The sequence below is a fragment of the Homo sapiens genome, chromosome 10, assembly GCF_000001405.40.
Source record: "Homo sapiens chromosome 10, GRCh38.p14 Primary Assembly".
Taxonomy (NCBI): Eukaryota; Metazoa; Chordata; class Mammalia; order Primates; family Hominidae; genus Homo; species Homo sapiens.
Genome location: NC_000010.11, coordinates 116,056,512 through 116,531,585, shown reverse-complemented (window position 1 = coordinate 116,531,585; position 475,074 = coordinate 116,056,512). Strand labels below are relative to the sequence as shown.

The 475,074-nt window shown below is 40.9% G+C and overlaps 3 protein-coding genes, 1 long non-coding RNA gene, 1 other non-coding gene and 2 pseudogenes across 24 annotated transcripts, besides 6 other annotated features; 3 read left to right on the top strand and 4 right to left on the bottom strand.

Moving 5' to 3' along the window:
• Window positions 50,299-51,010: an enhancer, noted in NCBI's record as "OCT4-NANOG hESC enhancer chr10:118240088-118240799 (GRCh37/hg19 assembly coordinates)". NCBI's record gives its function as "activates a minimal SCP1, AML or CMV promoter by ChIP-STARR-seq in primed H9 embryonic stem cells {active_cell/tissue: H9 hESC(primed)}" and the evidence as "EXISTENCE:reporter gene assay evidence [ECO:0000049][PMID:30033119]".
• PNLIPRP3 (pancreatic lipase related protein 3) lies at window positions 53,629-103,739 on the bottom strand. Of its 5 annotated transcripts, none has more exons than NM_001011709.3 (12): window positions 103,525-103,739; window positions 94,721-94,875; window positions 88,412-88,531; window positions 87,073-87,204; window positions 75,756-75,864; window positions 70,501-70,620; window positions 70,296-70,418; window positions 65,418-65,536; window positions 62,269-62,401; window positions 59,707-59,818; window positions 54,767-54,934; window positions 53,629-54,496 (listed from the first exon to the last, which is right to left on the bottom strand). In NM_001011709.3, exons 1-12 carry the CDS (start codon window positions 103,571-103,573, stop codon window positions 54,433-54,435), a joined length of 1,404 nt encoding a protein of 467 aa, NP_001011709.2. In that variant the 5' UTR covers window positions 103,574-103,739; the 3' UTR covers window positions 53,629-54,432. The 5 variants fall into 5 exon arrangements, with proteins under 5 accessions (NP_001011709.2, XP_011537580.1, XP_011537581.1 ...); XM_011539278.1 differs by lacking the exon at window positions 103,525-103,739 and adding an exon at window positions 94,235-94,365 and having other exon boundaries at window positions 94,721-94,798; XM_011539279.2 differs by lacking the exon at window positions 94,721-94,875.
• Window positions 78,682-79,213: an enhancer, noted in NCBI's record as "OCT4-NANOG-H3K27ac hESC enhancer chr10:118211885-118212416 (GRCh37/hg19 assembly coordinates)". NCBI's record gives its function as "activates a minimal SCP1, AML or CMV promoter by ChIP-STARR-seq in primed H9 embryonic stem cells {active_cell/tissue: H9 hESC(primed)}" and the evidence as "EXISTENCE:reporter gene assay evidence [ECO:0000049][PMID:30033119]".
• HMGB3P8 (high mobility group box 3 pseudogene 8) lies at window positions 91,519-92,381 on the top strand (annotated as a pseudogene).
• SNRPGP6 (small nuclear ribonucleoprotein polypeptide G pseudogene 6) lies at window positions 121,940-122,326 on the bottom strand (annotated as a pseudogene).
• Window positions 122,582-122,661: a silencer, noted in NCBI's record as "silent region_2854". NCBI's record gives its function as "represses an Ori minimal core promoter by ATAC-STARR-seq in GM12878 lymphoblastoid cells {active_cell/tissue: GM12878}" and the evidence as "EXISTENCE:reporter gene assay evidence [ECO:0000049][PMID:35858748]".
• On the bottom strand, window positions 151,557-207,138 carry CCDC172 (coiled-coil domain containing 172). 5 transcript variants are annotated; one of them, NM_198515.3, is made up of 9 exons: window positions 206,973-207,138; window positions 206,496-206,639; window positions 206,198-206,283; window positions 190,736-190,852; window positions 189,385-189,550; window positions 174,105-174,206; window positions 173,648-173,750; window positions 153,076-153,163; window positions 151,557-152,263 (listed from the first exon to the last, which is right to left on the bottom strand). In NM_198515.3, the coding sequence occupies exons 2-9, from the start codon at window positions 206,572-206,574 to the stop codon at window positions 152,228-152,230; spliced, it is 777 nt and encodes a 258-aa protein (NP_940917.1). In that variant the 5' UTR covers window positions 206,575-206,639; window positions 206,973-207,138; the 3' UTR covers window positions 151,557-152,227. The 5 variants fall into 5 exon arrangements, with proteins under 5 accessions (NP_940917.1, XP_006717883.1, XP_016871695.1 ...); XM_006717820.5 differs by having other exon boundaries at window positions 190,736-190,816; XM_017016206.1 differs by lacking the exon at window positions 206,973-207,138 and adding an exon at window positions 206,837-206,940.
• Window positions 207,139-250,514: 43,376 nt separating this feature from the next.
• On the bottom strand, window positions 250,515-257,577 carry LOC107984273 (uncharacterized). The gene is made up of 2 exons (XR_001747598.2): window positions 254,754-257,577; window positions 250,515-250,799 (listed from the first exon to the last, which is right to left on the bottom strand). It is a non-coding gene; the product is annotated as an uncharacterized LOC107984273 (long non-coding RNA).
• On the top strand, window positions 256,881-474,661 carry GFRA1 (GDNF family receptor alpha 1). Of its 12 annotated transcripts, none has more exons than NM_001382556.2 (11): window positions 256,881-256,919; window positions 258,302-258,423; window positions 259,311-259,596; window positions 260,471-260,764; window positions 262,000-262,083; window positions 406,029-406,365; window positions 434,822-434,931; window positions 437,750-437,884; window positions 441,664-441,845; window positions 465,960-466,013; window positions 467,042-474,661. In NM_001382556.2, the coding sequence occupies exons 3-11, from the start codon at window positions 259,557-259,559 to the stop codon at window positions 467,186-467,188; spliced, it is 1,383 nt and encodes a 460-aa protein (NP_001369485.1). In that variant the 5' UTR covers window positions 256,881-256,919; window positions 258,302-258,423; window positions 259,311-259,556; the 3' UTR covers window positions 467,189-474,661. The 12 variants fall into 12 exon arrangements, with proteins under 12 accessions (NP_001369485.1, NP_001369486.1, NP_001138925.1 ...); NM_005264.8 differs by lacking the exon at window positions 256,881-256,919 and adding an exon at window positions 319,941-319,955 and having other exon boundaries at window positions 258,380-258,423; NM_001382560.2 differs by lacking the exons at window positions 256,881-256,919; window positions 258,302-258,423 and adding an exon at window positions 258,932-259,025 and having other exon boundaries at window positions 467,042-467,143; window positions 471,687-474,661.
• Window positions 257,378-258,215: an enhancer, noted in NCBI's record as "H3K4me1 hESC enhancer chr10:118032883-118033720 (GRCh37/hg19 assembly coordinates)". NCBI's record gives its function as "activates a minimal SCP1, AML or CMV promoter by ChIP-STARR-seq in primed H9 embryonic stem cells {active_cell/tissue: H9 hESC(primed)}" and the evidence as "EXISTENCE:reporter gene assay evidence [ECO:0000049][PMID:30033119]".
• Window positions 257,875-258,169: a silencer, noted in NCBI's record as "tiled region #3813; HepG2 Repressive DNase matched - State 20:ReprD". NCBI's record gives its function as "represses a minimal TATA promoter and a strong SV40 promoter by Sharpr-MPRA in HepG2 cells {active_cell/tissue: HepG2}" and the evidence as "EXISTENCE:reporter gene assay evidence [ECO:0000049][PMID:27701403]".
• SNORD158 (small nucleolar RNA, C/D box 158) lies at window positions 336,797-336,854 on the top strand. The gene has a single exon (NR_145811.1). It is a non-coding gene; the product is annotated as a small nucleolar RNA, C/D box 158 (small nucleolar RNA).
• Window positions 398,554-398,848: a silencer, noted in NCBI's record as "tiled region #9774; K562 Repressive non-DNase unmatched - State 24:Quies". NCBI's record gives its function as "represses a minimal TATA promoter and a strong SV40 promoter by Sharpr-MPRA in K562 cells {active_cell/tissue: K562}" and the evidence as "EXISTENCE:reporter gene assay evidence [ECO:0000049][PMID:27701403]".

Here is a 475,074-nt window from a genome sequence, read left to right as displayed (position 1 = left end):
TACAGGCGTGAGCCACTGCACCCAGCCTATCCTTTTTTTAAATACCCCAAAATGAGAATCTAACTCAGAATAGGTATAATATAAAATAGAAATTTGACAAATGATAATGAGCCAGTACACAAGGGTTGTGAAAATACATTGGCCCATGAGAACTCTTCTCAGGTGAGGAAATGGTGCTGAGGCAAACTGTCAAAGGCCTCTGCACCATGGATGGCCACAATTATTAAGAAGTGAAAAGGATTTCTGTGAAAAGCATAAGAATTTTCACAACTCAGATCTGTCAAACGTAGGTCAACAAAATGGTTTCATCACATTCTCTACTAAAACTAACAAGCCACCTAGATTGATTCCAAAAATGCTCTAACTGCCTACCTCTCTCTGTATCCATGTCTTTTGCAATATGGCTTTTTAGCTACCTTCATCAATAAGTAGAATTTATCCTTGAATTTGAATTTGCCAGGTGACCTCCTTCTCCAGTAGAATGTCGTGAAAATGACACTTTGCTTCTGAGCCTGGGCCTCAAGAGGTCATTCTTACTTATATTCATTTTCTTGGACCCCTGGGAGTCCAGGTTCAAAAGCACAGGCTAGCATGCTGAAGCATGAGAGATCATGTGGAGGAAAGCTGATGCACACAAGGCTGCCCTAAACCATTCAGGCCTCTGCCAACCAGCCACAAACATACGAGTGAGACCGAGCAAGATCAGCCAACCCTGGCCCAGATCAGCCAAACAGTCTAGTTGACTCATAGAACAATAATAAATGATTATTTTTCAAGTCACTGAGTTTTTGGGGTGGCTTGTTATGCAGTGCTAGCCAACTGATTCATCATCTGTCTTCTGTTTGATTGACCACACTTTAAGAAACATCAAAGAATCAGAAAACTTCATGAGTGTAGGGATCATGTCTGTATTTTCAACTTCTAGCTCTCCAATATCTAAATTAGGGTTTGGCACATTGTCAACACTCTCTAAGCACTTACTGAATTAATGAATCTATCAACTCCTTACCATCATCTCTACCACCATTTTACATCATGTATTCTAACATTATCAGCATCCTTTCAAACTGACATAAAGCTCATCTCTTAAGGGAGGAAAAAAATTTGAGTTAGGACTCTAAAAGCAGTATTTTCAAAAAAAGTACCAAGTTCAGAAATACTTAAATTATTTGAGTAAACCATTCATTTGAAACAATTAAACCAATTTGTAAATGACTTCATTATGATAAAAGTGGATATCTTTCTTAACAAAAGGATTTTTAACTGATATATAAAAAAATTTACACTCCTTTGTCTTCTTATTAAATGAGAAAATTTGCACATAACCCTATTTCTTCATTGTTTTTTATTATTCATTTTTCATCATTATCATGAATGTTTAGAAAATTTCATGAAGTCCTCATAGTAATTATAATTGTAAACATTTACTAAGCATTCACATGTGGTATTGTGCTATTCTCTGCAGAGAAATGCAGTGCTTTAAAAAAAAGCCACCTGCAATCTTGATTCCCTTTTTCCATGTAGCATGACATATTCACAGATTCTTCAGATTAGGATGCAGACATCTGGGCAGAGGGGACTGTTATTCTGCTGATCACAGCCTTTAAGTACTGAAGGGGGAATCAGGCCTCTCTGAGTAGGTGTTGGGAAGTTTCTTTTTGAGACTATTAGGATTTTATTAGCTATGATGACTTTTTGAGTCCATTATGACTGATTTCTCTGAAAAGGTAGGGTTTGTCTTGCTCACACATAGCTTTACATAGAGTATCCAATAAGGCATTTGCAAAAACAAGAGGCACATCAATCAATAGCTCCAAATCCGGGGAACTTCTGTAAAGTTTGGATTCCTGGGATGCACTCTTATCTACTAAATCAGACTCTTCGGGGGTGGTACTGAGGAATTGTATTTTTCAGAACCTCCCCTGGTGACTCACGGCACACACGCTTGGGGGGAACACTGATACAACGTATTGGGTTTGGGGTGTTGACTGAAATGTTATTTCCCCGGGGCAGGCTGCCCATGGAGCTGCAGAGTTGCTGCCCAGGGATTCCACAGAGCAATGCTGCACTGCATTTTCTCCAGCGGACACTTCACCTTGCCCACACAGACATCTCAATGTGTTCAGTGAAACTGCTGTGTATTTCAAAATCTGTTCCAAAAAGAAAAGCCTAGAACCTCACCAAACCAAACTTGAATATAAAGACGTTCATTTTTGTATCATCTAGTGTTGTGGTCTTTCTGCTTCTTAGCTCAGCTAGGTCCAAGTTTTTGTCTTGCAGCCAGGAGGAATTAGGCATGCAGACACCAGAGAGTGAGTGGAATAGAATTTATTAAGCAAAAGGAAAGCTCCTAGCCAAGAAGGGACGCAGGTTGAGGGGTTGCCCTACCCAACGGCAGGAAAGTCCCCGGTGTGACTGGGTCTGGGGCCTTTTATGGACTCAGAATTGGGAGTGAATGCTGGTAGGTTTGTGAGTATGCAAAAAAGGTTAAGGTGAAGACACCCTCAAAGGTTGGCATGACAGTGTAGAAAACCAATTAGGAAAAGGTAGGTATATGTAAAATAGATGAAGGGTGGGGACCAATCAGAGGAGAACGCACCAAACAGGAAGACAAGTTCTCAATCCAGTCCGAGGATTTAGTTTGTATCTTGGCTTTCAGGCTTTAAACTGTGTTCAGCTTGGAGGTGGGATTTCACCGGGGACCCGCCCCTATCTGCCTAGGCATTTGGCTGCCTCCTGCCATTCTCACTAGTAGTTTAAGAACCCAAATCCCGGCCGGGCGTGGTGGCTCAAGCCTGTAATCCCAGCACTTTGGGAGGCCGAGGCGGGCGTATCACAAGGTCAGCACATCGAGACCATCCTGGCTAACACGGTGAAACCCCATCTCTACTAAAAATGCAAAAAGTTAGCCGGGCGTAGTGGCGGGCACCTATAGTCCCAGCTACTTGAGAGGCTGAGGCAGGTGAATGGCGTGAACCCGGGAGGCGGAGCTTGCAGGGAGCCGAGATGGCACCACTGCACTCCAGCCTGGGTGACAGAGCGAGACTCCATCTCAAAAAAAAAAAAAAAAAAAAAATCCTGCTGTGCTATCCAAGCCAATGATACCAACAGACGTATTTTTATCCATAAACATGATACTACAGAGGACATCTTTCATCATAGCACAGAACTTAATCATTTGAGAAAGTATACAGGAACTTAGGAAGAAAATGACAGGTATCTCCAGCGTTTGATAGCTGACCTGACTCACTTCACAGGCCTCAGCCACAGGCCCATCTGGGCAACCATGCCTGGTGTGGGAAGTTCTTGTTCTAATGAAAATAAATAAATCTTGGGGTCTTACCTTTTCAGGAATTGGAATGGTCTCAAGTCATCACTATTTGGGAGGTAAAAAGTGATCTTAATAACGTTTTAAAAACATCATCTCCTGAAAGACCATTTTCTTGGCAAAACACATATAGAATGAATAGCTTTCCAGCAAATATTGCCCTTTATAACAGGGGCACATGAGTTTAGTGCCTAATTAGAGACACAGGAATGTTCCCTGCCTTCCTTCCCCCATGACCAGGTAGTCTGCACCCAAGCCCATGTACACCCCATCCCACCCCTAACCCAGCCCTAACCTGGAAATACTCTGCAGGTCTCCAGTCCAAAATCCCTTCGGGCAGTGATGACAACAGGTAGAAAAAATTAGACTTTGTCTTTCCTTGATTTACTGTCTCTGATTTTTACCAAGTCAATATAGGAAATGGCAGGTGTGTTCTGTATCCAAAAGCTTGGGACATAATTCTGCCCCTCTTGATCTTATCATTTTGCCCAGACGCCTCCCAAATTCCTTCCTACACCTATGCCCCAGTAAAAAGCAGGCTAGACAGCCACTTTTTCTGCCTCTAATTGCTACTTACTCGATTGTATGTAGTTTTTCTCATTACACTATCATTTTCATAACATGAGGTCCCATGGCCAGGTAACCTTGCACGACACAGAGGCCATTTTGGATGGACCCTCTGTTGCATTTGCTCAAATTCCAACTATGTTCTTAGTTCCCTTCACCCCTGTGGTCTATGGCAGAGATTGGTAAATTTTTTTCTCTAATGGGCCAGAGAGTCTCTGTAGCTACTACCCTCCCTGGCTGCTGTGACATGAAAATAGCCATGGACAATATATAAACAAAAAAATGTACTGTGTTTCAATAAAACTTATTTATGGGCACTGGAGTTCTAATTTCAGATAATTTTCATATTTCACAAAGATATTTTTTCAATGTTTGAAAAATGTAAAAACCATTCTTAGCTTGCAGGCTTAAGGTGGCAGGCTTAAGGTGCAGACCCCTGGCCTAAGGAATGCAAAACCTTCTACAGTTTTGTGGTGATGTATGTGGGATTAGAAATCAGATTTCCTTGGTGTGAATCCCAGCTCCACTACATGCTAATGTGTTCTTAAACTTGTTGCTTAAGCTCCTTGTATCTTAGTTTCTCCATCTATAAAAGACGAATGTTATAGAAGCTACCTCACTGGGTTCCCGTAAAGAATAAATGAGACAGGAAAAGCATACAGAATAAGGCATGGCACATTGCAGGTAAATAATAAATATTATCATTATTGTTATCATGATTAATTTTTCCTGTTTTGTATTCCTATAAGGTCTTGCAGAATTTACTAACTTAATCTATTTTATTTCTTTGAGTCAATCTCAATACTCCCCTCTTCTAAGTGAATAGAGCTCACCTCTGATTAATACCACACACTTAACGTATAACTTGATATTTTCATTGTGAAATGATGTATATCACCAAGTCTGAGTTTAATAAATATATATTTTAAAAATATGATTATAAGAAATAACTGATAATTAACATTGCATAATGAAAATTACAACACGTGAAAATGAAACCAGTTACATTTTTTTGTTCATTTGGTGACTATAACTTTGTCTAGAGTATCAAACATGTAGATGAAAAGTAAATATTTCAGATGAGTCAGTAACTTGAATAACTGAGGTTAAATTAAATTTAAAGTTAAATTAAATTTTCTCTAAAATATCCTTTCCTGGATAAGCAGTATGTAAAATAGTTCTTACATGCATAACGTGCAGAAAATTGTATGAGTCATAAAAATTACTGAAAATAATATCCTGTTTCTTTATGGGTGATACTATTCCCTAGTCACTGCCATGTCAAGACACTTTCCCTTATGAAACTTTACAGGAAGGGCAAGGATATCCTGCAAAGATATCTGTGTTGAGAATATTACTGGAAAAATCATTTAGCTGTTGACACACTATAAATTCTCTTATAAAATCGGACTTGATTACACATTAATGACCTTTTTTTTTCTAGTTAGTATCCTGTTCAGGATATAACGAGATAGGCATTATTGCAACTGGATCAGAATCACACTGTGACATTACAGCCTTAGGACTCATTTTGTAGTTCCCAAGAGCTGTTTCAAATAGGTCATAGATAAAAGTGTGAAACAAACTTAGAGAAAAAGATTGATTCATTTAGATGAGTCTTACTCATTAATGGATAGTCTAGATTAGCTCAATGAAATGTTTATAATAAACATTCTTTCTCCAACAGTTTTCTTCATTCACCCTGGCAGAATACTCACAGAACACTGGCAGTCTTTGGAACAATGTTTGAAGTCCTTATACATTAAATAAAATAAGAACTAGATAATATTTAGCAAGTTTGGCAAAACAATATTTTCCTGGAAAAAATCTTTCTACACACAAAATGGTTTTATGGTCCCAGACTCATTCTCTATTTACAGAATAGAAGAGAGAATTCTTTTTGCATATGATATTTCTTTTCCTTTACTTGGAAGAAATATAGATTCTTGCTATTCAAAGTGAGGTCTGCAGACCAGCAACCTTGGCAGAACCTGAGAGCTAGCTAGTTACAAATGCAAAAGCTACTTGTTCCTGCTGAATGGGAATCTGTATTTTAACAGGATCTCCATAGGACTTTGTGAGCACATTGAAGTTTGAGAGATGCTGATCTGGATGGCCCCAATTTGACTTATCCCCAAACCTAATATACTTGAAAAGGGGCCGGGCGCAGTGGCTCACGCCTGTAATCCCAGCACTTTGGGAGGCTGAGGCAGGCAGATCACCTGAGGTCAGGAGTTCAACACCAGCGTAGCCAACATGGCGAAACCTCGTCTCTACTGAAAAATACAAAAATTAGCTGGGCGTGGTGGCAGGCTTCTGTAATCCCAGCTACTGAGGAAGCTGAGGAAGGGAGAATTGCTTGGACCTCGGAGGTAGAGGTTGCAGTGAACCAACGCAGTGCCACTGCGATCCAGCCAGCCTGGGCGACAGAGCAAGACTCCATCTCAAAAAAAAAAAAAGAAGGAGAAGGGGAAGTTAATAAAATTGCCATCTGAGCAATAATAGCTGATCATCCTTGGAAACTGGGGTCCAGGAGCTCCTCTATTTGGGGGTTATGGTACCACCCTCTACATAGTTTGCATCTACAGATAGAGCATCAGCGGCATCTTCAGGCTTCTTCAAGCTGGGAAGATCCAATTCTAAAGAAATATTTACACTGCTGGGAAAGCAACCATCATGAGAACTGCCTGCCCCTCTCTGGGATTGCTCCATCAGAGCCCTGGGCGTGGAACATTCCTCTATATGGAAGCTAAGTGCTGAGCTGTTGCTTGTTCTCTGATGCTTTTTCCTAATTAGGAGAAAACTCGCCCCTGTTCTGGGTACAGAGTGAGCTTCCTTGTATTGCTCAAGTGTGTGCTACATGGCCAGCCTCACCAGTATATCTTCTACCACCACACCACCCAAGGGAATGTGGGTGTTCTCCAGCAGCCCAAGAGATCTGTGTTCAGCCCTTCACCCTGCGTTGGCTATTGGGAAGGACTTCTGGCCATGGGAGGTGGGTGCACACCACAGGGTACCCTTGATGCTGGTCTCTTCTTCCTGTGAGTAAAGCATTGATCCAACCAGTGCCTTGTGTGTTGAGTCCTCCTTGGCCTCTCCAAACCTATAGAAGATGCAGTAGGCTCTGATTTCTGGTGGTTGGCATTGCTATGGTCTTTGGTGTCCTTACTTGGATTGGGTAGCTGGGTCTTCGAGCCAGACACACTCGTCATGTTAATAGCATAGATGTGAATGCCTAGGGGCATTGCCTCTGTGGGCGGGAATGTGCACAAAAATCCAGCTTTATAATTTGGTCTATGTATGGGATGAGACTCCCCTGCCATTTTTGTTGTTGTTGTTGTTGTTGTTGTTGTTGTTGTTGTTGTTGAGACGGAGTCTCGCTCTGTCACCCAGGCTGGAGTGCAGTGGCGCGATCTCGGCTCACTGCAAGCTCCGCCTGCCGGGTTCACGCCATTCTCCTGCCTCAGCCTCCCGAGTAGCTGGGACTACAGGTGCCTGCCACCGCGCTTGGCTAATTTTTTGTATTTTTAGTAGAGACACGGTTTCACCACGGTCTCGATTTCCTGACCTCGAGATCCGCCCGCCTCGGCCTCCCAAAGTGCTGGGATTACAGGCGGGAGCCCCCGCGCCCGGCCCTCCCCTGCCATTTTCTGAAGTGAAATCACCTAGATTGCCATTTACGTTACTGAAGAAATCCACAAAATTATCTCCTATCTCTCTAAACCTCAGTTTTTCTCTGTAGAGTAAGAACAATAATGGTAACTTCATCACGGAGTTATTGTGGGGAATATATAAAATAATGCATGTAAGGGCTTAGCACAGCCCCTGCTAAGTGGCCAAGAAGGGGCAGCTGCTGCAAATATCTAAGGCTGCTTAACTCTGAGGATTATCTCCTCCTTGGGCAATTACTAAGATTCTGCCAAAGGTGGGAGATGCTGGTTCCATAAAAGCAGCTCAGCTGTGATGGAGAACGCCTCTTCAGCTAATAACCTGCTAGAAATTCTAAATATCAAATATCTCTTCTAGGATATGTGAAGACAACCAAATTTCCTGAAGAACTGATGAGTTTTAGGAAAGCCACAGAGAGATAAGAGACTCACATAAGCACAGAGAGGAAGTAACAGGAAGAGGGTTACTGGTTCCCGAAGTGCCCCTCATCCACTGGGGGATTATGGGAGTTGCATCCATGTGATTTGTATCTACGAAGTTGACATTGTTAGCCAGAGTAGCAGATAACAGGTAGCCCTCGGTTGCCTACAGATGGCCCAGGGATTCTGCAGCCCACACCATTTTAATGTCATTATTCAGGGAATAAGAACCAGAAGGGTCTGACCTCCTTTCCTTCCTTCTTGAGTAATTGACACTACCTGGAGTTCAGCTGGTAGCTCTGCATCTATGAGTGATTGCAGTGGAAGCTGGCTGTGAAGAACTATACAATTTCTAGCTCTACAAGTTTAATTCCACTTAAATTACATCATGGAACTGGGACACTGGGAATGGCCAGCTGAGTGGGCGTGGATGCAGATGAGGTCCCCAAATCACTTTTGAGTCTCAGATAGTATTTATGTGTGAAACATGTTCTGCCAACCCCGCTATCGGTATCAATAAAACACAATCATGCTCACTCTCAACCCTTCAAAACTGGATCCTGTGTTCCTGTACTGAAAACACTTGGGAACCACTCTCCCAGGCGAATATGTAACTATTTGAAGTTAAATGTGCTGCCTGTTCTGCCCTGGGCTGCCAGATGAACAGGCTGTGAGTCGCCCGATGGCCTCATCTGCTCTCCTTCCAGCCTCCCCAGGAGAGTGGGAGCCCAGTGGTCTCCAACGATGTGAATCTCAGAAGACCAGTGTCCACTTTTGGAGAGTAAACGGTTTCAGAATGTGCCAGAATGAGCCAGTAATAAAATAGTGTATGTAATGGGAGCCTCTGGCTCCTTGATTTGCCAAGATAACCTGACAATAACATCTACAGAGAAATAATGGGATTTGGGTCCAATTAAGGGAAGATATAAAAGCACTCCAAATATTCATTAGCTATTTTTCTTCATAGTCATATGAGAAAATAACAGTACATCTAACTCTTAAGGTAGTTGTCATGGGTCATTATCTTGTCCCTCTGCTATGAAGAAGGAGTTAATTTAATAAGAATCATTGCAGGAAATTGTTATTAGAAAGAATTTCTTCAAGAAAACAATAATGAGAATAATGACTTAACCCCATGAAATTCAAGCATATCTGTTTCTTATAGGAAGTTTAGCTTTTCATTTACTCCATGAGTTTCCTATAACACAACCTATTTAATATTTTGGATGAATTATACCAATTTATTAGAATTGACACTGATAACACATGAAATTCAGTTTAAAGATGAGATTAATTCCTTAATTAAATTGCCTTAGCTATATTTACAATTCTAAAAACAGAAAAGACTAGTAAATGAGGTCAAATTGGCTTCTGACTGAAGCTAAAAATAGTTGTCATTCACAGTATTTTCCTGTTGAATAATGGGTAAAGCCAGTGCTCCTGGGGGAGTGACTGTGTCATTGATCACACCTAGAGCATTGCTTTAGGAAACACCCCAGAGAGCAGAGCCTGTGGGTTCCCATGTGACTGCGATATAGTTACCTGGCAAACACTCACAAGAAATGCCTCATTGCCTCCCACCACTCTTTGCTCCAGCCCACACACGTGTTCATCTTTTTCACCTGAAAAACGCAGGAACCATCTACAAAACTGGAAAATCATTCAGGACCCAGGTGTTTTCTCCTTTAATACATTTTTGAGGATAAGATAAAATTTCATCGATTTTTTACATTCTTGCCCACAAAGCTAATCTAACAGTAACAACCAATAGTCGGGATAAAAAATTAAATGTCATATTCCTATATATGTAGTCTCTGATACATTTTAATACGGAATCCAAACTAGAAGTTCAACCTGAGTGAAAACTTGAGTATTGAGAATTTTACTGTAATATAGGCACGGGATTTTTTTAAATGAATAAAACGTATCACTGGCTATTAAATGTGTAAGCAGCCACTGTTGTCATGCTATGTCCACCTTCTTCCACTAGAGGGCCCCTCAACTAAATACATTGAAGGGATGTGAAATTTTTTTTAAGATGAAAAGATCAATATTCTCTTTAATCAAAAAGGCTTTTGAATCTATACCATTATGGTACATTGGCGGAAAGTTATTTCACAGAAAAGCATGCAGATATTCGATTAGAGCTTTATAAGGCAGAGAACTATGACTAGAAGACAATGTCAACAAAATAAAAAATAGAAATGTACAGTGTTAATGATGAATGGAAACTTTTAAAAGAATAATAACATAACTTACAAACACTCTTACCTGTTTAAATATTATTATATTTTTAAGGGCAAGAGTCTTGGAAATAATCCTAAACATTCTCAGTTTTATAGATGGAGAAACTGAGGCTCAAGGAGGGGAAATAATTTGCCCGGGACAAGATCACCAGTTACTCTGTGGGGGCAGAGCCAGGTGCCCTAAGCATCCACTATTCTCTAATGTAATAGCATCCTCTATCTCTACCTATCCACCTATCTACCATCTACAATAAATAATTTTACCTCTGATTCTCAAGTCCTAGGAAAAGTCCCATACCACCTGACTTTTGGGTAATACTGCAGGTAGGATGGCCATTTTCTTCACTGTTATGTGGAACTGTGTTCCTACAGCCACACACTTCTGTTCTCCCATGATGTCCCTGGCTTCTCCAAATGTCCATCAACAGGTTAGCAGAAGAACAAATGTGGCATATCCATACAATGGAATAACACTCCACAATATAAAGGCGTGGCCCATTGTGAAATGCAACAACATGGACAAATCTTGAAAGCATGATGCTGGGTGAAAGGAGCCAGACACATAAGAATACACACCGCAATTCGATTTATCTACAATCCTAGACAATGGAAACGAATCTTTTTGCACAAAAAGAAAATTTGTGGTTGCCTGGAACCAGGTGGAGGAAAAAATGGACTGCAAAGGGGCAAGAGGAGACTCCCGGGAGTCTACCTTGATCATGGTAATGGTTTCACGGGCTAACACACTGTGCGAACTCATCAGATTGGCCATTTTAAATGGGTGCCATTTATTTTAAATAAAGTTTATAGCAAAGTTGGTTTTTAAAAATAACCCCATGAGGCAGGTGCTATTTAAATCCCTATTTGATAGAAAAAAAGCAAATAATAATGGGATATATTTATTAAATGGGAGAACAAGAATGATATCAACTTAAAAATAATATCAACATAATAAATCAATTACAATTAAATTATATAACATAAACACTCAAGTTTACTGATTCTAAAGATTTCTAAATATAAAATCTCATTATCTAAAGCCATCTAGATTTTTAAAAAATTAACATATTTTAAAATTAAGGGCTAAGTACAGTAAAGTACCCAAATATTAAATGCATCCTTTGATTAATTTCTATACATGTAAACACCCATGTAACTATCACTCAGATAAAGATATAGAAGATTCTAACAATGAGAAGACTTCCTTAGGACCCCTCCCATTCAGTAACCACTCCCAGGAGTCACTATTCTGACCTACATCACCTTTGACTATTACTTTTATCGTTTTTGAACTTCTTCAGATTGGACACTTTGAATAGGTGCCATTTATTTTAAATAATAAAGTTTATAACAAAGTTGATTTTAAAAAACAACCCAATGAGGCAGGTGCTATTAAAATCCCTATTTCATAGGAAAAAAAGCAACTAATAATGGAATATATTTGTTAAATGGGAGAACAAGAATAATATCAACTAAAAAATAATAATATCAACACAATAAATCAATTAAAATTAAATTATAGAACACAATACTTGAGTTTACTGATTCTAAAGATCATATGATTTGTACTCTTGGGTCTGACAGTTTTCACTCGATATCATGTCTATGAAAATCATTCCTGCTGTTGTGCATATTAATTAGATACTTCTTTTCAATGCTATGTAGTATTTCATTGCATGAATATACCGCAATTTATTTAGCCACCTATTACTAATAGGTATGGGTTGTTTCTGACTTTGGGCTATTAAAATAAAGCCACTATAACATTTTTGAACACATCTTTTGGTGAGAATGGGGCCATAATTTCTGGTGCGCATATATCAAGATAAGATTGCAGTGTCATAAATGTTTTAAAGTTGCATGTTTAGCTTGTTTTGATTAGATACAATATACAGGCATAAAATATAAGACTAATTAGTAGTTTTCCTGGAAAGTTGTTTTTGTTATCATTAGGTAAGCAGGTGTTAATATCTTTCCCACTCGGGGGTCTTTGGAAAACCTCCGAAAATGAATTTCAAGGATAACAGTTTTCTAGAATGTGACTTTGTCAAATGATCCATGATGAGTTAAAATGAAGTTCATAGCAGGTATTTCTTCCCCTCTGGCTTTTCTCCCAGGACCCCACAAACAATCATTCAAACCAGTGCTTCAACAATTTCACTTCTGTATGGGTGGCAGGAATGCTCTTTTCTAAGGAAGTAAGCTGTCTTTTTCCTGCCACTTTTCAGATCAGCCATACTTTCAGACTCATTTTTACCATTCAAGATAGATGGCCATTGCCATTAATTCAGTCAATTCATTAATGGTTTAGGCTTTACCTTGAGCACTTAAGGTTCCCGTCGTGACCAGAAGTTTTTCCTTTTCATGCATGTCTGAGCTTTTCCATCTCTGGCTTGAGTTTGAGGGTCCCCTGGATGCAAGTGCTACTTATGAGCAAAACAATATGAGTTCTTTCGAGTTTCTAAAACTACTCTATGAAAATAGATATCAAAGGAAAATACTCAGTATATTCAGTTTTATCCGTTACATAATTTGAAATCATATTTTCTTGGCACTTTACAAAAGCTTTTAAAAGTTTTTATTTATTTATAATTTTAGAGACAGGGTCTCACTTTGTCACCCAGGCTGGAGTACAGTGGCATGATCATAGCTCACCGCAACCTCAAACTCTTGGGCTCAGGCAGTCCTCCCACCTCAGCCTCCCAAGTAGCAGGCACACACCACCATGCCTGGCTAATAATTTTTTTTTTTTTTTTTTTTTAGAGATAGGGTCTTGCTATGTTGCCCAAGCTGGTCTCAAACTCCTGGCCTCAAACTCCTCCCGCCTCAGTGCTGAGATTACAGGCATGAACCACTTAGTCTGGCCACAAAGATTTTTATATAACATCTCTTTCAACACAGACATAAGTACAGGCATACCTCGGAGACACTGGGACCACAGCAATAAAAGGAGTCCAAAGTATTTTTTTGCCTCCCAGTGTGTATAAAAGTTATGTGTGTGCTACACTGTAAGGGTGCAACAGTATTATGTCTAAAAAACCAATGTGCATACTGTAATTTAAAAATACCTTGTTGCTAAAAAGTGCTAATGATCATCTGAGCCTTCAGTGAGTCATAATCTTTTTGCTGCTGGAGGTCTTGCCCCAGTGTTGGTCGCCAACTGATCAGGGTAGTGGTTGGCAAAGGTGGGAGGCTGTGGCTAATATCTTAAAATAAGACAACAGGGAAGTTTGCTGCATCAATTGACTCTTCCTTTCACAAAGTGTTTCTCTAGAGCATACAATGATGTTTGATAGCATTTTACTCACAGTAGAACTTTTTCCAAATTGTAGCAAGACCTCTCAAACTCTGCTGCTGCATTATCAACTGAGTTTCTGCAATATTCTAAATTCTTTGTTATCATTTCTTTTTTTTTTTTTTTTTTTTTTTTTTTTGAGACGGAGTCTTGCTCTGTCGCCCAGGCTGGAGTGCAGCGGCGCGATCGCAGCTCACTGCAATCTCCGCCGCGCGGGTTCACACCATTCTCCTGCCTCAGCCTCCCGAGTAGCTGGGACTACAGGCACCCGCCATCACGCCCGGCTAATTTTTTGTATATTTAGTAGAGATGGGGTTTCACCGTGTTAGCCAGGAAGGTCTCGATCTCCTGACCTCGTGATCCATCCGCCTCGGCCTCCCAAAGTGTTGGGATTACAGGCATGAGCCACCGCGCCAGGCCTAACGGTGATATTTTTAAGTAGCTTTAACTCAGAAAATTCAGTGCCATGGTAATACAGTCGGCCCTTCATGTTGGTCAGTGCCACATCCGTAGATTCAACCAACTGCAGATCGAAAATATTTGCAGAAAAAAAAAATAAAAGTGACAATACAACAATAAAAATAATATACCTAAAAGCAATAAAACATAGCAACTACTTACATAGCATTGACCTTATGTTAAGTATTTTGAGTAATCTTGAGATGATTTAAAGTATGCTGGAGCATATATGTAGGTTGTATGCAAATACCACAACATTTTATATAAGGGACTTGAGTATCTGAGGATTTTGATATCCTGGGTGGGGGGAGCCTGGAACCAATCCCTGAGGCTATCAAGGGACAACTACAGTTTAATTTGAATATAGATAAATAGATATGAAATAAATTTTATATGTAAAAAACATTTGCCATTACCTAATTAAGTACGGCACATTTTTCACCTCACCAAGTAGCTCCAGGAGGTTTCAGATATCATGCCAGAGTATAAATGCCCTTTTATAGGTAAATGTTTGCTTTTTCCTATAATTCCATAGAAAAAGATCAAGAAAAGAGAGGTTTCCAGGATATATTTCCAATTTAAACCACTGAAAAGCTTACATCAATAACAATTGAGGAAAGGTCATAAATGCACACATAAAATTTATTTTTAAAACTGGGTAATCAGTGCTTAAATGAGTCACTTTTTCAGTGTAGTTGTTTTTTTATTCCACAATTTCCAGCATATACATCCTTGTGGCTGAAAGGGTTTTGTGACCACAAAGCCCATTAGGGTTGCCTGGAAAATAAATATGAAGAAATTACCTGCCCATACTTTTTCTATGAACAGCTTGTCTAACTCATAGCAAGGTCAAAAACAGAAAATTAGCAATAGTTCTTCACTCACTGCTAACCCAGCAAGATCATTCAGTCATTCTAGAAAAACGGGTGTTATTTTAGCTTAGAATAACATATAACCAGCGCATTTACCTCTCAGCACTAATGTAGGGAAAAAAGTGAGCTAACAGAAGGAGCCGTGGTCAAATAATAAAGGAAAAATAAGTTACAGGCTGCCCAATGAAATGATGAGAAGGAAAGTAAACTGAGATTCAACTTGGAAAATTCCATCTAGGAAAAAAGGAGTCAGAAAAGATCTTCTGGAGAAGAGAATTGGAGACTGTGTGTACAGCGTCTGCCTTGTCCATCAGCTCCTAAGTTCTTGAGGCCAGAAGCAGGGCCTTGTGGTATGTTAAGAAGAAATAGTTAGAGCCATTGTGGCTTGCCTGTGTGTCCCTAAAAAGAGATATTCAGTGCCCAAGTAAAATGGCAGGTACAGAAAATAGAAAGCAGGACCAATAAGGAGGCAGAGACCTTTGTGTGTAATGACTGACCAAGAGGCTCGAGTGATGTTCTTGTAATGACACAACACAAAGAAAAGGACCAGTTCTTGTAAAAATTAGATTAGTTATGGATATAGAAGAATACATTATTTTGTCTAGTAGGCCTGGTCACATCAGCTGTTCGTAAAATCTTACACTAGGACTTTAATGAGCTCTCATTATCTCAAAACTGGGCTAAAACATTGGAGAACAGAAACTTCTGAGAACCAGAGTCCTAATTCTTCAAGGCATGTGTTCATACCAGTGTCAAGTTAACCCTATGGTCACAGCCAGAGACTAGATCTGCACAGCAGCTCCTGGCTGCTATTTAGGAAATACAACATTGAATGCCTAATTACTGCAGGCTTAGCTGTTTATACTTGAGTTCTAAGCTTATTTACTAATTGAAACACTTGAATTGTAAGCTCGCCTGCTTCCTCTTCTATTAACCCATGGGAATAAAGTGGGCAGATAGAGGTGGGAGAAAAACCCACTTTTGTCTTTGAATACCTTTATAACAAATTAATATTGAATTTTCAGAAAAGAATACTTAGTCCAATCAGGCTGCTATAACAAAATATCATAAACTGGGTGGATTTCAAACAACAGAAATTGATTTCTCACAGTTCTGGAGGCTGGGAAGTCCAAGATCAAGGTGCCAGCAGATTCCGAGTCTGGTGAGGGCCCCTTTTTTGGTTCATAGATGACGTCTTCTTGCTGCATCCTTAAAGAGCAGAAGAGTGAGGGGTCTCTCCCAGGCCTCATTTATAAGGGCACTAATCCCATTGATGAGGCCTCTGCCCCCATGACCTAATGACCTCCCAAAGGCCTTCAGTCCTAATACCATTGCCTTGGGTGTTAGGATTTTAATATAGGAATTTTGCTGGGACACGAACATTCAGACCATAGGAAATCCTGATAAGATATGTCTAGGGTAGAAAGAATCATGTTGCAGTGGCTGTTGCTCTTTTGCTGAAAACCTCCTTATAGTGTCACATATTCCTTAGAAGAAAAGCCAAAGTCTTCATCATGATCTACTCTCCAACCCACCACCTCAGACCTGGCCTCTCTTTACCCTTCTCCAGCTGGGCTCCAGTCACCTGCCTCCATCCTGTCCTTACAGCAGAGCTGACCGCTGCCCCCTCCCCTGGCCCTCACACTCAAGGCCTTTGCTCTGGCCCTTCCTCAGCCCGCAGCTCTCTTCCCCACACAGCCACAGGGCTGAGCCTCACTTCCTCCAGGGATTCTCCCAAATGCCTGCTACCTCTGCAGTGAGCCCTTCCCCTGCCACCAAATATAAAATTTCAGCACCCATCCCAGCCAATACTTCCTCTCCTTCTTCATTCTTCATTTAAAAAAATCCTTAGCATTTATCACTATAGAATATATATTATTTATTAATCAATTATCTCTCAGCATCAGAAATCAGCTCTGGTGGGCAGAACAGCTGCTCTCTCTCCTGATACAGGGGGGAGGCTCTGAACAAACATTTGTTGAATGCATGTGTGAACAAACACTCACAAATCTACCACCCAGTTGAAGGATCAGGACAAACCTCCTGAGTGACCCTCCTCTATTCTACCCACTTCCCTCCCCCATCACAGGTGGTCACAAATCTAAATACGTTTATCTCTCCCCTGCTGTCTTCATACTTTGTGTGTTTTACAATATGTTTGTATCTCTAAAAACATACTGTTTGGTTTTGCATATTTCTGACTTTCTATAAATGGAGCAAACTACATGCATTCTTCTGTGACTCAGCTTTTTCATTCAACAGTTTCCAAAACTCATCCATGTTGTGTGTAGCTTGGATCCAGTGTTCACCACTGTATAGTATTCTGTTGTATGATTACATCACAATTAATTATCTGGGCATATGTGGACATTTGTAGTGTTCCTAGTTTTGGCACAAAACTCGTTGCTGTGAACATTCTTATACATGACCCTGTGCAATTGTATATGATTTTTTCAGGTTACATATCTAGGAGCGAACTTGATATGTAGGGTCTTCATAGGTTGGCCTTAGTCTTTACTGGATAGTGTCAAATTATTTCCAAAGAGGTTGTTCCAATTTACATTCCCATGAGAGCTGTAAAACTGTTTCAGTTGTTCTACATCCTCACAATAACTTGATATTATCAGGCTTTTAAAAGTTTTGGTAATCTGTTGCCAGTAAAACAGTCTGGTCATTTCAATTAGTTTCCCTGATTGCCAATGAGCTAGAACTTCTTTTTGGGTTATTTGGATTTATTCCTCAATAAAGTGCCTTTTGACTATTTTTTATTGGGTTGGTTTTCTCCTTTTTATTAATTTGTAAGCATCACTTATATATTCTGGATATAAATAATTTTCCAGTTATATGTTTTGAAATATATTCTCCCAGTTAAAGGATTGGATTTTCACTTTCTTTATGTTTTCTTTTCATGAACAGAAGTTCTTAATACTACTGTAATTGAATATATTATGTTTCCCTTTATGGCAGGGGTCCCCAACCCCCAGGGCCACAGATTGGTACTGGTCCATAGTCTGTAAGGAATCAGGCCTCACAGCAGGAGGTGAGTGGTGGGCAAATGGGTGAAGCTTCATCTGTATTTATAGCCATTCCTCATTGCTCACAGTACTGCCTGAGCTCTGCCTCCGTCTGATCAGTGGCAGCATTAATCTCATAGGAGCACAAACCCTACTGTGAACTGTGCATGAGAGGGATCTAGGTTGCATGCTCCTTATGAGAATCTAATGACTGATGATCTGTCTCCCATCATCCCCAGATGGAACCATCTAGTTGTAGGAAAACAAGGTCAGGGCTCCCACTGATTCTACATTATGGTGAGTTGTGTAATTATTTCATCACATATTACAATATAATAATAATAGAAATAAAGTGCACAATAAATGTGCTGCGCTTGTATCATCCAGAAACCATCCTCCCGCCCTGGTCCATGGAAAAATTATCTTCCACAAAACCGGTCCCTGGTGCCAGAAAGGTTGGGGACCACTGCTTTATGGTCTATATTTTTTAATACCTTAAAACAATCCTTCTCAATTCAGAAAACATAAAGATATTTGATACTGTCTTCCAATTGTTTTATAGTTCTTCCTTTTATATTTGAGTCTCGAATCCACCTACAGTTAATTTCTTTAGGTATCGTATGGTGTAAGGGGTCAAACTTCATATGTCTAATCAGCTGTCCATGCACTATTTGTTGAACTGCCCAATCTGTCCCCACTCATCTGCATCTGCCAGTTCAATAATGCATCATTCCTATATTTGTGTGGGTCTGTGTCTATTTTGTTTCATTGGTTTCCTTGTCTATTACTTTTTTTAATTATTGTATTGTGTCAAGAACACTTAACATGAGATCTTCCTCTTCACAGATGTTTAAGTGTGTGATACAGTATCATTATCCACAGGCACGGTGTTGTACAGCAGCTCTCTAGCATTACTCTCTCTTGCGTAACTGAAACTTCATGCCCACTGATGAGCAACTCCACATTTGCCATAGTAGAATGGCAACCACTATTCTACTCTGTCAATATTTATTCTTGATTAAAAAAATGAACGAACAAAAATTTTGAAAGGAAGAATACAAAACTACTTCAACAGAATGATAATACTTCTCAGGAACCAATGTTTAATGATGACAGGCTAGAAGCATTTTCATTTACACCAGATGAAGCAAGGATGCTTGTCATTTATTATAATTTAAATTGTTCTGAAAGTGCTAAATAACGCATCAATTCAATAACAAGCAGTTAAAACCAGGTGGAAAAAAGGAGGCAATATTCCCTTATTTCCAGATGCTATCACTATATTGAAAAAAAAAACCATTGAAAACCATAAGAGAGTTCAGTAAGGTGGTGAGTTGTAAAATTTATATGCAAGAGTCAACAAACTTCATGCTACAGAAACAATTCGCATCATGAAAGAAGAAGTTCTACTCACAAAAACAAGACACAAAATATCTAGGAATCGCAATGGTAGCTAATAACAAGCACCTGTTGAAATGGGGTTTTTTTTTTTTACATTTATCACTTAATCCTTAAAACAAACTATGGGGTTGGCATTAACATTATTACAATCATTTTGTAACTGAGAAAACTGAGCTTCAAAAAGCATCACCAGCTCGCCAAAATCATTTCCAGAACACAAGAGAGTTAGGATTTGCACCAAAGGTTGTGGTCTTAATGGCTACAGACTGCCGCTCTACCTTTACAAAAAAAAAGCCATAGAACTCCACTAAAGTATTATACAAGCACCTGACACAGTGGTGATATGTCTTGAAGAGGATGGCTGCGTATCATAAAAGGTGTCAGTTCCTACCAAATTATATTTGAATTAAATGCAAACTCAATAAAATGTTGACAGGATTTTAAAAATATAACAACCTTATTGATACATAATTTACATCAGGATTTTTTTTCTTAATTCACTGGGTGATTCTAAATTTTGGAATTCTGAATGTGGAAATTCTGATAAAAGGGGGTAACTTGCCCTACCTAATACCAGAGTATGCTGGAAGCCACAGTTATTATTAAAATAATGAGGTAGAGGGATAGACATAGACCAGGGTTCACAACTGCGGACAATTTTGCTCCTCAAAGACGTTTGGCAATGGCTGGAGGTATTTTTTTGTTACAGTTGAGGGATGCTCAGTTGTGTGTTACTGACATCTAGAGGATGGAGGCCAGGGATGCTGCTAAGCATCCTACAATAATGTGCAGGACAGCCGCCCACTCCCACCTGCCAATGAATAACTAGCCCAAAACTGTCAATAGTGCCAAGGCTGAGAAACTAAAATAGACAAATGAACAGCACAAAGTAGTGAATCTAGTATTAGACCTAAGCATCTATAGCAATATAAACTAGTATAAAGATATCATTAAATCAATTAAATGGAAATTGATGGATTTTGGATAATTAGTGAATGGTATTTTTTAAAAATAAAGCTAATCTTAACCTCAGTTGAATGATGAGTGCATAAAAATAAAAAACATCTCCACAAGATAAAAACAAAGACAAAATGCAAACCACAACCTAGGAAAAATATTTGCAATATATATGTCAATCGAAACAATATCCATGATATACAAGGAGTTTTTACAAATCAATCAGGAAAAGACAAACCATCCAGATACAATAAATAAGAAAAGAGATAAAATACACAAACAAGAAATTCAGAACTGAAATATATATACATATGAAAAATTACACATAAAATAGAATTAAATATAGTAATGACAATGCAAATTAAAGTGAGATATGATTTTGGCAAGAGATAAAACTGAAAGTCTGCAATGACTGAAAGCACAGGATTTTCAGTCCAATATCCTAGGAACGAATCTTACAGTGTCCTCTCTCACTAGCAGTCATATCTATTTCCAGCAACGTAAGCCTTCTCTTCTCCAATCTCACGGGAAAGCTACAAAGGGCATCTACCAAAGGTGTGGTTACATAATGAATAGTCTGAATTTATGTTGCCCACATGCTGGATAAACAGCTTTCCTTTCCTAGACTGACCTTGTTTGACTGTATAAATCTGTACAAATTCAATCTTCCTGGTGAAAATTCACTAGAGGCAATATCAGGAAATTTTATTAGCTGTAATGATTTATTTAGGCCTCTAGAGTGCCATTTATTTCCCAGTAGAAAAATAGTTTAGAGTATTTCAGTATTTCATTATTCACTGATTTCCTTCTAAAGTCCATTAAAAGTTTAAGTAAAAAAAAAATCTACTGGGCTGCCAACATCCTTAATGGCTTGGGCAGTATTTATGAATATTTCTGAAGATATAGTATTTGTGCATAGCCATAATATCCTAAAAGAGCTTTTCTATATTAGAAAAAAATCCTTCTCCATTTGCTATCCCTAAATTATCTAAAATTCATGATTTGGTAGGGTACTTGAATATATCCATTGTTAGTTATCATACCTACGGGAATTGTGATTTCTAGGCAGCTTGAGGTCAATTGAAACCCAAAATCTCAGTGCAGATTTACCCAGTGCTCCCTGGGTCCCCAGATATCATTTATATGAGGCCGAAGTTGCCCAAGGGGCTACTACACAGAGGGCACTCACATACCATGGGGAGCTGCTTGAACTTGCCCCCCAAACCTATTCTTCTCCAGTCTCCACAGCACATCACATCTTGAGATAGCTCAACTATGGTCACCCTTGACTTGCTTAGGTCCCCATCAGTCACAGGTGCCCACAGGAAGGAAGGCAGGTCTCCAGGGTCTGTTCTTTCTGACTCCACGGATCTTGTTAATGCCTGTGTGCTGTGTGGAAGCATGACTTAGGAACAAAATCACTTAGGAAAGAAAAGACTCCTTGCAAAGAAGTGTCAAGGAAGTAATTCTTTAGAAAACTGGTCCATTAAGTAAAACACCCAACAGGTATTTATTTATTTATATAAATGTATAGGGTATGAGTGTAATTTTGTCACATGCATAGATTGAACAGTAGTGAAGTCAAGGCTTTTAGAGTATCTATCATCTGAATAACAACCATTGCGAGCATTCAGTCATTTCTCATTGTCCACCTCCTCCTGCTCCCTTGCTCTTTCAAGTTCCCATTTTCTATCATTCCATGCTCTATGTCCATGTGTACACATTATTTAGCTCTCACTTCTAAGTAAATCCGGTATTTGTCTTTCTGTGTCTGACTTGTTTCACTTAAGATAATGGCCTCCAGTTACGTACATGTTGCTGCAAAAGACATAATTTCATTCTTTTTTTTTTTTTTTTTGAGACGGATTCTCGTTGTGTCACCCAGGCTGGAGTGCAGTGGTGGGATCTCCGCTCACTGCAAACTCCACCTCCCGGGTTCACGCCATTCTCCTGTCTCAGCCTCCTGAGTAGTTGGGACTACAGGCACCTGACACCACACCTGGCTAATTGTGTGTGTGTGTGTGTGTGTGTGTGTGTGTGTGTGTGTGTTTAGTAGAGATGGCGTTTCACTGTGTTAGCCAGGATGGTCTCGATCTCCTGACCTCGTGATCCGCCCGCCGCGACTTCCCAAAGTGCTGGGATTATAGGCCTGAGCCACCGCACCCGGCCAATTTCATTCTTTTTAATGGCTGAATAGTATTTCATTGTGTATATACACCATATTTTCTTTATCCAATCATCCCCAACAGATATTTAAACACCAGATTGCCACCAGGTTTACATTAGTCTTTTAACGTCAATCACAGTCACAAAAATGAGGCTATGTCTTTAGTGAAGAGCTCTGCAAAAGTTAAGGGTAAAGGTGTTCCTCTTAGGGAGCTAACTTAGAGGATGTGCTCAAGATCTTCCACGCGTCTCCCAGCTTCCTTGGGACGTGTTCCAAGTTCCTTACCATGGCTTGCAAGGTTGGTTGTTTTGCTCCCTCACGTCGTTTCTTCTCACTTTCTGCCTTGCACTCTGGCTCTGGCCACGCTGCTGTTTTTCAGATAAGCCAAAGAGGCTCCTACCTCAGGCAAACTTTTGCTGAATGGACAAATGAGCATGAGTTTGAAAGCCTCAGAAACAAGGACTTGCAGAGAAACAGTTGTTCCTGTGTCTTCCCATCTGGACCCCAGAGAGGATAACAAAAGAGATTCCAAGAATGATTGGTTAGTGGAAATCCCCAAGGGCCCTGGGGACTCACGGCAGAGTTGCTCAGCTCTCCTCTCACTTTTCTTTTGCTCAGTCAGGAACATTATTTCCTCCCACTACACTCCCTACCCTCATATTCCCCCATCACCCACACACCTGGCAACACTCACCAATGGCCTACCCAGCGACCCTGGTATTCAATCGGTATCTATCTATCTGTATCATAATTCCCTCCTGAGCATGAAATCTTCCCCTTTGGTGCTGTCCTCCAGTCCCACCCTCACTGTGCTAATTTTTTCCCCGACTTTCTTTTTTTTGAAAATAATTTTTTACAGCATGGTCTTGCTATATTGCCTGAGCTGGTCTTGAGCACCTGGGCTCAAGTAATCCTCCGCATCAGCCTCCCGAGCACCTGGAACTACCCTGTGCCTAGCTTCAAGCATCTTTTGAGTAGTCTCTATTTGCTTAGTGAGCTATGAAGATGTCTGAATATGCCCACACATTCAGGACTTCATCAGGATGGGAGGTGCCACAGGGCCTTTTTTTCACAATATCTCAAAAAGAAAAAAATCAGCTGCAGTTATATAAAGGTAGGCTACATCCTAGACCCCTAAAATGGCAACGTCTTCTCAAATGCCACTACTTAGTAAAAGGAGTCAAAAAAGGAAAGAGATAAAATTCCTGAGAATCTATGGAGGTAGCTTGGTCATTGTGAGCTATGCTAAAAAAAGGAAGGAAAAAAGTCTAAACTAATAATTTGTGCCAACTGTTTCTTTTGTTCCATACCTAAGATAGCTGGGTGATCAATCTCTGTTTCTCAGCTTTGGCTGTATATTGGAATGACCTGAAGATCTCTAAAGAAAACACCGATGCCTGGGACCCATTCCCAGGGATGCTGGTGAAATTGGGCTGGAGGATGGGCTGGGATTTTTAAAGCTTCCCAAGAGAGTCTGGTGTATATCTTTATATCATTGGCTGGTGTAATGTTTGATTAAATTATACACCTATGTTAACAGTGTAAGTGGTAAATACGTTTGAGAACACACAGACATACTGAATCACAGTGGAATCACCGTGCTGCAGATACCTGTTGATGTTTTACAAAGAGAGTGACGAATATCTGAGAATCCAGCCATTCTTAACATCCTCAATTGAGGATATTGAGGTTTCTTCTTTATTCTTAAAAATATGCCTATTTGGCAGCAGGGCATAGGGCTGGAGGGGGCAAATGGGGAAAATTATTGAGTAATTAGAAAGAATCCAATCTTGGGCATCAAGCAGTTTCTCACCATATTTTTCTCTTCTTAAAAATTATATTTTTTCCCCTCAGCATTAAAAACTGTGGTATTTTATCCAAGAAGTGAGAGGTTCAGTCTATTCAAGAAAATAAATCTATTGCTAAGATCATTCATTGGAAATAACGGAACAGACATCATCAGGGATATTGAACACACTTTTTTCTTCTTCAACATGAACACACTTCCCTTCAGAACTGGAGTTCTTTTCTTCATACAGCATGCTAAACACATATTCCGTGGCCACAATATTGTCATATCGAAAATTTCACAATCTTTCTCAACACCATTTCAGGATCAGAAGGCATTTTGTAGACCAACTGTTCTTTGCACATTCAGCCATGCATAACTGGCATTCTGGTGCCATATTTTTCAGTTGTGTCCTCCAGCCTCTTTGCTGCAAACACAGCTGGTGTTGTCTGTATTGATCCCAGTATACCTCTTCCAGTTTATCTTATGGCTCACACACCAACCATTGAGCTAGGTGGAAATCTTTGCTCCTTTTGGCATGGGCTTTCCACAATACAGAGGACAAAAGGTCATCACACTTCTCCCTCGTGCTACTTTACGTATCGATGGTTTTGTACAACTGTATAAGCCTGTTGGCATGCACAAGTGATAGTAATTCCACATGGTATACTAGTGATATGATGCAACATCCAACAGCTTCATCTGAAAAGGCATTTAACCGATAGCTTATTCTGTTTTCTCAAAAATATTTGTCACTGACTTTGAGACTGGTTTTACAAGCTCCTCTGCGATACTGCGACTTGCACCTGTTTTTGCCATAAGGGCTGCAACATTGAATGATGCCTGTGTACTCTTGAACTCATATCCTATTTATAAACCTAATTCTGGAAGGTATTGTTTTCTGCTTGTTTAAAAAATAATACACTTAGGCCGGGTGTGGTGGCTCACACCTGTAATCCCAGCACTTTGGGAGGCCGAGGCAGGTGGATCATGAGGTCAGGAGATTGAGACCATCCTGGCTAACATGGTGGAGCCCCGTCTCTACTAAAAACACAAAAATTAGCTCGGTGTGGTAGGGGGCGCCTATAGTCCCAGCTACTCGGGAGGCTAAGGCAGGAGAATGGCGTGAATCTGGGAGGCAGAGCTTGCAGTGAGCCAAGATCGGGCCACTGCACTCCAGCCTGGGCAGCAGAGCAAGACTCTGTCTCAAAAATTAATTAAATAAATAAATAAATACACTTAATCAAGAGGCCACCACATTTTGCTTAAAAATGTCATGAGAGGCCGGGCGCGGTGGCTCACGCCTGTAATCCCAGCACTTTGGGAGGCCGAGGCGGGCGGATCACGAGGTCAAGAGATCGAGACCATCCCGGCTAAAACGGTGAAACCCCGTCTCTACTAAAAATACAAAAAAATTAGCCGGGCGTAGTGGCGGGCGCCTGTAGTCCCAGCTACTTGGGAGGCTGAGGCAGGAGAATGGCGTGAACCCGGGAGGCGGAGCTTGCAGTGAGCCGAGATCCCGCCACTGCACTCCAGCCTGGGCGACAGAGCGAGACTCCGTCTCAAAAAAAAAAAAAAAAAAAAAAAAAAAAAAATGTCATGAGAATGTCAAAAACTTGACGCTACTGCTGGAGAAATGTTTACACACTATAGACCTGAAGGAAGATGGAAAAAGTTTTGCTGTTCAGTTGGCTTCTCTCATGCTTTCAGATTCATTTGAGCCAAGGCTGGGTTTTGGTTTATTACACGCTTCTGTGCCTGGTACTTACGCTGCTATTGTCATCTCTGATTTCCCCTCTCACTGAACAACTTTGGAGCCACTGATTCTTTCTAGTGAATTGGGGATGTAACAAACACAGGAAACAAACACAGGAGTAACAAGAAATTGTGCAAATTAACGAGCTCAATTGAAGAATAAACCCACAAATGGTGCGAGAAGACATCAGCTGAGAAGGCTTGCTACTAAGTAAAATGCTTGCTGAGGCCAAAGGATAGATTCCATCCTCAGAGCACATTGTTAAGAAGGAAGCAGGGGTTCCAAGGAAATGATAGTAAATGTTACATTTCCTATTTGTCAAGTGCTTGCAAACAACATTGTTTCATTCCTTCATTCCTCTGAAACTTCCAAGCTAAATGCTCACCTCTTGATGGAACCCTCTCTGTGAAGTGTGGGACAGTGAACCTCACGAGCTGAGGGCCATGTTTATTTTCTTCTTTTGAACCCTGCTGCCAAACATGGGGCCTGGACAAGAGCAACTCTATAAATACCTGTTGAAGTAATGAACACACGCGCCATTATCAGCCTGAGATACAGGAAGTGTTCGTGATTTCTCACTTTATCATCACTTGCCACTCTCAGGCCCTTAGTGCATGTTAAGGAGATGCAAACAAATCACCTTTTTCCGCCTACTCAAAGTGCACAGGGGATAATAGTAACACCCGAGCGGAGGATGACAAATCATTTTTGTGTGTCAATAATAATTAACTGGTTGTAACTGCCCAGATCATTGGAGTGAGAAGGAATCTGAGGTCACATTTGATTTCAGTGGGAAGAGGACGTTGATCAATTAGTCGCAGGGCCATTGGTTGGGAGTAAAAAATGGTATTACATTGGCTATGCATTTTCCATTCCCGTCTTTAGTGGGTTATTTTGACAGTAAAAAGCTAAACAGTTTAAATGCTGATGGTGGAATTGAAGGTGCCAGCAATAAGGTGGAGGAGTGATTGAAGATACCAGCCTTTTGATGGATTCTCCAAAAATCCCAAGGCTTTACCTGCCTATAGTCTGCTCCATACAGGGTATTAGATGAGGCTTTGGGGACAATAAAAGACAGGCCAATGGTTCTCTTACCTGGATGAACATCAGAAATACCTGTGAAATTTTATAAAATCAATTCCTCAACTGAGATCTATTAGATCACATGATCAGGGGCAGTATTTTGGGTTCATTTTTTTTTTAATTCTTTGATTACTCAGATGCACATACAAATTTGGGAAACAATGATAGACATCTACTGGGGGGAACTGAAATCTGAATCATTCCCAGTAAGATAACTAGGAAGCTGTTTGTCAAAGCTCCTCCTTAGGATTCTATGCAGCAATGGTAGGTAGTGTATTTCACGACTCTGATATCCAGATATCTGGTTGTCTCTCTTTTTGTGATGTTAGTAGCCAATGATAATCATTGCTTAGATACTATAATTCTTTAAGGTTTGAAAATAATGGAATCCTAATTATGTAATTTCTATTTCATGTATTAGCTAGAATATTTCTATAAAGAGGAATTTGCCTCTCTATTTACTATTACTTGCCTCTTTAATAACTAATTACTGTGAGTTACAATTCATATAGGAAAAACAGGATCAATGATTTACCATTTATTTGCCAATTTTCAAAGTAATGAGTTTATCATCCTCCAAAGGTGATGAATAAACTTTTTGTTTTGATTTCTAGTATCGTTTTGAACTTATGAGTAAACAAATTTTTAAATGTTTCCATCTGTGGCCATTGCCATATAACTACTGTTTATTGATGATTTATTGATGCTCATAGCGTCCCATCTGCAATAAGTATGAGCCTCTTTAAGTCAGCTCCTTAGTCTCTTTAACATGACCCTGTAATCCTTGACAGTTTGCTTTCAGGTCAGACAAGATGTGCTGGCCTCATCTTCAATCTGAAGTCAGCCATTTCTCTAAGAAGCTTTGGTTATTTTTATTGGGAAATGGCAAGTGGAGGTCACAATTTGGGTGTTAGGGTGTTCATCAGTACTGGACTGGTTATTGTTTCTAGACTGTACAAAAGCTTTTTATTTTAGAAAAAGAAAAAATGGATTATGAGTTCCCACTGGAATTCCACTTCAGTACTAAAGGATTTTATGTAATCTCATTAACCTTGCATCTGTATATCCCTTTTTTTCCATGCCAGAAGTACTGGTTCTCAATGACATCAACTTAATTTTCATTTGTTTTATCCTACAATCGTCTCAAAATAACAACACAGGCATCAGTCTCAAAATGGCAATATCAACACCAGCAACAACAATATAAATACTGGAAAGAGTTTATGTGGTTTTTCCTCGCAGATCTTTTTATCCTTCAGGTTATCCCACTGGGGATATAAATCAAATGACTGCCATAAAATCACTTGCAGTCGTTTATGTGATTATGCAAATCAGCCAGATACACACTGAAGTTCATTTATTTCATATTGAGTCCAATATTTAGGGATTTTTTTCTATTAGTTTATTTTGTTATATAATCATGTAAAATACCTACATGTTTCCAAAATGAAATCTACAAAACAAAGTAGATTCAGAAAAGTCAGGCTTTCTCTGTCTTTTCCCACCTTATTTCTCTCCATACCATTGGTAATATTTTTTTTTAATTAAAAAATTTTACTTCCATTTTCTAAGTGCAGTTAAACAATTATATATATATATATATTTATTCCATTTTCTTGTTAATATGTTTTGGAAAAATCAAGCCACAAATTGAAAACACAAAAGGCATATTCTTTAGGTAAAATATATAAAAAATTATATATATATATAATATTGAGTTCAATATTTAGTTCAAAAATTATATATATATATAATTTTTTTTGGCCAGGTGTGATGGGCCACGCCTGTAATCCCAGCACTTTAGGAGGCCAAGTCAGGAGGATTTCTTGAGGTCAGGAGTTTGAGACCAACCTGGGCAACTTAGAGAGATCCAGTCTTTACAAAATAGTAAAAAATTAAAAAGTCAGATGCATGGACATGGTGGCATGTTCCAGTAGTCCTAGCTACCTAGGAAGCTGAGATGGGAGGATCATTTGAGCCCAGGTGTTCAAGGTTGCAGTGAGCTATTGAGAGGTGAAGCCAGCTGGGCTTCTGGGTCGGGTGGGGACTTGGAGAACTTTTCTGTCTAGCTAGAAGATTGTAAATGCACCAATCAGCACTCTGTAAAAACACACCAATCAGCACTCTGTGTCTAGCTAAAGGTTTATAAATGCACCAATCAGCACGCTGTAAAGTGGACTAATCAGCGCTCTGTAAAATGGACCAATCAGCAGGATGTGAGCAGGGCCAAATAAGGGAATAAAAGCTGGCCACCTGACCCAGCAGCAGCAATACGCTCGGGTGCTCTTCCACACTGTGGAAGCTTTGTTCTTTCGCTCTTCGCAATGAATCTTGCTGCTGTTCACTCTTTGGGTCCACACTACCTTTATGAGCTGTAACACTCACTGTGAGGGTCTGCGGCTTCATTCCTGAAGTCAGCGAGACCATGAACCAACTGGGAGGAACAAACAACTCTGGACGTGCCACCATTAAGAGCTGTAACACTCACTATGAGGTTCGGCGGCTTCACTCCTGAAGTCAGCGAAACCACGAACCCACCAGAAGGAAGAAACTCCAGACACATCTGAACATCTGAAGGAACAAACTCCGGACACACCATCTTTAACAACTGTAACACTCAGCACGAGCGTCCGTGGCTTCATTCTTGAAGTCAGCGAGACCAAGAACCCATTGGAAGGAACAAATTCCAGACACATTTTGGCGACCCAGATGGGACTATTGCCAAGCAGTGAGCACCACCCCTTTCGCTTGCTATTCTGTCCTATTTTTACTTACAATTCGGGGGCTAAATACCGGGCACCTGTTGGCCAGTTAAAAGTGATTAGCACGGCGGCCGCACTAAAGACAGGTGTCAGACTTTCTGGGAAAGGGCTCTGTAACAACCCCTGACTCTTCGGAGTTGGGAGCGTTGGTTTGCCTGGAACCAGCTTCCGCTTTTCCTGTACTTCTGGGCTGAGCTGAGGGTCGACAGAGAGGAAAGCCATTCAGCTCCGGGGTCCCAACAACAAGTTGGTTGACCCTGCGACCGTAAGCAGAACTCTCAAAGTTACGTTGCCCAAGTGAGACTCGCCCACCTATCTTATCTATCCTGACCCTTGCTTCCTGGGTCCTAATGCCTGTCAGACAAACTTCCTCTCGCCTCTCTTCTCCGCGACAAGTCCCGCTTCCAAAAACCACTCCCTGTCTCTGGTGCTTTTGTAGTTTCTCCTCTAAGTGTGATTTCTAGTATAAACCTCAGGACTCTATTCCCTTCTTTAGGCACTCAGGCTCACCAATCAGAAAGACACAATTTTTGCCCAAAGCCCCATTGGTAGTGGGGATTACTATCTGGAATTTTAGGATCCCTCCTGAGACTAGCAGGCCTAATAAAAGCTATTCCTGAAGCTAGGATATGGGGAGCTTCAGAAATGGTATCTTTCCTATTCATATAAGTGAGGACAAAAGGCATCACTCTTCCAACTCTGGAGATGCCTTCCCTCCCTCAGGGTATGGCCCTCCATTTCATTTTTAGGGCATAACATCTTTATAGGACAGGGGTAATGTCCCAACACTAACAGGAGAATGCTTAGGACTCTAACAGGTTTTCGAGAATGCGGCCATAAGGGCCACTAAATCTGACATTCCTTGGCCCTCCTTGTGGTCTAGGAGGAAAACTAGTGTTTCTGCTGCTGCGTTGGTGAGTGCAACTATTCCAACTAGGGGATTCTCCTTCAATGAAAAGAAAGCTTGGAAATAAACTCCATTTGCCTTCCCTCTTACAGAAAAGGTCAAGCTGCAGGATAGTATTATAATTTATACTTCGCTCAGGTGGCCATTTTTCTCCATCAGAGAGAGAATGTTGGGGCCAAGCCACAGTGCAGAAAAAAATGAGCCACCTCTTTTTCAGGGTGTGCGAGTCAAATTGGTCCTAATGGCTTAGGATGCATTTCAAGGGTAAGCCTGTTGCTGCCTGAGTGTTTCCCATCTAAAAGACAAAACAGCCCACGGTTTTGGTTTGTTTCTCCCCCTGCCCAAGAACCTGCAACAGTCCCTGGATCCTACTGATCGGAATAGTTGCGCTCACTGATGCAGCAGCAGAAACACCTCTTATCCAAGAAGATGCAACGGTCCCTGGACCCTGCTGGTCAGAATAGTTGTGCTTGCAATTTACATCCCACAGGAGGACCTCTCAGCTTACCCCCATAGCTCCCCTTCCTATTAATGATAAGCCTCCTCTAATCTCCCCCTCCCAGAAGGAAACACGCAAAGAAATCTCCAAAGGACCACAAAAATCCCTGGGCTGTCAGTTATGTCCCCTTCAAGCTGTAGGGGAAGGGGAATTTGGCCTAATCTGCATACATGTCCCCTTCTCCCTCTCTGTTTTAAAGCAGATCAAGGTAGATCTGGGGAAGTTTTCAGATGATCCTGATAGGTATATAGTTGTCCTACAGGGTCTAGGGCAAACCTTTGATCTCTCCTGGAGAGATGTCATGCTATTGTTAGATCAAACCCTGGCCTTTAATGAAAAGAATGTGGCTTTAGCTGCAGCCTGAGATTTTGGAGATACCTGGTATCTTAGTCAAGTAAATGATGGAATAACAGCCGAAGAAAGAGACAAATTCCCTACCAGTCAGCAAGCCATCCCCAGTATGGATCCCCACTGGGACCTTGACTCAGATCATGGGGACTGGAGTCGTAAACATCTGTTGACATGTGTTCTAGAAGGACTAAGGAGAATTAGGAAAAAGCTCATGAATTATTCAATGATGTCCGCCATAACTCAGGGAAAGGAAGAAAATCCTTCTGCCTTCCTCAAGTGGCTATAGGAGGCCTTAAGAAAATATACTCCCATCACCTGACTCACTTGAGGGTCAATTGATCCTAAAAGATAAGTTTATTCTGATTGGGTAATCAGCCACAGATATCAGGAGAAAGCTCCAAAAGCGAGCCCTGGGCCCTGAACAAAATCTGGAGGCATTATTAAACCTGGAAACCTCAGTGTTCTATAATAAGGACCAAAAGGAAGAGGCCCAAAAGGAAAAGCGAGATCAGAGAAAGTCCGTAGCCTTAGTCATGGCCCTCAGACAAACAAACAAACCTTGCTGGTTCAGAGAAAATGGAGCAGGCCAATCATGCGGTAGGGCTTGTTACCAGTGTTGTTTGCAAGGACACCTTAAAAAAAGATTGTCCAACAAGAAACAAGCTGTCCCCTTGCCCATGTCCACAATGCTGAGGCAATCACTGGAAGGTGCACTGCCCCAGAGGACAAAGGTTCTCTGGGCCAGAAGCCCCCAACCAGATGATCCAATAACAGGACTGAGGGTGCCCGGGGAAGCACCAGCTCACCTCATCACCCTCACTGAGTGCCAGGTATGTTTAACCACTGAGGGCCAGAAAATTGACTTCCTCCTGGACACTGGTGCGGATTTCTCAGTGTTAAACTCTTGTCCCAGACAGCTGTCCTCAAGGTCCGTTACCATCCGAGGAATCCTGGGACAGCCTGTAACCAGGTATTTCTCCCACCTCCTCAGTTGTAACTGGGAGACTTTCCTACAGATAGTAAGCATGCTTATCTAATCCTACATGCCCATGCTACAATATGGAAAGAAAGGGAGTTCCTAAGCTCTGGGGGAAACTCCATTAAATATCACAAGGCAACCATGGAGTTATTGCACACAGTGCAAAAACCCAAGGACGTGGAAACAGCAGCATAAGCGGCTGGCAGAGACAGAGAGACAGAGACAGAGAGTGAGAAAGAGAGAAAAAGACAGGAAGTCAATGAGAGAAAGAGACAGAGATGAAGAGACAGAGAGACAAAGAGGGAGTCAGAGAGGCAGAAAGAGAAAGACAAAGTCAAAGAAAGAGAAGGAAAGAGAGAGGAAGAGACAGACAAAGAAGGAGTCAGACAGAGAGGAAGAGAGAAAGAGACAGAAAGTCAGAAAGAGAGAGAGAGGAAGAGACAGGGACAAAGAGGGAGTCAGAGAGAGAGAAAGAGAGAGACAGTCAAAGAGAGAGGAAGAGACAGACAAAGAGGGAGTCAGAAAGAGAGAAAGAGACAAAGAAGAAGTCAAAGAGAAAGAAAGAGAGATAGAAGTAGTAAAGAAAAAACAGTGTACCCTATTCCTTTAAAAGCCAGGGTAAATTTAAAACCTATAATTGATAATTGAAGGTCTTCTCCGTGACCGTATTACACTCCAATACCACCTTGTTGTCAGTGTAAATGTAGCCCAAAAGCACTGAGGCCACTGACAACCCGTAACCTTCCTATCAAAAATCCTTAACCCAGCAGGTTTCCTAACAGGGGATCTAAATCTTAATTAATTACCATACAAAGGTCTGACCAGACCTAGGAAGAACTCCCTTCAGGACAGGACAATAGATGGTTCCTCCCAGGTGATTGAGGGAAAAAGACACAATGGGTATTCAGTAAGTGATAAGGAAAATCTTATAGAAGCAGAGTTAGGAAAATTGCCTAATAATTGGTCTGCTCAAATGTGCGAACTGTTTGCACTCAGCCAAACATTAAAGTACTTACAGAATCAGGAAGAAGCCATCTATACCAATTCTAAGTTAATATGGACTGAATGAGGTCTTATTAATAGCAAAGAATAATTGAAATCCCAAGCTTACAAGGTTTTCAACAAAAGTAAAGTTTGCTAACAGTGTAACATGTATTATCCTCCTACCACATGCTCTCAAAGGATTTCTCAGACAGTTTGCAAGAAATAACATAATCTATCCTTACTCTATAATCCCAAATAGACTCTTTGGCAGCAGTGACTCTCCAAAACCGCCGAGGCCTAGACCTCCTCACTGCTGAGAAAGGAGGACTCTGCACCTTCTTAGGGGAAGAGTGTTGTTTTTACACTAACCAGTCAGGGATAGTACAAGACGCTGCCCGGCATTTACAGGAAAAGTCTTCTGAAATCAGACAATGCTCTTCAAACTCTTATACCAACCTCTGAAGTTAGGCAACATGGCTTCTCCCCTTTCTAGGTCCCATGACAGCCATCTTACTATTACTCATCTTCAGGCCCTGTATTTTTAACCTCCTTGTCAAATTTGTTTCCTCTAGGATCAATGCCATCAAGCTACAGATGGTCTTACAAATGGAACCCCAAATGAGCTCAATTAACAACTTCTACCGAGGACCCCTGGACCAACCTGCTGGCCCTTCCACTGGCCTAAAGAGTTCCCCTCTGGAGGACACTACATCTGCAGGGCCCCTTCTTTGCCCCATCCAGCAGGAAGTAGCTAGAGCAGTCACCACCTAATTCCCAACAGCAGTTGGGGTGTCCTGTTTAGAGGGGGGATTGAGAGGTGAAGCCAGCTGGGCTTCTGGGTCGGGTGGGGACTTGGAGAACTTTTCTGTCTAGCTAGAGGATTGTAAATGCACCAATCAGCGCTCAATAAAACACACCAATCAGCACTCTGTAAAAACAGACCAATCAGCACTCTGTAAAATGGACCAATCAGCAGGATGTGGGTGGGGCCAAATAAGGGAATAAAAGCTGGCCACCCAACCCAGCAGCAGCAACACGCTTGGGTCCCCTTCCACGCTGTGGAAGCTTTGTTCTTTTGCTCTTCACAATAAATCTTGCTGCTGCTCACTCTTCAGGTCCACGCTCTCTATGAGCTGTAACACTCACTGCGAGGGTCTGCAGCTTCATTCCTGAAGTCAGCGAGACCACAAACCCACAGGGAGGAACAAACAACTCTGGACGCGCCACCTTTAAGAGCTGTAACATTCACTGCAAAAGTCTGCGGCTTCACTCCTGAAGTCAGCAAGACCATGAACCCACAGGAAGGAAGAAACTCCAGACACATCTGAACATCTGAAGGAACAAACTCTGGACACACCATCTTTAACAACTGTAACACTCACTGCAAGGATCCGTGGCTTCATTCTTGAAGTCAGCGAGACCAAGAACCCACCGGAAGGAACCAATTCTGGACACACTATGATCATGTCACGGCATTCCAGCCTGGGTGACAGAGTGTGGCCCTGTCTCTGAAAAATAAAATTGAAAGCATACATTTTTCTTCAGCAAATATTACCATTTAACCGCACAGGCACCCAGTGCCATGGCAGGGAGAGCCTCCAAAAGCCAGTTTGCATAGGGCACCTGGAGAATGAGTTCTACAGTCATCCTATCAAGATACAAATGATGACAGGTAGAAAAAATCAGACCCTGTGGGTTTTCACTCTTTGATTTATTGACTCTCTGTTGACCAAACCAGTGAGAGAGACAATAGATATACAGATATGTGTTTTGGAGCATCACCATTCATTTAGTTCCATTATTTAGAACGCAAATGCTTCCCTATGATGCTGCTATGACATGTTGGCAGCAGATTCTTTCCCAAATGGATCCACAAACTTCCCCCCAAGTAGAGTTTCACTCCCCTAGTTTCTCTGCCTTACTACTATTACTTCATTTGCACATCATTCCCCCACCCCTCATTTTGCCTGCCTTGTCATTAAAGCGGTTCATTGCCATGGCAACTAGAAATGGTGAACCCTCATTTTAGGTTTAGTAAAACCCTGTGCTCTATTTGGTCAGATTCCAGATTTTTTTTGGTTCTTATCACTCTTGTGGTCCACAATGTGTAAAACATTCACCTTTTTGCAGTACCACTGACACTGGGGCCAGACTGCTTGGGTCTGCCCCCTGTTTCTGCCATTAACCATCTGTCTGATCTTTGGCTAGTTACTTAATCTCTCTGAGTCTCAGGTGCCTCATCTGTATATACCTCATAGGGTTGTCATGAAAACTCAATCAGAAAATGCCCAAAGCTCTTAGAATTGTAGCTGACACGATCCTATATCTAGAAAAGCCCACTGTCTCAGTCCAAAAGCTTCTTAAGCTGATAAGCAACTTCAGCAAAGTCTCAGGATACAAAATCAATGTGCAAAAATCACTAACATGCCTACACAACAACAACAGACAGCAGAGAGCCAAATTCATGAATGAACTTTCATTGACGATTTCAACAAAGAGAATAAAATACCTAGGAATATAGCTAACAAGGGAAGTGAAGACCTCTTCAAGGAGAACTACCAACCACTGCTCAAGGAAATCAGTGAGTGTACAACAAATGGAAAAACATTCCATGCTCATAGATAGGAAGAATCAATATCATGAAAATGGCCATACTGCCCAAAGTAATACATAGATTAAATACTATTCCCATCAAACGACCATTGACATTCTTCACAGAACTAGAAAAAAACTATTTTAAAATTCATATGGGGCTGGGTGTGGTGGCTCACACCTGTAATCCCAGCACTTTGGGAGGCCAAGGTGGGGAGATCAGCTGAGGTCAGGAGTTCAAGACCAGCCTGGCCAACATGGTGAAACACCATCTGTATTAAAAATACAAAAGTTAGCCTGGTATGGTGGTGTGCATCTCTAATCCTAGCTACTTGGGAGGCAGGGTCAGGAGAATCAGTTGAACCTGGGAGGCAGAGGTTGCAGTGAGCCAAGACCGTGCCACTGCACTCCAGCCTGAGTGACAGAGCAAGACTCTGTCTCAAAATAAATAAATAGATAAATAATAAAATAAAACTCACATGAAACCAAAAAAGAGCCTGTATAGCCAAAGCAATTCTAAGCAAAAAGAACAAAGCTGGAGGCATCATGCTACCCAACTTCAAACTATAGTACAGGGTTACAGTAACCAAAACAGCATGGTCATGTTACAAAAACAGACATAGAGACCAATGAAACAGAACAGAGAACTCAGAAATAAGACCACACATCTACAACCACCTGATCTTTGACAAACCTGACACAAACAAGCAATGGGGAAATGATTCTCTATTTTAAAAATGGTGCTGGGAGAAATGGCTAGCCATACACAGAAAATTGAAACTGGATCCCTTCCTTACACCTTATACAAAAATTAACTCAAGATGGATTAAAGACTTAAATGTAAAACCCCAAACTATAAAAACCCTAGAAGAAAATCTAGGCAATACCATTCAGGACAGAGGCAAGGGCAAAGATTTCATGATGAAAATACCAAAAGCAATTGCAACAAAAGCAAAAACTGACAAAGGGGATCGAATTAAACTAAGGAGTTTCTGCACAGCAAAAGAAACTATCATCAGAATGAACAGACAATCTACAAAATAGAAGAAAATTTTTGCAACCTATCCATCTGACAAAGGTCTAACATCCAGAGTCTATAAGGAACTTAAACAAATTTACAAGAAAAAAACACCCCATTAAAAAGTGGGCAAAGGACATGAACACACACTTCTCAAAAGAAGACATTTATGCAGCCAACAAACATTTAAAAAAGCTCAACATCACTGATTATTAGAGAAATGCAAATAAAAACCACACCAGTCAGAATGGCTATTTTTGTTTTATTAAAAGTCAAGAAATACCAGATGCTGGTGAGGCTGCGGGGACACAGGAACAACTTTTACCCTGTTGGTGGAAGTGTAAATTAGCTCAACCATTGTGGAAGACAGTGTGGCAATTCCTCAAAGACCTAGAACCAGAAATACCATTTGACTCAGCAATCCCATTACTGGATATATAACCAAAGGAATATAAATCATTCTATTATAAAGATACATGCACGCAGGGCTGGGCGTAGTGACTCATGCCTGCAATCCCAGCACTTTGGGAGGCCGAGGCAGGCAGATCATGAGGTCAGGAGATGGAGACCATCCTGGCTAACATGGTGAAACCCCGTCTCTACTAAAAATACAAAAAATTAGCCGGGCGTAGTGGCGGGTGCATGCAGCCCCAGCTACCCGGGAGGCTAAGGCAGCAGAATGGCATGAACCCGGGAGGCAGAGCTTGAAGTGAGTTGAGATCGTGCCACTGCACTCCAGCCTGGGGGACAGAGTGAGACTCCATCTCAAAAAACAAACAAAAAAAAGATACATGTATGCTTATGCTCATTACAGCACTATTCACAATAGCAAAGACATGGAATCAACCCAAATGCCCATCAGTGATAGACTGGATAAAGAAAATGTGGTACATATACACCATGGAATACTATGCAGCCATAAAAAGGAATGAGATCATGTCCTTTGCAGGGACACGGGTGGAGATGGAAGCCATTATCCTCAGCGAACTAATGCAGAAGCAGAAAACCAAACACAATATGTTCTCACTCATAAGTGGGAGCTGAACAATGAGAACACATGGCACAGGGAGGGGAAGAACACACACTGGGGCCTGTCGGTGATGCGGGGGCAGTTGGAGGAGAGAGAGCATCAGGAAAAATAGCTAATGCATGCTGGGCTTAATACTTAGGTGATTGGTTGAAAGGTGCACCAAGCCACCATGGCACACGTTTACCTATGTAACAAATCTGCACATCCTACACATGTACCCTGGAACTTAAAATAAAATAAGAAGAATAACTAAATGGAGGGATATATCATGATTATGAATTGAAAGGGTCAATATTGTAAGCATGTTAACTTGTCCCAAACAACGTATTTGGAAATAGGAAAGGGAAAGAATAACAACGACCTTGAAAAAATATTTTAAAGTTGGAAGGACTTGTATTGTCAGATCTAGATATTAATTATAAAGATACAGTAATTAAAACTGTATGGTGTTGGCACAATGGTAGACCAAAAGATCCATGAAATAGAAGAGTCCAGAAGCAGACCCATAAAAATGCAAACCATCTTATTTATGTTAAAGTACCAATGCAATTCAGCGACAGAATAAATGATCTTTTCAAAAAGTGGATCCACTAGATATGCAATTGAAATGGGTCTTCACCCTGCCTCATACCATACACAAACATTAATTGCTTGGTTCTAAAAATAAAACACTGGAGCTTTTATAAGATAACATGGGAAAATATCCGCATGAATTTAATTGGTAAAATTATTTCTTAATCAGAACATAAAACTCTAATCATCAAGGGAAAGTCTGATAAATCAAACTTAAAATGGATTAGAATTAAGAATTTTTATCCATCAAAAGATACTATTAAGAGCATGAAAAGGCAAAAGGCAAGATACAGACAGGGAGAAAATATTTGCAATACATATATCCAACAAAGGAGTCATATTAATAATATATAAAGAATTCCTACCAATCAATAAGAAAAAGATGGAAAAGAGAAACCAATAATGGGCATAAAAGGTTAATAATGACTCTACTACGAAGGACATGTAAATGTCCTATAAAGATATAAAAATATGCTGTAGCTCATTTGTCAAAATATGCTGTAGATCATTTGTCATCAAAGAAACAAATTAAAACCAAAATGAGATATCACTACACACTCACCAGAATGGCTAAAATTAAAAGGATTGTCAATATCAAATGTGGTGAGGATGTGGGACAAAAAGAACCCCTCAGCACTGCTGATGGGAGTTTAAATGACTACACCCACCCAGAGAGCTTCTCGACAGTACCTACTAAAGGGGAATATGTACATGCTTCATAAATCTGCAATTCCATCCCTAGGTTTATATTAAAATTTAATGCAACCGCGCGCGTTTGCATTACAGGCTCATTGCATTGCATTACAGGCTCATCCCTGTAATCCTAGCACTTTGGGAGGCCAAGGTGGATGGATCACGAGGTCAGGAGATCCAGACCATCCTAGCTAACATGGTGAAACCCCGTCTCTACTAAAAATACAAAAACTTAGCGGGGCGTGGTGGAGGAAGACTGTAGTCCCAGCTACTCGGGAGGCTGAGGCAGGAGAATGGCGTGAACCCAGGAGGCGGAGCTTGCAGTGAGTGGAGATCACACCACTGCACTCCAGCCTGGGAGACAGAGCGAAACTCCGTCTCAAAAAAAAAAAAAATTAATTGAGCTGTACACTTATGATTTGTGCACTTTGTTGTATGTATATTACACTTCAATAAAAAGAAGTTTAAATTAAAGTAAACTGTGGCAGCCCCTCTCCTAAGGGGCTTCCTTCCTAGAAATTAGCCTGGACTACACTGAGTATATTAGTGTCATACATTTTCCAGTGCTCACTGTTTTTGCTCACCTGTGATTCACCCATTGTTCTCATTTATCCTCCTATCCTCCTCAGTGGGGTAGGAGCCTATCCTGTTGCCAATGATGTAAATAGGGAAAAAGAATATGAAGTGTTAGAATTAAAGATATAGGGAACCTCTGGAAACGTGATTTACTCAGGTGACAAAAGCTAGAGAGATGGCAGGATTTTGCTCTGTTCAATGCAAGAATTTTCAGCACCCCAAAGATTTATTACTCATGGATTTTTTTCCATAGTTACATTAAAAAATGCAAATATATTTTTTAAGCCAGTTGACATAGAACTTTCTATTATCCTTTTGCTATGAGGAGTGATCTAAATTTAACATGAAGAGTTGTTATAGAAACTAATCACATCAGATGTTGTCCTAGAAGGTACTAATTAAGGTAATTATTCAATCCTATGGAATTCAAGTTATCACATCTCTTTTTAGCTTTTTATTTACTCCATAACACTCTCTGTACATACAAACCAATGTTATATTTTGGTATGTTGGTATCTGGTATGTTGATATATTAAAATTGAAATCAGTAACTGGAGAAATTCTGCTTTAAAACATCATCTTTGTTGCTTGACTAAAATGCCTTTGTCACTTTTTAAAAACAAAACTGACCAGTTAATTGTGTGAAATTGGTTTGTAGGCAGAGCTTAAATATTTCCCTCATATGCTTTCAGTTGCTGGTCAATCAAGAGGAAAGTTCAATTTCTGGGGAGAAATGTCTATTGATTACTACACCAACAGCAATTACATTGAAGCCGAGGCCAGTGAGTAAGATGGTAAGTTCCCATGTAACCTGAGGACAGATAGCTGAAGAACTCCCACAGCACATGCCCCGTGTGCTCTCACAACCTAAACAGTCGGTGAGGCTAGAGTTTCTCCATCCTGGTGCTCCTCTTCTGCGTTCCACGGGTACTGTCCCTGTCCCACCTGAAACATGTGACAGAAACATACATGGTAAACCAGCAAAGAGTTCAGGATATCAGAATCTTCTTTCTTTCCTGGTTGTAATTCATGCATTTGGAGAACGCATTGAGGTTTGTCCTTTATGTTTTATATAGCCCAATGTACACTTACTCCAAGAGCATCAGTCAATAATTAGGAGAGGGTTTTTTTAAAAAATGATATTCTACCTTAATACATGTTGTTGTTGCTAAATTTCAAGATTGGTTATAAACCAGAATTTTAATCCAAGTGAGATCTTGAAAACTGAAAATTTCACTGCAAGAAGCATAGAGGTTTGATTCATTAAAAATGTGTGAAATGTAGAGGTTTGTTGATTACTAAGCAGCGGCAGGATGACACAATATGCTCATTCTTCCACTAGAGGGCACTGTAATAAATCTATTAAAGTCAACTAAGGCTTTCCACAATAAAAAGACAAATCAAACTTTTGGAAAATTAGAATTTATTTGGTGCAATCAGTAAACATCACTAAAACATAAAAATATGTAATTATAGCTGCATATGATTGGGGAGAATTATGACCACACATGAAAATCCAAAGCTTCTTTTGTATTGATTGACTGAGTCATTCATTCATTCATCCATCTATCCAGTCATTCCTGTACACATTCTGTAACCTAATTTTCCTCAAGGATTTCACAATAAGAAAGTAACCCCAGAAATCATGAATGTTATCTTCGTTTTACAGATGGATACACTGAAGATTAAAGGGGAGAATAGATTTGCTCAAGTCCACTTCATTAATTGATGCTGGAATCAGAACTAGATCCCAGATCCTCTTAATTCACCATTCTATGCTCTATTCACTATATTAGATTCTAAGATATTGTGGAAGTTCAAACAGAAATAAACTTCTGTTTCTAAGATTTCAGAAAATGTCATCTGCATTGCTGGTACAAAATATCAACATGTTCCATTTGTCTTCCGGCCAAATGTTCCATTTGTCTTTTGCATTTTTCTTTTTTCAAGTTTTTTGTTTTGGGTGCCTTGGGCCTGTTTCTTTCTCTCTGTGATAACCAATGGAATTACAGTTTTTGGCCTCGAAAATTCATGGGCCTTTGTAAGTGCTGGTGAAAGAAACTTCTGTAAATAAGACAGGAAATGTTGCATATTTCCCCTGCAGCTTCAGAGAAAAAGTAAATGGCATCATGCATAATAAAAATGTTGCTGTAAGTGCTATTTCCAAATGCTAAAAAGACTTTGGTAAAACACCTGGACTTTAGATATTGACGTTATAGTCTATGAATGTAGCCCTCATCTTATGAAAGGTCTAATTCTGATTGGTTGACTTAAAAATGTTTTGCTGTAGAAATAAAATTTAAATTCCTTTCTGCTCTCCAGAAGCTATATATATACGCATATATTTTCATTTTTAAGCCAGATGAGAATCACTCTCTTCCCTTTTCCCACACTTGCAATATAGCGACTTGGATTGAGTTTTTTTGTTTTTTGTTTTTTGTTTTTTTTTTTTGAGACGGAGTCTCGCTTTTTCGCCCAGGCCTGAGTGCAGTGGCGCTATCTTGGCTCACTGCAAGCTCCGCCTCCCGGGTTCACTCCATTCTCCTGCCTCAGCCTCCCGAGTAGCTGGGACTATAGGCGCCTGCCACCGCGCCCGGCTAATTTTTTTGTATTTTTAGTAGAGACGGGGTTTCACCGTGTTAGCCAGGATGGTCTCGATCTCCTGACCTCGTGATCCGCCCTCCTCGGCCTCCCAAAGTGCTGGAATTACAGACGTGAGCCACCGCGCCCGGCTGGACCGAGTTCTTAGTTGAATAAAGAGTGTGAGAGTCTTGTCTGACATAAAGGAACCGTCGGGAAGCATTGCCCGCTGCCAATATGCTCTTTTCTTTATCTTTAAGTGACTTTTTTTTCTTCCTTCACACACTCACGTTTCTAGCCTTAAGTTATTTTAAATGTTAGGTTTGCTGTGATTATTCCTAAATGATGGATTAAAGTTTGGTAATTGCATCTGTCTTCATGCTCAATGGACACTGTTCTGCAATTGACCCAGTTAGGGCCACTGGACTGTGTCCGAGAGGAGCCTGAGGTGAGTGGGTTAGTCATGGTCTGGTTGGATTTGTCCTAAATCTATTGGGCATGGCCTGTGCTCCCTTGGTCTAGCACCCTCAAGGAAATTACTGCTTCTCTGGCTTCAGATGACAGTCAATACATCCTTGATGGGTAGATGTATGTGTGTACGGATGAATGAAATGTCAGTTCTATTCTCCAGGACCATAGCTTCCAGAAAAATAAAGTACTCTGAATTCCAAAGTGAGATTGCTTATGACAACATATGTGTGGTAACCACAGAATTCAGAAAAGAAAACCCACTGTTTTCTCTCTCTGTAGTTATTGTTCCCATAGGAGATCAATGTGTGGAGAGCAAAGGTCTTAAGACTAGCTGAGAAAGCTGGTTCTTTTCTGTGCTTCTCTCACCCCTGTGTCTGCTTCTGTTATAATCCTTGTCATGCAGTATTAAAATCAGTGATCTCCTCTCCTGTGCCCTCTTCAATGCTGTGTGTCCCTTGAGAATAGGGACTATATATCTTTTTATTATATAGCCTCATTATTTAGCACAATGCTTGGCACATAAGGATAACTCAATAAATGTTTGTTAAGTAAATGAATGGGAGAAAAGCCTATAAAAGTAAAGAGAAATATATGAGTATGTGAAGGCTAAATGTTTGCAAAACTCAAACATAGAAAATAGGCTGTATAAGGAAGAAAACATCTGCCAAAAATCTTTGGCCCTGACTATATAGACATTTGGCCTCCCTTATTGGAATAAAATCTGGTAGACTCTACTCTCCTGAGTATAACACTCAAATCCCATAGGGCAGAACTCACAGAAAAGCAAGCATAAAAGAAAGAAGCCCATCTAGTGTTATAAGTATGTATTTTTGGGAAAAAGTATAAAACAACACAACACAAGCTACATCTATCATTTTTATTACACAATCTACAGAAAGTGAAGATTTACAAAATCTTCTTGGCCAGAGGGTCTATGAAAGAAAAGATTGCTTTTACCAAGTGGAGAAGACCCCAGGAGGGACATGAGAATTTTTTGTTTATCTAACATGAGCTTAGGTTTTAAAAGACTGAGAAACAATAACTTGGCATGAATTATTATTCTCCTGTTCCTAAGGCCCCCCTGCTTGTTCTGGAGAGTTCCAGAGTCAACAAAATCTGAAGGCTGTATTGAACAGGAGAATTTCTATTATTCACTCCCATCACTGCCATCAATGATGAGCCTGGGGAAATAAATAGCCATGCAACTCAACCCGGTGTCAGAATCTTCCTTTAGCTTCTGCTTTATTTCCCCTAGCCCTAGGCATAGTACAGAGGTCAGTGCTTCTGACGTAACTGGATCTTTACACAACTCTAATATTTGCCCCTTTCTTTCCTCCAGTCCTGGAGCACAAACCCTTGTAAACATTCTCCCAGGTACCTTTCTCCTCTTAGCCTGCCATTGAGCAACCAGATTCCAAGCCATTCGATACTCTATTTTACCTACAATTTGAATTGGTATAGCCTTTTCAAATGTGTAAAATGCTATTACATACATAGTCCTTTAAGAAAAAAAAAAGGGAGTCTGCAGCTAACTTGAGAGCAGTAAGCAAGGTGTGAAAATTACCAGGGCTGTAGGCTACCAGGCATGCGGCCCGTCCCCAGGGCCTAATGAAGACACACCTGAATCTCACCAAGCCTCTCAAACGAACTACTAGTTACAGTACATATACAAGATAGAGAAATACTTTAAATGATACCAAGGGAATTCCATCAGTTTTATGTGAGCATTTTTATAGGATGATTGACCTGGTTTATTTAATAATTAGTGTGGAAGAAGCGAGAGGGGAAGCTGCTACAGAGGAAGAGATTTAGGAACATGTCAATCAAACACAGTGTGTGGACCTTGCTTGGATCCCAATTTAAACAAATTAACTGCCAAAAGCCATTTTTGAGACAATCTGGGAAATTTCAATACAACTTGAATATAAAATGATATTTTTAAATGACTTAATTTTTCAGTTAATCTCAAATTCACTTAAAAATGATTATTGTTAATTTTTATGAAATTCATTTTGTAGTTAACGGTAATTTCATGCACGTGCGTGTAAAGAGACCATCAAACAGGCTTTGTGTGAGCAATAAAGCTTTTAATCACCTGGGTGCAGGCAGGCTGAGTCCAAAAAGAGAGTCAGCGAAGGGAGATAGGGGTAGGGCTGTTTTACAGGATTTGGGTAGGTAAAGGAAAATTACAGTCAAAGGGTGGTTGTTCTCTGACGGGCAGAGTGGGGGTCACAAGGTGCTCAGTAGGGGAGCTTTTGAGTCAGGATGAGCCAGGAGAAGGAATTTCACAAGACAATATCATCAGTTAAAGCAGGAACAGGCCATTTTCACTTCTTTTGTGGTGGAATGTCATCAGTTAAGGCAGGAACCGGCCATCTGGATGTGTACGTGCAGGTCACAGGGGATATGATGGCTTAGCTTGGGCTCAGAGGCCTGACATTCCTGTCTTCTTATATTAATAAGAAAAATAAAATGAAATAGTGGTAAAGTGTTTGGACAGCGAAAATTTTGGGGGATGGTATGGAGAGATAATGGGCGATGTTTCTCAGGGCTGCTTCGAGCGGGATTAGGGGCAGTGTGAGAACCTAGAGTGGGAGAGATTAAGGTGAAGGAAGATTTTGTGGTAAGGGGTGATATTGTGGGGTTGTTAGAAGAAACATTTGTCATTTAGAATTATTGGTGATGGCCTGGATACAGTTTTGTATGAATTGAAAAACTAAATGGAATAAGAGAAGGAGAAAAACAGGTATAAAAGGTCTAAGAATTGGGATGACTCAGGACATCTGATTAGAGAGTGCCTAAGGAGATTCAGCATAGTCCTGCCAGCAAAGATTATTTATTTACTTCAAGAGTTAAGAGTGGCAGTTTGGGGATAGCACCAGGAGCTATCAGCTGTGATGGCTTGGAGAAACAGTGTAAACCGGCAGTTTAAACAAGAGCAGGGCATGTATGAGTAGTTGAGAATGGTGAATAGGAGTATGACTAGACAGAAGATAGTAGGAATGACAAGTTTTTCTGGGGCACAGTCTAAGTTGGTCTGGTGTCTGGAATGAGACTGGGGCCTAATAAAAAGGAGCATCTATACAGGAGCTCAAATGGGCTGTACCTTGTAACATTGAGGACAGGTCTGACTTCTGAGAAGGGAAAGTGGTAAAAGTATTGTCCAGTCCTTTTTAAGTTGGTGGCTGAGCTTGGTGAGGTGTGTTTTTAAAAGACCTTTAGTCCGTTCTACTTTTCCTGAAGACGGAGGACCGTAAGGGATATAAAGGTTTCACTGAATACTAAGAGCCTGAAAAACTGCTTGGCTGATTTGACTAATAAAGGCTGGTCTGTTATCAGACTGTATAGAGGTGGGAAGGCTAAACTGAGGAATTATGTCTGACAGAAGGGAAGAAATGACTGCGGTGGCCTTCTCAGACCCTATAGGAAAGGCCTCTACCTATCCAGTGAAAGTGTCTACCTAGACTAAGAAGTATTTTAGTTATCTGACTCGGGGCATGTTGAGTAAAGCTAATTTGCCAGTCCTGGGTGGGGGCAAATCCTCGAGCTTGATGTGTAGGGAAGGGAGGGGGCCTGAATAATCCCTGAGGAGTAGTAGAATAGCAGATGGAACACTGAGAAGTTATTTCCTTGAGGATAGATTTCCACGATGGAAAGAAAATGAGAGGTTCTAAGAGGCGAGCTAGTGGCTTGTACTATAGCATCGCTTGCCTTTGCTGGTGTGTGGCGATTAGGCCTGGTGGAACTGCCGTCAATAAATCAAGCGTGATCAGGGTGAGGAACAGGAAAGAAGGAAATATGGGGAAATGGGGTGAATGTCAGGTGGATCAGAGAGATACCGTCATGGGGCTCAGGTGTGGTATCAGGAATAATGTGGGAGGCCAGATTGAAGTCCGGGCCAGGAACAATGGTAATTGTGGGACTTAACAAAGAGTGAGTACAGCTGAAGGAGCCGGGGAGCAGAAAGTATATGCGTCAGGTGTGAGGAAGAAAATAGATTTTGGAAGTTATGAGAAATGTAGAGAGTAAGTTGAGCATAGTTTGTGATTTTGAGGGCCTCTAAAACTATTAGGGTGGCAGCAGCCGCTGCACGGAGACATGATGGCTAGGCTAAAACAGTAAGGTCAAGTTGTTTGGACAGAAAGGCTTCAGGGTGTGGTCCTGGCTCTTGTGTAAGAATTCTGACTGCACTAACCATGCCTAGGAAGGAAAGGAGTTGTTGTTTTGTAAGGGATTCAGGTTTGGGAGATTAATTGGACATGATCAGCAGGGAGAGCACGTGAGTTTTTATGAAGAATTATGCCGAGGTAGGTAACAGATGGAGAAGAAATTTGGGATTTGGAGGGGGATACCTGATATTCTTTGGAGAATAAATGCTGAAAGAGCAGAAGTGTCTTGTTGAGAAGATTCAAAGGAAGGGCTGCAAAGAAGAAGGTCATCAATATATTGAATAAGGTAAGAAGCGGAGGGGTGGAAAGAAAGTAAATCATGAGAAAGAGCTTGGCTGTAGTAATGAGGACTGTCCCTGAAACCTTGCAGTAGCACAGCCCAGGTAAGCTGCTGGGACTGATGGGTGTCAGGGTCAGTCCAGGTGAAAGCAAAGAGAGGCTGGGACGAGGGGTGCAGGGGAATAGTGAAAAAAGCATCTTTAAGATCAAGAATGGAATAGTGAGTTGTGGAGGAAGGTATTGAGGACAAAATAGTGTATGGGTTGGGCACCACAGGGTGGATGGGCAAAACAATTTGGTTGATAAGGCGCAGATCCTGAACTAATCTGTAAGTCTTGTCTGGTTTTAGGACAGGTAAAATGGGGGAATTGTAAGGAGAGTTTATAGGCTTTAAAAGGCCATGCTGTAACAGGTGAGTGATAACAGGCTTTAACCCTTTTAAAGCATGCTGTGGGATGGGATATTGGAGTTGAGCGGGGTAAGGGTGATTAGGTTTTAATGGGATGGTAATGGGTGCATGATCGGTCGCCAAGGAGGGAGTAGAGGTATCTTATACTTGTGGGTTAAGGTAAGGGAATACAAGAGGAGGACGCAAAGGAGGCTTTGGATTGGGAAGAAGGGCAGCAATGAGATGTAGCTGTAATCCAGGAATAGTCAGGGAAGCAGATAATTTAGTTAAAGTGTCTCTGCCTAATAAGGGAACTGGGCAGGTGGGGATAACTAAAAAGCAGTGCTTAAAAGAGTATTGTCTAAGTTGGCACCAGAGTTGGGGAGTTTTAAGAGGTTTAGAAGCCTGGCCGTCAATACCCACAACAGTTATGGAGGCAAGGGAAACAGGCCCTTGAAAATAAGGTAATGTGGAGTAAGTAGCCTCGGTATTGATTAAGAAGGGGACAGACTTACCCTCCACTGTGAGAGTTACCCGAAGCTCGGCGTCCGTGGTCTAGGGGGCTTCCAAGGCGATCGGGCAGCATCGGTCTTCAGCCGCTAAGCCAAGAACATCTGGGAAGGAGTCAGAGAGCCTTGGGCCAGAGTTCCAGGGGCTCTGGGAGTGGCTGCCAGGTGAGTTGGACAGTCCAATCTCCAGTGGGGTCCCGCACAGATGGGATGCGGCTTAGGAGGAATCCTGGGCTGCAGGTACTCCTTGGTCTGGTGACCAGATTTCTGGCACTTGCAGCAAGCTCCTGGGGGAGGAGGTTCTGGAGGAATGCCTGGCCACTGCGGTTCAGGTGTTTGGAAGTTCTTGTGTACTGGAGATGTGGCTGGGGTTTGTCTCACAGTGGAGGCAAGGAATTGCAACTTTTTTCTATTATTGTACACCTTGAAGGCAAGGTTAATTAAATCCTGTTTTGGGGTTTGAGGGCCGGAATTTAATTTTTGGAGTTTTATTTAATGTTGGGAGCAGATTGGGTAATAAAATGTATATTGAGAATAAGACGGCCTTTTGACCTTTTAGGGTCTAGGGCTGTAAAGTGTTTCAGGGTTGCTGCCAAACGAGTCATGAACTGGGCTGGGTTTTTCATATTGGATGAAAGAGCCTAAACGCTCACTGATTTGGGAGAGGTCTGATAAAGAAAAAGGAGCATTAACCTTGACTATGCCTTTAGCTTCAGCCACCTTTTTAAGAGTAAATTGCTGGGCAGGTGGGGGAGGGCTAGTCGCAGAACAAAACTGTAAGCCGGACCCGGTGTGAGGAGGGGAGGTGATAAAGGATTATAGGGTGGAGGAGCGGAGGCTGAAGAAGAATTGGGACCTACCTTGGCCTGGCGAGGAGCAGCCTGGGGAGGAGGGGAGAGGTCAGATGGGTCTGTAGAAAAGGAAGATTAGAAAGACTCAGCGATGCTTGGGGTTGGGACTGAGGGGACAGGTGGGAGGGAAAGAAGGAAGATTTGGGATGAGTTGCATTGGGAACAGAGACTAGAGAGGGACTGATGTGTAAAAGAATGCCTGGACGTCAGGCACCTCAGACCATTTGCCCATTTTATGACAAGAATTATTTAGATCTTGTAGGATGGAAAAATTGAAAGTGCCATATTCTGGCTATTTGGAACTACTGTCGAGTTTGCATTGGGATCAAGTGGCATTGCAGAAGAAAATAAGTTGCTTAGATTTTAGGTCAGGTGAGAGTTGAAGAGGTTTTAAGTTCTTAAGAACACAGGCTAAGGGAGAAGAAGGAGGAATGGAGGGTAGAAGGTGGCCCATAGTGAAGGAAGGAAGCCCAGAGAAAAGAGAGAGTAGAGACATGGAGGGAAGGGGTTCGGGGGTTCTTACCCTCCAGAAAAGCGGGAAAGGGGTCGGGGCATAGAGATACAAGGTTGGGGCACAGAAATAAGGGATCGGGGCACAGAGATATAAGGGGTTGGGGCACGGAAATAAGGGATCAGCATGCAGAGATATAAGGGGTTGGGGTACGTGCCCCTCCCCTAGAAAAGTGGGACTTGCCGCTAAGGGTGAAGGAGAAGGGGTTGGGGGTTTCTTGCCCCCCAGAAAGGCGAAGAAGAGGTAGAGACATGGAGATAAGGGGTTGGGGTACTTGCCCCTTCCCCAGAAAAGCGGGACTTGCCGCTAAGGGTGAAGGACCAAGGCAGGCGTCCCTGCGTGGTCTGACACCTCTGAAACCTGGGTGAATAATCAGAGAGGCGTCCCTGCAATGATTAAACACCAAGGGAAGGCTGCCTTCCCTAGTCTGTGACCGGCGCCGGAGTTTTGGGTCCATGGATAAAACGTGTCTCCTTTGTCTCTACCAGAAAATGAAAGGAATCGAAATTAAGAGAAGGGAGAGATTGAAGTATGGCGCCAAGATTGAAAGGAGAAAGAGGTTGAGGGATAATGAGGGAGGTTGGAGAAGAGAGTAAAAAGAGGCCGCTTACCGGATTTGAAATTGGTGAGATGTTTCTTGGGCTGGTGGGTCTGAGGACCTGAGGTCGTAGGTGGATCTTTCTACGGAGCAAACAGCAGGAGGACAGGGGATTGATCTCCTAAGGGAGGTCCCCCGATCCGAGTCACGGCACCAAATTTCATGCGTGTCCGTGTAAAGAGACCATCAAACAGGCTTTGTGTGAGCAATAAAGCTTTTAATCACCTGGGTGCAGGTGGGCTGAGTCCGAAAAGAGAGTCAGTGAGGGGAGATAGGGGTGGGACCGTTTTATAGGATTTGGGTAGGTGAAAGAAAATTACAGTCAAAGGGGGGTTGTTCTCTAGCGGGTAGAGTGGGGGTCACAGGGTTCTCAGTAGGGGAACTTTTGAGCCAGGATGAGCCAGGAGAAGGAATTTCACAAGACAATGTCATCAGTTAAAGCAGGAACAGGGCATTTTCACTTCTTTTGTGGTGGAATGTCATCAGTTAAGGCAGGAACCAGCCATCTGGATGTGTACGTGCAGGTCACAGGGGATATGATGGCTTAGCTTGGGCTCAGAGGCCTGACAGGTAAGCAAGTTTATCATTTACAGATACATACTAAAGTATAAATGGGAGAAACAGCATTATGTCTAGGATTTGGCTTAAAATACTCCAGCAAAAACAAACAAAACAAAAATAGGGAGAGTGTTTGTGTGCACACTCATAAAATAGGATTGGCAATATATGAAAATTGATAAACTGGTTGACAGGCACCTGGGGGTGCTAGTTTACTGCTTTTTTTGCTGTTGTGAATATTTAAAAGTTTCTACAAATATATATTTTTTTTTTAGATGGAGTCTCGCTGTGTCGCCCAGGCTGGAGTGTGGTGGCAGTGGCGCGATCTTGGCTCACTGCAAACTCCGCCTCCCGGGGTTCACGCCATTCCCCTGCCTCAGCCTCCCGAGTAGCTGGGACTACAGGCACCCGCAACCATGCCTAATTTTTTGTATTTTTAGCACAGACGGGGTTTCACTGTGTTAGCCAGGATGGTCTCGATCTCCTGACCTCATGATCCGCCCGCCTCGGCCTCCCAAAGTGCTGGGATTACAGGTGTGAGCCACCGCGCCTGGCCAAAAATAATTTTTTTTTTTTTAATTTTTAAAAAGAGAGAGAGTGGCAGGGAGTTGACAACAGTGTTGAACTCTGCTATGGGACGGAGCAAATGAGTAGAATTTCCCATTTGACTTTGTGACTGGTGGTCATTGGAAATCTGGGTGAGAGCTGTTCTAAAGTCAGATGGGAGCAGAGAGGAATTTAGGATGGGGAAGGATTTATTTTATTTTATTTTGTAATGGCAGGGACTTCAGATTTTAAAAACCGGATGCAATGATAAGTTGAATATACAAAAGAAAGAAAAAGTAACCCGCAGGGCAGTGTTCCCAAGAAAGCAGGAGAGGGTGGAGGCCACTGCACAGAGGCAGGGATTAGCCTGGGAAAGAAGAGGCAGCTTCCTTATTAGAAAGAAAAAGGATAGAATGGATGCAGATGTAGGTAGTTGATGTGTTTGGATCAAAAAGAGTAGAGATTGCTGGCTGGGAGCGGTGGTTCACGCCTGTAATCCCAGCACTTTGGGAGGCCAAGGCGGGCAGATCACGAGGTCCGGAGATCAAGACCATCCTGGCTAACATGGTGAAACCCTGTCTCTACTAAAAATACAAAAAAATTAGCTGGGCTTGGTGGCGGGCACCTGGGGAGGCTGAGGCAGGAGAATGGCGTGAACCCGGGAGGTGGAGCTTGCAGTGAGCAGAGATCGCGCCACTGCACTCCAGCCTGGGCGACAGAGAAAAAAAAAAAAGAGTAGAGATTGCTATCGGATCATGGCATCTGTTTTCTATATAAAGTAGGAGTAGCAGAAGAGTTTGGGGCAGGAGGTGTCAAAAGAAACGCATTTCAGGACAGTGCTGATCACAATATACATCATATCATATACATTCTAATTACATCCGTCTTCTCTGTGGTACCACTGTCCCAACAGCACTTCAGGTGCTGGCCCAGAGAAAAGAAATCTGAAAGTATTCAAGGTTAAGATTTTGCCTAACAGTTAAAAAAAAAAAAAAGTCAGCAAGCCGGAAGGGGAGGCAACTGTGGTCAAAGAGGACATTCCGCGTGGCGAGTTTGGAGGTGCGCATTTTTGAGTGATATGATGACAAGGCATGAGTGTGGGTCAATAGTCACAGAGAGTGGAGGGAGTAATGGGTAATTGGACTGCATTTTCAGCATTCATCTAGGAAGCAGAACAATTCCCTAACAGTCCTTGCCCAAACAGTAGTAGGCCACAATTGCTTGCTACAATAATGCAGGGCACTCAGAGGGAAAGGGAATCATTTTTTTTGGTGCTTCCTTAGGGAAAAGCACACACAGAAAATAATGGCGTCACCTTGAACTTTTGGAATTCCTTTGCCTAGATAGTTCATGCACTATTATTCATCCTCATACATTCTTATAATGCAAAAAAGGGGACAGATATTAAGAACTATAGGACAGTAAGTCTATACTTTATTAAAATAGGGTTCTCAGAAGTTAATTGACTCCCATTAGTCTTTTCAAACCTTGAAGGAGCCAGCCTAGAGATCTCCTGGGTGAGGAGGCAGCTAGTACTCACGTTGCCTAAGGCCACGGCCGGATGCATAACTCTTCCTCTACCTTGGGACCTGTGCAGGCTCGGGACAGCTGCTCTCAGGAAGACTTCTCTCCCCAGGGTCTGTGCTGACTCCACCACCAGCTTGCTAATGAATGCTGGACTGCGACACAATTACTCAGTATGGCTCAGTCCCTTCTACTGAGCTTACTCATAGCCACTGTGCTCCTAGGTTGGCCTAGGTGTGAATATGTGCAGCCCACCAGTGAGAGCAGTACACACCGCTACATCATGCCAATGTCCCTGAACCTGCTTTCCTCCTTCTCCCCAGCAATCTTCCATCCCTTCCTTGCAAAATGGGAGAGTCATCCCACATGCTTCTCTGCTTTCCACCACAGCACAGATTTATTTATGTACACCCACGGGTCTTTCTGAAGGTTCAGCTGGCAGCGAGGCACCAAGGAGAATCGAGAAACCCTCTGCAGAGTATCTGTCATCATTTCCTTCCAACAATATTTATAGCGCAGACCTATAGGCTAAACACTGAGCCTAGTGATAGAAAACAGAGCAAATGAAAGTATGAAATTTCTCCCTTTCGCTGGCTAAGGACAACCGACTTGGAAGAAATTGAAGCAACATAAAGAAAAAAGAAACACAATGGACACATTTAAATATTATAATATTGTTATTGCAAGAACAAAGGGTTACCCAAGTGCTTTACAAATGAAATGCTGCCTTGAGGCTAAATACAAATTCACCATAGAGCATTCAAGACCCAGGGAGAGGAGTAATTCTCCTGTGGCAGGGACTTTGGAGGAAGGGGGCTATACCCTGGGTTGTTGAACTTCAGGTCCCATTGCTAACTGATGAACACATAACAGATAAGCTCCAAAATCTCTCTTGTGCACACCCTGAACACCAAGGAACACCTTGGAAATACTAGTGCCATCTCATTAGTTTTTATTATTACTAGATAGACACATCAACCCACAAGGTTATAATCTACTATATATCATGCACTATAGTCATAATTTGTCTCAGCAAGATTTAACAACATAACAAATAGTTTTATATAATTTTAGAACAATGATTATTATACCTGAAAATATACTTCAAAAACTCAGCAAGCCAGAGGCTTACTTTTGTCCAGTGAGTTTATACACTCAACATACATTTGCATCACCTCCTCTTATTCAGGAAAATTCCAAAACAGCTCTATTTTGTCAATGATATCCAGATTCCTACAGATCATAGTAATTATCTTTTGTCCCAGGGTTCAGTGTGTTTTTAAGGTGCAGTTAGATGAACATTCTACACAGAAAAAAAGCAAACCCGTACTTGACTCTGAGTAAGACCCTTGTAAATGACTAAGTCATTTACAAGGGTCAAATTTGGTCTGGATGCCAGGTGGAAGGAGACACTTTTCTTCATTGCTCCTACTAAAGAAATCCATCAAGACTGTATCTGAGATTAGCATGGTTTCAGGTTCTGGAGAATATTAGGTCCCATAATGTCTTGGCTACAGAAGGTAGATCTGAAAGTTTTTAAGGAAAAAAAAAAGGAATTTTAACCTGATGCCAGGGAAGAAAAAGACACGGTAGATCCCCCGATTTAATGAGTAATTCTTATTTTCTAACACTTCTGCACATATAGCATTGGTTTCTTAACTTTTCCCTTTCTTTAATTGCAAAATTTCAAAGTCTATAAATTTTTATGCTACTTGCACATTTCAAATTATCTGTGGGTTTAAACACCATTTATAAAATGTAAACTACGAAAATGAAAAGGAAAAAGCAATACTTACTTATATCCATATTTCCCAGATGTATTTATCACCATTTCTGCTCCCAACTTATTCTGAGAATCTTCAAACAAATGTTTTTTCCAGATGAACTGAACACTTGTAATGTTTCCAACGTTAACATCTGCATCGATTAATTTTGTGTAAGTCATGCCTGGCTCAAGTTTTCCACTGTAAACAAAAATAAGACTCGTAAGTTTGCACTGGGTATTCACAGCACTGAATGAAAGAAAACACATCTGTGTATGCACTATGGAAGAGAAACTTGTATTTGCTAGCATTTGCTTGTAGGAGATTTATTCTTTCCATGTGTATTGATCAGCATCTCAGAATAGCATGGTTCTGAAGTTTGAAAGAAGGGTGAAGTAAATGGAAAGCTTGGCTAGGTGATTTTTAGAGAATACCTAGAGAGGCATTATTGTGATTTCTCCATAGTGAAAGATCTGGTCTTGGCTTTGTAGTATCAGAAACCAGATTATACTGACACCAGGAAATCAAGAAACTCTCAATAGTGGACTAAATGTACACAAGACTTATCTACAAACCAGGAGCCTGTTCACCAATTCACAGTGTGGAAATACCTCCCTTCGATTAACCAGAGTGCTCCCGTGCCCTTTTTCTGGTACCTTCTTTAACCACATAAAAGGAATTGGGTAACTAAACTAGTGATCAAAAGACATTTTGTTGATCACGGCAATAGAGCAGAGAGAGGTGCCATATCTCAAGGCATAAGGTATGTTCCATCCAAGGCAAAGTGAAACCAATGACTTGTTTTTTCCCCATCATGCAAAAATTCTCCACTGTGACCCAGATTGGTCGTGGCACCCAAACCAACATCTCTTACCCATAAGAGCTTCCTGACTCCCATTTCCTATGGCTATTGCTAATATTCTCCTTCTGATGAAACAGTCCCTTTTTTTGTTGTGTTGGTAAAATAAATTAAACTATAGTTAGTAAATGATTAAGCTACAATCCAATCTAAATTTGTCCCCATGTTGCTCCATACTGTATCACCTTTCCTTATTTCTTCATAACTTATAACTATTCTTCTGTTAATGTATCATTTGTCTACTCAAACTGCAAATATAAGCTCTGTGAAAGACGGACCTGTGTCTGCATCCCCAGCAATTAGAACAGTTCCTGGTACAGCGTAGGCACCTACATATTTGCTGAATGAATTAACGAATGAATATTGCTATTCCTAGGGTCTGTCTTATTATATTACTAGTAGAATTAATTGATTTAATTACCAGAGGAAACTGTTCTTCCAAGTTCTTAAGGGTAATCTTTCTGTTATTCCAAGAACTATCTTCACTCATTGCCCATACATTGCAGCCCTTTATGTCACTAGAAGCCCAATTAGCTAAGATATAACCTATGGTGAAGCTGGACATTTTTTTTAAACAAGGTCAGGGGTACATGTGCAGGTACATAGGTAAACATGTGTCTGTTGTACAGATTACTTCATCACCCAGACATTAAGCCTAGTACCCATTAGTTATTTTTCCTGATCCTCTCCCTCCTCCCACCCTTCACCCTCTGATAGGTCCTGGTGTGTGTTGTTTCCTTCTGTGTGTCCATGTGTTCTCATCATTTAGCTCCCACTTATAAGTGAGAACATTCAGTATTTGGTTTCCTGTTCCTGCATTAGTTTGCTAAGGATAATGGCCTCCAGCTCCATCCATGTTCCTGCAAAGGACATGATCTCATTCTTTTTTATGGCTGCATAGTATTCCATGGTATATAAGTACCACATTTTCTTTATCCAGTCTGTCATTGATGGGCACATGGGTTGATTCCATGTCTTTGCTGTTGTGAATAGTGCTGCATGAACATATGCATGCATGTGTCTTTACAATAGAACAATTTCTATTCCTTTGGGTATATAATCAGTAATGCGATTGCTGGGTCAAATGATATTTCTGTCTTTAGGTCTTTGAGGCCTTCCACAATGGTTGAACAAATTTACATTCCAACCAGCAGTGTATAGGTGTTCCTTTTTCTCCAAAACCTCACCAGCATGTTATTTTTTGACTTTTAATAATAGCCATTCTGACTGGTGTGAGATGGTATCTTATTGTAGTTTTGATTTGCATTTCTCTAATGATCAGTGATGTTGAGCTTTTTTTCATATGCTTGATGGCCATGCATATGTCTTCTTTTGAAAAGTGTCTGTTGATGTCCTTTGCCCGCTTGGTAATGTAGTTGTTTGTTTTTGCCTTGTAAATTTGTTTAAGTTCCTTACAGATGTGGGATATTAGACGTTTATCAGATGGATAGGTTGCCAAAGTTTTCTCCCATTCTGTAGGTTGTCTGTTCACTCTGTTGATAGTTTGTTTTGCTGTGTCGAAGCTCTTTAGTTTAATTAGATCCCATTTGTTAATTTTTGCTTTCGTTGCAATTGCTTTTGGCATCTTCATCATGAAATCTTTGCCTGTGCCTGTGTCCTGAGTGGTATTACCTAAGTTGTTTTCCAGGGTTTTTATAGTTCTGGGTTTTACATTTAAGTCTTTAATCTATCTTGAGTTAATTCTTGTAATATATGGTGTAAGCAAGAGGTCCAGTTTCAGTCTTTGGCATATGGCTAGCCAGGTATCCCAGCACCATTTATTGAGTAGGGGATTCTTTCCCCATTGCTTGTTTTTGACAGGTTTGTCAGAGATCAGATAGCTATAGGTATGCGGCCTTATTTCTGGATTCTCTATTCTCTATTCCGTTGGGTCTATGTGTCTGTTTTTGTAGCAGTACCATGCTGTTTTGGTTACTGTAGCCCTGTAGTGTAGTTTGAAGTTGGGTAGCATGATGCCTCCAGCTTTGTTCTTTTTGTTTAGGATTGCCTTGGCTATTTGGGATCTTTTTTTTTTTTTTTTTTTTGGTTCCATATGAATTTTAAAATAGTTTCATCTATTTCTGTGAAGAAACTCAATGGTAGTTTAATATAGATAGCATTGAATCTATAAATTGCTTTGGGCGTAGATAGCCTATTAGAAATTTAGCAGTTTGGCCAGGTGCGGTGGCTCAGGCCTATAATACCAGTATTTTGGGAGGCCGAAGTGGGTGGATCACTTGAGGCTAGGAGTTCGAGATCAGCCTGGCAAACATGGTGAACCCCGTCTCTACTAAAAATACAAAAATTAGCCAGGCATGGTGGTGGGCACCTGTAATCTCAGTTACCCAGGAGGCTGAGGCAGGATAATCACTTGAACCCGGGAAGGGGAAGTTGCAGTGAGGTGAGATCATGCCACTACACTCCAGCCTGGGTGACAGAGTGAGACTCCAACTCAAAAAAAAGAAAGAAAGAAAGAAAAAGAAATTTAGCAACTTATATAATGGTCTTATTTATTTGTGAGTTGCACAAGTAAAAATATATGCTTACATTTGTATAGTATTAAATGGATGGGATTAAAAATATACCTTATATACCATCATTTTGTTTCCACTTGCTCAATTATCTAGATCTGTCTTTTCATGTTATTGATATTGCCATTTTAATGATATTGATTCTGCCTATCCATGAGCATGGAGAAGCTGGACTTATAAAACTTGTTTGAAGAATAGAACTAAACCAGCATACAAATTTAGCTAGCTGACTTCATTTCAAGATGACACATCTGCTGTGAACCTTCAATGCTTACTTATTCTTAAAAGAGGATTGGGTAACTATGCAACAGCATTACAAACAGCTTCTTCGGCCGTTATCAAAAGAACAGAGATGTGGAAACGCTCTCACAAATCTTAAAAGAGGCAGAAACTGCATATTCATCACCAGCTGCCCCAGGTTAGATGCCTCTGTGCAGGGCACAAATCACACAGCTTTACCCAGCGTCCTGTGAGCCTCAAAACCACAGGCACATGATTATGCTGAACTGCTCTCAGAGGGAGGCTTGATGGAGCCATGAAGAAGAGGTAGAAACAAAATAGCAGACAGGAAAAAGTATCTGCAGCAAAGAAACAGCATGGGTGAAGTCCTGCAGAAAGGTAAGGGTAGGATCTATTCAGTACTGGGTAGTGCAAACAGTGTAGCCTCGCTGAACTGAAGGTGGAATAAAGTCAAATGGTGGGAGACATGGTTAGGAGAAGGGTGGGCTGGAGCCTGTGCACCAATCAGGATCCAGATCATCATTCACTGAGCTTATATTTACAGGCAGTTGGACCAAGGCAAGATGACCTGCAGAAACTCTGCCAGTGATAAAACGGATGCATCTCTCAACTGACAAAATAACCACAAAATCTCTGCTTTTCGTGCCTGTGCCCAGTGTTTGAGGATGATGGAAATCACAGAGATAAAACACCTAATACATTCATCTGTTTGCAGAAAAGGTTGCATCTAATTAGTAGGTATAATGTTAATTCTGACATAAATTACAGAATAAAATAATGGACATGAACATAATACAAAAATGCTAAGGCTGAACAAATAAAAGATTAAGAAAATTTCAAGATAAAAGGAGGGTTTAGCAAAAGATACAAAATGAACATCTGAACTGGATTATTTTTAACCTCTGACTATTCTAACACATGTCCTGTATCTGTGGGTAATGCTTAGACAGCTTATTAGAAATTTAGCAATTTATATAAATGTCTTATTTGTTACTGACACAAATAAAAATATATGCTTATATTTGTATAATATTAAGTGAATGGGATTAAAAATATATCTTGAATACCGTCAGTTTTTTCCACTTGCTCTATTATCTAGATCTGTATTTTCATGTTATCACTTCCTAACATTTTCTGTTTCTAGTTGGAACTGTAGAGAAAATACATATTATGATTTCTACTTTATATTTGGAAAACATGAAGTAAAAAGAAAAATCAAAGATACCATGGTAGCCTGTGGAATTGTAGGAAAAGAGAAGACTAAACAGCTTACTGAGCCAGTCTCACTTAGTGTTACTGAGCCCCCAGCACTGTGCAAAGCGTCAGTTTCTCACTCTGCCTACCTGACAATGGCAAACTCCCCAGTTTTCCTAACTGCCCCGCCTACACGAAGAAAGACAGTTCCTTGAGTGACTTCGCTTCCACTGAGTTTAACAGACAATTTGTGCCTCCAACCTAGATATAAGGAAACAAGAAGGAAAGGGAGAGAAAGGGTTAAAAACACATGGGAAGTATGACTTCCTGGATCCTTTAATGGAAATAAAATTTTCAGGGTTGTATTTGAACAGTGCTGCACATATTCATGCAAAAATACAACTTTAGTTTCAGTGAATTTGGTGAAAAACTACGTTTAAAAATACACATTATGGGTCACATTTTAATTTTCCAGAATAAATAGTTTAATAATATTTTAAAAGAAAATTATTTATTTTTCCAGGCATTTTTATGACTTTTAAAAATGGAAGTCCTGTGTCTTCTTTTGCCTATTTCCTTTGTATTGTGTGGCATATATATAGTATGTATACTTTCTATAGCCAAGTTTTTATTTGCCATAATGTGACAATTAATCCAGAAAAATCTAGGAAACCAATTGGGCAAGAAGATGTATGCTTTTATAATCATTTAGAGGCAAAGTGAGTCATTCTTCTTCTCCTGCAGGGATATGTGCTAAGAATGCCCAGTACACGTAGATACAGATCAATATAGTATCTGTCAGTAGATCATTCCCTTGCAAATGGCCAAATGTGACTTTTTACATCTAGAGCTAAACAGATCTTTTATTCTGAATTCTGAAATTACTGTACGCTTAATAACAAACTGAAAAAATGCAATTCTTCATATGATTATTTGAAAATAATTGAAAGGGGAAAGAAACCTACCAGAGAGGAATTTTAATTCATGAGTTAATCATTGCCAAAGAATTTTCTTTCTCTTCTCCGCCCATTCTACTGGAACCTGGCTCCCCCTGCTGTCTCTCCACTGAAACCACCCCAGCCAAGCTCACTAAGGGTTGAACTGTTTCTTCATCCAATGAGCCTCTATGGGGCCCTGTCTCATTTGACCACAATACAAAGGAAATAGACAAAAGAAGACACAGGACTTCCATTTTTAGAAGTCATAAAAATATTTGGTGTGGGCCGGGCTCGGGGCCTCACGCCTGTAATCCCAGCACTTTGGGAGTCCGAGGCGGTCAGATCACGAGGTCAGGAGATGGAGACCATCCTGGCTAACACGGTGAAACCCCGTCTCTACTAAAAATACAAAAAACTAGCCTAGCGTGGTGGCGGCGCCTGTAATCCCAGCTACTTGGGAGGCTGAGGCAGGAGAATGGCATGAACCTGGGAGGTGGAGCTTGCAGTGAGCCGAGATCGCACCACTGCACTCCAGCCTGGGCGACAGAGCAAGACTCCATCTCAAAAAAAAAAAAATTATATATATATATATATTTGCTGTGGTGTATGTCTCCTCTCTTCCTGCTCAACTTTCTTTCCTTGGCTCTTTTAACGATAAGCTTTGCTGGTCTTCCTTCTCTCTGCCCATTCTTCAGTCTCCTTTGCAGGGGCCTCTTTCTCTGCTATCTTTACTTCTTATCTGGCACATTCTTCTTGGGTAGTGATGTCATCCACTTTCACCACACTGACTACAGTCTGAGTGACTCCCAACTCTCTATCTGTAGAACACATCCATTTCCAGAGGCTGAGATCCGTATCTCTACCTGCCTCATGGTGCACACACACTCTCAAACCCTAAAGGCAGCTCCAACGTAACATGGAGAAACTAGCCTATCATCTTGCTCCAAACTAGCCTTTCTTCCTGTGTCGTCAAGCTCAGAGAATGACAGCTCATCCACAGCCAGAATTGTCCTTGACTCCTTGCTTTTCTGCATTTTTAAATCCATTCACCTAGGTCCATTTTGCTTCCACCTTCTAACTATCTTTGCAACCTCTCTACTTCTATTTTTTTTTTTTTTTTGCCTGAATTGTGGCAATAATTGTGTAACAGGCACCCTGCTTCCATCTTGTGGCCTTCTAATCCATGCAGAAACTAAAGTGATTTTTCTAAAAATAAAAATAATCTGGTAATTCTTAATACCCTTCAATGGCTTTCCATTCACCCACAGACAAAGCCCAACCTCTCCACTTGGGACACAAGGCCCTTGCCTCATGATCTGACCTGATTTGTCTCTCCCACTTCATCTGCTATCACTGTCCTCCCAGTCTCTACAATCCTGGCAGGGCCTTCTTTCAGTTTCTGCTCTCTCTTACTTCCAGGCATTTACAGACGTGGTCACTTCTGCCTGGAATACTTCCCTTCTCCCTCTTACTCATCCTTCAGGAGTCAGCTTAGAAATCTCTTTTCCTCGAAAGGCTCTCTGACCTTTATGCTCTGCACATATCTTGAATGTTTCCTAAGAGAAAGTTTATTACGCAGGATTGGAACTGAGATTTTACTTGCTGTCTTTCCCACTAGCCTAAACTCAATTAAAGACCTCACTGTGTTGTTCTTCACTGAAATCCCAGTCTGGCCTAATGCCCAGTTATTTAGTAGACACTCAATAAAAACTGTTGAATTTTTAAAGATAAGTACCTTAAAGCATTACAATTAAACTTAGCTATGATACTTACGGGCAAATGGGGAAAGGGACCCTGTGTTTAAAAAATAATGTGATCCATTAGTCTTCATATTTTTGAAGTGAAATCTATCAGCAAAATGACCCATTGTTGGGCAACCTTCTTTGGAACAAAAGAAGCAATTTCCCTGATGACAGAAAATGAAAGGTGATTACTTATGTAATTAGAAATGTTGTCCTTCAATAAACTCGCTATATATTATTAAATAATAATAAATCTCCAGGATCTAAATAAAGGATATGCATTTTAAAAGTGCCTAACAGGCCACCATGTCTGTTTTCAAAAATAAAACAAAACCAACTGAGGGAAAAAGAGAAACTCCCTATTAGAAAAATGGGTAGATGATATGAATAGACAATCCACGGAAGAGGAAACTCAAATAGTCAATAACTATGCAAGATGTTCAGTCTTACTAGTTGTCAAGCATATGTTAATTAAAACAAGGTAAAATTTCATATTCAGCAGATTTGCAAACATTAAAGCAATTGGCAACACTGAATACGTGTAATAGGGGAATTCTCATTTGCTTCTGATGGAAAGTTGTATTGTTCTTCACTGCATTCCCAGCCTGGAATATAATTTTTAAAATGTCAAAAATATAATCAGATCAAATTTTTTAATTTTTAAAAATTTGCTCTGCACACAAAAGAACAGTCCTTGAGCTGGGAGACTTCAAACTGAAAATGGTAAGAAGCCCCCGCTTACAGCAGTCACAAGACAGTTTATAAAGGCGGAAGTATTTTGACCTTTTTTGGTGATTGGCTATTATGCATTAACATTCTTCTCTAGGGCAAGTAGAGATATTTATGTTGATTTGTCTACAGCTGATTGGTTTCATTTCCCTGAATCACGCGGACAAGGAGGTAAAGCTTATGTTTTTGTGTTTCATTTATGATTAGAGCTAGTGTTTCTGGAAAATCAGGATGACTTGGTTTTGGCTATGTGGTCATGGGTGGCCTTGGGTTATATCTAAATTGTGGCCTTCATTTTTATTTTTCTTTAGCAATCGATAGACATTTTAAACAGTGATTTGGTAATGTCTAATAAAGAAGGAAATGCATGTATGCTTTGATAATTTCACTTCTGTTGTATGCCATGAAGGAATTCCACTCAAGTACATAAAGAGACATACAAAGATGGCAGAGTTGGTAGACGTTGCTTTTTTTTTTTTTTTTTTTTTTTTTTGCGAGACAGAGTCTGGCTCTGTTGCCCAGGCTGGAGTGCAGTGGCCCGATCTTGGCTCACTGCAAGCTCCGCCTCCCGGGTTGATGCCATTCTCCTGCCTCAGCCTCCCGAGTAGCTAGGACTACAGGCACCCGCCACCACGCCCGGCTAATTTTTTGTATTTTTAGTAGAGACAGGGTTTCACCATGTTAACCAGGATGGTCTCGATCTCCTGACCTAGTGATCCGCCTTCCTCGGCCTCCCAAAGTGCTGGGATTACAAGCGTGAGCCACCGCGCCCGGCCGACATTACTTTTAATAACAAAAACTGGAAACAATAAAAACTCACATTAGTAGGAGAACTAATCAATAAATTATGCCTGATTCCTATAAAATAAATACATTAGATCTATCTACATCAATGTAAATTTCAAATTTTATATTTATAATATTTAATGAAAACAGCAAATCCAGAAACATAATATGAAAGCATTTATTTGATACATATCAAATTCAACTCTGCCTTAGGGGAAGGATTGAAGGGAATATAAGGTCGTTTGCTTCTTTAATTTTATTTGTATGTTTTAAAAATCTAAAGGAAAAGGAATGAAATGTGAACATTTTAAAAACATGGGTAGCAGTGCTTGAGTATTTGCTATTTTAGGCTTTGAACTTTTAATTTAATAAACCATAGACATTTAGGCTAGGGCTACTGTAACATCCTATTTATTTATTTATTTATTTTTTGAGATGGAGTCTCAATTTGTCACCCAGTCTGGAATGCAGTTGTTATTCAGAGGCATGATCATAGCACACTGTAGCCTCAAATTTCTGGGCTTAAGAGATCTCCTGCATCAACCTCCCAAGTAGCTGGGACTACAGGTGCATGCCACAGCTGGCTCTGACACACTTTGATTGTATGACTATTAGGGTACAGTACAATAAAGTACGTCAAGGAAATTGATTCATTCTAATAGTTTGTAACCACAAGTAGCATCCATGTGGCATGAGCTAGCTTCTAAGGGTACTCCAATTTGGCAGATTAACTCTTATCTCCAAATATACAAAGACTCCAAGGGCCTGCTTCTCCTAGAAGTAAATGCCAGGATCCCGTGGGTGCTCAGAGTAGCAGCCGAGGCAGGAAGAAGAGAGAGGTCGGGGACAAGGAGGATATGTGGAAAATGCTACTGTTTGGCTGTCAAGCTTTCCAAGAATGGCAGGAAACTGACAGGATGGCCTAAACCCGTCCATCTGCCAAGCTCTGTAGCAAAAGGGACATGCTTCTTCATGTCACAACACAGCACTTATTCACGAAGTACTATTACTTACCATAAACTTCAGCTGAACAGCCCACATTTTCTACCGTGATAAAACAGGGGATTAGGTCTCTAAAGCACAAGAATGAAGATCTTTTCCACTTCCCACTACAAAATAGATTTTCTTTCTTTTACTCAAGTAAAATCAGATTTGGTAGTTTGTCACATATTGATCTGTGTAGAGCTCCTGTGAGCTATCTATGCTTTAGTTCTGCTCTGTATAAATAATTAAATTTTAATAAAATAATTTTCATGTTCCAAGTAAATAGTAATATGTTTGGTTGTAGCTATTGATTGGTTCAGCCTTCTTAGGGCATCTTTGAAGATGACATTTAAAATATATATGCAGAAATATTTTTGCCCTAGACTTATGCCTGTTACACAGTAACATCTAATTACTGCATAACAAATGGCCAAAAAAGCAAAATTGTATATAATTTTCAAAGGAGCTGAAACAACCAGAATACAAATAGTTGGTTGAGTTATTTCAACCCTCCAGCAATCCCAGCTACTGTTCAGTACTCAGCACAGAAACAATCCATTATTTCCCAAAATGGCAGGTGCATTTTTTTTGCTACCTACACAAAGCCCTAATGTTTAGCTGGATGATTGTGTTTCAAAAAATTACTTTATAATTAAATTCCAAGTAAGATGATTTACTTACTGCTTTAAAAGATGTGTAGGATCTACAAGGATAAGCAATAAATGCATCAGGATTAAGAATGCTTTCAGCATAAAATTGATAACTTCGGGCATGGTTACAGTCAAAGAAGGAAGCCATTTCTGTGAAAACAATTCCCAATTAACTGATAGCAATTAACTGATAACTGGTAGCATAAACCATATCTTAGAAACAGTAACTGTAAGTGGCAGTCTTCTTGAGTTGGGAGGGCCAGACCTTTTGTCTAGGCTTGGATATTGTACATTTATCAAAGTTACATATAATTTTATTTGTACCAAAGAATTATGTGACTCAAAAGGGACATTCAAGAAGTGGAAATAAGCAAAAGCAAATGTGAATGACTTTGTGCTTTGACACAAATATACTGAGTCACTTCCTAGTGACAGTGGCAGGAGGCAGACAATTTCCTAGGCAGATAGGGGTGTGTCCTCAGTGAAACCCAACCTTTAAGCCAAAAACAGTGTGAAGCCTGAAAACGAAGCTGCCAGTTCCAGGTAAAGTCCCTGACCAGAGTGAGAACTTCGATTCCTGTTTGCCTGGTCTTTCCTGAACAACGTTTTTGGTTCTTTCTGAACAAGGTTTTTTGTTTGTTTGTTTGTTTGTTTTGTTTTTTTTTTAGATGGAGTCTGGCTCTGTCACCCAGGCTGGAGTGCAGTGGTGCAATCTCGGCTCACTGCAAGCTCCACCTCCGGGGTTCACGCCATTCTCCTGCCTCAGCCTCCCGAGTAGCTGGGACTACAGGCGCCCACCACCACGCCGGCTAATTTTTTGTGTTTTTAGTAGAGACGGGGTTTCACCATGTTAGCCAGGATGGTCTTGATCTGACCTCGTGATCCACCCACCTAGGCCTCCCAAAGTGCTGGGATTGCAGGTGTGAGCCACCGCACCCAGCCTGAACAAGGTTTTTTAACCAATCTAATGTTGCTTTTTCCAAGGCTACCTACAGCCAACACCTCCCTCATTCTGAGCCTATAAAAAGCCCAGACTAAGCCACACTCTGGGGACTACCTGCCTTTGGGTGGGAACTACCTGCCTTCAGATAGGGGCTACCCACTTTGGGTTCCCCTCTCATCCAAGAGCTGTTTGGTCACTCGATAAAACTCTTCTCCACCATGCTCACTCTTCAGTTGTCTGTGTAACCTCTTTCTTCCTGGACGTGGGACAAGAACCTGAGACCCACCAAACAGCAGGTGCCAAAGGAGCTGCTGAAACACTGTAGCCATCCCACCCCACGCATCAGGAAGCTGCAGTGGGGCTGGGACAGCCCAAGAGCTGTGGTCTGGAGTACAGCAATGGGATCAAACAATGTGAGACACACCCCTATTCGCTGAACTGTGCAGAGGGTGGGAACAAATGAGCTGTAACACAAACAAGCCGTAATGTTTCCTGGGGGCTTAGACCTCAAGGCTCCCTAAGCCACAGCTGTAACATGCTGTATGTAACACCCCCTTTGGGGCTGCGTGGTTCCTGCCATCTCCAAGTTTTTTTGGCACCACCACATTTCCCTCGTTCAGAAGCTGGTGCCCAAGGTGGAAGCTGCTTGCAGTATGCCTGGTCCAGCCACAGCCTCGTGTGGAACCAGTGCCTGTACTGGCCTGAAGCCACCTGCCCTACCACAGCAGTGGGCATGCCTGGCTCACCCTTGGCAGGTGTGAGATCCAGGTCAGCAGAGTGAGCTGAGCACAGGCTGCCAGGCCAAGTGGGTGAGATAAGTCCAGTGGTGAGCCCAGCAGGTGCAAGTGAAACTCAAGCAGAGGCACTGCAGGCTGTGGAGGTCTCTGGCTGGTGAAGCAGCATGGAAAAAAATCCTGTATCACTAGGACCTCTGACACAATATCCCTGTGCATATAGTATCTCCATTGTAGACCAGTTAAGACTCTGCCTCTCTGTTTCTGCAAGAATAACTGAACTCCCTCCTATTCAATCACAAAACAGTCAGCATTGTGAACCAGTGCTGGGTTAAAGGTGTAACAAGTGGGGGGTTTTATAAAGAATGCTAAAGATGAATTAGTTTTGTCATTATCAAGCATGACATTATTGCCATCAATAGTTAGGATTATTGGAATAATAATAAGATCTAAATACATCTGCACATTCCAAAATTTTCATAACATTCTAGTCATTTATTCTTTCTTTTCTTTCTTCTTCTTCTTCTTCTTTTTTTATTTTAGAGATGAGGCCTCACTATCTTGTTGTGCCCAGGCTGGTCTTGAACTCCTGGCCTCAAGTCTCAAGTGATCCTCCTGCCTCAGCCTCTCAAAGTGCTGGGATTACAGGTGTGAGCCACTGTGCCCAGCCATTTATGCTTTCTTTTATTTTACATAACAATATTTTTACTGAATGGCGTGGACTATTCTTTGAATGACCTACACAGCTTAGCCAATCTTTGAGAAACTAGATTTTGGTTTTAGCATATGCAGTATAATTATTATGTAATAATTGCTTCCAACAAATGACTCCTTCCTGGGTCCTCACCCATTTGCAGTATTATGTAACCATTCCTTCTCTCAACATGGAGGCCATGTTAAAAATACCCCTGCCCCATTACAGGCTGATCTTGTAACTTGCTTTGCCCAGTAGCAAAGAACCAAGATCAGTTCTGTGGAGAAACTGACATTGGTTAAGTTCTAAGGCCTTAAAAGACCTTCCAGCATCCACTCTTACTGTCCTGAAACCCAGTTGCAATATTATGAAATCCAGGCTACCTGTCTGGGGAGAGAGGTCCTGAAGGATGACAGACCACCTGACAGAGGAGAACAAGTCCCAGGGTTCCTGACACGGAGGGTCATCTCAGACCTCCTCATCCAGCTTAGCCCAGCTCAGCCCCCAACTGGATGCAGTCACCTGAGTTGCTCCAGCCAACACCACACGAAGCAGAATCTCAGGAGAACTCTGCCTGAATTCTGACCCTCAGAACGCTGGGCAATAACAATTTTTCTTGTAATTGTTCACTGTGGTTTGTTACACAATAGAGAACTGAGACAGAATAGTTTCAGAAATAATGTAATATCGTCAGCACAGATTAATAATTGGCATCATCCATTTTTATTAAACAAAGACTTCTCTTACATTAGGTCTCTGTATATCTATAGATTTATATTCACAATTAATTGTGATTTAGACAAGACGGTTCATTAGAATATAGCAAACTATTAATTTTAAAAGTAATGGTTTGTTAGTAATAAATTTAAGTAAAATAGAACATCTTGAAGTCTTAAAACTCATCCAAAGGTTTAACATGAATGATAAATGTTCTTTTAATCCAATAAAGTTATAGGAAATCTTAAAATGTCTCAAAATGATAGCTTATGATAAATGTATATTTTAGTTGAATTAATCTTTCATAAAATTTCATATGATCTGTGTATAACAATTAATTATGTAATGAAGTCTTCTGAGCTATATTTTGTCCTAATAGAAAGGATTCATAGTCGTAATATAGAAAATAATGGGGAAAATCAATTTTATAATATGCCTCTTTTGTATGAATTTTGCTTATCTGAACTAGGTGAAATTGGCCTTAATTCTTATTTGTTGCACCTGTAGATTAGACAGTTGTGTGGGTTTTTAAAATATAGTCATTACAAATATATACTTCTGATCACATTTTCTCTTTCAGAGCAAATATTAAACCTTTGTAATTTATTTCTAGTGAAGTAGATACCTGAGTTACACTCAATACTATGATCTCTGTATCTTTCCTCTACAACAGCCAAATGAAAGAGCAAGTAATTTCAACTCCTTGATATCTTGACTACAGGGGATTGGGCTATGAGATATTCAGAATCATCCAGGTATCCATTATCATATCATCATATATATATATATTATTATTATTATATATTATGGGTAATGTATTTCATTAATTATATGATGAAATGTAGAGATAGGGAAGAACAAATTTCCCAAATAATAACCTTTCGGTGCCTTTTAACTTGATGCCATATAGATATTGTAACTATTATTATTGGAAACTACTATAAAAAGTTAAATACTACTTGTTTAATTTGTAATTACAGCATCCAGAGTGATTCTTGTTACAAGTAACTCAAACCACGTCTCTTCTCTGCTCAAAATCCACTCATGGCTCCTATCTCATTTGAGTGAAAGCTTAAGTCTTTTCTACCATCCACAAAGTCCTGTGTTATTGCCCTCTGCCTGGTTCCCTCTCCAACCTTATGCCCTACTTCTTTCCTTTTACCTAGTTTCAGCCACAACAGGCTCCTCACTGTCGTGAACCTGCCAGGCTGACTCCTGTTTTCAGCCCTTACACTTGCTTCCCCCTGTTGGCCTGGAATGCCTCTCCCCTTGGTGTCTATAAGGCTAACTCCTTTAGGTCATCTTTTCAGTAAGGACTCCCTTACCATCCTGTCAACAATTTTCTTCTTCTACTTTACCTTCACTGTCACCAACACATCATATTCCCCTTCAATGCTTTATTTTGTCCCCTTAGCTCTTACACTATTTATTGGTTTCCTAACAAGTTAGAAAATGAACTCCATCAGGGAGGCACCTTTGTCTTTTGTATTCATTTCCATATTTGCTGTTCCTAGAATAATGCCTAGCACATAGTAAACACTCAATACATATTTGCTGAGTGAATAACACACCTTCCTTGTTTATATTGAGTGACTGCAATATGCTAGAGATTGATAAGGCACCAGGGATACAAAGTTAATGAAGACACGGTACCCGATCTTGTGGATCTGAGAACAGGTGGGAGAGCTTCTTATATGCAACTGTGTTTTGAGAGAAAATACATTTTATATGTATATTATACACAAAAGTAGGTGGATCCCATCTAAGGAGAGAGCTAAGTGAATATGCATCAGTAGCATTCATAGTTTAGAAAGTATTTACCTTTTTTGTAAGCATTGAAGTTAAATTTCAGTAAAGGTGTAATTAAGTCTTCACATCCTGGCATGTGCTTCCCTCCATTTGGGTAAAAGTCAAGATGACCACAAGCATCAATGGTTCCAACACCTGAAATAAATAAAAACAGGGTAAATGCCTCTAAAAATCTCCTCTATGCTTCAATGAAGTTTCTGATTCTGTTAAAACTTACCAAGCTCAAAGAGGATGCGAGCTGCATTTGTATGAATAACGTCAACAAAGTTGGCATCCGAGGGGTCTAGCCTGACTTCCTTTGGAGTGTTGTGGAAAAATGGCCCAGCTGGGTCCAACCCTAGAGAAAGCACAACCAAGACATGTTCTATGGAAGTGCACATTAATATTGTTGTTACTTTGGAAGCATGTGTCCTTTCCTACATTATTTCTATCAATCAAAGATCACTCAGGAAAAAGTACAGATACATAACCTAAATCTATAAATGTAGGGTCTCTATATATTGCAATGTCAAGTATCTACAGATAAGTAATGCTATGTTGAGACAATGCCAAAACAGCTAACAAATTAAAAAAATCACAGTGGCTATTCTAGGGTCTGTATATGGAATACCATATATACAATAAGGTTATGAATTACAAAGGTTCTTGAAAAGCAACATTTGTAGGCAAAAAATTAAATTAAATTAAAAACACAACCACTCTTTGATGTGTAAAGATGAATCTACAAAGCAACACAATTAAAATAACAGAATCCTTGTCCTGAGCTATGGCTCACTTAGTTCTACTTTCATTAATAGTAATACAAATGAAAAGCCCGAAGCCCAGGGAAGTGAAGTGACTGGACAAGGTTATCATGTGTTAGAGGCAAACTGGACTAAGAGGCCAGGTGTCCAGACTCTCATCCCATTGCGTCATGTTCAAATGTTTCGTAAAATAAGGGCAAGATAGCTGGAATTCTTTAAAATGTTATGATCTTTCACATATTCAATCATTTCTGTATTTGACAATTATTTGTCAAGCACCTAGTATGTGCCAGGAACTAGGTTTAGCATTCAGATATGAGGAATAAGACCTTGCTTTGTCTTCAAGGGATTTTCCATTTGATGGGAAAGGCACCCCAGTCAGTGTCCTCCGTGCAGAGGCAGTGGTGATCATAAGTGTTATCCAAGCACAGAGAAGCCACATATAACCCAGTCTTGCGGAACTAGGACATGCTTCTGCAAGAGATAAGAAACATGGCTGGGCGCGGTGGCTCACACCTGTAATCCCAGCACCCTCGGAGGCCGAGGCGGGTGGATCACGAGGTCAGGAGTTCGACACCAGCCAGGCCAAGATGGTGAAACCCCGTCTCTACTAAAAGTACAAAATTTAGCCAGGCATGGTAGTGGGCACGTGTAACGCCAGCTACTTGGGAGGCTGAGGCAGGAGAATCACTTGAATCAAGGAGGTGGAGGTTGCAGTGAGCCAAGATTGTGCGACTGCACTCTAGCCTGGGTGACAGAGCAAGACTCCATCTCAAAAAAAGAAAAAGAAAAGAAACACTAGTAGAGATCTGAAGGGCCAGAAGAATTGGCCAGGGCAAAGGTAAGGTGGCCAGCAACCCAGGGGAGGACAGAGAAGTACACGGCCTCCAGATGAAAGCATCGTGTTTGGGAAACTGTAACTAGTTTGCTAAGGCTGGTGTGTAGAGTTCTAGGATTCGGTGGAAGATGAAGGTAGTATTGCTAGCAGGAGCCAGATGTCAGCTGAGCCATGTCAAGGAGTTTGGACATGATGTGGTCATCAATGGGAAGCTGTTGTAAGCTTGCAAGCAGGGGAGATTTATGATCAGATTTATATTTTAGCAAAATCCCTTTGCTGTGATATAGAGGCTGGATCCCGGAGTGGGAAGGATGCAGAGTAGCATTGCCGTTGACACCTCTGGGAATGTGGCATCAGCAAGGAAGGAATGTCTGTGTCACAGTCTGGGGTGTGTGCTCAGCACACTTAGCTTGTCATAGGATGTGTTTTTTTTTTTTTTTATTTTTCTGACTAATATAATCACTAAAAGAGTGATTATAGAAAAGCAACAGGAGAGAAGAGTGGGCCTAGAATGGAAACTTGAAGAATATGAACAGATAGGCAAAGGCAAAAGAAAAGAAATTCATGAAGTAGCCTGGAGAGAGGGAGTCAAAAAAACAAAGACAACCAAGAAGATGCGGAATCATAGAAGCTAAGAGAAGGGAGCACTTCAGCAAGGCGGGAGGGGTCCACTGGGACAAATTCTGCAGAGGGGTCAAGTAAAACACAGAGTCAAAATGTCTGATAGAGTTCCACAAAAAGCCACTAGTGATCTGGCAATAGTGGTTTTGGGGAAAGAAGCTAGGTAGCAGTGGGTCAAGGAGAGAATGAACCCTAAGGAAATGCAATCACTCCACTTTCAACTTTGTGGAGCTTGGATCTAGAGGAATGCAATAGGCTAGGGCATCATTTAGAAGGAAATGAGAGGCCAGGAGGGAAGGGGTTCGTTTCAGCACAGCGCTTCTATTGACAAGACCTGAAAAAAAGTGAACAAATGACTTAAGTCCACAAAGCGGGGGAACTCAGAGCACAGATGGAAAGACACTTAGACAAAGAGATCAATGAAGTAATGCAACATGCATATGAATGAACCATTCGCGCTTAACAAAGAGGAAAAAGTATTTATCTCACAATTAATCTTCAACTCTTGGAAGAATTTTTATTTTACTAGTGTGATTACACACAACTTTCTAATAAAGTCAGGATTCCTGGAGAGAAACATCCCAAGATAGGTATACCTCAGATCTTATTGATTGGAGGACAAGGCAATCAGATTAAAAAAAAAAAAAAAAGACAGTCTTTCCAAGACGTAAGGAAGAGGGAACATTGAATTTGTTGTTCTAGGATATCTCAGGAGAAAAGTCTACAGAAGGGAAGAGAATTATTAGGTTCAACCTATTAATTAACCTTAGGGAGACAGACATGACCTCTTACTACATGAGTGAGAACTAATCGTTTAGGATCTGAGTGTGTAGTATGTATGTGTATTTTGGTACGTGTGTGTCAGCAAAATGAGAGTAATTTTTCCTCAAATAAGAAAAGCGTTGATACTGTTTATAAATAAAAATAAATAAAAGCAGAATCAGCTGAGTAACCCCCTAACTATATTTATTATGACAACTACTTACCACTTATACATAAATACCAAAGACATAAAAACTTATGTATGTCCTTAATATGTTTATCATATTAATTTTGTTTTTAAGTGGTTAATTATACAGCTAAAATCTGTTTGTGAGGTCTCAGTTCTTCTATTACTCAAGGAACATGATTGCCCAAAAACTAATTTCTCAGAGGAATATAGATTAAAACATCCACATAATATTAATTCTTTGGACATTCAGAAAACCTTTAAAAATCTGTTTTCTATTTACCCAGCAGGATAATTCACCTGATGGGAAAAACTAGAGTTAAATAGTATCTGATTTTTGAAAAAACTTAATAAAAACAAAATCTCTTTGAATTGATCATAACCCAGTATGAATTGTAAATGCAGTTATGTGTTCTGCTTCACTCAGCCTGCCTGAGGCTGTGAGGCCCCATGAGGTTCCATCTTCAAAAGAGGAACTCATTCCTTCTTTTTTCTGGGCTTGAAAATTGACCACAAAGGGTCACATAATGACTTCAGTGAAAAAGTTCAGTTTTTATTATTCTAAATAAGAATGGTGGTGGTGGTGGTGGAGGTGAGTGAGGAGGATTTAGGAGCAGAGAGTTAGGAGAAGAGAGATGACTTATAGCAGGAATAAGCCTGTTATATCAACAGATTGCAGAGACAAAATAATCCCAATTTGGACTTCTAGGTATTTTTTTAAAAACTGTGTTCTAAATTGAGATTTGAATTTAAAGTGTGCATGTATGTGTGTGTGTGTGAGAGAGAGAGCGAGCACGTACACACACATGCACACAGAGCACAGCAGTTTAACAAAGAGAAAATACGCTTCTGTGGCCAAGCCTGGAGTCAATGCAGTAAGGAGGCTTTCTGTTAAAAATAACAGGCTCATCCATAATTATAAGACCATGTGATATAATATTTGTGTTTTCAAACACAAAAGAGGCACATGTCAAAGGGTATGAGAAGCACAGAGAATTAATTCCTGCCTGAGGAGGAAACATTTGAGATGAATCTTGACAAATGGACAGTGAATGCTCAGCAAGAGGGACAACAGCACGTGCAAAGGCACAGAGCATGAAAAACTGTGATGAAACATGACAAGTTTACGTGACAAGCTAAGAGGCTTCACACAAGGAGACACCCTGAGAGATTTGGAGCAGTGGAGTGGCATGGCCTGCACCTGGAAAGATAAGCCTGGCAGTATTTGTAGAAGACTAGGCTGGGGCACCAGCGGGGACCAAGGCCAAAATGCAGGCAAGAGATGAGGGACTGAGCCAGGACAATGACCAGAGGATGGACAGGGAAAAGGCAGATGAAGGAGACGTGGGGCTTGCTTACTGGCTGTTGGTGGGGGGATGCAGAGGGAGAGGCCAGCCCCGCCTGTTGGTAAAGGAGCTGTTGCTTTGACCTTCATCCATCTCACACAATTGGTTTGGAAAACAGAATGTGGGGAGGAGACATGATTAATTATTATACCCCCAAACCCAATTCATGCTATATACTTTGCTCCGCAACTTATTTTTAGACTTAACGGTATATCCAGGGATAATATTAAAAATGGTAACAACTGAGTAAGCTGCAGTCCAAGTGTGTCAGGAACGTCCAGGACAATCAGTGGGATTCAAACTCATTCTTTTTAAAAATAACTTTTAAAAATTGATATATAATAGTTGTCCATATTTTGGGGGCACATGTGGTATTTTGAGACATGTATACAATGTGTAATGATCAAATCAGGGTAATTGGGACATCCATCGCCATAATCATTCATCTTTTCTTCGTGTTGGGAACATTACAGTCCTTCTCTTCTAGCTATTTTGAAACATGTAATAAATTATTGTTAACTGTAATTTCTGTATCATGTACTAGAATGTACTCCTTCTAGCTATGGATTTTTGTACCTGTTAACCAACTTCTCTTTAGCCTCCCCTCTCTTCTTCCCTTCCCAGCCTCTCATAACCACCATTCTACTCCTACGTCTAGGTAAACCTCACTCTTTGCATTACTGGTATGAAATCCCAAAGGATGGAATGTGTTATAATTGCTTCAACCATTCAATTGCGGGTGAGGGAACACATAGTTTCTCTTACTTTGTCACCACAGACAACGCTGCAATGAACCCCCTTGAAGCGAATCTGCACATTTCTGCTCTGAAAACACGTTCACGTTTTATTTCATTGGAATCACATTTTGTAGTATCTTATATTTTCTTCTGCAGTATTACTTGGTGTTCAGATACTTGGTAGTGTGTGTAAACAATATTTAAACACACTCAAGGCCCAACTGCAGGGCATGCTTACCAGTTATTCTTCCAAGGCCTGGTATCCTTGACCCAGCTTCCCCAGCCAGGTGTGCTCCCAAGCTGTGGCCAATCAAGTGCACTTTAGAAGGGGAATATTCAAATTTTTTCTGAAAGAATTGTTTAACAGAATAAGTATTTTAAAAACAGCGGTGGAATAGCTTAAATATGCTTTAAAAATAGAAAAAAAAAAGGATCAACATGGTTCTCCCTTTTGCACATAAGACAGGGACTGGTAAAGTCACAAAGTGACACCTCTGCCTACATCCTTATCCAACTGAAGGAGAACAGATGAGCTTGGAAGAATGCCTTCTATAGGAGCTCTCCTCCTTGTGCTAAGGGGCTGGCCTGTGGTCCTTGGAAACAGGAGAACAGCCCTAACAACTATATTCGTGGCTTCTAGCTCCATGCTGATCCTTCCTGAGGCCCAAATCCTTTCAGCATGCTCACAACATGCATCAAAGGCAGCTCATTCCTACAGTTATCCACCTTGCCTGTGTCTGTATCCCAGGTTAAGGCAACACTAGAAAATGTATGGGATAACTTTGGTTTTAAAACAGGAGCTTTTAAGAATATTCACAAACTCAAATAACTCAATATCAAGAAAGCAAATGATCCAATTGAAAATGGGCAAAGGATTTGAATAGTTATCAAAAGAAGACATACAAATGGCCAACAGATTTATGAAAAAATGTTGAACATCCTTAATCATTAGAGAAATGCAAATCAACATCACAATGAGATATCACCTCACATCTGTTAGAATGTCTCTTATAAATTAAACAAGAGCTGTCAAAGATTTGGAGAAAAGGGAAAACTTGAACACTGTGGAGGGAACGTAAATAGGTATAGCCACTATGGAGAATAATATGGAGGTGCCTTGAAAAACTAAAAATAGAATTACTATATGATCTATCAATCTCACTTCTGGGAATATATGCAAAGGTATCAAAATCATTATGCTGAAGAAGAGATATTTGCACTTCCATTTCATTGCAGCATTATTCTCAATAGCCGAAATATGGAATCAACCTGTGTCCATCAATGAATTAATGGATAAAGAAAATGTGTTATACCTGCACAATGAAAAAGGAAATTCTGTCATTTGTGACAACATGGAAGACATGCTAAGTGAAAGAAGCCAGGCATAGAAAGACAAACACTGCATGACCTCACTTAATATGTGGAATTTTAAAAAGTCAAACTACGTAAGTAGAGGATAATAGTAGTTATCAGGGACTGAGATTGGGGTGTGGTGAATAGGGAGATATTGATTAGTGGGTACAAAGCTTCAGTTACACAGGAGGAATAAGTTTCTGAGATTTATTGCTTAGCATTAATAGTAATGCATTGTATATTTCAAAATTGCTAAGAGTAGGTTTAAAACACTCTCATTATTAAAAAATGGTACATCTGCCAGGCGTGGGGGCTCACGCCTGTAATCCCAGCACTTTGGGAGGCTGAGGCGGGCAGATCACGAGGTCAGGAGTTCGAGACCAGCCTGACCAACATAGTGAAACCCATCTCTACTAAAAAAATAGAAAAATTAGCCAGTCGTGGTGGTGTGTGCCTGTAATCCCAGCTACTCAGTAAGCTGAAGCAGGAGAATCACTTGAACCCAGAAGGCAGAGGTTGCAGTGAGCTGAGATCAGGCCACTGCACTCCAGCCTGGGCAACAGAGCGAAACTCCGTCTCAAATCTCAAAAAAAAAAGAATGAGATCATGTCCTTTGCAGGGACACAGATGAAGCTGGAAGCCATCATTCTCAGCAAACTAACACCAGAACAGAAAACCAAACACTGAATGTTCTCACTCGTAAGTGGGAGTTGAACAATGAGAACACATGGACACAGGGAGGGAACAACACATCGTGCGGCCTGTTGGGGGTGGGGGACAAGGGGAGGGAGAGCATTAAGACAAATACCTAATGAATGCAGGGCTTAAAACCTAGATGATGGGTTGATAGGTGCAGCAAACCATCACGGCACGTCTATACCTATGTAAAAAACCTGCACATTCTGCACATGTATCCCAGAACTTAAATAGTGCTGGCATCTGCTTCTGGTGAGGCCTCAGGGAGCTTAGAATCATCGGGGAAGGCAAAGGAGGAGCTGGTGTATCACAGAGTGAGAGCAGGAGTAAAAGGCAAGTGGGGAGGGGCCGTGCTCTTTACAATCAGATCTTGTGTGAACTAACCGAGCAAGTACTCACTCATCACCAAGGGGGTGGCACTAAACCATTCATGAGAGATTCATCCCCATGATCTAATACCTCCCACTAAGCCCCATTTCCAAATTGGGGATGACATTTCAATATGAGATTTGGAGGGGACACACATCCAAACCATATCATTCCACTCCTGGCCCCCCTACACCTCATGTCCGTTTCACATTGCAAAATACAATCATCCCTTCTTACTCTTCCCCCAACATATTAATCATTCTAGCATCAACTCAAAGCTCAAAGTCAAAGTTCTCATCTGAGACTCAAGGCCAAGTTCCTTTTACCTATGAGCCTGTAAAATAAAAAACAAGTTATTTACTTCCAAGACATAAGGGAGGTACAGGAATTGGGTAAACAGTTCAATTCCAAAAAAGAGAAATTGGCCAAAAGAAAGAGGTAATAGGCCCCATGCAAATCTGAAACCCAGCAGGGCAGGCATTAAATCTTAAAGATCCAACATAATCCTTGACTCCATGTTCCATATTCTGGTGTGAGGAGTGGGATCCCAAGGCCTTGGGCAGCCCTGCCCCTGTGGCTTCTCTGGGTGCAACCCACATGCTGCTCTCTGGGGTTGGAGTTGAGTGCCTGCCAGTTTTTATAATCATGGATCTTCCAGTGGATCTAACATTCTGGGATCTGGAGGGCAGGAGCCCCTTCCCACAGATCCACTAGGCAGTTCCCCAGTGGGGACTCTGTGTGGGGGTTCCAACCCCACATTTCTTCTTGGCATTGCCTTAGTAGAGTTTCTCTGTGGGGGCTCTGCCCCTGCAGCAGACTTCTGCCTGGGCACACAGACTTATCTATACATCCTCTGAAATCTAGGTGGAAGCTGCCAAGCTTCCTTCACACTTGCACTCTGAGCATCTGCAGATTTAACACCACTTGAAAACTGCCAAGGCTCATGGCTTGCACCCTCCAGAGCTGTGTTCTAAGCTGTATCTGGGGCCCTAGTTGCTGAGGGTGGAGCCTGAGCAGCTGGGATGCAGGGAGCAGTGTCCTGAAGGCTGAGCAGGGCAGTGGCACCCTAGGCCTGGGTTCTGAAACCATTCTTTCCTTTTAGACATCTGGGCTTGTGATGGGAGGGGCTGCCTCAAAGATCTCTGAAATGCCTTTCAGGCCTTTTCCCCATTGTCTTGGATAGTAGCACCCAGCTCCCTTTTAGTCATGCTAATCTCTCTAGCAAATGGTTGCTCCACAGCCCACTTACATTCTGCTCTTGAAAAAGCTTTTTTTGTCTGCCACATGGCTAGGCTAGGCTGCAAATTTTCCAAACTTCAATGTTTTGCTTCCCTTTGAAATATAAGTTCCAACTTTAAGTCATTTATTTGCTCCCATATCTGATTGTAGATTGTTAGAAGCAGCCAGGTCATATCTTGAATGCTTTGCTGCTTAGAAACTTCTTCTGCTAGATACCTGAAGTCATTACTCTTAAGTTCAACATACCACAGATCCCCAGGGTGTGGACACAATGCAGCTAAGCACTTTGGTAGGGTGTAACATGGGTGACCCTTACTCCAGTTCCCAATAACTTTGTCATTTCTATCTGAGACTTCATCAGCCTGGATTTCACTGTCCATATCTCTATCATCATTTTGGTCACAACCATTTAACAAGTCTCTAAGAAGTTTCAAACTTTCCCTCATCTTCCTGTATTCTTCTGAGCCCCACAACTCTCCCAACATTGCTCATTTCCCAGCTCCAAAATCACTTCCACATTTTGAAGTATCTTTATAGCAATGCCCTGCTCCTTTTTACTAATTTTTTTTGTGTTAGTTCATTCTTGTGTTGCTATGAAGAAATATCTAAGGCTGGGTAATTCATAAAGAAAAGAGGTTTAATTGGCTCATGGTTCTGTAGGCTATACATAAAGCATAGTGCCAGCATCTGCTTATGTCCGGAAGCTTACAATCACGGTGGAAGGCAAAGGTGGGACTGGGGTATCACATGGCAAGAGCAGGAGCAAGAGAGTAAGTGGGGAGGTACCATGCTCTTTTAAACAAACAGATATTGTGTGAACTAACTGAGCAAGAACTCACTCATCATCAAGAGGATGGCACTAAGCCATTCATGGGGGATCCACCCCCATGATTCCAAACCTCCCACTATTCCCACCTCCAAATTGATGACCACATTTCAACATAAGATTTGGAGGGGACACGCATCCAAAGCACATCCTCCTCTTTGTCTATTTTTGCTTTTGCTGCCTGTGATTTTGGTGAAATATCCAGGAAATCATTGTCAAGTCCAATGTCATAAAGCTTTTCTTCTATGTTTTTTTCTAGGAGTTTTATAGTTTTAGGTGTTATGTTTGTCTATAATCTATTTCAAATTGATTTGTGTGTGTGTGTATATAGTGTAAGACAAGGGTCAAATTTAATTCATTTTTATGTGGATATCCAGCTTTCCCAATGCCAGTTGTAGGAAGAGCCTATCCTTTCTTCATTGTGTATTCTTGGCACCCTTGTGGAAGATCAGTTGACCATACATACATGAGTTTCCTTCTGAGATCTCTATTCTGTCTTTATGCCAGTGCCACACTGCTTTAATTGCTGTACTTTCATAATAAATTTTGAAATCAGGAACTGTGATGATTCCAGCTTAGTTCTTCTTTCTCGAGATTGTTTTGGCTATTCAGGGTCCTTTGTGCTTCCATATACATTTCACAATTGTTTTTACTATTTCTGTTAAAAAAAAGGCCACTGGAATTTTGATAGGTATTACGTTGAATCTGTAGATAGCTTTGGGTAGTATGAACATTTTGATAATATTGACTCTTTTGATTCATGAACACAGGATGTTTTTCCATTTATTTGTGTCTTCTTTAATACAGGTCTGTTCAGATTTTCTGTTTCTTCATGATTCAGCTTTGGTATGTTGTATGTTTCTAGGAATTTATCTATTTCTTCTAGGTTATCTTAAATTTTGTTGTGTAATTATTTATACTAGTCTCATGTTCCTTTTATTTCTGTGGTCTCAATTGTCATGTCTCCTTTTTATTTCTTATTTTTTAAATGTTAGTCTTCTCAAGTTTTTTTTAGTCTAGCTAAAGGTTTGTAAATGTTGTTCATCTTTTCAACAAACCAACTTGTAGTTTTGTTCATTTCTTAATATTGTTTTTGTATTCACTATTTTGTTCATTTCTACTGTAATTTTTATTATTTCCCTTCTTCTGCTAACTTTAGAATAAGTTTATTCTCCTTTATCTAGTTCAGGGGTATCCAATTTTTTGGTTTCCCCATGCCACAGTGGAAGAAGAATTGTCTTGGGCCACACATAAAATAAATTAACACTAATGATATCTGATGAGCTTAAAAATAAGGTCCATGCATAAATCTCATAATGTTTTAAGAAAGTTTACAAATTTGTGTGGGGCCACATTCAAAGCTGTTCTGGGCTGTGGGTTGGGCAAGCTTGATCTAGTTCTTTTAGGTATAAAGTTAGGTTGTTGAATGGAGAGCTTTTTTCTTTTTAAATTTAGGTGTTTATCACTATAAACTTCCTTCTTAGTTTGCTTTTGCTGAATCCCATAGGTTTTGGTATGTTGTGTTTTTGTTTTCATTTGTCTAATGGTATTTTATAATTTCTCTTTTGATTTATTCTTTGACCCATTGGTTGTTTAAAAGTTTTCTGTTTAATTTGCACATATTTGTGTATTTTCCAGTTTTCCTTTTGCTATTGATTTCTAGTTTCATTCTACTGTGGTCAAGAAAGATACTTGGTATGATTGCAATCTTCTTGAGTTGGCTAAGATTTTGTTCTGACCTCACTTGTGATCTATCCTGGCGAAGGTTCTGTGTGTACCTGAGACGAAAGTGTATTCTGCTGTTGGGTGAAATATTCTATGCACATGTGTTAGGTCCATTTGGTCTATAGTGTTGCTGAAGTTGTTGTTCAAATAAGTTTTCTTCTTATTTGTTTTCCATCTAGGTGATCTATCCATTATTGAAAATCAGATAATGAAGGCTCCTACTATTATTTCACTGCTGTGTATTTCTCCCTTCCAATCTGTCAATGTTTGCTTTATATATTTAGGTACTCTGGTGTTGGGTGTATATATATTTATAATTATTATATCTTCCTGGTGAATTGATTCTTTTATCATTATATAATGACCTTTGTCACTTGTGATACTTTCTGACGTAAAGTCTATTTTGTCAGATACAAGTACATTCATTTGTTTTCTTATGGTTACCATTTGTGTTGATTATTCTTTTCCATCTCTTCACTTTAAACCTATGTGTGTCTCCAAAATATAAAATGAATCTCTTGTAGACAGCATGTAGTTAAATCTTTTCAAAACTATCTATTCAATCACTCTATATCTTTTGATTAGAGAGTTTAATACATTTACATTTAAAGTATTATTGATGGAGAAGGACTTATTGTTTTTTGTTTGTTTTGTCTCGTTTTGAGACAGGGTCTTGCTCTGCCAGTCAGGCTGGAGTGCAGTGGCAAGATCATTATCACAGCTCAGTGTACCTTCAAACCTTTGGACTCAAAGAATCCTCCTGCCTCAGCCTCCTGAGTATCTAGGACTACGGGTGCATGTTACCACGCCCAGCTAATTAGAAATTTTTTTTTTTTTTTTTTTTTGAGATGGAGTCTTGCTCTATTGCCAAGGCTGGAGTGTAATGGCACTATCTTGGCTCACTGCAACCTCTGCCTCCCAGGTTCAAGCAATTGTCCTGCCTTAGCCTCCTGAGTAGGTGGGATTACAGGCACCCACCAGTATGGCCAGCTAATTTTTGTATTTTTAGTAGATATGGGATTTCACCACGTTGGCCAGGCTGGTCTTGAACTCTTGACCTCAAGTGATCCGCCTGCCTCGGTCTCACAAAGTGCTGGGATTACAGGTGTGGGCCACCGCACCCAGCCCTAAAACAAAACAAAACAAAACAAAACAAAACAAAACAAAACACCTTTTTATAGAGACAGGGTCTCACTATGTTGCCCAGGCTTGTGTTGAACTCCAGGTCTCAAGTGATCCTCCCACGTCAGCTTCCCAAAGTACTGGGATTACAGGCATGAGCCACCACATCGGACCACTATTACCATTTAAAAAAATTGTTTCCTACCTTTCTGTCTTATAGTTCTTTGGTCCTCTTTTCCTCTCTTGTTGTCTTCCTTTGTGTTTTGTTGATTTTTTGTGTTAATATACTTTGATAGCTTTTTTAAATCTTTCGTGTATTTTCTATAGGTACTTTCTTTGTGACTACCATAGGGTTTACATAAAATATCTTATAATAGTATAATAGTGTATTTTAAGGAGATAACAACTTAATTTCAATCATATACGCCAAAGTCAACACTTTTACTTGTTCACATCACATGCTTCATGTTATTGATGTCATAATTACGTCTTTTTTATTGTGTATCCATTAACATATTTTTAGTTATAGTTATTCTTAATACTTTTGTCTTTTAACTTTTATACTAGAATTAAAAGTAATTTACACACACATGTTACAGTATTTTGTATTTGTCTATATGTTTACCTTTACCAGAGAGTTTTATATTTCCACATACTTTCCCTCTTTCTTTCTGTTTCTTTTCTTTCTTTCTTTCTCTTTCTTTCTTTCTTTCCTTCCTTCCTTCCTTTTCTCTCTCTCTCTCTCCTTCCTTCCTTCCTCTTTCATTTTTTTTTTTTTTTGATGGAGTCTCACTCTGCTGCCCAGGCTGGAGTGCAGTCTGTTACCCAGGCTGGAGTGCAGTGGCACCATCTCAGCTCACTGCAACCTCCGCCTCCCAGGTTCAAGTGATTCTTATGCCTTAGCCTCCCATGTAGCTGGGATTACAGGTGCGCGCCACCATGACCAGCTACTTTTTTGTATTTTTAGTAGAGATGGGGTTTCACCATGCTGACCAGGTTGGTCTCGACTTCCTGACATCAAGTGATCTGCCTGTCTTGGCCTCCCAAAATGTTGTGATTGCAGGCATGGGCCACCACGCTCAGCCTTCAATTATTATATTCTTTTGCTCCAAGATTTGTTTGGTACTTTTTATATTTTTTTAATCTTCTTGTTGAAATTGTCACTTTGTTCATGCAATATTCATTCTCCTGACCTCATTTAACATTTTTATGATGGTTAGTTGGAATTCTCTGTCAGTTAAATCATATATCTCTGTTTCATTAGGGTTAGTTTCTGGAGATGAATCTGTTTCTTTGGTATATATTGTTTCTTCATTTTCCTTGACTCTTTATGTTGGTATTTGCACATTAGAAAAAATAGCCACCTCTGCGAGGGTGTTCATGGATTGTTCTTTGTGGGAGAAGACTCTCACCAATCAGCCTAGCCAACAGTTCTGGGCACCTGTCAAAACTTTGTGCTGGTCCAAACTACTATCTTCATTCTTAGCAGCCCTCAAGCATCTAGAATAAGCTGAGTGCCATCAGCACTTCCAAGAGAGTCAAGACAGAAATCAGTCTCTCAGGCAGCCCCTGGAAAAGTTGGAACTTTTGATTTGCAGTTTAACTCTTTTCCTCCCAAGGAGAACATGGGATCTAGGGTATTCTACTCAATCACTTTGTTTGTCTGCACTGAGCTAGGGGAAGGGGCTATAGTGACTGCTTGAATGACATCTTTCTTCCCATCTTTGTTCTCATTGGCCCCTAGATACTAAAATATTCTGGGTTCTATCAGTGCTCCAAGACATGTGAGATTGAAGTGATTACCCTAAGCAGCCCCCAGAAAAGCTGAAACATTGGATATGACGTCCCACTTTTTCTGTCCACAAGGTGAAGCGGGAAGCTAGGAGTTTCCTTCAGATCATATGGTGCTGGGTCAGAGGTAGAAGTTAAGACAAGAAGGTATCTCAAATTTTCCTCTGGCCTTCGTTGTAGCTGGTTTTATATTTACCCAGGATGTAAGAGCCTCTCAACTAGTTTCTTAATTTCTCACAAAGAAAATTTGTCTGTTACTGTTGAATCAGTGTGCTTGTCAGAGAAAGAAGGATCCAGGTCTCCCTATTCCTATTATCTTAATAATGTCACTCCTGAGCAAGCATTTTTAGTTTCACCTAAGTTTCAGGCTCTCATAATTATCATGAAAATCAAGCAATTGATTTATACTTGCATACATTTTTCATTTGATCAAATATTCCATTTTTTTCCACCAGTTATGACAGTTTTATAAGTCACAGAACAAAGAATATTTTCTCTCTCATTTACATATGTGAATAACTGCCAATGAATGCTACATGGTCATTAGAACATCCCTTCCTCTACTGTTGCCACTATTTTTTTTTTTTTTTTTTTTTTTTTTTGAGACGCAGCGTCGCACTCTGGCCCAAGCTGGAGTGCAGCGGCGCCATCTCGGCTTACTGCAAGCTCCGCCTCCCGGGTTCACACCATTCTCCTGCCTCAGCCTCCCGAGTAGCTGGGACTACAGGTGCCCGCCAACACACCCAGCTAATTTTTTGTATTTTTAGTAAAGACGGGGTTTCATTTTGTTCGCCAGGATGGTCTCGATCTCCTGACCTTGTGATCTACCCGCCTTGGCCTCCCAAAGTGCTGGGATTACAGGCATTAGCCACCACTCCCGGCCGACTGTTGCCGCTATTTTAAATGACTATTTTCTTTCCTATCTCCTTATATAGGTTGGTATTTGAGATCACTCTCAGCCCTTATCCCCTTCATTCTTCTCCTTCTTCCCCATCTTCCTACCCCATTCCCAAGCACCTGCTTGCCTCAGTACCAATCCAGGTGGTGAATTGTGGTGGGCTAGTAACTTGTGATGAGATGACAGAAAGAGAGGTGGAGAAGAGACTCAGCTGTTCCTTTAGCTGCTCCTTCTTTAAGCTTGAATCCTGAATTATCCCCAGAGGCCCTGGAGCCCACTCACCCTAAACCCTTTTCCCACTTCAAGGCTGCCTATTCAATTCAATGAACATTTTAATTCAACAAACATTTTTCCCTTCAGTTCTGCAAACATCTCCTGTCAGCTTCCTATGAACCACTATTATTTATTTATTGGACATAGGAAAGCCCACAGCTCAGGCCCTAAGGTCAATAAAGAAACTCACAAAAGCTTACAGCTGGCTTTTTTTTTTTATAAAGAGAAGATGAAGATGAATCTGATTTCATCCTTTCAAAGACTTTCTCTAAAGATCTTGTACCTTAGTCTTCCCTGATAGAGTGGAAAGAGAAGATAGAGAAGTGTCGGGGCATAAATGAGTCTTTGGATCCCTAATTCCTTCTTCAGGATGTTTACTGACAGTGGTCAATGTTCAAATATCACCTAACCTGGTTGCTCATACAATTTGTTTCTGCTTCTGCCATTCTCCATTCTACTGCCTTGCATTTTCTTCACCCAGTACTTGTCACCAACTGACATTTTCTTGTTCATTTGTTTCTGTGTGTGCCTCCATTGCCTACTAGAGTGTACATTTTGTCAGAGCAGAAACACTGTCTTACTTACAAGTCATATCTTCCATGCCTAGCCCACAGTAAGTGCAGAGTGAAATATATATTTGTTGAATGAATGAATGAACCCTCCTTAAAAATCTGAAAGGATTATGCATCTTTAGATTTTACTACACTGCATTTTAGGGTGGGAAATTACTTTTTAGAAAGCATTTGGAGATTCGTGAATGTCGCAGAGTATAGGCCTAATAAATAGCAAGGTCTATTTAATTCCTTTAGAGAATATGTGTGTTAAATAGTTGTGTCTGGACTGGCCTACAGACCTAACTAATTCACAGGCACAGAACCCTGTTTTTGTGTGAAAATACATGTCATATTCTAAACAAATAATATTTGAAGGATGGTAACAATTTATAATTCTAAGGATAGATTTACAATTGATGAAACTGATTGAGGTGGTCTAACATGCTGACCAAGGCAGTGACCTTGCGGGGGCAGTTTTTAGTGATGAGCCTGTGTAGACACACTGCCACCTAGTGGTGCTTCAAATAACCACAGACTCTTTACTGCGAAGAAACTTTTCCTTTTTTGTCTGCCATATACAAATGCTTATTATTTCACATGTTCAGTACCTGTCTAAGCTAATAAAAAAAGACATTAAATTGTCCCAACTTCTGAGTGTTAATATCCAAAACCAATTCAATATAATTAAAAAAAAATCAACTCTTCTTACCATGAGAACATCAATAAAATAAGCCACCTCAGCACCAACAACACGGAGATTGTTTACAGCATGGATGTATTCCCGTGAACCGTTGATCCAATCTAAATTAATGCAATTTATATCTTCCAGCTGTAGCAACACCTGGCACAAAGATTTATATAAATATTAAATAAATAAGTGTTCAAGGAAACCGACGTGTCTCAACACTTGATTCCATAATAAGAAATTATACTAGTAGGTTGATATGGTTAGACTTTGTGTCCCCGACCAAATCTTATCTTGATTTGTAATCCCCATAATCCCCATAATCTGCACGTCTCAAAGGAGAGACCAGGTCGAGGTAATTGATTCATGGGGGTGGTTTCCCCCGTGCCGTTTTCGTGATAGTGAGTTCTTATGAGATCTGATGGTTTTATAAGGGATTCTTCCCCCTTCACTTGGCACTTCTCCTTCCTGCTGCCTAGTGAAGCGGTGCCTTCCGCCGTGATTGTAAGTTTCCTGAGGCCTCCCCAGCTATGCTGAACTGTGAGTCAATTAAACCTCTTTCCTTTATAAATTACCCAGTCTAGGGCAGTTCTTTATAGCAGTATGAAAATGGAGTAATACTTAGGTGTTAATAGAGAACCTACCACAGGCTAAGCTCTGTCCTAACCCATATATATACGTATGTCCTAACCCATATATATATATATATATATATATATATATATATATATATATGCACACACACATACATACACACACACACACACACACATACACACACACACACACACATTAGTAATTAGCACCTATGCATTAGTACCTATCTCACGGAGTGAGAATTAAATTTATATATATGTGTTTATATATATGTGTTATATATATAAACACATATGTGTTATATATATGTGTTATATATATAAAACACATATATATAAATTTAATTCTCACTCCGTGAGATAGGTACTAATGTTATCTTCACTATATGGCCTTATAAATATTTAACTGCTTATGATGTTAGCAGTCTATTAATCTTAAGTATAGGAGAGAAAGATTAATTTCATGGAGTTAACTTGGAAATTGTTTTTCTTAAATTAAATGAGAAATTGATCATACCATTTAATCTCCTGTCAAGAGAAGAATTTATTCAAGAGTGATTATACAAATTTGCTTCCCTTGTAATCTGTGCAATTTATAATAAAAATAAATGGGAAATGGATAACTAATTTGAGGCCCCAGAACACGGATAATTGTGGATAACTGAATGGAAGATTTCCATGAATATACATCAATACCTTGCAAAGTACATTCATGTTAAACATAAAGCTCGCATGCTAGTGTAAAAAGGAGCTTATTCATGTCATACATTGCACATGTCTCTCTGCCATTTGCCATCTGTTTTCCATCCAGCTATGTTGATACGGGTGATCTTGTCTGTTCCAAAATATGAGGCTTGGATAGTTGAAGAATTAACCGCACTGATCTCCTGTTTCAAGCAGAAAGAGATTAAGGAAAAATAATAATTAAAAATTATTTAATAGTTAGTAGACCTATTCTAAAGCTGCTCGAAAGCCTTTCACTAAATTTGATCTTTAGCAACCTTCTTTAATATATTTTTACTAAATAGTTATGGCTACATATTATAAAAGTACCAAAAATTATTATTATTATTATTTAGAGACAGTGTCTCACTGTGTTGCCCAGGCTGAAGTGCAATGACTCCATCATAACGCACTGCAGTTGCAAACTCCTGGGCTCAAGCCATCTGGCCGCCTCAGCCTCCTGAATAGTTGGATTACAGACCCATGACACCACACATGGCTAATTTTAAACAATTTTTTTAGAGACAGGGTCTCACTATGTTGCCTAGGGTGATCTTGAACTCCTGGCCTCAAGTGATCTTCCTACCTCAGCCTCCCAAGTTGCTGGGATTATAGGCACGAGCCACCACATCTAGCTCAAAAAGTTAATGCATTATAAAATGCAGTATACGAATTCAACACGAGGAAAAAATCTTTGATTTTTAAAGTAATGTTTGCAAGACAATGTTGGGAAGTTTAAATCATAGTTTCAGTAAATCTTATTTTTGTATAACATTTCTCAGTGATCAGTGTAATTCATGAGAATTAAAACATGCCTAGAAGCATGCCAAAAACATGGCAAAATGGAGGTTGTCCACCCCACTTTATGAGTAAGGAATTGAGGTTAGAATCTCATCACATGAAATACACCAGCATATTGGAGATAATTTTATATGATTATGTCAAATATTCTTTTGTATTTCTTGTATTTTGTTGGATTGCCTTAATAACAAAACTCTCAAAGACTTTAGGAGACTATAAATTTAAGTGATTTTGTTATTTAAAACAATAAAAGGCACAAGTATAAGCAATTCTATTGGAAAAAATGAATACTTAAATCAGCAAATAGCAAGTCTGACAGTGGTGAATCCTATAACCTGGAAGCAACACATTTAGATATTTATGAAATTCAAACAAAGAGCCTATTTCTGGCTACCTGTGTTTAATAGTAATGCAATTAATCATACAATTTGCTGGCTAGGTAAAGTGTCTCCAAGACTGTAAGCTAATGGTTATGAGAGTCATAAGTTGGCTTGCTCAGTAATTATAATAGCTAACACTCCTATCTGTCTATTTGCCAGGCATTGTTCTAAGCACTTTATAGAGTAGCTCATTTAACTCTCAAAACACTGTGAAGTAGGTACTAATTTTAAAAATTAGAAAAGGGGACTCTGAGGGGCCAAGTAACTTGCCAAAAAGTACTGCAGCTAATGAATCCTGGAGCCAGAGTTCAAATCCACATGGCCTTTGAAGTTAGGTGCTTAACCACTGGGCTCTCAAGCGATGTTCTGATTATAGTGTTCTCTGCTGATAGGGCCCAAACCAGATGTGGGATTTGCTGAAGTGAGCAATAAAATCAATCATCTTCAGGCCTTCTAGGAAGCATTTTTCTGCTAAATAATCCAATCCAAGTACAAAAACATGATTCCATCTATGTCTCTAAGATAATCCAGGTGCTCACTCATTTCAACTCTCTTAGGCCCAGCTGGAGCGCCTCAAACACCTACTATAGTCCCATTTCTACATCTGAAAAACCTTTTGGAGGGAATTTAGTCCGAAAAAAATTGTTTATTCTTTTCTCAACATGAGAATAGCATTCTGACAGGCATTGTGGGGTCTGAGCATCTGTTGTCATGCTAGTGTAAAAAGGAGTTTATTCACATCATACATTGCACATGTCTCCCTGCCATCTGCCATCTGTTTTCCATCCAGGTATGCTGATATGGGTGATCTTGTCTGACATCAATGAGGAGTTTAATCAAGTAGAATAGGTAGAGAAAACACTTTCACATTCACTCTGGCACAACCCTCTAAAGCAGCTTTTCAACATAAATGTGGGAAACTCCATACACCATCATGGGATCAAAAGAAGACAGCTTAGATTCTGCTGCCACAAGGATAGAAACGAGGAAATGATGTCAATATTGTACAGAATAGGTTATCGAGAGGAAGGGTTAATTAAAGTATCAAGGTTTATCTGGGCCTTTTAGCATTCTTTGACTGAGCAGACATGAAGCATAATAGGTACGAGATCAATCCATTCTGATGACTACATTTCCAGTGATATCATCTCTAGCAAGTAAAAAATAGTTACCAGTTAGGTATGTTCTATCCTTGACTAAAGCTGCAGACACAGAAACTACCGGAAGTGTGCAACATGTCCATCACCACCAGTGACTGTATAAGTCACTCTAGGTTAAGGTGTCATGGATTCATGGGGGAAGTCGGTTGGTTTTATTCTTACAGAAAGGTAACTGTAAAGACCTGTGACCTCCAGAAGACCAAGTTTATCGTACCACACCACATTTACCTTTGACAATTCCTCACTTGGAGAAGAGAGTATGTTAACTGTGTAGAGTTAATTTCTGATTTGTTTATAAATGAGTCCAATTCATATAGCATATGAGTCAGGCCTGTGGAAATCCTTATTTTAATTACACACCTTGACTCATCCTATATCACAGTTGTTAGAAAAACACTTTAACAGCAAACAATAGGCTTCCATCCATTACAAAATTCAGATACATATCTGGTTTAATTACACATGATTCTTTCCAAATGGAGGGAAGTGGGGAAGGTGTGAAGAACATTATTTAGGGAAGTACTTAGTTTTCCAATTTTCTCTTCATTGGCAGTAGGACCCAGCTTCACCTAAACACTGTCTTTATCACCTTCTGTTTTACTGACCGTGCTCCACAGAATTCAAGTGCATGGCCACTTATATAAAAGGATAAAAGGATCAATGAGCCTGATGAGTCCTAAGAGTGAAGATCAGGGAATAGAGTTAGTCCTAAGTGGATAAATATGCCCTGAACATCCTAAAAGGCAGAGAAGGTGCCCCCAAATACTTGTATTCTACATAGATTCTCTTCACTTAAAAAAAAGTTGATCTACTAGCGAACAATACAGTCAGGATGGCTAAAGGTGACCCCTAGAAACCAAACGGCAAGATGTCTGCTTATGCCTTCTTCGTGCAGACGTGCAGAGAAGAACATAAGAAGAAAAACCCAGAGGTCCCTGTCAATTTTGCAGAATTTTCCAAGAAGCGCTCTGAGAGGTGGAAGATAATGTCCGGGAAAGAGAAATCTAAATTTGATGAAATGGCAAAGGTGATTAAAGTGCGCTATGATCGGGAAATGAAGGATTATGAACCAGCTAAGGGAGGCAAGAAGAAGGATCCTAATGCCCCTAAAAGGCCACCGTCTGGATTCTTCCTGTTCTGTTCAGAATTCTGCGCCTAGATCAAATCCACAAACCCTGGCTTCTCTATTGGAGACGTGGCAAAAAAGCTGGGTGAGATGTGGAATAACTTAAATGGCAGCGAAAAAGCAGCCTTACATCACTAAGGTGGCAAAGCTGAAAAAGTATGAGAAGGATGTTGCTGACTATAAGTCGAAAGTAAAGTTTGATGGCGCAAAGCGTCCTGCTAAAGTTGCCCGGAAAAAAGTGGAAGAGGAGGATGAAGAAGACGGGGAGGAAGAATAGGAGGAGGAGGAGGAATAAAGAAACTATTTATCTGTCTCCTTGTGAATACTTAGAGTAGGGGAGCTCTGTAATTGACACATTTCTTATCTGAGAAGTGTCTGTTGCCCTCATTAGGTTTAATTACAAAATTTGATCATGATCATATTGTAGTCTCTCAAAGTGCTCTAGAAATAGTCAGTGGTTTACAAGAAGTGGCCACGGGTGTCTGGAGCACCCTGAAACTGTATGAAAGTTGTACGTATTTCCAAACATTTTAAAAATGAAAATGCAAAAGAAGTCAAAATATACATAACATTAAAATCAACATTTTAACCATTTTAAAGTGCAAACTCAGTGGCATTAAGTCATTCACATTGTCATGCAGCTATCACTACCATCTTTCTCCAGAACTGTTTTCACCCCAAACTAAAATTCTGTACCCATTAAACAGGAACTCTCCATTACCTGCTCCAGATATCTCCTATAAATGAAACCATAGATTATTTGTCCTTTTGTGTCTGGCTTATTAGCAAAATGTTTTGAATGGTCATCCATGTTATATTATGTATTGGCATTTCACTTCTTTTTAAAGCTAAGTAATATTCCTCTCTTTACTTCTTGATAATTATAAAACTCAAGCTTTTGAGGAATGTTTCTTTATAAGTGTCTCTATACCCATAGTAAGAACTTTTTTCCTTGTTCTAGAGACAGCCACATCTACAGAATTGGTCAAACTCATATAACATATGGGTCAGGCCTGTGGAAATCCTTGTTTTAAGTACATACCTTGATTTATCCTATATCTTGGTTGTTGAAAAACACTTTAACAGCAAACAATCAGGCTTCTATCCATTACAAAATTCAGGTACAGATCTGGTTTAACTACACATGATTCTTTCCAAATGGAGGGAAGTGGAGAAGGTGTGAAGAACATTATTTAGGGAAATACTCATCTACAGATAGCTGGCAGATTTCAGTAAAGAGTAGTGTGTACATATGTATGTGTGTCTGGTGAGTAGAGAGCTACAAATCAGACCATATTTGTACGGTAGGAGTGCATAGGAGAAGACTGCCCTGGCTGGCAAGGCCCAGCAGTATGTGATGGGCCTGATGGAAAGTAAGCCCTGAGGTTACAGATTCAGGTAAAGACTGGAAATGATCTTCTCTGGCCCCACTTTTTTCCTGCTCCCTAAATATAGATCCTCCAACCACTCCTAGTCCTGCCCTCGTTTCTCTGCTTCTGAGATTTCATGTACTCTTTGGGTTTCAATTTGCAACCCCAGCCAGAAGACTTTTGAATCTTTTTCTCCAGCTCTGGGCTGCCTGCTTCGCTGTTAGACTAACATCTCCAACAGCCTGCTCAAGCCCCACCTATCCAGAATCTAACTCCTTCTCTTTTATCCTCAATTTTTCTGATAAGAGGGTTATCATTTTCCCAATCATTTACGTGTGAAATCTCAGACTAGTTTATGATGTCTATCATGTTGATTTTCTATTATCATAACCACTTTCATTACTGCAGTTCAGGCTGTTTCCCGTGTGTGATCCAAACTGCACTATAGCTTTCTATTTAACATTGTCAAATGGACCTTTCTGTGATGACGGAAATATTCTATATCTGTAATGTCCAGTATGGTAGCCACTAGCCACATGTGGCTATTGAGCACTTGAAATGTGGCTGGTGTGGCTGATGAATTGAGTTTTTAATTTTATTTAATTGTAATTTTAATAGTCACATGTGGCTAGTGGCTACTATGTTGGACAGCACAGTTCTAAATGGCCTCATAGTCACCTCTAGTCTCTTCCAGCTTCAGACAAGAGAGCAACAGCAGCCAGAGTAAATGCCCTAAAGCATCTCTGAAAAGCTCTCAATGGGGCCCCATGGCTTACAGGATGAAGTACAAACTCCACAGGAAGGAACTATACAATTTGTTCCTCAACTACTTTTCTAACTAACCTTACTTTTGAAGACTCCTTCTCTGCCCACAGACTAACCCAACACGTCATTCATCAGACAGGCCTGTGGTTTCTCTCCTTTATGTTCATGCCACTTCCTTTGCCATTACCCTGCTTATCTCTGCTTGTGAGCACTTTGCCCATCCTGCAGGATACACCTCAAATACATGTCCTCCTCAAAATGTTACCTGGTTCCATCCCTGACCTCAAGGTGAGCTCTTCTTCACTTTGTTCCCAGAGTCTTTCAGTTGCATCTTACATCACAGATCATAATTTGTGTTGCAAGAAAGGTATTTGTTTGTACATGTCATTTCTCCCACTGCAATAAAGTCAAGACTGTTCTGTTTATTCAATTCAATAGACAATAGGCATTGTTGCTTATTCAGTCTTACAGATGGAAGGTTCTCAGTTGGTACATTGACTGAACATAATATCAAGTTTACCTGTTATGAAATAACATAAGAGCAATCTTCATATTTAAATCAGATATATCAGAACAGATAATATAGAACAGATAACATAGAAAAAATCTGACTCATAATACTGAAAAGAAATGTTTGCATTTAAGTCAATAGCATATGTCAGAATAGGTTACTGTATCTATGTCTTCTGTATCTATAGGCAAATCTTATATTTTAGAATAATCCATGTGTGAAGGCTGCAAGTTAGCTTACCTGATAGGCATTGGGATTGTGTATAGTGTAGAGCAGGAAACGAGTGTTTATCTTCTCTGGAGACCAGGGTAAACCTACCAACTCTGTTGAGAAAGTCCTGGTCCATGGTAAACCATCTTTGAAACACCCTAACCTTTCATAGCAAACTTCTTTTCCTGCAGCAGAAAGGTGGAGTGTCAGTATAGAGGAACCAGGCTTAGAGAGAGGCTGTGTTTCTCACTATGAGTTAAAGTAGAATTTAATTTTGGAAATTAACCCCTTATTGGATTTATGGCTTGAAAATATTTTCTCCTATTCTATAGGGTTGCCTTTTCATTTTGTTGACTAGTTCCTTTACTGTGCAGAAGCTTTTTTGTTTAATGCAATCCCACTTGTTTATTTATTTTATTTCGTTGCCTGTGCTTTTGTTGTCATATTCCAAAATGATCATTGCTAAAGCCAGCAACAAGGAGATTTTTCGTATGTTTTCTCATAGGAGTTTTATAATTTCAAGTCTTACATTTAAGTCTTTATTCCAAGTTAATTTTGTATATGGCATAAGGTAAGGGTTCAATTTCATTCTTTTGTATGTGGATATCCAATATTCCCAATACCATTTGTTGAACAAACCTATCATTTCCTCATTGTTATATTCTTGGCACCCTTGTCAAAGACTAGCTGACCATATACACACAGGTTTATAATTTTGTATATGGCGTAAGGGTTCAATTTTATTCTTTTGAATGTGGATATCCAATTTTCCCAACACCATTTGGTGAATAAGCCAATCATTTCCTCATTGCATATTCTTGGCACCCTTGTCAAAGACTAGTTGACCATATACACATGGGTGTATTTCTGCACGCTCTACTCTGTTCCATTTGTTTATGTGTCTGTTTTTATGTCAGTATCACACTGTCTTGATTAATATAATTTTGTAGTAAATATAGTTTTGAATCAGGAAGTGTGCTGCTTCCAGCTTTGTTCTTCTTTCTTAAGATTGCTTTGTTATTTGGAGTCTTTTGTGGTTCCACAACAACTTTAGGATTGTTTTCTCTATTTCTGTAAAAAAATTACCTAAGGAACTCACACAACTTAATAGCAAAAAGCAAATAACTAAATTTTAAAATAGGCAAAGACCTGGACAGACATTTTCCTTAAGAAGCATACAAATGGCCAACAGCCATATGAAAAGATGCTCAACATCGTGAATCACTATGGAAATGTAAACCAAAACCTTAATGAGATATCATCCCACACTTGTTAGGATGGTACTGGCCACATTCCAGCCTCAGCAAAGCTCAGCCAGAAGGGCAGGCTTGAAGCCGAGAGATAACAGCTCAATAACCCAGCGCATCCCACTCTTCACTTTGTCTCACCTCTTCCTCCAATGCGGTCAATACACTGTTTTGTTTTTTGTTTGGTTGGTTTTTTTTTTTTTGGCTCATTTATTGGCTTCTATTATAAATTTAAACAGTAACCTTCTATTTTTTGATCCATACAACATATTCATTAGAACCTGACTCCCAGTTTCCTAAGAGGAAGATTTTAGAGGTACTGACTCTCCCTCTCTTCCTCCCTTCCAGCTTCCAAGGTCTGTCAGCTTCATAATGTTGTTTTCATACTATCAAAATTGATAATATTCAGACTTTGCTCTATAAGCAAAATTAATCCTTCTATGTTTTGTCTGCATGCTGACTCCAAAAAGTTGAAAATCAATGAACAGAATTTATATTATTATAACTAGATAAATATTTTTGGCTTCAATCAACTCGCATGCTATAATTACATTTCCTTTACTGCACTTCCATTGTTCAGACACTCATTCTCTTCAAAGGAGATGATTCAAATGAATTGTCTTTCCTAATATTTGAATTACTCAGGATCAGTGTCATCGTAGGTTACTCCATATTTGGATCATGCCTCTCTTGTACTGTTTGTGTTTTCCTATATTCTCTGGTTGCCTTTTTTTCTCTTCCTGGAAGAATGAACATGTGCCTTCTTCAATATATTCCTATTATATTGCAGCTTCTTAATATTTCTCCTGCCTGGAATCCATTCTGATCCTTTTCTAATTTGAACCAGTGACTTCATAGTTGGATCATGGCTTTCTAAAACAGCCTTCTGTTTTCCCTAGAATGCCCAGTTGCCCTTATTTTTTGCATTCTGTTGCTTTTTTCTCCAGGTCCTCAACTACATTATTCAGTCTATGGATTTTAAAATGAAGATTTTTATAACTAGTCCTTATTTTCTATGTTTATCGCTTACCAGGGTTATCTACCACTGTGCTCTTTTTTCCATAAGAAAATGCTCACAGAGAGTGTAAAGTTAAAGGAAAATGGATGTGATAAAGCACAGTGAGCAATATTATAAGGTATTAAAGCCACTTAAGAAAAGATTGAAAGATTAATAGTTCTGTAAAAATAATGTTTGCTATAAAGTTAATACATTGAAATTGGGTCAATAACTTAAGTGGCCAATAATAAAGGATATAGTTTTAAAATTATGGTATTGAGGAATATTATGCAGCCATTAAAAATGTTTATAGAGAATTTGTAATAATATCTGTAATGGAAAAAAGTAAAATTAAAAGAAAGGTACCAAAATATTAATGGTGAATCCCAGTGGTTTTAATTTTCTTATTTATACTTGTCTATGTTATCAAATTTTCAGTAATAAATATGAATTACCTTTATAATAATAAAAAGGTCACAAAAGGAGAGAAAGAGTACTTCTTTACCAAATGATGCCCAGTCTGGTTTTTTCTTTTTGTCTTACTACTGCTAATAAAAAATACCAAAAACAGATTTAGCCTTATGTGTCATACATGTGAAAAAATGAAGACTTAGAAAAAGTGATGATCTAAGAGAAATGTATTGCTATTTGTGGCAGGAAAATAATTGAACCCTTATGCCGGTCACTCTATCACTAAGTGGAATTGGGAGATATAGCCTAGCTTTTGCTAGGTTACTTTATGGTAATAAACAGCCCCTCACATCTCACTGGCTTACAAAAATTAAGGTTTATTTCTTGCTCATGTTATCCTTTGGCTGCAGTGGTTTTAGGTTGGGCCTAGCTCTGATTTACCAGCCTTCTGCATTGCAGGATCCAAGCTAAATGAGTAGGCTCTGTTTTGAGCCTGTGTCTGTTGGGGCAAAGGAAAATGATGCAACTGTGGAACCATGCAAAGGCTCTTAAAGGTGTCTAGACTTAGAATACTCTCTTCCATGTCATGTGGTCAAAGATGAATGTGTATAATGGTCTTAAAGGGATGGAGAGTCAATATGGGGAACAACAATACAATCTACATACTATGGAAGGGTATGTAGATTTCAGTTTCTGTAAGTACCACCAGTATGACAACCTTACATGTCCTACAAGAATGAAAACCCGTTGTTATTTTAATTTGCATTTATTTAATTATCAGAAACTTTGAATATCCTTTTGTGCATTTCTAGCCATTTGTACCTCTTTTGTGGATGAGATCTTTGTGTCCTATGCATATTTTTCTAAAGTTTGTTTTTGCTTATTTATTTGTAAAAACTCTTCAAAGAGTAGAGAAATTTGCTTCCTTTTAGTCAGATATCTGGAAAATATACTCAAATTTGTTGTCTATATTTTTGTTTTACTTTACTTTTGTCATTTAGAAATTTTGCATTTATGCAATCAAAATTATCAGGCTTTTGCTTAGTGGCTTTGGGGTTTTGTTTTGTTTGGAAAAGGCTTCCTCACTCCAAGACTTTTTTTTTTTTTTTTTTTTTTTTTTTTTTTTGAGATGGAGTTTTACTCTTGTTGCTCAAGCTGGAGTGCAATGGCACGATCTCAGCTCACTGCAACCTCCGCTTCCCAGGTTCAAGCGATTCTCCTGCTTCAGCCTCCCGCGTAGCTGGGATTACAGGTGTGCACCTCCACACCTGGCTAATTTTTTGTATTTTTAGTAGAAACAGGGTTTCACCATGTTAGCCAAGCTAGTCTGGATCTCCTGACCTCGTGATCCGCCCGCCTCGACCTCCCAAAGTGCTGGGATTACAGGCATGAGCCACCGTGCCTGGCCACTCCAAGACTATTAACAATTACACACTTTTCTTTCATACTTCTTTCTAATGTTTTATCTTTTACTTTTGAATGTTTACCCACCTGGGATTTATTCTGGTGTAAGTAGTAAGACTTTCATCTAGAATTTCAATTCTTTTACCATAAATTTATGCAAAGTCTAGTCATTTTAACTTCATCCACATCTGAGGTTATTTCACTTTATTTAAATTTGCCATCATGGCATCATTAGTTTTATTAAGCAACTGCCACATAGGTTTATGAATTCTATCTTTCCTGTTTGTATGATTCACTTCTACTTATATTTTTATTTTTATTACTTAAATGCTTTCTTCACCTTTACTTATTTTATTTTCCACTTTCTTCAGTTCTTGAGTCATTGTATTTTAATATATTCTCTAGTTGAAATGCTTTATTTCCCCTTTGGCCTAAGAATTCTTTAAAGAAACATTTGAAAAACAGCACATTACATGAAGCTAGTGTTAATTGGTTAAGAAATCATGTAAATTGGCATATTAGTTCTTATCTTCCTAATTTCCACTCTCTAAAGGAGTCACTTCTCTATCTTACTGTGAGCAGGCTTTTCCAAAGACATAGAAAAGCTGGAAAGTAGGTTCGATAATCTATTCAAGAAATATTTGTTTGTGCCTATTATTTGCCAGATGCTATTAGCACTGGAATTCAGCATTGGAGAAAACAATTCTAGCCCTCATGGAGTATATAATCTAGTTAGGGGATGTAGAGACAGACAATAAATAAGAATACGTTTTTCAAAAATGGCTACATTAAAACAGTGACAGGTGCTAGGAGGAACCTAAAGCAGGGAAGGGATGAGGGTGTTTGTGTGTTTAGGTGAGGAGGGGTTTGCAGTTTAAATAGGGTGTCCAGGGTAGCATTTGCATCAAGACCTGGGGGGGAGAGGAGCAAACCGCATGCAGATGTGTGGGACAGCATTCCAGACAGAGGGAAGGAAAGCACAAGACTCTGCAAGGAAGCAGAGAGCCTACTGTGACTGAGGAATGAGGAGGCACCGGGACTAGGGCCCAGGGAATGGAGACAGGGAGAAGACATAGCTCCACAATGACTTACTCTGCAATTTCAAAATCTAAAAATCTCTGGGGAAAAATAGTTGCTTTTGGGCTTGTTCATTTATTTGTTTTCTAGTTTGCAGTAACTAGTTTGGCAGCAATAACAGACCTAAAGCTGTTTATAGTCTTTATCCCATTTAATATGAGATTAAATTATGTGGGATCGTAGTCATGTATTTTACTACATAAATATGCATGTGATTAAATATGGGGTTCTGTCCTAGATTTTTCTGGAAATTATGTATTATATACAGTATGTTTACCATAGCATGTTTCAAAATAATAAAAAAAACCCTAACATTTGTAATGCATCTGGCCCCCAGGAGTTTGAATAGGGGTAGGTGGATGAGGAGCAGGGGTTAATGCTAGGAGGTAACAGAGGGCTAAAGCATGTAGCATTTGGTAGTTCACTGGCTCTTACTCTGAAGTGAGATGGGAAGCCACTGGAGGGCTCTGAGCAGAAAAGTGACATGGACTGACTTGGGTTAGCTTCTGGGCAAGGTAGAGGAAGAGGCCAGTTAGGAGACTATTATAACAAACTAGATAAAAGTCAGTGGTGGCTAAGACTAGGGTGGTAGCAGTGGTGTGGTTACAAGTGGTCAGGTTCTGCATGGATTTTGAGGGAGGATCCAAAGAGTTGTGCTGACTGATTGGCAGTGAGGTATGACAGAAAGAAAAGTCAAGGATGATGCAAGGTGTTTTGGCCAGAGCATCTGGAAGGCCATTAATTGTGAAAACTTTGAGACGAACAGATTTGGGGGTAGATATTGAGAGTTCAGTTTTGGATATGTAGATTCTATATGAATTAGATACCTAAGTGGAGCTACCTTGCATATACGAGACTGGGATTCCAGGGAGAAGTTCAGCTGGAGAGATTACATTTGGAAGTCATTAGCATAAATGGTAGGTACCAGAAGATTGAAGGCAATGGACTCTGTTACAGATTTAATAGATGAGATATAGGTAATAATACAAATGAATGTAAGCTCAATTGTTAAATTTATGGCAGTTGTGTAATAGATATGTGGTGTGTAGGAGAAATATATGTATTATCTAAATTTTACATAAGTATGTATTTTGTTAAAATAACTTCTTATTAGGCAGACATTTCTCTCCTCAATTCCCTTCTTATCCAGTGTAAATCCTACAGTCAATTAAAACCATACCCCTGTACTCTCCTTGAACTTCTCTCCTGTTCTTGCTTCACTTGGCTTAACCACAACTCTGGTTAAACCCAACACTTCACCTATTTCCTGTCTACACCTGTGCAGCTGAATGTGCCTGGAGGAAATCACATACCGTACTGACTATCTCACTTTTAATTTGTGGTTATGAAATTAAAGCAGATCTTAAAGCTACCCAGCCATCATATCATATTTTCCTAGGCCCTTCATTTTCCCAGACTCCTGGGTTATTTCATTCTTCTTGCCTCTCAAACCTCCAACATCTTCATGCCCACCAAACCTCTTGGCTGATGACCCTGTTTCCTATTTCAATAGGAAACCAGAAACAAAGAGAAGAGACCTTTTACAAGCTCCCAGCGTGTCTATCCAGCTACCTGCAGATATCTGCCCTTCTATTTTGCCTTCACTCTGTTCACAAGAGATGAACTGTCTTTGTTTCTCGCAAAGGCAAACCTTCATCCTATTAAGACTCCATCTTCTCTCACCTACTGAGGGGTAAGGCACAACATTACTCCCTTCTCTTTCTCCTGCTTTACCAACTTTCCTCCTCTCTGCTGGATCATTCCTAGCCTCACACAAACATGCTGTTATTTCTTTCATCTTAAATTGACTTCTAGGATGCTGACTCTCCTAGGTTTCCTACCACTTCACTGAGTACTTCTTGGCAGTCTTGTTTGCTAGTTTGCCTTCATCTTCCTGATTTCTTAATGAGGAAGTGTCCTAGGACTCAGTAGTTCCATCTTCCTTCTCTACCTGCAGTCACTCCCTTGATGATCCTGTCTGTAGTCATGGCTTTAAATATCATCTCAGCAGATCAGGGCAAACTGCCTATTTCTTAATTCTGCCTTCACCAGTCTAACTGCTTTCAGCACTCAATTAGGACTGTCCTGGGGCAGGAGAATCATGCAAAATAGAATATAGTTCTTGAAATATGAAAACTAATGATAGTCCTATCTCCTTCATTTTTTATCCAATAGAGAAGAGCTGGAGGCCAGGGACTGAAAAACACTGAACTGAAAGTCAAGATTGGCCAATTCCACAAGCTAGCGCCAAGATGTTACACAACGAATCTCTCTGTGTTTTGTTTTCTTCATCTGTGTAAATAAGAGCGAACATTTATTGATTGCTCACTACTAATATGTCCCAAATCCCATGCCAAGCATTTTACATGAATTGCAGATTGAGTATCCCTTATCCAAAACGCTTGGGACCAGAAGTGTTTCAGATTTTGTGTTTTGGAATGTTTGCATATACACAATAAGATATCTTGGGGACAGGGTCCAAGTCTTAACACAAAATTCATTTATGTTTCATATATACCTTATACACATAGGCTAAAGGTAATTTTATACAGTATTTTAATAATTTTATGCATGAAACAAAGTTTGTTTTAAGTATTTGTATGTGAAATATTCTGCTTGTGGCATCATGTTAGTGCTTAAAATGTTTCAGATTTTGGAGAAGTTTAGATTTTAGATTTTTGGATTCGAGATGGTCAACTTGCATCTTATTTAATTGGCACAACCCTATAATTTTATTTTGGTTACTGTCCTGTTTCTACAGATCAATCATCTGGGCTTAGAAAGGTTAAGTACTTGTTTAAAGTTAAGCAACTACCAAGCAGCAGAACGAGGACTAAAACCCAAGAAGATTCAGAATTCAAACCGGTGGTTGAACTGAATGTTAGATGTGACGACTGTCTTCTTACCACCATACTATCTCAACCAACTACGTGATACTTTACAACAAAGGGGTTGATCTCTTTCAACATTAAAATTATTTGATTCTAGTTTGGTTAAAATAAATCAACTAATTTTAATGTTTGCTTATAGGCACAATATTAAACATGGATGGTAAAAGTAGCCAAAATCACTAACTCCTTACATTGTAATGTCTAAGGAGTCCATAGTATAAAGAGCAAACATGTCAATGAATACTGAGTTAATGTTTAAGAAATGTCCACAGACTAACAGCCCTCCAGAAAACTGTGACTGAAGTGGAAAAAAAATGGACATTCCAACTGACATTAATAATTAGTTAATTCATTCAATTATTGAGTATCTACTATGAGTCAGCTACAGAATTTGGAAATTTGTATATATTTTCTCATTTATTACTATGTACCCTTCTTAGAAATGAAGAAATTGAGACTTCAATGTCTAAGCCCATAAGACTAGTAAGTGGCAGAGCTAGCAGCCCAACACAAGACTGTCCGGCAACTCTTTTATATTGTTGGAAATAGATGCTTCTTTATGTTCATAAGACTCATTCAGTATTAAGTGATGCATTTTCCATTGATAATTTTATGTTAAGTGAAAAAATAAATAAATACAAAGAAATATAAGCAGCCAATATTTTAAACATATTCATAAAAACAATAAACTACTTAAGAATGAAATTAGCAATAGTAATTTCTAAAGAATAAGTTCATGTCAATTACATTTTAGATGTAAGTATACTCATTATTTTTAAAGAACTTATTATAAATTATGAATCTTACCTCTTGATGTGCCAAAGAACAAGAATGCAACAATCCAAATTCCAAGCATCTAAGCTGATTTTTTAAATCACATAAAAATCTTCTTGAAGATCTTTACTTGTAAAGTCACCTCACTATAAAATACTAAGTGGTTTTCCTCACAATGATGCAACTCAATGTTTAAACTCTACGTTTAAAAGAACATGTTATTCCACCTTATGCTCTGCAAAGTAAATAAAATTATCGGGGTGTGCCTTACATCTTATGATTGGCAATGGAAACTTCCAAGGTTTTGCTGTTTCATTATTAGTAATATTTTGGTTAAGCACAAACTGAGTCACTCTTGAAAGTTACTTTAAGGTTACAAGGTGTTAGATAATAAGCATTTAAAAGGTAATTTTTTTTTTCCAAACCAGGATTAGGCACTTTCAGAATATTTTTCCCTAACTCATTTCTGTGTGTAAGCATCCCAATTAATACAAACAGACCCTGCTATAAGATGTTCCGAGTTCAATAACAAACATAGCTAATCTTTTCCTCTTATCTGTGTGGCAGTATAATATGGGAGTTATCATTATTGTTTTCAGAGCCCGAATGCTGGGTCCAAATTCTGCCTCTGCCACTTATTAGCAGTGTGACCTTGGGCTAGTAAGCCTCACTATTCCTTTCCTTACCTGTAAAATGGGGATGATCGTGGTTCCTAGCTCATATGCTAAATAAGATGATTGAATTATTTATTGTCTGAATAGCACCTGGACATAGTAAGTACTATATTACCTGTTAATTTTTTGGTGCTGTCATTGTTCAACTATGTTAATGGGTGTATGGGCAAATTGATGTTCACATATAGCTAAATATAACCTTACATGATTGTACATAGGCTTCATGATATACTTTAACGTAATAGAAACTTGCCATTTTGGCTACTATGTTAACTTAAAGTGATGAGCAATTCAATCTACAGATATTCTTAGTCAGTTTCTCAATTTTTAAACGCTCATAGAAAATAGCTAACATTATTTCTTAGTTTTTCCTAACTTTTTGTTTCTGACTATTATAATATTAAAATTTCCAACATTTATGAGGCACAGCCTTTTCATAAAAACTTTGTTACATTATGCAAGAATTAGACAAAGAAGAGATTATGAACAAGAGTACTTCCAAGTCCTGGATGTTTTATTTGGTTGAAACCTTTCCTGGTATTCATGGCAGCCAGTCCACACTGGCATGCAGACCTGCAGTAATTAGAGAATTAACTATTCAACAGCACCAAGCAGTGTGCTGGACACGCTGTGAGTGCCCACACTATAGAAAAATCACCCTCTGAAAGCTTCACTAGTTACAACTGGCTGTTTTTTTTTCCAAGCAACACCTCAAGAATCAATGTTTTCAGCCATACCTGTAAGATAAGTATGAATAACATTTAATACATTCATCAGTAGGAGCTCTCAGAAGACTACATGTTATTTATATCTGCATCCCAAGTGACAAGCACAATGTCTGGGACTTAGTAGGTACTTAATAAGCATTTTTAAATTAAAAAGTACAAAGACCTACAATGATAATATAGGATATTTTTAAAAACCACATCCTTTTCTGTGTTTTTACAGCAATTTATAATGACTCTCTTATAACACTTAGGATATTATAGAATTGTTAGGTATTTACATTTTACTCTCCTCCTCCAGATCGAACTATTCTGAGACAAGCTGGGTTTTGTTCATCTCTGGGCCCCCAGCACATAGCAATAGGTCTATCATCACAGGCACTTGGTCAATATTTGTTGAAAGAAAAAGATAGCATTAGATTTCATTGATCTCATAGCATCCAAGGAAATTCTTACCCTAGAGAGATTATCATTCTGAGAGATGAAGACCCATACTTTAACAATTGTATTTAATGAGTGTCAGATACTAGTGAATCCATAAATGCTTGCTGCAATCGTTGTAGTTCTGCCTGAAAAATGTCCCATACAGGAGTTAACAATAGCTTTTAAAAGTTCATCACAAAATCCATTCTCTTTCCAAAACTCCCAGCCCAGCATTGCCAATACATTCTGGGCCTTTCAGATACTTTATCTGAAGCATAAAGTCATCATATCCAAATCTTAAGAAATGCTTTTCTCTCCAAAGAGCTCTTCTTCATGCCTTCCCTGTTCCTGTTATTAGAACTGCTATTATTTGAGTCACAAGCTGGAAACATTCACATCATCTTTGACACCCTTAAAGTCCCTGCCTCCCTCATTCCATGAGTCGAGCCAGGCCCTGTTGATCCTCCTTCAATGGTGTCTCCTTCATTCATTCCCTCCTGTCAGACTCACTGTCAACATCCACACTCAGATCTTCCTCTTATGCCTGAAACATCGTTGCTGGCCCAGGCTTCTCTCTTCTCAATGAGGCATCACAGATATTGTTCCCAGGTAAACCATCTGGAATCACATCTCTGATCACACTCTCCTCGAATGTCCCTATTGAATAAAGCTCAAATTACTTAACTTAGATCAAGGACTTTCTTGTCTTCTCCTTGGTCAACCATCTGAGCTGTAAAGTCCATGCCCTTCACCCATGTTGCTCCTGTCCACCTGCTGAGTGTTGGGCGTGCTGTTTCTTCTACTTTGACGGTCCTTCCTCGCCTTTTTCTATATATATCTACACCCCCGTCATAAATTCAAGCCCCAGTTCAAATGTGAACAATCTCTTTCATAAATATTTTTTCTGATCATCCTCAGTTGGTTAAGATTTCTCTAGTTTCTGAACACTCACTGCATTTTTTTATTTTTAATCTTTTATAACTTAAACATTATATTACTTATTTTTTACCCCCTTTAACTAAATTGTAAGCTTGAAAGCCAAGAGCATACATTTGTATGCTTGTTGGTACAGGTTTTTTCTAGAACACAGATCTGATCATTTTTCTAGGAGATAAAATCTAAACTCCTTAGCATTCCTGCAGGGCCTTTAGCAAACTGCCCCCACGTGCTTCTTTTACCACTTCCCCACTTTAAGCACCCTTCAAGCTGAACCACTTAGAACAGCAGTCCCCAACCATTTTGGCACCAGGGATCAGTTTTATGGAAGACAGTTTTTCCACGGGATGGGGTGGGAGGATGGCTTTGGGATGATTCAAGGACATTACATTTATTGCATACTTTATTTCTATTATTATTACATTGTAATATATAATGAGATAATTCTACAACTCGCATTAATTTAGAATCAGTGGGAGCCCTGAGCTTGTTTTCTTGCAACAAGGGTCCCATGTAGGGGTGATGGGAAACAGTGACAGGTCATCTGGCTTTAGATTCTCCTGGGACACGCAACCTAGATCCCTCACAGGCGCAGTTCACAGTACGGTTTGTGTTCCTATGAGAACCTAATGCGGCCAGTGATCTCAGAGTAGGCGGAGCTTGGGCAGTAATGCAAGCGATGGGGAACGGCTGTAAATACAGATGAAGCTTCGCTCGCACATCTGCTGCCCACCTCCTGCTGTGCAGCCCAGTTCCTAACAGTCTATGGACCAGTTACCTGTCCGTGGCCTGAGGGTTGAGGACCTCTGACTTAGAGCACTGCCAACAAACTAGTTGTGCCTATACCTCCATGCCTTAACTTGTGCTATTTCTGCAACACCTTTCCCTCCCTATTCCCTACCAGGTAAGCTTGCGTTCATTTATTACCTACTCTGTAAAATCATCCTCAACCCCTAAACTGGAAATTATCACTTACTCTTGGCTCACCCACACTTTAGACATATGTCTCACTCTGACGCTATTGCATGATAATTAGTCACATGATGGACTGCTCCAAGGAGGGTTGCCTCCTTGAGATTAAGGAAATCAATGTTTCATAGTCATGTTTATATTACTTAGTACCAGGTAAGGGGCCTGTCACGTGGACATTTTGTACTTTTTGAACAAATACTGTAACAAATAAATGAGTGGGAGAGAGAAAAAGAAAGAAACTTAAATAAATATTAATAAATAAACTAATATTTATTTGGTGAAACATTTCAAAATGTAAAAGTACTTGTCTGTGAGTCCAAATTTGTATAATTACAACCCTCAACGATTCATGGCAAAGGAAGAAGTCATCCTACGAGTTTATTAATTTCATTCTTCATGTTTCTAGTATATCTAGGCACCTTCTAAGAAATGAACTTCAGGCCTATTTCACTTTTTCTGAACTCCAAAGATTATATGTATTGTTCTCTCTGATATATTAAAATATTGACATATAATAAATATATAATAAACATTGCATAATATAAAATATTCAACTATAATATATTAATATTATATATTATAATATTAATTATATATTATGTATTTAGTGTATTATATATATTAAAAGTTATTATATTCCAATATAATAAATAAATATTCCCACAACAAATAATGCCAAGTATTCAATGTTGGAACTGACAAATATTTACCTTTAATCAGGCCAAATACTGGATTATCTCATCACCTAGTTCAATATTATTTACTTATGCTTCTGTCTTTCCAAAATGGCTACTTCAATTTAAAAGAATTTAAATTTTCTGAAGAAAAGAAGATTTGAGGGTATGATATGCTTTAGCTGTGTGTCCCCATTCAAATCTCATGTTAAATTATGATCCTCAGTGTTGGAGGAGGGACCTGGTGGGAGGTGATTGGATCATGGGGACCGATTTCCCCCTGCTCACTCTGATAGTGAGTGAGTGAGTTCTCACAAGATCTAGCTGTCTAAAGTGTGTAGAACTTCCGCCTTTGCTTTCTCTCTCTTGTTGCATGTGAAGATGTATGTGCTTGTTTCCACTTTGTCCTCCTGACATGATTTTAAGTTTCCTGAGGCCTCCCCAGCCATGCTTACAGCCTGTGGAACTGTAAGTCAATAAACCTGGTTTCTTCATTAATTACCCAGTCTCAGGTAGTTCCTTATAGCAGTGTGGGAATGGACTAATACAGGATAATTCGAAGACAACTAGGTTTTCTCTTTTCATGAGAGAGGGCTGAAATAGAATGACATGTTATTTCAGGTTTATTTAACACATATCCTTAAGTTCTTTACGTGATAAATCACAAAATACCTTTAAAAGCACTTATTTCCCTCTGGCAGATTTTAATATTTAAATTTTACATGACAGGACATGACACAGAAAACACAATCCAATTTGACATCTGAGGAGAGTGGCGTGAGAAAAGAGCTCTTTGGAAATAGAGATAAAGAGAAATAAGGGGTCTTGGTCTCCACTTCTGATACTTCCAGTACTCCCATGATCTAGGACAATACACTATTTTTTAAAGTTTATCTTTAACAGACAGAGTCTCACTATGTTGCCCAGTCTGGACCTGAACCCCTGAACTCCAAAGAGCTCTTCTTCATGCCTTCCCTGTTCCTGTTATTAGAACTGCTATTATTTGAGTCATGAGCTGGAAACATTCCCATCATTTTTGATACCCTTAAGGTCCCTGCCACCCTCGTTCTATGAGTGAGCCAGGCCCTGTTGATGCTTCCTCAATGGCGTCTCCCTCATTCATTCCCTCCTGTCAGACTCACTGTCAACGTCCACACTCAGAACTTCCTCTTTTGCCTGAAACATCATTGCTGGCCCAGGCTTCTCTCTTCTCAATGAGGCATCACAGACATTGTTCACAGGTCCTCCCGCCTCAGCCTCCTGAGTAGCTGAGACTACAGGCACATGCCACCATGCCTGGCTTAGGACAAACACTCTGAGTTTTGACTCCCTTGTCTACAAAGTGAGGAAGTCGAAATTGGTGGTATATAGTCTTTTGTGGTTGTAAAACAGTCTATGCTTTAAATTTTAAGGATATCTTTCATAGATATTCGAGTAAACTTTTCTGAGAAAAAGAAATTGGCCATTTTGGCTTCCTACCTCACAATGAGGCTGATGACATAACCACAAAACTACCTGAAAATGGGATTATTTCCTGTGACCTGTGCTGTCTCAGTGTTCATCATAATCAGGTGGCGACTCTTGGAACCACCCAGAAAGAAGCTTCTCTCTTGGAGTAGGATATCCTTAGGCAATTTTAGGAATAGAGACTGACTTGAATTGCAACTAAATTAACTAAAGAATCAGTGTGTCTTGATGAGTAAAGGGATGAGTTTTGTCCAGTAAAATCTGAGACCTTGCTGTGTCATGAATACCAGTTATTTTGAAATGACAGAAACAGATCAGCTCTTTCCCACATTGTGAAAGGGATAATGAAAGCAATAACAAGGAGCCAAAGATTGTAAGCTTCACCTTAAAGGAGGAAGTCCCACCCTTGGGCTGAGAGACTCCTAAGAATGGAATTGGATCAGTTGATAGAAGATAAAGGGCTCAATTTAAAAAGAAATCTTCTAATAGGAAGAATGTTCCCAAACTAGAACTTATTATTTCAGTAATATTATCATAGGGACATCACTGGTTGTAAACAGGGCTTTAGGGATTTAAATATAGATTCCTCCCTCAGGGAGACTACAGTCTAGTAGAAGTTGTATGGCATATATTAGTAAATAAAGAACTCTAAAGCTGGATAGAAGGTAAAATTTATGAACCAAGTAGAAAGGTAATAAATCCAATGTCATAGGCAATGTTCAAGGAGAGGCTATATGACTATTTGGGATGACGTAAGAGAGATTTATTCATCGGGTAGAAAGTTAAACTACATGACCTTCAAGATTCAGTTCTTTCCAACAAATGCTTTGTGGTTTTATTAAGACTATCACTACAGTAAGGATTTTTAAAAAGGACTGTCTGATTTTCTCATTCATTGACATCTCAGTTTAATGTTTGTTTTCTCTTGCAGAAATGTATCTCTATTATATACTATCATTTCCCAACAGTAGTTCTTAGAACAAACACTCTTAATTAATTTGCTTAAAACATGTCTGAGGATTCAATGAGTTAGAAAAAGCCAACAGAGTATATTTAAAATTATTTCTAAAGGGCAGACACAAACTTTTTTCAATATAGTCATGATGGACTTTTTTAAAGGAAATTTTAATTATTGGACTAATATAATAAACTTACATACATCTATAATTTCTATTCACTTTTCATACTATTTTAGCCTTAAGATTAATTGTTCAGAATCTTATTTCGCAGTCACTCAACTTTTATTGACTTCAATATTGACGGAGTTGGTACAAGTTATAAAGCCTTACGTGGCATGATATATAATTAAAATACTTTGTCTCATAACTTACATTAATGGGTGCATGTCAGAGAATGCCTATTCGCCTCTGAGAAGAATGTAAACCCACATTAATTAATTTATTGTGAAAAAGCCTATCGGGGCCATTAACCACCTTGTCTTTGCCTTACCTAGCAAAGCGCTAGCAGCCACAGGCCGAGGTTGAAAGCATGAGCACTCTAGGCTTGGCCTAATCTACTCTCATGTAGACGTCCATTAAATATTCAGCTAGCCTACTGGGTAAATTTTTCAAGATGGAATGCCACTAGATTAGATTAAAATAAATTTAAAAAATGTATCAGTAGAAACTATCTTTTCTTTGAATTACCTACTAGCAACTTTGATGAGCACTTTGAAGAGTCCCAAAATTTCTCCAAATGTATTCACCATTGCTTAAGTTAACTTATTTTATTCACATAAGAAATATTTTCTTTTACTTTCAAAGTAAAAGTAATAGTAATTTTATTTCTAAATTATTGTAGTAAGGGAGCCTCTCACTATTATTCCCAAATACTCATACATCATTTCAGCTGAACAGTAGTGGGTATGGTCTAACTGTTTTTAGAACACTGAGTTATAAATATAAATATAAACAAGTAGCAAGATCTGGTCCATTGTTTAGAGGTCAAGATACTTTGTCAGGATGCCCAAGAGTGATAAGTCTCTAGTGACTTATTTAGTTACCCAAACTGACAAGAAGCTGCTACATAAGGCAGAAAGAAAATGTGACAATGTATAAGGAAAAGATTCACTTCTGAAGAGACAAGATACTCTGGTGCCTGGTAATTACGGTCTCTCCTAAGGCCAGATCAGGAATGTTCCTGTTGCTTGGTGAGTGTCTCATCTGATCAAGGACAGCTAGTTAAATGACATTTATAGTCACTGTTATCAGTCTAGGAAAAGATAATGCATCTCTCTCCACAGTAACAATATCCTTGAGGCCCTTGGTCTGCATACATTTTTCCTCTAGACAGTGCTGGAGACACTCTGACAAATTCTTACTCTTTGGACTCTCTATTTATGAAAATCATATAGATTATTCTGTTTAATATAGTCTTTCATCAAAGGATGACAGAGCACCATATAGAGGCTTAGGTCAAGGCAGAGGTCACTCATTCAAATGCCTACAGAAGCCAGCCAATCACATAAATCAGTGAGGCAGATTAGATGTCAGTTTAGTTAAGTGCCAGAAAACAACCAAAATTACTTTATGATCTGTATGTTCTCATTTATAAGTGGCAGCTAAGCTATGAATATGCAAAGACATACAGAGTGATATAATGGACTTTGGAGACTCAGAAGTGGGAGGGTAGGAAGGGAGTGTGGGATAAAAGTACTATATATTGGGTACAACATACACGACTCAGGTGACAGGTGCACTAAAATCTCAGAATACACCACGATATAATTCATACAACTCATAACCACTTGTACCCCAAAAGCTATTGAAATTTTTAAAAATACTGTATGTTTTTTGAATAATGACAAAAGCATGTAACATAACACAAACATATGACAGAGAGATATTTGACATTTTAAAGTAAAAACAATATTGAAAAAATAGAAGTATTTCATTATTGAAGTTTTCTTTCACAATATGTTACTCCTTGCCATTGTAATCTATCATTAGACATCACTGTCAGGCCATGAAACCTAAACCACAAATTATTCAGCTTGGAACAATAATTTGATTGGCCTAGTTTCATGTGCAAAAACAGAGTAGACTAACATTGATGCTATTTAACATGTATAGGCTCTGTTTGTACAATCATCATTATCTAGAGATATATGTTCAGCTCTGGAATTTCAACAGCAATGTATTTAGTTTTTAGTTATTCATTGCTTTGCATTTAAAAACTTCAATTTGTAGCCCCTTTGTTCATAGTATCAATAATAAACTAGAAAGGTAAACTTAAGCAGTGTTAATGTATTTTCATAAAGCTGGAAGTCAGAGAAACCTTTTGGAATTTTGTTTTAATCTCTACAGTTTTGGTAATGTAGTTCAGGCTATGACTCTCATTTGAGGAAAATGATTGTAGTATAGGCTACTGGGCCAAGTTATTTCTTGCCAAATTAGTTTCTATAAGGTGTATTAGTCTGTTCTCACCCGAGACTAGGTAATTTATAAAGAAAAGAGTTTTAATTGACTCACAGTTCCAAATGGCTGGGGAAGCCTCAGGAAACTTATGATCAGGGTAAAAGGCACCTCTTCACAGGGCAGCAGGAAAGAGAATGAGTGCCAGCAGGGGAAATGCCAGATGCTTGTAAAACCATCAGATCTCCTGAGAACTCAGTCACTATCATGAGACCAGCATGGGGGAAACCACCCTCATGATCCGATTGCCTCACACTGGGTCCCTCCCATGACACATGGGGATTATGGGGCTTAAAATTCAAGATGAGATTTGGATGGGGACACAGCCAAACCATATCAAAAGGCATCATCTGTTTGTGAATGCCTTTGCAGGGAAATATTGAAAGTCTATAGGTTCTAATATCAGCCAAAATAATTAAATACTTTGATTCACTTTTCATTGTCAGGGATTGCTTAGGGATTTTCTCTTGAATGATATAAAAGTGTCCAGAAATATCTCACAGCATTCAGCCACAGAAGTTCATGTACTACCACAGGCAACCATATATGTAATTCATAAAAAGAAGCCCTGGAGTATCTGGATTTCAGCCATGGGATTTTATTCTGTTCACATTGTCAATTACCACACATTCATACTATATTACCTTTTAAATTCTTTGGCACAAGGCACTTCCTGCAAAATGACATAATTAGGAGATCTAAATTCTATGTCTCTTGGATAATGTAGCCTTCTTGAATTTAGGTTTTCACATTAACACTATTCATTGCAGGAGGTGAGTCACAGTGACTGGTTTTGACCAATTGATGATGCATTTTGCAAAACGTTTCTAGCAACAAAGATAAGTCATTTGCTGAGTTCCAGTTAGGGCCTCTCACCTTCTGACACAAAAATTCTGATCAATGTCACCGATTACATATTGCTAACTAGGTGATATTATTTATATATGTGCTTTCATCATCTGCAATAGAAATGCTGCAACCAATTTAATTGTCTTCATATGACTTGTCTGTAAGTATTCAGAAGTAACTTCAATATACTTGTCAACAGTATTTCCAGTAAACTGAAGTTTACAAATGCTTATCTCAGTGAAAGACACACAATTTCTGCTGTATTCTATGATGCTCTTTCATAAACTTGTTATGTGTAAAAGCTTTTGATATCTGGGGATTTTTTTCAGTTAATATAGAACCTAATTTATATTAGCATCAGATATTTCATTCATAGTTAAAAACAATTGCTTGCTGAAATTTCAGTCCTTTTTGCAGTCTAAGTTCTTCATTCCCTCATTTTCTCCATATCCTAGACATATTATTATGATTTAATTCATACTGGCCTCTTAAACTGTGGTTCTTTCAATATAGTCATCTTTTATTTGCATATTACACATGGAGGAATATTCTTTATTTCGTCAAAGAAAGATGCTCTTTTCCACTGTGCCTGAATTAAGCTTCTTTTTTCCGCATCCAGTAGAGATATGAGTATACGGCAGCAATTCTCTATTCTAGGAGAAACAAGTGCAAGGGGCAAGTGAAATCAGCCTCAGCATTAGAGACAATAGGGAGTGACGGTGCTTGTGGCTAACGAGAGAGCAAATGAACCATCGAAGGGAACAGCTGCTGCTGCTCCACATAAAAGAGATGGCTGATAGTTTCCACGCAGGAATGTAGTTTCAGTATTGTCAAGATTGATTTGTTTTTAAAAGAAGCTAAAATATAGTTCAATTAAAAAAAGCAACAGGCCGAGCACAGTGGCCCACACCTGTAATTTCAACACTTTGAAAGGCCAAGGCAGGCAGATCACCTGAGGTCAGAAGTTGGAGACCAACCTGGCCAACATGGTGAAACCCCATCTCTACTAAAAATACAAAATTAGCCAGGCATGGTGGTGCGTGCCTGTAATCCCAGCTGCTTGGGAGGCTGAGGCAGGAGAATCACTTCAACCCGGGAGGCAGAGGTTGCAGTGAGCCAAGATGGCACCATTGCACTCCAGCCTGGAAGTTTTGCTCCAGAAAGAGCAAAACTTCGTCAAAAAACAAAAACAAAAGAAAACAAACAGAAAACACTACAGATCAATAGGACAGATAGAACAGGTCAGCAAGTTAGATTAGCCTTATTAGGCAGGCAGTATGCACTCTCTGTATTAAAATTTTCCATAATTTCATAGAATTTTACTTTTCTAAAATTATGCCAATCACTTTGAATGGAATACTATATATTGTCCAACACTTCAAATATTTGCAAAAATTTTTATAGATGGCATAATATGAATTTCTTATTTTTATTATCCCAACAGGCTCTCCCTACTGGTAGACATGTCGCTGGCATAACCCTGCATCCACTATCATAGAGATGATGTTCTGTGGATGCTGCCTTGCCACAGATGTGGGACTTCTGGATGCGCACATGACCCAGGTCAGGCCAGTCAGAACCTCCTCAGGTTTTTGTTTAAACACTTGAAGGATACTCTCTTCTCTTAAGACTCACTACCTGAAAGTACAATGAAGTCTAGAATTGTTTATAGTCATTTTCGCCGACACACGGAAAAATTTACCTTAAAATGGTGCCAACATGGAGGAAGAGAGCAAAGCCAAAAACCAGAGAAAAAGGTCATAATAACATTCAAACTGCACAATCCAGACATTTCTAAAGCCAGAATTTTCCTTGATCTTCCTCATTACATAAACCAATATATTTTCTTTTTGGCTTAGGCTGCCTGCCCATTAGTCGTGTAATAGCCATCTAGATGATCAGGTCCACTGTCATGGTATTACAGCACTTGTGTTTAAGTAACCTTTAGCGTACTTAATAATGATCCCACATCACAAGAGTACTATTCCTGATTTATGGATTAAACTATCATAGGTGTACTGGTATAGGAAAAATCATAGTATGTATAAAGTTCAGTACTATCCAAGGTTTTGGGCATCCACTGGGGGTCTTAGAATATATCCTTGCAGATAAGGGGGTGGCTACTGTATTCAGAAGCACAGAGGGTTCTACTCTACCGGTTGGGTGACCAACTCTCCCAGTTCTATTATTGACATCCCCAGTGGGTAGTCTCAGGCAACTCGTTGAACTGCTCATTTTTTTTTTCACACATAAAATGGAGAAAATAGTACCTATCAAACCAATTTCACATTTTTTGAAGTATCACATGGAATAGTGAATATGTAGGGTACATAAGCTTTTAAAATTCCTTAACAAATTTAACACATGATTAATAAAGCTTTTAGTAGTTTGTAGAATGATCAATGTGTGGAAGACATTAGTCTACTTAACAAAATAGACCAAATGTGTTTTAGAAGAGTAATCACTGCAATGGAATTTCTCATCTTAAAAATAAACTAGCTTAAAGGATTTCTAGGGAAAAAAAAGCAACTAAAACCAGGATGATGTTTATACTATATATTGTCTTAATTGATAGCCTTATAGTGAACTAATTTTAAACAATTAATGTGTGAAAATGAAAAGTGATGACATCTAAATGTTCATTGTGTAAAGACAAAGGGACTTAGTCAATCTAAGCTAGAAAATATGAAAATTTACACTTTTAGTATGTTCTGCTCTAGAGAAACAGTGGTATTTCTGATTTCTGAACATCTTTTAAAATGATCTTTTATTCTAATAGGATCTTTTCCCCTTTCATTAACTTCGAAGATAAACTTAGACTTTTAGGTAAAATAAGTACCGAATGAATAAAACAGTGATGTATCATCAATATATAACACACTAATCTTAAATAATAGTATTCTAAAATGTTTTAGTCTTTCATACAACAATGAACAGGTCTTTTTTTCTCAAAATCAATGTGCTCTGTAATATGTTGCTTAGCTACTGTTGCCAAGTATTTTTCTGTTTTATTTTTCTTGAAAAGGAATATTGTATCATATAATCTTTGGGCTTCTCTTGCCCTACCTTAACTTCTGTTCTGTCTATACAAATCTAAGAATCTACACATATATGTTTTTATTTTAAAAAAAGAATTATATATGAACGTGGTTAGAATTTAAATTGATTCAAATGTTTACATTATGTTTCAAATCCTCAAAAATGAAAAGTTTGGGTTTATAGCCCATACTATTCAGTTGTTCTCTCCGCTTTTGCATTTATGGCCATTTATAAAATGTATAAATAAAACATGAAATACCAAAGGCTAAGCAAAAGTGATTCCATCATTTAAGAAATACATGATGAAAATATATTCCATTATTTTAAAAATACAGAACTGTAATAACTTTCCCCAATTGTCTTCTTCTGACTCTTCAAAATCAAGTGTGGACCTAAAATGGAACAGTCTTTCCTCAACTCTATTACTGTAAAAGAAAATGATTTTCCTCCACTTATTTAAAAAAATAATAATGTGTTCTGGTCACCTCTCAGTTGTTGGCTCCTAAGTAGTAGAAAACAAGGTTGTGCACAAGGCTAACTCCCCTATTACACTGTGAGTTCTTCAAGGGCAGGGCCTTGTTTTGCTCATCCTGTTACCTCCAGCACCTAGCACAGTGCATGAGAATGAGGAGGCGGAGCTCAGTAAGAGTGTCGAAGGAATTGATGAATGATGAAAGGCCAATGGTTAGGATTCTATTTGTAGAAATGGCCAGAAATACCCTAAGAAGGGAAATAAAGACACCATCTCATCAGCTATGACTGCAGTGTAACCCCTAAGGAAAAAATAAGAGGAAGCATTGTTACTAATTATTTTAAATACATAGTAAAAATCACCCTAAAATTTTCATCCGTCTACTGAGATCTCAAATGTTGGGTATGTATGACTGACTACAGGATAGGATGAAAGAAATACCATGAGATTAGAAACTAAAAAAAATTTTGCATGCCAAGGACCATTTTGATTAATGTTGGGAAATTTTGTTCCTTTTGAATTCCTGTGTTGTATATATGGATATTCAATATTTTGGAACAAGTTAGGGTTAGAATTGTTTTCTCTCCAGTGAAGGGCTACATGGAAGTATAGGCTTATCTTCCATCTGTTTTCCAGAGCCGAGAGTGGGATTGTATTGAGAAGAAAACTGGGCCAGAAAGGGCAGATAAACTCATTTTCAGTACTCCTGACCTTCATCCTGGTACTCACATAGATCCTTTGGTTTAAAATGAGCACTTTGGGACACACTGATGAGTTTGATGTTGATCAGTATATGCCCCAGGATTTCCTTGATGACTTTCCTTTGTGCAAAAGAAATGGTGGTCCCTGAGCAGTTTATGGAACCCACTCATGTATTTTAATAAGTAAGACCTTCCATCATCATTATTTCACTGAGAGTAGCACCACTGATTATCACAGCCATAATATCAGACATTGCTGAGAGCATGTTCCTTCAAAAATGGAACCAAGAGCTGTGTTGCCTATGTTAAAGACCTGTGTATCTCCTTCAGCATTTCATTTTTTTCCATTTCTTAGATGACTCAGGGCAAAGTCTGATATGAAATTACCAATAAAATCTGACTGAACTCATCCCAACTAATATCCCCAGCCAGCGAAACCACACAATAACTAACACATCACAATAACAAAGAGAATTCTCATACTAATTTTGTCCATGTTACACTGGCAGAAAGCTGTTGCCCACAGTCAGCAGAATGCAGAAAATGTATGCATGAGAATACAAGGAGATGAGCCAAATCTGGCTCTGGCTGTGTGGTATCTAAAGTTTTATCTATAAATAAGTGTACAATGTGTACATTTTCTCAGGAACTGCTACTTTAAATGAACCTGCCATTAGGGTGAAGACTCAGCAATATTATAATGTTCCTGACTGGATGTGAATATTCATGTGATCTTGACTATAAAATTATCTTACTCAAGGGGTCTAGACAAAGAATAGCTTCAGGGTAGGAGGACATTGCAGTAGTCCTCAGAAATGGTCATGCCTGAGCTAGGAATACTACGGTTCTTGAGAGTTAGTCAACAGTGAACACTTCCTCACGTGGTCCATTGCAATGATCAACACCATAGCTGATATTGTTAGAAATGCTGTAGAGAACAACAGCAACCTAGGCAGGGGGACAGCTTAGAAAAGTGTCTTGGGAAAGAAGTGACTCATACTATTAAGAATCCGGATCCAATAAACTGGTAATAATGCAAGTTCAATAAACAAGTTGTCAATAAATTTTCTAAAATATAATCTGAGACACTAGGAGTTTATACATAGAAGCCAGTCTAATTTTATCTGGATTCAGACGTTACACAGTTTACTTGAAAGCTAAAAAGTGTATGTCTAATTATAAGGAGAAAAAAACTGAAAACCAACCAAAGTAATAAACAAATGAAGCCTCACACTAGTGGGGCAACCCCAGTGGGCTACACCAACTCCCTTCAAAAAGGTTCCAAACCTAAAACTGCAGGAACATGTTGAGAGGCCACCAGTGACCCATCAAATAAGAACCTAAGCACCCATATTTACTGCTTACAAGCTACTCAGTTTTTACCACATTTTTGTTCAATAAATATGAACTACTGCAGAAGTACTTTATAGCTCACTAGAAAAAATTTGTTCCATGATTTTAAATTCACCATCACAGAGATGCCTTCCAGAATATCAAGCAGGTACTGAGTTCTGAATTCGTGCCAGAACATTAAAAACACAAACCACACTTTCTTCTGCTTTACATTAAGAAATCAGTGCTGAGAAAGCAAACACTTATCCTTAAAGGACAATGTCATCTACAAAAAATGCGACCCCCAAAGGAAGCCCTTGAGTCTGTCTCAGCGTCAAGAAATTGTAGATTTGTGTCTGTAATTATGTCTATATAATTTATATCGATTACAAGCTCCTTTCTGGACTATAAGAGAGATATACATGTTTTGGACTTATGGACAGAGTGAAGCTATGTGAGAGGTTTAGTGTGAATGGTTGAGCCTGGTGGAAGGTAAGAAAAGGGTGACTGGATAGATAGGACTTGATCTTTCTGACAGGAATGGCAAGGAGAACCTCAGCCTTATTCACATGGAATCAGATGCCAGTGCCTTACCGGAGATGAGGGATCCAGAAGAGAACGTCCAAGTTCAGGGATATATCCCTTAGTGGCCTGGATTTCAGGACAGAACCCAGTGTCCTCCCTCCCCTTAACAAGAGAGGAGACAAGGGAGAGGCAAGAGAACCAAACTCTAGAGATTTACGGGGGAAAACATTACAAAACAGCAAACAGAGATACAGCAGTGTAATCCACACCTTCCTACAAGAGTGCAATCCAAAAGTGTGAAAAATAAAATAATTATCTTTGGCTCTGAGCAATCAGCAACAAAATAGATCTTTATGGCACAATCATACTTGCTTGCAATTGACAGATCACTAGATAAAAGAGTTTCTGATGCTGTGTCCTAGTGAAAGAATCAGGTTTTTTCAGTTGATATTCGGCAAGTCAGTGAACTAACGGGTTATCTGAATTGCCCTTGCAATTGCATCCAGTAGATGGTCAAGCTCAAAGGATGATGCAGACAACAAAGATTATCACATGGAAGAAGACTGGCATTGACACCAGCTTTCTCGTCAATCCACGGGCACATGCATTCCACATTAAGCATCACGATCTGTCCAGTAAAGACAAGTGGGATGATGGCTCATTCCTACTTCAGCTCCAAACAAACTTAGAGAATTCACAAGACATTCTGAAGGCTGCTCTCCGCCTGTACCTACCCTTCACTCATTTTTAACAAGTTGGTCTTTGAAAAGAAGCCTGGATTGGGACAGGGCTTGTTTTCTGCAACAAATATTGAGGAATTCCACTCTGAAATACACAATACCATGTGTAGGTGGGCAACAGCTCTGAAAAGGCCAACTCAGAAATGTCTTTCCCAAGGAACTCAATAATACCAGAACCATTAAGAGTATTCCTCAGCTTTAGCTGACTTCTGGAATCACTTGGGGAGCTTCAGTGCTTTGGCAGCAGTTTTTGTTTACTTGTTTGTTTCTTTTTAGCTTTTGTTAAAAATGTACATGAAGATGTTTGAAGATGGAATAAAATATATAAGGATACAGATCATTAGAATGCTAACATTCACCTAACTAGAAATAGACGGGAGCTTCCTCAATTTGGTAAAAGGCATTAAAAAACAAGCCACAGTTAGCATCATACTTAATGGTGAAACAATAAATCCTTTCCCCGGGAACAGGGGAAGGCTGTTTGCTCTCACCGCTTGTGTTCAACAGTGAACTAGAAGTTCTTGCCAGCCCATTTAGGCAAGAAGACGAAACAAATGGCATCTAAATTGGAAAAGAAGTTTCAAATTTGTCACTATTTACAGATGACGTCAGTGAGTATGTAAAAACAAAATCCTATGGAATCTTCATAAAAATCTAGTAGAATTAGATTTCTACTAGAATTTAGCGAGATCACAAGGTACACAAGCAATATTAAAAATTAAATGTATTTGTATACACTGGCAATGAACAATTATAAAATTAAATTTAAAGTGATACTAAGTATAAAGTCACCAAAATCACAAAATATTTTAGAAAATATCTTACAAAAAAGATGTATAAGACTTCTACAATGAAAAGTACAAAATGTTACTAAAATTATAAAACACCTAAATAAATGCAGATACGTATTATGTTCATAGATTGGAATGTCCAGTATTGAATGTTGATTTTTCTCTAGCTTAATCTATATACTCAATGAAACTCCTAGTAAAATACTATCAGGGCTTTTTGTGAGGAAATACACATGCAGATTCTAAAATTTATATGAAAATGCAAAGGATTCAAAATAGCCAAAACGGTTTTGAAAGATAAGCGGAGTTGGTAGCATTGCACTGCCTGATTTCAAGGCTTACTACTTAAAGCTACAGTAATCAAAACACCAAGGTATTGACACAAACACAGACATATAGAGGCCGGGCGCGGTGGCTCAAGCCTGTAATCCCAGCACTTTGGGAGGCCGAGGTGGGCAGATCACCTGAGGTCAGAAGTTTGAGACCAGCCACGACGAAACCCTGTCTCTACTAAAAGTACAAAAATTAGCCGGGAGTGATGGTGGGCGCCTGTAATCCCAGCTGCTCAGGAGGCTGAGGCAGGAGAATTGCTTGAACCCGGGAGACGGAGGTTGCAGTGAGCCAAGATCGTGCCACTGCACTCCAGCCTGGGCGACAAGAGTGAGACTCCGTCTAAAAAAAAAAAAAGACAGACATATAAATCACTGGAACAGAAGAAAGAGGCAGGAAATATATATGACTAATTGATTTGTTTTACTATCATAAAAGTATATTTAACCAAAAGTTTAATATGAAAACATAAATGACCCAATTTTTACATAAAAATAAAACAGGCCCCTTGGAGAGGGGGCATGGATTTCCCTGCTGAACAGCCATTGTTTATACTCGTCACAAGGCTTCTAACATGATGATACTATTTCCATATTACTACCTTTCCAATTTTGTTCTGTTGATCACTAGTTGCCATCTCCACACATTCATCTATCACAAGATTCGTAAAGTGATCAAATCCCTGCAATATCCCTTTGACATGTCTGCCACCATTTAATTTCAATAACTTCTTGTCCATAAGTTGTTTCAACTTGGGAGAGTGAGCTTTGCTGACTGATTTTTGACCAAAGCAATCTAACGGAGAACAGGGAAGTCTTTCTAAAAAAAAAATTGCTCAAAAAAATTGAATATTCACATGAAAAAAATAATAAACCCCTTTCTCACTACATACACAAGAATTAACTTGAGATAGATTATAGACCTTGATATAGTTTGGATGTTCGTCCTTCCAAATCTCGTGTTGAAATGTGATTTCCAATGTTGGAGGTGGGGCCTGGTGGGAGGTGTTGGGGTCACGGAGACAGATCCCTCATGAACGGCTTGGTGCCATCTCCATGGTAATGAGTAAGCTCTCGCTCTGAGTTCACATGAGATCTGTTCATTTAAAGAGCCTGGCACTTCCCCCGTCTCTCTCTCACTTCTTCTTTCACCGTGTGACATACCAGCTCTGCCTTCACTGTCCACTGTGATTGTAAGCTTCCAGTACAGCCTGCAGAAACATGAACCAAAATAAACCACTTCTCTTGATAAATTACCCAGCCTCAGGTATTTCTTTAGAGCAACAAAAAAATGGACTAACTGAGACCTAAATGTAAAGCCCAGAACCCGAAAGCTTTTAGAAAGAAAACATAAGAGAACATCTTAACAATTTTGGAGTAGACAGAGTTTTTGAACAGAGCACAAAAGGTACTAACCATTAAAAAAAATGGATAAAATGGCTTTCATCAAAATTAAACATTTCTATTCATCAAAAGATGTTATTTAGAAACTGAAAAGACAAGCTACAGACTGGGAAAATATTCGTAGCTCCTATAAATGGCATAGGTATATTCAGAGTATAAAAAGAAGTCCTATAAATTTAAAAATAAGTCTGAGTTTTTTAAATGGGCAAAATTCTTAAACAAACCCTTGGTAAAGGAAGTGATATCATTGGCCAGTAAGTACAGGAAAAGGTAGACGAAGCCTCAAGATGACAAAGTCATCAAGAAAATGCAAATCAAAAACACAATAAGATACTATTTCATACTCGATAGAATGGTGGGGAAAAAATTAAAAGATTGACCATGTTGATAAGAATGTGGAGTAACTGGAACTTTCATGCATTATTGGTAGGATTATAAAATAGTACAACTACTTTGGAGAATTATTTGGCACTTTCTTATAAAATAAGCATACACATATCAGCAATAACTCAGCAATTCAATTCCTAGGTATTTACCCAAGGTAAATGAAAACATGGTCACAAAAAGGCTTTTATAAGAATGTTCATAGCAGCCTTATGAATAGTGGCCCCAAACTTGAAACAACACGTGTCTAACCTCAGCAGAATGAATAAATCCATCACAGTATATTCTGTAATAGCTTACCACTCAATAGTAAAAAAGAGTGGTAACATCCATACAACATGGATGAATTTCAAAACTATTACATTTAATGAAAGAAGTCAAACAGTTCATACTTGTATGTATGGTTTCATTCATATGAAGTTCGAGAACAGGAAAATAATCTTTGGTGATAGAAGTCAGAGAGCAATTGTTGAGCAAGGGTAGGGGAGTGAATAATTGACTGGGAAAGAACATGGGGAAGCTTTTTTTTTTTTTTTTTTTTTGAGACGGAGTCTTGCTCCATCTCCCAGGCTGGAGTGCAGTGGCGCGATCTCGGCTCACTGCATCCTCTGCCTCCTGGGTTCAAACAATTCTCCTGTCTCACCCCCCCAAGTAGCTGGGACTACAGGCACCTACCACCACGCCCAACTAATTTTTGAATTTTTAGTAGAGATGGGGTTTCACCTTTTTGGTCAGGCTGCTCTTGAACTCCTGACTTCAGGTGATCCACCTGCCTCAGCCTCCCAAAGTGCCGGGATTACAGATGTGAGCCACCGTGCCCAGCCGGGGAAGCTTTTTGCAGTGATGGAATGCTCTATATTTTGTTTTGGGTGATGGTAGCTTTCACAAATATAGATATTTGCCAAAACTATTGATCACACCCATTAGGATGGCCATTATTTAAAAACAAACAAAAAACCAAAACAAAACAAAACAAAAAAAAACAGAAGATAACAAATGTTGGCAAGGATGTGGAGAAATTGGAACTTTTGTGCATTGTTGGTGGGAATATAAAATGGTATACAGCTGCTTTTGAGGAACTACCATACTGTGGGAAAGAGTATGGTAGTTCCTCAAAAAATTAAACATAGAATTACTATGTGATCCAGTAATTCACTTCTGGGTATATACGCAAAATAATTGGAAGCAGGGAGTCAAACAAATACTGTACACCCCATGTTTAGAGTAGCGTTATTCACAGTAGTGAAAAGGGGGAGGCAACTCAAGTGTCCATTGACAGATGAATGGATTAAAAAATGTGGTATATACATTCCGTGGAATATTATTCAGCCTTAAAAAGAAAGAAAAATCTGACACATGAAACAACATGGATGAACCTTGAGACATTTTGCTAAGTTAAATAAGCCAGACACAAAAGATCAAATATTGTATAATTCCACTTAGATGTACCTAGAATAGTCAAATTTATAGAGACGCAGTAGAATTGTGTCTGATATGGGCTGGCAGTGGAGAATGAGGAGTTACTGTTTAATGGGTATACAGTTTCAGTTTGATAAAATGAAGTTCTGGAGATGTAGTGGTGATGGTTGTACAACAATGTGAAAGTATTTAATGTCACTGAATAATATAGTTAAAATGGTTTAAAATGCTAAATTTCATGTTGTCTACAGTTCATAACAATAATAAATTCATTGAAATGGACACTTAAGATTTGTACATTGTACTGGATGTTATATATACCTCAATTTAAAGTATTTTTTAAAAGAGAAAGAGAAATAATGCTGGAAAACAAAACAAAACAAACAAAAAACAAAAACAAAAACTGCTGCCAAAGCATTGAAGCTCCCCAAGTAATTCCAGTAGAAAGCAAAGGCTGAAAAGTACTCTTAATGGTTCTGGTATTGAGTTCCTTGGGGAGAACATTTTTCAGTTGGCCACAACATTTTTCTGTTGCCCATCTGCACACTGACTGCACTGTGTATTTCAAAGTGGAATTCCTCCATATTTGTGGCAGAAAACAATCCTGGTTCAACTCCAGGGTTCTTTTCAAAGACCAACTTGTTAAAAATGGGTGAAGTGTAGGTACAGGCAGAGCAGCCTTCAGAATTGTCTCGTGAATTCTCTAAGTTTGTTTGGAGAGGTTTTGAGAGGTTTTTAGCGAGATGGAGTATTGAACATTGTCAAGTGATTCTTCTGCATCTAATATGAGTTTTCTGCTTTATTCTACTAAGTGGTGAATTTGGTTTGATTTTAAGTGTTAAATCAACCTTGCATTTGTGGGATAAACCCCACTTTGTCATGATGTATTATCCTTTGTGTATATTGCGGGGTTGTGACAATTTCTGTTACATTTATAAAGGATATTGGTCTATGATCAGCTTTTCTTGTGATATCTTCATTAGGTATCAAGGCTATTCTAGCCTCATAAAATAAGCTGAGCTCTGCTCCCTCCTATTCTATTTTATGAAGGAGTTTGTGTAGCATTGGTTTTATTTCTTCCTTTAATATTTGGTAGAATTCAGTAATGAAGCTATCTGGAACTGTAGTTTGCTTTGTAGGTAAGTTCCTGATTAAAAATTCAATTTCCTTAATAGATATGTGGTTATTTAGATGTTCTATTACTTATTATATCAGTTTTGGTCATTTATGTTCTTCAAGAAATTTGTTCATTTTATGTTGCCAAATTGATGGGCATAAAAATGTTCATAATATTAACTTACTATCCTTTGAATACCTGTAGAATTTATAGCGGTGTCCATTTTTTTCATTCCAGATATTGGTGAATTGTGTTTCCTTTCTCTTTTTAAAATCAAACTTGCTGGGGATGTATCAATGCAGTTAATCTTTTCAAAAATAAACTTTTGATTTTGTTGATTTTTTTCTATTAGTCTATTTTTTATTTCATTGATTTCCACTATTTTTATTATTTCCTTTCTTCTGCTTTTGAGATTAATTTGCTCCTTTCTTGAGCTTCTTAAATTGGTAATTAAAATTGATTTTATTCCTTTCTTCTTTCCTTTTTTTCCAAAACAGGGAAGTTTTCTTTAAATAATAAATATATGTCAAGAACTACATAGGGTGCTTTGCATATATGATCATTTTTATCATATAATTATTTTAATTTTTAAAATTAAAAAACAATTTGTAGGTACATAATAGGTGTACCCTTCTTCTTTCCTAATATAAGCACTTAAAGCTCTAAGTTTTCCTTTAAGCACTGCTCTTACTGAAGCCCACAAATTTTAACATGCTGTGCTTTCATTGCCAGTAAGTTAAAATTATTTTCTAATTTCCCTTGTGATCTCCTCTTTGACCCACGGGTTATTTAAAAGTGTATTGTTTAAGTATTTGGGGGATTCTCTCGATATTTTGTTGTTACTTGATTCTAAGTCAATACCACTGTGGTTAGAGAACACACTCTGTATGATTACAATTCTTTGATACTTATTGCAATTTGCTTTATGTCCCATCAAATGTTCTATACTGGTGAATAATCTCTCTGCGTTTGAAGTTAATGTGTGCTCTGATGTAGTCGGGTGCATAGTTCTACACATTTTTAACCAGATGAATTTAGTTAAAATTGTTGATCAAATAATCTATTTCCTCACTGATTTCTGTCTCCTTGTTCTGTCAATCACTGAGAGAAGATGTTAAAACCTTCAACTATGATTGTAGATTTATCTCTTTCTTTCTTTAGTGTCATAAATCAGAACAGACACATTTGTTTTTAATTCCTCTGATATTATTCTTTGGTGGATATACTGCCACTAAGTGACAAGTTTAATTTACAATATTACATTACATCCATATTGAATAATTATTAATACTTAACACATATATGGTATTTAATTTTTCAAGGTACATTCAAATACAGCCTCTCAGAGGAAATCACTGTTCAATATATATACATCCAGACTTTTTTGGATACTTATACGAATATAGATATGTGCATATGTGCGATAGGAAGAGCAATGCTCTCCCCACCAAAAGGTATCTACATCCTAATCCCCAGAACGAGTCAATATGTTGTTACATGGCCAAGGGGAACTCAGGTTGCAGATGGAATTCAATTTGCTAATCAGTTAATCTTGAGATAACAAGATTATCCTGGGTTTCCATGTAGGCTCAGTGTAATCGCAAGGGTCCTTGAAAATAGAAGAGGGAGGCAAAAGAGGCAGAACCAAAAAGATGGAGCATGAGGACTCAGCCTAACATTGCAGGCTTTGCACATGGAGAAATGGGACACTAGCCAAGACATGCACGCAGCCTCTAGAAGCTGGGAAAGGCCAGGAAATGGATTCTCCCTTGGAGCCTCCAGGAGGAGCACAGACTTGCCGGCACATGGATTTTAAACCAGTGAAGAGTATTTCTTACTTCCGCCTGTAGAACTGTAAGATAATATATGTGTGTTGCTCTAAGCTATTAAGTTTGTGGTAATTTGTTGTAATAGCAATAGAAAACTAATATGATATATCATTATCTGGCCGTCTATATATAATATATATATACACACATATACAGCTTTCAAATTACAGGTTTTTTTTTTTTTTTTTTTTTTTTTTTTGAGAGGGAGTCTCGCTCTGTTGCCCAGGCTAGAGTGCAGTGGCGCGATCTCGGCTCACTGCAAGCTCCGCCTCCCGTATTCACGCCATTCTTCTGCCTCAGCCTCCCAAGCAGCTGGGACTCCAGGCACCCACCACCACGCCATGCTAATTTTCTGTATCAAATTAGAGGTTTTTAAAAATGTTATTTAAAATGTTAATATATTTTCTAAATTGCTTTTTCACATAACAATATATCACAGACATCTCCCAAAATTGGTAATAGATACTTCTCAATGTTTTGTTTTGTTTTTAAGACAGGATCTCACTCTGTCACCCACAATGGAGTGCAGTGGTGTGATCATAGCTCACTGAAGTCTTGAACTCCTGGGCTCAAACAATTCTTCCACTTCAGTCTCTCAAGTAAGTGGGACTATAGGCATGAGCCACTGCGCCCGCCCTTAATTTTTAATAGTTGCATTATATGCTCCTGGTTCCATATTTAGGCCATTTCCAATTTTTAAAAAACTACAAATAATAGTACATTCTTGTTCACAAACATTCATACAACCTATGCTGGCACGTAGTAGTACCTATTAGGTTATAAGTTAAGGATTTAAAATGTTGAAAGAGACTCTCAAAATATTGCAACATAAGAGTGTGCCCTCTTGCCCTAATGTCACCAATGCTGGCATAATCCTTCTGTTTAATTTTTGCCAATTTATAGAAAAGATTTTATCTTGTTTTTATTTGCATTTTTAAATTATAAATGAGTTTGAACATCTCTTCATATGAATATTAGCCTTTTTACCTTTTTCTATTAATTATTGATATCCCTTGTCCATTTTTTTCTATTATTTCCCGTTTTTATTAAGTTTTTAAAGTTCTGTTTATATTATTAGTGTTAACCTTTCATTTATCACTTGTCGCAAGTACATTTTCTCAGTTTTCCTTGTGTGGTGTTGGATGTCTTTTGTTGTATTAGAATTAGATGAATGTTTGTAAAATATCTGACAGTGTACAGCCCCTAGTAGGCATCCAATGCCTTCAGTCATTGTTATTAATCCTGTCCTGTGGATGAAGGAGATGGTTGATACTCTGGGCATGCTCATCTGCCTGTACCTATGAGGTTGTTTAGGGAAAAGAAAAGAAAATGCTTTTTTTTTTTTTTTTTTGAGACAGGGTCTTGTTCCATCACCCAGGCTGGAGTGCAGTGGTGCAATCATGGCTCACTGAATCCTCAACCTCCTAGGTTCAAGCCATCCTCCCACCTCAGTCTCCTCAGTAGCTGGGACTACAGGTGCATGCCACCACACTCAGCTAATTTTTAAATTGCTTTGTACAGATGGGGTTTGCCATATTGCCTAGGCTGGTCTTGAACTCCTGCGCTCAAGCAATCCTCCCACCTTGACATCCCAATGTACTGAGATTACAGGCCTGAGCCATGGTGCCCAACTTCATTTTTTGATAGATTTCTGATTTATATGAGACCCTCACTCCCACTCCCCCTAGTCCTGGAGAGCTATTTCTTTCTTAGTCCTATATTCTGTGAACAAAACAGTTAAATTTAAGCCTTCTAAATGAAGTTGTTTTAATTAAAGTAATTCACAATAAAACATTATACCTTTTTTCATGACAAGCAGCAGAAAACAATATAATGACCCATCCTTGAGAACAAAACCTCCTCAGCCAATGGAACTCAGGTATAACAGGTGCTAGTCAGCCTTGTAGTCATTGTCTCATGCTCCCGGGATGAGAAATAATGTACCGTGGACAAGAAATAAAGATGTTTAATAAGGATTCATTTGACAAATGAATATGTGAATGCAGTCAGGTTCTGTGCTGGGGAGTATGGACATGTGTTAGTCCTCACGTTTCTTGATGGCATTTTAAAGAGTTTGTCCAGTCCTTCCTTCTTAAAAGCTGTATTCCCAGAACTCCTCAGTGTCACGCTCACCTGTATTTTCTTATCTCTCTGGGCAGTCTTCACAGTTCTTTGCTGGCTGTTTCTCCTCTACTTGACCCTTCGTTTTTGGTTGTTCCTCTGGAGCCCATTATAGCCCTTCTTCATTCTCTCCAGACCATTTCATATCCAAGTCTTTAATTAATGTCTACAAGTGGATAAAAAAATCCTTATTTCCAACTCAGGGCTTCCTGTTGAATGACAGATCATATATTCAATTACCTCTAGGTTTCTCCATTTGTCTATCTTGCAGATACCTCATATTCATCATAATGAAATTAGAGCTCATTGCTTCTCCACCCTCACTTTCCTTTGACCTGCCATTGCTTAACAGTACCCAATCTCAAGAAATGGTTCTGCTGTGCAATCCAGTGCTATGCAATCTAGTGTTCAAGCTAGAAATCCAGGAGTCATGTTTTATTCCTCTGTCTCTTTCATTTCTCCCTTCCACTTTCTTCCTTGCAATCCATCATGAATTTCTCTTAATTGTAGGGCTTACATTTTCCCAAATCTGTCTTTTTCTCCCTATCCTCTCCACATAACCTTGGTCCAAGCCACTATCGATTTTCACTTGTTACTACTACAGTATCCTCTGGTGTCCCTGCCTTTAGTCTTGCTCCTCTTCCATTTCCTTCCCATACTGTACCCAGGATAATCCAAATATAAATATGATCATGTTATTCCCTTATTCAAAACCCTTTGTTCATTGTCCTTAAGGTAAAATCCAAACAGCCTACACACTTTATAATGCATTCCAAGGTCTGGCCTATATGTACTGTTTCCGCACTATATAAGATTCAGTTCCTTGAAAACTCTTGGTATCATCTCTTGCCTCAAGGGTTTCACAAAGGCCCTTTGTTCTTCCTGAAGCAGCCACCACCTACCTCCAGTCCTCCTTCATCATGCTAACTCATGATTCCTCAGGTGATTCCTCAGGTGTCAGCTTAAACACCACTCCTTTCAGGAATCATTCCATCACACAGTACCCTTTTAAAACATGTATTATAACATTCAACACACACTTTCTAATTCCTTCTTTATTAATTTATCTTCCCCACTAAAAATAAACCTTGTTAGTACAGGGACAATGTGTATGTATATTGGACTCTACCTTCTTTCTAGCCTTAGCACAATGACTGGTACATAATAAGCACTCAATAAACACAGTCATCCACTACATAAAGACATTTTGGTCAATGATGAACCACATAGACAATGGTGGTCTCATATAATCATAATGGAGCTGAAAAATTTCTATTGCCTAGTGAGGTCCTGGCCATGATAACATTTTGGCGCAAAGCGTTATTCACATGTTTGTGATGATGCTAGTGTAAACAAACCTACTGCTCTGCCAGTCCTAAAAAAGTATAGCACATACAATTAGGTACAGTACATAGTACTTGATACTGATAACAAACATCTCTGTTACTGGTTTATATATTTACTATACTATACTTTTATTTTTATTTTAGAGTATACTCCTTCTACTTATACTTATATGAAAGTTAACTGTAAAACAGCCCCAGCCAGGTCCTTCAGAGGACATTTCAGAAGATGTCATTGTTATCATAGCTGATGACAACTCCGTGAATGTTATTGCCCCTGAAGACCTTACAATGGAACAAGACGTAGAGGTGGAAGTAAGTGATATTGGTGATTCTGACCCTATGTAAGCCTAGTCTAATGTGTGTGTTTGTGTCTTAGTTTTTAACAGAAAAAGTTAAAAAAAATTTAATAGGAAAAAGCTTACAGAATAAGGATATAAAGAAATATTTTTATACAGCTGTACAATGTATTTGTAAGTTAAGCTAAGTGTTATTTAAAAGAGTCAAGAAGTTTTAAAAAATTTAAAAAGTTTATAAAGTAAAAATGTTACAGTATGCTAAGATTAATTTATTATGTGAAGAAAGAAAAATATTTTTAAATGAATTGAGTGTAGTCTAAGTGTACAGTGTTTCTAAAGTCTATAGCAGTGTTCAGTCATATCCTAGGCCTTCACATTCACTCACACTCACTCACCGACTCACCCAGAGCAACTTCCAGTCCTGCAAGCTTCATTCCTGGTAAGTGCCCTATACAGATATACTTTTTAAAATCTTTTCTACCAGGCCAGACGCGGTGGCTCATGCCTGTAATCCCAGCACTTTGGGAGGCTGAGGTGGGTGGATCATGAGATCAGGAGTTCAACATCAGCCTGGCCAAGATGGTGAAACTCCGGCTCTACTAAAAATACAAAAAAATTAGCCCGGCATGGTGGCGAGCGCCTGTAATCCCAGCTACTTGGGAGGCTGGGACAGAGAATTGCTTGAACCCGGGAGGCAGAGGTTGCAGCAAGCTGAGATTGCACCACTGCACTCCAGCCTGGGGGACAGAGCGAGACTCCATCTCAAAAAATATATATATTTTATTCCACACATTATGTACTTTTTCTATGTTTAGACAAATACTTATCATTGTGTTACCGTTGCCTATAGTTTCAGTACAGTAACAAACACATTGCTCCTAGGTTTGTAGCCTAGAAGCAATAGGCTATACCACATAACCTAGGTATGTAGGATGCTATACCATCAAGGTTTGCATAAATACACTCTATAATGTTTGCACAAAAACGAAATTACCTAATGGTGAGTTTCTCAGAATGTATCCCTGTCATTAAGTGAACCAAGACGGTATTTGTTAACTAAATGAATGAATAAATGAATTCAAATGTAAATAAAATACTCTTTGTCCTCAAGGAGCCTGAAGGAAGCAAAAAGGTGAAATACTGATTATAATAAAAGACGAGTGATTTGTTTTAAGATAGATATATGTAAAAGTTAAAACTGAATTAAAAGATTGACTAATGATGTCTATAGTCGAGTAGGACACAAAAAGGCTTTATAGAGAAGATGACCTTTGAACTAAACCTTGAGAGTGCTTGGAATACGGTAAGTACTTTTGCTGGAAATGCCCAACATTCCTTCTTCCTTCTTGTGGTAATAGCACTCCCATTTTCTTTTGGAAAAATATGCCTCCCCTTAGTGCACCAGGTTTGCATTAAGCTGGTCTCATTCCTTGCCCCCTCCCCCTGAGCCTGGCCTGGCCAATCAGAATCCCAGAGATCGTTCAGGCATAGGCACCTAGTCCAAGGCAGGCCAATGAAAGCTAGTTCAGATATTTGCTAGAACTATTGAAGAAAGGTGCTCTCTTTCCCTGGGGGATGGTTAAACTGACACAAGAAAAGCTGCAGCTGCCAGTAGCCATCTTTGCCACTATGTGGGCAGAGTGCGCCTGGAGGTTAAGCCAGAAAAACCAGCCTAGGAGTGGAGAGAGAGACCGGTCTGATGCGTTTGTTTGGATCCAGCTGTGCTTAAGGTCAAGTTACAGGTTAAAGAGTCAAATCATCCTACATTATTCTACAATTCATTCTTCCTGTCACGACAGAGTAATTGGCACTGGACTTCCTCTCACATTGAAAATGACAAGGAAATGGACACGTGTGAGGCAACTGTTTTCAAGCACTGAGGGCAGGAAGTGCAGGACTGTGATCCTTAAGACACAGAAGCCATGTGGGGTGATTCTAGGTCAGTTTTCTTCCCATTGCACAGAGCAGTGAGACCCAGGCTGCCATAGGTGAGACAGGTGTGCTTCCCAAGCAGAGAAGGCAGAAACCCACATTTCAGGCAGCTGAAGCAGCTGGAATTTGTGGGGCAGGGTACAGAAAAGAGTGATAAAGACTCTCTGCTTTGACTAAGACTTTAGTCAGGGTCCTGAGCCCTTTCTGACTAAGCCTATCCTTGGGCTCCCCTCTCTGTCCTTGATGAATCCAGTCTGAGAAAAATGCTGCTAAATTAAATTAGCGAAAATCTCCACTCTTTGACATCTGACCACCCTCAATCTTTGAGCCCCCTGGCCGGTCTTCAGTAATAATCCTATCAAGTCTGTTCAGCCAGAAACCCCTGTCACTGATGGTTCCTTTCAGTAATTTTCCATCGACTGACTCCCCCCGTTCACCACCACCACTCACACACACTCTCCTTCCTCATTATAAATCTCCACCTGTCCTTGTTGGAGTAAAAGTTGATTCTAGTATCTCCCTAAGTACAAGACCTTGTTGCAGTGGTCCCTATACCTATGGCCATGATAGTCCATGAATAAAGTCTGCCTTACCATCTTTAACAAGTATCATTAATTACTATTTCTTTTTTTTCTTTTTGCTTAAAATGTTTTATTATTTAAAAATTTATAGTATCAGCAACTCTTAATTATGTGAGTCAATAAGAAACCGACATCTGTAGTATCCCAGTCATTTTTTGAACAGTTTTATAATCTTCTACAAGTTTATAATGAGTAAGATGACTTACTCATGCCATCATTTGTTTCTTTTTTTTATTATTATACTTTAAGTTCTAGGGTATATGTGCATAATGTGCAGGTTTGTTACATATGTATACATGTGCCACGTTGGTGTGCTGCACCCATTAACTGGTCATTTACATTAGGTATACCTCCTAATGCTATCCCTCCCCCCTCCCCCCACCCCACAACAGGCCTCGGTGTGTGATGTTCCCCTTCATGTGTCCATGTGTTCTCATTGTTCAATTCCCACCTATGAGTGAGAACATGCGGTGTTTGGTTTTTTGTCCTTGCGATAGTTTGCTGAGAATGATGGTTTCCAGCTTCATCCATGTGCCTATAAAGGACACAAACTCTTCATTTTTTATGGCTGCATATTATCCCATGGTGTATATGTGCCACATTTTCTCAATCCAGTCTATCATTGTTGGACATTTGGGTTGGTTCCAAGTCTTTGCTATTGTGAATAGTGCCACAATAAACATACGTGTGCATGTGTCTTTATAGCAGCATGTTTTATAATCCTTTGGGTATATACCCAGTAATGGGATGGCTGGGTCAAATGGTATTTCTAGTTCTAGATCCCTGAGGAATCGCCACACTGACTTCCACAATGGTTGAACTAGTTTACAGTCCCACCAACAGTGTAAAAGTGTTCCTATTTCTCCACATCTTCTCCAGCACCTGTTGTTTCCTGACTTTTTAATGATCACCATTCTAACTGGTGTGAGATGGTATCTCATTGTGGTTTTGATTTGCGTTTCTCTGATGGCCAGTGACGATGAGCATTTTTTCATGTGTCTTTTGGCTGCATGAATGTCTTCTTTTGAGAAGTGTCTGTTCATATCCTTCGCCCACTTTTTGATGGGGTTGTTTTTTCTTGTAAATTTGTTTGAGTTCATTGTAGATTCTGGATATTAGCCCTTTGTCAGATAAGTAGATTGCAAAAATTTTCTCTCATTCTGTAGGTTGCCTGTTCACTCTGATGGTAGTTTCTTTTGCTGTGCAGAAGCTCTTTAGTTTAATTAGATCCCATTTGTCAATTTTGGCTTTTGTTGCCATTGCTTTTGGTGTTTTAGACATGAAGAGCCATGTAGATTACACTTGGCAGAACCCCGACTACCTCACCTTTCCTACCCACTAACCACCTTTCCCAATGCTTTAGACCACTCCTTTATGCCATAAGCCCCCCAAGCCCTATTGTCAGGGAGGCAGATTTGAAATTTGTTCTTCCATCTCCTCACTTGGCAGCCTTGTGATTAAAATCTTCTCTCTTTTGCAAACCTGTCATCACAGTGATTGACTTACTGTGCGTAGGAAGGATGAACCTGGTTTGGTATCAAAAATATTAGCAGCTGAGCCATCCTAATATTAGGATTACTTTTCTTTCCTTGCACAACTTTTTGTTTCCCTGGAGTTGATATTCTTATTGGTTTTTTTTCATTTCCTTAGTTTGCTTTGTACTTATAACAGACTCATACCAAAACACTATCCCAATTGTTTAAAATCCCTCTCGATAGTTCAAACATATCATGTATTCTAGCTATTTTACCTTCTCAAAAACATCTCCCTTGAGGCTGCTCTTGTTTGGACTGGTTGCTCTCTAGGCCTGGTGCCAAGCTATGATCCTGGGACTTATCTGCCCCATATCTAGGAGATACTCATCACCTCCCTTGTGAATTGGTAAACCAATTGTTGGACTGCTCATCCAAGTACTGTTGGTCAGAAGACCAAAGCTATTCTGATTCCTGATCCTTTAGAGGTGACCTACTTTCAGAAGTTTATAGGGTCTTATTGATACAGAGGGAAGTACTGGAAAGGACATGGTCCCTTTAAATGATACGGAAGGGGGAAGGGAAGGGCGTGGTCCCTGGCTACGGCTCTACTTCTGGGCCTGTGCCCAGGGACTTAAGTGAGGACAGGCATTTTTGTTTTTCTGACCAAATGTTGCATTTCCCAAGACCTCCACTGGCCTGCCACGCCCCCATCCTGTGCCTATAAAAGCCCCCGAGACTCTAGCAGGCACACACTCAAGCGGCTGGACATCAAGAGGAACACATCCTCTGAAGAAGACACAAGTGGCTGGACGTGGAGAGGACGTCCAGGGGAGCGCACCAGCGGAAGAGCACACAGACAGACGCCGGCAGGCCACTGACCATCAGAACAATGCAGAGTTTGGCTGGGGCAGTCAGAGAGAGTCCAAACGCTGAGCAGCCCGACTCTAGGGAAAACCATCTTCTTCTGGCTCCCCATCTGCTGAGAGCTACTCCCACTCAATAAAACCTTGCACTCATTCTCCAAGCCCCGGTGTGATCCGATTCTTCCGGTACACCGAGGCAAGAACCCAGGATACAGAAAGTCCTCTGTCCTTGCGGCAAGGTAGAGGGTCTGATTGAGCTAGTTAACACAAGTCACCTACGGACAGTTAAACTAAAAGAGCAACCTGTAACACACGCCCACTGGGGCTTCAGCTGTAAACAATCACCCCTAGACAATGCCATGGGGTCAGAGCCCCACAGCCTGCCCATCTGTATGCTCCCCTAGAGGTCTGAGCAGTGGGGCACTGAAGAAGCGAGTCACATCCCCATCACACGCTGTGCGAGGCGGACAAGGGAACTTTTCCCATTTCATTATCTTCGCATTCTAAAATTGTGTGATGATGTTGTGTCCGGAATTGGTGGGTTCTTGGTCTCACTGACTTCAAGAATGAAGCCGCGGACCCTCGCAGTGAGTGTTACAGTTCTTAAAGGCGGCGTGTCCGGAGTTTGTTCGTTCTGATGTTCAGAGTTTCTTCCTTCTGGTGGGTTCGTGGTCTCTCTGGCTCAGGAGTGAAGCTGCAGACCTTCGCGGTGAGTGTTACAGTTCTTAAAGGCGGCGTGTCCGGAGTTTGTTCGTTCTGATGTTCGGAGTTTCTTCCTTCTGGTGGGTTGGTGGTCTCGCTGGCTCAGGAGTGAAGCTGCAGACCTTCGCCGTGAGTGTTACGGTTCTTAAAGGCCGCGTGTCCGGAGTTTGTTCATTCTGATGTTCGGATGTGTTCGGAGTTTCTTCCTTCTGGTGGCTTCGTGGTCTCGCTGGCTCAGGAGTGAAGCTGCAGACCTCCGCGGTGAGTGTTACAGCTCATAAAGGCAGTGTGGACGCAAAGAGTGAGCAGCAGCAAGATTTAGTACAAAGAGCGAAAGAACAAAGGTCCACAGTGTGGAAGGGGACCCCAGTGGGTTGCCACTGCTGGCTCCCGCAGCCTGCTTTTATTCTCTTATCTGGCCCCACCCACATCCTGCTGATTGGTCCATTTTACAGAGCTCCGGGTGGTCTGTTTTGACAGGGTGCTGATTGGTGCATTTATAATCCCTGAGTTAGACACAAAGGTTCTCCACATCCCCACTAGATTAGCTAGATACAGAGTGTGGACACAAAGGTTCTCCAAGTCCCCACCAGAGTAGCTACATACAGAGTGTCAATTGGTGCATTCACAAACCTTGAGCTACACACAGGGTGCTGATTGGTGTGTTTACAAACCTTGAGCTAGATACAGAGTGCCCATTGGTCCCGCTTAGCTAGACATAAAGGTTCTCCAAGTCCCCACCAGACTCAGGAGGCCAGCTGGCTTCACCCAGTGGATCTTGCACCGGGGCCGCAGGTGGAGCTGCCTGCCAGTCCCGCGCCACGCACCCGCATTCCTCAGCCCTTGGGTGGTCGGTGGGACTGGGGGCAGCGCTCGTCAGGGAGGCTCCGGCCGCACAGGAGCCCACCGTAGGGGGTCGGGGAGGCTCAGGCATGGCGGGCTGCAGGTCCCGAGCCCTGCCCCGCAGGAAGGCAGCTAAGGCCTGGTGAGAAACTGAGCGCAGCAGCTGCTGGCCCAGGTGCTAAGCCCCTCACTGCCCGTGGCGGGTGGGTCGGGGCTGGCTGGCGGCTCTGAGTACGGCCCGCCGAGCCCACGCCCACGCGGAACTCACGCTGGCCCGCAAGCGCCACGCGCAGCCCTGTTTCCCGTGGCGCCTCTCCCTCCACACCTCCCCGCAAGCTGAGGGAGCAGGCTCCAGCCTTGGCCAGCCCAGAAAGGGGCTCCCACAGTGCAGCGGCGGGCTGAAGGGCTCCTCAAGTGCCGCCAAAGTGGGAGCCCAGGCAGAGGAGGCGCCGAGAGCGAGCGAGGGTTGCGAGGACTGCCAGCACGCTGTCACCTCTCAGTGTCACCTGGACAGAGGGCCAATGCATTAGTGCCACTGGGTTCTTAATGGTTTATCTGAATCTAAAAACCTCTGTCCTTTAATTCTTGAAAATGTTCTCTTCTGTGCTTTTTCTGCTATCTCTTTCTAAACTAGTATTAGTCAAACATTGGGCAGAATGAGCTAATTCTTTTATCTTTTTCTCCCATTTTTACTCTTGTCTTTTTGCTCTACATTGTGGGAGATTCCCTCAACTTTCTCTTTTTAAGTCTTTTATGGATTTTTTAAAAAACTTCTACTAACATATTTTAATTTATTAACAGCCTATAATGGCAAGTACCTTCTCTTATCTTTCTGAGGACATCAATGATTTTTTCCTAAAGTTTTAATCTCCCTGCAAAATGTCTTTCTTCTAAGTTGCTTCCCACCTCTGCTGCTTTTTTTTGGATAGATCTTCTTCATGTTAAACGCATGCCTTGTCAATCTTGACTGCATCTATTTAAGAATGAGGCTAAATTAAGTGAAAAGTTCCACATGGATGGTACTTGTCAGTTCTGGGCTTCACTCTGGCTGGACTGTTTCATTGAAAACTCGCTTTTCTGAAGTCTTTTCTTTTGAACTTGTGAGCCTCTTCAGAGACGGGTATGTCCGGAGGGCTTGTTAAAACACAGATTGCTGGGCCCTACCCATAGAGTTTCTGATTCCATCGGTCTTGGGTAAGGCCCTAAAATTTGCATTTCTAACTATTCCTAGATGATATTAATTTGAGATGCCTGGAGGATACAAATTTGATTGCCCAAAATGAGACCTGAGTTGGGATTACAACATTCAGAATATAAATTTTTCTTGTCTATTTTCTTCCCATCCTGAGCAGTACCTGCTGTTCTCTGTCCAGAGAACTTCTGTTTTATATTCTATGGAAGATAAACATAAAATCTTCTGCCAAGGTTAGGAAGAGGCTGTTCCCCAGCTGGAGTGGGGAATAGGGCCTGAGGATCTGAATGTTTCTTTTATTTTTATTTTTGTTTTTTTGAGACAGAGTCTTGCTCTGTCGCCCAGGCTGAAGTGCAGTGGCGCGATCTCGGCTCACTGCAACCTCAGCCCCTCCAGGTTCAAGCAATTCTCTGCCTCAGCCTCTGGAGTAGCTGGGATTACAGGCGCGTGCCACCACGCCCGACTAATTTTTTGTGTATTTAGTAGAGACGGGGTTTCACCATCTTGACCAGGCTGGTCTTGAACTCCTGACCTCATGATCCACCTGCCTTGGCCTCCCAAAGTGCTGGGATTACAGGTGCGAGCCACCGTGCCTGGCCTGAATGTTTCTTACGTGTACAGCCAACCAGTCCCTTGGTCTTCATTCCCATCTTCATCTTTACTTCTAGAGTTTCTAGTACTGCACTTCCTGTGATTTTCAGGGTTCTATAGGGGCAAATCAAAATGTTTTTTTCCTTTTCCCTCTGCCAGTTTGGGATCCACTTTTTCAAGTTTGCTAAGTCTTCGCTACTCATCCCTCTACTACCAGCTTTCAAAATTGTATTGCTATCAACTCCTCTATGTCATTTTCTCTTTGCCCTCTAGGTCTTTAAAATGAAATAATTTTACTATCATAGTAGTGGGCTTTGAGGAAAGGAGTTGAGGTAAAGATTTCTGCCACCTTCAACTAAAATTTAGAAGAGCATCTAGTTTCAAAACAACCATGTTCCCAGATTCTGATTGTATCTCAGAGTATAAAACAAATAGGATTGTCTTGAAAGAAAACTGAACTATTCCCAAAAGTTCCTCTAGGCTGGTCAGTTCAGTTGTTTTATGCTTGGCAAAATATGACAATTATGTTTGCATAGGAAACTCTGTTTCACAGCTGGAGATTGCACCTCCACCACAGCCAAGTATATCATGGGTCTAGGAAATAAGCCACACATATGAAATTCTGGTGATTCAAAGCACGAGATCAAAGTATATGAACTAATAAGTTCATTTTGTATATAAAGAGCAACACTAAAAAACTAATACTATGCTAAGGTACTTTATCTATTCCATACTGTCTTTGCCCAACAATAATTAAAATGATCAGGATTCACTGAGCATGTAGATATCTTCAGAATTATGCTGCAGCTGTTACAGCCCAACAAAATGGGTGTCATTTTATTTATTTTGTTACCAATTAGAAAACTGAAATCCATAAGAGTTAAGTAACCAGCCCAAGGCCACACAGGAAAGGCCGGGCCAGAATAGAACTGTACGTCTGCCTCATTCGAAAGCCACCATATGACCATTTTGAATAAGGTGAAGTAACGGCAAATAGATATGTTAACTTTGAATGCAAAACTCAAGAGGATTTCATAATACAATGTAAGCTTTACACAGATTTGGACAACTTCTTTCCTCCTCCTTTTCTCCTTCCTTCTTCTTCTTCTCCTTCTCCTTCTCCTCCTCCTTCTTTTCTCCTCCTTCTTCTCTCCTCCTTCTTCTTCTCCCCTTCTTCCTTCTTCCTCCTCCTTCTCCTCCACTTCCTCCTCCTCCTCCTTCTCCTCTTCCTCCTTCTTCTTCCTCTTCTTATTTGTGACTCTTACAGCATCTATCAGAAGAAAACTTCAACAAATACTCATTAAACGGAAGACTATTTAATAGTTTGTGAATACTGCATAAGAATAAATTCATTCAAGTTTACTATAGAGAGGTAGGGTAAGTCACTAGATGGATTTCTGCCAAGGGAATCAACACCACAGAAAACCCATCAGAGATACAGAGAAGTAGTATTATTTCACGATATCCTATCTTTTAAAATAAAAACAGATTCTTAACATTTGAACCCACAAGATGATTTTCCCAAATGATACTTTGAGTGTGCATATTCTTGCTTTAGTTTATATAGATCACTCTGAGGTTTTGGGTTCTCTAGGGAGACTTCCGAATAAAGATTTTTAACCAGAAAGGGGATACTCAGCTAGGGAGTAATCATCATGTTTTAACATTTAAAAAGAAGGGAAACACAGCTTTACTTGCCACCCAAGAGTGGAAGAATTCTGTAAAACAGATAAGATGAGTGGAAGTAAAAAATAAGAAAAAATCATAAAAATGTGTTTGGGAGAAGCTCAGAAAGAAAAAGAGAAATTTTAACAATTAGAAGGTGGAGGAGGAGAAGATGGGGGCAGAGAACAACACTAACTTAAAATACCCCATAAAGTGTCTTGTCTTTGTGATAGGTCTGTGTAGTCCCCTTGTCTCCTGGTAATGGAGAAATCACTCAACTACATCATGTTTTAACTTTATTGCAGGCCCGGAGATGGGCCAGAGAATCATAAAAAGTAAAATATCATGAACTACTAATGATTTTTTTCAGTCAATTTAAAAGGACTTGCTAAGAAAACTAACAATATGTACTGCCCAATTTAGGAAGACGGCTTAACCTATTTCGAAGAACACAAATATTTCATTGATGTGGTACGCAAAATAATGCCTCTTCCGGGATGTCTACATCCTAATCTCCAAAACTACGAATATGTTATATTGCATGGCAATGAAATTAAAGTTGCAGGTGGAATTACTCTTGTTCATCAGCTGACCTAGAGATGGAGAGAGTGTCCTGGATTAGCCAGGTGGGCTCCGTAATCACAAGGGTCCTTATAAGTGGAAGAGGGAGGCAGAAGATAAAGAATCAGAAAGATGAAACATGAGCAGACTCAGCTCTGGAAATTCATGAAGGAGCATTAAAGAGTGCTTGTATCCTGCAGAAGCTGGGAAAGGCAAGATACAGATTCTCCCCTAGAGCTTCCAGAAGGAAACCAGCCCTGAGAACACCTTGCTTTTAGCCCAGTGAGATCCACCTCAGACTTCTAGCCTTCAGAAGTGTAAGATAATGTGTGCTGTTTTAAGCCACTAGGTTTGTGATAACTTGTCACAACAGCAATAGGAAACTAATACCCTTACCAAAATGTGTGTATTCATAAATTCATTGTTGGTCTTATCTTACTCTTTAAAGCAAGCTATTCACTTAAGTAAGTGAATAGTTAAGCCTATTCACTTAACTAAGAGTTCTAATTAAATAAAATTATCACACTTTTTTGTTAGAACAAAAACTGATTCAGTTTTCTACTATTTCATATAAGTATAGTCTCATATTGTCAATTGAATCTAATGAGGTTTTAGAAAACAGAAATTAAAACTGAATTAAACAAGGATATAACCCATTTAGCACACATCACCATAGTGTTATTTTAGTCAAGTCTGCTTCTTCCTACACTTGCAGGATGGAGTTAACGAAAGCATCCTTTCCTAAGAAAAACTTTTTCCACTGACCTAAATGTGTGTATTAATTATTTAATTCTGGCTATCTGTCATCAGCTATTCTTTCTAGTCTCTTCTTCCCTTCCTTTTGAAATGTTCTCACACTAGTATTTCCATTTCCCCTCTTAACACTATCCAGATGCTACTGTGAATCTCAAATAGCAAATGGCTGTACTGAGTGCAAATTTGAATTTAAGAAGGGAGTGGAAATCACCAGAACAAGCATTTGAGGAAGAAATAAAGGCAGGCCCTTGGTCTTCAAAAGTTAATGGGAGTTAGGCTATTTAAATCTTAGAATATACCTCCTCTCACCGAGGTTATTGAAAATAATTAGGTTCCAGGCCGGTCTAGAAAACCTATTCAACTCATTAAGTGAACCATATTCATGAAGTCTTCTACATTTATTGGATACCTGCTATGTACAAGGCATTTTGATATAGGTTAGAAAGGCAAAGATAAATGAAAATTCTTGCCCCCTAGAGTTCACAATCCAGAGGAGATTACTAATTGTGCCGCCGCTGGATAATACTATAATGCACATTCCGAAACAGTTCTGTGGGGCACAGAAGCATGATGCATTTGCCTGGTGGTAGCAGGAGACACTTGGCACTCTGTGTGTAAAATAGGAAAGAAATGGATATTCCCATTCCAATTGTTTACACCTTCCTGATAGGAAAGAGTAAGTAGTGGCCTTCACTTGGGAAGAAAGGTGGTTAAACATCCCTGGTACCTAGCAAACTCTTCTTTACACCTGTAAAAGAAACGAACTTTCATTGCATTTCTAAACCCAGAGAAATCAGTCCCTAGGTATTCTGAACTGGGAAATATAGCATATGTTAGAGAGTATTGAGTTCAGACAATCCTAGTTTCAAATCTGCTTGAAACTGACAGTGTATTATCTTGGTAGTTTACTTAGCCTTACAACCTCTGTTTTCTTGGCTATAAAGTAGTCATCAATATTCCCATCTTTTAGGTTAATGATGAACATATGAGATGATTTATATACAGTACCTAGCATGAGAGATCAAGGATGGAATTCTGAATTTGGACTCTCTAGTAACAAACATATATGTACTAATATGTACATAGTGTTCACATGTCAGAAAACACACAGAACTTCTCCAGAATCACTGCCAAGTTTAACTGATGCCCTTTGGAAAAATGAAGCCAAATGCAACAAAACTAATCCCACCTCTGACTTCACTGAAGAATAAATCTAGTACCTGTGTCTGAATTGTTCTGTCATTTTGCAATTCCTTAACAGTCTTCAGGAAGAATAACGGAAAGTTCCATAAGCACAAGAACCATGTCTTAGTCACCTTTGGTTCCATATCACAATTATCATGATATCCTGTTTAGTAGGTGCTCATTTTTCACCTTAAAATGTAGCGAGCCGTAATCAAACAGTGTAAATATAAAAAGATTTTACTGATTTGGACATTATAGAGTTCATAGAAGCACCAAGAGTATGTTCTTACTAATATAGTTGAAAATATTTTATTTGAGAAAGAGTAAAATCACTCAGAGATAATCTATTCATTTAAGAAATGAACTTTTTGAGTACATACTATGTGTGAGGCACTGTTCTAGGCACTAGGGATAAAGCAATGAACAAGATACTAAAATCCCTGCCCTCGTGAAGCTTACATTCTAGTCTGAAAGATAGACAGCAAATATGACAAAACTGATAAATAAAAGTAATAAGTACTAAGAAGAAAATTAAAGCAGAAAAGGAAGACAGGAAGTATCAGAGGGCCTACCCCAGGGTGGTGGTTCATGACATGATGAGAGTAAGTCCCAGATTCTGCACCTATTTTGAAAGTAGAAACAACAGGATTTGCCGATATGTTGAACATATGAAGTACTGTCAATTATTCAACGACTAGGAATTCTTACAGTAAACAGAGAGTCCCAATTTCCCTTCATCAACATAATTGCCCTAGGAAATAATTCAGCCACTTAACTCATGAAACAATATGAATTCCGCAGATGTCAAATGATAAAGAGATGGAAATTTTTAAATACAATTTTAAAGGGAACAAATATCTGGTGATAAAGCTGATTGGCAAGTCACTTATCAAAGATCCTAGGTAGAGTGACTTCACTTCATTTGATGGACCAATAACTTACAAATGAATCTTTGAAAACTGAAGACTAACACTTAAAAACAAACTGAAAGTCTATTACTTATAGTTTTTATTCAAAAATAAAGGAAAGGTATTGATTAAACCAATTAAGCTCCTTTATCAAAAGAGGAAACTCATTTTTGGATCCTTTAGACTATATTTCTCTAGGATGCATGTGATATTAATTTGAAAATTAGCACCAAATACATATTTTAAAATTATATATGTACATAAATTTGAACAATTGAAAACTATATACAAATATTTAAATTTTATATTTACATAAATGAAGGAAGAAAGGGAGGGAGGGAGGAAGGAAGAAGGAAGGGAGGGAAGGAGGGAGAGAGGGAGAAAGGAGGGAAGGAAGGAAGGGTCACATTTTTATAAGGATTTGTCATTCTCTTCAATGTCGTACCAGAGAAATCCAGCAGATGGCACTCATATATTTCTCTAAATATGATGCTGAATTAAAAACAGGATTGCTTACACTTTGTATTTCAGACCAGAAAGACTGAATACATCACAGAAGCAAACACATTTCAAAATTTTCTATTACCATGGAGAGATAATGCTTTTAAGGTACTCTAATGCACATTCATAGCTTGCAAGTAACTTACAATTTTCACTTCCTATTCTAGCAGGTGGTGGAAAGGTAGCATTCATAACCATTATCTGCCAATCAACAGTTTGATAATAGAAAGCTGTAAGGGACCATTGAGAGACCTACAAACTTTTCTGTGATGGGATGTGGGATCATTACTTTCTTCTGGTTTATTTCCATTGTTTTTATTGGTTGTTCAACATAGATAGGCTCTGAAATTAGCAAACATAACTACCATTTTTCAGCTAAGTAAACAGGCTCAGAAAGAGTAAGAAATAAGACAGGGTAATTCACCCAAGAAAGATAAACAACAATAAATGAATCCAGTTTCTTTAACTAGAGAATCAATAATTTATATTTAAATCCTTAAGCAATAAATATAGGTTAAATGAACAAGTTAATTGAAACCATATTTCAACACATATTATTGGACACTTCCTATATACCACACACTGTTCCAGGCTCTAAGGGATAAGCGATGTGCAAGATAAAGAATACTCTGCTTTCATGGAACTTCTGTTTTAGTGGTGATAAGTAGAACAGAAAAACAAGAAAGATGTCACAAATTATAAGAAGTATGAAGAGAATTTATAACTAGGATATGTCATAGTGTGACTGCGTGACTACTTTACATAGATTGTTTAAAGGAAGGCCTCTCTGAGGAGGTGACGTTTCACTTGACATCTGAATGACAGAAGCTGACAGCCATACAGAGATCAGGGGGTGGAGCAACCCAGGCAGAGGGAACATAGCTCATGAAATGATCCTAACACCAGAACAAGTTGGGCCTATTTGGGGGGCAGAAAGATCTGTATGGCTGGAGAGGAGTCTACAAGGAGGAGAGCTGGTATGGCATGAGTTCTGAGAGGTAGGCAAGAGCCAGGATGGATGGAGAGATGGATGAAAGAATGGATAGAAGGAAGAATACAAGGAGAAAGGAAATGAGCAAGAGCGCTAAGTTCAGGTTAATCAGATTCTTTTACATGTTGATCTTTCTGGATGTTTTCTATTAGTCACATTCCTGCCTTAGCAAGTACTGAAGAATGAATATAACCTTTATTATTTGATATTGTAAAAAGGTGCCATTCCTCAGGTTATCACTTTAAATATCAATGACCACAGGGTAGTGCTGGAAAAAAAGAAAAAACACACATCTGTAGAAAGTGTAATAAAGCAGGATGAATAGGTGTTACTTTCAAGAGATAGCCAGAAGGCGAATTTTCAATAACACTTGATTTGAGTCTGTTTTATTCTGATTTGCCCCTTTCTTCTCAAGGAGTGTAGAAAGATATTCTTAGTTAATTAAAGATTCATATTTGCTGATTCTGATTAATCGATGTTTTCTGGTACCAAAGGGTGATTTAAATAATTCTTAAATTTCTCTTATCTTCTAATATTTACCTGTTATGTAAGATTTTATTGTAAGCACGTTTTCAAAAGCAATATATATTTAAGCTGTGTTAGAAATGAAACCCAAGCAATTAAACTGTAAATAAAGAGGGCCTCTGCTCTGTGTGACCTCATGCAAATCAGATCATCAATCAAAACCTCAGTTCCCCCTCTAAAAATGGCATATCTGATTGGTCTACAACTAGAATCTTGATAAAGAGCTTTGATTTTATTGAATAAAAAGGCTACTATAAATATAATCTTGATATTTTACTAACGTTAATTGGCTCCAGATTGTAGAGCTGACATTATGCTGACCCTATGACTACCCTCAGGTCACCCATTCCCAGTCAGGAGCTTCTTTGTCTAAAGTCTACAAAAACTGTTTCAACAACCACATCACTTAATGGTGGCTTAAATTTGTAAATACTTTCAGTAATCACAAAGCCATATCCAGAAATATCATTAGTAATTGTATTTGCATCTATTAAATGTAGATTAAGAGGATTTTATTTTAACAAGGTTTTATTTACCAACTAATTAGAATGACAATTTATTACAAGTGTGAAAATAATTAACTTCGAATTATTCAAGTAGTGTAGTTCTTCTGGTTGTAAGAAAAAAATAAAATCATTTTCTCCCACTCAATCAATGGGCCTTGTTTGGAATAGCTACTTATATCAGACATTGTTATTAATTTCACATATTCACCTATTCTTTATTTTCCCAGACATCTGAATTCTGGTGCTGTTTATTTCATAGAGGCCTTTTAAAGACAAATTCACTCTGTATCAAAAGCTGTTTAAATCAGCATTCAATTCTGACAGCTTTGCTCTTGATACTTTTCATAGCAGCAGCTGGGAGACCACTTTACCATCAGTCATGGCTTTTTTTTCCTCCAGTCAAAGTATATGTTCTACGGTAAGCATTGCCCTGCAAAATTTTTTCCTCATGTTTAATAAATGTGACCTTACGTATAATTAACAACAAACAGATAAAATCCTGTTTCTCCCTTTTAAAGCAGGGGAAAGTTATTACTTGATTTCCCTCGTGTAGTAGTCAATGCTGTCTTGATATTAGTCTTTTGCCAAGTGTCAGTAAAATAACAAATAAAGCTTCTTTACTGCTGTGATGATTTGACCATTAGCAAACCAAGAAAAAACTTACTTAACTTGAAAATATAATGTTTAGAAAGCACAAATGCAACTGATTATACATTCCGACCTCAAATATTTTCAAAAGATAACTTCATCCTTTCCATTCTTACATTTTAAAAAAATCTATTGTCTTAAGATAAAAGAGCCACAAAACCCCAAGATGTAATCCCTGCTTCGGGCTAATGACGAAAAATATTTTTTATTTTTAGTTCACATCCTGAAAAAAATTCCCTTGACAGAAAATGTTCTGAACTAGATTCTGAGAGGCAAACATTTTCTTTACTAAAGTTTTTCTGGATGACAAAAGGAGAGAAGAGGGGTCAAAAAAGAAACATAAAAGTTCACCTAAAATAGATCAGCTTCAAATGTTAAAATACTTTTTAGTACATTAAGCAGCTTTTAAATTTCAAATTTTATACTATAAATACTTGAATCACAGAACACCTTACCCTGATACACCCGGCATTAAGATAGTCTCATATTTATTTCTAATCATGTCACTGAACTGCTACTGTTTCCTAGGCTGCAAATAAATGATTTATTCATTATAGTGTGACACAGTTATGTATGATTGATTGGTATAAAATATAAAGGGACTTTGTCCTCCACAGGAGCTTTGAACAGGGCCTGTCCAGTGCATGCTGTCTGTCCATCTGCAGCTACCCAGCTAAATTACTGCTTGCCCTTCTGGTAATGGACTCAGTGGATTTTTTCACAGCATAATTTCCATCCTACAAAAAATTACTAATCCCAATTGACTCTGTTTTAAGGCATTTCTAGATTCCAATTCATTATAATACAATGACCTCTACCTTACCTTAGCCTTTTCAGAATCTCATCATGGTTTTTCAAGTTCCAAGAAAAAAAAAGCAGGCAGGCAATTTTTTGTTTGTTTCTTTTAAAAAACAAACCACTACTATTGACAAAACAATGATAGAATAGAAATCATTCTGATTGTAGATACCTTAAAGCTTTTCTTTACTTTTCCTCCCATTTCAATAATTAGGCCAGGGAAGGAAGAAAGGAATTTCTAGGCCAGTGGTCATGCTCCACATCCTATGATTTTGTCGCTGTTTTTCCCCCAGTGTAATAGCTCCATTAATCAGCAGAGAATTTCGCAGCAAACTGTCTCTACATTTTAATATTATCCTCAGTGGAGTACTGAGAGTTAGAAAGTTGCTTCTCAAAGAACTTGAGTTACATTAAAGAACTATGGTGGCAAGCCACAAACCTCAGAGCAGTATCAGTGTTACTTTGGGTTAGTTTGCGTTTTGATCATAACTAAGTATACGGAAAATTTAATGAATTTACTTAATGAATGGACATTCGTTTAAAAATTGCCTTTCTGTATAGCCAAAGTCTTACTTCCAGAGTAACTGAATTCAGTCTGAGACATATTTTTACCCAGATAAGTTCAGTTAATTTTCCTACTTATGAGTTTTATGACTTACTAATTCTTAAAAAAAACCCTAAAAACAGACTTAATCTACTCCTAATATTTTATCTTGATGTGCAGTTTAGTTTCACACACTGTGATTTCTATTGATTGCTGTATTTCCTTTGTTTCAGATAACTTGTTCCTTTAATTACATTGATTCTAATCGTTCAGTTATTTTGATTGGTATCACATGGATACCGCTTTCTATTACTCTATCATGCAGTGCTAAAATAATTATTTGATTATATGAAAATGAGTTTAAATCTTAAATTATGCATTTTAAGCATTTTAAAATAATAAAAGTACCGAACCTTCAGTTTTATTCTCAAATTCAATTCATTTGAATACTGATTCTGTTACTGAATATTTAATCTAGATATTCTATATGACACACATGTGAAAGAACGGTTGTATCGGTAGCAGTTTATTCTGCATATATGCCATTGTGTTAGTAATTCAAATAGGTGGCTGATCTCTAGTTCACATTAATATTTTAGCTACAAAACCAATAATGAGCAAAAATTACTGGTAAGTGAAAGAAGCTTTACGTGTAAATTCTGCATACTAAATATATATAGCAAAAGAGATTCACAGGACTCTCCAGGGTAGACAAATAGACTAAAATAAGACAGAACTGAGGTCATGACAAATCCCAATAACCATTTCCCGCTCTGTATTTGCATATAAAATATATTGCAATTCTCTGCCACCATTCATTTTTTTCTTCCTAAGCAAAAATAATTGATTACTAATTTAAATATTTAAAAAATAAAATTAGAAATTACTTTTGAAAATTGCAAATTATTTAAACACATGGCAATTGCTATATATCCTGAAGGAGAGTGTTTCAACTTTGCTAATTTCTGAAAAATAAGGGTGTTAACATATACAAAAAAACTATGTCTAAATAAGACTTGCTCTGAAATAAGACTTGCTTAGGCTCTGCTCTGAGATTTAGATAAACCTAAGTACTCTACCTTAACATTAATAGATAAATGAATTCAACTACAACCACAAAAGAAAGCATGGTTCTAACATTAGCCCTCATTATTTTGAAATATATCCCCAAGTAAGTTTTCTTCCTAACCTGCTCCAATCTAGGGCCTTGTTGAATTGTTGCAATAAACTTTTATTTTTATTTTATTTGTGATTTGTTTTTAATTTCCATAGGTTATTGGGGAACAGGTGGTGTTTGGTTACATGAGTAAGTTCTTTAGTGGTGGTTTGTGAGATTTTGGTGCACTCATCACCTGAGCAGTATACACTGCACCCAATTCGTAGTCTTTTATCCCTCACCCCCTTCCTACCCTTTCCCCCTGAGTCCCCAAAGTCCATTGTGTCACTCTTATGCCTTTGCATCCTCATAGCTTAGCTTCCACTTACGAATGAGAGCATACAATGTTTGGTTTTCCATTCCTGAGTTACTTCACTTAGGATACTATTCTCCAATCTCATCCAGGTCACTGTGAATGGCATTAATTCATTCCTTTTTAGGCTGAGTAGTATTCCATCGTATATATATTTCACAGTTTCTTTATGCACTCGTTGACTGATGGGCATTTGGGCTGGTTCCACATTTTTGCAACTGCGAATTGTGCTGCTATAAACATTCATGTGCAAGTATCTTTTTCATATAATGACTTCAGGAGTAGCTATTCTTATATCAGTCAATACACTTTCAGACAATAGACTTTCTGTCTAGTCAGAAATGGTAACGGCAGAAAGATAAGTGATATTGGAAATTTGGTAGCAATACTAAGTATGATCCGATCCTAACTACACTGTTTTCAGTTGCAGTAGTTCAGGTCACCAGAGAAAATGAATCCTGATGGCTGTTAAGGAGATTATGTACCTCATAATCCACTGGGGATTCATATCCCCGTGGATAATTTGTTTCATTATAACCAACACTGGCATTAACCAGAAAATGGCTTCAGGTGCCCCAGACTTCATGGAAACACAGTGAAAAGTAGGAAAACTTTTACAGATGAAGGTCCTCAGAGGAACTCTGTCAACAGACATTTTATGATTAGAGAATAATTAAAATGAAAGCAAGCACCTTTGTTAGTGGAAGTGGCACCAACAAAACTGGGCCAATAAACTGAATGTTTCTTCCTATGTGTGTTTCATTGGACCCAAGGTAAACTACAACAAAAAATGAAAAGTATAGTGTATCAGTCCATTCTCGCATTGCTATGAAGAAATACATGAGACTGGGTAATTTACAAAGAACACAAGTTTAATTGTCCCACGGTTCTGCAGGCTGTACAGGAAGCATAGTGACTTCTGCTTCTAGGGAGGCCTCAGGAAGTTTCCAATCATGACTGAAGGCAAAGGGGGAGTGAGACATCTCATACGGTGGCAGCAGGAGCAAAGTGGAGAAGTGCTATACACTAGTAAACAACTAGCTCTCAGGAGAACTCAAGGACAGTACCAAGAAGAATGGTGCTAAGCTATTCATGAGAAACCCACCCCCATGACCCAATCACCTCCTATCAGGACCCACCTCCAACAGTGGGGATCACAATTCAACATGAGATTTGGGCATGGACACAGATCCAAACCATATTATATAGATTAGAAAGAATAGGACAGCTTGAGGTTCAGGGGCATATAAGAAGCCTGGGAACACGGTATCTACTTCTTCTCCTTTTCCTTCTTTTAGAAACAAAATCAAACCACAGAAGAACTCTTAAAGTTTGAGTAACAAGACAAAAATTATCTTAAAGGGCTAACACATCATTTCTAGATAATAACAATTTGAATATTTTAAACCCCATATTTCCCACAAGGATCCGTTGTAACGGGTACCATTCATATATCTATCACAAAGATTTGATTCTCAGATATTCTGATCAAATCTCAGATGGCTGATCAATTCTCTGTAAGTTATTTGCTTTCCTGAAGATCTTTCTGTGCCAATGTCTGAAAAGAAAACATAGTAATTACTCATGAGGAAAAGTAAATTCTTAATAAAATAATTACATAAAATGTACCTAAATTTAATGACAATAAATTCTGGGCATTTCTTAATTATATTTTTTATAAAAAAAAATAAATTCAAAGGTAACTTATTGAAACATTTTTTGAACAAGAAAATGTTTACCTAAAATATGTAACAACATGCAATGTATCAAATTAAAACTACATTTTAAGATAGTTTAAAGCTATTCATGTCTTTCACTAAAATGTAGTATGGCAAATACTGTGTTCATTTTATAAACAACCAAAGTAAGAGGTTAAAGCAATTTAAAGTGCTCCTACACAATCTGAAAATACATTTCCAACAATTGAATTCAAGGTTTTTGAGATTATACAAATACGCAATAAGAAAGTTTTAGGATCAAATATAATAAAAGTATAATTTATGCCTATCAAAAACAAAAAGCTTTTAAGGCATTATGATAGTTAAATTTCCTTCAGTGCAGTAATCCTCTAATAACAGTTTCAGTCAAGGAAATGTTATGAGGTCAGATCTAAAGTTGCTTTTTTTTAACTTACTTTGAAATCATACATATTCTCTTTGAATATAATTTGCTTCATGTAGCACCTAACTCTCTAGGAACTCAAAACACTTCATAGATTTACATCCTGATCCTAGTTATCTTCATTATTGCTTTTCTGTTTTTTGCAGAGGGATTAAACACTAGTTCAGTGATTTGTACACCAGTAAAACCGTTCCTTACCAGTAGGTAAAATAATGCTGAACAAAAGTTAAACAATCAATGATAACTTACCAACTCCAAAAATTCTATTTCTGTTTGGAGAGCTTCATAAACACTTTCCATGTCATCTTCCTTATAAAGTTCTAATTCTTTTTTAAGTCTATTTTAAAAGAAAATTTCACCTGTTAGTTTAATAATAAACTGTAATTGTATTACTGCACAGAGAGGGACAAGTTTGTAGCTTCTATAATCAGAATTTCAAGTTAAGACTAAATAATTGGCATATTTTAATTATCTATAATTCCATAAAGACTATATAAAATTTTGCGGTAAAACTTTTCATAAAGAAATTAAGGTAGACTGACTAGTAGACATTTAATATTTTTGTTGTTGTTGTTTTTTGAGATGGAGTCTCGCTCTGTCATCCAGGCTGGAGTACAGTGGTGTGATCTCGGCTCACTGCAACCTCTGCTTCCTGGGTTCAAGCGATTCTCCTGCCTCAGCCTCCCAAGTAGCTGGGATTACAGGCGGCTGCCACCACACTCAGCTAATTTTTGTGTTTTTAGTAGAGATGGGGTTTCGCCATGTTGGCTAGGCTGGTCTTAAACTCCTGACATCAAGTGATTCACCTGCCTGAACCTCCCAAAGTGCTGGGATTACAGGTGTTAGCCACCACGCCCAGCTGACATTTAATAATTTTATCATAACTAAAAGAGCAACATGAGCTGGTGGATAAAAAATATATAGTACTATGTCTTAACATCTCTGTTTTAGTCCTGGCCACCAGCAAACTGAATAAGCTTAGTTAAAACATTTAGCTTCTCTGAACCTCACCTGAAAACTTTTAAGTATAGAAAAAAAAATGACCCTTGAGCTCTCTTCTTGATCTAAAAGTAAACTATAACTTTATAATATACACACATAATTAAAATATATCTTAATTTGGGAGTGAGAAAGCAACATCTTTCTTTTCCCCAATTAAGTTTCTTTTCCCCAATTAAGTCTTTAAGTTTTTGAATATTTTGAATTTTTTAACATGAAAAAGCACATACATTTTATTAACGTGCATTGGGAATCACAAAAAAATAGGTTGGTTAGAACTGAAGCGGTTACATTCAGGTTTATTACCCTCTTAATGAAGGAAAGGGGGTTTGGAGTTGTTAAAGTTTATGAGAGACTGTCATTTGAAATGATCAAACCAAAATAGAGTTTCTGGAGCTAGGTGCCATGTAATCTATCTTGAAAATGGGCCAGTTTCCCAAAAAATAGGAGATTCATAGCAACCAATCAAAGGGGCCTTGAACCAACATAAGGCAGTCTCCTCTGAATTATGACTATAAGAAATTAATTTTGAAATGATTCTAGAAAAATCCAATTAAATGTTTATACTGATTTTTTTATTATACTTTAAGTTTTAGGGTACATGTGCACAACGTGCAGGTTTGTTACATATGTATACATGTGCCATGTTGGTGTGCTGCACCCAATAACTCATCTTTTAACATTAGGTATATCTCCTAATGCTATCCCTCCCCTCTCCCCCTACCCCATACTGAATTTTTTTGTATTTTCGGTTTTTCTTTTTTATGAGACTTTAAGGAACTAGACTATATGGAAGTATATGGGTGTAGTAATGGAAGATAAGGGCTATTTTCATTAAAATCTATTTATGCATACTCATCTTGGTATTGGCTCTGTCTTCAATGATAACAGTACCTCCTCTCTCCCTGGAATTAGTGTGTCACCCTTCTCATGCCTTACTTTTAAGCAGATAAAGCCTAAAAGGGTAGAGAATTCTTCCTGTAACTATTGAGTATCAATTGCCAAGATAATCCTTAAGACAATGTGGTATAATTTCAGGGTGGTATATTCTGGTCCCTTTAAAGCAAGGTCAGATAGGCAATAGAAAGAATAACCTTAAACAAAGAGCCAACAATTGTACTAATATCATACAAGTTTGATGATTATAAATGTGCTCTGGAAATTTATTGCCAAATCAGCACAGACTTTGAGGAATTTTTTAAAAATTATTTTATACCTGTATTTAATGTGGAAAATAGTAAAAGTAAGTTTTCCATTTCTGGCATTATGACTAACATTTTTTTCTGAAAAGAAAAACATAAACAAAAGCTAGGAGCTGTGGCTGAAGAGGTAGAAGGCTAGAGCCTGGAATTGGGCAGCTAGGAGGTTAAAGCTGCCCTGAGGGGAGATATGAGGAACAACATTGCTCTCCCAAACCTAAGCAACTCCTGGGCCAGCAACAAAGTGAGAAGTGTAGATCAATTTGAACTTTTGTTGAGCCCTGACCCTCAAGGGAAGCTGAAGGAGTTGTAAGATCAGTGGCATTTCCTGGATGCCAGCAGATGCAAAAGAAAATCTTCTCTATGGCTGCATAGTATTCCATGGTGTATATGTGCCACATTTTCTTTATCCAAATGCCCATCATTGATGGACACTGTGGATGGTTCCAAGTCTTTGCTATTGTGAACAGTGCTACAATAAACATATGTGTGCATGTGTCTTTAGAGCAGAATGATTTATAATCCTTTGGGTATATACCCAGTAATGGGATTGCTGAGTCAAATGGTATTTCTAGTTCTAGATCTTTAAGGAATCGCCATACTGTCTTCCACAATGGTTGAACTAATTTACACTCCCACTAACAGTGTACAAGTGTTCCTATTTCTCCACATCCTCTCCAGCATCTGTTTCCTGACTTTTTAATGATCACCATTCTAACTGGTGTGAGATGGTATTTCATTGTGGTTTTGATTTGCATTTCTCTAATGACCAGTGATAATGAGCTTTTTTAAATATCTGTTGGCTGCATAAATGTCTTCTTTTGAGAAGTGTCTGTTCATATCCTTGGCCCACTTTTTGATGGGGCTGTTTGTTTTTTTCTTGTAAATTTAAGTTCTTTGTAGATTCTGCATATTAGACCTTTGTCAGATGGGATGAGTTCATGTTCTTTGCAGGGACATGGATGAAGCTGGAAACCATGATTTTCAGCAAACTAATACAAGAACAGAAAACCAAACACCGCATGTTCTCACTCATAAGTGGGAACTGAACAATGAGAACATGTGGACACAGGGAGGGGAACATCACATACTGGGGCCTGTCGGGGGGTGGGGGGCTAGGGGAGGGATAGCATTAGGAGAAATACCTAATGTAGATGATGGGTTGATGGGTGCAGCAAACCACCATGGCATGTGTATACCTATGTAACAAATCTGCATGTTCTGCACATGTACCCCAGAACTTAAAGTATAATAATAATAATAAAAAGAAAATATTCTCTAAAGGAAACCTGAAAAAATTTAGACCCACAGCCCTCTCATAGATTGAGAACAATGAGTTTGCAGCAAAAATTCATGAAGCACCCAACAAGGAAAGCCATTATAAAGTAAAAGCAGAGACAGGAAGCAATAGCTTACACCCAGGCTATTCACAAAACTACAGACTATTCACAAAATAAAATGTCCAATGGCTAATAAAAATAGGAAATGGTATTAAATTTCATTCTGAATCAGGGAAATACAAAGAAAAGCATAAGGAAATACCATTAAACATTCACCAGAATAACTAAAATGAAAGATAGGCAGTACCAGGTGTTGATAAGGATATAAAGAAACTAGAACTTCCAGACCGCTAGTACAGGATATTGCTTTCCATTCTTTTTTTTTTTTTAACGTATCTACATCTTTATATTTAAAGTGAGTTTCTTGTGGAAACCATATATTTGTGTCTTACTCTTTTATCTAATGTAATAATCTGTCTTTTACTTGGCATATTTAGACCATTTTCATTTAATATAGTTATTCATATGGCTGAATTAAAAATATAAGATTTTTCTAATAATTTTCTATTTGTTCTATATGTGCTTTGCCCTTTTCTTTCCCTCTCTTTCTACCTGCTTTTGGACTTTTTAAATAATTACATTTTATCTCCTCTATTGACTTATTACTTATACTTACTATAGTCCCCCTTTATCCATGGGGGCTACATGATCCAATACTCTCAGTGGACAACTGAAACTGCAGACAGTACTGAACTCTCTATATGCTATGATTTTTCCTATATATATATATACCTATGATAAAGTTTAATTTATAAATTAGGCACAGAAAGATATTATCAATAATACCTAATAATAAAATAGAACAATTATGACAATATACTGTACTAAAAGTTATATGAATGTGGTCTCTCTCTCAAGATATCTTATTGCACTGTAGATCTTAGGAACCTCAGCACACAATTTTTTTCCTTTCCTTCTTAAGTCAGAAACTTTCATCTTTTCACTTACGGGAAGCACTTTACACCTTCTTTTTGGCATATATGAATTGCCAGCATCACTACTCATGTGACTTGGGCTCATCATTAAGTGCAATACGGGTTACCACAAAGACTGTGATAGCATAACAGTCGATATGATAACTCAGATGGCTACGAAATGACTAGCAGGCAGGTAGCATATACAGTGCAGGTACACTGGACAAAGGGATGATTTATGTCCAGGGAAGAATGGAGCAGAACTGCCCAGGAGTTTATCATGCTACTCAGAATGGTGTGCAATTTAGAATTGTTTATTTATGAATTTTTTCATTTAATGTTTTGGAATCATGGGTGAATGTGGGTAACTGGAACTGCAGAAAGAAACTGCAAATAAGGGGGACTACTGTATTTTTTTAAAGTTGTAATGCTTGCATATGGGTTAATACATGACTTCAATTTATTACTGTGTACTCTCAAATAATATAACACTGCTTTACTTGGCCAGACCACAGTGGCTCATGCCTGTAATCCCAGCACTTTGGGAAGCCAAGGTGGGCAGATCACTTGAAGCCAGGAGTTCAAGACCGACCTGGCCAACATGGGGAAACCCCGTCTCTAGTAAAAATACAAAAATTAGCCAGGTGTGGTGGCACACGCCTGTAATCCCAGCTACTTGGGTGGCTGAGGCATGAGAACAGCTTGAACCCCAGAGACGGAGGTTACAGTGAGCCAAGATTGTGCCACTGCACTCCAGTCTGGGCAACAAAGAGAGACTGTGTCTCAAAAAAATAAAAATAAAATAACACTTGCTACACTTATAGGATAAGAAACTTAAAACAGTTTATTTCCAATTTCTCCCTCCCATTTTTTGTTCGGTCATCATCATATATTTTTGTTTTTACATATGCTATAAACCTAAAATATATTCCTACTTTTTTGCTTTTGTCACTTATTTGTTACATTAATTAAAAGTGAAAAAGGGGCCTTTATGTTTAACTTCATTTTCATTTCTAATTTTATATTTATCTTCATTATCTTTCATTTATTTATTTATTTTTAATTAGAGATGGGGTCTCTCTATGTTGTCCAGGGTAGTCTCAAACTCCAGGGCTTGAACTCCTAGACTCAAGCTATCTGCCCACTTCAGCCTCTCAAAGTACTGGGATTATAGGTATGAGCCACCATGACTGGCCCATTTGAACCATTTCTGGAGTTTTATTATTTCTTTGCATAGCTCCAAATTTCTATCTGGTATAGTCCTTCTTTCTGAAAAACTTATACAGCCCTTTTCTGTAATGTAGTCCGTTTGCAAGAAATTCAATCAACTTGAGTTTGTCTAAAAATATCTGTATTTGCCTCCATTTGTGAAAGGGATTTTCACTGACAATTCTGAGCTGGCAGCTGTTACTTTCATTCTTTAGGATGTCATTCCCTTGTCTTCTGGTTTGCATGATTTCTGATGAGAAGTCTTCTATAGTTATTATCTTCATTCCTTTGTATATAATGTCTTTGTGTCTTTTCTCTTTCTGCCTTCCTTCCTGAGTTTCTCTTTATCTTTATTTTTCAGAGGTTCAAATATGATGTGTATAGATGTTTGTTTTTCTTTAATGCTGCTTGGGGCTCTCTGAGCTTCTTGTATCTGTGCTCTAAAGTATTTCATTATTTTTGTAGAATTCTCTACCATTATTACTGACAAATGAACAAATATAATCTCAAATGCACTATGGTAAATCTAAAAAGCCAGACCGAAGAGGATACATAGCATATTATTCCATTTGTACGACATATTGGAAAAAGCAAAATTAGGAAAACAGATCAGGGGCTGGGGCTGGAACGCAGGCACTGAGTATAAATAGGCAGGAGGGTACATTCTGGGATCATCAAAGTATTCTATATCTTGATTGCAGTGGTGGTTACATAACTGAATATTTTTGCCAATTCACTGTATACTAAAAGGTAAATTTTCTCTATGTAAGTTTTAAAAAAGGCAATGACAGTAGCCAAAGTTCCTACAAAATAACAATTAAATTTTTTTAATTCAAAATTTTTTAATTAAAAATGTTTAAGTTTCCAAAAGGAAAAATAATGTAAAAAAGACCTCTCAATACGAAAACCAAATAAAACTACCTATAAGTTATGTATACAAGCTAAGAAGGAAACAGAGGATTTTGCAAAACTTGAAATTACATGTAAATAGGGAAATAAACATCTAACTTCAGCTCTGAAGCCCACACCAATGCAGAAAGAGTTAAGTAACCACTCAATGGTAGATAGAAGAAAGGAAAAAGGGTGCCTAAGGGTGATGAAATACAGATTAAATGACCCTCAGAAAGTGAAAGTCTTTCCCCGTGTAGGGAAACACTGAGAGAAGGTCTGAGGCCTCACAGTTGAAAGTAATGGCTTCTGTATGGTGGAAGAAATTTGTTTAAATCAATGGCTCTCTTATCTTTTGGGGAGAGACAGTTGCAGTGTTTTGATTTAATGATGTTCTTTTTGTCTTTCCAGTGCTTTTCATTTCCATTTCTTGATTCCTTCTTGTCTTTAAATGTTATAGTCCCTGCAAATTTGTCTATTTCTCACCCAGTAACCATAGCTGAAATGAAGAAAGTTTTTGTTTTGTTTTGCTGATGAAGTTTTTTAAAAACTGTATTATGAACAAAAAGCAAAAATACTTTGAGACACCAGATAATCCAAAAACTATATAAATTGATCTAAATTATGAAGATATAAGGAAAACAGTGAATTTCTTTTCCTGAAGCAAGCATAACACTGATAGCAGACCTGATCAAGATAGTGAATACATATACACACACATACACATGTCTATGAATACTAATGCAAAAATTATAAATAAAATATTAGTAAAAAGAATCCAATACCACATTAAATAAATAATACACTAAGATCTATTAGGATTTGTTCCCGGAATTAATGTATGGTTAAATATTAGAAATTCATTAATATAATTGACCATATTAATATTTCCAAGGGAAAAATAATATGATTATCTTCAGAGGTGCTGAAAGGGTGTTTAAAATATTAAAACTTATCCCTGATTTTAAAAAAACTTTCAATAAAATCAGAATTAATACATATTATTTTTACCCAATAAAAAAAATACATATGTCAATCCCAAAGTAAGCATATTATTGCTGGGGAAACACTAGAGTCAATCTCCTTAAGGTCAGGAATAAGGATGCCCATTACCTTTATTACTTTTTAATATTAAGTTGGAAGAACTAGCCATTAAAATTAGTCTAGAGAAAATAATTAGAGGCATAATAGTTTGAGAGACAAAATAAAGTTATTTTAATTTTCAGGTAATATGACAATATAACTGAAAACTCAAAAATATCAATGAATAAAAAAATTCAAATAATAAAATAATTTAGTAAGGTGACAAGATATAAAATTAGCATACAAAAATAGCCTTCATTTTCATCAATAATAACATGACTTTTTCTTTCATAGGACATCATAAAAATGTTAATTATTTCTACATTAAATCAGATTGAATATGATCCTGATAAAAATACAAATTTTTTCCTTGATGCTAGGCAAATTGATCCTAAAGTTTATATGGAAAAAAATAAACATTCAAATAAGGCTCTTTAATCTTTTTCTTTTTAGGAAAGCCCTGAGAAAGAAAAAAAAAAAGGAGTGACTAGCCCTACCAACCACTAAATCCTACTATTTATCTTTTATAATTAAAACACTGCAGTACTGGCATATAAATAGAACAGTGGGATACAGTAGAAGACAGACAGAGTAAAGTATAAATGGAAATCTAGTAGATAATAGAGGTGACACCTCAAACCACTGGGAAAAAGAGATAGACTCTTCATTAAATTGTGTTGAGAAAACTGGATAGTCATTTGCAAATGGATATAAATGGATTGCCAAAGCTAAAGTTGGATCTATATTATACAGCATATACAAGAATACCCTCGAAATGGATCAAAGATTTAAATGTAAAAAATGAAACCGTACAAGGTCAAAGTGAAAGCATCAATAAATTATTCGATAAACTGGGTGCAAGTAAAGACTTTTAAACTATTGCTCAAAACACAAATGCAATAAAAGAAAAGAGTATTAAATTCAATTACGTTTAAAAGGTTGTGTAGCAAAAACCACCGTAAGTAAAGTTCAAAGATAAATGACAAACCATAAGAAAATATTTGCCACATATGTCACAGATAAAGGATTAATCTCCATAATATATAAATAAATTTTCTAATCAGGGACAAAAAAGACCAAAAGCCTGATAGAAAAATGGGAAAAAGTCATAGATAGGTAGTTAAAAAAACAATTTACAAATGGTTCTTCAAGGCATAAACACTCAAATTCACTCATAATGAAGAGTTGCAAATATACTACACATGAATATTGTTTCTCATCTATCACACTGGCAAAACTTCAAAAACTTGACAACAAACTCTTTTGGCAAGATTATGGGAAAAAAAAATTGTGCTCAAACATTGCTAGAGGAAATTCAAAATGGTATGACCTCGATGGAGAAGAATGGGGCAAGATCCAACAAAACTACATTTGCATTTTCCCTTTGACACTGCCACTCCATATCCAGTAAGATACTGTATAAATACAAAACAACATATACACAAGATTATTTATTGCAGCATTATTTGTAATCACAAAATACTGGAAACAATTTAAGTGTCTATTCATATGAGACTGGTTGCATAAACTGTAGTACATCTATTACAATGAAGTATTATATAGCTATAAAAATGAAGATAATCTCTTTTAACTATTACAAAATGAATTCCAGGATATATTGTTAAATAAAAAACGGAAAGATACAAAAGACTATATACAGTGTGTTAACATTTGTGAAAGAGAAAGGGATATGAGAATATATAATTAAATGTCTATTTTTGGAAAAAGAAACACAGGAAGGATGAATCAAAAACTAGCAAAAACAGTAACCTACAGCAGTGAGTGAAAATGCAGTAGGATAGAGAATGGAATGAAACACCTCTGGATGTATCTTTTTATATACTTTTACTCTTCAATTACATTGATGTTTTACTTATTTATCAAATAAAATTCCATCAATAAAGCTGAGAAAATGAGCCCTAAAGTTAGACGAAAAGAACACTTGAGTTAAACACAAATGGAAATGAATAAGCCTAACTGCATTTCAAATTTATAATCATAAGAAAAAATAAAAAAGAATTAAAGTGATTTTTGAACACAATAGTCTATTCACCCTCAGTGGGATGTGTAGTAAGGCACTAAGAATTATAGAGGAATCTTATACTTTATTTAGTAGGCTTGTTGTTAGTGGGGGTACATGGCTAGTAATTCTAAAATTATTTTGTGATATTTGTAGGATTTAGGATATTAATAATTACATTGATATAATTGAGAACCAGAGTTTTAACTAGAAAGAAGACATACATACAGAATGGAGGAAGGAGAAGAAAAACCCAGTCATTTTAGATTTGAGTTGGAGGAGATTGTGTAAATTTACCATTTAAAAATGGTAATTTTAGTTGTGTCCACTTAAAGTGCTTAGAAGCAATGACATCCAGTAGCAATGAGCACATCTAGTACTGTGGTCTGAATTTCTAAATACTATTCCCAACTCAAAGATAATAGGGCTTCTTGAAAAAAATAATTGGTTCCAGGATTGAGGGAGGTATGTAAAAGAAGAGCCTGGAACACCTTCTTGCACCAGAAAAAAAGTGGTTTTTAAAAACCCACACAGAAATCAATTTCAGAGGGATTGCCTCTGGCCAAATTTGGGAAAATTGGGGTATCAAAAATAATAATGACGGTAATGGATTATGACCCATGTAACTTTAAAAGGTGCATGAGTACGTAGAGAATTTTTTTTTAAAGGAGAAATAAAAAGGGTGGGGGAAGGAGGGGAAAAGGAAACCTCTTTTTAAAAGAACTTTACCAATTAATAAATACATAAAGAATGCCATGATTAGAAATTACCATTTTGCAGCCACCATTGTAATAACTGATTCAAGGAGGAATCATTAGTGGACAATAAATGGTTGAGAGAAGGGTTATTGGGGAAAGGATATGTACAAGGTATCAAAGGGTCATCCTATATATTACTTAGTACTACCAATGGAAAAATAGTACTTTCTCACCAGAGAAATCTGGCAGATGTAATCTTAACTAAGGGATCAAACTTAACATTACCAAAAATGAAACAAACTGACATTATGAGCCTCCTGATATAATGCTCTGAAAAAGACACACTATCACTTACATAATATTCTTGCCAAAAAAAATTAACTTGCATATAATCTCAAAGGAACAAATAAGTACAAACTGAAGAACATTCTATAAAACAACTAGCCTTGACACCTCAGAAAAAGTGTCAATTTAATGAAAGGAGAGGAATTGTTCTTGAATAAAAGAGCTTAGAAGAAAACATAATTTGTAATCCTCAATTGGTTCCTAGATATAAGAAGGAGAGAGAGAGGAGAAAGGGAAAGAAGACAAGAAAGAGACAGAAAGGAAGTGAAAAAGAAAGAAGAAAAGTAGCTATAATGAACACTATTAAGATAACAGGGGAAATATTAATATAGACTGTTAGATAATAGTACTGTACCAATGATAAATTTCCTGTTTGTTAATTTTCTAATTTTTTTTTTCTTTTTGAGACAGAGTCTCGCTCTGTCACCCAGGCTGCAAGCTCTGCCTCCTGGGTTCACACCATTCTCCTGCCTCAGCCTCCTGAGTAGCTGGGACTACAAACACCCGCCACCACGCCCAGATAAGTTTTTTGTACTTTTAGTAGAGATGGGATTTCACTGTGTTAGCCAGGATGGTCTCGATCCCCTGACCTTGTGATCCGCCCGCGTCAGCCTCCCAAACTGCTGGGATTACAGGCATAAGCCACCGCGCCTGGCCTCTAATTTTGTTAATATGACATAATAGTTGCACATATTTTTGGGATACAGTGTGATGTTTTGATACATGCATACAATGTGCAACAGTCAAATCAGGGTATTTTGTATATCCATCACCTCATACATTTATCATTACTTTATCATGAGAACATTCAAAATCCTCTCTTGTGGCTATTTTGAAATATACAATAGAATATTGTTAACCAAGAAACAAAAATGCTAACTATAAAAAATGATTAAAAATTTCAACCACAGCAAAAGTAGGAACTCTTCAACTAGAACAGCCTAAAGCAAACAACAAAACCCCATAAAATTGGAGAAGATATTTTTAATTCATTAACAGACAAAATTCACAACTACTGAAAGAGCAAAACTTTAAAACTTCTGGAAATTAATAGGAAAAAGACAAATTACTCAAACAATCTAGTAGAAAAATAAGAGTTACTTTACAGAAAAAAATGCATGGATCATAAACAGATGCAAAAGATGCTCAACCATATACGTAGTCAGGACAAGGCCATTAGAGATCATGAAATACCATCTTATGTCCACAAGATTGGCAAAAACTAAAAAGTCTTTAAAAAGCATTGAAGAGGATGGAGATCAACAGGAAATTTCATAATGTGCTAATGAGAATATAAACTGGCTTAATCACACTGGAAAATAGTCTGTCGTCATCTTGTGAAGTTCAACATTCGCATGCCCCACACTCAGCAATTCCAACAGGCATCTATCCTGGAACAACTCTTGCATATGTGCACCAGCAGCACTGCTGGTGATACCAAAATCTTGAAACAAACCAAATGTCCATTAAAAAGAGAAAAAAATATGCTATGGTCATACATCTACACTCACCAACGTGGGTAAATCTTAGAAAAAACATTGAATAAAATACAAATCCCAGATAGTATAATATAATTTTTACAGAACTCAAAAACAAATACAAATAACCAATAGATTGTGCATGTATGTATAGGTTAGATGATAAATGCATGCTGTAAACTAAAGTTAGTTATATAATACTATAAAGAAAATTATATATACACAAGTAAATGAATCACATTGTAGAACGACATGCACAAGAAAATGAAATACAATATAGGACATCAACGATATCTGGGGTAATGAAGGGAGTATGGAATAAAAGAGAAGCCATAGCTAATGCAAGTTATCGGTAATATTCTAGTTTATTTCATGGATGATTATTTTTAGCTCATATTTAGCTCATATTTAGTTCACAGGTGCTCATTATATTAGTATACTTTAGAAATTACATATAGTTTACATATATTATTTTAAGGACCACTAGGGAATAAAAATATAATATTTATAATAAGGGTGGATGGTGAAATACCCTATTCAGTCATACATCGTTTAACAACAGGAAAATATTGTGAGAAATGCATAGTTAGGTGATTTTGTCATTGTATAAATATCATAGAGTGAACTTACACAAACCTAGATTGGATAGCACACCAGACACCTAGGCTATAGGGTATAGCAGATGATCATAGGTTACAAACCTGTACCACATGTTACTGTACTGAATACTGTAGGCAACTGAAACACAATGGTAAGTATGTGTGTATCTAAACATAGAAAAGGTGGAATAAAAAGTGCAGTCTTATAATCTTATGGGACCACTCTTAGATATGTGATATGCTGTTGATTGAAATGTCATTATGCAGCACATATGTATATGGAAGTTCACTGTGTTCTGTCTGAACTTTTAGGAATTTAATAGTAAATGAGAAATCTAAAGGAATGCTTAATAAGGAAAGATAAATTACTAATTTTAAGCATCATATATTTACACATGTATAAAAACCCTTGTAATAAATATTTTTAAAGAGTAAATGGAAAGTTAAGTGGAGAGTTACAATATACTATGGATGCTGCTATTGAAATGTACATAAGCCTTCTTTTTAATAAATTTATTTTTCAAATAAAATGGTAGAGATATTCCCACCATTCCATCAACACGTGCTCATCCATCTCTTCACTTCAAATGGACTACAGGTTCTGTATGACTTCTCATGCCTATCAGAATTAGGTGGTGACCACTCACCCTTTTAGTTACCTAAAAATAAGAATGAGAGACTGCTGAAATTAAGGAGGGCATGCAGAGCAAATTATAGGAAGTACTTCCCTATTTAGCATATAATCAAGCTGTAGAATTTAGATCTGCACTTAAAGAAAAGATTGCTGTTGCTAGCTTCAAAAGAGGCCAGATGATAATGGCATGAATATTAATACATTTGCAGCTAGCCAAAGCAATATAATGGTAAGTAGATCTCATGCTTCAGTGCATAGACTGATTGCCTACAGGAGTCAAGGACTTCCCTCACTCACTGAACTAAGGGCACTTTGCACTGGTTATTGTCACTTTTCTCTGAGTCATCAAATAATGACTATGATAGGCCAACATTGCTAATTAGTTTAGAAAAACTTATGTTCCATGTATTTTTATAATTTCCTGCATCATTACAAATTTTTTTCAGTTACCTCTCAGAGACATAGAAAACCCTTAATTAACAACATACTCATTTTAGCTACAGAATTGTACACACTACTATTTAAAGTAGAAAGGACAGATTTCACCCAAAGTCCTAGTGCTCAAATGCAATGCTGTTAAAATTTATGTATATTTCATTGCAGTCTCTAGTTTTCATATAAGTGATTATACAATTTTGCTTCCTAGTTTTGCTTTTGTGTGTATGTATTTGTGTGTGTGCTCAATGCTATTCTATATATTTCCCCCAGTTAACTATTAATTGCATACCAATTAATACTATTTAAGAGAAATATGTAGTAATTCTAGTGGTTACATCACTAATTAACATAATCATTTCTTATAACAGGGCATTTCAGTTTTTTTTTTACCATAAATAATATTACTATGAACACCTTTGTGAGCATAAAGCTTCTTCTGTACTTAGCATTGTCTTCCTTAGAATACAGCTCATAAATGGAATTATTGGGTCAAATGGCATAAACATTTTAAGATGCTTATAATAATTTGTTTGTCTTAAATTTCATTCCAAATATATCTAAGCATGTATACTGCCACCAGCCATGTATAAGTCATCTCTGCAGCACACACTTGCCAATTTTGATTATGATCATTTGATCTTTCAAAAATTGATAGACTAAATAATATTTAGTGGTTTTAATTTACATTTTATTGATAATCAGTATAGCTCAATTACATTGTCTTACTCATGTTGGTATCCCCAGCAACTAGCCTACTGTACGGTACAAAGTAGGTGTTTAATCCATGTTTGATAAATGCATGGATAAAGAACCACTAATTTAATGTTTTCTAATGGATTTTTATCAGTTGATTTTTTAACAAGCTGTTATCCTTTGTTTATCATAATGACTATAATTTTATTCCAGTTTACCATTTAATCTTGATGACTTTTATTGACACATGAAACTTTAAATCTATTATTATTATTTTTTTTTTTTTTTTTTGAGACCAAGTCTCGCTCCTGTTGCCCAGGCTGAAGTGCAATGATGTGATCTCGGCTCATTGCAACCTCTGCCTCCTGGGTTCAAGAGATTCTCCTGCCTCAGCATCCTGAGTAGCTGGGATTACAGGCATCCACCCCCAGCTAATTTTTGTATTTGTAGTAGAGGCGGGGTTTCACCATGTTGGCCAGGCCAGTCTCGAACTCCTTACCTCAGGTGATCCACCTGCTTTGGCCTCCCAAAGTGTTGGGATTATAGACGTGACTCACTGCGCCCAGCCGAAATTTTAAATCTTGTATGTTAAATTTATTAATCTTGTCCTTTTTGGTTTTCTTAATCACACTAGAGGTTTAATAAGTAGTTCTTCCTACTTTCCACTGGTTTTTCCATGGACTGACTTTTTACATATTCTCTATCTCTATATTAATTCATATAAAATTATTTTAGTGGCATTTAAGCACAAAATTATTCTATTTAAAGTACTATCAGTACTCCAATTTCATATATAATTTATTTCTGAAAGTGGGTATGAAAGTTGAATGTGTGACAGTAGAATTATCAGTTTTCTAATTCTGCTTTCCTTCAGTCCAGGCCAAGAGCAGATAGGTAAGAGCTTTCACAGGTGTGTAAGGCTAGACCAGAGGAATCTGCTGAGAAAGGGCTAGAAGAGGGAGCGGTCCTGCCAGCATCTCCCTTCCTCCAAATCCTGGTTGGTTGGGGTAGGCATCTCCTTTTACCACATATTTTCTGTCATCTTCCCAAACCCACACCAAAAGGGGTTGATTTATAAAGATAAACATAGGAAAATGAAAAAAGAAATCTGTATGACATTAAAGATACCAATGAATTTAGAAAATAATCACTGTAATATTTTGTATGGCTTGTATAATAAAATTATTTCACAATTTAGGGGAAAAGTTACATTTATATCAGAATATAACTTTTAAAATAATCAATGGAGTCTACCGTAAAAATTTCCTCTGTATTTGCTTTGAAGCTTTAATAACTACAGTATGTGCCAAGGATTCACAAAACAGGGGATCTCTATTAGCTTGAAGGCTACATAATCAATGCTGTAGAGACACTTCTGTTAGTGAATAAATGATGAAGTTTTACCAGAAAAGATGCAGAGTCAACAGAAATATTCAGCAAAATATAGAGCTAAAAAACAGTCCTGGAATTAAATGGGGATTCTCATATTTTATAAATGTTAAAAAAGATGGAGACAATATAGGTAAGGTACAGACACACAACTATTTGACTAATATTTTGAGGACACTGTAGAACTGAGATCTTGTTACTCTTGTCTACTTTGAGCTTCTCTGTTGTTGAAAACAAAGAGCAAAGATAATGTAGACTATTTTATAAATGGAACCTGGGTAACAATTCATATTACTCTACGAAATGCTGCTTATTCTAAATAATGTTACAGAAAGACTCTTGCAAGTATTTAAGGATACATTTATAAAAGTGTGTCTAATTATGAATATTTAGAAACTATCTTGTACATCCATTAATGAGAGACTGGTTATATAAATATGGCATCTCCATATAATAGCATGAAAAAGAATGAAGATTAGTACAAACTAAAATGAAAACATCTACATTTTGATAAATAATTAAGCAAACTGCAGACCAGTGTGATTCATAATCCCATTTTTGCTAAACACACACAGACATACCTATGTACATGTGTGTACACACACAAACAGAAATAAATTCTGACAGTATACACATCAAACTTTTAACAGTAGTCACACTTGGGGTGTCAGAGCAAGGGTATGAAAAGCGATCTCGGCTCACTGCAAGCTCTGCCTCTCAGGTTCACACCATTCTCCTGCCTCAGCCTCCCGAGTAGCTGAGGCTACAGGTGCCTGCCACCACGCCCGGCTAGTTTTTTTTGTATTTTTAGTAGAGACGGGGTTTCACCATGTTAGCCAGGATGGTCTCAATCTCCTGACCTCGTGATCTGCCCCCGTTGGCCTCCCAAAGTGTTAGGATTACAGGCATGAGCCACCACACCTGGCCCGCCTGTTCTCATAATAAAAAATATATACATGTGAAAATATACATATTTATTTATGTATCCTTGAAAGAGTTTGAAAACATGTTAATACCATATTGAGTTTATGCCTTCTTACAAGTCTAAGGACCAACAGTGTGACCTCTATGACCAACTTAACTAGATGACTTTTTCACTGAAGAGGTCACAGCACTGCTTTACTACATGACATTAATGCATTTAGAGTCTCTCGTAGCAGGTGTATATTAACTTTTGTGCAGCTTACATTGCAAATATGCTCTTCACAAACCATACTACCTTTTTTTCTTTTCATTTCTTTTTGTTCTTATTGCCCTGTCTTGTGGTGATGAAACAAAGCCACACCATCTTTAAGTGCTCAGAATGAAAATCTCATGCTGTTGCCTATGCAGATTTATTCCTAAAACAATCTTCCTATTGCATTAAACAAGCACAAATATCAGTAATACAAGATGTACAACCATTCTAGAAGGAAGTTTTGTGGTGAAAGAAAATTCCTGAAATGTTTAAAATTGTCTGTTATGTTATAATTTGGAGTAAATAAAAAAAATCATGATCAAGAACTGTGCATTTTGGTAAACCTCGTGTTGGGTAATAACAAAAAATAATAGGTTTGTGCAGTGGCTCACGCCTGTAATCTTAACACTTTGGGAGACTGAGGCAGGTGTATCACTTGGGGTCAGGAGTTCGAGATCAGTCTGGCCAACGTGGTGAAACCGTGTCTCTACTAAAAATACAAAAATTAGTCAGGCGTGGCGGTGCATGCCTGTAATCCCTTGCTCTGGGATACAGAGCAAGACTTTGTCTCAAATAATAATAATAATAATAATAATAATAATAATAATAATAATAATAATAATAGGTTTGGGGGTTTACAGAGGCCCAATATATAATACTCTTCTTTCCTGCCTGAAATCTGCCCAATCAAAAAATAAGAAAGGCAGAAGGCAAGCATAAATGTCACATTTATTACTGATATAGCAGATACTGGAGAATGTGGCTTAAATCTGTAGGCAAGGGTTTGCTAATATCAAACCCCAGTATTAGACTAACTTAACTCACACCATTAAAGGTAGCAGTGGACCCCACAGGCTTTCTCTTGTGGAGTCCAGCAATGATAAAACTTAAGAGATGGAGAAGCAGAGTGGGAAAACACGCTCTCTGAGGCAGGCAATGTTCCAAAGAGACAGGGAAAAGAAAGGGGCTGGGCTCCACATTTCCCAGTTTGCCTTTCCAGATTCACCGATCAGACTGTGTCACTCCTCTCCACATTAGGATAAGGGAATGAGGGACTAAGGGGAGGTCAGCATGATTAAACTTGTAAAGCTTTTTCCACATCGAAGAAAAAGATAGGAATGAAAATAATCCATTCCAAAGTGGCACTTTCCCAGTGGTTAGAATACATAATGTCTTTGCAAATAACACTGAAAATATATGAAGATGAACTTTAATCTTTTCGTAGTGAAAATTCAATTATATGTAGACTCAATTACGGGAACAAATATTTATTGAACACTATGTGCCCTGGACTGTGCAAGATGCAAAGAGTGAAAGAAAGATGAACCATAAGTGGGGGGAGAGCTGGGTTTCAAAAGGGTTTAACCACTATGCTTACTGCCTCTTAAGACTCTGATCTTTATTATTTCTGTTCTCCCTACACTATATGAAAAAACCAGATCAGTCATAATTACATACCTCTTTGGGAGGTTTCTGATAAATTAACCTAACCTATGGTTTAAGTGTAAATCATAGCAATATTCTATAAGTCAGCTGCTTAAATGTGTGTTAGTTACACACTTACTCTTCAAAACAGAATGTTTAAATAAACAAACATCTTGATATTTATAAATAGAGACAGATTATTTAAAGCAGAGACTATTATCATTCTGAATGTGAACCATTAAACCATTGTGAATGCAAACTTTACCTAAAGCAGAGACCACTAAACTGTGAAACACTGGTTCTCTACAGTAATGGATAACATCAAGATAGATTCCAACAAATAACCTGAACATGGCATATTAAGCTTTAAAACATGAACCATAATCGTTATAAAAGAATTTCAATATAGACAAAATAAAGCATGTATTAAAGTTGTCTAATTACTAAAACTAGAAACAGTAAGCTCATAGAAATGAATTAATATTAAAGATTTCCTCTGTAATTGCTTTCTTACTGGTTAAAGTTAATGAATGTAGAAGTCATAATAACCTTAAAATAAAGCTGGTTCTCAACTTGGGGGGACTTTGCAACCCCCTTCCCCAGCGGACATTTTGCAATGTCTGGAGACATTTTTGGTTGCCACAACCGGTGAATGCAGGGTGCTACTGCATCTAGTGGGTAGAGGACAGGGTTACTACTAAACATCTCACAATGCATTGAACAGCCCCCGACAACAAAGAATAATCTGGTCTAAAATGTCAACAAGGCCAAGTTTGAGAAATCCTGCTATAAAAATAACATCTACTCCATTAAGAAGTCAAACCCGACAAATTAAGAGAAATGCAACTATTATGGAATTCCATATACATTTGAACACAGAGATGAAAAAGACTATTCTATCCCAAAATTCAATAACAACATCAACTTAATTTTGGCCTTCATGATGAAGCTGAATCAATGTCTTATTGTTTTTTGACATCATTAGCTTCTTGTTATTGCATTAATTGTAAGACTGATAGTCCTCTTTCCTAAAATCTTTATACTCAGTACTTTGACTTCACTCTTCACACCTGGGAAAACTTATGAAACATGCTAATTGGGAAACTAAGTACACATATCAATGAATGAAAAAGTAGGAATTGATAAATATTGGCATTTAATTTAATAACTGCTAAAATGCAATGAATGGACTAAATATATGCACTGGTATTTCTTTCTATCCAAATTTCCTAAGTCATCATTTGTGAAGGAAAAAGCATTCTCTAACAGACTTTGTGTGTTTAATTTTAACCCAGAGCACATTTTTATGACTGAGTGATAAACCTACAAAACTGGAGTTCAGATTGGAAGCCCTCACACTACTAACTCTAATGACACCAGTGGGCATCACCATTTTTTAAAGTGCAAAAAAAAATGAATGAGCAGATTGTCATTATCAAAACTCATTCTGCATCATACATATCACCCAAGAGATTGATATTTTATGCTTATAAAACTTAACATAAAATTAAATTGCAAATATTGTCTCACAATCTACTAAAATTATTGCCTAAGGTAATACACTGCTAATATGAAGCATTTGTTCAGCTCTAGTGGACATATTTCCTATACGATTTATGTGAAAGAAGGCTTCATTTGCTTCTTCATAGATCCAGTAATGAGGTTTCTTTTCTTATATGAAACCTAGAAAGTGCAGGAACTTCTTTAAAATTAAGCCAGCAAAGGTAACACTAAATTGTTAATCAATGAGAGTCAAATTTTAAAACTTGAGGTCTTTACTCCTTGTGTTTATGACTATGTCACTTCAAATATCATACATTCATTATCCAAATGCATAAAAATCATCTAAATAATCCATACAGAAAATACATTTTCACTTTTTAAGAACAAAACCAGAGTAACAAATGTCAAGTAAAATAGCAGACTGATTTCCTCCCACCGCTGGAATCTAGAAAGATTAAAAGTAATTTCAATCATTTCCCGCCAAAAGTTAGGAATAACAGAAAGGAGAGTTGTCTTATCTCTTGGGATGTGAAAAATACTGAGTCTCAAGAAAAGATATAATTAATTTCACTATTATCAGTCATCAACCCAACGCATCATGAACTTATGTGTAGCACTTTCTAGGCCCTGAAGTGTTTCCTTATTAGCACGTGTCAGAATACACAGAGAAGAAAATAATGTCCTCATCTGGAACTTCAAATTAATAATTGATGCACTTAGCTTTATACTGAAATCTATTTAACTTGAAAAATTACCTGATTTAGGCCAAAATATAACAGGAAACTCTTACCTTAAGCATTCTGTATCATTTTGAGGCTTTTCACTGATTTTTATTTTTTCTGCCTCTAGATATTTGGTAGTACAAATGGATTCATTCTCTTCATCTTCAAAAACTAAACAAATCAAAAAATAGTTGCAATCTTTTGAAAATTAAACATAAAGATTATCTTTATTCACTCATAAGAACAGTACTCTAATTTTTGGTGCTTGCATATAAAATTTATACACTAATGATTTTTATTTTCTACTTTAATATAGCAATTACATGCACAAAAAAGATCTTCAAAAAATTTGTGACATTAAAAATATCAGATCTCACGTTGATTAGTGTTTTATCTATTTCTTTTTTATACCAATAATAGCACTATATCACAACAGGTTAATATATTTTAAAAGAATAATATGCCCTTATCATGCATATATAACTATATTTATCAGCAAAATAAGCTAACTCATGAAGGTAATACCTTTAAGTTTTCTTTGGAGAGTAAATAATTCTTGTATCAATTCACTCTTTTGTTTTTGAAGTTCATTTAACTGGCTACTATCATGTTCCATTGACTTCATTTCTAGAAACAGATACAAAAGCATCAAAAATAAAATACTTAGAAATAAATTTAACCCCGGAAGTAAAAGACCTGTACACTAAAAACTATAAAACACAGATGAAAGAAAGTGAAGACAACACAAATAAGTGAAAAGATATCCATGTCTATGGATTGGAAGAATTAACGTTGTTAAAATATCCATACTATCCAAAGCAATATACAGAGTCAATGCAATCCCCATGAAAATTCCAATGGTATTCTTCACAGAAATAGAAAAAAAATCAATCCTAAAAAATCTAAAAAGAAATAGAAAACTAAACAAATGCAAAAAATCTATTTTAAGCATTTAAGCTTTGCCTTACGTCAGCAATTATTAACGTTTTCTCATGTAGTAAAAATCTAAGCAGCATACGGTTAATTTTAAGCTCCAACTAGCTTCCCCTGGCCAACTAGTAACTCTTTTTAAGAAACTGACCAGAACTTATTAATCACCAGCTGGATACAAAAGGATAAGTTAGTAGATGGTTAGCCTACCAAAAGAGAATTCAAAATATGTAATATCACTTAGTGAAATAAAGTTCCAAATAAGAAAACTATCCTTTATAATTAAAACACATTTAAAATGACATTGCATAGTACTCATAATATGGCTACAAGCTTTCACAATATTGCTAATATTGTTTCTTCTACCTAAAATGCCCTTGCTCCCTTTATTCTCATGACAAATCCCAATTCATCCTTTAAGACTCATCTCCTAAATTTTCAAATATTCTTTCTCTTCTGCCATAATTTCTGGAACTCCACTTACACATTTTATTAGATTCTTTTATGTTGTTCCACATGTCTCTGAGCAGCTTTTTAGCTTTTTGAAGTCTTTTGTTTCCCTCTGTGTTTCCATTTTTTAAGTTATCTCTAAATTCACTGGTCTCTTCTTCTGCGGCCTCTGATCTGCTCTTAATCTCTTCCAGGAAATTTTTCATATCAGGTTTCCTTCCTTCCTTCCTTCCTTCCTCCCTCCCTCCCCTCTTCTTCCTCCTCCCCCCCTTTCTTTCTCTTTCTTTTCTTTTTTTCTGAGTGGAGTCTTGCTCTGTTGCCCAGGTTGGAGTGCAGTGGCGCCATCTCGGCTCACTGCAACTTTTGCCTCCCGGGTTCAAGCGATTCTCCTGCCTCAGCCTCCTAAGCAGCTGCGATTACAGGTGCTCGCCACCATGCCTGGCTAATTTTTGTGTTTTTAATAGAGACGGGTTTCACCATGTTGGTCAGGCTGGTCTCGAACTCCTGACCTCGTGTTCTGCCTGCCTCGGCCTCCCAAAGTGCTGGGATTACAGGTGTGAGCCACTGCACCCGGCCCAGATATTGTATTTCCTAACTTTTAGAGCCCCTTTGGTTCCTTTTACAAACAGTTTTTATTGATACATAATTCACATACCACATAATTCATCCTTTTAAAGTATACAATTCATTGGGCTTTAGTATTTTCACAGATATGTGCATCCAATTACCATTATATAATTTTGGAACATTTCACTCCCCCCACCAAAGAAACTCCATACCTGTTAGCAGTCATTCCCAATTTCCCCTAACTCTGCCAGCCCTAGGCAACCACTGATCTACTTTCTCTATATACAGATTTGCCTATTCTGGATATTTCACAACAATGGAATCATACAATATGTGGTCTTTTGCATCTGGCTTCTATCACTTAGCATAATGATTAAAAGGACTACCCATTTTGTAGCATGTTTCAGTGTTTCATTTATTTGATGCCTGAATATAATTCCACTGTATATATATGCCCATATTTTGTTTTTGGATTCCTCACGTGATTGACATTTGGGTTGTTTCCACTTTTTTGCTACTACGAATAATGCTATGAACATTCATGTACAGCCATGTGTTGTTTGACAACAGGGATATGTTCTGAGAAAAAAGTCCTTATGTGATTATGTTGTTGTGAGAACATCATCAAGTGTACTCACACTCACTAAGATGGGGTAGCCTACTACACACATAGGCTATACTGTATAGCCTATTGCTCATAGGTTACAAACCTATACAGCATGTTACTGTACTGAACACTGTAGGCACACCGTAATAAGCATTTGTGTATCTAAATATATCTAAACCTAGAAAAGGTACAGCAAAAATACAGTATAAAAGATAAAAAATGGTATACCTGTGTAAGATACTTACCATGAATGGAGCTTGTAGTACTGGAAGTTGCTTTGAGTGAGTCAATGAGTGGTGAGTGAATGCATAGGCCCACGACATTACCGTACACTGCTCTAGACATTATCAACACTACGCTTAGGCTACACTACTTTAAAAATATTTTTCTTTCTTTGATAATAAATTAACTTTCACTTTCTTTAACTTTTTAAGTTAACTTTTTAAAAACATTTTGACTTGTAATAACACTTAGCTTAAAACAAATATACAGTACAGTTGTAAAATATATTATGTTTTACTTCTTAAACTTTTTTTGTAAAAAACGAAGACACAAATACACACAATTAGCCTAGGCCTACACAAGGGTGGGATCATCAATACCACTATCTTTGACCTCCATAACATCTTGTCCTGGAAGACAAGCCCCTACTGGAAGGCCCTCAGGGGCAATAACATGGATGGAGCTGTCATCTTCTTTTATTTATTACTATTATTATTTTTTGAGACAGAGTCTCGCTCTGTCACCCAGGCTGGAGTGCAGTGGCATGATCTCAGCTCACTGCAACCTCCGCCTCCGCCTCCTGGGTTAAAGCAATTATACTGCCTCAGCCTCCCAAGTAGCTGGGACTACAGGTGCATGCCACCATGCCCGGCTAATTTTTTGTATTTTAGTAGAGACGGGGTTTCACCATGTTGCCCAGGCTGGTCTCAAACTCCTGAGCTCAGGCAATCTGCCTGCCTCAGCCTCCCAAAGTGCTGGGATTACAGTCGTGAGCCACCATGCCTGGCCTGGAGCTGTCATCTTCTATGATAACAATGCCTTCTAGAATAATTCTTACAGGACCTGCCTGAGGCTGTTTTACAGTTAACTTTTTTTACAGTTAACTTTTTTTAATAAGTAGGAGGAATATACTCTAAATAATAATTATAAAAAGTATAATAATACATAAACCAGTGACATAGTCATTTATTATCTTTAGCAAGTATTATGTACTGTACATAATTTTATGTGCTATACTTTTATATGACTGGCAGCACAATAGGTTTGTTTACACTGCGATCACAAAAACATGTAATATGTTGTGCCACAACGTCACTAGGCAATAGGAATATTTTCAGCTCCATTATAATCTTATTGCACCACTGTCATACATGGTCTTTCATAGACTGAAATGCTGTTATGTGGTGCACGACTGTACAAGGTCTTGTGTGGACATGTTTGTAATTCTCTTAAATACCTGGAAGTGGAATCATTGAATCATATGGTAACTCTAGGTTTAATGCTTTGAGAAACGGCCAAACTGCTTCCAAAGCAGTTGCATCATTTTACATTTCTCCAATTTCTCCATATTCTTGCCAACACTATTGCTGTCCACCTTTATTATAGCCACACTAGTGGTATCTCATTGTGGTCTTGATTTGCCTTTCCCTGATAACTAATAATGTAAGCAACTTTTCATGTTGCTTAAAAAAATACATCGTACATTTGTATAAAAATATTTTTTTTCTTTTTAAACTATTTACACTCAAACACATATAATTAGGCTAGGCCTACACAAGGTCAGGATCATCAATACCACTGTCTTTCTCCTCCACATCTTGTCCTGGAAGACAAGCCCCTACTGGAAGTGGCTTTGTATAGCTTTTTTGGGAAACGTCTATTTAATTCCTTTGTCCATTTTTAAATTGGGTTATCTTTTTATTAAGTTGTAAGAGTTTTTAATATATTCTGAATACAAGTCCCTTATATATGATTTGCAAATATTTTCTCCCATTTTGTGGTCGTCTTTTCACTTCCTTGATAGTATCCTTTGAAACACAAGAGTTTTTAACTTTGATGAAGTCCAATTTATCTATACTTTATTGCTTGTGCATATCTAAAATAAACCATTCCCTAATCCAAGCTCATGAAGAGTTACACCCGTATTTTCTTATAAGAGTTTTTCATTTTTAGCTCTTACATTTAGCTGTCTGATCCATTTTGAGTTAATTTTTGTGTATGGTATGAGGTGGATGTACACATTTATTCTTTTTTTTTTGAGATGGAGTCTCGCTCTGTCGCCCAGGAAGGAGTGCAGTGGCGCGATCTCGGCTCACTGCAAGCTCCACCTCCAGGTTTCATGCCATTCTCCTGCCTCAGACTCCTGAGTAGCTGGGACTACAGGCGCCCACCACCATGCCCGGCTAATTTTTTGTATTTTGAGTAGAGACGGGGTTTCACCATGTTAGCCAGGATGGTCTTGATCTCCTGACCTCGTGATCCACCCGCCTTGGCCTCCCAAAGTACTGGGATTACAGGCATGAGCCACTGTGCCCGGCCTTGTTTATTAGCTCTAATAGTTTTCCTGTAGATTCCTTAGGTTTTCTATATACGAGATCATGTTATCTTTGAATAGAGATAGCTTTACCTCTTCCTTTCCAATATGGATGCTTTTTCTTTTTCTCTTTTTTTTTTTCCTAATTGCTCTGCCTAAAACCCCCACTATAATGTTGATTAGAAGTTGTAAGAGTAAATATCCTTGTCTTGTTCCTGATCTTAGAGGGGAATATTCATTCCATTATCATTAAGAATGACATTAGCTGTGGGTTTTTCTATAGATGCCCTCTATCAGATTGAGGAAAGTCCCTTCTATCCCTAGTTTATTGAGTGGTTTTATCATGAAAGTTGTTGAATTTTGTCAAATATTTCTTCTGTGTCTTTGGTTATTTTTATATCCTCCATTTAGTTCCTCATTATGCTCATGTCCTTGAGTATACTTAGAATATTCTAAAAGCTTTAATTATTTTTCCTTCTAATTGCATCATCTATATCATTTCTAGGTATGTTACTATTGACCAAATTTCCTCCTTGCTCTGAGTTGTAATTTGCTGCTTCTTTACATGTCTAGTAATTTTTGACTGTATACCAAACATTGTGTTTACTATTTTGTTAAATGAGTTTTGCTGTCTTCCCATAAAGGATGTTGATGTTTGTTTTAGTAGGCAGGTAAGCTACTTATGGGTCATGTGCAAATCTTGTTTATAAGAATTTTTTAGGGTAGGTCTAGAAGAATATTTAATTTAATTTAATCCTTCTATTAAGGCAGAACTCTTCTGTTTAATGAAATATTTCTATTGTGACAAGATGGAACATGAATGTCTTCCATTCCCATATGAGCTCTTAGAATTGTCCACCTTATTGCTCCCCAGTAGTTTTTCTTTACTCAGCCCAGTGGGGTTTCCTGTCTGTATACACAGGTTCAAGTACATCCAAAGACTCAAGAGGATCTCCATCCAGATTTCCAGAGCTTTTTCTCTGTGTGGATCTGTCCTCTCAAGTACATTGTCCTGAAAATTCTAGCTAACTTGGCCTCCCTAAATTCCAATCTTTGTTTCCTCAACTCAGACCATTTTGCATTGCTTAAGTTCCTCCTCCCAGTGCTACTATCCAAAAACTATATCCAGTGAGAAGGCTTGGGCAATTAGGGCTTACCTCATTTGTTTCCCTTCTCTCAGGGATCGTGGTCCTGTACTCTCTTGTCCTCAATATCTAAAAGTAGTTTCTCATATAATTTTCTCCAGTCTTTTAGTTGTGATAGAAGGGAAAATTCCATAAAATTATTCCTCATGACGATACGTAAAAGTTCTCCACATAATATTTAAATTATCCTTTTACTTGTCTCTCTTCCACATTAGATCACAAGCTCCTTGAAAACAGGAACTATGCCTCATTCATCTTTAAATCCCAATTTCTGAACAGTGCCTGGTGTAGTATATACAGTAGATGCTCAAGAAAGCATGTTGAACAAAACTAAAATAAATCATATAATTGACTTTAAATATTTTTGATTATTCACAATGTTTCTGTCCACTAGTGTAGGTAACTGAAAGTGGACAATTCAATGAAAAGAAAATACGTTCATGTTTATCCTTCTGCTCCCTTAATAAACAAAAGTTTAAAATATAAATATAACTACATATTAATATTCAATAGAGGGAATCCAGGATACCATAACACAATATTCAACAGATTAAAAAAGATACAATATTTTATTCATTATTAATTGATTTATCAGACATTCTATCACAAGAAAATCTTTGTAAAACTTAGGCAAGAATGATGGAGAAATACTGGATTTAAGTATTTCTGAAATATATCTTTCTTAATCCTGACACTTTAGCCTAAATGAAAAAGGTAAGTCTAAAGATTAATCCTTTAAAGAAAAAAATAAAACAAATATGCCAATTTCTTATCAGGCTTATAGAACAGAAAAAAGTAAACACTGTGTTTGTGGTGATAACTTTTTTTCCTACTTGTTTATTGCCTCACTATTATTTTATTGTTATTTTTATTTACAGCTTTATTTAGGTATAATTGATGTGGCAATCACTTTTTAATTTCTTCCACGGCCTAAAACCCACAATGTTCTAATCAACAGCTAGCTTTTATGGTTATGAATATTAAACCAACTAAGACAATCAAAATTAATTTACATCTTTTAACATGTGAATTGTCTTCCTCATATGTACATTGCCAATCATTAAAGGATATTGCCAAGCAAAGAAAAGTGTCATATATTGCTTATCTCACATCTAAGAAAAATGAATTCAACAACTCGGAGAAATGAGTAAGAGGAACATTTTGAGAAAAACATTATGACAACCATTATTTTGAAGCCAAAAGTGATGAACTGTTTTATCTATGAATTACCAAATGTTTAAAATAAATATTCATTTTACAAACAGATATATTGAATATCAATTATTCCACATTTCTAGTTTCTCAGGCCAAAAACCTTAAAGTCAACCTTAACACTTATTTCTCTCATATTCCACATCAAGTCCATCTTGAAATCCTCCTTGCTACCTTCAAAACATATTTAGAACCTGAATACCACTTACCACTTCTATGCTGCATCCCTGATCCAACTGCTCATCATCTCTCATCTGGATTACAGCCACTGTCTTCTAGGTTTCCGTTTCTGCTTTTACCTCCCTTAACTGTGTTCTCAATAGCAGTCAAAGTAATCCTATTCAAATGTGAGACCCTTCGCTCTTTTGCTTAAGTCCTCCAATGGCTTCTCATCTCACTTCAGTAAAAGTCTTTAGAATGACCCACAAGGTTTTAAATCTGGATTCCTGTCACCTCTCTGATCTCATGACCTCTCCTTTAACTCTAAATGCCTTAGGCTCTGCTCTTTCTCAAAAAATGATTAGGCACAATCTCCCTTCAGGTGATTTGCATCAGCTATTCCTTCTCTGTGAAATGATATTCCCCCAGGTATTCACTTGTTTGATTCCCTTACCTCTTTCAGGTCTTATTCAAAACTCGCCTTATTAATGAGGCTTTCCCTGGACATCTATGTAAAACTGTACCACACACCCCACTGCAACCCCACCCCTTATCTATCTATCCCTCTTCCCTCCCTTATTTTTCTCCACTCCCTCCCTCTCTCATACTGGAATGTAGGCTCCATGGGGGCAGGGATTTTTTTCTTCTTTTCTTGGTCACTACAGTAACACCAGGTCCTATAACAATGCCTGATACACAAAAAGTGCACAAGTATTACTGAATGAGTGAACAAACTAAGCACATTTCAGAAATACATTTGTAAGCAAATGTAGTTCCTCTCTCTGTGAAAATTTATACTTTAGTGGAAGAAACAGACAGGAATCAAATAATCATACAAGTGTGTAATTACAATGCTTTGAAGAAAAAGCACAGAGGGCAATGAGAGAATATAACCAGAAGAGCTGACCTAATATGGAATTGGGAGGGTGGAGTATCACAGAAGGATTTCCTGAAGATGTAACATTTGAGCTGAGATCAGAAGAATGAAAAAGTTAACTAGATCACCAGTCCCCAACCTTTTTTGGCACCAGGGACTGTTTTTGTGGAAGACAATTTTTCCATGGACCACGGGAGGGAGAGGAGTGGCTTCAGGATGGTTCAATTGCATTACATTTATTGTGCACTTTATTTCTATTTTTATTACATTGTTATCTATAATGAAATAATCACACAACTCACCATAATGTAGAATCAGTGGGATCCCTGAGCTTGTTTTCCTGCAACAAGACCGTCCCATCTGGGGGTGACGGGAGACAGTGGCAAATCATCAGCCATTAGATTCTCATAAGGAGCATGCAATCTACATCCCTCACATGCACAGTTCACGAGAGGGTTTATGTTCGAGAATCTAATAACTGCTGCTGATCTGATAGGAGGCAGAGCTCAGGTGGTAATGTGAGTGATGGGGAGTTGCTGTAAATACAGATGAAGCTTTGCTCACTCACCCGCCACTCACCTCCTGCTATGTGGCTTACTTCTTAACAGGCCACGGACCAGTACTGGCCCAGGGGTTGGGGACCCACAAACTAGATAAAGGATTAAAAAAGTATTCCAAATAGAACACAGTCAACGGTCCTGAGGCAGGAGGAAGCAGGGTACAATCTAGGAACACAAAAGAGGGCAGCATGCCTTTAGCACAAAGAAGCTGCTGGGTGAGGCTGGAAGGTGGAGAGGCACTAGATGCTGCAGGGATGGCAAAACAGGTTGGAAAGCTTGGTTTGCCATATTTAAACAGAACATAACCTAAGAGGCTTAATACAATAGTACAGTATTAATAATATCTTTTTTAAAAATGGATGTTCACATTTTGGCAATCTCAAGGAGTAAGAATAGGCTCCAATCCTGTGGTTAAAAAATAATAAATCAAAGATAATATCTGGCAGTGGGAAAAAAACACTGAGTAGCAGAAAATAGTATAAATATAAAAATAGCTATGAAGTTAAAAATGGAGATTATTCAAAACCCAATGAAACTGGCTGACTAATCATAGTTATGGGCTAAAAGCTCAGTGGGCAAGGTCAGAATGAAGGAAGAAAGAGGAGAAAAGTCAAATGCCAGAAAATAACAGATGTGGTGGCACGAATTAGAAGTGGGAATGGAAGAGCAAACACTGACAGGTAAGAAGACAAATGGAAGCTAAACTGCTCTGGGAAGTCAACAGCTCTAATATCTGCTTAAAATTTGAACAACTTCTTTCTCCACCACCACCACCACCAAGAAGAGTTGCCACAAACCGTTTCATAGGTTAATTCTTTTGAACCCTGAAGGAATAGATAATTATAGTACGTACATTTTTCCAAGCAGAGAAAGAAAAAAGCGTCAGTATGCTTTTTGTGAAATCAACATAATACACACACAAAGATGAATCTCACATATACTGATGCAAAAATCTTAAAGAAGATGTTATCAAATAAAATTCAGTAATACATTAGAAGACTAAGAGTGCACAGCTAAGTAAGGTTAGTGATAGGATATATATAAATAAAATTTATTACATCAATAGATTACAGTTGGAAATATGAATGTCTCAAAAAGGAGATGTAGTGGGAGGGAGGGAAGAATGGTGGAGGATGCAACTAAACATAGAAAACCCAGTGAAATCAAGTTGTATCAGCTTCAACTAATGACAATTTTGTCTTTGTTTTCCAATATTTACTGTGTTTCTAATTTTACTGGCTGATACTTTTAGAACACTGTTATATAATAGTGATGATATTGGATACCCTCCCTTATTACTAACTTTTATGGAAATACTTCTAGAGTTTCATTGTTAATCATGATGTCAGAGTGAAGCTCTCCCTCTCCTTCTTCCTCTCCTTTCACCTCTCCTCCACCATTTTTCCCTCCTTCCCTCTACATCGCCTTTTTAAAAACAATCATATGCTTTTCCAACTGTAATCTATTAATGTAATGAATTTTATTAATAGATATCCCATTTCTGCTCTTCCTTCTGCTCAACTCCTTACAATTTGGCTTTTGCCCTGCTTATTACCTCAATCTGCTCCCTTTCCTGAAGGCCACCAATGACCTCTGATTGCTGCTTCTTAGTCCTTATTCTAGTTGACAGCTCAGCAGCAATCAACATGGGTTGATCATGCCTTCAAATACTCTCTCCCTAGGTGATGTCAACTCCACTCAGTAACGTGTTCTGCCCATCTTTCATGAAGCCGTCTTAGACTCTTCACTCAAGTTTTTGAAAATCCTGAGGTTCTGCAGGGTACTGTCCATTTTCTTTCAATACATTCTCTCTAGGTGAGTCCCAAAATTTAATAGCTCTAGCCCAGAACTATCTCTGAGCTCTTGACTTAAATTACAACTATCTAATTGACATCTACACTCAAATCTCTCACTTGGCTAATCAGTATCATTCTTCAGACCTCACTCTGAAGGCAACTTGTTCAGGGAAATCTTCCTTAACTTCCTAGTCCAGTTTAAGTCTACTTATATATGTTCTCATATCATCTTGTGCTTCTCCTTTTGAAGCAGTCATCAATTTATTATTATCTCATTCATACTGTTGGGGCCAGCACATTAATCAAAATAAAGTCCCTGCTATTAAAAAGATTAAAGTTTTATATGAAAATGTTATGAAATACCTAGAAACAGACTTTCTGAAAGAATAAAAAATCAACAATATCAGGTACTCTGAAAACAAATCTTTTAAAATAAATCCATATTTCTAGAAAAAGAGAACTAAACTAGAGGGCTCCAATAGCATCTGTGATATCAGGGACTTTTTTTTTTCTTAATTTTAAAGAGGAATAATTTACATAAAGTATATTCATTTAGAGCATACAATTTCATGACTTTTGACAGTCACTGACACCTATGAAACACCCACAGGCAAGAAACTGTACATTTCTATCAACCCAAAAGATTATTTGTGACCCTTCACAGTTCATTCATTTTGACCCAGGCAACCATTGATCTGCTTGCCATGGCTTTACGTTAGTTTGCATGTGTCTAGCTTCTTTTAATCATCATATTATTTTGAAATAGGTCCATGTAGTGCATCAGTAGAATTAGTCATTTTTATTGCCAAGTATTCCGTTGCATAGATATGTCAATTTTGTTTAACCATTTACTTCCTTTTTTTTTTTTTTTTTTTTGAGACGAAGTCTCACTCTGTCACCCAGGCTGGAGTGCAATGGCGCGATCTTGGCTCACTGCAACCTCCGCCTCCTGGGTTCAAGCCATTCTTCTGCCTCAGCCTCCTGAGTAGCTGGGATTACAGGTGCCCGACACCACGCCCGGCTAATTTTTTGGTTTTAGTAGAGACGGGGTTTCACTATGTTGGCCAGGCTGGTCTTGAACTCCTGACCTTGTGATCCGCCCACCTCGGCCTCCGAAACCATTCACTTCTTAACGGACATTTAAGTTATGTTCAATTTTTGACTACTGTGAATAAAACTGCCAAAACGTTAGGATATAGGTTTCATCTCTCTGGAGTATCTCATTGTGGAGTGGCTGGGCTGTATGGTAAATGTACATTTAGCTTGTTAAGAAACTGCAAAACAATTTTCTAAAGTGATTGTACCATTAATTTTACATTCCCATCACTACCATATGAGTATCAGATGCTCCACATTCTCAGCAACGTTTGGTATGGTCAGTCTTTTTAACTTTAATTAAGTGGATATACAGTGATATATCACTGCCGTTTTAATTTGTATTTTCCAAATGACTAAAGATATTGAGTATCTTTTCACATGTTCATTGGCCATTAGTACTCTATTGTGAAGTTCAACTTTTTTCCCTTTTATAATTGGCTTTTTGCCTTTCTTATTTTTTAAGTTGTTAGAGTTCATTATGTTCTGGATAACAGTACATTGGAAGATATATTTAATGCAAATATTCTCTCCAAGACTGTTGTCTGTCTTCTAATTTTCTTAAGTGTCTTTTCAATTTATTTTAAATCTGTTTTTCTTTTTACGGTTCATGATTCTTGTGTCCCATCTAAGAAATCATTGCCTATTCCAAGATGGAAAAGATTTTCTCCTATGTTTTCTTCTAGGAAATTCATAATTTTAGCTTTTGTGTCTAGGTGTATGCCTATTTTGAGTTAATTTATAATACGGTGTGAAGAGTTAAGGATCATTGTTTTGCAATGGATGTCCAATTCTTCTAGCACCACTTATTGAAAATACTTTCCTTTTCCCACTGAACTGCCTTTCCATCTTTGTTGAAAACCAGTTGACAATATGCATTTCTATTTCTGGACTCTTCTGTTCCAGCTATTTATATGCCTATTTTTAAGGCAGTGACACATTATCTTGATTACTATAGAATTTGAGTAAATTTTGAAATCACAGAATATAAATCCTTAAATTTTATTCTTTTTAAAATTGTTTTGATTTTGTAAGTCATTTGTATTTCCATATACAAAGGCATTGTTCTCATAGAAGATGATAGCTCCATGTCCCTGAAGACCTTCCAGTGGGACAAGATGTAGAGGTGGAAGACAGTGATATTGTGATACTGACTCTGTGTAAGCCTAATGTGCATGTTTGTGTTTTAGGTTTTTTTTTTTTTTTTTAGTTTCAAGTAAAAAAATAATTTCTAAGATAGAAGAAAGTTGTAGAATAAGGATACAAAGAAAAAAATTTTTTGTATATTCATACAACATGTGTTTTAAACTAAGTGTTATTAGAAGAGTCAAAAATAATAAAAGGTTTATAAAGTAAAAAAGTTACAGTAAGCTGAAGTTAATGTTAATTTACTTTGGAAGAAAAATTCTTTTTACAAACTTAGTGTAGCCTAAATACACAGTGTTTATAAAGTTTACAGTAGCATACAGTAATGTTCTAGGCCTCCACATTCACACACCATTCACTCACTGACTCGCCCAGAGCAACTTCCAGCTCTACAAGCTCCATTCATGGTAAATACCCTATAAAGGTGCCCTATAGAGATTTTTAAAATCATTTATACTGTATTTTTGCTGTACCTTTTCTAGATTTATATATGTTTAGGTAGACAAATACTTGCCATTGTGTTCCAACTGCCTACAGTCTTCAGTATAGTAACATTGAGTACAGGCTTACAGCCTAGGAGCAATAGGCTATACCATATAGCCCAGGTGTGTAATAGGTTATCCCATCCAGGTTTGTGTAAGTACAATCTATGATGTTCACACGATGATACTGACTAAGAATGCATTTCTCAGAACATATCCCCATTATTAAAGTGATGCATGATTGCAAATGGATTCAAGTGTATCATTTTATTATTAGTTTTCTGTCTGTTCTGTGTTTTTGTTCCCCTCTTTCCCTTTCCCACTTTCTTTCAGATTAAATGTGTATTTTAATTTCTATATTGTCCTTTTAGCTATTTGTTTTTGGATTATTTCCTTAATGGTTGTTCTGGAATTAAAATAAACAACTTTGGTAGCCTTACTACAAGATGCCCTCCCTGTCTTCATTCTCACCACTAAGAAATGTCTTGAGGGTAAAGAAAAAAATCCAATATTCTTAAGAAATCATAAAGACTAAATCTAGCATGTGAATTAAAAAGCCTTTCCTAAAACCTCAGAAAAATCCAAGGTGATGCCTCAGAGAACCATTCAGTCAAAGTATAGGGCCAAGAAGTTTAAGAATATTGTCTCAGTAGTTTTAGCAAAAGGCCAAAGTATAAAAGGGCTTATCTCAAAGAAATTTGTAGTTGTGGCTTTTCCCTAATGAAGTGAGCCTCAGTAGGATTCACGTGAGACCCACAAAGTTTTTAAGAGCACTGTATTTACATGAACACAGTGAGCTTGGACTGAAATGGACAGAGGCAGTAAAAAAAAGGAATGATACGCAACTTTTACAGAATGGAAGCAGGCACAGGACAATTGCAAATGCAAGCTATCTTTTATATATATTTTTTTAAAAAAAAAAAAAAAAACGAATGATCAGAGAAGGGAAATAGGAGCACAGAGAGTAGTGTCAAGAGTCATGGGGAATCATTCCCAGGAGGGAGGATGACTGAGTCCTAATCAAGGAATGTCCAATACTTGCCTGGCTCAATTTCAGAATTGCTATATAACAATGACTCCAGTTTTTCTGCTTTCTGAACAGAAGTATCACTAGTGATTATCCTATGCCTATCTCACCATAGTATATTGGGAATATGAAGGGCAACTGTTTCTTTGGCTGAGGTCTTCAGATCAAGAGGACATGTACTCAAGGAGTTACATAAGCAACTACATCCAAGGAGCCTCATGTGCAATTGAACCTAGTTTAGATGAGGAAATACTGGACATTAAGCTAATGCTATAATAGAATCTCTGAAGTTTGAAAACTGATTTATCCTTGACTTTCCCTACTTGGCAACTGCTTTAATTCAGGATCTTATCAAAGATTGCAATAACCCACATACTAGTTGTATTAGTCCATTCTTGCACTACTATAAAGAACTACCCGAGACTGGGTAATTTATTAAAAAAGAAGAAGAAGAAGAAGAGAGATTTACTTAGCTCATGGTTCTGGAAGCTATAGAGGGAGCATGGCTGGGGAGGCCTCAGAAAACTTAAAATCGTGGTGGAAGGCAGAGGGGAAGCAGGAACATCTTACATGGCCAGAGCAGGAAGAACAGAGAGAAGCAGGAGGTGCTACATACTTTTAAACAACCAAATCTCATGATAACTCACTCAATGTCATGAGAATAGCACCAAAGGGGAAACCTGCCCCCATGAGCCAATCACCTCCCACCAGGCCCAACCTCCAACATTAAGGATTACAATTTGACACGACATTTGCATGGGGACACAGACCCAAACCTTCACTAGTGTTCCTGAAATAAAACTCTCTCCACTCCACTGTGTAAACTTATTCCTAGCTTCTCCTGGATTGTTAGAGGATTAGGGCACCAATCCTAACCCCTACTGTAGCTTCCATCACAATGTGCTGTAAATGTCTGCTTACATATTTTCTTCCTCCACTTTTTATTGTTATATCTTCAAGACCTAGAACAGTGCCTATCACATAACAGATATTTATTTATTAAATGAATGACCAAATGTTCATGTCACATGTACTTCTAAATCATTTGAAACTGCTCACAATAGAAGATACATCTTCATTAAATCAATAAAAGTAAAAGAATCGCTATGCAATAACCCAATTTGCTCATGAAAAAGTTAAATTTTTGGAAAATTCATTCATTCAAAATAAGTTATTTTCATTAATGCAAGACAAATGAGGTGATATTTATTCATACCACTTTTCAACATGTTTGCTTGGTTTTCTAAGTCAGATATTTCAATCTTGACATTTTCTTTCATCAAAAGCTCTCTTTTCTTTGTTATTTCATAATCATTATTAAAGTCTGTAATTTCCTTAATAAATTTGTCTTCCTCCTCTATCATTTGTTTCTTTATAGCCTCCTGAAAAACATAAATAAAAGATCAAATATAGGTGTTAGTTGCAATAATATTTTTCCTTAATTATTTAAAATATAATAATTTGGAATTATTAACAATGAAAGTATATAGTTACACTTCCTGGTTTTATGGCAAAAATGTTTTTTTCTCATAGTAATATTAATAAAAAACTGAAGCTATTATATAGTAACAACTATCTTCAGATGAAAGATTTAATCTTAAAGTTTTGGGAGAATTATTGAGGTAGATATTCTACCACTCATCATTATATCTGTTTATTTGTGTATTAAAATTCAGAATCATATTACATTTTATAATTATAATATAAAACTGGAGAGTAAAGTAATTAAATGGCCAAACTGAAAAACTAAAATTTACACTTAAAGGGATTACTGCCTTACAGGAAAACAAACAAACAAACAAGGATAGCCAAGAAAACCTTTTAAAATGTGGATGATGAAATCAAAATTATATATTCACTTCAAAATCAGTTTTAAATAATAGTTTACATTTTATGAAGTATCAACATGGCAGAGAAATAAGAATTTCCAAAAACTGTGGACAATGCAAAAACCTAAACTCTTTGACAATGCTAGAATATAAACATTACCATATTTTTCTAAGCTATGTCAATGAATTTTAAGCCTCATTTTCAAACTGGCCACGTCATTTCAAACCACCAAGTGTGTTGGTTCTGACTTCAGATATGTATTTTTAATATCTTTAAATGTATTTTCTTTAAAATGTCAATCACAAGTCATATTTCTAAATTGGCCCTGTCATTCAAAACTATTGCTCAGGCTGTTGGCTCTGAGTTAACAGAAAAAGATTAACAATATCCATCCTTTTAGCCACATCCATAAATATGCCTAAAGTGTGAAACTTTCTGCCTTTCAAAACGATTTTATCCAAGGTCTCAATGCTTGAGCAATTCAAATCAGTTCCACTGTTTCTTTTGTGCTTATTACAACTGAAAATAATTGCTATATTACATCCCTGCCCATATACTTCTTTCAAACTGTATTACTCTACCAATTGGTTTTAAATAGCACTTAATACTTTCCTGTATCTGAGCAGTACTACCTGCTAATATGCACATGGATAATTTTCTAAAAGTATACTTAAGTATATTTGAATACTTTTTTACATATTAGTGAAATAGATTTTTCTAGGTGGCTGGAAACTTACAAAGGTTTGAAGAAGCATATTCCTATGGTTTGTAATTTCACTGTACTGTTTTTCTAAAGCATTTTCATGAGCTTTCAAAAGCTGTAAGAAGAAGGATTTTTCAAAAAACTGTTGAACCTTCAAAGTACAAAAACAGAAATCAGAATAAAACAATTAATTAGACATTTTAGAGTACCTTAGGTAACAGAGAAGATTTGTCTAGTATAAAATATATTCTGTATTAATCTTTAAAATGCAAAATAAAATTAGCATCAAACATCTTATTTTATATACACTATCTTGTATTATTTTTTAAGTACTTTATAGTTACAATTTTATAATCTCTTCCCCTAATAAGACTATAGGCTCCTCAAGGGCAGAGAATGTGCTTTCTTTTTCCTCTCAATACCTAGAAGAATTCTTAGCTAGGTACTAACGCTTTTTGAATACACACATTGAAATCTGCTTTAAGACTGTTTGTTTTTAGATAATAAGTTTCTATTTTCACAGTTTATAAGGAATATATGAATGAATAAATCATGTACATAATATAACTAATAAAATAATAAGATAAAATCTGCAAAGCAGAGGCAAAAACCCAGTCCCATGATTATAGTTATATCAAATAAAAAACGAGTCTGCTAAAGACCTTAAATGGGTTTTGAGAACTCATTTTTTATTTTAATACTTCATTTGGTTCTAAGTAGCAAAAGGTATAATAAACATTAATGTTAGACATGCAACTGTTATTTCATTTGGAACTTAAAAAATAACATCTCCTGAGATGAATATTGAAATGAAGTTAGGAAGCTTTAATATATGAAAGCTAAAAATGATGCTGGACTGGAAATACTGTAATTTTTCTACTATGTTCAGTACTAGCCCTCATAAGAAAGCATCGTTTCCAGTTTGGGGCTGTTCCCATCTCCACAGGGAAAAGAAAAAGGATATAAATTCAACTTAAATTGCAGAAAGCAAGATTTATGGTAGTTATAAGAACTTCCTCAAGGTGAGAGACAGGTTGTGAAATCTCTGTCCCAGACAATATTGAATAGTAAAGAGCTTAGAAATAGTCTAGTCCAGAGGCAAAAGGGTTGGCTTAAGAGACAGTTTGAAATATTATGGCTAAAATGTCCTAGAAATATTGACATTAAAAAAGTTGCTCAAATTTTCAAAACCAGAAAATATGATCTTACATTTATATAAGATCGTAGCCCATCTGCCCATATCTTCAGTACTTGGTACTGTTTTCATCAACCCAATTTTAAGAAAGGCATCAATAGAGAAAGATTAGAGAGGTACAATTCACATAATCAAAGGAACTGAGATAATATTTTAGAGATTGGGGGAAGGAATAATAGGGTGGTTAGTATTTTTCTGTCTCAGAAGACAGAAATTAGAAAACATATGGCCAAATCTATAAAATCATATAGAAATTTATAACAAGGGGAAACTAGGGTATGATCATGAAATCTACCACATTTATTCAGAATAAAAAATATTTTGTGACTATTTAATGCTTATTATGTAAATGATAATAAAATGAGGTCCAGAGAAGTTAAACACCTTAACAAAGGCTATATAACTAATTAGAGGCAAATCCAGGACTAAAATTCAGGTCTTCTGCCTTTCTTTCTTCTAAATCATGATGTGAGCATGGAAATGTCAGAACTATTTCAAAGTAATGAAAAGATAATTCTAGAGCTAAAAAGAGACTTTGAGGTGTGATGGTGAGTTGAAAATATATAAGGTTAATAAACATTTAAGGAAATTACCAAATCCTAGATCCACCAGAGCTTACTGAGAAGGGTGTTTGCAGTATATACCTAACTCTGAGTTACTGCTGTGGACACTGCCCAGGAATGTCCACAAAAAATGCTTTAGAGACCAAATAATGCACTGGATAAATGTGGGTTTAATCTACTAAGGTATTTCAAGTATTATGCCCTTCAGAAACGCAATTCATGAATTCTAAGTCCATGTATACCACTGATCTGTTGTAAAAGATCTATGTCAAACCCAAAACTCAAAAATGAGGAAAATATTACTTATCAAACTAACGGATTTCTAAATGAGACTTAAGCAAATCTATTATTCAAATTCAGGAAAGCCTTATGTTAAGGACTCAGAAATTAAGGTGCTATCTTTCAGCTATCAATGACTAAGAGCTTAAATTACCACTGAGCCCACGTCTTCTTTCTTAAAAGGGAGAATAACCAATATTAAGAAGAGCTAGGTGACATATTGGCACTTAACCAGAATATTTCACCATTACCTAAAAAATGAAATCTATATCCCAAAAACTAAAAAGTAGACAGCTGTTCTAAAGATTTATAAAAAGGGCATATCCATAATTTTCCTCTTCCCTAAAATTTTATGTAAATCATCCATTTTAAGTTCTCTGCTTCTTTGTTTTTATTTTTATTATTAGTTTATCTCCTCTTCATTCCCTTTCTGTCTTACCTTCTGTCTTTATTGTTTACTTCCATATTTGTCTCTTTTAATCCAGATCTAAAGAGTCCCAGAGAGTCAATAACTACAGAAAGATTACGGTACATTAATCTTCAAATTTACATAGGATCTATGGTTAAAAAATGTTAATACAAAAGTCTTGGTAAGTATGAGAAGTAGAATGACGGAGAAAGCGGCAGGAGTTTGGGAAAGTTAAAGTCAGGAAGGACAAGAATAGAGGCCTATAATATACTGCTTCACATTGTTAAGGACATCAACAGATCAAGGTTGCAGAAGCTAGATGAGGCCTATTATTATTAATATATTGCCTTCATATTTTAGTGGAACTAAGGAAACAAAAACTTTTGAATCTGCCCAGTTCCTCGTTGTTAAGTTACTAACTCTTCAGAAATAAAATAGCTTTTCACAGTCTCCTATTCGTAGAATGTTTCAGATGGTTCCTTTTGTTCTTACTGTTGTCCCAACTGATTTCTTAAGTTATTTTTTATGTTCCTGCATTTGACAACTAAATCTACTGATATGTAAAATTTAAGTAAATATTCGAAATATAACCCTGAATGTATTGATAGGATCAAAAGATGAATAAATAATCATCAGAAAATCTTCTCACCTCTTTTTTGTTACAAAGGTGGAGATCAGAGTTGGGAAGATAATACATAAAATGTTAGAGTGTGACATAAAAATATTTCTAAATATATCGGGTCAGGTTTGAACTGAGGCAATATTTTATATCTATGTAGCTTGAACATTTATTTTATAGTAAACAAAAACTTAAAAATCCATTGCTTCTGTGTCCTAAGTTATCCACTAAGATCCCAAAAGAATACAGACAATATGAAGAAAAGGGTGGGAAGTTCCTAATGGCAGTGATAAAATTTTCTCTTTTTCATTTCTATCTGTCCTCCTACTAGAAATGAAAAAATATATTTGCACACAGCCTTAAAGTGATAGGCCAGGCACAGTGGCTCACACCTGTAATCCCAGCACTTTGGGAGGCCGAGACGGGTGGATCACCTGGTCAGGAGTTTGAGACCAGCCTGGCCAACATGGTGAAATCCCCCTCTACTAAAAATACAAGAATCAGCCAGGTGTGGTGGGGGCACCCGTAATCCCAGCTACTCAGGAGGCTAAGGCAGAATAATTTCTTGAATCCGGGAGGCAGAGGTTGCAGTGAGCCAAGATTGTGCCACTGCACTCCAGCCTGGGTGACGAGAGTGAAACTCTTGTTTAAAAAAAAAAAAAAATCTAGAATCACATAGCCAAGCTTTGTCAGAAAATACTGCTGTTTTGGAAAATTCTAATTTATAGTAGTGCCAACTCCCTGGTTAATTCTGCTTCTCTCAGCAATAAAGACTGTTTTTCCTTTCCTTGTTTTATTCCTCTTGGGATATTTGATTTTTTAATGGAGCTTATAGTTTTCCCAGTGAGCTGACTTATCTGGTCAACTAGGTCAGTTTTCAGCAAAGCCATGATTTGTGACTTTTCACTACTCTTGCTGCCTGGGTGCCTTTAGGTATTTTTCTGCCAGAAGAACTTAAAAATTGAAAATGACTGAGGATTTAAAATTAATGTTAGGGTCCAAGCAAGCAAAGTACATAGGTCCTCTTTGTTGTGGTTGCTGTTGTTAAAAATAATCTCGGCCTTGAGGAACTGACATTTTGCTGATTAAATAATCTGCCCCATAGCATAATAGGCAATTTTACATTTAAAAAAAAAACTAAGAGTTACGTAGAAAATTTCACATACCTAAAACCATAACAATTGGGAAAAATATATCATTATTATGACTATATGATAAAAGACATTCTAAATACTAAGGTACATTAATGAATATTGTATTGATAGCAGATATTAAGGTTTTTGTAAAAAAGATCTATCTTTATACTTTTCCAAATCACAGAGGCAATGCTTAAAGAATAACTTACTATGACATAATAATCCTAATATAGTTAGCAAGGAAGGAAATAACCTCCTGACAATGGCTTATAAGGCTTTACATGATTTTCACCCCCACTCCCTCTCCAGCCATCTCTCCTATCAGTCACCTCCTCACTTGCCCCATTCCAGCCACAGTGGCCTTATTATTATTACGTATGTATCATATGTAATATATATAATATATAATATCACATATAATATATACTACATACTATTATATATAATATAAAATATAATACATGTATAATATAATATAATATTTATACATATTAAATATACATTTTTGTTGTTGTTGAAATGGAGTCTTACTCTTGTCGCCCAGGCTGAAGTGCAGTGGCATGATCTTGGCTCACTGCAACCTCCGCCTCGCGGATTCAAGCAATTCTCCTGCCTCAGCCTCCCGGGTAGCTGGGATTACAGGGGCACACCATCATGCCTGGCTAATTTTTGTATTTTTAGTAGAGACAGGGTTTCGCCATGTTGGCCAGGCTGGTCTCAAACTCCTGACCTCAGATGATCCACCCCCCTTGGCCTCTCAAAGTGCTGGGAATACAGATGTGAGCCACCGCACCTGGCCCCATTATTATATATGAATCCAAGAAAATATACAGAGAAACCATCAAGAAATAAAAAAAAGGGTTTAGTAAAGAAGCTAGTAACAAAATAAATACCAAAATCTATTCTAGTTACCAACAAAAACAGAAAAAAGCATGGAAAATATCCCATTCGTGACAGCAAAATCAAGACAAACAAAATACAAATAAGAAATATCTGAGACCTGTATGAAAAACTTCTACTGAGGAACATACAAGAAAATCTGAATAAACAGAAAAAGATGTTATATTCTTAAGTGTGACTCAGAGTTATAAAGACATCAATTCTTCATAAATTACAACATGAAATTAGTGCAATCTTATGAAAACCCCAATGATTTTGGTTCTTTTTTAATTTGACAAAATGATTTTCAAATTTATCTAGAAATATAAACTATGAAAAGAATCAGGAAAATTCTGAAAAAGAAATTACCCTTCCAGAGGGCCAAAGATATTTTAAAGCTAATATATTTAAGCCAATAATATACTGGTGCCAAAACAAATAGATTAATAGTATAGAATATATAAAACAGATACAAGTATAGATATATACACGCACATGCAAAATACTGTATCATAAAGACAGTGTTTCCGATCAATGGGGAACATGTGACATTTACTCAGGTGACAACAGTCATTTTTCTTTAAAATATTTTAAAAAAGAAAACCACTATAAAAGTATTAGAAAAAGATATTGTTTAAAATCTTGGAGTGGGACAGGCTTTCCCAAGCCTAGAATGGATTCGGAAACAAACTAAAACATTAAAAATTCCAGCAACACAAAACTCTAAACTTTTACTAGAAAATCATGTCATAAAAAGCCAAGATACAAATAATAAAGTTTGCAACAAATGATAAAGAAAGAATATCTATAATAAAAAGCTAGATGCCAACCAGAAAAGACTAGGACAGGATAGAAATAGGTAAATATACATATAAATTAAAAATACTAAGTTAAAAAATTCAAATTATAACTAAAAAGATGCCATTTTTATATTTGTAATACATATTAATTTTCAGTGTATGAGTAGTAAAACTGTGAGAATAAAACTGGAACAACTTTTCTGGAGGACAATTTAAAAATAATCAAAGCCTTAAAAATTACAGACCCATTGACACAGCAATTTGATTTATAAGGCTTTACCCTAAAAAGCTAGGATAAGTGCACAAAGATGTATGTATACAGTTATCACTGCAATGATGATAGAAACAGTAATTTATTAATACAATAGTAAATACTTATCAATAAGAAATTAGTTAAATAAAATATAGTATTACATTTAATGGAATACTACGCAGCAATTAAAATTGCTTATTTATATATATATTTACTCAGATGTCTAGGTTACAGTAAATAGAAAAAAGCAAATTATTTAAGAAAAATATAAATCCATTTAAACAATTTTGAAAGAAAACCTATGAAAATGTTAACCGTGTGGTGGAATTATAGGTGATTTTCACTCTGCTTTTTGCCAATTTCTATTTTTGGAATAATTTGCAATAAATAAACACTACTTTTATAAAGAGTTAAAACAATCAAACTATCTTAATTTTGAAAAGTAATCTACTGCATGTTCACCAAATATAATGGTAGAAGGCCTCAGAATTTCCCAGGAATAAAACCCACTTTTCCAGTAGGAACATAAGCGAGAAATCTTAGTAAAGACGGGGAGGAGCGGGAGCTCAGAACGAAAAGAACATTTTAGAGTAATAATCTGATCCATTTGCTCACTGTGGTGGTCCCATCTCTCCCTTTCCTTCCTCTATCTCTCTTGGGAGGAATTTTTAACCAGAAGAAATTAGACTACATTTGAAACTGTGGAACTCATCTGAACAAAGGAAACTGAGGTATACAGCCTTTTAACTTATCTTGAAATATGAATTCAGGCAATAACAATCCATGAGACCATATATGCAACAAAGCCTACACGAGAAATTCTTCCTATCAGCATCAGATCACAGGTACAGCTGTAAGTCGCCAGTTGCCTTTGATCCTTCCCACTCACCTTTTCAGAACTCACCTCCTGTTCCAAAGTCCACAGTCAACTCTTTTCAAAATAACCCCTAAACTGCAAAATTATTCTTCCTCTTTTCCTCAAATAAAACTCCTATTCCTCCAAAGCTGCTCATCTCAGCGAGACAGTAATCTGATTAGGGAAAGACCAGCAAAGCACAAATACTGACCGGTCAAGAACATCTTGTACTGATACGTTTTAATCTGAAAGACTCTTCCTGGGGAGCAACTTTAAAGTAAGATAACTTCTGTGTTATTTGACAACTCAGGTGGCAGTACCTTACCTTACCTATCACCACACATCTTAGGATACAAAACAAAGGGATGCTGAGGTAGTGTTTATTCATGCACTGCTTTTAATGGAAGAACTATAAAATGTCACACATTCTTTAAAACATACATCTTCCTCAACAAATAAGAAAACTTGGCACATGTGCAAGAAATAATCATATCTCAGGCAATAAAGCTACACTACAAGAACACTAGAAATTGGGCTGGGGGTACTCACATCAGCTTGTCAATCAGCTTTAGCTCTAAGAAAGTAGTTGATTCTTCCAGTATTCAAGAAAATGAGAACAGGACAAAAAACAATTTATATATTGTATTTATAGGCAAATTGCAGGTCTGAACAAATCTCACAGAATAACAACATGAACCCTATGAAAAATACTGTTAACAGAAGAGATAAAGAGAATTATCCAAAAGATTACAGTGAAGAGCACAGGATGAAAAAAAAATTGTAATCAATTACTTACTGTTCTTAAAAGGATGCAAACAAAGACATGTCCACTAGAAAACAAGAGCAAGGAAGGACATAGCAGAGAAAGATAAAAACAGAACAAGCTGAAATTTTTAAAAATTAGAGTGTTAAAAAAGAGAAGACAACACATGATTTAAATTTGCAGAGAGCATTAAATAACTAAAACTAATACTGCAAAAAATAGAATTAGGGATGTAAAGGATACAAAGTTTTCCCAGACTTCTGAGGATTCAATTCAGAGAAAAGAGAATAAAGCTCTTCTAAATTATAAGAAATGGGTGTATTGAAAACAAACTCTATGAAATAATAGCTGAGGTTAAAATGGAAGGCTCACCCTTGTTCCAGAAAAAAAAAACCATATCTGTACCAAATTTGGAATTATAGATTGTTTAAAATCATAAAAGCAATCAGGGAAGAAAACAAAACCTAACAGGTTACCTTAAAATAGGATTTTTAAAAACCAGGTTGACTTCAATACTTCTCTTCTGCATTAATAAATTTCAGAATATAATAGTGCTAGATCCACAAAATGTTGTAAAAAAAGGTTTGACTCAATAATTCTGTACAGACAAGTTTCCATGCAAGTGTGAAGATAACAGAAATTTCAGATATTAATAGCTTAGAAGATCTGTCATTCACAACTTCCTCCTACAAAATTACAATTACAGACTCATCAAAAAACAAATAAAAAAATAAGAACTCAAGAATGACAACGTGAGGCATTGAAGAGTTTTATAGTGCAGAATTATGGTTAATATGGCAGTAAAAGCAAAAGTAGAAAGGACTTACTTTCTACTCCAAACAAAGAGAAATGCTAGATAAAATCTAACTACATTTAAAATATTTATCATTTACATAGCTAAGCCAAAAGGAGGAGGGAAATCTTCATGCAAGAAACAAATAGACAGCTCAGTGTAAGGATGGTGATAAAATTCAAGCCCACAGGAGCATCTTTCAGAAAGGATACAGGCATTAGGGATTAGGCTTTAAATGCCCACATAAGAACAAAAATCACAGGCAAAGAGAGCCAGGGTTGGACTCATTGTACTGCCAGGAATTGAGAAATATCTATGCCAGTTACGAAAGATGGATAAAAAACTCCACCTGTTGCCCTAGAGATGCAGTGTATAAGTGAGCTATATCCCATTGAGCCATGAGTGGAAAACGAGTCATATCCTGAGAATTTGAACCCTGAGATTCTCTTATCCATACAGTGCAGAAATCTTGAGCTCAGAATTTAACATAAAAACTGGTCCTTAACAGGGGAAACCTGTGAGGCCCTGGCAGCAGGGGTGAAACTGCTTCTTAGGGACATCTTTTCTATCAAAGGAATATGTCGAACAGCCAGGAGAGATAAGTTCTTCTAAAGATAAGTTCAATAAAATAAAATCAATAATAAATCTTAAAGTTAATAAGAAAATCTACCACCATGTAAGAAAGGCATCAAATCAAACAAGTAGAATTCAAGGCAGAGGAAAATAGAAAACAGGATTCTATGAGAAAAATTTTAACTTATTCACTCACTAAATGTCTGTTTAATACCTACTATTATTCAGGCACTGTTCTAGATGCTGGGAATAACAGCAATGAACAAAATAGATTAATTTCTATCCCTTGTGGAGCTTACATTCCACTGGAGGGAGACAAATAATAAACAGATCAATATAAAATATGCCAAGAGGTGGTACATATCACACAGCATAGAGACAGGGAGAGATGGTAATGCTATTTTATATAGGGAGGTCAGGGAGGGGCCTCTACAGAGAGGGGGCCTCAAATTTTTGGGTCTTTTGACCTCTTCATAGTCTAAAAAATTATTGAGAATTTCTTTTTGTTTGATTGTTTTCATGAATTATATCTAGAAATATTTTCTGTATCAAAATTAAAACTGAAAAATTTTTAAACATTAATTTAATAACAATAATCCTATTGCATTTTAAATACCACATTTGTATTGAAAAATGACTTTCCAAAACAAAAACAAATTAGAAAAAGGAGTTGCATATAGATTTTTTACAAATCTCATTAACATCTGGCTTAATGGAAGACAGCTGAGACCAGGTTTGGTGGTTCACGCCTGTAATTTCAGAACTTTGAGAGACCAAAGTGGGAGGATCACCTGAGGCCAGGAGTTCAAAACTAGCCTGGGCAAAATAGCAAGACCCTGTCTCTAGAAAACAATATATTTTTTAAATTAGCCAGGTAGGGTGGCAGAGGCCTGTAGTCCCAGCTACTCAGGAAGCTGAAGCAGAAGGATCACTTGAGGCCAGGAGTTTGAGGTTGCAGTGAACTGTTGTTGTGCCACTGAGCTCCAATCTGGGTAACAGAGTGAGACTCTGTCTCTTAAAAATAAATAAATAAAAACAAAAAATTAAAAAAGAAGATAGCTGGACTCTCATATCTGCTTCTACTCAATCTTTTGTAATACGTTTTTCAGTTGGAGAATACGGAGTGCACAGATATGTAGTTGGAAATGATTGTGCATATTCTTCTTTGATACTATATCAAAATTCACCATGTGGTAGCTCCTTAAAGGTTAGTTGCAATGTGGAATCTGAAGCCGTTTCAATGAACTTTTCATTCTATGTTATAATAAAATCCATTGGTCTACATTGCACTTTGAGTCTACCTTTTATCTATGCACAGTTTTGTAACTTTATGCATTACTTACTGCTTCCCTGAATTATGCAGATCCTCCAAATGTTGATATATTTCATAATATGCTTTGAAAAGTAACATTCTGAAACATCTTGAAACATACTGCTTCAAAAGTAACATTCATATTCATTAATATCACTAACGAACTCACCAGAAAAATCTTTAAGTACCAGGAAGCTGCCAAGCTGCCAAGATAGATAGGAATCCTCCAAAATTCTAATTTTTGTTTGAAAGCTTGCATATTATCATTGGCAAAATAATAAGAAGAATGTCAGATGTTTGCCTTGACATTTTAGGCTTACTTCATTTATTTTTCAGAAAATTTTGCCAAACACCCAAATCTAAATAACTACAACTTGACTGTCAATTATCTAAGTAAAAATGGCGTTTCAGAAAAAGAATAGCTAGCTCATACTGCATCTCAAACAACTGCACACATGCTCTCTCTTGAGACAATCGTGGCACTTCGGAATATAAAAGTACTTTAGATGTACCACCCATGTGATCGTACACAATATTGAAAATGAATATACTCAATGATCAGTTCCAATAAAATTAATATTTTTGACACTTCAATCAAAACATTAAGTAAAACTAGCGGTTTTTGTTTTCTTACTGAGAGTGCATGGCAGTGAAGAATACGAGATGACTACTAGTACAGTTTGGTGCCACCACCTCGATTTGTGTTAAGGTGCTAAGAGTTTTACTCACTGCTGCTTTTGCACTGTCAATGTGTGCATTAACATAGAGAAGATGGCAAATGGTACCTTTGTATAGTATTATCATAAAAATAGCTTGACCTTACAAACTCCCTGAAAGTGTCTTGGGGACCCCTTTGAACTCAGAGATCACACTTTAAGAATAATGCTCTAAGGTGACAACTGAGCAGAGACTTAGGCTAACCAACCATCAAGATTTGCATGGGGCTGTCCTAGTGTTAGCACTAAAAGTCCCACATGATTCTACTGGGAGAGATCTAAATGAAGTGAGCGTGCATGACAGAATAACAGCTAATGGAATCAGCATTTCAAGCAGAGGAAACAGCAAGTGCAAAGGCCCTGGGGTCAAAGAATGATTGGCATATCCAAGAAAAAACAGCCCATTACAAAGGTTCACACCCCCATAAACCTGACTGTCCTCAGGAAGGTGAGCTACTGGACAATGTCTAATACAATACTCAAAGGACACTCAGTGACCTTTTTTGCCTATTTCCAAGTTTTGGATAATTACTCATGACAAACATGATAAGGCTTTCTTTATAGAATTTCATAGAGAAAATGGAAACAAATTTTTTCTTTAAATGAGAACTTCAAAAATTTTGAGTTTACAGTTAGGTTTATATAGTTGAAATTGCTTGATGTCAATCCTGTAATTCAGGAAGGAAGGTGTTATATAATTTATTTGCCAAGTATTCATAGTGTGATTTAGCAGTTGCTCAATGAATGTTTGTTGAATGAATAATTGCCAACTATAAAATTAAATATTGGTAGGATCTAAATTTTTTTGATTAAGTGTAAAGAAAGAAAAAAGCACTCCAATTACAAAACTCCATTTCAATACTATAAATGATAATAATTTGTGATTTTGTTCTTTCTCCAATTAGGTAATACAGTACTAAAGGATATGACTTTGCCTGCTGTTCTGGAGGTTTCCTAACTTTTACCAATTAAAATAAAAGAACACATACATATTGAGGTAAAGAAGTAAATGGGGCCACCTTAAGTTACTTTTTAATTTCAATACAATTTTCCTTTAAAAATTCATGAAATATTCTTTTATTATTGTTATGGTGTTTACACAAGTTAAAATTGGAAACAGAAAAAATAAACAAAATATTCACAAAATAGCCTCAGATTTTCCTCCATTTACTCCCTCTTAAGGGAATATGGCATTATATTGAGTTTTATGTAATATGTTTATAAAAATTAAATGTCAAAATTTTAATTATATGCCATTTTTAAAAATAGAAGAAGCTCTTTTAGATGTTTAAAAGAAACTACCAATGTTCTGTCAGTCCTTAATTTTGGTTTGCCCTGTCATCAATACTATACAACTTTTCCTTAACTATCAGAAGTTTTGGATGTATTGGTAAGCATGAATGCAAATCCAGGGCATGTTCTCATTTTTCTGTTTTCATATTACCAAACCTAACCAGGCATAGTGTAGCTGTCCAATTCATAAAGTACTCATACTATATAACCTGAGACTTTTGCAACCATATATTTTAAAAGACTCATTGAGCCCTGCAAGGCAAATGCTATCATTCAAGTTCTAATTACATGCTATCCGGGTTTTACATAAAAGAAAAAAAATGAATACTGTACTTCCCAAATACATTTATTGACCAGAAACAACATCCAAAATAAATGCCCCCCAAATTTTCTGAATGTATGACTGTACAATAGCTCAAGCACTGCTCTATTCAAATTATGTTCTATTAATAGTTTCTCCTTGTGCTGCTACTGTTTGATAAATGGGTCAATAAATGCCAAGTCAAATATTCAAGTAAATATATTTTCATTGTTATTGGCAGACATATAATTAACTCAGAATAAAAGAAACAAGAAATCAATTTAGGATTAGTTCTTCAGTTCTTCCCATTAGTCATATGCATTATAATTGTGATTCCACTTTTAAAATCTTTATGCACATATACATACCATCTTGACTATAATACAAATCAAACTATTTCAGTTATAAATTAGTATTGTATGAACTGTGACCCTCATATGTTAATTTTATTAGTAAGATACAAATGTATTATTACCCACATATATGAGCTGGTTAAAAAGCAATGCATGCTTATGAACCTATATTAATTAGTAATTTCAACAAATGTTTCTAAACAATGGTAGGCCTTTTCTGTCTTCTTTCTAGTAAAAACAACTGAATCAACATTTTTTAATGTATGTGTATATATCAACAAATTACATTTCCATTTGCAGACAAAACAAAACTTTGCTAACAAAGAAAATATTACAGAGTAACATTAAAAAATATATTATATCAGGTCAATATCCTCACCAATCCAGGAAAAATGCATTTTGTACAAAAACTTGTATAAGCAACCTTTTAAAAATATTAACCTAAACAAGATACAAAACTTCAGTTATATTATTATACATGAATGTCATGACGAAAAATGTTTAAAGTGAGCTTAAGAAATCTGCTTTAATAAAATATGCTGTTATTACTCAATTGTTACTTTCATTATGGTAGTTTAATTGTTTCTGAATTATATATCGTGGACAAGTCATTTACCTCTCAGTTTCCTCACTCATAAAAAGGGGATAATGATGGGGTCTCATCACAAGATTCCTGTTAGGATTAAAGGAGTTAATACAGGAGAAGCATTTAGAACAGTGCCCCTGCATACAGTAAGTGCTCATATTTTGCCCATTACTTCTATTAGCTTCTAGATATCAATCCTGAAAGTGTCTTAATTCCTTTTCAAGAGAAAGAAAGTTGCATCATAACATTCTTAATGTTTTGCCCATACCACCAGCTTTCAGCATTGCTGGTAGCAGCTAGTTTACCTACTATTCACAGGCAAAACAGGAGGAAGGATCTCACTGAATAACCGTTACAAATTCTATTTTAAAAGACTCTCCCTATTATCTATCAAACTATTAGTACTCAATTCTTTCAACACACTACTGTATACTATATACTGTTAGATAACAGGCAGTGAGAATAAAAGATGGATAAGGAAAAAAATTCCAGATACGCAGCTCACAAAATAGTGGGGGATACAAACACAAATACAAGTATGTATCATTGTTTAATTTTAAAATTTTACCAAGATGTCTTTATTGTATAAATAATAAATATTGTATAAATAAAGAAGGCTTTATTGGTGATGTTTGAGCAACACCTGGAAAGAAAAGCTGAAATTCGCCAGATGGAGAAGTGTTCTCTGATTGTTTCATTCCCAAAGAAAACTGAAAATTCCTCAAAGTGGTAAGTTAAAATAGTTATATTTGAAGCAGACAGACTTCCTCAAACAGACTTCATATTACACAGTGCTTGTTTAGTTCATCACTGGGTACTTAATAAATATTTTTGAATAACTCTCTGTCCCCACCCATAGCGAGGCCTTCATTGTGGCACACTTAAATAATATTCTTAGCTTCCTAATAGTCTATTCCCATCTTCCCAATCAGAGCTCAGAAAGATCCTCCTAAAACTACCTTTTATTTTTAAAGACAGGGTCTCACTATGTTGCCCAGGCTGGCATTAAACTGAACAACTGTCTTCTCACCTTAGCCTCCTGAGTAACTGGAACTACAAGCATGTGCCACCATACTAGGCTACCTAAACCCACTTTTACTGCTCCCTGATCAGGAACTTGCAACGGTTTTCTGCTATTCCCAGATATCAGCCCTTTGCTTTGACTAGATTCCTTTCCCAATATGCACTGCACATATCTGCCTCCTCCTTCTGTCTGGAACGCTTTCCTCCTACTACTTCCTTCTATTTGCCTCTTCAAAATTCTATCCATCCTTCAAGAAGCCATCAGACTCTCTTGCTTCTTTTTAAAATAACAGAACATTACAAACGCTGCAGGAAAGAGAGAAACGCTAATGGAAAAGGTATACTTCGGACGCAAGGCATGTCTAAAATGTGGTAGAGACTTTTAAAACTAAAGGCAGGGGCTTGTTTGAAATTTACATGCAATTGTTATATCAACATAGCACACAAATTATTTATCATTCAAAATGTATATACTGCACCAACTACTTATTAAATAAGTGGAATAATGATTCTTCTAATGACATTGTGCTCTTTTAAAACCTTAACCATCCCACAAAATGGACAATGAATTCTTCATTACCTTAGTTTATTTAGGGCAAATTCGTCTTGGAATTGAAGGTGTCACGGGATTCAGAACTTTAAACATCACCAGGCAACATGGAACTAAAACAGCCAGCACAGAGTAACGTGCTTCCTACTTGAAGGACAACTGGTTAAACACTGAAATATCCCCCAAAAGTCAAGTTAAGGCAGGCTTTTTCAAGTGATAATTAGTATGCTTTACATTTCAATACCTTAGATTCCAGCTTGATTTTCTCTTCATTCAGCTCCTCCGTTGCTTTCTTAATTTTTTCACGACATCTGGTTATTTCCGACCTTACTGTAATAAAAATTAAATCTTTAAACACATCAATCTTTCTAAAGTCCCCATTTTGGTGGCGTTTGATAAGCCACCTTTCAGTTGTCTTTCCCTCAGCATGGCATGCAAGCTCCCCTAACGGCTCTGACCACTGCCTTCGGGATTTCCTTCTGCTCCAAGCACCCAGCATCAGAAGACAAAAGGCCCCATGCAAAGGACAGAAATACCCCGACCTTCTCGCATCAAACGGCGACTCTCCTCCGCCTGATGCTCGGTGAAGATGATGTGCTGAAACAGGGACTCCAAGCTCATCTCAGGGCCTGGCTCCTGCGATCCTTTTCTCGCCCTTAAATATTTTATAACCAACTCTGAGGATCCTGGAAAGCAGAATAAAGAAGATGGATTCTTCTAGAACCATTCCCAGATAGACCTGTCTCCAACCCTCTGTCGCCAGCCCAGCAAGAAGATGGAGCCCGACGCCAGACGGTGTCTGAGGGGTCTGAGGGTCTAGGGACGCTGGCCGCTGCTGCCCCTTCCTGCCCTCAGCCTTTGTTTCCCGTTACAGTTTACAAACCGGGCTTTTCTCCCTCACGCCCTAAGAGGGCAGTTTCAAGGTCTGCCTTTTTCCCTGGCGGAACCCCTGACTCAGGCCTCCGTCCCTCCCTGGGTTTGTTTTTCGCTTTGGTGGCAAATAAAAAGGCTGCCAAGACCTTGGCTTTTGAGGGCGTCTGGGCAGCAGCCATTTCTGTAGTCAGCCTTTCAATCCCAGTCCTCTCTCATTTTAGGGATAACGTCCTCAAGGTGCTCTGTCTTTCAGCAAAATGGTACGTGCCAACAAAACCCACGGCCAAAACCTTCCCTAAGGCTGGAGCCAGTGCTTCAGGTCGGGCCTTGCCTGTGAGAACTTAAACTACGGCGGCTCATTGGGACCATCCTGTGGGGGGCAGGTTTGCCCTGGGCATGTGAACCCCAAAGGTCTTAGGCCCAGTTGGAGTAGGGTTGCCCGGTATCCAAGGCGCAAACACTGAATATTATAAAGTACAAAGTAACTGTGATTCTAAATATAAACTTTTACAAAGTCTTATACTTTGACGATGGCAAAGACTGCTATAAATGTGCAATGTCTGACATTCCGCCTTAATCATTCCTTTGTAATCAGGGCATATCTTTTTTGTCTGCTTTAAAATTAATCATTGCCTTTTGTAATCAAGCTGCAGTAATATTAACACTTCAATATCTGCGCAATATGTGTCAGAGACCAAAGTGGTTGCTAATTAAAGCTTAAACATGAAAGGCACCTTTGGGACTTCTGCGTGGGATTTTTTAAATCAAAAATTAAAATATTTTTAGTTTTAGTAGGTTGAAATATTGACATTATAATAAACATTTGACTTTATTTCTGAATGTAAAATTGGCATTGGTTGAACTTTAAAAAGTAATTTGTTGTTAGAATGTATTTAAAATTAAGTAAAATAAACATTTGACTTTATGAATGTAAAATTGACATTGGTTGAACTTTAAAAAGTAATTTGTCAGAATGTACTTAAAATTAAGTAAAATAAGGTAAATGTTAATTCTGTCACATCACAATAGGCTTAATTAATATTTCATTAATGCTGCAGTCTAATCAGTTATACATTTTAACCTATTCCAAATTTCCGCCTTAATTTCCATCAAGCCATTGATGCATAAAACTTAATTCTTTGAGTTTATTTTAAAAGAATAAATACTGAAAAGTATACAAAGCAGAAAAGAACTGCCCATAATCATGTCATTTAGAAGTACATATTAACATTTTACCAATTCCCTTCAAGGTAACCCTCCTCACTCTTCATTTTTCCTTTATAAATTTGAAATTATTGTGAATCAGTAATAATAATAATTTGTTATTATTTGCCAGGCACTATTTTGAACACCCTATATCCTTTTGAGATAATTTTTGCTATCACCTTCATAGCGTAGTTGAGGAAACTGAGGCACGGAACAATTAAGTATATTGCCATAGTTGCGTACCTCATATAGGGTGGTGAGAACTGAAACCAAGAAATCTGGAATCAGAAGCCATGAATTTAATTTTGGAGTCTACTATTTTATCCTCTTATTACATCCCAGACATTTTACCATTTCATTAAAAACTCTTCATAAATATATATTTATAACTTCATAATCCTCCACCATAAAGAGGCATGTGTAAAATTTAGATATACCAAAATAAGTTTTACTCTTATCTGTTCAAGGGTGAAAACAAAGCTGAAATTGTGGTTTGAACAGTTTTCTTTGAGCACTTGTTTGGAGGCTTATAAACTGTACCACAGCGGCCATCAAAGGAAAGGGCTTCCAGAAGATAAATTACATTACTAATTAATAACACTCCCTTCAGAATTATTTCCCATGGACTTGCACAAGGAACGTCATCACAAGGAGGCTGGTTTTCAAAAACATGCTGCTATTTAACGTTCCAATTTTATTAGTTACACTCAAATTCACATGTATTATTTAACATGCTCTTTCTGTGCTGAAACCTGGCAGAGTAAAATTTGGGCAGTCTTTGGGGAGTGCAGTTGCCTCACTTACACAGGAGTATGGAAGAAAGAGCTGCTGGAAATTCAAGAAAGGGGGTATGGGGAGAAATGGCTTCTTCATCTTCTGCAGTCTTCTTCTTCACATACCAGAATATTTTGGTGCTTTTAAATCCAAAGTTACAATCTTCTAAGAGGTATCATAACTATACACGTTAGCAGGAATTTTAAATTTTATTTTGTTTTTTGAAGCGAATATGATTCATATGAGCTCACAACTCAAAGTTTAAGTGTCCCATAATAATAAAAGTGACATATTAAGATAATTAAAAATACTGCTATTGTATATCTAGGTTTATTTATACATTTTCTGTAGTGTTAAAAGATAGTTTTTCTTATAGATATCCGTGCTCATTACATCTTATAATGTTCAGGGCAAGAGCAGCAGTACTTAAATTTATGCCAAATAAAAATGGTATACAATGTGGTAAAACTTGGGCATACAGTTTTCTGAAAATGTGCCTTATAAGTCTAAAAAAACAGAGATGATTCATTCAACAACTGTTTAATGAGTTTCTGCTATTCATTCAACAGATATTATTGAGCATCTCCTATGTGCCATATTAGAGAAAAAACAACAAGATTTAATAAAGCAGAACTACATAAAAAAGTATTTTTCTTCCCCTGGATATTTCTAACCTCACTGGAGAATTATTATATTTTTTAGCATTTTGGCAGCCGTATAAACAACTGCTTTCAGATGTTTCAACAGATGTTCTTTAGAAGGATGGTCAGTTATTTGCATTGTAATACACAGATATGATTCTCAGATCTAAACCTTCCATCTGTACATGTTCCATTGAGTTGCATACCTATGGAATATAAAAGTTAAGATCACTCATTGTCTCTCAGCCTCAGACTTTTGTTCATAATAACACTAGCACCTGGGTTATTGAGCCATTGATAATTGCTTTGCTAAGAAGGCCTTATATAAGGCTATATTGCTTTTGTGATTTAAAATGTATTTCCTCTCCTTTCCTAGATTGATGACTTCCCTAAGTTCTAAACCAGGCTTGCAAATACCCACTAGCCCAGGGCATATATATTGCAATGGAAATAAGAAAAGTAATTCATTTATTTTATGTTTTGTCTTAGGGCATCTGCCACAAAGAAAAAAAAATATGTGGGTTCAACCAAGTTTAACAACCATTTATTGAGGCTCTACTAAGTGTAAAATTCTCTGCTGGGTACTATAGGGGATACAAAGTTGAAAAGGTACAGACCCTACTCTCCTGGAGGTGATAGTCTACCAAATGGGACATAGTATGCACAAATAACTCCAAGGCATGCTGTGTTTAAGAGCTTCACCCTTGTGCTATGGGAATATAGGAGAGGGAGTGAGAAGAAGTCATACGTGGGTGATCTACGAAGACTATCAGTAGGATATAAAATATGAGCTGGGTTTTAAAGGAGGGTGGTACTTCAACAAATATAAAGTAATGGAGAAAAATAGCAGAATGTTGGATGGGGTCAACAGTTGGATGATGTTTAACATGTTTATATATGTGTTGGAGGACTACATAATGTTTGTGATCGGGTAAGTCATGGGTCAGAGTTGTTTTATGCAGTCTATTCATGGCAGGAAGTTACAAGTAGTAAAAAGAAAGAGACTAATGGGTCAGTGGGTGCAGCAAACCACCATGGCACGTATATACCTATGTAACAAACCTGCACATTCTGCACATGTATCCCAGAACTTAAAGTATAATTTAAAAAATTTAAAAAAGAGAGACTAATATGTAGCATGTGTTGAATAGCTCACTGGCAAAGTCCATTCAGGGTTCTATAACAAAATGCCATAAACTAGCTAGCTTAAAGACAATGGAAATGTATTATTCATAGTTCTGGGGGTCTATGAAGTCCAAGATCAAGGTGCCAGCGAATTCAGTGTCTGGTGAGGGCCCATTTCCTTGTCCATAGAAAGGGTCTTACTGTGTCTTCACATGGTGGGAGGAGCTAGCTAGCATTTTGCTGTCTCTTTTATAAGGACACCAATCCTAATCATGAGGTCCCTGCCCTCACAACCTAATCACCTTCCAAAAGCCTCACCCCCGAATACCATCACCTTAAGAGTTAGGATTTCAGCATATGAATTTGATGTGGGGGTGACACAAACATTCAGGCTATAGCCCTTGCTATGAGACAATAACCATCTGAGACTTTGACATGTATTAATTCTTTTAATTGACCCAACAACCATAAGAGATTAATGCTTTTATTATTTCGGAGACTGAGACACCATAGCCAAGTAACTTGTCTAAGGTCCCATACAGTAGCTAGGAAGCAGCAGAATCAGAACTTGAATCCTGATGGTCTCTTAAGGCAAAGGTCTTAACCACTTCCCTTTACTGCCTCTAAAAACTAGAGGCAGGAGAAAATAAGACTATTTAAGTAGCTGTGTTTTGTTTCAAGGTAGAGACATTTTCAAAAAAATGCTTATTACCAGCAAATTAATATTTTTTCTAAAGAAATTTCAGACTTCTACAATTTGGATTAGTAATGCAGTGTATTTGTAATGAATTAAAATAAGATGTGATTTAAGGAAAAATAATTGAAACTGGGTTATGTCTTGTTATAAATGCTTATTCCACCAACCATATATTTAATACATAAAGCTAAAAATGCAATTTATATGCAAAATATTATATTTGTTTCCTAATATTTATATTTGTTTCCTGAGGCTGCTATAACAAAGTACCACAACTGAGTGTTTTAGAACAGAAATTTATTCTCTCACAGCTCTGGAGAGTGAAAGTCTAAAATCAAGGTGTCAGCTCAGTTTGTTCCCTGTGGGTGCTCTTGAGGAGAATCTATTCCTTGCCTCTCCCCAGCTTCTGGTGCTTACTGGTCAACCCTAGCATTCTTTGGCTTATAGACAGTCACTCCTATCTCAGCGTCTGTTGTCATTTGGAATTCTCCCTGTGTGTCTCTGTCTCTTTCTCTCTTCTCCTCTTTTTTTTTTTTTTTTTTGAGATGGAGTCTTGCTCTATCGCCCAGGTTGGAGTGCAGTGGCATTATCTCAGCTCACTGCAAACTCTGCCTCCTGGGTTCACGCCATTCTCCTGCCTCAGCCTCCTGAGTAGCTGGGACTACAGGCGCCCGCCACCACGCCCTGCTAATTTTTTGCATTTTTAGTAGAGATGGGATTTCACCATGTTAGCCAGGATGGTCTCGATCTCCTGACCTCGTGATCTGCCCGCCTCGGCCTCCCAAAGTGCTGGGATTACAGGCGTGAGCCACCACGCCTGGCCTCTTCTCCGCTCTTTATAAGGACCCCAGTCATATTGGATAAAGGGCCTACACCAATCCAGCATGACCTCATGTTAATTAATTATATCTAAAAATGACCCTATTTCCAAATACGGTCATTTGGGATGTACTGGGACTGTTCAAGTCAGGACTTCAACATTTCTTTTGGGGGGACATAAGTCAATCCATAACCAACCTGAAAAGATAAGTTGCAGGAAATAGCTATGATTTAAAACAAAATTTTAAGCAAGATTGATTTATTTCTGTTATGGTCAAAGCATTTTTAGTGATTTAAGGGACTGTAGAAAACATCTTGCCCAATTCTTTTCTTTTATAGGTGTTAACATAAGGCCAGGGAGGTTGATAAATTTCCCCAGTGTTGTACATGCAGTTTATATCAGAGCTAGGTCTAGAACTGCCACCTAAAATTTTTCTGTTCCAATGAAAGATATTTTTTGTTCACCAGTGGCTTTGAACCACTTCAATTAAAGTAACTCCTCTTTAGTCTGTTTTCTATAGTGAACTTTCTTATAAGAGATTGAAGAAATGGTATAATAACCAGGGTAAAGGGCTGGCCTGGAGCAATTCATCCTCTGCAGGGTCCCTTCCCCATTAAGGAGATTAGAGAGATGATAATATTACTAGACAGACAGATAGATAGAGATATTGAGAAACACACATGCATGCATACACATATACGTATACATACATAGATACATACAAACATGTATGATAAAATGATATATAGAGATATAAATGCTTAAAAGCATCCATTTTATCTTCAGTATTATGCTTCTACGTAAAAATCTTCATTTTTAAATGGTCAATTCTTAATCACTGATTAAGAAATGCAATTTTTTTTTTGGTCATGAAATACATGGCATGAAGAAATGCCATGCACTTTAGGAATCATTAAATATCAAAATATTGGGAAGAAAACTCTGCAGTGTACCTGGTGAACTTGGATTTTTACATTGTCAGAGCTCAGAGCCCAGCACGGGGGCCAGGAAGGCTATCTCAGGTACTGTAGCCAAGAGAGTAGATTGTTAGCCCCAGAAAACAAAAATAAAACAAAACTTGGAAAACAAAATTCTCTACCATGTATAATTCATTTATGTATTCAATAAATATTTATTGGGTCTATACTATATGTACAGCCAGTAAGAATTTGGCATTACAAAGATGAATAAGACAAGGGGCTTAAAATCTAGTTGTTATCAAGTTGTAGTTTACATGACAATGAAGTGGTTTGAGATTATTATATAAGAATAATTAAAAGATAATTTTAAGACAGTTTGTTTTCTTACCGTTACTTATTCTAGTCATTAAATAAGTAATGACACTTAATCATTATTTGTCTACCTAATTAATACATGATTACTTACCCACTAAATTATTGACTCATAGTTGTTGAGTTGGTCTAAACTTAAACCAACTGTTAACATATTCTACTCTGTCTAATCGTGTATCACAATTTCTATGAATGAAGTTTTCTATTAATTTAAGTGAATTAGTCATACCAACTATTTGGAAATTTGGGAAAATTGCAATATTTCTATTACGTTCTATGAATTATTTACCGTGACTGAAAAGTTTGAAAAAAATTTAATGTACATATACACATACGTGCGTAGATAAAGTGAACCATAATTCTGTTTCTTAAAACACTTTGCTAAATTGCTCATTTATCAGGATAAAACTACTTTATGCTGTCAATGTTTGAAATGACTTTAGTGGCCTTAATACAATAGTATTGCGTTATAAAAACCAGACACTGCCATTATTTTCCCGCCAGGATGTCATAGACAGTTCAAAATGTTTTATCATAGTTTACATGGCTCATAAACCTTATCTTTCATTTGACATTGCAGGTGTGCTGTTAATAGAATGTAGAAAACCCCTTAAGAAGCTTAAAGGAAATAATTAATTAGCATTTAGATAAAAGAGTTCACTAAGAAACATTTTAAACAGAAAATAAGCTGATTATTTCATAGGTAATGGTAAGCAGTTCTGGAAAAGAATTAAATGGAATGAATAGAAAGTGGAAGGAATTGAAATTATCTGAAGACATATAAGGAAATATTGCAAAATTCTAGAATTACTGAATAAATGTATATGTCATCATTTGAAATTTGACCGTCTTATAATTTTGTGCTTGTTATGTTTCATTATTTTGCTTACAAAATGTGTACATGCACAGGTTTCTTATACCATTAGACAATCTACCCTTTACCATTTCCTTTTTCAAGATGTTAACACAGAAAAAAAAAAAAAGCAGGAAATGGGCTGAGATCCCACACTGTTTTGTACCATAGCCTTAAGTGAATAAATGCAAAGATTGTGCATGAAGGATCCAAACACTCATAAAAAAGATTCACGGTGTTATTCTTAGAAGAAATTAATAAAACCTAAGAGAACTTGTCAGAAAAAATGTCCTAAAGATGATTTTATTTCAGTAATTGTTGTATTTTAAATGCTTTCATTTTCTTTTGCGATGGCTTTCATCTTACTTACAGTTATTATTACTCATAAAATATGATATTTTGGTCCAGGAGGCTGTAACTGTAAATGAGACATAATATTCTCATCTAGGAGTAGATAAGGGGATTCAAATCTCCTGCTTCACCGTGTAAGCTGATTACCACAGAGGTCAGAAAGCTAGTTTCCACTTCCTTTAAGTGCCAGCTGTGATGTTTAATGTAACCAACCAGACACCCTTTCTTCCTTTTTTTCAGTCTCAGCATCTGATTGGCAGCCTGTCTCAGTGGTTTATAAGATGGATTAGGAATTCCATGCTTTGACAGTTGTGTTAGGGCTTGAGGGTGAGTCTGTGAGGAGTGACCACAAACATCATTTGGTGTTCATTGAAGATGTACTTGTGCCAGCTCCTGTGCCACAACAATGAACAAGATAAATGAGCTCTCAGGACTCAAAGAGCCTGCAGGGGCAACAGGAAACGAGGCTTATTAGTTCATTCTCATGCTGTTAATAAAGACATACCTGAGACTGGGTAATTTATAAAGGAACGAGGTTAAAGTAACTCACAGTTCAGCATGACTAGAAAGGCCTCAGGAAACTTACAATCGTGGTGGAAGGGGAAGCAAACACATCCTTCTTCATATAGTGGCAGGGAGAAGAATGAGTGACCAGCCTAGGGGAAAGCCCCTTGTAAAACCGTCAGATCTGCTGAGAACTCAACTCACTATCACGAGAATAACTTGAGAATAACCGCCCCCATGATTCAATTATCTCTACCTGGTCCCTCCCATGACACATGGGGATTGTGGGAACTATAATTCAAGATGATATTTGGGTGGGGACACAGCCAAACCACATCATTCTGCCCCTGGCACCTCCCAAATCTCATGTCCTCACATTCATTAATTCACACTCATTAATTCAATACAAATGGACTAAGTGTAGGTATGAATATAACAGCATAGAATGGAGACCTGCTGTGAATGATGTTAACAACACACTTACACTTCACAGTCTCTCAGGCTGGAAGAACTTGGCATCTGCAGAGCAGAGAGGAAGCCAGTGGAATTGGGGCACAGATGGGGTCGTCAAAGGGGTCAGATCCAGCAGGGCCTTGAAGGCAAAAGAAGGAGTTTGGATTTTATCCAAATGTAGTGGAGGGCCCTAAAAGGGTTGCTTCTTCTTAAGAATAAGATGAAAACTGTGCACTGCTCCCTTGGTGGAAGAGTGGCTGCACATCACAGTGGACTGGCTGGAGTGTGTCTACCTGGGTCCAGGGCTCATTTGGCTGATAACTAGCTATGTGACCTAGAACAAGTCATTGACTCTCTTTCACCCTTATTTTACTTGTTTTCAAATGGGGATAGGGGAGGTAGAGTAAAAGAAAGGGAGTAAATAGGAGAGAGGAAAGAAAAAAATAAAAACAATACTTACAGATGGAAATTTCAGATAGTAAATTAGAAAAAAAAAACCCAAAACTAAAAATTTAGTAATAAAATCCTTTAAGCAAGGAGTTGTCTCACTTCACTCTCTGGAAAAGTCCCAGACAGGACACATAGAAAAGAATCTAGAAATGTATGAGGATCATTGCCTTCGGTTAAGAATCAATATCAGGGTCTTAGGGAAGAAAAATTCAAGATTTCTGCCAGAATTCTCTCTATATCTTTCAGATTTCATCGTATATAAGTGTGTACACAGTAGAAATTCACTGTACACCCATTCTACCTGTAAATATATTGAAATGCTCCCACACAGATTGGCAAATAATTGCTTCCCAGTCCTCCAAGACCAACCCTTATCACTCTGGCTGTTCTACCTCCACCACCAGGCAGAACTACCCACAGTCTGGCATCTAACTGGCTAATGCCTGGCTTAACCAAAGGCCTCTGCTCAGTGTCAGTTTTGACTGCTCAGTGCCTAGGTCTATAGATGTATTAGCGTCTTATGGCTGCTGTAACAAATCACCAACTTAAAATAATACAAGTGTGTGATCTCACAGTTATGCAGGTCAGAAGTCTGAAATAGGTCTTCGTAAGCTAAAATCAAGCTGCTGCTAGTCTTTCTGGAGGCTCTGAGAGGCAATTCCTTTCCTTACCTTTTCCAGATTGTAAAAGTTGCCCAATCCCTTAGCTCCTGGCCTCTTCATTCTTCTTTAAGTCAGTAATGTAGCATCCTCAAATCTCTCTGCTGCTCTGACACTCCCACTTCCCTCTTAGAAAGACCCTAATGATCCCACTGGGCCCACCCAGATAATCCAGGATAATCTCGCCATCTCAAAATCCTTAACTTAATCACATCTTCAAAGTTCCTCTTGCCAAGTAAGGTGACATATTCACAGGTTCCAGGGATTAAGATGCAGATATCTTTGGGGACCATTATTCTGTCTACCACAGTGGTTACATACTTTAAATATTGTATCTGAGTATATACAATAAACCACATAGAATTCTCATAAAAGTGTGTCACAGTCAAAAGGTGAAATATGAAAGGAAAGAATCTGAGTCATATAGAAAAAACATTAAAAATAGGTCCATGTCTCAAGAACTTTCTGGAACACTATAGACCTTTAATTCCCTCCTCTACTTTAGTAGTTACCAGTACCAAATGGATAAAATAGCTCAAAAGAGAAACGAGTTGGGGCAAGACAGAAAAGAGGAAGAAAATGGAAGTATCACTTGTAAGTCCCAATCTTATGTCAGTACTCCAGAGAAGAGGATAGAGGATATAGATCGTGGCAAGGACAAGAAGAGATTCCAGAATCTATCCAAATGATCCCAGGGAGGACAAGAAAACACTCCAGAAACTGATAGTGAGTTTGTATTAGGTAATCACTAAACCTTCCAGAGTCAATTGTCTCCTAATCTAGAATATTAAAGGAAAAGAATGTGAAAAAAAAAGATCAAAGGAATTAATGACAATTTGAATGTCCTCTGCAATTAAATGCCCATGGGATTGATTTGATGAAGTTTGGAGATAGCTAATCTAACATAGTTTATCAGCTCTTGGAGGGCAGTGAGTTCTCTGCTGAGACTCATATTTGATGGTTCTTTGTATATCAAACAGTGGTGTGTATGTAATGGGAGTAAATATCCTGAAATAAAATCCAGGAGCCACAATCAAATGGTAGCTTCATGAGGCGGTCTTGGGCACACCACTGATTCCCAGCCCCTAGAACAGTATCAGGGAAACAGCAATTTCCCAATGACTTTGTGTCAGATGAATGAATAAAGGAAAATGAATGTATGCAAGGGTTGGCATGAACAATAGTTTTTGGTCTAAACAATGAACATTTAAGTGTTCATTTTAATAACTAGAAAATGCTAGAAACCAATACTGAATTCAGTGTATTGGCATTTTGATATACTGTATCAAATCCTAAGTGATCCAAAGAATTTAAAAGCCTATATTCCTGTCTGTAAATAGGATTTCCAAGATTCAGCAAATAAAAATATATAATTTCCAGTTGAATTTGAACATCAGGTATACAATGAATAATTTTTTAGTGTAAGTTTGTCCCAAATACTACATGGCAACCTATCTATAATGTCATATTGTATTGTATTTTAGATAAATTATAATTTTGTAAAGATACTAGCTTTGTAATGATGGCATTCTTAAGGAAGATAAAAAAGGTGCTTTCACTAGCTTGTGTTCAAGGTCGGGGTATGAGAAGGTGGAGACCTGCTGTGTTGTATTGTGCTGTTTTAAAAGCATGCTTTTCTGTAAGCCAGGGCCCATGGAGTAGAAACTGAAATTTAGCTTCTCATAAATTCTGCAGAGCTACCAGGGAACAGTAATCAGCAAGGATAAAATCTGAAGGGAAGGTCAGTGAGGCAGGTAAGAGCTGCTGCATCCATATTACCTAAAACACACAAAACTCCACGAAACAGGACTGGAAAAGCGAGCAAGGGTGGAAGGCAAGAATCATCCCATGAGAGTAGTGTTAGATTGCCTGTAGGAAAAAAACAAAAAAAAACTTTGTCAGCCCCAACAGCTACTTTAATTGTGTGTGCATGTTGTGCTAGTCCGTAAAATAAGAGTTGAGCACGTTCTATGTACTTTGTGGTCTCTCTTCATAATACCCTGTTGCTGTCAAAGTAATTCACTATTTTTCCTAGAAAAGGCATGGTGTTGCTGTGTTCATTTGTGCCTGATCCAAAGAATCAGTATGGTTGCCTTTTTCTTCTATTAGGCATTTACATGCTACCTGGTTGTTAGGCCTGAAAATACCAGATGGAGCTTGGAAACAGAGCAGACACTGTTGTCATAGAAACGAGATGCTATCCCAACTCTACGCAGCTGCCATCTTTTTTTTTTTTCTTTTTTTCACCATGAGGAGTTCTGATAGGAGCAAATACTGACAAAATATAGAGATTCCCAGCCCCTAAGCCCCCGCCACTCATACATCCCACCCGCCTTGGAATACAGGCACCATTAGTACATCCCTCAGCTTATTGAGAGCCTAAAACTATAGTAAAATGATTTGATTTTCAGGTCTTTTAGTCAGAGTGTAAGGGGCAAACCCATGCTTTGACATCATCTTCTTCCCTTAAACTGCAATGATGTATTTGTCCTGTCCCAAGATGAGACAATATCCTTTGTAACCAGGGAAGCCTCAGCTTTGGCATTGCTGGAAATGCAATCTAAGTGTTTGCAATCACTGTGCAATGTCAGTACTCAGCAGGAGAGAGGGGAATGGCCTCTTCTGATTCTCTGAATTCCCCACAGTGGCTAGCAGAATGCTGATCACACAGGAGGGGTATGATGAATTCTGTGGTTTGATGTTCAAACTTGAGGGATGCAGTTATTGGCCATGGTCCCACACTGCTGCCTTGCCTCTTCAGGTAGCTGTGGCATTCCCAAGGGAGTGTAACACCGGGAGAAGTGCTCAACACAAATGGCAAGAGGGGCAGCAAAATTTCCAGCAGGGAAGGCTGCTTTTGTGTCCCTCCACAGTTGGGAACAGGTTAAATTCTAGGGCCTTAATGTTCTGGCTTGAAGAATTGTGTTTAGCAATAAAGGGATATTAAAATTGACATGGTTTTTGGCAGTGGTTCTTGTCTTAGTTTCCTGTTGTTGCTGTCACAAACTGCTACACACTTAGGGGCTTAAAACAAGACACATGTATTCTCTTACAGTTCTAAAGGGGTCAGAAGTTCAAAATCAGTTTCACTGGGCTGACGTCAAGGTATTAGCAGGGCTGCTTCCTTCTGGAGGCTCTGGAAGAGAATCTTTTTCCTTGCATTTTCACACTTTAAAGTCTACCTGTATCCATTGGCTCATGGGCTCTTCCTCCATCTTCAAAGTCAACTTCATAGCATCCTGCATCTATCATCACTTTGCCTTCTTCTTCCACAGTCAAATCTTTCTCTGCCTCCCTCTTGTATACTTTGATTACATTTAGGGCCCACCCAGATAATCCAGGATAACCCCTCCATCCCAAGATTCTTCGTGTAATCACATCTGCAACCTCCTTTTTGCCATGTAAGGTATTTTGCCATTCACAGGTTCCAGGATTTAGAACACAGGTATCTTTGGAGACCATTGTTCAACCTACAACAGTTCCCAAACTTGGATGATCACCACTTGGAAAGCTTTTCAAAAATAGATTACCCAGCCCCGCACTAGATGCGTCCTATCAGAATTTCTTAGGAGGATGGGGGACCTGGGAATCTCTGTTTAAGACTCTCCCAGGAGATTCTGTTGAAAACCTTTGTTAAGAGCTTTTTCAGGCTCCTTCCCAAACAGGTGCAGTGATGATTTAGTGACACTGTGATTTTGTTCTGTGTATCATGTTCAGGGTCAGTGAATGTGTAGGGGAGGTTTTGAAAAGGCATTTATTTAGAAGCTTGGAAGGTCATACCATCATCCTCTGAGGTTTACAACGCTCCCACAGAATAGCTTTGGCAAATGACTGCGTCACGTGAACTGAGCCTAGCAACCCTTCAATTTAATGGTAAGGATACCAAAATTGTTTGCTAATGCCTCCCTAGACCTTCAACCATATGAAATATGCATCTTGATAGCTGGGATCAGCTGGCATTTCTTTTCCTCATGGAGACTTTTCCATATACTGCCTTGGACCATTCTTCTCCTTCGTAGATGGTTCCCCGTCACTCTCAGAGCCCTTGAAGTTGCCTATTTTGCCTACTTCAAGAAAAATGGCTGTGGCAGAGGAAAAAATCCATACAGTATCTTTAGAAAAACTGTAAATATTTTATCATTTCTTACTAAACATACATTATTTACTCTGTAATGTAAATATTTTATGGCCTGCAACTGGCAATTTTGGAATATTGGTATGTTTGGAGAATTGCGGTTCAGTTAAAAATCCTACACCACACACCCAGCTCATATTTAAATTACACAACTCTTTAAAAAGCATTTAACTCTCAGAAATGGGGGAGTAATAAAATCTTATTTTTCAAAGAAGGCTTAAGGACCTGACTCAGACCTGAGACAGCATGTTTGTGTGAAAAAGAAAGTTGGAGCTGCAGCAGCCTGGGACTTCCATCCTCTGTGGGCTGACAAGATACAGTTACCTATGCCTAAGTGTCTAATTTCATCGAGTGACGAGAAGGGGCAAACATGCCCATAACCAGCTCATTAGAGAAGAGTTTCACCACACACAAAAAGGCAGAAAAGCTTCCCCGGCTTTAGGAAAAGCACGTGGAGTTGTACATAGGACAAGAAAATTCTTTCATTAAATAAAATGGCTACGTATCAGAACATTTAAACCAGGTTTTCAAATATAGACCTCAACTGTTTGGAGAATTTTTTCTGTTTTAATCCCAGTGACTCTCTAATACAGAGGTCATAGAAGCTGCCATCATCCTAAATTACAGCCCATTTTAGAGGTTGGCTGTAATCCAAGAGGTTGCATTATTCCAAACTGCCTGTCAAAAACTGTCAAAACACTGCCATTTTCCAAAAGTAGTCCTTTTAAATAATTTTCTCACTCTTTTCCCTGAAACTTTACTGGCATTGAGCTTTAATATCATAGCTTATAGGCATAGTAAGTGAAAGCCTTTCAAATGAGAAATGGCAAAAAAAAAAAAATACCCATATTCTAGGCATATAACAACATACAAAATTCTAGGTGGAAAATTGAGTCAAATTTGCAGATGCTTTCTGCCCCCAAAGCAATAGCCATTGCTAATCTACATGTGAAATGGTAACCAAAGAATAAAGAAAATATGAGTCCTAGCAGTATTACTGATTTTTCACATTTAGCATGTGGAAAGAATTCTATAGTTCCTAGAGTCCATATTTTTTCTTTTTGTTCTTTCCTTCTATACCAAATTTCTAATGAAAGATGTTTTATCTCACAGTTTACTGATGTCTATTTTCTTCATTTTATAAATGAAGAAATTGACACCTGGACAGCCGCCTGCATGATTTCCCCAAGGCTTCATGGTGAATCTGAACCTAAATCCTTCACTCTTTTTCCCCAGCTTTATTGGCATATATTAGACAAATAAAAATTGTATATATTTAAGGTGAATTATGTTCACATTTGATAATGTGATGTGATTACCACAATCAAGCTTATTGACATATCCATCACTTTCCATAGGCACCTTTTGCATATGTGTGGTCTGAACACTTAAGATCTACCCTCAAAGCAAATATTAAGTATGTAATACAGTGTTATTAACTATAGTCACTATGCTGCACATTAGATCTCCCGAATTTATTCATCCTGCACAACTGAAATTGTGTACCCTTTGACTATCATCTTCCATTTCTGAAATGCCCAGCCAACTGGCAACTACCATTCTATTGTGTTTTTATGATTTTGACTTTTTTAGATTCCATATATAAGTAAGATCATGTGTTATTTGTTTTTCTACCTTTGGCTTATTTCACTTAACATAATGTCCTTCAGATTCGTGCATATTGACACAAATGGTAAGATTTCCTCCTTTTTAAGACTGAATAATATTCCATTTGTGTATATTCTTTACCCATTCATCCGTTGATGGACACTTAGGTTGTTTTCATGTCTTGAATATTGTGAATAATACTGCAAAGAACATATTGTAAATCGGTACAGACATTATGGAAAACAGCATGGATGGATCCTCAAAAAATTAAAAATAGGACTACCATATGATCCAGCAATTCCACTTCTGGGTATATATCCAAAGGAAATGAGATCAGTATCTTCCAGCAATACTTGCACTCCTTGTACTCTTTTTAATATGCATTCCAGCTCTCTTTTTGACTTGGAAATTCATCTCCTTTATCTTATCTTTTTTACATCAGACTTAACTCCAGAATTTTATGCTACCTGGATTAGAAACACCTCCCTCAAAAAGAGAAATTCCTGCCACCTACATTTTCTCAAATATAGACCTTGAATTTAAAACTTCAGTTCTACAAAGAATTTCAGCAACCACTCCACTTAAGACAATTTATCTTCCAAACAGTATAAGATAACAAAATGTTATAAAGAGGCTGCTCTTATTTTGAGGCATTACAATTCAAACAACAAATTAGGAAATCAACAGGATCATTCAGTCCTACAATCACTGTGACAGTTGTATTTGTCAACAACTAGTTTTCAGAAGAAATAGAACTCAAAGAAAATGCATATCTTCCAAATTCCAACAAAGAGATATGTAGAAATACTTTTTAAGACTATCAATAGTTTATTTATAATGAAAAATTAATTCACAGGTGAAGTCTTTTCACAGAAAGACAATGCTTTGAACAAATGTAGCATAAAGATGTTTCAAAATAGAACTGCAGCATCTGAAGATACTAATAATATATGTAATGTTGCTTGATGTCATTAGCAAGCAACTCAAACTCTTCAGCTACCGTAAAATACAAACCACAATCAGCACATTCTCAGGAGCAGTAGATCTGTCTGACCTGACTTCTGCTCTGCAGTTAACAATTTTGTTTTAATTCATAAAAAAGAAATTCTTATCACCTCTAAATTGTGCAACTGGGTTCCCAAAAGATCACACTTAAGTCCAATTTCCACGTTCCATGTTGTTCTATGTCTACATCAATCTCTACGGCTTGGAAAATGTTAAATCACTGACAAGCCATAATTAACTCGTTATCAGTGAAGACAACCCCACGATCTTCCAGTGAAGGATGTAAAATTCTAAGAAATCCCCTTCCCAAAGAGTATTTTATTGAATAACTGTGGTTCTTTACCACCCTGTTATGAAAAATGTGCCAGGCTAAAATATCTGAACTTCAGAAAAATTACATAAAGAAAGATTTTCCTAGATGTGGCTTAAAGAACGCCTAATATTCCTCAAGATTTTCATATTTTCTTTAAAAACAAAAACAGTGATTCCGTGTGAAAACAAGTTGGGAAACTGCATTCTTTAGTCCCCCTGGGGACTCACAAAGCACATTGGTTTATTAAAGGTTCTGAGACATCCTGCAATAAAGAAACCTGATTCATTCCATTTAATACGATCTTCCCAAATTTATTTGGCCACAAAGCCCTTTATTTCATGAAGCATCCTTAACCATGTTTGGATCAATGATGTTCTGCAAAATACGATTTGTTTTTCAAACCCTGGTCTGGATTTCTGTTTAGGCTGCTACTGAGGCCTTGGTCACAGGCCATTTAGCTTCCCTCTGGCCAAAAGTTCCAAAATGTGGGATTCAGGTCTAGGCTAGCATTCTGCTAAACTGTTGGCCATCATAGGGGCAGACCATGAGTGCGTGTCACTATTTTACAAATCAGGAAACTGAAGTTCTAATTTGCTCAAACGCAGAAGTGACAGAACTGGCTCTAGACTCAAAAGCCCCCACTTTATAATGGGCCTTTTCTGAAATGAGAAGCCTAAAAATATATAGCATCTTTGTCCATTTAGAAAAATTCCCTCAATTTCACGATTTTAAGGAAGATGAGAACTCAGTGTAATCATAGCCAAAGACTATTGTAATGTCACATGGAAAATTGACCTAAGAAACCAGTATTTAACTATGAATAGAAATCACGGGTTTTACCCATTGTGCATAGTCATCCTTACTTGATTTTGTAAAATTGAACATATCTTTTATGATTTTCCAGCCAAATATTTTTCCTCAAATTTCATTGTGAATACAAATCATAATGTGACTCATTCTATTATTCCAACTTCATGCTGCTCTTTTTCTAAACTATAACTTCCTTTATGCTTAATGTTCATTTGGAATGATAGATAAATAGAAGGATCCATATTTTGCAACCATTCAGATGTTTCAGTAACTCATAGTCAACACATCCCTTTAGTGTACATATCCAGCAAAGAGTGAATTTAAATGGCAGGTATGTGAACAAAGTCATGGGGAATTCTGCCCACAGTGTATACAGTCCTAAGTGCTTCCTTCCAAGTATTTATTTTAATTTTATATCTCTAATCATGCATACCTTATTCCTTGTACAGTAAATGAGATAAATTATGAATATTTTGGAAGAATTTGCTATAAAAATAAGGTACGAGAACGTTTATTTACTAGGCAGCTTACGGAAAATTGTCATGACTCCTGTTTCTACCTAAATTCATATGTTAGCTCATTTGTAATAAATAAATTCCAAGTCAAAAGCCCAATGGGCAAATATAGTTTAAGGACATGCAACACTGAATTATGTACTTACTTCTTATGTGCAACATAAAGGGAATGTTCATACTTATTTTTGAACTATAGACACCACCACTGTTACCCACACTACAGTTCAGCAGGAAGCTTAGACTTCCTTCTACTTATAAAGAGAATACAAAACTCAAGGCCAATGTCAAACATTAGCTAATTCTCAAACTTAATGCCCATAAGATGATGTGTTATATCTGAGGTATATTTTCAGATACCAGAAGTTTTGCCATGGGGTAGGGAAAAGGTCTGTATCATGGCCTTTTGGACCAAGTGTTAACATCATATTAGGACTCCTTCCTTTTCTCTTAACAATCAAACTCTTGTACTGCCAAATGGCCAAGGTTTTCAGGGAAGGGAGACCAATGCCTCCCCCGCTTTTATTCTCTGTAAATAACAGGAGGGTCAAAAGCACTGGCAGTCATTCCTTGGACCTTGGATGGTATCCAACATGGATCAATGTCATAATAACAGTCTCCAAATCATGTTAATATCAACATTTTGGTGAAGGAACAAAGATGGTGAAGATGGGATCAATGGTATCCGATTACAATCTTGAGATAACGTCTGCTCTGTGGTTAATACCAAAGCTGGAACAATTTTTTGTCAGGCATATGTTGTTGTACTGCACTTCACTTTACTGGGTTTCCCAGATATTGTGCTTTTTACAAAATGAAGGTTTGTGGCAACCCTGCATTAAGCAATTCTACTGGTGTCATTTTTCCAACACCACAGGCTCACTTCATGCCTCTGTGTCATATTTTGGTAATTCTTGCAATATATCAAACTTTCAAATTATTATATCTGTGATGGTGATCTGTGACCAGTAATTTTTGGTGTTATTATTGTAATTGTTTGTGAGCACCATGACTAATTCCTATATAAAACAGTGAACTTAAGCTATCAATATTGTGTATGTTCTGACTGCTCCAACCACCAACTAGTCCCCTGTCTCTCTTTCCCTCCTCAGGCCTCCCTATTGCTTGAGACACAATAATATTAACATTAGGCCAATTAATAACCATACAATGGCTTCTAAGTGTTCAAGTGAAAGGAAGAATCTCACATCTCCCACTTTAAATACAAAGCTAGAAATGATTAAGATTTTTGAGAAAGGCATACCAAAAGTTAAGCCAAAAGCCAGATCTCTTGCACCAAACAGTTAGCTAAGTTGTGAATGCAAAGGAAAAGTTCTTGAAGGAAGTTAAAAATGCTACTCCAGTGAACACTTGAATGATAAGAATGAAGAAAAAAAAACCCAAAAAAGCCTTTTTTGCTGACGTAGAGAAAGCTTTAGTGGTCTGGATAGAAGATCAAACCAGCCACAACATTCTCTTAAGCCAAAGTCTAATCCAGGGCAAGGCCCTAACTCTCTCCAATTCTGTGAAGGCTAAGACAGGTGAGAAAGCTACAGGAGAATAGTTTGAAGCTAGCAGAGTTTGGTTCATGAAGTTTTAGGAAGAAGTCATCTCTGTAAAATAAAAGTGCAAGGTGAAGTGCTGATGGAGAGGCTGCAGCAAGTTATCCAGAAGATCTAGCTAAGATAATTGATGAAAGTGGCAACATTAATCAACTGATTTTCAATGTAGACAAAACAGTCTTATATGGGAAGCAGATGCCATCTAGAACTTACATAGCTATGGAGGAAAAGTCAATACCTGACTTCAAGACTTCAAAGGACAGGCTGATTCTTGTTAATGCAGCTGGCCACTTTAAGTTCAAGCCAATGCTTACTTACATTCCAAAAATTCTTGGCCCCTTAAGAATTATGTTAAAGTTACTCTGCTTGTGCTTTTAAAGTGGAAAAACAAAGCCTAGATGACGGCATATCTGTTTATAATATGGTTTACGGAATATTTTAAGCCCAGTGTTGAAATCTACTCCTCAGAAAAAAAAAAAAATTCTTTTCAAAGTATTACTGCTCATTTTCAATGCACCTTATTACCCAAGAGCCTTGATGGAGATGTACAAGGAGATGAATGTTGTTTTCATGCCTGATAACAAAACATCTATTCTGTAGTCCACAGATCAAGGAGTAATTTTGACTCTCAAGTCTTAACTGCTCGAGAGATACATTTTATAAAGTTATAGCTGCCATAGAGAGTGATTCCTCTGATGGATCTGGGCAAAGCAAATTGAAAACCTTCTGGATTGGTTTCAAGTCTTTGCTATTGTGAATAGTGCCACAATAAACATACATGTGCATGTGTCTTTATAGCAGAATGATTTATAATCCTTTGGGTATATACCCAGTAATGGGATCACTGGGTCAAATGGTATTTCTAGTTCTAGATCCTTGAGGAATCGCCACACTGTCTTCCACAATGGTTGAAGTAGTTTACAGTCCCACCAACAGTGTAAAAGTGTTCCTATTTCTCCACATCCTCTCCAGCACCTGTTGTTTCCTGACTTTTTAATGATCACCATTCTAACTGGTGTGAGATGGTATCTCATTGTGGTTTTGATTTGCATTTCTCTGATGGCCAGTGGTGATGAGCATTTTTTTATGTGTCTGTTGGCTGCATAAATGTCTTCTTTTGAGAAGTGTCTGTTTATATCCTTCGCCCACTTTTTGATGGGGTTGTTTGATTTTTTTTTCTTGTAAATTTGTTTAAGTTCTTTGTAGATTCTGGATATTAGCCCTTTGTCAGATGAGTAGATTGCAAAAATTTTCTCCCATTCTATAGGTTGCCTGTACACTCTGATGGTAGTTTCTTTTGCTGTGCAGAAGCTCTTTAGTTTAATTAGATCCCATTTGTCTATTTTGGCTTTTGTTGCCATTGCTTTTGGCGTCCATGATAGACTGGATTAAGAAAATGTGGCACATATACACCATGGAATACTATGCAGCCTTAAAAAAGGATGAGTTCATGTCCTTTGTAGGGACATGGATGAAGCTGGAAACCATCATTCTGAACAAACTATTGCAAGGACAGAAAACCAAACACCGCATGTTCTCACTCATAGGTGGGAATTGAACAATGAGAACACTTAGACACAGGGCAGGGAACATCACACACCGGGGCCTGTTGTGGGGTTGGGGGAGGGGCAGGGATAGCATTAAGAGAAATACCTAATGTAAATGACGAGTTAATGGGTGCAGCACACCAACATGGCACATGTATACATATGTAACAAACCTGCACATTGTGCACATGTACCCTAGAACTTAAAGTATAATAATGATAATAAAAAAGAAAAAGAAAACCTTCTGGAAAGGATTCACCATTCTAGATGCCACTGAGGACATTTGTGATTCATGGGAGAAGTCAAAATATCAACAGTAACAGGAGTTTAGAAGAAGTTGATTCCAACATTCATGGATGACTTGAAGGGGTTCAAGACTTTAGTGGAGGGAGTTACTATGGATATTGTGGGAAAAGCAAAAGAAGTAGAATTAGAAGTGAAGCCTGAAGATGGGACTGAATTGCTGCAATCTTATGAGAAAACTTGAACGGATGAGGGTTGCTTCGTATGCATGAGTAAAGAAACTGGTTTCTTGAAATGAAGTCTACTCCTGGTAAAAATGCCATGAACATTGTTGAAATGGCAGCAAAAGATGTAGTGGAATATTCCATAAATTTAGTTGATCAAGCAGAGGCAGAGTTTGAGAGGATTGATTCCAATTTTGAAAAAAGTTCTACTGTAGGTAAAATGCTAACAAACAGTACAACACGCTACAGAGAAATCTTTCCTGAAAGGAAGAGTCAATTGATGCAACAAAGTTCATTGCTGTCGTATTTTAAGAAATTGTCACAGCCACCCCAACCTTCAGCAGCTACCACCCTGATCATTCAGCAGCCATCAACGTTAGAGAAAGACCAATCAGGAAAAAGATTTTGACTCACTGAAGGCTCAGATAATTGTTAGCATTTTTTAGCAATAAAGTATTTTTAAATTAAGGTACTTACATGTTTTAGACATAACGCTATTGCACACTTAATAGACTACAGAATGGTATAAACATAACTTTTTTTTTTTTTTTTTGAGACGGAGTCTCACTCTCTCACCCAGGCTGGAGTACAGTGGCGCAATCTCGGCTCACTGCAACCTCCGCCTCCCGGGTTCAAGCTATTCTCCTGCCTCAGTCTCCCAAGTAGCTGGGACTATAGGCAAGCGCCACCATGCCTGGCTAATTTTTGTATTTTTAGTAGAGATGGGGTTTCACCATGTTGGCCAGGCTGGTCTTCAACTCCTGACCTCAGGTGATCCACCCGCTAAACATAACTTTTATATGCATTGTGAAACCAAAAAAACATTAATGTAACTTGCTTTATTGTGGTGGTCTGGAACAGAATCTGCAATATCTCAGATGTATGCGTGCATGCCATTGCTCTGCTGATTTTAAGATAAAATTGTGGGCCGGGAACTGTGTGAATCATTTTTGCATGATTATTCCTTTCAATCCTCAAAACAACCCTATGCTGTAGGCACTGTCATTATCCCCATTTTAAAACGGAGATTTAAAGAGGTGAAGCTACTGTCCAAAGTTAAACAGTTCAGAAATCATAGGGCTGAAACTCAAACTGAGTTCCATTTGGTATCTCTGCATTTGCAATGCATTTTGTGGATTTTAAGCTGGAATTTCTCCCTCCATCATGTTTCTACATGCCTTTCTACCAATGTCTTGTTTCATATAAATTTATAGTCTCTTTCTTGCAAGACAAACATTTAATGTTATTTAATCTTCAAATCTTATTCAAATCTTATTGCATGCTAACAAGCTTCCCAGACATTTGGGGAGATAGGATAATGGAGAAGAGAGTATGGGGAACAATTCCTGGAGTCGCTCTTCATTTTGATTTTGATTTCGATGTGTGTGTGTGTGTGTGTGTGTGTGTACATTTTTTTTTTTTTTTGAGATGGAGCCTCACTTTGTCACCCAGGCTGGAATGCACTGGCGCTGATCTCAGGTCACTGCAACCCCCACCTCCCGTATTCAAGCGATTTGCCTGCCTCAGCCTCCTGAGTAGCTGGGACTACAGGTGCATACCACCACACCTGCCTAATTTTTGTATTTTTAATAGAGATGGGGTTTCACCATGTTTGCCAGGCTGGTCTCGAACTCCTGACATCAGGTGATCCACCTGCCTTGGCCTCCCAAAGTGCTGGGATTACAGGCATGAGCCACCACACCTGGCCCATGCTAGTATATTCTTGAAAAAATATTTGAATAATTACATCATCCTACTACAAGTATTTACTAAGCTTTTGCAAGGCAGAAAATGCATATATACATATGGTTCTTGCTCAATGAACTTGCTATCTCAAGTCAAACTCCCCCCTAACATAAAAAAAAAGGAAAAGGGAAGAATGAATTGAGAGAGAGACAAAGACAGAGAAAGATGAGAAAGCTTTTTGTTTTCCTTTCTCACAAAATCTAGTTTTCCCAGTTGAATTCAGGTGCTGTGGTTTTTCTCCATTCTGTCTAAAAAATAATTTTTCTATCACTTAATATTGTGTGGTCTCTGAAATCAAGACTCTTTCTCTTACAAAAGTGCAGCAGTGGCCAAATTTCCACAGCCAGGAGAAAAGGGAAGATTGAGACAGTTTTCTCAATAATTGCTTCAATCCTCCCCCTGGTCTTGGAAACTTGGCCAGCAACTACTAAAAAGATGTGGAATTGATTTTCACCCCTCCTTGTTGTTACTGTTTCCTCTGCCTGAAATGCTGTTCTCCTGCTTCTAAGTTTTCACACTCCCTCTCATTCTTCAGGTCATATGCCACCTCCTCTGGGAACTTCCACTGGTGCACCGCAATCCCACTGTCCTGATGGTGTTAATTCCCTCCACCCCTGGAAAAATGAATCACTCCTCTCTCTGCTCCTTTAACACTTTGTTAGACCATTCTCATAGCACTAATCACATTGTGTTGTAGTTAGCAATTTGCTTTTCTGTGATCCCCTACATTGGTGAATTTCCTGAAGGCAGGGAATTTTTTTTTTTTTTTTGAGATGGAATCTTGCTCTGTCTCCCAGGCTGGAGTGCAGTGGTATGATCTTGGCTCACTGCAACCTCCACCTCCCAGGTTCAAGCGATTCTCCTGCCTCAGCCTCCCGAGTAGCTGGGATTACAGGCACACACCTCCATGCCCGGCTAATTTTTGTATTTTTAGTAGAGACAGGGTTTCACCATGTTGGCCAGGATTGTCTCGACCTCCTGACCTCGTGATCCACCCACCTCAGCCTCCCAAAGTGTTAGGATTACAGGCGTGAGCCACCGCGCCTGGCCGGGAATTTTTTTTAAAAAATTCATGACTATGTCCCCACATTGCCTGATACATAGAGATGCTCAGTGCATCTTTATTTGACGAGGTTTGTACCAGAATTGCCATATTCACTACCTTAGCCGGATTCCAAGGTAAGAGAATTCTCCCCATGCTGAAGCCTCCTCTCTTGTCCTGCCATAACCACCGGCTTCACTACCCCAAAGCTGGGTTCCCTGTCCACATGTTGAAGCCTAGGTACACATGCAAGTTTGAGCAACATATTACCGGTGAGGTTGGATCTAATGCCACAGCATGAGGAAGAAACAAGCCTTCTTTTCCCTATTTAGCTCCTAGCAAGGGTTTTCAGATTCGACTCATTTCAACTGATTTTATGGCTCTCAGCTAGGCCAGAAATCTAGACTCAGGGAAAATCACATAAAACAGCAAGTCCTGATTCTTCCCAATGGTTTCAGTAGTTGAGGTGGAGTTTGTTTCTTGTTTGTGTAAGGTAGAACACTTCTTTTTGAGCATTGCTCCCCTTACCCTAATTGTGTGTGTAATTGGTGAGGCTGTATCAAAGAAGACTCTACTTCCCATGGAGATCAGCATGTCCTAGGCCTACTAGAATATTCCACCTTGCCAGGCATAGTGATTGGCCAGAGTTAGGGATACCCAATCAGGGTCAGTGGGTATAATGCCTTGAAATTTGATATAAATTGGGAGGGGCATGGGAAAGAGACAGACAGACAGAGACAGAGACAGAGACAGTTGCCTAGTGAAATCATAAGTGCAGGACCATGCAAGCCTATGAGCTAGGCCAAGGAGGGGATGGAGTTGGGAGCATGTGTGTTGGGAGGAAGAAGGGGATAGGAAGATAGTACCTGTTACTGGGAGACAGAGTCCAAAGGAGTGTTCTGGACTCCAGTGTATAGACCAACATAAAGTTAGTTGTAAAGATTGTTTTAAACCAGTTAACCCTTGCTGGAAATGCCTGAAGACAAAACTTTCCTCCAGATCTGCACCAGCTCTCAGCAGCCCTACCTGTTAAGTGTTCTCCATTGGCTACAGCCAGTTTGGGAATGAATCCTTTACAGAGGAAGCACAGCTGAGAGATGGGAAGAAACAGACACATTCCTGAGGACATCATCTGAACCCCTAGATCCAGCCTAATTTGCACTTTCTGATAAGCTGCTACAATAAATTGTCTTTTTGGCCTGAGCTGGTTTGAGTTTGGTTTCTGTCGCTTGCAACTAGAAAAGTTCTGACCAATAGATCTTTTCTAATACACAAATCTGCTTCTTATTTCCTGGTGTTGGAAGGAGCACCTCAAGTGCAATGATGCAGGATTGCTGACTTAATTTTGATGCTGTACTCAACTCTTACTTGTGGGAAGATGTTACCTAAGAACGATTTTGAAGGAGTGGGCAGGTTGAGAGAGCTCAGATTCACACTCTGTTAGAGAACAAGTCTCACCTATACATCAGAAGTTAGTCCCCGAGAAAAATTCTTGCCTGCAGAAATACAGTCTTGGTCTCTCAAGAGTGATTGCTCTGGCCTGCTAGGATTTCCATTAAGGGATGTCATTGACTATTGATTTTGCCCAAATGTGCACTTCTTCTAATGCAAAGTGAGTTTATATTCTGGCTGAACATCTTGGTACTTTTCAAACTACAACAAAGGTGCTTGGTAAAAAAAGGTTTGAAGTTAATGAGATTTCATTTAGTTTGCATTGTATTTTCTATAACCTAAGAAAACCCATCCCCAAACCTTAATAATTTAAAATGACCATTGACCAGTCAAATAGTCCCCATATTTTCAATTTTCCTGTAATAGATCATGTCTCTGTTGAAGCGGACTATTATAGCTGCCTGAAAAAGTATTGTTTGATGTCTGTAAGCACAGTCAGCAATCAATAATTTGAAATTTGTACCATTTGTACCTTTAAGTCCTGGCACATCATTTTTTATTTCATTCAATCTGCTTACTGTTGAAGAAAAAGAATTTTGAACTATTGCCACAAAACACATTTATGTGTGAAACAGAGTTCATTTATATGGCAGGAAGTATGTCATTTTGACGTTTATTTGCAATATTAATTGTATATATTGATTTCATTTTTTCAGAAATTGTAAATTTATTATAAATACTACCACTGATGACCTTATTTTGGTGACACTATTCTTCTGCAGAACTTGAAAAGATTTGGCATCTTCATGGCTTTTTAAATTCAGAAAGACAACATATGCTGTAATATTAAATTAAAATTCTGTAATCGGTTGTTAGTTCAAGGACAAACTTCAGTAGGAAGTGCATCTTTTTTCAATGTTGCCTCTTAGCTGTTAGATGAAGAATGAATGACCTTTCATGATCAGCTCATATTTACTTGTCTCTCTAACTCATTTCTCGTGTTTGATCTTAGCCCAAATATAAATATAGTGTGGAAAGTTATCTTTAGCCATTTCTAAGTATCACCAGTGTTTTCAGTTGGTAATCATAAGAGCAGCCTATGATTACTTTCAAAACCTTTCTCTGCCCTCATCAAATATACCGTCCTCTCCACAAACACACAGGGATAGTATTTTTTTTTAAAAAAAACCTTCTTCCCTACAGGTTTGGGGTTTGAAATAACTGAGTACTCTGAGTAATGAATCCTTACAAAGGACAGCTGAGTTTAGCATGCCCAAGGGAAAAAGAAGGTCAAAGTGTTGCCACCCAAGAATCCTGGGAGCTTCTTCAAAGAAAGGAAGGAAGACCTTAGACTCTTCATGAGGGATGAGATGTTCTCAGGCTTTTCAAGAGGATACAGGATTTAGGCTGGACAGGCCAGCTTGACTGTAATAATTGCTGCCTGAAAGAGAGGAACACCCTTCTAAAAGGATGACTACACTTTGGGAGACAGAAAGGTAGTCTGGAGTCTGTTCTTTCACTGACTCAAAAGTACAGTTCAATTACTTTACTTTGCAGACATCATTTTTAAAAATCACATTGAGCAATTTAGTGTTCACATTTTAATTGAGGACCTAGTGTATGATGGTGTGATAGACATGTGAAAGGGGCATTTGAGTTGGATCTTGAAAGATGGGTAAGACAGATGGAGAAAAGAACGTGAAGCAAAGGGAATAACATAGACAAAAGGTAGAAACATAGATAGATATACAGGAAGCAGTGGAGTGAGTAGTCCAGTACATGTGGCATATCAGATATATGGAGTAGAGAAGTTGAAGTTAGGACTGGAAAAGTTGGAGCCAAACAGAATTTGAACTTTCCTCTACAGACAACCAGAAGCAACTGAATGTTCTCTGGTAGGAGAGCCAGAATCCTAGTTCAAGTCTAGGAAGGTCATCCCCGCAATGAGGGTAGGGGCCAACTGGAAGGAAAAGGCCAGGAGGAAGGGAGTGAGGGCATGATTGGAGTGGGCAGGTGGAACGAAAAGAAGGGGAGCAATAAAGGAGGAGTGGCAGAAGTGAAACTGTCAGGCTCAGCAGCTGCCTGAGTGGGGGATGCAGTAGACACAAGAGGGCTGAGCCTGGGTAATAAGAGGATGGCCGGAGGCAATGAATTCGATTCTGGACATCATGACTTAAAGTTTCTGGTGTGACATTTACAAGAGTCTGGCAGACAGCTGAAAATTTAGACCTGGACCTTGGAAGAGAAGACGGAGAGAAGATAAAGATCTGGGAGTCAAAGACGAGGAGGTGAGAGTTGAAGCCGTCAAAATGGATGAGATCATCAAGGAAAAACCATATGGAGGGAGGACAGAGGTTGAGCACACAGGAAGCTGAACCAGGACGGAAACAAGAAAATAAAAAAGAAGTACTTTGAAAGGCTAGGGAGTGCCAGAGAAATGCTATGTAATGATCAGGACTTGGAGAATAAAACACGAGGAGGTAGAGGGGCCAAGATTTGAGTCCAGGCTCTCTGGCTCCAAAGTCTTTAAACATTACACTATGCCATGTCTCTAAGAAAAAGCTCCATAAACGTCACTGCTATTAATGTTCTTATAAATAATACAGAAAAAGAGGACAGGCCTGGGAAAGGGAGGTGGGAGGACAGGGAATAGCTTTACCTACTTCTCAGTTTGAGCTAAGGGCAGCCCAGAACCCAGCTGTTGGCCAGCTGTAATGTAACCTTTTTTGAGTCTCTGCCTCCTGTCAGATGTAAAGATTGGACCTGTCACTGGCTGGGTGCGGTGGCTCATGCCTGTAACCCCAGCACTTTAGGAGGCCAAGGTGGGCAGATCACCTGAGGTCAGGAGTTTGAGACCAGCATGGCCAATATGGCTAAACCCCGTCTCTACTAAAAATACAAAAATTAGGCCGGGCACAGTGGCTCACGCCTGTGATCCCAGCACTTTGGGAGGCCGAGGCAGGCGGATCACGAGGTCAGGAGATGGAGACCATCCTGGCTAACACGGTGAAACCCCGTCTCTACTAAAAATACAAAAAGTTAGCCAGGCGTGGTGGCGGGCGCCTGTAGTCCCAGCTACTCGGGAGGCTGAGGCAGGAGAATAGCGTGAACCCGGGAGGCACAGCTTGCAGTGAGCCAAGATAGCGCCACTGCACTCCGGCCTGCGCGAAAGAGCAAGACTCCCTCTCAAAATAAATAAATAAATAAAAATACAAAAATTAGCCGGGCATGGTCACGCGCCCCTGTAGTCCCAGCTACTCGGGAGGCTGAGGCAGGAGAATCACTTGAACCCCAGAGGCAGGGGTTGCAGTGAGCCGAGATCACACCACTGCACTCCAGCCCGGGTGACAGAGTGAGAGACTGTCTCAGAAAAAAAAGAATAAATAAATAAATAAACAAAGATTGGACCTGTTGATCACTAAGGTCTCTTTCAGCATAAGTTGAGGGATAATATTAGAACCTACCTCATAAGATTGAATAAAGTAAAGTATATAAACTACTTAGCAAAGTATGTGGACACAGTACACACTCAATAGATAGTGGTAGCTGTTTTTACCATGTAATGATGAATAATTATATAATACCTAAATGGGTAGATAGTTGAACTCTCTGATGTTTTTGGTAGTTAACAGTGTTTGTCCTATACAAATAGCAACCACATAAGGTTCAACTTACAACTAATATGATAATTAGAATATTAGATTGAACCATATGAAACTGCAATTTGGGAGATCAAAAATGGTCAAGTGTTGGCAATTTCATGTGGTTCAAATTAATCAAAACAATATGTTCTTGGCAACATTGAATTAATCCAAAGAGCTGAGTAATTAACACTTGTTATATTGGGTAATCACTTCACATGGGCAATTGCTTGCTTCACAAATTAGAAGGCTCTCCCTAATTATGTGTCATACAATAATCTGCATAATATCATCGCACTCCATTCCACAAACAGTTATGAAGCTTCCCTATTGTGCCAGGTATGGAGAGATGAATAAGAGACCAGATGCCTGCCACAGCATGGACTTGCTTCAGAGCAGAGTGCTCTGGTGACTGACTCCGCACCTCAGGTTGTGTCCTTTTAGAAACAAGAAATCACTGGAAGTAGATTGCTGCACATGATCATTTTCTTATGTTGATAATTCCCAGATTTTTTTAAAAATTCATTTTTTAGCAGTGCCAGTGACATACCAGGAGTGATATATGAGGTAGCATCAGACAGTGGAGGGAAGTTGTTGCATTGCTGGCTTTAGTCCTGGTTCCATAAGACGCAGCCCAGAACAAGCTGAAATGAAGCCTTTGCACTTGATTTTGATTTTCTGACATACACTGTAAACCCATTCTGTCCAGACTTCTCGAGTCAGCCCCATAAAATGACAGGATTTAAAAATTTATATAGTATTATACTCACCAGAAACAATATGGTTTAAGTTACAGTACATCAGCCAAATTTCATTTTTGCATTTGGGGAGAATCACAGGACTTTGCAAACTCCTTTCTCTGTCTTTCCAAGTCTTCTCTCTTGACTTCTTAGCCTCTCCCTTCACTTTGCTATTTCTGCTTCCCCTAGTTTACAAAGAATTTGACTTCAACTGAAGTTTCTCTAAAAGTAAGTGTTCCAATTAAATGTAGGCCAAAAAACTGGGAATCACTGGGCCATTATGTGTCATACAATAATCTGCATAATATCATCGCACTCCCAGGAAGTCAGTTCCCGAGAATCTATAGAAATAAACAGATTCAAAATTTTTCTTGAATTCCTTCCCATGAAAGCCAGCGAAGCAAGTAACTGGGACATGATTTAGCTCTCAGAAATGATAGATGGGAGATAAGCAGGTATATGTGAGCTTCAACATAAACAACTTTGGTTGCAAGAATTTTCTCCCCAAAATGACCAAATATGAAATTATTTTCAAAAAGGTTATTCCAGAAGAAGATGTTTCAAAGTCATTGAAAATAATAGTTTAAGGCTCATCTTTTTTTTACTGACTGCTTTGTTTAAGTCACGCTCTTTCTCTGGAAGAGAAGGGAAAGAAAGAGCCTTTCAAATTTAAGTTAAAACTTCCTCCTTCCTTTTCCTCTGCATCCCTTGTTTTCTACCCTCTTCCTCTCTCCTTACCTACAAGGTAATCAAATCAATACAAGGTAGACTATGATATCAGCTACGTTAAGTGATGTAAATATTCAGAAAAGTGTTCTCCTGAATGCTTTCTTCAAAGCACTCATTAGGTGTCAATCTGAGTCACTGGGCTTGTCAACGCACAAACTACAAAAAATGTCTACTAGTCTTCTTGGATTCCATAGCCCACACTAAGCAGTCTCTTTTTCTCAAGAAGCACAGGGTATTCAACTTCTCTCTGCCTGATATTTAATCTGGTTTGCCCTTCCAGATCGGAGTACTCACACTTCCAAGAAGGGCTTTTTCTGAAGAATGAATGACAAGCTTCTCAAAGATTTTTGAAACTCCTTTCCTTTGAAAATAAAGTAAATGTTTTATTTGCAGTATTTTGTTTTTATATTAAATCATCATTTTGCCACCTACTTGCTCTGACACAGAAGTGTGTTTATTTTAAGCAAATGGTAACTCAAGTTTGCTTCTTTCCAAATTGCTCTTCCATGAATCATGTTCATTTATTTGTCCAATCATTGAATGTTTATTGGGTATCTATTTTACTATGTAGTGTTCAGTACATGATATACTGTGAGTTATTCAATGCTGGAGGTTACTCAGCGCTAATGCTGAGAGGTATTCAAAGATAAAGATTAAGAAATGGTTCCTACCTTCAAGAAACTTGTACTCTGATAAGGTAAAATAATAATTTTAATACAAGGTAGACTATGATATCAGCTACGTTAAGTGATGTAAATATTCAGAAAAGTGTTCTCCTGAATTTCTTTGAGACCTCTGCAGTCTAAACCTTTTATCTTTGAATTGCACTTTAAAATTATGTATCATTAGATGTTCTTTTCATAGTATCAGGCTTTTAAAAAGTAATTTAGTCATAAATGACTTCCTCTATCTTCCCTCTCAAAGAACCACAGCTTTCTATCAATGTGTCAAGATAACTCTTACAGCTTTGATGAACTTTGGTAAATATGCAAGTCATCCTTAAACATGGAAACCCAGAAATCAATGGTAGCAAAAAGATAGGTTAACAGTTGAAATAAAGAATGCCTTAAAAACTCAGCAATGATCACCAGTGGTAAATTCCATCACTTACAGAGGAGGAAAAAGAATTCTCATGCCATCAGTTCAGGAGCCTACAGATAAGTGTGTAAGTATTAATTATTTGATGTTCTTAGGGATCAGCACAGAGAAAAATTATTGACAAGTGATATATGTGGATTTTGTAAAACAATTAACAAAATTATATAGTACAACAATTCCTGTAAGTTTTCAACACCTAGCACATCACCTGGCTCACTGTAAGTAAATGGATAAATGGATACATGATATTTCTTATACCTAACAAGGTGCCTGACATATAGGAGACACTTAGCACATAATTATTAAGAGTAATTGATTAGGGACACTTGTTTTAGTTATTCAACTAAGTTATGACACACATTTGCAAACCTCGGTGCTGATGAATGTTCCTGTGGCAATTCCAATATCTCAGTATTTCAGGCAAAGTTCGAAATCTACATTTTCAGGTTTCCAGGATCCGTGCTGTTACCTCCCCTAAATTGGGCAACTCCTATACATGATTTGAGACTCAGTTTCAAGGTCAACTTCTCAGAGAGACTTTCCCTGACTCTTAGACCATCATTTATCAAAGTCTGGCTCATGACCCACCTGTATAAGATTCACCTGGGTTATTGGTAAAAGTGCAGATTCCTCAGCAAAAGAAACTGACATCAGAGTGAACAGACAACCTACAGAATGGGAGAAAATATTTGCAATGTATCAATCTGACAAAGGTCTGATGGACGGGTGCGGTGGCTCATGCTTGTAATCCCAGCACTTTGGGAGGCCGAGGCAGGTGGATCACAAGGTCAGGAGATTGAGACCATCTTGGCTAACATGGTGAAACCTTGTCTCTCTGAAAATACAAAACGTTAGCTGGGCATGGTGGCAGACGCCGGTAGTCCCAAGTACTCGGGGGGCTGAGGCAGGAGAATGGCGTGAACCCGGGAGGCAGAGTTTGCAGTGAGCCAAGGTCATGCCACTGCACTCCAGCCTGGGTGACAGAGCCAGACTCCATCTCAAAAAAAAGAAAAAGAATAAGTCTGATATCCAGAATTTACAAGGAACTTAAACAAATTTACAAGAAAAAAAACAAACAACCCCATTAAAAAGTGGGGAAAGAACATGAACAGGCACTTCTTGAAAGAAGACATTTATACACCCAACAAACATATGAACAAAAACTCAACATCACTGATCATTAGAGAAATGTAAATCAAAACCACAATGAGATACCATCTCACACCTGTCAGAATGGCAATTATAAAAAGTCAAGAAACAACAGATGCTGGCGAGGCTGTGGAGAAATAGGAACACTTTTACACCGTTGGTGGGAATGTAAATTAGTTCAACCATTGTAGAAGACAGTGTGGTTCATTCCTCAAAGACCTAGAACCAGAAACACCATTTGACCCAGCAATTCCATTACTGGGTATATACCCAAAGGAATATAAATCATCCTACCATAAAGACACATGCATGCATACGTTTATTGCAACACTATTCACAATAGCAAAGACATAGAATGAACCTAAATGCCCATCAATGATAGACTGGATAAAGAAAATGTGGTACATATACACCATGAAATACTATGCGGCCATAAAAAAGAATGAGATCATGCCCTTTACAGGGACATGGATGGAGCTGGAGGCCATTATCCTGCAAATTAACACAGGAACAGAAAACCAAATGCCGCATGTTCTCACTTATAAGTGGGAGCTAAATGATGAGAACATACGGACACAAAGAGGGGAACAACACACAATGGGGCCTGAGGAGCGGGGTTGCGGGGGTAGGGAAAGCATCAGGATAAATAGCTAATGCATAGTAGGCTTAATACCTAAGTGATGGGTTGATAGGTGCCACAAACCACCATGGCACATGTTTATCTATGCAACAAACCTGCACATCCTGCACATGTAACCCAGAACTTAAAATAAAATTAAAGAAATTCCTAAAAAAGAAAAACAAAGTGTAGATTCCTACTTGAACTGGTATTTCTACACCCATGTTCATAGCAACTTTATTCACAGCAGTGCACATCAAGAGATGAATGGATAAAACTTGGCATATACATACAATTGAATATTATCCAGCCTTAAAAAGGGAGGAAATTCTGATACTTGCTACAACCTGGCTGAACCTTGAGACATTATGCTGCTAGCAGGCATGAAAATGGGGAGTTTTATAGTGTTTCAGATTCAGAAGAAATTTCAGAAGATCTAGAAAAAGGTTCTAGAGATGGATGAACATTGAGACATTATGCTGCTGGCAGGCATGGAAATGGGGAGTTTTATGGTGTTTCAGATTCCGAAGAAGTTTCAGAAGATCTAGAAAAAGGTTCCAGAGCTGGATGAAGGTTGAGACATTATGCTGCTGGCAGGCGTGGAAATGGGGAGTTTTATGGTGTTTCAGATTCAGAAGAAGTTTCAGAAGATCTAGAAGAAGGTTCTAGAGATGGTTGGTGCTGATGGCTGCACAACAATGTGAGTGTACTTAATGCTGTTGAATTGCACACTTAAAAATGTCTACAGGGTAAATTTTTTGTTATCTATACTTTACCATAATTTTGAAAAGTACAGATTCCTGGCCACCCAAGCCTAGGTAATCAGAAAACAGAGAGAGAGAGAGAGAGAGAGAGAAAGAGAGAGAAGGAGACAGGGAAGCAGGAAGGGAGAGGGAGAGAGGGCAGAAGGCAGGAGAGAGAAAAGGAAGGGAGGGAGGGAGAGAGAGAGGAAGGGAGAGAGAGTCGGGAGGAGGAAGGGAGAGGGAGACAGAGAAGGAAGGAGGAAGGGAGAGAGAGGGAGAGAGAGAAGGAAGGAGGAAGGCAGAGGGAGAGAGAAGAAAGGAGGAAGAGAGAGAGGGAGACAGAGAAGGAAGGAGGAAGGGAGAGAGAGGGAGAAAAAGAAGGAAGGAGGAAGGGAGAGAGGGACAGAGAGAAGGAAGGAGGAAGGGAGAGAGAGACAGAGAAATGGAACAGGTAGGGATGCAGCTGGAACCTGCAAGCTCTCCGAATGACTCTAATATAAAAATGTGAGGACATTGATACATACCACATTAGATCCCCACTGCTTTATACCTTCACAGCAATCTATACGTTTACTTTGTAACCATGCTTGTAATTCAACTGTAAATTCCATGAGGGCAGGGGCTCTGGCTGCCTTGTCCAGCATTTCATACCCAATGTTTAGTACAATACCTGGGTCAGGGTGGTGCTTTTTTTTTTTTTTTTTTTTTTTTTTTTTTGAGACAGAATCTCGCTCTTTCGCCCAGGCCAGAGTGCAGTGGCGCTATCTCGGCTCACTGCAAGCTCCACCTCCCGGGTTCACGCCATTTTCCTGCCTCAGCCTCCCGAGTAGCTGGGACTAACAGGCGCCCGCCACCGCGCCCGGCTAATTTTTTGTATTTTTTTAGTAGAGACGGGGTTTCACCGTGTTAGCCAGGATGCTCTCGATCTCCTGACCTCGTGAGCCGCCTGCCTCGGCCTCCCAAAGCGCTGGGATTACAGGCGTGAGCCACCGCGCCCGGCCAGGGTGGTGCTTTTTATATATTTTTTGAATTATTTAATTTGAACATAAATCTCATATTTTTGTTTACAAAATAAATAATTGTCTTGAATGCTTGATATGAAGACTTGAGACACTGCACACAAAAGACCTGCCACTGTGCCTGACTCATAGTAAGTGTTTAATCACTAGAAGCTTGACTATTATTAGTAGTAGGAGGAGGAATAAAATTATTTACAGTTTAGACTAGGAGTTACAGACATAGTTGCCTACAGGCTCCAAGCAGGTTATGTAATTGCATTCAGCATGCTGGTTTTATATTATCCAATATGAAGTGGTGGGAACTGTGGTGGACTAAACTTTTATTCATCATATAAAGTAGATCACCACTACTTAGCCTATCAGTACTATATGAGTACTCGGGTCCCGAGTTACCAGATCTTTTGATTTTTCAAGAGAAGCTGGAAATATGAATTTTCATCAAAAAATTTCCAGTGTGTAAATTGCCTTTAAAGAGAACTATGTAAGCTATTTAAAGGTTTTAAAAGCTCTGTGCAAACCAAACAAAACACATTTGTCCATGGGCTGAGAGTTTGTAGCCTCTCATTCATCCCAAGGCTCAGAACTTTCCAGGTTCCTGGGATAGACTCTCCTTCTACCAAAAATGGAATTGAAATGTCTAACTTGATTGAACTCATTGCACTTCTGAGTTTGAGAGACCATCTAGTTCAAACCAATCAGAACAATAGGGTGATAATGGTGTCCTTACAATTGATCTGTCAAGAAGCTCAGGGTGATGGGGGTGGGGGCCCAGGACAGATGTCTGTGGATGCTCACAGCTGCGCTGACATTGCCACCAGCCTGAAAGGTGGGACAGTAGTGGAGGATCATGTTGTATGCTCTTGTTTAATTGTGTTCCACTAGATTTCTTGGTGTGCTACTTACTGCCTTTGCAATTAGGTTATTTATCTATACCTAGGAGGACAGAATTCTTTCCAGCAGCTAGGGGGCTCTAGCAGTCCATCTTTCAGACACAAATTTGCTAGAATTTGCAAGTCTAAATATGAATGACTCTTTTCATAGTTATCTCTAAATATTACTAGATTAACATAATCTAAACATTTTAAAAATTCATATGCAAAATTACTGATATTCTTGGTCAAAAATTATTCTCTTATTTCACCTTTTTTCTCCTTTTCATTAAAAGTTCTTTTCCATATAAAATTAAGCTTCTTGATTTTATGTTCAAAGTGTTCTAAAAATCTAAATTAGAAAGTAAATTTCTACTCATGGGGGAAATTATTGACATGCCTTGTAATCATACTAAGCATTTAGGTTGGTATATATATTCCACCTCCCAGGCTCAAGGGATTCTCCTGCCTCAGCCTCCCGAGTAACTGGGATTAGAGGCACCTGCCACCACAACTGGCCTATTTTTGTATTTTTAGTAGAGACGGGGTTTCACCATGTTAGCCAGGCTGGTCTTGAACTCCTGACCTCAAATGTGCCTTGGCCTCCCAAAGTGCTAGAATTAAAGGCATAAGCCACCACGCCCAGCTAGGTTGATATAGTTTAGCCCAATATTTATCTAGCACATCTAGGGTAAAACTGTTCATTGATACTAATATGATAACTAGCAAAATAAATTCTTGCTCCATAAAAATTATATAATTTGACCACTTAAAAACCAGAACAATGTTTCAGCTTTTTGGGATGCTCAACAGAAGGTTTAAGTGGAGCATCTGAAGTTGTATCTGCTTGCCACGCCTGCTATTTTTTCTGACATTTCCACTGTCAAGACATTTAAAAGTAATAATTTCGCTTTAATTCCCAGTTTCTCTTTCTTGTGCCCTGCATTCTGCTCTAGGATATGTTTTGAAAGCACTTAGAGGAACTTAATGGACAGATTTAGCAAAATCTTCATCCTGTTTTCACAGCTCAGTCGCATACAAAGGACTGAATAAACTCTTTCCTCCTCGCGCCTTCATCTCTTAAAAGTATTGATTGTGGTCAAGGGGAGAGGCAGAGGGAGGGAGATTTCTCTTGTGTCAAAGCTACACCAAAAAAAAAAAAAATTGTGTTGTTGTTGAATTGGTTCTTTTCAGCTGCTAAATGCCCACTTCCGGTTTCTTATCAGCCACTTTGGTGTAGGATTGGAAATAACGTTACTTAAACAAGTACCCGCCCGTATTTTCAGTTTCTTGAATATCTCAAACATCACCATTTCCCAAGTATACTGACTTCAGGAAAATAGAAAAGGGATTTTATTCCAAACCCTTTTTTCCAATTTGCAAACCCAAGAGAGTTCAAGGGAAATGCAATCCACATGTTTCTGACCATTTCTACGCAAATATCTAAAGTTTTTTTTTTTTTAATGAAAGTGATTTGATGTCTACAAAGCTTTTAAAATAAATCTTGGTTATCCCGCCATTTTTCTCTAAGAAAGAAGTTTCTTTGGATAAGATTAAGTTAATATGAATCTCTTAAAATCTGACTTTGTCTTTAAATTAAAAAATCATGGCCGGGCGCAGTGGCTCACGCCTATAATCCCAGCACTTTGGGAGGCCCAGATGGAAGGATCACGAGGTCAAGAGATTGAGATCATCCTAGCCAACATGGTGAAGCCCCACATCTACTAAAACTATAAAAAATTAGCTGGGCTTGGTGGTGCGTGCCTGTAGTCCCAGCTAACTTGGGAGGCTGAGGTAGGAGGATCATTTGAACCTAGGAGGCGGAGGTTGCAGTGAGCCAAGATCGTGCCACTGCACTCCAGCCTGGAGACAGAGAGAGACTCTGTCTCAAAAATAAATAAATAAATACATAAATTAATAAAATTTAAAAAAACTCATTTCAGTAAGGGTGGGTTCTAAACTCACTTCTAAATGTATCATGTTATCTAGCCCCTCATCTATTTTTATCATTTCCTTTATTACATTCTTTCAAGTCCTTTTTATATAGTAAATCATTCATTCATTCAACAGATACAAATGCCTATCTGTCCCAGGCTGTGCTAGGTTCTGGGGATACAACAAGAACATGGTAGACATGCTCCCTGCCTTCATGGCACATTGAGTCCAGCAGAGAAGAAAGAGATTGAACAAGGGTTTGCACATCTGATGAGAGAATGCCAGGATAATAGAGAAGGCTTTCCAAAGGAAGCATCTTGCATGCAGCAATCCTCACCCAAGCAAAACGGGGACCATGTCAAAAGCGAGACCAAGGGAACAGCAGGTGCAAAGCTCTGGGGTGGAACACAAAGAAGGTCTATAGGGCTGGAGCTTAAGAAAGTGAGCACGGAGGGGTGCAGGATGAGGCTGGGGAAGACCATGCAAGACCCTGTTTGCCCATCTGCCTCTTAGAATTCATAGCACACTCAAGGCCACTAACAGGGACAAAACAGGATCTTCCTAGCCTGACACACCTCCAGACTAGCCCTCCGTGAGCATTTCACCCAAACACAGAGTCTGTACTATGTTAATGTACATCCCCAAATCACCAGCAAGGCAAAGCAGTCTCCTCCTCTGAGATTCTTTTAATTATATGGGGATATAGAGATAGATCTTTATTATATATACATATCTATGCATAGATGCATATCTTAGGTTGGTGCAAAAGTAATTAACCTCAGTTAATTGTGCACCAAGCTAAGCTAATATGTGGCTATGAATGTGCGTGCGCATCTTTTGCATTTTCTACCTTTCAGGCTGAGCCCTCCTTCCTCGCCATGGCCATTACTTTGGCTCAGGCTTCCTTTTCTTCCCTCCGCCAGATGTTGAAATGGCCTCTCAGTCTTCCTGCCTCCAGTCTCTCACCTCTCCAATCTCCAAGCTGTGTGCCTCATTTCATAATGCCACTTCCCTCTTAGAAATTCCTGAGAAGTCCTGTGTGAACCTCTGATGAATCTGCTTTGCCCGGAGTACAGAATCTGGAGTAGTTTCTGGCCCAAACCAACCTCAGTGGCCTACCTCCCACCCCTCCTCTCTCCACCTTTCCCCACCTCCCCAACCCTGTACTGCAGCCCCCCCAGCCACATGGACTTTCCTCGCTTCATCTGATGGAGGATGTCTGGTTCTATGCTGTGAAACATTGGTTGCATGAGATATTAATGGTAGTTAGGCCAACCCCCCATAGTCAAATGTGTTGGGAAAATATAATAAAGTTGAATTGTGTCACCCCTAATGTATATGTTGAAATCTTAACCCCCAGTAGCTCAGAATGTGACCTTATTCAGAAATGAGTCTTTACAGAGGTCATCAAGTTAAAATGAGGTAATTAGGGTGGGCCCAGGTCCAATGCCACTGGTGTTCTTATAAAAAGGAAAAGTGGGACACCGACACACACACACACACACACACACACACACACACACACACACACACACAGAAAAGCCCAGGTAAACATGAAGGCACAGATCAGAGCAATCATCTACAAACCAAGAACACCAAAGATTGCCAGCAATCCGCCAGGAGAGAGGCATGGAACAGATTCTCCCTTACAGCCCTCAGGAGAAACCAACCCTGCCAACACTGGCCTCCAGAACTGGAACAGTAAATTTCTGTTGTTTAAACCACCTAGTTTATGGCACTTTGCTATGGCAGCCCTGGGAAACGAATACAAAGTTCAACACCTTATTTCAGTGCAAGACTTTTCAGAGTGTGTACTAAGCTCATGTGCCCTAAATCTCCAAGACGGGACAGAGCATCCCAAGCCTACTTGACAACAACATCCCCTCCCCACTTGCATCTCACAAGGATTATTATTCTAAAGAACAGACTTTGGGAAGTACTGACCCAGGATTCTGAACTCAGCTAAGGGTTAAGGACTAGAATATGCAGGGAGGGAATGAGTAAACAGGTTCACCCTAAGTTGTGAATAAGTGACAGCCATTTAACCTTCCTGGGACATTCTCCTCCACAAAGCGAATCTATAATGGGTAGATTTTAGGCCCTGTGGAAAGGTGAGTGAAGAATTCCCAGCAAAGACAGTGTTAGCATCTGAGGCAGTAAGACGTTCCACTCTTTTATCTCTAAGTATCACCATGACTGGGCATCAGTTTTATAATTTGCAGGACCCAGTGCAAAGTGAAAATGCAGGACCCTTTGTTCATAGCTTATTAAGGATTTCAAAATGGTGACAGCAGGGCATGAAACCAAGCTCAGGGACCTTCTAAGCGTGGGATGCTGTGTGACTGCACAGATCTCACGGGTATAAAGCCAGCTACACCCTGGTCAGTCCAACATAATCCTTTACAATCGTACACCGCTGTCTGTTTATTTTATGAACTATATTAAGAATATTTCTGCATTGTGTGTCCCAAGACCACCCTGAGATTTGATGATTCTCTGGGAGGACTCACAGGAGTTGGTGTATAGTTGTATTGATGGCTATGATTTATTACAGGGAAAGGAGCAAAGCAAGCTCCGCAGAGGAAAGGGCTCATGGAGCAAGGTCCAGGGGAAACCAGGCGCACGCTTCCAAGACGAGTCGCACAGAGCGTGCTTAATTCCCCCAGCAAGGAGTTTTGACAACATGTAAAATGTTATCTACCGAGGACACTCATTAGGGATTCAGTGTCCAGGCTTTCTACTGGTGGCTGGTCACAGAGTCACCCTGTGCCTGGCATGTGCCAAAATTCTAATTGTGCTCCTCAGTGTTTACACTAACAAGAAATAGCCAGTTCAGGCACAAAACAGCTTCTCTGACACTTTCTCCTGCTTAGGCTCAGTGGATGCACTCAATCAATTCAGATTTCTTCTGTTCAACAGTTTAAGGTGATTCTTCTAGAAGGCTTGTAAAAGATGATACACAATGGCATTTCAATTATTTGGCAAAGAAACCTTTCTATCTCTGCTTCTAGAATATACTTTGGCATGAAGTGGAAGTGAGTGTTCAATGTACCTTTATTAGAAGTGCTACTTGAAGCATTCGGGTGCTGTGAGACGTGGCTCTTGCACACCAACCCAAGCCTGACCACCAGTTTCCAGAAATGAGTCTCTTTCAGGGAGCTCAGAGCTCATCCACTCTAGAGCATCATGTATGATGGTGCTGTAGCCCTTTCTCCTTCCAACAAAGAGGCTAGAAGCTCGTTCATGCTAAAGTTCTAATAACCAAAAATGCTTCTGCATTAATCGTCCCAAGGATGATTATGTTTTGGCAGGTGACACTAATTATACCAACGCTTTAAAGATAGACCCTCAGTCTGCAAGGTAGGGAGTCATTTTGGTAGGACAATCATTGGGTCAGCCCCTCAACGGACATTCACTGTGGAACCGGAACCACTCAACAGAAGTCTTAGTTAAGTCCACTGAAAGGCTGTAATTGATTTGACATACTAAATTATGTCTTAGTCTTCACTGTAATTACAGTAAGAATAACTCAGGTTAAGTCAAATATCTACCAATATTTTGGAGAGGCAGGAGGGAAAGGGTCTGTGATAACTCTCTAAATTATCCAGATTTCTATTTATATAGATCATGTTTGGTTTTGATCAAACCATACGTAAAAGGTTCCTACCTTAGACTTTCATGAAGACAGCAATTAAGAGAATTCACCAATAATTTTTCCAAAGATAAATTATTATTTATTTAACATTTATTAATCCAATGTGCTAGCTAGGGGATATGGAATATACAAACTTGGCTTTTGCTTTTCAGGATATTGAGACTCCTGGACATACAGTGTGGTACACAGAAAGGGACCCTGGACTTGGAATTTGGCTCCTTGACTAAGAAGCTGGGTGGCCTTGGGCAAGTAAGTAGACAACTCTGGGCTTCAGTTTCCTCATCTGCTCAATGAAGAAAGTAACCTGTCCTTCATCACAGAGTAGGTATAAAGATCAATAATGTAACTGGATTCATATGAAAGTGGTTGATAAACTATACGTCGTCTGTGTGTGTGTATGGGTGGGTGGGTGGGTGTGGGGGTGTGTGCATGCTTAAAGAATAAGGGAAAACTGCATTTAAGAAAACCAGCACATTTAATAAATGATGGCAATAACCCAGCCCCATTATGGGGAGCAGTTACTGTCATCGTCTGGATCACTGATGGCACAATTAACTTAATTAACACATACCTCTGTGGCAAGTCTGCTGAAATAACACTTTTCCTTTTAACATACCTGAGCCTTGCCAGCAAGGCATCTCCGAGTCATGCATCTTCCAAGGAGGGTGGCCCACGTGTCAAATGGCTTTTAGCTGGTATGCAGAAAACTGAATTCCAGAATATCCACATCATTAGCAGCTCAAATTATTTAGAGAAATATGAGAAGCCTCACCAAAGTCTTGTAGAAAAGGGCAAAGACCAGTGCATCCTCAAGCAGAGGTGTGTCTGGGCAGACGAGTATGACCCCATGAGGAAGCCATTCTCACCAAATCCAGAGTGACTTCCCACAGAGAGAGCATCCTCTTCTGCATAAGATTCTGACGAAGGAGGCTTGGGACTTTGGTCTGTCGTGGTGGTGACAGGGTTTTTGACAAGTGAGCATGAGTCCATGTCTAGGTGAAGAGCACGCCTATAGATTGCAGCTTTGCCATAGCATGGACTCCTGCTGATCACCTCGGTTGAGTACTGTTTAGGGCTGGAAAGGGGAGACCTGGGATAAAGTGATGTACCCCTTCTATTTTGGAGGCCTTCAATTTTGTTTAGCTCTCAGGAATGTTCCTCCTACTCTATTACTCTCTCTTTTCCCCTTCTCTCAATGGCATGACTCCATTTCATTTTCTACCTTTCTTCCTATCTCCTCTGACTGTTATTTTTATTTCCACTCATGTTGACAATTATTCCTACACTTCTTTACAATATGGTTTGATTATTTCAGATATGCAGCTCATCTCCCCAGTGAAATTACACTTTCCTTCAGAGTCAATATTATTCTGTATTTCCCATAGCAGCCTAGCAGAGGGCTGGTCCCTGATAGATATTCAATAAACAATTGTTTTTTGAATTTATTTTCCTTTACTTCTCTTTCATTATAATTTGGGTGCATGAGTTCTACAAAGACTGTTTGCATGTATCGAAGACCCAATATAATACTGGCTTAAATATGACAAGTTTATTTGTCTCTCACATTATAGTATGTGACACAAGGCCCTGAGCAGGCAGACAGCTGTGCTCCAGGCAGTCATCCTGGGACTCAGGCCTCTTCTATCTTGTTGCTCCGCCATCCTTGGTGTGTTGTTCTTGCATGCCTGGTCCGGCGCAGCACAAGGACGCAGGATGGTGGGAACATGTAGAGGGAGGGCACCTGCTCAGAGCTTCTTCGCATCCTTTCTGCCACATCTGATTCATCAGATCTGGCCACATGACCATAACTGGCTGCAGTGGAGGATGGGAAATGTAGCCTTAATATTGAGTGGCAAATGTTTAAATAAAAAATCAGAGTACCATTAAAAAATGCAGTAGCTTTCAAAATTTTAAAACCATGATTCATAATAATAAATATATTTTACCTAATGACTCAATACAGGCACCATGAACACATAGAAAACTTTTATAAAACAATACTTACCACTACTTTGAGTGATGCATTTAATATTTTTATTATTAATTAATTTATTTATTTGAGACAGGGTCTCTCTTTATCGCAGGCTGGAGTGCAGTGGCACCATCTTGGCTCATTGCAACCTCTACTTCCTGGGTTCAAGTGATTCTCGTGCCTCAGCCTTTTGAGTAGCTGGGATTACAGGTGCCTGCCACCATGCCCTGTTAATTTTTGTATTTTTAGTAGAGACGGGGTTTCATCATGTCGGACAGGCTGGTCTCAAACTCCTGGCCTCAAGTGATCTGCCCACCTTGACCTCCCAAAATGCTGGGATTACAGGCATGGGCCATCATGCTTGGCCAACATTTAATATTTTTATAGTTTATAAAATAAATGTTGTTTGTGACCAACAAATGGGGGATGCCTGCAATTTGAAAGGCGCTACTACAGAAGGATGAAAGAAGAAATCGAGAGAGTAACTAGGGGTCTCTACCATGGAGAAGGAAGTACTTGAGCATAGGGAAGATAATTTACCTAAATTCCTTGCAGTGCACATCACAGTATTAGACACTGGACAGATACAAGAAAACAGTCAACCAAAGCAATCAGTCCATAAATCAAACAATCAACGAAATATTACCCAGCAGAGGTGGAGTCTTTACTGATAGTTCAGACCAAAAAAAAAAAAAAAAAAAATGAAGGCCAGAGGGGCCTTTACAAAGAGATCCTCTAGGGATGTGAGCAGAAGAAATTCTCCTTGTCTCTTAATGTGAGTTGTGTGTAGAAAAAATACGCACAAAAACATCCATCCCATTGATCCTTCTGTACTTTAAGCTGAACAGATAATTCAGATCAAAACCAAATTGATCTAATTTTAATTCTTTGTCATGGCCTCAAATTTACGAACTGCGTCAAGCGCAACCTCATGTATGTATTGTGATAGTGTGTCTCCTAGACTTTCCTAATTTGCTTTTGTGCTAGAAAAATCTATAAAACAGATTTGTCATTCCTTCTATAGACTTCAAATTTGAGGAAAATCTCATATGGTGTGATGTTTTTCCTTGACAGTTTCAACTGACTTTTGTCAGATTTTTGACAGCAGAAAATAAAACCAACAACTCTAAGAACATTATACTGCATTTGTTTTCAGAGGAATAGTTTTGGAGTTTGGAGGAGTTTGAAATGACTTCTAAATGATGTCACAATTGATGCTTTAAAACAGGCCCCAATCTTTTGTGCTACAAGCACCACTGGCTTAATTAGTTCTGGCGGGGGCATCGTCATTAACTGCAAGTTAATTGTGTTAGCGGGCTCATACTATAGTGCTTCCAGAGGTTTTGGTTTCGGTAAACAGTGCATTTCCATGGCATTTCTTGAAAGATGCCGGGGTAAGTGGCATGACAAGAACAGTGCTGTGTTACAGAGCCTTCATTGTTGCAGAGGGGCCTAGGGGTCACTTATCCCCACGTCTTTGGTGATCTCTGCTTCTTCTCTTGCTTTATCAGCGGTGGGAGAGGCCCCATCCCACCACTTAGACCAAACGTGCATCAATGGAAATCAGAGGTTGTTGCTGTCTTGGAGGCTGCTAAAAGGCTTCTGAAGAAGTGAGTCAGTGTTTTCAGTCTTGTTTTCATTCCACGTCCCAAAGCTCATCCGGATTGGCATCTGTGTTTGCTGCCTCCAGAGAGAGAGAGGCTAATTACTGGACAAAGCTGGGGATTAAGCTTCCCTCTTGCCCTTATGAAGGAACAATCCCATTGGAACAGGGTTTAGGGCTTATTAGGAGAGTGGTGGAGAGAAAAGATGTTTTCTCCGTGCAGGCGTTCCCCATCCTTCCTGGATGAAGAAGACTGAAATGTACAGGGCTTTTAATCCAACACCTTTGGCAATCACGAGAAAACCCTTGCAAGTCCCCCGAAGATGGGGTATCTTTTGCCATATATTCAGGCAATAAGACATGACAGGCACTTTATTTCATCAGGGCTACACACCTTGAATGCATTTTGTGGCATAAGGCCAAAGTACAAATGACTTCAACTCTCACAAAATGCAATATCCTTCCACAAAGGCAGTAAAATCATTTCACTGGCTTATTAGTATAAGAAATAAAAATTACTTGAAAACTAAGGAGGAAGAAAGATTTCCTAAGATAGGTTCCTGGGGGTCAGGCACCCAGATTGCCAATAAGAATCTTCCATTTGCAAATAATGTTCAAAAGACACTTCTTAATATAGTCAGCCTGGAAAAGGGCTCTGAAATCTGAGAGCAACTGGTTCTTCTTGTATTGCCAAAGGGCAAATGTCAAAGTACAGCATTAGAAGGTGAGATCTGTGTCAGCATATAGACCCTTACACCAACTTTCTGGGTGTAGACGATTCCTATTTTCTCATTTCTCCTAAAAGATTGCAAGAGGACTTGTGTGTTTATAAAAGAATTTTTAACACTTTGGGACCAATTTGCCTTTTAAAAATTTGCCTTTGTGAATGAATGCTCCAGGGTAGTCATAATCTAGCCCTTCTAAATCCCTGCCTCCCAGCCAGAAAGAGGCACATTTCTAGATGATTAGAGAACTTCAGGTGGGAACGTTACTCTGCTTCTGGCTTTATGCCTTAAAATATGACCTAAGGCAAGCTATCATTTCCCAGAAATGAAATATGTCATATGTTACTATTAAAGTGAACCAGAAAAAGAGCACTCTATTACAATAATGGGTTTTGTTTAAAAAAATTCAAATGTCAAATCCCCAAAGGAATAATACATATTTGATACTATTATTAGAACAGCAATACCAGTAATTGTATGAGGTACTTATATTTTGCATTGTTCATCCAGTAAAGGGATTTTATGTAAACCTTTCAGTAAAATTATTGTGTCAGAGGAAAATGAGGAACAGCATCACTCATTATTCATGCAATCAATATACATTTATTGGGGGTGACTGTGTGTTGGTTATCAGTCTAAATGCTGGGGATGAAAAAAAAGACTAGGACAGCTTCCTGCCTTCAAGGAGCACACATTCCAGATGAGGAGACAGATATAGCAACTAACTACAATGCAATGTTACAATAGACATGGCGGAGGCTTCAGTGAGGCCGTGGAGTATACTACAGGGAACTATGAATTCTGACCAAAGAGGTCCATATTATCGTAGTGTCCTGTTTGAGCTGAGCCGAACCTTGAAATATCAGGATGAAGCACGCATTAGGCAGATGGAAATGAATGGGCAAAGGTATAGCAGTCAAAAATGTCATGGCACACTTAGAGACTGGTGAATAGTTTTTTTTTTTTGTAACTACCGCGGTAAATCTGTCAAGCTGTCTGATGTCAAATGTTGAACTTTCATGGACTAGAATGAGTTAAAAAAATCTGAATGCTTTTTAAGCAGTAGAATTTTACAAAATGGAGGGCCAAGGAAGGCAATGAGAGAAACAGACAAAATGCTGCATGGAATAAAACTGTCATTCTCATCCTGACTCATCTGTTAACTTATGAAAATACACTTACATCAAGAAATGCCAGAAAATTGCTCACTTCACGTGCTTATGGGTAGATTGAACCTAATTTTGTGGCATTAAAACCAATTTTCTGCTGAGCAACATGTCACAGAGGATTACATGAACCTTTATAATTATCAATAATATTTGATACTTTGATGTCACCTTTCATCCTGAGATCAGTCCCATACACATAGGAACAGATAAGCTCCAAGGAAACAGAGATGATATTAATACATTAAGTCACAATGCTTTTCTGTCTTCGATATTCCAAGGGCAGTGTGTTTCTCTCACCTTTAGAAGTTAGTGGATGTAGGCCGGGCGTGGTGGTTCACGCCTGTAATCCCAGCACTTTGGGAGGCTGAGGTGGGTGGATCACAAGGTTAGGAGTTTGAGACCAGCCTGGCCAACATACTGAAATCCCATCTCTACTAAAAATACAAAAAAATTAGTTGGTTGTGGTGGTGGGTGCCTGTAATCCCAGCTACTTAGGAGGTTGAGACAGGAGAATTGCTTGAACCCAGGAGGCAGAGGTTGCAGTGAGCTGAGATCATGCCACTGCACTCCAGCCCAGGCGACAGCTCGAGACTCTGTCTCAAAAAAAAGAAGAAAAAAAGAAAAAAAAAAGTTAATGGATGTAGTTGTAAAGCAGTGATTTTTTTAATTATTATTTTTATTAGCTCCTACTACGGGAAGTCTTAGGCTACAGTATGGGCCACATCTTTCTGTTCACAGCTTTCCTTGGAAGATCAGCTTTTGACATATAGATTCTCCTACTCCCTGGCTTCTTTGCCTGCTGATCTCATCCTGACATACCAGAAGTGGGCTGTGTCTTCATCGATTCTTTGACTTCTACAAGAGACTAACAAGGCATCATCATCATCATCATCATCATCATCATCATTATCCTTCCAACTACAACCCCCAGTACTGCTGCTGCTTATGAAGTAAGCACTCTATGCACTATTCTACTATTCTAAAAACTTTATATATGTGTATATACCACATTAACTAATTCCACACCAACATTATAGGGTAGTGCTGTCCAGTAGAGCTTGCTGCAATGATGGAAATGATCTATATCTGTGTTGTCCAATATGGTAGCCACCAGCCACATGTAGCTATTGAGCACTTGAAATATGGTTAATGCTACTGAGGAACTGCATTTTTCTTTTATTTAATTTTAATTAATTTCATTGACATAGCCACATGGCTAGTGACTATTGTATTGGACAACACAGTTACAGCCTCTGGGGGTTTATTGTTACCTTTTTAAAAACAAAGCTCTGTATTCATCAGCAGCACAAACTTAATAAGGACAAGTGTGAGTGAATGGTTCAGAAATACATTATTGAAGCTAAAAATACAGATGATCCTTGACTTCCAATGAGGCTTATGCTCTGATAAACTCATCAAAAGTTGAGAACATCATAGGTTGAAAATGCATTTAATACACTTAAACTACCAAGCATCACAGCCTAGCCTAGCCTACCTTAAACATGCTCAAAACACTTACATTAGCCGGCAGTTGGGGAAAATTATCTAACACAAAGCTATTTTATAGTAAAGTGTTGACTATCTCATGAAACTTATTCAATACTAACCTGACAGTGAAAAATAGAATGATTGTATGGTCCATAGTCAAAATACAGTTTCTACTGAATGTATATGGCTTTTGCACCATGGTAAAGTCTAAAAATATAAGTAGAAGCATCATAAGTTGGAGATCATCTGTATTTTAAAAAGAAGTCCCATATTCTACACTGGGAGAGCTTTTAGTTCACCCTTCCCCCACCCTGTTAAAATTTGATTCAAAAGAATTCCGTGGAATATATAGGGTAACATGAAGTCATTTCTAAACAAAGAACATTTACAAAAGATGTGGATGATGTCTTAAACCTCATTGTAATCCAACTATCCCAAGTAATCAGCACCGGTAAGCACTAGTCCCTCTATTGAAAATTGAAATTCCAATTACTGATTTTCCAAAAGAAGACATTCTCCTCCACTTACGAAATGGAACAATGAAAGAGGATTTTCTGTTTGGGGTGACCGGGGAGAAACGGAGTCTTCACACAAAGTCTTAGTTCATATTCAGCCCTCCTTTCCTTGAAACCACATCCCCAGGATTTATCTGGCTTGTTTGTGAAAATATGGGAAAACATTTTAAGTCGAAGAAACTGATCAGATGACTTAATTACATTTCTGCTTAGTTCAGCCTGTAACTTAGACTGTTAGAGAGAGAGAACTTAAGTAGCCCTTGGTTTGAACCATCTGTCGCGAAAATGTGACATATGTTTGCTTTGTTTACTCAACAACCAAGTGTAAACTGATACACTGAACTAGAGTATCCCTGAATGATGTGGCTATGGGTGTGTGTGTGTTGGAGGAGGGGTGTCTGATGAGGGCGTCCGTCTCCTCATACTTACCCTGGAGGAACACGCGTACAGCACAAGAGAAGTGCGGATCCGTAGGATGTCCCCCGGGTTTGGGGCGCGCCCCGAGGCGCAGACCCTCTTTGGCGACTCCACACAATATGCAGCCCGCCTGCAAGCAGCCGCTGCAGCCGAGGGGCGCGCCTGGCTGATGTGTGGTTGAATGGAGAGCGGCCCAACCCTCCTCCTTCCTCCTCTTCTTCTCCCCGCCCTGACACCCGGGCCTCAAACTTCAACCAAAGCCCGTGCCCTTTTCAATTTACCCCCCTCGATCAAAATGAGCCATTCTTGTCTGTCCTCCGCGGCGGCCCATTGTCTGGCGTGATAGGTTTGCAGATTTGACAGCTGGGCGCACGCAGATTTGATTCAAACTCGGTCTCCCCGAGAGATGAACTTGGACATCAGCAAAGATCCCGAGCACTGCCGGCTGGCTCCTAGACCGGTCTCCCGACCCAGTGTAGACTTCGGTGCCCCGGGCGCCCCCCGGCGTGCGGGAAGGGGAGCGTGTGTCAGGCGTGGGGGGCGGGGGGTGAGCAGCACGACTGGGAACCAGCGGTCCCAGGGGTTGGGGCGAAGGGCTGTGTACATGTTAGGCTTTTTTTGTTGTTGTTAATTTACTCTCGAAACAGCCAAAATGGAGGTCAGCTTATAAATTTTCTAAAGCCAGGTCTGGCCGGGTTTAAATGCAGTGGGCTGGGGGCTCCGCTTTTGTCTCCTTGTCGGAGCTCCAGGAGAGAGGTAGAGACTGCGTGTGCATGTGTGCGTGTGAGTGTGAGTGTGCACGCGCTGGCGTGGACGAACGGATGGGCGCATCCCAGGATCGCCGCTCCAGCGTCCTGGGTCTGAGTGTGTCTTGAAAGCACCAAGTCTTGAATCACAGCCACTAGTGACGTGGGGGAAAACTTTGTGTTCCGAAGAAGGGTCTGGCTCGATTGCCCTAAGAAGAAAGAGCCCTTGTGCCCGTGTATGTGTGTGTGTGTGTCTGTGTGTGTGTGTGAGAGAGAGAGAGAGAGAGAGAGACAGAGAGAGAGAGAGAGAGAGAGAGTGTGTGTGTCTGGCAGCACCCGCGGCCGGCTGCAGAACACTGCGTGTCCTGTGCGCGAGTACGGGTCCGGCCGCGGGTCCCACCGCAAGCGGGCGTGTGCAGCTGCGGCTGCCTGGCGGGCGAGCTTAGGAGGGAGCTGGAGCTGCGGAGCGGCGGGAACAGGAGCAGGCCGAGGGTCCTCTGGCCAGAAGAAATCTGGCCTCGGAACACGCCATTCTCCGCGCCGCTTCCAATAACCACTAACATCCCTAACGAGCATCCGAGCCGAGGGCTCTGCTCGGAAATCGTCCTGGCCCAACTCGGCCCTTCGAGCTCTCGAAGATTACCGCATCTATTTTTTTTTCTTTTTTTTCTTTTCCTAGCGCAGATAAAGTGAGCCCGGAAAGGGAAGGAGGGGGCGGGGACACCATTGCCCTGAAAGAATAAATAAGTAAATAAACAAACTGGCTCCTCGCCGCAGCTGGACGCGGTCGGTTGAGTCCAGGTTGGTGGCATTTGGAGTTTTTTTCGTTCTGTTTGGGAACCCATTGCCGCTTCCCGTCCCTCTTCCCCACTCCTTCTTCCCCCCTCCTCCGGCCACCCCTTTCTTTTTGCTGGCGTCTCCCAACTTTAGGGCCCGGGGGGCGCTCGTGGCGCCGGGCTGCACCTGCCGGGGCACGCCGGGACTGCGGGCCGGCGCGCTCGCCCTGGGCTGGGGTGCGGAAGCGCCCGAGTCCTGGGCACCGGGCGAGAGTGTGAGAGGAGCGGACGCCCAGGAGGGAGCCGAGGACGCGCGGCGGGTAGGGGGTAGGGGCGCAGGAACCGGGTTTCAGCCCCAGTCGGGACATCGGTTCCCCCTGGCTTGGCGGCCTCTGGAGGGAGACGAGTCCCGGGGAGAAGGAGGGCGGCGACTGGGGCTAGGGATTGGCGATCGGAGTGGGGAGGGCCGGCGGCTGAGCGAGCTCGCTGGCTGACGCGAGGAGGGGGAGGCCAACTTCCCGGGAGAAGGGGCTCTTTCGGCGCCAGGGCTGGCTAGGGAGCTGCCGCCGCCGCCACCGAGGGCTCGGACTCCAGGCAGCTGCAGGCTCCGCTCGCGACGCTCGGAAAGTACCGTTTATTTATTTATTTGCTTGCGTTCAGCGTCTCGGGTTGAACCCAACAGACACCCCCTTGGACTTTAGGAACCCTCTTCAGACCTCTCCAGCCCTCACCTCCATCCCCGTGTCAGCGGCCCCTGGAAAACACGCACATGCACCCCGACCTGGGTGGGGGTGGGTCCTCACCCCGGTGTTGGAAATTCCCCAAAGGCGGGAACGGGGGAGGGGAGAGGGTTCTGTGGGGGGAGTCTCCGGCGCTCTCCGCTCTCATCTCAAAGCGCGCCCTCCCTTCCAGGTTGGGTCGGACCTGAACCCCTAAAAGCGGAACCGCCTCCCGCCCTCGCCATCCCGGAGCTGAGTCGCCGGCGGCGGTGGCTGCTGCCAGACCCGGAGTTTCCTCTTTCACTGGATGGAGCTGAACTTTGGGCGGCCAGAGCAGCACAGCTGTCCGGGGATCGCTGCACGCTGAGCTCCCTCGGCAAGACCCAGCGGCGGCTCGGGATTTTTTTGGGGGGGCGGGGACCAGCCCCGCGCCGGCACCATGTTCCTGGCGACCCTGTACTTCGCGCTGCCGCTCTTGGGTAAGTCGAGGCCCGCCGCGGGCTTTCTTACCCTCTGAGTCTTTCCTAGGGTCGCTTGCAGCAGCCCACCCCGCCCTCCGCACCAAAATTGGGGCGCGGGTGTGGTGGATGTGGAAGGAAGAAGTGTCTTTTTGGGGAATGGGATCGCGAATCCCCGGGTTAGGGAGGCGGTGGCGGCGCGGCGCTGCCTGAAGCTTTTCGGGCTTGGTTTTGATTTCCTGTGGTTTTTAATGACCCAACTTGGCGGGGGACTAAGAAGCCCTCCAGCCCAGGGCCCTGCACCCCCAGAGAGTCTCTGGGAGCTCGCGGAGCCGCGGCGGGCAGGTGGAGTTGGGGAGCATTGGGGCCGGGAGAGCAAACTTGGAAGAGAAAAGTTTTTCCCGAGTAGCTTCTGGGCACTCTCCGCCCGGCGGACCGCTGACCATGGCTGGCCTGCCCCGCGCCCAGCGCGCGCCCGGTGCCCAGTCCGCCGCCGCACTTCTCCTCGGAAAGCGCCTGAGTTTCAGCCGGGCGGAGCGGGTGGCTGGAGCCGGGGGTGGCCCGGGAGCCCGGGTCGTTGCTCAGGCCAGGATGCCCCGGGGCGGAGGGCCGACGTGCGCGGTGGGCAGCGCAGGCTCTGGAGCAAACCCTTGAAGCCCGCGGGCTGAGCCTGCGCCACTCTTCCTTGCGGGCCCGGGAGGAGGAGAGAGGAGCTGGAATTCCAGGGGGCGGGAAAATGGACTCCCGGATGGTCGAGAGGTGGACCCGCTCCCAGAGCAGGGCGCCCCCGAAGGCTGGTCAAGCATCCCTGACCCGGGCGCGCGCCCTCGCCCGGAGCAGGGGCGGCCGGGGTCCCCGCCCGCCGCACTCAGGCTCCCTCCCCTCTGCCCCGCAGACTTGCTCCTGTCGGCCGAAGTGAGCGGCGGAGACCGCCTGGATTGCGTGAAAGCCAGTGATCAGTGCCTGAAGGAGCAGAGCTGCAGCACCAAGTACCGCACGCTAAGGCAGTGCGTGGCGGGCAAGGAGACCAACTTCAGCCTGGCATCCGGCCTGGAGGCCAAGGATGAGTGCCGCAGCGCCATGGAGGCCCTGAAGCAGAAGTCGCTCTACAACTGCCGCTGCAAGCGGGGTATGAAGAAGGAGAAGAACTGCCTGCGCATTTACTGGAGCATGTACCAGAGCCTGCAGGGTACGCGTGGAACCTCCCCACCCCACCCCGTGTCCCTCCCCGAAGGCAGGCGGGCCTTTCGTCCCTGGGCCAGCTGATCTCATCCTCCACTCACTTCTCCCCAGCTGCAGAGTGAGGACCTTTCCTTGGCCCCCAGGGACAACGGCAGCTGGTGTTTGCTGGGCTGACCAGCATTGTTGGGCCTGTTGTTGGAAAACCCATGAGGAGGACGGGGGCTGGGGGGAGGGCCACCCCCGGGACCCCGCTGACCTCTCTGAAACCTGGTCGGAGCATGGGAGGAGGATCCCACTAAAGGGCCCCAAGGAACCCACAACTTCTTTCCAAGGAGAGCCAGCCTGGGGCTTTCGCTGGCCTCTCAATAATAATAGGAAGGCTTGCCCTGCATCTGGTCTGGACTCCCCCTGTCTTGTTCCCTTTAACCTGCTCTGATGTAAGATGAAGTATTGTAAAAGGTCCAGGAGAATCCAGTGTATCTTCACCCTCCCCACCTAACGTGATCAAAGGCAGATGTGTGAAAATCCATTTGTCATCTTAGATTAGCTGAGTCTTGAACCAGCTGGTGTGGTTCAACCTTGGTTATCACAGAAGTAGCTCAGGGAGAGAAAGATCCACTGGTCACAACCATCCAGTCCAATGGGAGTGTTTTGGTCCTCATAAGCCAGAGGGGGCTCATGTTTGTAAGCCTAACGCAAACATCTTGTGTGTTCATTCTTGACTGAGACTCACACTGGAGATTTGTATTATACAGATTTGACCTGTCAGCGGTCACTTCCTCCAGAGTCTATTAATGAAAACCTGTTTCAGAGGTGGGCTGTTTAATAGCCATGGTACCTGCTTTCCAACCGTATGCCAGGTTTTGGGAGCAAGCAGAAATAAGGGTCTTTCCTGGGTCACCTTTCTTCCATTGGCTCCTGGAGGCAAGCAGGGCTCGTGACGTCACCGGCTCTTCCCTCTCTGATTTCTATTCCTTTGCAAAGAGTGGGAGAGTTTTCTGGCAAGATAGGGCTGGGTTGTTCTCCAATATTTTCATGGCACTCTGGGGAGAACAAGGACAACAAAGGCGGAGGGAATGAAAAGAAATAACCATAGTGAAAGAGATGCATTTGAAATCTTTCAAAGTTTCAGCGTCTTTTTGTTACACAATCATAACATAATTAGAATTCAGATTCAGCAGCAAAAACCTGCTTGAAATATATGTTTTTCTGATCTGAGCCCAATCTTTCTGTTGTTTTTAGGAAATGATCTGCTGGAGGATTCCCCATATGAACCAGTTAACAGCAGATTGTCAGATATATTCCGGGTGGTCCCATTCATATCAGGTAAGCAGATTTATACTTCCATGCTGATGCCTTTGTGTGCTTGAATTCGTTGGCTTGCATTCTCTTTGGCTCTCAAAGAGCATATAAGTAGATAGTTGAATGGCACAGTGTTTCTGGGAAATTAGAAATAGGATGATGATAATGAAGAGGCATAATGCCTAGAGATGATTGTATGACTTGAAAGTAATTCTAAATGAAGTAATGTGGTGTGGTGGTTTGGAAGAGGTTCGAGGGAGGTGACTTGGTTGAGTATTTTTTTTTTTCCACATTAAAATATGATTGGCCATCTCTTGCAAAGGGAGTGCCACTTCTGTCTGTAGGTGGCAATCGTATTCTCTTCTTGCTGCATACCTTACATAGTGCCTCCCTGGAAATGGGATCTGTTCAGATTATGCCACTTACTTTACAAGACGCCCAAAGATAATCTTAGATTGTTGAAAAATTTGGGATGAATTCACTTGTCTGCCTTTGATTTAAAAGATTAAGCTCTGCCATTTGTTAACAATTCTTTTGCTTCTATTTTTTCCTGAGCAAGTGTGTGCATTTATGAGAGAATGTACTCCTGCCCCAATGGCCCTTTTAAATGTAGTCTCGCTTCCCATGGTTTGTTTTTTCTCTCTTTGCAGTTCTATGTGTGGTTTGGAAATGAACTTAATTTTGGAATTAAGTTTTTTGTAACATCTGCATTCAGACAGCCCATAAATAAGCAAGGCAGTAATTTATCTTTATGACATACAGATTCCAGACTAATGTTGTCTTTATTTATTTACAGTTTAGACATTTTCTCAAGTATATATAGCCACCACAAATTATATGTCTCTCAGTGGTTAAACGTGATGGGTAATGTTGAATTTGATTCTATGAGATTATGGTTTGTAACTGATGAGAGTGTCTTGGTGTTCTAAATGTTTTGTGTTTTTTTGCAGAAAAGCCACAGAATCAAGGGAGTGTATAAATACTGATATTTTATTTGGGTGTGTTATACATGCATTCATCCATTCACCAAACATCCATTGAGCACCTACTGTGTTCTAGCTATTGCGGTTTGGGCAGTGAGCCAGTCATCACCTTGCCTTCATGAATCTTAGAGATAGCCAGGAACTGACATTGATTAAGTCTTATTATTTGCCAAGCAATGTGTTAAAAGTGTTACATCATTAACTTAGGTAATCATCAAGTGCTTCTTAGGTATTATTATTTCCATTTTATAGATGAATAAATTGAGGCATAGTGAAGTTAGGGAAACAGCCCCAAATCACAAAAGTCTTAAATGGTAGAACCAGAACTGAAACTCAAATTTGTTTGATTCTAAGCTTTTGTAACATCTACCCTTTGCTACTCAGAGTGTGGTTCTTATACCGGCATCATTGACATTGCCAGGGAATTCATTAGAAATACAGGATCTCATTTGAACTACTGAATCAGAATACACATTTTAACAAGATCCCTAGGCTGGGTTCTTCATATGTACATGAAGCTTGAGAAGCATTTCTCTACATTATTCTGTCTTTTCCTTCAGAGGAAAAGTGTGTGTGTGTGTGTGTGTGTGTGTGTGTGTGTGTTAGTCTGTCAGTCTGTTTTGGCATAAGATATAAGGATACGAGTTTAGTGTAAGAGGAATTCAAATGTTTCTCTGAGTAATGCCAATAATTTCCACTCCATGTCACTTCTAGTGCTTTCTGTCCCTTTGATCCAGCCAGGACAATGGTTTAAGCAGTGGAGAGGAGAGGTACAGACAAACGTATGTGACCACCTAAGCTCTCCTGGGAGCGGATCTGTAGAAACTGGGATGGGGTGTTGCCAGTGGAGTGCTAGGTGCCAGAGGCAAACCTGACCTTCATCCTGCTTTTGAGGGACAATGCCTGTTACCTACTGTCTGCCCTGTGGACTCCTCCTTTGTACTGATGCCTGGAAGGGTATGAACCTCTCCATGGTCATTGATAGTGAGAAAGCAGGCAAGGAAGAAGGGCCACTGGGTTTTAATTTCAGAATTTCTATGAGCAATGGTTTTTTTTTTTGTTTGTTTGTTTGAGACGAAGTCTTGTTCTGCCACCCAGGGCCCAGGCTGGAGTGCAGTGGCATGATCTCGGCGCAATGCTACCTTTGCCTCCCGTGTTCAAGTGATTCTCCTGCCTCAGCCTCCCGAGTAGCTGGGATTACATGCACCTGCCACCACGCCTGGATAATTTTTGTATGTTTAGTAGAGAAATACATGTCACCATGTTGGCCAGGCTGGTCTTGAACACCTGATCTCAAGAGATCCGCCTGCCTCGGCCTCCCAAACTGCTGGGATTACAGGTGTGAGCCACCGTGCCTGCCCGCAATGGAGTTTTTATTATTTTTTTAAAAACTTTTCTTTTTAGAGACAGGGTCTTGATCTGTCGCCTAGGCTAGAGTGCAGTGGCCTGATCACAGGTCACTGTTGCCCCAAACTCCTGGGCTCAAGCGATCCTCCTATCTTAGTCTCCCGAGTAGCTGGGACTACAGGTGTGCCACTACACCGGCTAGCAATGGAGTTTTTTTACACTCATTTTCCCTCTCAGAGTTGCTCTTTCATTTGTATAATGAGGCAATTGGAGTAAATAATCTCTAATCGTTACAGTCCATGGATCTGAGAAAAGGTTGGGCTCATCTCTAGAATTCTTCCATGGTTCTCTTACATCACCTTCTCTACCCTTGCAATCATTTCAACTGTTAAGGAGGCATGGTCATTCTCAGATACCACTGGTTTGTCTGAATTTATGAGTATTGGACATTCTTCTGCATGGGCCAAGTTTCACTTATGCATTCCTTGGATCCCATTCGCAGGCCAGCTTTCTTTTCACAGCAAGTATGATCTGGAGTTTGTGAGCCCTGTCCTGTCTAGAACCCAGAAATCATAATGAATTAGCCAGAGCCAGAAAGGCCTTGTCTAGAGCCCCATTTTCTATCTCAAGGGCATTGGCTTTAGGTTCCAGCACTAATGTGATTTGACCTCTGACAGTGACTGTGTTCCTTAAGTGGGATAGTAAAGCCAAATGGAGACTTGAGAGGCTTTAAGTCATTGAATAATGCATATTATCCAGTTTGGCCTTTGCAGGATGGAAAAGGATGGAGGAACAGGATGATAAATGTTGCTTTTCATGGTTTGAATCTGAGCTTTCTAGAACATCTCTTCTGTCTTGAAAATTTATCTGAGGAAGCCAGGACAACAGTGTCTCTGCTTTTCACAGATATGGTAGCAATCACTTTCCATGTTTGGATTTCTCTGCCCAACATGAAGAGCATGTTTATCCACATACACTAAGGGTGAGCTGAATCCTCGCAAGGAACAAGACATGTTTGACGTTCTTGTGTTTCCATTTTCCTTGGATTCCTCAAACCCACATTCACTTTAGCCATTGTTTGCTTGCTAACCACATAAAAGGCCTTGCTGAGGTATTATCAGTGGCCCGTTGGGAACAAGAAGGAGAACAAAAATAAGGTGGAATCTAAAAACCGTCCTGTTTTCAAGCTTGAAATGCAGAAGGGAAACCAAGTAGCCAAGTCAGGAGAGAACTGCAGAGGGAGGGTGGAGGGCTGCTTTCCAGAAACCTGAGAGCGGAAGCCTTTGGCCCCTGGGGCACAATTAAGGGCTTGAGGAGGTGTGTTTCCTGTGGGGTGAGGCTAGTGTGGGTTTTAGGGGCCTGGAACATGAAGCGAGCGGGAGGACACACAGGAGAAAGTGCGCCGGTGCAAGAGGATGTCGGAGGAGAGGCAGGAACACAGAAGTGTCCTAGGATCCCAGAGGGCAGAGCTGTGTGGGCGCTCAGAGGCTCAGAGGCAGAAGCCACCGTGCGCAATGCACTGTTTAGCATCTGCATCTCTCCCGGCCGAGATCTCTGCTCTTGCACCTCTATTCTGCCCCTGCTTTTCTTCCTCAGAAAAGTTCGAGACACAGAAGTAAACAGGGATTTGAAAGGATGATGAACCTGTTGGCAATTTTTTTTGGACTCTTGGAGTGGGAGAGCAAAGCAGTGAGAAATTTTGAAAATACAGTGAGTGCTAAGAAAAGCCTGAGGATGGGGAACAGAGGGAGGACAGAAGCACCTCTTTGGCAGCAAGGTTTAAAACTATTGATTGGGAGACTGGATTTTTGTAGAGAAGTCAGGAGATGCCAGGCCTTCCTTAAAATACAATCACAGTTGATGATATTGCATGCAAGAATCAAGTGGATAGATGGTAGGGAAAGAGTAATGTTAGGTTTTGAACATCCTGACTTGCTGGAAGGAAAAGTCCCAGCTTCTGGCGCTCATCATTTTCCTACCAAGTGCTAGGAGTGGCTTTGACCTTTCCGGGAAGCCTTAGGATCTCCAGATTCGTTCCCAAGTAATTGGAAGTGGTTTGCTCCAGGATGAGATGCACCTAAACTCTCTTTTGAGTCTTGCCTCTTTTTTTCTGAGTGATTCTGTGAATAATTAGCCATGTTTAGCATTTCTGTTCAAATGCACCGTCATATTTAAGTCATTATTTTTTAAAAAGTTATCACAAAGTCTACATGTTGGAGAAGAGCCTTGTAACATCACCTGCTTTCTTGTCAGGTCATGACGAGAGAAAGCCTTGTAAATACCAGCTATTAGGGATCGTGGTGGTCCTTTTCTTGCACTCAGCTCTCTAATCCTGGTGTTCCTATATTTGAGAACCCCCATTCGTTTCCTGTTATTTACTCTGGCATATGGTAAACTCCTTAGTGGGCCAGTGAAGGCCCTGCTCTCCATTTTGAAGCCCCACACCCCATCTCCACTCAAGCTCACTGAGCCAAACAATTCCCCAAGTATTTCATGTGCATTCACTTTCCTGTGCCTTTGCACATGGCCTTGCCTTTACTTAGAAATCTTCTATCAGTTCTTTAAGACCAAGATCAAATTTCACCTCTGAAGGCCTTTGCTGGAATCCCCCCAAACAGGCAATTCTACTCAGGGCTCCCTCATGCTCCATCGTGCTCTTGCCTTTATGGTAGCTATTAATCACAGCATATCAAGAGGACTTATTTATGTGTCTGTTTTTCCCACTGGAAAGTCGGAGACTTGCTTGTTATGCCAGGTGTCAACTCAGCACCAAGCATCTTTTCTTGATCCTGAGCCGGCATTCTGTCAATCACGAGTGGTTGAATGTTAGAGAAGAAGGGTCCCTAGAGATCTAGTCCAGTACTCTGTTTTTATAGACTTGAAGCTCAGAGAGGGGAGGGGATTGGACAGAGTCACAGTGCTTGAGGGTAGGCTTGGGGACCTTTGCCAGGTCATGGCACTGGTGTAGGGGGAGCCAGTGTTGGTCCCTTTCTGTCTGCATACTCTCTGGACCAGCCTCATTCATTCTGGAGACCTCAGCCACCACTTACATTGATGACTCAGAGCCTTCCTTCCTACTGCAGCCTCTCTTGAGCGCTAAACCAGCATTTCCAGCTGAGTCCTGGATGACTCCATCTGGCGGTGTCTCAGTTAACTCAAACTTAGCATGTCCAGAATGGATCTCATCATCTCTCCTTTGCTCCTTACCCTCTCTCTTCCTGGATCTCCAGTTTTATTTAATAGCATTATTGTCTTCCTAGTGGTCTGCACTATAAGCTGTGAAGTCATCTCCGTCCCTTCCATTGTCTTCAACCCCTTCAGCCTGACCCATCACCAAGTCCTGCTGAAATTACCTGCTGTCTTTTGAATGCTCCCCTCCTTCCACATCATGGATGTAACTGTCTTATCTCTCACTTGAACTCTGCATGGGCTTTCCAGCTGACTTCCCTAGCTTCTCCCAGTCCAACCTGACCTCCTCATTCCCAGGTCTTGTGCACCTTGGTGACTTTCAGGAACACTCTGGCTTCAGTCTTCCTTCACTCTTTTACTAACTGGCTTTTGATCTCGCCCCAGCCACCATGTATCATAGACAAGACAGGTTGAGCAGCTGCCGTTCTACTAGCACTCTGGGCAGCTTCATCCCTCCGTACCTTTGCACCTGCTGGTGCTAGGAGAAAGAACATATGCTCTGGAGTTCCACCAACCTGGGTGAATGAATCCCAGCTCTGCCATTCACCTTATCTTGAGCTCACTGTGCCTCAGGTTCCATGGGTGTAAAATGGGATGATGATAATGCCTACTGTATAGGTTCTTTTGGATTAAAGATGTTATATGTAAAATATCCAGTATAGTGCCTGAAACATACTTGGTCCTCAATAAATCTCAGTCCTTTTTAAAGCTACACTAAGGCGATGTTGGCTTGCTCCTGACTCAAGACTGGGACTCTTTTCAGCAGACCACATTGCCCCATCAGAGAATGATGATTCTATGTCTTGCAAAGGGTAGCAAACCTGAGCCTTCAGGAAGGCTGCTTATAAACTACCTTGGACAAGCAATGAAAAATCTATCCTCTATCCAAAAGGCCCTAGAGCAAAGTCCTGTCTCTTAATCACCTGGCCTGAGGCTTAGCTACCCTGTGGGGAAGGTCTTCCTTATTCCTGCACTGAGTCTCTCCTTTTCCCTTGGACCCCTGTCCTTATGCTCTGTGGTCGGAAGTGAGTTGGTTGCAGCTGGTGATCACCTGGGGTGGGAGCTTTTCCTGTGCTTAAGGATTCTTGTGATCAGCCTTCCCTTCCAAGCTTGGCTGATTCCTATTCCTCTAACCTCTCCCCATAAATCTTTCCAGTACCCCTCATAGCGGCAAGAATTACTGCTCCCTGAGAAGGGCATGCCTTAAACCTAGGAGATGCTTCCGTCTGCAAAGGCTTTGCTAAGTACACTTACATTTCACTTTCACAGACCACTACTTTTGGTTTTTATTCTCTCCCTGTCCTGCCCCTCAGCAATCCATTTTTGTTGTAGAACAATAGGAAATTGCAAACAGGTAAAAAAGGAAAAGAAATTTCAATCACCCAGCGTCCTACCACCCCAAAATAACTGCTGTAAACATGCTAATAGGAGCCTTTTCCAATTTTTCCTATATATGTAAATATGCATAGATGTGTATGTACATACATGTATACATATATTTTTTTTTACAAAAATGGTGTCATAATCTACATCTACTCTCTGATTACCTGCTTGATGATCTGAAAAACCTATGTCTTTCTGTCTCACTGACCACTTCCTAAAGGCAAGATTTTATTATTTAGATTAAATGTCAACCTCAAGAAGGTCCATGAATACAGGACATGCTAGTATCTGTACACTTGTGGCAAAGACCCAAATGTTCCAGTGAAGGCTGTGAAGGTACAGACAGTTAAATATTTTGCATAGAGTTACTGTAGGTCCTGTTAACAGAAGAAGGGAGATAAAACATCAGTGAGTGACAGGTAATTGTATGAACTGAAGATTGTTACAAGGTGCAAATTATTTATAGCCAATATGTCTGTCCTCATTCCTTCTTCTTAGTCCTCTGAAGTATTTCTTTTTGCCATCTCTTGATTTTTCTGCTGTCGAAGCTTGTTCTTTCCAAGGGATGTCCTTTTTGTTTTTTGTTCTCTGGGACACAGTAGCAAATTCTCAAGAGGAGGTATCAAATTGGGGCTTGTTTGGTAAAAGTGTATGGATCCAGGAGTCAGGAGATCTGTGTTCTGCTTCTAGCATCGTTTACCCGTAACTAGCTGGGTGACCTTGGGCCAGTGTCTGCAGGTCCTGAGAGTCATCTGCTCCTTTTGTAATTTGAGGGCAGTGGCCTAGAGTGATCTTTAACATATTAGGCTGGTGCAAAAGTAATTGCTGTTTTTACCATGACTTTTAATATTTTCCTTCCTTTTTGAAGGGCCCGTATATTGAATCTTACATAGTTATTCAGCAACTATTTTTCTTTCTAGCATTTTATTCATGCCAAGGAAACTTGTGATCTTGGCATATGTCTTTCATGTTCATAACCTTTATAAAGTATGATTTATTCAATGTATACCTTACTTTGAACTAGAATGTATTTAAGGCATCTTATTTGAATACATGGAAGAAGATAAAGTACAAAAGAAAATAAGTAAATGCAGAAGACAGGGGAAAAGAGAAAATGAGAGTAGGAAAGAGAAAATGAAGCTAGGAGTGAGCTCAGTAGACAAATACATGCTACAAGATTATATTTCAATAAATTAAATAATCGGAAGTGCGGCATTTGTTTCACGAAGGGATAAATAAAACCACTGGATTTGTAGATGCAGTAGGATGTTTGGAGGTCGTTCTAGTCCCGTCCCCGTATTTGACTGATAAGAAAGCAGAATTCCATAAATTGATAGGACAATGCAACATAAATTGTCTAGGACAGTGATGACAAGTAAAATTAGGTGTTTGCTTGTAAATGGGTATTTGAAACCCTCCATATCTTGGCATTTCCCCATCTCAGTTCAGTTGTCTTTCACCTGTTCAAATCTGTGCTCCCCCCTTAGGATACTACACTTTATTTTCTTTGTTTCTTTTAGCATGAGAGCCACAGCCATTGACTTTAGTTAAGGAGGTAGTTGTTCATTGTTTTGGAACAAGGGTTAATTAATAGGTCTCTGGCAACAAGAACTAGTGGCTGGAATGTTAATTTTCATATTTCTTGGCACCCTTCAGGGTTGTCTGTAAGGAAAAGTGAGAAATTATTTGTTGCGTTAAGCCCTCAGATTTTTTTTAAAGATAATCTTTCATTCAGAGTTTTTTGTTAAAGGAGCTTACCACTTCCTGTAATTTAGAGACTCAACTAGCTGGGTCAGTGATGAAAATGAATGAGTAATTTGCATAAGAGGCTAATTTATTATGTCTCCTGGGCATTTCTTTCATCTCTCTTTCCATTCTAATTAATGTTCTAAGAGGGTCTATCGCCATATCAGAAATTAGGGGTGAAAGCAGCTATTGTTAACCTTTATTATTATGATTTTTTATCTTCTGTAATCTTTTAACCATTTTCTTTTCATATCCAGGATTTACATAGACAGGGCTGTGGGGTATATGGAGAGATTTTAGAGGTATACTCTTTTACGATCTTTCTTCAAATAGTAGGCTGTTGTAAAAATAAAAATGACTCAGGATAGCTCTCCAGCCACAGGAGGATTTTCAAAACATATAGAACTATGCAGCCATGGTGGCAGAATTGTTTCTAAATACAAGCTCTCAAAAACATCTTTATAAACACGTATACAGACACATAGGCATACATACACTTGTATATCTGCCTGCTCACATGTGCATATTTTTATAGAGTGTGTTAAGTGTGGATATGATAAAATATTTTGCCTCAAAAAGATCTTCCTTGACACGTGTTTCAGTTGGTCCTGGCTGTGACAAAGGCAGCTGTGTGTGCGAGTGTGACACAGCTGAGGAAAGGCAAGAGAACAAGCAATTTCTTCGAAAATCAATTGCAATTTACTCCTACTAAATTAGCCAAGGGTCCGCCCCATCCACGCATTAGCATATGACAGACTTTTAATCATTTGGTCAAGTGACCTATTTTTGGTCAAACTGCAGTTCCCTTTGGAACTCTGCCTATCCCAGAACTGTGTATTCTCCTCATTGAATCCTCAGTCTCTTTAAAGGGGAGGTGAGTGAGCAAAGAGGAGTCCCGCTGGGGAAGCCCCTACCTTGTGTCCCCTTCCCCTGCCGTGTGTCCTGCACTAAGCTGCCTTTTCACAGACTTACGTTCTTCTGGTCCCCCACCATGCTAAAAGGTATGTATTGTGCCCTCTCATTTCTGAGGAGAAAAGCTGGGATCAGAGAGGTTGAGTAACTTTCTTAAGGCCACACAGCTGATACCTGGAAGAGCTTAGATTCACTTCTTGTTCCTGTGACTCCAAAACCTGTGTTCTTTCTACTGTTAGTGATGAAATTTTAAGCACAGACCAGGATCCTTTATTTAGAAGGAGCTATCTACTCCCTTTTCTCCCTCTTTAATTCCCAGCTTTCTCCTTGTTCTTCCACCCTAAAACACTGTTTGACAAAAGGCCTTTAAAGTTGCAATATACACCACTACCTATTATTTTAATATTTGGGCCTGCCGTCTGATGGGTTCTTAATTGACAACCAAAATCCAGAACACGCGTACTATTAAAACCATTCCTGCAGAACTGCAGAAATATTAACCAAAGAAGCAATTTCTGGATTGTATCTTTTTTCATTTCAGTGTGAGATGGAAGGCTTCTAAAGTGGAGCAGAATGCCTAGGGCCATTTTTTGTCATGTTGTCGTATAAATAGCATTACACAATGTTAAAAAAAAAAAAAAAGGAATACATAGTTGAGTCCCACTTTAAGGTGCCCTAATGTGCTATTCATTTGTCTTCCACCATGCTGGTGCCACTTTCCTCTAGGTCCCTGTGAACTGTGTAGGAAGCACCATGCCAACTGTGATTTCTGTTGTCCTTTGCACATGATCGTTTTGTGTACAGTTAATAATGTATGAAAATAAGTATTGATTGCATTCTTTGTAGGAGAAGGCCAGCAGTTTTCTTAAAGCGCATGTTTATGAAATGTTTCATTAATTTCTGTTACTACGCGTTTTGAATAAAACAATTGATGAGGAAGATACCAGGAGATCCCTGAATTCCAGAGAGTTCTCAATGAAACCACTATATATATTCTTCTTAGCTTGGGAATGGCAAGTGGCATTTGAATGGCAAAAGAAGTGATCAGGCTGAACATACTCCCAATTCGAAATGGTTGCATTCCCCATGATACTTAAAGAGAAGTAAAAATAATAATTACAGCAGCTGTGAGTTGCAGCGAGCTAGGTGTTTTATATGTCATAACTTGCTTAAGCCTTGTTCAGTAGAGGTACTCTTAGCCCCATTTGGTTGGTGGATAAGGGAACTGGGGCTCAAGTGAGAAACTTGTCTTGGGGGCACATACTTAATAAGTGGTAGAGCCAGCATTCTCATCCAGGAAGGCTGGCTTCAGAACTCATGCAGTAGCACCCATTTGCATGTATGTAACATGCATGGGAGAAATAGCCCATGAAAATATCCCATGAAAGTGAAGTGCACGAACTGCATAAAGGATTATTAGATATTTTTTACTGAGTGATACATATGTGGATATATGATGCATATAATATATATATTACATTATATATGTTACGTATATATTACATATATACATTATATATTATATATTTTATTAATTTTATATTTATTTTATTAATATAATATATTTTATTTTATTAATTAATATATTAGATATTATTTTATTATTATATATTATATATGTTACATTTATACTTATTTTAGAATGAAGAGAAGAAGAGGTAAGTTTTTAGAGTCTCTATCAGTTTTCAGTTTTTCAGTATGATAGAATTCCATTTCTGCCAAATTCATTCATCAGATATTTATTAAGAACTTACTATGAGCACAGTGGGAGGCCCAGATGATTCAGAGGTAAATAGGAATTGTCCTCTAAGAATTCCCTTTTTTGCTTTAGAGATAGATATAAACAAGATAAATTATGATGAATGAGTAGAACCCATAGAAAGCTCACATACGGCCCTATGGTGGGAATAACGGACTGGATGGTGTTGCCGGTCAGAGAAGGCTTGCAAAAGGGGACTTTTAAGCTGGCTTTTGTGGAATGGATAGGAGTTTGGTGAGTAGAGCTGAATGGGGAGAGCATTCCAGGCAGAGGCAACAGCCTGGGCAAAGGCACAGTGTGTCCAGGGTTTGCCGTGGCTGGAGCAGCAGGTATGAGGAGTGGTGTGAGAAGAACTGAGCAGAGAGGCAGGTTTGTCACACTCAGGGGCTTGACCTTTGTCATCGAAGATGGGAAAGGAAGATGGCTAATTTGTCTCAGCATTGCTGAAATTTTTAGATTGAATCGCATGAAATTGCCATTTTAGTAGGTCAACATGGTAGAATAGCAACAATTTCAGACAGTTCAACTTAATATAGTTTTGTGTCATAAAAGCACACACAGGGGCTCTGGATGCTTCTCGACCAGAGAAGGACATAAGACCTGCTGTGGGTGAGTAACCTCTCATCATAGAAGGCACCTTCTGGGAAAACAAAAAATGAGCCCAGGAGCACTGTGCTATTAGCCTCAGCTCCAGGTGGAAATGGAGCAAGAGCAAGTGTGGGTCAAGTTCAAGCTCCTCCCTTCCAGTTGCACCTTCTTGAGGAGAAAGCATGCACAAGCTCGGAAGGCAAAGGCCAAGTGCACAGAGCCCAGCATTTAGGTGCCGAGGGCAGGGAGGATAGAGGGGCAGGAGTCTCTGTGGCAGGCTGGCTGCATCTCCCTGGGTGGTCCTGGGAAGGTGTGGTGGGGGCGGGGTGGGGGGTACAGGTAAGCAGAAAGACAGCAGAGCAGACAGGGACCAGCAGGAATCAACCCAGGAAGCTGGGTCATCCTGAAGGGCCTCGGCTGCTAGGAGGCATTTTGGCTTGTGGTAGGAGAAAGGTGGTCTCTGACAACGGTTCATTGGGACCCTGTGGATGCTGAGTGGCATGGCTGGTGTTAGGAGGCCTCCCCTGGTGGACAGTGGGGATGTGCACAGCATGGGTCCCTGAGAGGATGGCTCCCATCTGCTTTTCTGCAGGGTCCCAGCCCCAACCCCAGCACTGCCTTTTGTCCTGGGCTCAGGGTGGACTTCTGCTCTCTCGCTTGGGAGCAGTGGCTCAGGTGTGGGTGCCTGGCTCCCTAGGCAGTGTTGTCCTCCTGCCTGGGAGGGATGGTGCTGTCCAGCCTTTCTCAGACCTCTGGAACCGTGCTGGGTAGCACCCATTTGGAGGACTTGAGGTATGGGCTTATTTATTCGTTTATTTTGTATTTACTGTTTTCTTCCTCTGACTCCCCAGTCTTCTGCCTTGCCTAGCTGTTTTCTGTGCCAAATTCTCAACTCGATTCAGAACATTTCGTAAGAGAATGTCTCAATGAAAACTCAAGTGTTCTAAATGAAGGGAGTTGTGTTAATTGAAAGCAGTGCCCACTCACCCCAGGGAGCACCTGCTTGAGGGGAGAGGATGGGGAGGAAGGGAGGGAGGGCTGGGAGTGCCTATGCAGCTCACAGAGCTGGCTCCTAAGAAGCTACTGAGCCCTCTCTGTGTGTCCTACCCTGCACCCATGCTATGTTATGACATTGTTTTTATGACATCAATGGGGCTGGGGTGGGAAGAGGTGGTGCTGCCCTTTTTAGCTGCTGGTGATCCCTGGGAGGAAGGGCAACATGTTCCCAGGGCAGGACCTACCGGGTGGACCCTCTGTATTCATCCCAGAGATAGGGCTGGCAACGGGGAGGGGCAGGGGATGAGGTCATGGTGATCCCAAAAAATATATGTGCTGCAGAGTAGCACGGTGGCAAGGAGCAAAAACCTTGGAGTTGAGCACACTTGGGTTTGAATTCCATGTTCCAGCACTTAGTAGCTGTGAGACCACAGGTAAATAGTTACTTGCAACGTTCTAGGTCCTGTATGTGTAAATGGGGCTAATAATAGTATCCAGTTCATAAGGTTGCTACAAGTAACACTTACGGAATGTTTCATTTGTTTTTCCGCCCTCCTGAGCTGTGCAGGAAACCGGTGGGTAGGTGGATGACTGCCAGCGCCTTCCTTTCCTATGCATTCTCACTCCCTTTCTCCTCCTCCCTCAATATATTAGCATGAAACAGGAATAGTAGATGATTTGAGTGCACGCAGATGTCTTCTGCTCTGAAAAGAAAAACAATAGCCATACCCGAAATTCCAATTACCAGTCAGTCCAAAACACTGATTTTCTACTCTACACTTAAGCAGTAACTCAGGTTTTTTGCGAACTGACTGTGTGCCAGGGAATGTGCTAGCTGCTGGGGAGATGGTGGTGGGCCAGAAAGTGCAGAGTGCAATGCCATGTAAAGAAGGGGAGAAGGAGAGAGGAAGAGAACTAGGATGCAGGAAGGAAAGTTCTGGAAGGGGATGGCAGAGACCGGAATGTGGGGATGTGGGGAGTGGATTCCAGGTGAGCTAACACATCAGTGGAAAAGGAAAGGGCGTGTACCCAGCCAGCAGAGAAAATTAATACTGAATATGCTAGTCCTGTGTTGAGTGGATGTGAACATGGTGGAAACCTAGTGTTTTTTTTTTTGTTTTTTTTTTTCCTGATGATTCTCAAGAATGTTTAAAAAAATGCAATGTTTGCAAACAAAGTAGAAACAGTTGAAGCATTGTTTTCTATTAGCAGTATAAGGTTCACTGGCTATGGGTATTTTTTCCTTCTTGCTTTCCAAATTGTAATTTTAAAAGATGAGGCATTTCATATTCAAGAGTTTCCTTTGTCTGAAATAAATTATTCATTTCTACTCAGTTTCAGAAACAATGAACATATACTTAATGCATCACAATTAAGCGGGTGCAGCTTCACATAAAATTATGTTCCATGCATTTTGGTGGCAAACAGAGCAGCATATCCTATATCTTGTCGACATTTGTTCCTCATAAGCAAAATATAAAGAAGTCGAAGCCCAGAAATGTGTTTTCTTTCCTCTCATGGTGGAGGGGGGTAACTTTAGACCCAGGCAGCCTTGTTTTTGACATTCCACAGCTGTTGGTGGCTTTGTCAGTCTGTAGAGAAAGTGAACTTACTGCAACTGCCTTGTGCGTGGGGTCAGGTGAGGGTCAGAATTCTTGAGCACCACACATTTATCTCAGTCTTCTTTGTCTGGGTTTGAGATCTGTCTAGAATCCTTTTGTGGAAGGGCATTGCCTGGAAACGACTTCCTTTGGGGTTTGGTGGCAGCTGTTTTTTTGAATACTAGCTGGTTGGTCATGTGGCGGTTTTCTGAGGATCTGGCCCTGAGATATTCTTCCTGTGACAAGGTTTCTCTTTAGGAAAATAGGCATTGCCAGCAAGGATCAAGATGTCCGTGGACGTCCACTTTAGTCTTGAAGATTTAGCTATACTGGTTCCCAGGAGCATTTTTTGGGATGCCTCTGACTTAAGTCCCAGCCCTGAGGTCAGAGTGAAAGCTGGCTCTGGTTGCCAAAGGGCAGTTGTCAAAGGACATTAATTGTGAAATGTCTGCTGGCCTCCCATCAGTAGGGCAGGAGATGCTTTCTTTCTTTTTTTCTTCTTCTTTTTTTTTTTAATAGAGTCAGGGTCTCACTCTGCTGCTTAGGATGGTCTCGAACTTCTGTTTCAAGCAATCCTCCTGCCTTGGCCTCTCAAAGTGTTGGGATTATAGGCATAAGCCACCATGTCTAACCAGGAGATGCTTTCATAGGCTATTTCTTTTTTCTTTTCTTTTCTTTCTTTCTTTCTTTTTTTTTTTTTTTTGACAGAGGCTCTCTTTGTTGCTCAGGCTGGAATGCAGTGGCACGATCTTGGCTCACTGCAGCCTCTGCCTCCCAGGTTCACGAAATTATCCTGCCTCAGCCTCCTGAGTAGCTGGGATTACAGGCACCTGCCACCACACCTAGCTAATTTTTTTTATTTTTAGTAGAGACGGGGTTTCACCATTTTGGCCAGGCTGGTCTCAAACTCCTGACCTCAGGTGATCTGCCTGCCTCGGCCTCCCAAAGTACTGGGATTACAGGCATGAGCTATTGCACCCGGTCTCATAGGCTATTTCATTTAATCTTCATAAAAGCCTGAGTGTTAGCCTTGAGTATGCGTGAGGGGCATTATTCACATTTTGCATAAGAGGAAACCAAAACTCATAGAAGTCCAGTGACCTGCCTAAGGCCACATAGCTAGTTGGTGGCAAATCCTGAATTCAAGCCAAGTTTGTCCAGCTGCAAAGGCCTAGCCCTTTGCATGCTACCCCGGCTTATTGCCTTTTTGATTGTCAAGAACAAAAGTAGCTAGATGCAAGATGGATCCTCAGCTACCTCTGGCCTAAGCACCCTTTGTATTTGAACAGAAAAAAAATTACATGCTTTTTATTTTAGAGAGGCTTAGGAAGAAGGCCCTGGACTTGGCCAGAAGTTTTCCTGGATGCCTCCCTGTCCTTGACCCTGGTTTCTTTCTTATTTTTTTTTTCTCTTGTGAGAGAGAGTCTCACTCTCTCACCCAGGCTGCAGTGCAGTGGTGCGATCTTGGCTCACTGCAACCTCAGCCTCCCAGGTTCACACGATTCTCCTGCCTCAGCCTCCCCAGTAGCTGGGACTACAGGCATGCACCCCAACACCTGGCTAATTTTTTTATCTTTAGTAGAGATGGGATTTCACCATGTTGGTCAGGCTGGTTTTGAACTCCTGACTTCAAATGATTCACCCATCTTGGCTTCCTAAAGTGCTGGGTTTACAGGCATGAGCCACCGCAACTGGTCTTGACCCTGGTTTCTGTCCGGTGCCTGCCCTGGCTGACTGGACTCACTGCAGAGCCCTCCAGGTATCCTGGCGCTCTGTGCTTCCACTTAGGTGTCCATGACCTCCAGTTCTGCAGTTTCTGTGGCATCTCTTGCTGTGGTATTTCCTATGTGGCAAAGGCCCCTGGGGAATTGGTGGATGAACTCTGATTTTTGCGAAGCCCTCCTTTAGAATAGGTCCATCCAGCTGCGTGCTGGGTAGTCCCATCTAGATATCCTGGCCATAACTCAAACATAGTCTGTATTGAACTTGCCTTCTCTTTTAATCTTGTGGACTGAGGAAGAGGCACATTAGAACCTTAGGGAGATGTTTTTATATTGGCCGGGGGGTGCAGTGCTATAGCAGAAAGGATGTAGATTTGGAGTCAGACTAAGTTTGCATCCTGACTTCATCCTTTCATAACTTAGGCAGGTTGTTTAATACCTTTAAGCCTCAGTTTCCTGATTTGTCAAATGTAGACAGTATCTGCTGTGCCGTGTCATTGTAAGGACTGGATCTTTGTTATGAGACAGCATGTTGAAGCCTATCCCCCAGTCACAGTGATAGAAGTTCTTAGTTAAAGACGAGAATCTGTTTACTGGCCTCGAGACATTGCACTGCACCTGGGAAGGGCAGGTAGTCCGTGTGCTGGTCCTTCCAGCTTTCCAGGGCGGAAGTGGTGAGGGTGCGCGTTTCTGACTTCGTGGCTGCTCTCTGGAGACTGCTCAGTATCTTTGCACATGCCACCCTGAGATGCATGACCATTGATAGCCTGGTTTGCCTGTAAGACAAAGCAGCCCCACCATGCAGTAGGCGCCAGCTGTATACCTCACTTGGTATCACCTGCAGCCTTGCCAGCTGAGGCAGATGCACCTGAGTGTGAGGGCGGCAATTGACCTGTTCCTCCATGTGCCCTGTTCCTACCACCTGAAGGGTAACTTCATTAAGTTCCTACCTGTTCCTACCACGTGAAGGGTAGCTTCATTAAGAGAAAGTGCAGTCGAGGTAGATAGAAACAGCCTCTCAGAAATGGCTCTCATGCGGATTCGGCTTGCTGCTCGTATTGTGGGCGAGCCTTGGAGACTGAGGGAAGGTGAGTACTTGTGAGTTCCTAGGCAGAGTGAGTACCCTGCGTTGAATGTAGAATTTTCCTATTAAGAGCAGAACAAAACAGGTTTTTAGATTAGCACTCTGACGTGGGCTGGAAATGCCCGGCAAATATTTACCCTAGATGTAAAACACTCACAAAGTCAAATGTTGTTTGGAAAACCCTAAAATAGAAAATTTTTACTCAGGGTTTTATATTTGGTAATTGTAAAAAAAAAAAAAAAAAAAAAAAAAAAGAGGCCTATTGTTGTCTGTGTCCTCTAAGCTGGCTTTTACAACATGGAATGACGACAAAGCCTCTTTTGCCCTCCCTCCTGCCCATTTCTGCTCCTCTGCCCTTACTCAGCCTCATGACTGCATTCCCAGCCCCTTTTCAGACGTGTACCTCCTCCACCCATCCAGGTGACTGTGGCGTGTTTTGCTTGGTAAGCCCTGACTCTGGGCCTGGCACCATTTCACCTGCTTTTCCTCTTGAAACTGAGCCTGGGATGCTGGAATTGACAGATTTGCCTCCCCAGCAGCTCCCAGGAGTAAAGGAACTCTACTGGCTGAAGTGTTTAAACTCCTGGAAGGCTGGCATTGGACTTGAGATATTCTTTGTATGCATCAGACACCTGAGTTAGAGTCTCTGAATGTCCCATTATACGTTTTTTGCTAGACCCTTCTGTTCCTCTCTGGTAAAGCAGAGTGTTTGGACCATACCAGTGGTTCTAACCTGGCAACCTCACACATTTTGTGCATCAGTGTCTCGTGGGGGAGGTGTATGATATTCTGATACATCCACCCCCACTCTTACGCCAGATGTGCTGTCTTGGGTGAAAACTGCTGTGCTATGGTGGATGATCTCCCCAGGAACTTTCTGGCTCTGACCTGCCATGTGCTCTTCGGAGCTTTGTCAAGATTCTTTGGATGACTTCTTCCTTCGGTCCATCAACAAATGTCTACTGAGCCAACTTTCGTGGACTGGACATTGTGCTAGGGTCCTAGGGACATTGGCATGGACAGGATGAACTCACGAAACTTATAGTCTAGTACAGGAGGCATATGAATTAAAATGCACGTGTTTTGATAGCAGTCAGTACTCTGAAGAAGAAAACTGACCAATATGATACAGAAGGGAACAGAGGGGAGAAGGGGACCCTTTTACACGTGGAAATCAGAATGTGCCTCTCTGAGGAGGTGACTTTGAGCTGGGACCTAAATGACAAGGGGGAACTGGCCATTCTGAGCACCTGCTGAAGAGCATTGTGGCAGAACTCCAAGGACCCCAGGCGGGCCAAGCCTGGTGCATTCCCCAGAAACAGTGGAGCTAGTAAGGTGGGAGCCTGGTCCCTTTTTACCAGTGATTATCTCCTTCCGCTGCCCTGTGCAGGGGGCTAGCAATGGGACCAGGCCACCACCAGGGCTCAGGAGGGAGCTATGGCCAGGGGTCCTGAGGACACCAGGAAGCTTCAAATCCATGGCACCTGCTTTTTGGGTGGTGGGACTCATGAACTGTACCCAGAAAAGTATCTGGCTGCGTTTCACTATCCTAGAATTCTGAGACATGAGCAAAACAGCCGTCTGGACCAGAGACTTTGTGCTCGAGTGTGACTTGGAGGGGCCAGCTTTGCCCTGTTGCACTTCAGATGTACGCTTTGAAAATGTAATCCTTAAATGATAGCACTCCTCTAGTGCTAGGCTCATGTTTTGTATTGATTTATCTCATTCTTTTAAAAAAGGAAGATAATTATAGAATCCTGATGTTGAAAGAGTCTTTTGTGATCACCAAGTTCATCATCAAGTCCTTACTTGATGGATGGATAACAGAATTAAAGACCAGAATGGTTGAGGCCTGTGTTAGGAGACAAAATGGGGCTAGAGTGGGGACTTAGCGCCCTGGGTCCTCTCTCCTTAGTTGACATACGTAGTGTCCACGTAGGACAGGCCCAAAGAATGGCGATGCCCCAGGAGATGAAGGTTCAACCCCTGAATACATCTGTACTATTGTCAGAGAAATTCTTAAAGAATCAAGTCCTTGCCCACTTTTCTGGCCTCATCAAGCCCCATTTCCCATGATGGGTCATAGATCTAAAGACACTCTGCCTTTCTCCTCCCTAGCACACACATCTCTCTTGTTCTGCCTCAAAGCCTTTGCCCTTGCCTTCCCCCCGTCATCTGGAATGTCCTCTATGATCTTAACTTAGCTGGCTCCTCTTTGTCATTTTCAACCAGAGGTCTTCCATAAAAAGGAGACCACTTCGCTAAATATCACTCCCTCCTCGTTCATTCTTTATTACATTTCCTGTTTCGTTATCTGCACAGACCCTACCACTATCCTCAGCTATTTTGTAGATTTACTTGTGTTGTGTGTCTGTTTCTGTAATGTTAGGTTGTGTACAAGCAAGGACCCCATCTGGCTTGTTCAATTTTCTGCACTTGGGTAGTTTTCCCAAGAAAACTATGTAGTAGGTGCTGAGTAGATATTTGTTGAATGAATGAATGAGTGAACAAATGCATAGTAAGTGAGAGCTAGGTAGGTAGAAGATGCTTACTAAATAGCTATTTGGTGCCCAGCACTTAGTTGAAGCAGGGCAGAGGTGTACAGGTCATGACATGAGGGAGCCTACGGTCTTGCCAGCGAGGTACATCTGTCAGGAGTCTTTCTTTCATGAAGGACAGAAAACTCATCTCAAGCAGACTTGGATGATAAAGAAAATTTGTCAGCACTTAGGACGTATCAGAAGGCCAGAAGTAGGACAGGATTCTGGCAAATTGCTGTTACCAGGACCATGCCTCCTGGACCTCCAGTTCTTGGATGTGCTCTTTGTGTTGGGGGCGACATCTGCAGTGACAACAGGGTGGGACCTCCCAACAGCGCCACACTCGTCTCTTGTGTTCAGTAATGGACCCAAGCAATTGCAGGCCTCACAGCCTCATGTACACCATCCTGGACTGAGTACTTGGCTGTAGAATGGTGACCAAAGTCAGATTGGCCCCTCCCCCATGGAGCTTATAGTCTAGCAGAGGTCAGAGACACAAATACATAGAAAATCCAAGTGTAAAAAGTGATCCCAAAGAGAAGCAGATGATGCTCTGAGCACCGGTGATGAGGCTTAGGGTGGGAAGAATGTTCCAGCAAAGGAAAGGCCAAGGTTGTGTGGGGCAAAGGGGCGGGCCAGAGTGGTCAGTGTGAGATGAGACCGGACATGTCATCTTTAGCTGGTTAGGAACTGGGGGAAGGAGTGGGGCCATGTGGCAGCCCTGGAGCTGGCCTGCAGACTCAGCCTGGATGCCTAAATCTTGGAATTCACCGTGGCAGGAATTGCAGGGTGTGCATGGTTTTCTCAGCCCACTGTCGTCATTGTCACATTTGAGAAGGACCAGCTACACCCATCTGGGGAAAAGAGGCCCTTGGAGCATTAGTGCTGGTATGCTAGAGATTTAATTCGCTGCTTTTCAAACAGACCCCATGCTCTTAGGCCAGCCCTTTAACCGCCCCCACCAGCCTCAGTTTTCTCAACTGTGAACTGGGGTTATGGACTTGTTGCAGGCCTACAGGAGTTGACACATAACAAAGTGCTTTGCAAACTCCACAGTTCTAAAGCAAGTCACTTTCGGTTGTTTTGATTTTCCTTCAACTGTGGGAAGAGAATGAATTCAAGATAATTAGAAACAATGAGCCCTAGCACTTTGGAACTGGAAGAAGCCTGAGGGACCTTCTAGTGAAAGTGCAGAAGGTGAGTTGTGACTCGTTGTGGGGCCTGTTGGAGATTTGAAGTTGTCTGGAGATCAGCTGCTTCTCCTCCCTGAGCATCCCCTTCATGCCCTGTAAGGCTCCAGAAAAAGGAACAGCGCTCCCTTTCCCGCCTGATTGCATTGAGCCTGGCATGGTGGAGGTGCAGCTCAGGTCTAGTGGGTGCAGGCCTCTATAAGACTTGGCCCAGCCTCATAGCAAGTGGCAGGCAAAGCCCCATGAACCTGTGATCTCCAGCTCTGAGGCTGCTCCCTTGCTCTTACCTTTTGCCCTTGCCACACCCAGGCCACATTCTGCAAGAAGTTCGGGGCCACAGATCTGGTCGGATTCAGCCTGTGGAGCACACAGTCGGCTCCCCAGTTGGCAGGGAATTTTGGTCTCATGTCAAATACCCAGAAAGTCAAGAGGACAGCAAACCCCTGTGTACCCACCACCCAGAATGAACCAATGTAACCATTTGCCTTTTAAAACCATATCATTTTAAAACAGAAACTATTACAGGGAAAGCTGAAGTCTCCTTAAAGTATCATGGCATAAGTGATTCATTCTACAAGTATTTTCAGAGTGCCTTCTGTGGGCTGAGTATATTGGAGATATGATGGGGAACCAGCCATTAAAAGCCTTCACCCTCAAGGAGGCTGCATTCTATCTAGAGGAGGGCAGATGATACATGAATATATAATGAAGGTAAATAGGAGGAGGGTAGGGGGCAGAGAGTGATAGGAGTGGGTACTATTTTAGATAGAGGAAGTCTTCTCTGCTGAGACATTTGACACAGTGAAATGAAGTTCCCAAGCTTGTGAAGTCTCAGAAAGAGGCTTTGAGATGGAGGGACCAGTCAGTGCCCAGCCTCAGAGGTGGGAAGAGGCTGGTGAGTCCAAGGAGCAAGCTGAGCAGTGGAAATGCACCCCAGTAAGTCAGGGCTGGGAGAGCCAGCCAGGGGCCCCAGCACATGGCCACAGGGCCTTAGAGACCACGGGATAAGGACTCTGGGGTTTGTTCCAAAACTAATGAGAAGCTCTTTGAAGGACTGGGGGTTTTGAAGAAGACAATGTCATGATCTCACTTATGTTTTAGAAGAATCTCTTAACTGTAAATAGGCAAGAGGAGAAATAGCAAAAGAAGTTTGTTGTAACATCAGCTCCAGAACTGATAGGGGCTTACACTTGGGTTAGTGATGAGAAGCAGTTAGATTCAAGGGACCCACAGGTCATACTGATGAATTGAGGACATGGAGTGAGAGAAGGAGAGAAACCAGGGATGGCTTCTAGGAATTTTGATGTTGTCATTTACCTGGGTAAATGACAGTGCCATTTTCTGAGATGGGGCAGGGGTCGGGGACAAGAACTATTTTTGCATACAGGGGTGTAGACTTAGAGTTCCATTTTGGACACATTGAAATACTTTTTGTAAATCTGAACATCTTTGCCTCGGCAGAGCTGTTGTTCATGCTATCCTCATTTTATCTTTTACCATGTACACTTCCACGAACAATATTCCACTCTTGATGGGCATTCTTTGTTTTTGAAATTACAAATAATACTGCTGTTTTTATTCTGGTTTCTCTGTGCATATCGAGGAAATTGATAATTAGAAATAGGACTACTGGGTTATGAGGCATGCACATTTTATATTTTTTTGGTAACAGCTTTATTGAGATATAATTCACATACCATATAAGGGGATATGCATTTTCACCTTGTTTTGAAATCCTTCAAAATTCACTTTTGCTATTAAGTAGTCATCCTTTAATTTACTAATTGCTATTTTGCTTTTAATTTACTATTTTAATAACCTGTTTCTTTGCTTATGCCTCCGTGTTGAGTGTCCTTTTTGCTGACGCATATCTTTTAATAGTCCGTTCAGTGTCTAGGGACAGTAATCACTGTCTTTTTTCTTTTCCTTTTCGTTTTTTGCTAATTACTAGCCTATGTTGTATAGAACAGTTTTAAATCAACAGAAAAATTGAGCAGGTAGTACTCAGTGTTCTCATATACTGTCTGACCCAACAGTTTCTCCATTTATTTATTTAGAGACGGAGTCTTGCTCTTGTTGCCCAGGCTGGAGTGCAATGGCGCAACCTCGTCTCACTGCAACCTCTGCCTCCCGGGTTCAAGCGATTCTCCTGCTTCAGTCTCCTGAGTACCTGGGATTACAGGTGCCCACCACCATGCCTGGCTAGTTTTTTGTATTTTTAGTAGAGACAGGATTTCACTGTGTTGGCCAGGCTGGTCTCGAACTCCTGACCTCAGGTGATGGGCCTCCCAAAGTGCTGGGATTACAGGCATGAACCAACATGCCCAGTTCCTCCTATTATTAACATGTCTCTTTAGTGTGGTGCATTTGTTACAATTAATGAGTCATTGATGCATTATCATTAACCAAAGTTCATAGTTTACAGTAGTGTTCCCTCTTTATGTTAAACAGTTCTATGAGTTTTGACAAATGTACAGTGCCATGTATCCACCATTACAGTATCACACAGAAGAGTGTCACTGCCCTAAAACCTCCTGGGCTTCCCCTGTTTATCCCTCCTCTTCTCCTAAGCCTCTGGCAGCCACTGGTCTTTTTACTGTCTTCATAGTTTTCTTTTTCCAGAATGTGATATGGTTGGAATCATAGAACCCTACAGACTGGTTTCTTTCATCTAATAATATGCACTTAAGGTTTCTCTGTCTTTTTGTGGCTTGATAGTTCACTTTTTTCAACTGCTGAATAATTGTGTTCCATTGTATGGATGGACCACACTTTGTTTACCAATTCACTTACTGAAGGATGTCTTCTTTCCAGTTTTGGCTGTTGTCCGTTTTATTATGAATAAAGCTATAAACATTTGTGTTTCGTTTTTTGTGTGGACCTAACTTTTCAACTCAGTTGGGTAAGTACCTAAGAGTGTGATTGCTGGATCATATTTAAAGTCTATGTTTAGGTTTGTAAAAACTGTCCAAACTGTCTTGCAAAGCGGCTGTACCATTTTGCATTCCCACTAGCCTTGAGGGAAAGTCCCTGGTGCTCTGTGCCCTCATCAGCATTTGGTGGTGTCAGGCTTTTGGATTTTAGCCATTCTAATAGGTGTGTAGGGGTATCTCATGGTTGTTTTTATTTTACTTTGTAAGTCCCTCATGGCATATGGTGTGAAACATCTTTTCATATGCTTATTTGCCATCTGTGTATCTTCTTTGGTGAGATGTCTGTTCAGATCTCTTACTCATTTTAAAAATTGAGTCGTTTTCTTAATGTCACATTTTAAGAGTTCTTTGTATATTTTGGATACAAACTCATTTTCAGATATGTATTTCACTGGGTCTTTTCAGTTTGAAAATGTCTCCATTTGGTCTTCATTCTTGAATAATTATTTACTTGGGTGTAATATTCTAGTTTGGCAATTATTTTCTTTTAGCATTTTTACAATATTATTCAACTGCCAGCTGGCATCTGTAGTTGCTGATAGAGTCTAGAATGTCTAACTATTGTTTCTTTAAGCTCTCTTTTTAGCTTTCTTTCTCATACTTTAGGGTTTCCCTGTTGGCTTATGTTTACTGATTTCACTGGTATTTAGGTGTGATTTTTAAAAACATTCCTCAGTTTTGGCATTAGGTATGATTTTATTTTTCCTATGTGAATACGTGTATTTTTGTTTACTTCTGGAAAATTTTGCAATTACCCTCTTCTAATACTTCTCTATTCTTTTACTTCTCTTCCTTTTGAACTTCTATCAGACAAAGCTTCTTCCTCTTTATTCTATTTCCCTCAACTTTGGAATCCTATTTTCAATTTCCTTATTTCTCTGACATACATTTGGGGTCAGGTGTTCAGGTCTGTCCTCCTAGTCACTAATCCTCTCTCCTTCTATGTTTTGTTGAACCCATATATTGAATTTTTAAAATTTTAACGCCTGTATATTTTAGTTTTAGAATTCCTATATATTTTTATAGGAACTTTATATATTTTTATATATAGGATTATATATTAAATTGTTATTAAAATTTATTATATATTAAAATTAAATTAAATTAAATTTTAATTATTAACATTAAATGAAATAAAATTAAATTTTAATTATTAACATTAAATGAAATAAAATTAAATTTTAATTATTAAAGTTAAATGAAATAAAATTAAATTTTAATTATTAAAATTATATATTATATATTATAATTTTTCTTCTTTTTGATGAGATAAGTTTCTATAGTTTCTATTCCTTTATCTCACTGAAAATATTTACTATAAGGCAGTTTTTCAGATTGATCTGTAATAAATCTGTAATAGATCAATAGATCCGTAATAGATCAATCTGAAAGATTCTCCCATATCTTGTTCATGTAGGCTCTTTCATGACTGTTTTTTTCTTGTGTGTTTTATTATTTCAACAATAGGTTCATCTTTAGTAACAGTGATTTTCTCTAGTATTCCTACATAGGGTCTTTAAGGCAACCTTATGCAGTCATCTATATTTTCTTTGCTGGGCCTTTCATGGATGCTGGGCCATTTTTAAGTTAATTCCTCACTCCATGGAGGAATATCTTTGGGACCCCACTCTTACAAGCTTCATGTTTCTTTTTGTTTCTTGTCCCCAGGCCAGTGAGCAGAGATACTCTGAGCCTGTTTTCAAGATATGTGTCTTCTGGGCTGCTGGTTTTATGCAGGGAGCTCTGTGAGAGTTTCCTTGACCAGGGCCTGTGGCCATAGTGGCTACTCTCTCAAGGCCTTGTCACAGTGGTTCTCAGGACAGGCTGTACACTGGAATCAAATGGAAGCTCCAGTGCCCTGATACCTGGACCCCACTCCCAGATATATATTTTTTAAAGCTCCTAGGTGATTTTAAATGTGCAGCCCAGGTTGAAAATTATTGCCTTATAGACACGTGCCCAGTTTCCCTGTGTTTTTTTTTTCTTAAAAAAAAAACCAAACCCTTTTTGTTATATCACATTTACTATTCTCTCTTTTTTCTTTTCTTTTTCTCTTTTTTGGGGGGCAGGGTTGGGGGAAGATTGTCTATATACCTGTATCATTTCCGGTTACCATACTGACCAGAAGAAATGAGAAGTACCAAATTCTAACCAGCATGCTTAGATAAAAGGATTCAAATGGAAGGTTTCTACATGCCTTCTTGGGTTATTGAATACTTCCTGTGATTTTTAATTTCTCTGTAAAAGATAACTCTTTTTTTGGCATCCTCCCTCCCCACTTCATTTCTTTCAGCATGGGTGCTTATCAAATATCTTTAATTAAAATGAATTTATAGTTTGGGGCTGCATTGGAGTTAGTGGCATTCTCTGCTTCTCCTTTGTGATACAAATATTTGAATATATTCTATAGCTGGAGAATATATTCAAAAATAAGTTAAATTTGAGACGCATAAATGTAGTAAGATTTTAAATGCAATATAAGAAATGACGTAAATATTTTCCTTGGTGCGGATAAAGTAGATCATTCAAAAGTGAAGCTGAAAACAAGTGATATTTGGAAGGGAGGTAGTTTTTCTAGCTGATTTGAGAAAACAGATGGATATATTAATTTACTTGACTGTTGTAGGAATTTCACTATGTTTATGCATATCAAAACATCATGTTGTACACCTTAAATATAAAAAAGAAAGAAAACATATTTGATGGAAATGTGGTTTCTGAAGCCAAAAGGGGCCAATTTGGGTAAGGACTCTGTTATTAAAAATTCTGTTTTTGGCCAGGTGCAGTCCTTATGCCTGTAATCCTGGCACTTTGGGAGGCTGAGGCAGGCGGATCACCTGAGGTCAGGAGTTCAAGACCAGCCTGGCCAACATAGTGAAACCCCATCTCTACTAAAAGTACAAAAATTAACTAGGCGTGGAGGCGGGCGCCTGTAGTCTCAGCTACTTGGGAGGCTGAGGCAGAAGAATTGCTTGAACCCGGGAGTCAGAGGTTGCAGTGAGCCAAGACCGCACCACTGCACTCCAGCCTGGGCGACACATCACGATTCTGTCTCAAAAAAAAAAAAAATGTTTTTATGGATACCTTCTCTTCTCAAAATCAAAATAGGAGTTTTAAGGAAATGATTTAGTGTATATTGTTTAGCTTTTTGGGAACAAATTATCGTTACCTGCTTATGTGACTTTTTATAGAATGTTGCGTTTAAAAAGAAGTATCTCTGCTTATGGTCACATTTTCAAAACAGGCTTCCAAAACTTTAAACTTGAAGCCAGTCTCTGCTGAGTTACATCTGCACATAATTGTAACCAGAGACACTTGTCTCCCTAAATATGCGCATCTGCAAATAATTGTGCTTTCAATTGCCAACGCACAGGGTTTCAGACTGTGTCTAAACAAGAATAGAGAGATGAAGCAGTTATCTGAGTAATTCCAGCCGAAAAATAAGAATGCCCCCATATTATATCTTAAATTTTCTGGGTATTTCAGTTGAGGGGATGTTTTGATTAAAATCATCTGGGTAACTGCCTGAGTTTTCTACTTCATTTTGCATGTGTAAACACAGCTGTTTTATGATTGACAACTTTTTTTTTAATAGCTGCCTTTTGGAAATGACCATTTTTTCAAGACCACAACTCTTGCTTAGGGTTTGGCAGCTCACTTTCAGGATCCTTGGCTACTATGTGCTGCCTTCCAGTAAGAATGGCTGGGTAGCAAGTTGATTCTCCTATTCTTAGTGTTGAAACTTCCTTCTGCATTTAGTGATATTTCTAGCTAGCCTGCAGAACAAATACATCAGTAGTCCAGCCATTGCAGCCCAATCCTGTACATAACAACAAAAGCGTCAGTCTCCACCTGTGTCTGAAAATCACAAGTAGCATGGCAAATGCTTCCATGTTTAGAAAAATATCCAATTTGACCATCCTATCAGTTCCAGATGAACCTCTGTTTCCTGCCAAAGTGGAACTTCAGCCAGTGCATTTTATTTCCATTCCCAAACTCATCTGCATCATGTGGCAATATGTATTAATGCTCATCGAGCTACCACTTGGATCAGGTGAGGATGCTCATGTTGGGAAGGAAGACATTGCAGAGACAGTCAGCTCAGAGGCTTCTGAGACCACGCATTTTTATGTCAGGATGAACGAAGCAGCACACGAACTGTGAAGTTGTGTGGTTGAGATTTGTTTTGACAGATTCGGTTCTCCAAAGCCTCTCTGTTTTCTCGGCTTCTTCCAGGAAATTTGAAATGCTTGCAAGATAGTTGGACGAAAGTATGGGGACCATGAACCTCTTGGTGACAGGTTCTTGGACATGTGTGAATTGGTTTTCTCCCCATGTTGTTGGTTTTAAAAGTTCTTTAAGTTCTGGCAAAACACACTATCACTATTACTGGCTTGCAAAAACACACGTTTTAGAAATCTAATGTATTACGAAATTCTAAATTATCCACTATGTGAAAATACATGAATCTTAACTAAGGGCTTGTTTTTGAGGATTGAGATTCATCTATTATGCACTTTAGTACATTGGTTGAGAGCTTAAGGTCTGGAGCAGATGATTTGGTTTCAGATGTCAACTCTGCAAGTCTTAGCTGGGTAACCTCGCAAGCCTCAGTTTCATTCTCTGTAAAATGGGATGATCATAACTACAGCTACCTGTTAGGATTGTTTTGAAGATTAAAATTCTTAGTATCATCCCTCACAAAGAGTGTGCACCCTGTGTGTTAGCTGCTATTCATTCGTTTATTCCTTTCAGTCTGCAGATGTTTGTCGAGACAGCCCACTCTATGCCAAGCACTGTGTGGAATGCCAGGTGGCTAAGATGCGTACGGTTTAGTTTCCCTCCTTCATCAGGCAGTTGAGGGGCGGGTGAATGGGTTAGAGAGTTAACTGTGATGCCATGTTGGAGGGCAGATCATGCCGCAGTTCTTAAGACATAATCCTTTCTAGTCATTTCCCACATATTTAAGGGCCTTCGTTTCACTCCGCCCAAGTAAAAAGTTCAAAATGATTCATTTTCTCTTTAGATGCTTTGTTTTTTGAGAAATGGTAGGACTCACACCCTTCAAAAGAAATCCATCTCTAGAAAATACTTCTTTGCGAATGTGATTTTGTTACAGCTTATGAGAAAGAAACTAGTCAGTGGGTGCCAAGTATTTGGTCTTAATTTTCACTGCATAGGGAGATGGGTGGAGCGCCAGCTGAGCTACAGGAAGGGTGAAGCTAGGATGAAGTTCAGCCATGGAGCACGGCGTTGAGAGGTCTTCTCTTCCAGCAAGAACTCAAGCCGTGGAGTAGTTGGGTCACCATAATGGGAGTAGGAGGCTGGTGCCTTAGGTCAGCCTGTGGAACAACAGTGGGGGCTTTGTCCTGAGGATTTAAGATTATACCAGCTGCTACCTAAAGCTCAACAGTCACTTGAATTTTCTTGGTGGCTTGATGAACCAGATATGAAATTTGAAAATGCAATGATTTCCGTTTTTTTAATAATACATCATAGAGAAATCGACGAACACCTGCTTGTAGATATCCTTTCTCCCTCTGTGAATTGCTGTGATTTCCTGGATCCAGTTAAGTTCTGAGGGACACGTTGTAACCTTTCAGTCTGATGAACCTCCACTGGTGTAACAAGGAGCTATGTTAACAGGGCGCTATTGTGAACATGTTCAAAATTGCTTTGATAGTTTTGCTCAAATTTAACTCTCAAAAATTTTGGTAAATCCTAGGAGACTCAGTTATCAGCTTAAGGTTTTTGTTGTTAAATTTTTTAAAAACCCAAGTATAAATTATCTTTTGATGAAGATCAGCAGCCTCCTTTTGTTGAAGATGATACGTGTCTATCACAAGATAAATAATAATTTTAATTATTACTGTGGCATGGGAAACTACTTTTTAAAAAGAATTCCATTCTAAATGTATGACAGACAAAATTAGTGTTTAGGAAGTACTGAAAGGAATTCATTGTTAAGTTACGTTCTTATCTTCCATTTTATCTGGCTTTCTTTATTTAATTGAATGTTATTATTTTGGACCTCATAATATTTGCTGTGGGTAGAATAACAATAACTCATTAGATTCACTGCCTCTGCGTGAGATCAATAACAAAATTTCCATTATTTATTTTCCCAAAAGACCTTTAGACACTGTACTTCCAGCATGGTATAAAGGAAAGGGATTTTATAATGATTTACTTTAAAAAGATTTTTACTTCTGATATATATCCGGCAAAGCCCCGCTTGAATTTCACTGTGATAATAATAATTATAAAACAAAAATGTCAAGGAATTGTTCCATCATGATCTGTATTTTGACTATATATGAGAAATACAAGTCATGCAATGCCTAACAGTGTTTAGACACCAGCTTTGAACAGAATTTATCAATGTGTTAGGAAGAACCAAAAATATAAACATTTTAAATGAAAACTCACAAATGAAGATGAGATTTTTGTTCGTTAATTGGCTAGCTGATGTCTTTTTCTCTGTCTCTGGTCACCTTGGGAAAAATGCATGTTCCTATTTGCTTCCAATATAGCTGGACATGGCTGATGATACTCTTGCTTTGAGATTCCTATTTCACGTATTTCAGTGTGAACCCAGTCGAGGGAACTGAAAAATAAACATACAAGCTTTAAAATTTTCTCACTTTAGGGAAATTGCAAATGCTATGCTAATCCTATAGCTAATAAGCCAGCTTTCAACGTGGGCAAAAATTACAGATTTTTTTTGGCATTGTAGCATTTAAAAAAAATGACCATTTGTTTTGCATGTCAATAGTTGAAAGTTAAACACGGAAGAAGAGATTTAAATATTCTCTCTTGGAGAAATCTGTAATATCCCATAGATTTTAGATTAAATGGATTAGATTGGAATAATTGCAGAGGACATTATTCCTTCATTGAGCGGATTACAACCAATTAAGTCGTAATTCTGAGGCCTTGTTAAATAAATATTGCTTATTATCCATCAAGACAGCAAAACATCAGAGGAAAGATGGGTGTGCATTTTCCGATCAGTCCCTTGTTCTCTAGAAATTCCATATATATGGAACATTCACAGACAATGTGGACAGGGAATGGTGTATATTGCATGTGTAAATATATGTGACGTGCACATTCTGAGTTGTTTTAAGTCTGGCCCTTCGGAAGGCAGGCCTTCCATGTCTCTTGAGGGTCTTGGAGGCTGAATGCAGATGGTAAAGTTTGCATTGTTCTTCTAACACTTAGAAGTCAGATGAAGTAAAACCTTTCTGATACCTTGCGAGGTCACTGGGAGGTTACCTGGCAGGCGGCGTTCCCCAGGGCCTGCCACATTGAAAGACACGGCTCTCCTGTTGTCAAACGCTGCACCTTCCCGGCAGCTGCGCACAAAAGAGCCTGTGAAGAAATCAGCTGGGTTTGCGTGCACTTAAAGTTGTATATAATTCCGGTGTTAAATTTATTGGAAGACTGAGCGTAATGTAAAACACAGAGTAAAAACGAGGCTCCGTGTGTCAGCTTTACGGCGCATTTGGAAGCAGTTGAGGGTTTTCAGAGTCTGCTTGGTCGAGGAAGAGCTGTGCTGCAAGCCCCCAAGAAAGGAGTGAAAGTTGGCTGTCTAATCAGCGCTGATGCTCAGCTTGGATGTGTCCCTGTGATGCCTGGAGGTGGAAGCACAGGTGTTGTTTGCCCCTAGGAACCCTTTTCCCCACTTCCTTGTGACCTTTTTGTGCAGAGCTTTGGTGCTTTTGGCCAGCAAAGGCAAAGCTTGCATACATTCTAGGATGTCCTTTATCCAGGGCTTAGTTGGGATTAAATAAGTATGGAGAATCAGTAGGACCCAGGTCTTTGCAGGATGACAAATGGCTGAAAACTTTGTTCTACTGCTTTGACAGGCACCATGGGGGGTGGGTGCCTATGGATGTAGCTATCTAGAGAAGAAGAACAGGAAGTATCGAAGAAAGAGAGCAGAGTCGTTCTTCTTGCTTTTTTTTTTTTTTTTTTGCCTTTAGTTTATTGGTTCATTAATCTATTCGAGTATGTACTCAGTGTCTGCTGCATAACAGGCATCATGCCAGGCAGTAAATATAGCAAATTGCTTAAGAGCTTTGGCTGGAATCTAACCCACTTCAGCCTCAATCCTTCCTCTGCCACATAGCAGCTGTGTGACTTTGCACAAGACACTTAACCTCTCTGAGCCTCATTTTTCTCATCTGTAAATTACAGTAACAGAAGAACTCATGTGTTCATCATCAAGAGGTGTGGTTAAATGTTTTATGGTTCAACCAGAGAGCTGAATGCTACACAGCTGTATAAAGGTATGAGATAGCTGTCTATGTAAAGACCTTCAAGATAAGTGAACATTTCAAAGTGCAGAGCAGTTTGTATAGCTTGCTACCTTTTGTAAATAAAAAAGACGCTTATGTATACACAAAGAAACTATGGATGGATTCATAAGACACTAATAATAATAGTAATTGTATGTGAAGGCAGTGTGGGAACCTGGCATATGTATAGTACATATATTACATGTAGTGCATATACATATATTACTTCTTATAAAATAATGATAGCACAGTTTTGCAAGTTTGTTGTGACTATTCAATGAGATAATGCACTTTAAGTTCTTATTTGAAGGCCTGGCTCAAAAATAAGCATGCGGGTTACATTTTTGCTATTATTGTTGTCCTGGTAGTATTGAAACAAAGTTGCATATAAGAAGTAACCTTTTCCTGTTTAGTGGAGAAGACAGATAATCACAGGATCTCACCAAGGCGGTTGCAGAGGAAGAGACAAAATGCTGGGGGAGCCCAGATGAGGTTGTACCCCAGCTTTTGGGGGGAAGACAGGAAATCTTTCTGTGAGGTGGTGAATTTCCATTCTCCTTCTTCAACTCCATTCTTGGTTAGATAAATATGTTCTTTAATCCTAACAGTTACCCCTTCCCTCATATGAGAGACACATGGTATATGTTTAATTTGTATATACATTAGGGGTTTATTCAATATTTTTCATCAGTTGCCTGCTTCTAATCTTTTTCTCTTTTTTCTGGGTCTGTTTTTTCTCAGATCGCCTGCTTCCTGGGAGGCAGGGACCATATTAATTTAGTTCTTATTCACAGTGTTTTGTTCTTTCTGGGTGATTTTTATAAATATAGAACTTTTCTGCTTTTGCATATGAGAAAGTCCTGGTAACCTTTTTGAGCATAGAGGGGAAATTTTCCACCTCAGGCACCTTTCTCTGCTGAAAGGGGGTTGTTGTTTCCAGTTCTGTGGTTCCTGGCAGAGGCAGTGTCTTCAGGGCCTATAGGAAGTGATTTGGGCAGAGCAAAGCTGGCGAGGCATGGAAGGGAGTGCAGGTCCCCCTTGGGCACCATGGGCTGGGGTTGTTATCCTCAGAGGGCACTAGGGGTTGTCCATGTTCAGGGCCAGTTGGTTATGTGCTTGTAGCAATCGCCAAAGCAAGGGTGAATTTTAGTCAGAACAGAGGTGGCACCTTTGTTGTTCTCCTCCTTGAATTCTTCTGTCATTGTGCTGAGGGTAGTGACAAGGCTCACAGAGATAGGCTGTGTCTTAGTCTGTGCAGGCTGCCATAACAAAGTACCATAAACTGGGTGGCTAAAACAATGGAAAATTATTTCTCATAGTTTTGGAGGCTGGAAGTCCAAGATCAGTGTGCCAGCAAGGCGAATTTCATTCTGAGGTCTTTCCTACAAGATGGCGGCCACCATCTTGCTGTGTGCTCACATGACCTCTTCTTCATGTGGACTCAGAAAATGAGAGATAAGTCAAGCTCTCTCTTATCCAATCTTGACGGCCACACCCTTATGACCCCATCTAACTCTAATTACTGCCGAAAGGCTCCACTTCCAAATACCATCACATTGGGGTTAGGGCTTCAACATATGACTTAAAAGGGGGAACACAGACCTCCAGTCTGTGACAGGAGGGATGGGGATTTGTCAGCTTTAGGGAGGGGCATTTGCTGGAGCTGAATTATGGTGGACCACCCCCCACAGTCTCAACCCAATGTGGGGCAGTCACAGGCAGAATCTTCCAGGGGTTGGGGGTGGGTGATGGTGGTGGGTGGTGATGATGGGTGATTTCTTGGTGCTTAGAGGGGCAGCAGTTTTGGTGCAGGACTTTAGCAAGGGATTTGGATATCCAATCAGATATTGTCAATACCGTTTTATTCATTGTTAGGCAAAGAGGGAATAGGCACCTCAAGATTCGTTTCCTGTGAAAGGAAACTCATAGGTCAGAAAACCAAACTTCAACAGCCTAAAAATACTCTAGCTAACCATAAGTTTTGGGCAAGCCACAGTGGCCATTTCAGCCACATGTGTCTTCCCTCTGTCTGGCCTTGGCAAACTAGCTTCAGGGATATCCTTGGGTTTTGTTGCTCGCTGAGAGAGGCACAGATATTCCTGACTCAGTTGATCTGGTGCCACATTAGTCCATTCTCACAGTGCTAATAAAAACATACCTGCGACTGGGTAATTTATAAAGGAAAGATTTAATTGACTCACAGTTCGGCATGGCTGGGGAGGCCTCAGGAAACTTACAATCATGACAGAAGGGGAAGCAAATACGTTCTTCTTCACATGGCAACAGCAAGGACAAGTGCTGAACAAAAGGGGAAAAAGCCTCTTATAAAACCATCAGATCTTATGAGAACTCACTCACTATCATGAGAATAGCATGAGGGAACCCCCCCACCCATGATTAAATTACCTCCCATCGGGTCCCTCCCATGAAATGTGGGGATTATGGGAACTACAATTCAAGATGAGATTTGGGTAGGGACACAGCCAAACCATATCAGGTGCTCACATATTGAGAGTGTCCCAGTTCTACTCCAGATTAGTGGCACAGGTCTATGTTCCACCCCAGAGCTCTGTCCAGTAGCCCTGAGTGGTACATTTTTTGTATATATGTAATGTAATTTACATTATAGAATGTTCGCATATACTAGAGAAACATTAAGAGGCCAAATGTGCTGCCCAAGGCCACGGAGTGATCCACCAGAGGGCCGTGACTAGGTTTACAGTCCCACGTCTGTGATGAGTTGGCTAAATTGGATCCAAATGAATGGACCTTCTTTGAGTGAGGTCTCTTTTGCTGTGTATCCTAAGTTGAAGCTATATTCTATGGATTCAAAAACACCTGTTTCAGGTGAAAAACACTGGCTGCATTTTAGGATTCTAGGCCCTGTTTCCCCTCACCAGTTGGAGCTGGTTTCTTCTTTACACTTGTCCCTTCATTTCACTAGATCCCCAAGATGCTGTCCAGTTAAGAGTAGGTTTGACTCAAGCCAGATGAGAATTGAATAGGTTTCCATATCTAGTTTTTCCAGGGACTTTAAAAGTTTCACTGAAGGGGGAAAAAAGGCAAACTCTTCTAGCTATTTTCCTTAAAAAGGTAACAACAACAACAAAGACAGTTGAGTAGCTGAGCTCTGTTCTGATTTAGCACAAAAAACCTGCATTTATCAGGGTTGTAAACATAAGTACAGTTCAGCCGTCTCCCAAAGAGTAGAGAGAATTTGAAATGCTCATTCAACCCAGGGGCTGAGGAAAGAGAAAAAAGGAACCATATCCAAAAGTGAATTGATTTGCAGCTGCCTGTTCCCGATATCCCTGGCAAGAAGCATCAATTATAGTAAATGACAGAGTCTTTCCCAAAGCCATATTCAGTGGAGTCTGAGGAAAATCATTTGTTTTTTTCCCTTTTATGTAAGATGGGCCTTTAGACATAATTTGTATTGGGGGGAAACATCAAGTGTGTTTGTTAAAAGGAATCAGGCAAAGTATTTACATCGCCCAGTTTGGAAAGAATAAGCCAGTTGAGCAGAACAGATGACCTTGAAAGAGGAAGATCCTGATAGATGGGGAGCACCTGATGAGTCACAGCACTGCGGGGAGCTGGGACAGCTGACTGAGGGAAGTAGGCAGGCTCTGCCTCCAGGGAGCTTCTAGTCTACCAGGCCACAAGGAGAGTGTTGGGGAGGGGGCCATGGGCTGTGGGTGCTCAAAACAAGGGGCCTTGCATCCAGGCTGGACCAGGCCAGGCTGCAATAGTATCTGCCTAGGGTGTCTGTGCAGGAAATCATAAACTTGATTGCTCTGAGATGCTGGGAATTAATCCTGAGAACTCCCTAAGGCAGGGAATCCTTATATTTTAATATGCTTACACATTTCCAAGTGTACTCCGAAAGCTGATTAACTCAATTAAAAAATTTTTTTTTTTTTTGAGATGGAGTCTCACTCTGTCGCCCAGGCTGGTGTGCCATGGTGCAATCTTGGCTCACTGCAACATCTGCCTCCCAGGTTCAAGGGATGCTCCTGCCTCAGCCTCCTGAGTAGCTGGGATTACAGGTGTGCGCCACCATTCCCAGCTAATTTTTTGTATTTTAAGTAGAGACAGGGTTTTGCCATGTTGACCAGGCTGGTCTCGAACTCCTGACCGCAAGTGATCTGCCTGCCTCGGCCTCCTACAGTGCTGGAATTACAGATGTGAGCCACTGCTCCTGGCCCAAACATACCTTTTAAATAACAAGAAAGAAGTAAAGGTGGCTTTTTAGAATCCTGATTTAGGCCTGCACTTAAAATAACTTGTTCTTTGGCCTGAACTAGCAATCTATATTTAATTAAAGGTCAGAGATCTCTGTGCCCCCCATTAAGTGTTCCCAAAGCAGAAAAACACATGAGAAGTGGGCTTCCCTGCAGTTATCTCTGAATGGGCTTATCAAAGACGGGGCCTCAGCCTGGCAACAGTGCTTAGCTGGAGACCCTGGCAAGATCTGAGGTTTTGGAGCCCTGGAATTGGAGGTTATCACATAACAATTCTGATTGCTTTTTAACACCTCTGAGGAGTTTAATGATTAAAATATGTTCTACTTCAGAAAACTTCAGAACAAGCTGTAAAAAGTAATTTGCAATTCTCCTTTTCTCTCTATCTATGCCGAATGTGGTGTTTAATTACTCCATAATAGCTTTTTGTTCTGGTGATTTGTTACAAAATTAGACAAGCCCTTTATCATCATTAAACACCAGGATTAGTATTTTTTTTTTTTTTGTATGAGGAAACATTCAAGTATCTTAAAAGGTTCAAAGAAAAATGGCCGAGAACTTTTTTTAGGTATAAAAATGTAAACACAATGCCTCGATATTTACAATAAATGGATTCATTCAAATGGTGTATATTTAAAGGGAAGTCGAGGCACTAAAATACTCATCTTTTAAGATCACCCAACTGCTATTTCTGAGACAAGATTCTGGAGGGATGCCAGATTACACCCTGTAAGGCATATTCCTTGGGAGGATGAAATCACTGGTGTTTTTGCTCACATTAATTCTGAATAGTATGGAATATGTTTAATTTTTAACATGTTTGTTTTAGTAGGTTGCAGAGTCCAACTATCCAAGTATGGATGGTTTGACATAAAAGGGCGGCACTCTTACCTGAAACTCTCACCAGTCTGAATTATCAGATTTTTTGTTGGAGAGAAGAGAATGTAAGCCATTGAGGAAGAAGAAGATGATCAGTTTGCTTCTCCTTTCTTTCTCTCCTCTTTGCCCTCTCCATACTGCGCTCTTAATTTGATCCCAGGAATAACATCTACTTGTTCAACTCTAGACAGGGCTATATTTTAAGGAGATTCTTCTGCAATAGTCCTACTTGCCGAAGGAAGTGCAGTTGATTCACAACTTGGTTGAATTCGTTTTAAATAAGCTTGTGTGCCCGGGTCGATTTAGGTGTTGTGCAAATGTGAAGTAATGCCTGTCACAGAGCATTAGCTTTTATATTGTAGTTAGAATTTAAATTTATGGTGTATTACAACAGATTATTTTTCTTCACTAAGCAGGTGAATCCGGAAAAGGCTGGCAGCTGTTTTTAGTTAAAACAAAAGACAAAGGTCTAGAATTTGGGAAAAGGAAAAGGAGAATGCTTTTTAAGAATGGAAAGCATTGTTTAATCTAAATCTAATGTAGAATTCAGAAAAAAAGCTTTACCTTGGATTTACCTAACATAGGTACACTTTAAAAAATGCTTTGTATCGATTATATAATTTGAATTCAAAATGAGATTCAAGTAATTTTAGGAATACTTATCCCCATGCCTTATATGAGGTCATTTTTCTGTCTTGTGTATAAATTTATGACTTTTAATTATAACATTTTGGAGGAAGACATGATTTGAGCCACTATTTAGTTTAACCTTATCATGTAAGACATGAAGAAACTGAGGCTCAGGAAATTCATATAACTGAATTCATGACACAGAGCCAGCCTAGAAACCTAGGTCGTCTGTCAGACCTGGCTGACTCCTGGGACAAAGTCATTAGGACAGGTCTTGTGCCTGGTTGGTCGTCTTCTCATGGACCCATCTGCCCCTGCCAATCCCTGCATCTTTTTCAGGCATCGGCTTAAAGTCCAGCTGTGAACATTTCACTTCTCTGCTAAGAAGTGTTCATGACCCCTCATGACACGAATTCAAAAGATGTAGTAATGTTTTTTAAATAGAAAATAAAGTCTCAACTTTCCTTAACATGATATTCAAAGCCCTTTTCCCCATCAGTAAGCTAGCCCTGTCCTACCCACCTTTCCAGATTCCTCCTCATTCTCTTCTCTCCTAAGAACACTGGGATGCTCCACCCATCCAGAGATGTTCTGTCTTTCCACAGCCCCATATTTTCCTTCTGCTTCTACTTTGAGTGTTCCTCCTCTCTGGAACTTATTGAAATAATTGCCATGGTTGCTACTTATTTCCATAACAGTTTACTCACTGATAGCTTTGATAAAGCACTTATTGTTTTTCTTGTGTTAAATTGTCTGTGTGTGTGTGTGTGTGTGTGTGTGTGTCTGTCCACATGTGCCTAGTTTCTTTAATAGAAGGGGGCACTGGCCTGTTTGTACGTATGGCCTCTGTCTAACAGTTGCTCAATAAATACTTTCAGAGTTGAAACCAGTCTTGTTTATATCATTGAGAACTCTTCCCTACACTAGCTGGAAAAGCTAGATTTCTACTGAGAATAGACTTGTAACAGCCTTTATATCTATATATGTGTGTGTCTTCCCTGTAGCACGTTTCCAGGAACTTACGAGGAGCAGATAATTTCCATCTTGGAAAGCCACTCAACATAGTGAGAAGAGCTTGGCCTTTGGCATGAGAGAGACTAATTTGGAATCCAGCTCCTTCATTTGCTATCACTGTGATCTTGAACAAGTTGTCAGCGTCAGTTTCCTCAGCTCTAAAATGAGATAACAGTACTCATCTTTCAGGGATAGCATAAGAATTACATCAGAAAAATGCACGGGAGGTGCTTGGAATAGAGGAGCCACTAAGACCATCACGATGTATCAGGTATCCTTTTGGTTAGGAACCATACTTTGGACAGATTTCCAAGTCCTCAGATACCCTGTTTCCTTTTTGATGATGCCCTTTGGGTTGATGAGATTAAACACTGCTGAGACCTTCAGAAAGTGGTCAAATGGGTGGGTGATTACGCTCTTGGATGGATGCTATGGTAAAATAGAAAAGGGTAACAAGAAGCTCTTTGGGAAGCTTGAATCAAAGACACAGCAGGGATTTGCTCAGGTAACAACCCAGGGAAACCCATGGAGAAGGAAGCTCCCCAAGGGGTGCCTGGTAGGAATACATGACACCGCAGGGCAGTCTCCTTTCCAACACGACTGCCTGTACCAAGTGAGAGCTGGTTAAAATAAACTATTTTCTCATCTGTCAGTAAAAGGAAGGAGAAGGAGGCCCAGCCATCCCTCCCACCACCCAGCCTTCCATCATTGACTGAGTCCCAACAGTGTAACATATTTCCTTAAAATGTCGATGTATTAGGGGAAGGGCAGCCCTACAGCTGACTGTCCACATGGAAGCATCATAGGTCTGTTTTAACCTAGCAGGGGAGCCACCTCCTCACCTTCATGTGCTCCAAATACCTGTTCTTCATAGAACATCATGCAGCTCCTAAGGAGGGGTGGGAAGGGTTGCACTCTTAGGAATAAGATTCTGGGAACATCACCCTTCATTTCCCTTATCTCCTTCCACCTGAGAAGAGTTCTTGCTGATGCTATTGTTGGTATTGGTTGAGCCCCAGATGAAGGAGGACTGAGGATTCTGTAGGGCCTACAAGAACAAACAGAATTTCAGTGGCCCAGTGCTTTGATGCAATTTGTACTTGCAGTCTCATCTTAGACTGGGTCATTCTACAGAAATACTTGAGTTTTCGTTTGGATAAAATTGACTAGTTAGTTAAGCTGGCTGTTTTTCTGTGTAATCGCTTTCCTTGTCACTTGCCCTCATTGCCTCACCACCCCACTGTTTGGTTGTGTATAACCAGTGTATTAATTTCCTACTGCTTCTGCAACAAATTACCCTAAATGTAGTGGCTTAACCAATACAAATTTATTAGTGTATAGTTCTGTAGGCCAGAGGTCCAACATGGGTCTCACTAGACTAAACTCGAGGAGTCGGCAGGACTGTGTTCCTTCTGGAGGCCCTGGTGGAGAATCTGTCTCCTTGCCTTTTCCGTTTTCTAGAGGCCACCTGCCTTTCTTTTTTTTTTTTTTTTTTTTTTTTTTTGAGATGGAGTATTGGTCTGTCATCAAGTCTGGAGTGCAGTGGCGCGATCTTGGCTCACTGCAACCTGCATCTCCCGGGTTCAAGCAATTCTCTGCCTCAGCCTCTTGAGTAGCTGGGATTACAGATGCCCACCACCACTCCTGGCTAATTTTTTGTATTTTTAGTAGAGATGGGGTTTCACCATCTTGGCCAGGCTGGTCTTGAACTCCTGACCTCGTGATCTGCCCGCCTTGGCCTCCCAAAGTGCTAGGATTACAGGCGTGAGCCACCGTGCCCGGCCCCACCTGCCTTTCTTGACTTGTGGCTTCCCTCCCCATCTTCAAAGTCAGCAACACAGCATCTCTCTGACCCTTTTTTCACCATTGTAACTCTCTGGGGGAAGATTATCCAACTTTAGGGATTCATTTGATTAGGCTGGGCCCACCTAAGTAATACAGGAAAACATCCTCATCTCCAGATCCTTAATTTAATCGTATCTGCAAAGTCTCATTTGCCATGTAAAGTAACCTCTTCACAGATTCCAGGGATTAGAACATGGGCATCTTGGGCAGGGGGCATTGGTCTGCCCACCATAGCCAGAAATAGAGAGTGGGTTAGACTTCCTGGCCATCTTTTGGAGCAATCCTGGCTGTCTTCTTAGGCATCTCCAGCTGGAAGATGATGAAGACACCTTTAAACTTCCTTATCAGAAGCCTCCAGACTTTTGGTTTGCAGTGACATTTTCATCATAATTCCCTTAACTTTCCAAATCACACCATGCTGGCATGCAAAGCCAGCCAATTGCTTACTGACTACCAGGCCCGGGAGATAATGGGGTGGTGGGAGGAGAGTGGAAAATGAGGGCTTTGATTACCCAAGCCCTGAACAAGTCCATCTAGAAATAGCCATGTTCCAGCCAGTTCTTTTGAAACGCGAAGTCAGGTACATTTTGTAACAACTGCTATAAGTTGAAGATGCCTCAAGCCACAAACTGGCTCCAGAAATGAGCTTTGTTCTTTACAGCACACTTTGTCCAAAACATAGGCACTTTAAAATAACTTGATAGCCTCTAACTGAGGAACATTCCAGAGGGCAGAGATTGTGGTATATCATCTTTGGATATGCCCAGTACTGAGCAGGTTGCATGGCCCATTCTAAGTGCCACAACAAGCATGATACTTGGTACACTCTCATTTATGAGCATGTGGAGAAAATGGATCTGACATGACAGGAGATGGAATTAAGCTCTGTTTCCCACCTGCACCCACTGTGTGTCCAGAAGAGATTAAGAACTCTTAGATATCTTGTCTGTGTTTCCATAATACACAGAACAGAGATGAGCCAATGACACTGCCTTCTACTTCAGTTTACTGGAGATGCTGAACAAAAGTAGATACAGGAATTTAAGAGTGTCTCATTTGAGAAGGCAGGATGCTAGTTGATATAAATCACTCTAATCTTCTATTCCCACAGCACCCAGCAGGGAATAATGTTTGTAGAAGGAAATAATGACAATATAGCTCTGTGCTTATTAAAGGCATTAGCTTTGGGATCAGGCAAATCCAAGTTTGAATCATGGCTGTGCCACTTGCCAGCACCATGACGCTGGCCACATTACTTCATCTCCACTTCTTTCTTAGCTCCAAAGAATAAGTTTGAAAAAGGCAGTAAACATAGTTCCCTGCGCATTGGCTGGCTACAGAAGCAACCTGACAGTTTGGTAGGGGTTCTTGGCCCAGCTACTTAATGATAACAGTTTGATCCCTAGAGCCTGCCACATCTAAGGTCCATTTCTGTTTCCTCTCTTTGGGTACAGACATACCTGTGGATTCTTTATAAAGTTCCAGCTGGGCCAGAGGTTTAGAGCTTGCTGCTGTCCTATAGGCCCTGTTTGCCTTGCCCTGGACATGTGGCTCAAAGAGTAATTTAGAGCAGGAGTTCCCAACCCTGGACAGTAGGAACTGGGCTGCAGAGCAGGAGGTGAGTAGCAGGCAAGTGAGTGAAGCTTCATCTGTATTTACAGCCGCTCCCCATTGCCCACATTACCGCCTGACCTGCGCCACCTGTCAGATTAGAGGCAGCATTAGATTCTCATAGGAGCGCGAACCCTTTTGTGAACTGCACATGAGAGGGATCTATGTTGCGTGCTCCTTATGAGAATCTAATACCTGATGATCTGTCACTGTCTCCCATCCCTCCCAGGTAGGACCCTCTAGTTGCAGGAAAACAAGGTCAGGGCTGCCACTGGTTCTATAATACATTATGGTGAGTTGTATAATTATTTCATTATATATTACAATGTAGTACTAATAGAAATAAAGTGCACAATAAATGTAATGCACTTTATCACCCAGAACCATCCCCCCACTCACATACACCCCCTGCCTGTGGAAAAATTGTCTTCCATGAAACCAGTCCCTGGTGCCAAAAAGGTTGGGGACTGCTGATCTAGAGAAGCAGAAGCAAAAGCCCCTCTGAACCATACAGAGCTCACAAATGCGGAGCTAAAGGGGGATGCCCTCACGGATGACATGCAAAGCCGCTTGTCGATGAAATCCCTTTTAGCAGAACTTCCCTTTCTGTGAATAGTGGTCTATCATCTCAGCCTCATCTTTCATCATTTTCAAAAGGCAGCCCTTTGATCGTGACTCTTCGAGGGTGCAGTCATCGTTTTCTGAGCCTGGCTTATTTGGGAAACATTTGTGCTTTGTAAGGACTTGGGACATGCCAGTATTTAAAAGGCCATGCCGACCATCTTCTACCCTAGTTCAAGGATCCAGTTGGCAGAGGGCAGCAAACAAGGGACTGTTTGTGCCTCCGTAATCACAGAGCAGAGGGCATTTTATAACTGCTGAGTGGACTTCAAAGTTAATTACCATTGAGAAGTCTGAATAAAGTACCCCTCCAAAACCTTGGGGATCAAGAACATTTCATTTATTTATTTTTAAAGATCAGTACTAGATCTGAAAGTACTTTAAAGATCAGTACTAGACCAGCACTGTCCAATAGAAACATAATATGAGCCACATCTGTAATTGGACATTTTCCAGTACCACGTTCAAAATATAGCAACAGCACAGGTGAAATTAATTTTAATGATAATATTTAATTTCAGTCGGGTACAGTGACTCACGCCTGTAATCCCAGCACTTTGGGAGGCTGAGGCAGGTGGATCACTTGAAGCCAGGAGTTTGAGACCAGGCTGGCCAACATGGTGAAACCCCATATCTACTAAAAATATAAAATTAGCTGGGTGTGGTGGTGGGCGCCTGTAATCCCAGCTCCTTGGGGAGCTGAGGCAGGAGAATTGCTTGAACTTGGGAGGCAGAGGCTGCTATGAGCCGAGATCACACCACTGCATTCCAGCCTGGACAATAGAGCAAGACTCCGTCTCAAAAAAAAAAATTAGTTTCACACAGCTCATTCAAAATATCATTTTAGTTTTTTTTTTTTTTTTTTTTTTTTTTGGAGACAGACTCTTGCTCTGTCGCCAGGCTGGAGTGCAGTGGCATGACCTTGGCTCTCTGCAACCTCACCCTCCCAGGTTCAAGCAGTTCTCCTGCCTCAGCCTCCCGAGTAGCAGGGACTATAAGTGCGTGCCACCACACCCAGCTAATTTTTGTGTTTTTAGTAGAGACAGTGTTTCACCTTGTTGGCCAGGATGGTCTCGATCTGATGACCTCGTGATCCGCCTGCCTTGGCCTCCCAAAGTGCTGGGATTACAGGTGTGAGCCACCACGCCTGGCCCCAAAATATCATTTTAGCATGTAATTTAATATAAAAAATTATGAACAAGCAATTTTACCTTTTTTGGTGACCTAAGTTTTTGTAATCTGGTGTCTGAGTTTTACTTAGATCATATTACAATTCCCACTCACCACTTTTCAAGGGCTGAGTGGGTACATGTGGCTGGGGGCTACTGTATTGAACAGCACAGATGTCCATAGAGGCACCAGGCTGTGACCCCCTGAGGAGAGGAGATGCTGTCTTTCATCTGAGCATAGTTTTCTCTAGCTATAGTGTCTAGCATTTGAGTGTGTTCTTCAGATGTGTTCATAGGATAAACAGCTGGGTGCATTTGTGAGATTGACTTGCCTAGCTGTGGCTCAGAGAGGCAGGGGTTGTCATTCCTAGTCATTTGAAATGTATTCACAACCCAGGACTTCACACACTGTACAATTCACCCATTTAAAGTGTACAGTTAAATGGATTTTAGTATATTCAGAGTTTTCTATTCATCATACAGTCAATTTTGGAGTGTTTTCATTACCTCCTTAAAAATCTGGTACATCCTTAGCTGTCACCCCCTCATCCCCTTCACCTCTAGGCAACCATTACTCTATTTTCTGTCTCTTGATTTACCAATTCTGGATATTTCATATAAATAGAACCACACAATACGTGGTCTTTGTGTCTGGCTTCTTTCACTTAGGATCATGCTTTCAAGGTTCATCCATGTTGTAGCATGTATCAATACTTCATGTCTTCCTATTGCCAAATATTATTTCATTGTGTGGATGTGCTACATTTTATTTATCCATTCGTCAGTTGATGGACATTCGTATTATTTCCACTTTTTGGTTATTATGACTAATGCTTCTATGAACTCTTGTGTACAGATTTTTGCATGGACATGTTTTCATTTCTCTCGGGTATATACCCAGGAGTGGAATTGCTGGATCATATGATAAACTCTATACGTAACTATTTGAGGACCTGCCAGACTGTTTTCCAAAGTGGCTATACCATTTGACAGTCCCATCAGCAGTGTATGTGCTTCCAGTTTCTCTACATAATCACCAGCACTTGTCATTATCTTTTTGAGTATAGCCATCTCTCTTTGTTTGTGCGGCTATAACAAAATACCCAAGGCTGGGTAATTTACAAAGAACAGAGACTTATTTTCTCACAGTTCTGGAGGCTGAGAGGTTCAAGATTGAGGAGCCAGCAGGTTCGATTGCCTAGTGAGCGATGCTCTGTTTCCAAGATGGCACCCTTTATTGCCATATTCTCCTGAGGGAAGGAATGCTGTGTCAACTGTGATGCTTGAAGAAATATATATATATAAAGGACAATTAACATTTTTTAAGCTCTGTAAGATGCTGGAATCCCTTTTTTTCAGGGAACTCCTGGCAAGCCTGCCACCTAAATTCTTCATGAAAATGACATTTATATTTCATGATTGTGTTGAGTCAGTGAATGATATCATACAGATTTAAAAGAATCTTAAACTGCCAGATGAACTTTCCCTTCTATTTTGCAAAGGCACTCAGTGGGGTATGAACTGTGGTAATCACATTTACTGCTTGCTGACTGTTCTTCACAAGGAGGGAAACATTTTTGCTGGTGGTCCTCCCTGTGTACAGCCGCCAAGGTTTTTGCAAGGTGTTCTCAGCTCTCTGGTTACTCTCCATTTCTGAAATGCTTGGCTTCAATGTAGAGGAGCCCAGCCCAGTGTGCGGTCCTGCCATGCACAGCCATGACATGGGACGATGGAGAGAGAGGAGCCACATAGGCTATCTAAGCCTGTAAGTGGGTGACTCTAGAAAATGTACTACCTTCTGGCAGAAAGGCCTGTGCTCTGAAAGACTGATGAAATACCTGTAGTTCACATTTAATTACTTGCTTCCAATTACCTCTGAAAATACTAGCATTTATGTGATATAGAGTGTAGGATAATATGTCTGGTTTTAGTATTTGTTCACATGGTAAACATTGATCCTGCTTCCAGAGAAACAAATATGACTAGGAGAATATGAATGTTCTATTGCTAGAGATGTTCTCTCACATTTTTTTCCTGGATGATGTCATTCCGTGCTGGGGGGCTAGTGGGTAGAGGGAGTGGGCTGTGATATTTTGCTGCACCCTCTGATTTTTTATTTTTGAGTTTTAGAATCCAGGCAAGTATAGTCATTCCTCAGTATCCACGGGCTATTGATTCCAGGACCCCTTATATAAAATGGTGTGGGATTTGCATTTAATTACTTGCTTATGCACATCCTTCTGTATAGAGTTAATTTAAATAATCTATAGGTTACCTATAATACATGATACAGTGTAAATACTATGTAAATGTTGTTATACTTTATTGTTTTTAGTTTGTATTATTTTTATTACAGTATTATTAATTTTACTTTTTATTTTTTCAAATATTTTCAATCCGTGGTTGGTTGAATCTGTGGATGCAAAACTTGTGGATATGGAGGTCTGACTGTATATTTTATTCATCAGGACAAGCACAGTTGCCAGCATGCCAAAGAATTTGGTTGATCTTGATGATATCCTGCAACTTGATTTCTTATAAATCTCTGTCTAATTGCCTGCTTCTGTGAAGTGCCTTCTATGTGTCAGGCGCTGTGTGAAGTCTTTATTAGCTTGATTTCCTGTAATCTTCACAACAGCCCCATATCACTGTTGCCCCACTCAATCAAACGGAGATGTTGAGGCTTAGAGCAGAAAGATTGCTTTCCCAGTGGCAGAGCCAGGATCAAAATGCAATCCATGACTGGGAACGGTGGTTCACGCCTGTAATCCCAGCACTTTGGGAGCCTGAAGGGGGCGGATCACCTGAGGTCAGGAGTTCCTGACCAGCCTGGCCAGCATGGCAAAATCCCCTCTCTACTAAAAATACAAAAATTAGCCAGGTGTGGTGGCGGGCACCTGTAATCTCAGCTACTTTGGAGGCTGAGGCAGGAGAATAGCTTGAACCTAGAAGACGGAGGTTGCAGTGAGCCGAGATCACGCTGCTGCACTCCAGCCTGGGCGACAGGGCAAGACTTTATCTCCAAAATAAATAAATAAATAAATAAAGAAGAAAAGAAAGCCCTCTGGCTGCTGCACCCATATGTGCATTGCCTGCACTGCATTACCTCCCACCTGGCTCTTTCCCCTTCTACCGCCTCTCATACCATCCTTTTCATAAACCCAAGTAGGATGGCCCTGGATCAGGGCAGCTGCATAGATCTTTGCAGCTCAGTCATATTTCCTTGTATTGTATTGTTCTCCCCTTCCTTACTCTCTTCTTGGAATTCTCATTTTTTAATCCAGCAGGACGTCCTTTCCCCATGTCCTTACCTTACCTTAACAATTGCCATAAACCTATTGAAACAGTTGCAATATTTTAGAAAGAGAATTTGTAAAGTTTTAAAAAAGTTAATGTGTATCTAGGCAGTCTCTGCAATTGGACCCAAAATCCACAGATAGAAAAGTTACAGAAAAAAATGTGGCTGGGGATCTAGAAACATGGGGATTATTATATTAAAAGTATTATGAACACAGACCAGGTGCGGTGATTCACGCCTGTAATCCCAGCACTTTGAGAGGCCAGGGTGGGCAGATCACCTGAGGTCAGGAGTTTGAGACCAGCCTGGCCAACACAGTGAAACCACATCTCTGCTAAAATCACAAAAATTAGCTGGCCGTGGTGGCACCTGCCTGTAATGCCAGCTACTTGGGAGGCTGAGACATGAGAATTGCTTGAACCTGGGAGAGAGAGGTTGCAGTGAGCCGAGATCGCACCCCTGCACTCCAGCCTAGGCAACAGAGTGAGACTCTGTCTTTAAAAAAAGGTAGTATGAACGTGAATTCTCTTCTCTCTCTGGGGTGTCTTAGAAGGGACGAGGCATATTTATTTGTTCCTTCTTCCTTCCACACGTCTATCAATGGTGTATTCATTGAGAGACAGTGTAGCAAAGTGGTTAAGAGTTTGGATTCTGAAGCCAGACTGCTTGGGTTGAATTCCAGCTCACTTGCTTCCCTTTGACCTTTGGCAGCTTTAGTTAACCTTTGTGGGCCTGTGTTTCTTTATCTGTAAAATGAAGATAATGAGAATAGCTACCTTTTAGGGTGACTGAGAGGATTCAGGCAGTCTATGTAAAGTATTTAAAATAGTGCCTGATGTACAGAAAACTCTGAAAGCATATTAGTTATTATTAATATTAATAAGTATCTTTTATGCTCTAATATTCTGCCCTGGGCTTTGGGACTACAGTGGACAGAATGTCCCTGACATCATGGTCCTTTCAGCTTAGTTAGAGAGAAAGAGAGAGAAAGAAAATAACAGGTGTATGTTAGGGCACCAAGGAGATGTACAGTTGATTTGGGAGCATATAGCAGGGAGTTCTAATGAAAGGTCCTGGTAGTGTTCATTATAGTTTTAGAACTGGAAAAGATTGCAGCTATTTTCTTGTCAATCGCTCCTTTGAAACCCAAAGTGCTTAAATGATTTGTTTAAGTTCCTTCAGGTGATTTATAGCAGAGCCAGGCCAGAACCTGTACCTCCTAAAACTGAGGTCAAGCTAGAGTGTATTACATCATCAAAGCTCCTCCTAGAAGCCTTGGGCCCATTTCATGATGATCAACAATGCTTGATTTTAGAACAGCTTCTTAGAATTCAAGCTTGAATTGTCTCTGACTCCTGGGAGCTGTCCTGATGGTTATTTGTGGCAAGCATCAAGTAATGATCATTATCATTGTCTTCTGTTTACTTTGAAGTTGTCCATCCTGATAATGATCACCTGGTAAAGAGAGAGATTTATTCTGCTGGACATTTGTAAACATCCAGTTTGAATTTTGGAAACTGGGTAACCAACCTGATTAAAACCTGGATCACACAGAGCTGGCTGAGGAATACATGTGTGATAAAATGTATCATTTGACTTGGAAATGGAGATGAAAAAGCATCTTTCAGGAAGTGTATGTTGGGTGGGTGCGTTGGGGGATTAAAACTTGATTCAAAAAGGTAATAGAAACTTAAAGATTTCAGATGGCTTATAATTTATCTGTAATGGGAAAAATACTTTAAAACTGAGATAATATCTTGGAATAAATTTGAAATCACAGGCTGTATTATGGATGTGTTTGTGGATGTATGTGAATTGCAAAGAATGAAATTTTTTTGTGAATGTAATTTAGCATGCATAAGATTACAAATAAGCTATGTGCAGTAAGAGTCCATTTGATACAATGTGTGTAATTTTAAACTTAAAAACATCGTGCTTTAGAACTGGAAGGGACCTTAGAGATCATCTAGTAGAAATCATTTTGCAAATGGAAGAACGGAATCCCAGGGAAGGTGAATGGCTTTGCCTGCACTGCAAACTAGAATCCAGATGTTTAGACAACTGTGTTTGGAGACTTTTTAAAATGTAAAGCTTGATATCCAGGGGCTCACTTTTAGTATTTTACCAGTAGTAGTGTTACGTCATTGCTAATCACAGCTATAACGTAATTTCTTCTGGAAGATGGACCATCTCTTCAGCCCTTTGCATATATGGATGCTTAATACAAATACTTTTTGTGACTCCTAATTAATACTCCAATTAATATCCAATGATAGAAGTTTAGGAAAATTAAAGCAATGTTACTTGTCAGCTTCTTTTGTTTAGGCTCTTAATGTGGCTTCTTCTGATTTCTCAGCTGATTCAAAAGAATTCCGAGAAGGTCATGTATGCGGCTCTTTTCAAAGGAAAACACTGGTTGCTAGAGGGATCGATTTTAATATAGTTTCATATCATAGAGATTTTAATAATGCAATCTAAAATATTTGTACATGAATTCATTAAGCCCAGATTAGTCTTATTATAATTACTCAAAAAGTAATTCAATTTAAGAGAAAACATTTTAAATGGATATAAAATACACTGTGAGCTGGGAAGCCATACTGTTCTACTTTATCAGCTCTATAAAGTACTAGCAGACTCGGACATAACTTTCATAGTATACAGAATGCAATCATAAAAAGTATTATTCCTAAATCTATTTTTTTATGTTCTTTCAGTAGTTAAGAGCTTTATCCCTCTGTGCTAGGAATGAGATATACTAGGGATAGGATGTCATAAAAATGATAGGGGCTCACCAGCTCATGTCTCTTGCATTGCTTTTCCAAGTCAGCGCAGGCCGATGGGTTATAAGCACACAGCCCAAGATTGATGTTGGTAGCACATTCCCTAGTAAATGTAGCAGGAAGATTCTTTGAGGCTTTTTTTTTTATTTTTTTCTTATCCACAAATAAAAGACATTTAGTGAGCACTGTGTGCCTTCAGAGGTACAACAGTGACAGGCAAAGTATTGGTCTTCATTTCTAATATGATAAAAGGTGAAGGGAGGCCAGCAGCAATGAAAACGAGAGAACTTTCTCCGGCCTACATCCAAACCCAGGTAGAGAAGAAAAGGCAGAGTGAGATAAAAGATCTTGCAGCATTAAAGAGCGGTTGTCATTTTTGGCTTAGAAGGCTGGAGATGCGGAGTGAGGCCTTCCGGTTAGTCCTTAAAGCTATTACCAAGGCTCACCGGGGCTCTGTTCAGTTTGAGCAACCTTATTGTGCCTGGAGGAAGCAGGAGGGTCATGAATATTGGCCGTGTGGCTACACGGTTGCCTGAGCTGTCTGGCTTTGGAGACACAGAAAACTAATCACAGTCCCTATGTGGTGCCACTGAGGCTGAGCGGGGACTCTGGAGGAGCTCTGGACTCTGGCCATGCTCCGGGAGATACAGACCTGCACCTGGGCAGGAAGGGGCTCTGCTTCAGTGGTTTGTTGTGCTCAAACTTTATTTAATAAAGCAATGGAACTCTTTTCTCAGGCAGATTCTCCATAGAACCCCGCTATAGAGAACAGAACAGCTCTCTTTGCAGTGCTGCCAATTCAGCTGTCCCCATACAGTTCCTACCTCTTTTGACCCTTACCTACCAGGGAGTGTGGCTTGAGATGCTGATCAAAGCCCAGGAAAGGGCTAGCTGAGCCCCCTAAATGGTGGTCTTGAGAAACGAAGGCAGGTCCAGAGGAGACGGGCAGTGTTAAAGGAATGAGTGGTACCCGAAACAAAGGTCAGGCCTTGGGTTTCTGGCACCTATGGGTTCTAACCGCAACCTCTTAGATCGCTGGTGTTTGAAGGTAGGATATCATTGGATCACTGATGTCAAGGCTTAAAAATAATCCATTCATAGGTAATATCTGAAAATTGATTTGGGGCTTCTGAATGGCATATAGCTACAGGATGACAAGAAGGAATTAGAAGGATCATTTTATTTTCATGAATTTTCCTCTCATGATTCCTTTACAGTCCTATGCAAGTCGCAGAGGTTTTTCAAATAGTAGACAATCAATAAATGTTTTTTGAATAATAATACTATAATTTATAGAAGACTTTCTGGGTACCAGTTATCGTGTTCTCTTATAGGCAATCTCTCATTCAGTCTTCATAGCAAATTTTGTCTCCGCAAAAATTACCTATTGTTACTGGCATGTTGCTGATGAGAAAATCAAGGCTTGGGGAGATAAAATAACTTGCCCAAGATCACACAGGCAGACATAGGACCAGCTCTGACTTCAGAACCTGAGTTTTTATGACCCTGTTTCTATTGCTTATTATTATACCATTGACTTTCACCTATTGAACATGCAGCATAAACCAGCCACCATGTGCTAAGTGCTTTACATATATGCTTTTGACTGTCCTCCTAGGCATTCTGCAAGATAAATTTTATTATCCTCATTTTACAAGTGAGGAAATGAAGACTCATAGAGTTTAAATAGCTAGTCCAGTATGGCTAGGATGCTGGCCTTTGCCAGGATTGAACAAATATTATTTGACTACAAAGTACTTGTGGCCTGTGCCGATTAAATTATCCCACTTGATCCTCATGATATTCCTATGGTAGGGAAAAAGCTTATCCCTACTGTTGCCATTTTATAGATAGGAATGTAAGCTACAATATGTTGAGTGATTACTCCGGGTGTCCACTTGGTAAGGGGTTGGGACTTGATCCCAGGTCATTGAGATCCGGTGGCCATAATCCTTTGGTGCCACAGCACTGGATCATATAAGGACGCATCCTGTCACCTTTGGAGAGCCCACCTGCAGGTCTGGACCTGGGCTTTGTCAACTGAAAACAGAACTGCCCTGGAGTGCCGTGGGTACTCAACAAGTAGGGAGGCATTGATGGGCCCCACTTTTCAACATAAAAAGAAAAAATTCACTGCATTCACAGAGATTTGCAGAAGAAATGTACCGACTGAATTCTTGTTACTCTTCATGTCTATGTACAGAGCTTGCTGGTTTTTTAACCTTGGTGAGGGGGCAGCTCAGCTGATTGTGAAATTGACTTTGGTTAATGGTGAACTGACTCCATTCAAGAAAACCACATTCATTCCAGCTGTTCCCTTCCTTGTCCCTGGTTAGTTAGGTCCCAGTAAAATTCGCAGTGCTTTACTGTAAAAGCACTTGTACTTGAAAGAGAATTTTCTTTCTGTAGCTCAAACCACAGGAGGACTCGCAAGACAGCTGTCTCCCCAGGTGAGACTTCTTAAATGGGAGTTAAGTGCATGCATTTCAAGAAACTAAACTCCCCTCATATATAATTTAACCTAGAAAAGAAAGCAAAATTGAGAGAGTAGTATGATTACATTGTTTGAGAACTAATAACTTTACCACCCCCAGTTTTATGGAAGTCACGCACAGTTTCACTGTTTGCCATACCTTTAATACTGTGGGGTGTGGGCTAAGTGTGATATTGTAATAATAGTGAGGGTTTCTCTAACCATAGTTATGGACTATGGATTGAAATAGTAAATTATTCCTAGCAGACTGAATGGGCAATAAGACTGCCATCCAGTTCTCCTCATAAAACAAAGCAATAGATAAATAAAGCAGAGCCAACTCACTTAACCTGCGTGGCTCTGTGCACTGCTAATTACTAACCCAGGCGCAAGAGAGGGGTTCACCCAGAGTGTAGTTAAGTCATTTTTAATCGAGGTAAACACTAGTCATGTGGATGAGTAGCACTCAAGAAAGTTTAATCAGCAACATTTAGGAATCACCCAGCCTAATTGCCATAACTTATTAATAATAATAAATAATCGAGTCTTTTTATGGCCCCTGTCTCTGGAGGACTCAGTGCATTAAAGATCTCTAGGGTGTGAATCTCTTAGTAGCTGTGGGGGAAGGGGCAAATATCCTCGATGCTCATTCCTAACTGAAGAAATTGGACAGCAGGGCTAAGAAAGGCAATCTGAGTTCCTTCTTTCTTATTTTCTTCCTCCCACATCTGAATCACCAACTTATACACGCCCTTTCATCTATCTATAGGACCAGAATGGCTCCAGGGGCTGGTGGGGAGAGGGAGCCGGGGGTGGGCAGGAGAACAGGCTTTCCTTTGTCCATGTGAATGATTGGGGTTGGGGTTTTCTCCCTTGGGAAGTGAGTATGAGCAGAGCGTTGTCTGAAGGAGTTCATTTCCTCTTTACAAGTGTCTCTGGTGCCCTTTGGGCTCAACCTGATTGTGGCTAGAGCGGCCACTGGCAATTCCCCACTCCATACTGGCATGATTTCCAATTCCTGCAAGAGCAGAAAAGATGGCCCCGAGTCTTATTCTCAGAGTAATTCCCCACAGCAACCGATGGAATGGGAAAACATTTGTATAAATCATCTAACTTTACCTTCTCAGCCCCGTGACAGGGGTATTAGAATATGCCTGGGTTTTCAACAAGGAAATTCAAGCTCAGCAGGTCTAATAGATTGACTCCTGACTTTGTGGTTGGTTAGATTGAAAGGAGAATATTACACTCAAATTCGAGGCCTTTTGATTTGTGTAAATGACTACTCCCTATAGTTTAGGAGATGGAGGTGGCGGACAGGAACACCAGGGTAGCGAATGGTAGGAATATTTCAATGGCTAATATCCTTTGACATCCACAGTTTGGGAGAGGAAGTTAAAATGTAGCCAACAGAACAGAAACCGCCTTCTTCTCCTTTATTTCCCGTTTGTCTGTCCATGAATCATTTGTGCCTGAGCTATGATCGCTGTTTCATTCTGGAAAAGTGAAATTTTAAAGAAGGTACCCAAACCATTATTACACCAAAAAGATAAATAATAGTAAGAATGGAATGATTTATATACCTCAGACCACAAAAGACATAAACTTTGAGTATTCCAAGATAATTCACGTGCAAAATTGTTGCAATATTTGTACTAGTATTTATTAAAATTTACATTTGAATAAAACGGTGCAAAATGTAAACAAAGCTGAAAAAGAGTTTTTGGAAAAATCTAAAATAGCTACTGTGAGTTTTTGGAATCGAAGATACAAATAGTTACTCCATGTATATTTGTCTGCTAAAGCATGAAATATACAATGGAAGTGGACAGAATAAAGTCACTAAATCCCTGCCCGAATTTCCATCCTCCCTGTCCACTGATACTTTTGAGTGATTCAAATCAGTACTGAATTTTGAAGGAAGTGCTCCTTGTCAAAACCACGCAGAGGAGGTTGAGGATTCTGGACGGATGTCGAGACTGAATCCGTATTTCAAAGACTAATCTTATTTCACTAATGTTTTCAGGGTTGGAAATTTTTGTCTGTATTCATTAGAGGGGAATGATAAATCTCTAATTTGTACTTTGCTAATAATAGTGATGAGCTTTTGTGCTTCATTAAGGTTAAATGAATCTCATGTGGTCCTGGCTCAGCCTTTAACTCCATGTGTGATCTTGAGAAAAATCTCTGAACTGTCTGGGACTCAGTTTCCTCACCTGTAAAATGAGGGGGTTGGATCAGATGAGTGCTAGGACAGACCAGCCCTCTTTCCCTCCCTCGTAGGTAGGAGCTTGCCATGGCCAGGCAGGTAGGACCCACAAAGGTGATTAAGAGACACTGCTCTTGTCCTCAGGAGCTCATGGTCTATATAAATAACTCATTATAATATGAGCTATAATTGCAACACGCACAAATTACTCCAGGAGCACAGAAGTGGAAACAGTGAATTCCCTCTCTGTGGGAATAAACTTCACAGTGGCTGTGACATTTGAAGGCTGAGTAGGAGGGCTCCTCCAGGTGTGCCGGCTGGTCAGAGGGTGGTTGGTGCAGACTATGGGTTCCAGAAGCAAGCGCAGGTGAAAGTGGTATATTTAGGGAGCTGTACACGGTTCTCACAGTCTCTGGGCAGTGGCATCCCATACACTACTGGATCAGAATTTGTACTAATGATGAATTACTGAGGTTAGAGACTACTGTATAGTGTGTATCAATTAGAGCAGAGTCAAGGTTTCCTGTAGTGGGACTGATAGGACCCATTTACATCCCAGTTGGCTTTGCTGAGTGTAAAAGAAATGGTGATGTTTTTGCCAATTCCCTGGGAATTATGAGCCTGCAATCTGTTTTACCTGCACCACAACCACTGGCCTCAGTGTGCCCTTGGGAGTATGAACGACTCCCTGTGGGGTCATGTGTGCCCAAGTGGAGTGAAAACTGCCACCATAGATCTTCTCTTCTTGCAGTCTGTTAACCTATGAGGTGCATGTCTCAGCCACACCACTGATGGACCCTTGGTTCTTTGTGGTTTTGTAGGAGCTGATGTTTCTGGTGATGACAGAGAACAAAATTAGATGTTGATGATATAGTTCCTACTTAGTTTTTAAGATGAAAATAACTTTAGTTTTAAAATTTGGGTTGTAAATGTAAGGCGTGTTCATTGCTAAAAATTAATACAGAAATGCTTGCATAAAATGTAAAAAGGTGACCCTGAATTCCATCTCCTGAAAATAAGCAATATTTCTGTGACCATTGTCACAGTTCTGTCTTCATACAGGGGGCACAGATGGGCTCAGGATTATATGTGCCATTTTGCTATCTGATATTTTCATTCAAAATAATCAAGGTCTTTATATAGCCATTTAAAACAGCTGCACAATAATCCACTGTGTGAGATATATTATATTTGGCTTGATTCCTTATTGCCAAACAATCAGGCAACATCCAGTGTTTTGCCAGTATAAACAATGCTATGATGAACATTCGTGTAGATTTCTTTTATACATTTCATTATTTCATTAGATTAGAGTCCTAGAAGTGGTATTGTTGGGCCAAGGAATGCATATTTAATCTTTTTTTATATACCATCAAACTATCTTCTAGAAGTTTCATTCCTTTTTACAATCCTACCATCAGAGCAGAAACTGGCTCACATCTGAGTGGTACTGTCTGTATCTCTGCTGGTGTTCTTTTGTCTTTAAGTTACTGAGTGAGAAAGCATGAGCAAATGAGCGTACTTTTGGAGTGAGTGGGAGGCGGTATAAGCAGGGTGAACCTGAATCCATGTGGGAGATGTCAAAAAGTACTTGGCATTTGTACATAAGTTTGTGAAGAGATATGTATGAAAATGTTCATCACAATTCCTAATTGCCAAACGTGGAGAACAACCCAATGTCCAGCAACATTCGAGTGGAGAAATAAACTGTAGTATAACCCCACAGTGAAATACTACATGGCAGTGAGAATGAATGAGCTACCGTGTGCTACAGTATGGATGACTCCAAAAGAAGCCAAGAAAAGGATTCATGTTGTATCAGTCCATTTACATAAAATTCAAAACCAGGCCATTGAATTTCTGGTGGGGGTGGTAGTTAGTGACTGCTTGTTTGTTTATTTTTTTAACTAGATGTGTGTGTGTGTGTGTGTGTGTGTGTGTGTGTGTGTGTGTGTTTTGAGACGGAATTTTGCTCTTGTTGCCCAGGCTGGAGTGCAATGGAGCGATCTCGGCTTACTGCAACCTCCTCCTCCTGGGTTCAAGTGATTCTCCTGCCTCAGCCTCCCGAGTAGATGGGATTACAGGCACCCACCACTGCGTCTGGCTAATTTTTGTATTTTTAGTAGAGATGGGGTTTCACCATGTTAGCCAGGCTGGTCTTGAACTCCTGACCTCAGGTGATCCGCCTGCCTCAGCCTCTCAAAGTGCTGGGATTACAGGCATGAGCCACCGTGCCTGGCCCTAGATGTGTGTTTCCTGGTGTCAGTGTAATTGGCATTTAGGGTATTTAGTAGCTTCTCAATATTTGTTGAAAAAAATACATTCATTTTTTTAACCTTTCTAACACACTTTGACCATGCTTGTTCCTCTGTGGCCTTGAATGAGTTATTTAACTTTCTGGAGCCTCAGTTTCCCCATCTATAAAATGAGAACTATAATAAAACTTACTTTATAAGATTGTTGTGAAAGTAGTATTAATATAAATAATAGCTGCTGATTTTTCTATGTTTACTATGTACTGGGCACTGGTCTAAGCTCTTAAAATGTATGACATCATTTGTTTAATTTTTCCCGTACTTAGATCTATTTTGTGGTTTAGGGAACTGTAAGTCACAGAGTTAGTAAGTGTGAGGCCAGGATTGAAATGCAAGCAGCCTCATTCCAGAGCTTGAGCTCTTAAGCACTGCCTCCTGAGTTAAAGGAAATATGCATAGAGTGCTTAGCAAAGTCAGCATATGTCATCATCATACTGTCCTTTTCAACATTATTATTAATATTTTTTCTCCTCTCTTTCTCCCCTCTCCCCTCCCCTACTTTTCTTCTTTCTTGGCAGATGTTTTTCAGCAAGGTAAGTTCACTGTTTCCTGCCTGCTTTTTCACTGGCTGTGCTCTTTGGGGAACATGGGTATGGTCTGTGTACAGAGGGTTATGGGGTTTCCCGTTCTCTATGGACATGTCATTTAGGCCCTCAGGGACACCATGAGGACAGTGGCTTAAAGTGCCATCAGCCTCCCTGGGCCTCTGCTGTCCAACCTCTGCTTCTTCCTCTGAACCATGCTTGGGGGTAGGATGTAGACTGGACAGCTGGGCAGAGACGCTTGGAGAGGGGTCTGTGGCTGGGCCCTGGAAGGAGAGAGGGATCCTGTGGGCCTGGTGAGGACTGATACTCTGGAGGGGAGTCTGGGGGAAGGCCACTGTCCGTTGGGGCTCCTGCATCCGGCTCAGCTGCTGCTCCTTATACCAGTGCCAGTGGAGATTCCTTTGCCAAGCAAACATGCCACTGTTGTAGAGGTGTGGCAAGGCCATGGCTGGCTGGTCACTTCATGCTTTTCAACCTCGCCAGCTGGGTCTGACTGAGATAGTGTCACCCAGGTGAGGGTGTGCAGTGTCATCTGTTTTACCAGGCAAGGTCATGTGCTCTGAGGAGCTGGAGGTGAAATCCTAACCCCACATTGGCCCATGTTTTAGTCCCCACTTAGGATGCAGAGCAATTGTGCTCTGGGGTGCAGCAGGAGACTCATGGATCATGGCCTCCTCGAACCTTCTGGATATACGTCAAGGGGGAATTGGCTTTTTATCACAGCTTGACACTACTGGGTAAAAGTAGCAGGGCATCACTGTTTGTAGTCAAGCTGGGAAATATGTTGGTAGCACACATCTGCTGTGTCTTTCTGGAATCTAAGGCTGGCTTTACAATAAAAGAGACTGGTTTAAAAATACACCCAGGCATTCCATAAATAGCTTCCAAATAATCTTACAGGCTTGGTATTTTCACAACTGTTATTTCACCCCAAACAGGCAGCGTGTGTTATGGAGAATATCTGCCTTCTCTGATAGAAGTGCAGTTGTGGATAACAATGAGGGTACTGTCGTATTGTCTTTTAAGAGTCTGGAGTCATAGACTTACTTTTATAAATAATTTATAAATCCCAACAAGCTATAAGTAATAAGTTCCATTTGGCTAGAGACTAAGAGATGAGCAAAATTGAAAAGGTATCGTGACTGTTCGTGTAATGAAAGTGCTGCTGTCAGGGCCTGTTGCTGCAGTGAGTTTTCTTCCTTCACAAACTGGGGGGTCAGTGGGGCACTCTAGGCAGATCATTTTTTTTTCTGTGAACTAGAATGTAAGCAACCCCACACTGAATTGCATTTTTCCTCTTGAAACACAAAACATTTGAGTTTGGAAAGTCTTTCTGGAACATGTGTGTTGAGGTTACTGGAGAATGGGGAGAGGGGAGGCTGGTGTCAGATCTGGCTTTTCTACACACAATGGTGAGCGTTCATGGTGGTTGTAATTGGCAGAAAAAAATGGCTTACCAGACTGCCTCTGTCAAGTTTGCCTTCTTTTTTAATCAGTCATGCCATTCGATTGATGGGATTTGCCTGTCAGTAACAATGATATGCAGAGCAAAAGTTATAATCATCTACAAATCACTGGCTATCGAGACTTAATAACATCTGCCAGAGATGGAAGCCGCAAGCTACCCGTTGCTCTGTGTGTCAGTGGGCGGCCGCTCCCTTATAAGGTATTACTCGGATTTCAAATGGAAGGAACTGAACTTGCTTTTGTGAATTATTTACATGGCTCTGGCCATATTGGACCATTTCGTATGGAGACACATTCTCTAAAATAATGGCAAAGAACTCGCCCGCTGGTACCCACTCCTTACCTTTGTTTCTGGCCATCCTGCTTATGAAAATATTGCTCCGTAAAATGTTCAACTGGTGACAGTTACATCAGCTCTGTGTCTTACAGACGGAATCTAAAACCGTGATCTCCACAAGGTCTTCTGTGGTTAAAACTCAGGGCCAGAATTGTACCATTTAGTTGAAATATGGGGATGATAAATTGTGCTAGAAATCAACAAGCAGAAAACGACTTAGCTTCAAGTGAACAGACGCCACTGCGTTGTCTGGGGCCCATGCACACAATGGCAACATTGAGTGGCCCTGCCTTCCTGGACACGCCATGGGCATCCAGGCCCTGCTTGCTTTGACTTGGCCAAGAAGTCATGGGCAGTTGGGGGAACACCACTTGATAAATGTGTGCTTCTGTCAGTGAGGGAGGGAGGACTCTGCCCAGTGGAGTCCCTGCCTGTTTGGGCTGCTGTGTGCATTGTGGCAGGCAGAAGAGGGAAGCAGGCTTGCAGTTGACAACATCAGATGTTCTCAGAGGAAACAGAAGTTATTTCCTCTGGATTGCATTATCTTATATTTCATTACAGATCAATCTTGTTATAGCAGGTGACAGCACAGCAGTTATTGCTGGGTTTTTCTCTGCTGTGTCTGTGGCATGTGCACGTGAGAGTGTGCGTCTACCCTGCTCTCATGTCATTTTATAGCTTCTTTCTGTTCTTTCATCTGTAAATGCCACTTGCTGTGATGCTTAGACCACAGAGTCTGAGGACAGTTAAGGACCGGTGGGCTTGCAGCTGGGCCTTTCTACATACGAGTTCCAGGGCCACGGGGCCATGTTTTCAAGGAGCCTTAATTGACCTACATTCCCTGTTGTCCACAGAGACATTGGGTAGCTCTCAGGAATTCCAAAGTGCCATAGAATTGCTCTTCACAATTTCAAATGCAATTGAAAATTCTGTATGTGCATGTGTGTCTAGGGTCATGAGTTTTAGGGTACTTTAATACCAATCATTTACTAATGATGAAGTCAGGACCACACAAACACACATGCACGCCTCATTTGAAGTTACTGAAGCACGTTTTGAATGCTCATCCGTTGCCTCAACCTTGATTCTGAAATCGAACAGAAACTGAGCAAGCCGCTTGGAAATCACAACAATACCACTCAGCAGAGCATTTTAAAGCGTAAGTGGGCGCGGTATAAAGATTTCACCATTTAGTTAATTCTCCCTGCGCTGTCAACTGAAGTCCCTTGAAGACTCTGAGCCCAGAGAGGTATAGCCTTTCCTCCTCCCTTGTTCTTATCTGGAGCCAGGATCTTGTTAATGGAGAGATTTTTCTTCTGGCTCCAGTAATTTGCCATACCCCTCAAACACAGGGCATGACATGTTTATTCTGCAGCCAGTACATGTGCGCAGGGCACTTTCTAGACCTTGAGAATAAGTGAAAAAGACAGCAAAGGGTCCTGTTTTCGTGGAACTTATAGTCTAGCTTGAGGGGCATTCTGTAGTCAAGTTTACAAATAAGGTGAATTCAAACAGGGATGAATGAAGAAAATATCTCAGGGTGATGTGCCAGTGGCTACTAGGACCACTGCAGAAGGAGTGGCCAGAGAATGACAAGTAGGGCCAGTTACTGAAGTATCTGGGGGAGGACAGAAGGATTTACAAGGTAGGAACACCCCGATGTTCCAGGTTCAGAAGAAAGCCTGGGGTGTATCTGGAGCTCGTGAGTGAAGGAGAAAGTTGTGTGAAATGAGCAAGGAGAAAAGGGCATCTAGGGAGCTGAGAGAAAGGGAGTCAGAGGTGAATTTTAAACAGGAGAATGGCGTGGTCTTATTCACATTTAAAAATAACCACTCTGGATGCTGCAAAAACACACAGAACAGTACATGAGAAGTGCAGATCAGGACCAGCGCTGAGGGCTGAGTGGGCGGCTCTAACTGCCGTGCTTCAAGAGTCTCTGCTGTCTCGGGCAGTGAGAACGAGTAGCCCCATTCCTAGCCAGCTCACCTCTGCTGAGTGCTCACTTTCTGCTCGCTTTGCCTGAAGAGGGTCTTGTGCCCATGACTTACATCTGCTGTCCTTAAGGCTGGCAAATTATGCTCATCAAGACATTATTAAAATATTCCTATATGTGTCTTCAGATTTTAAAAAGCCACTTTTCTGCAATACATACGTACATGTGTGTATCATATGTATTACATGCATATGATATATATATATCAATCATATATTTTTAAGCCTCAGCTGAGTACGATGCAGAGGAAAGACACCAAATTCCAAGGTCTCCAGGACCACTGGCAACAAAGAAAGGGGGTTTTTGTAGGACTGTGTCTCCTTCGACACCACATGCCCATTTGCCATGGGTGGCTACTCCCCAGCTCTGCAGAGTGAGGCCAGGCAGGAATTTGGACCCACAATTGCCACATAGCCAGGATTTTCTAGAGAAGCCAGGAATCTGGAATGGTGTGCCAGACCTTACAATGTTAAGCTTTTAGTTAAAGGTTAAACAAACAAACTGAACTCATCTATGGCCAGAATGGCCGCTGATCTCAGATTGGTGACAGGTGATTAGGAAACCTCAGTGTTTCTCCAGCAGGGTTGCGACCTTTGCAGGGGGAGTTTGGCCAGGTGCTTTGGCCTCTGGCCTCAGTTTCCTCATCTGTAAAATGAGAGAATTTTACAGATGAGGAAACTGTTTTACAGTTTTACATTTTACAGATGAGAAAATACCTGACCCTGTTTGTCTTTCTGTAGATGCTCTATCTGGAGAAGTTTTAAGTGGACTTGAGTTAATAAAGTACAGTAATATCCCTTGTGCAGGTTTTGGCTATGCACTAGATAACCTGGGTGAAAGCAGAGGCTTCTCTCATGGTGGTGAATTAAGGTTAAAAGAATGTGGTTTCAGGCCGGGTGCGGTGGCTCACGCCTGTAATCCCAGGACTTTGGGAGGCCGAGGCGGGTGGATCACGAGGTCAGGAGATCGAGACCATTCTGGCTAGCACGGTGAAACCCCGTCTCTACTAAAAATACAAAAAATTAGCCAGGCGTCGTGGCAGGCGCCTGTAGTCCCAGCTACTCGGGAGGCTGAGGAAGGAGAATGGCGTGAACCCGGGAGGCGGAGCTTGCAGTGAGCCGAGATCGCGCGGCTGCACTCCAGCCCAGCCTGGGCGACAGAGTGAGGCTCCGTCTCAAAAAAAAAAAAAAAAAAAAAAAGAGAATGTGGTTTCAGAAGTGTAACCTGTTCACATGGCCATTTTGAAACATCAGCTCTTTCCCATATGGATAAATACTGGAATCCACAATGGATGGCATTGCTTTTATTAATTTGAAGAGAACAATAAATCATAGTTTGGTTTCTGGCAGCCGAGCCAAGCCTGTTAATTGTCGGGGTGGGCTTGTGGTGACGGGCCCACTGCCATTTATCAGGAGCTTGACTTGAGCTCTTTTGCGTATTTCAAACTTATGGGTCAAACTGCTCGGCCTTCGTCTTAGGTTTACTCAGCCACTTCTGAAAACCCATCTATTATAAAGCTGCGACCCCTTAGCCATGAATTATGCTCCCCCTGATAATGTCTTACATTATGAAAGATTGTTTTCTTTATGAGTGTGGGATTTGAGTGAATAAATGAAATCTATTTTTACCACTTCCAGGTAAACATTCCAAGTTGTTATGTGATGGCAAACTAGGAAATGAGAAAAATGCGTGAACACTTTTATGGTGGAAACTGGTTGGCTCCCCAGTCACACTCCTCTGTGCAAATGTTTCAGTAAAATCAGTAAAATATTTGAAGTCATGTAGAAAATGCATCCATCTTTCTGGCACAAACAGAACAACATTACCATTTAATTTTGCATAGATTCACTTTGTGTGTGTGTGTGTGTGTGTGTGTGTGTGTGTGTGTGTGTGTGATATGAGGAAAATGATAACCAGATTTAAATAATCACTTTCTCTGAGATGTTGTATCACATTCTACGGGGGCTGTGCGAGGCTGCCTCTTCCCTGCCAGGTGACCTTGGGGTGGAGCTTTCCTTGTCACAGATTCATTGTGTGCCCACTCCCATCTGAGGGCATGAGTTTGGGGTGAGGTTTTAAAGGGTCTCCCACCGCTAACTTGTCTTTCAAAATTCCTTATCAGGAAAGAAGGAAACTTTTAGATTTTTTTGTTGAAGTCGTGGCTATAAAAGAAGAGCAGTTTGTCCTTTTAAAGAATATATATATATATATATATATATATATATCTTTTTTTTTTCCTTTCTTTTTTGAGATGAAGTCTAGCTCTGTCGCCAGGCTAGAGTGCAGTGGTGCGTTCTCAGCTCACTGCAACCTCTGCCTCCCAGGTTGAAGTGATTCTCCTGCCTCAGCCTCCTGAGTATCTGGGATTACAGGCACGTGCCGCTACGCCCAGCTAATTTTTTTATTTTTACTAGAAATGGGGTTTCACCTTGTTGGCGAGATGGTCTTGATCTCCTGACCTCGTGATCCACCCACCTTGGCCTCCTAAAGTGTTGGGATTACAGGTGTGAGTCACCGTGCCCGGCCCCTTTTAAAATTTTTATTGGGATAATAATAATGCTAGTATTTGTGTGCCCCTGTATTCCAGACATTGAGCTAAGTATTTTGCACACATTTCCTCACTGAATCTGCCCCCAAACTTTATAAGGTACGGTCATGTGCTGCATGACAGTGGTTCAGTCAATGACAGCATTAAATGATGGTGGTCCCATAAGATTATAATATTGGATTTTTAATGCATTTTCTATGTTTATATATACTTAGATTCTTACCATTGTGTCACATCATATCAAGGGCACATTCTATCAATGTGATTTATGACAGCTGATGTTGATCTTGATCATTTGGCTGAAATAGTGTGTGTCAAGTTTCTCCACTGGTGTGGTTACTTTCCTCCTCCTTTCCATACTATACTCTTTGGAAGGAAATCTATGCATAGCCTGCCTTTAAGGAGTGGGGAGTTATGCTCCACCTCATTGAGGGTTGCCTATCTACATAAATTATTCTTCTGCACTGGAGACTTGCCACTTATCCCTCATGTATGTATTTATTCAATAACTTACATCAATATGAACTCATAGGTATTTATGTTATGCTTTGAGTTCTAATCTATTACTATTTTATTTATTTTGTTGCTCAAATTGTTCCCATTTTGGCCACTTGGAGCTCTTTCAGCTGGCTTCTATGCCCCTTTGACATATTCCTTAACAAAAGTAACCTTTTGAGCACTTCTGTAATACTTATGGCACTAGAAGATGCTCCAGGCTCATCATTTATATTTCCCACCGTAATCCCACAATCAATAGGATTGTACAATCACTTCTCCAAGGAGTCCTGGTTCTGATCATTGAAGAATGATACAAGAAACCAAGATCTGGGTGTTAGGTGTGCTTATTGCTACCAGGGTGTCCTTTCTTTTAGGCCCTCCTAGCTGACAGAGCAAATAAGTATATGCATGTACACTGACCTGTGCATATGCACATATCTGTAAATATTTATATATATAACCAGGTGTATAAATATTAAATTAAGCATGAGCTCCTCTTGATGTGTTCGACTCTAACCCATCACCACATGGATCATTCTAGCCTCCTCTCACTGGTTATTTGTAAATTCCCACTCCCATGGTAAGACACCTGGACCAGGATTTTGACTTCAGGTCAGTCTACCTGGGTTCAGTCTGCTTTCTTGACACCTAGAGAAGGGCTTTCATCTACCCACAGTGGGACAGAGTCACAGATCCTTGACACTTTCCAAGGCCAGACATGACTGCTCAGATGTAGAAGTACAAGTTTGTTGCATGCCCTTCTGCTTCTACGCCAGACCCAGGCTTGTTCTCAGGACTTCTCAGCCAGTTCTAGCTTTGCTAGTTTCTCAGTGGGTTTGCCTTATCTAGAGCAGAGGCCAATTGCATAGTGTCTTGTTTCTATGCAAAGGCATTTGTGCTTTTCCCATAGCGTAGGCAAGCCAGCGACAAAACAACAGAACTGTTTACAATACTCCAGCTGTTGAGTGCTTAAACCCTCTGTACCTTCCCTAATTGATTGAATGCTTAAACCCTCTGTACCTTTTTCCCAGTTGAGATTGTTGCTCACTGGGGACCAGGATAGAGCCATCTTTTAAGTCTCTATGAGTTTGTCCTCGGGCTAGATTATGAGGCTTCTGGGAATCTCCTGCTTGGGCAGGAGGGTGGTCGTGTTCATGAATGGTTGAGCATGTTTGTCTGTTTGGGCTGGTGCCCATGTGCCACCTTCCCCCAGCTGCCTCTCTCTGATGTCCCTTCCCAAATGCCTGTGCTGGTGCACAGTCCCCTCCAGCCAGAGCTGTTATTATTTGGAGACCTGCTGTGAAGGCTGCATCTATCAGCCAGCTGATGGGTGCCTGTGGAGATATGTGGAGCCTATTTTCTGATTCTTTCTGCAGCCTCTGATGCACCTGGTTCCCTTCAGCCCAGAAGTCAGAGAGTGGGGGCTGCTTGAACCCCTGATGTCTGAGAGCCCCACTCGCATTGTTTTTGGAGTCTGGCTTGCTGGAAGTCACAGAGAATTACATACGATTGTAGTTGATTCATACAAATTTTTTGTTAGCAGCTGAAGTGATCTTTTGGAATGCAATTTGTGAGTTCATAGAAATGTGTTCTTTACACTTGACAGTAGGTTTGGTAATATGTTCTGCTGATGGCTGGGTGTGGCCACTCATTGACGAGTGGCTTTCTTCTAGGGGATACTGGGCCAGACCTCCTCGAGCCCTGATACCTGCCTTCATTTCTAGCACCCCTCCCCCATCGCACCCCATTCATCTCCATAAGGCTTGGCCAGATTGATCCCTGTTCTTCAAAATGCTCATCCACGGCTGCCCCTATGCCTTTGGATGGATTGATTCCTCTACCTGGAGTTCTTTTACCTCTTTTCAGCACCCCATCCTCAGAAAAGTAGCCAGGGTCTGCCATCAAGGGGGCTAGCCCAGCTGGGGATGTAACATGATTTGGATTTGTGTCCTCCCCTTAATCCCAAATCTCATATCAAATTGGAGGAGGGGCCTGGTGGGAGGTGATTAGATCATGAGGGTGGATTTCCCCATTGCTGTTCTCATGATAGTGAGTAAGTTCTCACGAGATCTAATGGTTTAAAAGAGTGTGGCATGTCCCCCTTAGCTCTCTCTCTCTCCTGCTCCACCATGGTAAGACATGCTTGCTTCCCCTTCCACCATGATTGTAAGTTTCCTAAAGCCTCCCAGCCATGCTTCCTGTTAAGCCTGTGGGTCAGTGAAAGTCTTTTCTTTATGAATTACCCAGTCTCGGTTAGTTCTTTATAGCAGGGTGAGAATGGACCAATACAAGGTGCTTGTCTCTGGTGTGTGTGGGGAGAGGCAGACTCTCATTTCCACACAGTCTTCTACTGTCTTATTATGACCATATTCACAGCCACTGTGACATTTTCCTTTGAAATCTTTGAGAAGGTGCCGCCCAATGCTCCTTATAGATATACTGCTGCTTTTGCTTATTCTTCAAAACTCAGCCCAAATCCTTTCTGCTGGAAGTCAGGTTGCCTCTGACTCACCCCACCCCTCAAGTGGGAGTTCTGCCCACCCTTCTGTTAGCACTTTTCTCCCACTGTCAGAATGATCTGTCTACACATCTGGCTTCCCACACCCGATTGAGCTCCTAGAGAGGATGGAGCTTGTCTTTTATTTTGAATCCCTGGCACCCAGTGCAGTGTTGAGCACATAGTAGGGGCTCAATAGATGTTTGATGAATGAAAGTGGAAAAGAGGACAAAGCTCGGAGGAATCGGTGTTTTGTGTGGGCTGAGTGTATGTACATGCTTCTCGTATGTTCGTATTTGATAGCCTAGGTCCTTTTATGAGGTTGAGGCAGAACTCTGGTAGTGTAATCAATGATCATGTTGACAGTGAATCCAAATGTTACCTTATTCTTGGATCCAAAAATCTTTCTCTGTTTTGTTGCCTCACTACCATTCTTTGGAGTAGGTGGCAGAGGTGAGGGGGGTGGGGACAGTGTTTGGACTTAGAATGAATCAGCAAGTATTTACTTGCCCAGGTTTGTACAAGGCATGGTCAGGGACCCCAGGGGACTTAGCAGATACTGCCTCTGTTTTCTAAGCACCAACGGTTTCACTGGAGACCCAAGCCTGGTTGGTCTGTGGGTGCTGTCCTCTTCCAGTGCAGGAGGAAGCTTTACAGATAGGTGCCCCTGAAGGAGAGGCTACTACAAGAATGGTTTGGGAGGTGGTTTTGAAGGGAACTGAATGTCTAATTGGGCAGGATAAGGGCAACTCCGGGGAGTGAGGGGCGGGAGGAGGACAGTCTGAATGGAGGTGGAGACCAAAACAAGTATAGTGTTGTTTTTATGGGATGTTGAGAGGGCAGCAAACCTGGCAGACTCTGGGTTGAGATTGGATGGAGCCAGTTATGGAGCCTTTGCAATGTGCTTACTGCAAAAAACCCTCTGTTTTCTTCTGCCCCCTAACACTCTCAGTGTGACTGAAGAGATTTTTGTCTACCAAGTGAATAGTATTGGCTATTGAGTTTTCCCATTTATATTACTCATTTTTATTACTCCTTTCATTACTCAAGGACTACTAGTCAGTGACTCAGCACTCCCAATCAGCATGAATATTATACCCCTGAGTGGATGGAATTCCACCTCCTTAAGAAGAAAAAAAATGTTATTTTAGATAGCTTGAACAATGATTTTCTTGGTTATTTAAAAACCTAGGCAGCAGAGTTTAGACTTGTTCTAGAAAGCCCAAGGAAGTCATTGCAGCTCTTTAAGCAGAGAAATAGCATGCACTGTGAGCATACCATAAAACTGTCCATATTGTTTGTGGGGTGGCAGAAGATAATGGTTGTTTCTGCTAACTAACTGACTTACTGTGTGCCAGGCATGTCAATGAGCGTTCCACATACATTAACTCGCTTTCTCCCCAGAATGATCCTGGTATAAACTTAAATGTTTTTGTTTCCCCCAAAGTCATATGTTAAAATCCTAACCCCAATGTGTGCATTAGAAAGTGGGGCCTTTGGGGATAATTAGGTCATAGGGTAGAGCTCTCATGAATGGGATTAGCACCCTTATAAAAAAAGACCAGAGAGCTTCAGCTTTCTGCTCTTTGCCATGTGAGGACACAGGAAGAAAGCCTCCATCTGCAAGCCAGGAAGAGAGTCCTCACCAAGATCCCCACCCCGTTGGCACCAGGATCTTGGACTTCCAATCTCCAGAACTGTGAGAAATAAGTATTTGTCGCTAAATAAATCTTTGTGGTTTCAGATATTTAGCTATAGCAGATCAGGCTGACTAAGAGAAACCCCATAAGAGTTACATACTCACTAATCTCCGTCTCTATCCCCAGGTCTCAGATGCTGAAATAGATTCCCAAAACTTAAGTAGAAGTTAAGAAGTCAAACCTTGCAGAAGGTCTTACAGCTAGTGAAGGACTGAATCTGAGTTCAGACCCAGGAAATTCGTCTGAATTCTTTATGAGTACATTACATAGTCATCTTGAAGGGAACAGTAAACTGAGTGGGGCTTGCCACTGGATCAAGATAGACAGTGCCATAATCGGGCCAGAGATCTCACCCAGGCCCCAGAGAAATGAAAGCATGTGTCTAAGAAGGAGACTTGTACACAAATCTTCATAGCAGCTTTATTCATAATAGCCTCAAACTGGAAATAGTCCAGGTGTCCATCAGTAGGAGAAAGGACAAACTGTGATACTCATCAAATGGAACACTACTCAACTATAAAAAGCAAAAAAGGTTGCACACAACAACATGATGAATTTCAGAAACATTACACTGAGTGAAGGCAGTCCTTCGCAAAAGAGGGCAACATTCTATATGGTTCCATTTATGTGAAATTCTTAAAACTAAAATATGATGGAAAAGAACTCAACATCGTTTCCTTCTGGGGAAATGAAAGTAGCGATTGACTTGAAAGGCAAGAGGGAATCTTCTGGGATGATGGTAGTGTTCTCTATCTTAGTAGGGTTTTGGCTATACAGGTGTATACATTTGTCAAAACTCAGCGAATATACACTTAAGATTTGTGCATTTCACTGTATGTAAATTTCACTCTAAAAGGAAAAAAAATGAAACAAATACCAACCCTGGTCAATGATGTGTTCACTGAAATATTTAGGGACAAGTGTACTGGTATCTGCCATTTATTTTGAAATGCATATGAAATAAAATGTATTTATATTTACTGCTGGATGGATAGAGAGGTGGATAGATGGATACATTTGTGGTAAAGCAAGTATAGATTTGTGGTAAAGCAACATTAGTGGTAGAGTCTGGGGGTAGGAGTATGAGTGTTCATTGTAAAATTCAACTTTGCTACATATTTGAAAACTTTATAATAAAATGTTGAGGAAAAAGAGATCCCACCCAGTTGGAGTCCTTTACATAAAGAGAGCTTATGTGGCCTCCATAGGGATAAATGCAGAGGTCTGTCAGAGGTGGACCACCCCAGAGGAGGAGGCAGGTTTGGGGTCCGGCTGCAGCGCGTCAGGTGAGAAGAAGGCTTAGGGCCAAAATGCCTGAGGGATGGCTGCAGAGTAGGCTCTGGACTTGGATGCTGCAGTTACTTAGGATGCTATAATAAAGGATTACAAACGAGGTGGTGTAAAGCAACAGAAATCTATTCCCTCACTGTCCTGGAGATTGGAAGTCTGAAATCAAGGTGTCAGCAGGCCATGCTCTCTCTGAAGGCTCTAGAAGAGGATCTGTCCCGGCCGCTTCCAGCTACTGGGGATTCTCAGCAGCCCGTAGTATTCCCTGGCCTGTGGCTGCATCACTCCCATCTCTGCCTCCATCATCACATGGTCTTTGTCTCTGTATGTCTCTGGATATCTTCTTTTCTTATGAGGACACCAGTCATTTGGGATTTAGGGCTTACCCTAATCCATCGTGACCGCATTTTAACTTAATTACCTCGGCAAAAACCCTATTTCCAAATAAGGTCACATGCTGAGGTTCGAGGGGAGAAGAATTTTGGGAAAGAATTATTCAACCACTACAGATGGATGACCAGCCAACCTGGGTGGCCCACAATAAAAGAGAAGCATCAAGGGAGGACTGGGGCAAGAAAGAGAGTCCAGGGCTGGTGGACAGGGAGGACACCCTGAGGAAGATAGAAAAGGAAACCAGTTTACATTTGGCAACAGAAGGAAACCAGGGCTTGGGAGAGAGGAAAACACGGCGAGTAGCTTTGCAGGAAAGGGCTGTGTCTCAACCTGGGCCTCTCTATCCATTTATCTCCTGCATATCTTAAAGAATTAAAATGTAAATATCGGAAATTAAATCCATGGGTACAGTGTAAATAGAGGAGGCTTTTACAGAACAGACAAAGCTGTTCTTTTTCCTTATTAAACAGCCGTGGGTGGGAAAGCACGTCTGTATGCACAGGTTTTATTTGAGATGGATTAAGGTTCGTGATGAGTGAATCTCTGAAGGATTGCAGGTGCAGTTCTCATAAGCCCGCAAAAGTTCAGCTCCTTATCTGAGGCTTATCCAAACCTGATGAAACCTTTTAGGCCAGCGTGGAGGTTTGGGACCTCCAGCAGTTGAAAGTTAATATCCTGCATCAGGAAACCACCTGTATCGTGTGGGGGCGTTGGGGAGGGAGGTCTATAAATTAATGCAGACTCCGATCAGAAGCCTGCTGTGGTTTGGGGCTTCCTAGGCTTGGACCACCCACTCTCTTTGGTGGATGGATTACAAGTTCAGCCCTTTTAGCTCTTGCAGAGGAGGAGTTAATGCATCCTAGTTCTTGGGATCTTTTACCACATTTAGTTCTCACATCAGCTTATAGGATCTGGCTCCGTGACCTGCCACTGCTGTCACCACACTGGCCTTCCTGCAGTGTGACTCCCTCACTTGCTCACTCACTTCCACGGGCCTCCATCTGGTCCCTGGGACCTGTTGTCCAAGCCCACGCATGCCTCAGCACTCCGGAATAATCCGCCTGTAGCTGGCCACTCTTCATTAGGCAGTCACATCCTCAGAGATGCTTGCTGTAGCCATCATGGCTAAAGTATAACCTCAACACACTGCCCCGAAACTCTACCCCATGTCCCTGTTTAATTTCTTTGTAGCACTTCTAGTGGGTTTAGTTGTATCCCCCACAAAATTCATGTCCACCTGGAACCTCAGAACGTGACCTCATTTGGAAATAGGGTTAGTCGATGTCTTAGTTCATCTGGAACTGTGTGTGTGTCTGTGTGTGTGCACGTGTATTATATATAAAATACACAGATATACACACATATGCAGATGCACGTGCACACACATGTATAAATGACAGACACATATATATACATAAACAATATACACACATACATTCCAAACTACGATAAAATACCATAAATTGGGTAGCTTATAAACAACTGAGCTTTATTTCTGGCAGTTCTAGAGGCTGGGAGGTCTAAGATCAAGGTGCTGGCAGATTCCGTGTTTGGTAAGGGCTTAATACCTGGTTCAGAGGTGGCACCTTCTAGCTGTGTCCTTATGTGGTGGAAGGAGTAAAGCAGGTCTCTGGTGCCTTTTTGGAGTCCTAAGGGCCCTAATCTCATTCCTGAAGGCTCTGCTTCCATGAATTAATCACCTCCCAAAGCCCCCACCTCCTAATACTGTTGCCTCGGTGATTAGGTTTCAACCTGTGAACTTCAGGGAGACACCAACATTCAGACCCTAGCAATGAAGGATCTTGAGAGGAAATCATCCAGGATTTAGGATAGGCCACAAATCCAAGGACTGGTTGTTCTTCTAAGAGGAGAGGACATGGAGAGAAGGCCACATGAAGACACAGGCAGAGACTAGAGATGTGCTGCCAGCAGAAGCAGGAAGAAGCAAAGAAGAGTGACTTCCTAGAACCTTCAGAGAAACCTTCAGCATGGCCCTCCTGACACCTTAATTTTGATCTTCTGGACTCCAGAACTGTGGGAGGGAAAAAAAATATATATATATATATTTATAAGTATTTTTATATTTATATATTTATATATGTATTATATATTATATTATATACAGTATTATATATATAATATATAATATATATTATATATAGTATTATATATTATATATAGTACTATATATAATATATATTATATATAGTACTATATATTATATATATTATATATAGTACTATATATATATTATATATAGTACTATATATTATATATATTATATATAGTACTATATATATATTATATATAGTACTATATATTATATATATTATATATAGTATATATAAAAATATATATAAATTTATAAATATATAAATTTATAAATATATATTATATATATATATTTTTTGAGACAGAGTCTCGCACCATCACCCTGGCTGGAGTACAGTGGCACAGTCTCATCTCACTGCAACCTCCACCTCTCAGGTTCAAGCGATTCTCCTGCCTCAGCCTCCCTAGTAGCTGGGATTACAGGCACCTGCCACCACGTCCGGCAAATTATTTGTATTTTTAGTAGAGATGAGGTTTCACTATGTTGGCCAGGTTGGTCTCGAGCTCCTGACCTTGTGATCCACTCACCTCAGCCTCCCAAAGTGCTGGGATTGCAGGTGTAAGCCACCATGCCCAGCTGTTTTTTTTTTTTTTAAGACATCAAATTTGTAAATTTGTTGCAATAGTCCTATTAAGCAAATACAGTAGTCAACACTGTCTGAAATTACTTTTCATTTTTTTTTACTTGTTCCTTGCTAGAATACAAGCTACAGAAGTGCAGGGCCCTGGCTGTGATATTCATCCCCACATCCCAGTGTCTAGAACAGGGCCAGGTGTTATTGAATCAGGTGTATTGAACCTTATGAGTGTTCAATAAATATTTGTCAAAATAATTAACCTTGTGAGATAGGATTTGTTGTCTTCATCTCTGGCTGATGAAACATACATTCAGAGAAGTTTAGTAACCCACCCCAAATCAAACGGGGACAGAGTCAAGATTCAAACTCAGATTTTCTGTTCTTAGGTTTCACTGAATAGGGTTTGCAAGTTTGGGCCTGAGCTGAATTGCTGGGAACCAGGCAGGAAAATCTGAGTGCCCAAATGCTGATTTCTCTTACCTTTCCCTGATATAGCAATCAGTTTGTCCTCTACAACAGGAGTTGGAGATCCCTGGGCCATGGACTGGTACTGGTCCATGGCCTGTTAGAAACCAGGCTGCGCAGCAGGAGGTGAGTGACCGGCAAAAGAGCATTACCGCCAGAGCTTCACCTCCTGTCAGATCAGCAGTGGCATTAGATTCATATAAGAGCATGAACCCGATTATGAACTGCACATGTGAGGAATCTAGGTTGCACACTCCTTATGAGAATTGTCTGATTATCTGAGGTGGAATAGTTTCATCCTTAAGCAATACCCCCGCCCCTTGCATGGAAAAGTTGTCTTCCACGAAACCTATCTCTGGTGCCAAAAAGGTTGGTGACCACTGCTCTACAAGAATGTTAAGCAGATATTAAAAGGCTGTGAGTTTGAAGGACACAGAATTAGCAGTCTGGCATGCTGTGTGTCTCAGTCTGGCTGTGAAAGCATAACAAAAAAGATAGTGCTAAGTTAACAGGGCAATTTAAAACAAAGGGAGTTCTTTGTGAAGGTATTAAAGAAAGCTCAATGGGGGAGGTTTTTCTATACTTGGCCATGAAGGAAAAGAAAACATTACTTTAGCACAGGGGTTGGCAAACTATGGCCCAAATGCTGACCACCTATTTTTGTAAATAAAGTTTTACTGAAACACAGCCACACCCATTCATTTACATATTGTTTCTGGCTACTTTTGCACTACTGTGGCAGAGTTGAATGGTTTCCACAAAGACTGTATGGCCTGCACGATAAACGCTGAAAACATTTATTGCCTGGCTCTTTACAGAAAATGCCAGGGAAATGTCTCTTGTTCCTTGTCTGCCTTCTTTCCTGTGTCTTGATAGCAGTTTTTAATCAGAAGTCATAATGAGTGGAAATTTCAGAAATGGTTCTCAGTCTGTGTGGGGAATTAAGATGAAGATATTGATGATGAAATGAGCTGACCAATGGCGCAAAGATGCTCCTAAATGCTGATGTATCTTCTTAATTCAGGCATGTAGCAAACACTTATTGATGTCCTGCTATGTGTGAATCAGTAGGCCAAGGGTTGAATCATCAAAAAAAAAATTAAAGTTGCTCAGTGGGTTTGTTTCTTTTCTAATTATTGAACATTGGTAATCCACAGATGTAGGGTAATTCTGTATCAACCAGAATACTTAATCATTCAGAAACCCAGCTCTCGATCTGGCTAACTATTGTGTACTTAGTTGCATATCGACAAAATCTATACCAGAAATTTTAATTAACCTTTCAAACTCCCTTTCGATTTCTTCAGGATAAATTAGAAAACAGAGTGTCTACTGGGTTCATCTGCAGACAGGGGTAGTTTATAGTTGACCCAGCAAGGTGAGGGTGGGGGTCAGGAATGATTCACTGGAAATGGCTTTGTTTGCTTGCCTATCTGGTGGGGAAGAATTCATGGGTTATTTTTAGATATTGTGTTCTCATTTATCAGTCCACTTTGGCAACATTGATTTACCTAAGAGACTCAATTTGTAAATAGTAAAACAAACTCAGGGGATATTTAGAAACTACTTTCTGCATATTCAGCAGGTCAAGAGACTGCAAAGTATTAGTAACTCACCAGCTATCCTGAGGCTCCTCATTTAAGGTTTTATCATGAGCCACCTTTTTTTTTTTTTTTTAAATTTTATTTATTTATTTTTTTTTATTGAGACGGAGTCTCCCTCTGTGGCCCAGGCTGGAGTACAGTGGTGCGATCTCGGCTCACTGCAAGCTCTGCCTCCCGGGTTCACACCATTCTCTTGCCTCAGTCTCCGGAGTAGCTGGGACTACAGGCACCCTCCACCACGCCCAGCTAATTTCTTTTTGTATTTTTAGAGAGCCAGGATGGTCTCCATCTCCTGACCTCATGATCCACCCGCCTAGGCCTCCCAAAGTGCTGGGATTACAGGCATGAGCCACCGCGCCCGGCCCATGAGCCACCTTTTTATAGAAGGTTAACTCTCCTTGGCTCAGGTCCAGGGCTGGCACAGGTAATCTGGGGAGGCAGGTTGGTCTGGAAGCAGGTCTAAATGCAAGAATACCTCCTTCAAGGTTGGGTTAGAGAGGGTCTGCATCCCTCTCTGTCTCTTCTCAGGTAACAGGACACAGAATTTCCCCAACAAAAGCAGGATTTGTGTCTCTTAGGAGACCGGTTCTTCTCTGCTGGCTACATCAGAAAATACAACACAGATGTGATTGATGGTGAGGGATTAGTGACATTTCCGTGAACTTGGGACTTGATGAAACCCTTTATCTTTTATTCCCAAAGTGTGGTTTTGTTCACCTCATCTCCCCAAAGTGTGTTTGGTTTTATTTCCCTTTGAATGGTAAAGGATATGTTAATAGATTTTTAAGAATCAACTCAAAAAACCCCAAAGTCTTAAAAACGCTTTCTGTTTCTTTTCCCTCCCCAAACTTTAATAGCCCCTGGAGTGGGTGTGGAGGTGGCAGGGGTCCTTTGTATTTTCCAAACCCGCTGTTTGCAGAAATGGCTGTTATGACTGCAGCAACATAATTGCTCTTAAAATGCCTCAATAATAAAAAAAATCTATTTTTATTTTGTAATCTTGAGGCTCCTTGGCTTCCATTTTTCCAGGCCACTTTAGTAACTTCTGAAAATTAGCCTGACAAATACAGTTTCCCAGCTTGACCAAGGAACAGTTGTTTGTTGGAGGGGTTGGCTGTGTGTGTGGAGGGGCCTGGGAGAGATGGAGGGGGTAGGAGTTGTACAAAGCCGGTGGGGATTTGATTCTTAGATGGCAGCTGTTTCTGCCTTCTCTTGACCACTTCAAAGGAAGCATAAAGTATAGAAAATGCACTTTCCAACACTCCCCCGGGACTGCCTCTGTTTCCCCAGCCTTGGCTGAAAATGAAAGGGAATCATCTCTTATTCCTGTTCTGTCCTTGGTGCCCATAACTGCTTACAGGACTGGCCGGGTGGGGTTTCCAGCACTGTGGAGGGTTCAGCCCCGCACTCCCATGGAATTGTCTTTGCTTTTCTGAAACCACACTTTTAAGAGGATGTGCTCAGGGTCACACCAGATGGGCAGGAGCTGGTCAGCTTTGAGATAGGGCGTTGCTACAGGGGCGAAGGTGCACTAGGCAGCCTCTTTCAATTCTCAGAGTCTACAGTTTGACTCTGTGGATTCAGCCTCCAAACAAAGCGAGCTCTGTGTTTGCCTTGGACGATTCATTCACCCTTCACCAGGCCATGAATCGTGTTGATGTGATTTGGAATGACCCCGAAAGTGGGGCCTCTTGGGGAGAACCATTCAGATGGGTTTTCTGGAGCTGGTGGTGATGCTGAGGGCAGGTCTGTGGAATGCCCCTGACACCTGAGGTTCCCCAGCAGCCTATGCTACCCCCTTTCTGCAGGCAAAAGGCCTCATATGCACACCTGTGCACACCCAACGGGCAAACCTAAACTCTTAGTCTTTGGTAGGAATGAAGATTTATTTGTGTGCATTCAGGTAGATACTCCTGGCCCATAGAGACAAGGAATGGGGATGGGGGTGCCCATTCAAAGCTGGGGCATTGATATCAGAGCAGGCAAAAAGCCCCAAACCACTAAGAAATTAAATTACTTCTTAAGTCACAGACAAGGACGAAAGAAATGATTCATTTGGACTATGTAGTGTTAGCCAGGCAACTCCTAACCTTTTTATTTTATTTTATTTTTTAGATGAAGTCTCACTCTTGTCCCCGAGGCTGGAGTGCAATGGCGCGATCTCGGCTCACTGCAACCTCTGCCTCCCGGGTTCAAGCTATTCTCGTGTCTCAGCCTCCATAGTAGCTGGGATTACAGGTGGCTGCCACCACGCCCGGCTAATTTTTGTATTTTTAGTAGAGATGGGGTTTCACCATGTTGGCCAGGCTGATCTCAAACTCCTGACCTCAGGTGATCCGCCTGCCTTGGCCTCCCAAAGTGCTGGGATTACAGGCGTGAGCCACTGCGCCCAGCCACCTAATCTACCTTTAACTGAAAACTAACTCAGACTTGCTTACACTGCCCTGATCCCTGAATAATCAGGTCTTTATTTTTCTTTTACATGCTTTAGCTCGCTTTAAAATGTTTTGAGGATATTTGGAGACTTGAGGAGACAGTCTAGTTAAAAGCTTGTGCTTTTTTTTTCCCCTGGCAATTTGTAAGTTGCCCTTTCTTATAGACAGAAAAGGTAGAGTTACAATTAAGTCAGTCTGTGTGATGCTGTGTAGAGCGTCATTTTTTCACAATGTGCTGAAAAGTTTATTGCCTGGTGACAAAAAAGTCACTCTGATTTCATTTTCAAAAGTTGAATTTAAAACTCAGAATCTAGTTTCTTTATAATTATGCTTCTTATTTGGCAACATATGGTGAAAATGTATACGGCCTATCAATGTGAAAGAACAGAGCCGAGGCTCTAGCCTTTTATGGTGATTACATCTACCTGTATGGGGGCTTTATGTACTTACAATTTGAATCATTTATAGATGCACACTCAACACAGTTCTAGCATAACTAGTACTGTGGGTTTTTTTTGCTGACTAAATGATAGGCAAAGCAATTTTCAACAAATGTCTCCCAGTAGGCTGTCATCATAGAAGGCTTGTAATATTGCTTTTTAACCTTAGCAATGGCAGCTATCCAGAAATTATTGCATTGATACCAAACTGCCTTGCACCAGGCAATTGCCCTTTTCTCCATGGGAACCCGGTGAACTCTCAAGTAGATGCCTGCTCCCCTCCCCTCGGATTCTCTTGTTTTTTATTTCAGGGAGATCTTTTACCTGTTCTTGTTCAGCTGTAGGTAGCCAAGCACATTGAAAGTTTAAAAATACAGCAAAATAATTCTCTGGATTGTGTTATTATGCCTTTAATGCATTCAGTTAACATTTGGAGCTTTGTCACCAGATAAACGGTGCACATTGGTGCACAAAGAGAAAAGGAAGGGCTTTGTTTCCCACCCCTCTTAGACAGAGACAGATCTAGCTTTCGTCTCTCTTTCTCCTTCTCTTCTTTTCCTTTCTTTCACTTTCAGAACCTCTTGAAATGTCTTTGGGGGATTGGTAGATCACGAGTCTGGGGTTTTGGGAAGGATTTGTTGAGGCTTCTGGGAAAGAACTTGAAGGAAGCAAATGTCCTGGGGTTGTCCCAAAGAGGAGATGGAGTGGAGGGTGGGATCCTGGCAGCATTCTTCAGGCTTCTGCAGGACCTTTAGTTTCTGGGCCTGTACCTTTAGGGGAGCTCTGGGGAAGGCCATGTACCCAGGCTCCCTTTCCTTCTCCTGTCTGTAGAGCACTGGCTTGGGATAAAGGCCGACTTCTTGAGAGCACATTGCTCTTTGTGAATTTCAGCAAGTGGAGTGCGTTGATCCACTCTCATGTCCAGGTAGTGAGAGGAGCCATCTGGTGACTACTGACCTCTAGAAGTTGGATTTCAAACACCCTCTAAGTGTTGAGTACACCTGCTCTGTGCCATGTTGAGCACCAAGCACTTGAAAGGTTTGGCTTTATGAGTGCAGGGGAATTGCCAGCAGTTGGCACAGGGCTTATTGAAGAGAAGTACAGTCAATGTGTTGAATGAATGATGGCTTCTCATTCGGTGGGAGAATGCTGTTGTGTCCAGTGCCATGTTGGCTGCAGGCTTGGCTCATGAAGCATTCCCCAGCTGCATCCCAGTTGCTGTGCTTTGGTTTTCTCCTGAGTTCTGGTCCCGCTCTCTGCCTCGCCTGGGGCTCTCATCAGGCCGGAAATACCTCCCTAGGGAGCATTTGTCTTCTCATAGAGAGCTTTGACCATCTTCACCTTCATCAGGAAAAGAGACCTTAAAAAAAAAACCCTGGCCTAATGCATTTGCCTTGACCTTCTATAATGATGAGTGTTATAAATGGAGAAATAGATAACTATTCTATATCGATGGTTCAAAGAAAATTCTGTCTTTGGCTAAGAAAAAAAGCATTTTACTGGATAACACTGGAAATATAAACTGTAATAGAAAATCAAACTCAAAGCATTAAATAAAATAGTGGAAGTCAGTGGTTCTCAACCTCCTCTTATTTCCATTGCTTAAAAGAGATTTCATTCAATAATAATGAATGAATGAATGAATTTCAGAACCTGTTTATGTAATAATTCTGCTATGATGGACACTTAAAGAGAATTAAACTTAAGATAGTTCATTTATCTAGTGACAAATGTAAATGTTGCACGAAAGTGTGAAACGTGTTTGGAGCGTAGCTGGAGTGAAGGTGGCGGGGGAATCAAAAAAAGAGGGAAGAAGGGATGAGTGTCACTTCTCTAAGACATTTGGGAAAAGAAACATACATGAATACACCAAAGAGCATGCTGGGGCTCAGGGGACGTTACTCCTTGGGTAAACAGGACGTGTTGGTCAAGGAATTTCCTTGGAAATAGTGTTTCTGGAGTTATGATTTGGATGAACAAAGGCACTGTGGCATTAGGTGCCACCTGATAAGATCTGCCCCCCAAAACAGTTGCCCTTCGTGGGGGAAGAAGGTGTATCCCACCTTTAAGTCTATGAAGAGGCATAACCATTTTTCTGCTTGCAGGTAATTCATTTTCTGGCCCAGGAAGAATGCTGTGATCACTTGCCTACTTTTTTTTTTTTTTTTTTTTTTAAGAGACAAGGTCTCCCTGTGTTGGCCAGGATGGCCTGGAATTCCTGGCCTCAAGCAATCCTCCTGCCCCAGCCTCCCAAAGTGCTGGGATTAGAGGCATGAGCCACCATGCCTGCCCCCACCCTTATTTTTTTTAAATTGTGATAATAAATACTGTAGATAACATAACATTTACCTTTTTTTTTTTTTTTTAAACAGAGTCTCACTCTGTCACTCAGACTGGAGTGCAGTGGCACTATCTTAGCTCACGGCAACCTCTGCCTCCCAGGTTCAAGTGATTCTCGTGCCTCAGCCTCCATGTAGCTGGGATTACAGGCATGCACCACCACGCCCGGCTAACTTTTTTTGTATTTTTAGCAGGGTTTCACCATGTTGGCCAAGCTGGTCTCAAACTCCTTACCTCAAATGATCTGCCCGCCTCGGCCTCCCAAAGTGTTGGGATTACAGGTGTGAGCCACCGTGCCCGGCCCAACATTGACCATTTTAATACGCTCGTGAGTGGACAATTCAGTGGCATTAAGTATATTCACATTGTTGTGCAGCCATCACCACCATCCATCTCCAGGACTTTTTCATCATCCCAAACTGAAACTCTATACCCATTGAACAGAGAGCCCTCATTCTCCCCTCCACCCAAACGCTGGCAACCACTGTTCTACTTTCTAGCTCCAAGAATTGGACTGTTCTAAATACCTCTTCTAAGTGGAATAATAAACTATTTGTCCTTTTGTGTCCAGCCTGTTCCACTATTGCCCACCTTTTTAAGACAGATTTATCACAGATAAAGAGACTGCATGCCAGAGAGCAGGGACGCAGGTCCTCATTCCTCCGAACCCTCAGATCCCATGGGCACCTCTGCATGGGGTTGACCCCCCATCCCACAGGTCTCAGCTTAAATACTGCTGCTGCAGAGAGGTCCCTCCCCCAACCATTCCACCTGAACAAGTCCGCTTCCCTCTTCTACTGGCCCCTACATCCTGCTTGCTCCCTTTCATTTCCTCTGTCCCAGTATGTATTATATATAGGGTTGTGGTTTCCTCCTGATTGGCTGACTGGGCAACCAGATTATAAGATCTGAGAGGCCTGGGATGTCTACTGTCTAGATTCATATCTGCCAGTTACACTCAGTGCTTACCACCCAGTCAGTGCTCAGTAAGTACTTGCAGGGCGTGGGGAGGGGTGAAGAATGCATCTCTGTCTCCAGCCCTGGCCAGGGCTCTGCTCTGGGGGCCTCAGAGGTCAACGCAAACTTACTGCTGCCTTTTTTACTAGAATCCTCACTGCCTTCATCTAGATTTTCCATGGCCAATGTTGAGATTTCAACAGTTACATTTCAACTGCTGCCCTTTCATAGCCTGACAAGGGTCTGGATGCTTTCTTTGTGCCTTTCTGTGGATGGGTGCTCAGGGAAGATAAATGAATTTTAATATTAACCTAAAGAAAACACAGTTAAAAGCTAAAACTTGCATAGAAAAGTCAACCCTTGCATTCTTGGGCCAGATAAAATGGCTTTTGGGTGAGTTCCTTCATTGGATTATCGGTGCCACTAACTCCTAGATTATTATGTTAATTTGGCTTTATTAATATTAAAAATAAGATAGTTCTCAAGCCTGGAGAATTAGAACGTAACTCCTTGAATAAGGCTGATGTCTTAGACTGTTAGTTTTAGAAGGGATGTCACTGAGCACTTCGTCCAACTTACTGTATGAAGGAGAAAATTGCAGGCAGGTGACATCAGGGGCCACACAGGGTCCTGCAGAGATGCTGGCCGAGCAGACACTGGAGCTTAGGGCTCCAGCCTCATGACCTCAAATGGACATTTTTGAATGAAAAAATAATAGACAAATACGAAGTATTCACAGAATATTTGCATTCAGGAGGAGTTAAGCCTTTTTCTAGACTACTTGGTGCTTTTATTAACTGATGCAAGTATTGCATTCATCATTTTTTTCTACTTTGTTGCCTTTAAAACCCTGTCTTCCATTCAAATGTAATGCTTTGATCATTTAAATAGCACAGTTATCTGAACACAACTGTGAAAAACCTCACGTTATTCCTTCATTGAGTTTTAACATTAAAATTCCCAGGAACATTAGTGGTTCTTGAAAAAGGGACCGAGACGTGACCCTGTGTGAGCAGGTCGCCTTCCAGTTTTCACCATAGCAGCATGGAGGGGCACTAGCTTGAGCTGAGGTGCAAGAAGCACTTGAAGTTTGCTTTCAAGCTCGCAAGGGCCGGGGTATGAATTGCAGTGAAAATTGTTCCATTTCTTTGGGGAGAAAGTCCTAGTCCTTATAAATATGGTATTCTCATTTGTCAAGAGAATCTTATTTCTTTTATGTTATGTTCACCTGAAATACAGTAGGAGTTTGCTTGTGATTAATTAAGCAGATGATAAATGGCACTTAAAATGAACATTCAGCACCTCCCGCCGCCCCCCATGTGTAGACAGAAAACAGAGGTAATTGGATGGGAAACAGTATGGCATTTAAACCTTGCCTTTTTTTTTTTTTTTTTTTTAAGAGCCTTTCCTCTGCCTTATGCAGATAAAGAGAGACCGGCCTTTCAGAATTGTGTAATGTCCCAGACATATGTGGAAACCAATCAGTTGTGCCTGCTCCATGCCCTCATTTTGTAAGTGTGCCTGCTCAATTGACTGTTGGCAAAACTGTGCTCAGTGGCACATCAGTCGTTAGGAGCTGCCACCACCTCTGTGTGAAGTAACGTGGCTTTTCTCTCTTGCCACTTAGTTCCTTGGGGAGGTTGCTTCGGGGAGTTACATTTCACCATTGGTGAAACACAAACCTGTTTGGAAAAGGCAAGGTTGTCTGGGACTGTGTTAACCACATGAACCCTCAGAAGCACCTCTCCTTCCCAAGGACTGTCACTGGTACAGTGAAGCCTGGTGCCATCTCCGGTGAGCGCTGGGGGCTCTCCTCCCTGTGCTGCCACTCTGGGCCCTGCACTAAGGGTCTGGGCAAGCTATAGAATAGCTGCCGCAAGCTGGTCCTGTGTTCCAAAGCTCTGGGAAGAAATTCCCCTTGGTTCTTGCTCTCCCACCTACTACCCCCCTACCTCCCAAAAATAATAAAGTAAAATAAAATTTAAAAGATAAAAAGGGCAGCTTTCCTGGAGGTATACCAGACTCCATGTCTGGATATCCACTTGGGGTGCAGCAGAGTCCATGCCTAGATATCAATCCAGTCCTGTGGGACATTGTGAGCAGCACAATTATAATTAAAACAGCGACAATAATAATGGCACTTAGGCTTTATTGCCCTGCTAGTGTTCCACAGACTCTGAGGTTAGAATTCCCGTGCAAATGATTTATTAAGGAAGTGCTCTCTGAAGAAACTAATAACGGAGTTGGGGTGGGGAGCAGGACAGGGAGGGGGAGAAGCCACGCATGGGAGCAGATTCAAATGAGGCCCTGTCTGATCCCAGGAGGGGCTCCAGAGCATAAATAATCCCTGAGATGTATCCTGCCCAGAGGCAAAGAGCTGGGCTTCTGAATCCAACACTAGTCAGTCATTGATTATGGGGCACCTGGCCTCAGTGGGGAGTGGAGGTGTAAACAGGCTGGGCAGCTTGGTGCCAGGGGTGCTCCTTTGAGGGCCACAGGTGCAGGCTCTGAGCAGCAACACGCATGGAAGCTGGTGAGTGGGTTCAAAGGAGGTGCGCCGGGATGGGGTGCTGTCTTATGTAGCATCACAATTAATGTGGGTGGCACTGTTAATAGCCTGTCTTACAGATCATCAGCTGAGCACCTCTGTGCATCAAATACACAGCTCCTCCAAAGCCTGGAGATTTCATAAAGCAGGTGAGGAAACTGAGGCTATGAGAGGTTAGGTAAGGCATCCAATATCACAAAGTTAGGAAGTAGCAGAGCTGGGATTTAAGCCCAGGTCCTGTCTCCTCTCAGTCTCTCTCTGTCTGCCTCCCTTGCCGACGCATTCTCATACCACCATGCTGTATGTTACATTGCAGTAATTACAGCCCTTCACTAGAACAAGATTCTCTCCTTACATTCAGAACAGCTAAGCTCTGCAGGCTTTAAAAGCCTCAAGGAAAAAAATATATTTTTCGATGGAAAAACACACACAAAAAAGCTTGTATTTTGAGGAACAGAGGTGCTGGATTGATGATGCCACCTCTGGAGCTACATGAGGGCCTAAAAAAGGCCTGTGTCCTGCACTGCCCTACAGATGGACTGTGTCTGTTGGGGACATGTGGGCCCTTGGTGAGAGCTGTCCCACCAGGGAGACTCTACCCAGGGCTCTGGTTAAACAGCCAGGAACACCGGTGACCAATGTGACCTATTTTCCCAGGACCTCCTGCCTTAAGAACTGGAACTAGCCTTATGTCCAGGCAGAGAAATTGCCCTGAGACAGGCCCCAGATCTCTGCTGTGACCCTCTGATGAGACATGTTAAATAGAGCCTGAGCAGCTGGCCGGGAGGCCCACCTGTAGTGCCACCTCCTCTTGAGGTCAGAGCCTGGTGAGCAAAGCAGCTTTTTCTGGTGGCCAGATGTCACCCCTGGCCTGCTGGGAGTTGGTTTGGGGCTGTACCCAGGGCCGCAGGTCCCTGCCAGGCCTCATGAAGGAAGATGTGTTGCTCCACTGGGGAAGCACAGTCATTCGTCATTAGCATGGAGAGTGAGGGAATCTCTGGGAATGGGACACTGATGGATGCTGGCATGTGGGCCCAGGGATAAGGCTGTCACCTGCCCTCCTCCAAGCTGCGTGGACCTCTCCATTGGCAGCTGGCCAGGAGATAACTGGCCTGGGCAGCCCATAACATTTGAGGCCTCCCCTATGCCATCTGGAGGCTTTGGTGGGCAGCTCCTCTGATGCCTGGAGATTTCATAAGCCAGTTGCTAGAGGGTCAGGAAAGCTGCCTGTCTGAGTCAGTCTTTACAGTGTAGGGAGAATCACAGGGTCTGTTACTATGCATTTCATGAACAATTGGGCTGATGCAAAAACAAATGACTTTCTTAGAAGACATCCAGAGGGAGTGGGTACCACATTTTGTGAAAATGTTCCATGCAGCCTCGGGAAGCACTTCCAGCAGCCAGTGCCCTGGAGTGCTCCCAAGCAGTGCTGTGCAGGGTAGCTGGCCGAGTCAGTGACCTTCACCTAGTAAATTCCAAGGCAGGCAGTGGAGTGATTCATCTGGGGAACTGGAGACCTGTCCCAGGTCCTGATAGTGAGACTGAAGCATTTCCCTGGGGATAATGAGAGGGACCAAACACTCTCTCAGCCTTCAGGAGCTTAGACGGAAGTTGGGATCAGTAAGTGGGCAGAGATGCTGTCCTGCCCTGTTACAGAGGAGCCTGGGAGCAAGGTGCTGAGTGTTAAGAGTAGGTGAGTGAGCAAGAGGCAGAGAAGGAGGAGGAAGCAAAAGAAGAGAGAAGACCAAGTGTCCCAACCTGCCAGAGCCCAGGGCCTTTCTGGAGAGGAGAGGGCTGGGGAAAGGGAGAACCAGCAGTGCTGTTCTCTACCCTCCCTGTGCCATGCCTTGGTCTTCATCCATCAGGCTCTGCCCTCTTGGTGCCTAAAACTACTCAGGGGTGGGAGTGGGGCCATGATTTCAGGCCAACCAGGTTTCACATTCACATAACTTGCTCTTGATTTTGAGGAAGTGAACCTCTGTGAGCCTGAGATTCCCCATGGAATGGATATAATAGAGGGAAGCTCATGGGGCTGTGGAGATGATTCCCTGACAAACACATTTAAAGTCTCAGTGAGGATAGGCTGTTAGAATTGGGTTGGACCCATTGCGGTAAGCTCCCTGAATGGGAGTTGATTTCCAGTGTGGGGTACTGTCTTTACTCACCAAGTCTTGTCTGACTGAGGAGAATCAACTTTGAACCCCAGGCCCAGCGGGTAAAACAACTTTCCTCATGCTTCTGGAGTGCACTGAGGAAAGATGAAAGGAAAGGAAATTGATCAACACTTGCTGTACTTGTTCCCTCTGAGGAAAAGAATGCATGTTTCCTTTCAATACTCAAGACTTGGGAAACATCAAGGCGGCAAAGAGAAATGAAGAGGGCAAAATGTGTCTGTCCAGCCAGACATTTGGGAAGGCCCTTGGGTAGCCTTGATTCCAAAAGGTCAGTTACACTGTGCCAGGTCATCACAGACACCTGGACTGCCTTTGGCTGGATGGACGCATGGGGAAACCAGCATCTGGAGATGTCTTCCAGGAGCGCTCAGCTCTGGCTGATACTTGAAGGGGATGTCATTGTTTGATACCTTAGTGACTGTAACTTTCAGACCTGGGCTTTGCTCACTTCCTGCTGCCCATCTAAGAAGGGACCTGGGTATCTCTTGGAACTGGCAAAGAGAGTCAGGTTCATTGCGTTTATCTCCTTTGCTGATATTTGGGAATGGGATGAGCTGGATTTCTAGCGCTTCTAGAAATCTGACATGAAGCAGATGGCAGTTTGTTGACACCTGTGTCACTGAGCTGCTTTTTGGGTCATTTCTGATTTAGAAGATGGGAACAGCTTGATCTGGTTGGAACCAGTCTTAGCATCTAGGGAGTTCCTTAATGTAGTTTGGTGAATGTTACTGGCCACAGTATCAAGGGCTCTCCAGATCTGCTCATTCTGCAACTTTCACAAGTGTTTGTTTAGGCTTTTGACTTCTGGGGGCTGGGGGTATGGAAGAGAGTGATTACAAAAAGAGTAATATTCAGTCCAAGCTCTGCCACTTAAAATATTTGCTCTTAACTAAATATGCAATACATGTTTTCTTTGTATGGTTTCTGGACAAAATATAGTTCCAGCAAGTTAGTTGCTGTATTAATTACTATTATTGTTATCATTAGGTCAGTTAGTCATTCCCCTTGGTTTATGGAACACTATCATCATTGCACTGTACAAGGGACAGTCCTTTTCATTGGTTTATCTGGATTTTTCTCCCTGCACTCCCCATTTCTGCCCTCCCAACCTTTGCCCTCCCCATCTCTGCCCTCCCCACCACCCCCAGCCCCCAGTTACATATGTTAAATCTGTGTTCTTTAACATATATGCATTCTTGAGCAAGATACTCATGTGCCCATCTTTGAAAAAATGCAAATGATATTTCACTACAGAGCTTGCTGAGTTTCTTTCCATTTTTACTCAAAACAAAAAGATCAACTTGGCCAGGTCCAGTGGCTCACGCCTGTAATCCCAGCACTTTGGGAGGCCGAGGCGGGTGGATCACGAGGTCAGGAGATCGAGACCATCCTGGCTAACACAGCGAAACCCTATCTCTACTAAAAATACAAAAAATTAGCCGGGCATAGTAGCGGGCGCGGGCGCCTGTAGTCCCAGCTATTCAGGAGGCAGAGGCAAGAGAATGGTGTGAACCTGGGAGGCGAAGCTTGCAGTGAGCCGAGATCATGCCACCGTACTCCAGCCTGGGTGATACAGTGAGACTCTGTCTCAAAAAAAAACAAAAAAACAACAAAAAAAAACCTCATATTTTTGTGTATATAGCTAGCTCACTGCCTCTGCTTCAGAAGGTTTTTGATAAATTCTTAAAAGAAAAAATGAATAGCTCATCGAGATATTATTGTGGCCATTTTATAGATAACTAAACTAAGAAGCTCAGTCCTCCAGCATGAGGACAGGTGTTGAGATGGATGGCAGAGCTGGGCCTTCCTCCTGACTCCTGGCCCAGGGTCCTTTCCGTTGTGAGGCCAGCAGTGGTGACTTGTGTCTGTAAGAGTCTGGCCTTCGTGGTCCTGTGGGTGCATCTTTTTCAACTTCTTGGGCCAGAGGCTGAGCACCTGGGCCTTTGGCATCTCCTTGCCCCATTCTCTCATTCTGTATAGATGACTGCCTACAAGCATTTCTACCCCCATTTCCTGATGTCTGCTTTTCAACAAGAGATAGCAGTACCTCCCACACACCAGAGCAGAAAGTAATATCACAAGCACCTTATTATACCTATAGGCATAAGAATAATAACATCTTTGTACCTGGGTTCCCAGAAATGGAGTCCAGTAGGCTTATTTAAGCTCATTATTGTCATCCACCTCAAGAGCGTCATCAAAATTGACTCTCTACCAGGAACAACATTGTTTATGGACTGTAACTTCATGGGGTGATTTAGAAGGATGGAGAAGATTGGGCTTCTGAACCCAGTCCCTTTTCTTGCTAAAATTATGGATCCATAAAAGGCTTATGGAAAGTATTCAGAAATAGAACAAAGATCTCAGGAAAAGGTTGCTTTCTAGAAAAAGAGACTGCAGACACAGCTTATAGAAGGGTCTAGAAAGAACGTTATTTGGAGGGGTGGTGGAGGGGTGGTGGAAACCCAGAGGGGATGGAACGTCCAAATGAAATGAAGAGCTCCAACCCCAGATTCAAAACCCAAACAGAGCTCTTAAAAAGAAACCATGAAAGAAAGGGATAGAAGGAACCTAGAAACAGGCAGAGAGGCCAATGATTGGCCGTGGGTGGGTATAGAATCTAGGAAGTGAGGATAGGATAATTAGTTGTAGAGAGAAAAGTTACGAAGTTGCTGACAGAATTGGTAGTGACTGAATATTGAGTGAAGGTTGATACATAACTTTAATCATATCATTCTGTTATTTGTTACTCTGTTACCATCCTTTTTATTTAGTAACTGAATAATGAGCAAGAGAGTTGATATTGATGAAGACCTTCAAGGCACAGTATTTATCATGGGACCCAGCTTTCTTGGAATATGTGTCAGGGAGCATAGATTCACAAAAGAAAATTTTATATTTGTGAGGACAGTATAAGTATTTGGCTTGTATTTATGTCCTCACACGCTACACAAATAGGTTTTCTGTCCAGTGTGCCACAATTTATGCTGCAGAGTCTTATTACAATATTGTAAATTGAGCTATGTATGAATTTTCCTCTGGAAATACCATTATTTTTTCTGAATGTTCACCTCAGCCAGGCACTTTAAAACCTTTGAGTCAAAAAGGTGGTATCTGAATTAATTATATATTTGTTCAGAAAGAAATATTTGCTGACTGGCATGGTTTGGAATAATGATTATTAAGGAATCTAATTCATTTGACAAATTGCGGATTGCCGGAGATACAAAATTCTCAGTGTGGGAAACAAAATATCTCCTTTGCTAGGTCTTGCTTGGTGGGTGACACCAAGCATCCCTGTTTCATTTCCAGAGGATGGTGTGCAGGACCAACCTCTCTGGGCTAATGACCCTGGAAACTCTAGAATTTGCACCTTGTCTTTCTGTAGGCACAAAACGTGCATCTCTGTATACAGCATCTGCTCGCTTCCAAAGCCCTGCTGATTCTTCAGAACCTTCAAGAATGGGACAGTTCACCTCTAGCCACTATTTAGAGGTTTTCCTAGTGCTGTCTTTGTGTGGAGTGTCCTTTCCAAGCCCTCTCTTCCTATCAAAAACTCATTTATCATTCTATGCCCAAAGCAGATCTCTGTGTCCCAAAGCACTCAACCCAAAAGGCCCACCATATCTTCTGTCTCCAGTGTCCAGCTCAGGTGTCTGTGTAAACAAAAGGCAGTATATTGAGACGGTGAAGAGCATGGATTCTGGAACGAGAACACCCAGGTTTAAATCCTGGCACTACCACTTACCAGCTATGAGACCTTGGGCTAGTCACTTCATCTCCATACTTCAGTTTTCTTATTGTAGTAAAACTCTGCAGCATAAATTCTGGCACACTGGTCAGAAAACTTATTTGTGTAGTGGGTGAGGACATAAATAAAAGCCAAATACTTATACTGTCCTCACAAATGTAAAATTTTCTTTTGTGAATATATGCTCCCTGACAATGGTGATGAAAATAGTGATGAAAGTACTTACCTCGTAGGGTTTGTATGAAGACTTAATTAGTTACCATTTTCAAGGTGCTTAGATCAGTGCCTTCCAGACAGCAGGTTTAATGTATGAAATAAAATCCAGAGATGTAGCCATTTGGTGCTGAGGCTGTGATTGGCTGGGTTTTGGGTTGTGTTTGGTCTTCTCGTCTGGACTATACGTTGCTGAGGGGCTGGCCAGCCTCTGCTTCTGCTGTGTAACTTCCTCTGCATGAACATACACCGTGCGCACCAGCAGTCGGTAACCGGGGGAGCAGATGGGATCCAACCAGGTAGCAGGTACCTGGCTTGGGGAGAGCTCCAGGCTCCTGAAGCAGGTGCTCTCCACCACAGGACAGAGTGCTTCGATGCACACCAGACCTTCAGAGGACCGACTGAGATTCTTCTCTTAGTGCCCCAGAGAAGATGATCCCATCAGAGAAGGACCCTAAAGAGAATGAGAGAGAAGGCCCTTGGTCTTTAGAAGAGACCAGATGGTATTGTTCTGTTAGAGTACCACTCTTCCTTCTGGAGTATGTTTCTCCAGCCTCGCTCAGGGCTCCCTTGGTTTGAGTGTATTTGCCGATGCTGGCGAAGACACACACCGTGGGTGACCCCAGTCAGATCAGAGTGGGGATTCATCTCTGCCCTCTTCTGGGCATCCACTGCACGGTATTCACCTCTTCTAGAACTCTTAGTGAAGTTGTTCATTGGATATGAATGTGTTTTCTGCACCCAATTTTGAAAGCATAGATTGCATCCCTAAACTGCTACATTCGATTTTTGAAGTGGTACACTCGCCGAGTACCTACTTTGTAACACACAGAAAAGTGTAACTCAGCCTGTTCTCAACAAGCTTGGCATCTGGCCAAGAGACATTCAAATAACAATAAACTCAAGACGTAGTTAATGAACAGTACAAGACAGTACAGACAGGACGTACTGTAGGAGTTTGAGGGGAGTAAAACGCCCCCCCGGCCCCTTGTGGGCTCACATGCTCCAGGGAAGGGCTCTTGGCACAGCCAGCATCCTTGTGTTTAGGGGATGCAAAACAAATAGTTCCTAATTCAGCTTTATTTGAAAACCTCCCAGTTTCCCAGTTGGGAAAAAGCCAAGCCCAAACAAGATCTGCATGTAGTTCAGCCTTAGGAACACGACAGGCAGAACTGTCCTCTGCTTTTCAAAGTGTGCATTTTATACATCTAATTTTATATGTCAACTGCGCATACTCAGAGAAAGATACCAAAGTCTAGATTTTGAAAATGCAACTGAAGGAGTAACTGTTGGACTCTGCCGTTAGTGGATATGGCAGAATTAGCTCAGGGGCCTGGGGTCTCTAGAGGGTTTGCTTCTGGCTTTGAGTTTGTACCATGGCCCTGGCTCTCTGGTGGACACTTTCATGGCACATTCCCTTTCCAGCTCAGGTGCTGGGACACTTGGCTTTGTCCTCAGTGGGCCAAAGTGTGCAAGTGCATACACTTCTTTGTCAGTAGGGAGAAATAGCAGGGAGTGGGCAAGTTGTTGATTATTAAGTTATAGGGATATTTCTCAGATATTCAGGAAGTATGTTTACGTTTCTTCTGCATGTGTTTCATTTTCCCAGCTAATTGCCATCTCCTCGATGGTACATCCTGCTCCTTTGGAGAATGGGAGTGGAGAATTTGTGCCTCCTTTCCCCATTCTTCATACTCTCATCTGCTCCCAGGGTTTCAGTTACCCACCTGTGTTATGACAACAGCCAACACTAGCCAAGACCCTCCTCCCAAGCTCCAGGTCCTTATTTCTAATGCTTCTCTCTGAGCCTCCCAAGCTCATGAGCACCCCTAACCCCAAGGCCTGCCCTGTTGCTGTGTTTCCTATTGCAGATAGTGATGCCACCTTGGCCTGAGCTTGTCTGCCATTCCTGTGTCTGTTCTCTTAGCCCAGGGCCTCATTATTTTGCCTAGACCATTGCATAAGCCTCCTAATGGGCCATTTTCTCTCTGTCTCCTGCATCCTGTCTTCTACACCGTCACTCAGGTCGCCTTTCTAATTCATAGATGTGCTCCTGTCATTGTCTAGTCAGAAGACCCTGGATGACTCCTCATTGTCTGAGTAGGGAGCCTGCATTTCTTATCAGAGCCTGTGATATTCATCATAGTCAGGCCTCCACCTTTCTTTTCAGCCTCACTTTCTGCCCCATCCTCTGTGTTCTAGACACACTTGACTTTTTACCTGGCCCTAAACAAGCCAGGTAAATTACAGCCTCTCTGTTTTTGTTCCCATTGTCCATTGATCTCTGTCTCCCTTGTTTACCTAATGAAGGCCAGTTCATTCTTCAAGACCAGCTTAAAAGTTCCTTCTCTGCAAAGTCATGTGCCTGGACCACCGCTCCACTGCAGCGTCTGCCACTGCCACACTGCATGGTGATCTCTTGGTTGTCTATTTGTTCCTGGAAGTTAACTTCCTGAGGACTGTCACAGAGTCTTATCTTTTTAACTCCAAAGCCTTGGCCATGGTAGGCCCAACATTGCTGGTTGTGAGGAAGGAAGGAAGGAAGGAAGGAAGGAGGGAGGGAGGGAGGGAGGGAGAAAGGGGTGTGTTAGGCCATTCTTGTGTTGCTATAAAGAAATATGTGAGGCTGGGTAATTTATAAAGAAAAGATATTTACATGGTTCTGGGGGCTGTACAGGAAGCATGGTGCTAGGCATAGGCTCGGCTTCTGTGAGGCCTCAGGAAGCTTTCAATCATGGCAGAAGGTAAAGGGGGAGCAGCATTTGATGTGGCAAGAGATAGAGTGGTGGGGGGAGGTGCCACACACTCTTAAACAACCAGATCTCCCGAGAACACCATTGCAAGGACAGCACCGAGCCATCAGGGATCTGTCCCCTTGACCCAAACACCTCCCACCAGGCTGCACCTCCAGCATGGGGTTTACATCTCAAAATGGGATTTGGAGTGGAGGTCCAAACTATGTCAAGAAGTGAAAGATGGAAGAGAGGAATGAGTGGATGCCTTTGAGAGTCCTTAAGTGTTCATGCAGGCACTTTTGTTCCATCTTCCCAAGGTCTAAACATGTCACATACTTTTTTCAGAGCGCCGACACGTAGTAGGCTCTTAGTAAATATTGGCAGATCGACATTTTTCACAAACATGTGACATTTATAGCTTTAAAATCCTTGGGCTATAAAAGCATAGGTTCATACTCTTTCTGCTGATAAATTAACAATTCTGTTTGTCATCTTTTCCAAATAATACTGCATTTGCTGCATTGTTTGTGGCGGAAACGATCAGCCTGCATCAGACATTAGTAGCCCCTATTTTTTTTTTAATTCACTTAGGAAAAAGCTGAAGACAGATCATTTGGTAACCAGCTGGGAACTCCACCTCACATGTGGGCCTGCTTTTCGACTTCATGCTTAGGTCCTGCAAAGTTGAAATGGGTAGGTCCCTTTGGAAAATAAGGCAATACACATAAAAGGAGAATAACCAAGACTTTCATTTCCTCCTGAATTTGAAAAGCAGTGCTGCTGAATGCTTTGTTTCCTTTTATTACCATATTGACGTTTACGTTTTGTAACTATGGTCATGGAGCAGTCCCTTGGTGAGGGGTGGGAGGTCACCCTTTCCCCATGATAGGACAATGCCAAACAAAGGGACCCTGACGATGGTAGAGGTCTGGGCTGGCTACCTTGCCGATTTTTCTGAAGCTTTGAATGTAGCTTACGAAGCAAAGCTAGCGAGAAAATTCTGGATGGGGTTCCCAGGCGAGGATTGTAACGAGCATAAAATCAACTAACATTAATCTCGCCCTTTAATGATCTATGCATGGTAATCTAACATTGCATTTTTTCCTCCTCCTTCTGTCCTTGGCGGAAGGCAGCCTGCTGAGCTCCTGCTTGCTCAGGCTTCCTGATAAATGTCAAGCCATCTCTTGGAGCTGGGACGTAGTTAGACAGCTAAGAAGTCACATATTTCCTCCAAGTTATCCTCTTTCCCAAGGATATGGCACCATGTTGAGGGTAAAGCATTCCACACTAGGCACAGAACAGACACTATTAACCTGGAGGAAAGCTGACATTTCTGCCGGCTGCCGCAGTGTTGGTATTTTATTTGCTTCCCTTGGGGCCTGACTGCATCCTTCGTCTTCCTGGTGATGTGCCCAGGTGAAGCTTAAATGCCATGTACAGGGTTTCTAACAGGTTGCGGAAGAAAGAAGCCGCAACACACGGGGTATGCCTGAGTGAGATTTCATTTTGAGTCCTACGAAAGAGGGAGCAAGGACTGTGCACCTGCCCCTTTAAACTGATTAGGACAGCGCATTTGCAGGCAGGATCCGTGGTGGGGCCTTTCTCATCAGTTATAAGGAACGGTGGTGCAAATCTTTTGGAAAAAATACAATAAATCCATAGCTCACTCAGAGCCAATTCTATATTATATTTTGCTTTCAACGTTGAGAGAGAAAAATCATGTTTTAAAGCTTATTAAAATGTTACCCATATAGATAGTTTTTAAAGATAATTTATATTAGCACTGGTGCATAACCTTTTAAATTAATAATTCAGAGCTGTGACTAGAGGTTTCAGTAATCTCTAGTAGTATATTATCTGACTGTTCCACTGAGAAATTAGCACTTATGGACTAAGGTATAAAATTGAAAAATCTAACCCATTTGGTAGTCTGTTGTCAGCTATGAGAGCCTTCTTAAATGGAAGCCTATTAGTGTGAGAATTCTGATTTCTAGAATCAAATCTGTTTTAGGTCATTATGGAGTTTTATAAAGAAAGGCCTCTGCTGCCTAACAACACATTGAAGTCTTAAAAGTAGGCAGACTATTGATTTTTAGCAAGAGTTTTACTGCCCCAGACGCTGAAGAATGATTCTCGTGACTAAAATTTATAGGTTATTAAAGAGAAGAATGCAGGGAAAAGACTAGTTGGAAGATTCACAAAATTAGCTCATTTTGTCTGTTAGATTCCACTTAGCACTCTTTTCTGAAATATAGACATATCTGAAGCTGAAAAGTGTTACTTGGTTACATGGCAAATTTATATAGACCAAAAATATACTGGAATCATATTTTAGCTCACAAGGACACAATCACTTTTTGTAGGCTTGCAGAGAAAGGGCAAAGCAATTTTTTTTTTTTTTGAGAAGGCCTAATTTGTTGAAAAGACCAGGGTTGGCAGACCTAGCCACTGACTGACTTTTTTTTTGAAATGGAGTTTCGCTCTTGTTGCCCAGGCTGGAGTGCAATGGTGCGATCTTGGCTCACCACAACCTCTGCCTCCCAGGTTCAAGAGATTCTCCTGCCTCAGCCTCCCAAGTAGCTGGGATTACAGGCATGCACCACCATGCCCGGCTAGTTTTGTATTTTTAGTAGAGACAGGGTTTCTCTATGTTGGTCAGGCTGGTCTCGATCGAACTCCCGACCTTAGGTGATCCGCCCGCCTTGGCCTCTCAAAGTGCTGGGATTACAGGCGTAAGCCACCGCGCCGGGCCAACTGACTTTTTTTAACCGGGGAAAAAAAACCTGTTCGGCCCAACTAAACAGATATATATCAGAAAACTTTCTCCAGTTTGAGTTGGTATTTAAGGCAGCGGTTCTGTTCTGTTTGGTTTTGAATCAGTTTCTAGGCCTCCGTTTAGAATAGAGGAGACTTTCTGAATCCCTTGGGAGTTATAGTCCTATCTTGTGCCCTTAAAAACGATGAATAGTTATTGGAAAGGCATACGGTGAAAGCAATAGGTATACTCTTCATCATATATGGGTTAAAATATAAAGTGTACCATATGCCAGAGGCAATGTTGTGTAGGAGAAATGGCGGAACTAGGAAAATTAGAAGGGGGCATGTTGCCTCAGCCCCCTTGGCAGGTGTGACACTGGACCCTTGGTGCCTCATTGTCTTTATCTGTCAAATGAAAGCCACATCATACCCCCATCAACCCTCCAATCAACACAGCCTTAGGACTGTCATTCAGCCTCTCCCATACTGGGACGGCAGACAGCATGAGCTCAGCCACCAGGAAAAGCAGTGGTCCCACAGCACTGGTCCCCAGGTTCTGAGGTGTGCCCAGTCTCCACGGCTGCTCAGGTGAGGATGAGATGGAATCATCTATGTGGAAGTGCTTTTAAATGTGTATTGATGTAAGAAACTTAACATACAGCAATTTCCAATTTAAAAAAAGAAGTACTTGCTTTCAATACCAGGCACATAGAATATATTCCACAAATGCGTGTGTTATGAGAGGAGAATTTCTGTATCCAGATTACTGTTGTCTCCTTTAAAGCAGACCTCCGCTCGAAGCCCATTCAGGATGATTTCATGTCAGTTTTATATTCTTATACCTCTGGGTGTCTGCAGCAGTCTCGCAAGGGGCTCTTGGCTTCTGACTATGCATTTTCTTAGACCTACCTCCCCATGACTGCCAGAGATGTTCCAAAGTGCAAACTGAGCCAGCGGGTCTGCTCCCACTGTGAGGTGCTGGGGCGTGGGCACCCTCAGGTGGCGACTGCCCCACTCAGTGAGGATAAGGCCCCCACACCTCGGCCTGGACACACAGCCATATATCTGCTGAGTCCTGCTGACCCTCCACTTTCCACTTACACATGCCCGTCCCCCAGCCAGTCGGAGCTACTAGAATTCCCCAGATGTGCCCTGCCTGGCCGCTTCCTGCATTCATCCCGTTCAGCCTAGCCCTCCTTCTCTGAACCCTCTGCCCCCCAACCCATTCTTCCTTCAAGAAGGGACTCAAGTGCCGTTTCCTCTTGGAAGCCTTTGCATCCCCTATTCCCACTGAATCTGGAGTTCCTCCTCATCTCTCATTGACAGCCTTACTATTTGTACAGTAATTTTTAGTCTCTATATCTGCCTTCCTTAATGGACTCTGACCCTATTGAGCGTAGGGTTCCTGGGCCTTCATTGCTCTCCCATACCACTTCAATGGGGAACAGATCATAGGCTCTTGGTAAATATTTCCCGAGTAGGTGGGCAGATGGATGGGTGGGTATACGTCAGCTCCCTTGTCTTACCTCTAATGTCTAGTGTGTCAGTTGTCGTGAGCAAACGGCACAGCAGAGGGATTAGGAATTGTATGTTTTATTAATACTCATAAGTAATCCTGGCTCCTGCTCGTCCTCCAGCAAAACTCCAAAGGCTTTGTAAAGATGATAGAATTGGGAACATTTAACCGGGTCTCATCTTCTGAAGAGTTCTCAGGGCTGAGGGTAAACACCGTGGAAGGACTTGACGTGTATTCTAGGGACAAGGGAAGCATTCAGAATGGAGCTTTGGGGATCTGAGTGATTACAGGACAGGGAAGAAGAAAAACCACCAAGCTGGGCATGCAATGATTGTATCGGGGCTAAACAGAGTTCCTTTGCTGCGCCTCCCTCTGCTGATACCACACTGATACCAGCAGAGTGACCTCTCATGAGGACTCCTCTTTAATTGTGAGCAGGAGTGACTCAGTAGGTAGTAGCCTTCAGAACCTCAGAGACCATGGGAGATGGCAGGTGAAACCGATGACTCCTTGATCTGAGCAGAAGGAAAATTCAAGGAAAGCCGCTGCCAACATGTGCTTCTGTCTCAGCAGCGGCTAACAGTCACCATCATTCCAGCTGTGTATGTGCTGTTTCAGGAAGCCTAATAAATCTGGTGATTTAATTACACGAAATTACTTAATCAGAGAAATTTTATGCTACAAATTATTACTTTAATAAACCAGAGAGAATAAAGAAAAATTTCTTGAATATCTTTGCCAAATCAGTCTAGGCATCCATTTTCAATTTAATAACTAATAGCAGAGGAGATTGAAATAGATGTTATTACAGATTTTTACAAGGCAAAATATATTTAAGCCGGATCAGAAGGTTAATTAAAATTATAGTTGGGTCTTGTCATTACCAAGCTACTCTTTTTCTTTGGTACAGTTGCTCCGAGTTTAGCGTCTGTTTGATAAAAATGCTTAAAATGGAATCCTCATTTAAAAGAGAATTATACTCCGTATTATTTCTGAGCCTGATCTCATGTACCTACGTCGGAAATAAATGCATAATTAACCCTTTTTCATGATAAATTAACATTCATTTTCCTAGGATTAGTCGGAAATAGCATAATCCAGGGCAGGTTTTGCTTTCATTCTAACAGTCCCCTGGGACCTCTAACACTCTTAAAGGATTAGTAAAGCCTGTGATTCATTGTGTGTCTATGTACATGAAAATAGGATGCAGTTCCTGACTGTCAGGGAGAGAGGTTTTCCTAATTGACAGCTTTTATAAGTAAACGTAGAAAGATTAGCCTGCAAATACTGTGAGGGTGACTTTGGAGACCTGGCTGGGATGTGTTAGCAAAAGGATGATGTGTCCTGTGAATATTGAAAATTCCAAATGCATTCTACCAGGATTTTTAGACAGGAGGTTACAGCAGCTGTTGAAGTCAAGGCCCCTGGAGAACAGATAAGCTTTTAGGGGAAGTTCTTTGTCTGGTCTAAACTCTTGGGGTTTTCTTGCTTATCTGAGCCCACTTTTATGAACCAATAGGTTTACATTTACATAAACAGTGTGGGTTATTTTATTTGATTTATTAAGACCGGGTTGAAAAAAGCGGAGGCTTATTGGAGAATTGAATCTGAGCTTCCCTGAGTTTTTAATTCAAAATTCCCAAAGCCTTAATGAATGTGAATAAATTTCCATGAAAAGTCATGGGGTAGGGAGCCTGTATTTTAAATGCTTAGAGGGGAAAATGGAGTCCAAAGAGACTTCTGCTCCATTACTTAGTAACAAATAGGGTACAGGTTTCCTTTGGTTTGGTCCAAAACACAGAAATTTAGAAGAGCAAATTGAAACACCATCTGTTGACTAGGTATGATACCTGGTCATATTACAGGCATTTTACATGAATTATCTCAATAGAGAACTTGAAAGTAAAGAGAAGACATTTGTGAGTAGTGTAACCCAGAGAGAGAATGGAGTTCATTGCCCCACTTCCTTTTCAATGACACACACCTAGTAGATGCTTAAAACATGTTAAGAATTCTCCTTGGATTTGTCCTTTTAGTGGAATTCCTATCAAGACAGGCTCAGCATCACATAGCAGATAACCATGGTGGTGAGTCTCTTCCTGTCCTATACTTCCATGTTGCTCATGGAGGCCTTTGATTAGCAATTGAGACAGGAGAGTTCCCTTTACCCTCTGGTGGGACTTGCAGCAGGGGTGGCTCCTTTGCTCAGCTGCTTCCACGTGCTCAAACCCCTTATGGTGGGTGGTGCATGCATGTGAGTGGGTGCAGGAGCTGGGGCGAGTGCCTTTGGGCACTGGCAGGAACAAACCCCCATACCAGCCCACAGCAATGTCTAGGGGTTGCCAGCAACCTCTGGAGCCCCAGAGGGTGTGTGTTACAATCAGTGCTCTTTTAGTATGTGCTGTCTGTGGATGGCTAAGTGTTACACAGCTCAGTGGAGGGTCACTGTGACAGCTTCTTGCACCCGCACCTGGGTCCTTGTCTAGTGCCCAAGAGGAATGAGGTCACATGGACTTGAAGGATGGTGAATGTGGAGATTTTATTGAGTGGTGGAAGTGGCTTTCAGTGGGATGTGGAGCTGGAAAGGGGATGGAGTGGGAAGATAATCTTCCCTGGAGTTCAGCTGGGGACTGAACTCTTCTCCAACTGACCTTGGCCAAATTCTGTGACCGTAGTCTCTGACATCCAGCTGCCTCTTCTCCTCTTGATGTTTGGACACTTCTTCTCTTCTCTCCTTTTCTGCCACAGCGCTCTGCTCCTCTGCCAGTGGAGCTTTGGATTTTTATGAGCACAGGATATGGGCCATGGTAGGCCAAAAGGCAACATTCGGGCGGGAAAACAGGGATGTGAAGTTTTCGTTTAGGTCCGCAGGTCCAGCTTGAGGGTGGAGCCCTCGCCAGGGACCCCACCATCTTCTACCTAGTATTTCCCTGCCTCCTGTCCATATCAAAATGATTAGGATCAGCTTTTGGGGAAGGTACTTTTTAGTTTATGTTTTAACATTTAAGATCTAGCATAGCCTTTGGAAGGCAAAAAGTGAACTCTAGTCATCAAGTCAGGGGATCTTGATGTTCTCAGGGGCACTGGATGAGTTTGTCAGATTCTTGTCCCATAAAGACAGTGGTCCCTCTTGACAAGTGACCCTGGAGTTAGTCCTGTGTCCTGGAGTTGGAGGCAGCATTCAGGGGTGATGAGGGAAATCAGTGGGAGGTGACAGAGGGGATGGGGCCCAGCCCACTGCCCTTGCTGCAGAGAAACTTCCCAGGGGCAAGGTATACTTAATTAACTGCCCTGTCTGGAACCCATGTCTAAATATCACTAAGGGTTTTGTTTTCAAAGAGAAGCTATTAAAGTTATCTGAAGTACTGAGAAATTGTTTACATAGCAGAGTTCATTGTGGGTTTTATATTTGAAAGAAAATCTGATACGAGTATAATCTGCATGCTGGATGTGGATGGCTTCAAGAAACAGTTGGATCAAATAAAACTAATGATGAATAAAACAACCATAGCAGCAGACAATATATATGAGATATTCAGCAGAGCCCATGGCCTCTGCTGGACAGACGGTGGGAAGGGGAAGCTCTGTGGGGGCCCTAAAAGAATTTCTTGTTAACCCCCCGAGGTTGGCCCTTCCTCTCCACTGGCCATGATCCACCTGAAGGGAACTTGAGCATTTAATTCAACAGACCAGCATGATACTTCCTCCTGTGGCCTGATGAGCAAGTGGAGTGAGCCCAGGCCTGCAGAGTGACACAACAGTAGGTAGACAGTTGCAGAAGGAAATAGCTGACCCAGAAGGACTCTGGGCCAGGGCCACCCAGCATGGGAACTGGTTTACACATGCTATGGAAACTCTGTTTTGATCACATGGGAAACTTCAGGAGCTGATTTTTCCCTGCCTTGCTCAATCCTCTTTTGAACCCTATCTTAATGATAACATGGTAGCGGGAGAGGGCAGCTCTTTCAGAAGGCAAACCCCAGGAAGGCAGACATTTCTGCTTTGTCTGTGTTATTCACTGCCCTATTCCAAGAACCTAGAGCAGTGCCTTGTACTTAGCAGGTCCTCAATAAATGATTGTTGAATGACAATCACACTTGCCTGTCTGACCTAAAAAAAAAAAAAAAAATTCCCTGGTTTTTGAAGGTTTGAACCACTGACTCTTATTTATGTATTATTTATTATTTTAATAGGATACAAGTGGTTTTTGGTTGCATTGATGAATTTTATAGCAGTGAATTCTGAGATTTTAGTGCAGTCATCACGGAAGCAGTGTACACCGTACCCAATATGTTGTCTATATTCCTCACCCTCCCCCCAATCTTCCCCACCAAGTCCCCAAAGTCCATTATATGGACTCTTAACATTTTAAGAATTTCATGAATCAGGACTGGATTTTGCACTTGACATGAAGGCTGACTCTCATGAGTATTTCATAGCAGTGCTTCTTTGAGGATCATGGATGTAAAGCAGCATTCCTCAGGTTGTGTCCTGGTCACTTAGAATGCTTGATTAAAATGCTATCTCCTGGGATCCTCCCTAGACCTGCAACTTGAGAGTATCTAAGGTTGGAGCCCGGGGACCTGTATTTTAAAAGTCAAGCTCTCTGGACTGTTCTGCACGTTAAAACTGAGAGCTTTGGTCTTAGGCTTGTGCCAAATGAGTCTAATGCAGAAACTGGGAAGGAAAAAAAAAAAAGGACTTTGGTTACAATTAATTTTGAAAATGAACTCATTCAGCATTCTGCAGACATTACATGCCAGGCATTGGGCCCAATCCACAGGGATTTTAACAGGATTGAGATAGTCTTCACCCTCCGTAAGCTTAGGATCTGGCCAGAGAGAGATGAAACTAGGGATCGCCATCAAGGAGAAAGTAAGAGGCTTATGCCAGACCACGTGTTAGAGTTGTTCCAAGGAGAAAATACGGAGGGGCAAAGGGAAGGCCTAATGGAGCCCCACCTGCAATGCTGGGTGGGATTTAAATCATTGGCGATGGGAGGATAAGTTTGAATCCTGGGAAGTATTCATTTGGGAAAGACTTTTGGAGCCGTTGGCAAATTAGGAAAACCTTGAAAGTCTGATGTTGGGGAGGAAGTTCTTCTGCTATTTAAAGGTTAAAGAAAATATGGCTTGAGAAGACACAGTTGGATTTGAGATTAAGAAGATTGTGGTGGGCCGGGCACGGTGGCTCACACCTGTAATCCCAGCACTTTGGGAGGCCGAGACGGGCGGATCAGGAGGTCAGGAGATTGAGACCATCCTGGCTAACACGATGAAACCCCATCTCTACTAAAAATACAAAAAATTAGCCGGGTGTGGAGGCGGGCGCCTGTAGTCCCAGCTACTCGGGAGGCTGAGGCAGGAGAATGGCGTGAACCCGGGAGGCGGAGCTTGCAGTGTGCCGAGATCGCACCGCTGCACTCCAGCCTGGGCCACAGAGGGAGACTCCGTCTCAACAAAAAAAAAAAAAAAAAAAAAAAAAAAAAAAAAAGAAGATTGTTGCTATCCTTCAAGGGAGGAAATTCCATGTTTTGGCTGGAATCAGAGTTTAAGGAGTGGGAGGAACTGGCAGGGAAGGAAAGGAGACTGAAGTGCACTGGAGCCTCCTCCCTTCTTGTCTCTAGGGTGTGGTAGAAGACACTTGGCGGTGGGATGGCATTCACAGTAAGACCGAGGGTCAGGGTCACATAGTAGAGGCTGCACGGCCGGGGGAAGGTGTTGTTGGGAAAAGGAGATCCGAATGTGTTTATGCCCAGAAGAAAACTGTGGAGAGAGATGTGTTGAAGATGCAAGAGAGAAGTGAAGTGGTCCCACGGAACGGTTGTAGACCCAGGAGCAGTGGTGTGGTGGATTTAAATAGCCACAAGGTAAATTAGTTCAGCCATTGTGGAAGACAGTGCGGTGACTCCTCAAAGAACTAAAGACAAAAATACCATTTGACTCAACATTCCCACTACTGGGTATGTACCCAAAGGAATATAAATCATTCTCCCATAAAGACACATGCATGTGTATGTTCATTGCAACACTACCCACAATAGCAAAGACATGGGATCAACCCAAATGCCTGTCAAAGATAGACTGGATAAAGAAAATGTTGTACACATATACCATGGAATATTATGCACCCATAAACAAGACTGAGATCATGTCCTTTGAAGGGGCATGGATGGAGCTGGAGGCCATTATCCTTAGCAAACTAATGCAGGAACAGAAAACCAAATACTGCATGTTCTCACTTGTAAGTGGGAGCTAAATGAAAAGAACACATAAACACACAGAGGGGAACAACACACAATGAGACCTTTTAGAGGGTGGAGAGTGAGAAGAGGGAGAAGATCAGAAAAAATAACCAATGGATACTAGGCTTAATACCTGGGTGATGAAATAATCTGTACAGCAAACCCCATGACACAAGTTTATCTGTGTAACAAACATGCACTTGTACCCTTGAACTTAAAAGTAAAAAATAGAATAAAATAAAAATAAATCGCCACAAGGTCCTATTTTCCTCTCCCTTCAAGCCCCTCTCTCTGTCTCTCTCTTTCCCTCATGAGAGAGAATGTGAGTTTCTCTCTTGTGAGTGTGTGTGTGTGTGTGTGTGTGAGAGTGAGAGAAAGAGCACATGAAAGAGAGAGACAGAGACAGAGACACCAAGGCAGAACAACTAGAAACCTCATAAGTACACAGTGAGGGCCAAGGTTTCTTGAGCTTGGAGAGTAACAGCAATTCACCAGGTTGATTCCTGATTGGAAGTGATTTCAGGGACCAAGGAAAATGCTGTTTATGGCCATGATTGGGTAGCTGATCTACATTATCATGTGAGAGAGCAGGAAGTAAGTTTCATGTGAGTTATATCCTGGCCCTGTGCTTGAATAAGGGTTTTTTCCCTTGGGACAGCCTCAGTTTTATAAGGAGAGAAATGGACCCAACATTTCAAACATATGGAAGTGACTTCTTATTATCCACAATAGGGGGAGGATAGTTGAGAGATGGAGACAAAATGTCGCCACACCATCTCCATGTGTCTGCTATTTTGAGCATTCCTGAGCTGTGTTTGGGGACTAGGACGTGTTAAAGGCAGAATGAGACTTAAGATAGAATTGCTGAAGACACTGAGGCTCTGCTTGATTCAAAATTCACCTCAGACTCAGAGATTTCAGGACCCAAAGCTCTTAGGAGCTCCGTGTTTCCAGAGAATACAAAGTCTGAAGAACAATTCTAAAATTCAATAACACGTTATTAAGAACTGTCTGTCCCTTGCAAGGTGGAATGAGAAGGCACAATATTGGAAAGGAGTGCTGGTTACATACTTAAAAAGAACAACAGTTATTATGAAAAACTTGTTTTAAAAATCGTATAAATGGTTTCACAGGTGGAGGACAAAATGCCTGTGATACTTTGCAGTGACCTCCGCAACTGGAAAGAAAATAAGAAAACGAGGGCCGGCTTCAGGGGGATGGCAGGGTCTGGCAGGGCTCAAACTCCGCTAAAGGCAACACTGGATTGCTGCTAAAGTGAAGGAAAGACCTTATTTTTCAAGTGCAAATCATGTGTGACTTTAACAGTAAGAATTCCGTCAAGTAGTCCATAGAATAAATTTGCACACAGTTTAACATAACGCAAGTATATTAAATAGGATCTGGCATTAAAAGACCCAACACTGAATGAGAATCCGAAAATAAATGCCCACGTTCTCTCCAGAAGACCGTTCACCCTGAAGCCTTGGGCATTAATTTAACTGAATGAGGAAGCCACTGGGGCAGCTGCCCGGAGCTTATTTGATTTGTGAATAAACAATGCCTTCATTTCAAATGCTGTTCACTCTTACCCAAACCAAAGCAAGACCAAGAGCACAAAAGAGACTAATTGGTTACATAGTAACTACTGAAAAACAAAACAATATGAGGTTTTTGGGGGTTAGTGTTGGATTGGGTTTTTTTTTTTTTAGGAAAATGCAGAACTTGGCAAGTACTGCTAATTTTTAAGCCCGGTGAATGGTAGGATGCCGCAGGTTATGTCTTGCAGTTAATTCTTACAGAACATTCAAACATCCAGCAATGAGGAGTTCGGGTATGAAGGCCATCCAGTAAAGTCTAGTCTGTGGGCTTGTCAGCTTGAGTTAGCCAGCATTCCATCTGTGGCAAGCAGGGCCTGTGCGACATTGGAGAAGGGCTGAGAAGAGTGGCCGTCCTTTGCTGGTTCCCTTAGGGAGCTCCTGACCTCCTGCTGCCACAGGCCTCTTCGGGAGTGGGAATGGTGTCAGTGCAAAGGAAGCACCAAGGGGTTCGATGGGACCATTTATGAAGCATGTCCAGCAAGGACTTGCTGACATTGCGCAAGATCTGGTGGCATCCCATGTCTAACATCTCCGTGGTGCTGGGACAGACAGATCAAACTCGGGGACACAGACCCTTGGAGGTTCACTCAAGTTAGAACCCCTCAATGAGTGGAGCAATGGGGAGGAAATATGTGGCCAGCACTGGCGGAGAGTGTGACCTTATGGCTCATCCAGATCCCCTGCCTCCGTGGCTCACAAACTTACCGTGTGCATTCCATTCTGAAAAGGGAAGCTGAAGACCAGGCCGTGCGAGAAGGGACTGTGTTCTCTGGGTCTGTGGGCCTGCTGCAGGCCACCCCATGCTGGGGGAGTGACCACAGCACAGCCCGCGGGGATGGTGGCCTTGTGGGAAAGGCGAAGGCATGCTTCCAATGAGCAAATTGTATTTATTCATGAATTTGCATGAATTTCAAGATGCTGCTTGGAGTTTGCACTTAGCAACTGACAGCCCAAGAAGAAATGGGCCTTGAAGGCACCACGGTGATGCTGGAAATCTGAGTCTGTGAATAAATTGTTTCCCAACAACATATTCAATGGGTTGAGAACAAAAAGGCTTGTCTGCAATGTCGAGCTATGCTTTGGCTTCTTGTGTTTCTCGAGTAAGTGCCTGGCATGTGGGCACTTGGTGTGGACAGGAATGAGGAAGAAAATGTTGGCCTGAGCTCCCATGAGTCTTTTTCCTCCCCAAATCATATGTGTTAATGGAGCACGGGGTTATGCCCTACCCATAGATTTTTATGGTATTTTCTTTCCTTAGAGCCAGAGAATAACTAGAGGTGTTTAGTGACCTTCTTTATGAACAGGTTCCTCTTATGGGTCATTACATCGATTTTCCTCATCCAGGCCTGGGGTGATTAAGAGTGAGGCAGGTGGCCTTTCCCACGCTATGGACCAGGGGTTGCCTGCCAGCAGCAGCATGTGACATTAAAATGGTCAGGAGCACATGTGACTGTTACAGAGAATGAGGTGCCATCTTCCCATCCTGTTCTGCATGCAGGTATATGTTCAGACAGGCGACTGGAAGCCCAAATCTGTCCTTGTGACTCAAGTCATATTTCTCATCTGTCAAAGGCAGGCACAACTCTTGCAAGGACTTTGTTCTAAGTCATAGTCCTTTTTTTTTTCTTTCTTTTATACTGAGATATCATCTACATACCATAGAACCCACCCTTTAAAGTGTTTTTTAAGTATATTCATAAGGTTGTGCAACCATCACAACACAAAGTTCTTTGGAACAATGTATAATTGTCTTTTAAAAAGTCTATCCTGTTAGTGGAAAGTTTTCAACACGGATTTTTCGCTGTGAGCTCCTCCATTAAGTACAGTGTCCAAGTGCATGTGTATGTGCACACGCGTCCCTGTGCACTCACATGCTCCAGAGCCTCCGCAGACCAACCTCTTTGGAATGGACTGTGAGGCCTGATCATGGGAGCCTGGCAAGAAGGGACCCCAGAGCCAGTTGAGGGTGGGAAGTCCTGCCAAGGATGCGAGTACCGCTTGGAGAGGTGGTCGGGGAGGCCCCAGTCCTCCAGCCACCCCATGACCACCATTAACATGGCTTTGGCCTGTGGCGAGATACATCCCCTGGACTCTGAGACTAGTTAATGCTCTCGTGGGTCCTTTCGGATCTCTGGTCTCTTTCTCCCTAGACTCTAGTCCCTGACTCTTCTCCAGCTTGACACTGCCTGCTTAGATCCATGATATGGGTCAAATCAGGCCTGGCTCCGCTGCCTCCAGGTCCAACTACTGCTGGTGAACCCAGTCTTGGTGCCGTTTAGATTCTGGGAGAGCTGATGAAACATGATATGGGCTGCATTTGGGAAAATTCCAGCAAACAAAGTCAGGAAAGAGAATGTTGTTCAGAAAGCTTGAGCTTGAATAAGAGCTGGCAAATAGAAAACACTCTGGAAGACTATCCTCTTCTCAGCAAGGGGGTTATTATCTGAGATTGAAGCCTGAAATAATTCTCAATGTTATAAATGGCTGTAAATGGTGCTTCTTGTTTGTACAGGGCCAAGTGGCCCATTTGAACATTGGCCTATAATTTTTTCTTTTGCACAAATGGCAGTAAAATTGTATATAGGTGTATTTGTCTGTTTTCACACGCTAATAAAACATAGCCAAGACTGAGTAATTTATAAAGGAAAGAAGTTTAATGGGCTCACAGTTCCACATGGCTGAGGGAGCCTCACAATCATGGCAGATGAAGGAAGAACAAAGGGACGTCTTCCATGGCGGCAAGCAAGAGAACTTGTGCAGGGGAACTCCCATATATAAAAACCATCATATCTCATGAGACTTACTCACTACCAAGAGAACAGTATGGGGGAAACTGCTCCCATGATTCAATTATCTCCACCTGGCCCCACCCTTGACATTTGGGGGTTATTACAATTCAAGGTGAAATTTGGGTGGGGACACAGACAAACCATATCAATAGGGTATACATTTTCATGCCAAAGTTGGCGTCAACTTCCTTTCTGATGCAAGAAGCTTCCCATGCTCTTTTTATTATGGAAACGCTGCTGCTTCCAAATTGGTTCTTGCAGAACATGGTGGTCCTCATCATAAATGAGAATCTCCATATTTGGGAGTTAGAAACTGAGGATCTTGGAAAAACATAGCACATCAAATACTGTGTGTTGGGGCAGAAGCACTGGGCTGGAGAACTGACCTTCCAGTGACCACACGGAGAAAGTCTAGAGTTTCAGAAAATTGTGGAGCATCTGTTTCCCAGACTGTGCTTCAAGATGCCTGTCCTACCCCTCCTGTCTATCCAGTCACCCTCAAAGATGAAGCCCAGCACCAGGGCTCACCTCTCACCTCCCGGTTGGCATCCCAACTCTGTTTTCTACTCCTGAGTTCTGCCTCCCAGGCTCCTCCTCCAGGTTGAAAGCCATCTGGTCTCTCTGGCTGCAGGAGACCATCTTGCCCAGAATTCTCCTGAGAAAGGAGTATGTCCTGGTTTCTGCTTTTGCATGGATTTCCTTTGAGGAGTTGAGCAGTAAATTAAGATCGTGTAACCCAAGAATTAAGAATTTATTGTTGTTATTGACAGGTGCCCTCCTTTCTAAGTAGTTGAGGAACCCACACTGGCTTGCATAGAATTGGATGTGGCATGTGAGTGGATATTCAGATGTATTCATGGCTGTGTGCCTGGTGGTCCCTGCCACTTGGGGGTTGTCTAAATGCATGATTTGTTAAAGGCAATACATCCTTTTGTGAAACGTATATTGCCCATTAATTGGTCATTGATCTCCAACCCATTTAGGACAGTTATTCTTGCAGATAATTGTATGCCTTTGTCATGTTGTATAACACTGGGTCTTACTTTATTGCTTGTGGATTATGGTTTCATCCCAGGCACTTGAATGATGTCTAATGATTTCTTACTGACATTCATTCAGCAAATATTCCTTGAGCATCTACTGTGAGTGAGATGAAATACCAAGGACGTGAATACACAGAGATGGATAAGTGATGTTTGCTGCCTTCAGGGCATTTTCTGACTGATTGCAGAAACAAGACATATACCGAAATAACTATTATGGGAAAGTGCTAAACACCCTTCTTTTGTCATGTTGGTGGGAATGTAAAATAGTTATAAGAGTTTTGGAGTATAATTTGACAATATCTTTTGAAATTAAAAATATCTTTCCTTTGACTCTGTAGTGCTGTTTCTAGAAATTTAGTGTACAGAAATGTGGCACATAAAGACATAAATTCCAGAATGTTTCCTGCCACATTATTTGTAACAACTAATAATAAAAACCAAAAGACAAAAACCAAAAGGCTTTTATATCCTGCAATAGGAGACTGGGGAATAAATGACAGTTCTCACAATGGATTCGAATGAAGCTGATAGCAGGGATTAGGCAGTTTTATATGTTGGCCAGGAAAAATGTCCCTGATATACTGGTTAGTGAAGAAAAAGTAAATTTCACGTGATTTTGTTTTGGTAAAGAAAAGAACCTCTGTATATTGGAATCCTTATGGTTCAGTTATCAGTGGGAGGTGGGATTAATGACCATTTTATATGATTGATAAGCTGTGGAGTGATAGGTGGTCTTCACGTTTTGTTTTCTGAATTGACCTAAGAGCAGCTCTGGTGGGTGGGAAGACAAGGGAGATGTGCTATCCCTTCAAACCTCTGTGTGTGGTCACCTGTGGCCCACACGCCACAGGGCTTCTGACCTCAGCCTTCCGTGCAGCCGCAGTCTCCCACTTCACTTGTCCATGGTGGGCTGTGAACCTAACAAAAGCAGTGCAGGGTGTAGTGCAAGGTCAGAGTGTTCGTTTCCAGCCAGCCCTCCACATTCACATCCAGACCCAGGGCCCAGGAAACACTGAACCTTACACTTTGAAATGAGGGCCTTGCTGTGGGGACACCCTGACACCAAGCTCTGTGTGTGGCATCAGATCAGTACTTCCCCTGTTCTATGACATGTCCTGTGAAGTAAGAGTGGGGAACACAGCAGACTGCATAGTGTGGCCTGCACGAGGATCCACTACATGGTAGCATATAAAGGCTCTGATAAGTTCTGCAGTGATGAAAAGTGCTCAGCTTTCTTGAAACCAGTATGACCCAGTGACCTCTTTATTCAGATCCAAGGGACACACTTGGGAACTGCTGGGTTAGGGGAGAGATGAGACTAGAACGAGCTGGGCCAGTGTGGGGTCCTGGTGACACTGCCCTCCTCAGAGAGGTAGGGTCAGAAGGTAACTAAAGTGGTCTACTAGGGATCCTGACTTTAGTAACTCTGAAGTCAGGTGAGAAACTGGTTTGTGTTTTGGTCCCTACTCATTGATTTTGGTTCTCAGTTGGATTGTCCATAGTTGAATATAGCCAGGATGCATGTTGGCACTTTTTAAAAAAAATGTGGCTGTATCACGCCTGATGACTTAGAGGATGGTAAAGCACCGTTTCCTTCAAATGCAAAGCGTTTGCTGCGGAGGATGGGATGCCCATGCGTTTGGTGAGAACCAGGGGTCCAGTCTGTGTGCTGTGATTGGGAGGACCATGTGCATGGCTCATAGGGGCTGAGACTGTGTTGAGGCCTCAGCGCTGCTGGCAGAGCTGTCCCTGTGCCCCTGTAAGCTTGCCTTGGCACCCACTGCCTTTGCAGCCAGGATGACCCCCTCTGGTACTGGGCTCCAGCTTTCTGCAGAGCACCTCATTGTTTTGCCCACTGTGAGTACCTCTTGCAGTGGGGAGAATCTCCCGGACTTCCTTGTTTGTGGTGGCCTCCAGCATCCTGCTGAGCAGTGGCTAGACATCACTGTCCCCAGGCTGATCCTGTCCTCCCAGCACTGCTGGCTTTTTCTCTGGAATAATGGTGTCCCTTCCTGTGGTCTGGCCTTACTCCACATTCCACGGCCTTCCCCCTCCTCCTGACCTGCCATGGGAGGCTTGAAGTTTAATTCTAGGTTGCATAGAGCAATCTCTTTGGGCCTGCAGAGTTTTCTCATGAATAAAATGGGGAAGCCACCTTTTCTACCCTTTCCTAAGGTTTTTTCCTGAATCATTCATTCATTCACTCAACAAGTATCTTTTGAGCTAGGCACTATGCCCATCCACAGTGCCAGCCCTCATGGAGTTTACAATCTATTTATAGTTGTATATTTTCTCTGTGTACTTGGTGATCCTGGCAGCAGGGAAACCTTCAATCCTGGGGTGATTCTCTCGCTAAATTGCCTTCTGGGCAGCTTACCAACCAGGAATAATGATTCTGCTTTCCAGCCACATGGCCATTTACTCTTTGCAGAGAACATCTTCCTTTGCTGGTGAGGGGAAGTGATCTGATGGGAGTTCTGCATCAACACAGTTCAGGGACTATTCCTGAGGAAGTAGGAATGACAAGCCGTGTACCACTAGGACTAGATAGTGAGATTAACCCAGAGACCAGGAACCTTCCTTCAAGGAAGGCTTCTGACCCACCAGGCTTAAAGAGTAAGGAATGGAGGACTTTTGTGTGTTCACGTTGCAGTGTTTGTGCAAAGCCAGGGGATCATCAGAGCATCTAAGAGATGCTTCTCTCACCCCATCACCAGCTCTGAGGTTCAGGACAAAAAATTGGACAGTGGCAGTCCATTCGTTCATTCCTTTATTCCTCTGTCAGGCTGTCATTCATTGTATACAGTGCTGGAAATAGGAAGCTTACTAAGGTAGTTCTATAGCAAGGAACTCCCAGTTTCACATTCAATTCATGTGAACAGATACTGTGACAAGTACCACTGACCATGTGATGGTGTTGTGCACAGGAGGAGGGGAGGAGGAGTCTCATGGGAGGAGAGGGTGGATTGGTGAGGATAGGCAGGAGATGCTTCTTTCTTCAAGGATGAATAGGAAATTACTTGGAGATGTTCAAGGCATGGGGACAGCATATGCAGAAACATGAAGGCTTGAATGAACAGAGAGCTCTATCCCTTCTGAGGGGCTGGAAGGCACAGATTCATGGGCATTGTGGTGGGTAGGATGGTGCTTTTAGCTGCCAGTCACCGGACTGCTGGTGTGCTGGGTATGCCCAAGCATTGCCAAGCAGCTGGTTCCACAGGGTGCGATCAGCAGTGTTTCTGCCCCTTCTGGACATCTGATACCCAGATCTAGCAGCTTTTGAGTATTAGGCCCTTAAAAGAAGTCATTAAAATTCTACTTTGGCATAGACATTGAAGACAATTTGATTTCAAGTCAGCCAGCAGCATTTCCTCAATAAATGACTTCCAAATATTCTACTTCCAGACTTCACTGTCCACTCACAAATGGCGCCCAGAGAGCTAATGCCAGAGGAAATGTTTGGATTAACCTTTCCTTTAAATTCTTAATGTTTAAAAGCACCTTTTCACGGAGTTCTTACCTTATTCCTTGTATCTGGGAGAGCAATGCGGGTTGCAGCTGAGTCCATTGTTGTCTGATCATTTGAAGACAGCTCTGTTGCTAGACTCTGCAAAGGAGTTATTTCGGCAGTTGAGAGTAGCTAGTTATAATTAGCTGGCATTGGCAATGTTAAATTTATAAATGAGGGCACCCCCTTGCAATGCGTTGGGGGAGGAGATAATGAAGCCTCCCCCTAGTTTGGAAACACAATGGGTACAGCTAAAATTAAAGAACAAAAGAGAAACAGTGTAAAGCCTGCAATGAAATATCATCTCTAATTGGGTTTTCCTTCCACAATAGCAGAGATTAAATGCAGAGTATCAACTTAACCTTTCCATTTGCTGCTTTTGTCAGCCAAAAACAGATGGTTAACATGATTTATATTTTTGTTCTTATTGTAGATCTTCACCATTTAATTGGAATCAGATTATCAGGCTATTTTGTAAACAACCTGGAATTGAGGTGTTTGTTTTATCACTGAATATGATAAATAAAGAATGAGTGGGGATGGATAACATGTTTGGCTGAACCAGAAACACATTGCATGGGCCATGTTGGGGCAAAACAGATTTTTGAAGCAGTTCTAGTTGTACTCCAGAATTCAGGCCTCCACACTGTTTGGGGTATGTGAAAGGTTTGTAAAAGCATGTAAATATCATTTGTGCCCTGAATGAAACATGCAAAATAAAATTCTGTTTAAATTCTTCACAAAACTGAAGAAAATCGTTTAAACCCATAACTTCGTTTGAAATTCCTCCTAATGACCTGTCATTTCCTCCTTTTGAAATGATCCTATTACATTAATCAGATTGATGTAGTGGTGATAGATTATTCTCATTCAAAGGAATACTCTTGTGTTGTCCTTCCCAATCTACCATCTAGAATCTCTAACCAAGAAGAGTTCAGAAAGTGATGGCTCTGTTCCCTGCCTTTAGGAACACACAGTTTTGCTTGGTTTGATTGGAGCTTTGCGTTGCCTGCTTTCAGTGGCGAAAGAGGCCCATTTGTGAATGGAAATATCGTCTCCTTCAGTACCTGCTCCAAGTAAGACTGATTCACATGGGCCACTCAGGCCTGCACGGGGCTGATCGTGGCCTTCTTTGTTTTCTAGCGTTTGCTTTTGGTGGGTGTGCTGGAGAGCCTGTTCAGGAGAGGGCTTCTCCCTCCCTTACTAGCCAGATTCATAAAGCAGAGTTGGTTTTACAACCATCTATTTTTTACCAAGCCCATAAACATCTATGTCTCTGGCACTGCCTGTGGCTCCGGCGTGTGTCCAGCATGATGATTTGGTGGCACAGAGAGGGGCTGTTTACACCCCAACAGCCAAACCTTCCATTTTTCATGAGGCACTAGGAAAATAATTGTGCTCCTTCCCATTTTCCTCAGCATTGGTTTCCAAGCTTTGCCTTTGTTACCATATTTTGCTGAACCTGACCATGCTTTAAGGATAAAATGTGCTCGGAAAAATTGGTGAATTTTGTGGTGATATGTACAATCATCTTTTATAATTTAAAAAAATTCCATTAATATGTATCTGTTCTGGGTTGTGGGAGACAAGCCTTTGTTTTCCTTGAGGCCTTCTCTAGCTGCTTGCAGGTGACTTGCAGCAAATCATTTTCATCTTGGGACCTTCTGTCAGCACCCCATGAGGAAAAACAGGTGACAGGTGGCATCAGCTGCTTGCTTCTTCCTTCCCTCTGCTAGAGGGGGAAAGATTTAGAAGGAGGGTATGTGGCTGTGTTTGGCATGGCTCTGTTAATTGCTAACAGGTTATGAGAGCCCAAGAGACTGGATGAAGTAATTGTGCTCCGCCAGTCATCAGCTTTGTGACCTTGGCAAGTTATTTTGCCTGTTTTAAATCTATTTCCCTATTTTTAATATGGGAATTATAATACATAACCATAGGATTGTCATGAGTATTAAATGAGATAAAGTTCTTGACACATTAGAGTTCTGGGAAGCTATTCACAGTGTCATTATTTTTAAATGGGACTAAAAATGGCAAGAATTTTTGCTTTACTATTAATATATGTGGCACATAAATATCCTCTTCCAGAAAGTAGGTAAGGTCTCAAGCAGTCAGTTGTATTTTCTGAAGAAGCCCTAGCAGGGTTCCTTTGAGTAGGGGATCCCTGTGCATGGAATCATCTCCACTGATGAGTCAGCAGTGGCCAAGAGCACAGAGGCACAGAGACCTCAAAGCTGGAAGGCTCACTCTGGCCGGGACCTGGTCTAATATACAGGCAGATACCCATTCCTCTCTGTGCCAGCCTAGGACCTGGCATACTGTAGGTGCTCAATAAGGGCTTGTGATGAAGGCATTAGGAGTCACTATTTTTAAAGTTAACTTCAGTTGCCATTCACAGAATAGTGAACAAATCATAACTATACAGCTAGATGCAGTTTTACAAAGTGAACACAGCTGTTGAAGCCCAGCCAATGGAGAAATAAAGCATGACCAGGATCCAGAAGCACCCTCCTAACTCCTTCTAGTCACTTTCCCCACAAAGGTAGCCACCATTCTGCCTTCTGTCAGCATGGATTAAGTTTGCCTGTTTGAACTTTATATAAATGGAATAATAAAATATATACTTTTTGAGACTGGCTTCTTTTGCCCAACATGAGTTCATAGGACTCAGTCATGATGTTGCATATAGCAATAATTTGTTAATTTTAATTGCTGTATGTTTTTCTATCGTATGACTACATTGCAGTTTATCCTTTCTACAGTTGGATATTTGGTCGTATCCAGTTTGGGGCTATAAATCAAGCAGCAATGAAAATTCTCATTTGTGTCTTTTGGTGAACGTATAGACACATTCCTGTTGAGTAAAATTGCCAGGTCGTAAGAGAATGCTTATATTCAGCTTTAGTACTGCCAGACAGTTTAGACTTCCGAAGTGGTCCTACCAATTGGCACTCCCACCAGCAGATTGTAAGAGTGATGGATGGACACACTCATGTTTGTTTTTGTCTCTTCATTTTAGCCATCTTGGTGGGTGTGTAGTGGTATCTCACTATGGTTTTATTTTACATTTCCCTGATGTAATGATGTTAAGCACATTTCTGCATGTTTCTTTGCCCATTTAAATGTTCTCTTTTTGAAATGCATGTTTGAGTGCTTTCCTTATTATTATTTCTTTTTATTGGGTTGCTTGTCTTTTTCTGATTGATTTATAGAGTGCTTATAAAATCTGGATATAAGTCCTTTGTCAGATAAATGTATTAAAAATGTCTCCTCCTATGTGGTAGCTTGCCTTTCACTTTTCAAATGGTATCATTTGATGAACAGAAGTTTACTTAATGCAGTCCAATTTATCAGTTTTCCCTTATGCTAGGCATTCTTTGCATTTTATTGAAGAAATCTTTGCTTACTCCAAGTCATTAATATAGTTTCTCATTTCTTATAGTTTCTCATTTCTTAGAAGCTATATTGTTTATGTCCACACTTGGTCAAGCCACTACTTTTTAAAGGATTCTCAAATAAATGGAAGCTAGCCAAAAAATAATGTTTTAAGGCAGTGGTGGTTTAATTTCTAAACCAGCAGACAGCACTCAACCTGTCAGGAACTCTGGGGTCATTTAAGTGGGATGTAGTTGACAAAGCCTGTTGCTCTGCAAAGGCTTGACCCTGACCAGGTAACCATGGGAGATTGATCACTTTTCACATGTATCCTAGTCCTCACGTGCACAAACCTACTCTTGCTCTAGAAATTCCAGAAAGATGTATAAAGGGAGGAAGGATGGTGAAATGGTAACCCTGGGTGCTCTGGGAAATGCTTCATTCTTTGTTTATCAGTCAGAGTGTAGCTCATTCTGTCTCTGCAACATTTGAGAACCTTCGTGTCCAACCTCTAAACCCAGTCTCCTGGCTCTAGAACTTCATAGATGACTGGCTTTGTAGTGTTAAACAAATCCCTTAACTACCTCAGCCTATTTCTTGATCTGTAAAATTGGGACAATAAGGAGGCCCCCTCGGAGTTTTTATTTGTTGGATGGATGAATGGATGGATGGATAGATGGATGCATGGATGGATGGATGGTTCGTTGCTCTAACCATTAAATAAGATCAGGTTTATAACACACTTAGTCCAGCTCTGACACACAGTTCAGTGCTCAATAAAAGCACTTGTCATCTACTGTCTTCCTAATAAACAGTAATTACTTGCTGAATACTAAAATGTCATCAGCTTAGCAAATCTAATGTAGCAGATACTAAAAGAAACCCAAATTCTTTTAAGAAGTTCACAGCACATCTTTGCCTTGTGATCATGGTCACAAATGTGTGTGAGTTTGAAACATCATCAAAACAAAAGACACTTCCTTGGATATTTAAATCGGAGCATACCCAACTGCTGCTGAGGGCATGTGATATGGTTTGGATGTTTGTTCGTCTGAATCGCATGTTGAAATGTGATTTCCAATATTGGAGGTGGGGCCTGGTGGGAGGTGATTGGGTCAGGCGGGCAGATCCCTCGTGAATGGTTTAACACCATCGCATTGGTGATGAGTGAGTTGTCACTCAGTACACATGAAATCTGGTTGCTTAAGATTCTGGTCCCTGCCCTCTGCTGGGCCTCTTGCCCCTACTCCCACCATGTGACACCACCTGCTCCCCTTTGCCTTCCACCATGACTGTAAGCTTCCTGAGCCCAGCCTCAGGTACTTCTTTATAGCAACACAAGAACAGATGGATACAGTGTGCATGTGCTTTCTGGTGAACGTTTCTAAAAGGTTGTGAAGACGGTGATGTGTGATTCCACAGCGTGGGGTACTGGCTTATTGCAATACCCTCCAAACTGGTGCTCCTGCTTCCTCTCTGGTCCATCTTACATCATCATGCCCATCCATTAAAATTATCTCTTTAAAACATGAATCGAATCGTGATTTCCCATTGCACTTAGAATCATATCCAAACTCCTTTCCACACAGATGAATCAGTGTCTAATCTTGCCCCATCAGCCTTTCCCACCTGGTTTCCTACCACTGTCCACTCACACGCTATGCTCCAGACACAGCAGTCTCCTTAATCATTTCTTCAAATCACCAAGCTTTTCCCTGCCCTAGGGCTTGCCTCAACTCACTCCACCTCTCAAGTCACCTCTCAGGGAGCTCTTCCCTGATTACTCTCCCTAAAGTGGAGTAGAAGAGTCAACTCCTCATTTATCATATTATTTCCTCCATAAAATGAATCTTGTTCATTTATTTGCTTGTTTGCCTGGCTTCTCTCTTCCACTAGTATCTAAACTGTATGCCTTATTTCAGGAACACAGTCGATCCTCAATAAACAAAGAAATGAATGGCCATTGGCTATCCTTAAGGCCAATGGTCTGCCAGGTCTTCACTGTGTGGTGCGTATCCTCCTGCTTCCTCCCCTTGGTAACCATCAGTTCCTGGTGCCCCGTTCTATGTCATTTGCAAATTCCATAGGGGCTCTCCCTCTTCCCTCTATTTTCCCATTGGAGCTTACAGCCCCTCAACTCCCCAGCAGATCTATGTTTTCATTCAAGTCTCTCCTTAAATTCCATTTTATCCAATGACTAAAGTTACTTCTCTAGTCTCTAGTTAATGATCATTGGCTACATCCCCCCAAGAGAAGAGTCAGTGGTGGTGATGTAGTGGGGTGCCCCTTCCCCATTTGGCCTTCTAACAGGTGTGGGGGTTACTGACATCTCTGCCAGGGGTTTCCTCATGTCACCAATTCAGTAACATAAACTGCCAGAGTGTCCCCTTGGAATGTTTCTTAGTCACTGGTTTCTTGATTGTGGCTAACAGAGGCCAACCCAACTTGCTTCATTCACAGAGAGGAGTAAGAACCTAGGCATGTCTCTGGAAACCTAGGAGCAGAAAGCATGCCTGGAGCTTGTACAGATGCTTGCCTTGATATCTGTTCCAACAGTAAGCAGTCCACAGAGAGTAGCAGTACCAGGTTTCTGGGAGAAAAGTATTCCATTGATCCAGGTGGTGAGCCCAGTTTAGTCAGATGTGGCTCATGGGAAGGACTCCCAGGGGATGTTCTTTAACCCTTTTTCCCGTTTAGAAAAAAAAAAAAGTGCAGCTCAATGCCAGTGCTCATTTAATCCTACATAAACATGCTCTTTGAGGCTGAAGCAAATCTGACTGATTTTCGATGCGAAAATAAAATATAAAAACTGTTCCTGGAGTTATTTCTAAACAGAACTAACATCTGAATCATCTGAATCGTCTATTTCAGAAAAAAATCAGATTCATCAAATGAATTTTTGGCCAACAACTGTTCGGGAACAATGTTAACATCACGTGTAGGGATGCTACATTTTCTAGGATTTGGCATTTTTCAGCAATTGAGAATTACTATATTTTGTAAGTGGAAATTCCACTACTAAAAACAGAATGCTATAAATAAAACGATGTTTTGTTTCCAAAGTCAATATACTAGAGTGATGCAAAAATAATAATAAAAGCAAGATATTTCATGGCAAAGTTATCTCAGGGTAAACGCTGCAGCCACAAGTGCCACTGGTGAATATTCTTGGGGCAGACAGGAAAACAGTTACATGGGAAACCGTTCTTAGAAAGGCATGGGCTGTTCAAACACCCAGAGGGGCATGTCCTATGAGACCCCTCAGAAGCATTTCCATGACTCCCACCTAAGAGATCACATATTGACCGGGAACTGCAGCAGGAAAGGCTGACCAGCCTGATCTGGGAATGTTCCTGATGGAAATGAAGTAGGGCCAGAGTTTTTTTTTAAGGAAGAGCAATGTGACAGCAAGGACATTAGTTAGAGGAAGCTCGGTTATCAAAGTGGAAGGAGGAGGCACCATCTGGACTCCAAGGACCACTATTGGGATGGCTTGGAGGGTGGTGGTAGTGGGAGAGGAGGAGTAACTAGGCCTTCAGGAATGCAGCAGACCCAGAGGTTAGTGCTGGTGTTCATCTGCCTGAATTCAAACTGCAGCCCTACCACTTAGCCTTTCTGGGCCTCCACTTCCTTGCTTTGAAAATGGAGGAACAGTGTCGAAAGAAGAATCCATGAAGAGTGGTGAGTTGGTACTATGTTGGACATATAGTAAGCCATCAGCAAATATTAATAATTAAGCTCTAGAAGGATATAACTGCATCTGCCTTCCAGGGATCCTTTGCGGAGTGCTTGGAACATACTAAGAAGGAGCGTTTCTGCATGAGTCTCTCCCATCCCTTGGTACCCTGATTTCAAGCTTTAAAATAATAGTGGTCTTGTTTTTAATCATAATGGTTTGATAATAGGAAGCCACACTCATATCCTACCCAGCCTGAGGAATTAAGGGACTGGTACTTGTTTTTATATAACTAAAATGTACATAGGAGGGAAAGTCCTACATCAATTCCTTCATGGATGTCCTCAATTAAATCATTGGAATCTGTATCATTAAGATAGACTGAGTCCATTAGGTAGACAGGCAGGTGAAATCTACCTGAACTTATTCAAAATGCTTGGAAATTGTTCATCAGTAATGATGTATCAACGAGAGAATACGTTTTATATTTCTAAAATTATAGGTGTCTTCCTACAGGGGGGAATGTATCTTCTTCCTCCAGTGTGTAGTGAGCAGTTTTCGTGAACACAGCTTAACACCCCTTCAGCTATGTGTTCCCTTTGATCCCTAGCTTATTAAAAAATGCAAATCCAAATTGTATCTTATTAATGTGAGCTTTTGTGTTAAAGCTGTGGGGGGCTAAAAATCCCTGTTTCTCTAACATGTTTGGATTTTTAATGTGCAAAGAGCTTGATTTTCTGCAGGCCATATTTTCTAATCAACTGTTATGAAGGATTTTTTATTGTGCTGCTATTTCTTGCTTTCTTGGAATTCAAGGAGATAAAGAGTAATGACTTCATTGTTATACCCTAAGTATTCTCGAGCATGTTGAGATCCTCAATAATTGGCTATAACATCTCCTGTTTTCCAGGAGCATCCTGGAAGCATATTTTAAAGATGTGTCTAATGTTGGAGGTAGTTGATCCAGAGAACTTACTGCTCATTGCCAACAGGCTTGTGGGGCATATGGGAGGTGACAGTGTCCAGCCAGTCCCTTTTCTGAATGTGTACAACAGTCCTTAGACCCAGTGTGCTCTTGTTATTAAAACAATTTCTTTTCTTTAAAAAATAAGGTGCTTGAAATTTAATTTGAATCAAGTTAAAAATTGATCCCATTAGAATACAGCTGCATTTTTCTCACTTGTCCCATTTTTAGTTCAGCCAGCTCTTCATTCTCTCATCCTTCTTCTCTTTTCTTCGTGCCCTGGAATAAGCTTCTTCTTGTATTTAATGATTATTCTTCTTAAGATCAAAGCCAATTACTTCAAAAAAGCCATCACATGGAAATGATCATTTTATATTTATGAGGCTGTCCATATGTACCCCCTAGTAAAGCTCATTCTGGAACAATCTTTTGAGCGTGGGAGTCCTGGCAGGGTGGAAGAAGCAAGTGACTGGTGAATGATAAAACTAACAACAGCCAAGACTATTGGCGTCTGCTATGTGCTAGGCATATATTATCTCATTTAATCATTAAAACAACCCCTGAGGTTTGTACTGTTATTATCATATCCCCACTTCACAGATGAGGAAATGGAGGCACAGAGGTGAATGACTTGCTCACATTTGCATGATCACAGGGGTCAGAAGTGGGGTACAGCCCTGGGAGTCCTGTTGAGAGTCTTCACCCTCAATCACTGCACACCACACATGCTTCCAGCTATGGGAAGAAGTTCTGGGTTCTTCTCCTGACTCTGCTATTAGCTAGCTAACTGCTGTGCCTCACCTTTAAATTAGAATATTGGACTAGATTCTCTCTGAGGTCACATTTGGCCCTGAAGTTTTTAATTCTTAGTAACTATTTTAAAGTGTTGTAAGGTGAAACCGGAAGACAAAAGGCAAAATTCTCAACAGTCCCTACCCCCCACCCCACACACATGCACACACACCCATGCATGCACACACGCATGCACACACACACATGCACACACGCATGCACACATGCATGCACACACGCACATGCACACATGCATGCGCGCACACACGTTCTTTGCCTTCACACTAGATAAAACCACAGTAAAAAGAATCTCAACTATCACATCCTACTGTACTTCATTTTAGGCAGAAAATGTTACAACTTGTATTCCAAAAAAAAGCCACCTGCGGCTTTCTGACACCTCCACTGGGGTCCCCCGGAAGCGGATATCTGGGGGAGGAGCGTGCGTGAGGTTTGAGTGAGAATAGCGGAGGGTCTATTTTTAACCTGAGACCTTTTGCAGAGTCGCTGCCTCTTCTGTTGTCTCCAGTTCTAGGAAAGGAGCTTTCACCTCCGTTCTCATTCAGAGATGGCTCTGTGGTTCATAAAGGAAATTTTCTCTTGGTTGCTGTTGAAGTGTTCTACAAAAAGAAGTTTGATGTGCTCTGTGTGAGGATGGCAGGTGGCAGCTTTCTGTGTCATTCTTTGACATGTGCCAGCTGACGTGAAGTGACTTGTGGTGACAGAGTCACACTAGGCGCTAGCACTTTCTTTTTTCTTGATAAAACAGGTAGCCCTTTCTGTGGGGAGTCAAGAGCTGGGGCATAAGCTAGTGTCTTCCAGGAAAAAAAAAGGACTCATCACCATGCGTGTTTTTAGATGAGATGGTGCAGTGTGAACCACCAGCTCCAACCAATTGTGCAGATGCGCTTGACCTTTGGTGACTGACAGCTGCCACAGGATCTGTCAGGCTGCCCCTCCTACTACTCCCCTCCCCCTAGGGCCAAAGGGCTCTCTCAAAGCTATTTCTGCAGAACTCCCATTAGCTGTTCCCCAGGAGATTTCGGGACACAAGCGCACTCAGCGTGTTCTCTGTTTCTGTCTCTGTTTCTATCTCTTTTTCTATCTCTACCTCTTAATGGAACATTTCAAATATGCAAGCAAATGTAAACAACAATAATAGAAATGTATGTACAAGCCCACCTTTATCAAATTGTTAACATTTTGACATATTTGCATCTGATCTCTCTCTCTCTCTCACACACACACACACACACAAATAAATAAATAAATTCACTACAGATCCTTTTTCATCCCATGATCCCCAGGGGTGTATTTCCTGTGAAGCTAATGAAGTTTAAGATTGTGGCACCTCCCTTCCACAAGCCCTAGGAGAGGCCCTTGTAGTGCATTTACATGAATATATGTTTTTGTAAAAATTTGTAAAATTTGCAAAAGTGAGAGATTTAACTGCAATTGGTGAAGATCACTGTCGCTTTTCACTCTGAGCTTTCTTCCCTCCACGTTCCCTTCTGTCCAGCAGGATTGGACAGGTCTCAGATATGTGAGCATCTGGCTAAGGGGCAGTTGATTTTGGGGATACATTTGGCTTTGGTTTAGCAGGATAGAATTGTAGGGTTCCCAGTTACTTCTGTGTATTGCTAAGTTATTGCTAGATGTCCCTGTGGAGTGGTGGATGGCTTCCAGGAATACTCCCACTGTCTATGGTGCTGACTCACCAGCAACATGACATGGAGGAACAGGATTAGAGGTCATACAGGGATGTGAATGTGTCCTGTGGTGCCCACACTTGATGCTTGAGAAGCAGAGTTTGAAATGTGTAGAGCCATTAGCTTGTCTACGGAAAATAATAAATCAAATCATTAAACATGTCAAATTATAAGCAAATGATTCTAGTCTCATTGACAATTACTCAAACTAATATGGTTCTCCTATCAGGAATGTACTCGATGATGTAGCATATACAATTATAAACACATCATATTTTTTTCTGTTTAAATTTCTCTATTCTTTTTCTTAAAGAGAGTCCCCTAAATTGTAAATGCTTCTATCCCCACAAAACCTGGGATCTGCTCAGATAGTGAATTCTGTTTCTCTCCTGATTTGTTGGTGTTTATCATTCTCTTGCATGTTTTAATACCTTCGTATGTATGAAAAAGATAAAATTATCATATATACTCACATATGTGTATAAATATATAAATATGTGAATATATAAATATATAGTGACTATATATTATTTATACACAAATGTGAGTGGTGTGTGTGTGTGTACACTTTGTTTCTAGGTTTTTATTCTTTATATAAATGTTACCATTCAGTACAAATACTTCTACAACTTGCCTCATTTCCAAACATTGTTTTGAGATTTATCCATCTTGATATACTATAGCTCTTGTTCATTCATTTTCATTGCCATTTGTAGTATTTCATTGTGTGAATATACCATAGTTTATTTATCCTGTCTTCCATCACTGGGCATTTGGGTTATAATAGCGACTAATTTGAAGTAAATAATGTACAATAAAAATCTTGTACATACTAATATGTGTGAGAAGTTCTCTATAGCTGTTGTCTTTAAATTCTTTCGCTCAGGTATTCTGTAAGAGAATTTTGGAAAGCTGCCTCCTTTCATACATTTTTACATTAACTTATAAAATATTTTAACATAAGTTTATGTAGTTGGAAAGGATGTAATTTGCATGATATTGTAATACAGATATTTAAAGATAAAACTAAAGATCACCCTTCTCAATGCAACCAGTGAAAATAGTGTAATGATTCGACTCTCACTAGCATCCATTTAAATAATACACTGCTAAGTTTTTCCTTAATAATTAAGTTCCCTTTGTTCTTTGAAATTGAAATTCTATTCTTTCCTGTCCTCAGAATTTTCTCTTAGTGCAACATATTTTTAAGCTTGACAGTCTTTTTTATTGATTACCTCCTCCTATTTCTCTCCTTCATATTGATTCATAGGAGTTCTATGTGATTTCTGGAAATCATTATTTTGTCACTTTGTGAGTCCATCTATCTTTTCCTAGTCTGTGGCTTATCTTTTTACTTTGTCTTTAGAATTTTTTGTTGTTGTTGTTGTAAGTTTTTAATCTTTTTTTTTTTTTTTTTTTTTTTTGAGACAGAGTCTCGTTCTGTCGCCCAGGCTGGAGTGCAGTGGCATGATCTCAACTCACTGCAACCTCCACCTCCCGGGTTCAAGTGATTCTCCTGTCTCAGCCTCCCAAGTAGCTGGGACTACAGGTGCGCACCACCATGCCTGGCTAATTTTTGTATTTTTAGTAGAGATGGGGTTTTGTCATGTTGACCAGGTTGGTCTCGAACTCCTGACCTCAGATGATCCGCCCTCCTCAGCCTCCCAAAGTGCTGGGATTACAAGTGTGTGCCACCAACCTTGGCCAAAATTTTAACCTTAATGTGATTAATTTATCAGTCTTTTCTTTATGGTGTGGAGGTATTATATGTCTTGTTTAAAAATTGCTTTACTATCTCAAAATCATAATCTCCTATGTTTTCTTCTAAAAGTTTTAACATTTTGTTTTTCACATTTTAATTTGTTAATTTATTTAGAATTTATTTTCATGTACGGATACCTTATGAATCTAATTTTATCTTTTTTCAAGGGAATACTCAGTTGTCACAGGGCTGTTTTTAAGTAGTTCATTCTTTGCCAGCTGATAGTATTTGTCAATTCATACATATAGATTATGAATATTATATTATGATATCTATATCATTCCTTGGGTGTATTTGCTTCTTTAGTTTTAAACAAGAAAGGAGTACGTTTTGCTTAGCTGACATTATCTCGTATTCCTCATAGGTAACTAGCACAGCATTTATATCCCATATCATTTTTTTAGTTAATATTCACTAGCTTGAATTGAATTTGAATGTGTAGTTTGGAATATAGGGTCAAAATTTATATGGCCTGGCATGTTAGTAAACACTATGAATGAATGAATGAGTGAGTTAATGTGATAGAATTATTGAAACATACTTGTTATAACTTAGATTATTATTGTGTTATCCTGTGCTTTTATATACAGAAAATATATCTCTATCTCATTAATGAACTTAGCTTTCTAGAAAGTCATTTTCTTTTAGCAGTACAATATTTCTTAAAACATGGTCTAGCAGAATCACGTGCAAAGTGTGTTAAAATGCAGATTTCAAGGTCTCACCTCAGACCAACTCACTAAATCAGTCTATGTGGGAGTCAGATGCAAGCTCCCCAGGGGACTGTTATGCTCAAAAAAATTTAAGCATCACTAGTTTAATGGGATGTCATTCAGAGCCTCTATTCAGATGTTCTACCAAACCGAGCAGTGACAAAGAACATTTAGGCCAGCACACCTCTTTTAGCAAAGCCGTCAACACTTGCAGGTCATAACACATTAGAGTGGAGAGAACATTGGCCTAGGACCAGGATACTTGAGCCTTATATTACAGCCCCCTTCTAAGGTCACTGATAATTTCATGATGTGACCTCCTGCAAATTTCTTAGTTCTCTGTATGTTAATTTCCCATCTGTGGCTCTTCCAGCTTGTTAGAGAGTTAGAGTTAAATTCGCCATGTTCATTGCATGGGAGAGAGAGAGAGAGAGAGAGAGAATGAATGAAACTAGGACAAGGAACCCTGCCAGCTGGTATCTTTTTCTCTCTCCATAAATCTAAATAACATTCAGGTAGCAGTTGCAACGTATGGATATTTTGTCATCGGCTCAGAGCAAAGTGACCCTTTCAGAAATTTGGCTTGGGCAACTGCCATTGCTGCTGTTTGTAGATTGTCTTGGGCACTCAGACAGTTGTTTACGCAGACTGCCTGGAGGTTAGGGTATCTGTCATCCTATACTAAAGACAACTAAGGAATTTTATTTAAACCAACCACCTCTGTAGTAGAGTCTTCAAGCCTTCTAGGTCCTTTTTTTTTTTTAATTAAAAAAAAATTGAACTGACAGTTCCAGTTTGTTTGAGAAGTGCTCTGCCCAGTATCCTAAAACCCAGCCTCAGGAAATGGTTCATCACAAGTCTCTGAAATACTCCAGCTTTCCCTCTTTGTAGTAATTCAATTTGAATGAATATACACTTGGAGTATATGAACCGTACAACTGGTTTTAAGTAGGGACAAAGCTGGGATCGTCCCCACCTCCATCCTGTATGGCACAATCATTTCTTATTTCATTCTGTTCAGCACTGGCAGCAATTAAAGCTCCCAAAATATGGAGTGTTTTCATCAAGTAAAGCATTAAAAATACTGGCCCGTCAGAGTGGGAAGTGGACCTGTGCTTTACTGCAACTATTCTTCAGCTGCAATAGGGCAGGAAGTCGTGAATAGCATTCATTTCATGCAGTGGAAAAATAAGGCCAATTTCAGCTTTAATCTTTATTATGAGGAGTCTAGTCCCTGTTGGAATGTAATGAGTGGATGCACCTCATTTAGCTTAAAGTAACAGATCTATATAGAGTTGTTAATTTGTAGATAAATATGGGTTTTCTACTGTTGATGTTTCTTGATCCACACAAAGTGGTTATATTAATACTGAAACATTATTAATCAATAGTTTGCTCTTTAAAAATACATCAGTTAGACTACCCAATTACCTTTAAGTATATATCAAAGGGCACAAAGCAATCTGACGTACACGCAAAGTCCATTAGAAGCTACCAGACATATTAATTCAAATTTTTAGTTACAATGAACCTTACAGTGTGGGGACACATTTCTACTTTTGGTAATAAACAATTACTGGCTAACCGAAACGCTGAAATTTGCAAATAACATTTTGGAGCACGGAAAGGTCTTGGGGATTTTTGTGAAAATGAAATCCACAGATGACTTTATTTTACTTGAATCCAACTTATAAAAGGGCTTCAACTCAGGACTGTGAACTGAAAGATGCACAGGGCTTTTCTCCTATTTGTTGAAGGGGAAATGAGAATTCTCATATTTTGGAATTAAACATGACCAGAGTGGAAGTGGCTTTCAAGGACTGCAGGCAAAACCTCCTTTGAGATTAAAACACAACACACCAAAATACCGAGATGTGTATAACAAACACAACCACTTTTCCCTCCTGCTGCATGGCGGGGCATTGTTGATCAATGTACTTGTGACAAATGCCCACAATGAATAATCCTGCACTGCTTGGTCCACGTCCATTCAGCAACCATTCGTACTAATGGAAAGCTCTGAATTTGTGCCAAGAGGTAAGTAATCTTTTGTTTGGTCATCTAGCAACAGCAATAAGCTTTCCTTTCAAACTTCAATTCTCACTGCTAACAGCCCAGCTACACATCTCTTGTCTAAGAAGATCTGCCTAACCAACTTATTTACCAGCCTGGCACCTAGCATTCACAGATGTTCTTAGAGCTTAAAAAAAAAGAGGTCGGGTATGGTGGCTTATGCCTGTAATCCCAGCAATTTGGGAGGCTGAGATGGGTGGATCCCCTGAGGTCAGGAGTTTGAGACCAGCCTGGACAACTTGGCAAAACCCCGTCTGTACTAAAAATACAAAAACTAGCCAGGCATGGTGGCAGGTGCCCGTAATCCCAGCTACTCAGGAGGCTGAGGCAGGAGACTCACTTGAACCCGGGAGGTGGAGGTTGCAGTGAGCCGAGATTGCACCACTGCACTCCAGCCTGGGTGACAGAGCAAGACTCTGCTCCCCGCCCACCACCCCCTCAAAAAAAAGAAGAGGACATAGGTCCAAAATCTGTGAATGCTGTTTCCCCATCTCTCCCCCAACCCCCTCGGTTTCCCTGCCTCTAGTTACTCATTGCCAGGAGGCAGAGCATATACTCTCAAGGTACAGGAATGTGATTAATAGTACTAGGCTCACTAAACAAAGCTCGCAACTAAGACCTGGATGCCCTGAGGAGCTTGCTATAATGGTACTGGACTTTGCAGCCTCTTACATTTCTAATTGAGTTACTTTGTCAGAAAGTGGCAGCCTCATCACATCTAAAGGAGGTGGCCAAGAAGAAACATACCCGAGACCCACATTTAAACATCACGTACCTGCATTGTTCATTTTGGGATATACTCTCCCTCTCCACCTTGGTGTCTGTCCCTGGGCCATTATCCAGCACAAGCCATTTACTGAATCGTGTGAGGTGTAACTGTCATTCAACACAAGTGAAATCTTTACGTGAACATTAGTCACTGTTTTAGACATGTTAGCTTCAAGTGGAAGCAGTCAGTTATAGACTAGAGGTTTTATGGCTACATTATTACCATCATACTATTAGGTTTTCAGCAGTAGCATTCTGTTTGATCGATCTGTGCCAGGACATTGATGCATAGCTTTGTTCTTCAAATGTCAAATATGTGGGACTTCTGAACTTTATGCATTTACTGACACACTAATCTCCTGTAGATATCTTTTCCCCCTCTGCAGTGTTCAGCTTCAGCAGGTGATTGTGATTCCTTTCCTTAGAAGACCATGTAGGGCTTGTAATCACATTTATAATTTCCTTTCTATTCTCTCTCAAATGCGGAAACACTCCTGAGTTATTGACAGTTTAAAGAAGTCTTTAGCACACAAAGAGGACCACTTGCTGGTGTCAAGAAATAGATTTAGACATTTGTTTTTTTTTTCTTTCTGACATGCAGACCTCATACCAGAAATGAATTACCAATTTCAGAGTATATGTTAGATTTCCAGAATTTTGGCTTTCTGTGAAATTATGCTATTTCACCTGTCTTTCCTAATGCCACATTTAATTTTCAATTTTTTTACAAATATATTTCTAAGCCAAATCTTTGAACCGCATACACTTCAACCACTACCATTTCAATCCCCAAACATCACTAAATATGGTCCCACTTATACTATCAAATAGAACTTCTCATGTGCAGTACTTGAAGGCTTGCAGAAGATTCTAAGGGATGGATTTCCTTTCTGTTAAACTAGTAGCTCGTAAATCTGCCACTGGAGATCATCTGTTTCACATAATAGATCAAACAGAAACTCTGAGAAAGCCTTGCCCTCCACCAAAAAGCCACTGGACTTCCATTTTGTTTTTATTCAAGAACTTCCCGGAAGGCTCAGTATAGTCCTTGTAAATGCCGGTTTCCTTCCTGAGTCAAGCCAGTCCCCTCTTCCACCTTCACACTTCTACCTTAGGAACTATTCTACCATATTTCCTACCTTAGGACTCTCTAGGTTCTCTTGGGTCAGTTCATTAGCTAATGCCACGGGAAGAAGATTGCCCAATCTTTCCTGGCACTGGAGGCAGCTCTAGACACACCAGGAGAAATTCTCAGGACCCATTTATCATTCATTTTTTGAAGGCCAAAGGGTAAAAGGCTAATTAGTATCTGTGTTGGCAATATCATGGTGAGAATGCTAAATCACAGAAATCTGGCTTCCTATAAGTCTTTGTGTGTCTTAAAATGGGACCTCCTGCAATAGAGAGCCTCATCCATTTAGTGCAAGGGCAGGGACCCAGGCTGTGCTCCGATGGAGCAGGAATCCACTGCTGCTGTCAGCCCTCTATCGCTTCCCCACTGAAGGGCAGCATGGTTGGCCATTCTGAGGCCAGTAGTCCTCATTCCTCTCATCCCTGAATGCCCTAGCCAAAGGGGCACCCTTGCCCTCTGGCATGTCCCGGGGTGCTGCAGGAAGCATTAGCAGCTGGACTGAGCCCAGGCACTTGTGCTGAATGTGATTCTGATCTCTCCAGGCACAAAGCGGAGGGAATCATCTTGACCCCAACACTCACATTCAGCTTCAGCCTCACACATGCTTAAATGGAACCATTCAAGCAAGCGTTTCTCACAAAAACTAGCTAGTGTACAAGTCCAAATCTCTATTAGAAAAGGCACACTTGAAGCCTGGAGTCCTTGGTAGAATGCATGCATTTTACCTAAACCTACTTTTTATTGAGCAAATAGCTAGGTGGAAATGTCAGTTCTGGATGCTAGGCTTGTTCTCATTTAGCCCTGGGATCTTATTTGATGTAGTGCTCATGTAATCAGGGACACAACAACCCCAAAACCAACATGCTTGTGTGAAAAGCTCAGGAATGCCACGTTCTATTAGGTTGGTGCAAAAGTAATGGCAAAAACCACAAGTACTTTTGCACCATCCTATAGAAGTAACCTGAGAGTGCTGGATTACTCACCTGCTTCTACCTGCCTCAGCAAACTCTCAGCCACAGTCGATGGACAGGAGCCAGGTGGAAGAGCACCTCCTGTGGAGAGGTGGCTTGGTGCCCAACACCACGAGAATACTGCTGAATTTACTCCGCAATTCCTGTGGGAGACAGAGTGGCAGATTAAGCTGCAGAGATGCAATGGAGGTCCTGACTAAGGAATTTTAATGTAAAAATTCTGAGGCTTAAACTTCATTCTTCAGCTAACTGGTGTCGTCCTTCCAATGGGAATCTAACAAGAGTTATACCAGGGCTTGAAGAGCAAGCATGTGAATGTATTGGAACCAATTTAAAGCTCAAAACAAAATGAACAGGAAGACTCACCAACACTCCATTAAAATAAAACATGAAGGCTCACTGAGGCATGCAGCTGAGCCGTCAGTTCTTTTGTTCTTCCTTTGTCTCAAGCTCATGAGAGACCATGGTGGGTTGGTGGGGCAGTTGTGAAGGTGTGTGTTGGGTGGGTCGGGGGGGGGTTCCTACCATCTTGCTTTGTTTTAATCTACCTTGGAAGTATGTGTTCTAGGGCCCCCTGGTAAATCTAGTCTAGCCTTAATTATGAAGTCACACGTGAAACATGGGCAAAGAAAACCTTCCTGTCAACAAGATCTTCATGGAATGAGGACGGAATATACTGTCCACTAGCAGGCAGCTCTTAAGGACCACATTCCTGAAAATCAAATAGAAAGCCAGGATTTAGTAGGAAAATAAGGAAGAGTGCAGGTGGGCATAAAAAAAAGGTTTAACCTACAGAAAGTCAGCGAATTCCAAGTCTGATCATTGGAAGTGCCTGGAAGTTGTGTAAAAATACACATTTTCAGATGGTGGCCAGGCTTGGTCACTGAAGGAACCAAATTTTGGTTTTGGAACACTTAAAACCTGTTTCCATGAACGAGAAATAATGTACTAGTAGGTGACCAAAAAGCCCTTAACCAAGCAAAGTTTTATTAACCCAATGGGACAGGAAGCACCTCCATGAATGAAGCAAAACACCATTAAAAAATACATACAGGCCGGGCGCGGTGACTCAGGCCTGTAATCCCAGCACTTTGGGAGGCTGAGGCGGATAGATCACGAGATCACGAGTTTGAGACCAGCCTGACCAACGTGGAGAAACCCCATCTCTACTAAAAATACAAAAAATTAGCCAGGTGTAGTGTTGGGCATCCGTAATCCCAGCTACTGGGGAGGCTGAGGCAGGAGAATTGCTTGAACCCTGGAAGTGGAGGTTGCAGTGAGCCAAGATCGTACCATTGCACTCTAGCCTGGGCAACAGAGCGAGACTCCATCTCAAAAATAATAATAAATACACAGAGCCCAGAATTCACATATCTGACTATTAAGATGGACATTTCTTCTTCCTTGGTCCTCTTGAGTGCAGCTCCATTTACTGTAGACTTTCTGCCCAGCTCCTGGCTCTCTTCTCACAAACTGGCCAAGCTTTTGGCTACTGTCTTTTAAGAACCCTGTAAATGTGAAGCGCTGCAATTATTATTCATGCAGCTTTTGTTTATCTTTCCAGAAGAAACAATTGAGCTGTAGCAGATGAGTGATGGTTGCAGGGCTGTGGTGACGGTAAAAGCCACTGCAGGTGGAGTGGCTTAATGGGGTATTAATTGGGAAGCAGGTGAAGGCAAATAGGTAGCACAGCAGGTATGTAAATAGGCTCGTGGGAGGAAAGGCATTGAATTTTATGCTCTTTAACTAAAAATAAAGACCTGATATTTAGCTTATCTTTGCTGAAATCCGCACTGTGAGGGCCCTGACAACCGCCGACATCATCAATGATTCATTATTATCTCAGCATCATCTAGGCTACTTAATAGGATCTTCAGCCTCTTCATTTTTCATTGTTTCAGCTGATTCTTTGGCTTTAGAATGTATGCTTTTCCTTCTCTCTATGCATACCGAGGCCAGAACAATGTTTGTAGATTGTGTAGTAGAAGTGACATTCGGACCTGTAGCCTGCCTTCTGGTGGCATCTTTTTGCTCTAGCTGTTGGGAGGAACAGAGCAAATGTACCGTGTGACTATGGATAATGAGCCTACGAAGAACACATACATTCAAATGAATATTCTCCTTCAAAGTAGTCACCTTGAGAAGCGAAACACTTATTCCTGGACCATCTTTGGAGCAATGGCTTTTTGGGAAAGCCAATGATTATTTTCAGAGCTGACGTCTCAGTCACCCACAGGAAAAAATCCTTACATATATTCATTCCTTATTTTCTACTCCTGAGCATTGTCCAACATCATGGCCTCCTTTATTCATCACACTTAGTGCTAAAGGATATTTGGCTTTTAAAGTCCCATCCTCAATGCAGGGGACTGGATGTTGCTCAGGGATTCCAAAGAACACATGCCTCAGGCTTCCAGGAAAGAGTTCCGTGAAATGTCCCAAGCACTGGCAGCCTCTTTGGGACAAGTGTTGACTAGCTACTCAGCACAGCACACACAGAGATAATCTGAAAGCTGGGTATGCTAGTTGACAAGTACATACACATTATTTTAAGGATACCTTTTTATTTAATAGCAACTTAGAAAATTGTTAAAAACAAATCACTCCATATTTCTCTTCCAATTAGTCTTCTCCATGGCAATACACTGGTGCAAAGTGGAGGGGGAAGAGGGGGGTTTTGGATTCTTTGTTACTCGGCTGGCTCACATTTGTTGTTTTCTCTGGGGAGAAGCAGCGTCGGTTTTAAAGACATGTTTAGCCTTTTACTGTTGAAATAGCTAAATATCAGTGGAGCTCGCACAGGCTAAATATTAGTGGAGCTACAGTTTGTACCCCATAAAATGAATTAGGTTTATATTATCATGCAGATCTTTTCCTGTAGTTGAAGTGCTCATTAATTTTACTGCTAATGAGATGTTAGCAATTAAATACCTTTAATTAATGAAAATCAGACAAAAGCAAGGGCTGCTCTCTGTGCCTTCATAAAAACGGGAAATGTTTGTAGATCTCATTGTGAATTTTGTCTGTAGAAGGACCACAAATCTGAGATATTTTTTCTGGTCCAGAGAAAGTCATTAAAAGATTTCACTTTTAGAAAATTAAACAAATAGGCATTTTGGGATGTTATAAAGATTATCTGAGATTGGGGGGAAAAAAAGTATCCATAACTGAGAGCCAGTACTACATGTAATAGCAAATTTCATGGTTGAAGATGCAACAGGATTGAGTACAATTAATAGTTCTGTAGCCGTTGTAGAGTTCTGGGTAGGCCCTGAACACATAATTAGATTATTAAAAATGGCCTGTCTTAGACTGACTATTACTAAATTGAAATCCAATTATGGTTTTATGATTTTGCTGAAAAATATTTAGCTGTTTTGCTTGAGTCCTCCTAGAAGATCATTTCCTCTTTGCATCACCATTTGCACATGTCACAATACATTTTCCAAACAAATCTGACCTCAATTATCTTGGAATCAATCTTACATTAGATAAAATATATTTTAATGAGTGTTTTTATGTCTAATATTATAATTGTGCCTCTCTATACTTGAGGAATTAAAAGATGGCGATAGAAGTCTTTGCAAATATCTTTTTAATGGGAGACATGCATATTTTAGAAATAACTAAATTGTGCCATCTTAATACACAGAAAGGCATTATGCTCAAATATGTGCCTGAGTGTGTGGTAAGACAAACTTGATTCGGTTTTCAGTAATTGGCAATGGAACTGTAATAAAGCAGTTGTTTGCGAAGAGACAGGCTGAGAAATTTCATGCACTCCTGCAGTGTGGATTTAAATGCTAAGTTAAATATTTATGAACCCGAGATTTTTATAGTTGATCATTGTATGATTTATACACCGTAATTATAATTAGGTTGAAAGAGATTTTAAAAAGCCAGTTTCCTGGTAGCCAAGGCCATTAAATAACGCTAAGCTGCCAAAACAAAAATTAGGTGGGAACCCAGCCACCAAGTTCCAAATGCCTGTCCCTCCATCTGATGTACAATGAGGCACTACACCTTACCAGGCGCCTCACCTGAAGCATCAACTCCTGTATCACCTGCAACCATTTTTCATGCCTTTGTTTCAAAGCTAGTTGAACACAAACAAGTAGAAAACTTCAGAGATCCAATGTATAACAAAAGGAAAAGGTGGAGGAGGTTGGAAAGGTTAATTAAAAATGTAATGATCCCATTTTCTGGGACAGCACTATTAATCATTGCGCAGCAGCAAGCATGTGACTTGCACACCACTTACAGGAGATATCCAATTTTTTAAGGTTTGCACAGCAGAGGGTGCAGGCAAGCGACAGAATGTGCGTTAAGGAAATGGAAGCGCTAATGGATAAGGCTAGCCCATGACTTGTGGTTAACAAGGGGAACTGTCTTTACCAGACCAAAGAATTATTTCCAAACTTACAGGTATTCAAAATAATTCAGTCACTGTGAGCCCCAGAGAAAACTTGGGTATGGCTTGCAGCTTAATGTAGTTGTGTAAGGTATGAAAAAACAGAACTAGGAGGAATTTCATCATCATGTAATACAATATGTCTGAAACAGTGTACGAATGACAAAATGGGTTCCAAACAGCCAACATGTGCTTTTTAAATGTAATTTTTAGCACCCTAGCTGGAAAAAGCCAAGCTCTTGAAGGATCAGTTACAAGGGTCACAACCTGTATGATCAAATTTGCCATACGATCCGTGTGGATATCAGAAGCCCAGACTGTCACTGTGAGCTTGCAGAAAAGTTTGCCTACACCTGTGAAGATTTGGCATCTTTTACCCATTTTTTAATTTTCTGGGAAAACACATTAGAGGGAGCCTATTAGAAGAAGAACAGTAGTTATATTAACATAGTAATTAATCAAGTCAGAAAGAAAAAGAGGAAACAAGTTGTGAATTCAATTCTGCAGCCTTAAAAAGAAAGGCAGAAAGATACCCAGAAATTGGCAAGCATGTGCAAACAAACGTTCTTTTATTGTCTTGTGAATTTTTGCTTCGTAAATCATATCTCTTGCAGGCCATGCAGATTTTAATATATTTACTGTTTTATTCTACCTCATAATCCATAGAAATAGATTTCTAGTTGCTTGCATCTGTGTTTCATCCTGAATCGTTTCAACTGGTTAGCTGGCCCTGGTGTTTGCCAATAACGGTGGCATTTTCTAAGTGTAAATAATCAGGGCTGCTGGCCACAGTGATAGCCTCTTACTTGGGACAGTGTGAGGATTGTATTTGAGATAAAGGCAGTTCCTTGCTCCAGAGGAATTTAGAATATGAAAGCTTCTCCCATGACATAATTCATCCCTGACACTTCCACATCTCGCTGTGTTGGAGGGACCTTTTACATTTGCTCTGCCTGCAGGTCAGGGCTGAAATCATTGGTCCATGTACTCCTTTGGAGCCGCAGACCGCGGAGAGGCCAGCGCCTCCAAGTGCATAGACCCTCTGGCTGGGGTTTTACATTCTGTCCCTCATCACCACATTTTATTCTAAATATTTGACGTTATAGTCAGAAAAGGCAGATTACATTAGAACCATCAAATCAAAGAGCCTTAAGGCTTGAAGGGACCTTAGATATATCATCTCACAAATAGGGAAACTGATGCCCATGGGGGGAAAGCTGACTTGTATGAAAACGCTCAGATGATTGGACCACATTTAAAACCCAGATGCTCCTCACTCCTAATCCATGGCTCCTTCAGCAGCACCTGACCCTTTTTGTCCTAGGTTTTGGGATCTCACCCTCGGTTGCCATGAATGTTATACCTCCCATGGCCAAGAAAACAAGAAACAAGTCACCACCAGATGTGATCACAGCCAGAGAGGCTTAGAATGATGGTAAAGAAAGCAATACGTAACCTGCAAAGTGACAACATGGCTGTGTGGAATTTGAAGTGAAAATCTGGTTAAATGGCATTCTCGGTAATACAGAGCCGAGGCTGGAGAGGAGCACATTAGCTGAGCACAACCCACTCGCATATGCACTCCCCCAAGAAAAAAGGATTTCTAGTAAACAGCGTTCATTCTGAGAATACTTCCCATTCAGACAGCGTCCCAGACATTCTACCAAGTTAAAGAATGAATAACAGCAGATGGAGGGAGAGATTAGAGGGGGAGGGGAGGGGGGAAAGCAACATTTTAATGCTGAGCTCTAAAATGAGCTGTGGAGAGGATGGCAGTTAGAGTTATAGTAAAGCTGTTCAGAAGCCTTCCCACGCAGGCGAGAAGGCGCTTGTGCCCAGACCGTAAAACACAGGCGGGCTCCTGATCCTCCGTGCGGTGTGTGAGCTGATGGAGGGCTGGCTTTGACTCCAAGGGTGTAAATTGAATCATTCTCCCCTCTCCTCCCTGTGCCCTCAAGTCATTGAGGTAGTATTTTCGTGCACTGGGGGATCCATTCAATAGATATAGAGGATCAATCTTCTTACCGGGTGAAAACTCAACCCTAATTTATATATCCTGTGATTTCAGCAGTGTTTATTTTTAACTTCATTGCAGTAGGATCCGCAGTATCAGGGCCCCGGAGAGAGCTGGAGGTGGATTTGTGAGGGACTAAGTTAGCGGGCGAAAGGAGGGGAGGGGCCAAGAGTGATTTCCCATGTGCCGTGCGCAATTGCCCATGTGAAACTTTTTGAAAAGAGTAATAATAAGGTAGGCATGAATTTATTTTTTCCAATATTTTATTATGAACATTTTCGAACATACAGAACAGTGGAAAAAAAATATGGTTAATGCATATATACTCAGCACCTGGATTCCATATTCACATCTGAATGTGCTGTATGAGCGCCCATATGTCCATCCTCTAAGTTTTTAAAATTCATTTATGAATATACTGCCCCTAAACGCTTCAGCACACATATGACTAACCAGTGTTCAATATTTGTTTAGGCTATTTCTTTTTGTGTTTTGTTGTTGTTTGTTTGTTTGTTCTTTGAGACACACTTTCGCTCTTGTCACCCAGGCTGGAGTGCAGTGGTGTGGATCATGGCTCACTGCAGCCTTGACCTTCTGGGCTCAAGTAATCCTCCCACCTCAGCCTCCCGAGTAGCTAGGACTACAGGCACATGCCACCATGCCTGGGTGATTTTTAAATATTTTTGTAGCGACAGTGCCTCCTTATATTGCTCAAGCTGGTCTCGATCTTCTGGTCTCAAGCAATCCTCCCACGTCAGCCTCCCAAAGTGCTGGGATTACAAGCATGAGCCACTGTGCCTGGCCTTTTTTTTTTTTTTTTTTTTCCTTTTGAGATAATGTTTACATAGGCACAAACCTTAAGCATACTATCTCTGAGTTTTGGCCCAAACTGTTCAACACAAGCCATTATCAAGGTAGAGAACATTACCATCACCCCCAGAAAGTTATCTCTTATTCCTTCCTAGCCAATCCTCACCCCCATTCCCTGGAAGCAGCCAGTCTTTTAATATTTTAAAAATCATAAATTAGTTTTGCCTATTCCCGAACTATATATATAATCATACTGTGCGTACTTCTGTGTGTAGTCTTTTATTTATTTTTTTGAGATTCATCCATGCTATTTTGTGTATCAACAGTTCATCTCTTCTTATTTCTGAGTAGCAGTCCACGTGGATAACTGTGGATAGATCACAGTTTGTTGAGCCATTTTCCTATTGATGGATACATGGGCTGTCTCCAGTTTTGATTATTATCAATATGCTGGTATAATATTCTTGTTCAAGTCTTTTGTGGACATATGTTCAAGTTCTCTTGGATAAAAACCTAAAAGTAGAATTTCTGGGCCATAGGGTAATTGTATGTTTAGTTTTATAAAAAGCTACCGAATGTTTTTCCACAGTGGTTGAACCATTTTCCATTCCCACCAACAATGTATGAGAATTCTAGGAACATCACATTTTGTTAAATAACATTTGATGTCAAATTTTAACCATTGTGGTGAGTGTAGAGTGTATCTCATTGTGGTTTCATTTTGCATTTCTCTGATAACTAATGATGTTGAACACATTTCAGATGCTACTTGGCCATTCATTTATCTTATTCTGTGAAGTGTCTGTTCAAAGATTTGGCCCATGTTTAATTGGGTTGTTTTCTTATATTGAGATTTGGGCATTTTTAATATATTTTAGATACCAGTCCTTTGTCAGACGTATGTTTTGTGAATATTTTCTCCAGTCTGTGGTTTGTCTATTCATTTTCTTAGCAGTGTCTTTTGTGACCAGAAGTTTTTAATTTTGATGAACTCTACCTTACCAACTTTTTATCTTTTATGGTTATTGCTTTCTGTGGTCTTGTCTCAGAAATATTTGTCTAGCTCCAAGATTATCTTATGTTTCTTCTAAAAGCTTTATGATTTTAGCTTTTATGTTTAAGTCTGTGATCCATATTACATTAGTTTTTGTGTATGGTATGAAGTAGGGATTGAGGTTTTTTGTTTGTTTGTATTTGGGTTTTTCTTTTTTAAAAATTATTATCCAATTATTCTAGTACCATATGTTGAAAAGACTCTCTTCCCCCATTGGATTTCTTCAGTGTTGCTTTCAAAAAAATCAAGTGACTGTAGATGTGTGGGATATTTATGAGTTCTCTCTTCTTTTCCATTGTTCAATTTGTCTATGCCTATACTGTACCACACTATCTTGATAACTTAAGCTTTATAGTAAACCTTGAGAAAGGTTAGTGTGAATCCTTCAACTTTGTTTTCCTTGTTCCAGTTGCTTTAGTTATTCTGTGTCCTTTGCGTTTCCATATAAGCTTTAGAATCTGCTTGACAATTTCAAAACATTTTATGATTTGGAGATAATTGTCTATAAGCTTATATATGAGTTTAAAAAATTGGCCTAGTATATACCTTCTTTGTTGTAATAATATTAGTTGTCTTTTTAAAGTTGTTAAAACTATATAAGCTATTAAGTTTTAATAATATTGAGCCTTAATAATCATAAAGTATTGAGTATTTTGATCCATGAACATGGTATATATTTCCATTTATCAGGTCTTCAATTTTTATTAGCAGTGTTTTTATTTTTCAGTGTAGAGGTCTTGCATGTCTTTTGTTATATTCCTTTTAAGTGCTTTTTTTTTTTATTCATTGATCGTGCTGTAAATAAAATTATTTTTCAAAATTTCATTTTCTAATTTTTTTGCAGCTAACATATGAAAGTGATGGCTATGTTAATTAGCTTGATTTCGTCATTCCATAACATTAAACATATATCAAGGCATCACATTTTACTTCATAATATATATAATTATTATTTGCTAATTACAAATAAAACTCTTAAAAATGAAGCTTGTAGACTCAAAAAAATCCTAAATACTCTGACTTGATCACTACACATTTTATGCATTAATGAAAAATCACATATGCCTTATAAATGTGTACAAACACTATGTATCAATAAAAATAGTATGTATTTTTCAAAGTACAATTACTTTTTGTATATTAACTTTGTACCCTGTGACTTTGCTAAACTCACTTATTATTTCTAGTAGTTGTTTTGTAGATTCTTTAGAGATGTATAGGACATCCAATACAACATTGACTATAAGCAGTAAAAGGGGAATCCTTTGTTCTTGATCTTAGTATTTGACCATGAAATATGACTTTAGTTATAGGTTTTTCATAGCTGCTCTGTATCAGATTGAGGAGATTCTTTTCTATTCTTAATTTGCTGAACTTTTTTCTATCATGGATGAGTATTGAAATTTATTGAATGCTTTTTCTTTATCTAATGAAATATATGGTTTTCCTACTGTATTCTGTTAGTGCAGTGAATTACATATATTTTTAAATATTAAACTAACCTTGCATTCTTGAGATAAACCCAAGTTGGTCACGATGCATTAGCCTTTTAAGATATTGCTAAATACAGTTTACTAAAGTTTGGGGAATATTGTTGCATCTGTATTCGTAAGCAATATCAGTCTATTATTTTCTTCTTTTGTCTTTGTTCAGTTCTGGTATTTGGGTAATGCTGACCTCAAATGTCAAGTTCGGAAAGGTTATAAAAATATTTTGTGTGAATGAGAATCTGAAATAAAAAGGAAGTCAGATGTTCACCTGTGAGCTATGAATTAATAGTTTTTTCCCCTTTGAATATTCCAGGTTGCGGATTCTAGAATTTGTCACAGGCTCTGAAATAATGTAAGGAGATGGTGCTCTGGCAAGAGTTATATATAGATGAAAATAGAATCAGTAGAAAGTGAGGCTAAGTCACACCTACTGCTATATGAAGTAAACTTTGAGCAATTGGTTTAGACATAAAATGATTCACCCTGTTCCAACTTTGTACAAAGCCTTTTTAAAAAAAATATTGCTTTTCTAATAACATTAAGAGGAAAACCTTAACAGCATATGTAGTTTTAACAACTTTAAAAAGGTATTATTATAACAAAGAAGGTATAACCTAGGCCAATTTTTTTTTTTTTTTTTTTTTTTTTTGAGACAGAGTCTCACTCAGTCCCCCAGGCTGGAGTGCAGTGGCGCAGTCTTGGCTCACTGCAAGCTCTGCCTCCCAGGTTCACGCCATTCTCCTGCCTCAGCCTCCCGAGTAGCTGGGACTACAGGCGCCCGCCACCAAGCCTGGCTAATGTTTTTGTATTTTTAGTAGAGACGGGGTTTCACTGTGTTAGTCAGGGTGGTCTCGATCTCCTGACCTTGTGATCGGTCCACCTCGGCCTCTCAGAGTGCTGGGATTACAGGCATGAGCCGCCGCACCTGGCACACTAGGCCAATTTTTTTTTAAGCCTGTGTATAAGCTTGTGGACTCCTTACAGAGAAAAATAAATTTCCTAGATGTTACGTGTTGACTTTCGTTATTTTTATTATGATGTTATTTGAAACTTATAAACATAAAACTGTAAGCTCTTATTCTTGGCTTTTACACAACTATGAAAACAACACACATAAATACAAACAGAACTTTGAAAACAATGAAATGCAGGCTAATAACATTAATTGAGTGTAAGAGATAATATTATTTTGCTGAAACTAAATTGGTGCTTACAGTCTGAATGTAGTGCTCGGCTTCTCCATGGGTCCTTTTGAGTTTGGCAGGCCTGTATTACTGAGTGCCATGTATTGACTCGATTCTTCAGGCATTTTTCTCCATTTGAACTGTTTGTTCTTATCTCACTGACCACTTCCTTGAAGTATTAATCTAGCTCTGTGTCTCTGTTCTTTCCCTTTTAGCCAGAGATTATAAAGTGCCATTCAACATCAATACAAATGTTAAGTGTAGGTAGTGAAATTGTGTACCAGTACCCAGCCTTAAAAGTCTGATCCAGAATATGGTCATATTAATTTGTTTTAGATTATCATCAAAAATGCATAACTTAGAAATCTAGAGAACTGTTGACTTTCAAGAATATAAATCACTGCCCTGGGCTCAATAGCAAAATGTTAGAAGTCTCAAAAGAGGAGAAGGCTAGAAGTGTCACCAAGGCCCAGAGGCCCTGGTGGCCCTTTCAGGGCACATGGCGACTATTTCACTCCTGAGTCCTGAGAAGCCTGAGTGTGGAAATAGAGGAGCTAGAGAGGAGCAGGCATAGAAAGAGCGAGATGGAGAAACAGTACCAGGTGTGCTTGTTAAAGCCGGGATGGATGTGCAGCTGCCAACTTCCTGTACTCCACACCCAAGAAGGGCTCCTGTCTTGCTTATTGCCTTCTACAGCAAATTTCTTGGACTCTGATGTTACAGGAAGACACATGAACCTAGAGCACAATAAAATATGACTCATGGCGCCAGGGAATAATGGTGTGATTTCAGATATTTACATATGGGTTTTCTGAAAGCAAGACGCATCTTCAGTAGAACAGGGAGAATTGTTCTTTTCCTAAAATGTTGGACTTGCTTTGTGTGCCCTTTGTCTATTTATGTACAATATTTTTAATCGTAGCAAGAACATTTTGCATGCAATCTACCCTCTTAACAAAGTTTTAAGTGTACAATAGAATATTGATAACAATCGGCACAGTGTTATAGAGCAGATCTCTAGAACTTATTCATCTTGCATGACTCAAACTTTATTCCCTTTGAAGAGCAACTCCCCATTTTTTTTTTTTTCATTTTCTTCTCCAGCCCCTGGCAACCATCATTCCACTCTCTGCTTCTTTTGAGTTTGACTATTTTAGATTCCTCCTATACGTGGAATCAGGCAGTATTTGTCCTCCTGTGACTGGTTTATTTCACGTAGCATAATGTCCTCGAGGTTTATCCATGTTGTTACGCATTGTAGGATTTCCTTCTTTTTCTAAGGCTGAATAATATACCGTGTGCCCTTTAGACGTGCAGCAAATGCACTGCCCTATCTTTCAGTCCTACCTAACCGAACTGTGCCTTCTCTCTTGTCACTTCTTTAGCCTTTTGTCATTTCCTAAATGCCTTCCTGGTCCCTATCAACTGGGGGCACATAAGCAGAATGAAAGGAGGTCATAGAATCCATGAAGGGGCTAAGGCCTGAGGAGGAACTTGCCGGGGTGTCTCATCCCACAGCTGTGCAGTGCTTGTCCAACACCTCCCTGCCCGCTCCAGAGAATCACTACTACACCTCATCATCACTACTCCATGGACCACCTTATATGTTGTTTCTGGAAGGTTTTTTCCATCACTTCCCTCTCCCTGCAGAAACATTCCTCTATTGGGGACAGGGCTGAATTCCTGTTGTCCATTCATCCTTTAACCTTGCTGTTGGGCTTGGCCTTGGCCTGCCTGCCCAGGCACCGAGTGGGCCCTGCCTCCACCATGCTCTCGCTGCAGACAGCAGAGGGCAGGCGGTGTGGACAGCACAGAGCAGGCAGTGTGGACAGCACTGGCTTCCCTGGTGGTATGAGTGCACAGGGCTTGGGCAGAAGGCAGCATATGCTCTGTGAGCTTCCTGGAGCCCATTGAAATTCTATTCAAAATACAAGCTGAATTTTTCTAATCTAGAACCTCAGTACTCATAGAGCCCACGTGTTGTCTGTGGTGAGTTAAGTGGTAATTGAGAGGTTTGCAGATTTTTATGTGATTTATCCTGGTTTTCTTCCAACGCCCTGCGAGCTAAAATTTAAATACAGCTTCGTTGTGGTGGCTTCTTCCTGTTTAGAGAATCTGGCATAATATTTTGTCTTCTGGGCTCAAATAACCATGTAATTACTGTGTAATCATATAGTAATTAGCATGTACTATATGCATTTATTACATAATTACATTCTTGGAGGATTGTATGGCAATTATACTTGCATTCAGCATATCATGAACAAGTATATAATTTGTTGTTTTTTTCTTTTATCCTAATTTCAGTTTACTAACCAGGGGCTGGAAGCTTATTCTCCTGTTGCCTCATTTGCATGTAGTGGGGCAGGTGCCCGAGTTTTGGCCTCACCTAGCGCCTCCTAATTCTACATCTGTGGGAATATTAGGGGCTTTTGTGCTGCCGTAGACTCCTGGTATTTGTACTCCTAGCACTTTCTCTTGTCATGAAGTCATTAAGTTATTAGCTTCAAAACTCATTAAGTTCTAGAGCCGCTGGCAATGCCAGATAAATGGCAGGATCTCAATTAAAACAGAGTAGGTGAGAACACAGAGCCGAGCACTGTGACCATGCCTGTCTTTCTCTGCATTTGCAGTGGAGCACATTCCCAAAGGGAACAACTGCCTGGATGCAGCGAAGGCCTGCAACCTCGACGACATTTGCAAGAAGTACAGGTCGGCGTACATCACCCCGTGCACCACCAGCGTGTCCAACGATGTCTGCAACCGCCGCAAGTGCCACAAGGCCCTCCGGCAGTTCTTTGACAAGGTCCCGGCCAAGCACAGCTACGGAATGCTCTTCTGCTCCTGCCGGGACATCGCCTGCACAGAGCGGAGGCGACAGACCATCGTGCCTGTGTGCTCCTATGAAGAGAGGGAGAAGCCCAACTGTTTGAATTTGCAGGACTCCTGCAAGACGAATTACATCTGCAGGTAAGTGGGCACTGGCAGCTGGTGATTAATGAGGTGACAGGGAAAGTCTTGGCGGCTGCTTCGGCTGCCAAGCTCCCTTTTCTGTGCTTCTACCAAGGTAGAGGAGGGAGGGGAGCCCAGTCCATTTGAATGGATTGGCAAAAATCTGACCTCTGTGTCTGCCACGGGGTTCTTCAGAAGCTATTCAGGCCTCCCTGCTGGGGAAAGTTCCCATCTTTAACCTGAGAATGCTTTGAGGGATGCTGGAATGAGGTAAAATACCACTGCCTTTCCTGGATACCTCTCAGGTGAGAGGGTCACCTGGGGTGAGGTGACCTTAAGGCACACACCTGCTGCTCAAGTCCTGAGGGCTGCCAGTGATTAAGTCGAGAGGAGCTGGCTGGAGCTTTGGAGGCTTTTGACCTTCAGGGGCAGAAACTTGGAAGAGACCAGTGAGAGGGACTGAGCAGTGTCCAGCCTTGGGGAGAACTTTGAATGCCTGGGTCTGTTCTGGACTGTTCTGTCGCTGTGAAGAGGTCACCTTCCCACTTAGCTCATCTCCCAGATCTCAGCCTCCACCAGAAACCTGCTGAGCCTGGATGATGTTGTTGAAAGCATTCACTTCTTTTTGCTTTTTGGCCATTTCTGAATTTACTTTGATATCTGAAGGAGTCCATGAATACATTTTCTGTGTTTAAAAAAGAAAAAACTGGCCGGGTGTGGTGGCTCACGCCTGAAATCTCAGCATTTTGGGAGGCTGAGGCGGGTGGATCACCTGAGGTCAGGAGTTTGAGACCAGCCTGGCCAACATGGCAAAACCCCATCTCTAGTAAAAATACAAAAAATTAGCCGGGCATGGTGGCAGGCGCCTGTAATCCCAGCTACTTAGGAGGCTGAGACAGGAGAATCGCTTGAACCTGGGAGGTGGAGGTTGCAGTGAGGCGAGATGGCACCACTGCACTCCAGCCTGGGCGACAAGAGTGAAAATCTGTCTTAAAAAAAAAAAGAAGAAGAAGAAGAAGAAAAGAAAAACCACAGGCCTGGCGCGGTGGCTCACACCTGTAATCCCAACGCTTTGGGAGGCTGAGGCAGGCAGATCGCTTGAGGTCGGGAGTTCGAGACCTGCCTGGCCAACATGGTGAAACCCTGCCTCTACTAAAAATACAAACAATAGCCAGGCGTGGTAGTGCATGCCTTTGGTCCCAGCTACTCAGGAGGCTGAGGCAGGAGAATTGCTTGAACCTGGGAAGTGAAGGTTGCAGTGAGCAGAGATCATGCCACTGACCTACAGCCTGGGTGAGTGAGACCCTGTCTCAAAACAAACAAACCAACAAACATAAACCACAAACAGCAATATAGACGTAGGTAGAGTGAAAAGATAAAGTTACCCTTCACTCTGCTCCCATTCACCCCCAAGCTTCAGGCAGTCACTGTTAACCATTTCATGTGTGTCCTTCCCAGAACTTAGTGTTGAATTCAATTGCTGATCGAAGCAGGTAGATTTGGGGTATCATATTGAAAAACAGCTGTACTTTGTCCCCAGGTAGAAGCCCTCAATATATGCTAAGCCAGTGGACAAGCAGATGGGTTTATGACCATGTACTTGTTTCCTATTGGTTCCCCGTTTCTAAAAAGCCAAGAGCAGAAAAAATAATGTCTGTGATGTTGAAGATTCTGAGTTTCTGTTCAACTTAAGTTTTATTCTGGTAGAATGGGAACCCACTCTTTCCTTAAACCAGCTGTAATAATGACCAAAGAAAACTGTAAGTCCTTGTCATCTGTATAACCCTCTCATGCTGAAGACTTTTTGGGAGTAATGTTTCTCCTCCTTTCTAAAAAAAGTTGGAAGCAAGTGACCTGCTGTATGAGGAAGGACTCGGATGACCAAGCGTCTTATGAACTGAGTTTGCATCTTGGGAAGAAACAGGTGTTCCAGCAATGCAATACAAGGACCCTTCCTCACTTCCAAGCCCCTGTTTCATTGAGGCCCTCTTAGCTGTGGGCTAGGAGCAGGGATGGGTGTGCCAGAAGGGTCCTGAGAAAGAGGCAGAGCCTCAGCAAGCCAGGAACCTGGGGAAGCCAATCAATTAGGGTGTCGAAGCACCCTCTGCTGAAGATGAATAAAATGAATGCAGCCAAGAAGCTGTAGGGAGCTTTGCTCGGGGTCCAGCGATGGGATGGAGCAGAGATCCTGAAGATCTCTGGATGTGAAACTCCAATTCCTGGCCCCCTGTAGTCTCTAAGCAGAAGGGATCCCCATTCTGGGAGTAGGACTGGATTTCTAGGGTCTTACTTGGCTTAATGCCAGACAGCTCCTCCCTGTCTCTATAATAAGATGTGATCTTGTCCACTGATGGGTCCAAGCCAGGAGACCTGGGCTTTTGTTCCTGCCTCAAGATGGGAAGCTGTATGGGGTAGAAATGGAGCTGTGGATGAGTCTTCCATCTATTGAACGATGGCTGGGAGGTGGGAGAGGTGGTGGTGATGGAGCCTTTCCTTCCTGTTCTCCCAGGTTTATCTTACACAAGATGGCCAGAGAAGGTCTGAGACCTCCCCCACACATATTGAGAAAGCCCATATTGAGCAGATAATTTGCATTCTCTGGCTTGTTCTTCTAAAAAGAGAGTATCCTTTGAGGGTTGGTGAGAATTCATTAGATCAAATTGCTTTCCTGCTAAGCTGTAGTGAGAATAGCTGGGAGTTGAGAACTTAGAGGGCTCTGGGGGAGGCGATGGGAGGAACCTGCAGATAACAGGATGGTTTAGGTGATGTCTAGGGCCTCAGGCTGAGGAAGGAACAAGTTTCAGGAACTGTTTGTGACATCCCTGATAGCAGGGAGTGGACTCAGCTGACGGCACAGAAATGTACAACAGGAAGCAGACAGCCCTTGTCTATGTATTGACTTTGCCCGATCTTCCTGGAGTGGACAGCAGCCACCATGCAGTGGGGTGAAGGATCCCTGGGCTGGATGGTGGGACTAGTGGCGTGTCTGTGCTGCTGCCACGTTTCTGGCTCTGGGAGAAGCTCAGAGGCTGTTTAGGAATCCAGATCTAGACTGTCCTGGGGCCCTACCCAGTGAAATTTGTCTCAGTGTGATTGATGGGTTTTATACACTGTCTTGAGCCTTTCCTGGGAAGGTGAATCCGTGACTTCCCTGGTGTTACCCATTGTCAAGTGATTTAGCCCATAATTTCTTTCCAGAGCCTGGATTTATTACTCATGATTACCCCCTCCCTCTCAGAGGTGCTAAATATAATTTGAGCTGCTAGGTTGGCTAGCAGTGTTTGCTTCCATCAGATTTTATTACTCTTGTCTTTAATTTTATGCCTTTTATCCCATCCCTTCTCAATCCATCTCTGTGAGGCCGTTGTTGTTCTACCCAGAGTAGCAGCTGGTACTAGCTGGAGCTGGAGGTTCTTTGGGTCTCACATTACAGTTGCTATAACCCTAACCTCACCACTGATGTGATGACTTGAGGTCTCATTTGAATAGCCCCAAAGGGAAGGGATGGCAAGAGGGAAACTTGCTTCCTAAAAACCATATTCTTCGAAAGCTCACACTTTCAAATGCTCCATTTCCATCTTAACATCAGCAACCATCAAAGAGCTGTTCAAGCTCATTAAAAGCTCCCTGAATTTAATATTTTCCAACTCAGGGCCTACAGGTTTCCTTCCCCAGGGTCCGACAGTGCCTCTGCACAGAACCTGTCTCTCTTCCGCCTCATGCCTTCAAACAGATGGGAAGCAACATTAGCTTTTCCGTTTGACTTTGTTTTCCTTTTTCCTTTTCCATTTTAGGGAAGCTGACAGATTCCTTTCCCCTTGAGGTAGTTGGGGAGAGTCAGAGCCTGACTGTTTGGGCCTCCAAGCTTGTCTACAGAAAAGCAAATGCAGAGGTATTATTAGAAGGGTGTGATGGAATTTCAAAGCCTCACAGTCTTCCCCCGAAGCAGTGCCTCCCCTGCCAGGTTTCCTCTGGTTGCTTTTCTTAGTGCCTGGAAGGATGTCAGGACTGGTTTGGGCCGAATGGAAGCATAACCTTTTGTGCCTGATGCAAATCTGTGTAATTTAAACTTATACTTTCCCTCCTGTCTGAGCGCTGGCTCAGGTGCCACAAATATGTTCCTCTCTCTTTACTGTTTTAATTAACAGCTCAGGTACCTCAGCTATTCTTCATTACCAGGCGGTCCAGCACCTTCCCCTTGGGCATGCTCCCTCATGTTTCCATCGAAGAACCACAGAGGTAGACTCCAAAACGCCTTCTGCTTCCAGTGCCAAGCAAAGAGGGACCCCCAAGCCTGCGAAGCCGCCCGCTTGCCGGTAGCTTTAGCTGCTGCCACATGGGGTCGCTGTTGAGAAAAAACTCAGGGTGTGCTTGGTGGTTTAGTGGCCTTGCCCTTCTGGGGCATTCAGCACGTGCAGCAGAGCTGCTGCATCCTTGGGTGGCTGAGTGACAACACCTAGTTTATACTCACCTATGCAGCCATTGTTTCCAAAGCATGACATTTTGCTCTGGGGAGCTACATCCTAAGGGGTTCCAATCAGGGCCAGCCCTCCACCTTGAACACCAGTAGTCCACGCTCTACGTTTTCTGGCAGTATGTTACTAGGTAGAATTGAATGCTTCTCTTTTTTCTTTTATTTAATTATTATTTTTTAGAGACAGAGTCTCATTCTGTTACCTAGGCTGGAGTGCAGTGTTGCAGTTGAGGCTCTCTGTAGCCTCTAACTCCTGGGCTCTAGCGATCCCCTCATCTCAGCCTCCCATGTAGCTGGGACTACAGGTGCATGCTACCATGCCTGGCTAATTTCTTTTAATTAATTAATTAATTATTTTTAGAGACAGGGTCTTGCTATGTTGCCCAGGCCGCTCTTGGGCTCCTGGCCTGGAGTGATCCTCCTGCCTCAGCCTCCCAAGAGTTGGAAATTGAATGTTACATTTGCATTCCTCTTTGCCAACAGTGCTGGGTCAAGGGTATCTCACTCCTTTTAGAAAGATTCTGATAATGCTGAACCTCAAAAGGAAATTGGTCAGCGGCTCTATGTCCTCAGTCCCCAAGGTTCTCTTGACCCTGCTGGAGATATGATACACTTGTTCTTCCTGGTGTCCAACTCTCTGTCCCCGTAGTCTCCAAGAGTGGTGGCTTTGATGAAATCACCATATATGGTTCTACCATTCCCCAGGGATCAAGGACCCTATCATTGTATCTTGGAGGCCTGGGGGATTTTTAGCAGAACCAAGAAGGCCTCCCTTGGCACAGCTCCAGGAGAACAGCACATGCAATTTCCAAAATTCTGCCCTTGTCAGCCCCACATTTGCCACACTGGGGGTGACCCCGTGACACTTAGAGGAAATGTAATGTTGTTAGTTGGTCGATCAGGCAACTGGGGAACGTGTCATAAAACCATGCAGCGAATTTCTGCTCCCATAATTTATTTGGTCTGACAGTGTTAGTGCACCTTTAAAAGGTGAGAAATGTGTTTCGTTTGCCTGGAATGAGACCCCCTTCACACAATAAACTGTGGATCTTAGAGATCAAGGACATCCTCTACTGTTTGGGCTTAAATTCCTGAGTCAAAAACTGGATCCCACATCACTATATCCGGGCTTGCCTTGACATGCAGCAAGCGCAGGAGAAAATGGCTCAGAGGATAATTAATGCCTAAAACTAGATGGGTAGATTAATTTGGCACTTAATTTTATTTTACGCTGATTCATTCACAAATGGAAATCAGCAATTAGACAATGCAAACTTTTGAACCATGGAAAGAAAGTTTCTAGAATATGAGAAAATACAAGTAAAACATTTTCCAGTTCATTTGAGCAGTTTTCATTTCAAATGATTACATGGGTGTCTTTAGCAATGCATTCGGAGTGCTGAATGGCTCGTTTTTAATATGCCCCACCTGCACGAGCTGCCTGCTACCCTGTCTGCTCTGGGGGCCGCTGGACTCCTATGTGCCTACAGCAGATTCATCAAGACCCTGAGAGAAGGGCAAGCAGGTTCTCTGACATCTGCTGCTGCCCACCCTGGTGTTCTTTGACTCCATCCCATGGGGAGGGGCACCTTCCTGCTGGCTCTTCCAGAGTGCCCCTTCTGCCTGCGCCACCTCCTGATGTGCATGTGTGGCCCTTCAGCTCCACTCAGCAGCAGCAGAGCTCTATCAGCTCGGGCTCTCAGAGGTAACCTGAGCCCTGGACCAGGCAGGAGCCAGCTATGACCTGCCCAGCTATGACCTGCCTTCTCTCTCATTCATTATCTCTCTGTTGGCAGAGGTGGGTGTGAAGCCATTTGTCTGCCCCTGCTGGAGCCTGTCCCTGTCTAGTTTTACTCCCTGTTCTCCCTCTCTCCAGCTGGTCCCCTCCCTGCATCTGCCCAAGCTCAGGGTCTCTGCCTCGTTTTCCTCAGCACGTCTTTCTTCACCTGCCCAAGTCCTACCAATCACTTTTTCCACTCTTGGCTCAGAGAGAGAAAAAAGCAGGGACTCCTTGTCTTTGCATTTGCATATTGTGTTGATCATTGTGGACAGATGGACTCATGGCACCAGACCATCTTTTATCGTCTTCGAGTGTGAATGCGGATGGAAAAGGAATGGAATGGAATCCACCTAGGAGGCCCAAACAGAGAGCCTGTATTTCTTTGGGGAAGCAGTGTCACAGCAGAGGGTCTCAGGAGCCATGTTCAGATCAGGCCTTGGTGGACAAGGAGCAGGGAAGTGAAGCAGAAGAAGGGGAGCTTAGTTTGGAGGGGACACAGTGGTTGAGGTGGGAAGAAGGGGCCTTGGGGACTGTCATGGCGTCAGAGGAAGAAAACTCGGTGCCATAGAAAGGCAAGATATTGGGGCCTCCTGTGTCAGAGGGGTGCTGGATTTTATCCATCAAAGGTTTAGGAGAGCATCAGAGAGCTCCCAGGTGGGAGCAACATGGAGGCAGAGTTGGAGTGGTAGAGATAGTGGCTGCGATCAAGTTAGGAAGCTCTTGCAGTTGACCCATGAGAAGCGATGAGCGCAGAGTCCCACAAGAACAGGACAGGAATTTGGGAGACCCACTGGACACCATGGAGGGTACTGACTAAATCTTTACTGAATGAATACATTTAAAACATGACTAAATCTCAGAGAAGGGGCTGGGATATAGGGGTGGGGTTACAATCATTCACATAGAGGTTGTTGTTAAAGATGCTTGGTAAGATTTGTTCCTCTAGAGAAAGTGGGTGAGAAGAGAAATGGACCAAAGGCTGAATCTCGGGAGCACCAGGTGTGTGGTGGAGGTGTCTGAAGAGGACTTAGAAGTTGGAGAGTTGGAGAACCCAGCAAAGGGCCTTGAAAAGCCAAAGGGGAACAGAGTCTTAGGAAGAAAAGGGAGATGGTCATTGGTGTCAATCACTCAGAGAACAGAGGAGAACTCAGAGGGACACAATTTAGTACATAGGAAGTATATCCGTCCATCTGTTTCTCCGCCCATTTCTCTCTCCTTCCATTTATCCATTCAGTTTTCCATTCATCCATCTGTCCATCATCCATCTATTCATACCTTTGTTCCTCTCTCCATCAATCTATCTCTACTTCCATCCCCCATCCCACCATCTATCCATCCATTAATCCATCCACTCATCCATTTATCTATCCATCCACCCATCCACCCATCCATCCATCCATCCATCCATCCATCCATCCATCCATCCACACACCCACCCACCCACCCACCCATCCATCCATCTGGCCTGCACTTACTGTGCCAGGAATAACAACCTGATATTTCACCTACAGTGCAGAGAGGAAGGCAAGCACACACACAGTCATGACAGCATGGTGTGGCAGTCTCTGGCAGGAAGGGACAAAGTGCTATGGGAGGTGAGAACAGCCAGCTTAGAGTGGCTGTTAGCAAGGCTTCCTGGAGAAGCTGCCATCTGAGCTGGACTGGCCAATGACTGGCATGGAAGAGAGTCACAAGACAAAGGCCCAGGACTGTGGGTTTGAGGAAGGCATAGGAAGTAAAAAAAGAAAACAAAACAACAACAACGCATTCACTGGGTGCTGATGATGATCACTGCTGAGGTACACCCACACAAACGTGATCTCTCATCAGACCAGCCACCCTGCAAGGGGATGATCAGTGGAGTGGCCAGCCCAAGGGTCACCCTGCTTCCACACAGAGGACGTAGGAATCAGCTCAGTCTTCCTAACTCTGAAACCTGGTTTCTGTCACTATTTCCAGATGACTGTCTTTCATGATAGGAATACAATGTTCTTACACCGTTCAGCCTTTACTACCTTTAGTTCCAGACAGCCAGAATGATAATTCTGGCCAGCCTCTGAATCCAGACACTCTTTATGGCTCAGCAACTAAGACAGCATCAGTGTTAAAGACAGTTTTTAAAGAGAGGTAGACCATCATGTCCATAAGAGCCTCTTAGCATCGTTTAAAAAATAAAACAAAAGCTACTCAGGTAATACAAGCTCATTAAGTTCTTTATCAAATTTCCTTTTGAACACTCGTTGCTTATAATAGAGTGCTTTCTCTGTGACAGCTTACTGATTTCAAAAGAGTCGTTTCTACAAATAGGAAAAAAATACCCTTCCAGGCCACGCTGGCTTTACTATTAATATTATTAGCTCAATTATTCAGTCCAGGCATATTTATTGGGCACAATCTGCTGGACAGTGAGGGTCCTGCATGTGTGGGTGGTGCACCCCCTCCCAGGCATGCACACTCACCTGATTTGGATTCCTTAACTCCCTGCTGAACCATCACTGGCAGTCAGTGTCCTCAACCCTCACCTACCTGAAGGCAGTGGACATCAGGGATCTGGCTGTGTCTCACAGAGCAGATGAATTCTTTGCTGTCGCAGAGCAACAACCAGCTCTAAATAATCCATGGTGTCACCAGTTTGGGGTCATCCAGGTGTTTCACCTTCCTGCCTTCTCCCTGGCTTGTGGCCATTATGTTAATCATCAGGAAGCCCTCCATTTTGTGGATTGCATCTTGAGAGTACATTGCTGCACCTGTAATCCCAACTACTCCAGAGGCTGAGGTAGGAGAATCGCTTGAACCTGGGAGGTGGAGGCTGCAGTGAGTGGAGATCGCACCATTGCCCTCCAGCCTGGGCAACAAGCGTGAAACTCAATCTCAAAAAAGAAAAAAGAGAGAGAGAGAGTACAGTGCTGGTGAAAGGTGTGATGGAAGCAAGACCTCTGGATCTTTACCAGACGTGAAGAAGAGGAGGTGGGCGGGGGTACTCAAAGGGGGTCTATGGGTCCCTGGACTTCAGACCACCTTGTTCAACTGCAGGTGGCTGAGGGAGACCTCAGCTGATCTCCTCTACTGCTCTGTGCAGCTTGTCTCTCTTCAAAGAGAACCCTTCTGCTCTGTCCACCAGCCACCTCCTGCTAGCACTCGTGAAGTGCACAGGCATACTACACCAGCTGCAAGCCCCTCAAGCCCAGGCCTGAACTAACCCAACTGGATAAATTTCATGATCATTTTTTTTTCTAATTCCCAGGGAAGGGGGTGTTTCCGTTTCCTACAGCTGTTTTCAAAGATGTTTCATCCACGGAGCAACAAATGGGGTGCAAAAGAATGGGGAGAAGGAAGACGTCAATAGCCTGTGACCCAGAGCAGTCTCATCTTCGCGTGGGGAAATCTGTCCCCTTAGTTACAGGCTGGCTGTATTTAAGGAGAGGAGCATGTCCTGTGTTTAATTAGCATTCAGTGACTTAAGGAGGGCTCCCTGGAGGGCAGGGCAGGGCTGGGCTGGGCTGGGAAGGGAAGTGCGACATCAGAGAACCTCCTCCCATGCATGGGCTCATCTCACCCCAGGAACCTGACTCTGGGAACCTGCCAGGACCCTCTTCCATGCTGCCAGGAGGGTCCTCTGGCAGTCACCTCTTCCCTCGGCCTCCCCACCTCCCAGGCCAGTGTGGGCCTGGGTCTCACAGCCAGGCTTAGAGTCCTGCTCCACCCAGGGAGACTCCACACTCCCCCACACCCATCCCAGGCATTACCCCAAGTGAGGATCCTGCAGTCACATTGGCATTTACATTTCTACAGGGCATTTCCAACTCAGTGAATGGGAAATTGCTCGTCATTTCCAAAGGCAATTAATTATGCAGGAAATTTTGCATCCAAGAAAAACAAGAATTTAAAAGAACCATCAATGTGAAAAAGTACCATACCATGCTGGAGTCTTGGGATTGTTTTCCCTTCCCCAGTAGTTGTCAGTGTAAGCGTTTGCGAGTTAGGCAGACCTGGGCTTGCATTATGGTTTTGTTAGTTCTTATGACACCAGCCACTGGAGGCCTCAGTTTCCCATCCATAAATGGAGATAATGACTCCATCTTCACAGGGATGCAGTGAGGACTAAATGAGATATTTTTGTGCAAGTACCTCAGCATGTGCCTGCCATCTAACCCAGAAAATTCTCAATAAATATGTCCTTCTTTCTCTTTCACTTTTCCAACCAGTTTTTATCAGGGAGGACAAAGCTTAAGATTTTAAATGTGATACCCCCCAGAACAGAGAGAGATCTTTGAAGTAGAACTTGTGAGCTGGTGTGGTGGTATGTGCCTGTAGTCTCAGCTGCTCAGGAGGCTGAGAGGTGGGAGGATCACTTGTGTCCAGGAGTTCAAGTCCAGCCTGGACTACACAGCAAGACCCTCTCTCTAAAAAAATTAAAAATAAAAATTAAAGTAGGATTTGTGAGGGGGCAGATTCCCATTACTCTACACTTCTCTGCACCCACAGCACTAAACGTCATGTGGAAATGCCACATGGCTAAGCTTGATAGTCATCCTCTTTCAGCCTTTGTACCATTAGGGAAAACGGAGGGGCGGAGGCGGAGGCAGAGTCTAGAGGTGTTTGGAGCATGTGTCATCTCAAGAACATTTTTGTCAAGAATATACAATTATTGGCACACAGATACACAGTAAGATGTGAGCAGAGCTGGCTCTGAGACTGCTGGGCACAGAGTGGGGAGATTCACTATTGTCTGGACTGAATAGGCAGTGGGAGCCCTCTGGCAGCCTCTTGGCCACGTGCTTCTTCTGTGACCTGGAGTAACTGTGAATAAGGGGCTCTCAGAGGTGCTTATGTCTGAGTCAGTGATGTGAGGGATCCAGCAAAGGGCAGCCACTGACTCAGTGAGACTGAATCCATGGCCCCCTCCCTCTGGATGTTTCCATGTTGTGAATCACCCCATCTTCCCCTTAGGAAGCAAAGCCACACCCGGGGGCAGAGTTGCTCGTCATATAGGACTCAGGGAGCTTAGAATGCACAGAGCCGGGGACATGGTTGTAGGAACGAGTGGATGGCGGTGACGGTGGTGCGGGTGATGATGAGGCGAGCAACACGTACTTGGCATTTACTTTGTGCCAGGCCCTGGGCTGAGCTCTTTGCAGCAACCTTGGAAGTGGGAGCTGTCGTTACCCTCCCTGTCACTGGATGAGGAGGTGAGATCTTGAACAACTTCCACATCACCCAAGTGGTGCCGCTGGAACCAAAGGCAATGAATTATGCAGCAGGTGCAGCCCCTCTCTGCTGTCCCACTCCATAGTCAAGGAACCCAGAGGGTCTGTGGGGCTGCGGAGCTCATGTTGCCGAATGCCGCACTGCCCATTTCTGTACACAATGTGCCTGTCTTGTAAACCACCCACAGAACTTCCAGAGACACCCAGGGAGAGTGGAATTGGATACCGGTGGTGACTTTACTTCTTATTTATGTTAAAACAAAAATTTTAAAGTAAGGGACCTTTGGATCTTGTCAAGATAGGGCTTAAGTGCTCTTTGGCAAACATAGTTCATTTATCATTAAAACCGCGGGTTTCAAACTTTTTGGTTTCTGGACTCCTTTATGCTCTTAGAAAATTACTGAGGATCTCAATGGGCTTTTGTTTATGTGGGCTAAATCTATAGGTACTTACCACACTGGATTGCAGGTGAAAAGAGGTTTACATATTTATTACTTCATTTAAAAATAACATCGAGCAGCTCATTACATGTTACCATAAATAACAGAACATACTTTTATTAACAATCACTATATTTTCCAAAAAAAAAAAAATTAGGGAGAAGTGTGGCATTGTTTTTACATTTTTACAAATTTAGCATCTGGCTGGAAGGTGGCTGGGAGAGAGAGAGAGAAAAGTCATTAAGGTCTTAGTATGACTAAGAAAATAGTTATGGTCTCACTGACCCCCTACGAGGTTCCCTGAGACTGCCAGGATCCCTAGACCTCGCTTTGAGAACTGCTGTGCTAGATGGACCAGAGTAATCTTGGGCTGGAAGACTTGTGTGTGCACCAGCGCTCCTGAGGTCTCGTTGAACCAAGACAGTCTGGGGTGTGCGCCTGCCTTGCGCCCAGCTCGTTTAGCCACAGTGGGTCAGGATGCTGAGGCTGTGGGATGTCTGCCCCAGCCAAGCGCTGGAGCCCCTCCAGGTGGAAATGGGTTGAGTAATTAGAGAACCTTGGAGCATCTACCGTCAGCTGTGCGGTCGCTCCGGGGCTGCTTGGCAGGCTGGAGCACTGAGCCCAGCTTGGTTTCTTGCTCTGAGAGATGCCCTCCTGACAGCTCCTTTGTAGATGGTTCCTCTCTTTTCTAGCATGCCAAAGGATTTCACCATCATATTCAGCTCAGTCAGGCAGAACTCTGGGCTGCTGTGTAAAAACCCTTTGTGTCCAGAAGGGTTCAGTGGAGCTTTTCTCTTACCAAGTAGGGGCTTGGGGAGAGTGCCACAGGGCAACCTCTGGTGCTTAGAATGCTGGCTGGTGCCTTGATGTGGGCCATCTCAGGGGCAGCCCCCCTCTGCTCTTTCTGATATGTAATCATTTGCCACAGGGAGAACTAAATGATGACAATGACAGTGTCCCTGGGCTAACCCTTAGAATCGGAAAAGCCGGCAAGCTGGAAGTTTCAGGTCCCGGGAAGCACCCAGCAGTCGGAATTCCTATTGGAGAGTTAGCTGGCTTCATCTAACAGCTTGGAGAGGGAATGCCACCTCTCCAAGAACGTTCACTCCAGCAAAGGAGCTTGACACTGTCCCAGGAAACCTTTCAGTGGAAATAAGGCAAAATCGAATGGACAAAATCGAATGGAAATAAGACAAAATCTTTCACACTCAAAAATTCAAGCTCAAACATGTTTAGCTACAAATACAGTATTATGGCTTGAGAACATTTGCTTTTTTCCTATTGGACCAGCTGGTGTTTTGTCATTGCTGGAGATTGGTTTGTTCACTGGTTCAGTAGGACCAGACTTCCAGGTGCTCTGTAGGGCCCCGAGGGCCAGAGATGAGGGAGGCGCCTGTGCCCACAGAGCGCACATGCAGGGACAGTCACCGGTGCTGTGCCAGCCCAGCCTCGTGGGGAAGGGTGGGCTCAGGGACTTCTCAGAGGCGCCTTTGCTCTGGGGCCGTGGATCTCCAGCTTTTGCCTGTGTTGGGATTTGTTTTCTATTCATGAGGTCTAGGGTGAGGCCTGAGAATTTGCATTTCTAAAGCATTCCCAGTGCTGCTGCTGCTGGTCTGGGCTTACCATTCCCTGCTGCCTTAGAGAATGTTGGCCAGGTGATCTAGGCTGATGGCTTCACCCTCCTCTCAACTGGGTCTGCAAAGCTGAAAATGAGGAGTAGGCACCAGATGGGAGTAGGCTTAGGGGAGGACACAGGAGAGGGAGCCCCTGCTGTGGCTGGGTGTGGGCTGGCAGCCCAGGTCGGATATGGGGCACAGAGGGCGCATCGCAGCCCAGGAATTCATAGCTGCGGGCAGGGACAACACATGGAAAGCTTCCATGCTGCATTAAGGTTGGGCTTTATTTGGAAGGCTGTGGGGACCACTGGAAGGGCTCTATTGCCTGCTGATAGTTCTTCAGACACAAAGGATACTGAGACAAGCTGATGGTATCTCTAGTCACTGCCTGGGCTGGCCCCACTGCAGTTGGGACCTTGCCCTCACTGCACATGAAGAAGTAGACAGTCTGTTGTCTCTAAGTTGACCTTGGCCTCAGATTGGAATCCGTTTGGCTGGGTTATACCTGAAAATGCAAAGCAAAACACAGGGTTTTAAGGTAATTAAATCTTCTTCCTAAAATGGCCTTTGGAGCAGTCTTTGGCCTGGGCTATTCGAATAAGGAAGCTGCCATGTTTGCTCCACTCTTCTTGTCACTTTTTGCATGTAGAAGCACCCTTGGTTGTCAGGAGGGAACGTGGGATGGACAGGGTCTATCCTCAGTGCCTGCGGTGGAGCTAGGATGCAGATGACTCAAGCAAACACACGTGTGTTCAAGATCCAAAAGTGCTGTGATTCTGTGAACCAAGGTTGCTATGAACCCTTGCCTGTACAAGTACATGGTACATCTCACCCCTCAGTCCACAGATGGGTCATAGGCAAGGGCAGGTGGTAGATGCAGGTGGTAGGAGGTTGGATTCCATATCCTAAAGGGACTGCACCTTCTCCTTCTTTGTTCCTGTCCCACCATGGCCACCACCTTTTACACAGCATCTTACATTGTGGGTGCTTAGTGATCATGGTAATTGAACGGTTTGTTGCCTTTTGAACCCTGGGCCAGGCATGTGCTAGGTGCCAGGCTACAAAGCTGAAGATGAACAGTCTCTGTCCTGGGTTCCTGCATGCTGAGGTATTTTATGAGTCCATCCTGGAAGCCTTGGGCTGAGAACTCTCTCTAGGTGGCTCCCCAGTATTCCTAGGCTTAGAGAAAGCCGGAAGGGGTGTGTTCTGGTGTATAAGAGATGCCACCAAATACTGCCTGTGCATGGGATTTTATTACCAACCCATGAGGGAGAGTGTCCTCTCCTACTGGTGGGCAGGAACCCTGATGTCAGACTAAACCCCAGCTGCCCTGCAGGCGTGTTTCTTCTCTCTGCATCTCAGTCTCCCTGCATGTAAAACACAGACACTACCAGCACCTCCTCCACAGGCAGTGGTGAGGATTAAAGCCCATAGCCCAGTGCCTGGCACAGAGTTTAATGCTCAGTGAAATCCCTTGTCATCATGGGCAGCAGAGGGTACTGACCTCAGATGCATCCAGAACTTAGCTGAAGTCTCATCCCCCTGCCAGGTCAGGTTCCCAGGCTGAGGATTCCAAAGTCTGCCTGATTCCTCTGCACTTGACCCCTCTTGGGAAGGAGGCGACACCTGCTGCATCCCTGCCTCTCAGGGCTGTGGTTGGAGAGAGGCAGCGGGCACAGGGAGCACCTTGAGTGTGGTAACAGCAATATTCACAGCTAGCACTTCACTGAGCACTGAACTCTGTGCCAGACACTGGGATATGGGCTCTAATCCTCACCCCTGCCTGTGGAGGAGATACTGGAAGTGTCTGTGTTTTATACAGGGGGAGACTGAGATGCAGAGAGACCAGACACCCCTGCAGGGCAGTTGGGATTTGGCCTGACATTGGCACTCATGCCCACCAGCTCTGGGAAGGTTCTGCACATATGTCTGCTCTTCCAGGGCAGGTCCCCATGATGGTCGTCCCGGCCAGGCCAGCCCCTACTGGGTCACTCTGTCTCCAGCCTCAGGAGTGGTCCCTGCGGTGAAGGAAGGCTGCTTGGGGATGCGGGTTTCTCCCCGTGGGCCCGGGGAGCCCTACTTCTCAGTGTATGGGGAAGACTTTTGTGTCCTCACTTCTTGACTTCTGGGTGCCCTCTGGGGGAACACAGCCCGGGGAAGGGGTGCCCAGAGAGGCAAGGCCTAGGCCCAGATGATTTCCCCTCCTAGCTGTGTCGCAGGACTGCATTTGAGCCCTACTGAACAGTAACAACAGATATTATTTTTTTTATGTTTTTAAGCTACAAGCGCTATTAACCAAAAAGAATGCCCACTAATTCTGTCATTCTTTTATTGGGCCTAGTAAAGATCACATATCCACCTAAATCAGATTTGGGCTTCTGCAGCACATACTTCACATTAAAATGGCAGCCAAAGTCCAAGAACTAAAATGAAAAGAGGGAACATTAATTCTTTTTCAGTGCTGTGCGGGTGCGTATGAGCTCAAGAAGCTGCGGCTTCTTTCCAAAACCTGGCTCTGACTCTGGCCTGCTCCATGACTTTGGGCTGGTCGTGGACCTCTCTGGGACCTCGTGTCCTCAACTGTAAAATAAGGCAAACCTGGCTAGTACGGTTACTGCTCAAAAATGACACAGGTTTGAAAGCACTGGGCACAGTGACAGGTTCTATGTGAATGTAGTTGGAGCATTTAGAGTTGGGCTGCTGCTGTTTCTCCTCTGCACCTGTTAATGTTGCTGAACCTTCAGCACCAAGTGTCCGTGATGAGTGTTGAGCTGTAGGTGATTGGAGCCTTACTCTATGGCAGTCAGATTCGTTCATTCATTAACTCATTTATTCAACAGTTATTTAAAGAATACCTGCTCTGTGCAAGGCATAATTCTAGGTGCTCTCCTTCTCTGCCTGGTGTAGGCAAGACCATCAGCAACGTGAAGATATAGAATAGAAAGTGACGGAGATGAGGTGTGGGCAGCAAGGCTGAAGCTGGCACCCTGCTCGGGGCGCAGAGCCAGTGAGGGGACTTGGTGGGAGGGCTCTGGGAGAGCTTTGAGATCACCGTGAATGGGTTAAAATAAGCCTTGGGATCACTCGGCTGGGAGGAGATGTGGAGGGGTCAGTTTATTAGAAAATGGCTTATGTGGACCCTGGAAATCAGCTTCTTTGCCCTAAAGAAATAAAAAAAGGAGAAACATTAAATGCAGCACTAAGAGCTTTAGTTAAAATGTAGAAAATGGGGTTGGGGCTGAGGTGCTGTTGACAAGAGGATGCTGAGTGTGAGAATGGGTTGCTAATAGGAGTTACGGAATTTCCCCAAAAGGGGAAATTGCCATCTGGTGACAATGGAGTGATTTATTCATTTGACGTCTAATGCCACAATTCCCTGTCTCCTGAGCAATAGTGATATTCTCAATGCCCTATCTAAGAAGGAAGATATTAGGAACTAGTTGTTTGCTAAGCTCAAAGTCTCTGTTGACCTTACTACAACTTTCCTGAAAGAAAAATGACCTAGTGTATATTTACTATTGAATATAATTTTCCTTAGGAAGTCTGCAAGCCTATTAAAGATTAATAGGGAATCTCATTTTCATGTGTTTCTGTTTAAAGCGAACTTGTGCAAGTGTAGGTTGTTAGCCATTCAGAAATCCATTCACCACCCCCTTTCCCCACCCCCTCCCAGGGCTCTCAGAAACTAGGCTCCTTTAATGAGTGGAAGGTAAATTAATATTCCAAGGCACGGAACTTGGGGCTTATGCACCCAGAGATATTTAGCTCTTGTCGTTTGGGGACTGGAGAAAGTAGGGGGTTTCACAAATTATTAAAGTCAAGAGAACCCATGCCATTTTAATTCTGCATATTCTGGGAACCTCCAAAGAAGCAAAGTTTGACTGAGGAAGACCAGGTAGCATTAGGGATAATTTCTATAATAATTTACCTGTGTTTTTTCCTAAGCTCATTAGAGTTCAGTTCCTCTGACTATAAACATCAAGATGCTGTGATACTTACCTCAACACTTCCTTCTGAGGGTACAGACAGCACCTTCTTAAATGAACACAGGCTTGATGCTTCAATTGCCAGACCAGTAGAGGGTCCACAGGTAGTGGCCTGTAGAATTGCTTAGACCTGTTTAGGGAGTATGATTTCATTGGTCTATAAAAAAAAGGGAGTATGATTTCATTGGCCTATAAAAACTTGAGGATGTTTGAAGACTCACAGGAGTAATTTCTCTTTGGTCTTAATGGTGGGAATAAAGCTGATATTCATCATGACTTTCCTGAACACATGAAGACCTTAAAAAAGGGGATCAATTGTCCTTAGGACAAAGCATTTCATATGCCAAGTTATTTGATGAATTCTAAGGGAATTCATCCAGCATGGTCATCTCTCCCTAGGATTTCATAAGGTCTCAGGGTCAGTGTGGACCCCCTGGGCTGGTCCAGAGAAGAAGAGAAGACACCAGCTGTGATGAGGTACTGTTCCTCTAGGAATCAGGAATAGATGTCAACAGGTGCTAAGGTGCCAGGTATATTTAACCCTACCAGGAACATTTTGAGGGACTTATTATCATTCAGCCTGAGTATATTAGGTGTGTTAGGACATTCTTGCATTGCTATAAAGAGATAACCTGAGGCTGGGTAATTTATAAAGAAAAGGGGTTTAATTGGCTCATGGTTCTACAGGCTGTACAGGAAGCATGGTGCTGGCATTTGCTCAGCTTCTGCAGAGGCCTCAGGAACCTTATAATCATGGCAGTAGGCAAAGCGATTGCCGGTGTCTCACATGGCAAGAGCCAGAGCAAGAGAGAGAGTGGAGGAAGGAAGAGGTGCCACACACTTTTAAATAACTGACCTCCCAAGAACACTATCACAAGGACAGCACCAAGCCATGAGGGATCTGTCCCTGTGTCCCAGACACCTCCCACCAGGCCCCACCTCCAACACTGGGAGTTCCATCTCAACATGAGATTTGGAGGGGATGTCCAAACTATATCAAGTGGTGAAAGATGGAAGACAGGAACGAGATAATTCCTTTGAGAGTCCGAAAGTATTCCTCATGCAGACATGTCACATGATCGGAGCAGAACCAAGAGAAAGTGGAGGGAGGTGCCACACACTTGTAAAAGATCAGATCTCACAAGAACCTACTCGCTACCCAAGAGGGTGGTGCTAAACCATTCATGAGAAGTCTGCCCCCAGGATCCAATCACCTCCCACCAGGCCCCACCTCCAACACTGGGGATCACGTTTCAGCGTGAGATTTGGGTGGGGACACACGTCCGAACTATATCACTAGGCTTCAGAGAAGCTAAGATACTTGCCCAGAATGTCATGGCTAGTAAGCGATTGAGCTGAAATTTAAGTCCTAGTACATGTTCAAGTTCTGTATGAAAACCCCCTACTGTTTACTGCTTTTTAGTAGTCTTTTAGTTTTCTATTGGTGCTGTTAACAAATTACCACAAACTTCAAACAACACACATTTATTCTCTTACTGATCTATAGGGTCAGAAGTCTGACTCGGGTCTCACTGGGCTGAAATCAAGGTGTCAGCAGGGCTGAGTTCTTTCTGGAGGCTGCAGAGGAGAATCCATTTCTTTGCCTTTCCCCACGCAGGCTCATGGCCCCTTCCTCCATTTTCAGAACCAGCAAGGGCCAGGTGGAGTCTCACATGACATCACGATGACACCCTCACTTGCCTCCCTATTCCACTTTTAAAGACTCCTGTGATTCTATTGGTCCTACCGGGAAAATCCGGGATACTCTCCCTACCTCAAGATCCATGACCATAATTATATCTGCAAAGTCCATTTTGCCATGAACTGTAATGGTCTCAGGTTTTAGGAATTCAGGTCCAGATGCCTTTGAGAGCCTACCCAAAGGTAGGCATTCTGCCTGCCGCAAGCAGTTTTTCTTCTGAGCATCTATCTTGTTTTTAATTTGGGGGTATCATGAGCTAGTTGTGGAATTAGTTATGAATATCTTAACCCCCTTCCCAGTGGTTGCTGGAAATCTCTGAACCAAATATGTAGTTTTCATCCAGCCAGGGGCATGTGTACATTTTGTACTAGCTAAACCACTGCCTCTATCTTACCTTTCTGTGGTCCCCAATTCTCTCACTAATTTTTATATTCTGCCACATCACAGCTACATCTGAAGGCACTTCAAAATTCCTTCTGAAGACAGGGTGTGCGTAAATAATTAAATGAAGCCATGGTGGATGACCTTTGCTGCCCAGGATTCCTGAGCAGTTGACATGGAGCCTCTTAGCGTTCCAGAATAAATACCAGGCGACTTCAGGCATTTACTTCCGAAGGTGGAGGTGCTGCTGAATTCTCCATGAAGCAAGCTCACACTGTGTTGGTCTAGAGTTTTAAGGTGTGGTTCTGCTGGTGAAAGATTCATTGAACATCTAGATTTCCATTTTTTCTTGTGGCCAAAAGCCACAAAACTGATTTCTAAAGTTTGCCTGCAGAAATATAAAAGACTTATTGGATAAGGTTTACTCTTAAAGAGTTTTAACATATTTGTCACCTGCAGTTATCCCACTGAATATCTGAGAGCTTTATGATCCTTTCATCATCCACAAAACTTTCCATTTCTTTTCTTCTTCAATTTCTTCCCTTAAAAACAAGTACTACCAAAGCTAAAGCTAGGTTTTCTGTGTGAATGGACATAGCATAGTATGGGTAATATAAAACAATTTTATTTGATTTCGTGATGCAGCACAGGGTTGTTGGAGATCTTTCTGTGCTCCCATTACTACTTAGAGTTTTCTTGTACCATGACCATCAGTTTGCGCATTGGGATAAATAGGTGGAGGGCAGTGGATTCCTGGCAAAAGGGCAGTTCAGGGACATCTGATCTAAGGCTGCTGAAAGCCCCTTGCAAGTTGGAATGGATTTTCTTGCCAACTACCATGACTTGCTTTTCAAATTTGCCAGGTAGAGAGTACCTGTCAAGCCCTGTCAACTGCTCTGTCAATGTTGACTGATGGCTGTCAATGTTCATGCAAGGTGGCTTCGGGAGGGATGCCAAAATTGATCAGATGCCAACCTAGACTTCCCTCGGGGGGCTACTGCAGTTTGATGCAATCAGAAAGGCTAAGGAAGCATCACCTCTGTGCCCTGCAGCCTGCTTTTGCTGAACCCTCAACCTGCAGAGATACCCAAGGCAGGACGCAGGGACTGAAATAATGGGGGATTCCATCTGCATCGCCGGAACTCCATTCTCAGCCCATGAAGCTTTGCCAGAGCCCCTGTGAGTCAGGCTCAGAGTGCAGTGACAGCAGCCTCCATGGCCCATGTGCTGGGCAAACCACAAGGAGAACCCTCGCAGCCAAGAGCTGCCAAGGAGCCAGAGGAGCAACAGTGATCGGGGAAGCCCCATGTATCAGGATGAGGCTGAGCAGGGATTTGAGGGGAGCAGGAAATGATCTGTACTTGGCCACAGGGGCCTTTCTGTCCCAGGAAACAAAGGCATTAGGAAAGGCTTGAAGGCTGCTTAGACCTTATGGTATTGTTTCTCACCAACATGTGGCCGCTGTCTTGCTAAACTGCCATACGCACATCAGTTGGCGAGGCTTTAATAATCCCACTACCAGTGGGAACCTGTGTTAAGGGGCTGATGAATGCAAGATGCACAGAGCTTTGCGCATCTGCACCTGGGGCATGTGGACCTCCCCAGACCCTTTGCGTCTCCACACTCAGTCCTAGGTGGGGAGAGAATCGCAGCTCAGCTCCTCAGCTCCCCAGCTCCGCAGCTCCGTAGCCTACTCCTAGGCAAATACTAGGCCTTTGCTCCAGGAAGCCAGATGCACAGCCCAGACAGCAATAGCAACACAAAATAACACCCCCTGCAAAATGTATTTAATACAGGCCCTGGTTTCCTGAAGGATGCTTTCCAGATGTGTGTTACAGCAGACTGAGGGAGAATAGGGGCTAAGGTAATTTTCTAAAAACAGAAAGAGGAAAAATCTGTTTTGTGTCACTATACCAGACAATTACCTTTCCAGTGTTTTAGCCTTTTCATTCCTGGTCTAATATTAGCAGCATGTTTTTCTAATTGTTTTTATTCTGCAAAAGGTATTAGCAGTTTTAACAAACTTACTGATATTTAGTCCTTTTAAAAATATATCCCTTTGCTCTAAGTCCCTGGGAAAAAGTAGCTTTTCTTAAAGTGCCTTTATTTTATGAGTTCATGTAACAGAGAGGCTTTAAGTAACACCACAGATTCCTCACTTCAGACTTCTCAAATTTGTTTTGGTCAAAGTTGATGCCTTTAGTTACATAGATGTAGCATGTTGAAAGTATGTAATATAAGGGCCACCAAAGATAGACTAAGACACAGTGTATGTTTCTCTTTATTGAGCTTGTTGTGTGTTTTTCCAGCAAAGGCTGAACATTAGAATGAACCAGGAATTGGGGAGAACATATGAAGGGATAGAAGTAAAAATTTTGGGGGCAACTGGTGTATTCTGGGTTCTGGGTGAGGAGCTTTATATAATTGTCATTTAAGTCTCACAGCAGACATTTAAAGTGACTGTACATAGCAACTGGTATGGCACCACAGCACTGGTGCCATTTTCCAGGTAAGGAAACTGAGACTTGGAGAAGTTGAATAATTTGCTAAGATGTGAGAGGCTGCGTGAAAAGTGGAGCTGGGATTAGACACAAGATTGTGTCACTCCCAAGCCTGTGCATCTTCTTATCTACCATACTTTCTTTCCTCTAACTGACCCACTGAGAAAGCTTTCAGAAACTAAATGGTTTGAAGTGAAAGCCAAGACTTTGAATCTCTAATGTCCACGTTGGGTTTAGAGAAACACTCCAGCGACTTATACAAGTAGATTGATAAGGGGATCCTGTCCCAAAGTTCTGGGTTTCTCCTGAGTGGTCGATATGGTCTGGCTGTGTCCCCACCCAAATCTCATCTTGAATTGTAGCTTCCATAATTCCCATGTGTTGTGGGAAGGACCCAGTGGGAGATAATTGAATCATGGGGGCAGTTTCCCCCGTACTCTTCTCATGGTAGTGAATAAGTCTCATGAGATCTGATGGTTTCATAAGGGGAAACCCCTTTTGCTTGGTTCTCATTCTTCTCTTGCCTGCCACCATGTAAGATGTGGCTTTCACCTTCTGCCATGATTGTGAGACCTCCGCACCATGTGGAACTGTGAATGCATTAAACCTCTTTTTCTTTATAGATTATCCAGTCTCAGGTATGTCTTTTTCAGCAGCATAAAAACGGACTAATACAGTGGTCAAGCCCTGCAGTGCTGTGCAGTCCCTGGTGGGGTACAACAGACTCCTTTATAAAGGGGGGCCTAATTCACTGATAGACTCACTACCCTCTTGTCCCATCTGCATCCTCTGGCGCCTGCTGTGCTCTTGCAATACATTCAAAGTACCCGTCATGTCTCTAAGGCCTGTGGAACATTAGGAAGAACAATGTAGTCAATGGTGGCAGGGGAAAGCAGGTATACACTTGATGACTGTAATACAATCCCAGAGAAATTAAAGTCAGCCCCCACACTTCTACCCTTCAGAGCCATTATGGGCGGTTGGCAGTTCCTGTTCCTGTGAATGCCATCTGTGGCCACCTGCCATGTGACTCTGAGCAAGGCTTAATCTCTTTGGCCCTCAGCTGTCTTGTATGTGAGACAAGGGATCCACTAGAAGAATCTTATTCTCAAGACTCGAAGAAAACCAAGTCCCTTGACACTGAAATCATAACAGTAGGATGGAATATGGGTAAGAATAATAATGCTATGAAAACAAGTGGGTTTTCCACCCCTCTACATTGATTGCTTTGAGCATTCCATAGACTGTATTTCTGAGGTGGAAGGGAAAGCTAGGAGCTTAAACATGAAGCAACGCACTCAGGAACTTTGGTTCATGAGTCGGAGCCTGGATCCCATTCAACATCTTACAATTCTCAGTCCAAGGCTCAATTCCACCAACCACGTGTCTTATGTCCAAGTATGGGATTTGTTCTGGAAGAATATTTAAAGGATTATGGTAATCCAGGATGGGTTAAATTGGGCATTACTGGTATGTTTTTACCTGTTTTCCATCACACTACTTTCCTAAAACTGTTGCAGAGAAAGTAGGTAAATAATTTTCTCCCCACTGTCAGAAGACCATCTGCTGTTTGAGACAATTCTCCTAGATATTATTATTATTATAATTTTTCTATTTCCAATTAGCAGCGTACTTCCTTTAATATGATGCTTTCTGCATAAACCATGGTTTCTGCAGATTTCCTAAGGCCATCTTGGTATTTTGTCTGCCTTTTCCTCTTCTTTAAGGGTGGGAGATTTTCTCTTACTGAGAGCGATACATTTCTACATTAGTACCTATTCATTTCCTTTTCATTTTCTCGGAGAAAAACAATCAGAGCTCATCATTGCTGTCGTCATGGAGATTTCATGTCTCCAGAAGAAATCCAGTTGAGGAGTTTCTTTGTTAATCCCATACTGGACATTCAAGCTTTCTTGTTTGTATCCCAGCAGCCCAGGCAGGGAAGCCATTGACATTGATTACAGTGTGATTCATAACCCAGGGTGGGCAGGGGAAAGTGTGTGCAGAAGGAGCTGTCCTGGGGCACTGGAGCTGTGCATACAGTAGGTGCTCAGGCTGCAGTTGGTGACTGGACAGAAGCAGCAGCCAGAGCTCTAACAACATGTCAGCATCTTGGCTGTCCACAGCATCAGGAACTCAACACAGCCACCGCCAGCCTCATTATCTTCCTGGTAAACCTGTCCTCCCCCATCTTTCCCACCAGGGCCCCACTGTCTGCTGAGCTGTCCTCCTCTCGATTCTGTTCTCACCCCTCCAGTCCGAAGTTTTGACTTTCATTCTATTGATATCCACATTTCCGGGCATCCTCCTTTCTTTCTCCTCTTCCGGCCCTCGGTTCTTTGCTCTGGTTCATGGCCACGGTCTCCTAGGGAACCACCCCTTCCCCTCCTGGCAAATTTCTTGCTCTTCCCATTGCTGCTGGAACAGTGAGGGCACACAGTAGGTCTGAAGCATATCTTTGCCGAACAATGGTGAGATCGAAGAGTCTTCCTAATATGCAAATCTGATCATGTTACTTCTCGGGTTTAAAATCCTTCAGTGGCTTCCACTGCTTTTAAGATAAAAACCTAAACCCTTGGATCATTCAAAGGCTTTCAAGACCTCATCAGCATATTTTCCCATCACTACTCATTTGATCTTGTGGCCTGGGCATCCTGAGTGAGTGACCAGTGATGTTCTGGGCGATGCACCTGTTAAGTGCAGCAGTTGAGAATGATCTCCGGCTCTGGCATCAGATTGAATGTGGTCATGTTCTAGCTCCATCACAGAGTTCTGCAACCTAGAAGGAGTTGCTTAAAGGCTCCGTGCCTCGGTTTCCTCATCTGTAAAATGGGCTTGATTGGAAGTATCACCTAATAAGGTTGTTGTGAGAATCCAATGTATGAATACATGTTAAGTCGTTAAATCAGTACCTGGCATGTACAAATACTTCGTAGTTGTTATGCAGGTCTTACTGTGAGTGTGATTACTTTATACTTTGCTGCTTCCTTCTGTCTGGAATACCCTGCTCTACCTGTACCTAACCAATTCTACCCATCCTTTAAGTCTCAGTCCCAATATCACAGCCTCTTGGAAACCAGCTTCTGCAGCTGTGTAATAGTAAAACCTTAAGTGGTAGAGTCAGAATGTATGACTTTAAATCCTCGTTCTGCTACTGACTCTTTTATTCTAGTCTAACCTCACTAAGCCTTGGTTTCCTTGACTACAGAATTAGGATAATAAAATAACAATAACAATTATTTTGCTGTCATACAAAGTAAAAGTTTGTAAAGATATACCTAACATGTACTGAACACTTCATTCATGCTAGGTATTGTTTTAGCGGCCATTCATTCTTACCTTTTATCAAGAACAAATCACTGTATTATAATAATCTTTTTACTTGTTTTTCTTGGCACCTAGATTGTGGGTTATATAAGTTCAAGGACAGGGTCTTTTTCATCATTATATCATGGCACTTGACACATCAGTCAGTGGGATGGACAGGAATCCAGCTGTTGTGTCAATACATGTGACCATTTGCATGCATAATTTAGGAGATGTTAGAGGATTGTGATGGTAGGAGAAGGAGATGTTGGGCAGGAAGGATGTTTTAGTGGGATGGGGGAGTGGAGCTCTTTTCTTTCTTTGGAAAGTACTGAAGACCAGAGGTTAATTGCTATTGCCCCATTTCATTTGGCACAAGGGTGACTGGGGATGGGAGAGGAAGCCTGTCCCAGAAGGGTTGGGACTCAACTGGAGACATGATGCATGCTTTATCAGTGGGATTTACTAACATCATACTGGTTCTTAAATAGAGACGTGCCAGTAAATATTTAACAACCAGTGCTCCAAGAACAACACAAAGCCCTGATTTATAGTGTTTGCTGGTTACCGTGGTGTAAATCCCTCCACCATGGCCACTTTCAAACTACCACTGCAATGTTATTAACCAACCTGCAAAATTCCTGAAATTGTACCAACTCACCAGTGATGAGCTGGCCCCAGCATAGCGCTGTATAAACTTCTTACTTCAGTGTTTCCATCCGTAACATGTGAATCCTATAATGTGAGTATCCTGTCTCCAAGTATAGCTGCCAGGGGGAGGTGGTCAAATGTGATAAAACGTGGAAATGTTAGTGTTTTAACAGTGCCTCATGTGCTCACCCTTACATCAAAACTCTCTTCCCATCCACTGGCTGTGGGTCATAGGGCCAGGATATGTGCCGATGATCTCTCAAAAAGCAGCCTGTCCAGAGTTCTGCTCAGAGCAGTATATTTTGTTTTATCCTCCCAATCGGGGCTATGCTTTCTACAGCAGACTGACTCAATTAGCCTTTCATTCCAGAGTCCAATTGTGAGTCAATTCCGAGGTTGTTAAGCAAAATGAGTCTGGTGGCATTAGTCTCTCGCTGAAGGACAGTAATCCTCATCACAGTGTTGTTCAGTTAATAGTCTGCTGGAGAGACTGTGAGAAACAGGAGATGTGGAGAGGGAGCGACCTTTTGTCTTGTCTCTGGGGGACAGGCCGGGAGCATTGGGCTGCCAGGTCAGAGAGCTGTTCAGCAGCCAGGTTGTGTGCAGAACCGGAGCCCCAGCTGCCTGAACTTGCAGTTGGCCTTTGCAAAGTTAGAAACCCAGTGTCACTAGATCATTAACTTTCATGACCAGGAAAATTCTTTTGAAATTAACACTCAATCCAAGCTGGATGCCATTGGAGCCAGTTGAGTAAGCCCGAGCCATCTTTAGGGATTTCCTCTGAAAAACGAATCCTTTAGCCAGGCTACAGAAAATAGGCAGGTTTTATATCTTTCAGTGTGTTCAATTAAAGTCAGGAAACACCAGCAAGGCACGGACCGTGGTTGCCACTCAGGTGCGTACACACGCGCACACCCCAGCCACATTCGCAGGATTTTGCCAAAGCACTTAGCTTCGGCACATGGCCCTGTCTGGGGAGACTTATACAGGAGCTCTCTGAGGAGTGTCAGGTGCTGTGCAAAGGAAATAAAGCAGATCTCCAGCATCTGCTCCGGGCATTCACTGCAATGGAGTCAGGTCCCCAGAACATAGAGAGCACACAAGATGGGATCAGATAGGGAAGCCTGGGCAAGCCTTGTTTACAAGGGTTCAAGGAGAGAACCCCACACAAACATGCCTTTGCAGCGAACTGCGGTCTTGGATAATTCCATCAGGTCTTTGAATGCCCTTTCTAGTTAAAATTGCAGGAAAGGGATGCATAATGCGCTTCCTTAGAAACCTTTGTGATCCCCACACATCCTATCCGTCTTGGTTCCACCAAACCAAACTCGTTTATATCATAAAGTGTGCCAAGAAAATACAGTCTCTTAGGTGGAAAGAAGTAAAACAGCTCTGGTTATGTCAACAGCCAATTCTGGGGTGAGCTAAAGACAGAAGAGAACTGAGACAGCCTCCCATTGTCTCCCATAATTGCCAGATAATTTAAATTCTTGTGAAGTCCATTGTGTTCTTCCATAGAAACAGAGCAGTTGTCTGCCGAGATGACCTCAGAGGTGGCCCAGCTCTCATTCAGGATTTCTCCAACAGTATCCTCTTCAGATGGAAAAACAGCCAGTTGGCCACAAAGGGCCCTCTTCTCCGCAGACCAGCGTGTCTGCGGCTTCTGTCCCCTTCTGGGCTGCTGCATCTTCACTGCCACCCAGGGCTTCTGGGTGGACTGCACCGGCCCCTGGAGAGATTCCAACCTGCAGGCAGCTGTCTCATCTTGCAGCAGCCTCTCCAGGCACAGCCTTGACCACAGGCCCACCCGCCTAGAGCAAGCCTCTCTGTCCCTCTTGGCTTCCCCTTCTGTTCCCCAAAGGCAGGCTCCTCCCCAGTGCCACTCGGCTGGAATAAATCACTACCCCTGGGCTGGTGGATGAGAGGTGACTTACAAGACAGAAACACACATTCTTAAAGCCAGTAGGAATTACAGGAGCAGATGGGCTGTAGGATCCTATTTTGATGCCAGGGACACGTTTCTGTATAAAGTAAATATTTTCCCAGTGTGGATCTCCGGTGAGTGTGTGGAGAAGCATATTTCCTAAAGATGCAAATAAGTCTAGTCAGAAATAAATATTGAATGGAAACTTCAAAGCCTCTAGATTCCTCCAGTTATAGGCCCTGAAGACTTCTCTCTGAATAAACAGAGACACACAGGTGGGCGAGGGCTGGGGAAAGGGACATGAGGGGGTTGAATGAGAAAGGATGCCAACAGTTTCTTAGCTCACGTTTTCTACGTATTTTGTGTGTATGTGTGTGTGTGTGTGTGTGCGTGTGCGTGTGCAGAAAAAGGCATATCAACAAAGGAATAAAGAAAACATGTCTGTCCGGAGGCTTAGGATGTTTTAAAGCACATTTCCACCCCCCACCCCTTTTTTCCTATTGTAGATCTCGCCTTGCGGATTTTTTTACCAACTGCCAGCCAGAGTCAAGGTCTGTCAGCAGCTGTCTAAAGGAAAACTACGCTGACTGCCTCCTCGCCTACTCGGGGCTTATTGGTAAGATCCGAGAGAAGCAGGATGGGAGAAGAGTGTGGTTTGCATATACCTGCGTTCTTTCCATTGCGCCTTGCTGATGTCTGCAGAAGTGAAAATCTCACAGTAACCTCTGGGCTGGGGTTTGGATGTTAAATCCTTGAGGACATGCCTGTAAAAAAAAAGAAAAAAAAAAGAAGAAAAAAATGGGATAATGGATGCGTGAAAGGCAGAGGCAGGAAGCGGGGATTACTAAGGAGTGGGGAGGCTGCAAGTGCGCAGACGGGTAAGGCGTCTCAGTTGGGAAACTGACCACGCAGAACAAAAGCAGAGAGAAAAAATGTTTGGTTATGGAAGAAGAAAGCGAGTCAAACAAAGTTAATTGAATTAGGGAACTTTGGAGAAAGGGAAGTCATTCAGGCTGGGGAAATCAAAAAGGCTGCTTCCCAGAAATGGCCCTTTGGAAATAAAAACCCTAAATACAGGGGCCCTGCTTGCTGTTAATGTTCTTGGTAATTCAACTCCCAGTGTGCAGTGGGTGATTTAGGCTAAATTTTTTTTCCTGAAAACAGACATAGCAGTAACCGTATTTTCTGTCTTTCAAGACCCAAGGCTTTAGAAGAACCATGTTCTCAGCATTCTGAGCAGTGTGATTACGCATGACTGCCGTGAGAGTCAGAAGGGAAGCAAACTTGGACCCCTGGATACCAGGGGCTGTCAGGGGGAAAGGCAGGTGTCCCAGGTACCAGGGACAGCAGAAGCCTTGGTGGCAGGGCTCATCTCAACTGGCATTTGGGAAGGAATATGCAGTGAAAGCTGTGGAAGGGTGAGGAAAATCACAGTTGTCAGAAGCACGATGGCTCAGCCAGGGTGTGTGTTCCTGCCGGCTGTCTGTGTCAGGGTCACACACGTCACCACTAGGAAGAACCTCTCCCGGAGAATGACAGCACAGACTACATTCTTTGTCACCAGAGCATCTTCAGCAGGCGGCTTTGGGAAAATCAATAATGGTACTTAATGCAGGGATGGACAGGTTCCTGGTACATTCTTTACTCCCAACTTTTTGGAAGGATACCTGCCCTGCTGTGGGTAATAGCTTTCCCCAGATCCCCAAGTATTTTCTATTTTTATTGATTGGGCCAATGAGTGTACCTTCCTTAAGCCAATACTCCAAACTTGCATTCACTCTCTCCTTTTCCCGAGTAAGTTAATCTCTGCTAGGGATGATGTATCAACTATGGAATTGCAGAAATAACAAAAGTAGTCAAGGCATTCTCATTGTAAAAAGTGTTTTAAAAATACAGAGAAGCCCACAGAAGAAAATGTTGAGTATCTCCAACTCAACTCTAGCTGCATCTGCTAACAGTGTCTACATCTTATGGACGTGAGATGTAATAGGTGGTCAGTAATCCACAGCAAGTATTTGGTTCACAAACAGAAAAGCAGTTTTTTTCCAAGCTCCTCTAAGTCAATGGATGTAGTCCCTGTTAACACTTCAGTCAGTGCCCTTCCCAGGTGTACCTGCTCCTTAACCTCTTTATGAGGGGCCAAGGCCAGGTACTGCCAGCATTTCCATGAAGTTTTTCCTAGGCTTGGCAAACCTTAAACCCTTACGCACCTAAGGATGATGAATGGAGGGCCCAATGGCAGAGGCAATGCATTGCAGAGACCAAAATGTCTTTCTCTGTTGGGTCTGGATCTCCTCCCCAACTTCTTTCTGGACAAGGCTTATTCCTACTTCTTCCATGTATGCCAGGGGCCCACCGTGGCACCAGGCATATCCAATGGCCTTAACCTCCTCCCCTAGTGTTCAGGGTGCCTGTTCCTTTCTCAACCAAAGTTAGGAGTTCCCTCTATGCAGTAGGTTAAAATGTTCATCCCAAGGTATAATGCGATGTTATTTAGTTCATGTCAGTAAAGAATATAGGGCAAAGACAGTATGCCCTTGACTCAGAGAAGTTTAGAACAAAATTATTTTTCTGTTTGTGATCCAAATACACCCTGCGGACTACTGACCACCTATTACTTCTTACATCCAGAAAATATATAAAAACAAAAGCCTTCTTGTCATCAGCGGGCATTGCCTGGTGTCGGCCACCCAGGAGAAGACATTTGGTTTGGATTAAGTATAAATAATTTGTGTGTTTGTGCCAGTTTAGAACTCATCAGAAATATCACGACAAGATGTAGGCAGGAAGGACCACCCAGCATTTCTTTGAGCACCATTGAGAGTCCACAGGCAATACTCTAGGAGCCGTTGACTTAGAGAATTTCCACTGTTTGTTTCCAGTTCTTTCACTACGTGGAAGACTTTATTTAGATCAGTTGAGAAGACCCCATATATATGTATATACACTCAGGGTGCAGGCTAACCGCTAGGAAGCTTCTAGCTTCCCTATGTCACTCTAAAGAAACCATTTGCTTCTGGGGGAAGTGGATTCAAAGTCCTAAACAAAATTGTTTAAGATATGTAAACCCGGCTCTATCTATTTATGAAGATTAATGACATTTTCAAGAAAATGCAAGGGATTTGGCAACTCATGCGTTCTCTAAGTTAATTCTTTCCTACTCCACGACATCCATACCATTTGTGCAGGAAGGAATACCCTAAGTGCAGCTCAAGGAGTTCTGTTATAATTTTTAAAGTAAATGTGTAAATTATTTTATGTGCTCAAGATAAATTGCCGAGAAAATGCACTGCTTAACATAATTTCCCACTCAGCAAATACAATGTCTGTAATTATCCACGGTGCATCCGCCGTCAGAGGAATATTGGTTTCTTTTTAGGCCATGGAAAAGTATCATCATACAACAATAAAATGCCTTGTTTTTATTCTTTTAGGCACAGTCATGACCCCCAACTACATAGACTCCAGTAGCCTCAGTGTGGCCCCATGGTGTGACTGCAGCAACAGTGGGAACGACCTAGAAGAGTGCTTGAAATTTTTGAATTTCTTCAAGGACAATACATGTCTTAGTGAGTTTGTAAAAAATAAGAAACAAAGGAGCAAACGCATTTTCTTCTCCGAGCTCCAGCTGTACCTCTTGTACCTTGTGCCTGTACCTCTTGTACCTTGTGCCTGTACCTCTTGTACCTTGTGCCTGCTTCCTCTCTCTGTCTGTCTTTCTCCCTTTCTGCTTAGTCACTGATGGTAAATCCAGCTCCTTTTGTGGGCCACCCCGTGTAATGCAGCAGGGAACCCAGCAAGTGATGAACTGGGTGCTGCTAAGACTGTGAATCCAAAGGCCTGAGAGAGCAAGAGATTCAAATAACTAAGGGTACATTATGTGGGAAAGAACGCTTCTACCCGCAGATCAAATTTTGATCTTGGCAGCCTGCGGAGAGTCTGTTCCAAAGGTTCTTGAAACCTGGGCGGAATATACAATGTGAGAAGCTCAGACAAATTAGATGGGGATAGGCCTCCAAGGACTCTCTGAGAAAAATTAGAATGTTAACATCAATAGCCCCTTGGATGCTCAGGGCTGGCTCAGAGGAGAAGCAACAATTCTTGAGGGGGATAAACTGGCGATGCAGGCAGGAGGCTCGGGATGCCCGTTATCTCTGGAGGCGAGATAAGCACTGGGGAGGAGGGAGGGGGCTCCTGCTTGAAAGCAGAATCCGTTCTTACTGCAGTGTCCTTAAGGCAGTTTGGAAACACGTTTCCCAAAGGGACAGGGATAGAGAGAAATGGACGGATGTGAACAATGGGCATTCATCAGACTCCAAAAGCACGGTGCCAGGACTCACGTATATCCACCCAGATATGCACACCCTAGATGACGATCCAGCTGAGATACTTGAAAATTGCAACCCACTCTGTGGCAGCCGCCATTTATTGGGTATCTTCTGTGTGTTCAAACTCACTCTATAGCGAGTGTAAAATATACATTCTCATTTACTGTAATCTACACAAGAGTCCTCATAGACATAGGTGGTTTTATCCTGCCATACAGCTGAGTAAAGCCTGGTAATTCACATAAGCCTCGCATGCCAGAGTTAGGATCTGAAGTGTGAATCCTTTTGCGGCCCCCTGTGTCCTAAGAGCTTTGTTCACCCCGATGTTGAGGAGCCTGTTGGATGAGAACATAGGCCTGAACTTCAGGAACCATGTCAGTCTGACTTCCTGGTGGGAGGGGTGCACTAAGTTTCTGGGAATCAAGGCTCAGCCACCCACCCCTCTGAGAGCCCTGTCTTCAAGTGCCAATTTCTCCATGATGCTTGGTTGGTAGCTAATAGTTTACTATGCATACACACGCACACACACGCACACACACACAAAAGCTTTTGTGTGTTACTCTAAAACTTCCTCATCATTTACTTTGTTGATAGGAAAAATTGAAGTCATTTGCTTACCAGACACTTCAAATAATGTGGCTGTAGTCAATTGCTTTGGGCCTCTTAAAAATAAAACAAGCTTTTGGATTCTTAAGTGAAATTCACACCCACAAAAGTAGTGTCAAGTAAGGAGACCTTCACTACGACATTGGGGCATACCAAGGAATCACAACTTGGACCTCTTATTTGGTCTCGACTGAAAATGTGTGTGTGTGTGTGTGTGTGTGTGTGTGTGTGTGTGTGTGTACGTATGTATGTATATTTCCTCTTTTTCACATCCATCTGGCAGAATGCAAGTTTTAACGAAGATAAAGCAATGACGATGGAGGTCAGTGCAAGAAAAGATTTTGCTCATGCTGGCTGGAAAACTTCTCCCTCACAGGGAAATTAAAGTTGTTCCTGCTTTATAACCTTTTTGGTGAAGGAGAGAATAGTCTGGTGTCTCATTGTTAATGACTTTTCAATAAAAATAAATGCATTTTGTCTGCATCAGGGGCCAAAGCCAGCCAGAATTTTTCACAGTCATTCCATTTCCACTATGACTAGATGGGGCACAGAGCCCCAAAGACACAGGGCCATCAGTTCAATCTCTTGTAACTAGAAGGAATTGCAATTTGTAGATTCCAGCCCAAATGTAGAAACTTAATTCTGCTCCGTTCAGATTAAGCCAAACCTCTCCCAGATTCTCCTTTCATGAACACAACTCTAGCCAATTGTTTATTTCTAGTTTGGGGGAGGAAACAGTTGTTTTTAAGCCATGTGCATGACAGATGCATGGGGAAGAGACAAATGGGATGGAGGTGAGGTTAGATATCAGTGGCTTTCACTCAGGTCTTTATTCAGATGGCACCTTCACCAGGAGGCCTTCCTGGATCCGTTTATCTAAGTACCAACTCCCTCTCCCCAGTCAATGCCTCTGGCGCTCCCTTGCTTAATTTTCTCCAAGCATTTCTCACTGCCTAGTGTATTATATATTTCACTTATTTGCCTGCAAAACCACAATGTGACCTCCATGAGGGCATGGACTTTTATCTTTTGTTGATGTTGTTGTTCACTACTGTGTGCCCCATGCATAGTTCAGTGCCTGGCACTTAGTAGATATTCTATTAACATTTGAATGAATGAATGAATGAGCAAGTGAACAACTGAACCGCTGATGTGGCAAGGCAAACACACTGGGAAAAGCACAGGTAGTTGCAAGAAACTGTGAGTCTCTTGAATCTACATGTTTTAAGCAAAAGCAAGGGTAGCAGTGGTGGTTCTTCTGGGCATTTAAGGGAACTGGTCCCTGTGTGCCTCTTTCTCTGCCTCACACTCACCAGTTAAGCCATGGAACATAGCTGGGAGCATAAAAAGCATTTATATTAATTTGAAGCTGTTTCTTACAGCCCCCAAAAATGTAAAGGTGCAGAAAACAAGCTTCCAATTTACTGAACTTAAAGGATAACAATTTTAGAACAAAATGTCACTTCTAAGAGGAAGATTAGGCTTAAATTATTCTGTCTTGTATATAGAAAAATGCCAACTAAGAGTCATATATTAACAATTTGCACATTCAGGTCCCAAATGGAGGAGTTTGGTTTTTTATACAATGAATATGAAATAAAAAAAAACCCTAAATCCAGGCCAAATCCCCGAAGACCTGATTAGAAACTGTTTTTTATTCATTTTGGGGAGGGGAACAACACACAACCAATTTAATCTTGCCATAAAAACAATCTAATCCTATGAAATTGTAATAAGCTTTTGAAGTTTTACATTTTAAACTTTTCATTTAAGCAGGGCTGCTCCTACCTAATTATGCAGATTTTGCTTGGAAGACTGGAGCAGAAAGAAAAAAAATAATCTTACTTAAATTTTCACTAGATACTGATGAGATTTGGGGTAGTTTTTTTTTTTTTTTTTTTTTTAAAGAAACTGGTTCCATTTTGCCTGCCATATTAATGTGAATGCCACGGAATTGCCTCAGTCTCATGATTAGGATTTTTTTTAAAAAGCACTAATTAGTTTCCTTTTAATATAGAATATTGACAGAGCACAAGAATTTTCTTGGAAAATGGGACAGTTATGATCCCAAGTAACAGTACTGATGCTGGGTTTCAAAGGGCTTGACTGATGGATATTTTAGGGCAAGGATCTTGCTCAGCACCTGGCACGTAAACAGGAACACAATAAATATTTGTTGCATTCTGAGCATAGCTAAGTGTCCAGCTCAGGGTGTAATGACTGAATTGATTTTTGAGCAACTGACCCCAAAGACTGGCTCTCAGCATGTATAGGGCAAATGGATGGATGCGTTTTGTTCAGAGAAGTCCAATGCTATAATCAGAATTTCTAGTGTGCCTCTCTGGCTGTGTATATCCTGTCTGTTACGTTTGCTGCTTGACTTTGAAATTGGATTTCCTCCTGTTTTACTGCAGAAAATGCAATTCAAGCCTTTGGCAATGGCTCCGATGTGACCGTGTGGCAGCCAGCCTTCCCAGTACAGACCACCACTGCCACTACCACCACTGCCCTCCGGGTTAAGAACAAGCCCCTGGGGCCAGCAGGGTCTGAGAATGAAATTCCCACTCATGTTTTGCCACCGTGTGCAAATTTACAGGTGAGAACTGCGTCCAGATTCCTTGCTGGGGCTCCCTTCCTGGTGGGGGGGTGAAACACGGGCAGACCCATTTTCTGAAATGTATGCAGAGAGAGATGACGAATGCTGCTCGGGTTTGAGTCTCAAAACTGCATTTTAAACACAACCAGTGAAGATTGTGACCTGTCGTATAGTGCAGAGAAAGTCCGACTATGGAACTGACTCTGTCGTTTACTGGGAGTGTGGCTTGTTTCTGGCCCTACTTTCTTTACCTATACAATGAGGGTTCTGGGGAGATGCATCTCTGAAGTTTTCTGTGCGTGGGGTTGTCAAGTTGGCTTGGTTACATATTTATTATGCTGATTCTGTGTTCTCTGCAAAGCAGCAGCATAATGAAAGGAAAGGAGCTCTTGAGTTTGTCATCATCACATGGCATGGAGTATTTAACTGTCTCTAAAGGTAAACCAGAGACAGTGTTGCTGGTTAATTCCCATGCAGACTGCTTGACGGGTTGGTTCTTCAGAAGCAAAAGCAAGTGCTCTTTGGCAGTAGGAGGAGCCGTGAGGAGGCACAAGCTGCCCTGCAAACCCCCGCATGTGGATACAGTCCAGTGAGAACGGTCAAGAACATTCTCTGGGGTTAATCCAGGTCTGCGAGGGCAGAACCACAGCAAGATAGAAGTGGTGATTTCCTGTCTTCAGTCGAAAGCAGAGTCTTTATCCTGCTTTTTTATTGATTTTTCATAGTAATAAGTACTCAGCTATTTGGCAGGACATCTCCTATTTGTATGTTCACAGGGTATGTTCACATTCTTTTTTTTTTTTTTTTTTTTTTTTTTTTTGAGACAGAGTCTCGCTGTGTCACCCAGGCTGGAGTGCAGTGGTGCAATCTCGGCTCACTGCAAGCTCCGCCTCCCGGGTTCACGCCATTCTCCTGCCTTAGCCTCCCGCGTAGCTGGGACTACAGGCGCCCACCACCACGCCTGGCTAATTTTTTGTATTTTTTGGTAGAGACGTGGTTTCACCATGTTAGCCAGGATGGTCTCGATCTCCCGACCTTGTGATCTGCCCGCCTCAGCCTCCCAAAGTGCTGGGATTACAGGCTTGTGCCACCGCGCCCAGTGGTACCCTCACATTCTTTACCCCTTTGGGTGTTATCCTCCTGATGCCTGCAGGAGAGATGCTGTCACTATAGTATCGTAGCTTCTTTCGTTTGAGGACACGGGGGCTCAGAGAAGGATCACTCTTGCTCAAGTCTGCAGAGCTAATGGGTCACAGAGTCAGCACTGGGAACCCAGGAGCCTCGTTCTTTCTGTGATTTTTCCTGTATTTTGAGGGAAATGGTGACCACATGGTAGCTTCTGCCTCCCGCTATGCTGGAGAAGGGGATGTTTGGTGGCCTATGTGCCAAGCACTGTGCTGTCGCCTCATGCTTATCACTGGAGCACATCGAGGCCCCCCAGCCCCCATCAAGGGTCAGCCTCACTAGAATTCTCACAAGATGCCTTCTTTCACCAAATACTAGCTTGACCCACAACCCACTTCATTCCCTAGAAAGTTTCAGAAACTTGTTTTGATTTGCTTGGTATCTCGAGACCCCTCTTCATCTTGGGTGTCCTCCACGCCATTCATCTGAGCTTATGTCTCTGTCCTTTGTCCTTCTGGTTCTCCATCCCAGACACACAGTCTTCAGAGACACTCACACACAGAAAACACTAAGGAGAGGCTGATAACGAAATGGCACAGCCCAAGGTCAAACAGATGTGCTTCATACTTCTAAAGCATTTCCCGGGCATTTACTCTCTCCAAAGCACTGTGCAGAGAAAGCCAGAGCCAGGAGGAGCTCTGGGAAATACTATGGCGTGGAACTGCTCCATCCTGCAGCGAGGCCGAGTTTCAGAGCAGGGAAATGATGTGTTCAGAGTCCTCCAGCGAGTTGAAAGCAGGCCTAGAGCCAGGCAGGGAACAGGGTCTTTTTTCCATCTCCAGCGGGTGCTCTGCACCCTGCTTCCTCCTAGGTCAGCCTTCCAAGCTTCTTGGGCCCATTCAGATTCTGGTGTCGGTAAAGACAAGTGGTCAGGTGAGGGGCAGGATCCTATTATCATAAGGTGATCACGGGAAGCCAGTGGTGGTTTCTGGAAAGAAAAGGCAAGTTCTGGCTACAGCAAAACCAGCTTCTTTTCTGCACGTGTCTCAGTGCACAGAGGGTGACTGCAGAGGCAGCGTTCAGTGTTCAGCCTGTTTATTAAGTCCCTTCTCTGTTTTAGAAACTTTGTGGAGATGGGCATTCAAAAACAAAAGTTGCCTTGTCAGTAAACCTAGAATACTGGGCAAGATGCAACTTGTCAACATTTTTGGAAGTTAATAGGTGACATCTCAGAATAGTCATCATTGGAAACCCCATGAAATTGGAGTTTCCCCCATGAGAGGAGAGGGGTCTGTCAGCCACAGGAGGTGTTCTCTTCCACACCGCCCCCTGTCCCTCCGCCCCCCGCCCAAATCCTGACTTGGGCTCCCCGTGGTACAGTGCAGTATGTGGCTTTGCCCCCAACACAGATCTGTCCAAACACCTTTCCCTGCAAGGAGGATCTGTACTGCCTCAGGGTTGTCCCGGCAACATCAGGGAACACAGGCGCTCTATTCCCCAGAAACCATGTCTTTCCTTTCCTGTTAGTGATAGGAACTCTGCTTCCTAAACAGAAGGACAAAAGTAAAATTAGGAGTTTGTGACCGCCTGGCCAACATGGTAAAATCCTGTCTCTACTAAAAATACAAAAATTAGCTGGGCGTGGTGGTGCACGCCTGTAATCCCAGCTACTTGGGAAGCTGAGGCAAGAGAATCCCTTGAACCCTGGAGGCGGAGGTTGCAGTGAGCCGTGATTGCACCACTGCACTCTGGCCTGGGTGACAGAGCAAGACTCTGTCTCAAAACAAAAACAGAAAACAAAAAGTAAAGCATGACGTTTATCTCTGGGCTGCTGTTTAACTCCTTGGCAGAGGGGGACATGAAGGCGTGGGGCTGTGGAGGAACAAAAAGTGGCTCTAGCCACACCTCTCTTCCCTGTGATATGCACAGTCTCCACATATCCTGGAGCTAAACAGCATTTGACTCCCAGGGAGCCCTTAGGGTTCCATGGAACCTCACTTTGACTCCTAAGATGACGACCTGCATGAGCCCCTTTTTGCACAAATGAGGCAGGGAATAAGGGATAAGGGCAGGGGAGGCAGCCAAGCCCATTTCAGACCCTGCTCTTGTCCTCACCAGTATGGTGGCCTCTGCAAGCATGCTAACTTCTCTAAGCCTCAGCTTCCTCACCTACAAAGCACATATATGGCTTAGCTGCCGGAGTTGAGAGGATTAAATGGAGCAGAGTAAACGTTCCAGAATGGTGCTTTATGAATGTCACATGCAGTTTGGTGTCTGATCCCAAGTCAGTAGCCACTTGGTTCCTTTACAACAGATGGAAGGTGGTGCTATGCTTCCTTGGGGGTGGGGTGTTGGGTGTGTGCTAGGGAACATTGGTGGGAGGTTACACTAACAGGTGTGTAGTTTTATTTTTCAAAACCTTCTGTGTGCTTTGCCCTCTGCACTCCTCACAGCAGCCCCATGACTCAGGTGTGGCAGACATCCTTGCCTTTTACAAATGGAGCAACTGAGCCAGGGAGAGCCTTGTGACATATCCAGAATCACACAGTAATTCTCTAGCAGACTAAGATTTCTAACTTTGAGGCCAAGGCACTTTTGCCTTGTTCCATGACCCTTGGACAGCTGGGATTCTTTCTCTGGATGAAGAATAGACAGTGAGGAAGAAGGAAAGAATAAGAAAGGAGAAGCTGGTTTTGAGAGAGCCGCATGTCTTAGTTCCTCGTGAGGTTCACTGATGCAAATAAGGGGTACAGAGGCAAAGCTCCGACTTCAGACTGGGTTTCTTTCTTCATGCCTCAATTCCAGGAGACAACATAGGGGAAGGACTGACAGTTTGCCAGTAATATTTTTGCAGCTTGCTGATTTTCTAGGGTGACCTCTATGAAGAATGGTTGAAAGGATCATCTGAGGCTAGAGGATGGGGGGGATGAGAGAGTGATGAGTGAAGGGCCTTCATCCCAAGAATGTGGTCCCTCCAGCTGATTTAGGATTCTTGCCTGGGCGGAGGGCTCCCAGGAGACTAATTCTCCCCATCTGACCCTCCTCTGCCTGCATGGCTGTCTCCAGATGAATTATCATTTGCCGGGGAGGAGGATGGGGGTCCTAGAAATATCTTAGAATGGCGTTTGTCCCAGCCACATGTGTCATGACTCAGAATAGAACTGACTTTAACCAGCTTGGGATCCATTGGTAACAGATTCAGAGAAAGTCAACTATCTTTGGCAGCTCTAAAGTTCACTTCCCTTGAGAAGCGCCCTCTTGTAATATTTTAAAATATACAATAATATGAGAAAACTCTTGGGGACTTGAGTTTCAGTCTTAACATTTGAGATAGATTTCCCCCTTGGAAGGGAAGAAACACGAATAAACATTTTCCAAAGTCTGCTCCGAAGTGTAATTATCAACAAACCAAACGCAGTTCTGTTTGGGGAACTAGGTGGCTATGGATATGGTGAATATAGGACGCATCCATGGTTCCTATGAAAGGCTTTGCTTTAAAAAAGGAAAGTTGATTGATTAGTGTAAAATGTTACAGAAATGTCCAAGTGCTAACCCCCTGAGGTGATAAAATACCGGGTTTTGGGTTACCCGCCAAGCTCCCATTTCAGGATTAATTGGCAGTCATATTAGTGACAAGCATGGCACAGGCTGTGCTATTGTTGGCCTATTCCTTCGACTTACTTATATGAAATGGTCATATGGAAAACAAAGAAACATTAATAATCCTATCAATTACTTCATCTTCCGTGCACTGGAGTGGTCTGGTAGCTGGAAAAAGCTCAGGATATTTAAACCAAATGGACTGTGTGTGTGTGTGTGTGTGTGTGTGTGTGTGTGTGTGTGTGTGTGTGTGTTACTTATTTAAAGTAAATATCTTTGGAACGTTAGAAAAATTCTCTATTTTGCATCATTGTACACTGCTTAACTCTGGTGTCTTACAGTGAAGACATCTTAATGTGGTGTTTGTCGACCTCTGATTTCTGTGGTCAAATAGAGTAACAAGGATTGGGAGCTATAGCCTTGGGACTCAGGCCTCCTGAGAAGGTTTCACTGCCTCTGCCTTCCTTCAGCCCCTTGCCCCTGGAAATGCGTGACAGACCGTGGGGCACACGCTCAGCCCCAGGGCGAGCAGGGTAGGTGAGGATAGCTGTGGGCAGTTGGCACAGGCTCCAGTAAACAGCACAAGCCACATTCAAAGTTAGAGATTACTTTTGTGAGTCACATAAAACACATCTGTGGGTGAGACATGGAGGACCAGTGTGACAGATCTCATCCTGGTGGGACTTTTAAAACAGCATTCTAGAAGGAAACCACAAAGCAGCTTGCCTAGTCATGAAAGAGATGAAGGGTCCATGTGGATAATCTTCGAAAGCATGCTTCCTGTTAAAATCAACCATGCAGAGGGCAGCCGTCCTGCCCCCAACCACTCCACCAGTAGCTGCCTGGTCTTCTCTGGCCATCAGACCATGCTAGCCCTAAGGGGTTCACAGTAGAGACACCGTGGGCCCCTCTTTGTGTGGGGTGGGGGCAGAGGCCTTGGGGTGGGCATCTGCCTGGAGCAGAGAACCTGCCACATTCACTGGATTTCAGCCTAGGTTCACACCTTGCCAGCCTCCCAACAAAGCCTCAATACATTTCCTTATCTCCCCAGAGTCGTGTCAAGCTTAGAAAACAGGTACTTGTAGGATGCAGCCTAATGTTTGCAGAGTGGCAGGAGGGATGGAGGGCAGACCTAATCTGTTTAACTCCTACATCTTCTGCATTTGAATATTGAAAATAATCTATATTTAGATGGTCCCTTCCACCCTCTCCCCACGGCCCCAGTATCTCCTCAGATCCAAAGTCCATTTGTTCCAGATGGGGCCAGACCAGACCAGAAATGATTTCAAAACTCTTCTTTGTGGGGGCAAACCCCCAAAGTCTAGATGCGGTGGGAAGGCAATTATCCAAGCCTACCAAATACCCAGGACTCCACTGGCTGTGACCAAGTGAAAATTTTAAGTGTCGAGTTTTAAAAGGAAAGCTGCCAATGGGTGTTCTGTAAATCATTTGTGCCAGCAGACTGACCCCATTATGTCAGCTAATCCTGGAAATACAGGAGGTAAATTTCAATCTTCTAGCACGGAGCACTTAATCAATATTCTAAATGTTTTTCTTGCAATTTATGCTAGCAGAGCAATGGGATGCTTTGGCGGCCCGTTAATCTTCCACCAGAGAAGAGGCGCTTGAGAGCCAGTCCAGGGTGCTGGGATTTTGCACAGGATGATAGACTGGGAGGAGAGGAGGCCTGGGAAGATAGAAGCGAGGAAAGAGAGGTGCTTATTTCCACACCAGACTCCTGGCTCCGGGAAGGGGGTTCACCCCCTGTCCTTACCCCACCCCTCCAAGTAGGGTGAAGTAACCCTGAGAGCAGTTCTTCCGCACTTTCCTTTTCACCCATGGTTAACAGTTTAAGAGTTGGTTTTCCGGGAAAAGCTTGAGCTTTGGAGTTAGTTGGACCTGAGTGAGAATCCTGGCTCGCCTCCTGTGGCTCCATGACTATTGCTTGGTTTTTACCCTGAATCTCTGCTGTAAAACACCACTGAGCTCTTGGTTTTTTGTGAGGGATAAAGAACAGTGCAAGTATGCAAAGAGCCAGGCACAACAACAGGCTGACCCTTGGACTGGGGGAAGTGGCCTCCACTATTGGCATGGTTGGTGAGATGCATTAGAGATTTTGACACAGGAGGCTGGGGCCAGAAAGGAAGAGCTGCTCTCAGGAGCAGGGGGGCCACAGAGGAAGAACGATGGAGCTCTTTAGATTGTATTGTGTCTTCTTAATTAATAAGAAGGGTTTGAGGCTGGGTGTGGTGGCTCACACCTGTAATCCCAGCACTTTGGGAAGCCAAGGCGGCAGATCACCTGAAGTCAGGAGTTTGAGACCTGCCTGACCAACATGGAGAAACCCCATCTCTACTAAAAATACAAAATTAGCCAGCATGGTGGCACATGCCTGTAATCCCAGCTACTCAGGAGGCTGAAGCAGGAGAATCGCTTGAATCCGGGAGGCGGAGGTTGTGGTGAGCCAAGATCGCACCATTACGCTCTTGCACTCTAGCCTGGGCAGCAAGAGCAAAAGTCCGTCTCAAAAAAAAAACAAAAAAAACAAAAGCAAGGGGCGGTTTGAGCTGAATGATATCCTGCCAGTTCTAAGATGTGGTCTTGGTGGAAAGTCCCAGGGAGGAGGGGAAGAGGGAGAATGTTCTTTGGACACCAGGCCAAGAAGGAAGGGAAACCAAAGGCAATAAAAGGACTAGGTCTTCAGGGATTAGAACTGATCCAAATTCCATCTCTCCGCACATCTCCTGGGAGCTTCATCTGACTTACCTGCCTCTTGGAGCTGTGACTTGGAGCTGCCACTCTGGTCAGATCTTGGTCCAGCCTGGTGACCAGAGTGGAACTAGCTGCCACGGTCCCCGCCACATCTCTTTAACCAATGCTGACATTAGGAAGAGGTGATGCAGTTGTTAACATGAAACATTCTTGGTTGCAGAAAAGACGGTATTTGAGAACTAGTCCTGCCTCTTAGCCTCAAATCCCAGGACTTTGCAGTCTTTGCCATATCTGCACTCCACTGATCCTATTATTTGCTTCATCTTTGTCTTTAAATTCAATTATGAGCTATACTTATTTATATGCACACTACTGCCTTTGAGACTCATCTGAAGCTGTTACTAACATATGTGAAAGCATGAGTTCAATGTGCTTTCTCTATATTAAAATCAATATATAAATATTAAAATTAAAACCATAAAAAAGTTTGCGTGCTACCTAAAATGATGTCGTATACCACCAGTAGTCCCCAAGCCCCACTTTGGAAAACATTATAAACCATCTCATTCTATGACAGATCCCAGAACAATTTGCTTTGATAACTTAGGTCACCCTAGCTTTTTATGGCCAGGCATTAATAAAACAAATGCATACGCAGTGCCTCCCCTGAGTAATCCTCACAGTAACCTCAGAAGGTCAGTACTGTTATCATTCCCATTTTTCAGACAAGAGACCCGAGGCACACAGATACTTGATCAGGAGAGGAGCAAGGGCAAAGCAGTGTTCCTCCCTGCCCCCATTATAAATGGCTACACTGTATTACCGAAACCAGAGCACTTTAAACATTGCGTTTCTGGGTAACATTTTTCATCGCTATAGATTAAATCAGTCCCTAAATTCTTGTTGAACATCTGGCAGACTGAAGTGTCAGATTGGTTCATAAATGAGCATAAAGAAAAGTAATGATGCCTATTCTGACACCAACTGGTAGACCGCAGTACAACTCAATTCCGAGCTAACCACTCAGGGTGTCAGACTCCACAGGTTATGGCCGTGGTCCCCAACAAGACGGCCCTTGCTTCAGATGCCAGTCACACTTTGGGGTTCCCAGGCCACCTGCACTTCTGACCAACTAGTTACAAATCCAGGGGTTCCTATGACCCCCTCAAGTTCATTTCACTGGAATGATTCACAGAAATCAGGAAAGTGCTACAAGACCTAAGATTACAACTTTATTATCAGGGTACAGATCAGAACCAGCTAGACAAAGAGATGCCTAGGGCAAGGTCTGGGGGGGTTTCCAATGGAGAGCTTCTCTGCCTTCTCCCCATGGAATTAGGGCATGTCGCCCCCTTGCTGCATTAATGTATTTGCTGCCCAGGAAGCTCCCGGAGCTCAGTCTCCAAAGTTTTGTTAGAGTTTTATTAAGTAGGCACTATTGATTGAATCATTGACCACGTGACTGGCTGTCTTCAGCCCTCCTCCCCACACCATGGGGATCAGGAAGTCAGGCTGACCTACTGTGGCTCAAGTCCCAACCCTGTGACCCATGGTTGGTCTTTGTGGTAACCTGACCTAATCCTGAGTCATCCCATTACTCGGACACTCAGGTGTGATCCAAAGAATTCATGAATAACAGGCACTCAAGAAATTCCAAGGATTTAGAGGTTATCTCTCAGGAACCAAGGACAAAGGCCAGTCAAATTCTTAATTATACAACAACGCCTCATCAGAGTTGGTTGTTTTAAAATATAATTTTAATTCTAGAGATGCACCGTGAAACTTCTTTTATTTTTTAAATGTTTTATTTCCATAGGTTACTGGGGAACAGGTCATATTTGGTTACACAAGTACTTTAATGGTGATTTGTGAGATTTTTGGTGCACCCATCACCCAGGCAGTATACACTGCACCCAATTTGTAGCACTGTGAAACTTCTCATAAGGAAGCCGGAGTTGAAACTGTGCACTCCACCACTTAGTAGCCATTAAACTTTGGGCAAATTACTTATCTTTTCTGCCTCAATTTCCTCATCTTTAACGTGCAGATGACAGTAGAAGAGCTTCCTGGGGTGTTTGCGGATTAAATGTGTTTGTGAGTGTAAAGCATGCTCAGAATGGTGCCCAGCTCAAAAATGGTACTATGTAAGTTTTTATTAGTTGTAAGTTTCAAGGGGCTTTCGGCCCAGCAATTGGATATCACTGTCCCCCTTCGTCCCACCTTCAGTGTCAGAGAAGTGCCCTTAAGGATCAGGCTGGGTTATGGGACTCAGGAGGCATTGCTTTATGGGGCCTTTTTCCCAGCAGGCTTTCTGGTCTTCGTGGCCTGTGGAGCTCCAGTGTGTGGAGTGGAACTTGTTATGGATAAGACAAAGGATGAGGTCTTGTTAGAGTGGGGGTTTTGAAATGGAGTTTGGAGATAGGTGCTTCTTCATGAGAAGTCACTTGCTTCCCCTGGTATTCTCTGCTGAGGGTGGGCTGCACACCCCCCTGTGCCAACCCTGTCGATTTCAGTGAGGATTGTCCAGTAACCTCTTGGCTGTGAGTTGAATGGTTCTTCCAGGCCAGGCTTCCTCGACATTGGCACTATTGACATTTTGGTCTGCAAAATTGTTACGGGGGGCTGTCCTGTGCATTGTAGGGTATTTAGCAGCGTCCCTGGCCTCTACCGTCCGGATACCAGTAGCACCTTTCCTCAACTATGGCAGCCAAAAATGTCCTTTCAGCACTGCCAAATGTCTCCAGGGGGCAGAAGCGCACCTGCTTGACAATCACTGCCCGAAGCGAAGGGTGCCTCAGAGACCCCCCTTTTCCTTTATACTAACAAGGAAAATGGGGGCTTTTGAGAATCCTCGTGTTTCTTCCTCCTTCTGTAGCAAGGAGCATAGGGAGATATAAGTGTAAACTGGTGCACTGGACCAAATCTTTCCTAGGTAGTGCAGGCAGGGACAAGGAAAGGAAGCTGTGGTTACTACTTGTCTTAGTCCATTTGGGCTGTCATAACAAAATACTGTAGACTGGGCGGCTTAAGCAACAGAAATTTATTTCTCATAGCTCTGGAGGCTGGAAAGTTCAAGGTCAAGGTGTGGGCAGATTGGGTTCCCAGTGAGCGCTCTCTTCCAGGTTGCAGATGGCCGCCTTCCTACTGTATCCTCACATGGAGGAGAGAGAGACCTCTGGTGTCTCATCCTCACACCATCACCTTCTGGTGTTTTTACGCATCCAGCGCGCTGGATGATTACCCTGCAGAGAACATCTCAAAGGAGACTTTTGCCCAACGACCATAGTGGATGGAAGTGTTGTGCCAAACCATGGTCAGGCTTCTCACACATGGCTTTGAGGACGGAGGAGCTTTAGGAGGGGTGGGATTGAATGGGATTAGAAAACTAGCACCAGACATGTCAACGCTGAGCCCATAGCACAGGCATAGAATCTAAATGACGGTAGCAACGTGGATACCATTGCCTGGGCCTTTTATCTAAGAGAATGGTCTTGGGGCTGCGTGTTATTTGTGGTGTTTGGTTTATGGTCTTTGTGACGTTTTCATCGTCTCTGTGTGATACAGACTGTTTTCTAGCACCCGCTGTTATTTTTGTCACATAGAAAAAAATCCAAACCTTGGCTATATCTAACCTTGGCTATACCCAGCGTTTTCTCTGCGTAATGGTCTCCTGCTCTGGCTGAGTTTATTTCCCCACTCTAGGAGGAATGAGCTGTTGGAGGGGGATCTTCCCTTAGCAGAAGTGTTAAGCTGCAAGGCCCCTCACCTAGACTACATCCTTCTGGGCCCTCCTGGAAGCTTTATCACAGAGCTCTGGACCAGGCTGCCAAGTGGTTCCAGGCCCTGTGTGGTGAACCTGCTTCTCCCAGCATGGACAGGCTACCAGTGACCTCCTTGGACTTCATCTTCTTGGCTCCAAGTGCCAGCAGAGGAGCTTAGAGGGAAGCTGCATCCCAGAATCCACCCACGTCAGCCTTGGGAGAAAAGAGGCTGTTGTAAAAACACCTTTTATAATAACTGCTTATAGAGCATTTTCAAAGCCCTTCAGCCAAGAAAGTGCTTGAATTCAGAGCTCAAAATTGGGTATTACCCTGTTAAGGCTGCCATACAAGCCAGCATGCTCAACTACATTTTCAATTGTGTATTCAACTCGATTGGAAATGGACACATGCAGGGTATAACTAACTGGTACAAAAAATAGGAATTTAATCTTGGGGGCCAGGCCTTATGATTGATAGGTACATATGTGTGGCACCCTACATCCTAGGTATCATACATGTAAGTGGCAGCTATTCCGTAACTAAGCATTTTGCATTTACAAAATCTCACTCATGGGGAGACGTTAAGGGAAAACAGTGCTGTTCCTGCAAGACTTTTCTTAATCTCCGGGGCCCTACTAAGTGTCGCTTGTGCAGACTTTAACATAGGAAGCTGACTCTTAGTTCTGTGGTTGCAGGAACTTGGCAAAAGGCAGCTGCCATGGAGGACAAGCTGTCCCCCCCAGCCTGCCGACATCAGGTGCTGGGCTGCCTTGCTGAAGCAGCTGTTATCATATTGCCAGCTTCTGCAAACTTAATTCAAAAAATGATTTCTTTGTGATTGGCATGTTTGCATTGTAGCAAACTTTGGTTCAACATATTGTTAGAATACATAATACTGTAATTTAAGATTATTTTATCAGCAGTAAAGGGTTTTATAATTCATTTTAAAAGTTGTAATGGGCTTGAGCATCTTCAGTATAGTTTAATAATACGGCATTTTATAGCTGGCTGTAAAATTTCAGATTACGGTTTTAGCAATTGTGCAATTCTATTTTATAGTTTAATAATTGTTCAAATGAAGGAGAGTGTAAAGTTCCTAAAAACCAATTTAATGACTTAGAAAAATAGCTTTTATCAAAATCTATTGCACACCTTTAATGAACCCAGATGTCACCTTTTCAACAAAGGCAGGTCATGGGATCTATTTTTCTCAGCAACAATGTAGCCAGATGCCCTCTCAATTAAGCACATACAGTGCTGTATCTCTAAATTATAATAATTTTTCTCTTTTTAAAAACTCTTTTATCCCTAATCTCCTATAGCTAGAATAAGCCTATTTTCCAAGCACTAGGTGAACACCAGTGAGGCCAGGAGAACTCCAGCTTAAACAGGCGATAAATTGGTTCTCTCCAGAGAAGATTTTCATTTTACAGATGGCCTCTTGATCACACTGCCTGAACCCCAGCTCCTAACTCTTATAAAGTCTCTTATGAATACCTCCAAATAACTCATAGTTTACTATTCTATAAAGTGAATGGCAGAAAGGGATCCCTACCTGATAATTTAATTATATATTCTCATTACGAGTAATACAAGTGTTATCATATATTATAGCATCTGGGAGAAGGCATGATCTCATTGTCATTGGAATTATGGTTCATGTTATTTATATTTCTGGAATTTGCCATGGGTATGTTTTGAGGCAACAAAAGCCAGTAAAAGCGGTGGCCCAGGGATACAAACACAGTTATCACATAGCTTAGGGAGCACACCATGGGGAATTAGGTCCCAGGACCCTTGAAAACAAGTGTGATTATTGAGCGAACCAGCTCTGGCTCAGAGCCATGTTTCTGCTACACAGAAATGGAAAAGGTCAAAGGAAGTCCCATGTGGCTGGGCTGTTTCCCCTCTGAGGTGCAGTCTGGTGACCTGGGGTTCACGGCCCATTACCACTCTGTGCTATAAGCAGTGTGGTACCTTTATGTGAACAAAGGGCAGGCTGATTTTGAACCCTCCACCCGGTAAATACTTTGGGAAGAGGTCACCTGCAGCGCCTAGAACCCCTTTCTTCTATCACCCTGAAATGACACAGGCTTCCTTTTTTTTTGTTTCTCATTCAGTTCTCTAGTTGTCTGACCCATCTTTGTCAGCTTGGCTCCAGGGTGTTTCTGTGGAAATTTGGTGTTCCTTGGGAACAATGTAAGGCTGTCCGTGCCTGCCATTTGGATATCTTTTGGCAGGTTTCAGTCATCTCAGCAAAGATGCCACAGCTGGAAGACATTCTTGCTGCCTTCAGACAGGCATTAGCTCTGGGCTTCAGCTGTTGTCTCCTCTTATTCCTCATCCCAGAACACCCCAGTACTATGTTATAGTACCCCAGTACTATGTTAGTACTATGTAGTGGACAGCACTTAGTGATTCTGTGGTCCCATGGAGAATGGAGGCAATACCGTCCTTTGTTTTGCTCCAGTCCGACACTCACTTTAAGATAATAGAGCTTGGCCGGGCACGGTGGTCACGCCTGTAATCCCAGCACTTTGGGAGGCCGAGGTGGGTGGATCACGAGTTCAGGAGATCGAGACCATCTTGGCTAACATGGTGAAACCCCGTCTCTACTAAAAATACAAAAAATTAGCCGGGCACAGTGGTGGGCACCTGTAGTCCCAGCTACTTGGGAGGCTGAGGCAGGAGAATGGCGTGAACCCGGGAGGCGGATCTTGCAGTGAGCCGAGATAGCACCACTGCAGTCCAGCCTGGGTGAAAGAGCAAGACTCCGTCTCAAAAAAAAAGATAATAGATCTCAAGCAAAACACAGCATCAATTGTACTGATGCCTGACAAGTGATCATGCAAACAAGTGCAGGGTGGTTAGTTTCCAGTGTTGATTTTTTTTTAAGAAAAGGAGACTATCATACTTAGGAGAAGATGCTGAAGGGCCAGGCCTCTTGATACAATAAAATTCAAACCCTCTGCAGGCTAAGATGGAGAGTAGCTTAATCTCTTTGGTCCTTGGATTTATCATCTAAAATATGAGAATGATAAATGCTACTGCCCAGGAGTGTTATAATTATTAAACAAATTAAATCCTTCATCACAGTAACTCAGCCTCCAGGACAGTAACATTTATACCATTATTTTATTCTCCTGGGTGGTCTTTGCTGATGATGACATAGGAGGAGCCTGTGCCGAGGCGGCATCCGGTGACCTTTACCCCAAAATTCATCTGAGAAGTGAACTTGAGCATCATATAGGTGTGCTACCTTGCAAAAATAGACCAATTGTTTGATCACTCATTTATGATGTCTTCTCCTAAGCACTTTTTTTTTTAAACCACTATTCTCAAAAAATGAGAAAGACTTAGAGAGAGGATGGGAAGATAAGGTCCTCCTCAGTGCATTATGGGAAAAGCCATTAGGCCACCTGCACCTGTGGTCCAGAGGGCAGTAAGGCCAGCCCATCAGAAGGACAGTAATTCAGCCCTTGGACAATTGCTTAACCCAATTGCTGGGTAATAAACATGCTTAATAAAAAGGAATAGGACGTCTGCACCATCTTGGCTATAAATATGCTCTCTTGTTCTGGGTAACCTGTGAGAATACCTCTGAGCACACTTAGATCACATACTATAAATAAATCCAATTTCTTATATCCCCTACTGACCTTTTATCCTTAGGACTTCTAGCCAACCATGTTCCCCTGAATAATAGGTTCTGCATGTTCTTGAACCATGGAACTCCCTTATGTGGAAGCAAACAGCCCTGGTTCTCTTATTGGGTAAAATTCAACCAAGAGCATCCCTCCTCTCTGCCCCTTATATTTCAAACCCAAGAAAATGAGACTCTCTGGAGAGGAAACTCAAGACAGTGGGCACTGAGTCGACATTTTGGGAGTTTTCCCCAGGGTGGCTGTCCCCTGCCTGCCCCTTTGCTGCAGGGACCTCAGAGAGGCACTCACCACTGGCATCTTGGAGGAGCAGAAACCTCCTGGCCTGGCTTGACCTCTGACTTCCTACAGAAGCTGCATTTGCAGAAGTTGCTCCTGGTTTCTGGGGTGAAGCTTGGGAGGACACCCTTGGGCTCTGTATTCCTTTTCAGACTGTTGATTCTGTGCTGCCTGAGCTGTCTCTGTCCATGCTGGCTGTGTGAGCCTGGGCTTATGACTGCACCTCTCAGAACCTTCCTTAGCTGTCACCAGGATAATGAGCTGTTTCTGAGGGTTGATGTAAGATATAGGAGATAATGGACAGCCTGTCTAGCATGGAGTCAATATGCATTGATTTTTAGAGTCAGAGTGACTGGGTTCAAATCTCAGCGCAGCCTCTTCAAGCTGTGGAAACCTGAGCAAGTCATCACCTCTCGGAACCCCTGTTTCTGACCCATACGAAAGGGGAGCACACCCCTCAGAAAGTAGTTTCAGCGATGGGTGTATTTGGTAAAAGGCAGATGGGATCATCATCGGGTGAAGGCTATTTGTGACAGTAATGATCACAGTCATCATCACTATTCATCTACTTGGTTTTCCTATACTTTCTAGAATATTTTTCTCTAAAAGCACGTATTCTAAAAAACTTTTAAAGGTTTTCTGCTTTTACCTTGTTTTTTTGCAACACCAACCATGTTCTGTCTTCTGAACCAGAGGATGAACAAAAGCCCCTGGTCCGTTATGTCTCCAAACCGTGGTGTTTTATATCAAACCTTAGTTACCACCATAAGTCACAGAGCCATTACGGGGCCGCACTCAGCTGCACATAAATGCACAGGAGAATGAGAGGCTTAATAAATATTATCTGATGGTGATGAGGATGCATGTCTGATGAGATAGGCTTCATGCACTTCTCATCAGGGACAACAATGAATCTTTTCTGTTGCTCTTGCACATTTGCATTCCCAACTGCACATTCTGAGAAAACAAATGTTTCATTTTAGGGCCATCCCTCCTAGCTGCCTTTATACCATTAATGCTGAATGTTCGCTATACAAAACAGCCGCCCTCACCCCAAACCAAAACGTCTTCAAAATGTCTTTCACACATTTTTGTCATTATCTTATTGTTAATTGTGCATAATTTTCTAAAATACAGCTCATAATTGCTTCTTGTCTGAATATTTTGCTAATCAAGCAAGTTAACCATGAATGAAAACAAACAGTTCTCTAATATATTTCTGCAACCTGTGTCTGCCTCAGCGTGGGGAAAAGCAAAAAAGATGTAAGGTGATCCTGTGAAGGTATGAAAAGAAGAAGTAAGCCCAGCCAGGGCACCCTGTGAAGCTCTATGCTGTAGACAGAGTCTGCACGCAGCACTCCTTGCCATCTTGCCATTAGTGTTAAATTACAAGTACAAAGCTGCAGGCATCCTTTTATGGTGTGCTGGAGACTGACAGGGAAGCCCGAGGGAATGCTTAGCTAATGGAGGACTGTTGATATATCTTACTGGACTGTGTCTCTTTCATTGCATTCATTTTTGAATCTGAGGAATCACAGATGATCACAAGCCAGTTCTCTTCCATACAAAGTTCGCAGGCCCAATTAGCGTGAGGTTTTGCATTTCCCACTTTTGCCTCGATCAAAGAATGACCATCAACCACAGAGAGGCTAAGAGATTGTCCACAGCAACTTGAATTTTGAAAGGACTTCCATCTAGAGTATCACATTAGATTTTCACAACCCTGTGATTTGGACAGTAGGGCAGGAATGACTGGAATCATGGATGATGGTTGGAAAGCTAGGACTAGGAACCTTGTAACCTGTGCTCTTTTATTTTTTTGTTTTGTTTTGTTTTGTTTTGAGATGGAGTCTATCTCTGTCACCCAGGCTGGAGTGCAGTGGTGTGATCTCAACTCACTGCAACCTCCCCCTCCCGGGTTCAAGCAATTCTCCTGCCTCAGCCTCCTGAGTAGCTGGGATTACAGGTGCGCGCCAACATGCCCGGCTAATTTTTTGTATTTTTAGGAGAGATGGGTTTTCACCATGCTGGCTAGGCTGGTCTCGAACTCCTGACCTCATGATCCACCCACCTTGGCCTTCCAAAGTGCTGGGATTACAGTAGTGAGCCACCGTGCTTGGCCAACCTGTGCTCTTTTTACCGTGGCATATCAGTCAAGCCAGTACCAGGAGCAAGTTCTAAATTGTAGCAGAAGTTCTCTTAACTGACACTCATTTAGCCAGCTCGCCATAGAAGCCAACCTGTCCCTTTCCCTGCAAACATACTGGCTACTGCACAAGACCCACTCCACGGGCCACACTAGTGGACTTCGCTTCTTCTACCCACAAGTGCCCCTCACTCTCTCCAGTTGGGATGCAGGCTTAACAGTCATCAAATATATTTTGTGCTGGTTGTAGTTGGTATTTTTGCTTACATCATTTGCTAAATATTACATAAATCACTGAAATAGGAGCACAAAAAAAGGACAATTGCTTCAATGCAAACTAAGTTGAATATATCTGAAAAGGCAAATTCCTGAAAAAAAAAAAAGCCTTTGGATTAGGTGTGGGTGAGATGACTATAAAGGACCGAGTGCAATTATACAAACACAGGAATATTGTGTACTGAGATTCTTCTGCGGGTGTCAAACGTCACTCCTGTTTTTAGGAAACTGAAACCAGGAACTGTAGACCAGGAATTATAGGCGTGGCTTATGCAAAACATAAGCCAGGGAACTCCAATCAATAGACTCTTTAAAAAAAAAATAGAATAAAGATGGTCCTGGTCACATAATCCAAAAATCAGTAAAGGAGTGATATTTAGTTGGTAAAGTTTCGTATAGACATACCATTTCTAAGTGATTTTGCCCTTTAATTTAATTTCCCAATTGACCACCTATGGGCCCAGTCCCCAGTCAGGTCAAAGAAGAGGGTTTCTGATCTAGGCTTGGCACTAAGCTCAAACTAAATTGCACAGTTCAACTCTGACTGTCCCATTGGTGCCAGGAATCTAAGACCTTCACTGCTGGAGCCTGTCTGTCAGCTTCAAGGCTAGGATCCCCACACTCAAACACAGACATCTGGAATCTGGCTTTATTTCAACTCACTATGCACCCATTATTGGAGGCTTCACCTAAATGTAGCCCAACCTGTCTGAGCTATGCCTCCTCCAAATAAGGAAGTATGACTGCAGGTCCCTCATCCTGTGACTCTACCTGCCCAGACTAATGAAATTTGGCACCCCTGGGCCTTTCTGAAACCTGTGCTGAGTGAAATACCTTTACAAGGCCTTCTAAGAGTTTAATGTAATGAAAGCCTCTGGCTGAGGTTCAGGCAACACAGAGACAAAGCATCTTCAGGGGGAGCAGGTAGAGGAGACCAGACAGTCCCAGGCTCAGTGGTAGAAGAGTCACCCAGGGCTACTCCAGCCCCTTCTCAGAAGCACGCTTGCCCAGCCTCACCCTGGCTGGCCTCACAGCCCCTGGTTTTCTTCCTGGCCTGGGCCAGGGTCCGTGGGGCTTGGCAAAATTAAGCTTGGAGGAAATGGATCCCTTCATTGCTGAGCTCAGGCTCTGGAAGAAAAACACCCCAGCCCACAGGCTCAGAGCAGGTTTTATTTATGTGTCCACTTGTTTTACGCAGCTGACTTTACTGGACATTATTCAGACCAGTGGTTGCAAGTGATTGTTACCAAGTTTGTAGGAAAAGCAAACCTCCAGGAAGGTGAGTTTCAAAATAGAGAGTGGCAGATGTTTTCGAAAGGCTGGCCAACTGCTTGGGACCAGACCAGCGATAAAACTTCTCCCAGCAATCCCAGATGTCAATAGGCAAAATCCAAAGCCAAAAAAAAAAAAAAAAAAAAAAGGCTCCAGACTTCTAGGTGGGCCACCGTTACTTAGCTTGGATTCACTAACAAGGAGCTTCTTTTTTCTGTCTTCTTTTTATATACAGAAATTAATTTGGGCAAATTGGTATCACGTACACAATAGAATTGTTATATAGTATTACCTATTGAAGTCTTTAAGCAGGTGAGTCTATCTATTAAAATACAGTGTGAATGATGCTTACTTGGAAGCAGGTTCCTCTGCTCAGTTAACCTCAATTAGGTACATACTCTTCTTCCCATGGCTTGTCTTACAACGGAACATAAAATATGTAGATTTAAACTGAGAAATGGCTTTGAGTTCTGGACTTCTGCTTCTGGACTGTTTTGGGACGAACTCATACAGTGGTTTTCCCTAGCAAAGGTCCAGTTTGTGCTGCAGAAGAGACTTGTATGCTAATAAACGGGTATTGACAAGTGTGATAGATGCAGCTAGGTACTTAGTGAGTGCTGGAGAGCAAAGTTGATTGCATTTTACAGTCTGTGTATTTCTCTGTTTATTGCTTGTATTCTGTCATTAAGCAAACAGGTTCCTAATATAGCAAATCTCTCTAATCAGTAAAGCAAGGAAGAAAAGAACCAGAGCATCATTAATTATGACTATTTGGCTGCAGACTGGACAGTCTGTTGCTATTGGATTGGGCAACTTCCCCTGGTTTTATTTTCTGGAGGTAGAGCAGAAACTGGCTTTTCTTATGCGTGGAGGAGGAGAGAGAAATGTTCCATCCCTGCTGGCTGACGGCTGCCTAAAATCTGGAGCTTAAATACTGGCTTCTCTACAGAAATGGAGTCCTGGGGCAGCAAGGCCAGGCTCCGGGCGAGTGCACTTTTAAGTCTCCAATTCCATAATCAGAGTGAGCATGCTGCTCGCAAGCCTGACCTGTCCCCAGAGCTTGGGGAGAGCCTGCTGTGGGCAGAACCCACGTAGGGACTGGGCTGAGAGCTATAAATGATGTGTGCATCTCTGCGTTCTGCACAGGAAAGCTGCTGGCACCACGGCAGGCTTTCCAAATGCTAATCACTGGGGTAAAAAGCAGGAGAGGCACTGCTCTGACTCCAGGTAACAGAGGTTAACAGCCTCTAATGCATTTATTAACCCTCTGGTGCCAGGGACTGGCAAGGTCTGTCCCCCCACAATTACAGTGCCCTGAAAATTCATTTATGCGACGTGCCTGGACTTGGGGATTACCACCAGTGACACTTTTATAATATGAGAGCAACAGCTGCTGGAGAGACAAAGCTTTACGTGCCTAAAAAACAGGTTTCCCTGGTTTTCCAGAATGTAGGGAAGGCGTTTGGTTTGGGGACAGGCCTCTCTAGTATAATTTTCATCTTCCCGTTCTCAAGATGAAAACCTCAAGGTACTATATTTCAGTGGTGGTGTTTCCCCCAACTTAGAGTCAGGCAGCTTCCCCTAAACCTTATAGCTATAAATTAGAGTTAAGAAACACCCTTTCTTAAAAAGGATTAAATAATTCATTTTTCAACATACTGTAAGAATAGTTCGAATTGATTTTTCAAAAAATAAAACGCATCTTCTCTTCTTCATCTCTTGTTAAAAGACATATCATGTTAAAACCACAAACTGTAAGGCATGGTGTCTGCATAGGTACCGGCTGGCTGAGCTCTTTTTCGGCTCTCTGCATTTCTCATAATCATCAGGGCTGTGAGGCTCACTGAAGGGCCCCTGAACACTGTGCCAGCCCTTCTATTATTGCACCCTTGGTTTTACCAGTTGGTAACTCAGGAATAAAAGGTGCTTTTCTAGTTTCTAATTTACCTTATACCTTACAAAGTCTCAGGAGTTTGGGGTTTATTTTTTCCTTCTAATTTTCCTGGGACGTCCCAATTTGCAGCAACTGAGACAGCATTTAAAGTGTGTAAGTACTTTTTGTGATAGCTGAAAGCGGGAGACGCCCTGCAATTTTATCTGTTTGCATTTATCATACCTGACTAGCAAGACAGTGATAGCTTGATGATGTTTTCAGAAATGCTTGGGATAAAAGCCTTTAAAATGTGGAAATAACAGGTTTCTCAGGTTCCAAAGTGGGTTTTAAGACGCAGATTTTCTTAAGTAGACTCTGGATCTGCAGAGGTAGATTTCTGACCCTCAGTAGTCACAGGAAGTTCACACTGCCTACAGGACTCATAAGCATGCAACTAGCCAGAAGTTCACAGGTCTACATCCCAGGCTCTGACCCTCTCTCTGCAGCATGCCCACTGTGAGAGGTCCTGGACTCCCAGCCTGATGATGTCTGTTGTTGACCCCATCCAGTCTAGACAGCCGACACACTCTGGCCCTCATCTCATTTGGTGTGAGATTTAAAGAGATCTCAAACCTATATGCAATCCTTTGATTCTGCTAATCAGACTCACAGAGCTGACAGTGGCCCGTGCCAGGTTTAGGTGGAACTCCTCCAGAGCCTCTCTGCTCAACCTCTGCTGCTGTAGGGCTTTCCCGAGCACCCAGACCGCTCTGTAGGAAGCTTGTTAACACACAATGTAAGCAGTGTCTTTAGAGTCCTGTGTGTGGACTGCTAAGCCTCTGGAGTGCTGAGTGCCTCTGTGGGTTGGGAAGATGTTTAACGGGAGAGAAGGCATTTTCTCAGAGCATCCCCTGTAGGGATCTGGCTGCGTATTCTTACTTGGACTCAGCAGTTCTTCCAGTTATGCCAATCGGAGTGGTCCCCCAGGCAAGATGAGCTTGAGAGGTGCTGCTTCCAGCTTTAGCCAATGGGACTACACGGAGACAAGGCCAGAAACTGAGCTTTTCCTTTATACAGAGGCCAATGGGATACCCGCTTTGGGGGAACAAGAACTTGGCGACTGCACAGACTTGGAGCTGATCGAAATGCATTTTCCTGTGAAATTGAAGTTATGCCTGCCATTTCCAGGTAGAAGACAAGATCCTTGGAGTTTACACCTGTGTGTGTCTCCCTGGTTGAAAGCTTATAAATTCTGAATGTAGTGTGAAACCCTCCGTGACTAATGAGGGTCAGAAATCTACCTATGCAGGCCGAGTCCACTTAAGAAAACCTGTTAAGATAGAGGCCTTTTCTAGTCCATTGATGAAAGCTCCTTTCTAATCATTTAATAATGGTAGGATTATACTCCTGCAGTATAGCTAATGAGTGTCACAGATTGAGTATACAATGAATAAAACACTGTCTGCTAGTGCTAATCATACTGAACAAAGTAGAAAGGAGGCCTTCCCAGCCCTTGGAACTCTTAGAAGCTACTGTGGTCTAGGACACTCAGGCGCAACTTGGCTGTGACCACGAGCATAGGAAGAACTTGAGGACATAATGCATCCCAGTCTAGAAACCACGCTGCCTTCCCTGTGCAATTCAGTAAATTTGTTAGTTATGCAAAGGCCCTTAGCAAGGGCTTATGTCTTTTGTAGATTATGGCCTAGAAAAGGCAGAATGTGATGTTTTAGGGCCATTTTGGTATCTGGGCACAATTCCAAACTTGAACAGAAATAAAACATGTAAAGCACTACACATTACTCTCTGTAGGTGACAATGCAGTGGACCAGATTTGCTATTAATATAGATTAAAAGTAGGCTTTTGAATCAGGTTCAATTCCTCTTCCAATTTCCCCTCTGATCTTCTTATACATAACATTTAGTGACCTTTGAACAGCCCAGGGATGCTTCACAGTGTCTTATTCTTGATGCTTGTTTAAAGGTTTCTATTTCATATTCACAGCTGGCATATGCAAATATAGGTAAAGATTATGATGCCTCCCAAGTAGCATTATGGTCAATAAATTACTCCTTGGGTGAACATGCTATCATTTTAGCTTAGCGTGTCTTCCAGGAGTTGCAGAAGTCACAACAGGCAGCCTGCCAGTGCCATCCACACAGAGCTGGGTTGCCCAGGTCCTCCTTGATTCAAGTGTAACGCTTAACCAGGGCTCAGCCCGTTGACAAATAAGCTCTCTGTCTGTCAGTGCCAAACGGCTCCTGTTGCTGGGGATGAGGAAGGAGCATTGTGGGAGTTCTTTGTGTGGATTTTGGGGAGAACCACTGTGATGCAGGAGGTAGCACATTTTCATTTAGGAATTGAAGAGACTGGGTCTGCATCCTGACTCTGTAAGTAAATTGTTGTGTGACCTTGAATTAGTCACTTAACTTCTCTGGGCTCTGTTTTCCTTTGTAAAGTGGGAGGGTTGTACCAGGTCAGTTTTCACACGCATTTTCACTGTAATTATTTGAGCAATGGGACCTTTCCTATAATGAAATTATCAGTAGAAGCCCAGTGGAGGGTTGTTCCAGTTGAGGAGAAACAGGGAGTTCAATGCTTTCACAGCTCAGTCCCCTTGCAACTGCTCGGGAAGCCATTTTCAAATGGCTGGATTGAGTATCTGTACTGCTCTGTGTGATTCTTTGAGGATGCCCATCTGAAAGGGTCCCTGTCCTGTGCCTTAGCCCCGGATTCTATGTGATCCTAAACAGTGACTAGTGAGTGGTTTCCTCACTAGAGAGGAGCCCCAAGAACCCAGGGACCAGGTCCTTTTTTGTTCATCACTATATACCCAGCATTGGTAAACAGTAGGTGCTCAGTAAGGGTTTGTTGACTGAAGCAATGAATGAACAAACAAACAAGCCCAGGAAGGTCTCTGTCTGTATCACTAATAAATGCAGATGTTTATTGCAACGTTTTTACCTAGAAGGAGGTACTTCCCAAAAATTAACTTTAAGAAATGAGGGATTACTTCAAAACGTTTTCTTTAGTAACCTAGTCCTGGGCTGCTCCTTCAGGAGCCACTTGGCTTTGAAATGGGGTAAGTCTGAATTGAGATGTTCCATGCCAAACACACCAGATTTTGAACACTTAGTATGGATAAAAAGAATGTAAAGTATCTTATTAATATTGAGTACGTTTTGAAATGGTAATATATTGGGTTAAATAATATATATTATTAAAATTAACTTCACCTGATATCTCTTTATTACATGGCTACTAGAAAATGTTCAATTATATATGGAGCTCACAGCTGTGTCTCACATATTTATCAGAGAGCATTGCCCTAGACAGCTGACTGATGGATCATCAGTAATTACTCTTCTGTATTATGTTTGAGCATTTTTTTTCTTGTCCCTCTCCAGGCACAGAAGCTGAAATCCAATGTGTCGGGCAATACACACCTCTGTATTTCCAATGTAAGTATGTTTCTTTTGGAGGCTTCGTGCATTTATAGAAACATAGCCTTTGGGCCCCTGGGGGCAGGGTATCATATAAAGCATTCAAAGACAAGAAGGTATCCAGTCCACAAGAAATCTAAGCCACCCTCCATGACCGTCTGCCCTTTGAGCAAGGTGAAGACTTTGAATTCCAGTTCACAAAGTTGGAAGTAAGCATGGGACCTGGAATCTTTGTCCAAGGATTAATACAAGTGTTCCAGGGCCCTGAGCCTCTCTGTGATCACAGTCATGTAAAATCATCCAGCACAGAGACGATACATAGCAAATCTCACTGCTTACCAGATGTTCTCTATCATCTGTGGTGCCTCTGACCTCCACAGGCCCCCATGGGTAGATTAGAGCAGATACATTCCTCTCTCCAGTTTACAGGTGAGGAGACCGAAAATTCTGCTGTGTGTGGGCCCTGGTTTCTTGTGTAGGAGGGTGGCATTATGGGATTAAGCAGGTGCTGGTGACAGGGATGGAGGACTCTATCCTGGGGAAGGACAGCTGTGCTGGCTGGGAATCCAGAAGCCAGAGTTCTGGTTTAGTTCTCCCAGCAACAAGCAGGGCAAGCTCTTGCTCTCTCCAACTCCTCATCTATAAAATCTGGGATTGAACTGGCTCATGCAGGGAGAGGCTGCTCTGCCTGTCTCCAACGCTGTCAGTTACCTGTGCAACGTGGAACCCTGGAGAGAGGGACAAAGAATGACAGGGGTACCTGAACTCAGATATCTTCCCCCAAAATGAATTTAATAATTCCTAATGGAAGAGCAAGCAGTAAGCATTGGCCAGACGCTTTATCAAAAGTATCTGGTTCTAACCCAGGTTCATGGTTTCTTCCCATAAAACTACAAGTCAGTGAATGTAAGTCTCAGTGGTAAAATCTTGGTCAGCTTTGGTGAGTGGGTCAGCCAGTGGGGAGTCGGGGGGAGAGAGAGTGTAAAGTATACTGTGGTAGAATGAAGACATGCAGTGGATGATAATGAAACCATTCTTCCTTACAGGGTAATTATGAAAAAGAAGGTCTCGGTGCTTCCAGCCACATAACCACAAAATCAATGGCTGCTCCTCCAAGCTGTGGTCTGAGCCCACTGCTGGTCCTGGTGGTAACCGCTCTGTCCACCCTATTATCTTTAACAGAAACATCATAGCTGCATTAAAAAAATACAATATGGACATGTAAAAAGACAAAAACCAAGTTATCTGTTTCCTGTTCTCTTGTATAGCTGAAATTCCAGTTTAGGAGCTCAGTTGAGAAACAGTTCCATTCAACTGGAACATTTTTTTTTTTTCCTTTTAAGAAAGCTTCTTGTGATCCTTTGGGGCTTCTGTGAAAAACCTGATGCAGTGCTCCATCCAAACTCAGAAGGCTTTGGGATATGCTGTATTTTAAAGGGACAGTTTGTAACTTGGGCTGTAAAGCAAACTGGGGCTGTGTTTTCGATGATGATGATGATCATGATGATGATCATCATGATCATGATGATGATCATCATGATCATGATGATGATTTTAACAGTTTTACTTCTGGCCTTTCCTAGCTAGAGAAGGAGTTAATATTTCTAAGGTAACTCCCATATCTCCTTTAATGACATTGATTTCTAATGATATAAATTTCAGCCTACATTGATGCCAAGCTTTTTTGCCACAAAGAAGATTCTTACCAAGAGTGGGCTTTGTGGAAACAGCTGGTACTGATGTTCACCTTTATATATGTACTAGCATTTTCCACGCTGATGTTTATGTACTGTAAACAGTTCTGCACTCTTGTACAAAAGAAAAAACACCTGTCACATCCAAATATAGTATCTGTCTTTTCGTCAAAATAGAGAGTGGGGAATGAGTGTGCCGATTCAATACCTCAATCCCTGAACGACACTCTCCTAATCCTAAGCCTTACCTGAGTGAGAAGCCCTTTACCTAACAAAAGTCCAATATAGCTGAAATGTCGCTCTAATACTCTTTACACATATGAGGTTATATGTAGAAAAAAATTTTACTACTAAATGATTTCAACTATTGGCTTTCTATATTTTGAAAGTAATGATATTGTCTCATTTTTTTACTGATGGTTTAATACAAAATACACAGAGCTTCTTTCCCCTCATAAGTAGTGTTCGCTCTGATATGAACTTCACAAATACAGCTCATCAAAAGCAGACTCTGAGAAGCCTCGTGCTGTAGCAGAAAGTTCTGCATCATGTGACTGTGGACAGGCAGGAGGAAACAGAACAGACAAGCATTGTCTTTTGTCATTGCTCGAAGTGCAAGCGTGCATACCTGTGGAGGGAACTGGTGGCTGCTTGTAAATGTTCTGCAGCATCTCTTGACACACTTGTCATGACACAATCCAGTACCTTGGTTTTCAGGTTATCTGACAAAGGCAGCTTTGATTGGGACATGGAGGCATGGGCAGGTTCTCCTTTCTTTGGAAACACATCCATGCTGGGATGCACAGTTCTTTTCCTAAGGATTGTGTTTACTCCTGACTGCAACGTCTTGGCCACTGTTTGGAGCAGTTTGGTCTGAAGGTCATTAAGGATCTGCTTGCATCTTGTTTCATGTCCTCCGTGACAGACTGCAGACCATGTTAGAAGAGAAGGAAGGTTTGTGGATCAAGAGGGTTGACATTAGGTTTGGTGAGATGAGTTGCTTGGCACAGATCAGCAGAACAGGACCCTGGTGATAAGGCATCTGGCTTTGCTAACCACTTATCATCTTCCATTATTCTCTTTCTTAACTAAGTAGACCCGAAAGTGCACTTTTGAAGTCTGGTTTAGATGGCGAGATTCCGAATCTACAATGATCGAGTACTGGTGGCCACTTTTCTCCAACATTAAGTAAAGAGGAGGAGATTCCACCTTCAGAAAGTGCTGGGAAGCATTGGCTTTCTTCCCACATTGGTAGAAGAGATGGAGGAGGAAACCAGGGTGCACATTTCTACAGATCCCCTTTGCCTGCTGGTGTTTGCCTTGTAAGATAAGTCACTGGGGGGAAGGGGAAATCTATGAAATCCAAGATAAAGGCATAGTCTTTCAGCTCTATTGGTGTTAAAAGTATATTTGTGTCCAAATGTTAATCAACACAAATGTACAGTACTCAGTACTGACTTTTTTCACTTCAAAATGTTTTCAAGGGAAATTCAGCAGACACCCAACTGTATTTAATTAGTGAAAAGATCTATAAAGACTCTTACTTTGAATAAACACATTAAGTAAGTGTGTCAAAATATTTGGAATGCCAGTTATCTATGAGCGCATATCTCTTACAGAGTGTATTTTGTTTTCATTAAGGTATCTCTGTGTATCTACACTGGACTAATTTCATAGGGATCTGATTCTATGTGATCCACTGTAGAAAGCTACTGATTACTTCTGCAGTAACAGCAGCTCTAATTAGCATCAGATGACCAAAGCGGAAATGGGAGTTTCAGCGCTAACAAGGGCAGCCTTCATTGAAGAATGCATGGGTAGGCAATATATAAATTACATTTTGAAAAGCCTCATCTGTCACCAACAAATATCTCATTTTTCTTCAGTGATAAAAGCATATTCAAGTTACCAGCTCCTCAATTTGAAAATCAGTTGCTGATTAAATAAATAGGGGGAAGCATCTTGTTCAGGGACAACACGTTAGAGAGATTCTTATCAAAGCAAGCCAAGCAAGGTTTCCGCCATTCAGTGTGATCTTAGTTTGACACGGTGACCCTAAAACACCATCATTTGCCCCAGAACTGGAGCACAATAAGTTAAATCATTTACCTGTCTCACTTCTTCTTGGCGTGCTTAAAAGCAAAAATGATTCGCTACTTCCTGTCCTTCAGTCCGGGCATTTGGGGTGCCACTGAAGACAGGGGTTATCTGCTGAGGTTTGGGTGTCTTGCAGGAAGTATCTCATTGCAGTTGATTTTGATGAAACCAAACAGTAACTAGGGTCCATGCAGACCGTGACTCCCTGATTACATCTAGCCATGCCCTACTTATTTCAGAGAGAAAGAGAGGGGGAATAAAGGCAGTATTGCCACACTGATTAGAAGCACATTCATTCCACTTTGATGTTGAATATTTTTGACCGATACATGCTTGAGTATCTTTTTAATAGAGCACATGAAGGAAGAAGCACACAATATAGAGAAGGAATTGAGAATGCCAATTACATATTTATTTTTCCATACCTGATTTTTTTCAAGTCTGTAATAAAAAAAGTATAAGTTGAGATTAACATAGGTTATTTTTCATGAAGTATAGCAAACGATCTAGAATGTGATAGGAGTGTGGTTTCCATTTCTTTTTTTTTTTTTTTAACAGACTTTTGTGCTGTAGTAAGAATGTCTTAGAAGTTGTGTCTTCGAGTTCCTCAAACACCGGACAGGGCTCCCCCAGAGCTGCCTCAGCCTTTGATTTGGTCCATATTCAGACACTTCCTGTCTTGCATACACTCTGAGGATGGGCCGCTTCTAGCTGCCGCCCGTCTCCCTCTTGCCTTCTTGTCTCTAAATCAGACACTCCCAAGCACTCCATCTGCTATACTAGGAGAGTGGGAGAGCCAAAGCATTTTGGAGTCCATGTAAAGTGCCTGGGAAAAGAGATGTAAGAGCAGTGGGAGTTTATATAATTAGCGAATTCTTTTCTCAGAATTCAGCGGAAATGTATTTCTGTTGTTATTATTTACAAAATTGTGGCCTCAGAGGAGCTGTCTTTTGGAAAATAAGTTTTCATTCATGCAGTTAGTTAGACATGCACGATGTACTTGAATCAATAAACTGTGGACCAGAAAAGGGCTGCTTAAATGAATTCACGTGTTCTAATTCTCTTTCGAGGCTGTTGATGACCTCCTGGATTCATACCCCCATGATCTGTCTTGCTCTTGCCTCTGTTCTTTGATAAAGCACATCAGACTATGTGACACCCATCTTTTCAAGAACGACCTAAAAGCAATGACAACAGGCAGGAGAGAATTACCACTGGCCTGGGCACAGTGACAGCAGAAGGCCCACCTGAGCTTGGAGAGTTGGCGAGATAAGGCAAAATCAAGGTGCAACAGTGGGCCATGTTCCAAGGGTGAATGGATCTGAGAGTCCGCTGATGTTCCTTACTGATCAGAACAGGGACCTTCTAACGAAACAGCCAGAGTTCCTTGAATCAGGCAGAAGTTCTTTAGAGACAGGAAGCCAGAGCTATTGATAATATCCGAACGACAGAGGAAGGAATTTCTTATTAGAAATTCTAAAATAAAACAAGTGGGGATTTGGTTGGATACCCTTAGAAGCTACATTTTTCTCTCATCCCTAAGATAGATATCTCAAGTGTATATCTGACACCTCTTGGCTTTGACACGGCTCTGCTTCTCAAGTGACCATTTGTTTTAAGTCTGTTGTCTAGAATTCTTTGTGGGGGCTGGACCTCTGAAAAAGATTCTCACTGCAGAGGCTTTAAATCTGTGTTTTTTTCCACTCCCTCCGTCCTGGGATGTATTCGGTAGGACATTTCATTTATATCAGGATATTGGCTGATTCAGCTCTCTTTCATCGTTATTATTCAGGCCTCCCTCCACCACCTTGTTCTTTATTGCCTAAGTATTGCCCTCCCCAATTCTTCATCGTAATAGCTCTAAATTTAGTTTGACCCAAATTAATTTTTGTTCCAACAGATATATTTTAAGACAGAGAAGCCTCTCTCAGGAGCCAGATGATCTGAAGATGATGCTAATCCCCAAATACGAAGTTCCTCCAGCTAACTCTCCTCTGAGCTCCCTCTTCTTAGCTTTGGGATTGGGGATGGTCTCATCCTTGCCAGGAATCCCTTTGTTGCTCCCAGTGTCTCTGATGAGCTTCTCCTCCCTCCCAGAGACAATGCAGGGGTGGTTTTCAGCAGAATGTGCCACCTGCACTTCTGATTGTTCTGAGACCCAGCCCAGAGGGGTGGAGAAGGCGCACAAACCCTATTCCAATAAACTGCCTGCAGAGAACCACAGCCTGCTAATAGTCGTTGAGGTCTCAGCCCCCTAAGGTCTCCAAGCTCATTTGACCAGCGCAGCTGCGACTTCGGCTGTCTGCCTCTGGCAGGTGCCAATATCAGCATCTTGTCCCACTGCCATGGGGAGTTAATTTTTGCTCCAGGGCAGCTGCCAAGCCCAGCACCGGCATCAATAGAAGGTTTTCTCTGATTTTCTTCTCTTCCTCTCAGGCTAGGCTTTCTTACCAATCCCCAATTTTCTTCTGTAGGGCGCCAGGAGACTGGCCAGAGATCTTTAGACTCTTACTTAGTTTGAACATCTCTTGCTGCTCACACCCAGGCTTCTTCAGCAGAAAGCATGACCCATAGTAGGTACTCAGAAACTGGTTGAATGAAAAGCCTTGACATTTAAGGGCTTTATTCTGTCATACGGTAGCAAGAACTGGCCTATTGGCATCGTATTCCTGGCATTGAGCTGTATTGACCCTGAATGTGTCCTCCTGAGGTTTTTGAGGGTGACCTAGGAGAAAGGGTCTGAAAAAGCACTGGGATCCAAGTGACTTTAAATCTGCCCGTGGCATTTCCTGCTGAGAGGCGAGAAACTAGCATCTCTCCCAACAGGCTCACATCCGCCAGGAAGGACAGAGCCCAAAACGGGGGTAGACTTTGTGGGAAATTCGCCAGTTAGTCCGCTGAGATTTTAATCTGCCTCAAGCACAGGATGCTGACAAGAAAGGTAGACCACTCCCCCGATCCCAGACAAACCCCAGGGGTGACAACTTCTCCATCAGTATCCTGAGAAGCAACATCAAATGCTTACCAAGTCAGCACGTTTACTGAGTGAGTACTCTGACGGAATAAACCAGCATTTGGAGCTGAACTTGAGAACACAGGGCCCTCTGACAGCAGCTTAGGGAAACACCCATCCCTTCCAGATTGGCAGAATCCTTCCATTTCATGTCCTTCGGAGACGCTGTATTCTCTTTACAAATCATTCATGAAACTGAGACTCAGTCTCCCAGGGGTAAGTCCTGGGCCACGTGCAAACAATGGCAAATCCAGCTCTTCCATGATAGAGAAGGCAAACACACCCACCTTCATCCTGAGCCTAAAAGGCCACCTCTGAGCACTTGGGCAGCCACTCCTCTGGGCCTCAGAGGGCCATGAGCTTGGCCAGGTAGGCACAGCGGCGGGGAAGTCACAGCTGTCAGGTACCGGCCATGGTGCAGGTGGGAATAGGAGATGCCAGAGCTGCTTTAGCTGAGGAAAGCAAACAGTCAGCAGTGCTCAAAGGAGCAAAACTTCGAATGTGCACATTGACCCCTGACACCTGCAAGCATAACACAGATCCTAAGACTAGAGTGAAGTAGGAAGAAGAATTAGAAAATCCAGTGGATGTCCTGAGTATAGGGAACCAGGGCCGTTGAAAATCAGTAAAGGTTGATTACCTGGGGCGAGACCGGGTGACTGTGGCAGTGCAGGTGAAGGTACCCTGGACCTTCTCAGTTCGCTGGCACATAAGGCTCCGCCAATAAAGCGTGGTTCTCTCTGTCACACACACACACACACACACACACACACACACACACACACACACACACACAATGATTGGAGGGCTATATGATCCAGCATTAGCTTCCTGGTGTGCCAAGCATGCTTGATCGGGAATTTTTTTTTATTATTATTATTTTTTAGCTGTAGCTGAAGGCATTTCTCGGATGTGGAGAGGAGAATGGAAATCGCAGAACCAAATCAGTTTGCCCTGCCATATTTGGCTGTGGTCTGTCATTGGGCATTTCTGATGTGCTTTTCTGGATTCAGGAAGAGCTGATTGTCCTCCGAGGGTTGAAAAAAAAAAAACAGTTTCAGAAACCTGAATCCAGGGCCTTATAGTTCTCCTCATTATCTATCTTCTTCTCCCTTCCCTCGCCCAAGGGAGTGGGGGAAACACTTTTCACTGCAGAGTTTGCTTTAAAGTTTTCCCATCTTGCGTGCATTATCCCTTGATATTAAAATTATTTTCTCAGTTTAATCCAACTCCTGCTGAGAAGCTGTGTGAGATTTAGGCTGTGGGGTTTTTTTCTTGTACTCTTTTGGATGGTGTTGCATTTTTCACTCTTAACCCGAGGGTGTGTTTCAGCTTATGTTCGTTCTGTTTCATGCAGGTTTATAGCACGGTAGAGTAGAAGGCGGCTTCTGATTTTTAGGGTATTTTTAGAATTCATTCCTGAGTGAGGGGTTCAGACACCCAGTCTCCTCGGAACAGGGGTGAGGGGTCGACTGAGCTTTGTTGAGAAGCCTCCAGTTAGGCTTCGGGCGGGTCTCCATGTTATATTGTGTGTTTACTGAGCTTCCCACTGGTAGAAGATGACACATTTGTCCATCGTCCTGTGTATCTGCTTTCCAGAGGACACCGGAGCATTCTCCTGGGGTCACTCCCACATGGCTGCCTCACATAGCTGTTTTGCAACAGCCTTTATTGCCAACACCCTTGGAAGAACATCTCCTGTAGAAGTACAAGTTTTGCAATATGGACTTTGGAAGTGGTTTTGTGATGTTCGAATTTTCTGTTAGCCTATTGCTCAAGCACTACAGAATGTACATAGTCCCTTTGGCCATCCTCTCACCCCAGAATATCCTAATAAACATTGTTTTCTTTTTTAAAAAAAATCATTGTGGTGTCTTTTTCTTTTATCCCATTCACCGGAAAACCCTCCTGAAATCTGCAAACACGTAGAAATCCCCAGTGTCAAAACATTGGGTTTTCTTGACAGCAGATCATAAGGACTAAGTGTGGCTGCCACAAATACTTTCAGACCATGGCTTCCGAACCTTGGTACTATTGACACTCGGGGCCAGATAATTATATTTTGGGTGGATGGGCTTGTCAGATCTTATACATTGTTGATGTTTAGTAGCATCCTTTGGTAGCCCCCCATCTACACTTTGTGGTCAAAGCTATCTCTAGACATTGCCAAGGGTCCTCCGAGCCTAGGCAAAATCACCCTTGCTTGAGAGCCAGTATTTCAGACTCAACCTTTTGCTCATTTATGAGCAGTAAAAGGCAGCAGGGTGTAGTGTAG

Bases quoted from the DNA above. Each gene is read 5' to 3' on its own strand.
- GFRA1 (NM_005264.8), top strand. From the start codon at position 259,557: ATGTTCCTGGCGACCCTGTACTTCGCGCTGCCGCTCTTGG. The intron at 434,932-437,749 runs GTAAGATCCGAG...TTATTCTTTTAG, and splicing joins CGCCTACTCGGGGCTTATTG to GCACAGTCATGACCCCCAAC. The intron at 437,885-441,663 runs GTGAGTTTGTAA...GTTTTACTGCAG, and splicing joins CAAGGACAATACATGTCTTA to AAAATGCAATTCAAGCCTTT.
- PNLIPRP3 (NM_001011709.3), bottom strand. From the start codon at position 103,573: ATGCTTGGAATTTGGATTGTTGCATTCTTGTTCTTTGGCACATCAAGA. The intron at 94,876-103,524 runs GTAAGATTCATA...TTTCTGCTGCAG, and splicing joins GTTCTTTGGCACATCAAGAG to GAAAAGAAGTTTGCTATGAA. The intron at 70,419-70,500 runs GTAAGTTTTAAC...TATTTATTTCAG, and splicing joins TCGCATCCTCTTTGAGCTTG to GTGTTGGAACCATTGATGCT.
- CCDC172 (NM_198515.3), bottom strand. From the start codon at position 206,574: ATGAGCTTGGAGTCCCTGTTTCAGCACATCATCTTCACCGAGCATCAG. The intron at 174,207-189,384 runs GTATGAATAAAT...ATCTGTTTCTAG, and splicing joins AGCAAACATGTTGAAAAGTG to AAATGAAGTCAATGGAACAT. The intron at 152,264-153,075 runs GTAAGTTATCAT...TTTTCTTTTCAG, and splicing joins AAATAGAATTTTTGGAGTTG to ACATTGGCACAGAAAGATCT.